The following is a 576716-nucleotide window of genomic DNA, read 5'->3' on the forward strand; positions in this document are numbered from 1 at the left end:
TTCATCCAGGTACAGTTCTTACCCTTGAAACAATCCTTTTTCATAATGCACTGTAGTCCTAATAACAGTGTCACCTGGCTGCCATTGAGAGATACTGCTTCATACGCAGATGGCGTAGAAGACAACAGTCGACTCTGGAATCTCTTGGCGGCACCTCATATTCTAGCCATTCCTCAGTGGATTTCTGTATGTTGAGGACACTTATTTTTGTGACTGAAGACTTGGGGACATATTTACAAGGAATGATGCATTGCAGCACTAAGGCAGCGATGAGTCAAAATACCTTGTGCTGCAGCAAGACAGTTTATGACGCCTGAATGCATCATATTTACAGTAAGGGGCACAATGGTGTAAGGTCCCAAGGATGCTGCAGAAATGTTGACGCATCTGTGGGAAGGATGCTGCAACGCATCAGCCCCAAGAGTGGTGCATTGCTGAAGTTGGCATTATGACAGACACAACATCAGCAATGCATCAAACAACAGTGGCAATGCGTCGGTTCTGACTGAGCAAGTAGCCTAATGTGTGGGGGCCAATGTAATAGAGTGTGAAATGGTGAAAAACTCACCTTGGATTCTATTCCATTGGTCCTGGATGTAAAGCATACAAATGTGAAGTATGGCTATGTGTCTCATTACAATGCGCACAGTAGACATATGTGTACACAGATACCTAAGTATGTGTGACATACTGAGTGACACTTGAATATGAGTAGATACAAGTATATGTTGTAATGTAAAGTGGCAGTTCACGTGTTACCTACCTTATGTGTGTACCTACCTGTTGTGGCTGGACTTGGGGATCCATTGCCATATGGAGATGTGGCAATTCTGGCCTGTCCCTTACATGGAGTACACAACGTAACATTGCCTTGCTTCAGTGGATGATGCTATCATAGGTGCCATGGTCCCAGTTTGTTCAAGGGGTCCTACAACATGTTTGTTACATGTATAAACCTACTACAAGTTGAGGGAATGTGATTTCATAACTTATTACAGTGTGTTAAGTGACTACAGATTTCTATTACACAGCCACTGCGTCATTTTCTACATCTGGGTTTTAGAGGCGTAGGAATTTTGACACATTCCAGGCTTAGCGCAAGAAAAAAGTGTCACACATCGCCGAACTTGTAAATATCATGGTCAGCTGTAAGTGAGATTTTCCAAAGGAACACCTACCCTGCATACATTATAAACTCTGTTGCGCAGCCAGTTCTAGTGCACATTTTTTCTGACTGAGGCCTACAAAAACTGATGCATTGGGCCAAATGCGTCACCTTCTGAATACGGAGCAAAGAAAGCACCAGCAGAGTGTGTCAATAATAACGATGCAACAGCTCCGTGTAAATATGCCCCAGGTATTGAGTGAAGAATCATATGGATATTAAGTGTTATTTGCCTCAGAAGGCAGTCATGTTTTGAACTTTGTTTACAAGTAGTTTGTTGATTGAGGAATGGTCACTAGGTCTGGGGCAAACTCTGGGGCATATTTACAAGAAAGTGGAACATCATACATGATGCGCCACTTTTCTTGCGCCCCTCCCTACCTGCACCTAACGACACCGTACGGCGCACCATGTCAGTCGTTGGCACAATAGCATTAACATTTCTGACGCTATTGTGACACTTTGGTGCACTAGCATCAAAAATGTTGACGCTGGTGCAGCAAAGCACAGGGAGACCCGTTAAACAAAATCGGTGCACCATTTTAATGCCTGCTTTGAGCAGGCGTTAATAATTACGGAAAAAATGGTGCACTGAAATCTTGTAAATCTCACCGCGCCATTTTTCAGGCCTCCCTGCACTGGAACGCCCCCTTGCATACATTATGCCTGGTGGAGGTATAATGTGGTGCAAGGGGTTACAAAGTTGTGCAATGCTAGCACTGCTCCACTTTGTAAATCTGGCGCAACAAAAATGCCTCCTTAGCACCACATTAGTGTAAAAACATGATGCAAATGTGGTGCAAGGAGGCGCGAGGGGCCTGTAAATATGACCCTCTGCATTTTTACAACCACAAAATAATCCTATCTCTATTCTTTGAAATGTGTTAGTTCTGAATATCTGCCTGTTGGTCTTAAAATGCATTAATTTCAAGATATGTTGTTTAATGGCAGGATAATACATTTCTTTCGTTAAAAAATATTCCAAAGTTACGCCCTGTGATCGCCTCTCTAGCCTGTAGTATGGTGTCACACTATTTATTTTTAATAAAATACTCGACTAAAGACGACAGTGAGGATCGAGGATTGATTGTGTGTATATGATTTTGCCCCAAAATGTGCCTGATTGGTTTTTTTTGAGTTTGCGTCTAAAATTCATGTCTTTTATACAATGTCTGGAGAGTGGTGGAGTTGGTGCCAAAGTTTGTAGTTAAAACTTACAGTGAAGCTCTCATTTGTTTCGCCGTACTATTAGCGCCTAGCTCTGGCACCTTTTACGTCGCTGAGTTAACCGTGGCTCTTGTATTCGTAGGGATCCCAGGTGACAATCTTCCTCTCGGATCAGCTCTACACCTTGGTGCAGGGATACCCCAGGCCCCTTCAAGAGGAGCTCGGGGTCCAGCAGGTAGATGCTGCCTTTACCTGTCCTCACTCGTCTGATCTCTACATCATCAAAGGTGAGTGGCAGGAGCTCATAGACAATCCCAAAATGAGAGGCTTTCACCACTCTACCCCCCCAGTGAAGAAACCAATCTAGCAGATGCCCTATGAAGACAATGACTTGACTTTGAACTTGAGGACACAGAATAATGTTTAGCTATCATTTTAGTGCTCCCCTCAGCAGGGAGGAAGGTGTACAAGGTTGAAGAAGTGTGCCTGGTGAAAGGCCTTTCCTTCTGGGTGGTGAAGTGAGGAGTGCGAAGGTCTGCCGTGAATTCCACAGTGCGCCATAGTGATGGAATGGAACATGCATGCGTAAGATGACCAAGCTTGACAAAGCCTTCTCCAGGACCTAACATCACACATTCATAAAGTAAGGTCTTCAAATGGAAGAACTCTGCAGAGTGAATCAGTGATTGTGTAGGTGCCCAAGTGACTGATTAAGTGAATGAGCAAGCTTTCACACTAACACAACACACTCTGGTAATCAATCAATCAACTGTTTGTAAGAACACTTCTCACCCCTGAGGGTCTCAAGGCACAGTTGGGTCGGTCCTTTGAGCTTTAGCTGAAGTGCCAGGTCTTAAGGCCCTTCCTAAATTGAGGTAGGGATGGTGACTGTGTCAGGTGTATAGGCAGGGTGTTTCAGCTCTTTGCCACGAGGTAGGTGAAGCTGAGGTCTTCTCAACGGGGAGTCAGTGGAGAGCTCTCAGGTATTCAGTGATATGTTTGGGGTGAGGGGCATTCAGGATGAGTCTGGCGGAGGTGTTCTGGATGTGTTATGGGTTTATTCAGCTTCTTCTGGGTGGTTTGGGCATAGAGGGTGTTGCCGTAGTCACGTCTGCTGGTGAGCAGGGTGTGGGTTACGGTCTTTCGGCAGTCATTTGGGATCCATCTGTAGATCTTCCGGAGGAGTCAGAGGGTGTGGAAACAGACTGAGGCGACGAAGATGACTTGTCGGGTCTTGGTGAGGGATAAGTCCAGGATGAAGTTGAGGTTGCGTGCGTGGTGTTTAGGGGTGGGGGAGGGGCTTAATGTGGTGGGCCACCAGGAGTCGTCCCAAGCTGATGTGGAGGATCCCAGGATGAGGATCTCGGTCTTGTCAGAGTTGAGCTTCCGACATGAGCCAGAGGCTATCGTGCTGTCCTCTAAAAATGACACCTGTGAGTCCTATGTACCTGATTTCATGATAGCCAGTGCAAGGGACATGTGTGTTTTATGTATTTAATATCATGCTATCCAGTGGAATTGACACCTACCTGTCCTATGCAACTAATGTGTCATCCAATGGAAGAGTCACTTAAGTGTCTTATTTATGTTAAACTAAGCTGTCCATTGGATGTGGCCTATTTTTCATCCTGTACTATCCAGTGGACATCCCCTATGTGTGTCCTGTCTGTCTCTTATCATAACATCCAGCTGGACTTTGTTCCCTATTTATCTGATATTGTATGCTGCTGATTCTCCTATTAGTCTGATAGCTTGCTGTCCAGTGGATGTGGCACTTGTATGTCCTATGTTTCATATTATGTTACCCAGTGGATATTCCTCACATATTTGGTACCATGCTACCCAGTGGATATTCCCCACATATTTGGTACCATGCTACCCAGTGGATATTCCCCACATATTTGGTACCATGCTACCCAGTGGATATTCCTCATATATTTGGTACCATGCTATCCATGGCACGTACGTGTGCCATGTTTCTTGTTTCATGCTCTCCAGTAGAAGAATGACCCCATGTATGTGACATCCTATCCAGTGTAAATGGGACCTGTGTATCTCACTGGTCAGTTGTCCTCTAGAAGTGTTACTTCAGTGTGCTGTGGATATCATACCATTCTGTCCAGTGGGAGAGTCCCTGGCTGTTGAGTGTCCGTGTTACAGATTTTCTGGGTCCTGGTGATATCTCACTGTCAGATCTCAAGAAATCTGTAAGAAAGTTTTAGTGCAGGCTACAGTATGGAAAGAAAACCAGCGCTGATTCCAAAATTGATGTAGGCGTAGTTTAACGAGCCAGTCTCTATCTATATGAAAACTGTAGGACATCCCCTATATGTCCTTTTTATCTGCTAAACGAGAGAACTAGTTAGACATTCCAAAACGAGTGTTTGCCAATGCATGTCATAGTTTTGCACTCACCTTCTCACCCACAGGCCCACAACCTGCCTTTACCTTGCAGCAGAGAGGTCCAGAAAGATGTTCCCCTGTGCACCACCTCTCAGGGGGTCTGCAGTCCTAAAAGAGGGAGGAGGAGGGGGTGTGACAGACACCCTCCAGGGAGCCCCAGAGAGGGGATAAGAGAGAAGTGTGAAAGTGGAACTGGGCTCACTCCTTCAATGAGATGTTCACCAGAATACCAAGGCCAAGATGTGAGAATGGGGAGACAGATATTTTCAACATGCCCAACCATTGAAGTTATCTCAGATTGTGGGAGTGAGGGATTTGAATGAGCGAATTCCTCTCCCGCCTCTGCTGGGTGCTATATCTGATGTTATTTTAAAGAGAGCGTCTTCGAGACAAGCATTGTTTCTACTGACTGTCATTAGCCAGGCTGGGACACAGTCATGTGCTGTCTGGATGCCAATATGTTTGAATGAAGTGAGGCAGTGAGTGAGCTAAGCCACTTACATGCTACAAACAGTGGACTACCCCTCTAGATTAGCAATGCAACATAAATGTACACCTGAGCATCGCTTTAGGTGGGCTAATGGCGCCTACTAGAAAGCGAGCTGTTGGACTGAGTGTAGATGGATGCTTTGGAACAGCGTACTTTTGCAATGACAGCCTGAAATCCATGCAACCTAATGTAATATATTTTTCTCTACCAGGTAATACCCTTACTTTGGTGGACCTGAAGCAGACCCCAAGATTGCCGGGTAAGGAGCACATCATAGTCCACCAACACGTGGACAGCGCGATGTGCAACAGCCAAGGGGTCTATGTGTTTGATGGGCCCTCGTTCTACCTGTACAAGGATGTAAATGAACTGCTTCTGGCCCAGGTGCATCCTCAGCCCAGGAGCATCATTGCAGAATTTATGGACTGCACTCAGTAAATTGGTTCCCTGTCCACCACTGTGCAAATTGAATTCATGGAGGGGTTTTCACCCCTTGCTGTGCAGCAGCCCTTGTTTCTTCTTGCTTTTGAGTGGGTGGGGGGAGGTACTGAACACATTAGGAGGTCTCCCGTCTTGGAAATCTCTGCACTTCGCTGTAAAGACAGGACTCTTCCACTAGCATATTGAAGTAGAATATGCATGCGACCCCCCCAGTATAATGTGCACTTTTATTTGTAAGTATTATACATGTCAATACAATACATCTGTTGTGAACGTGTTCATATAATAATAAACATTATGTGATTTTGAACATTAATGTGTGCATTCCACTTTTTACCCACAATTTACTTATATGACAAGTTGTGAATATTGTTCTGAGTGTCATGCTTTGTACAGTAATGTTCCAGGACACATATGTCATGTGTGCAGAATATACCATGAAAAGATAATCTCAGTGTTGCAGCAAAATAACAGGAAATAACAGGGAAATATGGTCCTTTATACTGACATCCTATCAATGTCGGTTTTCTTACAGAGACTGGCAGTGTTTAAAAGAGATGTTTTCAAAAAAAGTTATAAGGTGTTCGAATAGGCTGAAGGACAATTAATCCACTTCTACACAACAGTCGATGATCTTCCTGCAATCACCTTGTAGACAACAGTCAATGATCTGACTGTAATCACCCTGTACACAACAGTCAATGATCTTACTGCAATCACCTTGTATACAATAGTCAATGATCTTACTGTAATCACCTTGTACACAACAATCAATTATTCCACTGTAATCACCTTGTGCACAACAATCAATGATTCCACTGTAAGCACAATCAATGATTCCACTGTAATCATCTTGTACACAACAGAAAATTATTCCACTTTAATCATCTTGTACACAAGTCAAAGATCTTACTGTAATCACCTTGTACACAACAATTATCTTCCTACAATCACCTTGTAGACAACAGTCAATGATCTTCCTGCAATCACCTTGCAGGCAACAATCAATGATCCTACTGCAATCACCTTCTACACAAAGGTCAATGATCTTAGTGTAATCACCTTGTACACAGCAGTCAATGATCTTACTGCAATCACCTTGTAGACAACAATCAATGATCCGACTGCAATCACCTTCTACACAAAGGTCAATGATCTTAGTGTAATCACCTTGAACACTGCAGTCAATGATCCTACCATAATCACCTTGTACACAACAGACAATGATCCTACTGTAATCACCTTGTACACAACAGAAAATGATCCTACTGTAATCCCCTTGTACACAGTTGTCAATGATCCTACTGCAATCACCTTGTAGACAACAGTCAATGATCTTAGTGTAATCACCTTGTACACAACACACAATGATTCCACTGTAATAACCTTGTACACAGCAGTCAATGATCTTATTGCAATCACCTTCTACACAAAGGTCAATGATCTTACTGTAATCACTTTGTGCACAACAGTCAATGTTCGTATTGTAATCACCTTGTACACAACAGTCAACGATCTTCCTGCAATCATCTTGTACACAACAGTCAATGATCTTCCTTCAATCACCTTGTACACTTTTCAATTATCTTCCTGCAATCACCTTGTACACAGTCAATGATCTTACTGCAATCACCTTATACAAAACAATCAATGATCCTATTGCAATCACCTTGTACACATCAGTCAATGTACGTACTGTAGTCACCTTGTACACAACAATGATCTTCCTGCAATCACCTTGTACACAACAGTCAATGATCTTAGTGTAATCACCTTGTACACAGCAGCCAATTATCCTACTGTAATCATCTTGTACACAACAGTCAATGATCCTACTCAAATCACCTTGTACACAACAGACAATTATCCTAATGTGATCACCTTGTACACAACAGTCAATGATCTTGCTGTAATCACCTAGTACACAACAATGATCTTCCTGCAATCACCTTGAACACAACAGCCAATCATCCTACTAGTCAATGATCCTACTGTAATCACCTTGTACACAATAGCCAATGATCCTACTGCAATCACCTTGTACACAACAATGATCTTCCTTTAATCACCTTCTACACAACAGTTAATGTCCTTACTGTAATCACTATGTACACAATAGTCAATGATCCTACTGCAATCACCTTGTACACAACAATTAATGATCCTATTGTAATCACCTTGTACACAACAGTCAATGATCTTACTGTAATAAGCTTGTACACAACAATGATCTTCCTGTAATCACCTTGTACACAACAGTCAATGTTCTTACTGTAATCACCTTGTACACAACAATCAATGATTCCACTGTAATCAACTTCTACACAACAATCAATGATTCCACTGTAAGCACAATCAATGATTCCACTGTAATCACCTTGTACACAACAGACAATGATTCCACTTTAATCACCTTGTACACAAGTCAATGATCTCACTATAATCACCTTGTACACAACAATTATCTTCCTGCAATCACCTTGTAGAGAACAGTCAATTATCTTCCTGCAATCACCTTTGCAGACAACAATCAATGATCCTACTGCAATCACCTTCTACACAAAGGTCAATGATCTTAGTGTAATCACCTTGTACACAGCAGTCAATTATCCTACTATAATCACCTTGTAAACAACAGACAAGGATCCTACTATAATCACCTTGTAAAGAACAGTCAATGATCTTAGTGTAATCACCTTGTACACAACACACAATGATTCCACTGTAATAACCTTGTACACATCAGTCAATGATCTTACTGCAATCACCGTCTACACAAAGGTCAATGATCTTCTTGCAATCACCTTGTACACAACAGTCAATCATCTTCCTGCAATCACTTTGTACACAGTCAATGATCTAACTGCAATCACCTTATGCACAACAATCAATGATCCTACTGCAATCACCTTGTACACAAACGTCAATGTTCGTACTGTAATCACCTTGTGCAAAACAGGGATCTTCCTGCAATCGCCTTCTACACAACAGTCAATGATCTTAGTGTAATCACCTTGTACACAACAGCCAATTATCCTACTGTAATCATCTTGTACACAACAGTCAGTGATCCTACTGCAATCTCCTTGTACACAACAGCCAATTATCCTACTGTGATCACCTTGTACACAACAGCCAATGATCTTACTGTAATCACTTTGTACACAACAATGATCTTCCTGCAATCACCTTGAACACAACAGTCAATGATCCTACTGGTCAATGATCCTACTGTAATCACCTTGTACACAACAGTCAATGATTGTACTGTAATCACCTTGTACACAACACTCAATGTTCTTACTATAATCACTATGTACACAATAGTCAATGATCCTACTGCGATCACCTTGTACACAACAATTAATGATCCTATTGTAATCACCTTGTACACAACAGTCAATGATCTTCCTGTAATCACCTTGTACACAACAATGATCTACCTGTAATCACCTTGTACACAACAATCAATGATCCTACTGTAATCACCTTGTACACAACAGTCAATGTTCTTACTGTATTCACTATGTACACAGCAGTCAATGATCTTACTGCAATCACCTTGTAGACAACAATCAATGATCCTAATGCAATCACCTTGTGCACAACAGTCAATGATCTTACTGCAATCACCTTGTACACAGCAATCAATGATCTTACTGCAATCACCTTGTACACAACAATTAATGATTCTATTGTAATCACCTTGTGCACAACAATGATCTTCCTGTAATCACCTTGTACACAACAGTCAATGTTCTTACTGTAATCACCTTGTACACAACAATCAATGCTTCCAGTGTAATCACCTTGTACACAACAATCAATGATTCCACTGTAAGCACAATCAATGATTCCACTGTAATCCCCTTGTACACAACAGACAATGATCCCACTTTAATCGCCTTGTACACAAGACAATGATCTTACTATAATCACCTTGTACACAACAATTATCTTCCTGCAATCACCTTGGAGACAACAGTCAATGATCTTCCTGCAATCACCTTTGTAGACAACAATCAATGATCCTACTGCAATCACCTTCTACACAAAGATCAATGATCTTAGTGTAATCACCTTGTACACAGCAGTCAATGATCTTACTGCAATCACCTTCTACACAAAGATCAATGATCTTAGTGTAATCACCTTGTACACAGCAGTCAATGATCTTACTGCAATCACCTTGTAGACAACAATCAATGATTCAACTGCAATCACCTTCTACACAAAGGCCAATGATCTTAGTGTAATCACCGTGTACAGAGCAGTCAATTATAGTACTATAATCACCTTGTACACAACAGTCAAGGATCCTACTGTAATCACCTTGTACAACACAGTCAATGATCTTACTGCAATCACCTTGTAGACAAGAGTCAATGATCTTAGTGTAATCACCTTGTACACAACACACAATGATTTCACTGTAATCACCTTGTACACAGCAGTCAATGATCTTAGTGCAATCACCTTCTACACAAAGGTCAATGATCTTAATGTAATCACCTTGTACACAACAGTCAATGTTCTTACTGTAATCACCTTGTACACAACAATCAATGATTCCACTGTAATCAACTTGTACACAACAATCAATGATTCCACTGTAAGCACAATCAAGAATTCCACTGTAATCACCTTTTACACAACAGACAATGCTTCCACTTTCATCACCTTGTACACAAGTCAATGATCTTACTATAATCATCTTGTACACAACAATTATCTTCCTGCAATCACCTTGTAGAGAACAGTCAATGATCTTCATGCAATCACCTTTGCAGACAACAATCAATGATCCTACTGCAATCACCTTCTACACAAAGGTCAATGATCTTAGTGTAATCACCTTGTACACAGCAGTCAATGATCTTACTGCAATCACCTTGTAGACAACAATCAATGATTCAACTGCAATCACCTTCTACACAAAGGCCAATGATCTTAGTGTAATCACTGTGTACAGAGCAGTCAATTATAGTACTATAATCACCTTGTACACAACAGTCAAGGATCCTACTGTAATCACCTTGCACAACGCAGTCAATGATCTTACTGCAATCACCTTGTAGACAAGAGTCAATGATCTTAGTGTAATCACCTTGTACACAGCAGTCAATGATCTTACTGCAATCACCTTCTACACAAAGGTCAATGATCTTAATGTAATCACCTGGTACACAACAGTCAATGTTCTTACTGTAATCACCTTGTACACAACAATCAATGATTCCACTGTAATCAACTTGCACACAACAATCAATGATTCCACTGTAAGCACAATCAAGAATTCCACTGTAATCACCTTTTACACAACAGACAATGATTCCACTTTCGGCACATTGTACTCAAGTCAATGATCTTACTATAATCACCTTGCACACAACAATTATCTTCCTGCAATCACCTTGTAGACAACAGTCAATGATCTTCCTGCAATCACCTTTGCAGACAACAATCAATGATCCTACTGCAATCACCTTCTACACAAAGGTCAATGATCTTAGTGTAATCACCTTGTACACAGCAGTCAATGATCTTACTGCAATCACCTTGTAGAAGACAATCATTGATCCTACTGCAATCACCTTTATACACAAAGGTCAATGATCTTAGTGTAATCACCTTGTACACAACAGACAAGGATCCTACTGTAATCACCTTGTACAAAGCAGTCAATGATCTTACTGCAATCACCTTGTAGGCAAGAGTCAATGATCTTAGTGTAATCACCTTCTACACAACACACAATGATTTCACTGTAATCACCTTGTACACAGCAGTCAATGATCTTACTGCAATCACCTTCTACACAAAGGTCAATGATCTTACTGTAATCACTTTGTGCACAACAGTCAATGTTCGTATTGTAATCACCCTGTACACAACAGTCAACGATCTTCCTGCAATCATCTTGTACACAACAGTCAATGATCTTCCTTCAATCACCTTGTACACTTTTCAATTATCTTCCTGCAATCACCTTGTACACAGTCAATGATCTTACTGCAATCACCTTATACAAAACAATCAATGATCCTACTGCAATCACCTTGTACACATCAGTCAATGTACGTACTGTAGTCACCTTGTACACAACAATGATCTTCCTGCAATCACCTTGTACACAACAGTCAATGATCTTAGTGTAATCACCTTGTACACAGCAGCCAATTATCCTACTGTAATCATCTTGTACACAACAGTCAATGATCTTGCTGTAATCACCTAGTACACAACAATGATCTTCCTGCAATCACCTTGAACACAACAGCCAATCATCCTACTAGTCAATGATCCTACTGTAATCACCTTGTACACAATAGCCAATGATCCTACTGCAATCACCTTGTACACAACAATGATCTTCCTGTAATCACCTTCTACACAACAGTTAATGTCCTTACTGTAATCACTATGTACACAATAGTCAATGATCCTACTGCAATCACCTTGTACACAACAATGAATGATCCTATTGTAATCACCTTGTACACAACAGTCAATGATCTTACTGTAATAAGCTTGTACACAACAATGATCTTCCTGTGATCACCTTGTACACAACAGTCAATGTTCTTACTGTAATCACCTTGTACACAACAATCAATGATTCCACTGTAATCAACTTCTACACAACAATCAATGATTCCACTGTAAGCACAATCAATGATTCCACTGTAATCACCTTGTACACAACAGACAATGATTCCACTTTAATCACCTTGTACACAAGTCAATGATCTCACTATAATCACCTTGTACACAACAATTATCTTCCTGCAATCACCTTGTAGAGAACAGTCAATGATCTTCCTGCAATCACCTTTGCAGACAACAATCAATGATCCTTCTGCAATCACCTTCTACACAAAGGTCAATGATCTTAGTGTAATCACCTTGTACACAGCAGTCAATGATCTTACTGCAATCACCTTGTAGACAACAATCAATGATTCAACTGCAATCACCTTCTACACAAAGGCCAATGATCTTAGTGTAATCACCTTGTACACAGCAGTCAATTATCCTACTATAATCACCTTGTAAACAACAGACAAGGATCCTACTGTAATCACCTTGTACACAGTTGTCAATGATCCTACTGCAATCACCTTGTAAAGAACAGTCAATGATCTCAGTGTAATCACCTTGTACACAACACACAATGATTCCACTGTAATAACCTTGTACACATCAGTCAATGATCTTACTGCAATCACCTTCTACACAAAGGTCAATGATCTTCCTGCAATCACCTTTTACACAACAGTCAATCATCTTCCTGCAATCACTTTGTACACAGTCAATGATCTAACTGCAATCACCTTATGCACAACAATCAATGATCCTACTGCAATCACCTTGTACACAAACGTCAATGTTCGTACTGTAATCACCTTGTGCAAAACAGGGATCTTCCTGCAATCGCCTTCTACACAACAGTCAATGATCTTAGTGTAATCACCTTGTACACAACAGCCAATTATCCTACTGTAATCATCTTGTACACAACAGTCAGTGATCCTACTGCAATCTCCTTGTACACAACAGCCAATTATCCTACTGTGATCACCTTGTACACAACAGCCAATGATCTTACTGTAATCACTTTGTACACAACAATGATCTTCCTGCAATCACCTTGAACACAACAGTCAATGATCCTACTGGTCAATGATCCTACTGTAATCACCTTGTACACAACAGTCAATGATTGTACTGTAATCACCTTGTACACAACACTCAATGTTCTTACTATAATCACTATGTACACAATAGTCAATGATCCTACTGCGATCACCTTGTACACAACAATTAATGATCCTATTGTAATCACCTTGTACACAACAATCAATGATCCTACTGTAATCACCTTGTACACAACAGTCAATGTTCTTACTGTATTCACTATGTACACAGCAGTCAATGATCTTACTGCAATCACCTTGTAGACAACAATCAATGATCCTAATGCAATCACCTTGTGCACAACAGTCAATGATCTTACTGCAATCACCTTGTACACAGCAGTCAATGATCTTACTGCAATCACCTTGTACACAACAATTAATGATTCTATTGTAATCACCTTGTGCACAACAATGATCTTCCTGTAATCACCTTGTACACAACAGTCAATGTTCTTACTGTAATCACCTTGTACACAACAATCAATGCTTCCAGTGTAATCACCTTGTACACAACAATCAATGATTCCACTGTAAGCACAATCAATGATTCCACTGTAATCCCCTTGTACACAACAGACAATGATCCCACTTTAATCACCTTGTACACAAGACAATGATCTTACTATAATCACCTTGTACACAACAATTATCTTCCTGCAATCACCTTGGAGACAACAGTCAATGATCTTCCTGCAATCACCTTTGTAGACAACAATCAATGATCCTACTGCAATCACCTTCTACACAAAGATCAATGATCTTAGTGTAATCACCTTGTACACAGCAGTCAATGATCTTACTGCAATCACCTTGTAGACAACAATCAATGATTCAACTGCAATCACCTTATACACAAAGGCCAATGATCTTAGTGTAATCACCGTGTACAGAGCAGTCAATTATAGTACTATAATCACCTTGTACACAACAGTCAAGGATCCTACTGTAATCACCTTGTACAACGCAGTCAATGATCTTACTGCAATCACCTTGTAGACAAGAGTCAATGATCTTAGTGTAATCACCTTGTACACAACACACAATGATTTCACTGTAATCACCTTGTACACAGCAGTCAATGAACTTAGTGCAATCACCTTCTACACAAAGGTCAATGATCTTAATGTAATCACCTTGTACACAACAGTCAATGTTCTTACTGTAATCACCTTGTACACAACAATCAATGATTCCACTGTAATCAACTTGTACACAACAATCAATGATTCCACTGTAAGCACAATCAAGAATTCCACTGTAATCACCTTTTACACAACAGACAATGCTTCCACTTTCATCACCTTGTACACAAGTCAATGATCTTACTATAATCATCTTGTACACAACAATTATCTTCCTGCAATCACCTTGTAGAGAACAGTCAATGATCTTCATGCAATCACCTTTGCAGACAACAATCAATAATCCTACTGCAATCACCTTCTACACAAAGGTCAATGATCTTAGTGTAATCACCTTGTACACAGCAGTCAATGATCTTACTGCAATCACCTTGTAGACAACAATCAATGATTCAACTGCAATCACCTTCTACACAAAGGCCAATGATCTTAGTGTAATCACCGTGTACAGAGCAGTCAATTATAGTACTATAATCACCTTGTACACAACAGTCAAGGATCCTACTGTAATCACCTTGTACAATGCAGTCAATGATCTTACTGCAATCACCTTGTAGACAAGCGTCAATGATCTTAGTGTAATCACCTTGTACACATCAGTCAATGATCTTACTGCAATCACCTTCTACACAAAGGTCAATGATCTTAATGTAATCACCTTGTACACAACAGTCAATGTTCTTACTGTAATCACCTTGTACACAACAATCAATGATTCCACTGTAATCAACTTGCACACAACAATCAATGATTCCACTGTAAGCACAATCAAGAATTCCACTGTAATCACCTTTTACACAACAGACAATGATTCCACTTTCAGCACATTGTACACAAGTCAATGATCTTACTATAATCACCTTGTACACAACAATTATCTTCCTGCAATCACCTTGTAGACAACAGTCAATGATCTTCCTGCAATCACCTTTGCAGACAACAATCAATGATCCTACTGCAATCACCTTCTACACAAAGGTCAATGATCTTAGTGTAATCACCTTGTACACAGCAGTCAATGATCTTACTGCAATCACCTTGTAGAAGACAATCATTGATCCTACTGCAATCACCTTTATACACAAAGGTCAATGATCTTAGTGTAATCACCTTGTACACAACAGACAAGGATCCTACTGTAATCACCTTGTACAAAGCAGTCAATGATCTTACTGCAATCACCTTGTAGGCAAGAGTCAATGATCTTAGTGTAATCACCTTGTACACAACACACAATGATTTCACTGTAATCACCTTGTACACAGCAGTCAATGATCTTACTGCAATCACCTTCTACACAAAGGTCAATGATCTTACTGTAATCACTTTGTGCACAACTGTCAATGTTCGTATTGTAATCACCTTGTACACAACAGTCAACGATCTTCCTACAATCACCTTGTACACAACAGTCAACGATCTTCCTGCAATCACCTTGTACACAACAGTCAATGATCTTCCTGCAATCACTTTGTACACAACAGTCAATGTACGTACTGTAGTCACCTTGTGCAAAACAGGGATCTTCCTGCAATCGCCTTCTACACAACCGTCAATGATCTTAGTGTAATCACCTTGTACACAACAGCCAATTATCCTACTGTAATCATCTTGTACACAACAGTCAATGATCCTACTGCAATCTCCTTGTACACAACAGCCAATTACCTACTGTGATCACCTTGTACACAACAGTCAATGATCGTACTGTAATCACTTTGTACACAACAATGATCTTCCTGCAATCACCTTGAACACAACAGTCAATGATCCTACTGGTCAATGATCCTACTGTAATCACCTTGTACACAACAGCCAATGATCCTACTGCAATCACCTTGTACACAACGGTCAATGATTTTATTGTAATCCCCTTGTACACAACAATGATCTTCCTGTAATCACTATGTACACAATAGTCAATGATCCTACTGCAATCACCTTGTACACAACAATTAATGATCCTATTGTAATCACCTTGTACACACCAGTCAATGATCTTACTGTAATCACCTTGTACACAACAATGATCTTCCTGTAATCACCTTGTACACAACAGTCAATGTTCTTACTGTAATCACCTTGTACACAACAATCAATGTTCTTCCTGTAATCACTATGTACACAACAGTGAATGATCCTACTGCAATCCCCTTCTAGACAACAATCAATGATCCTAATGCAATCACCTTGTACACACCAGTCAATGATCTTACTGTAATCACCTTGTACACAACAATGATCTTCCTGTAATCACCTTGTACACAACAGTCAATGTTCTTACTGTAATCACCTTGTACACAACAATCAATGTTCTTCCTGTAATCACTATGTACACAACAGTGAATGATCCTACTGCAATCCCCTTCTAGACAACAATCAATGATCCTAATGCAATCACCTTGTGCACAACAGTCAATGATCTTACTGCAATCACCTTGTACACAGCAGTCAATGATCTTACTGCAATCACCTTGTAGACAACAATCAATGATCCTAGTGCAATCACCTTGTACACAACAGTCAATGATCTTACTGCAATCACATTGTAGACAACAGTCAATGATCTTACTGTAATCACCTTGTACACAACAATGATCTTCCTGTAATCATCTTGTACACAACAGTGAATGGTCCTACTATAATCACATTGTAGGCTGTAGGTGGCAAACACATAAGACAGAAAGCTCTGCAGTAAGGCTTGAAAGACGTGAGTTATCATCAACCTTTACAGGAAGCAGTGATTTTTTTGCGTGCAATGCAAAGAAAGAAGGTTCTGAAGAAGATCGATTCCAAGGGGGCTTGTTTGGTCTTCTTCATATAGGGTTTTAGATCAGGAGGTTAAGCGTTGTGCTTGAATTTAGTTTCTTTGCATTCCCCTAGGATGCTCATTTCCACTTTCTGACACAGGTCCTCCTCTAGCCCTATTAATTAGGAACTGTTCTAACCATATCAACTTGTACTTGAAAATCTATAATTCCCCTCAGCAGAAGCCCTCACAATGTGTTCTTCTATTTTGGAAGTGTTGATGGCACCTTCTTTTCTGGGTCTGTAGTCACCCCGTACCACGTAATATTCAATGCCTGATAGGGGAAGCACTGAGTGTCACATAGAGGAAGAGGATATTCTTCCTTTATTCTGTGCCCTGGGTGAATATTTCATAGAAAATTACTCACGTCCTACAGCTTTTCGACACATGAAGGTTTTTCTTAACACTGCCATGCTACACCCCAAGGCTGTTCCAGAACTGCTAAAATAGCGGAGCATCCGCTCGCTAGCCCCTGGAACGTAGTAGCCACATCCAGAGACTTTTTCACTTTGCTTCAGAACACACTGACATTGTCCTTGACCGCCGTCATCTCACTCTGAAAGTCACTCTCCCTATCGTGTCCCTGCCTTCACCTGGAGCTTATTGAGACGCACCCAGCCCTGAAGTGGTCTCACACGTGCTGGTGAGCCAACATGTCCATACAGTCCACAGAAGTGCTAGAACCTCATATGGTTAGTTCCAAACCTAGCCCATAGACTCACACGCTTCCTATCGCCACGGACCTACCCTCAGAGGGTGGCTGAGATTCAGGTGTGTATGACATGCAGTTCACAGATGTTTACAAAGAAGCATGAGGTGTGGGTTAAACCTTGAGTTGCTTTCTTCGTTGTCTCACTTGTTGATGCTGGTAGTCATTGTTTATTTGGAAACATTCATGAGACCTCATCGCACCTCTCAGGTGGTCTCTTCCCACAATGCACATTTCATGTTTACTCCTCCCTCGTGCTGGCCCATACCCCGCACATGCAACGCAGCGGAGCAGGAGGACACCCCTTCTCCTACCTCGTCGCCAACGCCTGGAAAGGCCTGGCCCTGCACCTCGGGACCTCTCCTACTCTACATGAGTTCCATAGGATGCTGAAAACCTGGCTCTTCGACTGAGACCCTGGACCCTGCCAGCACCTGGATACCCTCCCAGGGGACAAGTCCCACCTTCTGAGTCGACTGATTGATGTCTTAGCCGTGCATCCACAGTGCTGGCTATGGTGTTTTCCAAAGACTCACAGACATACTCAGGGCCAGGCACAAACCCATTTTGTTCTTGAATTAACCAACATGAACCATTTGAGGTTCAGACACATAAGGGATTTGTAGTGAACATGCACCGACCATCCATACACAACCGATGAACAGAAACTTCTGAACCGTATGGAAAAGGCACGCAGATTAAAACAGCGCTTTGTTGCTATCTCAATGGTTGAAGCCTCTGTACTGATAATGTATCAATAATGGTTATAACATAACAGTATTATAAACACATGTAAATAAAGATGGAAAGAGATTCATATGTTTGGTCTCAAAAAGCCGAAGTTGAAAATGGGAACAACCGACAGGCAGATGTTTTTCTCACTCTAGCTCCGGGGTCGAACTTTGTTTCCAACATGAAAGCAATCTTTGGCAAAGCCAATAGGTCTGGCTTTTTGTTATGGAGAGGGTTTGGTAATTGTTGGGCGACATTTTGATTGCTGCTCCAGTAATCCTAGTAATGAAATCCCATAATGAAGCAACATCTTGAGCTACAACAATAGGGGGCTGAGAGCAGGAGCTCCTTGCTGGACAGACTGCATAAGCAGATGTAAGTCAGAGAAAGTATTGTGAAAAGGAGTCAGAAGGTGGTGTTTTCATTGCAAGTGGTGAACATAAAAGGAACAGTATGTTCATTGCTTCTTTAGGAAAGCCTATGTGCGGACTCGTCCTCCCTTTGTGAACTAAAAAGGCATCAATCCAACATGTTATGACAGCAAAGTGAAAAAAAATCAACGATTGGGCGATGTGTGAACAGCACTGTGCCTGGAGAGACCAGGGAGCCTAAATAACAAGGAAACAGAACACAGATCAGCAATGAACATGGCCTCCATCCTTCCAGGGAAGTAATGCACCAAAGAGCACACCTTGGCCTTCAAGGCACATCTAGCATCTGCAGTCTAACAAAAGGACTACTTGATGGCGACATCAGAAAACCTAAAGGGGACATAAACGGCGCCCTGTAACTGACCGCAAAATCCCTTGATGGGCAGGCCATCCAGCCAATAGCAGAGTATGGAAAACACAAGAAGGCCAATGGCTGAAGGGGCTGATCCAAAGTCCACTCTCTGACTGTGCTACCTTTTTGGAGAATGATTAACATGAGGTCATACACAGCCGTCCAAAGCTGTCCAAAGCCAGATCTAATGAATGCCTCTCACACATGGCGATGGTTGTCATGGTCCCAGAATACTTAATACCAAAATCATAGTATTAATAGGCGAGTATAGCCACATCATACTTTTCAAACAATTATTGACAGGACCAATAGATTTAGTTTTTTTAATAGTGAATGCGCACAGGTCGGTGCACCAGACATAGATACACACGTATTCAACCATTCACATACAAGTCATACGTCAACTGCAGTAATGCAGACATAGTGAACACTCACGGAGACACCGATGCACACAGATCCGTAGACAGAGCCCCGCATGCGTGTCAGCATACTGTGACAGGCACAATTCATTCAAAGGAGGATGGATGGATGGATGGAGTGGATGATGGCTGGATGCATGTGTGGGTTGGTGTGTGGATGGATAAATGGATGGATGTGTGGATGGACGGGTGGAATGGAGTATGGCTGGATGGATGTGTGGTTGGTGTGCGGGTGGAGGGATGGATAGATGGATGGATGGATGTGTGGGTTGGTGTGTGGATGGATAGATGGACGGATGGATGGGTGGAAGTGTGTGTGTGGGTTGATGGATCGATGGGCGGGTGGGTGGATGGATGGATGATGAGGTGGATGAATGGGTGTGTGGGTGGATGAATGGATCAACGGATTTGTGAGTGTAAGAGAATGAGTGACTGCATGGATGCAAACAAGGACGCATTTTTGAATGGATGGATGAAAAACAAAAACATATTCTCCTCTTTCTTCATGTCTACCTCCTCCTGCTAGGAGAAGATCTGTCTGCGAACAAAATGCAAGAAATCTTTTTAATGTGACACGAGACTGATAATATCTGGAGTGAAAATGACTTCACTTTGGAATAAAACGCACGTGTTGCTACCTCCTGTAGGCCTGCTTTGGAATGTGCACAAACCATTGCAGCAGATTCCAGCCCTTCATGGCCCCCATGGAGAAGGAGATCGGATAAACTGATGGTCCAGTTACAGGGGCAAACCCCACAGTAATGCTGCAGCATCCATGCAAGCATCAATCACAAAGCCTACTCTGTGAATTCCATTACTCGTTACTAATGCAGGGGAGTCGAGAAGATGATAGCTGAGAACATGAGACCCAGTGGTAGAAAGGAGACACCAAGGGAAGGTCTCTTCTCGCGGAGGCTGGGTCAGATCCACCGCTCTCCTTCTGTCACGGTTTCGGGCGGGTCTGATCAGGACTCTGGCTGGGACACCCCTTGAGGTCACCGAATATCCTAAAGAGGTAGTGTACTGGGGAAGAAGAGCAGCTAAAGGCTTACACGAAAAGGACAGCAATGAACAAGCACAGGAAACAGGAAAGTAAAAGCAGAGCAACCCTTGTGTGAACAAACAGGAAACAGATTACTAGTGGACAAACACGCTGGGGTTGTACACAGAGCAAGGCGCAGAACCTCCCACAGTGACAGGGAATCTCAATGCCTCTGTGCAGTTTGCTCTTACAGATAGTCACCCTGCCAGCCTCATAGAAAGGAGGCAGCAGAAGTGATTCTGTCTCTGGATCCTAGAGCACAAACAAGGATAGTACTTACATACACAGGACACACTCTTGTGGGTCCAGCTGGAAACACAGGGGCAATTCTTTAGAAAACAGCAATAGCACACTGTCACTGTTAGGCACGAAAGACAACATATAACACTAGACAAGGATGGGGGCTGGAATTGCCTCCTGGAAACCAGGAGCCAACCCCAGTACAAAGGAGGACACTTATACACTGGTGAAGACTGATAGAACACTTACCAGACACAAAGAACCAAGAAGAAACAGAAACAGAAGGGGACAAACTAAGAGGCAGAGGCAAGAACTAGGAACAGGCTCAGGCTGAAGCAAAGGCGGGACTAGGACTTGAAAACAGGGTGCAAACTTCTGGCTGGGACAAATAGAGACAGGACTGGGAAACTGAGAGCAGGCTCTGGCTGGAACAAGCAAGGACAGGGTTGAAATACAGGGAGTAGGAAATGAGTAGTAAACAGGACTGGGAAACAGAGAGAAGGTTCAGGCTGAAACAAGGCAGGAGCAGGGCAGGGAAACAGGGAACAGGCTCTGGAAGAAACAAACAAGTACAAGGCTAAAATATAGGGAGCAGACTCTGGCTGGAACAATCAGGAGCAGGGCAGAGAAACAGGAAACAGGATCAAGCTGGAAGAGAACAGGAACAGGAACAAAACTGGAACACCATCTGACAAAGGGTCTGTAACACAAAGGAATCGCAGTCCAATGCACGACGGGGATCTTGAGGAAATGGCTGCTTATAAGCATTTCCAAGCTGGACTTCTCCCATAGAAAACAATAGGAAACAGAATCCGGGCTTTCCTGACTACCAGGCAGTGCATTATGGGATTTGCAGTCCCAGGAAGCAAATGTAGTACTCTACAAGTGTACCATGGAGAAAAGAGAAACAAACAGGAGTCAGCAAGGGACTCTAGATAAGTGTTGAAGGTGATTCCCAGGCTTCTGACAGTCCCCTTAGAGCGCCCCCTAGAAATGGGACGACAGAGTCGTAACACCTTCAGCTGTGATCTAAAGCAGTGGTTCCCAACCTTCTGTGGGCCCCCACTTTATCATTACTCGAAGCCGGGGACCACCCCCTTCCCTCGAGTGAGTCATTACAGGAAGCCGGGGACCATCACCCTCCCTCTAGTGAGTCATTACTGAAGCCCGGGACCACCACCCTCCCTCTAGTGAGTCGTTGCTGGAAGCCGGGGACCACCACCCTCCCTTTACTGAGTCATTACTGGAAGCCGGGGACCACCACCCTCCCTCTAGTGAGTCATTACTGGAAGCCGGGGACCACCACCCTCCCTCTACTGAATTATTGCTGGAAGCTGGGGACCACCCCCTTCCTCTACTGAGTCATTACTGGAAGCCGGGGAACACCACCCTCCCTCTACTGAGTCATTGCCAGAAGCCAGGGACCACCCCCCTCTCCTACTGAGTTATTGCTGGAAGCCAGGAACCACCACCCTCCCTCTACTGAGTCATTACTGGAAGCCGAGACCACCACACTCCCTCTAGTGAGTCATTACTGAAGCCCGGGACCACCACCCTCCCTCTACTGAGTCATTACTGGAAGCCGAGACCACCACCCTCCCTCTAGTGAGTCATTACTGGAGCCTGGGACCACCACCCTCCTTTTAGTGAGTCATTACTGAAGCCCGGGACCACCACCCTCCCTCTAGTGAGTCACTGCTGGAAGCCGGGGACCACCACCCTCCCTTTACTGAGTCATTACTTGAAGCCGGGGACCACCACTCTCTTTCTACTGAGTCATTACTGGAAGCCGGGGACCACCACCCTCCCTCTACTGAGTCATTACTGGAAGCCGGGGACCACCACCCTCCCTCTAGTGAGTCATCACTGAAAGCCGGGGACCACCACCCTCCCTCTACTGAGTTATTGCTGGAAGCTGGGGACCACCCCCTTCCTCTACTGGGTCATTAGTGGAAGCCAGGGACCACCACCCTCCCTCTACTGAGTCATTACTGGAAGCCGGGGACCACCACCCTCCCTCTAGTGAGTCATCACTGAAAGCCGGGGACCACCACCCTCCCTCTACTGAGTTATTGCTGGAAGCTGGGGACCACCCCCTTCCTCTACAGGGTCATTAGTGGAAGCCGGGGACCACCACCCTCCCTCTAGTGAGTCATTACTGGAAGCCGGGGACCACCCCCTTCCTCTACTGAGTCATTACTGGAAGCCGGGGACCACCACCCTCCCTCTAGTGAGTCATTACTGGAAGCCGGGGACCACCCCCTTCCTCTACTGAGTCATTACTGGAAGCCGGGGACCACCACCCTCCCTCTACTGAGTCATCACTGAAAGCCGGGGACCACCACCCTCCCTCTACTGAGTTATTGCTGGAAGCCGGGGACCACCACCCTCCCTCTAGTGAGTCATTAATGGAAGCCGGGGACCACCCCCTTCCTCTACTGAGTCATTACTGGAAGCCGGGGACCAAGGTCTAAACATTGTCAATGATTTGAACTGCAAAACAATACAAAAAAATACAGAAACAAGCATCCATCAACACATACACAAATGATAAGACATTTTATTTAACTTGCAAACAAATAAACAAATTTTAAAAATAATAGGAAGGTGAGATCTTTTGTAGGTTCAATTGAATCCACACATCATCCGTACTATATTCTGTGTGATGCACCTGCACGGCTCCCACCAACCAATCTGAGGACACTCATTTAATGTTTAGCTTCCAATTGCAAATTCATTGGCATTTACAGTACGTTTGAAAATGTTGAATTGCACATTAAACCACATTATTTATATACAATTTATTAATCTTTTAATATTAGCTATTTTTCTAAGCAGTCGCGGATCCCCTGAGGGGGCTTCATGACTCCCAGAGGTTCCCGGAACACAGGTTGGGAACCACTGATCTAAAGGATCCTTTTTTCGCCCAATTCAGTCATCTCTTAGTTGTCTTCTTGCTGCTTTTTCAGGGTCCGGGGGAGAGCGAGCTGAGGTATTAAGTAATGCTCTGTGTATAACTTCAGTCACTCACAGAGTTGCTCACTCATTCATTCAGTCTGTGAATTATTTCAGTAAAACAGGAATTGGATATTTAAAGCATCAAGAAACCAAGTATGCCTGCAGGGCTGAGATAATGATTCTAAACCAATAAGGACATTTAGAATGATTTTAAGAACATAAGGCCCAGATTTATGAAAACGTGACACATTAGCTCTGATGCGCCACTTTTTCTGCACCCCCCCCCCCCAGCAGCACCTAACGACACCATGGTTGAGCCATATTTAACATACGGCGCACCAGTGCAAGGAAGCCCATTGATTTAAATGGGTGCTTCATTTGAACCCCTGCTCTGAGCAGTCGTTAAAAATGACAAATGGCGCAGTGAAATCTGTTTAATTTGACGGTGCAATTTTTTTGGGGCTCCTAGCGCCGGAACGCCCCCCTTGCACAGGCATGATGTAGCAAGAAGGATTACAAAGTGGCGCAATGCATGCATTGCATCACATTGTTAACATGGCGCAGGGAAATGCCACCTTAACGCCACATTTGCATTCAAAAATTACACAAATGTGGTGCAAGGTGGTGCTAGGGGCTTCTTAAATCTGGCCTTAAGTTCTGTTGGATATAGCACTCCCTGCACAACACTCCTGAAGGTACAGTGATAGATATCGAGCAGTAGTGCTGTAACTTGCAATCACCGGGAGGTGAGACACCACAATACACTGGGTCCCTTAAACGGTCCAGTGATACCATTGAATATGAATCCCACCACCGACTGTAACAATAAGGATAAGCCAGGTTGGACACAATCTTGTATTTTTTCCAGGCTTGATCATCAGGCTGCTCCATGTAGTTCAACACACAATCAGGCGCACTCAGAAAGACAAACACAAACGTATATCCACATATATTATAATGCGAGCCCAATAGCTAACAGCTTTATGACTTCCATTTGTGGTGGTGTTGATCCACCGACCAGTAAACAACACAAGCCCAAGGAACCTACCACAAATATCCCATACCGATCATCATCCAGTGACTGCTAGTGGCATGTGTTCTCCAAGTATATTGACAAAGACTCAAAAACGTCCAACTATTATTGTCCTCCTTAGATCCCAAAATTGCCTTTACACTGTACCTTGATACTTGCAAAAGTGACCAGAACTCAAGAAATAGGCAACAAGTGTCTTTGTTAAGAAGATGGCTGCACTTAACTAGAAAAGGGATCTAATATATTGGCTGGTATGTGTTGTGTCCTTTCCTATATTAGCCCTATGGTAGATTAACCCACGAAGAGGGCTCTTTAAAACTGACTCTTTACAATTCAGTAAGAAAACGCATTCATACCAAATGTGAAGTATGGAGACTTTATTGATTTAGTCAAAGATACATATTCATTATGAAGACTTCAGTGCCATGTGAACATGGCCTAGCATTGACATACTGCAAGCTCACAACTTCTTATAATTTAAAGAAGTACTAAACAAATGTCCTGAGAGCTCGATGGGTGAAACGGGTGCATTGCGGCTAGTTTTCCAGAACAATGACTTCATCCAAAGATGCAAACAGTGCCTGTGGCCAGGCGATGCTTGTATTCATAAAGGACCGAAGATGCTTGGGGGAAGTTTCCTTTCATCACCAGCTTCCCGGGTACCACATGAATGGTGACACCTTCCCCGAGACCTTCGTCCAGCTTCTGCAGCATCCTCTGAGCCAGATATGTCTTGGCATAATTGGGGTCAGCTTCAATGTTGGCGTACACCTCTGGTGGTGGGTTGGGTAGCTTCCACTCTAGCTCACCAATCAGATGGTGGGTCTTGTTCTTATCCAGGGAGGAGGGGCTCTCGCTGTAGCAGACGACCACCTGCAGGCCGCAATCTTGTGTCACTGAGATGAAACTGCCCTTCACCAGAACCTCCTCTGAGCTTTCAACAGAGGAGTCGGACACCATTACCGCCCACCTCAGCCAGTCATAGTTTTTCTCCAGTGTCTTCAGGATCCCAGAAGCTATCTCATCATTTTTCATCTTCCCCTTTGCCTCCACAAACTTCTCAATGTCGCTCTTCGCCTGCTCCTTGAAGTAGTGGAAGCACTCTTTGGACACTACCTTCATCCGCTGATACAGGGCGGCCATCTTGTCAGACCAGCGGGCCATCATCAGAGCCCCATCCCGGCCAGTGAGCGAAGCATGCGTGAAGAGGCAGAGTAGGCCAATGCCGATGACAAAGTTAATCTTCTCGCAGAAGATCATCATCTCCCAACGGCGGGGCTTGTGGTCCAGAATGACCTGCTCAAGTAGGGTTGTCTGATTGGCTAAGACCGACACCCCTAGCAGTCGGTTGTATAAAGCATTTAGCTGTCTCTCGATTTTATAGTCGGCAACGTACTGCGTGAAGACCTCTGTTTCTTTCTTGGTGAACTGTTTGTCAGCCCGAACCACTGTGTCTAGCTGGTAGTATACCACGGTGATGTTATCCTCACAGTATACCACATCTGAGTCATGCATCAGACCTTTTACTGCGACCAGCTCCTTGTTGATGGCATCCAAGTTCTTCTTCACAAACTCTATTTCCTCCGGCTTTGCAACACCTTGGATGTAGGCTTCGATTCCCAGCACCACAGATTTCATGGACTGCATGTAGCCTGCTGGCTCCAGGACTTTACCAAAGAGTGCCATTTCTGCTTGTAGAAGGTTTCTTCTTGTCTCCACACTAAACCAAATTGGACAAAAAGGACATGGACTTTAGAGATCCAATCTCAGATTGCACTGGTGACTGACACTTGAGAAATTAGTAAAGTTTCAAGTTTATTTTTAAAATTGATTTAGATCTCTACCAAGATCAACACTGCAATACAAGAACAACATATGGCAAAATTCGAAAGTAGTTCACAAAATCGCCTTCTCATAGTTAGAAATACATTAAAACCGCAATTGATCAGAATATGAGGAAAATTAATTTGTTTAAAATATCTGCACAAATCTCATAAACATTTAAATATATAACAAATCTGTGCAGTTGGAGGGTTTGTCACGACATCCATCAAATCACGATGGGTTATACTGTCAAACTGTACTACTAAAGGGGACAGAAATTGCTTTCTGGTATCTGTTAGAGCTGGGCATAGATGAAATATGTGAAACAGATTTTGAGGGCATAGTTGCCATAGATTACAAATCCCAGGTTCCTTGACTTGGCCACTCCACTTGGCCATCAAGGTATTATGAGGAAGATTGCCAGTCCATAAGAGCAAAAGAACACCTTTCACACTATGAGGCATTTGGAAAAACAGATGTAGTTGTATGAGAAAGTGTCTAGAAAGCATTAATAAAACCCTCTATTTCGTGGGTGTCTTGATATTATGGAAATATTTAGCTGACTTAGATTGTGGCTCTGTAATAATGAACAAGTCATTCCAAAAACTGTAAAATTTTGTACAATGGCCAACATGTAGGTTCTTTCATTCTATCTGCCTTTAAATAAGTTATGTTTGTCTTAGATGTTAGATATATATTTTTTCGACCTTCTATTCATTTCTTACACTATGCTTCATGCTATGCATATTATTTTATGTTATGTTTAACGTTATAGCACAAACGTCTTGTATGTTACATTTGTAGTTGCCATGCTCAAAGGTATGTCTCATTGTATGTTATGTTTCCTGTTTCCTATATTTTATATTTTATTAAGAATACATATCCATGTTATTTGTGCTATGTTTTTATCTGTTCTCAGTTATGTTATGTCTGCATGTTATGTGTCATAATTTTGTGTACCATGTTATGACCGGTGCCATACTGTACACAAATGTCCCTATGTTTTATAAAGTTTTGTCTAGAGTTACTGTGTTTTGCTTGTGTGTTCAGTTAGACCATGGTTTGTTATGTTCCTAGTCTGTGTCATTATGTCAGACAGTGATGTTTTATTTTGTATATTTGATTTATTATCCTAGATTATGAGTTGTTAGTGATAATCTTACAACATAACAGGGTTTTGACAAAACAAAGCAGTCATGTTCTTTTTCCCCCATTATCATACACTGTGACTTCTTATATTCTGTACAGTTTTACTATCATAGATTACAATTTGCTGTGCTCTATACTATTTTGTGATTTTAGATTATGGCTTGGTATGCTCTCTATTCTGTTGCACTTTTGTTAGTTTTAGTGATCTATGTTTTGGTGGAAGCAGTAGGTTTATTTTCATTTTTTGTTATCTTTGATTATGTCATGTTTTATTGTACTCTGTTATGTGAATGCTCTACCGTGCCACATGTATGATGCATATTTGACAGGTTGTTTTTCTCCATCCGCTGTCAGCTGTTCCACATGTTAGGCAAGTGTTTTAGTATAAAGCATCTGTGATGCTGGCTGAGGACTTCATCAAATGCCCTATTCCTGCGCCAGGACCTTCCCTTTTGTATGTTTATAAATAACACCTAATATATGATTAGGACTCCCGGTTTTATGGTATTTATTTTTTAACATTTACATCTGTATTTATCCATATTTATTTCTTAGCCATCTTATTGGTGTTTATCCATACTTATTTTCTCTTTTGAGAATAAATGGAGTTGTAAAATGGTATATCTCCACATTTATTTAAATTTTAGCCATGCACTCATACAGGGAAGCATGTCTCATTTTACCAACTTAAGCAGCCACATATAACAAAACACTATACCTATACGTGCATATTAGCTTTATACTACAAATGTATGTTAACTAATGCCTGTAATTAAGGAAATCTGATCCTGTTTTGTAACTTCCTAGCTGTCTGTCTGCTCAGTTTTTGCCTGGAATTCATGAAAGACAGCATGGAAAGTCTTTCACAAAAAGCACAATTTTCAGTATTTTTCCACTTTTTAAAATAAATACAGACAAGAAATACATTGTTTTCGGTCTGTACTTATATGTACAAATCAGTTCCACATACCCTACACTTTGTCCTTAATCCCCTCACTTCTACCCAATCCCTCTCTACAGGATTCTGCTGTGTTGCTCATAGGTTGGGCCTTATAAGTACCCAACATGTATGCCTTAGCATGTTATACAGTTAGGGAGAGTCTTAGGGCCTGATTTAGAACTCAGCGGACGGGTTACTCTATGACAACAGTGATGGATATCTTGTCGGCCAAAATCTAAATCGCATAGGATATAATGAGATTTAGTTTTCAGTTGATGGGGTATCCGTCACGGTTATGATGGAGTGACCCGTCCACAGAGTTCTAAATCAGGCCCTTAGTTTAGAAGACCAAGAAAGGCAGGTTTTCTCTGCTAGGCCTACCCTAAGAATGAGCAGATAGAAAACATGAAATTCTGAGTGTGGCCAACTTGTTGGACAAGTAGGATATATCACAAGGAGTAATAAAACAGAGAAGAGGGCAAGGTCAGGAAGATATTTTAAAGCATTGCTCCGAAGAAGAAATAGGAGATGAGCATGAAACAGAACTCAACACAAAGAAATAAAAGAAGAGGCAATCGGCGGCATGTGGAAACAGAAGTCGAATAGCAGAATTTAAAATCGGGCAGAGGAGAACAAGAGAATAAGCAGGAACACCAACATAACTGATTGGGCAACAGTTTTTGTTGAAATTTAAATTTTAATGTATTAGAAAGTGGCAAATTGTTGGGCTTTTCAGAAATTATAGAGTTGAAGATGCCACAAGGTGTTAGCAGGAAAGATGTGCTCAGAAGAAGGCAGGCAAATGTCAAGTATGATGCCCAGGTTTCATGCCAAGGAAGAGACTTGTAAAGAGTTGTGAGGATAGAAAATTGAGAGTGGGTGATTACAGGCCTGGGGGGGAGCACGGAAAAGAAAATAATCTTAATTTTGGCAGGGAATGAGCAGAGGGAGTAAGAAGACACCCAAGACTGGATAGAGATCTGAGAATCATCAGCATAGAAGACATAGGAAAGTCCAAAGGATGAGACATGAGGAGCTAAAAGAGTATTGTAGGTAGGAAAGAGCAGGGGACCTAGGATGGACCTCAAGGGACACCATGGCAAGGATGGAAAGAACGAGGCGTCTACAGTGATCAGAACACAGGAGAGAATCGATCAGTATGAGAAGTTACAGACCCATTGAAGAGGTTTACCAGGGATTCCCAGAGAAGCAGGACAGAAGATTAAGGTAATAAAACCCTACAAACAAGTAACAACACTCTTCAGGGATCATAGGCCTCATACCTTTTCCATTCAGAGAGCAAATTGCACATTATCTAGTTTCCAAATGGGGGTGTTATTTGCTGTGAAATCTATGTACTAGTATATCACAGTGCAAATTTCCAATTCAAAGGGGGTTGCAAAATGACTGAATTTTAACTGCGCAGGTCATACTTTGTGACTCCCGGTGAGTGACTGAGAAAGCATGGATGGTGGCCTGCAAGGGTCAGAAACCCATAAACCCTACATTCGCTTTCACAAGCAGGACACAATTGTAAAGCAGCTCATGTTCGCTGAAGAGACAGCTACTGCTTCACGAAAAATGTTCTCTGCTTGGAAACATATGTGGGAGGATACGCATGGTCCCCCGCGCCATTGACTGCTAAGGCCATCCAGCATGAGACCCAAATGGAAAGCTGTCCACAGCATTTTCCAATTACAAAATCTACTTCCTCCATTTCCAAGCGAATGATGTGGGATGTGTTGACATATCAAACAGTGCAACTGGGTTTACACCTGCCATTCTCAGCTGTATCTGTTGTAGAGGCTTGAATGTCTGTCCTTACCTTACTTGGCGGAGAGTATATGTACATGCTGTTAATCTGTCTTTGTTTTTGCTGATGTTCCTTGCTGTCTCTTTTGACTATGATGATGGATCATGGCTTTCAACCGTGCACTTGGATTCACTCAATTCTTTGGTATGTGTTTCTCTGATGTATTGGTGTACCCTGTGGTGCCCAAGTGAGTAACTCTTTCCTCTTAACCTCTTCTGTTTTACTTACTAATCTGTTCTTGCTGGCAGGTGTGCCAATGCATGCAATTGCATTATCCTGTGCTTGCTCGGAAACAAATGCTTTAGGTACAGGCGGGCCAGGCATGCCCAGCTGCAAGATGCTGGACTCCCATCCCTTTTGCCAGAGTAAAAATGTCAGGCCATGGAAAGGCGATGCAGGTGCAAGGCTCCAACACACTCAGAACGATTCATGTACTTCCGTGGTAAGGCGTCTCAGCCATTAGGGTGAACCTATTGCAAAAGACCTACTGTCATCTCATCAAGAAATTTCATTGGGCTTTATGCCAATCCATTGCTTATCACTGGTTAGTTTTATTGTCACTCATATTTGCTTGTTTCTTATTTGATGGTTTGCTTGCCCATCTTGTGTTTGTCCCTCCCATGGGGCCTAGCCTCATTAGTTGTATCCTTCCAATGCACACGTTTAGGGAATTACGTTTTGCTTTTTGTAATTGCACTTATATAGCGCTTACCACCCCAACGAGGTGTTGAAGCCCTTTACTGCCAGGCAGCATGCTGTTAAAGAACCAAAGGTTAATGGTTACTTCAGTGTTACTGGTTACTCTTAGATATTGGGATTAGTCTTGTGCGCTCAAAGCAAACCCTTCCACGCAGTCATTTCAGGTTTCTGTGGTGGACTAAGTAAGATTCTTTCTTGGAATCATCATTAGTGGGGGGTGAGCACAAACACATGGTTGGTGGGATCAGTACCGGAGCTAGAGGAGATTATATTGTTATGTTGCATAGATATCACTTTCAGCATAAGGAAGAGAGATTGTGATCTTGTAAATGAGTTGTGGGGAATTTGCTGAACCAGAGAGGGGTCAGGCGTGCATGTGTCAGAGCAGGTTGTTCAGAGAGAGGAGGCATGCAGAGGAGGGAAGGAGGGGGGCATTTGGAAGAGAGAAGATAAAAAGGAGAGGCATCAAACAGATGTTTTATTTAAAGGGCCATTTTTTAATGCTGGATTTAAGGAATGTAGTGAATATTTTTGAGGCAGCATGCAGTTTTAGGATGCAAGAATGTGGAAAGAAATAACATTATTTAATTGTAAAGATTGTGCTGTATTGTCCTTTTTTAATAGGGACTAGAACCAGGTAAACCATCTTTCCTCAGCCAGGCTACTGCTCGACCACCGATCCAGCCAGGTCAGTTGTCAGCTCTAGGACTGAAAGTGAAAAGTATTGGCTGGAGGTGTATATCAAGAAAATACATGGGACATACTGTGCACATTTTAAAAGAGATTCTGATGTTCCTCCTCATAGTTGACTCATAGTATTAATTCTACAGCAGAGTGGGGTACACTTAAATGCCTCTGGTGTGAGGTGGCACCAGATGGAAGGTGAGGACAGATTCCCAGACAGTACAAGTGCATTACCTGCATTCCAGTGGCTGGAGGGCGCGGGTGCAAACACTAGTGTGACTCTGGGGATGGTGAAAGGGCTACTTTACAAATTCAACAAACACTTTTGTTAGCAAATGCCTGATGATTGGACTTCCTGGAGCACTGCCCTTTTTGTAGATGCTATGGGTGAGCAGAGGTGGGGCTGCAGGCTGAAGGGGACCCTTTAGGTGAGGCCAAGCATGTGTCTACCTCAATCACACTTCAGTGGAGAGCCCTCACACCTCCTTGTGCCTCGGTTGTAGGTGCTCCAGACTGGAGACAGCCCTGCTGTGAGAGGCATCACTACACAAAGGCTGGGTCTGGACTGCAGCCGGGAAGACATTTGAAATGAAAACATTATTGAAATGTACCTTTTCCTATCCGTTTTGATGGATATGGGCAATTGTAAAGGCAGGATAGCAGTGTAAAAACTTCCCTCCCAGAGATAAAAGGTTTCCAAGTGAGCCAACCAGGGGAGACGGGTTTAAAGTGCATCTGACTCATGGAAGCTGTGAAATTCAACATCTACAAAGTAGCAGCAAGGCACAGGCAGCTTTACATGTGAATGCGCACCCCTTTCCGCTCACATTTTATACTGCTATTAATAACCCTGAAATATGTAAATGAAAAAAGCAGCTGTGCAGGCAGAGTTCTCAAAGCGCTAACTCATTTTTCATTCACAACAAAAACAAGCTAGTGCTGTGGCCAGGGTCAGACCGGCTAGCCGGTGCTTGGGAGATGTCACGAGGGCCAGTGAGTGGAAGACAGGGACAGTCCGGGATGTTACTGGTTCTCTGAAAGTTCCAACTGGACCGGCCCCTCAGAAAAGCGAATTGTCTAATTAAAGGCCAGCCCATCGACTAGGGGTGTAGCAAGAATGCCATTGGTCCAAGCAAGGAAAATCACTATCCGTCCCTAGTTCAGTAAAAAAGAAACCCTGATTGGGGAGCATTGAGCCCATTATATCTGTTGGCACTGGTGTCACATTACACTGGAATTATCCACCCCACCCTCAACCACCATCTAGGTTAGAGTTAATCTGCAATGAGCACCAATCAAGTGTTCTAATTCACAGAGAAGAGCATGGGGGCCTAAGGAAGTACTTCATTGCTTAAACTTGGGACATATTAATAGATCAAATAAAGGACGCACCGAAAGACAGCACCCACCCACCAGGCACACTACCCAGTACTCTAAGTACTAAGAGCCTCAGTGAGAACATATCTCTGCGTGACACCAAAGAGAAGCACATGTGAGCCAACAACGATTGATTCATTTATACTATGGAGCGTGTGTTGGATAGAACAGACCTAGCGGAGGGGAGGGTGTGTGGGGGGGCGGGGGGGAATAGGTGCATTGGGGTGGATAGAGTTTTGCATCTCTCTTTTGTTTGGCTTAAGTAATAAGGATAAACCCAAGGTAATACATAGCTCCTTATAACTGATTACTCTATCTCATATACAAGTACCAATTATTTGTCTTAACTGCAAAGATTACATTCTATATGCACAGAATGATCATCCATGTACGCCAATAAAAATATTTTAAGAAATGTCTACAGGAACGTGCCTCTATTTTAACAGGCAAGCTTAGCTGTTGTATGTAGAAATTCAGAGTACAACAAAATAAACAAAATAAACAAAAAGGATAAACAAAAGGCACGAGCAGAGCCAAGAGGCTCAAAGGCAAGACCTATTGGCTTTGCCAATGCTTGTTTCTTTTAACTTCCATGGCCTGTGGAATATACCCGGTAGCTGATCCTGCTGAGGACTGATAAGGAATCTTCCAGAATACAGGAAGGCTGCACTTGTGACTCAAGTCATTCAGCCTGTAAGCTGGGTTTACACGTGAAAATGGCTTTATGAGTCAGACCCATAGTAAGTTCAGGTGTTTTCGCACCTACCAACAGTCCCATTTTAGGCAAGTTTACAGTTTGTGTTTTAAGCCAAACCGGTTTTGTTTGAACTCTCCCCGGCTTATAACACGTTCCTCGTCAGTGCGTAATAATGTGGAAATTAATTGCCCTCGATGTTTTTTTCCTAAATATTGGCATGTATGTGTTTCATTGAGTTCTGCTGTCTGCATTGAAGATTAATAGCTATGCAGAAACAGCGCAGAGAGATGTGCTTAAGAAGTGGAAGACTGCCACCCAGTGGACAAATTACATATACTCAGGAAAAAATTGGAAAGACGCGAAAGGGGAATCTGACAGAAGCCCTGATGCTCTGATCTGCCCCTTCCACAGGACGTCACTTGGCAAGAGAGGGCGAGGTGCGAGCATTTTTGCTCCCGATGAACAGTGGCAAATATTAATTGGTTGAGGTTTAGTATGTGCCGCCAAAAATATGCTTTTAAAATAAAATAAATCCAAAATGCATGCCGAGGAAATAAGAATGAGGGCCGTGGGGTACTAACCTCTATCCTGACTCAACCAAAAGTATGTGCCATGTCACTTTTACCTCTGCCCTCAAACCACACCCCCAGAAACTGCCCTGCATTATTAACCGCTTCACAGCTGTCACGTTTTCAGATTGCTTGTGTGTGACATTTCAATTGTTTCAGTGTACTTATGAGTGACATTCGACAACCAAATGCGTGACACTTAGAGTGACATTTTCCCATGAGTAAAACCAAGCTACGAAAGACAAAAATATCAGAAATTAGACCTCTTTGAGCAATGAGAAGTCCTAAAAGGACTTTGGCTCTCTTGCAGGACTCTCCTTTGCTACCAGAAGTGAGTCCACCCTGCAGTGTCAAGCTGAGGCAGAGATCCTCCTTGGCCCGTGTTCTTGGGGTGGAGGACACGCTGGCTCGCTGTCAGTGCTGCTGTCAGCTATAAGTGGCAGCAGTTCGACATCTCCCAGGGGCGCTTGTTTTCAATATGAAACAACTTGCCTCACAGTGTATTTCCCACACTGCATCTTATTCCAACAGGTGAAAGCAGAGCCTCACAATGGTCTCCGTCGTCCCTATCAGCATTCTGATATAATGCATTTATGCTTCATTTAGCCATTTTCTTTGAAAACTGACAAGCATACAGCTTATTTGTCATTTAGAGTGTCAAATGGTATTATGGCATAATGTTGGACTTTAGAATTAAAGGGGTTGTGCTGTCAAATGCTAAAAGAACAGATGATGGGCAAAATGCTGAACAATGTCAAACATTCGCCCAGTCACAGATCTGGGCCTAAAGCCATCGTTCTTTGGGGTTTTTTCGCTGCCACGCCACCCCAGTTTGGGCCCAACCACAGGCAAATCAGTCTTGACCCTGTTCCCCACATGAGAACAGTCCAGCCCGAACCTTCAGGCCAGGATCCCTGATCCAGAACCAGGCATCCTGGGACCAGTTTCGGCATTTCACCCGTCATCAGCCAGGCTAGCTTGAATCCGGTGGCATAGCGAGCACAGGACCCACGTCTTGGCATACCCTTCCCACTTAGGGTGACAAATGGAAAAAGAGCAGATGATGGGCAGAATGCTGAGCAATGCCAATCATTCACCCCTAATCACAGATCTGGGTCTAGATCCATCATTTTTTGGCTGGCTGGCAACAAATGCTATAAATGTATTCAGTTTCCAATGAGTGTCCCATGACGTCTCACACCGACTCTTGGGCTGCGCTTGTCTGATTGCTTCACACTTCTCTGGCACCGCACGGGGGCGGCTGGGCTTACAGGATTTTAAAAAATTAAAAATATCTTGAGAGCAGCATGTAACAACAAAACTTTTTTTTTTTTTTTTTATTAATTCCAGAGGCCCCCACCTGGGCATCGGTAATTCATTACTGGAGGGGGGGGGGGGGCAGAGAGCAGGATTTTGCATTAAAATGAAAACATCCTGACACCAATCATGCACTCTGACCTGGTCTAGGCTGGCAGCACACAGTGCACTGCCAATGAGGCTAGGGTCTCCCCATGTGGACCAGAGGTGCCTGCCCTACTCACTCTACCTGCGGCGGGCATCACAACAAACAAAAGGAAAGCTTCTCCCACCAGTTAGGGTCATTGATTGGCTGATCCTAACACTTTACGGTGAAACGTATGGTATGGGGTGGTGCCAGTTGCTGGAAAGACAACAAAGCAAGGCATGGCCCCCCAGATCATTCAAGGCAGGTGCACTGCTGGGTGATCACTCCGGATAATATGTTATGTCTGCGACAGCCAACCGCACCACGTGGTACCAGAGGCGGCCGAGCAGAGTGAGTTTCGGCTTGATGATTAAATCATGCAACCAGCCCCCTGGGTCGCAGTGATGTGCCAGTGTACTATTCTGAGTTGTGCAGTCCTATTGTGAATAAAGTGTGAGACTGAGTCACTGGTATGCAAACTCAGTGGTTAGGCAGCACCGTGCGCACTCTCTCAGCAGCACGCGCTCGCGCTGCTGATGCCTCCGCTCGTCAGTCTCGGCTTGTGCCTCCCAGTGCCAGTGGTGTCAGGAAGCATTATGAATACATGACTGATGCATTTTAGTGCGGTGATACGGACCGTTGCACTAATATGCGTTAGTCTAACCCCTGATGCATGGTGCCTGGCAGGGCTGCTGCTTTCTCACCCCCTCATCTTCCATATCATCTAGACACCAACTTTTTATCAAATTTTTATTCAAAATCCCATCTATTTCATGCACATTCTGCAACCTACTTAACTCTCCTCTCCCCACCGATCACCCAAGAAGCTCATATTGACTCCCTTTACAGACCTGTCCTGCAAAACTACTAGTCCATAGCTACAATTATTGTCATTTTTATTGTTACTTGGATGTGTATGATGTGAATGCCCTGTGCATCTCTACGCACAAGAACCAGAAATCCTCCTGGTCTACAAATGTAGACATTTTCTTTATATATATATATATATATATATATATTTATATATATATATATATATATATATATATGTGTGTGTGTGTGCGTGTGTATGTCCACTTTCAAAGGATCAAAGGATGGGGTTTTACCAATGTTTATAAAAACACATTTTAATAGAAAACAATGTTAAAAAAACGTTTCTTCGCATAACATTAGATTATTGAATACTATTAAATAATTCCAGTGTGTAGCATTTGTAAATGATGTAATGCTCCTTTGGAAGTTGATGTATGAGAGCTTCAAGTTTAAAACTGAGTGCAAATTGGTGACATTTGTATGCAAGTAAACAGTTAAAAAAAATATATATTTTACATTAAACTTTGTAATATTATATTACATATATTACCTAGCGGCGATTGCCACTAGGTAGTTATAGTTAGGACCTAGTTTCTATAGAAAAAGCTGTTTTTTGCTTGCCTCTGTCTTTGGCACCGGTTGAAGAATCTTCACAAAAGTTTCCAAACAAATTTGACAGTCTCATGAGCTGCTGTCTGGAAAGTTTCAGGTTGATCCGTCAAGCCGAGGCTGAGATAAAGGAGCGGTGAAATTTAGAGAGTTTTCAATGTTAATTCCCATAGAAACCTTTGAACAGCAATAGCACAAAAAACACTGGACAGAATTACACCAAGTTTGACATAACGGTAGCTCTTGGTCTTGAAAGAGCCCTTTTTGTTATTTGGTGTAAATCTGTTCAGTAGTTTTCGAGAAATGTAAGAAAATCTAAATTTGTATATCTAGGGATGCGAAGGTTTCGCAAGCCCCCCCGATCTAGTGCTCAGATCTGATTGGCTGCCAACACTTCAACAAGGAAGTGTTGGCAGCCATCTTGGGACTCTGTTCGGTCCCAGAAAAATAGAATAAAAAATACAAAAGGGGTCAGGGTTTGAACACCCTGATCCCTTAAATCTGGTGCTGGGGTCTGTGGAGAGTCTCTGTCTGTGTGTGAGAGTGCATGCATCAGTGTCTTAGTAGGTGCGTCAGTGTCTGTGCTGGTCTGTGAGTGGATGCATGAGGGTGTCAGTGTGTCTGTGAGTGGGTGTGGGAGAGTCTGAGTGGGTCTGTGAGTGGGTGCGTGAGTGTCTGAGTGAGTCTGTGAGTGGGTGCGTGAGTGTGACTGGGGCTGTGAGTGGGTGCACAAGGGTCTGAGTGCATCTGTCAGTGGGTGTGTGAGTGTCTGAGTGGGTCTCTGACTGGGTGTGTAAGAGTCTGAGTGGGTGTGTGAGTGGGAGAAAGACTGAGAGAGAGAGAGAGAGAGAGAGAGAGAGAGAGAAAGAGAGGGAGAGTGATGTAGGGTTTTTTAGGCTTTTATGGATGATATACTTAGAATGAGATATTTCTGGACAAATTGAAAAGGTAAATGTATTTGTCAACTAAAAAGAGTGAGATCACCTTTCAGTATGAGCCTTAAACATTTGAAGTTTCAAAAATTAAAGGAGGAAAATGATCAGGGACACGCCTGGAGTAGCACCCTCAACCTCCATTAGTCCAATGTTTTAATTTTTTTATATTTATTCATCTGGTGCCCTTTACTGGCTAGCTGGGATCCCTGGGGTAACCGCAAGGCTGCTCCTGTGGTCCCTGCCGATTTTTAAAATTCTTTTTTGGCCTTTACAGGCTATCTGGAACTGCGGGAGACCCTGAAGGCCTCCCCCACGGTCCCAGCTAGATCCCATCTCCTGCGTGAGCCAGCATTGCTCCAGCAAGCACGGAGCTGCGTTTAATAGCAGCTCCCTGCTCGACAGCAGGACCAGCTCACTGTATCCTCGTCTTCAGCTTACAAAATCTTTGCACTTTAGCTTTGGAACCTCCATTGCACAGAATAAGCTTTTTTCCTGACCTCTAAATTTATCCCATGTGCCAACCACAACAAGCTCACCTCTATGCTTTTTATTTTCATCATCGTTACTGTATTTAAGACGGTCAACCTCCCCGCCACGCTCCTTGCTTGCTCCTAACATGCTCCTCTCACAGCCAGGAAACTAAGGCTGGCCTTTACTTCTAAAGGCTCGTAGAGGTGGTTGGAAGAGCTGCACATTTTCAATATACACAAACACCGTTCAGTGGAGTAGGGCACATCACTACTTTAATATCGATTTTCTAATAATGTGCCAAGAAATGTCGTGGCTGGGAAATTGACTACCACAACACTGTGAAGACAAGTAGATATTAGCTAGTACAGATTTACTATACTTAACTGCACATATATCTATACTGGCAATGTACATATCTTCAAGGCACAGAGAAGTGGAGTTAACAGCAGTAAATATGTACTTAACTATATGCACTTTCTTTCATGATATTTTTTAGTTCATTTTTAAAATACAATATTATGGTAAGACAATATTTTGGACAAAAATCGTCACCCATCAAGAGGGCATGCTTCATCATAAGGTTCTATCCACGCTAAGCGGGTGGTACAGTCGCTAGGGGGGCCTCAAAAGGCACTCTTTAGTCAGGATTGTTTCACTGCCCACGTTAATTAGGAAGAATTCTTCTGGTTAGACTCATATATTACGGTGTACATCAGACTAAACATAAGTTTAGGCACTAATCGTATAAAGTAGGTTTCAACCAAAAGGGCCTGAAGAAGCGTCACTTGACCATGTGAAAGAATAGACACGAAACGTGTTGAACATAGGAGAGGGACAACAATACACCTCAGGTCCAACTCTTCCTCTCTGTTTTTAATCTTGCCATAGATCCACTGACCGCGTAATCAAAGGTCTAAAGACCAGTGGGGTGTTGTGGACAATGTTAACTCTCGAATCCATCTGACACTACACCCACTCTTTTCATTGGCACACAAGCACTTAGCACAGGCATTGAAAAGCTCCTGACTAAAGAGCCGAGGTGAGGAACCCACTAGGCATTGCCCGGCCCACCTAGCATCGGACAGAATCCTATGATGAAGCATGCCACCTTGGTGGGTGACGATTCCTTTCCTTGAAATAATTTGTCCTTGCTTTCCTGTGAGGCCGATCACTCCGTAGATCATACTATATAACTTTGGAGTATCAAGTAAATTAGTTCATTTCTGGTCTCTCTGGAACAGAAAACAGCTGCAATCACCCCTGGCAGAACAACAGAGGGCATCTCAAAGACTAGCAAACACTCGAGGTTTGCTTGGGTAAACACTTCACAGAAAAGGAGAGAGATAAGTTAGAGTACTACTCCCCACAAGGGCTCTTTCCTCTTTCTCTCCTCTGTCCCCTGCACATTTACTCTTTTCTTTTGCTCTCCCCTTTACAGTTGCTCTCCCATGGCCCTCTCTCTCCTTGTTTGCTCGCCCCTGCTCATTTGCTCTCCCATGTCCTCTGTACAGTCACCTTTCCTGCATTTCCTTGTTGTCTTGTACTAGCTGCTTGTTGAAAGGAGGACAAGGCCTGTTGGCAGAGCTGATGAAGACAACATGAAGCATAGAAGACTTCCACACATGGTGGCAACTCCACACCAATCAGCCACTAACGGGGCACATTCCAGATGATGTCACATGTGCTACCACCCTTGTGCCAGCAAGCCCATGCAACACAGCCCCCTTCTTGGTCACCGTGTCTACCTTTTTCAATCTGTCCTTTTCTCTATTCGAGTTTCCTCAGTCGTACAGCATTGTCCCCATCTCTTGATTTCCACATCCTTGCCTCCACCCCAAAACTCTCTCTGCATTTAATGCTACCCCAACTCTCTTCCTCTGGCATTGTCTCAATTTCACCTTTTTCTTGTATCTGCCTGTTCTCTGCCCAGTCTCTCTCTCTTTCTCTGCCCAGTCTCGCTCTCTTTCTCTGCCCAGTCTCGCTCTCTTTCTCTGCCCAGTCTCTCTCTCTTTCTCTGCCCTTGCCACTCTTTGTCCTCTGCAGTAACCCACTGCTTTCTTTCACTGCCTTTAAGTCAGCCTCATGTCGCTTTGTCAGTCCATCTCTTGTTCTCTGCCTTTAATGGTGTCCCAGCTCGTTCATCCTCTGCCCTTGAATCTGCCCCACCGCATGTTTGTCAGCCCCTTATTCTGCCCCATCTCTCTATATCATTATGTCTATCCCACCCCATCCTCCCTCTGCCCTTGTGTCTATCCCAGACCATCCTCCCTCTGCCCTTGTGTCTATCGCACGCCATCCTCCCTCTGCCCTTGTGTCTATCCCACCTCCAACCCTCCCCTTGTGTCTATCCCACCTCTTCTAACCCTCCCCTTGTGTCTATCCCAACCCTTGCTCCCTCTACCCTTGTGTCTATCCCACCCCATGCTCCCTCTGCCCTTGTGTCTATCCCACCCCATCCTCCCTCTGCCCTTGTGTCTATCCCAGACCATCCTCCCTCTGCCCTTGTATCTATCGCACCCCATCCTCCCTCTGCCCTTGTGTCTATCCCACCTCTAACCCTCCCCTTGTGTCTATCCCACCTATTCTAACCCTCCCATTGTGTCTATCCCACCTCTTCTAACCCTCCCCTTGTGTCTATCCCACCCCTTGCTCCCTCTGCTCTTGTGTCTATCCCATCCCATCCTCCCTCTGCCCTTGTATCTATCGCACCCCATCCTCCCTCTGCCCTTGTGTCTATCCCACCTCTAACCCTCCCCTTGTGTCTATCCCACCTATTCTAACCCTCCCATTGTGTCTATCCCACCTCTTCTAACCCTCCCCTTGTGTCTATCCCACCCCTTGCTCCCTCTGCTCTTGTGTCTATCCCATCCCATCCTCCCTCTGCCCTTGTGTCTATCCCACCCCATCCTCCCTCTGCCCCTGTGTCTATCGCACCCCATTCTCCCTCTGCCCTTGTGTCTATCCCACCCCCATCCTCCCTCTGCCCTTGTGTCTATCCCACCCCATTCATCCTCTGCCCTTGTGTCTATCCCACCCCATCCTCCCTCTGCCCTTGTGCCTATCCCACCCCCATCCTCCCTCTGCCCTTGTGTCTATCCCACCCCCATCCTCCCTCCGCCCTTGTGTCTATCCCACCCCATTCATCCTCTGCCCTTGTGTCTATCCCACCCCATCCTCCCTCTGCCCTTGTGTCTATCCCACCCCATCCTCCCTCTGCCCTTGTGTCCATCCCACCCCATTCATCCTCTGCCCTTGTTTTTATCCCACCCACTCCTCCCTCTGACCTTGTGTCTATCCCACCCCATGCTCCCTCTGCCCTTGTGTCTATTCCACCCCATCCTCCCTCTGCCCTTGTGTCTATCACTCCCCATCCTCCCTCTGCCCTTGTGTCTATCCCATCCCCATCCTCCCTCTGCCCTTGTGTCTATCCCACCCCCATCCTCCCTCATCCTCCCTCTGCCCTTGTGTCTATCCCACCCCATCCTCCCTCTGCCCTTTTGTCTATCCCACCTCATGCTCCCTCTGCCCTTGTGTCTATCCCACCTCTAACCCTCCCCTTGTGTCTATCACACCCCATCCTCCCTCTGCCCTTGTGTCTATCCCACCCCATCCTCCCTCTACCCCTGTGTCTATCACACCCTATGCTCCCTCTGCCCTTGTGTCTCTCACACCTCATGCTCGCTGTGCCCTTGTGTGTATCCCATCTCTTCTAACCCTCCCCTTGTGTCTATCCCACCCCATCCTCCCTCTGCCCTTGTGTCAATCCCACCCCATTCATCCTCTGCCCTTGTGTCTATCCCACCCCGTGCTCCCTCTGCCCTTGTGACTATCCCACCCCCATCCTCCCTCTGCCCTTGTGTCTATCCCACCCCATCCTCCCTCTGCCCTTGTGTCTATCACTCCCCATCCTCCCTCTGCCCTTGTGTCTATCCCATCCCCATCCTCCCTCTGCCCTTGTGTCTATCCCACCCCATCCTCCCTCTGCCCTTGTGTCTATCCCACCCCCATCCTCCCTCATCCTCCCTCTGCCCTTGTGTCTATCCCACCCCATCCTCCCTCTGCCCTTTTGTCTATCCCACCTCATGCTCCCTCTGCCCTTGTGTCTATCCCACCTCTAACCCTCCCCTTGTGTCTATCACACCCCATCCTCCCTCTGCCCTTGTGTCTATCCCACCTCATCCTCCCTCTACCCCTGTGTCTATCACACCCTATGCTCCCTCTGCCCTTGTGTCTCTCACACCTCATGCTCCCTGTGCCCTTGTGTCTATCCCATCTCTTCTAACCCTCCCCTTGTGTCTATCCCACCCCATCCTCCCTCTGCCCTTGTGTCTATCCCACCCCATCCTCCCTCTGCCCTTGTGTCAATCCCACCCCATTCATCCTCTGCCCTTGTGTCTATCCCACCCCGTGCTCCCTCTGCCCTTGTGACTATCCCACCCCCATCCTCCCTCTGCCCTTGTGTCTATCCCACCCCATCCTCCCTCTGCCCTTGTGTCTATCCCACCCCCATCCTCCCTCTGCCCTTGTGTCTATCCCACCCCATCTTCCCTTTGCCCGTGTGTCTATCCCACCTCATGCTCCCTCTGTCCTTGTGTCTATCCCACCTCTAACCCTCCCCTTGTGTCTATCGCACCCTATGCTCCCTCTGCCCTTGTGTCTATCCCACTCCATCCTCCCTCAGCCCTTGTGTTTATCGCACCCCATCCTCCCTCTGCCCTTGTGTCTATCGCATCCCATCCTCCCTCTGCCCTTGTGTCTATCACACCCTATGCTCCCTCTGCCCTTGTGTCTCTCACACCTCATGCTCCCTCTGCCCTTGTGTGTATCACACCCTATGCTCCCTCTGCCCTTGTGTCTATCCCACCTCACGCTCCCTCTGCCCTTGTGTCTATCCCACCTCTAACCCTCCCCTTGTGACTATCGCACCCTATGCTCCCTCTGCCCTTGTGTCTATCCCACCCCATCCTCCCTCAGCCCTTGTGTCTATCACACCCCATCCTCCCTCTGCCCTTGTGTCTATTCCACCCCATGCTCCCTCTGCCCTTGTTTCTATCCCACCTCCTTCTAACCCTCTCCTTGTGTCTATCCCACCTCTTTCTAACCCTCCTCTTGTGTCTATCCCACCTCTTTCTAACCCTCCTCTTGTGTCTATCCCACCTCTTTCTCACACTCTCCTTGTGTCTATCCCACCCCATCCTCCCTCTGACCTTGTGTCTATCCCACCCCATTCATCCTCTGCCCTTGCGTCTATCCCACCCCATCCTCCCTCTGCCCTTGTGTCTATCCCACCCCCATCCTCCCTCTGCCTTTGTTTCTATCCCACCCCATCCTCCCTCTGCCCTTGTGTCTATCCCACCTCTAACCCTCCCCTTGTGTCTATCGCACCCTATGCTCCCTCTGCCCTTGTGTCTATCCCACCCCATCCTCCCTCAGCCCTTGTGTCTATCACACCCTATGCTCCCTCTGCCTTTGTGTCTATCCCACCCCATCCTCCCTCTGCCCTTGTGTCTATCACACCCTATGCTCCCTCTGCCCTTGTGTCTCTCACACCCCATGCTCCCTCTGCCCTTGTTTTTATCCCACCTCCTTCTAACCCTCTCCTTGAGTCTATCCCAACTTTTTCTAACTCTACCCTTGTGTCTATCGCACCCCATGCTCCCTCTGCCCTTGTGTCTATCCCACCCCCATCCTCCCTCCGCCCTTGTGTTTATCCCACCCCATGCTCCCTCTGCCCTTATGTCTATCCAACCCCATCCTCCCTCTGCCCTTGTGTCTATCCCACCCCATTCATCCTCTGCCCTTGTGTCTATCGCACCCCATGCTCCCTCTGCCCTTGTGTCTATCCCACCCCATCCTCCCTCTGCCCTTGTGTCTATCCCACCCCATGCTCCCTCTGCCCTTGTGTCTATCCCACCCCATCCTCCCTCTGCCCTTGTGTCTATCCCATCCCCATCCTCCCTCTGCCCTTGTGTCTATCCCACCTCTTTTTAACCCCTCCCATTTGGAGACAATAGCAATAGCCCTTCCTATAGGATGGAGAGGAAACAACGATACAACTGGACGCAATGGACACTTATACCCCCTGTAACAACCCATGAACATTACCAACAATACACGGGGACACAAGTAACAGTAACAATACTCTGTAACATCAACTAAACTACGATATCACTAACCAATCAATGGTACATGATGTAGATGAAACCTCTGATGGAGTAACACGAGTGCAAACTTCCCTCACAGCACGGAAGCAACAGTGCAAGCTTCCCTCAACACAAAACAGGCACAGCATGGCAGCAGCAGCGCAAGCTTCCCTCAACACAAAACAGGCACAGCACGGAAGCAACAGTGCAAGTTTCCCTGACTCACAAAACAGGCACAGCACGGAAGCAGCAGTGCAAGCTTCCCTCAACACAAAACAGGTACAGCATGGCAGCAGTACAAGCTTCCCTCAACACAAAACAGGCACAGCACGGAAGCAACAGTGCAAGCTTCCCTCAACACAAAACAGTCACAGCATGGCAGCAGCAGTGCAAGCTTCCCTCAACACAAAACAGGCACAGCACGGCAGCAGCAGTGCAAGCTGCCCTCACTCACAAAACAGGCACAGCACGGCAGCAGCAGTGCAAGCTTCCCTCAACACAAAACAGGCACAGCATGGCAGCAGCAGTGCAAGCTTCCCTCAACACAAAACAGGCACAGCATGGCAGCAGCAGTGCAAGCTGCCCTCAACACAAAACAGGCACAGCACGGCAGCAGCAGTGCAAGCTTCCCTCAACACAAAACAGGCACAGCATGGCAGCAGCAGTGCAAGCTTCCCTCAACACAAAACAGGCACAGCACAGAAGCAACAGTGCAAGCTTCCCTCAACACAAAACAGGCACAGCATGGCAGCAGCAGTGCAAGCTTCCTGCGCTCACAAAACAGGCACAGCATGGCAGCAGCAGTGCAAGCTTCCCTCACTCACAAAACAGGCACAGCACGGAAGCAACAGTGCAAGCTTCCCTCAACACAAAACAGGCACAGCACAGAAGCAGCAGTGCAAGCTTCCCTCACTCACAAAACAGGCACAGCACGGCAGCAACAGTGCAAGCTTCCCTCCCTCACAAAACAGGCACAGCACGGCAGCAGCAGTGCAAGCTTCCCTCACTCACAAAACAGGCACAGCACGGAAGCAACAGTGCAAGCTTCCCTCAACACAAAACAGGCACAGCATGGCCGCAGCAGTGCAAGCTTCCCTCACTCACAAAACAGACACAGCACGGAAGAAGCAGTGCAAGCTTCCCTCCCTCACAAAACAGACAAAGCATGGCAGCAGCAGTGCAAGCTTCCCTCACTCACAAAACAGGCACAAAATGGCAGCAGCAGTGCAAGCTTACCTCCCTCGCGAAACAGACTAAGCATGGCAGCAGCAGTGCAAACTTCCTTCCCTCACTCACAATACAGGCACAGAAGTGCAAACTTCCTTACCTCACCAAGCAGACAAAGCATGGCAGCAGCAGTGCAAGGTTCCCTCCCTCGCAAAACAGACAAAACATGGCAAAAACAACAGAAGATGGACGGAATGCAGAGAAAATCAAACATTCACCCCCCAGTCACAGATCTGGGTTTAATCCATCAGTTTTTTTGCCCACCATGCCACCCCCTTCTGTCCCCAGCCATATGTAAATCAGTCTTGACTCTCCACCTGAACTGCCATACCAGGTCCTCCCTATCCAGAAACAAGCATCCTGGGACCGGTTTCAGGGTATCACCCTTCATCAGCCAGGCTAGCTTCGATCTGGTGGCATAGCAAGTACAGGACCCACGTCTGGGTATACCATTCCCACTTGGGGTGTCAAATGCAAAAACAATAAAAGATGGACAAAACATGGCAGCAGCAGTGCAAGCTTAATTCGCTAACAAAACAGGCACAGCATGGCAGCAGCAGTGCAAGCTTCCTGCGCTCACAAAACAGGCACAGCATGGCAGCAGCAGTGCAAGCTTACCTCCCTCGCGAAACAGACAAGGCAGAGCAGCAGCAGTGCAAGCTTCCCTCCCTCACAAAACAGGTACAGCAAGGCAGGGCAGCAGCAGTGCAAGCTTCCCTCCCTCACAAAACAGACAAGGCAGAGCAGCAGCAGTGCAAGCTTCCCTCCCTCACAAAACAGGTACAGCAAGGCAGGGCAGCAGCAGTGCAAGCTTCCCTCCCTCACAAAACAGACAAGGCAGAGCAGCAGCAGTGCAAGCTTCCCTCCCTCACAAAACAAAGCACAGCAGCAGCAGTGCAAGCTTCCTTACCTCACAAAAGAGACAACACATGGCAGCAGCGGTGCAAGCTTCCCTCCCTCCCAAAACAGACAAAGCACGACAGCAGCAGTTCAAGCCTTCCCTCCCTCACAAAACAGGTACAGCAAGGCAGCAGTGCAAGCTTCCCTCCCTCACAAAACACGCACAATGCAGGAGCAGCAGTGCTAGTTTCCCAGACTCTGAAAACAGGCACAACACAACATTGCAAGTTTCCCGTCCCTCACAAAATAGACAAAGCACAATGGCAGTGGTGTAAGCTTCCCTCCCTCACAAAGCAGGCACAACACAGCAGTGGAAGCGTCCCTCCCTCACAAAAGAGGCACAGCACTACAGCAGACACAGAGCAGGTACATGGCAGCCATCAGCCCAGTGACCCTTCAACCCTCGCACCTCACGTAGCACACAGGCTCACCTCGCCCACCTACAGCCTCAGCTGGAGAGCACACAACCTTAGCTGGAGAGCACACAGCCTCCACTGGAGAGCACACGCCCTCAGCTAGAGAGCACTCAGTCTCACCTCGCCCACCCACAGCCTCAGCTGGAGAGCACACAGCCTCACCTCACCTCACCCTCTCACAGCCTCAGCTGGAGAGCACACAGCCTCACCTCGCCCACCCACAGCCTCAGCTGGAGAGCACACAGCCTCAACTGGAGAGCACACAGCCTCACCTCGCCTACCCACAGCCTCAGCTGGAAAGTACACAGCCTCACCTCGTCCACTCACAGCCTCAGCTTCAGAGCACACAGCTTCACCTCACCTCGCCCACCCACAGCCTCAACTGGAGAGCACACGCCCTCAGCTAGAGAGCACACAGCCTCACCTCGCCCACCCGCAGCCTCAGCTGGAGAGCACACAGTCTCACCTCGCCCACCCAGAGCCTCAGCTGGAGAGCACACAGCCTCAGCTGGAGAGCACACAGCCTCAGCTGGAGAGCACACAGTCTCACCTCGCCCACCCACAGCCTCCACTGGAAAGCACACAGCCTCAGCTGGAGAGCACACAGGCTCACCTCGCCCACCCACAGCCTCAGCTGCAGAGCACACAGGCTCACCTCGCCCACCCACAGCCTCAGCAGGAGATCACACAGTCTCACCTCGCCCACCCACAGCCTCCACTGGAGAGCACACTGCCTCACCTCGCCCACCCACAGCCTCAGCTGGAGAGCACACAGCCTCACCTCGCCCACCCGCAGCCTCAGCTGGAGAGCACACAGGCTCACCTCGCCCACCCACAGCCTCAGCTGGAGAGCACACAGTCTCACCTTGCCCACCCACAGCCTCCACTGGAGAGCACACTGCCTCACCTCGCCCACTCACAGCCTCAGCTGGAGAGCACACAGCCTCAGCTGGAGAGCACACAGCCTCACCTCGCCCACCCGCAGCCTCAGCTGGAGAGCACTCACCTTCAGCTAGAGAGCACACAGTCTCCCTCGCCCACCCACAGCCTCAGCTGGAGAGCACACAGCCTCAGCTGGAGAGCACACAGCCTTACTTCGATCACCCACATCCTTAACTGGAGAGCACACAGCCTCACCTCGCCCACCCACAGCCTCAGCTGGAGAGCACACAGCCTCACCTCACATACCCACATCCTCCACTGGCGAGCACACAGCCTCACCTCGCCCACCCACAGCCTCAGCTGGAGAGCACACACCCTCAGCTGGAGAGCACACAGCCTCAACTCGCCCACCCACAGCCTCAGCTGGAGAGCACACACCTTCAGCTAGAGAGCACACAGTCTCCCTCGCCCACCCACAGCCTCCACTGGAGAGCACACTGCCTCAGCTGGAGATCACACAGCCTTACTTCGATCACCCACATCCTTAACTGGAGAGCACACAGCCTCACCTCGCCCACCCACAGCCTCAGCTGGAGAGCAGACAGCCTCACCTCACATACCCACATCCTCCACTGGCGAGCACACAGCCTCACCTCGCCCACCCACAGCCTCAGCTTGAGAGCACACACCCTCAGCTGGAGAGCACACAGCCTCAACTCGCCCACCCACAGCCTCAGCTTGAGAGCACACACCCTCAGCTGGAGAGCACACACCCTCACCTCGCCCACCCACAGCCTCCACTGGAGAGCACACACCCTCAGCTGGAGAGCACACTGCCTCATCCCGCACACCCACAGCCTCAGCTGGAGAGCACACACCCTCAGCTAGAGGGCACACAGCCTCACCTCGCCCACCCACAGCCTCAGCTGGAGACCACACAGCCTCAGCTGGAGAGCACACAACCTCACCTCGCCCACCCTCAGCCTTCAGTGGAGAGCACACAGCCTCATCCCGCCCACCCACAGCCTTAGCTGGAGAGCACACACCCTCAGCTAGAGAGCACGCAGCCTCACCTCGCCCACCCACAGCCTCAGCTGGAGAGCACACTGCCTCACCTCGCCCACCCACAGCCTCCAGTGGAGAGCACACAGCCTCACCCCGCCCACTCACAGCCTCAGCTGGAGAGCACACAGCCTCACCTCGCCCACCCATAGCCTCAGCTGGAGAGCACACTGCCTCACCTCGCCCACCCGCAGCCTCCAGTGGACAGCACACAACCTTAGCTGGAGAGCACACACCCTCAGCTGGAGAGCACACAGCCTCACCTCCGCTCCTTGGAAGAGATCTGGTCTCCAGACTCTGCTGTAGGGCATGGAAAGGGCACCGGGCCAGGCCGAGCTCCCACCTTATCACACCTGTGTGAACCCTGTATGGGCCACGTGATCTTCCTGCACACAAAGGAAGCAAACAATACAATGTCACCTGAATGACACCCCCCACTACCCACCTTCATGTACAGGTGTACGTGCAGCACACAAGGGCGGCAGGAGGCGCCCTGAAGGTGGCAGTGCCCCCTCCTTCATCCACACTGAGGGCACCGGGAGGTCCTGGGGACAGGGACCAGCTACATGACCACGTGTGGGCCAAGGAAGGGATGGCCGGGGGGAGGTGGGAGGAGTGGCCCACACATGGGTGGGCAAATAAGGAAGGTCAGATGTAAGGAGGGAGAGAAGCAACGGAGGGAGGATGGAAGAAAGAAACAGTAAAGGTAGAATCTGTAGCATCTTTTTAACTTCTGCTTATCTTCTAAGCGCTACAGTCGATTAGTGTGCTGTAATATACTGCTACCTCAGAAGTACTGACTTCATGACCTGATAGCTTATGCGTTTTCTCAGTCGATATAGCATTCCATTCATCCATCAGTCTCTGCACACATTCATCAATCAGTCTCTGTAGACATTCATCCATCAATCTTGCACAGATTCATCCATCAGTCTCTGTACACATTCATCCTTCGGCCCCTATACACATTCATCCTTCAATCTCTACACACATTCATCCATCAGTCTCTGTACACATTCATCCATCAATCTCTACACGCATGCATCCTTCAGTCTCTGTACACATTCATCCTTCAATCTCTACACACATTCATCCATCAATCTCTACACACATTCATCCATCAGTCTCTGTACACATTCATCCATCAATCTCGACACACATTCATCCATCAGTCTCTGTACACATTCATCCATCAATCTCGACACACATTCATCCATCAGTCTCTGTAGTCATTAATCCATCAATGTCTACACACATTCATCCTTAGGTCTCTGGACACATTCATCCATTAATCTATGCACACATTCATCCTTAGGTCACTGTACACATTCATCCATCAATCTCTACACACATACATCCATCAGTCTCTGTACACATTCATCCATCAATCACTATACACATTCATCTATCAGTCTCTGTACACATTCATCCATTAATCTCAACACACATTCATCCATCAGTCTCTGTACACATTAATCCATCAATCTCTACACACATTCATCCATCAGTCTATGTACATATTCATCCATCAATCTCTACACACATTCATCCATCAGTCTCTGTACACATTCATCCATCAATCTCGACACACATTCATCCATCAGTCTCTGTACACATTCATCCATCAATGTCTACACACATTAATCCTTAGGTCTCTGGACACATTCATCCCTTAATCTATACACACATTCATCCTTAGGTCACTGAACACATTCATCCATCAATCAATACACACATTCATCCATCAGTCTCTGTATACATTCATCCATCAATCGCGACACACATTCATCCATCAGTCTCTGTACACATTAATCCATCAATCTCGACACACCTTCCTATTTCAGTTCCTGTACACATTTATCCATCAGTCTCTACACACATTCATCCTTCCCTCTCTGTACACATTCCTCTCTCAATCTCTACACACATTCATCCTTCGGTCTCTGTACACATTCATCCATCAATCTCTACACACATTCATCCATCAAGCTCTACACACATTTATCCATCGTCTTTGCACACATTCATCCATCAATGTCTACACACTTTCATCCTTCAGTCTCTGCACATATTCATCCATCAATCTCACACGTTCATCCTTCAGTCTCTGTACACATTCATCCATCAATCTCTACATACATTCATCAATCAGTCTCTGTACACATTCATCCTTCAGTCTCTGTACACATTTGTTGATCAATCTCTACACACATTCATCCTTAGGTCTCTGGGCACATTCATCCATTAACCTATACACACATTCATCTTTAGGTCCCTCTAAACATTCATCCATCAATCTCTACACATATTCATCCATCAGTCTCTGTACACATTCATCCATCAGTCTCTACACACATGCATCCTTCAGTCTCTGTACACATTCGTCTATCAATCTCTACACACATTCATCCTTCGGTCTCTATACACATTCATCCATCAATCTCTACGCACATTCATCCATCAGTTTCAGTACACATTCATCCATCAATCTCTACACACATTCATACTTTGGTCCCTGTACACATTCATCCATCAATCTCTACATACATTCATCCTTCATTCTCTGTACAAATTCATCCATCAGTGTCTACACACATTCATCCATCAATCTCTATAGACATTCATCCTTCAGTCTCTCCACACATTCATCCATCAATGTCTACACACATTCATCCATCAATCTCTATACACATTCATCCATCAGCTCTGTATATATTCATCCATCAATCTCTACACACGTTCATCCTTCAGTCTCTATACACATTCATCCTTCAGTCCCTGTACACATTTGTTCATCAATCTCTACACACATTCATCCTTCGGTCTCTGTACACATTCCTCTCTCAATCTCTACACATATTCATCCTTCGGTCTCTGTACACATTCATCCATCAATCTCTACACACATTCATCCATCAAGCTCTACACACATTTATCCATCGTCTTTGCACACATTCATCCATCAATGTCTACACACTTTCATCCTTCAGTCTCCGCACACATTTATCCATCAGTCCCTACACACATTCATCCTTCCCTCTCTGTACACATTCCTCTCTCAATCTCTACACACATTCATCCTTCAGTCTCTGTACACATTCATCCATCAATCGCTACACACATTCATCCATCAAGCTCTACATACATTTATCCATCGTCTTTGCACACATTCATCCATCAATGTCTACACACTTTCATCCTTCAGTCTCTGCACATATTCATCCATCAATCTCTACACACGTTCATCCTTCAGTCTCTGTACACATTCTTCCATCAATCTCTACATACATTCATCAATCAGTCTCTGTACACATTCATCCTTCAGTCTCTGTACACATTTGTCGATCAATCTCTACACAAATTCATTCTTAGGTCTCTGGGCACATTCATCCATTAACCTATACACACATTCATCCTTAGGTCCCTCTAAACATTCATCCATCAATCTCTACACATATTCATCCATCTGTCTCTGTGCACATTCATCCATCAGTCTCTACACACATGCATCCTTCAGTCTCTGTACACATTCGTCTATCAATCTCTACACACATTCATCCTTCGGTCTCTATACACATTCATCCATCAATCTCTACGCACATTCATCCATCAGTTTCAGTACACATTCATCTATCAATCTCTACACACATTCATACTTTGGTCCCTGTACACATTCATCCATCAATCTCTACATACATTCATCCTTCAGTCTCTGTACAAATTAATCTATCAATGTCTACACACATTCATCCATCAATCTCTATAGACATTCATCCTTCAGTCTCTCCACACATTCATCCATCAATGTCTACACGCATTCATCCATCAATCTCTATACACATTCGTCCATCAGCTCTGTATATATGCACCCATCAATCTCTACACACGTTCATCCTTCAGTCTCTATACGCATTCATCCTTCAGTCCCTGTACACATTCGTCCATCAATCTCTACCCACATTCAGCCTTCGGTCTCTGTACACATTCATCCTTAGGTCTCTGTACACATTCATCCATCAATCTCTACACACATTCATCCTTTAGTCTTTGTACACATTCATCCATCAATCTCTGCACACATTGATCTTCCAGTCTCTGTGCACATTCATCCATCAATCTCTACACACATTCATTCTTGTGTCTCTGTACACATTCATCCATCAATCTCCACACACATTCATCCTATGGTCTCTAAACACATTCATCCATCAATCTATACACACATTCATAATTTTGTCTTTGTACACATTCATCTGTCAATCTCTACACACATTCATCCTTCGGTCTCTGTACACATTCATTCATCAATCTCTACTCACATTCATCTTTCGGTCCCTGTACATACTGATCCATCAATCGATACACACATTCACCCTTCAGTCTCTGTATACATTTATCCATCAATCTCTGCACATATTCATCTTGTGTTATTTGTACACATTCATCCATCAATCTCGAAACACATTCATCCATCTGTCTCTTTACACGTTCATCTATTAAGCTCTACACACATTGATCCTTCAGTCTCTGTACAGATTTATCTCTCAATCTCTACACACATTCATCCTTTGGGCCCTATACACATTCATCCTGCAATCTCTACAAACATTCATCCTTCGATCTCTGTACACATTCATCTATCAATCTCTACACACATTCATCCATCAATTTCAGTCCACATTCATCCATCAATTTCTACACACATTCATACTTTGGTCCCTGTACACATTCATCCATCAATTTCTACACACATTCATCCTTCAGTCTTTGTACACGTTTCCGTTGGTCCATGTAGGAGGCTGGACTGGCTTGTAGTGAGTACCAAGGGGTACTTGCACCTTGCACCAGGCCCAGTTATCCCTTATTAGTGTATAGGGTGTCTAGCAGCTTAGGCTGATATATAATGGTAGCTTAGCAGAGCAGCTTAGGCTGAACTAGGAGACGTGTGAAGCTACTACAGTACCACTTAGTGTCATATGCACAATATCATAAGAAAACACAATACACAGTTATACTAAAAATAAAGGTACTTTATTTTTATGACAATATGCCAAAGTATCTCAGAGTGTACCCTCAGTGAGAGGATAGGAAATATACACAAGATATACATACACAATAGCAAAAATATGCAGTATAGTCTTAGAAAACAGTGCAAACAATGTATAGTTACAATAGGATGCAATGGGGACACATAGGGATAGGGGCAACACAAACCATATACTCCAAAAGTGGAATGCGAACCACGAATGGACCCCAAACCTATGTGACCTTGTAGAGGGTCGCTGGGACTATTAGAAAATAGTGAGAGTTAGAAAAATAACCCTCCCCAAGACCCTGAAAAGTGAGTGCAAAGTGCACTAAAGTTCCCCTCAGGACAAAGAAGTCGTGTTAGGGGAATAATGCAGGAAAGACACAAACCAACAATGCAACAACGATGGATTTCCAATCTAGGGTACCTGTGGAACAAGGGGACCAAGTCCAAAAGTCACAAGCAAGTCGGAGATGGGCATATGCCCAGGAAATGCCAGCTGTGGGTGCAAAGAAGCTTCTACTGGACAGAAGAAGCTGAGGTTTCTGCAGGAACGAAAAAGGCTAGAGACTTCGCCTTTGGTGGACGGATCCCTCTCGCCGTGGAGAGTCGTGCAGAAGTGTTTTCCCGCTGAAAGAATGCCAACAAGCCTTGCTAGCTGCAAATCGTGTGGTTAGCGTTTTTGGATGCTGCTGTGGCCCAGGAGGGACCAGGAGGTCGCAAATTGGACCAGGAGGTAGAGGGGACGTCGAGCAAGACAAGGAGCCCTCTTAGCAGCAGGTAGCACCCGGAGAAGTGCCAGAAACAGGCACTACGAGGATGCGTGAAATGGTGATCACCCGAAGTTACACAAAGGAGTCCCACGTCGCCGGAGACCAACTTAGAAAGTCGTGCAATGCAGGTTAGAGTGCCGTGGACCCAGGCTTGGCTGTGCACAAAGGATTTCCGCTGGAAGTGCACAGGGGCCGGAGTAGCTGCAAAAGTTGTGGTTCCCAGCAATGCAGTCTAGCGAGGTGAGGCAAGGACTTACCTCCACCAAACTTGGACTGAAGAGTCACTGGACTGTGGAGTCACTTGGACAGAGTTGCTGGATTCGAGGACCTCGCTCGTCGTGCTGAGAGGAGACCCAAGGGACCGGTAATGCAGCTTTTTGGTGCCTGCGGTTGCAGGGGGAAGATTCCGACGACCCACAGGAGATTTCTTCGGAGCTTCTACTGCAGAGAGGAGGCAGACTACCCCCACAGCATGCACCACCAGGAAAACAGTCAAGAAGGCGGCAGGATCAGCGTTACAGAGTTGCAGTAGTCGTCTTAGCTACTATGTTGCAGTTTTGCAGGCTTCCAGCGCGGTCAGCAGTCGATTCCTTGGCAGAAGGTGAAGAGAGAGATGCAGAGGAACTCGGATGAGCTCTTGCATTCGTTATCTAAAGTTTCCCCAGAGACAGAGACCCTAAATAGCCAGAAAAGAGGGTTTGGCTACCTAGGAGAGAGGATAGGCTAGCAGCACCTGAAGGAGCCTATCAGAAGGAGTCTCTGACGTCACCTGGTGGCACTGGCCACTCAGAGCAGTCCAGTGTGCCAGCAGCACCTCTGTTTCCAAGATGGCAGAGGTCTGGAGCACACTGGAGGAGCTCTGGACACCTCCCAGGGGAGGTGCAGGTCAGGGGAGTGGTCACTCCCCTTTCCTTTGTCCAGTTTCGCGCCAGAGCAGGGCTAAGGGGTCCCCTGAACCGGTGTAGACTGGCTTATGCAGAATTGGGCACATCTGTGCCCAAGAAAGCATTTCCAGAGGCTGGGGGAGGCTACTCCTCCCCTGCCTTCACACCATTTTCCAAAGGGAGAGGGTGTAACACCCTCTCTCAGAGGAAGTTCTTTGTTCTGCCATCCTGGGCCAGGCCTGGCTGGACCCCAGGAGGGCAGATGCCTGTCTGAGGGGTTGGCAGCAGCAGCAGCTGCAGTGAAACCCCAGGAAAGGCAGTTTGGCAGTACCAGGGTCTGTGCTACAGACCACTGGGATCATGGGATTGTGCCAACTATGCCAGGATGGCATAGAGGGGGCAATTCCATGATCATAGACATGTTACATGGCCATATTCGGAGTTACCATTGTGAAGCTACATATAGGTAGTGACCTATATGTAGTGCACGCGTGTAATGGTGTCCCCGCACTCACAAAGTCCGGGGAATTGGCCCTGAACAATGTGGGGGCACCTTGGCTAGTGCCAGGGTGCCCTCACACTAAGTAACTTTGCACCTAACCTTTACTAGGTAAAGGTTAGACATATAGGTGACTTATAAGTTACTTAAGTGCAGTGTAAAATGGCTGTGAAATAACGTGGACGTTATTTCACTCAGGCTGCAGTGGCAGGCCTGTGTAAGAATTGTCAGAGCTCCCTATGGGTGGCAAAAGAAATGCTGCAGCCCATAGGGATCTCCTGGAACCCCAATACCCTGGGTACCTCAGTACCATATACTAGGGAATTATAAGGGTGTTCCAGTAAGCCAATGTAAATTGGTAAAATTGGTCACTAGCCTGTTAGTGACAATTTGAAAGAAATGAGAGAGCATAACCACTGAGGTTCTGATTAGCAGAGCCTCAGTGAGACAGTTAGTCACTACACAGGTAACACATTCAGGCACACTTATGAGCACTGGGGCCCTGGTGAACAGGGTCCCAGTGACACATACAACTAAAACAACATATATACAGTGAAAAATGGGGGTAACATGCCAGGCAAGATGGTACTTTCCTACAGTCCATGTACACATTCATGTATCAATCTCTCCACAGATTTATCCGTCTGCCCCTACACACACCAGCCATTAGGCTGCATCAGTCTATGCATATCAATGGGCTAGGTGTACATAGGTTTGGCTTGGAAATTACCAAATAGCAAATTCCTGTGATTTGCTATTTGGCAATCGTAAACACCCATGTACCAATGTGTGTTTAACACATTGTGCAAGTCGCATTGGGTCACAAATACATCTACTTCATTAATATTCATGAGGTAGGCCTAGCTTTGAGACCCATTGTGAATCACAAAAATCACAGTGAGGTTGGTCTCCTCGGGACAGCAGACCAACATGTCTGTGATTGCTTTTAAATAAAGCATTTTTTTTTAATGCAGCCCGTTTCCTTAAAAGAAAATGGGATGTGTTTCAAAAATAAAAATGAAATGTATTCTTTTCATTTTTTAGAGTAGGCAGTGGTCCATGGGTCGACAGCCTGCTTCAGAAAAAAAAAAAATCACCAGCATTCACAAAGGGGGGACCCCATCCCATTTGCGAATGGGTTACCTCCAACTCTGAGTTGGTGGTAGAATGTGAATGTTTTGCAACCGCATTTCAGTGCAAAACATTCACACATACCACTGCAAGTCATTATTAGGAAGGGACGCCCTAAGCACGCCCATTCCTAATACCAAATCGCAGACCCTATTTTGATTCATAAATAGGCTACCAAATCGTAAATAGGGCTTGGTACATTTTGAAATGCTTTTTTTCCAGTTGAAATTGCCCAGTTCTGCAAACTGGACCATTTGCGACCTAAAAAAAGCTCTGTACATCTGGCCTATTACTCTTTACTTTCTATCTACCATGCTTCTGATAGTCACTGCATACATTCATCTGCCAATCTTTAAACACATTCATCCTTAGGTCCCTGTACACATTCAACCATCAGGATGCAAGAGTCTACGTCCACCTCATCCGCCACTCTCTATACATGTTTGCATCAGTCTCTATTGGCTTGATGTACAAAAAACTATAATTGAGGTTTCCTAATTGCAATTCTTACCAAACCGCAATTAGGAAATCGCAATTCTTGATGTAAGAAAATTTACATCTTTTAGATAGCGATTTCTAGTGGATCGCAAACCAACCTACCTCATGAATATTAATGAGGTTGGTTGCAATTTGAGACCTGTTAAGAACTGCAGCCATCACATGGATGGTGGCCTGCTGGGGTCAGCAGATCATCATGCCTGTGATTGCTTTTTAATAAAGACATTTTTTTTTTTTTTTTTTTAATTAAGCCCATTTCCATAAATGAAAACAGGATGAGTTTAAAAAGAAGAAAAAAATGAAACTTTGCTCTTAAAAATAATTTTTGTATATTCTCAAAGGGGACAGGGGTCACTTGGGCACCACTTCTCATTTTGAAACGTTTACCACTCCCCCTTAGTAGGTGGTAAAAAATGAATGTTTTGCAACTGTAATTCGGACGCAAAACATTCATACATACCACTGCGATTCTGTATTTGGAAGTGACACCCCAATCATCAAATCAGTATGTATGTGCAATTCCAAATTGTGCACAATGTATTCTTTGTACATAAGAAAAGGCAATAATTCAGTAGGGAATGGCCCAATCGAGCCATTTTCGACAGCAAAAATGGTTGGTACATATGTCGCTAAATGCTTACTTCTGTTAGTCTCTGTATATATTCATCCACCACTCGCTAGGCACATTCACCTGCCGCTCTCTAGGCACATGCTTCTATCAGTCTCTACATGCGTAGGCTCTACACACATTTATCCACTGGTCTGTATACAGACCTGGGGCCGTATCATGAAGAGCTGCGTAGAATAGTTATTTTTTGTGTTTGAGGTGTCTAAAGTTCATACATACAATCCATTAATTCTTCAACGTAATGCAGGCACCTTAGACCCCACAAGATTAAACAGAAGCAGCAATATCTGCTCACTGTGGCCCATGTGGGATGGATGATGGTTCTTGCCTTCTAAGGGCAGGGCATCCAGCTCGCCTGCCTCAGCTTCCCCCATAGCTCTCAGCCTTCCGTCTCAGACTCAGGGATCCTAGTGCTTGCTATGCAGGAGACCCCCTGGCGGCAGTCTGGTAAAGTGGTGGTCTTCCCAATCCATCTATGATCCTCTCTGGCACAGGCAAAGGCCAGAGGGGAGCATCCCAATCTTCAGTCCTGCATGACTCCGGACCCACCAACCACCACCTGAGATTCCACAAACTGTCCAGACACATCTGGTCCATCTCCCTCGCGCTGGTCCACACCCCTCCCCAGCATCCAATGCATCACAGCAGGAGGAGGCTCCTTCTCCTACCTTGAGGCCAAAGCCTGGAACGGGCTCTCCCTGCACCTCAGGACCTCCCCAACTCTACAGGAGCACACTCGAGTGCTGAACACCAGGCTCTTTGACTGAGACCCTGGACCCTGTCCGAGCCTGGATACCCTCACGGGTGAGAAGTTGCGCTCTGCAAGTCGACTGATTGATTGATTGAGTGTAGTTCTAGCTGCCATGCATGGAGGATAGAACTCTGCATCTTCGGTGGCAACTTCCTGGGGTAGCCAATGAAATCAGAGGAATCATCCAGAACCCTGCACTCGGGTGGGCAGAAGGTTCCTCGGATGAACATTTTTCTTACTGGAAAGAGACGTAGTGATAAGCAGTCACTCTGGCTGGCATCCTACGAGAGCAGGGTCCGTGAACTTCTGGAGCCAGGGGCTGACCCCGTTCCAGGGCATCGAAGGCTGGTACCTCTGAGCTGCCTCCATGAAAGCATGTCTGGTGCTGACAATAAAGAAGGCAGAGTGGTGTCTGGGAATGTCTGGACCTCCCTGCGATTGTGGAGGGACGGCTGCCCTCCCGCAGTGCCCTCGGTCCAGAGGGCACTGCCCAGTAAAGCCACCTACAGAGAGTGCAGACCATCAGAGACTGTAAGAACTTTCCAACTTCCTTCTGCTCTCCAGGAAGGACCTGGAGGGAGTTACCAGCGATCTCACCCGCTGGGGAAGGAGCTCCATCCTGGAAAGTATTGTGGTAAGCCTCTGCAGTTTCCCCCAGTCATCCTTTTGAGGGGAGCCCCTAATTGTCATTGGATCCCACCTGCTGTGAGGAACCCCCCACAACCTCTCCTCACCCCCTTGTAGATACCAACCTACCCATCATTTTGATCGTAGCGCCAGGTGACCGGCTACCACCTACCCCCGGGCTGGGGTCCAGGCTGCTAGGTAGCCTTTTGTTTCTGAGCCTTCGGCACTGCTGGCCCCAAGCTCTAGGGGCGGTGCTGCCTGCCAGGGCAGGGGTCACTCTGGGGTAGGACTGAGTGTACTGGCCCCTCAGAGCCTGTAGATACAATTACTGCTTACCAGTATGACGCCATATGTGTTTGTAGTGCACGGTTTTGTTTTTCCACAGAGTGTGCATTGTTTATGTGATAATGTGCTTATAGTATGGCTCTCGGTGTTTTTTTCAGGTGCGCTGCCAGGTCCGTAACTACCAGTCCACACCAGACAGAGTCCAAATGTTTGAGGCCCCACATTTGGGACCACGTGTATGAAGTTATGAATTAGCGATTTACTAATTATGATTTCCTGTGAATCACAATTAGAAAGTCACTATTTCAAATGTAGGAAACCCTTTTTTAGTTTCATTTGGGATTTGTAGTGGGTTGCAAATCAGACTTCCTCAAGAATATTTATGAGGTGGGTCACAAGTTCCAACCCATTAAGAATCGCTAAGATCACAGGGATGGTGGCCTCCTGAGGTCAGCAGACGACCATGTCTGTGATTGCTTTTAAATAAAGCATTTTTTTTTTTTAACGCATCCTGATTTCCTTGCAGGAAAATGAGATATATTTAAAAGGAAAAACATGAAACATTGAAAGTTTTATTTATTAAGAGTAGGCTGTGTTCTGTGGGACAACTGCCTATTCTTAAAAAATATTTTCCTAATCATTCAGAAATGGGAAGCGCTTCCTTGAGGACGCCTTTACATTTTCTAATGGGTTACCACCAACTTTCTACTGGCGGTGAACTGTGAATGTTTTTCTACTGCATTTTGGTTGCAAAACATTCATACATTCCTTTCCGATCTGCTATTAAGAAGGGATGCTCTCAACACGCCCTTTCCTAATACTGAATCACAAAACCCAAAGTGCAATTCGGTAACCAGTTACCGAATTGTGACTTGGGCTTTGTACATCCCAAACTACATTCTTAATGTTGCAAACAGCTCGATTCTGCGAATCAGGCCACTTGTGAAAGGAAAATTGCTTTGTACATGTGGCCCTAATTTATATATTTTGTATTTTTGGAAAGTCCTACTCTACTGAGAAGTGTCAATGTGTGGTGTGTGACAACACCAAGGGGCAGATGTATCAAGAATGCATTTTGCGAGTCGGAAATCGCGATTTTTAAGAAATCGCTATTTCTGATTCGCAAAATGCAATGTATCATATTTGCAATTCGGTAATAGCGATTTCTTAAAGATTGCAAATACGATTACTGAATCGCAAATTGCGATGCAGCCCCCATTCGCATCTAGGGGCCTGTAGGCCCATATTTGCGAATATTTTGCATGTCCCAACTTGCGAATTCCTAACTGGAATTCGCAATTTTTGGAAATGCAAAGTCCAGGGTGCTGGGGGCCTTAGGCCCCCTCTGCTGCACCCCAAAATATTTTTTTACACATGTAAGGTGCACACATGCCAAAAGGGCATGTGTGCTTTACATGTAAATTTAAAAAATGCATTTTAAATGCATTTTTAAAATTTGCACATGGTTACCACCAAGTTCAACTTGGTGGTAAATAGCGATTCCTTAATGCCCAATTCACATTAAGGAATTGCTTCTTACATGTGCTTTAGAAATCGCAAATAAGGAATCCTTATTTGCGATTTCTTATTTAGAGAGTCACAATTTGTGACTCTCTAAACAGGGTCACAATTTTAAGGAATTGCTATTTTAGCGATTCCTTAAAATTGCATTCAGAATGCCTTTGATACATTCTGAAATGGCTTTTTGCATTCGCAAATGGGCATTCGCTTTGATACATCTGGCCCCAAATGAGCTACAAGCATAAGTTAAGAATAGGTTAAGAATAGGTAATTAAGAAGCAGCCACATGACTTCCGAAGCAGACAGGACACTCATTTCTTATTTAGAGTTGTGGGGGTGTCAAACCAGATTGAGTTCTCTGATTGACCCAGAGACAGGCAGCCGCGTGCAGCAGGTGCTCAGCAGTGAACATCAGCAGTAAAGTGGCACCAACCCAACTCAGGGTACAAACCCCACACCAGAAGGAAGCCAGCTGAAAACCTTTAACACATCCAGCCACACTGGCATCAACCAGACTGAACTGTGGCAGTGCACCCCTGCAAGCAGATGGCGGCACTTGTTGTGTACTACAAATGTGGAGATGATAGACACCTTTTGTGCAGGTTCCAGGGCATCTCTTGTGCCACCCAGAGGCTTGACACCACGCATCACCTACACATGAAACCTGTGTATGGTGTAACATGATGCAGTGGCCCAGAGTGGTGACTGCCAAGCATAGTTCTGATACATGCAACCAGTGAAGTGTAACTTGATGCATGGGCCCAGAGTGATGATTGCCAAACACACAGTTTGTCGCTGTAGGGGCCAGGGAGGCTGGGTGCAGTGTAGATTGGTCAGCTACCAGTCGTGCGTCCTAGGGTCCTTGGATCCAGAAGTAGGTCCCTTGGAGGGTTTGTAGGCGGCTGACCTGGCTTGTAGTGGGTACCAGAGGTACTTACACCTTGTGCCAGGTCCAGTTATCCCTTATTAGTAGAGAAGAGGTGTTTCTAGCAGCTTAGGCTGATAGAAGGTAGCTATGGCAAAGCAGCTTAGGCTGAACTAGGAGACATGCAAAGCTCCTACTATACCACTGGTGTCATATGCACAATATCATAAGAAAACACAATACACAGAGTTACTAAAAATAAATGTACTTTATTTTTATGACAATATGCCAAAAGTATCTCAGTGAGTACCTTCAGTAAGAAGGTAATATATATACACAAGGTATATGTACACAAACCAAACTTAGGTAAGTAATAGCAAGAAAAGTAATGCAAACAGTGTAGAATCACAATAGGTTGCAATAGGAGCACATAGGTATAGGGGCAACACAAACCGTATACTCCAAAAGTGGAATGTGAACCACGAAGGACCCCAGACCTATATGAGCTTGTAGAGGGTCACTGGGACTGTAAGAAAACAGTGAGGGTTAGAAAAATACCCCATCCCAAGACCCTGAAAAGTAGGAGTAAAGTGCACCTACTACCCCCAGGGAGCACAGAAGTCGTGATAGGGGGATTCTGCAGGAAGAACAAACACCAGCAATGCAACGACAGTAGATTTCCGGACCTGAGTACCTGTAAGACAAGGGGACCAAGTCCAATAGTCGCGACAGTGTCAAGAGTGGGCAGGAGCCCAGGAAATGCCAGCTGAAGATGCAAGGAAGCTGCCACCGGGTGGAAGAAGCTTGGAGTTCTGTAAGAAAGAAGAGGACTAGGGACTTCTCCTTTGGAAGACGGATGTCCCACGTCGCGATGAAGCTTGCAGAAAGACCGCAAACAAGCCTTGCTAGCTGCAAGGGTCGCTGTAGAGGTTTTTGGATGCTGTTGTGGCCCAGGAGAGACCAGGATGTCGCCTTTTGGGAGGAGGAGACAGAGGGGGCGCCCAGCAACTCAGGGAGCCCTCACAGAAGCAGGCAGCACCTGCAGAAGTACCCTAACAGGCACTTAGAAGAAAAGTGAACCAGAGTCCATGCGAAGTCACAAAAGGGAGTTTCACGATGCCGGAGGACAACTTGTGCACTGCAGGACGGAGTGCTGGGGACCAAGGCTTGGCTGTGCACGAAGGAAAACCTGGAAGAGTGCACAGGAGCCAGAGCAGCTGCAAATCACGCGGTACACAGCTTTGCAGTCTAGCGTGGGGAGGCAAGGAATTACCTCCACCAATCTTGGACTGAAGAGTCACTGGACTGTGGGAGTCACTTGGACAGAGTTGCTGTGTTCCAGGGACCACGCTCGTCAGGATGAGAGGGCACTCAGAGGACCAGTGTTGCAGTCTTTTGGTGCCTGTGTTAGCAGGGGGAAGGTTCCATCGACCCACTGGAGATTTCTTCAGAGCTTCTGGTGCAGGGGGAAGGCAGGCTACCCCCAGAGCATACACCACCTGGAAACAGTCAAGAAAGCCGGCAGGATTAGGCGCTACAATGTTGCTGGTAGTCGTCTTGCTACTTTGTTGCAGTTTTGCAGGTGTCCTGGAGCAGTCAGCGGTCGATCCTTTGGTAGAAGGTGAAGAGGGAGATGCAAAGGAACTCTGGTGAGCTCTTGCATTCATTTTCTAAAGAATTCCCCAAAGCAGAGACCCTAAATAGCCAGAAAAGGAGGTTTGGCTACCAAGGAAGGAGGATTGGCTACCAAGAGAGGTAAGAGCCTATCAGAAGGAGCCTCTGACGTCACCTGCTGGCACTGGCCACTCAGAGCAGTCCAGTGTGCCCCCAACACCTCTGTTTCCAAGATGGCAGAGGTCTGGGACACACTGGAGGAGCTCCGGGCACCTCCCTTGGAGGTACTGGTCAGGGGAGTGGTCACTCCCCTTTCCTTTGTCCAGTTTCGCGCCAGAGCAGGGCTGGGGGATCCCTGAACCGGTGTAGACTGGCTTATGCAGAGATGGGCACCATCTGTGCCCATCAAAGCATTTCCAGAGGCTGGGGAGGCTACTCCTCCCCAGCCCTTCACACCTATTTCCAAAGGGAGAGGGTGTAACACCCTCTCTCAGAGGAAATCCTTTGTTCTGCCTTCCTGGACCAGGGCTGCCTGGACCCCAGGAGGGCAGAAACCTGTCTGAGGGGTTGGCAGCAGCAGCTGCAGTGGAGACCCCGGAAAGGCAGTTTGGCAGTACCCGGGTTCTGTGCTAGAGACCCGGGGGATCATGGAATTTGTCCCCCCAATAGTAGAATGATATTGGAGTGATGATTCCATGATCTTAGACATGTTACATGGCCATGTTCGGAGTTACCATTGTGATGCTATACATAGGTAGCGACCTATGTATAGTGGACACGTGTAATGGTGTACCTGCACTCACAAAGTCCGGGGAATTTGCCCTGAACGATGTGGGGGCACTTTGGCTAGTGCCAGGGTGCCCACGCACTAAGTAACTTTGCACCCAACCTTCACCAGGTGAAGGTTAGACATATAGGTGACTTATAAGTTACTTAAGTGCAGTGGTAAATGGCTGTGAAATAACGTGGACGTCATTTCACGCAGGCTGCACTGGCAGGCCTGTGTAAGAATTGTCAGAGCTCCCTATGGGTGGCAAAAGAAATGCTGCAGCCCATAGGGATCTCCTGGAACCCCGATACCCTGGGTACCTTAGTACCATATACAAGGGAATTATATGGGTGTACCAGTATGCCAATGTGAATTGGTAAATTTAGTCACTAGCCTGTTAGTGACAAATGTGGAAAGCAGAGAGAGCATAACCACTGAGGTTCTGGTTAGCAGAGCCTCAGTGAGACAGTTAGGCATCACACAGGGAACACATATAGGCCACAAACTTATGAGCACTGGGGTCCTGGCTAGAAGGGTCCCAGTGACACATAACAAACATACTGACAAAATAGGGTTTTCACTATGAGCACTGGGCCCTGGCTAGCAGGATCCCAGTGACATATAGACTAAAACAACATATATACAGTGAAATATGGGGGTAACATGCCAGGCAAGATGGTACTTTCCAACAGGGTTGATTGCAGATCAGCAACAACACTCTGGGGGGCGGTTCTTGGGTGTCCTGAGGTTCCTTGACTGGGACTTGCTTCTGGGCTTTTGAGAGTCCAGACTGGAGTTTTCTTCTGGGTGTCTGATACTGGGGGTCCAATACCCCAGGTATTGGTACATCTTGGGCCCTGAAAGTCGCAGTGCCACCAAACTTGGCACACTGGTAGGCTTTGTCCTTTGGGGTTGTCGGCTCCATCGGGTGGATTTTGGTCAAGCTGCTGTGTCCGGTTCATTGGTCAGCGGCTAGTCTGTGAACTGGACTTCACTATTTTCTTGCCTGCAATGTTCAGTAAGTGATGCCTTCACTCAGAGGGAGGTTCCTGGCAATTTTCAGAAGGCGGAGGTCCTATGGGGTTTCTTAGAGTCCTTCAGTTGTCCAGTTGACCCTTCAGCAGTGACTGTCGAGTCATGGGTGCAACAGGCAGGGTTTGGCACCTTTTTCTTCTTGCAGTAGGAGTTCTGTTCTATTGCCTTGGGTCTTCATTGTCGTTGGTCTTCTTGTGTCCGTCGAATCTGATGTGTAGGTCCAGGGATGCCCACTAAATACTGTATTTAGGGAACATTAGGGAGAGTACCTGGTAGTGGCCAATGGGCCACCTACCTTACGGTGGCTACAGCCACTAAGTGACCACTTTCTGTGGGAAGAGATCACATCCCTGTAGGAAGTTGGCTCTGTATGTACTATTTCAAAGTAAGACATAGCATGCACAGAGTCCAAGGGTTCCCCTTAGAGGTAAGATAGTGGCAAAAAGAGATAATTCTAATGCTCTATTTTGAGGTAGTGTGGTCGAGCAGTAGGCTTATCAGAGGGTAGTGTTAAGCATTTGTTGTACACACACACGCAATAAATGAGGACCACACACTCAAAGACAATTCCAGGCCAAAAGGTTTTTGTATAGAAAAATATATTTTCTTAGTTTATTTTTAGAACTACAGGTTCAAGATTTACAATCAATACTTTAAATGAAAGGTACTTCACTCAGGTATCTTAAGAACTTTGAATCAGCAAAATAGTATGTCAATAGCAATAGCAATAGCAATAGCAATAGCAATAGCAATAGCAATTGCCAGTTTTGGCAACAATGGCAATAAGCTATTTTAAAACTAGACTGTACAAATTTCAACAGTTCCTGGGGGAGGTAAGTATTTGTTAGTTTTGCAGGTAAGTAAACCACCTACAGGGTTCAAAGTTGGGTCCAAGGTAGCCAACCGTTGGGGGTTCAGGGCAACCCCGAAGTTACCACACCAGCAGCTCAGGGCCGGTCAGGTGCAGAGGTCAAAGTGGTGCCCAAAATGCATAGGCTTCAATCGAGAAGGGGTGCCCCGGTTCCAGTCTGCCAGCAGGTAAGTACCCGCGACTTCGGAGGGCAGACCAGGGGGGTTTTGTAGGGCACCGGGGGGGACACAAGTCAGCACAAAAAGTACACCCTCAGCGGCACGGGGGCGGCCGGGTGCAGAGTGCAAACAGGCGTCTGGTTTGCAATAGGTTTCAATGGGAGACCCAGGTGTCTCTTCAGCGAAGCAGGCAGGCAAGGGGGGGGGCTCCTCGGGGTAGCCACCACCTGGACAAGGGAGAGGGCCACCTGGGGGTCGCTTCTGCACTGGAGGTCGGATCCTTCAGGTCCTGGGAGCTGCGCGTGCAGTGTCTTTACCAGGCGTCGGGTTCTTTAAAGCAGGCAGTCGCGGTCGGGGGAGCCTCTGGATTCCCTCTGCAGGCGTCGCTGTGGGGGCTCAGGGAGGTCAACTCTGGCTACTCACAGGGTTGCAGTCGGCGGGGAGTCCTCCCAGTAGTGTTGGTTCTCCGCAGGTCGAGCCGGGGACGTCGGGTGCAGAGTGGAAAGTCTCACGCTTCCGGCGGGAAACGTGTGGTCTTTGAAAGTTGCTTCTTTGTTGCACAGTTGCAGTCTTTGTGGAACAGGGCCGCTGTCCTCTGTAGTTCTTGATCCTTTTAGATGCAGGGTAGTCCTCTGAGGCTTCAGAGGTCGCTGGACCCTGGGGAACGCGTCGCTGTTGCAGTTTTTCTCGAAGTGGGGAGACAGGCCGGTAGGGCTGGGGCCAAAGCAGTTGGTGTCTCCGTCTTCTCTGCAGGGCTTTCAGGTCAGCAGTCCTTCTTCATCTTCAGGTTGCAGGAATCTCTCTTGCTAGGTTCTGGGGGCCCCTAAATACTCAATTTAGGGGTGTGTTTAGGTCCTTAGGGGTTGTCCTGACTGGCCAGTGACTCCTCCTTGTTTTTCTCATTATCTCCTCCGGCCTTGCCGCCAAAAGTGGGGCCGTGGCCGGAGGGGGCGGGCATCTCCACTAGCTGGAATGCCCTGTGGTGCTGTAACAAAGGGGGTGAGCCTTTGAGGCTCACCGCCAGGTGTTACAGTTCCTGCAGGGGGAGGTGAGAAGCACCTCCACTCAGTACAGGCTTTGTTACTAGCCACAGAGTGACAAAGGCACTCTCCCCATGTGGCCAGCAACATGTCTGGTGTGTGGCAGGCTGGTAAAACTAGTCAGCCCACACTGGAAGTCGGGTATGTTTCAGGGGACATCTCTAAGATGCCCTCTGGGGCATATTTCACAATAAAATGTACACTGGCATCAGTATGCATTTATCGTGCTGAGAAGTTTGATACCAAACTTCCCAGTTTTCAGTGCAGCCATTATGGTGCTGTAGAGTTCGTGTATGACAGACTCCCAGGCCATATACTCTTATGGCTACCCTGCACTTACAATGTCTAAGGTTTTGCTTAGACACTGTAGGGGCATAGTGCTCATGCACCTATGCCCTCACCTATGGTATAGTGCACCCTGCCTTAGGGCTGTAAGGCCTGCTAGAGGGGTGACTTATCTATACCATGGGCAGTGTGAGGTTGGCATGGCACCCTGAGGGGAGTGCCATGTCGACTTAGTAATTTTCTCCCCACCAGCACACACAATCTGGCAAGCACTGTGTCTGTGCTGAGTGAGGGATCCCCAGGGTGGCATAAGACATGCTGCAGCCCTTAGAGACCTTCCCTGGCATCAGGGCCCTTGGTACCAGGGGTACCAGTTACAAGAAGCTTACCTGGATGCCAGGGTGTGCCAATTCTGAAAACAAAGGTACAGTTTTAGGGAAAGAACACTGGTGCTGGGGCCTGGTTAGCAACCCTCAGCACACTTTCAAATCATAACTTGGCATCAGTAAAGGCAAAACGTCAGGGGATAACCATGCCAAGGAAGCATTTCCTTACAATCCCTAACCCTCATTGGCTATTTTCCTACCATCAAAGATGGAGGGAAATGAAATGGAGCGGTCACCTCACCTGCCACACCTAAGGGGTGGTGCAGGCTGGGGGTGGCCACTCCTCCTACTCTGGCTAAGTTTTCCCACTCAAAGTGGGGGAAAACCCACTGGGCGGCCATCTGCTACTAGCAGCAGAGGTGGAGGTCAGATTTCAAAGGCAGTAAAGCCTTTGAACCTGACCGCTAGTGCAGGCAGCCTGCCTGGGGGAGGAGGTGTAACACCTCCACCCAGGAAAGGCGTTGTGTTCTGGCTCCTGAGAGCAAAGGCCCTCACTCCAAGAGTCCAGACTTGTGTCTGGTGGTGGCAGGCTACTTAAGACCAGTCAGAAACCATGCCAGGGCTGTTAGGTTTTGCAGGGGGCACCTCTATGGGACCCTCTGGGTGAACCCAACATTAGCTTCAGTGTTGGTTTATTATTGTGTATTAATGATACCAAACAACCCAGGGTTTGGGTCATCATGTAGCTGGGGAGCTCATAATGACCAATGTTCAGCACATGCATTTGCTATGGCTCCCCTGCACATTTACTATGTATTAAGGTTTTGTAAAGACACAGTAGGGGCATATTTGCTCATGCACGCATATACCCTCACAAGCATTATGGTGCACCCTGCCTTAGGGCTGTAAGACCTGCCAGAGAGGTGACTTACCTATATTGCATGCAGTGTTAGTGGGCATGGCACTCTTGGTGAGTGCCATGTCGAGTTTTCAGCTTTTAAATACACCTTGTCCTGCACTTGCAATGGCAGTCTGCATGAGGCTGGTGTGGGGCCTCTCAGCGTGGCACAATTGGTGCTGCAGCTCTTGGGGCCCTCTTCAGCAACCACACCCTAAGTACCAGGGGTACCATTTTACTAGGGACTTACAACGGTGACTGAATTGCCAAACACAGTACAGTTTAGGGGAAACAGATTTGTCCCTGGGAACCTGTTTGAAACCACATCATTTTACAGGCAAAATGTGGGGGTGGGGGTACCATGTCAAAAGAGGCTCTTTTTTACACCAGCTACCTAGCCCACCCAGATGCAGCCACATGGTGAGCCAACCAGGCATTCACACCACAAAGAAAGACAGCCAAAGCCATTGAGGGATCAGGTAACTGGGAAGCTTCTCCCTACCAGGGTATCAGACCATTGCTATGGGCAGCAAGAGGGGCCACATCTCAAGGATGTCGGTTTGGCTGAGCAGCAGCAGGGGTACCTCTAAGAGTAGAACACAGTCATCAGCTGAGATAGATGTCAGATATATAGCAGGTGTAGTGCCTTCTAAAAGACTGGGAACAGAAGAAGTAGTGACTTGGTTGGCAAGTCAAGAATCACTCAGTGCGTGGGTCAAAATGTTTTGCCATGTGTGAATGCACTACACCTTACAGCTATTCCTTCTCATAGAATTCCACAATGGTCAGCCTTGCTATTCCTCACTATCTGAAACTCAGACCAACACCTTCCATGTCATCTACAGGCCTCCCAGGCAGAACAAAAACTTACTGATGAATTCTCAAATCTCCTCACCACCTCATCCATCTGACATGCCCATAAATGTTCAAAAAGAACACTCCCTCCAAAAACAATGAGACATCCTTATCAACCCCCTCAATATATTCAACTTTGGTGCAGCGTGTTGCACAACCAATACACACCACAGGCCACATCCTTAACCTTAGCTTCTCAACATCACCAAACGTACAAGGCAAACCACCTGTTCCTCTGGTCTGACCACTTTGCCATTCCTATCTCCCTGCTCACTGTAGGAGGCTGGCCTGGCTTATAGTGGGTACCTTGTGGTACTTACACCTTGTGTCAAGTCCAGTTATCCCTTATTAGTAGAATAGAGGTATTCTCGCAGCTTAGGCTGATAGAGGTAGCTATAGCAGAGCAGCTTAGGCTGAACTAGGAGACATGCAAAGCTCCTACTATACCACTTATATCATATAGCACTATATCATAGGAAAACACAATACTAAGAGTTACTAAAAATAAAGGTACTTTATTTTAGTGACTATATGCCAAAAGTATCTCAGAGGATTTACTCCCTTAGGAGGTAAGTAACATACCCAAAGTTTATACACACAAACCAAAATCAGGTAAGTAACAGTTAGAAAAGTAGTGCAAACAATGTAGAACACAATAGAATGCAATAGGGCGAAATAGGCCTTGGGGCAACACAAACCATATACTCCAAAAGTGGAATGCGAACCACGAATGGACCCCAGGCCTAGTGTAGTGTGTAGAGGGTCACTGGGACAACAACTGACTGCAAAGCACTGAAGACAGATTCCTGGACCTGAGGACCTGTAAAGGAAGGGGATCAAGTTCAAGAGTCCCGCAAGTGTCCAGGGGGGGCAGGAGCCCACTAAACCCCGGATGAAGGTGCAAAAGGGCTGCCTCCAGGTGGAAGAAGCCAAAGATTCTGCAACAACGGAAGGTGCCAGGAACTTCTCCTTTGGTCAGAAGATGTCCCACGGTGTGCTGGAGGATGCAGAGTTGTTTCCACGCAAAAAGACCGCAAACAAGCCTTGCTAGCTGCAAAAGTCACGGTTGTAGGTTTTGGGTGCTGCCAGGGCCCAGGAAGGACCTGGAGGTCGCCCCTTGGAGGAGGAGACAGAGGGGGCACACAGCAATACGGAGAGCCCATGCAGAAGCAGGCAGCAGCCGCAGAAGCACCTGAACAGGCACTTAGAAGATCTGAGGACGGCAGTCGACTCAGAGCAACAAAGGAGGGTCCCACGACGTCGGAGTCCAACTCAGCAAATTGGGCAATGCAGGATGGAGTGCTGGGGACCTGGGCTAGGCTGTGCACAAAGGAAGTCTTGCAAAAGTGCACAGAAGTCCGAGCAGCTGCAGTTCACGCAGTACACAGGATTACTGTCTGGCGTGGGGAGGCAAGGACTTACCCCCACCAAATTTGAACAGAAGGGCTACTGGACTGTCGAAGACACTTGGACCCAGCTCCTGTGTTCCAGGGACCACGCTCGTCAGGATGAGAGGGGACCCAGAGGACCGGTGATGCAGAGGTTTGGTGCCTGCGTTAACAGGGGGAAGATTCCGTCGACCCACGGGAGATTTCTTCTTGGCTTCCAGTGCAGGGTGAAGGCAGACAGCCCTCAGAGCATGCACCACCAGGAAACAGTCGAGAAAGCCGGCAGGATGAGGCACTACAATGTTGCTGGTAGTCTTCTTGCTACTTTGTTGTGGTTATGCAGGCGTCCTTGAGCAGTCAGCGGTCGATCCTTGGTAGAAGTCAAAGAGGGAAGTGCAGAGGAACTCTGGTGAGCTCTTGCATTCGTTATTTGGTGAGATGCCCACAGGAGAGACCCTAAATAGCTCACAGAGGAGGATTGGCTACAGAGAAAGGTAAGCACCTATCAGGAGGGGTCTCTGATGTCACCTGCTGGCACTGGCCACTCAGAGCTGTCCATTGTGTCCTCACACCTCTGCATCCAAGATGGCAGAGGTCTGGGACACACTGGAGGAGCTCTGGGCACCTTCCCTGGGGGGTGCTGGTCAGGGGAGGGGTCACTCCCCTTTCCTTTGTCTAGTTTCGCGCCAGAGCAGGGCTGGGGGGATCCCTGAACCGGTGTAGACTGGCTTATGCAAGGAGGGCACCATATGTGTCCTTCAAAGCATTTCCAGAGGCCAGGAGAGGCTACTCCTCCCAGGCCCTTCACACCTATTTCCAAAGGGAGAGGGTGTAACACCCTCTCTCAAAGGAAATCCTTTGTTCTGCCTTTCTGGGACCAGGCTGCCCAGGCCCCAGGGGGCAGAAACCTGTCTGAGGGGTTGGCAGCAGCTGTAGCTGCAGAGGAGACCGCGGAAAGTTAGTTTGGCAGTACCCGGGCTCTATGCTGGAGACCCGGGGATGCATGGAATTGTCCCCCCAATACCAGAATGGTATTGGAGTGACAATTCCATTATCCCAGACATGTTACATGGCCATGTTTGGAGTCACCATTGTGACACTACATATAGTTGTTGACCTATATGTAGTGCACGCGTGTAATGGTGTCCCCACACTCACAAAGTCTGGGGAATTTCCCCTTAACAATGTGGGGGCACCTTGGCTAGTGTCAGGGTGCCAACACACTAAGGGGGCTATTCTAACTTTGGAGGAGGTGTTAATCCGTCCCAAAAGTGACGGAAAAGTGACGGATTTACCACCAGCCGTATTACAAGTCCATTATATCCTATGGAACTCGTAATACGGCTGGTGGTATATCCGTCACTTTACCGTCACTTTTGGGACGGATTAACACTCCTCCAAAGTTAGAATAACCCCCTAAGTAACTTCACACCTAAACTTCACCAAGTGAGGGTTAGACATATAGATGACTTATAAGTTACTTAAGTGCAGTGTAAAATGGCTGTGAAATAATGTGGACGTTATTTCACTCAGGCTGCAGTGGTAGTCCTGTGTAAGAATTGTCTGAGCTCCTTATGGGTGGCAAAAGAAATGCTGCAGCCCATGGGGCTCTCCTGGCACCCCAATACCCTGGGTACCTAGGTACCATATACAAGGGAATTATAAGGGCGTTCCAGTGTGCCAATCTGAATTGGTAAAATTAGTCACTAGCCTGCAGTGACAATTTTAAAAGCAGAGAGAGCATAAACACTGAGGTTCTGGTTAGCAGAGCCTCAGTGATACAGTTAGGCACCACACAGGGAGCACATACAGGGCATACTTTATGAGCACTGTGGTCCTGGCTAGCAGGATCCCAGTGGCACATAGGCAAAAACAAACATACATACAGTAAAACTGGGGGTAGCATGCCAGGCAAGATGGTACTTTACTACACTCACCATACTACCAACAAACCAAGGTCAACACAAAAGAGAAGACAAAATCTTCAGATCCTTCAAAGACTTCTCCATTAACAACCTAAACATGCTTCTAAACCATGCTACTTTCTCTTGGTCAATTTTTGAAAAGCTATGTGAACATCCAGGCCCCAATTACAACATGTAAGTGCAAACAAAAGGCATCAGCAACCTGACATTCTAGAGACCTTGTTGATACACTATTTGTCCGCAGACAGGAAAGAAAACGGAAAAACAGAACTCCAGAGGACCTCCTTATACTGAAGTTTCATTGCCCAACATGCAGCTAGCTCATCACATCAGCCAACCAAAGTGTTATACCAACACTAGCCATTAAGCCACCAACAGAAGCATAACACTGTTCAAAACAATCAAGCAATCCATCAATATACTGCCTGTCCCAACTATTGCTCGCTCTACAGAAAAATGCAACACCATCAACTGCTTCTTTGGAAAAATGTACAAGAGTCAACAGCACATCAATGATAGCAAACATGCTTTCTCTCTTACAACTATGCTTTCTCATAGAATCCCACATTGGTCAGCCTTCGAAGCCCTGTCTTTCCCAGGTCTTAATGAACTACTCACCTCCCTCAAAGCGACTTCTTGTGAGAGTGATTGTAGGAATACTTTTTGGCATAGTTACCCCCACTTTTTGCCTGGTGTCAGTGTGTATTGACTGTTTTCACTGGGATCCTGCTATCCAGGACCCCAGTGACTGTGCTCTCTCCCTCTAAATTTGGTTGTTCCAGACTTAGTACACCCCACAATTGGCATACTGGTGCCCCAGTGTAAGTCCCTAGCACATGGTACCTAGGTACCCAGGGCATTAGGGCACCGGGGGTTCCCCATGGCAGCAGCATGTATTATGCCACCCATGGGATCCCATGTAAAATGTGTCTGCAGGCCTTCCATTGCAGTCTGTGTGAAAAGGTGCATGCACCCTTTCACTCCAGGTCACTGCAGCAGGTCACTGTAAGTCACCCCTATGGCAGGCCCTCCTAGCCCAGAGGGCAGGGTGCAGGTACCTGTGTGTGGGGGCACCCCTTAATAAGCAGAGGTGCCCCTATGAACTCCAGCTCCATTTTCCTGAACTTCGTAAGTGCAGGGAAGCCATTTTACCTGTATACCTGTGTACTGGAAACATACATAATGCTAACTCCGAACCTGGGTATGTTTGGTATCAAACATGTCGGAATCATACCCCAATACTGTTGCCAGTATTGGTTGTATGATTCCATGCACTCGGGGGCTCCTTAGAGGACCCCCAGCAGTGCCCCTACCAGTCTTCTGGGGTTTTCCCAGCAGCCCACGCTGTTGCCACCCCTCAGGCATGTTTCTGCCCTCCTGCTGCTTGCCCAGCTCAGGCAGAGGAAGGCAGAACAAAGGATTTCCTCTGGGAGAGGAAGGCAACACTCCCTCCCTCTCCTGGAAATAGGTGTTACATGGCTTGGGAGGGGTAGCCTCCCCAAGCCACTGGTATGCTTTGAAGGGCACATTTAGTGCCCTCCTTGCTTAAACCGGTTTGTACCAGTCCAGGGACCCCTGGTCCCTGCTCTGGCATGAAACTGGACAATGGAAAGGGGAGTCACCAATCCCCTTTCCATCACCACCCAATGGGTGGTGCCCAGAGTTCCTTCAGGTGATCCTTGATTCTGCCATCTTGAATCCAAGGTGGGCAGAGGCCTCTGGGAGCATCTGAGTGGCCAGGGCAGGCAGGTGACATCAAGTTCCCTCCTGATAAGTGGTCATCCTGCTAGGTGTACAATCCCCATTCCTGGGCTATCTAGGGTCTCCCTCTTTGGTGGGTCCTCAAATTCGACATGCAAGATTCCAGCAGGACTCCTCTGCATTGTTTACTTCACCTTCTGGCCACTGGAACTGCAACTGGACCCTCCAGGAACCGACAATATGCAACTACAGTGACGACTGCTCTGCAACATTGTTTCTCCGGCTCCTTCGAGCAACTGCAACATTTCCTTGGCTGTGCATCTTCTGAGGGCAATGAGTCTTCAGCCTGCACAAGAAGGAAGAAGGAATCGCCCTTGGAGTGAAGGAGTCATTCCCCTGCATCCGCAGGCAGCAACTGCAATAATGAATGGCTGCGTGGATCTCCTCTCCTCCAGAGCTGCGTGGATCCTGCATCATGGGTGGTGGTGTGGAGTGGACCACGCCCAGCTGTCCAACTTGGGTGGCGGTAAGCCCTTGCCTTTCCATGCAGGATAGTACTCCTGTGCACCATGTCTCTTGCAGTTACCAAAGCTTGTTTGCTTCTCCTCCAAGGGATCATCAGGCTCCGTGTAGCCCCAGCTTGCAGCACTCTTCTCTGTGACACACAGCCCTCTGCGTGTTGCACCAGCAATGTGGGACTCCTTTCTAGGTGTGCTGTGTGAGCCTCACCGTGACTCCTGTGCTTGCTCACTGTGGGTCGCCTGTGGGGGCTGCCTCCTCTTCCTGTGACTATCCTCATTTGCTGAGTGACATCCAGGATGGTCTTCGCATAGGACTCCTAAAACAGAACTTTTGTGTTTCTGGGGAACAGTCAAATAGATTCTGTTACTAGTGCAGTACCCAGTATATTTCACAGCAGAAGGCATGAAGTGGGCATCCCGTTAGTAGCACATCATACATATGGCCCCTTCTGATCTACAGGATCAGGGCATGCACAGAGCAATCCGCTCCTCTTGATCTGTCCTAATAGGTGGGGATGGGGTAGTCATTTTATGAAATCTGGGTAAACTTGGGCTGTGCACATGATTCTGGAAGGTCTCGGGCAAATTAGGGTTGTCACATTTTAATTGCCTCAAGTGATCATAGTTAATATAAGAGGAACCACCGTGAGTAACAGAATCCATGGCTTGGTTTTTTCTAGACCCCCCCAACAGACCATAGTCATTTTGCCTTCCCATTCCTCTGCTATCCTGGCCTTTGACAGTCTGCTACAAACACTGAATTTGTAAAGACATCATGATAGATTTAGTGGACTGTTTCTTTCTCTTCTGCACAGCAGCACAATGACCAGCCACGGAATCTAGCTCAGAAAGAACTGTGATCTGCCAGTGACTGGAGGTGGCGCTCAGCAGGTCCTTGACTTTGGATAACAGCCCCTATACAAATGCAGCACCAGTAGCTTCTTAGGCATTTTCAGTAGTATACGTAATACCAGAATACTGCTCAAATACATCTGGATACATCCTTTAAACAGTCAAGGTAATCAGCTGGAGTTTCACCCTTGTATTATTTGCAATTATTCATATTAGTCCAATCAGTTTCTACAGCACATACTTCAGAAACGATGTTCAAAAGGACAAATGTAGCAGAAATTAAAGTGGCTCCATCACCTGATGCTTGCCGAGGCCAATCTCTTTCTTCACTTGGCATAAAAATACCTAGCATTGATTAACATCAGTCCAGCTAGGTATGTAGCACTCGAATATTGTTTGCAATTCTTTGCATAACCTTAGGGTCGCTTCATGAATCGGGGAACTGCTGTTTGATATTTACTAGGTTGGGTGGAGACCAAGGAAGATAGACAATAACTACATCTCCTATTCCAGGACCTAGGTACTCTCGCAGGGGAAGAAAGGCATCAGAATGGACATGGGCAATTCCATCTGGGTCGTGATAGTCTTCCTAACTCATTGAGGGGGCACTGTTCCAACTAGGGCACGGGACTTCTCTCTGTCTTGTGCATCACCTAGTGAAGAACTACCTTGTACTTTCTATGATGATGGTTGAGCTCCAGGCCTGAACGATCAAATGCGTTGCCTCAGAATGGAAGGTGGGGAGGGAATACTGAGTGAGAAAGTGCTTGGTGCGTCAAGTGCGGTGTCGTCATGTCAGCATCTTCTCTCGTCCTGGAGTTGGTCAAGTCATAGCTGCTGCAATCACTGAATTCACTTGCACTGAATTTTCCTGGAGTCTGGCTGTGCCTGCTCCATTTTCAGGCACTTCTTGCAGTGCAACCTCAGCATTTTCTGCTGCATGGAAAAATTCAAAACAACCAATAAATCCTTATTTTCTTCCACTACGTCTTAGTACATCAGTTTCTTATGGGGTTCATTCGATCCCCGCTCTTTAAATTATTGACTTCTCTTCTAGGCTTCCTCGTACCAATTTAGGAACGATGACCATTTTTCTGGACTAGGATTATTTTAGGGCTCTTTCAATCTTTTCTTAAGATTATGCAAGGCCTCTGCATTCTCTACAAGAAACTAGTTTCTCACAATCTCCAGTGCACTTTACAAAAACATATATATATCTGCACATGCATCGACCATACTGGTGGTGCATCTCATGGGCAGGAATCCATTTTGCTGTGGCTTTTTCAACTTTAGATTTTTCTGCCCCTGTTTTCTTATTACAGCCTCGCTCACAGCCAAGTACACTCTCATGGGGTCTACAGGCCGTGTCCCACAGTTCATCCATTGGAGACATTGGGGTTAGACACTTAAAGGGGCGAGAGTAGTTTGAATACCTCTTTTACTGTCTGTTCTCATGGAGAGAGATATGGAAGTTCTTTTACATGTGTACACTGATCCTCTTGCATTCGGAAATCTCTGTTCACAGCCTTTTGGGGCTCACAGCTGTTCAGGTCCAACTAAATCAGAGCACCTCTTTCATTCATAGATTCATCCATTAGGGTGGGTGATATGTTTAAATGGCCTTTTTTGCCCTCACTCTGACATCCTTAAAGAGTCTTGTGGTCTATACTGTGGATTGCACGCAAAGTTCCAAGCGCTGTTTTCCCAGGAGTCCCCTGGCACTTACCCCGTCCAGTGTGCCCTGCTGTTATGTACACTGACAATTTAAATATGTTAATTCTTTGAATGTATACAGTTAGGAATAACTATAAGGCTTCACGTTTCATAAATTTAGAAGCACACTCTAGCTGTCTGAACAGCTCGTTGAGTAGGCCATCTGGCTGTCCTTCACCCAAGTCCACCTAGAGAATCCTCCATCTTACCTTTGGCACCTGTGGTTGTTGTTTGACATCTGGTTCAGGTATGCTCCCCACAACCGGCCAAGCACAGGCACTTTCCTCTAACAAATATCATCCAACTAGAGCAGTGAGCCAAGTAGTCCAACCGCACCTCCCCCTTGTCACAAATATTTTGTTGAGTCGTGCTCCCAACCAAGGCACCTGATGCTCCCAAGGTGCAACCAAAAAGGTCCAAAGTCTATGTAATACAATTGGAGGGGCACCAACAAACTTTAAAGAAAAGTAGAATCATCCAAACAAGTTGCTCCAACGCAGCCTTTATTTTCTTTAATACAGCGGAAAACAGCCAACGTATTTCGTTCACCACATGTGAAATGCCTCAGTGCAGTAGCATTTTTTTTTTTCATTGTAAAAAATCTTGCCCCCCAAAAAAACCTATAACCTATAGTGAGCTAGATAAACAGATGTCACCTCTCAATATGATGTAAAAAAAACAGTTCTGGTTACATACCATTGATGTTTCATGATAGTGAGGAACGTTGCAATCTCCAAATATATCAACTTTGCAAGTTTAACTGAATGTATTCCATTTCAATGTCCCTTTTTGTCATGTGTAGTAACTCTTAAAACTGTTACAAAACATCATATGAAATATAACTGCCCGTTTATCATCCCCAAAAACCATTCAGCTTGATATGCACGTAATTGAAAAGGAACAGACGTCTGTAAGCAATGGAAAGAAAATGGATTGAGGAAGTGATGACAATTTGCCAATAACTAGAATATACATTTCTGGCTGAGTATGCTAATTAATAGGTTTCTCCGCTCAAGAGGCATAATTTCAAAGTGAGACTAAAGCACCCTTTCACATTTGGAAAGTTGTGTTATGCAGATTTGCAGAGTTCACTTTCACCCAGGAGGGTATCCTGGCACTAAAAATCATCAGAAAAACATAGCTGCAGTGGTTACATTTACATTAACATGCAATTAACATTGGTGTGTGGTTTTGTGTGTGCTGAGAACTAAGCAACAAGGCCTTAACAAGGCCCTACATTTCCTAACACAACCTTCACTCTTAGTTTGGAGATGATGATCACCATTTTGGATTATTGGGTTACAAATTCCCTCTTGTTTCACTGCTCCCTTGCTAGGTAATCATTATACAATGCTACTGCAGCCAGGACCCTGCAGTGTGGATTGGAATTTCCTATTTCAAAGAACAATTGCTTCCTTTTGAGTTTTTGGTTGACCTTTGAGAATATAGAGAAGTACTGCGAAAATGAAGTTGTGCTGTGAAAATGAACTTGAACTACCTTGAACATTTAACTTTGAATATTTCGAAATGCTGTACGATTTCCAATTGCCGACAAAAATGCTGATGATATGACCTTCGTCCAAACCCTCAACTTTGTCAAAGAAAGCGGGACTATGCTTGAGGAAATCATGCGTAAATAGTACGTTTTCTTCATCCCTTTTGATCACAGTTATGGTTTGAGTTATGAAGGAATGGAGTGTGAAACCTGGCAATGTCTTTTAACATCATGCCATGCATGCATTCTACCCATTGGCTGGGCATGAATTAAAAAAAGGAAAAATTACAGCTTGTGGTCAGTGCCGATATATGCAACCTGACTGGCATCACTTGATGTGCCCGGGTTGGTGATTGCTAAACAGAGAAAGCCTCATTGACTCCCTGTACTAACCACACTATTCCAATCGGAGTAGAAAATACAGTCACCCAGAAGAGCACCTGGACAAGATACTGATGGAAGAAATGAGCAATCAAAAATGTGTAGTGATGTTGGTTATCAACCCAGGACATTGTCTAAGGTGTCCTATGCAACACTGAACAACTATGCCTGGTTACCTTCAGTTAAGAGCCTCAATGACCCATCACCTGTACGTCCCTTGTCCTCTTCCCAGTCATTACACTTTGAGGTGATTCTACCTCCAGACAGAAAAAACACGCAGGAGGATTCTTGGTGAGCCCAACCCACCCTTTTAGGTTTTATATAATGGTAGCATTATCTAGAATTCTCCAGTTTATTTTTTCTGCCTGTTCCAGATGCTGAGATGTTATGGGCTTGTTGGTCTCCGCTCTCTTTCACTGACGTAAGAATCTGGACTGCAGATTGTCATGGATATACCACACTGGGCAGCGGTGCTGGTCTTGGCCTCTGTTTCCCCCTCTCTGGCTTTTGAGATCTGAAGGAGAAGGGAGGCAGACATTGTTTGGCAGACTTAACAATATGCTTGACCATAGTTTGAATTGTGGTGCAGGGGTGCTTAAGTCAGTTTTTGAATAATGTATTTCTTATTGTTTTTGCATTGGTGTTCAGTAATGAGGAGGTAGTCCTAATGCTCCAATTACTAAACTGTAATCTTCATTACTCTTAGTACTACTCGTCACGACCGTTCCAAAATGCCTTTGATTAGGCTGAGATGCGTCAGGAGGACTCTGGGTAACGCTAGCATTGTATATCACCCAGGAGGGTGTGTGGCCGCTTATACCAAGAACGCACTTAGTTTAATCCAGTTGAGTCACACATGGGAAAGCAGGGAAAGCACAGGGAGGACCCAGGACACCACCTTGCATCTCTGGTGGTGGAGTGGCGTTACCCCCAGACCCTTCTGTCAGTCAGAACCCTTCCCACTCCTGCCACTGCTCTTCCCTCGGCCTGGGGCCCTCACTGGAGACCTCCAGGGACCCCACGCCACCTCCAGCTCCCTGCACGTCAGCCTCAAGTGACTGCGACCTTTCACCCCTCGCCCTAGTGTTACCCTTCTCTTCGCCCCGCCCTCTCCGCCTACCCGCCCCAATGAGAGCCGGGCGCTGCCGCCTGACTTCCGCCCGCGGCGGCTGGGTTTGCGCAGGCGCGGACCCCGGGCTGCCCTCGCCGTCACGTGACCCGCGTCAGGCAGCTTCCGGTGATGGGAGTCGGAGCCTCCCGTTATCCCAGCCGAGCACCCGCATGAAGCAGGTAACGGAGCCCGGGGAGCCCGAGGCCCGCGGGCGCAGCGAGCCCCGGGGGCGGGGGGGAGCTATCGGCCTCATCCTGGGGGAGGGGGCAGGTGTGGCGACCGCTTCACATTAAGGGGCTGGCGGTGCGAGGGGCTCTCGGGGGGTCTCGCTGGATGTCTCTGGGAGGGTTGTTGGTCATTTTTGCCGTGCATTAAGGCTGGGGGGGGCAGAGACCAGTTGCCACGCATGCTGGCCTTAAAGAAGGTTGTTTGCAGCTTTATGTAGCGCCCAAAGGTATTGCAGCGCTTTACGTGCGCACCGGCTGCATTACAGGAGGAAACATTCATTTTTGTAGGCTCTGGGGTATTAAGTGATTTGTCCAGAATCACAGGTTGTTGAGCCGACGCCGAGACTCGAACCTTGTTCCCCAGTTTCAAAGTCTGCAGCTCGGGCCGTAGTGTCACATCCTCTCCTCCTTCAGATTTAAGAGTTAAAAAAAACAGGAGGATGCATTTCTTCCATTGACTTCTATTGCAGCAGAGGCAATTTAAAAATAAAGCCACTGTTAGCATTGAAAAATCAGCATTCTCCCACCTGAATTGGGTCCATTGGCATATACGACATATTGGTGCTCATGGGGCAGAGGTGGTGTAAATTGTGCATGATTTTTAGGGCACAACATTGTATTGGGCCGGTTTGTATGTCTTGGATAGGGATTCAAAGTTGAAATGTGTTTTAGTGCTTAATTTGTAGGAGGTCTAGGGACTGATGCAAGGTGTTGGGCTCTTTGTGGGTATAGGGGGCTGTTGGGAAGGTACAGTATCTGATGCAAGTTAAGTCTTCTCGTGGGGGACATTTAGGCTTAACAGTGAGACATGGGATCTAGGGCATTTTGTGTGGCTAGTGGGAACCAGCAGGACTGGTGGCTGCCATGAGAAATGATGCTGCGAGTAGGGACAGATTGAGTGCTCAAGAAGGGTGAGAGCACTAGAAGCTGGTCAGAATATCACGGCAACTAGTAATGGGAATTGGTAACAATTGGGAGGTAATTTGAAATGGGATGTTTGGGACTGACTGAAGTATTCAAGCTGATTAGAAGTTTTAGCACCCACGGAAGGCATGGGAATTGATGCAAGTCGTTGAGGTACTGGGGCTGATGGACCGGCTTAGTGGATGGATTTTTGATGCTAATGAATTGATTTGGAGCTCCAGGGCAAATAGATGGTTATGGCTGTGGACTGGGTTTAGGGGATGTTTTATTTAGGGCCTGAGGAGAGAATATGGGACATTATTAAGTTGGTAATCATTGGGTTCAGGTGTAGGGTTCAGTAAGGAGTTTGGGTTGACGTAACTTTAGGGTCACGGTTGGATGTTGAGATGGTGCTCAGAAGTGATAGTAAGGTTCAGGGACTGGTTCGTATTGGGGCTTATTTGGTTGATCTGTGGTACTGCATGAGGCTTGAAGTGGAAAGTGGTTGTTGCTTGGTCGACTCTATTAACATTGATTTTTAGTGACAGTTCTTGGTGGGGTGAATGGTTGTGTGGTTCATGCACAAGCGAAAGCTGTGACATAATCTTTTTTTGTGTGTAGGCTTTTGAAATGCCAATTTATGAGGTTATTGATAGAGCTGAATGGCCAGGGTGAGATTTTGGATTAGTTGACATATCAAATGTGTTAAAATCATGTTGTGGAAGTGACAGTATGGTGATATTGATCGCTTCATGACTTTCTGGGTTCACAGTGGGTTCCATATCTCCCAAGTAGTATATCTTTGTGGCGCATTAGTCACCACTTGCTTTTTCAACAAACGTTAATAGTTGTTGGTGCTTGCAGTTTCCTTTTTTATTGCTAGAATTATTGTTTTAAAACGTCCACCATTCATAGTATTGTTTGCTGAAAAGCTGCAGGGGCTGGGATGATACACAGGACCTGGACCAGGAAACGGAGTGTGATGGTGTGCTCTGACAGAACGGAAGAATGGTCTGTGTTAAGTCTAGTGTTTGGGTCTGTAATATGCGCCACTTTTGAGAAAAGATGTATTTTCCAGTTTTTGAAGGCAGTGTGTTATACTGTTGTTTTGTTCCTTTGTTTTTTGTCTATCTTTGAATAACTTACATGTCATTTGTATTGTATTGAAGGGGTTCTGTTCTAGAACCTTGTGGGGAGATGGTCACTGGTTGCCTGGCTTCTGGACCTGAGGCAGGTACTGTGACGTTTTGTTAATAAACATCCCACTTATGTGGACTTTAGTGTGGTTCCTGCATTCATCTTTGGCACACGAGTTTAACAATGGTGATCAGATTTAGATTGCTTAAAGGAAGGCACCCGGTTTCCAAGTTGTGCATGTGGTGGTTTAAGAGAAGATAGGGTGATAAGATTGACGATGAGAGCAAGGAAGAAATGGCCGAAATGGTGAAAGACACGCAGAACAAGTTTAAATGTGCTTATGATGCCAAATGGAAAGTGAAGGTACCTACCCGACTTCCAAGTAGGAGACTGGGTCAGGATTCACACCCCTGGTAGGGCAGCAAAAGGGGTTACAAAGTTTGGCCAGCCTGTACATGTGGTCAGAGTAAATCATAACAGTGTTGTTACACAGGATAGGAAAGTTTGGAATGTATGGAGAGTAGCCAAAAGTGAGGTAATTTCCAGAACACAGTCATATGATGATAGACATAAAGCTACATCTATTGCTTTCCGGGTGAAAAATGAGTACGATCTAAACAAGTTCCAAAAAAGTTCCTTGATCATGTCTAGATTATTTTGCATCAAAACTGTATGATTTATTTGCTGTATACAGTTTCCTTTGTTTGGTAAATTGATTAATCTTAATTTCTATCTTTCTATTTAGGGGAAAGATGTGTTATATTGTTGTTTTGTTCCTGAAGTTTTATGTGTATTTTTGAATAGCTTACATGTCATTTGTATTGTGTTGTATTTAAGGGGTTCTGTTCTAGAATCTTGGGAGGAGATGGTCACTAGTTGCCTGGCTTCTGGACCTGAGGCAGGTGCCGGGCCGTTTCCTAATAAACATCCTACTTATGTGGACTCAAGTGTGGTTCCTGCATTCATCTTTGGCACACAAATTTAACACAGGCACTGCATAGCGGTGATCGTTTTTTATTAATCTGAGCGCTTATCTCAAGTAATGGCATTGAGTGTGTAGAATGGACTTGGAAGTACATTGTGCCTCGTTGGGTGTTTGGGGTCAGTGATGCATTGGGACCGAGCCTAACCTTGCAGATAATTTTTTATACTGTGGTTTAGTTTGGTCCATGTGTGCATTTCTGTCTTTTTTTAATCTTGATTTTATATTGAGCTTGATGTTCTGCTGCTTTACTGGTTTGCTATTGATCCATTTGCTGGTTTAGCTCTGTTATGACCTTGCAATTCAGATATCTATTGGGTGATCTGAAATGGGCGAATATTGTATTTTTGTGTATTGTAGTATTCTGCTGCTTTGATGCTGCTCTGTTTGTTGTTGCCTTCTGTCTAGTCTGAAAGTGAGGTCTTAATGGAAAAACGCACTTCTGGAGGTTTTGACGATCCCATTGGCTGACATGCCGCATTGTCCCCCCTGCGACTGCCTCGATTAGGAGTAGAGAATCTCTGGCTGTGTATTTAATGAACCCGATCCTGATAGATTGTCGAAGAAGCAGGGCCTCGTCAGCAGCAGAATTCAGCATTTTCGGAGCGCATTGCAACACCCAAGTTGTTTCTTCAGTAGCACAACAGACTCGATTTGTTGAAACTGGTGAAAATGCATACACTTACCATTTTTAAATGTCCAACTAAATGCTGTCTGTTGCCTAATAACAGTGCAGGTTTTTCCATGAGCAGTGGATGTACTCCATTGAAACGATTGTATTTTTCAGTTAGACGGGTAGAGGAAGTTGAGTGCACAAGGTGCTTGTCCATAGGTTTGTGACGAGGCACGAGATTCCCTCTCACTATGAAATAGTGGACCAGGCATGAAGACCCGCTCGATAGAGCAGCAAGTAGCTGGATGTACTTTCTGCACAGAAGAGACTGGTTTTAGGCATGGCTGCACATTTGTCATTGAATGATCACTAGATGCAGCAGAGTTTTTGGTGTTCTGCCACACAGTGGGCTAATTATGTGCCATGCTATGAAAGTAAATACAACTTATGTGGCACATCCAATATCCTCATTATCAAGTTATTTTAATGCTCCGTGAGCAGAACTTTGTACATCTGACATTTTTTATTTCCTTTGGCTGCTTGTTTGATCATAGCATATACACTCTAAGTTGTCTGGTGTATGTGTGTGTGTGTATATATATATATATATATATATTTCTGTGTGTATATTTGTGTGTAAATCTTTCTTTATTTTTTTTTTGTCTGAACACAAAACAAAAAAAGAGCATAGCAAGTCTCCACTCATCAGTCTTATTAATACATACATATGCAATCCCAGCATCTCCCGCACAATACAAATCTATTCCAGAGCAGGAGTAGCACGAGACGTACATTGCTTGTTTCTCCACTCAATAACAGTACACTTCGTTGCATGGAAACCCTTCCCCTCCGTAGGGTGTAGTTAGTATCCACTAACGTATTGGGTGTATCCGTTCTTGAACATTGCATGAGTCCTACCAAGTCTTAAACACACCCATGATTCAACTTCTGCAAAGTCACCCAGGAGGTGCGTCCAGATCTTCCATCACATTTTTATCCCTCCTGGCTAGTATAATATGTTTTGCGTCCGCTAGCGCCCAATCCAATACATCTCTGATTTACGATCCTGTGCCGGATCTCCTGGAGCCCATCCATCCCATCGCTTTGCGCCTCTGTGCCAGCTCCGCCGCCAGACACAGTAACTTACGCTGCATTTTTCTCATCTTTACCCAGGTGATTACGCTTATAGCCATTGTCGTAGACCCTTGTTCAGTGGTATTCCCGTTACTGCTCGTAGTTTTGCAAGTACCCCTTCCCGGAATTTAAGTATCAGGGGGCACAACCACTCCAAGTGGAGAAATGAGGCGCTCCTTGTATAAACCTATGACATGGGTCCGATCATCCTAGTTTTGTCTTGCTTAGTACAATCCTTGTTGGTATGTGCGGTGCAGGAAGTTAAACTTGAATCTTGCATTTGCTGAAACATCCTGCACCTGAGCACCAGCAATCTCCCAGTTTCTGTCGCTCAGCTGTTCCCCAGTATTGGTTGCTCATGCACTCTTGCCTTGGTCTGCATTCTGGGTCTATCGGATCTCATTACTCCACACGTGTTAGGTCGAGCTCAACTGCAAAACTGCCGGTAGAATCTTTGTGGCGGTCGAAGCAGCAGGGAACCCCAGATCTCCCTCGTCGTCCCAGCTAGCTTTGCATATTGCTAAAAATGACCGGGCCCACGCCAATGTATCCTGTGCCTCCTGGGAAGTGAGAAAGCCTCTCTGGGATACAAATCCCCCAAGGTGCAACAGCCTCCTTCCCATCACCTAGTCATCGCCATAGTACCATACATGTGTTTCAATAACGCAGTGATCATTGCTCCAACTCCATAGCGAAGGGCGGCCTTCTGAGAATTCATTCAGATCGCAGATAATGCTAGTCTGTCTAACAATATATGGAAAATCCCCAGGGATGTGACTACCTCTCATAAGCAGTTATAAACGTGTTACTCCTCCACACGAGCCATTCAACAATCTTTCTTCCAGTTATATTCCTCAGTAACCCATCTGCCAGCATGCTGAATATGAGCAGCACAGTAGTATATTACCAGGTCTGGAAGTCCAGGATGTTTCAAGTCCTCTCAAAACCTACTCCATATTGTAACTATGTTGCATCTCTGGCTTGTGTGCCACCATGATGCCAAATGTTGAAATCTGCCTGTCTCCCAGCGAAACCCCAGGTCGGATAATTCTGTTATAGGATAAACTGTGGGTTTATAAGTCAGTAGCAAGATATTTTTCTGCTACAATATACAAAATCAATTTAAAGTGAGTTTCACGTGAATATGTGTTATGTGATAATTGTACCCAGGTTCATGTGAACTTTCTGGGTTGCTCTTGTAATTGTTTTTTGTCTGTTAACCTCTAGAGTCATCTAATCAACCTCATTGCGTTTCTCAGTATTGCTGTCATGTGATCCAAGGAGTATACTTTTTAAGAAAATTGAAGTGCAATTGCTGAAAGTTCTTTGCTGTTGCCAAACCGCCTTCTGGTGGTATTCCCTTGTCAATAGTGTTAGAAGTGATGAGATTGTTCATTTAGTTTTCTTTATTGGAGTCCAGGCAGCCCGACCATGCTGGACTCTTGTATTTCCATCATGGAGTGGGAACCAATATTTGTGATGACCGAAAGCACTGCTGCTGGGAAAAAATATTTGTCCTTATTTCTGCAACATGTTATGTACAAAGAAATAACTGACTCCAACAAAGCCCCCTGTGGTTCCAGTGTTCCTATTTCTTTTCTGAATTAAAAATGTAATGGGTTGCTGAAGTGCTCACTGACAGTAGCATATATCTACCTGTAGGAGCATTTGCTTTATTGCAGAAAATGTGTTCTATAGGATGTATTTTTACTGCTGGCAGTATTAACATCCAGACATTGCTGATGCGACACAATTTTAGCACCACTAAGTTTTCCACCTGGCGAGCAGTGTTTTTAGCATAGTGTTAGTTTCCTCTAGTGGTCTTTCTTCAGTAATTAGGACATATTTGGAACAGGACTGGTATCCTTACTACATGCAAGACCTTATTTATAATATGTACAGTATTTGCTAAAAGCTTTTCTGCTGCTAGTGATATAACTACATTCAGAGCCTACTACTCTTGTTCACTACAAGGCCTTGCCGCATTTTTAGGTCAAGTCCCAAAACCAAAAGATTTGTTTTTCCTGTTTACATAATCTTTTTTTGTACTTGGACACCAGATTTATGCTGTACGTGCAGGGATTTTCACTTGGTTGTATTAAATGTGAGGTGCGCCTGGTAGCCCACAGTATCATTTTGTAAATGACGCATGATTGTTTTCAAGTTTCTCTGCATCATCCGAGGATCCTGTGCAAAACCTGACTGTGGGACCAATCACTGTGCAACCCAGCTTATCGCTTGCTTTGTCTCAGGAAGGACTTCTACCTATGCACAGTAACCTAATCTTCAGCCCTTTGTTTAATTTAGCAACTCTGGTGTGTCGAAGGGCTGGTAGGGTTGTTTAAAAGTATTATCTTTGGAAAGCAATCATACTATATCAAGGTTTATGTATTTCACATACATTGATCTGTTAATGCATTTTCCTACACAATTAGTAAGTGTCCAACTGTAGACGTGTTTCTAGAACAACTCGATGCTTGTAACAGCTGGGCTCCATCAGATCAGGAATGGGCCTTCACTTTTAAACAGCTGAATTACGCCACCAGGATAGATTATTTTGTTATTATCTCTTAACATGTGGCAATTTATGAAGGCTATGCCAATCCTAGAAATGCATGATGGAGACCATAATGCCCTTAAACTGGAGCTAGGAGGCCCTTTAGGCTCTGGAGGTAAGAATCTTAAACCATCACTCGTGGGTGATTTGTCTCTATCCAACAACAAAAAAGACCCTAAAGTGGGAGTATGTGGAAGCCAACCCTGACATAATGAGGCAGGCCTACACAAAAGCAGCTGAATCGTTAGGTAAAATGGAGCTTCTGCTAGACCACAAGGGTGCTGAGGAACTTATTGTTTCTGAACACGAGGACATGTTTAATGAGCTAATGGTCTTGCTCCAAAGGGAACCTGAGAAGGTATTGAAGACCTTGAAAACAATGCACCCTTGGTACGGCACAAAGTGCAAAGAAGCAAAACGTGCCCTCCTAAACACCATAACATTCCAAGATTATGGTGCTATACCAGGAGCCAGGAGCCACTGTAAGAAGGTGCGTGAACAAGCCAGAACGAGTTGGGAAACTGAAATTTGGGAATACCTGGCCTTGGCTCCAAAAAAAGGGAACTCAAAGGCATTTTTGGGGTATCGTTGCGCATGGTGGATGGTCCCAGGTATCAATAGTAGATTTTAATGTACAACCACAAAGCTGGGTCGAGCATTTTGGGAAACTGTATGCTGCCCCTGTAGGTGCTGAGGTGGGTGGAGGAGACTCCATTGAAAAGGAGAACAGGGCAGAGCAGTCAGAGCTTCTACAGATCCCTCAACAAGAGTCCTGTAAAGCAAAAAAAGTTGATTATCTCCAAAAAAGGCCCTGGTCCAGATTGCATTCCAGGCAACTTTTTTGCCTCTGAACCGGACATCTGGGTGCCCTTTATAAACACACTTTCTACGGCGATTTTAAAAGGAGGAACAATACCCTCAGCATGAAAGCAAGCTCAGGTAGTTCCAATCAATAAGAAAGGGAGGCTTGATGATCTTGCTCATTTTAGACCCATTAGTCTCCTAGACAGGGTCTAAAATATTTTTTTTCTGACAGTTTCTAGAGAAACTGGTGGACTGGACTTCCAAAAACTGTATTTTTTCAGAACTACAGGCACAGTTTAGGCCCAAGACGAGCACTTTAGATCAGTTATTGAGTTTCTCTGCAATTTATTGGAAAATGGTAGTGCTGGGGAAAGGCCATCTTTATGTAGTATTTGTTCATAGAGCAGCCTTTGACCTGATTCCCATGAAAAAGTTGTGGGAGGTTTTAGCCAACCTGGGAGTACTCAGCGGCATCTTAGATATTCTGATTAGACTCCACACTGATAATCTAGCGCATGTTGGATATGGGAAGAGCATGGAACAAACTGACTACTTTGCAATTAAAAGGGGAGTGAAGCAGGGCTGTGTTTTGGCCCCTTCCCTCTTCTCCTTATAAATCAATGACCTAGTCCAGGCACTTGACTTCCCAAATAATGCTCCTCTTAAGGTAGGTTGTTATAATGTGCTATTGGTTAGAATAGAATGTTGGTAGGTTGTTATAGGAACAGTGTCTTAGTAACGATAGATTCCGCCTGTGGACGGTTTCTTCAAGTTGGCCGAGGTGGAGGTCACATTTATGTAGTGTGCTTAATAAACAGGTAATGAAGACATCATCGCTGTCCAGACCCATCATTACAACATAAATTTGGCGACGAGTTGGAGCCAGCTGCTACAACCAAGGAGTGGTGTGACCTCTATCCTCAAGGAGTAAATGGACTAGCGTGCAGTGGAAAAGAGATGACTTCGTTGAATCTATGCCTTGTTACAATACAGCTGTATTGTTGATGGTGATTAAAGCTTAGGCTTGTCGGAAGGAATCAACGGAGGCTGTGGTCATCTGGAGACAAAAAGGGATGAGAAAGGATTTCGTTGGACCTTCGTCTTGCTACAATTTAGCGCATACAGTATAGCGCAGGTACTATGTGTAAAGGAAACACAGCCAACGGTAATTACAGGTCGCGGGCGCTGTGTGGAGTGCAACTGTATCTGTTATTCGTTCAGCGCAGAGCGCGAGAGTCCGGAAAAAGGAAAAGAAAGGACTCGGTTGAACTTTAACTTTTGCCTCGTTACAATACAGTGTTTTGTTTCAATTTAGCGCATACATTATAGCGCATGTACTGTGTATAAAGTAAACACAGTCAACGGTGATTATAGGTCGCGCGCGGTGTGGAGCGCGGCGCAGCGGTGTCTGTTATTCTTTCAGCGCAGAGCGCGAGACTGGCTGCGTGGGACAGCGCAATCTGCAGCGTGTAACTCACCTCAGTTCTTCACGGCGACCGCGGAGTGGTGTGCGGACTCATCCTGCAGATCGTGAGACTTGAGCTCATCTCAGTTTTCACAGCGGCCGCGGAGTGGTGTGTAGTCTCACCTGTTGTTCGTGTTTTATCTCATGAGGTCTTCACGGCAAGTGGTTCCGGTGTTACGGCATTAGAGGAAAGGTCCTCGTTCCAGCACATGTACTTTAGATGAAAGGACCTTATCGTCAACTTGACATGAACTTAAGCTGGTCACAAGCTGGAAAACTTTAGATTTTCAATTTGACTTGTGCATATTTTCATGTACTGATCGCATTGTTGTTGTTTACGGGGAAGATTACTTTGATATTTGTATTTTAGGTGTCAACATCAACATGGATTTGCATGCCATTGCGCCACCACCATTGTTTTTACCTCAGCCTGGTGAGCCTTCGCTTGAATGGGAAGAATGGATAGATGTTTTTGATAACTATTTAGAAGCAATAGATGGGCGCAACTTTTCTCTTGGGAAGAAAAAGGCTATTTTATTGAATGCTTTAGGTAAGGAAGGGCAACACATCTTTAAGTATCTACCGGCTTTATCCATTCAAGAAGACCAACCTGATGTAGATGTTTATTCTGATGCTCGTAAACGTTTAGAAATTAGATTTGCAAAGGGTCAAATATTGTGATTAGACGACACAAATTTTACATTCAGCCACAACGTTCTGGGGAGTCGATTGATGACTTTGTTACTAGATTAAGAGAATTATCGTTAAAATGTCAGTTTGTTCCAATGACTGAGGAGATGATACGTGATCAATTGATAGTACAGTGCAACAGTCGCAAAATACAAGAAAGATTGTGGGCTGCTAAGAATCCTACTCTAAAAGATGCCATTGAGATAGCTAAAGTAATAGAGGAGTCTGAATATTGCATGAGAGTAATGGATAACAGAGAGGAGAAAACCGGTGTGTCAGTCATCGGTCAACATACAGAAAGTCAAGATTTTAGCAGCAAAAGTGGTACAGGTGGTCAAAGGGTAAAAACAACAGGGAAAGCATGCAATAATTGTGGTAGCCATAACCACGTAACTGGAGCAAGAAATTGTTTTGCGAAGGGAAAGGATTGTAGGAAGTGTAATCAAAAAGGACATTTTGCCAGGATGTGTCGAAGTACTGCAAAGATGAGAGTAGCAGTGTTATCAGAGGGATCTGATGATAATTTGAATGAATGCCCAGACAGAGTATTATTAGTTGAGGATGAATATTATAGGAAGCAAAGACCCACAGATGAATTTCGCATTATGGGACAGGCAATTCACTTAATGGTTGACTCTGGGTCTCTTTATACCATCATACCTAAGAGTTTATTCAGGTCCAAGTGGCCAGACATTAAGTTATTGCCGAAAGACATCAACCCTGGTGGGTATCAGGGTGAAAAGATTGATATTATAGGTTATGTGGTAGCTGACATCGCCTTTAGTGAAAGGATCATCCAAGGGAAAGTATATGTTGCAGAAGCAGGTCCGCCGATTCTTGGGTGGGCTCATCAATACGATTTACACATCATTATAAATCCACATGTGGAGAATCCTGTCATGGTTGTTCAGGAGGTGACATTGGAAGACATAATTAGGGGTGCTGATAATGTGTTTCGTGAGGAAATGGGTGAACTCAAAGGGTACGTGCATAAGATTAAATTGAAACGTGGTGCAATTCCTATTCAACATAAAGTTAGAAGAGTACCTGTTCTGGTAAGAGAAGAGGTCAACAAATTAATTTGTGACATGTTAAAAAGGGGAATAATTGAGCCAGTGGATGCGGCAGAGTGGATTTCTCCAGTGGTTATCACACGTAAAGCTGATGGCAAATTGAGATTTTGTGTTGACTTGAGGAGCCTAAATCAATGTGTTGTTGCAGACAATTTTCCACTCCCAAATATCAACGAACTTTTGACTCTTCTGAAGGGTGGAAAATTATTCACGAAACTAGATCTGAAGCATGCATATCATCAGATCAAATTGCACAGTGACTCTAAATCTTTAACATCCTTCATAACTATGGAAGGTACGTTTCAATTTACACGTATGCCGTTTGGGTTATGTTCGGCGGCTAGTGTGTTTCAGAGAGTAATGACTGATGTATTCCGTGAATTGGAATTTTTTTTATTTTTCCAGGATGATATCTTAATTTATGGAGACACGGTGGAGAATCATAATTTCACCGTGAAGCAGGTCTTGGACAGAATTTCTAATGCAGGGCTAACTTTGAGGAAGGAGAAATGTGTGTTCTTAGTCAGGGAAATAGAATATCTCAGGCATACTCTTTCAGGGGAAAGTTTCAAGCTTAAAAAAAAACTACTTGATTCCATTAGATTGGCTCCATCACCGCAAGACAAAGATCAATTAAGATCTTTTTTAGGAATGTTAGAATATTACTCTAAATTTGTGAAGAACTTTGCCTCTAAGACTGAGAGTTTGAGAGGGTTGTTAAGGAAAGGGGCAAGATTTTCATGGACCAACATGCATCAAGAGTGTTTTGAGAGTATTAAAGAGGAGGTGTGCTGCGCTGGTATATTGACTCCATTTGACATTGGAAAAAAATCCACAATTACGGTAGATGCGAGTGCATGTGGTATAGGGGTAGTGCTAGCACAAATACATCCAACAGGTGAGAAGACTGTTGCGTTTGCTTCACGTTCCTTAACGGATTCAGAGCACAATTACTCCGTTATCGAGAGAGAAGCTTTGGCCGCAGCTTGGGGCATGGAGTATTTCAGAGTCTACGTATGGGGAACAAAAGTGACTCTACGTTTCGACCACAAACCTTTGTTGAAAACTTTGTCTTCTGGTGGTGCTGGCAAGTGTTCTGCAAGATTGGCTCTACTAGCTGCAAGGTTGCATGAATATATGTACGACCTAGAATATATACCAGGGTGGAGGAATGTGCAGGCAGACTGTTTATCACGCTTACCTTTAGGTTTGGAGGTAGTTGATGGTGAAGGTGTATTGAAATACGAAAGTGAAGGTGCAGTTGCGAGGGTTTGTGATGTAATTCATTGGACCTTGGGGGCGGTGAGTAAAGAAGAGTGGGAACGAGCTTTTACACATGATGAGGTGCTTATGGGAGTAGTTAAAATGATAGTGGAAGGGGGAAGGAGAGAGAGTACGTTACCCCCAGCTCTTAGACCTTATGGTAAAGTCTTGGACGAATTATCTATCTTGGACAAAGGAGTTTTAGTACGGGGAGAAAGGTTGATACCTCCGGTAGGTGTCAGGAAAAGGTTATTTGATATAGCCCATGAAGGACACTTAGGACAAACTATGTCAAAAAAACGCCTCAGGGCTGAGTTTTGGTGGCCAGGAATGGATCATGATGTGGTAAACTGGGTGGAAAGGTGTTCTGAATGCATGGAGAGTGAAAAAAGATTGAAGGTGGGCAAACAAACGGTGTGTGGGACCATTCGGGATCCAGGCATAGCTTGGCATACTGTTTGTGGTGATTTTATTGGTCCAATAGCAGGTGTGAGTTATAGTCAGAGGTTTGCGTTTGTAATGATTGATTTGAATACCAAATGGTTAGTAGTTAAGTTTATGGCGGAGGTGACGACAGTCTCTACTATAAGGGTGTTATCTGAGATTTTTAGCGAGGAAGGTTATCCTGATTGTCTCATCACTGATAATGGTACTCAACTTACTTCAGATCGTATGAAACCATTCTTAAATGAATGTGGTGTGAAACATGCACGCACTTCTCTCTATAATCCTCAGGGAAATGGCACTGTAGAAAGAGCTAATAGGTTAGTTAAGGGCGCCATTCAACTAGCTTTGGCAAATAGGCTAAGTGTAGGAAAAGTTGTGAGTGATTTGGTGTGGGCTTATCGGTCTACTGTGCACAACACGCTAGTATCTTCACCTTTTGAGTTGATGCAGGGCAGGAAGCCCAGTACCAAATTAACGCCGTTTTGGATTAAAACTCTGCTGGAAGGAAATGGTTTGGAGGAGGAATGTCAGAAGGGTGATAGAAAACACATTAAAAAAATAAGTCCTGGTGATTTAGTAAAAATAAAATCAGGACGGTGTGTTGGAGGATTGAACAAATTTCGGGGGCCGTTTCAAGTTAAGCATGTTGGCAGATGGCATGTTGTGTTAGAAAATGGTGAGAAGTTGAATTTTAGGAGGGTAGCTAGGTTTGTTGCGCAAGACTCAAAGTTTGGTACACAGAGAAGTGAATGTGAGGGGTCAATGTTGGGTGAGAATGAAGGAGTAACTTCAGAATGTCGGAGTTCTACTAAAGAGATTGGGTCAGATTCTTTAACATTTATTGTTGATGTTGGTAGGCCCAGTAGCAAAACAACACAGGATTTGAAGAAGGGTGCCACATCCTCCTCTAAGGATTTGGTAGAGAATAGAGTGTCTTCTTCTCAAACATCAGGCATTGAATCTTCTGGTATTTGTCCAGAGGTCGGACAAGGTTCCGGATCTTCCCGAAGGGTTGCAAGTTGTGTACAAAATCCTGTGGAGGAAAGTTTGCCTGTAAGGGAGCAGAGACAAAGACGTCCTCCTATATATTTGCAAGATTATGTAAGATAGTTATACTTAAAGTGATACATACCTTAAGTTGAATTTCAAGTAATGTCAGTTAGGTGATGTTTGTTAATGTACTTTTGCTTTAAATCAAAAGGGTGTTATTGTGTAAAGGGGGAGGATATGTTATAATGTGCTATTGGTTAGAATAAAATGTTGGTAGGTTGTTATAGGAGCAGTGTCTTAGTAACAATAGATTCCGCCTGTGGACGGTTACTTCAAGCTGGCCGAGGTGGAGGTCACATTTATGTAGTGTGCTTAATAAACACGTAATGAAAACATCATCGCTGTCCAGACCCATCATTACAACATAGGTCTAGTTAAAATACCCACTCTCCTGTTTGCCGGCGACGTGCTACTTATATCCAAAACTCCTGCAGGCCTCCAGGCCATTTTAAATCGCTTTTTGACCTTTTGTTCAGATCGTGGCCTGGAACTTAATATAGGAAATACCAAGTAACGGGCCATTAATCCATATAAGTTGAGTCGGGTGAGCATTGTTGTGTGTAATGTGCTCCTCAGTCAAGTACATGACTTTACCTACATGGGGGTAAACTTGTCACACAATTTCATCTAGAAGCATGAAGTGGGCAAAAACGCACTTAGGGTGACTCAAGAGATAGGAGTAATTCTTAAAATGACAAAAAAAAATGAAATCTAAAAATTGTCTTCCAGCTCTTGAGATTTGTAAGATCAAAGCCAACAACTCAGCACTTTATGGAGTGGAACTGTGGAGTCATGGGGATATAAAAAAGATGATATGTGCAGAAAACACATTTTTAAGGAGTTTAATTAATCTCTCCAGAAGTACGCCCATCCTGCCTTTAGCATTAGACATAGGGTTATTTCCCATTGCCCAGTATGTCAAAATGAGGCCTCTGTTTTATTGGCACAGGCATTGGTCCACTCCTGAGCTGGAACCGTACAGATGACGGATTAAAGAATTATGTCCGAGGGACCACCTTAGAATCCCATGGCTAGTTAGCATAAAGAACTTCCCTCACCATCTTAGCCTTTAACTTCTCTGGGCCAACCAGGATGAAGCCATTAATATCTCTAGACAACAGATAAAAGAGAAAGGTAGAGAGTTTCTTTGGGAAGGGAAGATAAAGAACTGCAGGTCTGGTAATCTGACTGACCAATTTGTAGACCACAAGAACCTTCCATTACATGAATTATCTTTCAAACCTATACAAGGCTCCCAAGCCAGGCAACTTTACTTGAAATTTAGGTACGGCACGCTTCCGATCTTTGGGTTTACCTCAAAGTGGAGCGATGGGAACAGCTCTAGTGATGTATAGGCCCTGCATGCACCAAATCATCTGAAACGATTGCCCATTTCTTATTTTTCTGTCCAGCCTATAGGGCCCCTCGTAAAAGATGGATAATTCCAGTCTGCCATCTTTTTGAGGCGAGAAGATGCAAAATTGCCCTTTGCATTTTGAAATCTGACAGAAGGGGGTTGATAGTGGTCAGCATGGCTAAATTCCTGCAAGCTGCATGGCTAAACCACAAAAGTTGCTTGATGGTTCCTTATCTGCAAGGATCAGGAGCTAATGCTTGAGCGGGTATGTGGTGCTTATGCAAATCTGGTACTAATGCTTAATGGTCCCTCCTATCTATGGCCCTGGTAGTGAGAGCTCTAGGTTATTAGCCTTAGCAAAACCAGTGGCACTTGCGTGAATAGAGAGTAAACTAACCACACAGAAGGGGCAGGTGTTTGTGGTGAAAGGGTATTTTAAGGGATAAATAATGTTATTAAAAATGTACCTTGATAGAAATTTTACCAAGTTTTAATCATTTTAAGCTTATTTTATCAGTTTAAGAACATTGTCAATTTTATGGAAATTTGTGGAATGTGATGTGACTTTAAAAAAAAAAAATGTTTTTATTGTTTTTATTGCGTAAGTTTTATACATTTTTATATCCGAAATAAACTTTGAACATCTCAATAGTAGTGACCAGCATGCCAAAAACATTTTCACCAACATTTTCTTTTATTATTCTTTTCTGAGATGCAGGTTAATGTATTTTGCCCTTTGTATCATTTTCCTGCTTTTGTAAAGTCCTAGTGATCAGCACTTCCTTGTTTGCCAGCACTGCTTGATTGACTGCTATTCGTTGATAATTCTGTGAATTCCACGTGAATTCCCCCTTGGTGAAGAGGAAGTCAATACTAGTGTCCATCTGAACAAGTCAATTCACCCCTCTCGACAGGAAATTACAGGGTAAATCTGTCAATTAGTGCAGTCTTTCATGCCTTACGACACCTGATGTATCATTTCACATTTTCCTCAGTCCCTCACTTAGCTGTAACACTCACTGCATAATTGCAGTTTTCAGCTAATTTCCTATATTCTGGGTGAAGTTTTGTACCCGATAATTGTTTTGACTGTAATGGTGTATAATTTTATCTATGTAAATCATATATTCTCCTGCATACCTAGTCGGATTTACTGTTAAGGTTCACATGTCTCAGTTACTCTCCTTTTAATGTTCTCTCTGAACAAAATCACAGTTAAGAGTGTGTGAAATTCTTACATGACTTACAGCTTCTATAAACCCATCCAAGAGCTTCCTGAGAACATGAAAAGGATTTGAGCATAAATGACGTATCAAATTATCTGCATAAACTTTGATGTTTTGATCTTTTCCCAAATAGTTAATCGATTGATAAAATGGAATCTTCTGCACAATTACTCCCAAGGGCTCCATGACTCTTGTAACTAGGAATATCTTAATATTTCTAGGAGTAACTGATCACGGTATAGGGTGGGTGTGCAGTGTTATTTGTGGCATAGAATAGCTTCTAACTTATCAATTACTTTATTTTTTAATGAGGTTCTTTAGAGCAAAACACAAAACTCTAGCAAGGTGGCAGGTTAGTGCCTTTAAAAGATCACAAATCTCTAAGTTAAAATGGTTGAGATACTTTATTCCTTATAATATATGGAGAGCCTTTCCTCCTCAGTATTCCTGGCTTGTCTACCTGCTTTCTTAATGCTTTTTCTTTTTGCTCGGTTTTCTTTCTTTCTTTAGGCATTCTGCTTGTTAAACAGTTCAAACCCACAATGTTTCCTTAGCACCCACCACCACCAGCTGGCATAGACATGAATGGGTGCTGAGGCAGCTCGGGGACAGACTGCTGCGTCCTTACTGCCTGTGAGTGTAGAGTATCAAGGGTGTGCTTATCGATACCACACTAGCTGAGCAGGTGACGTACTAATTGTTGTACCCCCATCTTCTGTGAAGCCCTCCAGAATTCCCTATTGCACTTCTCACTCTTGTATGTATTCATGAATAATTAGCAATTTAACAGATACACACAGGGCCCAAGGCATGTAAAAAGGCCCCATACCTTCACAATGCTAAAAATGTTTGGCTTCTTAGGTAGGGTAGCTTGATAATTCTGTGTACAGGGGCATGTATTTTATTTAATAAACTGTGTCTAACATCAACGTTGGGGTTGTTCACTTGGCAGGATGAGATATTAAGATGAGTATTTGTAAAGTGCATGTTTAACCCTGAGGGCATCTAGGCAATGAAAAGCAGGTGTTTGTAACCCAACTCCATGGTACTCATTTTATTGACCTTGGAAGGATAAAAGGCTTAGTGGACCCTTGGGATTTGAACCTGTGGCCATGAGGTCAAATACAGGTTTCTGGAGTGGATGCACTAGTCTGGTGAACGACCAGTACGAGATTTCAGAAATGCATATTGTTCAAGGTTGGTTTTGCAGTGTGCAAGTATCAACCAATGCATTTGAGTAGTCCAAGTTATATTTGCTCCTGAGATTCTGGTTAGAGGAAAGATAGAGGTTGCATCTTGTATGCCTTTGGTGCCTCGAACATGACTGCGGTTTAGAGGCCTGCTCTGATTTCTGTGCCATTAACCCAAAGGCCTTGAGGGAGCAATCCCTCAAGCTCCTGATGGCTCGACGTGCAATGCGACGACAATCTCGTTGAGATGAAGATCCCGGGAGCGTTCGTGGAATCTGAGATCTTCGTTGCACTTGAAGTTGTCGGGCCACTCGGGTAAGCCTCACCACAAGAAGAGCAAGAAGTTGAAGAGATCTTCGACTTCACCTCATTCGTCAGCCGACAAGATGAGTGAGAGTCAGCATTCAAGGCCTGGCTCTGCAGTTGAACCAGCGCCTGGGTCAGCTCTACCATTCTGATCACAAGAGAATCACATTCAAGATCCTCATCCACGCACACACATCCCTCCACAACACCGGTCCAACCTACCTCAATGAAAGAGTAAACTTCCACACGCAACCTCCGATCAGCCGACCTCGCCCTAGCCACAGTCCCCCGCATCTAGCACACCACCACAGGAGGCAGGTCTTTCTCCTACCTCGCCCCCAAAACCTGGAACTCCCTCCCCACCGACCTTCGCAAAACCAAAGACCTACTGGTCTTCAGAAAGAACCTCAAGACTTGGCTGGTTGGTTGTTCGACCAGAGACCCTCCCTGCCCCCCCCTCCAAGCGCCTTGAGAACCTCACGGGTGAGTAGTGCGCTCTACAAATTTCTTTGATTGATTGATTGATCCCCAACTCTGCCACAGAGGCGGAGGGGCGTCGTCCAATGCTTGCTCTTGTGCCGACTGGAGCCATGCCTTCCAGGCTGGAGCCTGAGCCCTCTATGGGCTAGGACTCGGGGAAGATTGGGAGTGGTCATTGGACCCTAAAGAATACCAGCTGTTTGACATCAATATGGACTGATGTGAGGATGTGGCAGAAGCCAGCAGACTTCACACCTTTCCAGATACTGGCATGCTTTCTTCATCTACTGTGGCGATGGTATAAGGAGCACCCTTTGCAGTGGTGGTGAGGAGGGCCACTGAGTTCCTGGACCTTAACCTGCCCTCTGTGGCAGTCAAGACCAACGTCTTGACAGAGGTGCGTCAGCAGGGAGTGACACCCTCCGAACCGCTTCTCCCATTTAATGATGCCCTTACCAATGTTCTGCTTGGACCTGGTCCAAGCCCAGCACAGGGGCTTCTGTGAACAGGACGATTGCCTGCTGATACACCCACCCAAGGGTATCCAACCTTCCTCACACAGCACCCTACCCCGGAGAGCTTGGTGGTCCAAGCCTCTGCCTCTCGCGTAAATCCTGGTGCATTCCCAACTGCACCACTGGGTTGGGAATCCAAGAGGCTGGACACAATAAGGAAGAAGATGCTTTCTTTCAGCAGCCTGGCACTGCTGTCCATGAACTCCATGTGCCTTTTGGGCCACTATTCTCACGCTCTGTGGGATACGGTTGTGCAGGTGCTGCCAACGGTTCCGGAGGAGGCCTGGGCTGTACTCTTCCCAGCTGTTGCCAATGGGAGACACGCAGCTAAGGTCACAATCAGATGTGGACGGGATATCACTGACTCGCAGAGCAGTTTTGTTGACAGTGGCCTTATGCTACCACGCCTGGTTGAAGTCTACTGGCTTATCTGAGGATGTCCATTTATCGCGTATGGACATGCCCTTTGATGGCTCCTGTTTCTTCGGAGACAAGGCGGATACAGCTCTGAGGTGCTTTAAGGACAGCAGGACTACAGCCAGGTCCTTGGGATTTTCAATGGCCCCACGTCACCACTAATCCTCCTTTTGCTCCTTTCATGGCCATGGCTTCTAGCTGTGTCCATAATCTTCCCAGCCGCCACGGCAGTCATGCTTCCCAGCCTCTCCGTGGCTGAGGACGCGATACCCACAGACCCCATAGGTTGGACAGTCAGAGGTTAGGCCAGTCCACAATTCCCCTGGCAGCCTCCAAGCCCTTATAGTCTACCCTCTTACCATTACGGGAACCCATTGGGGTGTTTGGGGAGTGGTGGGGGGGGGGCGCAGGATCCACCTGCCCCCACTTGTGGTCTGTAACATCAGACCAGTGGGTTTTGCGGATTGTGCGAAGGGGCTATTCCCTCCACTTTGTGATTAAACTTCCCCCATGCCACCTACTTACGACAGGCTAACAGAGGACCACCTATGCTTTCACTGCCAGGAAGTGACTGGTCTCTTGACCAAGTGAGCCATAGAGAGGATGCAGATGCCAGAAATGGGTCGTGGTTGCTATTCCCACTACTTCCTGGTGCCCAAAAAGGACATAGGGCGATGTCCTATCCTAGACCTGCGCCGCCTCAATTTCTTCCTCAAGAAGGAGAAATTCAAAATGCTAGCGCTCGCTCAGATCCTGTCTGCCCTGGACCCGGGAGACTGGATGGTAGCATTGGACATGCAGGACACATACTTTCACATCCCCAACCTTCCTGCCCACATGCGTTACCTGCAGTTCACAGTAGGTCACAAGCACTTTCACTTCACCGTGCTCCCCTTCGGCTTTACCAGCACCCCTCGAGTGTTCAACAAGGTGATGGCAGTGGTTACAGTTCATTTGCAGAGCTCAAGAATGCCAGTCTTCTCTATCTTGATGACTGGCTGTTGAAGGTGGTCTTCCTCCAGGCTGTCGTCTCCCACTTCCAGACTGTGGCGGATGTCTACACTCGCTGGGGTTTACGATCAACGTGCCAAAGTCACACCTAACTCCCTCTAAGACACTCCCTTTTTATCAGAGCTGTTTTGGACACTGTGCAGTTTCAACGTATCCACCAGAACAGCAAGTCCAGGATATTCAGGCTATGATATTGATGATTCAGCCTTTATGCTGGATTTAGGTGAGACTTACTCTGAGGCTGCTGGGAATCATGGTCTCTTAAATTCTGCTGGTGACACATGCCAGATGGCATATGCGGGCTCCGTAGTGGGACGTCTAGTTCCAGTGGGTGCAGCATCAGGTGAATCTTTCCAACATTGTCCAGATCTTAGGGGCAACTGTAAAGGACCTGCAGTGGTGGCTAACGAACTACGGTTTGGGTCAATGGTAGACCTCTCTCCCTTCCCTCAACCAGATCTGACAGTAGTGACAGATGAATCACTCCTGGGATGGAACGGCCACCTTGGAGAAGTGGAGATCTGAGGTCTCTGGTCTCCTGCGGAATCTGTACTCCAGGTCAACCTGTTGGGGCTTTATGCAATCCGGCTGGCATTAAAAGCCTTTCTATCTTCCATCAAGGGCTAGTCTGAACGTCAAGGCAGCTAAACTGAGCCAAAGACACCTAGTGGATCGCAAATGGCACCTCCATTCGGAGGTGGTGCAAGCTCTCTTTCAGTAGTTGGGAGAGCCTTGGTTAGATCTGTTAGCAACCGAAGAGAACACACAATGTCGGCACTTCTGTGCTCTGGAGTTTCCAAGGCGGCTCTCGCTCAGATGCTTCTCATGTACGGTGGAGTTCAGGCCTCCTACACGCCTTTCCACTAATTCCACTCCATCTGAGCTGTTGGGCATCGGTCCTCCGATCAGGCTGCACCCTTCGGGAGGATCTTCTGTCTCAGCAGCAGGCGAGGGTTCTCCACCACAACCTGTCAACTCCTCACCTTCTTGCATGGAGATTGAGCGGCGACAATTGCCAGATTCGACTTCCCTCCCGAAGTCTGAAACCTTGGTCTTGGCAGCCAGGTGTCCTTCAACCAAGACGGTTTACGCCTGTCGTTGGGGAAACATTTGGGGCATGGTGTACAAAAAGACACATTGATCCTCTTTCTGACGCTCTTTCTCAAGTTCTCCTCTTTATTCTTTCTCTTGCTCAATAGAGCTCTGCTCTGAGCACTTTAAAGGTCTATCTTTCTGCTATTTCAGCCTTTTTGAGGTTGCTTGACCAGCTATCCCTCTGGAAATAGATTCTTGAAAGGTTTGCATCATCTGTTCCCAACTTCTTTCATTAAACCTCTGTGGGACCTCTTCTTGTCCTCACTTTCCTTATGTTTTCTCCTTTTGAGTATTTACACAATTGATCTCTGACTCCCTACCATCAAGACGGCCTTTTTCGTGGCAGTAACATCGAGCTTCAGGCTTTATCCTTGAACATCTACTCAGACAAACTGATGCTTCGTACGAGAGCTTCCTTTCAACTGAAAGTGGTCACTTCATTTCACGTAGGCCAGCCCATCACTCTGCCTACTATTTATGCTCCGCCACATCCCTCCAAGGAGAAGGAGCAACTTCACTGTCTGGACCCAAAAAGAGTGTTGTTGTTATATCTTGACCTCACACAAGAGTTCCTGGTAGATGACCAACTCTTCATGGAGTATGTCTCAGCAAAGGAAGGACGGGTCGTGCAGAAGCAGACCATCTCCTGATGGATCACGCTCTATATAAAGATCTGCTACGCATTGACCAAGAAGTAGCCTCCTGAGGGCTTGCATGCTCATTCCGCCAGATCTAAAGCTACGATTACTTAGTTAGCATGTGGGTTTTCGGTCCAGGATATCTGCCAGGCAGCAGTGTGGGCTTCCATGCACATGTTCTCAAAACATTACTGCCTGGACAATTAGGTCCATTGAGATGGGTGCTTTGCCCATTCGGTCGTGCAGGACTTTCTTGTATGAAATTGTTTCGCAGACCCACCTCTGTGGGAGGTATTGCTTGAGTATCTATCAGATAGCCATCAAAAGGTAGAAATCTGCGACTGTAAGTCAGATGAGCAAGTTACTTACCTTTGGTAATGCCTTACCTGGTAGAGGCTCCATCTAGCAACAGATTCCTTACTGGTCCTCGCATCCTCCCCTCTCTGCGAACAGATTTCTAGGATCAGGGTTTTTACCCTTACAGGGTCCTAGATTTCCACGCCATTGGTCGGTGTTCTTCGTGGCTCCGCACTCCTGGCGCAGAAAGTTACAAAGAGAAACTGACGTTAGCGCACTAGGGTGGCGCCTATGTAGGCAACTCGCACATCACTTCCATCGCCGACAGCACCACACGTGCTGAACGACACCTACCAGCGTGCAGGAGTACTGCTTGAGAAAAATTTCGAGATCCAGTCTGACGCGTGTACATAATTAAAGAAATAAGGAATCTGCGGCTAGATAGTCTCTACCAAATAAGGCATTACCGAAGGTACTCAATTGCACTTCAGTGCCTATGGATGGTTTCACTGTTGTAGTGTACTGCAGTACTGCAGGCTGTATGACTGTCTGAAGTAATGGCATGGTGTAAGGTACCTTTGTGCGAACATTATGTGGTATTCAGGAATACAAGGCTCAACATTGTTACCTGTTTGAATTTTCAGTTTGTGAGCAGTCTCTGAAGATCATAGTAGAAAGTTTGAGATATTGCGGGAGGGGGGGTGTCAGGTTCGGATTTTGATTTGCCAAGTAGCCCGATACTGGAGATATGCTTTTAGAGACTACTTTTTCTGTTCTCTTGTCTATGTAGACTGTATTGGCATTCGCTAATTGGCTGTTTGATGATTTCTGTAGAGATCTACCAGCATCCCAGGATCCATTGATCATTTATTGACGACCCAGAAGCTCAGGCGTTAGTATATAGAAGTATGTTTAATCTAGTGAGCTGGTTAGTCATCACATTTTCACTAGATACCTTTTATCTTCAGAGTGCTCTTCTGCTCACATTAATTCAAACAAACAGCTAGCTAGGTGGGTTTGGTTGTGGAACGTGTGGGTTATTTTTGAGGGTGCTCCGGTTAGGTTAGTGTAGAAGAGATAGTATAAGTTTTTTGAGACCTCCAGAGTTGTAGTGAAGTGTGATGCTTTGACTGTCAATCTAAATATTGTTTTGGTATCTGCGAGGGTCCATAATATTGTCTGATTTGAATTTGGTCCTCAGCTTTCCTTGTGTTGGTTCTGAATGATTTTAGGTTCCTGGGCGGTTTCTTCTGCCTCCCTTTAATGTCTTTCAGGTGTTGTGGTGTTCTAATACAACTGTGTGTATGATCTGTGATTCATGGGTTCTGAAGGAGATCTGTGCCTTCATGTTGCCCATGATACTTTAAAATGTAGAGTTACTCAACCTGCTTAAGTTGTTCCCATTTAAGTTGTGGTTGTAGGTACTGGTGGAGAAGTATTGTGTGTGCAATAATAGGAGTGCAGGGTTTTGGCATCCTGGTCAGTGTGGTGAATGAACAGCAAGTGTTCTAGGTGTGTTAAAGGATATGGACTAACTTCTTGCATGCTGACTTAGTGGGAAGGCAAAGCAGTTGGTTAAAAGTAAAGATGATATCTAGGCTTAGTGGTGATATCAGTGCAGATGACTCTCTTGGGTGGTAGTGCTTGCAGTGTAGAGTGTTTGAGGGCTTACAGTGGGGGTAGTGAAGGTTGCTCTCTGTGACTGTAATGGTAGAAATACTCCATGTGGCTTGTGATTCTGGTGCAGATGTAATTGTTATAACCATCTGGAAGACATACAGAGGCAGCGTCGTTTGTGGCCCTGCTCTAACTGCAGTAATGGTGCTGGCATGTACTAGGGTTTGGTACGGTGACATCACTGATAATATCAGGACCTGATATTGGTGATGCCACAAACACTTTCTGTATGTCATAACTCATAATGGTCGTATTGCAGATGCATTCTTTCACTGATAGTGGTGGTTGTGTATGTACTCGACTTGCTCTGATGTCCGTATCAGACAGTATCTGCATAATTATTGCTTCCAGCTTCTCGACAGTGTATTCGTGATTACAGCTGTTGCCTCCCTTCCAGAATCCGCACAATTAGTACTACCATCCCTGTGCAACTATCTGCACAAGATGTACAACTGAGGGCCTCCATTTTTGTGAACATTATCCCTGCATTCTCGATACTGTAATCTGTTGCCACCAACTGTCATTTGAGAGCCTTTTATGACCTGGCCATAGAATAAAAATCTTTCCTTGGGGGTACACTTTGGGTGCACCCTCTAACCACCTTAGTGGGGCTCTACTGGTGAACTTCACCAAAAGCATCGATTATCTCTGTGGACTAAGAGGTTGTCCAGTCTACTTTGGCAAAAATAAAAGGGCTAGCCTGAATAAAGTTGTACTGGGGAGGGTGGTAAAGCTTTTCTTGCAATCTAACAATATTCCTCACATTACAGCCGTCCAATACCCAAGGACCATGTTAGCAACTTGGAAGTAACGTTTTATGCTGCCTCCTCCTTTATGCCAGAAGTAAATATTGCATCCAGCCAGCCTTTTTATTTCAGACTCATGTGCAATATCCTTGTATGAAATAATGGAGTGCTGCTTAGAGGCATAAAAGCACAATTCTGAGTGGGTTGCAAAGCATTTTTTATAATGTTTTTTGCTGTTATTTATCATTGCATCCAGTTCATTAGATCAAAGAGAGCAATCCTTCAAAAACTGTACATATAACATAGCAGTGCTTATTGTGGGTGGAAAGGGGTGATGAAATGTGATACCTGGCACTGTTCTTTACCCTCCTGCATAGACTTCCTGTGAGAAGACACATTCTTTTCTTCTCCCCTGATAATCTACCTCTGCTGTGACCTGGTAGCCACTTGCTTCTGGAGTGATACTGGTGAGCCCAAAGTGTAGAATCTGATCGGCCCAGACAATAGTTTTTACTACGGTGATGGCAAACAAAAAGCTTCCTAGCGTAAAAACCTTAACCTGCGCCATATGGCCATCAATCCCACCTTTCCGCTACCATACTGTTACTTTAGACAAGAGACGGCTGGTGGATTACACTTTTATTATTCATACAAAGCATATCGACAAAACATATTGTGTCAGATTATGGCTTGCAGATGGAGGCATCATTGCAAACAAAATTCACATTTGTGTTTACGGGTATCAGCATAATTTATATTCCCTGTTGCATTACAGTTATAAGTCAGTTTTCCTGTCTCTCGAACACCTCCGTTTCCTGGCTTGAACTTGATACCATTGGTCCTATTGCCCCTTGGCCAGCTTTTCAGACTGCAGTGGCCAAGTCTGCGTTACTGGACACCCCATTCATTTTCTTACCCAGCTGGCCTTGGCGTCTGACATCCCATAGCCTGCAGAGTAGCAGTTGTTCCCCATTTGCATTCACCTTCTCTTGTGTTGTCCTACCTCCTACACCTGGTCTTTGCAACTCTAGACCTGTTCTTGCCCCCTGTTTGGTGGTTGGGGGTAAGATCTTATTTCAGGGTACCACACAGAGGGAGAATAGAGAACCCCGCTTATCATGAATGCAGCAGGCTCACTTAGGAGCAACTTATATTTGGAACCCCCGCTTCCCCAGGATTGGCCCGTTCAAATGTTGTCATCCCTCAAGCTCAGTCCATGCGCTCCTCTACTTCGGGGCCTTCACATCCTTTGCACACCCATTTTTTCCCCCAGGGTGGACCTCCTCTTGCTGAGCCCTACCTGACTTTACACCTAATGCAAACCATCTTCCAGGATGAAGGCCAACTTTCCATCTGGACCTGACTCTACTTTTCTTCACTATTGTTGCCCTGGGCCCTCTGCCAGGTTGTGGCTACACCCTCCTGAGAATATAGGTGATACACTGTTCCAACCATGTAAAACAGAAGATAGTGATTCACTCTTCTGACTTTATTATTTTTTAACCTTGGCCCTGACCGTCCATCTGGTCTAATAAAAACTACTGTCTCAGTGGCGGTTTTGAGAGTCAATTTTAAACCACATTCTCTTCTGATCTCCGTTGACACTTCTTTCACCTTTGGGGTCACAGCACCACCATATAAAAAGATCTCCGGCAAAGAGCCCCCCCACCAGGGGTGGTGCCCGTCAGACATTGCAGAGCCGGTCTGACGAGGAGCAGTGCCGATGATGAAGCATGACACCCTATGGGTGTGTGAGGCCTCTTGCTCCTAGAATTTAGGACCCCGGTCACTATCTTCTGTTTTACATGGTTGGAACAGTGTATCACCTATATTTTGAAGTTTCCACTAGGAGGACATACACTGGACCATAATTCCTCCTGATCCCTTTTTTTTTTAGTATATGAGTACAGCAGCGTAGCTGTGGGATTATTACTATTTTTCAAAACACCCTTAATATGGATAATTTTCAAGGGTTGAGTTTTGACGATGACATAGTATCTGCTATTCTACAGACCCCTTCTATTTTGGGAAACGATGGCGCTGGACCCTCGGGTCCATCCAAAGAAGAGTGGGACAAATTGTCTGCACTCAAAAGAGACCTTATTAAAACGTCTTACACGGCACAATTATGACCGAATATCTGAGGGCAAACATAGCCCCCAATGGTCTTCTCGTTTCAAACATGCCCAGGATTTTCCTGCAAGATTTAGCCTTCAGAAAAGACTGGGCCCAGGTAGCATGGAAATGCACCAGAGATTGGCTGGTGCTCATTATCAACACTTCCAAGCGTTTGGCTGATTCCATCACGGTACAAATTACCCTCATGAAAGGCGCTCTTAAAACTACAATTTCACTGGCTGCTTTTAAGAGTCGATTAGCAGAAATTAACTCTGAACTTAATGACAACAGGGAATTCTTAACTCAACAGAAAATCACGAAGTTACAAAAAGACATTGCGAGGTTTAGCCGTGACAAAGTCTACCCTTACATCACAGAGGATTTTACTACTGAGACACATTCCTTTTCTTCTGATGAATCCTCTGCATCAACAAAGAAACCACGGAAATACAGCAATAGCTCCTCATCCAATGGTTGGAGTACGGATGATGACGGGACTCATCCATTTTACCACTACCCCCAGTACCCCCCTGTACAACCCTTAGCATGGCAACAACCATTTCCATTTTATCAACCTCGCCCCATGCTCCCATACATGCCTTTTTTAGGCCGCGGCCAGGGCAGGGGAAGAGGCAGAAGGAGAGGAAGAGGCAGAAGGGTGCACTGGGCCCAGGACGAACCACAAATGGTAACCCGCAGTCAAGGGAAGAATCCACCGAATCGGATCTAGTGGTAAACCTATCATCACGATCGCTTTCCCCTATTGAACTACAGGTCCTGAACAAAGGGTTAGGCTTTGTCCCTTCTCCAAGAGAAGACCCTTTCCGCCTCCACTGTGAAATGTCTCATCTCTTCAGGAAGATTAGACTGCAATTTTTCTTTGAGGATCGATCACGTTCTGACCAGCCCATAGACACGGGCCTTCGCAAACCATCCACTTTTATGCCCCCTACCTCCTCTATGCCCTGCGAGGTACTAGCATTTGAAAAAGCAGTATCTAGTGACTTAGCTTCTTTACAACCAAAACGGAGTTTCTCCAACATCTCCAATGTTGAAAGAGATGCCCTTAAAGCACTATCCACTGACACGAGTATTGTCATTAAATCTGCGGATAAAGGGGGAGCCACGGTCATAATCAATTCCTCCGATTACAGACAGGAATGCTTGCGTTTACTGGGGGATTCGACCTACTACACGCAGATTAACACCGACCCAATGAGGAGATTGCAAACCGAAATACGAGGCATGATTGAGGAAGCCTTAGGAAATACCTGGATCTCACGCAATGAGGCTGCGTTTCTGGATGCTACGAGCCCGCGTATCCCCTACTTCTACTGCCTCCCTAAAATTCACAAGGGCAAGATACCTCCCCCGGGGCGCCCCATAGTCTCCGGTATAGGGTCCGTCCTGGAACTCCTTTCCACCTTTTGTGACAAATTCTTACAACCGATTGTCCAGACATCTTCCACGTATCTGAAGGACACCAAAGACGTCCTCAACTTGATTACAATCATCAACTCAACTACTGAAGTTCATGCCCTTATCACTCTTGATGTTGAAGCCCTATACACGAACATCCCACAAGAGGCTACTCTAGAAGTTGTGGAAACTGCCCTTCACTCGGCTGATCAGACACTTACTTCTCCTGTACATCTCATCATGCACTGCGCATCTCTAGCCTTGAAAGAAAATTTCTTCCAGTTCGAGGATCTTCTTTTTCATCAGACTCGCGGCACATCAATGGGTAGCACCTTTGCCCCGAGTCTTGCGTGTCTGTACCTGTTTGACTTTGAATCAAGGTTCATACTCTCTGACACTAACCCCTTTCATGCCAACATTAAACTTTGGCGCAGGTATATCGACGACATTTTGATCGTGTGGCAAGGTGCCCTGTCGGAGGTACAAGCTTTCACTACCTGGATTAATACATTGAACCCCTTTTTGAAATTTACATCCTCTGTTTCTGAAACAGAGATACCTTTTCTGGACCTCATGATCTGCATAGAGGGTGGGAAACTATATACTCATACTTACCATAAAACTAGAGACCGCAATAGTCTCCATGTATGAGAGTCACCATCCCAAGGCACTGAGAGACAACCTTCCCTACGGCCAGTTCCTCCGACTACGACGGAACTGTAGTACTTACACGTATGTTCAATTCCCAAGCTAATGACCTGACCAACAAACTTTGTAATCGCCACTATCCAGACAAGGTGGTGGGGACAGCCTACAAACGGGCCAAATCCTGCAATAGAGACCATTTACTATCTACTACTTCACAAGACCTAGACACAAAACTCACGTGTGTATCGACTTTCACTCCTCTCTCCAACGCCATTAAGAAAGTTGTGAATAAGAGATGGTCCATTCTATGTAGTGGTGGGGCACAGATTCCAAAATCTTTGTTTGCCTTTAAACGCACCACTAATGTTAAAGATTTACTCGTCCATACCAGACCCCGCCCCACGCATTCACCCCCTTATTCACAAACGCTATGGGGTATTCCACCTGTGGCCGGGCACTTCCCGTGTGGTACCTGTAATGTATGCGCCCTTACCAAACGATTAAAATCCATCCAATTTGATTCCATAGGCCTCTGGCATCTAGTCAAACACGAATTGCAACACAAAGAATTGTGTTTACATGATTACTTGCCCCTGTAATTTACAATATATAGGTATGACCACAAGAGCAGTGAAACTTAGAATTAATGAACACCGCAGCAACATCAGATGTGGTCGTGCCACGACCAAACTGGCACTACACTTTCTTGAAAGGAGACATAGCCCTGACGATATGTGGTGGGTAGTACTCCAAATTGACTCACGTAACACACCTAACTCTCTTTTTGAGTTAGAACAACGATGGGTGTTTAAGTTACGCACTCATGTTAAAGGCATGAATGATGACATTCCTTGGAATTGTCTATCCAAATAATTCACCTCTGTACCTTTAGACTAGTGTAGTCACAATACCTGATTTTCACTAGTTTATCTTTTTGACTTTGGACCTTTATTATCCCATGTCCTAGTCTTTTGATCTTATATTTGCTCGGGGTGACCATTTGGCTAGTTTCCTATTTTAGATAAGATTTACTTTTTGTTTTTTTGACTAATGATCTACATCTTGGCCCTATGGCACCTCCTCCCTCCTTGAGTGTGACCATTTATCTTACTAGTCCGTGTCCATATATTTTTCTCTATGCCTCGGGACCCCATTTTGGAGTCCTTTCTCACTGTCTAGCATTGTCAGACCAACGCATGGGCGTTGCCTGACTGCCTGACCTTGCCCCATACCGGAAATACTAATCTTCGGTTTCCGGCATGTTGTGCTCATTAACGTCCCGATCCGGGATCCTTTACACTTCAGGAACCACGGACCGGGGTAGGTTGCCGCCTGGCCAGAGCAGCTTTGACAAGTAAGTGCTCCGCCACTTTCTTCTTTGGAATTCCGAGTCCCGTTTTCTTTCCCGGGACTCGGCTTGACACATGTACCTGTCTAATGTTGTTCTCCCATCCAGAGGCAACATATATAATATACCCTCCCGCCGGCGTTCTACTATTTTCTCCTTTTGCCTGGTGATCAATGATTACGTGATAGTGTATCTACCAAGGAGATACCCCCGTTTTAATTTTTATTCTTTACAGGGAACGGCGCTCAGTACTTGACCGATTGCAAACCCTTGCGGTTACGCAACTTTTTTGTACCGCCTTTTGTTCTCCCCACTGTTCAGCCATATCGCTAGTACAGAACCTGTTGCTGTTATGGTTTTTTCTTATTTTTTCTGCTACTTACATTGATCTCTAGGGACTCCTTGTCCCTTATTACTGTTTATCAGCAATTCTACTGTGACACAGAATTCATTGTCGTACTGGTCACATTTGCATTATCATGGTCTCTGTGACAGTTCCAAATAGAAACCTGCTATTATTACACTATAGACCTCTTTGTTACTATGCACATGAGGTACCTGACTCCTAATTTGGTACTTTACCTTTCATTTTATTTTTTATTGTTCCATATCTCCCTTTAAGACGTCATTTAGCGCTGGACCATTGGTCTTTGTGTTCCTAGGATGCTCGTCTACAAATTTAGGACGGTAAGCTTGTACTACAAGCTTATGCATGTGTGTTGTTCACGAGTTAACACTTTCACTGCACAGCACGGTCGCCTTCTTTTCCCACGATACACATAAGTCATGATTCGCCCTTACCTTGGTCTAACCTGTGTACTTCTTTTTGCAGGGCACGAGTTAGGAATTATTGGTTCCATATTTATGTAAGTGATTGTTACTCCCCCCAGGTACTTTCTGGCCTACAGTAACCTATATACCTTGTATGGAAATATATGTGGCCCTTATCATTCAGGAGATACACATAGTCACATAAGGTCCTGATGAAGCATCACTGGATCCGTTTGGACCACCAGGATGCGAAACATGTTGACCCATGAGAGGGTAGGCTGTGGAAAATCCCCAGACTCCTCCCTTTGATATATTTTTCACTATAGAGTGATTGATCTTAATTTCTTTATTCACTCTTCTGACTTTATTATTTTTTAACCTTGGCCCTGACCGTCCATCTGGTCTAATAAAAACTACTGTCTCAGTGGCGGTTTTGAGAGTCCATTTTAAACCACATTCTCTTCTGATCTCCGTTGACACTTCTTTCACCTTTGGGGTCACGGCACCACCATATAAAAAGATCTCCGGCAAAGAGCCCCCCCACCAGGGGTGGTGCCCGTCAGACATTGAAGAGCCGGTCTGACGAGGAGCAGTGCCGATGATGAAGCATGACACCCTATGGGTGTGTGAGGCCTCTTGCTCCTAGAATTTAGGACCCCGGTCACTATCTTCTGTTTTACATGGTTGGAACAGTGTATCACCTATATTTTGATGTTTCCACTAGGAGGACATACACTGGACCATAATTCCTCCTGATCCCTTTTTTTTTTAGTACACCCTCCTGAGGCCTGCTTCCTGGGCCGGGACTTACACATTTCTCCCTTGCCCTTCTGCGCATCATTGCACAACAGCAATCCACATCCATTGTTCTCACCAGTTTTACAAGTGCTTCCTCCCTAGGAAAAAACACAGACATGCACTCACTGAAGTATTAATTCCTGTTTATATGCAATCTTGGTGAAGATAAGTTTCTGCTAAAACGTTTTCTAAAATATTAATGTTCACTATTATAATCTAATTAGTGTTTTAAAATGTTTTTCAAAATGTCTTTCACAGGTACATCTGCCTTTGAAGTGACATTGAGACTTTGTTCCTTTTATATTTTGTTGCAGGATTAATCCTTGGTCGAAGTTTCTCTGATTTTCAGTTTTTGGGCCTCTTGGTTACTGTGTTTTTGTAATTGCTATTCCCCTTCACCGTTCCGCCCTAAATTTTCTTCATACCATCACCCAGAATCCCTCTGACTTTATTTGTTGCCCTCCTCCAAAGCACTCTTTACTGTTTGCAGCTTAAGTTTTCAAATTGGGGTCATTACATTAACTTTATCCTCTTCTGCCCCTTTCCTTCTCTCTCTGCAGCACCCTTATTTGTAGGTTTTGTCTTTTTTAGGTCGAGCCTAGGCAGCGCGCATGCGGTGTCTCTCAACAAGTTGTAATCTATGTCTGTGGGATTTCACCACGCCCATCTCATGCCCTTCACTTTTATTTGTTCCTTGGCTTGCCTTTCAAAATGTAATTGATTTCGTAGGTAAAGGTTTTTGTTACTGCCTTGGAGATTGACTCTGTTACATGGATTATTGCACAATCAGCCATATTCCTTAGCGTGGGCACAGTACTCTTTTCTTTTGCTTCTCCACTTCACGCTCTGTGTCCATTTGTTGTTTCTTACTCTTCCTTGTTTTAGGGCTTGCTGCAGTTTCTTTGTGGTGTCTGCGCCCAAAGGCTGCAAGTTGGAGGGGGGTTCTTTTTTATTTTTGTTTATTTATTTGAAGTTTCATATAGTGCGAACTCGATCGGAGGAGTGCTTTAAATGTGTACCACTTACGTACAAGTTCAGCAGTTGAAAAATATACAAATTGGCTCATTTTAAACAGGAAAAAAAACACAAATCCTCAACGTGGCTCTCCCGGCACAGCGGTAAAGCCGATGCTACAATATTCACTACACTCTGAAACTTGCCCCATAATGCTTTGCGGGGCATTTCTTTTACAGGGGTGTGGAATTTATTAAAATATCTACTTGTCCAGGGGACAGGTTGCTTCTCAAATCTACTTGTCCTGTAAAAAGATCTACTTGTCCCTTTGGTGCCATGTAGTGTGGCGACAAATTATGGCAGCAATTAATAGCCTCTCTGATTATGCCAGGGCTACTACCATAGTAGGGCTTGAATACTTGGAGTTTCAATCCCTACTGTAGCAATTTCCTTATTTTGCCACCTTTCTGCAGATCTGCATACTGGGGCTGGAGGAAGCAGTAAGCAATAGTTCCAGGGCTGGAATGCCTTTGAGTCTGCAAACCTACTAACCTGAATGTTTTAAAGATTTTTATCAGCTTCTCTCTAATATTTTCCCATAATAAGAAAGGTTGGACATTTACTCCTGACAATGGCAGAATTAGAACTTCTTCCAGGGTTGGGAAGAAAGTGGCTGGAGGGAAAATGAACTTGCAAATGCTCAATAGATTTTCACATGAGCAAATCTACACATCGTATTTACCCACGCTAAAATACAGTTCACAAATATTTTATAGGGGTACGACATATACCATGGGTGCACTTTTGTGACTTTCTTTAAGAATTTGGCCACAAGTAGGTAGGTTCAGATTTGTGACCTGCAAATTGCGAGTCGCAAATCCGAATGTAGGATGGTGTCCTTGACACCATCTGTGATTCGCAAGGGCTTCGCAAATGCCCACATCATGAATAATCATGAGGTGGGTCGCAATTTGCGACCCCCTCACGAATGGTGGCCTGCTGGAGACAGCAGACCACCATGTCTGTGACTGCTTTTCAATTAAGCAGTTTTTTTTGTAATGCAGCCCGTTTTCCTTAAAGGAAAACGATATGCATAACAAAAACGAAAAATGAAACGTTTTCGTTTCATTTTTTCAGGGCAGGCAGTGGTCCACGGGACCACTGCTTGCTCTGAAAAAATGTTTACAGTGACATTCACAATGGGAAAGGGGTCTCATGGGGATCCCTTCCCTTTTGCGAAAGTGTTAGCACCCATTTGAAATGGGTGCAAACTGCGATTGGTTTGCGCCCGCGTTCGCGGTCACAAAACAATCCTACATTGCACTGCGAGTTGCAATTAGGAAGGGAACACCCCTTACTAATTGCGAGTCGCAAACCCGTTTTGTGATTCGGTAACCAGGTTACTGAATCGCAAAACTGGGTTTGTGCATCGCAATGTGCTTTTTGCACGTCGCAAACAGCGAAAGTCGCTGTTTGCGACATGCAAAAAGCTACCTACATGTGGGTCTTGGTCCCTAATTAGGTCTGGTGTTAACAAAGACATTTTGTTTTTATTAAACTTCTATTTCTCTCTCTTTCGGCTGGCTTTACTGTGAGTGATCGCATTCTGCTCTTCCACAAGGAGCATATTGCCACACAAAGTAGTTTTGTTCAGTGTCAGGAACTACAGTGGCAATCAGTGACTTAACGAAACTGGAGGGTGCCCCTTTGCAAAGAACATGAAGGAGCCCCATCTCCAGACTCACTCAGGGCAGGTGCTGTGCTGACGGGGCCCCCTGCAGGGCGGCTGCGGGGCCTTTGTTATGCCACTGGTGGCAACGTGTGCTTTAAGATTTCAAAAACTTTTGGGGGGGGTTTTGCCAATGTTTGTTACAATGTTGAGGGCCTGGTAGCTCCCACAACAATAAAGTGTTACAAAAGCCATGTCAAAACAAGACACGCATTGATGAAACTAAAAGACTTATAAAAATATGTCAGATCAGTTGGCTTTGTCAGTGTTTGTTTATTTTCATGCTTCCCATAATCGTGTTGAAAATGGTTACACTGATTTTCCATTAGAAATTTTTTGGGAAATACTAGCATGCATCAACACATTTTACTAAATGACACTTCATTTGCATATAATCAGAGAGCATTCTGGGAGCATTATACTTAGCCTCTTAGCCTAAACTTTTCAAACATGTGTGTACACGTTTTTTTTTTTTGTACTGGAACCAACGTCAGTAGTGAAGTGTGACCTTAAAACATTTATTTACAGCACGCACCCTAATAATGAAGGCTTTCAAATAATGAACCATAAATACAAGTTCGAACAGCATTATCTTTTGGAAACACATTACCTCAACTGCAGAGAGTTTAACTCTCTGTAAACAGGCAGCCAAAGGGTTTGTGCTGCAGGGGGTTGGGCCTACTTGTCCCAAGGACAAAGTAAACATAAAAACTTGTTGCCCTTGACCCCAAACAAGATGTCCCGGGCGTCGGGCGATAGGAATTCCACATCCCTGTTTTACAAACCATTTTGGCCCATAATGCAGGCTGTGGTGTTCCTACAACAATGTGACCACCACCAAACCATTCAGCATGACATGTTCTTTCTGTCTAGGTCATCTCTGGGTCCCCATTCTAGGTTGGGCGGGGGGGTCAAAATAGTAACCGTAACCTCTCCCTCTATTCAGTGTCTTTTTAAGCTCTTTCATGGCTGCAACTTTTGTTTTACAGCTGGAAGTAGTTTGTGTTTTAAGGGCCTTCTTTGTAATATTGCAGTAGGACTACTAGGCCTGAAAACGTGTAAAGACACTACTCCCTATAGAGGCTAAATATATGGTTACACTGCATTACCTTTTGCCATTCTCTTTTCATGTGATTATGCCCTCTAGGGGCTGTTTATATGGTTACATGACCATATTTCTTCCAAATGCTGTTTTTATTGTGGTGTCCTCTAGGGGCTATTCTGAGCATTACAGTGAAGATACTACAATATTCTCAGTCCTTGGTAACTCGCCCCATAATGCTTTGTGGGGCATTTCTTTTACAAAACATTTTTACCCATAACTCACCCTGTGGTGGTCCTAGGACAATCGGACCACCATCAAAACGGTCAGCCCAACGTGCTCTTTCGGTCTGTCATCTCTGGGTCCCCACATTAGGTTGGAGGGGACCCCAAAATAATAATATAACTATAATAAATAGTGACAATATTTTCATTTTTTGCTGCAGATAGAGGAAGGTAAAGGGAAGTGCTTTAGTTAAATGCAGGGCCACTAGAATTATGTGGCAGAGAGGACCAAATTATGCAGCAGGGTTGACCATTTTATTTCGCAAGAAAAGTCCAGTTAGGCATTTACAACGCCAATAGCTCTAACTAAAGCAAATGCGAGACCTAATGCATTGCAAATGCTTGTTTTCATTGATTCTCTCATCCACCAATTTATTGCTTATCCTCATTCTTCTCCATTTTTCCCTTTTTAGGTCTCGTCTACTAGACAGTGCATTGTCTGTACTGTAAAAACACCCTCGTCTGATAATTTCTTACCCTAAACATGGCATCCCTTTTAGTGTTAATGAGGGCATCGCATAATTCCCCATTCTTTGTTGACGATTGGCGGTAAGCCATCTTGCATGTCATAGCCACCTTTGGAAACAAGGCATTCATAAGCTTTTGCACATCCAGTGGCCAATATGCCTCGGTGTTGTAGGCAATCCCTGCGTTCTTGTTCTGTGCCTCATGGACACGTGCCAGGAAGTCGAACACCAATTCTTCTTGTTTTTGTATTGTCACAGTTACTTGGGAGAAATCCCTCTGCATTCGTGCTAGGTCTTCTACAGTCTCGCCACTGGTTTCTATCCAGTCCAACATGGCTCTTTCATGACTTTTTACAAGTGACCACTTAACTACCATAGGCGATCCTGAGCAGTCGGGCCATATCGCCCAGCAGTGGGTGATATTTTATAGCTGTCTTACATAACCAAAAAACCTCTGACAATTAGCAATAGGTTTAGGGGCTTCCTTTGTCATTACCAAGGCCTTCTTTGGGTGTCCATTCTATAAGTACTTTAGGTTGGGTATTTAGGCTGAGCTGTGGCCCCTGTGCTGCTTGTCTTGAGCAGTCCTCTGTCAGGGGTCACAGAGTGTGTCCTGGGTTGTGGGTAGGTGGGATGTCAGTGGGGACATCCAAATCTCCAATACATTACCTATTGTATTTAAGAGTTCTTCGTCCTTTGAAGAGTTCTAACTTTTTTTTTTTTTGTCATCTACCATTCTGGGATAATCACCCTCTGCTTGGTCTCCGTTTGTACCTGGTGTGATGGTAGGTGTATAGAAAGGTGCTTCGGATACCAGAAAACCGCTAGCCCAGTCCCCCTATGTGCCCTTTACCACCTAGAAAATATTCTTGTTGGGTAGCCCTCTGCCTGGTCTTGTCACAAGCCTGTGCAGCAGCCGGTGCTCAATTTGTAAAACAATAGAGCCAGGGCCCTTGTCAGGAGGCCACGGCAGCTTCACCACCCACCGTCCCTGCCAGTGCCAGTACCAACACAACTACTACCCATCACGTTCCTACGAGCATGATGATTCAGACCATTCCAGGCCCCCAAAGCTATAACAATGGCTTGGACACAAGGTCATTTTTAATGTATATTGAATTAATAAACAACTGTTGTTGTGCTTTTTTCTAAATTAGACGAACAGTGCCCCCATGTGATAAGTGGCAGTTTTGACAATTTAAGTGCTGGTGCCGAGCATCGGAAACCACCAGCTCAAATTAAGCACTGGCAGCCGCTATAGAGTGCTCCTTCCTCAATCATTTTTTCAGCTACACTGCCTCTGTATAAGCGTACTGTCTCTCTTCACATCTTTTTACACAACCTTCTTGTTACCTTTTGACATTGGAGATACTCTCCCTGACTTTCTCTTGGAACCGTTTGTCCCCGTTATACTCACCTACTCAAACCATTTGCTGAACATCCATGGCCTTCCTATAAAATAAAGCGCAATTAGAAATAATTGCAAAGCAAAACAGTTAGTGACAAAAACAGTCAAGAGTGGAATAATTGAAAACCGATCAGCTAAAGAGGATCAAACCGTAGTTCCCAGTTTTCTGTTTGTTCCGGACCACTCACCCTACTCCAGTCGCTTTTCTTATATCCTTCCCCAGTTCTCTCCTTGCCCCATGTACAAGATCTTCTGTGTGTAATTATATTTTTCTACAAGCAACAGACACCATTGAACAACCTCCCAACATGCAGATACCTCTTAGGCGAACTCCTCAGTCACCCGGTTACCGATGGGGACCGGTTGGCTTTGAGATTCCCAGGAGGAGAACGAGAGGGCGGAGGCTCGATGCCTAGTTGCCTCTCTTGGACTGAAATCCTGCTGCTCTACCCAATGAGATGGTGAAACGACTGAGCTATTGGTCAAGAAGAACAAGGGCTTTATTACACCATCCCGGGAGACACCCAGCAGGATGCTAGCACTGAGTTTTTGACGACAGCTCAGTCATAAAGCCATATATAAGAATATGGTGCAATTAAAATGAGGCTGGTGCAGCATTTCATGGTTCAAGGGTTGCTGATATGGTTGGGTTGCAGGATGTGGCCAGGGGCGGAGAAGCAGGACAGGTGAGAGAGGCAGGGTGGTGAGTTCTCAGGAACTTAAAAGAGCAACAGATTATGTTCAGAGATGCCCAGTCCTTGTGAGTCAGTGTGGGGAGTCAACAACAACTGATAACAGAGAATGCAGATGCACACAGCTCGGCAGCAGGTGGAGCCTAGTGTCTGACCAGAGCATAATGGAAAGAGAAGAGAGGTGTGGCAGCTGAGCCAGTGCGAGTGCTGGAGTTGTGGATAGTGCGGTGGGTAAAGACAAATGCGAATATGCAGTTAATTCTTCCATAGTTGGGACTGAATTGGGTATGGCAGTATATTTTTCCCCTCTTTTATTAACAATATTGAACTCCTGACCTGGCATTCACTGCTGGGTGTAAGAATATTAGCTGAGTTCGCCTTTTTTCTTTTAAAATGACTTTTGACAGAAACTGACTTCGGTCAACCTTGTAGTTTTTAGTGTTTGGGTTTTTTCCTCCTAAAGAATCCTTAACTTACTAATGGACAATGTTTGAGGCAGGAAAAAGAGCTACACCCATCAGTCGAGAAAGAAGAAAAGTAAAATTGACGTATTGATCAATGGCCTTATAGTTGAGGGTTCCACATTTTGAAGGCACAAAGCGATTATCATTTGACTGAGAAATAGTGGTGGTGGTTAGAGAATGCAGTTGTGGTGATCAGAGAGGTATTCATGAAAGGTTAAGTGGACATGATTGCTTTTAGCAGGCTCACTTTAGAGGTGAAATATTTTGCCAAACCATTAAGATATAGTTATCTTTAGGCTCAATGCCACAACCGCCAGGAACTGCTTACCTCTGGAACAGTCCTGGGAGCTGAGCCAAGAACAGTGAGAGGCGCATTTATTGACTGTTTGTGAAGAGGGCTGGTTAGTTTAATACCAAGTGAGCTGAGTTATGAAGTCAACATTGGACTGGCTGATATGGCCTATTTCCGAATGCTGAGTGGTAAAATGTGCTCGCATTGGTTGCTACGAAGAACCGTACATTCCTATACAGAATTTTGTCTGTGAGGTTGCTGCTAGTGTCTTTTGGGATTGTTTTCTTGCAAGCCATTTTACATTTTCAAGTTCTTGATGAGAGCTGCATGATCAGTTTTCATGGTGGGCTTGACTTGAATTTTCTCTGACCTTTGAACTTTTTCCATCTACTGTTAACATATGACTTTTCTATCTCTTTGCAGGACTTTAAGTTCCACCCTGATCAGAGTTTAAGGAACTTTCCTGAGCAGGAGGTAGAATGCTGGCGGCATCCCCAGCCTGAAACAGGTGAGTTGTTTTAAATTGTGTGTTACCACAGATGCTCTTTGGCGTGGGCTGTATTATGTTTGTGTGACCTCCAAAATTGCATGCATCCCTGAAGGCTGTTTGTCCTTAATGACTTATCTGGCTTATACAGGGATCTCAGTACATTCACGTGCATGCTGAGTTTAAGACATTGCTACCTAATTCGTGAAGCCAGGCCCACCAAAGGGTTCCCTTTCACTAAAGAAGGAGGTGATAAAAATACATTGTAATGGTATGCTTCATCTGCACTGCCCAGCACAGCTCCAGCTCCACAATGGGGTCTTAGCCTATGCGGAGCCTGTTTGCTTCACAAGTGCATCAAACCTTTGGCAGATAGTTAGCTTGGAAAAAAACCATCTGGTCACAGTCTGCTGGTCTGATAGGATCATAACATTTCAGATTCCTTCTGCTGAAGGCTCTTGCATTGCAATGCAGTGGGACACTAAAGGAACTTCCAGAATTTCACCTCATCCATGCACTTTCTGTCGATGTTCCATTCTGGATTTCAAACATCCTTGACTGAGGAGACTCTTTACAATTTGGACCTCTCCCAAACCCTGAAGTTCAGTCTGGAGAGTTTAAATTGCTTTAGGATGTTCTTTTTCTCGGATTAATCATGTGGTGGACATCCCCAGCAAAAATGTAGCAAAAGCTCCTATCGCCAGTTAGGTAGACTTCTGCATTTGTACATTCTACTAAATTAGAGGAGTTGAGCCTCCTTGGAGACTTCATATTTATTCCACCACAACATCATTCGCTTTTCAGATACAATGAGAATGAGTATGTTAGCAACTTGGTGATGCCTCCTCCTTTTCGTAAGCAGTTCTCTCTGCATTCACCATTGTTCAAAAATCTAGTTTTCGATCAGAAAGTTGTGCAAACCTTTTTTATTTGAAGGCTGTCCTGTTATACTGTGTCTACCTTCCAGCATGGTTGGGCCTTCCAGTCTGGTTCACATTCAGGTTGAAAGAGTGAGAGCAGTGTGAAAAAGTAATGAGAAATGGCCTTCATTGTAATTACGGCCTTGTTAGTATTTACTTTCCTTCTACCACAAATACCATCATAGCCACCCCCTCAATAAGCGTGTGCATTATTAGAAAACATGTAGGTCGTGGGACCCAGAGGATGGTGACACAGGTAGGTGGTAGGACACTCACATATGGTAGAGATGCTTGTTTTGAGGGCTTTGAAAAAACTACAGTGACACAATTTCTTTAAGAAATCTTTCCAGCCCCGTCCACCCAGTATGCAGCTCTCCATCAGTCTGAATTAGAAAGAGAGTTCTGGAATCGCAGTGATGCTAGTATTTCCGCACTTTATCTTCTGCCCTTCTAACCTCCTACATCTTGACCATTCTGCCTGATGCATCGGACTCGTCTCTTGTTCTGTATAACATTACTTCGAAAACGCAATAAATAAATAAAAAATAAAAAAAACCTTCTACATGTTCAAAAGCTTTCTAAACACACAAGTCTGGTTTCAAACAAATTGGAACACATATTGGGAAGTAATTGCTTCAAGTCACTGCCATCCAGTGGTATGTCGTGCAATTGCATTTTTTATTTTTATTGTTTGAGAGACATTGTCGGACAGCAAATTACCCCTATTATAATTGTGAAATTGTATGCATCATTAATGAAAAAAGGTGAAATATTTTACTGCAAAGCAGTATATCTGTGTTTCTGATTGTGCAACGTTTCAGGTCTATAATAAGCTTCATGTGTTGTCTGTTTTCTCTTCATTAACTTCTCATCTCTTTACTGCTCCTGCATCTGCTTGGCATCCACCACCAGTATGCACCGCAATATACCCCCAATATGCACTGTATCTTGAACGCGTTCTACATACCTAGACTTGTCATCTCACTTCTACCCAGTAACAATTCTACTTAACTACCCCTCATGCAATGATGTAACGCCGTCTGCCTTTTTTGTTACTCCATGCACCCTCACTGTCTGCCTGTCATATTGTGCTCATCAGATTTACATTTACAGCAGATGCCCATCATCCTTATCTGCAAGTGCCTTGCCCAAATAATGCCTGTCTTTCCATGTTATCTGCCCATCTACCCATTATCTGCCCACTGCAGTTCAATTCTGTTGTGTTTTCTCTGGTCCTTGGAACAGTAACTCTTTTCTTCCCCAGTGGTATGGAGTTGGGTGTGACCTTGTAATCGCCCTAATTATAAGAATGTATATTGAGTCCAGTGACTCAGGAAAACACTCTCACAATAAATTTGTGTCTCCATCTTTCTCTTCACAGGATCCAGTGTAAGGCCATGTCAGGCTCCTTGAGTAAAGATCTTGTTAATGATAACAGCTGCCTGCAGTCGCCACTCACGTTAAACCTTCACTCATCCCACAACGATCTCTATAGTGAGATCAAACGGAATACGTCTCCAAAGAGCCGCAAGATCTATGCTTCCACCAATCTCCACAGCGCAATGGGCCTGGAGACCTCCCCAGAGGGGGTCGGAGCAGACCGTACAAACGCCAAGTGGATGAAAGAGGGGCAGAACCAGATGCGGAAAGCAGCGGAACACGTGAAGCAGGACCAGAACCGTAATGTTACATCCGAGCTTCCCGAGAAAGGCGGCATCAAAGAGCTGTCCAACTCGAACCCCTTCCGTGAGAAGAGAGAGATCCAGTCGTCTTCCAGCACCAAGGGGTTCCTCAACTACTACTCCGAGCTGGAGGTCTCCGCCAGGAACTCCTTGAATAGCAGCAGTGGGCTGGAGAAACTGGTGATAGACATCAATGAGGAGGCCAGAAAGGGGGAATATGAGGATGAAAAAAGAGAAGATGAGGATGACGAGCCAGAAGAGGATGAGGAGGAGGACTCCACACCTGTGCGGAGTGAGCAAACCGACCCCATCACTGCTGAGACAGCTGAGTCGGAGATGAGCTCTGAAGCCTTGGAGGCCAAGCTGCCCATGGATACCCAGCCCGAGGGAGGAAAGGAAACCGGGAAGAGTGCCAGCCTCCTGTTCGGGATGAGGAACACAGCTGCCAGTGACGAGGACTCCAGCTGGGCCACCTTGTCGCAGGGGAGCCCATCCTACAGCTCGCCCGATGACACAGGTAGGATGCACGCTCATTTTGTGTCTGATAGTGGCAAGATGTTTCTTGGTAATAGGACATATATTTGCACTCAGACCCACTTTTATCACTGCATCAACGTCAGTAGCTTTATTTATCTCCCAGTGGAAGGCCAACCTGCAGAATATCGGTTTTATGCATTCTTTATTAATGAACCCAAAGATACCTATACCAAATGGGGGCAGGTGAACGGTTACCTTAAAGATGAGTCATTTGAGTTGAGTTTCATTGTAGGTTATGGAATGAAAACTGGATGCCAGCTGCAAGACCCCACATAGGATGTCTGTGTGGGGTCTTGCAGCTGGCATCCTGCTTTTATTCCATAACCTACAGTAAAACTCAATTCCAGTGACTTTCATGTGTGTCTATGCTGTTTAGTGAAACTCAGGTGGTTATCAGTGCTTGAAGGAATAACTGCTTTCACTTCTCTGCCAGCATGTGATCGGCAGTGTTTGTCAGCAACACTAAGTTTGAGTTTTTTTTTCAAAATGTGCTGTTTTTGAGGTTCGTCCAGGTTTTTTTGACAGGTGCCCTCCGGTAGTTGTTGGGGCCAACATAGTTGCCTATAGGCTGCGTGCATACCTGGCATGGTTACCCACTCTCTGGGGAGAGTATGCTGTGCTTTTGTTTTGCTTCTAGCAAGCATAATGGCAGCTGGCGCTGTTGTGTGCTGTGTAAGTTGCGGGATACTAATCTGAAAAGTTATGGGCCGCATAGCATTTATTGACAGGCCAAATGGTAGGAGCTGCCTGTGTTGCAGGTGCCTGCGATTTACTCGTTTTTGTGGATTTGGCATTGCTGCGTGCCATTTAACACCTGTGAGCCGCCGCCCCCACTCCTCCAATTGAAGGGTGCCCTGGCAAGATTTTCTTGGACCCAGGGGTATCAAACCCATTGCACCCCGTTCATAGAAGAGGAAAGCCGATGGTTGTCTCTTTCTTCTCTGTGTCCTGGTAGGCTCATCTAGATACAGAATGGTAGGAGTTACACAACCCCGCCTCAAGGTCTCATCTGCAAAGGTTATTTATAGATAAATAAATAGACCCTTACCCTGACTGCTGAAAGCAGTAGAGAGAGAGAGAGACACAACTTTTTGTAATTTTTGATACGGTATTATGTAAAATCAGCACACAAATCTTGTGCATCAGAATAATGGGCATAGTTATAGCAATCTCAGCAGCTATAATATAAGACAAGATGAGCATTAGAAAATGTCAAAGCACTTTATACTGCGCATCCCTGCATTTCGTAATAATTGGTCTAAATTCTACCGAAGACCAATCTCCACATTAACCCCATCGCTGCCAGGCCTTTTCCCCTTAGGTGCCAGGCCTTTTTTTTGGCAATTTGGGGCAGTTCACGCTTAGGCCCTCATAACTTTTTGTACACATAAGCTATCCTCGCCAAATTTGCATCCTTTTTTTCCCCAACATCTTAGGAATTCTAGGGGTACCCAGAGTTTGTGGGTTCCTCTGGAGGAGACCTACACATTAGCCACAATACAGCAACAATTTCGTTTTAAAAAAAAAATGGGAAAAAAGGGCTGCAGAAGGAGGCTTGTGTTTTTTTCGCCTGAAAATGACTTCAACAAAGGGTTTGCAGTGCTAAAATCACCATCTTCCCAGCTTTCAGAAACAGGCACACTTAAATCAGAAAACCACACTTTTCAACACAATTTTGGCATTTTACTGGGACATACCCCATTTTTACTATTTTTTTGTGCTTTACAGCCTCCTTCCAGTTAGTGACAGAAATGGGTGTGAAAACAATGCTGGATCCCGGAAAGCTAAACCTCTTTGAAAAATAAACAAAATTCAGAATTCAGCAAGGGGTCATTTGTGTAGATCCTACAAGGTCTTCCAACAGAAAATAACAGCTGAAATAAAAAAAAAATTGAAATTGAGGTGAAAAAAGAGCAATTTTTCTCCACATTTTACTCTGTAACTTTTTCCTGCGATGTTAGATTTTTGAAAGCAATAAACCGTTACATCTGCTGGACTCTTCTGGTTACGGGGATGTATAGGGCTTGTAGGTTCATCAAGAACCCTAGGTACCCAGGGCCAATAAAGGAGCTGCACCTTGCAATGGGGTTTCATTCTATACTGGGTATACAGCAATTCATTTGCTGGAATATAAAGAGTGAAAAATAGGTATCAAGAAAACCTTTGTATTTCCAAAATGGGCACAAGATAAGATGTTGAGAAGCAGTGGTTATTTGCACATCTCTGAGTTCTGGGGTGCCCATACTAGCATGTGAATTACAGGGCATTTCTCAAATGGACGTCTTTTTTACACACTGTCTTACATTTGGAAGGAAGACATGTAGAGAAAGACAAGGGGCAATAACACTTGTTTTGCTATTCTGTGCTCCCCCAAGTCTCCCGATAAAAATGGTACCTGACTTGCGTGGGTAGGCCTAATGCTCACGACAGGAAACGCAACATGGACACATCATATTTTTACATTGAAATCTGATGTGTTTTTTGTAAAGTGCCTAGCTGTGGATTTTGGCCTCTAGCTCAGTCGGCACCTAGGGAAACCTACCAAACGTGCACATTTTTAAAAACTAGACACCTAGGGGAATCCAAGATGGGGTGACTTGTGGGGCTCTCACCAGGTTCTGTTACTTGGGCTCTTTTGCAAAAAAAACCCACTTTTTCATCACATTTCGGTGACAGAAAGTTCTAGAATCTGAGAGAAGCCACAAATTTCCTTCCACCCAGCGTTCCCCCAAGTCTCCCGATAAAAATGATACCTCACTTGTGTGGGTAGGCCTAACGCCCGCAACAGGAAATGCCCCAAAACGCAACGTGGACACATCACATTTTCCCAAAGAAAACAGACCTGTTTTTTGCAAAGAGCCTAGCTGTGGATTTTGGCCTCTAGCTCAGCTGGCACTTAGGGAAACTTACCAAACCCAGACCTTTCTGAAAACTAGACACCCAAGCGAGTCCAGGGAGGTGTGACTTGAGTGGATCCCCCAATGTTTTCTTACCCAGAATCCTCAGCAAACCTCAAATGTAGCTAAAAAAAATCATGTTTTTCCCACATTTCTTTCTAGGATCACCGGGACAAATTTCCTACCACCCAACGTTCCCCTCAGTCTCCCGGTAAAAATTATACCTCACTTCTGGAGGTGGGCCAAGTGCCTTTGACGGGGAAGAGCCAAAAACATGTTGAAATTGAGGGGGAACCAAAACGGGTCCAAAAGAGCAGTTTGGAAAAAAACATTTTTAGTCTGACAAGTGCTTCAGAATTTTTATCAGTATAGATGAGGCAATGCTGGGTGGTAGGAATTTTATGGATTCCTGCAGATTCCATAAGGTTCCATCACACAAATGAGGGAAAAATGTGTGATTTCCAGCAAAGTTGGAGGTTTGCGGGACATTGTGGGTAAGAAAATGGTGCGGGTGCATGTGAAGCACACTACCCTGGACTCACCCAGATGTTTAGTTTAAAGATGTGTTTAGATCTTGTGGATTTTTCTACATGGCAGCGTCCCAAAGTCCAAAAAGTGCAGCTCTCACCATTCCAAGTGGGACGATTTTGAGAGTTAGGTAAGCTCTCATGGCCTAAATGTAAAACCAAAACCCAAAATAATCAAATGTCCTCTTGCTTGCCGTGGGATAAGATCTTTTAGTGTGCGGGGGAGAGCTGAAAGACTGTTAACCCCATCAGTTGGGGGTGGGGGCATAACCTGGCCCATACTGGTTGGTAGCCCCAACCCCACTATTTTTTTTAACATTTTTTTTAAATCCCCTGGCATCTAGTAGACTTTCTGCCCCCTGAGGTGTGGATCGGGGGTAATTGCTCCATCTGCCCACTGGTGGGCAGAACAACTTTGGCCCCATTTATTTGGGGTGGGGGTATGGACATACTCCCACCCTCTTATTTAAAAAAAAAAAAAAAAAAAATCTTCCATGGTCTCTGGTGGGCTTTCTGCCCCCCTTGGGGGCAGATAGGCCTTTCAAAAATAGTCCGATTTGCCCCCAAGGGGGGCAGATATGGCCATCAGTAATGTGCCCCCATGGGGGAGCAACCCTTGCCCAAGGGGCTTCCCCTACCCTGCCCCCCCCCCCCCCCAAACAAAACACACACCAATCACAGGTGCCTAAGTGGTTTGCCTAAAATACATCCCGCCCCCTCCCCCCCCCCAGGGGAACAACCCTTGCCTAAGGGGTCGCTCCCCTTGCGTGAAATTGACACAAAAAAATAAAAACCCTTGTGTCTAGATTGGCCTAATACAAATAGGAAATATTTTGCCCCCCTGGGAGTGGCCCTTGCCAAAGGGGCCGCTCCCCTTATGAGTAAGTCTGAAAACAAAAAATTCCCTGGTGTCTAGTGGGCATTTCTGATGCGATCGGGCCGCAGAAATCCTTGCAGAGCCTTTCATGCCTCTGCCTGCCCCCTCCTCCCAAGCGGAAGAGAAATGCTGAGCATTTCTCTTCTGCATTGCGCTGGAAGCATGCTTTCAGCGCGATGGGAGGTGACCTCTGATGAGGTCAGCACGCGATCGCGTGTTGACGTCATCAGATGTCACTGAGGGGCCTGGGGGTGGAAGGGTAAGCGATTCCCCTTCCAGTCCTGCCATGGGAGGTGGGGGGCTGCTCCCTCTGAGCTCCGGTGCCGGGATGTAAAGGTTACGTCCTCTGCACAGGAGCACCTTATTGCGGGACGTAACCATTACGTCCCCGGCACAGAGGCAGTTAATCCTCGCGTTATTGGCTAGATGATAAGTATTTTCCCCTACTATCTTATGCTAATACATGTGGTATCTCCTGACACCTCTAGAAAACCTCCATGCCTGCAGCCCAATAGTGTCTCCCTGGCATTTCCTACCAGCAACCAGTACCCACCTAAATTCTTGGTTCTTTTTGTACCTTTCTCCCAAATATTTTATCTATGAAGAGAATGAGTTGTGCTGCCGTGTGTGTGTGTGTGTCACCCTGTAAACAATGTCTTAGAGAAACATTGATAGGTCAAGCATATTTATCAAAACATACTTCCTTCCACATTAGTTCTGTGATGGCTGGATGGCCTTTTAAGGTTGCTCAATACATTTAGTTCTCTTGACAGAATAATGGAAGCTTCCTTTTCACTGTATCTGTTGCTTTTATTAGTGCAAGTAATGTCAACCTGCTAGCAAACTAATATGGCAAACTCACACACTGTTAACCATTATCACCATTCTAACCATTTGTTTTCTCGACCCTAGGCCTTTCACATACACACATTAATTAGTTCATTCATGTTTACCACACCATAGGCCTGATCTGTATGTTACATGCATGTGTCATAAGAAAAGCCCTGCCACATAGGTCAGACCTTTGATGTGCTGTGTTGCATCTGGGATGGGTTTCAGTGACTTCCTTTCTGTATGATGAAACTAACTTGTTGCCTGCTTGTTTTGTTACTTGGGTGCTGTCTGATGGTGGTGGCTGGTGTATTTTGAGCACTTCCACAGTGTGGTTGTTGGATGTGTTTCATTAGTTTGATTGGTGGGTGTGATGTAAAGATTCAAAGGCCACTAGTTGGATCTTTGTCTGCATTTGAACAGCACTAATGCTGTGTACTGTGCGAAGGTGCCTGATAGGCGCTTATATTGACTATAATACATGAAAAATGAGAAGTCCAGTCTATGCCACTGTTGTGACAGGTGGTGCCTACTGTTGTGATATGCTGAACTATTCTGTTCTGTGGTAGCCTGTGGTCTACTGAAACCAGAAAGTGAAGCTGGTGTGATGTGCTGTTCTCCAGTGTGCTGGGCTGTATGGTGATTTTTAACATAGGTGTGCTGGACCAAATGCTTGTGCTACTCCCTTTTGTACTGAAACGTCATGTGCTTTATGTATTTTCATGCTCTAAGCTAATCTTGTTGCTGGGCTTGGTATGCTGGGCCTGATGGTGGCGCTGGGCGGTTGTACTTTGTTTTACTGGTGCTCCACTGTAACGTTCAGTGCAGGACCATTGTCTGTCACTTAAGCTAGTCAGTGGTCTTGCATTATGGTGTATTAAATATAAAAATTCCTAGCTAAAGAGCAGGAATTTTCTCTGTTCAAAAGTAACAAACTGAAGTATTCGAAAGCCTAACACATGAAACCAATCTCAAACCATGCAAAGAAAAACACACTATCATGCATCGACTAAAAGCACCATCTTAAGCACAGTTTTAAAATCACTTCTTTAAAACATTGTGCCACATCCTAGCATAAAAATCTAAAGGAGGGAGAATGCAAAAAGACTTAAAACTGTTGGTTCCTGGGTCCAGTAATATTCGTCGGTGTGTCCTAAGTAGAATCTAAACATAAGAAATGTTATGCCCTTTGTCAGGACCCGAGGAGACGATTATGCTGCTCCAGCTCTTTCTTTAAAGTTTCTACATCTACCACAAGCTTAAAATAAAACATTCTGAAGCGTGGGAAGCTCAATCAGCAGAGTGTATCCTGTCCTCCAACTTTCATTCAAGCAGGAACTACTTGGGGTCCGCTGGCACCTCTGAAAATGTGCAAACAAACACTGAAATGTATGTGCCGGCCTCTTGCATACCTCATCTAACTTCAGGGTCTAGGAGAACGATTTCCTTGCCCGAGTTGTTCTGAGCTTTCTTGTAATTACCTCATACTCACTAAAACACTTAAGATAACCTAAGGTTGTCTGGAACGACAGAATAAAAAAAGATTGAGTATCTTTTTACTCCAGGCAATCGTAAATGTCACATCGTCTGGGGTAAATGTTCTACCTGTCAAATTCAAGGCTTGCACATCTGACATTTGTACTGGAAACCAAGCACAGCATCATCTCCAGCTTGTCTGCAAATTGAAAGATTATCATTGTATCATCATAATGCGAGTTGATGCATTAAGTTCATATCCAACAGTTGCAAATATTCGGGCTTTGGGAGATTGGACAACCTTGCCTGCCTGAAATGTTTGTTATTTAGTGGGTTTTACCCCTCTTGAAGTTTCATCCCTTGATGGATGTCCTATCAAATCAAAACGTTGATTAGTCCTATAGGTTGTCTGACTGCTGCTCTGACCAAAAAATAAATAACAAATTAATATGTTGTAGTTCTGCCCAGTGGGATTGTGACCCATTTCCTTGCACTTGTCAGCTTACATCTCTTAACTCTGCCTGAAGGTCATGGCTTTAGATTGTGGAATGACAACTGTTCTGAAAGACCATCTTCTTTGAAAATCTTCCACACAACTAAGAAGTGAGACCCTTCCAAGATCAAAGAAAGAATATATAAATACCCTGATCTACTCTGGCATTCAGAAATTCCATCACAGACCTCATACGTTGGTGTCAAGGGACTGAGGAGAGTCAGAAGGGAAAGAACTAAAACTTGAGCACCTGGTTGCCACACACCTGTGGTGAAGGGATATGATGGACACTGTCAGGTAAACATCTGTCACCATCTAGTTGCCTTTCCTTTTTTGCCTGTGAAGATGAACCCTTTCCATCTTGAAGTGCCTGTACCCCAGCCAACCGTTGAATTCCTTTAGGATTATCACAGTACAAAACTTTGTCCTTTTCCTCTATCAGGAACACATTGTTTAGAAAGCCTGATAGACACAAACTGGTACCACTGCCCTGTTGCTCATCATCTTTAGCAGCTTTCTGTCTACTGAGCCCACTCTTCTCAAAAACAAAATATTGTAGATTGTGATTTCCCATCTGACCCGGAGTACTTTAAACTCTGTGGTACTTGGTAATTCTCTGCCAAACAAAGGCATCCTTCATTAGGAGGTGACACACTTGTGTAACTGATCCAGTCTTACCTCACCTCGAAACACTTGAAAAATGAATTATCCTTGCCTGCAAATCTGGATACTTTTCCTTTTGAGCAGCCTGGGTAACTTCCTATGTAGCCACTGCCTTGGCCTTCTCTGTTTCAGGATGAAGTAGTAGTACTCCATAGTACACACCTCCCAAATTAGCCGAACCTGACCCTTCCCTCCCAAAGCTCTGGATGAACATCTGGGTCTTACTTAAAAGGTGTGAAGGAACTTCCAGAGGTCCCTAATGAGAGCTGCTCAAATAGACACCCCAGCACCACTGGTCCAGAGTCTGTATTTGCTAGGTCCCCTGATTTTACGTTTGTTGTAATGTGGGGGGCTACCATCTTTCAGAGGAAATTGCTTAGTTCATGTTTTCCGTGAGGGGAATAGCCTTTTGTGTCCATACTTCAAATACCTCTTGGTCTATGAGGGCTACTGACTCTTGAGTGATCTGTTAGTAATAATCTTTTGTTAAAGGCCCTAAAGGTACACATTGGCTGGATTGTCGGGCCCTTGGGTCCCCTTTTGTGGTCTTTAAAGAATCTGCCCATGAAAATTGATATATTGTTGTCTGTTTCCTTGGTGTGGGCCTGCTTTCTTGGATGGCATTGGGCTTTCAGCCCTAGCGCTCAAATACCAGCAACCCCATCAAAGAGACTCTATTCCGTCGTTCTTGGGTGGCATAGATTTATCTGAATTAAACATCTCATTTCCCTCATTAAAATTCCCTTTCTTTTGATATTCTGGGTAACATTGGTGCTGGTCTGCCTGTGCCCTAGTTTGAATGCCATAAGTGGTTTCTTTCCAAATCTGTATGTAACTCCTCTGAAGACACCTCAGTCAATCAGTCAGACTTCTTTAAAACGCACTACTTGCCCGAAGAGTCTCAAGGCGCTGTGGGGAATGTCCTCAGGCTTCAGCCGAAGAGCCAGGTCTTGAGGTACTTCCTGTGTTGAGGTAGTGATGGCGACTGTATGAGGTGGAGAGGTATGGTGTTCCAACATTTTGCTGCAAGGTAGGTGAACGATCTCCCTCCGGCCAAGGATTTCTTTATGCGGTGTACGGTGGTGAGCGACTGCTGGGAGGAGCGGAGACTTCTGGCAGGGGAGTAAAAGGTGATGCAGTGGTAGAGTTATCTGGGTCCAAGGTTGTGAAGGGCCCTGTAGGTGTGTACGAGGAGCTTGAAGTTGATCCTCTTCTCGACAGAGACCCAGTGGAGATCTCTCAGGTGTCCTGTGATGTGTTCTCGACTGGGGATATTCAGGACTAGTCTTGTGGAGGCGTTCTGGATTTGTTATAGTATGTTCAGGTTCTTCTTGGTGGTTCCAGCATAAAGGTCTTTGCCGTAGTCCAGTCTGCTTGTGATCAGGGCGTGTGTCCCATTTTTGCAGCAGTCCCTTGGGATCCATCTGAAGATCTTCGGTAGGAGTCGAAGGGTGTGGAAACAGGTGAAGATGATGGAGTTGACCTGTCTTGTCACGTTGAGCGTTGAGTCGAGGACAACACAGAGGTTGTGTGCGTGGTCTGTAGGGGTTGAGGGCTGCCAAGTGTTGAGGGCCACCAGGAGTCATCCCAGGCCGAAAAGGAGGGTCCCAGCATGAGGATCTCAGTCTTGTCGAAGTTTAGCTTAGGGGAGCTCTCCTTCATCCAGGCGGCGACTGCTTCCATGATCAGCTGGGTGTCGTCAGCGTAGGAGACGATGTTCAGTCCGTAGTTTCTGGGGATTGGGGCGAGTGGGGCCATGCAGATGTTGAACAGCGTGGGACTCAACGAGGATCCTTGGGTTACTGCACAGCTGATCTCAATAGGTTCTGACAGGTGTGGCGCGAGTATGACTCTCTGAGCTCTGCCTGTCAGGAAGGAGTGTATCAACTGAAGGGCCTTGCCTGTATGCCTGCTGCATGGAGTCTGGCGCATAGGGTGCGGTTAGACACTGTATCGAAGGCGGCTGATAAGTCTAGTAGTATGAGGGCTGTTGTTTGGCCGCGGTCGAGGAGAGAGCGGATGTCATCTGAGGTGGCGAGCAGGGCAGTCTCAGTGCTGTGATTAGGTCTGAATCCTGATTGGGAGATGTCCTGGATGTTGGTGTCCTCGATGTGTTGGCGGACCTGGGTGTCGATTGCTTTTTCTGCAACCTTGGCTGGGAAAGGCATCAGCTAGTTGGGGCGGTAATTCTTGAGATTCATTGAGTCGGCTGTGGGTTTCTTCAAGAGCGGGCAGATCTCAGCGTGTTTCCAGTCCTCAGGGAAAGGAGCAGTTGATGGTCTTGCGGAGCCCGGGTGCGATCGAGGCTCTGGCCTTGTTGAAGATGTAGTGGGGGCAAGTATCGGTGGGGCTCCGGAGAGGATGCTGCTCATGATGGAGCGAGTCTTGTCCATTGTGGTGTGGGGTGGGGGGGAGAGTGCAGGGTGCAGAAACAGTGGGGGTTCAGTGGATCGAGTTTGGGGCGTTGTTGGTGAGTTTGGAGATTCATAGGGTCTGAAGCTGTCATGGCTATCTTTATTTTCCAATGGAAGAAGGTGGCTAGTCTGTCGCAGAGTTCCTGGGATGGAGAGATGTTGGTGGCTTCAGCTTGTGGTTTGGTGAATTCCTCCTCTGCTGTTGAGTGGTCAAGATTGCCATCGGCTGAAGGAGGGATAGTTTGGGCAGCCATGCTGCCAGTAGAACCGGTAATTACAGTCTCCTGGCCAGAGGGTTTGTGTTTTAGCGTTAGCTGTTCAAAGAGAAAGGCCTTTCTCAGTCTTTGAGAGATACTCTGCTTCGCTGGGGATCATGTTTCCTGTTAGCCTTTCAGTGCAGAGATGCGTGGTCTGTCCTAGGTCCCTGACAGTCTGTGGTGTCACACTTCTCTACTTCCCTCTCAGGAAGGGTAACTCGGTGTCCAGACTCAACAACTTCTAGAGCTCTTTGCCCAAAGCTGCAATTACCCTCTGCAGTCCAAATCCTCTGTGAAGTCATTCCCAGGTCATAGAATGATTTTGCCCCCAGAATGCAGAAACTTTGTGCCTGATAACTGAATCTCTGAAAACCGTCTGAAAAATGATTAACTTTCCACTCATACTTGTGGTGTTGACCCTGTGTATTTCACCAGAGCTCGTTAGACTGAAAGGTCAAGGGGAGACTCAGAACTCTATGCAGAAATGTTTATGCTGCACTGCTTATCACAGCAACAGAAAAACACAAGCCACTTACACTGTAACTACATTTACCTGTGAATTCTAAGCCACTACTGGATTCACGTCCTTGAAATGTGCTTTTGCCTTAAATGTATATTGACTCTAAATGAATGTCTACAAATTAACAAAACATTTAGGGCCATATGTACGAACACTTTTTCCCATAGACACAGAATGGGTAAAAACCTTTGCTACATCTGGCCCTTAGTGTGGTGATTTTATAACTTGACAGCACTGTTACTTAATAATTTATAGGAACCCTAATTCTGTGGACTCCTTTCTTTGTTGTGTACATACTAAATCCGGGCTAAGAACTAACCCATTTCTGAGTCACGTAAGCAGGTACACATATAGGTTGCTCATCTAATTCGCCTACAGAGGAGACATTTCATACTCCCAACGCCATCATTTTTAGGTCGAGCCTACCATCCAGGGCTAGTTATCTGGGTGTAAAAATCCTATTGCCAGCTTACCAACATCTTACAGTGTACTTAAAGCCTGTGTGATGCTTACCATTGGCTTTGTTAGTCTGATTTGCTGAAGTTTTCCCATGTCTCACTTTTAGGGAACTACTTTTTTTTTTCTTTTTGCTTAGGCAATCCATAAGAGCTTAAGTGTTTTCCAGTTGTCTCCCTTCTGTGCATCTCTTTCCCTCGTCTCGCTCTGTGTTGTTCTGTATTCCATATGCTTTTCTCCACCCCCTGCCCTCTCTTGTTTCTTTTTGTTTAAGACTCCATGAGTGCATACTTTTACCAGCTGTCATCCTTGGATGCTTTTCTTACTCCTCCTTCTTGGCATTTCTTTGTCTCGCTTTTGTGCTTCTGTGATGTTCTCTCTTTCATGTACTTCTCCACACCACCTGTCCTTCAGGTGCTCCTTTTTCCCTTCCTTCCTTAACTCGTTCCCCATTACCATCACCATCCCAACACACCTGCAGACCTTTTGGTCTGGCATTGGCACCTTGGATCGTAAATGAAAAAAAATAAAAAAATAATCCAAGCAAAAGACGTGCGTAATTTCGCTGGTGTGTGCATACGTTGTGATACATGCACATGTAAATGGATTGAACCAACCAACATTGTGCCATTTTTAAATCATTTTATTTATTTTTGACAGTTGTGCACAGCGTCCCGGTGATGCTTTGACCACCAAAAGTAATTTTCAAAGCCATTACGAAAGCCAAGACCTATTGGATTTGCTAATGCTTGTTAAACTCTGTGTGAACTCTTGACATCACCCTTGACCTGACCGTAAGTTCTGCAGATGTTCAGGGCTATGATTGCCACGTCCACAAACAGTAGAAGCGCTCTTGCTGTGGATAGTTTCCAGTCATAATGCAAGTGCTTTAATAAAATATAAATTTGGTTGCACTGCACCCAAAGTTTAGTTAATGAACTGCCCGTTCAAGGCAGGCTGCTGTAAAGCACCAACTTTCCCTGGTTTTGTTTATTTTTTTATTTTTTCCCAAAAGTAGCAAGGGTGATGCTGATGATGCTGATTATTTGATTTTCAGATTTATTCAGCCGCCAGCAATAAACTACCAATAATGGTGAGATTGCCCCTTAGTCTGTTACTATGATATACTACATGGGAGCCTGTATCAAAGACCATTTCTAATTTCCTTACTACAGGCGACTTGTGATGCTGCCTGTTGCCTATAACAAAGAAGCAGTATAGCTGCTCAGCTGTAATAAGTTATAGCAGCTGAGTTCACAAGAAAATACAAACACCTCAGCTCCTCTCCATTGGAGAGTTATGGCCCAAACCAGGTACCATTTGGTCCTGATGTGTGGAGGGAACCTGATGATGAAGCATGCCACCTGGGTGGCTGAGGGTTCTCGTCCTATAGAAAGCATTTCTCCATACACCATAGCTCTTTTTCCCCATTTTTGTTGACTTGACATACTTTTTGTGTGTACTGGACTGGTTTAGGAGTGGTATTTTCATGTCAGGGTTTCTTGACTCCTATTAGCCAGACCCCCTGTGTGAATTGTGATAAAATAAGACAGCATGTTCAGAAAGTGGGCTTAGTTTTTCAAAAGCTCTCCTCCTTCCTGCTGTACAAGTTGTGTATAGGTGGATAAAGCTCAGCTGGAATAAATTCTCTACATTTCGGAAAAGCAGAGGTGCATTCCGTTCTGATGATTTTGACCAACCGATTTCGATAATAAATATTTCTCCATCTTCCTGTAGGACTTGAGCTTGGGCCTCAAAGGTGGCACAGGGACTGTTGCTGGAAAAGTGATATCTTGAAGCTCCTTTCACGTGTGAGTTCCATCTCCTAATGTGGGCTTCACTCTTTCGTGTGAACCTTTTTTCAGGGATAAGAGCACAAACTGGAAAACTGGTGAATAGGTCATCCTATGTAATTTGTGTTATCCAAATTGTATGTGTCTAGAGCCTTGACTACCTAGAACATTGGAGGATCCCCAAAGTAAGGAAGTCAAGACAATCCAAGGAAGGCATTCCGGTTAGCTTTTATGACCAGCTACGGACAGTGGCCCATTTTGACGTGAAAGATCACAGGATAACCATGCCTACAAGATTTCCCTCCAGATGTACAGTGAGTCCTGCTTGTAAGGCTAGTGCAGAAGTGGTTATTTGGCTAATCAGTTGTGTAAATTCTGCTGTGATTAATCCTGCAGGATATAGAAACCAATGCATTCAAGGTTGCATCTTGGGCAACCACAAAGACCCACCTCAGAGGTGCTAGGTGAACCCTTTTTTCCAGTTGCAGGCCCAGCGCTTTGGGGCTTTAATGTAATGCCCAAGAGTTGTGTGGCCAAGACCTTGGGACAAAGCCAAATTAGTGTGTGCAGACAGCCAATTGCTTTACAGGCTGATATTCCCCAATGAAACACATTTCTGGTCTGTCTCGTTCACCTCGTGACATTTTTAGGATCTTGAAGAACAGACTAAGGGTCTGATTGAGATCTTGGCGGCTGAGTTACTCTGTCACAACTGTGACGGATATCCCATCCGGCAAAATACAAATTCCATAGGATATAATGGCCTGTATTCTACTGCTACAACTTAAATAAAATAAATATATTTTTTTGTTATCGAGTCACCAACGATAAAGCAAACCATTATACAGATTTCAGACCACCTCTGTTCTAATGCAGGCCTTTTAAATGAATGTAATGTTCCCAATCAGTGGCTGCTCCGGGACGTTGGAGTCTGAGATTTTCAATGAACCCTCTGCGTGCACGGCCCTCTGTAAACCTGTTCATCTGATAAGGTTCTCAGTGTTAAGCTTGACTCTTTTTTTAGGGTCGAGCCTGCGTCGCTTGCGCATGCGTTTCGCTAAGCAAGACACTCTAGTAATTAAAAAGGGCTCGGAGCCCTGTCTACGTCACGTCAGTGTCTGTCATTGGCTTGTGGGCTTGCCTGTTAGAATGTGCTTGATTTCATTAGTGGAAGGCACGCATACGTCATGCCTTTTCTGGTGGATAGCCCTCCTCGAGCGCATCGACCAAGTACAGAAAACATGCGAGGCTCGCTGTTTTCTGTCCGGCTCGTGGACTACTTTTTCTCTATTTTCCCAGCGCGATCTTGCTCGGCAGAAGTCGAGCGCTTTACATAATATCAGCCCTGTTACACAGTTAATTGCACTTTTTTGGGTTACGTACAAAAGTGCACTTTTGCCGATAGGTTTCATTACCAGTGAAAAGTCAGGTTAGGAGTTTACAACGCTATCAGCTCTTAACACAAGCAAACGCGAGACACGTTGCATTGCAAATGCTTGTTTGTTATTTCTAGGCGATCCTTTATATGTCAGCTCATCACCCTGCTTCATCTAAATGAGAAAAGCAGATTGAGACCTGGCCCTGCAGAGCAGTAATCTGAATCTGATTGATTAGTCGGTAACTGGTTGAGACTAGCAATACCTGAAGCATTCTGTTCATGCTGGCTGCAATCTAAATGGTAACCTGACATTTGACCAAGTCTGATCTTTTGTCTTTGTCTAATGAAACTGTTTCCTCAAGCTTCAGTGAGCTAAACAGACCATTTACCACAGGAACAGCAGCAGTGCAAGCTTCTGCCTTGCTGAAGGATATTCATTGTGTGATGCTCAGTAAAAGTTTCCAGGTAGTGGTATCTCGCTTCGGTACGTGCCCCTTGCCCTCCTCGCATCGTCTGTCCTCGAGTATAAAATTGTTGCTTACCCATTGAAAAACGAGCATTGGCAAAGCCAATAGGTTTTGCCTTTGTCTTTTTTTCTATGTAACTGGTTTACAAATATTTGAATAATGTTGGTTTTATTAAATTATAAACAAACATTATTGTAAAAAAAATCCAATATTTTTAAGACAGTTACATATAAAAAAAGGCAAAAGCGAAACGTATTGGCATGCAGGAAGAAGACTGCAGAACACAGAGGAAGACAGAAGGTGGCAGATCACAGAGGAAGACAAGACAGAAAATGGTAGACGGTGGGAAGACAAGACAGAAGATGGTAGACGAAGGGAAGGTGTGAGAAGACAGAAGCCGGGAGAAGGCGTGAGATGAGAGAAGGCGTGAGACGAGAGAAGGCGGAAGAAGGGAGAAGGTGTGAGAAGACCAGACAGAGGGAGACCAGACAGAGGTAGACCAGACAGAGGTAGACCAGACAGAGGTACACAGAAGAGGAGAGATGACAGAAGAAAAGAGAAGACCAATGTGAGAAGGGTGCAGACTGTATGTGGTAAAGAAGACAGCGAAGAAAGAAGACGGTATGCAGTAAGAAAAAAAGTTGGACTGCAATGAAGAAAGATGATGTCAGCAAAGTAAGAAGACGGCATGCAAGAAAAAAAAAGTACCTTCTGCGCCGCAGCCAGTGGGAAGAACACTGGCCAGTGTCCAATAGGAAGTGACTGGAAGAAATACTAGATCCACAGGAACTTGACGGCAAGATCGGCGAAGACGTTGAAAACAGGAACTGACGTGGAGACGACGTGCTGGCCAATCCGAAGCAGGTAAATCAGAGCGACTTTGGAGTAAGCCAGTGGTAAGTTTAGGTAAGTAAGGGGCTGGTTCCAAGCCCCTATTTAGTTATTATTATTTTTTTACCAACAAAAGATTTCGCAAGCAAGTGCGTGTGCAGGCGAAATCTAATGAATGCTAAAAATAGATTTGAATAAACATTTGAATAAAATTCCATTACTTTTTGTTGTTTGTCAGGTTGCTAATTATTTGTTTTTTTAAATAAATTATGGTGATCTCTACTACAAGTTATTTGATTAATGCTGGGCTGCTTAGGATTTTGGTGCCAGTTTTGAAGCATGAACCTGTTACAGATTCGCCTGCTGTGCATTATTCCAACATCTAGTGGTTTGGTCTAGAAATAGAATGGCAAAAGTGGTTTCTTTTGGGCGTTTACCACAGGCGCCACATGTGGTGTTCACCATGATCCCAGAATGGGTCTGTGTGTCTCATTCAGGTGCTTATTTCAGCCATTTGATTTGGAAGAGAAATCGATGCATCATATACCAAGCTGACATTTGACAATCTTCGGAATAGAGGATAAGGAAACCCACTGAAGGAGACTAAACTGATGAAAATAGACTTTTCTTAAGAACGTCAAATTTAGAAGGGTCAGAAAACATATTTTTAGGTCGAGCATAGCAGTGCGCAGGTGCTGCTCTTCTCCACAGGTTGTTATCTATTCTGGGGCTTTAACTTTGCCCATCTCATGCCCATCACTTTCTTTCGTTCCTGGGCCTGCCTTACAGAAATCCCTTGATGTTGTTGCTAAATGCTTTACGTTTGCCCCACCTTGAGGCTGTTTTGTTACCGCCTTGGAGACTGACCCTGTTGCATAGATTATTGCACGATTGGGAAGGTACTTTAGTGTGGCGCCTTGCCGCTTCGCTCATGGCGGTATGTTGTTTCTTCATCTTCCTTGATTCGGGGGCATCTAGCTGTTTCTTTGCAATGTCAGCGGGGGCCTTTTATTTATTTACTTCAGCAGTTTTCGGTATCGCGGACTCAACACAAAGGAATTGGAGTGCTTTATTTTTTGCATTTTTATATAGTGCAAACTCGATACAGAGGCATTACAGTGCTTTACAAGAGCACCGGTTACATTACACAAGAACACATTCATTTTTTGGAGCAAGGGGAGATTAGGTGATTTACCCAGAATCACAGGATGTTGAGCCCGCGCCAAGACTTGAACCGTGTTTCCCAGCTCCAAAGTCGGCAGCTCTGGCCCTTACGCCACATCCTCTCCTAGTATTCTTTGTCTGATACGTGTTGGGCCAGTCTGGGAATAACTTTTTTCTTTTCTTTTATATAGCACTTGGTAATACAGGGTCTGCCATTTCATAGTGCTACATAGAAGGTGCCATTCATAACAAAATCGCTATAATTAATTTACATCGACCTTGCAGAGATGAAGAGGTGAAAAAGTTATGTCAGGACTAGTCATTTATTTTAATTTTATTTTTTTTGCAGTTTATGTAGCATGCTCTTGACACAAAGGCTTTACAGCGCTTTACATGAGCACTGGTTGCATTACACAAGAACACATAATTTTTTGGTAACAAGGGGAGATAAGTGATTTCCTTAAAATCGCAGGATGTTGAGCCTGTGCCGAGACTCGAACCGTTCTCCCAGGCTCAGAGGTCGGCAGCTCTGGCCCTTACGCCACATCCTCTCCCCTAGGGTTTTGTCTGGTGCATGTTGGGTCAGTCTGGAAATAGCTCGCTATTATCATTATGTTTTTTTTTTTAATATAGTGCTAGGTAATGCTGGTTCTGCCATTTTGTTGCGCTGTAAAGCAGGTGCCATTCATAACAAAATCGCTATAACTCATTTGCATCAAACTTGCAGAAATGAAAAGGTGAAAAAGGTATGTCAGGAATGTAATCTGTGACATTCTGCTTCTGGCAAGACCTCTGCAGTGGGTGCATTAAGCAACTGACTTGAGTAGAGCTTAACACTAGGTAATAGCACTGGCTCTTGATAAGCTCCAGAGGGTCACCAACCAAGTACATAGGTTAGTTCGAGGCAAGAAGATGGTGAAAGGTGTTGTCTCCAAAATTGTGGAAAAGTAGTTGTGAATCCAGACCCAAGCACTTCACAGCCTCTAGCTTGACAGCAAAAAACATCCAGCCTTTGGGTGTAAATCGGGCCTCTTCAAATAGAGTTCATTTAGCGTGAACGTGATACAAAGATATTACAGCGCTTTACCTGAGCACAGGTTACATTACACAAGAAAACATTCATTTTTGGTAGCAAGGAGAGGTTAAGTGATTTGCCCAGAATCACAGGATGTTGAGCTGGCACCGAGACTCGAACTGTGTTCCCCAGAGTCAAAGTTGGAAGCTCTGGCCCTTCCACCACATGCTCTCCCCTGGGGTTCTTTGTCTGGTGCGTGTTGGGGCAGTCTGGAAATAACTAATTTTTTCTTATATAGCGCTTAGTGATACAGGTTCTGCTTATTTCATAGCGCTGCAAAGCAGGTGCCATTCTTAACAAAATCGTCATAACTCATTTGCAGTTAAGCTGCCTCTTCTGTTGTTCTCTTTGTATACAGTCAATGTTTTTCAAAGTTAGGCTGGTATTGCCAATGTAGAGGAATAGTTCCTTTAAAAGTTTGGCACAGAACTATATGACTGCTCCCTTTTCTTCTAACTCTTTTGACCTCCTCATTCTCGGGGTTAAATGCCACAAAGGTGCTTCTTTCAGGCTTGTTTGGTGCTGTACAAGTTTAGATTAACACACTAGAAAGGGTTGCATCTCTAGGGTATCACAGCCAGTCTGTAGGAATGAGGCAAAGACACTCCCAAGATGGCGCCTTGTTGTGTTCTCTCTCCACAGTGATGGCTGTCATGTATAAAAACATTATTTAGGTCATCTTGGACAAGTACAGCAATGGTGTATCATGCACAGTATCATTCCAAGATGGCCCCAAGTAGTGAGAAGCCATCTTTAAATGGTATTTTTTACTGCACAGATATGGCCAACACATTCCTTCTACACCAGTCTGCCATGTTGGAAATTTAAAGCAATTACACGCTATGGACAGTGTCTTGCAGTACTGTCACCTGCTGATATGTTTAAGTTCATTAATTTTTTTTTAGTAAGCATATGCCCACCACCTTTAGGTGGTGGCTTGTTTTCTTGTTCATATTAAAATTACTTAATTTGCATATGCATGTTGGATTTTGTGTGTTTTATTATGGCTGGGTGAGCGCAAGAATGAGTCAGTGGATGGATGAATGGATGCACAATTGTAAAGGTGAGTGACAGTGCATTTATGATGGCTTACTGAGTTCCTAAACTGTCAAATGTCTGGCGAAGCACTTTCAATTATATATAGGATAAAGTTAGCCTGCTGTACATTATACGCATATTTCAAGTCAGCGAAGAGTTCTGTGACAATACAGAGGACTGAGACTGAAAGCAGAATTCCTTTACAAAGTCAAGGAAGTCAGAGCTGACTCGCAATAGCCTTAAAGTGTATAGCAGGGAGTATTTTATTCCTTATAATACTTAGTCACACTATTACCCTTCCCACAAATGCCAAAATCCTTGGTATGGTGCTCTTTTATGTGAAAGAGCTGCGCTCTTTGTAAACGTGAAAATTTGAATCTCTTGTGCAAATTAAACTCCCAAAAAAGTTAAGATATTTTTTGCAAAAACGTATTGCAATCAGTTTAATATAAGTCTAATTAAAAAAAAGATTGTAGCTCATAATGTGTAGAAACATGCAGGGAGATTCTACCTTTCCTATAATTTCCTAAAACATAGAAAACATATCATGCCCCCATAATATCTCCTGTCTGTATATTAGTGTTCTTTTAGAAAAATAGAGGAGGAAAATCCATATTTTGTTTTTGTTTATGTCTAGACTAGACAGCACATAAGCTATTTAAATGGTATTGGGCTTAGCGACCGACCAATGCTTGCCATTGATTGGCTTCATTAAACTCCCATTTGCTTGCTTGCTTGCCATTTGCTTGCTTCTTTTTGACAGCTGCCGTGGGCTTTCTCCTGTACATGTGTTCATTGCTTGGAGTATCCTTCCGCTGTTCATTTTTAGGTGCTACTTTTTTTTTCTTTGGATTTAAGCACTTTACCAGAGTGTCTTTTTCAGTTGGCTCCCTTGTGTACTTAAAGTGAAGCTTTAATTATGTTCTCTGACTTGCCTTTCCCCTTGGCTGTGGGCTTAAGCAGCAGGTTTTGTGACGTTGTAGCTCAGCTCTAAAATGTTATTACGGTCAAGCGACTATCATTTCTTTATTACAGGAAGGAAGGAAATGCCTGGTATAGCCTTCAGATTACATGACTTTTCTTGGTCTCGAACAATTGTAATTGATAGATTGATTGTACAAGGAAAATCCCTTTATTCAATTCTGCTGTACTGGCTAGTGTTGTTCCTAACATTGCGTGTGTTCGTTTGCATACCATGTACCATACCAGTAATTCTACTCTTGTTCTCATGTAATTGTTCTGATGCGCCTTCCCCTCATGGGGAGCTGTACTAATCCAGACTAGAACTGAACCTGTTTTCTTAAGCTGCAACCAAACATTTACCTGAGTGATGATGGTGATGAGGCTACAATTGCCAATGACTGTTTAAGGTTACAAGTAAATAGGTTTCCAAACAGAGTGCTATAAGTTGATCGAAATCTCTTAAAAGGCTATCCATCAAACTTGCAGTTCATTGACGAGTTCCTGCCAATGCTAGAGATGTCTGCTGGGCTGGCACGCATCTTAGAAGTTGGCAGATTGGGACTCTGCGAAGGCGACAGAGTACTTTACTCTATTGCTCTAATGGATACACACCTGGCCGTCAAACTCTAAATCAAGCCATTATTCTTCACAACCCCATCATCACCTTATCCCAAACTATATTGGTCTGCCTGGTCCTTTATCAGTGCCTGCTGAGCCATCTAATCTCGCAAACTCCGAAGTGCCTATCCGTTGTCCTTTGACTTCTAAACCAATGATCCACACTTCAGTGCTTCTGAGACAGACTGTGCCATGTCCTGCGATCTTTCTAAGGAAATGAATATTGGACATTTAAAAGAAATCTAAAACGTGCAGCTAGGAAGGTCAACACCATCCTCCCAAGGAATCTGTTCTTAAAAAAGATGGAATTCAAGCTCCAGGCCCTGACCTTATTCTTGAAAGTCCTCTTGAGGTCGCCTCCTATGCTCATCGGACAGAATGGCCATTCACTGAAGGACTATAACCGAAACGTTGGTTACAAAAGGCCACACTTTCAGTGTAAGAACAACCGCACCAGTGATTGAGGCTTCAGTCCCCGATTCCTGCTCCATTATTGGTGTCACCTTTGGTTCTTCCAGGCACTTCCCAATTCTCCCTCATACTTGTGTCCTCTTCTGCAGCTCCTGTTCATAGATTCCTGCTACATCTTCCCCTTTCTTGGCTCCCCAGGTGTTAGCATTCTCTCTGCTTCCTCTGGTGTGCCCATCTTGGGTTGATTGATGATGTTTATAGCGCTGACACACAGGTTTCACTTTCTCTGCCTTTATGTAGCTATGTTATACGGTTCCCACTCAAAAGGTAGGACCGCGTATTAGGGAGACAGAACATCAGGATGAAAGGACGGAGTCAGTCTACACCTTCAGAAGCTGTCGACCTAATTCCTCGCGAGCTCGCAGTGCTTCCCTTCCAACCTCAACCTTCCCAAAGTAACAGATTATTACAGCAACCTCGAACATGACAGTCTGGCTCCCAAGGAAGCCATGGAAACAGATCTTACTCCTTTGTCGTTTGATTCATGCATGCCCGGGGTGATTACAAGAGAGATATCAATGAAAGTTTTCAAACATTTACTGAAACAGTTGTATTCCTGCTTAGAGAGAATGAGCTGCGATTATTAGGCAGATGAAACAAAGCATGGTAACCAATGTTGCTAACCTAGTGGGAAGAATAAAGAGTCCAACCATGGTAATCTTAGAGCTATATCTTTCTACCTATCACTAACTACACTACAGAGCATAGCCGGTGTGCCCTCTGCCCGATCTAGGTGGATAGCCGGAGACCCCCATACCTGGATAGCTGAGCCGGTCTAGAATGAAGTTGGCAATCCTTCTCTGCAATACCAGCATCAGCAGAGCTCCATGTTGAGCACAGGATTCGTTCCAGGACAGTGGCCGGAGTGCTCTCCTGACCCCTCCGGGCCAGTGCACCATTTATATAAGCAAAACCACACTGAGTTAGAGGCGCAGCTCTGATGCAGTGAAATATCTAGACGTTAGAAGCTGCCTCCGAACGGGTGAACCGAGCACTAGGATAGTTGTTCAGATTACATGTTGAGAAAGGCTAACTAAAAACAAGCTGCATGCACAACATATTTTTGGAATAATATTGTGCAAGCATAAAGTATCTAAGATATCATTTCTAAAAGTGATGTCATCCTAAAATGTAAAATCTAAAACTAAGCTAAAATGGACAACCAAAGTGGGCCCAGGAAGGCCTCACGACAGCTATACAATGCATACATGAATATTCTGAAAAATAGCAACTTCAGCTTTTTCATGTTTATTCAGAATCTGGGCTTTTTGTTGTCATCTGAGGGACCAAACTGGTATTTTCCACAGTCCGTGTTTTGTTAGGTCTGGTGTCAGCCATACCTTCTGACGTTTACTGAAACTGTTTATATATTATACTAATCTTTAGGCTCTTTCAGCCAGACCTCTTCATCCATTGGTCTATTATTCTGTCAAGACAAAACAAGCATTGACAAAGCCAAATGGCTGGTGGCAAACACCAGGCCTATTGGATTTGCCAGTGCTTGTCAGTAGAATGAATGGCTGAAAGAAAGTGTCTGAATTTTGTGGACACTGAACCATTGTAATTATAGGCCGTACCTTTGAAAGGGGGGTTGACTGTAGAACTCGCGTCCCTCCCATGAGCACCATCAGTGTGAACTGGTCCCCTCTGGGGTCCTCCTGAACCCTAGAACTGCTTTCAGTGAGACCAGCCTCAGTTTAGAAGAGCAAGGTTAACGCTGCCTGTGCCCGCTGTCTGCCGACGCAAATATAGGCCCGGGTGGAAGGTGGTATCAGAGCCAGGAGCTGACAGGCCCCCCGCACACAGTGAGCCAGATACACAGTGAGTGGTGCCAGGGCCTTGGGACTAGCTGGAGGACAGTACAGCCCTTCGAGAAAGGATGGATGAATGTGCACAATCATTGCTACATCCAGCCACCAAAATAAGCAAGCGTTGGCAAAGGCAATAGATCTGGCACTGTCAGGCGGGTGCAATATTTGAAATAGTTATTATTATTATTATTGTTATTTTTTTAGGAAAAGCTTGTTCCATGAAAAAGTCTTATGACTGTCCTAAAAAAATGAATTAAAAGGAGATGACCCCAAAGAAAGAAGTGGTGCTGTTTAGATCACTCTGATAAGAGCAGTGGGGTCGAAGTGTAGAGAGGACAAAGCAAGAGGACACAGAAGCTCCAAACCTTAAATGGGATTAATTCCTAAAGCTTTTTGTTGTTTCATTTGAGGAAAATTAGTTCTCTGGAAATTAGAGATGGATGGTCGGGTGGGTAGTGGGTGCTAGGAAGAGGGAGCAAGAGAATGAGACTGGGGTGAGAGAGGGTGTGGGGGGGTGACATAAACAGGAGCATGTGAGGCGACCTGTTCAGCGGGATCACGAGAGGTGTCCAGGATGAAGCGAGAGGGGGCCACAAGGGAGAAAGGTGTCCAGGAGGTAGGGAGGTTGGGGGTGGAGAGGTGAGATATAGAGGGACTGAGAGAGGAACCGCAGAGGGGCAAAGGGGCTTAAAGGGGGGGCTGGAGTGGAAAGAGATGACCAGGTGGGGACCCATGAGAGGATGTGGTGGAAGAATGAACAGACAGCCCTGTCTGTGTGGTTTTGTTTAACTAGTGGTCCTCTCATATTGATAGTAAATTTAGCACAGGGGCTATTTTTCATTGAGGACCCATTGACCAGAGAGAGGCAAGCTTACATGATTTCAGAACTGAATTAGTTAACTGCCCCTAAACAAAATGATTTAGTTAACATAGTTAATACTATAAGTAAAAGTTGTTTTTAATTTCCCTTGGGGCATCATTGTTTGTTTTCTCAGACAAGATCTTTTTGTTATATATATATATATATATATATCTTAGAAAGGCCTTCCTGCCAGCCCAATTCAGTCATTGGCTAAAGAGTGTGTGATATGGTATTCTGCTCTGTCACAAGGAACACACCCACAAATAGTCAGCTACCTTCAGTGCTGGGGTCTAATGTGCCGTTGAGTGCTCTTTGAGACCAAATAATATATTTTTTTTCTTTTGACCGATGTTTTTTTTTTTTCTTTTCATATCGGTGAGAACCTAGCAGCTTCCTCAACAACAAAGTTATATAAAAATAAACATGGCAAAACAAGTCCAGGAGTGATGAAACCACTGCCAGACCTGGTAACTTTGCTGGTGCTTGTTCTAGGTTGGAGTCAAGTCATTCTTTGCTCCTCGGTGGATGAAAATTTGTAGTCCCATTTCTGTGACTGAGAATGTCCCTGTTTTGGTCTCTGGTCACCCTGTGCCCTGGGGAACATGAGAGGGGACCGAGGGAGCGGGACAGAAGTCGTAGAGATGGAGAGGAGAAACCAAGATGGAGCAAGACGGGGGGGTGGTTGTGGAGTGTTGTGGGAGCAGCTATTGAAAGTGAGACAAGGGCCAAGTGGGAGTGAAACCGGGGAGTGGGGGCGCAAGTTGGAGCAAAACGGTGCACAAAATGGGAGGGTGTTTGGTAACAAAGTTGCAGGGTGAACCAAGTGGGACAATGCGTGGGAACCAAATGATGGGATGTCAAGAGAAAGCAAGGCAGAGGATCAAGAGTGGTAGGTAAGGGAAGAAGAGAGAGGGGATCCATGAATGAAAGACATGGGGGGCTAGACAGGGAAATAATAAAGGGCCGTGAGGATGGGGGAGAAGGAGCATGAGGACAGGAGAGGAGAACCTGAAGGAAGTGAGAGGGAATCATTAGGGATGGAGGGAGTGGGGCGGGCATGAGGGAGCAAGAAAAGGGAGACCAATAAGGAATAAGAACAGAAGCTAACATGAATGAGAGAGGGCGAGATCAAGATAGGACCGGAAAATGGAAGTTGAGTGGTAAGCATGTGGACCCAAAGACTTGATAAAAGTACAGTGTCTCCAACCAGTGAAAATGACCCTTCATGCTTTTCACTTCAGGGCTGCTGGACTTTGCCAGTGCTTGCCAGACTTACTGCCTTTGCAGTGATTGTTTACCCTGTTGATGGAGCTGCTTTAGTCCGCCCTCTTGCTGCTTCCACTTTGGCCTGTCATTGAAACCCACAAGCAATGTTTCGAGGTCCTCACAATATGAAGATAGTTTTAGCAGCCACTGTTTTTGACCCCTCTCGTCCAGTCTCTCAGTAAAATACTTTGTTCGACTTGGTCCAGCCCTAAAAGTTGCATCAAACAGATAAATACAGTTCAGTGCTCGATAAAAATGCATAAATGTAATGTTAAAATTTAGTATCTGTTACGGGTCTTGAGGGCCCTTAAAATAAATGTTAGCACTTCGTAAACAATGTCGGAGCTTCCCAGATGATGTAGATGGGTCAGGGCCTGCTTGTATGATCTCATTCCTGAAGCTTGCAACACTGATGGATGAAACTGCCTTCCCTGTGAGATAGAGAGTGCCGAATAAAATAAAGTGCTTTGTGCATTGGTGCCCCAGCTATCACAGGGGCAGGCAGGAAGTGTTGAAAACAAGTGCCTTGTGTTGGAAAAGCTACCAAGAAATGTATAGTTTGAAGACGAAACCTAGTCAACATGAATTGTTGTCTTTCACCTAGGATGACCTGTAGATCCAGTGAATGCAGTGAGAGGGGTGTACAGATGGAGACTTCCCGCACAGTGCCTCTATTAGGATAGCAAGCCTGGTTTACAGAGTCATAAATAAAGATCTTGAATTCTAGCAGGTGAAACGTTACTAAGACTGTCTTGGTTAGAAAAGTATTGTGGGTGACCCAGTTTGGTAAAGCTAAGTTGATGAACTGAAATCAGTGTATGTGCAGAACTTATCCAAAGATAAGCAGTCATTCATCACTGCTCTGGAAAAGTGGGCCAGTCCCTATATGATAGATGGTCTCTATAGGTGGAAAACAGTAGGTGCTCCATTTTAGGTCTCCTACAGATTGCTCTAATCATGTGTATATCTCATATCCGCAATTTTCACAAAAGTGCAATAAGAAACATATATGTCGTAGGCGAGGTGTTTGGCTCAGCACCCCCCCAACCCCCCACAGACCTTGGCTTCCAAGTTATTTTCATGCTTCGCTATTGGTTTAATGCGATGTTACATAAGGCCGTTTCATTTTGTGATCTTTTACATTGTTTGTCTGTTTGAGTTTCCATTTCAGTTGGTGATGGTACATCAAGAAGTCCCTTTGTTAGGCTACAGTCAGTGTGTGCTGTTGAAAGTGTTTATTTTGCATACACAATGACGTTCTAAGTTTTTTTTAAATTGCTGGTTTATTGGTTTTTGTTTAGTAAGTGTTTGCTGTTTAGATGCCTGTGCCCGTCGTACTGTCCTATATACAGTAATCAGCCTGGTGCACTCGCTTGTTTTGTTTTGCTGTCACAACATGCTGTTGGATTAATGACTCTTTGCTCCCAAAGTAAACTTGTGCATGCACTTCTTAAAGATGTAATGAAAACATTGGCCCCTTGTTAAAAGCATCTGTTGTGCAGTATTTTGCTGTTTTTACCCTCTAAGTTCACCACTTACCACATACACTTCATAATCTGACACACAACACTTTAACTCCACTAGTGCAGTCTGTTTTGTAGAGGAGCCACACTCCCCACTGCTCATATTGTTGTAGCCCAAGATGTTGCCTCGGTATCGGGGTTTATTTCCAGGACAGCCGGTCAACTCACGCAGCCACTCAACTATTACCACCCACTTATCCTATCAAACGCCCACCAGTGTTTTACCAATGCTTGTTGCGGGCTAGCCAACAAGAATTCTAGGTTATGACATCTGCCCCATCCTTTCAGTGTGCGCTTGTTGCATGTGCTTCTCTATGATTATTCTTTAAGGCTTAGCTATATTGCAGCATTTTCACTGTGACAGTATGACATTCAAATAAAAAATACATTTTTGTAAACGTTCAGGAATGTCTGGATTGGTGTTTATATAACTGAATCCATCTGGGGAACAAAAAAGCCCTTTACGCTATGTGGTGTTGGAATGCAGTACAAACCATGCACGCCAAGTGGAGATTTACATGTTTGGATAAGCTATATTGCGTTTTACGTACTTATATTTTCATATCGCATGTTTATATTTTTAGGCCCTGGCAGATTAATTGACTTGCCAAGAATCACTCAGTGTTCAGTCAAATGTGAGGACTGAGGTTACAACCCATGTCTCTAGGTTCCAATGTTGGTAGTCTTGCCAGCAGACACATCAATTCCTTATACATAGGAAATCGTCGTGGCATAACCAGCCAAATAGTGTGAACGTATTATACAAATAACAAAGTTTTGAACATTGCAATACTACAGTGTTTGATCACAAATGTCTAACAATGAATGGATAAGGCATGATGGCGTGATTAGGGATTTGGCCAGGGGCATTCATGTTTCTCTTATGCATAACCTCCACCTTTGATGGAAGCTTTTTGTGTCTGTGTGTGTGCTTGGGCTGGACATTCATCAGTGTGAAGTTGCTCTGTCTTTCGATATCACCTATGTCAAGACTTGTTTCACCCCAAATATCCGTCACTTTTGATAGGCGTTTCAAGTCCTGCAGGGAAGAGAACCACTGTATCTCTTCTATTTGCAAAAACTATTTGTGTATTTTTATATGTTCCTTAGTCAAGTTGCAGTTTACACCACAATAAGGTCACCTGAATATGGTTAAATAGGAATAAAGTCCAGGAGAAGGGGCTGGCTCTTTTCGGTTTTGAAGCAGGACTTTTGCCACGTCATTGTTAGGACTTCTTGCTTTGGGGCGATGCTCTTCGATTGCTAGCATGGGCAAGAATAGTATCCCTTGGGGATGCTACAGCATCGTGGCCACATGGCCAAGAGCAGTGAGGAGTTCTCTCACAAAGAGACTGCATCCTGAGCCTTTCCTGATCTTTACTCTAGTGTGTCCTTTGACCCACTGGGTGCCACATACCTTCTTGGAAATGTAGTGTCATCTTCTTTTGATGATGCTAGAGCTGAGGCCAGAGTGTGCACAATATGTTGAGAAGGCTTACACCGTGGCTGTCCTTGGAGAATTAGAAGAAGCAAATGTTAGCCTATTGTATGCAGTGTTTAATTATGCTGTGTTGTCCCTTTTGCTGTGTTAATGTTATCCTGATAAATGGTACTCATTTTACTCTGTCTTGGGATTTGAGCTTATGACTTCGATCAACCACTGATGGCTTCCAGCCATCTAGCTGGCTCTTTATAGATCTCTTTTGCGTTCCTGTAGTGAAAAGTCAAGAACCTAGAACCCAATGCCCAAATGATAGGCATGCTCAGTCAGCCTGTCCTGCTTTTGGGTTGCAGACCTCAGATGGTCTTCAGTTTGCTTTGTGGACCTGTACTGCCATTGCTAGCATGGTTTCTATTTCTTCTGCATGTAGCAGTCAGGATGCCCTGTGTTGGTTGAGATGATGGCCGGCTTCCCTGTCTCTGGAGTTTTACTTTGTGTCATCCCTATAGAATTGGTTGCCAAGCTTTGTGAGTGTAAAGGATTGTGGAGGTATCTCAGTGTAGACAAGATACGAAGTGAAGAGTGGATGTCTGTCGTGGTTACGTGAAGGACAGTGAAGGCATCTCAGTGTAGGCACAAACACAATTGTCTGCTGTAGTTACCTGAGGAAAGTGTAGCCAGTATGATTTAGAGAAGCACACATGGGAGAGTGACGAGTCTGCTGTGGTTACATGGGGGATTGTGGAGGTATCTTGTTGTAGATCTGCACACCTGGGAGACTTGGTCTCTGCTTTGATTACTTAAGAGACCATGGTGGCAGCTTGATGTAGACAAGCACATAGTGGTGAGTGGTTACGTAAGAGATTGTGGAGGTTGTCTGCTATAGTTGCATGAGGGATTGTGAATGCAGCCTGGTGGTGATATGTACGCAGTGGAGAGTGAGTGTCTGCTGTGATTACATCTGTAGGCAGGCACATAATGAAGAATGCCAATTTCAGTTACAAGAGAGATTTGGGAAGTATTTTAATGTGTGTGTGTAAGTGTGTATATGTATATGTGTGTGTGTATATATGTCTCCTCCTGTTCTTTGAGTAATTGTGGAGGTGGTGTAGACATGCAAATAGTATGAAGTGGCTGTCTACTGCGGCCGCATGTAGGATTGTGGATGGAGTTTAGTGTACATATGCACAGAATGGAGTGTGGGCATCTAAGGTAGTTCCAAGAGGAATTATCTAGCATGGTGTGCGAGTGGGTGTGTGCTACAATTAACTCAGGAACTGTGGTGCCACCATTGTCTAAGCAAGCACACACGCAAGAGTGCGTGTCTGCTGCTGTTACTTGAGGGATTGTGGAGGCAGCTAGTTGTAGACCTGCACATGACTGAGATTGGGTGACTGCTGTAGTTACATGAGGGATTGTGGAGGCAGCTCTGTACAGACAAGCACACAGTGGAGGGTGGGTGTCTGCTGTGGTGACACAAGGGATTGTCAGTGCAGCTCTGTACAGACAAGCACGCAGTGGAGGGTGGGTGTCTGCTGTGGTTACACAAGGGATTGTCAGTGCAGCTCTGTACAGACAAGCACGCAGTGGAGGGTGGGTGTCTGCTGTGGTTACATGAGGGAGTGTGGAGGCAGCCAGGTGTAGGCAGGCACACAATGGTTAATCACTAGTGTTGTTACATGAGGGATTGTGGGGGCAGCTGTTTGTACACCGGCACATGAAGGTGATTTGGGGTCTGCTGTGGTTACATGAGGGAGTGTGGAGGCAGCTAGATGTAGGCAGGCACATGATGGACATTGGGTGCCTGCTGTGGTAACATGAGGGAATGTGGAGTCATCTAGGTGTAGACAATCACACAATGGTTAATCACTGTCTGGTGTTGTTACATGAGGGATTGTGGGGGCAGCAGTTTGTGCACCGGCACATGATGGTGATTTGGTGTCTGCTGTGGTTACATGAGGGTTTGTGGAGGCAGCTAGGTGTAGACATGCACATGACGGAGATTGGGTGACTGCTGTAGTTACATGAGGGATTGTGGAGGCAGCTCTGTACAGACAAGCACACAGTGAAGGGTGGGTGTCTGCTGTGGTTACATGAGGGTGTGTGGCGGCAGCTGGGTGTAGACCAGCACACAGTGGAGAGTTAGTGTCTGGTGTGGTTACATGAGGGATTGTGGAGGCAGCTCAGTACAGACAGCACACAGTGAAGGGTGGGTGTCTGGTGTGGTTACATGAGGGATTGTGGAGGCAGCTCAGTACAGACAGCACACAGTGAAGGGTGGGTGTCTGGTGTGGTTACACGAGACATTGTGAAGGCAGCTAGGTGCAGCCAAGCACATAATGTTCAGACAGTGTCTGCTGTGGTTACATGAGGGATTGTGGAGGCAGCTAGGTGAAGACAGGCACACAATGAAGATTGTGTGCCTGTTTTGGTTACATGAGGGATTGTGCGTGCAGCCCCGTAAAGACAAGCACCCAGTGAAGGGTGAGTGTCTGCTGTGGTTACATGAGGGATTGTGGAGGCAGCTCAGTACAGACAGCACACAGTGAAGAGTGGGTGTCTGCTGTGGTTACATGAGGGTTTGTGGATGCAGCTCACTACAGACAAGCACACGGTGAAGGGTGGGTGTCTGCTGTGGTTACACGAGGGATTGTGGAGGCAGCTCAGTACAGACAGCACACAGTGAAGAGTGGGTGTCTGCTGTGGTTACATGAGGGTTTGTGGATGCAGCTCACTACAGACAAGCACACAGTGAAGGGTGGGTGTCTGCTGTGGTTACACGAGGGATTGTGGAGGCAGCTCAGTACAGACAGCACACAGTGAAGAGTGGGTGTCTGCTGTGGTTACATGAGGTTTTGTGGATGCAGCTCACTACAGACATGCACACAGTGAAGGGTGGGTGTCTGCTGTGGCTGACTTGATGACTTCAGATGACGATGAGCGGGACTAAAAATATCCAAAGAGCAGATGACGTCTGGAAAGCTGTAGCCAGCACTAGCAGCTAAATGTGGACCCGCTGCTCCTCAGGAGGTAGGCGTAGGCCCCCTGCAGGAGCCCCGCGCTGATAGACTGTGATCACTGCTCAGTGGAACAGCACCAGGTATCGACGGCCCTTGATCGATAGGCATACCCCAGGGGATAGTCGGCAGTGGGAGGGCTAGAGCCAGTTGGGATTGCAGGCAACGGTGTGGGGTCCCAGAGCCGGGGGGGACAGTAAGCAGCAGTATGGGGTCCCAGAGCCGGAGGGGACAGTAAGCAGCAGTATGGGGTCCCAGAGCCAGTGGGGGACAGTAAGCAGCAGTGTGGGGTCCCAGACCCGGGGGGGACAGTAAGCAGCAGTGTTGGGTCCCAGAGCCAGTGGGGACAGTAAGCAGTAGTGTGGGGTCCCAGAGCCACTGGGGACAGTAAGCAGCAGTGTGGGGTCCCAGAGGCAGGGGGGGGGACATTAAGCAGCTGTGTGGGGTCCCAGAGCCAGTGGGGACAGTAAGCAGCAGTGTGGGGTCCCAGAGCCAGGGGGACAGTAAGCAGCAGTGTGGGGTCCCAGATCCAGTGGGGGACAGTAAGCATCAGTGTGCGCTCCCAGAGCCAGTGGGGTACAGTAAGCAGCAGTATAGGGTCCCAGAGCCAGTGGGGACAGTAAGCAGCAGTGTGCGCTCCCAGAGCCAGTGGGGACAGTAAGCAGCAGTGTGCGCTCCCAGAGCCAGTGGGGACAGTAAGCAGCAGTATGGGGTCCCAGAGCCGGAGGGGACAGTAAGCAGCAGTATGGGGTCCCAGAGCCAGTGGGGGACAGTAAGCAGCAGTGTGGGGTCCCAGAGCCAGTGGGGGACAGTAAGCAGCAGTGTGGGGTCCCAGAGCCAGTGGGGACAGTAAGCAGTAGTGTGGGGTCCCAGAGCCACTGGGGACAGTAAGCAGCAGTGTGGGGTCCCAGAGGCAGGGGGGGACATTAAGCAGCTGTGTGGGGTCCCAGAGCCAGTGGGGACAGTAAGCAGCAGTGTGGGGTCCCAGAGCCAGGGGGACAGTAAGCAGCAGTGTGGGGTCCCAGATCCAGTGGGGGACAGTAAGCATCAGTGTGCGCTCCCAGAGCCAGTGGGGTACAGTAAGCAGCAGTATGGGGTCCCAGAGCCAGTGGGGACAGTAAGCAGCAGTGTGCGCTCCCAGAGCCAGTGGGGACAGTAAGCAGCAGTGTGCGCTCCCAGAGCCAGTGGGGACAGTAAGCAGCAGTGTGCGCTCCCAGAGCCAGTGGGGACAGTAAGCAGCAGTGTGCGCTCCCAGAGCCAGTGGGGACAGTAAGCAGCAGTGTGGGGTCCCAGAGCCAGTGGGGACAGTAAGCAGCAGTGTGGGGTCCCAGAGCCAGTGGGGGACAGTAAGCAGCAATGTGTGTGGGGGAGGAGGGGTGCTGAGACCTTTCAAGGATAGCAGGCAGCAGTTCGGGGCCCGAGCCGGTGAGGATAGCAGTCAGCAGTGCGGGGCCCCAGGACCGGTGGGGATAGCAGACAGGAGTGTCGGGGACCCTTGCCGGTCGGGTGCAGACTGCATTATGGGACCCAAAGTCGCTGGGTGCATAATACACGGATGTCTTGGGGCTCTGAGCCAGTGGTGACAGTAGGTGGCAGAGTGGGGCATAGAGCCGGTGGGCATCGCAGGCATCAGTGTAGGGATCCGGAGCCAGTAGGGTGGCAGACGCTCGATGGGGATAGTAGTCAGCAGTGTGGGGGCCTGGAGCTGGTGGAGATAGGCAGGAGTGTTGGGGTGCAGAGACGCTGGAGGTAGTAGGCAGGAGTGTGGGGGTCACAGAACCCGTAGAGATAGTATTCAGCGGTGTGGGGGGTGCAGATCCAGTGCAGATAGTATCTAGTGGTTTGGGGGCGCAGATCCAGTGCAGATAGTATCCAGTGGTTTGGGGGCGCAGATCCAGTGCAGATAGTATCCAGTGGTTTGGGGGCGCAGATCCAGTGCAGATAGTATCCAGTGGTTTGGGGGCGCAGATCCAGTGCAGTTAGTATTCAGTGGTTTGGGGGCGCAGATCCAGTGCAGATAGTATCCAGTGGTTTGGGGGCGCAGATCCAGTGCAGATAGTATCCAGTGGTTTGGGGGCGCAGATCCAGTGCAGATAGTATCCAGCGGTGTGGGGGTGCAGATCCAGTGCAGATAGTATCCAGCGGTTTGGGGGCGCAGATCCAGTGCAGATAGTATTCAGGGGTTTGGGGGCGCAGATCCAGTACAGATAGTATCCAGCGGTTTGGGGGCGCAGATCCAGTGCAGATAGTATCCAGTGGTTTGGGGGCGCAGATCCAGTGGAGATAGTATTCAGTGGTTTGGGTGCGCAGATCCAGTGCAGATAGTATCCAGTAGTTTGGGGGCGCAGATCCAGTGCAGATAGTATCCAGTGGTTTGGGGGCGCAGAGCCGGTGGAGGTAGTATCCAGCGGTTTGGGGGCGCAGATCCAGTGCAGTTAGTATTCAGTGGTTTGGGGGCGCAGATCCAGTGCAGATAGTATCCAGTGGTTTGGGGGCGCAGAGCCGGTGGAGGTAGTATCCAGGGGTTTGGGGGCGCAGATCCAGTGCAGATAGTATCCAGCGGTTTGGGGGCGCAGATCCAGTGCAGATAGTATCCAGTGGTTTGGGGGCGCGGATCCAGTGCAGATAGTATCCAGTGGTTTGGGGGCGCAGATCCAGTGCAGATAGTATCCAGTGGTTTGGGGGCGCAGATCCAGTGCCGATTGTATCCAGTGGTTTGGGGGCGCAGATCCAGTGCAGATAGTATCCAGTGGTTTGGGGGCGCAGATCCAGTGGAGGTAGTATCCAGTGGTTTGGGGGTGCAGATCCAGTGCAGATAGTATCCAGCGGTGTGGGGGTGCAGATCCAGTGCAGTTAGTATTCAGGGGTTTGGGGGTGCAGATCCAGTGCAGTTAGTATCCAGCGGTGTGGGGGCGCAGATCCAGTGCAGATAGTATCCAGTGGTTTGGGGGCGCAGAGCCGGTGGAGGTAGTATCCAGCGGTTTGGGGGCGCAGATCCAGTGCAGATAGTATCCAGTGGTTTGGGGGCGCAGAGCCGGTGGAGGTAGTATCCAGCGGTTTGGGGGCGCAGATCCATTGCAGATAGTATCCAGTGGTTTGGGGGCGCGGATCCAGTGCAGGTAGTATTCAGCGGTTTGGGGGCGCAGATCCAGTGCAGATAGTATCCAGCGGTTTGGGGGCGCAGATCCAGTGCAGATAGTATTCAGGGGTTTGGGGGCGCAGATCCAGTGCAGATAGTATCCAGCGGTTTGGGGGCGCAGATCCAGTGCAGATAGTATTCAGGGGTTTGGGGGCGCAGATCCAGTGCAGATAGTATCCAGCGGTTTGGGGGCGCAGATCCAGTGCAGATAGTATCCAGCGGTTTGGGGGCGCGGATCCAGTGCAGATAGTATCCAGCGGTTTGGGGGCGCAGATCCAGTGCAGATAGTATCCAGCGGTTTGGGGGCGCGGATCCAGTGCAGATAGTATCCAGTGGTTTGGGGGCGCGGATCCAGTGCAGATAGTATCCAGTGGTTTGGGGGCGCGGATCCAGTGCAGGTAGTATTCAGCGGTTTGGGGGCGCAGATCCAGTGCAGATAGTATCCAGTGGTTTGGGGGCGCGGATCCAGTGCAGATAGTATCCAGCGGCTTGGGGGCGCGGATCCAGTGCAGGTAGTATCCAGCGGTTTGGGGGCGCAGATCCAGTGCAGATAGTATCCAGCGGTTTGGGGGCGCAGATCCAGTGCAGATAGTATCCAGCGGTTTGGGGGCGCAGATCCAGTGCAGATAGTATCCAGCGGTTTGGGGGCGCAGATCCAGTGCAGATAGTATTCAGGGGTTTGGGGGCGCAGATCCAGTGCAGATAGTATCCAGCGGTTTGGGGGCGCGGATCCAGTGCAGGTAGTATTCAGCGGTTTGGGGGCGCGGATCCAGTGCAGGTAGTATTCAGCGGTTTGGGGGCGCAGATCCAGTGCAGATAGTATCCAGCGGTTTGGGGGCGCAGAGCCGGTGGAGGTAGTATCCAGCGGTTTGGGGGCGCAGATCCATTGCAGATAGTATCCAGCGGTTTGGGGGCGCGGATCCAGTGCAGATAGTATCCAGTGGTTTGGGGGCGCGGATCCAGTGCAGGTAGTATTCAGGGGTTTGGGGGCGCAGATCCAGTGCAGATAGTATTCAGGGGTTTGGGGGCGCAGATCCAGTGCAGATAGTATTCAGGGGTTTGGGGGCGCAGATCCAGTGCAGATAGTATCCAGCGGTTTGGGGGCGCAGATCCAGTGCAGATAGTATCCAGCGGTTTGGGGGCGCAGATCCAGTGCAGATAGTATCCAGCGGTTTGGGGGCGCAGATCCAGTGCAGATAGTATTCAGGGGTTTGGGGGCGCAGATCCAGTGCAGATAGTATCCAGCGGTTTGGGGGCGCAGATCCAGTGCAGATAGTATCCAGCGGTTTGGGGGCGCAGATCCAGTGCAGATAGTATCCAGCGGTTTGGGGGCGCAGATCCAGTGCAGATAGTATCCAGCGGTTTGGGGGCGCGGATCCAGTGCAGATAGTATCCAGCGGTTTGGGGGCGCGGATCCAGTGCAGTTAGTATCCAGCGGTGTGGGGGCGCAGATCCAGTGCAGATAGTATCCAGCGGTGTGGGGGCGCAGATCCAGTGCAGATAGTATCCAGCGGTTTGGGGGCGCGGATCCAGTGCAGTTAGTATCCAGCGGTGTGGGGGCGCAGATCCAGTGCAGATAGTATCCAGCGGTGTGGGGGCGCAGATCCAGTGCAGATAGTATCCAGCGGTTTGGGGGCACAGATCCAGTGCAGATAGTATCCAGCGGTTTGGGGGCGCAGATCCAGTGCAGTTAGTATCCAGCGGTGTGGGGGCGCAGATCCAGTGCAGATAGTATCCAGCGGTTTGGGGGCGCGGATCCAGTGCAGTTAGTATCCAGCGGTGTGGGGGCGCAGATCCAGTGCAGATAGTATCCAGCGGTGTGGGGGCGCAGATCCAGTGCAGTTAGTATCCAGCGGTGTGGGGGCGCAGATCCAGTGCAGATAGTATCCAGCGGTTTGGGGGCGCGGATCCAGTGCAGTTAGTATCCAGCGGTGTGGGGGTGCAGATCCAGTGCAGATAGTATCCAGCGGTTTGGGGGCGCGGATCCAGTGCAGATAGTATCCAGCGGTTTGGGGGCGCGGATCCAGTGCAGATAGTATCCAGCGGTTTGGGGGCGCAGATCCAGTGCAGATAGTATCCAGCGGTTTGGGGGCGCGGATCCAGTGCAGTTAGTATCCAGCGGTGTGGGGGCGCAGATCCAGTGCAGATAGTATCCAGCGGTTTGGGGGCGCGGATCCAGTGCAGATAGTATCCAGCGGTTTGGGGGCGCGGAGCAGTGCAGATAGTATCCAGCGGTTTGGGGGCGCAGATCCAGTGCAGATAGTATCCAGCGGTTTGGGGGCGCGGATCCAGTGCAGTTAGTATCCAGCGGTGTGGGGGCGCAGATCCAGTGCAGATAGTATCCAGCGGTTTGGGGGCGCGGATCCAGTGCAGATAGTATCCAGCGGTTTGGGGGCGCGGATCCAGTGCAGATAGTATCCAGCGGTTTGGGGGCGCGGATCCAGTGCAGATAGTATCCAGCGGTGTGGGGGCGCAGATCCAGTGCAGTTAGTTTCCAGCGGTTTGGGGGCGCGGATCCAGTGCAGATAGTATCCAGCGGTTTGGGGGCGCGGATCCAGTGCAGATAGTATCCAGCGGTTTGGGGGCGCAGATCCAGTGCAGATAGTATCCAGCGGTTTGGGGGCGCGGATCCAGTGCAGATAGTATCCAGCGGTTTGGGGGCGCAGATCCAGTGCAGATAGTATCCAGCGGTTTGGGGACGCGGATCCAGTGCAGATAGTATCCAGCGGTTTGGGGGCGCGGATCCAGTGCAGATAGTATGCAGTGGTTTGGGGGGCGCAGAGCCGGTGGAGGTAGTATCCAGGGGTTTGGGGGCGCAGAGCCGGTGGAGGTAGTATCCAGCGGTGTGGGGGCGCAGATCCAGTGCAGATAGTATCCAGCGGTTTGGGGGCACAGATCCAGTGCAGATAGTATCCAGCGGTGTGGGGGCGCAGATCCAGTGCAGATAGTATCCAGCGGTTTGGGGGCGCGGATCCAGTGCAGATAGTATCCAGTGGTTTGGGGGGGCGCAGAGCCGGTGGAGGTAGTATCCAGGGGTTTGGGGGCGCAGAGCCGGTGGAGGTAGTATCCAGCGGTTTGGGGGCGCAGATCCAGTGCAGATAGTATCCAGCGGTTTGGGGGCGCAGATCCAGTGCAGATAGTATCCAGCGGTTTGGGGGCGCGGATCCAGTGCAGATAGTATCCAGCGGTTTGGGGGCGCAGATCCAGTGCAGTTAGTATTCAGTGGTTTGGGGGCGCAGATCCAGTGCAGATAGTATCCAGTGGTTTGGGGGCGCAGATCCAGTGCAGATAGTATCCAGTGGTTTGGGGGCGCAGATCCAGTGCAGATAGTATCCAGCGGTGTGGGGGTGCAGATCCAGTGCAGATAGTATCCAGCGGTTTGGGGGCGCAGATCCAGTGCAGATAGTATTCAGGGGTTTGGGGGCGCAGATCCAGTACAGATAGTATCCAGCGGTTTGGGGGCGCAGATCCAGTGCAGATAGTATCCAGTGGTTTGGGGGCGCAGATCCAGTGCAGATAGTATTCAGTGGTTTGGGTGCGCAGATCCAGTGCAGATAGTATCCAGTAGTTTGGGGGCGCAGATCCAGTGCAGATAGTATCCAGTGGTTTGGGGGCGCAGAGCCGGTGGAGGTAGTATCCAGCGGTTTGGGGGCGCAGATCCAGTGCAGTTAGTATTCAGCGGTTTGGGGGCGCAGATCCAGTGCAGATAGTATCCAGTGGTTTGGGGGCGCAGAGCCGGTGGAGGTAGTATCCAGGGGTTTGGGGGCGCAGATCCAGTGCAGATAGTATCCAGCGGTTTGGGGGCGCGGATCCAGTGCAGATAGTATCCAGTGGTTTGGGGGCGCGGATCCAGTGCAGATAGTATCCAGTGGTTTGGGGGCGCAGATCCAGTGCCGATAGTATCCAGTGGTTTGGGGGCGCAGATCCAGTGCAGATAGTATCCAGTGGTTTGGGGGCGCAGATCCAGTGGAGGTAGTATCCAGTGGTTTGGGGGTGCAGATCCAGTGCAGATAGTATCCAGCGGTGTGGGGGTGCAGATCCAGTGCAGTTAGTATTCAGGGGTTTGGGGGTGCAGATCCAGTGCAGTTAGTATCCAGCGGTGTGGGGGCGCAGATCCAGTGCAGATAGTATCCAGTGGTTTGGGGGCGCAGAGCCGGTGGAGGTAGTATCCAGCGGTTTGGGGGCGCAGATCCAGTGCAGATAGTATCCAGTGGTTTGGGGGCGCAGAGCCGGTATAGGTAGTATCCAGCGGTTTGGGGGCGCAGATCCATTGCAGATAGTATCCAGTGGTTTGGGGGCGCGGATCCAGTGCAGATAGTATCCAGTGGTTTGGGGGCGCGGATCCAGTGCAGGTAGTATTCAGCGGTTTGGGGGCGCAGATCCAGTGCAGATAGTATCCAGCGGTTTGGGGGCGCAGATCCAGTGCAGATAGTATTCAGGGGTTTGGGGGCGCAGATCCAGTGCAGATAGTATCCAGCGGTTTGGGGGCGCAGATCCAGTGCAGATAGTATTCAGGGGTTTGGGGGCGCAGATCCAGTGCAGATAGTATCCAGCGGTTTGGGGGCGCAGATCCAGTGCAGATAGTATCCAGCGGTTTGGGGGCGCGGATCCAGTGCAGATAGTATCCAGCAGTTTGGGGGCGCAGATCCAGTGCAGATAGTATCCAGCGGTTTGGGGGCGCGGATCCAGTGCAGATAGTATCCAGCGGTTTGGGGGCGCGGAGCAGTGCAGATAGTATCCAGCGGTTTGGGGGCGCAGATCCAGTGCAGATAGTATCCAGTGGTTTGGGGGCACGGATCCAGTGCAGTTAGTATCCAGCGGTGTGGGGGCGCAGATCCAGTGCAGATAGTATCCAGCGGTTTGGGGGCGCGGATCCAGTGCAGATAGTATCCAGCGGTTTGGGGGCGCGGATCCAGTGCAGATAGTATCCAGCGGTTTGGGGGCGCGGATCCAGTGCAGATAGTATCCAGCGGTGTGGGGGCGCAGATCCAGTGCAGTTAGTATCCAGCGGTTTGGGGGCGCGGATCCAGTGCAGATAGTATCCAGCGGTTTGGGGGCGCGGATCCAGTGCAGATAGTATCCAGCGGTTTGGGGGCGCGGATCCAGTGCAGATAGTATCCAGCGGTTTGGGGGCGCAGATCCAGTGCAGATAGTATCCAGCGGTTTGGGGGCGCGGATCCAGTGCAGATAGTATCCAGTGGTTTGGGGGCGCGGATCCAGTGCAGATAGTATCCAGCGGCTTGGGGGCGCGGATCCAGTGCAGGTAGTATCCAGCGGTTTGGGGGCGCAGATCCAGTGCAGATAGTATCCAGCGGTTTGGGGGCGCAGATCCAGTGCAGATAGTATCCAGCGGTTTGGGGGCGCAGATCCAGTGCAGATAGTATCCAGCGGTTTGGGGGCGCAGATCCAGTGCAGATAGTATTCAGGGGTTTGGGGGCGCAGATCCAGTGCAGATAGTATCCAGCGGTTTGGGGGCGCGGATCCAGTGCAGGTAGTATTCAGCGGTTTGGGGGCGCGGATCCAGTGCAGGTAGTATTCAGCGGTTTGGGGGCGCAGATTCAGTGCAGATAGTATCCAGCGGTTTGGGGGCGCAGAGCCGGTGGAGGTAGTATCCAGCGGTTTGGGGGCGCAGATCCATTGCAGATAGTATCCAGCGGTTTGGGGGCGCGGATCCAGTGCAGATAGTATCCAGTGGTTTGGGGGCGCGGATCCAGTGCAGGTAGTATTCAGGGGTTTGGGGGCGCAGATCCAGTGCAGATAGTATTCAGGGGTTTGGGGGCGCAGATCCAGTGCAGATAGTATTCAGGGGTTTGGGGGCGCAGATCCAGTGCAGTTAGTATCCAGCGGTGTGGGGGCGCAGATCCAGTGCAGATAGTATCCAGCGGTTTGGGGGCGCGGATCCAGTGCAGTTAGTATCCAGCGGTGTGGGGGTGCAGATCCAGTGCAGATAGTATCCAGCGGTTTGGGGGCGCGGATCCAGTGCAGATAGTATCCAGCGGTTTGGGGGCGCAGATCCAGTGCAGATAGTATCCAGCGGTTTGGGGGCGCGGATCCAGTGCAGTTAGTATCCAGCGGTGTGGGGGCGCAGATCCAGTGCAGATAGTATCCAGCGGTTTGGGGGCGCGGATCCAGTGCAGATAGTATCCAGCGGTTTGGGGGCGCGGAGCAGTGCAGATAGTATCCAGCGGTTTGGGGGCGCAGATCCAGTGCAGATAGTATCCAGCGGTTTGGGGGCGCGGATCCAGTGCAGTTAGTATCCAGCGGTGTGGGGGCGCAGATCCAGTGCAGATAGTATCCAGCGGTTTGGGGGCGCAGATCCAGTGCAGATAGTATCCAGCGGTTTGGGGGCGCGGATCCAGTGCAGATAGTATCCAGCGGTTTGGGTGCGCGGATCCAGTGCAGATAGTATCCAGCGGTGTGGGGGCGCAGATCCAGTGCAGTTAGTATCCAGCGGTTTGGGGGCGCGGATCCAGTGCAGATAGTATCCAGCGGTTTGGGGGCGCGGATCCAGTGCAGATAGTATCCAGCGGTTTGGGGGCGCAGATCCAGTGCAGATAGTATCCAGCGGTTTGGGGGCGCGGATCCAGTGCAGATAGTATCCAGCGGTTTGGGGGCGCGGATCCAGTGCAGATAGTATCCAGTGGTTTGGGGGGCGCAGAGCCGGTGGAGGTAGTATCCAGGGGTTTGGGGGCGCAGAGCCGGTGGAGGTAGTATCCAGCGGTGTGGGGGCGCAGATCCAGTGCAGATAGTATCCAGCGGTGTGGGGGCGCAGATCCAGTGCAGATAGTATCCAGCGGTTTGGGGGCGCGGATCCAGTGCAGATAGTATCCAGCGGTTTGGGGGGCGCAGAGCCGGTGGAGGTAGTATCCAGGGGTTTGGGGGCGCAGAGCCGGTGGAGGTAGTATCCAGCGGTTTGGGGGCGCAGATCCAGTGCAGATAGTATCCAGCGGTTTGGGGGCGCAGATCCAGTGCAGATAGTATCCAGCGGTTTGGGGGCGCGGATCCAGTGCAGATAGTATCCAGCGGTTTGGGGGCGCGGATCCAGTGCAGATAGTATCCAGCGGTGTGGGGGTGCAGATCCAGTGCAGTTAGTATTCAGGGGTTTGGGGGTGCAGATCCAGTGCAGTTAGTATCCAGCGGTGTGGGGGCGCAGATCCAGTGCAGATAGTATCCAGCGGTTTGGGGGCGCGGATCCAGTGCAGATAGTATCCAGCGGTTTGGGGGCGCGGAGCAGTGCTCAGTGATGGTTTAAAGCTCGCTGCTTGTGGCCAGGGCGGCAGGAGGCATCTAAGTGTAAGAACATGCCACACAACTCACAAAGACGCAGTGACACGGGATACAAATGGTAAAAGTATTTCATAAAGGAGCAGCACATTTATGTACCCGTCTTGGTTTTCTGAATGAAGACTCGGACCTCCGCCGGCTTGGAAGCATCTGCCAGGGGGGCGCCTGGGGCCACACCCCGCGGAGCTTGCACCTCCTTGTCGAAGGAAGCAAAGCCCTGCACGGGAGGAGCTGATCAGAGCGACACTTCCGAGACATTACAGCCAATAGTTGAACGTTTGTACTTCTGCCGGTGTGTGTGTTTGTTGCTAAACTGTCACTAGTTGTATGTTCACAGCGTACTTGTGTGTGAGCAGCTTTTTATACTTTCAGGTGAACTGTCCGCTCCTGGCATAAGGGGTGTGGGCACCGGACACAGGCACCAACTGGTTACTGGTTAAATGACCAAACTACAGATTGTTCAACTATGTGGGATCTAAGCTCAGCCAGATCCCTGATCTGGAGAATCCATCAGCGTCATGCAAGGCAGAAGCTAAAACATGTTCATACCCATAGATCCAGCCAACCATGCGAATCAAAAGGAACGTGATAGATTCGTCCAGAATACAAAAACCCCTAACCAAAGCCACCGCGGGGTTTAAAAGGACATCTTGAGGCTTTTTTCATTTAAGTTATTAATCCAGAATGACCGTTCATCTGGATGTGCTCAACCTTGACGGGAGAAGTTGGTGCAAGGATGAGGATCTTGCAAGGAAATACTGTGTAATAGTAGATCGTCCCTGAGAAGCACAACTGCCCCTCCTCTCGCCCTCCCCTCCTGCCTGGTCCGCATCCTGGATGGGTCTAAGGTAGCGCGTGGAGTGAGTGGTACTGAGTATACGGGCTGGAGCCAGGCCTCCTGCTGTCCCTCCTTTCCTTCTGCGCTCCCTGCTGTCCCCCCTGCTCTCCTTGCTGTCCCTCCTTTCCTCCTGCTCTCCTTGCTGTCCCTCCTTTCCTTCTGCGCTCCCTACTGCCCCTCCTTTTCTCCTCTGTTCCATGCTGTCCCTCCTTTCCTCCTGCTCCCCCTGCTGTCCATCCTGCTCCCCCTGCTGTACCTCCTTTCCTCCTGCGCTCCCTGCTGTCCCTCCTGCTCTCCTTGCGGTCCCTCCTTTCCTCCTGCGCTCCTTGCTGTCCCTCCTCTTCTCCTCTGCTCCCTTCTGTCCCTCCTCTTCTCCTCTGCTTCCTGCTGTCCCTCCTGTGCTCCCTGCTGTCCCTCCTCTCCTCCTGTGCTCCCTGCTGTCCCTCCTCTCCTCCTGTGCTCCCTGCTGTCCTTCCTCTCCTCCTCTGCTCCCTGCTGTCCCTCCTCTCCTCCTGTACTACCTGCTGTCCCTCCTTTCCTCCTGTACTACCTGCTGTCCCTCCTTTCCTCCTTTGGTCAATTCTGTCCCTCCTTTCCTCCTTTGCTCCCTTCTGTCCCTCCTCTCCTCCTGTGCTCCCTGCTGTCCCTCCTCTCCTCCTGTGCTCCCCGCTGTCCCTCCTGTGCTCCCCGCTGTCCCTCCTGTGCTCCCTGCTGTCCCTCCTCTCCTCCTGTGCTCCCTGCTGTCCCTCCTCTCCTCCTCTGCTCCCTGCTGTCCCTCCTCTCCTCCTGCCCTCCATCCTCCCGCCTTCCCCCGCGCTCCTCCCAGCCTCCCTCGCCTGCTCTTGCTCCAGGACGCTCCTCTCCTCCTCGCCGCCCCCCGGCCCTCCCCCGGACTCCCCACCCTCGGCGGAGCAGCAGTAGCTGCGCCCGGAGGTGCAGGGAGGGCGGTGGAGCCCTGGCCGCTGCCCTGGTCCCGGCTGGGGTGCGGTGAGGCTGGGTGCCTCCCCGGGGGCAGGAGCGGGGCTGAGGTGCCTCCCCGGGGGCAGGAGCGGGGCTGAGGGGCCTCCCCGGGGCAGCAGAGTCCCCCCCAGGGCACCGGGATGGGCATCCCTGGCACCTGACGCCCTCCTGGCACCATGTACACCAAGGATTACTTCTTGGCCATCATCCTGCAGGACTGCGCCCCAGGTAGGTGGGGGGGGGGGGGGGGGGGGGGGCGGTCCATGTCCTGTATGAAGAGCCCGCAGACAGATGTTCACTGGTGCCCGGATACAAGTCAGAGGGGCTGGGTCCTGGCAGGGCACAGCCTGACGGTGCCACCGGTAGGCGAGGGGAGGCACGGTGCATGTTCTGTACAAAGCACCCACTGACAGATGTTCACTGGTGTCCGGATACAACTCAGAGGGGCTGCGTCCTGGCAGGTGACAGCCTGATGGTGCCACCAGGTAGGCGAGGGAAGGCACGGTGCATGTTCTGTACAAAGCACCCACTGACAGATGTTCACTAGTGTCCGGATACAAGTCAGAGGGGCTGGGTCCTGGCAGGGCACAGCCTGACGGTGCCACCGGTAGGCGAGGAGAGGCACGGTGCATGTCCTGTACAAAGCACCCGCAGACAGATGTTCACTAGTGTCCGGATACAAGTCAGAGGGGCTGGGTCCTGGCAGGTGACAGCCTGATGGTGCCACCAGGTAGGCGAGGGAAGGCACGGTGCATGTCCTGTATGAAGAGACCGCAGACAGATGTTCACTGGTGTCCGTGTACAAGTCAGAGGGGCTGGGTCCTGGCAGGTCACAGCCTGATTGTGCCCCCCTGGTAGGCGAGGAGGCACCGGGTGGCAGCGCCTCTTCCGGTCTGCGAACCGCATTGTGTGTTCTGTATAGAGGGGAAACGGTATTTACCGCGAAGTTGTTACATTTATACATTTATTTAAGTATACATGTATGCATGTAGGGATGTGTAGGGGTACAGGGTGGTAAGCGTGTTCTTAGGATTTAGGCAAGGGTATTAGCTGGAAAATGATTTTTTTTAGGGATCAGGAGTGTTTAAGGGTATTGGTTAGTAGGGGTTTTGGGTTGTAAGGATAATTAAAAAGACTGGGGAGACGGATCTCCCTCAAAATAAAAATAAATAAATAAAAAAACTAGGTAACTATAGTTAGCACTATGTTTCCACAGAAAAAGCGTTTTGACTTGCCTATATTTTTGGTACTGTTTGACAAATCTTCACTACATTTTCCCCCCAAAAAGTGCCCGGGGAAGGTTGTTGCACATGGGGAGTTTCAGGGTGATCTTTTAAGCGGGGGCCGAGGAAAGAAGAAAGGGGGTCAAAAAAGTTGCTTTTGCCATGTTAATTCCCATGGGCCCTTTGAACACGGCTACAGCCCGAACCGCTGGACGGAATTACACCAAGTTTGGCAGAAACGTAGCTGTTGGTACGCAGATTGTGCTTTTGAATGTCTGAGATCGCAAATAATTTGCAAATATTCGCGAATGCACGTGCGAATAGAAGTGCTGTAATTGGCTGGTCACAACTTGAACAGAAAGTTAAGGCTGTTTTTTAAGGTCTTGGGACATGGTCACTGGGGCTGAAAAACAAACTGAAAAGTAGCATAAGGAGTCAAGGTGGAGGCACCTTAACCCCAAGAGTGTGCCTTAGGGGTCAAATTATGGATTTCAAATGATTTTTCTTCACTGTTCGCGTTAAATCGAGATTAATCGCAAATAAGCAAAAGATAAATGTACAAAAATCACTCATTAATTCACTAATTTGTTCACTTATACATGCACTCAGACTCACGCACCCACTCAGACTCCCACACTCACTTTCAGACCCACTCATGCACCCACATTCACTTTCAGACCCACTCATGCACCCACTCATGCACCCACTCACGAACCCACTCATACCAACATGCACCCACTCACAGACTCACTCAGACTCTGACACACCCACTCGCTGACCCACTCAGACCCCTGGGAACCCATTCACAGACCCACATGCACCCACTCACAGACCCACTCAGACCCTCATGCTCCCACTCAGACCCTCACATACCCACTTTCACACCTAGAGATACCCTCTCACACCTTTTCTCACAGGAAGAGAGATTGTTCATCTGCGCATGGTGCGGGGTTGGGTGATTATCGGCTGTGCAAGCCCTGTGGCCAACCCATCTGCTCACAGCCAAAGGTTGTGTGCAGCAGGGGGTTGGGTAGTTATAGGGGTTGGCGTCCAGGACCTGTGCCCATCCACTGCCACGAATGGCCAAAGGCCGCGCACGGTGGAGGTTGGGTTTTCTTGTAGTAATGAAAATTATTTTACATAAAAAACCTTAGAAATTCACTGAAGAAAACAAAGGTTACAGGGACGTTATAGTTAGGTTCTGAATTGACTCGTACAAAACCATGGAAATTCAGCAATTACAGTAAGAGTTCTTTCAAGTAAGTGTAACTCGTGCCCTAGGGTAACTATGACTCGCGCCCTTGCGATGCACTGCTAATTTCCCCAGATATTACAGCAATCATGAGAACTTCTATAATGTCCTTAAAACTATAAATGCATCATTAGCAGTCAAATTTTTTGAAGAAAAAGCTGTGCATGGCGAGGGTGAAAGTTTATAGTGCTTTCTACTCCTGTGTGGGGCACTGAAGCACTTGCATACATAAGTTGCAGGCCAGGTAACAGTTCCACGGTCATGCCGGACCTAAAAATCCATGTAGAGTAATGACTGCCCTCCTCCCAACTGCGCTGCTGCTATAGAATAACAATATAAATTATCTAGTTGTCTAAGACACTTTAATAGCTTTTCAGTGTCATGTGTGTGCCTCTGGAAGTTCAAGCTCAGGCAGACGGATAAATGAACAAAATTATCACTTAGGTTGCGTGCAAGCACTTTTTTTGCAAAAGCACACAACTTCTGCCCAATCAGAACATGTACTTCTGGCTCCCAAAATGTGGGTGGAGCCACAGCCCCTTTGTATCGATGCTCACATAATTGTCTGGCGACCGGTGCACTGTCAAGCCCCACCATAAAAAGAAATGTGATTGGGATGAAAGAGTAAAGGAAATTATGAAACAAGCATTGGCAAAACCAATAGGTCTTGCCTGTGCAAGAGTTGGCAATGTATTTTGCCATGTTGTACATCAGGGAGGCTGCTGTTCAGCATGGCTAAATGTTAGTGGAGTGTCATAGAATGGATTGGAGGAGTGATGTGATGTAGAGTGGAGTAGGGGGAGTAGTGTCATAGAGTTAAGGACAGAGTTCAGTGGCAGTGTGTGTTGTGGCATAGAATATCGTGGGGTGGAATAGGGTGGAGTGGCTTGAGCTAGTGGGGTGGATTGAAGTAAAGTGGAGTGGATTGGTTTGGAGTAGGGTGGGGTGGATTGAAATTGGGTGAGGTGGATTGGAGTGGAATGATTAGACTGGATTCAGGTGGGTGGATTGGATTGAGGTGATAGCGGTATAGTGGATTGGATTGGGGTGGATTAGACTGGAGTGGGGCAGATTGGTTTTGGATTGGGGTGGGGCAGATTAGTTTTGGATTGGGGTGGGGCAGATTGGTTTTGGATTGGGGTGGGGCAGATTGGTTTTGGATTGGGGTGGGGCAGATTTGTTTAGATTGTATTTGGACAGACTGGAGTGAGGCAGATTGTTTTGGGTTGTAGTGGGCCAGATTGTTTTGGGTTGTAGTGGAGCAGACAAGTGTGGTGGACTGTTTTGGATTGGGGGTGTGGCGCGGACTGTTTTGGATTGGGGGTGTGGCGCGGACTGTTTTGGATTGGGGGTGTGGCGCGGACTGTTTTGGATTGGGGGTGTGGCGCGGACTGTTTTGGATGGCGCGGCGGATTGGACTGGAGTGGGGCGCGGCGGATTGGACTGGAGTGGGGCGCGGCGGATTGGACTGGAGTGGGGCGCGGCGGATTGGACTCGAGTGGGGCGCGGCGGATTGGACTGGAGTGGGGCGCGGCGGATTGGACTGGAGTGGGGCGCGGCGGATTGGACTGGAGTGGGGCGGGCGGATTGTTTTGGGGTGGGGCTTGGCGGGGCGGATTGTTTTGGACTGGGGTGGGGCGGGGCGGATTGTTTTGGACTGGGGTGGGGCGGGGCGGATTGTTTTGGACTGGGGTGGGGCGGGCGGATTGTTTTGGACTGGGGCGGGGCTTGGCGGGGCGGATTGTTTTGGACTGGGGTGGGGCGGGGCGGATTGTTTTGGACTGGGGCGGGGCGGATTGTTTTGGACTGGGGCGGGGCGGATTGTTTTGGACTGGGGCGGGGCAGATTGTTTTGGACTGGGGCGGGCAGATTGTTTTGGACTGGGGCGGGGCAGATTGTTTTGGACTGGGGCGGGGCAGATTGTTTTGGACTGGGGCGGGGCAGATTGGAGAGTGGTGGGTTGGGAGGATTGGAGTGTGGTGGGTTGGGCATATTGCTTTGGGTTGGCCTGGGGCGGATTGCTTTGGGTTGGCCTGGGGCGGGTTGCTTTGGGTTGGAGTCGGGCAGATTGTGGATTGAGGCAGATTGTTTTGGGTTGGGGTGGGCAGATTGTGGATTGTGGCAGATTGTTTTGGGTTGGGGTGGGGCAGATTGTGGATTGAGGCAGATTGTTTTGGGTTGGGGTGGGGCAGATTGTTTTGGGTTGGGGTGGGGCAGATTGTGTTGGTTTGGGGTGGGGCAGATTGTGTTGGTTTGGGGTGGGACAGATTGTGTTGGTTTGGGGTGGGACAGATTGTTTGGGATAGTGGGGTAGATTTGAGTGGGTTGGAGGGATTAGAGTGTGGTGAATTGGAGTTAATTGGGGTGAGGGTTTTGGATTGGAGTGGGCAGATTGGATTGAAGTTGGGTGGACTGCATTGTACTGCACAATTATGTGTTAAAGCATAATTTGGAAAATTACACACACAAAAAAAAAACAACGTTGCTTTGCAATCTTTAGAACAAGATAATAGTCATCTTTTGAGAACAGCGCCCGTGAGCAAAAACAAAAGTGCAAAGTGAGAAAAGAAGACTTGGCAAAATAAAGCAAAATGTTAACTGTAGAAAATAAAACTTTGCAATTTGGTTTTCCTGATGAGCACTTTTTTGCCAGTCACGTGCCTTCTGTTTGCAGGGCACTAGAAGTTAAAAATAACGAAATAGTAACTCAATCACGTTGGGAGCAGCGGACGGGCACAGCATCAATCCGTACTTGGTCCCTGCTCCACAGCAGGACCAGAAATTATGAAATGCCACCGTCACCAATCACAAGCCTGTAAAGAAGAGTGCCATGCAATCCAACAAATTAGGAAAGGGCTTGGAGCCCGCTCATTGCTTATAACAGCGTCTCCAAGTGATATGCATTCGCTACCGCATGCTATTGCAGGCTCAACCCTAAAAAATGTTTTCAGCATGAATCCTTTTCTGAATTCACATGCTGTTAGTGGTGGGGTCCGGAATTGTCAGTTTCTCCTTTTTTTTTTAAATAATTTTTTCCTTTTACCTCCCCTTTCCCCTGGGTGTCATCGACCACCATTTGGTGCTTTGTCCGTCCCCGCTGTGACGTCAGACGGCGTCCCGGACGTTTCTGTGCATAGTAGTCATCTTCAGATTCTTTTTTCTGCCGTTGGATCTTGAAGCAAAAGTAGGCGCTCCAACATTTTTAGAACATCGTTGAACAATCCAGAAAAAAGGTGAAGTTTTTGGAAAATCACCAAATCAGAGACGGAAGGAGACTGGCAGAGAGAGCTGAACCGTCGCTCAAGCACCCCGGCGGGGGACCCCGATGGAATTTACACCTGGCCGGAGGATAGAAACGAGGTGATAGTCCCTAGGTTCTGCATAGCTAGATGGGATGAACAAGCTTTTCTGTGGCAGCTGCTCGCATGTGGAACACTCTGCCAGAATCTGTTAGAACTCAAAACACTTACCTGACTTTCCGTAAGCAGCTAACAAACGTAGTTATTTCCGAATTCATAACTTTTTGGTTTAGATTTCCTCGTTTTTTTGTGCTCCTAGAATTTGTTCTCCCTCTAATGCCTTTTTATGTTGGCGCTTTTATGCCTTTTCGGTTTTATGCGCTTTATAATTACAATTTCAAATTCAAATACTGTTATGGTGCTTTTATGGGTGCTACGTGTGCCCCACCGCGCTAGCAGAACGTTGTTCACCAGTCTTGCTATGTCGTTGCCACCACATTGCTTGGTTCCTTTTCCTTATCTGTAGGAGTAGAGGGGCGGGCCGGATTCTTCTGGAAACCACAGGGCCAGTCAAGTTTAAAAGCTATTTTGCTTTTTTCGTGTGTGTGTGTGTGTGTGTGTGTGTGTGTGTGTGTGTGTGTGTGTGTGTGTGTGTGTGTGTGTGTGTGTGTGTGTGTGTGTGTGTGTGTGTGTGTGTGTGTGTGTGTGTGTGTGTGTGTGTGTGTGTGTGTGTGTGTGTGTGTGTGTGTGTGTGTGTGTGTGTGTGTGTGTGTGTGTGTGTGTGTGTGTGTGTATTCTCTGCTCTGGCCCCTCATTGTAAACAGGACACCTTCTGGTTTTAGGAGTTTCAACAAATGCAGAAGATGGGGGGCAAAGGCTGACTTTCACCACTAGTATTTTCTCTGAAAGTTGAGTGTAACTGCTGTAAATGCAGTGCTTGCCTCTTTGAAGTCAGAAGGCCCAACGCCCTTGAGAAAGGAGAGTCACTCTTCAGTCCAGCCTGCCCAGGCAGTGGCCTGCTGATCAGCTCCCTTCTCTTGAAGGGCTGTAACTCCTGTCAGAATTCTCAAGTGGCAAAGCCAGTAGGTTCGTCCTTGGCAAGCTGGTGCATTAGTTCATATTTTAGAATATGTGCCATAAAACTAAAAGTATTAAACTCTTCTTTTTAACAGTTTGTACAGAAACTGTAGATATTTGGTGGCTTTTTCTTATCAGTTGACTAATTACCTTGATGACACAATCTCTGGTTCAGGTAGTGAACATGAGATCATCTTTGATGTCCTCATAGAGTCCAATAAAAGATTCTATGGTGAGAAGAATGGCGTGTTCTGGTCACTAGCAGCCAACAGTCTAACCAGGGTCCTGTCGTAATCATTGATGCTGGTGGAGGAAGCAGCTCATTAGTTGACTAAGAGGAAAGTGCTATACAAAATTCAGTTAGGTTTTAATTCAGCTGATTCAAAACAAAGGCTGAATGTGTAGAAAATCCATTCATCTTCAACCTCACTCTCCCAAGTTTGTAGAAGCACACAAGTAATTGAAGGAAGTGTTTTTGTAATGCATTTGATTGGTATCAAAAGCACAAAGGGTTTTGGATTTTAACTCCATGTACCTTCTAATCACTAAAACAGAACGGACGATTTAGACCCACTGTAGAGTGCAGGACTTACTCTGTACTTGAAAAACAGTTCATTTTGGTCCGTTTGTCAAACATTGTAGCAGTGTTAACAGGGTGACCTACATGGACGTAAAAAGACACCTATGCAGATGTTCCAGTTGTGATAGCACACAGGCAATACTTGCACTTTGAGGTAGAATGCAGCAGTTCTCAGTTCATATCGCTGCATTTTTCCCTTAGAAGCACCTTTGGTACTCACAAATATGCTGCTAGCTACCCATGTGCAGCAGAAGCAAGAGTTGTCCTTGACTATCTCCTTCAGGATACCATCCGGAAGAGGACTTTGGAGGTTCTTCAGACAGTAATGACTCGCCTCGCAAAATTTCAAATTACGTCAACAAGGAAAATTGTTTGTTTGGGCAGTGGTTGACTTTTTTCCGATGGAGACGTTTCCCCCAGTGCAGGATGCCACAACATAAGGCGTGTTTTCTGTGCATGTGTTGAAGAAATTGGTTCAGGCAGTACCCCTTCAGTCGCACAGGATTGAGTTGTGCTGCAAAGCAGCCAAGCTTTAACATTGATCGTCTTTGAGGGACACCTGGGAGCATGCTGCTCATTTAGCAGCACAAAGAGTTCAGATGGCTGCTCTTCACGAGAGAGTGGGTCCTTCATCTTTTGGTGGTCTGCAAAGAAATCCACCTGCAGACGTATCCAATTTCTAGAACTCAAAGTAGTGTTCCTATTACTTTTTTCGTGAAAGGGGGTGCCTGGAGATTTCCTAGCCATCATCGTTGGTGGATGTCCGAGTGGTTTCAAGGTAAAATAACATGAATTGCACCTGTTGGACCAGATAGTTGATGTTTTGCAAGAGGTGCTATCAGGTACCTTTCTTTACTTACTTCGGGATTCTCAGACTATAGTCTAATATTGTTCATTGCTATGTGCCAAGAAGCGAGTAGTTATGGGTTTCCATCTTCCTGAGGACCTCTGGACATTCTGGTATGTTGTATTTGCAGAGGACGTTGCAGAGAATGTTGTAAAAGAGGTTCTTCTCACCCACTCTTTCCGCCACCACATCTAAGGCACAGATTAGACTCTAGGACAACTGTCCTATTTCCAGTTCTAGTGAGCTCAGGCAACACAGCCTATTTCTGCCAGAATCGCTGTGCAGTGTCTGTGAAGTGGATAAGCTTAAGTTTGAGGTATTCAGGGGTAACTCACCCTTCAGAAATGTCATGCTGAACTTGTAAACCGTTCATTTGGGACTATTTTGGTTAGAAACATGCTCATTTGATATCCTCTTGAGCAAAGGAGGTATGAGATTGAGCCCTGGTTGATCTATTCAAGCCTTCTCCTAAATACACTCTGTGGGGCCTGACACAAGCACCAGGAACACAGAAACACCTAGTCTGGGTTTAGGAGAGAGACAGTCAAACCAACGTAAGGCAAAGTATTTGATATGTTGGCATGATGACTGAGGTACTGTCATTGTCCAAAGCTCATAAACCCTCCTATAGTTCAGGCTAGTCTTTTTTAGCAATGCTTAACAAAATGTTGCTCCTCCTTTTCAGCGTGGGAGTGTGGATATGTCCATGATGCTTTAATGTGATAGGGCTGATTAAACTTGTTACTAGTAACATGTCTTCAATAAACCTGAAAGAACACCCTTGCCCTAGTTCTGATAGTTGGTCGAGGTAGAGTGTCCCGAGTTTATGTTCCGGGTCCTGTAGTTTCATGATGATCGACCCTTCAATCATCATACCTAGCCTAATAAAGCACCAGTAGGGCATGGTTTTCAGATATTCATTTGTGTAATTAAGTCCTTTGTCCCTCTGTCCTGCGACAGCCTAGCAGTTTTTCCAACACGTGCAGAGGACTCGCGGGACGTTTGCAGACCTTGGAGCAGAGATGCTCGTTGCACGGCTTGATGATGAGGTTGTGAAGAAGGCTTCTCTGCCTGAATATTCTACTGTTCATCTTTCAGCACACCCACTGTAGTATTTGTCGCAGAGGCCAGGCAACCCCTTAGCACACAACTAATAACACAGATGAGTAGGAAATGACAGGTGGAAACCCCCCTAAATAGCTGCAGGATTTCTGGTGGCTGATTATGATGGTTTTAGAATGAGGATCTACAGGACCTCCCCATGATATCTATGGAAACCTTTAATCTGTGGAAGGACAACTGCCTTTCGCCAGTGGGCAAAAGCATCTGCTAAATGCATTCCAAATGAGAGTTGACTTTACCAGAACTCCTAATAAAACTGCTCCAGTAAAGTAGAATAAGCATTCTTCATTGTAGCTCAGAGGAACAAAGAATTAGGAAACCCCTTCACACGATGGAATCTGAGACTAGTGGCAAGGTGTTCGTCTGTGATGCTTGCTGGGTTTTTTAAGGCTACATTTTCTCTCGTTTGATGGGAAAGAAAGTCTTGGAAAATCACCCTCTGTGACTGTTGTGTTTTTTTTTTTGTTTTTTTAAAAGTAAAGCTGTGAAAGATCTTGCCACAGCTTGCTGCTCGAGAGTCGTGTTCCAGCAGATAATTGCAGGTTGAACTGAGCTATGCTGGGCCATACATTAGATGAAAGAGTTCACACACTGTTATGCTAAAAGGTTATCTTGGCACTGGATTTCTCTATGGAGAGAAAAAAGGTATGCAGTAGCGTGGAAGGGAAAGAGGGAGAGCCTATTGCATAGAGAAATGAAATTTGAGCTGCTTAGAGAAAATAGTTAGGGGCAAAATAGGCGCGAAATCAGGGGCAGCAAGTTCCAGGCTTTAGCAGAGAATCTAGCAAAAGCATCTGCAGCCTAGTCTGGTGTATTTGGTTTGAAAAATGTGTAGGAGATTGACCAATCAGACCACAGCCTTCTAGTAAGCTGCTAATGAGCAAACATCCTCTGGGGATACATAGGTCCAGTTTGGTGATGTGCACAGTGACAAAAACAAACCAAAACTGGTTTTCAGTTGGTAACCAGTGAAGAGAGCGTTCATGAGGAGAGAGATGGCAATGACTTTGTAAGACCAGGAATAAGCTGGGAAGTCGGATTTCAAGAGATCTGAAGATGATGTAAATAGTAGCTAGGTAATCCCAGAAGAACCAAGTAATAAAGACATGCTAAAATGATCATTCTCTTGCAGAATTGATAGACAAGAAGGAGAGGTAAAATCATGTTGACACCATTTCGAATAAACAAGACTAAGGAGGCAAGTTTAGGATTATGATACAGAATAGATAAACTATCAAAAATCCCAAGAATATGGGCAGAAGAGACAGATGGAGATAGTCTCTGCTAGCTTGGCCTACCACCAGTAGGGTCCCAGGAAAAAGGCGGTGGCAAAAACAAGAATCTTGGTTGTATATAAATTGAAACAGTGAATTGAGGTTCATCCATTGTATGGTGGCTGATACCTATGCCTTAAACTGTGGCTGAAGAGACTGAGTGCCTGATTTAGATTTCTACAGACCGGTTACTCTGTCACAGAGGTGACAGATATCCCGCCTGCTGAAATATAAATCCCATAAGAAATACTGTTGTAACGGATTAACCTCTCCATAGAAATCTAAATCGGGTTTGAGTGTCTCCAGTTTCATTCACAACAAATAAAAGGACTAGAGAAGCGAATGGAGATTTAAAAAATGTAGGATTGAATGCAAAGCCCTGATACCCACCACACTGAATGGGTTTGAAATCTGAGTGAAACTAGAGGAGAGTAACTGCCTGAATGTGATCTGATAGAAAAGCTAAAAACACAGTGTGGCACACGCACCCCCCCCCCCCCCCCCCCCCCCCAAACAGGCTCTACAGGATGGGACACCAGGTTAGTTGGGAGACCTTGGTTGAGACAACTAACCCGTCTAACTGACGTGGTGGTGTTTCATTGCCAACTCACAATAATTTTAGAACAGTGATTAGTACGTTTTCTGTTCCCCGGGAGGGACAAAAACCTCACTTGGTGATCCTGTCACGTTTCGGGCGGGTCTGATACGGACTCTGGTTGGGACACCCCTTGAGGTCACAGAATATCCCAAAGAGGTAGTGTACTGGGGCAGAAGGGCAGCTAAAGGCATACACGGAAAGGACAGCTATGGACAGGCACAGGACACAGGAAAGTAAAAGCAGAGCAACCCTTGTGTGAACAAACAGGAAACGGATTACTAATGGAAAAACACGCTGGGGTTGTACACAGAGTAGGCCACAGTGACAGGGAATGTCAATGCCTCTGTGCAGTTTGCTCTTACAGATAATTACCCTGCCAGCCCCATAGAAAGGAGGCAGCAGAAATCTGTCTGTCTCTGGACCCCAGAGCACAAACGAGGATAGTACTTACATACACAAGACAAGCTCTTGTGGGTTCAGCTGGAAACCGTGGCGATTCCTGGAAAAAGAAGCAATAGCACACTGTCACGGTTAGGCACGAAAGACTATGTATAACACTAGACAAGGATGGGGGCTGGAATTGCCTCCTGGAAACCAGGAGCCAACCCCAGTACAAAGGAGGACACTTATACACTGGTGAAGACTGATAGAACACTTACCAGACACAAATACCAAGAGGAAACAGAAATAGAAGGGACAAACTAAGAGACAGAGGCAGGAACTGGAAACAGGCTCAGGCTGAAGCAAAGGCAGGACTAGGACTGTAAAACAGGGCACAAACTTCTGGCTGAAACAAACAGAGACAGGACTGGGAAACTGAGAGCAGGCTCTGGCTGGAACAGGCAAGGACAGGGCTGAATACAGGGAGTAGGAATAAGCAGAAAACAGGACTTGGAAACAGCAGGTTCAGGCTGAAACAAGGCAGGACAGAGAAAAGGGGAGCAGGCTCTGGAAGAAACAAATAGGTTCAAGGCTAAGAAGTAGGGAGCAGACTCTGGCTGGAACAATCAGGAGCAGGGCAGATAAACTGGAAACAGGTTCAGGCTGGAACAGAACAGGAACAAGACTGGAACACCATCTGATAAGGCAAAGGAATCAAACTCTAATGCACGACAAAGGATCTTGAGGAAATGGCTGCGTATAAGCAGTTCCAAGCTGCAGAAAACCCCAGGTGGAATCACATGACTGGGCTGCACAGAAGTGGTCTCAGGTGTGTGTAGTTTCAGACACTTGCAAGTCCTGGAGGAGAAGATCCTGTGAAAAGGAGCAACTGGATTTCTCCCATAGAAAACAATGGGAAACAGAATCCAGGCTTTCCTGACTACCAGGCTGTGCATTATGGGATTTGCAGTCACAGGAAGCAAATGTAATACTACAAAAGTATACCTTGGCAAAAAGAGAAACAAACAGGAGTCAGCAAGGGACTCTAGATAAGTGTTCAAGGTGATTCCCAGGCTACCGACAGTCCCATTACAGCGCCCCCTAGAGATGGGCCGGCCGAGTCGTAACAGATCCAGGCATTGGTGCGTGCCTCCAAGTGGATAGAGTACTGAGAATTGACAAAAGATTTAATAATCTTACTGGAGGGGAGGCCTAACACGCTGTCTAGCCTAGCGTGTTAGGATTCAATGTCTGCTTTTAAAAAAAAAATTTTTTTTTAAGTAGCAGGACTACTTAACTCTTTTCCAAACCTAAGACTCTAATCTCAGGAAAGAAAAAAGTTGCAAAGGGTAGTCCAATGAAGGACAATAAGATGAGCCCGATTTTTCTTTAATAGATTGCACTAGGGATCCCGAAGGAGGAGGCTTGGACACAGTCAAACCTGTTTCCATCATCAGTAGGGGTGAAGCATATTTAAAATTCTTTCTGCCAAAAGGGGCAGAGGAAATGATTGAGAGAAGTGTCAGTTTAAGCTAAGATCTTGCCGTCTGCTAGGGAGTCTGTATTATATGCCTGTTTTTGTTCTTTGAAAAAGTTTAGTAAGTCAGTCTGCATCCCTGCTCAAGTATAATGTTCTAGTTTCTGAAACGTCCAGAAATTAGAGGCTTTTAAAGATCACCAAAGACTTCTTTAATTTTGCTAGAAACTTGATCAATGCATTTTAGCATTCAGCTCTGGAGGCATAAATGCATGTTTTGTAGGCGCAAAACAACATTTGTTGTATTTTATAATTACTATGATAAATGGACTTGGGTGCAAGCGGTTTCTAGTGGCATTTTTTCCCCACCAAGAGTAGGATAAAACCAAGGGGCTGAAGGACACGCACTACGCTGGGTCATTTTCTTTGGAGTGATGGATGAATCCAGTCCAGCTGTTATCCCATCATTCTAGACTGAGATGCTGGTCTCAAGTTCTGAAGGCACATTCTGAAGACTGAGAAAGGAATTCAGCTACATGTTCTACTTTGACTATAGAGCATTTTTTAACGTAAATATTGGTTGGATGTGGTAAATGTCTGGTGTGATGAGGAGGAGGAAGGGAAAAAGAAATGGTTGAATAATCTGTCCATGAAAGGGTGGGCGGTGGACAATGCGAAACAAGGTTGAGAGAAGAATATATGAAATCAAAGCTGTGACCCCCCATGTGGTAGCGCCCCCGCCCCCCTGCCCCACCTACCCCCCATTTTATGTTCAGAAAAGTTGAAACTTTGGAAAGAATCAATGGAGTTTTCAGTATTAAGATAGGTGGAATGATTAGCACATAGGTTAAAATCATCAAACAAGGATATATTTGACTAAAAGTAATAGGTGGAAGAACACAAGAAAGGAGTGAAGGAAACCACCCTCATGAGGCGGAGAGCATTAGATCAGCATGGTATTTATAGTCAACCTGGGAATATCAGTAATAGTAGAACGTTGTAGCCTACAGTAATGGCTGATAGTAGTCTGGGTTAGACTGTCCTTTTAACCATCTCTTATAAAATCAGTATTGATATTGTGAATTAGTTCTGTCATTTTATATTCTGTTTGACCACGGACCTCGCATTAATTACAGTGCAGTTTTAACGTAAGGCTCAGTTCATTAGTTTGACTACAAATGGAAATTGTGGAGTTACGAAACGCTGATGAACTGAGAATACATCTCCCAGTAATGGTGCTAAGAGTTGAAGCCCATCAACATTAAACTTATTTGACATATCCAACTCTAACCAAATCGGGTACTTGAATGTCTGCGAGGGCTTCAAAACAGAGACTTACTTACAAATCCCTGTAAACGTTTCTATCAATATTGCAAATATGGAGGAGGTTGCTGTGTGATGCAGCACAGCGGAGGGCTTTATCTGATTCGCCTGGAGAGTGATCACATGTTACTAAAAGCAAAACCTAATAGGGATGGGCCTTGTCTAGAAGCTGGGTTATGACATGAGACCTAGAGGCAAGCATAACCAGTTCGGCAAGGTTATTGGGTCTATTGCTCTTCTACAAGAGATAAGGAAGGAGACAATTATGATGTGGAGGGACCTGGTATTCCATTGAGAGGGGCATTCACTTGAACTTTGTATCCCTATTTTACAGACGTCGTGTAGTGTTGGACTGAAGCTGGCTGCAAACCAAAGAGATCTGGAGTCCGTTTAGGGTGTAAAGCAGACCTGCACATACAGACAATTGTGAGTTTGATTTGATTCACACAGGAAAATGGAGGTTTGTGCAGCTAGTGCCTCATTTCAAGATGGTTTGTGATTTCGGCTATAGTGTAGCCTTTGTCTACCTACTGGCAATTGCTCTGGCTAGCATTCCAATCCTTCGTTCTTTTGCCTACCATGCCCCCTCAGATTAGACCCAGCCGTATACAAATCAGTCTTGACCCAACTCCAGTAGAACAGTCCACCATGAATTGCCAAGACGAGTCCTCTCTGAACTGGAACACACACAACCCAAGACCGGTTTTACCCTCATTGGGGCTTTCCAGTTGGGTGCAGTTTGGTTCCAGTGGCACAGTGAGCAAGGGACCAATGCCTCAGCATACCTTTGGCAACTTAGGGCGTTACATCACACTCAAAGCTTAATTGGGGAAATATTTGCAATTTGCCTTACACTGGCAGTTGCGCAGCCTAGCATCCCAACCCAGTGTTCTTTTGATCCAAGGGCCCTCTCAGATTGGACCTAGCCATTTGCACAATCACTCTTGCTCCTCCTCTAATAGGAACAGTCCAGCCCAACTCTGAACTGGAACACAAACAGACCCGTTTGTGTCACCAGTAGGTTAAGGCACTCAGTAAGCTATCTTATGTGTACATTGTCACTCATCTTTTAGCTGATGCAGTCATTTATCCATCCACTCACTCGGTCTTTCAGTCACATTCTGACACACCTTCAATAAAACACACGCACTTAGTGACATATGCAAAGTAACTTAAGACTACAATTAGAAAGAACAAAACATGTTGCCAACTAAACACCAGAGGCCTGTGCTTGCAGTAACAAAACTAAATATAGCAGTTGGCGTCTGTCTTGCAGAGGTATTGTACATAGTTTTTCATGTTTTTTAAAGTTCCAGCATGCCTGCCACATATGTAATAGTGACGCACCGTCGACAGCAGCATTCTATAATGGTTGCCTGGTTTATAGGGAGTTGTATGTGATGCACTGCTGATGAAATGAGCAGCAAGCACATGACCCAATGGCATTGCCTAGAGTGCTGAAGTATCCTCTTAAGACAAATGACAATAAAAAAGAGGAAAGAAAAAAATGAAAGGGGAAATATAAAAGGAGAAAACTGAAAACCAGCACTGACACTCAAACATATTGATATTCAGGTGGTTGTTCACATGACCAGAAACTCCAGTCACTGACAGGGCAAGAGAGCCAGTGGCCGAAATTGACTGAGACATTTCTAAAGGCAATGCACTGTCACAGAAGCAAAATGTAAATGACATTCAGGCAGACCAGTGGCAGAAGGAGCAAAGTCCGCCCAGGCATCTGTATGAATAAATAAGTGTATGTATGTATGTATGTATATATATATATTCATATTTGTATTTTTTTTTATTTCAAGATCCTGCCATAACCAGTTCAGTCCTGCTGTATAGATTACAAGCTTTTCCACAAGCCAATAGGTGCAATTCAAGGACTCCCATAACTTCAGCCCATTCAGATACTTTACTCAGGAAAACCAACATATGGGGGAAGCCTTAAGCCCCTCTCTCTGTAGTACTCTGAAAGCTTTGTTTTTGTTGATTACATAAGGTCCGGCATCTGCTGTGCTGTCAAGGCAGACCTCACTGATGGGTGTATAGTGTTTGACTAGTTTTTAGATGTGGTCTGGGCTCTTTCTCCAGTACACCCTATACATAATGCAGAGGACCTTGTAGGCTGGAGAGAGACTAGTCCATTTTTGTAGCTCCATAGGTTTTTAGAAAGTGTGGTGTAAATGAAGCAGGTGAGTCTAATTTCATAATGTTTTGGTGTTGGGCAGGTCACCTCAAATACAGTAAATGTAGCGGTCGTCCGCATAGTGGGTATGTTGGGAAAATATAGCATTTTTCTTCTTTATCTTCAGTCTTTTATTTGGCTGCAAAACAAACAGTTATAGATTTGGCATATTTTCCAAGAAATGGATTCCGAATGATTTTATTCTCTGCCTCTAAGGGAAGCTCCCATCTCTTTTACGACAGACCGAGCGATTCCCTTCTCGCTTTGCTGCCTCGGAGTCCACTGGGCTTCAGCATCTTGTCTGCCTATCGCAGTGAATCATGCATCAGCATGCATGAGCAGGAGGAGGGATGCTACTGCACTTCCCTTTCTGTTGAAGCCTGATGAAGCTGGACCGCTTTCCCTCTTTCTGTCACCTGCAGTCTTTATGGAGGCAGTGTGCCTTTTAGCGCCACAGCGGATATCCCTGTTCATGGCAGCTATAGGCATGATTTGATGCTCCCTAAGGTGGGCCATTCGCTCCTTCGGCGCCCCAGCTTCCCGTGTGTCAGCTTGCTTCAGCAGCAGCCTTTCTGCCTGCGTGTCCCAGGTCTGAGACTGCTACATGTGTGCTGACTCTTGGCAGAGCCGTTGTGCAGTAACAAGACTGGGTGAGTGGGTCTAGCATGTCACAGTTTATTTCATTAATTGTACGCCTTTCCATCAGGCTGGAGGCTAATACAGACTGGTTTTAGCAGTAACAACAAAATTTGTTTCTCTTTGTTTGCATGCTATATGCTATTCCTAGACTCTCCTCCTGCTGTCAAGAACTGTTAGATTTTTCTCACAATAGCCTTGATGATTGTGATCTGACATTTTACTGTCTTCCACGTTCTGTGAGGTAGTTAATGTATTTTAGCTGAGTTAGAAACATTTATTTTCTATATTTGACATATTTTGTTTGCTTTCATACTAGGTTAGCGTTGGAGAGCATTTTTTGTTGTTAGTCTGCTGTGCTACCTTTTTTTGGGGGCCGCATATACCAGGAACATCCCCTATACTCTGCCAAGATGCACCAGTTTCATCCCTCATATCTTAGGATACCTTTGATTCAGTCCAACCAGCTGCCCCTCCAGCAGTCTTCAATTTGGCCCACCTTGGTGCCCTTTGGGTATTTCTCCTCTACTCAGTCTTTCTTAGCTTCGAACGAGCCTCTGTAGCTGAACCCCAGAACAGCCTCAACTGATCCCTCATACTTAAACCCCCGGTCAAAACACCTGATCAGGAGTAGTTCCAGCTCACACAAAACCTCATATCCACCCAATCTTTCAAAACAGGGCACTAAAAGCTTACAAAACCAGGTATTGAAGGAATTTCCTGAAACATTGATTTGCTAACCAGCACCACCATGATCTTGTGACTAATCTTCTTTTCACACAATCTCCTGTAGAAAAATGACAGACCATAAATACATCCTGAACCAGCCAGAAAATATGACCATCTCATTCTAAAACAACATGAAGACAATGGTTGAATCCTCAGACGACGTACCGATTCATCTTGACATAGGCTTGAATAATCTCCTTTAAGCTCAGGGAAGGGAAATCATCTTGAGTCTTCCCTATGATCATACCCTTATCAACTCGCTTCCCTACATAGAACCCATGGCCCCTCCATTGCTCTCAGTCCCCACACTGACTTGCACTCCCCCTTGCCACAATTACAGCCAAATGAACTGCACACTCAACCCTCACACTTAACCCAGAGCCTTACTTGACCACTCACTCCATTTCTTTTACAGTATACACCTCCTCTGATTCCATCCTTCCACCACGCCGTACAATACTAAAAGTGGTACTCATTCCCCCGGAGCGCCACATAGGTATCCTCCACTACATCAACTCGCACCCCCCTACCCAGGCCCAATCTATAAACTTGATCCTACGCACAATTCACCTGTCATCCCCCACTTAATGGACACAGAATACTTTGAGGACAATCTTCACTGTCTCCGCTCTCTTGTCTCTCAAAACTCTCTTTGAAACACTTGTACTCTCTGCTAGTAATTTCTCCGTCTTCTGACTTGAAACACTTTCACTTCTCTAGTCCAGAACACCTGCTCCACTGGGGGCCCCCATCCAGCCTTCTCACACAAAATCCATCAACACAACAATAGAAATCCACGTCCCAATAGAGCCTGTCATGAGTTCTCCAACAATTATTTTTCTCTCCTACTACTCAGAGCCCCAAACCACCTCCTCTGCCATTCTGATCCCTATCCCTGCTAGAAACAGACTATTCCCATTGATTCAGCCGCAATTCTGATAATCAGAGAAATCTTATCTGAATCTTGATTCATTCAGCCACAATCTGGAAAGCAAAGTCCTCTAATCTCAGGTGACTACACCACAACTGCAGATTAGCACTCAAATACAACCTAGAAATTGAGGACCTGATTCGTTCTCAAAATCTGTACCGAATAACCCTTATATAAACCAGGATTATATAGTCTCATCACAATCTAAACTGTACCTTCTTATTCACCCTGGTTACAAAATTACAGGCATAGATCTAGAAGGATGACTTGGGGGCAGTTATCCACAAAACTTTGATTCAGTGTAAACCTTTAAAATCAACTTTTCATTTCTGTTGAAACAAAAACGGTGTAACCGAAATCCTCAGTAATTCACACCATCTACTATACAAAACAAAATTAATCTCCAAAACCTCCTGTTCCCCTTCAACCCATACATTTGAAGGATTTACATTTTTATTAGGGAAATTGATCCCACAGTCACTCATTATGAAAAAGTCTTACCCAGTAATGACCTAGAACAAGCTTGCTCATGCGAAACCCACACAAACGGAAATATACTTGTCTCGATAAGCTCGACAAAAGGTAGTGTCAAAACGGACTCTTCCATCATTCAAATGATCAGACCACTCCCTAGTACCACTTTCTCAATAAGCTTTAAAGTTTTGTGCACCAAAACATTGCCCTGTGGCTAACCCAGACACTCAAAAGGTGGATCAAAAATGTCAACGACTTAAATCTACCCTCTTTCAAAACAAACTTGCCATGAAACTGATGATGATCCCGGGTGACCAGCACCCTATCTCTTCACTGTCTTCCCTCCACTCTATCTACCTGTAGGTAGCAGACAAATTGGCCCCTCTTACACAAAACAGTTAATTGGTTTTCCAGAGACTACTTTTGTAGAAAGAAGAGCCCTCAGATTAACTGAACATTCATGGTGCAAAAATCTCTTTAAACATAATCTATAACCTCAGCACTGTTAACAAAAAGAATATAATAAAACACACACCTTGTAAGCAAATGTCAGTGTTATCAGAGCTGAAAGTGACACCTCTAAAAAACCATTCAAGAAAAATCTTAGACCTAGTCAAGATTTAACCACTCCACAAGTGGCCTCTACCATCCCCAATATCAAAGAATCCTGCAAAAAAAAATCTCCAAATTCTTTCAAACTAAAATAAAAATTATTACACTTCATCAGGACTTAAAACCCCGTCATTACTTATGAGAAGACCTAACTGCCAGATCTCCAGTGAGGCAGTTAACATTCAAGGAAGTAACACATTCTGATGTCATATCAATAATTGCCAGTATTAATCCTTCTTTAGTCATTCTGACCTATCCTGTTCAAAAAGATCAAAGGACTTACCACCCCCTACACTCCTTTACTGACAAGGTTCGTAAGGGACCCTGTCTCACAGACGTTTCCGACATTCTCAAAGTAGGTCAAATCATTCCTCTTCTATGGAAAAAATGACTTGGAACACCTGATAAGTTTCCATTCGGTATCTAATCTTCCAGTCATGGCTAAAGTTGTGGAATACTATGTGCAGAGACAACTGAAAATCTTCATCAAAGGAAATTATCTACTTATTCATCACTAGTCTGGATTTTGGCTGTTGCACATAATCCGCTATACTACACTTAATCAATGATGCGCTCGCCAACTTATTAGAGAGTAAATCCTGACGGCTTGTTGGCAGCTTTTGACTGCCAACCACATCTCTCTGCTAAAATATCCTCAAACAGATGGGTCTAAAGAATTTGGGTTTAGCATAGTTTAAATCATAACTTTCAAACAGCACTCTACACATAAAACTGTCTGACATCTCAGCCCTTTCTCTTCCTTTGAACAAGGAGTTCCCCTGGGCTCTTCTCACTCATGCCTCTAGCTCAGAAATCAAACTCCTGACCACGCTTGAATAAATCTAACTTCTTACCCCACCAATATGCCAACAACACTCAGCTATACCTAGAGGGCTTCTCTGCAGATAATATAATTGAACTTGGAAGAATGATGAAGGAGTTACAATTATGTATAACCCAATATTACCACAGAAGACGGAATTCCTTCTAGCCTCCCCGTAGAGTCATCAAATATTCTTGAGCGTTAGCCTACGATTGTTGAGACAGCAAACTCCATGGTCTTTACTCTAGACAAGAATCTAAATTGTCACACTGACATCAGTGCCATAGCAAGAAGTGCACAACACCAAATCAGATTCTTTTGAAAAGTCAAACCCTTCATTACAGCTGACGACTTCAAGTCTATAGTGCAGTCCATGGCTGAATAAACTTGAGTATGGAACTGGACATCTGACTGCCATTCCCAAAACACCGCTAACCCCTCTAAGAACAACACTGTACTCTGCAGCATGCTTGCTATCAACAAACGTGGTCCCATTTCCCCCATTCTAAAACCAGAAGTCAAATCAGACTAGCCTTTATTACCCACAAGGACCTACACACTGCTACTTCAAACCACCCAACCCATAAGCATATTGTTTCAGGAGAATCCAGAACTCTGAGTGTAGACTCCCTTCGACTCGAAACACCTCTCCTCAAAAAATCCCTCACATCGAACTAATCCTTCTCAGGAAAAGCCCCTAAGATCTGAAACTCTATCCCACCACCTACAAGGACCAACTCCTCTCAAGCTACGGTTAAGAAAGAACTTCAGTACTTTCTCTTTGCTCAATAATTCCTGCTGCTGTATGGACATGCATAATGGTCGCTGAATACTCCACAGAGAACACAACACCTTACAGGAGTTGACAGCTGGTCTGCTTCACCATGCTCCAGTTGAAGCTATCCCTTTGACCTACATCCTGCATACTTACGACATCATAATCCTCCAAGTGTGGAAAAATCTAAATCTCTCTCTCTATCCCTGTCCCCATACAACTTATATATAATGTGTTGTGTAAATGTGTCCTGTTGGTGTAAATACCTTATACATTTCCATCTGTTTTGTTGTGTAATGCTCTGATACATGAACTTCTCAGTTAGGCTCTGGGCACTCAGTCTATTATACCCTCTTTATATAATGGCACAATTTATATAATTTTAATTGTTGTGAAGCACTCTGATACACACGGGTCTGGTCATGCTATATAAAACCAAAAATAGAATATGTACACTGAAATTCATAATTTAGTATAGTACATTAGTTTCCATCGTCCACCAGGCGTACCCTAATGAGACTACTTCTACCATCAGTTTAGTTGTGCCAGGTAGTGTGTGCTGGGGATATGCATGTGTGAGGCGGAGTAGGACTAGAGGATAGCCTAGAAGAAATGATGGATGAGTTGTAAAGTCACCGATAAGTAGACGCAATGAGGAATGCAGTGAAAATGGGGAATATGAAGTGGAGTTAATTGGTAGCGCAGGAGATACAAGTGATCTATGTGTAAATACAAGTTATTGTAATGGCACAGTGGAGGACTGCAGTGAAATTACACAATTGAAATTGATTGCTTCTGTTGGAGACAGTGAAAATAATGACAAACCAATCAGTAATGCAGATTAGATGAGAATTGATGAAATGGGTAGAAGATGGAACTGACATTGAAGATACCTGAATTAATATGATAAGTGTGGGAAAGTGGAGTATTATGCAGTGATGCTATTTATTCTTCACTATGTAAAACTCTCACAATACCCCAAATATGGTCCCTCAGATTCGATAAATCCTTATCTCAGTCCGGGAAGTGTGGCAAAGTGTAGCCAGGCTTTACTAGAAGAACTTGTGTTAAGCATTTCAGGGTACTAATATAGGCAACAAGTAATTGACACATCTCGAAAAATCAGACATTCATTTATAAAAAAAATAGTGCAGATCTTTATATAATTTTAAACACCAAAGCAAATCAGTTAAGTATAATCGGAGTTACTGATTTTAAAACAGAAATAAAATTAATGTGTTTACAAGCTGTCCTCTCACCATTGCAGTCAGTGGGAAAAGTCACTAGTGATTCTCGGTCACTTGCAGGTTGAGCTCAGAGGAACCTACTCGTGGTTACCTTACTCGCAGGACCCAAAACCAAGCTAAGACAGTTGTTTCTATTTAGAACCCGCTATTCTGTCTCTTTAAACGATGGCAGAAGTCTTCCTTGCTTGTACAGGTCAGGCTGTCTCCCTAGAGGTGTGGCTAGTCTTCTGAGGGTGTACACCTTCTAACTAATTTTCTCACCTGCCCAGGTGCCAATGTGACTGGGGCAAAGGGGCAGCTTTGTCCTCCATTGGGAGACAGGCTGCTTGCATATCAGAGGCAGTGTGCCCTTTTGAAGCTCACCGCCTTGAAGGCTAGTGCTTCCTGGGAGGGAAGTGTGACCTCCTTCCCTTCCAGGCTGTTGTCCTACCTCCTGACAGTGCCCACACTTTTGCCCAGGGGATCAGAATCCTATCTTGGCGACAGCAGCTGCAAGCCGGCAGCCAGAGCAGAAGAAAACAGGGGTAACTCAGTGGGCAACCTCTAAGGCTGCCTTCTGGGTCCATGTCACATTGCCATCGACACAAGATTTGTGTCAGATGAGACGCCATGTTGTTTGATACCAAACATGACCCATCTTAGTGGTGCCATAATGGAGCTGGTGACTGCAAGTTTGCCCGGGTGCCAGCTCATGTTATCCTATGGACTGTCGGTCACTTATAGTAGCCCTTAATGGAAAAGGCCACTATAAGGGCCTATAACCTTGCACTTATATTTCCACATAATGCACCCTGCCACCTGGGCTCTCGAGCCCTACCTTAGGGGTGACTTAAATATATTAATGGGAGTGCTGCGGCTGTGCCACACATGGTATGGGCACAGTTGAATTTGAGACGTTTGCACCACTCCCGCAGGGGCAGGCCTGCTGTCAGTAATTTGCTTGGGTCACGCGGAGTGGCCCCTTTAACACCCACGCCCTGGGTAACACCATTACTATATATTAGGGACTTATAAGGCGGGTTAAAGTGCTTCCCAGTTGGAGATACCAATTCACAGTTACCAATTTAGGTAGAGAGCACTGACACTGGGGCCTGGGTAGCAGGCTCCCGGGCACTTTCAAAGTCATTGCCAACAGCATCTAGAGCAAAAAGTGGGGTAATGACCATCCAAAAAGGGCACTTACCTACAATAAGCTTGAGGCAATGTACTAAATTAAAGGTTGAATGGATAGTATACAATTGGAGGAAGATTCGAAGGGAGCAGAAGCAGGTGAAAGGGATCGTGTGAGCATGAGTTGGTGGTTGTATATGATGTGAGATTGGAAAGGGATGAGGATGATATTGGTAGAGTCAGCATGAGGTGAAGAATGCAGCTTGAATAGGATTGTAAGTGATGTGGTGATCGTAGAATGGGCATAAGATGAATAAAGCATGTATGAAGTGGGTTTGGACTGAATGGGGTGTGATGTTGGTAGGATGGATCTAAATTCAAGGGTGCACATGAAGTAAGATGAGATGACATTGGTAGAATGGGTATGTATAGTATATCGTGAGGCTGGATGTGAGTTGAATGATGCAGATTAAGTGAGATTGGAAGAGATGACATGATACTGGTAGAGTGGATATGAGGTGAAGAATGCACATGAATTGAGATATTAAAGGATGGCATGATGTCGCTGGAATGGACACTCGTTGAAGGATGTACAGTAAGTAAGATTGAAAGGGATGATATGACATTGGAAGGTGGACATCGGCTAAAGCATGCACATGAGTAGATTTGTGAGGGCCTTGATGGTATTTGTAGCATGGATGGAGATTTAAAGATGCACGTGAGTTCATTAGTAGGATGGCTTCAGGTGCGAGGATGCACATGAAGTTGGATTGAGAGGGATGCGATGATGTTGGTAGATTGGATGCAAGTTGAAGGATACACATGAAGTGGGATTGGAGGTGATATGTTGGTAGAATGAGCATGAGTTGAAGAATGAAGTGAGATTATATTGGTAGGCTGGAGATGTGGTGAAGCATGCACATTGTTGGGACTTGAGTGTCCCCTGTATGGTACGCAGGTGTATACCCCTGCCCGAGTGACCCACATCTGGCGGCCTGCTTTGTACTTGCCTTGCTATCATGCTAAACTTGCATGTGCACGAAGGCCTAGGCCTGTCCTGGTAATTTCAAGGTCTACAAATGGTTCTGTGGCATTGAGAGGTGTATCAAGCATACCCTCTTTGTAATAAACTGGGGCTATTGTCCAGGTCATGGATTATTGACCTGAAGCGGCGATGCCAGTATGCCACTGCTTGTGAATTAATAGTCCTTACTAGACCTTTTGTCTGTGCCAGAAAGGAATGAGGCCTACTGGCCTAACTTGTTGAAAAGTTCTGCTTCGATTTAGCTCCCAGGCACTTGCACTGACATCTAGTGTGGGTATCTAGTGCTTGTGTACACTGTGTATGTGTAGCACATGCATGACACTGAGGCTGTGTGTTGTGTGCATATGTTAACTGGGACCAGTGTAATCGATTTTGGATGACCACTGGCACAAGATGAAGGACAATATTGGCTTCCCTTATGCAGTGAAAGTGTACTTCTTGCATTCCTGATGCCAGAACGTGGAGACAGAGACTTTGAAGTGATGGAAGATGGCAATAGGGAATTACGTTTAGAAATTTGATTACTGCGGAGAGGGGATGAGGTAGCAGATAGGATTGGTGTGAAACAAAGGAATGAGATTGTGATTGCCAGGATGAGCATCAAGTGAGAATAGAAAGAATGAGGTGGAGTTTTTTAGGAATGGCGAGAGTGCCTATTGTAAGGAATGAAATGGGAATTTATAAAATGGACATGAGCTGGGATTAAAATGAATGAATTGTGTATTGCTAGGGCATGAGGTATGATTTAATTATTTATTGGATGGGCATGAGGTGTAAATAGGAATGAGGAATGGGTTGATGGGATAGGTGAAAATAGAAGTGAGACAATGGTGATTGAATGTGGATTTATGAAACAGACGTAAGGCGATTAGAAAAATGACATGGGGAGAGATTAAAAGGAATGCAACACCACTAGGATTCCTCAATTGGACATGGAGTGAGATTACAAAGGATGACACAGGGATTCATAGGATGGACATAGGGCGAGATTAAAAGGTATGACTTTGTGATTCAAAAGATGGACGTGGGGCAAAGTATTAAAAGGAAGCTAATTAGGATTCATGGGATTGACATGGGGTGAGATTAGAGGGTCGGACATGGAATTGAAGGGATGGATGTCGGATGTGTTTGGAAGTAATGGAACAGGGTTTGATTGCATGGTCACAGAGTGCCAGTAGAAGTTATAAAATCTTTGTGGGGATTGATGTGGATACGAGATGAGTTTGAAAGTAATGCTACTAGTAATTGATGCATTGAAGATGAGGTGATGTTAGAAAGAGTGAGATGTGGATTGATACGAAAGTCTTCAGGTGAGTTTAAAGGGATGAGTTAGGGATTGATAGAACGGACATGGGGAGAGGGAGTAGATAAAAAATGTGTGGGATTAATAAACTACAAATTAAGTGAGACACAACCCTGTAGGATTGTTGTGAGACTATGATGAATGGGGATTCATTTAATCAGTATGAACAGCCTTGAAGGGATGAGGGTATTGATAACATGGGTGTCAGATGAAATTACAAGGTACGAGTTGGGATGCAAATTGTGCATAGGTATGTTAAGGAGGGAACAACTAACGTGTTTTTACCAAACACCTTGTATTTGTTATGCATGAGACGTTGTGCATAGTCAAAGGCATTGAAATGTTGAGCTGAGTCTTGCACGTGACACTGGGAGCACACATAAAACCTGCTTGAACAGGGAAAAGTGAGCTTAATGTTTTTTTTATCCTTCACAGATTCCTTCTGGAATCGAAACTCCTTCGAGACGGATTCAGATTTACCAGCCGGATGGATGAGGGTGCAGGATACATCTGGAACCTACTACTGGCACATCCCAACTGGAACCACCCAGTGGGAGCCTCCCTCCACACAGTGCAATGGCGATGGGACTCTGAAGCCATGCACCACATCAGAAGGCAACACCCCATCCGAGGAGCAGCAGGTGAGTGCATGTGGCTACGAGGAGCTCTGAATCCCAGACCTGCTAGCATCTTAGCATCTTGTTTAATCTCAATGTTTGAAGGGACATCACTCTGTGTTCATCCACAACTTGTACACAACTCATACGAATCCGTGAATGTATATAGAATCCAATGAATCCCCTCCCCTGCCAGTATGAGCTTTTAAGTGTATTGCCACCACAGATAAAAAGGTGTTTTATTTGTAATTTTACTTGGTGTTCGGTTTTGATGCAGCTATTTCTGAAAACTGTTGTTGTCTGCAATATTAAGAGATGCAGCAAGTTTGCAAGGCATTCTTTGATAGTTATGTAAGTACCATAGTTATGTACTATGGTACATGATGCGGTTTTATCCCAAGCATATAGACTCCAGGTCTGACGTCACCTCTTCCTTCAGTAACAGGTGCATACTGGAGCCCATCGAGGATTTTGAAATGGGAATATGTATTTGCATTTATCGTCCATGCCCTTTTTCCATCGGCCCATATCCTCTGTAAACACCTCCTATGATCTGTTTCTGCTTCGATTTATGGGTAGTGGTATCCAACCAGTAGGTGTGTTGTTTTGCACAGTATCATTACAGCCATCATTGTTCCCAACTATACAAATGCCTCCGTCCTTTTGGCTTCTCTAAGAGCTGGTTTTGAAAGGTGTGTGTTCCTGGCAGTGCATCTGTGTGCACATCATTACACATAGCCTTCCGTACGATGAGAGCCTTCACCCGCCAGCTGCCAATCCTTACGGCTTGAAAACTCATGTTCTTACCACCTTCATAGCCATGTGTGAATACGCCTGTACTACCTCTGTAGATAGCTGAGTAATGATGTTTGTTTTACTATATGCCATATACAGGCTGACGTCTACTTCGTCATAAGTGCCCAGTTGTTGACCAGTCAGCTAATGCCAGAGAGCTGCCCAGAGGTGCAGGATTTTAGCATTTGGTGCAGGGGATAACAGTTGTGATGGTCAAGCATAATGGTCATCGTGGAAAAGGCAAATGCCCAGGAAGCAAAGAGTAATAGTCGTTTGGCAAAGGTAATGGTCCCGGTGGCAGAATGTGTGTCCTATTGGCATGGTATGATGGTGGCAGAGTCTTACAGTCCTGGCGGCAAAGGGTGACGCTTGTGGTGACAAAGGGCAGCATGGCAGATGGTGACAGTGATGGTGGTGTATTCTGATGGTCAAAGAGGCAGATACTCGTGATGGCAGAGGATGATGGTCATGGTCACAGGACTGACATACTGTGCAGAGATTTATGTAGCGTCTTACATGTAGTCTGCTGGCACAGTATACATAGGCAACAATAAAGGGTTTTCCTACACTACAGTGGAAGTTAGCTGCCATCCTAAGTCATTGGATTCCGAAAAACCTTTAAAATTCCCTGTGTCTGTATCATTCTCTATTTCTAAATTGGTTTCGTTGCAATTTCCCTTCAGAGTCAGTGAAGATTTCCACAGCCTTTACTCTTTATGTTGTGCACACCTCTCAAAACTTAATAGCTCTTTAAACCCTACTCCACATCTTTGCTTTCACAAAGATATAAGTAAATAAACAGACTAATTATAATCATAATTGTATTGCCTTATTTGAAAAAGGCCCATTCCCATTCTTGGGTACAAAGTATGGCCTCCCCTTCTAGAGGCCTGTGCCTTGCATGAGGAAACACAATCTCTAAATTGACAACTGACTCCACTTGCCAGTAATTTTCGATTTCCCTGACAAGGAGCATTGGCAAAGCCAAAAGATTGCACTTGCATGTTCAGTTACAAGCCACAACTATTGTCTTTGCTAAAACAGTTTGACTCACTGTATGTCATCAGGGACTCTGCAGCAGGCCCAGAGGAGCTGCCAGTCTCACTCATTTTGTATTTCAGCGGCAGGTGAGCTGCCAGGCACACTGAATCTCATCAGTGACCCGGCAGCAGTAGCAACGAGTCTGGGCCAACTGAGTGTGGTTACTTGGGACACGAGTCGTTTCTGCAATGGAAACTAAAGCTACAGGTCTTTGGTGTCCCTAGCAACAATATCCTGTCTCTCAAACAAGGTGCCTTGCATGGAAAGAAGTGTCCTGCAGCATGAAACCTAGTGTAGATTTGGTAAGGTTGGAGTTTGAAGTTAAAGGAAGATTTGATGGAGGAGCATGAGGAAAGAGGCGGGTCTTCCTCAAAAAGGACTCATAAAGATGTCATAACTGTTATACCCAATAACCAGACCCTTACTAGAATCTCAGTGGAATAATGCAAACATTGTGTGTGATTGGCAAACAGCCCATTAAAGCAGTGGAAAATAATGAAAAATACAGGACCGCCAATGGCTGATGGGGTTGACCTAAAGCACACACTTTCTCTAAACTGTTTGTAGTAACACTTTACAAATATAATTTTTTTTTTTTTTTACTTCTGTGATTCTTTCTTCCTGTTGTCCCTTGAAACCTGTGTACTCGCTCCTTTGCCTCATGGACTTCTTAACTTTTACATTGCAAGTATAAATCGGTTCTTTCCTCCGCATAGAACCACTCCTGAGAGGGCTAAGTTTTCCTTTCTTCAAAATAGTTAACTGACATCCATGTATACCATGTGTGTCCATCTAACTTATGTTTTCTTGTTTGTTTGTGTTGAAAGATATATGCGTAAAGCCTTTGTGGTGTAAGTACTGTGAAGATTGTAAAATGGTACTAGAAATGTACAGCCTTGACTGCTTTGTGTGTTGATTGAAAGTGTGCAGTGACTGCTATAATTATGAAGCTTGTTTAAGTCTGAACTTGAATGCTAGATGTTCCCAAAAGCTGATTTTTTTTTTTTTGTAGCTCATACAAATAAGTTTGCCTCATTCGGAGCTGAAACTCCCTGGAAGCGGCACTGGAATTTACATGAGGCTTCTGTGCTGGGTCCATTTTATGAACCTCTCGTACATCCCCATGCTCCCTTTCTGGGGCCCATTCCAGGTTTGCCCTGGGATTGGGTGCTTGATTTGGGAACTGCTAGTGGCCTAGACACCTCTCCAGCGTCTGGTCTGCTCTCATCCCTTGGCTTGGCGATGGAGGCCAGCACTGTATTTGCAGATGTTTTGAGGCGGGTGACTGATGTTTTGACTTTGCATCTTCCTATGGTGCAATTGTCTACTGATCTGTTATCTTTTACTTCTGAGCAATCATACACCAAACCCTTCTTGCCTTTTTGTGAGGCTCTCTATGACATACTCCAAGGTGTCTGTAATCGGCCAGTCTCTGGTCCTTCAGTGGATCGTTTCATCTCACCCTTTGTGTGTTCGCCACCACCCTACTCCTCGGGGGTTTGTTACTCAAACTGCTTTAGGCGTTCCTGCTCTGTAGAAGGTTCCACCTACTCCATCGCACAGGGATTCAAGGCTTCTGGATGCTGCTGGTAGGTGTAGTTTCACCTCTTCTAGTGCTGCGCTTCGTTCCACCAACACTTCGTGTGTGTGTTGGGCTGCTTTTCCCATGCTCTTTGGGACTCTGTGGAACGTTTACTACCATCGCTTTTTGACGATGGTCTGACATCTTTGATCAGAGATGTTCAACAGGCCGATCAACTTGCAGTTCGATCCGGTGTGGATTCTACAGACTCTATTGGACGGATCATGGTTGTTTCTGTTGCCATACGTCACAGGGCTTGATTGGCAGCTTCCAACTCTCATCTCCAGTGCAAGATGCTCTACTTGATATGTTCTTTGATGGCAAGTCACTTTTTGGGGCACACGCAGATTCTGCCTTGCATCGTTTCCATGATTCCCATAGTGGGAACTAGTGTCCTTCCTCTTCTAGCACACGTGATCGTCTGTTGCTACTTTGTGATCTGTCAAGTTCCTCTCAGGTGTGGGCATACTCATCCCTTATCTATGGCTGTTATGGCGTTTGTTACGTTAGTTGGGTCACCTCAGACTCCTATTCTTGGTGGTGCTTTTGTTATCCACATTGGATCTATTTGCACTTCTTTTGGTGTGCAGAGCGCTATTGCTATGATGCTGCTCCTATCAGCGGAGCAGTGGTTCCAGGGTATACCTTGTCTAGCCTCCTCTGTACAGGGGGTCGATTCCAAAGTCGTGACAGTATGGTTCCACCATATTTATTACTGTGTTTTTCTTTGAGAGTTTCAACTCTCCCTTTCGCTTATGTTCGGCGGGACCCCTAGCCATGCTTGGTAGTGTCTCTACTTCTGAGATGGCAGAGAGTGCCCTCTTCTCGTTTGACCAGCTTCCTGGTGGATCTTCCACCTCCACTTGGTCTTTTCATACCACGGTTCGTGGTTTCTTTCTGTTGTACATTCTACCAACATTGCCTCTCCTTTGATTTACCCTAGGTATTTTGCCTTTCATCTTTGTTGCTCAGAGATTGGGTTGGACATTCGCTCTTTGAGCTTTTGGTAGCATATGCTATTTTACGCATTTCTCTTGTTTTATTTACCATGCGGACATATATTGCTGTACTCCTCCGGGAGCCAATTCATGCCTACTTTTGGTAGGGTCTTTCACCTCTAGTGTCCCTTCCTATTCTTCTGTCTTCTAGGTTGGTTTATTTTCCCATTTTTCTGATGGGTTCTCCATTTGCTGCTTTTCCTCTGCTACGGGCTCATATTGTGCTTGTTGCATGAGGTTACACTCCCTGTATCTTAGGGTGTTCTTTGTTCTGTCATAACCACTGTTGATCACGTTTCTTCCAGGGCCATTACACCCTAGCTCAGTGATTGTGCCATCTACCTTTCGAGGCACTGGCTTCCCCGTCCCAGGGTTTCCGTGCTTAAGTAAAAATTTAAAAAAATATATATATGTTCGATGGCATGTGTAGCTGCAGATACACATGCTATGCATTATTCTGTCGTCTAGTGTTGGACTCTGGGTGTTACAAGTTGTTTTTCTTCGAAGAAGTCTTTTCGGAGTCACGGGATCGAGTGACTCCTCGTTTCGGTTATACTGCGCATGGGCATCGACTCGTTGTTAGATTGTTTTCTTTCCGCTGTCGGGTTTGGATGTGTTTCCTCTCCCTCCGAGATTTCGAATCGGAAACTTTAGAAAACTCCCTTTATCGTTGGTATTGTTTTGATCGCGTTTCCACCTAGCCTCAAACCGATAGTACAGTCAAACTAAATTTCACCTTTCTGGGCACGTGTGCCCGACTCGGGCCTATTCGGGCGTACCGCATCGAAGCCTGATGGATTGGACTCCATTTCAATTTTGTCCCCGATGCCACACGAAATTTCCATACACAGACCAACACCTTGTATGTAATCTATGTCTTTCTCCCGATCACAAAGAGGATTGCGAGGCCTGTCGATCGTTTCAATACAAGAAGACCCTGCGTGATCGGAGAGCCAGAAGACTGGAAATGGCGTAGAAGAGTACGGAACATCTCAACACCATGGAGAAAGAACAGGCGCAGACGGCAGTTTCCCTCAGAGACACCGACTCCGAAGAAGATTCAGAAGAAGATAGGCCTATCACTGCTGATCAGCACGTGAGTACATCTGCCCCTACGCCCACTTATAAAAAGTCCTCGAAGGCCTTGGGTACACCAGTGCCAGAGATCCATGGTTTGACCTGAAAAAAGACTCTCGTCGACCAACCTTCGGGTTCGGCGTCGAAAAAGGCCACTCCTCCGTCGGTATCGGAGTGGAGCAAGTCCATCAAAAGTTCAACTTCCGACTCGAGCAAGTGTCCTCCCTCCTTAGAGTCGAAGCTTCGACTCCCTGCTTCGGAGCCGAAACAACCGGCTGTATTTTCGGGCCTGAAAAAAACTGCCATCTTCGGAGCCGAAAAAGTTTTCTTATTCAGAAGAGCAAGTTCTTTCGAGCCATCTTAAACAGATCTCATAATCACTGGATGAAGTCTTATAGACCTTCTGATAATCTTTCTGAGGACACTGAGATCCAACCTATCCTCGAGATCATGGATGAAAGACAATCAATAATTCACATCCTTAAAGAGACTGGCAGAAGAATTGCTGCACCTCCTCTACAGACCAAGAGAAAGTTGGCCTTTCGAGAACATTTAGACTCTGCTCCACCACCAGCAAAGATTTATAAACAGAAGGAGAAGCCATTACCTATCCATACTTCTCCCCCTCATTCACCACAACTTTATTTTTCGCCGACACCCACTAGCCTGCCACCTTTGCCTTCACCAACTCATTCACAATTTTCTCACGATGATACGGTTGATCCTTGGGATCTCTACGATCCAGATCCTATTCCTGACAATGACCCAGACTTATACCCTTCTAAGCCTTCTCCACCAGAAGACACTACTGCATACACGCAGGTTATTTCCAGGGCAGCAGCGTACCATGGGGTGCTTATGCACACTGAACCCCCAGAAGAGGATTTTCTCTTTAACACATTATCCTCCACGCACTCAAAATATCAATGCCTTCCAATGCTACCTGGCATGATTAAACATGCAGATCAAATATTCAGTGAGCCAGTCAAAGCTAGGGTGATAACACCACGCATTGATAACAAATATAAACCTTCTCCTACAGACCCTGATTATATTACCCACCAAGTTCCTCCAGACTCAGTGGTAGTGAGTGCTGCTAGAAAGAGGGCTAATAGCCAGTCATCAGGGGATGCTTCTCCCCCTGACAAGGAGAATAGAAAATTTGATGCTGCTGGCAAGAGGGTAGCAACACAGGCTGCCAACCAATGGCGAATTGCAAACTTGCAAGCCTTGCTTACAAGGTATGATAGTACCCACTGGGATGAGATGCAGGAACTCCTACAACACCTGTCAAAGGAACACCAGAAAAGGCCACACCAGATTGTGGAAGAGGGTCGGTCAGGCCATAAGCAACAATCAAATACGATCTGCCCTTGATGCTGCAGATACAGCAGCTAGAAGCGTGAATACTGCCATCACTATACGCAGACACGCATGGCTACGTTCCTCTGGTTTCAAACCAGAAATACAGCAGGCAGTGCTGAATATGCCTTTTAATAAAAAGCACCTATTTGGCCCTGAAGTCGACACAGCCATAGAAAAAGCGAAAAAAAGACTTGGACACTGCCAAAGCAATGGAAGCCTTATACACAACACCCTATAAAGGCTCCTTTCGCAGACAACAATTCAGAGGAGGATTCAAGCCCCAATCCACAGAGGCTTCTACCTCTCACGCAAAACAAAGGTAACAGCAGTAGCAGTACCAGAGAGGGGGATTTAGAGGGTCTTACAGAGGCCAATACTTTAGAAACAGAGGCAAGTTCCAAACTTCAAAACAAGCCACTACCCCATCTAAACAGTGACTTACTCACCATTCTTCAACCACACACATCCCCTGTGGGGGGCAGACTCCAGCAATTCCACTCCCATTGGCAAAATATCACCACAGACCATTGGGTGTTGTCAATTATCCGCAATGTCTATTGCCTAGAATTGATCTCTACACCTCCAAACATTCCTCCACGTTACCACAAACTCCCCAGAACACCGTGTTCTATTACAGCACGAAGTACAATCGTTACTACTAAAACAGGCAATAGAATTGGTCCCACATTCTCAACAAGGAACAGGAGTATACTCACTATACTTCCTCATTCCCAAAAAGGATGTCACTCTCAGGCCCATCCTAGACCTCTGATCCCTAAATCTATATATCCTGCCAGACCACTTTCACATGGTAACTCTGCAGGACGTCATCCCACTACTACAAAAACAAGATTACATGACTGCATTAGACCTCAAAGATACGTATTTCTATTTACCCATCCATCCAGCTCACAGAAAATACCTAAGGTTTGTAATAGCAGGAGAACATTATCAATTCAAAGTTCTACCATTCGGCATAACAGCTCCAAGGCTATTCACAAAATGTCTAGCAGTAGTAGCAGCCTGCCTAAGAAGGCAAAACATGCATGTATTTCCATATCTAGACGATAGGCTAATAAAATCAAGCAATTTTGTTCAATGCCAACAACACACTCAATACGTAATAGAGACTCTACATACACTAGGGTTCACTCTCAACTACCAAAAATACCATCTTCAGCTGGCACAGGTGCAACCTTACCTAGGTGCTATTTTAAATACGCAAACAGCCTTAGCCTATTCAAATACACAAAGGATACAAGCTTTCTAAAATCTCATACCACAAATGCAGCCTAATCAGCCATACACTGTAAGATTTATCGTGAAACTATTAAGAATGATGGCATCCTGCATAGCAATAGTACTGCATGCAAGACTAAACATGAGGGCACTACAACAGTGCCTCGCACAGCAATGGTCTCAAGCACAGGGCCAATTGCAGGATCTAGTGTTGTTGGACTGCTAAACGCACAAGTCCCTTCAATGGTAGAATCTCAGCAATTTAATGAAGGGGCGGTCATTTCAAGACCCTGTGCCTCAGACCACAATAACAACAGATGCATCAATGATAGGTTGGGGAGCTCATCTCAACAACCTTACCATTCAAGGGGAATGGGATTCAAATCAGTGAAATTTTCACATAAACCATTTAGAATTATTAGCTGTGTTCCTTGCCCTAAAAGCGTTTCAACCCCTTCTCAAACACAAGATTGTTCTGATAAAAACAGACAATATGACGACCATGTATTACCTGAATAAATAAGGTGGGACACATTCACCTCAACTGTCCCTTCTAGCCCAAACAATATGGAAATGGGCAATTCACAATCACATTCATCTATTAGCAGAATACATTCCAGGAATACACAGTCAGCTAGCGGATCTCCTAAGCAGGACACACCAGCAGCCACACGAATGGGAGATTCACTTTCAGGTACTTCAACAGTACTTTCAAAAGTGGGGAACACCAGAAATAGACCTATTCGCAACAAGCGAAAACGCTAAATGCCAAAACTTTGCATCCAGACACCCACATCCTCTTTCCAAGGGCAATGCTCTATGGATCAACTGGTCAGGGCTATTTGCTTACGCTTACCCCCCTCTCCGACTACTTCCCTTTCTGGTCAACAAACTACATCAGACCTCTCTCACCATGATAGTCATAGTCCAAACATGGGCACGACAACATTGGTACACAAGACTCCTAGACCTGTCAGTAGTAGCTCACTCCAAACTTCCAAACAGACCAGATTTGTTAACACAAAACAAAGGACAAATCAGACATCCAAATCCCAGTGCTCTCAACTTAGCGATTTGGCTCCTGAAGTCATAGAATTTGGATACTTAAAACTTCCATTAGAATGCATGGAATTTCTCAAACAAGCATGTAAGCCTACAACTAGGCATTGCTATGCTAACAAATGGAAAAGATTTGTTTACTACTGTCAGTCTAAAAATACTGATCCACTTACAGCATCAATACAGGATATTGTACGCTATCTACTTCATTTGCAGAAGTCAAATCTAGCTTTTTCATCCATTAAAATCCATCTTACTGCAATATCTGCATACTTGCAAACTATTCAACATACCTCTCGCTTTAGAGTCCCAGTTATAAAAGCCTTTATAGAAGGACTAAAACGTATTATTCCCCTTCTATGCATGCCTCTAGGGTTCCTTCCTTAGTGTTTCTTATCTGCTTGGTCATTGATAATTAGCATTGATCTGTCGGATCCCTCCCGGACACTCTATCCTTCTGTCTCCGGGATGGTTCTTTTTTTTCTTACAGCTGGTGTTTTTGACACCTTACATGTTTGCTATCTTTCGTCCTTGGCATGAGCCATGGTTCTCTTTCAACACATTTTTCTGTCCTTCTGGATCTGGTCACAGTCCCTCACTCTTATTAGACTTTAGTCTCATCACGGGTCTTGGATCCCATGTTCTTCCTACCCTCATTTTCCTTGCCGGGTGCCATGATTATGTTACTTTGCGCTTATAAGGAGCTCTAGCTTTGTGGCTAGGTCCACTCTTAGTGCAGCAGGCTACCCCACTATAGGGGTTCGAATTTCGCCAACACAGTTGAATGCGAGCAGGCTCCTTCCAGTGTGATCTGTGCTTTCTGTTGCACAGTTATTTGGCTGCCTTGGTATGCGGTTGCTAATTCTGCCTCCAGTTCCCCTGTCAGTTTGTTTTCTGACATTTATTTTTGATCTGACTTTACACAGGAATGTCTGCTCCTTTTACCTTGTTGTTCCAGTTCTACTTCAGTGCTCTCTTTATTTCCCCTTCTATCATACCCGACCTAGTGTATATCAATACACTTTGAACTTGCGCAAGGCCTTGCTGATCTTTCCCGTTTTGTTGTCCCATTTGGGCTTAGAGCTGTTTATCCGCTCCTTCTGAGCCTACAATCCAGTCTATCTGTACTCTTTCAGTATCTTCATTCGCTACTCTAACTGGAGTACTCTCTCATTCTCAGTGTGAGATTGTTGTATGTCACGGTTATGCTAGTTTTTCTACTTTTACACATTTTAAATCATGTGTGTGTCTTTTCTGGTGCCCCTCACCAGAGTTCCATTTCATCATCCTGCTGTTTTTTTTCGTAGTTTTCACTCCCCTATGAGGATGGTTGCTGCCTAGACTCCGGTGGTGACTTTTCCTTACCACCATGACTCCACTTTTTCCCAGTGGATATGCAGTTCATTTTGTCGAATGAGTCGCTTATGTTTTTCTCTCGCCCACTCTGTCTCGAGCCTGGGTATTCCTCTGTGTTACGGGTTGTTCTGTGCGAGACTAGTGTGGTCCGTTCGCGCCCCCCTGCCGGGGGTTGGGATTGCTTGGGTATCTAATTTTAAGATCAGGAATCTGCGGCTAGTTGTCTCTATAAGATGGACAAGTTACTTACCTTTGGTAACGTCTTATCTGGTAGAGACACAGACTAGCTGCAGATTCCTTATCAACCCACCCATCCTCCCCGCTTGCGAACTGAGTACTTTTCAGTTTCGCTTAGGGTGGTTTTGGGTGTTTTGTAGTTCTGCTAGGTCTCAAGACACATCTTTTCATTTCTGGTTGGCATGTACACTATTGCGCTGTTTTACTATTCCATTGCCAGTTTCTGTGTGGCTCAGAGTTGTTCTGCGCATCGGAGTAGGGAATATATGGACTCTACTGACATTATGTCCGGGGACAACGTTGCTGCGTAGTCGCTCGACGCCTTCTTCCGACACGCAGAGGTACTGCAGAGGAAACATTTCCAGATCCAGTCTGACACCTGGGGACAATTCTAAGATAAGGAATCTGCAGCTAGTCTGTGTCTCTACCAGATAAGGTGTTACCAAAGGTAAGTAACTTGTCTGTTGGCTTGTATCTAAGGCTATGGTGTGTAGGGCAGCTGTTTTACAAGGCTTTTCATTTGGTGCCCGATTCACAAATGTCAAAGTTGAAAATCCAGGCACTGCCTCTTTGGACTTTGATTTTTATAGTTTTTAAAAAAAAAGTTTCATACAGATCCCCTGTGATGTCTTTGGAAGTCTTCTGTGCATATTCTTGTTTGTATGTGTTGGACAATCTGCTGAAGGACACCAAGATGAAATGTTTACTTTTTTTCCTTTGTTCACCTGGAAAATATTTTTACGTATGGCAAATTCCCTTATCTGACTCTACCTTTGAATGTTAGGATGTCCCCTCTCCTTTGCACCCTGGAAAGGCACTTTGTCCTACCTTATGCAGCCAACACTCTGACTTAAGAGATTGTGGGTGTTTGCTGCATGTTCCCCTTCCACCTTCCCATACTTCCAAGCTTAGTACTGCAGATGACCCACAGTAATAGTTGTTGGCCTACAGTACTAAGTTCCATCTGGTAATTAGCATTTCTGAGAATGATGGAAAGCAAGCATGTGGTCCACATTTGTGCACACCCTAGTTCATCTGAAATGTGAAAAAAAGGATTTTAATGATGCCCATAGGTGCTAACCTTTCTGATCCTCGAGGTTTGGAAAAGATTATAAAACCAGAGGTTTTGATTGTAACAGGGCCAATATAAGTAGTAGAGCAGTTTTTATTTTTTGGGGACAATACAAGAATTGATTGCCACACTGAGAGAACCACTTTGGGGCTTATGAGGAATGTGCTTTATTGGAATTGTCTGAACTACAACATTGAAGGCAGCAAGGAGCTAGCTCTCCTTCTAATGAACCAGACCCAACCATCTTAGGACTCAAATTGTGAAGGTTTTTAGGGCAGAAACACTATTTCTAATTGGGGATAAGCCAGTGGATGTAGGTAGATTTATAACTGGATTGAAGGTGTGCGCTTCATCAAAGTGTTTCTATAAAAAAAAAATTAAGTTTGTTCAAGGCTGGCAGCAAGGTGGGTCAATGATGAGTGGTGTCTTTGAAATATGGAATCATGCACTTACCTCCTAGTTGAATGGCTCCAGGCTCTTATATGAAAACTTCGTCCTCTGACTTCCACACTTTGGCAATGAGTTAAGGGCCTGTGTGAAAATGCTGCTAGAATCTGGTGGCTGTTGAAAGCCATTTCTGGCAGAGAAGGCCTCTTATGAAAGGATGACAGTCTTGTGATCCTGGAGCACTAGCTTGTGTTAGCTCAGATCCATCAGCAAGTATTGTCACCTCAAGCTGCTCCACTTGTGCCGTGCCGTGTCTTGTGGAAAAAAAAGGTCTTGTGAAATGTGCAGCACTAGTAAATGGGAATTTTCTTCCCCACTGTGAGTTAGTTGGTCCTGGAAGAATAGGGTTGGTGTTTGAGGCAGAGTAACGTGCTTGTGTGAGCGTGACCTCTGTCTTGGATTCCAGACGTGTGTCGCAGCAGAGGAGCTGACTGTGAAGACTTTAACATAATGAAGAAAGGTAATGAGTGGATGTTTGACTGGGGAAAGTCTGGAGATGTTGAAAGGACACCCAGGGCCTCCTGGATGTTTTAGAAAGAGGGGTAGTACCATCTCCACGGATGTTGGAGATAGAAAGGAGATGGATAGTCATCCCCCTAACTGTGCCCTTACTCAGTTCAACTCAATCTCCGTAGAAGAAACTGAAAAGGACATTATTACTCATAAATCTGGGTCATCGAACGATCTGTGTACACCCCTGGTCTTTGCCACAGCAGTTAATGTAATGTACCCCTTCTTAATAAGATATTCAATGCTTGCTTGCTTGCTTTATGCTAAGGTCCCTTATTCGTGGAGACAAGCCAAAGTCGCTCCCTTTCTTAAAAACTCTTTGGCAGACCTGGCCTTACTATCCTACTCAAGACCTATTTCACTTAAAATTGGTGCCAAGCCCTGGCCAAGAACTTGAGAAGTTGATTAATAGTCCTCTATCAATCTATCTAGAAGAGTATAGTCTGTTGCATCACAGTCAATTGGGATTCCTCCCCAACACAGCGCAGAGAAAACTTTTTAGAATCATCTCAATCCATCAAATGGATATTCGACCAAGGGAGAAACTCTGCCCTTATGTTACTAGTCCTATTAGTGGCATTTGAAACGCTTGCTTGTTACTTTCTTGCAGCTCCTTGACAAAACTGGGATTAGCGGTCCAGCCTTACGGTGGATACAGGCTTTTCTGGAAAACAGAGAGCAAATAGTTTGGATGGCACCCTATTCCTCGAAAACCAAATTACTTAACCATGGGGTGCCACTCTGCTCATCCATGAGCCCCACATTATTTAACACAAATGTAGCTCCCTTAGCCTCCCTGTTGAGCCTTTTAAGTTGAGCTTTCGAGACCGTTGTATATACTTCTTTGTGGGCTTAGTCTGCCCATTGCTTTTCATTTGTTCGTTTGTTTTCCTTTAAAAATCCTTGCTTGCTAGTGGTCTATCCTTCCTCTTTGTGCCTCCTTTTTCTCTTTTGTTTCCTCCCATGAAGCAGGAACCAAGTACTGTATCTTTATGTTTTGGTTGTTTATCTGTTTGTTTATGGGACTATTTTTTTTTATTTTTTTTCTGCTCAAGTTACAATGTGGGTGCGTGTTCAGCTTCTGTACATGTATTTTATTGCATCTTCTCCCCCCTCCTTCTCCTGTTGTTACTGCCATCCTTCCCACACCTCCGGCTCCATTAGGTCCACCCCTGGCCTCTCTCCCATCCTTCTTTCATGTTTTCCCAGTCCCCACAAACTGTTGTTCCATTGGTGCTGCTACCAGTGTGGTGGCGTTCTTTTAAATTGCTTATTCTCAGTGCTTGATGATGTATTTTGTCCCCCCATGTTTGGGCTTAACAAGTGAATTATGCATGTTTTCCCAGTATGTGTAGGAGGCTGGCCTGGCTTGTAGTGGATACCAAAGGTATCCCTGTGCCAGGTCCGGTTATCCCTTATTAGTAGAATAGAGGTGTTTGTAGCAGATTAGGCTGATAGAAGGTAGCTATGGCAAAGCAGCTTAGGCTGAACTAGTAGACATGCAAAGCTCCTACTATACCACTTATATCATATGCACAATATCATAAGAAAACACAATACACAGAGTTACTAAAAATAAAGGTACTTTATTTTTATGACAATATGCCACAAGTATCTCAGCGAGTACCCTCAGTAAGAAGGTAAGTAATTTACACAAGTTATATGTACACAAACCCAAAACATGTAAGTAAGAGTTAGAAAAGTAATGCAAACAGTGTAGAATTACAATAGGTTGCAATAGGTGAACATAGGTCTAGGGGCAACACCAACCATATACTCCAAAAGTGGAATGCGAATCACGAATGGACCCCAGACCTATGGGAGCTTGTAGAGGGTCGCTGGGACTGTAATAAAAACAGTTAGGGTGCCCAAGATACCCCACCCCAAGACCCTGAAAAGTAGGAGTAAAGTACACCTACTACCCCAAAAGGACACAATAGTCGTGATAGGGGGATTCTGCAAGAACAACAAACACCAGCAGTGCACTGAAAACGGATTCCTGGACCTGAGGACCTGCAGAGCAAGGGGACCAAGTCCAATAGTCGTGACAGAGTCCAGGGGGTGCAGGAGCCCAGGAAACCCCGGATGTAGGTGCAAGGAAGCTGCCTCCGGACGGAAGAAGCTTGGAGTTCTGCAACAACGAAGAGGACTAGGAACTTCTCCTTTGGTTGGAAGATGTCCCACGTCGCGATGAAGGTTGCAGAAGTGTTCCCACGCAGAAATACCTCAAACAAGCCTTGCTAACTGCAAGGGTCACAGTAGAGGTTTTTGGGTGCTGCTGGGTACCAGGAAGGACCAGGATGTCGCCCCTTGGAGGAGGAGACAGAGGGGGCGCTCAGCAACTCAGAGAGCCCCCACAGAAGCAGGCAGCACCCGCAGAAGTACCCGAACAGGCACTTAGAAGATTAGTGAACCGGAGTCCACGCAGAGTTACAAAGGAGGGTCCCACAACATTGGAGGCCAACTCAGAGGGTTGAGCACTGCAGGACGGAGTGCTGGGGACCCAGGCTAGGCTGTGCACGAAGGAAATCCTGGAAGAGTGCACAGGAGCCGGAGCAGCTGCAAATCACGCAGTACGCAGGTTTGCAGTCTAGCGTGGGGAGGCGATGACTTACCTCCACCAAACTTGGACTGAAGGATCACTGGACTGTGGGAGTCACTGGGATAGAGTTCCTGTGTTCCAGGGACCACGCTCGTCAGGATGAGAGGGGACCCGGAGGACCAGTGATGCAGTCTTTTGGTGCTTGCGTTAGCAGGGGGAAGAGTCCGTCGACCCACAGGAGATTTCTTCTGGTGCAGGGTGAAGGCAGGTGACCCCCCCAGAGCATGCACAACCAGGAAACAGTCGAGAAAGTCGGCAGGATGAGGCGCTACAATGTTGCTGGTAGTCGTCTTGCTACTTTGTTGCGGTTTTGCAGGCGTCCTAGAACAGTCAGCGGTCGATCCTTGGTAGAAGTCGAAGAGGGAGATGCAGAGGAACTCTGGTGAGCTCTTGCATTCGTTATCTGAAGAATTCCCCAGAGGAGAGATCCTAAATAGCCAGAAAAGGAGGTTTGGCTACCTAGAAAGGAGGATTGGCTACCAAGAAAGGTAAGAGACTATCAGAGGGGGTCTCTGACGTCACCTGCTGGCACTGGCCACTCAGAGCAGTCCAGTGTGCCCCCAACACCTCTGTTTCCAAGATGGCAGAGGTCTGGGACACACTGGAGGAGCTCTGGGCACCTCCCCTGAGAGGTACTGGTCAGGGGAGTGGTCACTCCCCTTTCCTTTGTCCAGTTTCGCACCAGAGCAGGGCTGGGGGATCCCTGAACCGGTGTAGACTGGCTTATGCAGAGATGGGCACCATCTGTGCCCATCAAATCATTTCCAGAGGCTGGGGAGGCTACTGCTCCCCAGCCCTTCACACCTGTTTCCAAAGGGGGAGGGTGTAACACCCTCTCTTAGAGGAAATCCTTTGTTCTGCCTTCCTGGGCCAGGGCTGCCTGGACCCCAGGAGGGCAGAATCCTGTCTAAGGGGTTGGCAGCAGCAGCAGCTGCAGTGGACACCCCGGAAAGGTAGTTTGGCAGTACCCGGGTTCTGTGCTAGAGACCCGGGGGATCATGGAATTGTCACCCCAATACCAGAATGGTATTGGGGTGACAATTCCATGATCTTACACATGTTACATGGCCATGTTCGGGGTTACCATTGTGACGCTATACATAGGTAGTGACCTATGTATAGTGCACGCGTGTAATGGTGTCCCCACACTCACAAAGTCTGGGGAATTTGCCCTGAACGATGTGGGGGCACCTTGGCTAGTGCCAGGGTGCCCACACAATAAGTAACTTGGCACCCAACCTTCACCAAGTGAGGGTTAGACATATAGGTGACTTATAAGTTACTTATGTGCAGTGAAAAATGGCTGTGAAATAACGTGGATGTTATTTCACTCAGGCTGCAGTGGCAGTCCTGTGTAAGAATTGCCTGAGCTCCCTTTGGGTGGCAAAAGAAATGCTGCAGCCCATAGGGATCTCCTGGAACCCCAATACCCTGGGTACCTTAGTACCATATACAAGGGAATTATATGGGTGTACCAGTGTGCCAATGAGAATTGGTAAATTTAGTCACTAGCCTGCAGTGACAAATTTAGAAAGCAGAGAGAGCATAAACACTGAGGTTCTGGTTAGCAGAGCCTCAGTGATACAGTTAGGCACCACACAAGGAACACATATAGGCCACAAACTTATGAGCACTGGGGTCCTGGCTAGCAGGGTCCCAGTGACACATAACAAACATACTGACAACATAGGGTTTTCACTATGAGCACTGGGCCCTGGCTAGCAGGATCCCAGTGAGACAGTAAAAAACACCCTGACATATACTCACAAACAGGCCAAAAGTGGGGGTAACAAGGCTAGAAAGAGGCTACCTTCCTACTGTATGTCTCTGAGATTTTGAGTGGGGGGGGGGGAGGTTTGATGATTACTGTTTCTTATAAAACTGTACCTTCTTCCTCCAGAAATCAGAACATCTGTCATTCTTATCCGTATCATCAGAAAGCTAGCGCCAAGCCAATAATTTGAGAGCAGGCTAGAGACTCATGTCACTTCCCTAAACCCTCTTAAACGGGCCTTCTTTCTGCAACAACTAACGTGGAGGGGACGTGGGATCCAAAGACACTGACATTATCCTGAATGTTATTTTGAAACCTAACACAAAGTCAGATTGACAGCTTCCTTTCAGACTGCTTAGGGGAGGGGACAAGTGATGTGATCCAAGGTTTAGCTAGGAAGAGGGGGCGTGGAAGTGTTGACAAATGTCTTTTTGACACATGATTTTGAAGACTTGGAGCTAACCGACTTGTTTCACAGATTAGGAAAATAGCTTCCCAAGCCGAGCGAGTGCTTGTCCATCAGATTGCAGCCATGAATGTTTGGCCAGATGTAAATTAAAGCTTTTCCTTTGTTTCGCAAAATCGCTTTCTGTGGAGAGGTGGTCTGGAGGGATGAGAGTCCTGCGCATAGTGTTCCAGAAGTAGCCTTTTCCATTTGTGCACTCTTCCTGTGATGGGCCTACATTTACCGTGGTAATTACTATGTTCGATGGCATCTGTCGCTGTAGATACGCATGTTTTGCATAGCTCGCCATCTGGTGTTGGGTCGGAGTGTTACAAGTTGTTTTTCTTCGAAGAAGTCTTTCGAGTCACGGGACCGAGTGACTCCTCCTTTTGTCTCCATTGCGCATGGGCGTCGACTCCATCTTCGATTGTTTTTTTTCCGCCATCGGGTTCGGACGTGTTCCTGTCGCTCCGAGTTTCGGAACGGAAAAACAGCTAAATTTCGGAAGATTTTCGTCTGTATTGTTGCGTTCGGGATCGGCGTAGTTAGAATCAACACCGCATCGAAGATCGAAGAGCTCCGGAGCCCTTCGGGGTAGTTTTCGATCCCCCGTCGGGGCCTGCTCGGCCCGACCCGTTCCGTTTCTGTCCCAAATGCCACAACAAATACCCCTATACAGACCAACACTTGGTCTGTAACCTGTGCCCGTCACCTGAGCACAGTGAAGACACTTGCGAGGCCTGTCGTGCGTTTCCGGTCCCGAAAAACACTCCGAGACCGTCGAGCCAGAAGACTTCAAATGGCGTCCACGCCGACAGCCCACCGAGAGTTCGAGATACAAGAAGAGGAAGAAACCTTTTCGATACACGAATCGGACTCCGAGGAATTCGACGATCCACGAACCGTGAGTAAGACGTCGAAAACCACTCATAAGAAGATTGTCAAGGCCCAGGGGACGCCACTGCCACCAGGCCATGGCTCCACCCATAAATTCCGTGACCGACCATCGGCACCGAAAAAGGCCCAAACAGTGCCGAGACCGTCCGACTCCGGTCGAGACACCGGCACGCAGCCTTCTCGGGACCGAGAAAGTGCTGGAGACATACATCGACACCGAGATAGCGGTGTAGACACGGCTCGACGCCGAGACAGCGGCACCGACGAAGATCGACGCCGAGATGTTTCGACTCCGAAAAAGAAAAAAGTCACCTCGGAGCCGAAAAAAGATGCAGACAGGGTTTCGGTGCCAAAACAACCTGCAACCGACCCAGTTTCAGGCTCTTATACAGAAGAGCAATCAATGACCTCCCAAATGCGAAAGCATAGGTTTGAGGAAGACCTGCAATCCACCGATGTAGACCATACGCAGAAACGTATTTTTATACAGCAGGGGACAGGAAAGATAAGCACCCTTCCCCCTATTAGGAGAAAGAGAAGACTGGAATTTCAAACTGACCAAACACCACAAACAAAAATGGTGAAAAAGGTTACTCCGCCACCCTCTCCTCCACCTATAATTCACGTCTCACCAGCACAAACTCCATCACATTCCCCGGCTCACACCACCATGAGCCAAGGTGACCAGGATCAGGACGCATGGGACTTATACGACGCCCCTGTGTCAGATAACAGTCCGGAGGCATACCCTACAAAGCCATCACCACCAGAAGACAGTACTGCATATTCTCAGGTGGTGGCTAGAGCAGCACAATTCCACAATGTAAGCCTCCACTCAGAACAAGTCGAGGATGACTTTCTATTCAACACCCTCTCCGCCACCCACAGCTCCTACCAAAGCCTGCCTATGCTCCCTGGTATGCTTCGGCACGCAAAAGACATCTTTAAGGAGCCGGTCAAAAGTAGGGCAATCACACCAAGGGTGGAAAAAAAGTATAAAGCGCCTCCTACAGACCCTATTTTCATCACTACACAGCTGCCACCAGATTCTGTCGTTGTAGGAGCAGCTAGGAAAAGGGCCAACTCCCACACATCTGGGGATGCACCACCCCCAGATAAGGAAAGCCGCAAGTTCGATGCAGCTGGAAAGAGAGTCGCAGCACAAGCTGCAAACCAGTGGCGCATCGCTAACTCTCAGGCACTACTTGCGCGCTATGACAGAGCCCATTGGGATGAGATGCAACATCTCATTGAACATCTACCCAAAGACCTACAAAAGAGGGCAAAGCAAGTGGTTGAGGAAGGACAGAACATTTCAAACAACCAGATACGCTCCTCCATGGATGCAGCAGACACAGCTGCAAGAACAATAAATACATCTGTGACCATCAGAAGGCATGCATGGCTACGAACGTCTGGGTTTAAACCAGAGATTCATCAGGCAGTTCTCAATATGCCATTCAACGAAAAAGAACTGTTCGGTCCAGAAGTGGACACGGCGATTGAGAAACTTAAAAAAGACACGGACACTGCTAAAGCCATGGGCGCACTCTACTCCCCGCAGAGCAGAGGAAATTACAGCACCTTCCGCAAAACACCCTTTAGAGGGGGGTTTCGGGGTCAGGCCACACAAGCCAGTACCTCACAGGCAACAACATCCAGTTACCAGGGACAGTACAGGGGAGGCTTTCGGGGCCAATATAGAGGAGGGCAATTCCCTAGGAATAGGGGAAAATTTCAAAGCCCCAAAACCCCTGCAACTAAGCAGTGACTCACATGTCACTCACCCCCTCCACACAACACCAGTGGGGGGAAGAATAGGTCATTATTACAAAGCATGGGAGGAAATCACTACAGACACTTGGGTTCTAGCAATTATCCAAAATGGTTATTGCATAGAATTTCTACAATTCCCTCCAAACATACCACCGAGAGCACAAAATTTATCGAAACATCATTCCGAGCTCCTGGAGATAGAAGTTCAAGCACTATTGCAAAAGAATGCAATCGAGTTAGTACCAAACACACAAATAAACACAGGAGTTTATTCACTGTACTTCTTAATACCAAAGAAGGACAAAACGCTAAGACCAATCCTAGACCTAAGAATACTAAACACATACATCAAATCAGACCACTTTCACATGGTCACACTACAAGAAGTGTTACCATTGCTGAAACTACACGACTACATGACAACATTAGACCTCAAAGACGCGTATTTCCATATACCAATACATCCATCGCACAGGAAATACCTAAGGTTTGTATTCAAAGGAATACACTACCAATTCAAGGTACTGCCTTTCGGTTTAACAACCGCACCAAGAGTCTTTACCAAATGTCTAGCAGTAGTCGCTGCACACATCAGAAGGCAGCAAATACATGTATTCCCGTATCTAGACGACTGGCTAATCAAGACCCATTCGTTAATAACGTGCTCACACCACACAAATCAAATCATACAAACCCTCTACAAACTAGGGTTCACAGTCAACTTCGCAAAATCCAACATTCTGCCATGCAAGGTACAACAATACCTAGGAGCCATAATAAACACAACAATAGGAGTAGCCACTCCAAGTCCACAAAGAATTCAAAATTTCAACAACATCATACAACGCATGTATCCAACACAAAGAATACAAGCAAAGATAATATTACATCTCCTAGGCATGATGTCTTCATGCATAGCCATTGTCCCAAACGCAAGACTGCACATGAGGCCCTTACAACAGTGCCTAGCATCACAGTGGTCACAAGCACAGGGTCACCTTATAGATCTGGTGTTAATAGACCGCCAAACTTACCTCTCGCTTCTATGGTGGAACAATATAAATTTAAACAAAGGACGGCCTTTCCAAGACCCAGTGCCACAATACGTAATAACAACAGATGCTTCCATGACAGGGTGGGGAGCACACCTCGATCAACACAGCATACAAGGACAATGGAACGTACATCAAACAAAACTGCATATAAATCACCTAGAACTGCTAGCAGTTTTTCAAGCACTAAAGGCTTTTCAACCAATAATAGTTCACAAATACATTCTCGTCAAAACAGACAACATGACAACAATGTATTATCTAAACAAACAAGGGGGAACGCACTCAACGCAATTGAGCCTGCTGGCACAAAAGATATGGCGTTGGGCAATTCACAACAAAATTCGCCTAATTGCACAATTTATCCCAGGGATTCAGAATCAACTCGCAGACAATCTCTCTCGAGATCACCAACAGGTCCACGAAAGGGAAATTCACCCCCAAATTCTGAACACTTACTTCACGCTCTGGGGAACACCTCAAATAGACTTGTTTGCGACAAAAGAGAACGCAAAATGCCAAAACTTCGCATCCAGATACCCACACAGGCAGTCCCACGGCAATGCCCTATGGATGAACTGGTCAGGGATATTTGCCTACGCTTTTCCTCCTCTCCCTCTCCTTCCTTATCTGGTAAACAAACTCAGTCAAAACAAACTCAAACTCATATTAATAGCACCAACTTGGGCAAGGCAACCCTGGTACACAACGCTGCTAGACCTATCAGTAGTACCCCACATCAAACTGCCCAACAGGCCGGATCTGTTAACACAACACAACCAAAAGATCAGACACCCAGATCCAGCATCGCTGAATCTAGCAATCTGGCTCCTGAAATCCTAGAATTCTGACACTTACAACTTACCCAAGAATGTATGGAAGTCATAAAACAAGCCAGAAGGCCATCCACCAGGCACTGCTATGCCAGTAAATGGAAGAGGTTTGTTTGCTACTGCCATATTAATCAAATCCAACCATTACACGCAACCCCAAAACATGTAGTGGGTTACTTGCTTCACTTACAAAAATCTAACCTAGCTTTCTCTTCCATTAAAATACACCTTGCAGCAATATCTGCATACCTGCAGCCTACCTATTCAACTTCCCTATATAGGATACCAGTCATTAAAGCATTCATGGAGGGCCTTAAAAGAATTATTCCACCAAGAACACCACCTGTTCCTTCATGGAACCTAAATGTTGTCTTAACTAGACTTATGGGTCCACCTTTTGAACCCATGCACTCTTGCGAAATACAGTTCCTAACATGGAAGGTTGCATTTCTCATCGCCATTACCTCTCTAAGAAGAGTAAGCGAGATTCAGGCGTTTACAATACAAGAACCTTTTATACAACTACACAAAAATAAGGTCGTCCTAAGGACTAATCCTAAATTTCTACCAAAAGTTATTTCACCGTTCCATCTAAATCAAACAGTGGAACTTCCAGTGTTCTTCCCACAGCCAGATTCCGTAGCTGAGAGGGCACTACATACTTTAGATGTCAAAAGAGCATTAATGTATTACATTGACAGAACAAAGAGCATCAGGAAAACTAAACAGCTATTTATTGCATTCCAAAAACCTCATGCAGGAAACCCAATATCAAAACAAGGTATAGCCAGATGGATAGTTAAATGCATCCAAATCTGCTACCTTAAAGCTAAACGACAACTGCCCATTACACCAAGGGCACACTCAACCAGAAAGAAAGGTGCTACCATGGCCTTTCTAGGAAACATCCCAATGCAAGAAATATGTAAGGCAGACACATGGTCTACGCCTCACACATTCACCAAGCACTACTGTGTAGACGTGTTATCCGCACAACAAGCCACAGTAGGTCAAGCCGTATTAAGAACATTGTTTCAGACTACTTCCACTCCTACAGGCTGAGCCACCGCTTTTGGGGAGATAACTGCTTACTAGTCTATGCAAAACATGCGTATCTACAGCGACAGATGCCATCGAACTGAAAATGTCACTTACCCAGTGTACATCTGTTCGTGGCATCAGTCGCTGTAGATTCGCATGTGCCCACCCGCCTCCACGGGAGCCTGTAGCAGTTCGGAAGGTACCTTCAACTATTTGTATATATATTATTTTAACCTTAAATAGGTACATATTTAGTCACTCCATTGCATGGCCACTATTACTACAATACAACTCCTACCTCACCCTCTGCGGGGAAAAACAATCGAAGATGGAGTCGACGCCCATGCGCAATGGAGACAAAAGGAGGAGTCACTCGGTCCCGTGACTCGAAAGACTTCTTCGAAGAAAAACAACTTGTAACACTCCGACCCAACACCAGATGGTGAGCTATGCAAAACATGCGAATCTACAGCGACTGATGCCACGAACAGATGTACACTGGGTAAGTGACATTTTCATTGTTCCACAAACTCTACTTAATAAAAAAAAAAAAAGGAGTGCACTTGAGATGCGATGTGAGCTGATCCAATTTAAAAGCTTATGAAACCACATAATTCACTTTATCACAATTACACAACACATACATTCAATCCACACCACAGAATTCCACATTATGCCACAAAATTCAACAGCACATCACATAATTAAACTTTACTTTATACCACTCCACAGCACAAAATACCTATCCACATAATTACAGTCCAAAAACACACAATTCCAGTACACTCAATGCCACATAATTACTATCCACATAATTTCACTGCACACCACACTACATAATTCCACTACACAAATGCACTCCACGCCACACATTTCGGCGCCACACAATTCCACAAATAACAATTCCAATCCAACCCACATAATTCCACTCCACAGCACATACAGCCACTCCATAACACGTTTAAAAGACATTGTAATTTACAACGCCAGTAGTTCTGTCGCAAAAGCGAGACCTATTCGCTTTGTCAATGTTTGTTTTAAGATTATTTCTTATTCGGACCATACTTAACTTCTCCAGTTGATTGCGAATGGTTTTGTTGCACTGCAGGAATCCTTCAAAGCCTGTCTGTCTAAGGTTTTGGACTGGTTGCCGCAAAGTAACTTGAAATAAAGATGAGACCGAAATCTTGATGTTTCAGTCTTTCAAATTCAGCTGGTCAGAGAACTATTGGCTGGTTGCATTACATTTTCCTCCTCAACCTGCCATGAAAGCTAAGAATCTGGTTGTAAAGGTTTATATTAAACTCTTTTTTGCCCCAGGTCTCCTCTGTGGTGGGTATCTGTTTTACTTTGCCTCAGTCTCTCAAAACAAAATTATCTTCCTTCTACCTCGTGAGACTATTAGACAGTGGACCATGCTTTAGTTACCTCCAGGCTGGATTATGCAAAGGTTATATATCTTGTCTCAGAAAAATTGATTGCGTCCTTACCGATTGTCCAGCTTCACCCTTGGGCTTCGATTTTGCATTATCTTGGGATCATCATTGGTTGCCTGTCAAGAAAAGTATTCTTTTTAAAACCCTTGTTTTAGCAGAAATAGCTTTCTGTTCTTTTGGTCCCAAGTACCCGTCAGACAGGATTGTTAATTTATCCAGTATTGGATCTTTCATAGATTCACATGCTTGAATCATTCTCTGTCGTCGACATGAGTCACACGGTACCATAACAAAACAGTACATGTCATTACCATAGGCCTTAATGGCCATGAACAGTCTCTTTAACATCATATCCATGTTCGTTTGTAAAAAGGAACTAAACTTGAACTATGACCAGTTGGGTGACAGCACCGTCCAGAACAGGGTTTCTCAAAGGTTTTAACGCCGCACCTCCAGGGGGAAAATAAAATCGGGCCCTCCTTCAGAATTTTTCACAATTCTATTAAGTTGGCAGTGTTTAAATAGGTCTAGACTTATTTAAACATTGCAGTTACGTTGTGTTACCTTTTAAAAATGCAATAAATGTATTTCTGCTTTAAAAAAGCAGTTTTATTTGCATAATGCCTCTTTTGGCCAGAGTGAAAGTAAAGCCTCTCCCTAGCCTCCATCACATCTTTTGGATTTGGAGGAATCTGATGAAGAAGGACCATTCGGTACTGTGCATAGTCCACCTGGGCTCCTGGTTAAATGCCAGGATGATGATGAAGTTTTTGAGAATATTGCTAGCATTATTACACTCCTCAACACAGGTTAGATTATTTGTATTGTTTCATAACACAATTCTGGATGTTCTGAATTTAGCATGTGAATCTATGAAGGATCCAATACTGAATAAGAAAATGAGTTACGCACCTGTAACTGCAGTTATCCAGTATTGGTATCTTTCATAGATGAATATGCGACCAACCCTCCTCCCTTAAGAGGCTCCCCTTACAGCTTGTATACAAATAGTTCACTTGTCCTCCAACATCAGAGGGAAACTGCCTCTCCGGGGAGTGTTGTAGATGGCGCTGTCACCTGATTGGTCATAGTTCACGTTTGGTTCCTTTTTACAAAAGGAAATGTTGTTAAAGAGGCTGCTCATAGCCTTTTATACCAGATGTGATGACACATACTGCTATGGTATGGTACCGCGGGACTCCCGTGTCGACGAGGAATGATTCAAGCATGTGAATCTATGAAAGATACCAATACTGGAGAACTGCAGTTACAGGTGGGCAACTGCTTTTCCTCGCCCCTTCTAGAATACTACATGAGTTGCAAGCTCTTCTGGTGGTGATACCAAGGTTCAGACGCTCAAGGCGAAGACATCTCTTTTTCCCTTCTGGCCACTCAAGCTTGCACTGAGCTCCCGGCTAGTCTTTCAGATAGTAATAACAAAGTGCACTTTTGTGAGCTTCTAAAAATGTGGCTGCTTCCCTTACCGTAACTGGCAGCGTTGGGGGAGTTTTGTTCCTAGTAGTGCCAGGATGCTCTGGGGGTAGCCGAGTACTTAACAAAACAAGGTTATTCATTCATTTGTTCATTCGTGTTGAGAGTGACCTGTGTCCTGAAGTCAGAAGGCGAAACATCACCTGCCTGGTATTTCGGCGTTTGCTATTTTAATACAGGGTATTCATTTGAATATCCCGCTGGTGTTTCTGTGTGTCCCCGTCCTCAGTATGCCTGAGGCGAGTCAGTGATGTAACGGGACAGTGGTGTGTGGTGCGTGTTGATGGTGGGAGATAGGAACAGTTGGAGGGAGAGTGGCAAGACCTCTGCGATGGTTCTGTAAACTAGGGACCTAATTACTAACTTCCCTCCTCCCTGAGTGGCTGCACCTCTGGGGTAAGTACCCTACTCTCGGACTGCAAGACTGGAGAAGTCACAGGATGCCACAAAATGACCTTCCCCTGCACCTCAGGGCCACCCATCGCTCCAGCGATTCAGGAAGGACTCAAGGCGCGGCTGTTCGCACAAACAGATCCAGCGCCTTGAAACCCTCACGGGTGATATGCGGCACTTTATAATTCCTTGATCGAGTGATTCATTCATATTTTAGGCTTCTTTCTCTTGCCCTGGGTGTCATGCTGCTTGTCTGAAAGTTCAGAATTATCAGCATATTTACAAAATGTAACTTGTGCACCCTGTGCTGGAAGGGGATGAACCTCCCGACTGGAGGGTGCTGTCTGACAGTGGGAGAAGGAGTGGGAGCTGGGCGTGGAGTGGTGGGCAGTAGACACCAAGGGGTCCCTTCTTGAAGCTCTCGCTTTACTCCTGTGTGCAGTCTGATCCCAGAGACCCTGCAAAGCCCTCTTGCTGGCACTGTCCGCTGTATGTCCCCCTTTAGCGGACGGTGTCATTGCTGTAATCAGGCCGTTCTGCACGTGACTCGCCGACACGTGAACACTTAGGGTGCGGTGATGATCATAACTGATGGAGTGGATTTTTCAGGCTAAAAGCCTCTATAGGGCCCTTGGGTTTAGGGCCTGGGAGGAGGCTTAAGGAAGTCACAGCGTCCAGGCCTCACAGCTGCCTATTGCATCCAATACATAGAACAGGGGCAGCGGTCAGTCTACCCTGCTGAGAGCCACCACGAGGCCCGGGGTGGGCGCAGGGACCTGGGGTCCACCCCGCCAGCGTCTTACAGACGTGCTTGTGGGTGAGGGCTGGCATCTGATACCACGGGGCAGGGGTGCAGAGCTCAGTACGGTCCCAATCTCACCCAGCAGCAGGTAGGGTGCCCTCCAAGACGGCCACACTCGTCTGCCTGTCACAGTATGCCCCCCTCGCTTGTACTTCTGCTTGTGGGCGAGACAGGGGTGTGTCACCTTGCGGAGCTCAGCAGGCTCCCCAGCTCACCCAGCAGCAGGGAGGGTGCCACATGCGTCTGCCTGGCACTGAATGCCCCCCTCCTCTTTCCTTGCACTTCTGCTTGTGGGGGAGACAGGGGTGGTCCGTGTGTCACCCTGCGGAGCTCAGCAGGCTCCCCAGCTCACCCAGCATCAGGGAGGGTGCCCTCCAAGACAGCCACACGCGTCTGCCTGGCACCGAGGGCACCCAGGGCGCACGGTGGAAACGTGACAGCGCTGCCGGTGGAAAAAACCCTTCCCTTGGGCGCCGACGCACGTGAGGCTGCAGGTTTCCTCCCACTCTGGAAATGCACTTCGTTTTTCCCTTTTACATTGATAGCTTTATGTACGTTAAAGTGTTGGAAACTTCTTGCTAGAGATTACTGAAAACCCACAAGTCTGGTGGGTGATTCTGGCATGTTTGCCCCCTCAGGGCAGATCGGTTCGACCTGCCACCCTGATGTGATGCCTACAGGAGACCCAACATACTGCCGGGGTTCGCACAATATCAGTTCGTCTCAGTTCAGTAACCTCTCTAATTTGAATTTTCGATCAGCGGTGGCTTTGTTGCGCTTATAACTTCTTCTCGGTGCCAGAGAGTTAGTGAATCAGGCCCAGAGCTGGCGGTGCTCATCGTGCCAGTGGCGGTGGTGACCTTTAACCTTCTTAGGTGAGTGGATTCAGCCCCTGTCTAAGGTGTGCATTCTGAATGTAACAAAGGCGCGGAAGTCCAGCCGGTGACACAGAGCATGGCTCAGTCCTGGGGATGTAACAAAGGCGCGGTAGTCCTGTATGTGAGGTGGCGCTGTCCTGGGGATGCTCTTGACAGACCTGCCCTGTGAACCATGACTGTCTCAGACACACGTGACAGCTGATGCGAAACGGGCCCCTTTGTTAGCACCATGTCACACATCCATGACATCCGTAGTTATTCGCTCTTTAGTGGTGTTCCCATTCACCGCGGCTCCGTGCGCACTGGGCTAAGCATTGAGGGGAATGGGCCCCTTTGGGCACCCCGAGGCTCTACAGGGGGAACGGGCCCCTTTGGGCACCCCGAGGCTCTGCAGGGGGAACGGGCCTCCTTGGGCACCCCGAGGCTCTACAGGGGTAACGGGCCTCTTTGGGTACCCCGAGGCTCTGCAGGTGGAACGGGCCCCTTTGGGTACCCCGAGGCTCTGCAGGTGGAACGGGCCCCTTTGGGTACCCCGAGGCTCTGCAGGTGGAACGCCCCCCTTTGGATACTCCGAGGCTCTGCAGGTGGAACGCCCCCCTTTGGATACTCCGAGGCTCTGCAGGTGGAACGCCCCCCTTTGGATACTCCGAGGCTCTGCAGGTGGAACGGCCCCCTTTGCGCACCCCGAGGCTCTGCAGGGGGAACGGGCCTTTTTGCCCAGTTCGAGGCTCTGCAGAGGGAACGGGCCCCTTTGAGCACCCCGAGGCTCTGCCGGAGGGAATGGGCCCCTTTGGGCACCCCGACGCTCTGCAGGTGGAAAGGGCCCCTTTTGGGTACTCCGAGGATCTGCAGGTGGGACGGGCCCCTTTGCGCACCCCGAGGCTCTGCAAGGGGAACCGGCCTTTTTGCGCACTTCAAGGCTCTGTAGGGGGAACTGCCCCCTTTGAGCACCCCGAGGCTCTGCCGGGGGTGAGGGGGATGGACGGGCCCCTTTGGGCACCCCGACGCTCTGCAGGTGGAAAGGGCCCCTTTGGGTACTCCGAGGCTCTGCAGGTGGAAAGGGCCCCGTTGCGCACCCCGAGGCTCTGCAGGTGGGACGGGCCCCTTTGCGCACCCCGAGGCTCTGCAGGGGGAAGGGGCCGTTTTGCGCACTTCGAGGCTCTGCAGGGGGAACTGCCCCCTTTGAGCACCCCGAGGCTCTGCGGGTGGAACGGGCCCCTTTGGGCACCCCGAGGCTCTGCAGGGGGAACGGGCCCCTTTGGGCACCCCGAGGCTCTGCAGGGGGAACGGGCCCCTTTGGGCACCCCGAAGGTCTGCAGGAGGAACGGGGCACTTCGGGCACCCCGAGGCTCTGCAAGGGGAACGGGCCTTTTTGCGCATTTAGAGGCTGTGCAGGGGGAACGGGGCCCTGTGGGCACCCCGAAGCTCTGCCGGGGGTTCGGGTGATTTAAAACCTGTTTTCCTGTTTTCTGAGGGCACAAGCTGTGCCCAGATTCGGGCACGTGGTGGACTTGCGGGGACGGGAACAAGGATGGAGCAGTCCAGCCAGCATCAGGAACCTTCTGCCGGGACGAGTGATCCCTGCTCGCCCCAGCCCCCCCTCTCTGCTGCATCATCCCTTCCTGGCGGAGATGTATCGACCGGTCCTAGGAGGTGCGGCCCGGCCATGCCTCATCCTGGCAGAGCAATGCGTCCGGACAACTCCTCGGGACCCGAGGGCCCCCCGGCCGTCACCTGCTCCTCTGCGCAGCTACCGAAGACGGTCCCTGGAGCCGGCGGGCGCCGCGAAGCCCGAAGCGCTGCAGCGTTATGCAGAAGTATTATAAGGTGAGCAGGGTTCGCCTTCGGAGGTCAGATTGAGGGTAGCCGGCCTCATACCCGGCCATGCCTACAACGCGCGGTCCGCGGATGCGCCTCGTGGACCGCTTGCAATTGTGCTGCTCTAGGCGCAGGGCTTTTCTGGCATCCCCTGGGGCAACGATTCTTAACCCTCTGACCTCTGTGGACCCCACTGAGTGATGACTGGGTCCGGAAACGTCCACCGAGGCCTTATTCGAGTCAATGCCCGCGATTTGAACTTCAAAACAATATACAAAAACTAGTATACAACAAACAAGTGGTCAAATATGTAAACATTTTGTTTAATTCGCAATCACATATAGAAAACACTTTTTCACATTTTCAATTTTGATTCTTTGTGTATAAATTTATTTTGAATGTGGTAATTGTAATATTATTTAATTCGGTAACGCAGCCTCGGACTCCCAGGAGGCCTCGGGCCACAGGGTAAGTAAGAACTGTTGCTCTAGGTTGCGCCTTCTTATTATTTTGTCAATGCTCAGAGGCGGGGAAGAGAAGGCTGAAGGCTCTTATTTATGGGCTGAGGTGCTTTGGCCTTGGGGAGGAAAGGGGGGGGGGGAGGGGAAATCCTTGTAGCTTGGTTGGGGGGGGGGGAATAATCTCTTAGTTGGTTGTTACGGAAGCAAAACTGTTTGAAGCCCAGCACCTCCGTATGACTACATTGTGTGATCCTGGACGAAAAGTTTATTCTGCATGCACCTCTTACCACCTCTGCCAACATTCGGAGAACCTAAAAACAAGTCCAGGACTTCAGCATTTACAGGCACGTGCTCTAGGGCACAGGGCAACTCCCAGAACAGGTGCACGGGACATGCTGCTTCCTAGCATCAGCACAGTGCGTTTAAAAGACTGCGCAGTGAGCGTGGAGGCTCAGTGCTGGATTCAGGCACTGAATGTGTAGAGAAGTGTCCTGGAGTGGATGGCAGTGCCCTCTTGTGCCACTTGATCTAGGTGCCATTTCCAGCTGCTGAGCTTACGAAGAAAGCTGCGCTGCCTGGAAAGGCAAGTTCATCATTTTGGCTGTTCTGACAACAAGTCTCAGACTTTACCCTCTCTGGTCGTCGCTGTGGCCTGGCTTGTCTTCCAGTAGTCAGGACACTTGCTCACATGAACCTCACAGCCGGGGACCCTGAAAGAAGCAAGCTCGGAACAGTGTCCGACACTTTCACAAAGGGGCCGTGCTGTTCACCCACTGAGGACAGGAATCTTCAGACTGTTCATGACTTCACCAGTCAGCAGCTAGGACCGCCCTCAGTGTTCTTGTTGGAAATGGCCTTTCTGCTGTCACCCCCAAACTTTTTGCCTTCCTCCTCCTCTTTTTCGGACCTTCTTTTTGCTGGATTTAGGACTCTGCACACTTTACCACTGCTAAAGTGCATATGCTCTCTCCCTTTAAACATGGCGACACTGGCTCATACCCTATTGGCACATTTGATTTACTTGCAAGTCCCTAGTAAAGTGCACAACGTGCCCAGGGCCTGTAAATTAAATGCTCCCAGTGGGTCTGCAGCACTGGTTGTGCCACCCTCATAAGTAGCCCCCTAACCATGTCTCAGGCCTGCCTCTGCAGTACCTCTGTGTGCAGTTTTGCTGCCACTTCGACTTGGCATTTAAAAGTACTTGCCAAGCCTTAAACTCCCCTTTTTCTACATATGTCACCCCTAAGGCGGGCCCTTGGCAACCCATAGGGCAGGGTGCTACGTAGGTAAAAGGCAGGACATGAACATGTGTGTTCTATATGTCCTGGTAGTGTAAAACTCCTAATTCGTTTTATATTGCTGTGAGGCCTGCTCCCTTCATAAGATAGCATTAGGGCTGCCCTCATATACTGTTTGAGTGGTATTTAGCATGGCCAGAATGATGATACACAATCTTACTTATTGGTGAGGTTGGATTTTATATTACTGTTTCAGAAATGTCACTTTTAGAAAGTGAGCATTTCTCTACACTCAAAATCCTTCTGTGCCTTACAGCCTATCTCCAATCCACGTTTGGCTGGGCTGGTTGGCAGCTTGCTTGTGCATTTCAGCCAGACAACCACAAACACAGGATGCTCAGTCACACCTGCACTCATCTGCATATTGAGTGGGTCTTCCTGGGCTGGGAGGGTGGCAGGCCTGACACTTACATTTCAAAGGCTAGTGGCCTGCCCTCACACAAAGGACTGCCAAACCCCCTCCTGGGACCCTGGCTGACAGGAGTTTACTGAAAGGGGACCTTGTGCACTTCAAAACCACTCTTTTAAAGTCTTTCCCACTTCAAAGGCATTTTTGGATATATAAACTGGGACCCTGACCCCACCAACTCAGGCACTTCTTGACCAAGACTCTTCTTGGGACAGACACACTGTACCAGAATCTGCAACCTGCCAAGAGAAGCTGCCTGGCTGCCCAAAGGACTCAACTGGACTGCTTTGCTGAAAAGGACTGCTGCCTTGCTGGTCTCTGGCTCTGCTGAGAAGTGCTCTCCAAGGGCTTGGATTGAGCTTGCCTCCTGTTTCCTGAAGTCTCAGGGCCAAAAAGACTTAATCTCTACAAAAAAAACTCCTTGTGCGGCGAAAATCTACGCACAGCCTGCCGGAATCGAAGCATAGCCTGTCCAGCGGTGAGAAAATCACTGCAGTGCCGAACCGGATTGACGCAGCCCACCTCCCTGAGTGGGGATCAACGCAGTGCCAGTGTTGCGACCGGAACTTCTACGCACAGCTCACCTGATCGATGCATCTTCCTTTAGATTGATGAAGACCCAGAAGCTTCTCTAGCAATACATTTTTGCAAGCTATGCCGAAAGAAAGCAAATGCAGACAAAGCCAAAGGATGTTGGTGACTGCTAGACCGCTTGCCTTTGCCAGTGTTTATTTGCCTTTGAGATACTTTTGAGACTGCAGCTGGCAACACCAGATGCTAAATTTTCAAGACTGAGATTTGTGTATTCAGTGCTTATTCTGTTGATGCCACAGGCCTTGTCTTCCACCTTTTAACCATTTACCCTAGATAAACCTGTTTTACAGATGGTATGAATGGTGCCACAACACCCCCAAACCCCACCTTTCCCTCCCCTGATAGAAGCTGAGAGGATGGGAGTGCAGTTTTCGTTATTAGTACTTTGAGGTGCTAGGTTCACAAGGGAACCTTCATTTCAAAAGGTCCGGCTTATTAAGGGTAGGCCCTGAGTCCCTCCATCATCCAGCTTTGCTTTTGGTCTTGTGATGCATCTTTTCTTGCCCACCTGGCTTCTTCGTGTTTGTCCTCTCACCTAGCATCTCTTTCAAGTGACCTGTACACTCTTTTTTGATGATTGCTCTCCTAAGGTGTTTGTCCTTTTGTTCTCAGTGTCACACATACCACATTTCTTTACATTAAGTGCTTGTTTTGAACAGGAGACATGCAAGAGCTGTAGGTAGAAGTGCAGGCCACATCTGTTAAACTTCTCACTGAAGGTAGGGCCTACACGTGTCAGAAACTAGGATGGGGTTTCAGTGAGGGCTGTTTTACTTCATTTCTGAATGAGTACCAAAGTGGATTATCAAGTAGTGTCTGCCATAATCTGGGAGCATGACTGGAAAAGGTCTGGCTTCCCCTGTCCCCCTTTTAGGTCTTGCCTCCTAGACAGCACATGCGCTCTCTGGTGAGAGATATATTGTGGGCTCACCAAGCACAGGCTTGAAACCCACCTGGTGCTTACTGTTAGTTGGCTTTCCTGACCCTCTTATTTGCCTGCTTCTTATTTATGTCATAGCTTGTCAATCTTGTGCTTGTTCCTCCCACGGAGCTTAGCCTCTTTGTCATCTCTTATGGTTGACTGGCTTCTGTGTTTTTACTGCTTGCTTTTCAAGCACCCTTTTTCTGTTGGATTAAGCACTCTATGAGAGTGCATGTGTTTTCAGCTTCCTCTCTTATGTACGACTCTCCCCCTGCACTCCATGTTGCTCCCTGTTGCCCTTGTGCTTCTCCCCCACCACATTCATGTTGGCACTCGCCCCCCATGTACTGCCCCACCTCCCCCTTTGCATACTTGCCCATGTGCTTCTCCCTCACCCTTTCCATGTTGCTCTGCCACCTGTTAACACTACTTCCCACTGCCCTCATTTTGTATGCGCATGTGTAGCGCTTGCACCTACAAAGTGACGTCACTGCCATGTCATAGCACCTTTTTAAAACTTCTCTTTAGCTATGCTTCTAGCCAAAGGGGATGCTGCACAGCTTGGCTGAAAAACATTGGTAAAACCAGCTGGTCCAAAGGCGGGACCTGTTGGCTTTGCCTTTGCTTGTAAATTCTGGTGTAAACCAAAGACCGCTGTGTACTCAGAGAGTGGGCTTTGTGTCTGTCCCATTCAGCCACTGATCAGCTTGGGTCAGTCTCTATAGTGTTGATTGCTATATTTTAAGGATCTGTAGGCGGGCCAAGTTCCTGCTTCGTGCGTGAGTGATATCCACCGACAGTTGGTTTGCTTTGCTCGATGAGGATTGCAGTTGTGCACTGTTGCATGCTGTAATGTGCGCCTTGAAATTGATTTTCACTTCCAGTCTTAGCCAACGAAGATCACTCAGGATGAGTGATTGCTCCTCTAAGTAGTTTGGCGGTGGCAATTCAGTAAGGTACATTTGCAGATTTATGAAAGAAGGAAGTCTGGTTTATCAAACTATTTATAGGCTCAATCTCCTTCCCTATTCGCTGTTTAGCTTTTAAGGACTTCACTATTTTCCTCCTGACATACATTTTATGTCTTTTCCTCTTGCCTAATCTACTTTCTCACCAGCATGCCCTCTTTCTCCCCTGGTAGTCGCAGAAATAAAGCACCTCTCGCCATGTTCAACTCACAAAGTGTTGCAGAAGAACTGTTAAGTGTGCCCTTTTAAAGCAGGGGTCACTTAATAAGTTGGGAAGTCACTCTCATGTCCCTGGTTGTGTTTCAAGTGTCCCCCCCCCCCATCACAAGCGTTCTTGGACACTCAGTTGCATGTGCCTTGGGCTCTATGGTACCTACTAGTCTTTGCTTGTAGAACCCGGAACTGTGCACGTTTTTTGTTCCATTATTCTTTTGGCACAGACCAAGAACATTCAAAGCATATACACATTTGTACCTCACCGTTGAAGGAACATTGAGGGCTGATGGTCCGACTGACTTCCTTCCGCTACAAGAAGTGACCTCTTGCTGGGGAGGCAGTGGAAGTGAGGATAGTGAACTGCTGTTCATGCTTACTCCACCCTTGCCTCAAAAACCAGGCAAAAAATCCCCTGGCAAACCTGGAACATCTGGTCATCCTAGCTCAGTTTATCCCTTCCCAAGCTCATCCCCCTTACTCAGGCACACCCACAGTCTGCTCCAGTGCAGGTGGCCCAGACCTAGTCTGTCCCGTCTCGAGGGCACCCTTAGGTCCCTCTCACTGTCCTCTCAGATGCAGTCTCTGTTCTTTAAGCACTGTTTCTGTACTGTCACGCTGAATGTGTAAGCACTGTTTCTGTACTGTCGCACTGAATGCGTAAGCACTGTTTCTGTACTGTCGCGCTGAATGCGTAAGCACTGTTTCTGTGCTGTCGCGCTGAATGCGTAAGCACTGTTTCTGTACTGTCGCGCTGAATGCTTAAGCACTGTTTCTGTGCTGTCGCGCTGAATGCGTAAGCACTGTTTCTGTACTGTCGCGCTGAATGCTTAAGCACTGTTTCTGTGCTGTCGCGCTGAATGCGTAAGCACTGTTTCTGTACTGTCGCGCTGAATGTTTAAGCACTGTTTCTGTGCTGTCGCGCTGAATGCATAAGCACTGTTTCTGTACTGTCGCGCTGAATGCGTAAGCACTGTTTCTGTACTGTCGCGCTGAATGCTTACGCACTGTTTCTGTCCTGTCGCGCTGAATGCTTACGCACTGTTTCTGTCCTGTTGGGCTGAATGCTTACGCACTGTTTCTGTCCTGTTGGGCTGAATGCTTACGCACTGTTTCTGTCCTGTTGCGCTGAATGCTTACGCACTGTTTCTGTCCTGTTGCGCTGAATGCTTACGCACTGTTTCTGTCCTGTTGCGCTGAATGCTTACGCACTGTTTCTGTACTGTCGCGCTGAATGCTTAAGCACTGTTTCTGTACTGTCGCGCTAAATGCTGCACATATCCCTAAAGATTGCCCTGTGTGTGGTTTGCTGCTGCTGCTGTTCAGCTTTGTGGACAGGCAGCAGGTATAGATGAGGTGCACTTTCACCTACATTTTTAAATACTCAACTTATCTGAAGATGATGGGATATGTGGCCTAACGGCCAGAGCTCCTGACTTTGATACGGGAAACTAGGTACGAGTCCCAGGATTGTCTCAACATCTTGTGATTTGGGGCATATAACAAAATCAGGCTGACCTTGTGTAATATAATTTGGTGTTCAAGATTGTAATATCCATAGGCCAAGTTGGTGCTATATAAAACTGTAAAAACAAATCAGTAAGATCCACAACCAGTCACAAATCAAACACCTGTGCCTCCTGCTTGGCTTCCAACATTCAGTAGCTAATGGGGAATTGACCCTTGAATGCTTCACTGATTGCAAGAACACTTGTCTCTGAAGATTGAGCACATTGGAATCAACTGGCAAATACATCCTTATTCAACATGGTGGGCACAGCCTTCATTCTCTGTTTGTTTAGCACAACTGCAGCCGCCTGATGAACATTTTTCGAAAATCTCTAGTGGGTATTTGTTGGAAATGTATCCTTTCTGCAGGGTGAACCTGGCTTATTTTGGCCTTTTTGTTGAACTCTATTTTTGCTTCTCTGTGCACTTCAACCCTGCTAACCAGAGGAAAAGTGCTTGGAATTCTCCTTTCAATATGTGAAAATTGGTATACTCCTGATTGGCATATTTACCATACTTATGAGTCCCTAATATACAGTAGTATATAGTGACCACAGGGCATCCAGGGTCTGTAGGTTAAATGCCATCAGTGGGCAGCAGCACACATTGTGCCACCCTCTGCAGTGACAATACAAACATGACTGCCTTTAGTAGCCTGGATGTGCACGTTTAAACTGCAAATTCAGCTTGCAAAATGACTCCTTTTGACAGACTTAAGCTCTTTCTTTTAAATCTTTATTGGTCACCCCTAATTAGGCCATACTGGCATTAAGGCAGGGTACATAGTATTTAAAAGTAGGACATTTGAAGGTTAATGATAAACATGTGTTTGCAGTGATTAGCACCTCAAAGATATTTTCACAGTATTAGGGTTGGCTGTTCCATGGGAAAGCACTGGGATACAATTTTAAGTTTAATAAATGTTACCTCCAACAGTTGAGGAAATATTTTAAGTACTTTTTTTTTTTTTTTTTTTGTGATCATTTACCATTAAACTGGATTTTGTTTAGGTGAAATTGTGCCTAACTGCTACAGGAAAGGTACTTAATAACGTTTTGACTGCCTAAAGCTTCTAAGGCCTTTCAGTGCCTTCCAGCTGTTACTTGGCAGCTGGCAACTCCCCTGTAATGAGATGTGAACTGCTTCCAGGAGCGAGCAATAGGCTGACCTGACGAGTAAAGATGACCCCTCTGAATCTGATAAAATATACTGAGGAGGTTGGGAGGGTCCTCTTTGACTTTAAAGTGTCAAGTCATGCTTGAATAGGACATTCTGAGTTCCAGGTCTATCGAGGTTTTTCATATGACACTTGGGGCACAACTCAAAGATGCCTCCCTGTTACAGGCAAATGTTAGTTAACACTTGGGCAGAAACCTTCTTTTGTCCTGCTGGCCAGTCAAGCCCCAATCACATTGACTGTTTCTTTGACTTAACCATGTCAGTCTGTTTGACTGATCTCCTGGGTTTGCGTATAACATTTGGGGTGCACTATAAAGGAGGGAAACTGAATGCCAAAACAGCTTCCAATCAGTCATTTTCTGTAAAGAACAGCTACTCACCCATGAGGGTCTCAAGGTGCTGGGGGGAGGAGGGTGCCTCATCCTAAGAGCCACATCTTGAGGTTCTTTATGAAGATGGTGAGCAATGAGCTTTTTCTGAGGTGTAGGGGGAGGTTGTTCCAGCTCTTTGCTGCGATGTAGGTGAAGGATCGTCCTCTGGTGGTGGTTTTATGAATGCAAAGGATGGTGGCCAGGGCCAGCTGGGCGGGGCGGAGGGATCTGGCGGCGGTGTGGAAGGAGACACAGTGGTTCAAGTAGGCTAGTCCTGCTGGCTTTTTACGTGTGGCTGAGTAGCTTGAATGTGATTTGTTTCTTGACATGGAGCCAGTGGAGGGTCCTCAGGTGTTGAGAGATATGTTCTTGATGTGGGAGGTCCAGTAAGAGACTGACGGCAGCGTTCTGGATGAGTTGTAGTTTTTTGATGTTTCTAGTCGAGGTACCGGCGTAGAGGACGTTGCCGTAGTCGAGCTTGCTTGTGAATAAGGTATGGGTGACTGTCCTGTGGCAGTTTGCTGGGATCCATCTAAGGATCTTCCGAAGTTTGTGGAGTATGTGCCAGCAGGAGGAGGCGATTGAGTTTACTTGGCTGGTCATGGATAGGGAGGAGTCGAGGATGATGCCTAAGTTGCAGGGGCGTGCTCAGTCGGTGCAGGGGGGCGCTGAGGGATGTGGGCCCCCAAGAGTCGTCCCAAGCTGAGATGGCGTTTCTGAAGATGATGAGCTCAGGCTTGTCGGAGTTGAGCTTAAGGCAGCTTTCTCTCATCCAGGTGGCGACAGCTTCCATTCTTGAGTGGAAGTTCCTTTTGGCCGTGTCCGGGTCTTCGGTGAGGAAAATGAGTTGTGTGTCATCGACATATGACACGATGTTCATACTGTGGCTTCTGACGATGACTGCAAGAGGGGCCATGTATACGTTGAACAGCGTGGGACTCGGTGAGAAACCCTGGGGGACTATGCAGTTGACTTTTGTGGGTCTGGAAGGGTAGGGCGGGAGTCTGATCCTTTGAGTCCTCCCGGAGAGGAAGGAGTGGATCCATTCCAGGGCTCTTCCACTGATTCCTATGTCGTGGAGTCTGGTGCGTAGAGTGCTGTGGGAGACCGTGTCGAAGGCTTCTGAGAGGTCGAGGAGTATGAGTGCTGCGGTATGGCCATGGTCTAGGAGTAATCGGATGTTGTGGGTGGCTGCCAGAAGGGCCGTCTCTGTGCTTTGGTTGCTGCGGACACCAGACTGGGAGCTGTCCAGGGAGTTGTTGGCCTCGATGAAATTCCATAGTTGTGCGTTGATTGCTTTCTCCACTACTTTGGCAGGGTAGGGTAGCAGCGAGATGGGCCGGAAATTCTTTAGTTCTGAAAGGTCAGCGGAAGGTTTCTTCAGGAGAAGGTTATTTCTGTGTGTTTGCAGTCCTCAGGGAAGGTGCCAGTGTTGATGGAGCAGTTCATTGTGTTTCGGAGCGCAGGGTGATTGATGTACTGGCCCTGATGTATATGTGGTGTGGGCAGCGATCCGTGGGGGCTCCGGAGTAGGTGCTGTTCATGATGCTGACTGTTTCAGGGGGGGGGGGTAGGTTGCAGGTTCCGGGTTCCGGTGCCAAGATTTTCCAGGAGGAAGCTGTCGTAGATGTCCTGGATCTTACGGTTCAAAAAGGTGGCAAGTTTGTCGCAGAGGTCCTGTGACAGGGATGGTGGTGGCTTCGGAGGGGGGATTTGTGAACTCGATGACTGAGAAGAGTTCCTTGGAGTTGTGTGTGGAGGAGTTGATGCGATCCCGGAGTGTGTCCTTCCTTGCATTCTTGATCTTTCGGTGGTGGGCGGCGGTTGCGGCTCTGAAGGAGGCGAGGTCTTCGCTGGTATGGCTATTCCTCCATTTTTTCTCTAAACCTCTGCGGGTACGCTTGTGTGTATCCAGTGTCTGGTCGCTGAAAGCTCACTTATACTATACCAGACTTCTGTCTCTGAGGTTTTGTGGGTACAGGGACTACATCAAACTGGATTTTGGTGTTTGCTGTGGGAGGACACTAGGTTTACTACAGTACACTCCCCACACACCAAGTTTAGTGTGGCTGAAAACTTTGGCCATAATGAAAGTGCCCGAATTCGGTAGGGTTACCCTGGGTATCTTTACCCCATTGGTTAGGGCAGCTCCACCAGTCATTCCCACCCACTAGCTTATCCAAGACATAAACGTGACTTTTTCAGGCACTCACTTCTGAACACTCGTGGACCTGAGTAAGATCAGAAGAGGGCCAACCTGCTTTCTGCAGCCTGAGAAAAGACCTTGAGGACTGGACCTTCTCTCTCTCGACAATGAAGAGGACTCTAAAGCATCATAAGACTGACTTGTTAAAGCTACAGGGACACAACAAGCTATGAGAGGACTTTTCCTGCAGGTGCCCAGCTGACCAATTGCAACAGGACCTGGACTGGACCCTACTGTCGAGTCTGCCTGCCTTTGTGTGAGTCTCTAGGTGCTTCCCCTGACGTCTTGGGGGCTTTATAATTGTATGCCTTTGGTGGATTGAGACTTAAAGTACTAAAGTGAGAAGATAAAATCTTTGACAAGGGTGAACCTTGTTTGTGTATCTAACCCCTACTCCATTGCGGTCAGTGTCACATTGGACCTAGGTCCTGTTCTACCATAACAATTGACTATCATTGGCACCTTGGGCTTCTTGGCACTATTTCTACTTAAAACAATATAAATTCATATCTCTGGCTCTCGTTACTGGAGTTTTGTCATTTTGGTGTCATTTTGTTTATTTAATTTTACTCCATTTTTCTAACTTGGTCTGGGATTATTGTTTTGCATTTTAACATTGTTACTACTTTAGTACTCATAAATACTTTATTCATTGCCTCCAAGGGAAGCCTGTGCGCTCTGTGGCATAGCTGAGAGGTTAATTTACTGACTTTGAGGGTTCACCCTAATAAAGATTGTGGTTATTAACTAAGCTGAGTACCTACTGCCTCAACTAATACCCCTATTTCTTACAGTATTTAACATGCTGAGATTTGGGCAAAATATTTGTCCTACATCCTGCTGTCATCTTCATATGATTTCTTTTTTTCATTAAAAAATACAGCTTCATACAAAACCCCCAAACCACTTCAGTTTGCCCTTAGTGGGGCATACCCATTCAGTAGGGGGGCAAAAGCTAGAACTTACTCCCAGGTGGGCAATCCATCACATCCGACAGATTGAGTTTACACATTGTTCATCATGGCTGTGCCCTACCTTTTCGTATTGTCCCACGAAACATTCCCCCCACATCAGAGAGAATTTCAGAAGAACACTTGTTTACTATTCTGCAGGAGGATTTGGAAAGAGACAAGGGTTGTTATACTCATTATTTCCGTGTGCCGAAAAATAACAGAGGTCTCTAGGCTATTTTGGATCTTTAACCTCTGAATGTCTTTCCACGGAAGGACAAAGTCAAAATGCTCATGGTAGCCCAGATCCTGTCTGCCTTGGACCCCGGCGACTGGATAGTGGCTTTGGACCTAAAGGACACCTATTAATAACCCTGTCCTGCAGTCTCTTTGGCTTTACCTGTGGACCAAGGTGGCCAGGAGTATTTTCTGTTTGGTGTGCTACCCTTCGGCTCACCAGCCCCTCCGACATTCTTGGAAGTGATGCCACTTGTCACAGCCTATCTACGGAGATCCGGTGTACCAGTCTTAACCTACCTCGACAACTAACTGTTAAAGAAGGGGGCTCACTTCAGACATTCGTGGACCACCTCCAAATGATGGCGATCCTCCTCATGTCGTTTAGGTTCATTGTCAATGAGCTGGTCATACCCGACTAACTCATAGAGTTGTACTCATTGGAGTGGTTTTCGACACAGTGCATTTCTGGGCCTTTCTTTGGTCATGAGTCAGTGCATTCAGTCTTTGATCCCCTTGTTTCAGACTCTCTCCTATATCACGGTGAGGACAGCTCAAGACTTCTTGGTGTCTCAGCCGTTTGCATACTCTGTCAGCTATTGCTGGTTCTGCAGTGGAATCTGAAGTTCCAATAGTCGCAGCATCAAGGAAATCTTATGATCTGCAGTGATGGCTGCTCAAATGAAATTTGTCCAGCGGCAGGCTCCTCTCACTTTCCCATCCAGGGTTGATATTGGTGATAGACCAGTCCCTACGAGGCTGTGGAGACAGTTTGGGAGAGGTGGAGATCAGAGGACTTGGGTCTCCAACAGCAGCTCAGCTCCTAGAAATCTGTTGGAGTTTAGGGCCATTTCTCTGGCTCGGAAAGCCTTCCTGATATCCATCAGGGGGAGACTGGTGCAGTGTCTCACGGACAACACCAGTGCCGGGTGGTATTTCAACGAAGGCCAGAGTGATTTCTGTGTCCGGAGGCTGTGCATCTCTTGATTTGGATGGAGCGTCAGAGAATTTCCTTGGTCATGAACCACCTAGCAGGTCCCTGAATGCTAGAGTTTGCAAGTTAAGTAGGCAGCATCTGGCAGTGACGTCTACATCCCTAACTGTGGCACAGTTTGTCTTCCGCCAAAGGGAAGAACCGTGGCTAGATCTTTTCGCCACTCAAAAAAAGAGCGGACAGCTAAGGTAATGTAAACTGCACTGCTGGACCTGGCCCTTTTTGCAGGGTTATCACCAAACCTTTTGCCTCCTTCCTCTCATTTCTTCTGACCTATTTTTGTTGGCTTTAGGACTCCAGGCACTTTACCACTGCTAACCAGTGCTAAGGTGCATATACTCTATCTCAAATGTATTGGTGATTGGTTTATCCATCTTTGGCATATTTGATTTACTAGTAAATTCCTAGTATAGTGCACCATGTGTGCCCATAGCCTGTAAATCAAATGCTGCTAGTGGGCCTGCAGCACTGATTGTCCCACCCACACGAGTAGCCCTGTAAACATGTGTTAGACCTGTCACTGCAGTGTCTGTGTGGGCAGCTTTAAACTGCCGTTTTGTCCTGGCAAGTGCAACCACTTGCCAGGCCCAAACATTCCCTTTTAGTACATGTAAGTCACCCCTAATGTAGGCACAAGGCAGCCTCATGGGCAGGGTGCTGTGTACTGGTGTGTTTTACATGTCCTGATAGCGAAATACTGCTAAATTAGTTTTTCACTATTGCTAGACCTGTCTCTCCCATAGGGTAACATGGGGGATTCCCTTGAAATAGCTTTTAAATGTAAATTCCCATTGGGAGCAAATAGAGACATGGAGGTTGGGGTCCTTGAACTCACAAAAATACATATTTTGGTGAAGTTGGGTTTTAAATTGTAAGTTTGTAAATGCCACTTTTAGATAGTGGGAATTTTCTTGCTTAAACATTCTGTGCCTCTGCCTGTCTGTGGAATACACGTCTGGGTCAGGATGATAGTTAGACTATTTGTGAATTTACTCTAGACAGTCACACAAAGGGAGCTGAGGTGTGCCCTGCATATTTGATGGGTGTTCCTGAGCTAGAGGGGTTGGAGGAGCTGACACCTGCGCCTGAATAGCACAGTTCCTGTCCTTACACAAAGCAGTCCCCATTCCCTTGGAGTGTGTCTGGGGCCAGGGCAGGAAAGGCAGGTTCTTGTGCACTACAAAGACTTTTCTTTGAAATTTGCCCACTTCAAAGGCATCAGAGCCATAGTCCCCGCTGAGTGCAGTGACTGCGACCGACGTCACAGGTCCGCTGCAGCACCTTTGGTCCCGTAGTGTGATCGGGACACTGCAAAGTCGACGCCTTGCATCTTGACCCACTGGATTTATCGACCCCGCCTTGTCGTAAGGAACAGACACCTCGCCACAGATGTCACATCACCCCCCTGCAACTGTAATAAACTAACGCCTCACCTCCCCTGCATAGCAGTAAGCAACGGAAAGCCTCACCTCCCTGGTAGCAGTAAGGAACCGACGCCGCTCTGGCTCGTTTTTGCAAGGTACTGTACCGGGGTCTGTGCGACTCTGTGACCGTCCCACACTCTTTCGAGTGGCGTCGGACTGTTGAGAACAACTTGTTCAAGATATCGTGTTAGCCCCAGTTGGAGCCATTGTGTCTTTGCTTGTGTATGTTGTTTTTTTTTTTCATTTTGGTCTTCTTTTACTCTGATTAATATTGACTATTTTTCTAACCTGGTGTGGAGTACGTTTGTAGTGTTTTTATTGTGTTACTGTGTGTGTACAAATACTTTCCACATTGCTTCTGAGATAAGCCTGGCTGCTTGAGGCAAGCTACCTAAGGGGGTGAGCAGGGGTTATCTTAGCTGTGTGACTCCCTGACTAGAGTGAAGGTCCCTACTTGGACCGAGTGCAAACCCCTGCAGCTACAGACCCCATTTCTAACATGCACCACCTAACTCGTTCACTTTGGTTCAGACATATATTGCCCACCTCCTTAGGTGAGCTGTCCAAACAGTTAATATAAAATCAAGGGAGCGGCAACAAATTCATCAACATGAAGTGAGTCAGTTCACTCAGTCCAAAAAATGCAATAGACAGAGCTTCATCAGGGCTCATAGATATGAAATGATATCCAGATCAAATGTTCTCCTAGTATATAAACTCTGCATTTATCCCATATCATTGGCACTCAGTTCATGTATAGTACAATTCCATGATATCTACTTCCACCGTGTTCGGCATCCTCAATTTCTCCAAATATGTTCTATGTGGCAAAAAGCTTTCTGTCTCCGAATGAAACACTTTGGCTGTTCTGCATTGTTTGAAACCAAGAAATTGTGAAGAATAATTAAGATAATTATTTTTTTACATTGAGTTCATGGTCTGTGGCATATTTTTTGGCTGAGTGAATTGACTTCATGTCAATGAATTTGTTGCCTCTCCCTTGATTTTTGTATTAATCTTTTCACCACCATCGAACATGCAGTGTTGAACGTTTTGTAAGTTGGTATTTCCACAAGAACCCTCTTTATGAGATGCATTCTGGCTGGAATAGAACAAGGTTGAGTCATGTATGTATGCCTTGCAACCTCTACCCCTCCTGCTGTGAGTTATGAAAAATATCAAGAACGACCGGTGTCTCTGGTTTGGGCCAGGAGAGTGTTGTATCCGGAGCTTCTTGGCATGAGCATCTGTCCTCCGTTCAGGCTACGACTTCGGGAAGATCTCCTGTCACAGCAAGGCATACTCCTCCACACAAATCTGTGCAGTCTACACATACATGCTTCGACTGAGTAGCAGCAACAGAAAGCATGTTGTGCCACCTAGAATAAGTTACATACCTTTGGGTATCTACTAAAAAGAGTGTTACCATTCTTATCACAGGGTCCTCACTGAACTCCCAGCCCCCCTTTCTGTGAAATGGCTCTTATTATTACCTAAAAGGTTAGGGATTAGTACAGTGGTACCACTTTTGTTCACATCTACCTCTGAAGTCACAAAAGAAAATTAGAAACTGACATGAGCACGCAGGGGTGGTGCTTATATGCAACTCCTCTCCGTCACTTCAGAGGCAGTATGGAACGAATGCAGAGCTGCACGGCACCATCGAGCAGCTTCTGTGCTCACTGCTGAAGAATTCCTTGAACCTAGTCTGGTTCCTGGCATGTATTCTGGCCTGGAATCTGCAGTAGGTAAGAGTATAGCATTACTGAAGGCAAGTCATTTTTCATCTTATGTATTGTCCAAATCCACCACTCACAGTGCAGTCCACCGACAACAACCTTTCTGTCTGCCATCCAAACTGTTTATATCCCATTATGTAGTCTAGTTCTGTTGCTCTGTACAGCATGTGTTAATGAAATGCATAATTGAATAATCAAGTACCCAAGTCAACCTCCTGAGGTCCTTTTGTTGGGGCATGTTATTTACAGGGACCTTTGTATAAGAATGGCTGGGACAGGCCTTGCTGTGTATACAGTTAGTGTTACTTTCATAGTCCGATTGATGGAGCAACTTTCGATAGCAAAATAAACCAGACCAGTCTACTGATTGTTGAATCAGAATGTTCCTCAAGATACGTCAGAAGAATGTTTGCACCAGTGGGCAGGTGTAGCATGGTTGATGGGATCTGCAGAGCGCCCTATTATATTTCCATTGAGTCCCCTTCAAACGTGCATCGATGACCAATAGACAGGTGAGTCATGTAGTAGATTGTGGGTCAGTCTTTGCTATGTGCCAATAACTGTGTACCAAGATGAGTTGTTTAGTAGAATGTGGGTGAGTGATTGCACTGCACTGACAACTGGAGACTCAGGTGAGGCATGCAGTTGAAGGTGGATCAGTCATTGCACTGCACCGATGACTGCAGACCGAAATGAGTCGAGCAGTAGAAGGTGAGGTCAGTCGTTGCACTTCATTTGGTTATCTGATAGTAACGTTGCACTCTGTTGGAGTTCTCCCATATCATACTGTCATTAAGCTTCTACGAAAAAGCATTTGCATCATGTTTTGGAATATTGTGTGGGAGGTAGGAAGGAAACGTCTAAAACAAAATACTAATTCCTATTTAATCGCGTTTTGTTTCCCTTCCTGCTTATTGCGTTTTCTTTCTCTTTCCCCTTCCTTGTGTGACCCATTTTTCTTACCCTCTTATCACCTCCTTATCGGTGTTTTAATTTTTCTTAATGTTTCTTGTCTCCTGCTCCCTTGCTTCTGCCCCCTTGCTCTACCCCTTGGCTCCTCCTTTCCTTGTACCTTAGCTGACCTGGACGGGATTCAGTCATGGGGAGAGGTTCGATGATGGCGAGCTTTGGAAAGTAAGCTTGGTTTTTCATTTTCTGTTGTATACCTTCACACTGTAATGGTTTGAGATCAATATGAGAGCTGACTCTCTGCTTTACCCAGTCTGACACCAGTAGGCCCCAAGATCCGTTTGTATTCTCAAACATGTTTACACTGCTCTGTGACTATCTATTGGCATGTTCAGTGCCCAGGTTTCCCATTATGGCCCTGAGTCTTCCCCACTTCCCGGAGGGGTTAAAGCCTGCCCACCTCACCGGGTCTTCTCCACTCCCAGGATGGGCAGAAGCACGCCCACCTCACCGGGTCTTCTCCACTCCCAGGATGGGCAGAAGCACGCCCACCTCACCGGGTCTTCTCCACTCCCAGGATGGGCAGAAGCACGCCCACCTCACTGGGTCTTCTCCACTCTCAGGATGGGCAGAAGCACGCCCACCTCACTGGGTCTTCTCCACTCCCAGGATGGGCAGAAGCGCGCCCACATCACCGGGTCTTCTCCACTCCCAGGATGGGCAGAAGCACGCCCACCTCACTGGGTCTTCCCCACTCCAAAATGGGCAGAAGCCTACTTACCTCACAGGGTCTTCTCCTCTCCTAGGATGGGTCGAAGCTTGTCCACCTGACTGAGTCTTTTCCTCTCACATGAGGGGCTGAAGCCCGCCCACCTCACTGGGTTTTCCCCATTCCCCGAATGGGTTAGTCTGCCCACCTCACTGAGTCTTCTCCACTCCCAGGAGGGGTTGAAGCTTGTCAACCTCACTGGGTGTTCTCCTTTCCTAGGAGAGGTCGATGCCCGCTCACCTCACCGGGTCTTCACGACTCCAAGGATGAGTCTTAGCCCACCCACCTCTCCAGGGGTGAAGCCCGCCCACCTCACCAGGTCTTCTCCAATCCCAGGATGGGTCTTAGCCCGCTCACCTTCCTGTGTGTTCTCCCCTCCCAGAATGGGTGTAAGCCCACCACGCCATGAGGCGTCCTCCATCATAGGATGGGTTGAAGCCCGCCCACCTAACTGGGTTTTCCCCACTCCCCGAAGGGGTTACAGTCTGCCCACCTCACCGGGTCTTCTCCACTACCAGGATGGGTCTTAGCCCACCCACCTCACAGGGTGTTCTCCACTCCCTGGAGAGGTCGAATCCCGCCCGTCCACCTCACCGGGTGTTCTCCACTCCCCGGAGGTGTCGAAGCCTGCCCTCCTCTCAGAGTCTTTGTTATTCATGTTTACCTGGAGCATACAGTTAATTTCCAGTGTTACTGTGCATCACAGTGACCAGTACCTTCCCAATGTTGTGTCCTTGAGAACAATAGTAGTAAATAGCCTCATGTTTGTTAATGTCCACAGCTCATTACGAGTTGGCTTATGTCTGTGCTCAGATTTTGACATTGTGTGCGCATGTGTGTTCGTTAGATGAACAGTCTGGATCTTCTCACACCTGGGGTGTGCACAGTCTGACATACAACAACATTCATCCCGTTTTCCTGTCTGGAGGTGTACGGGTGATCATCAGTCTGTCCAAGTAGATGGAATGTTCAATGTGCCATCAAGCTATGTGTTGACTCTTTAATTCATAAAAACACACACAACCTGCACCTGCCTACATACATGTGATCCTGCACAAACATACTCTTGTGATTATTATTGCCTAATACCTATTGTGTGCATGTTCCACTTTGTGAGCCTTCATAAATTGTCATAACCGCTTAGCACACAGTTTGCGAATGTGCCAACCTGGGTATAGGGGTGTTTGTACACATTTGGTACTGCATGAAATAAACTGTATCTACACTTGAGGGTCAAGGGCAGTCAGCTTGAGGTCTCCAGACCTGCAACATGTCTCCTGAGTTTCATGTATCTATGTCACCTGCAGGAACTACAGTCAGAAGAGGTGATCTCAGAGGCGAGCCAGAAGGACCTGGAAGAAGCTACATTACGCTATGCGGCACTGAGCATCAGGTGAGGATGGCGGACATCACCGCGTATACGCCAGTGAGGCCAGATTATTTATTTATACTCTTCATGTCTTTAAGGTTGTGTTTTTATAAACGAGCATCGATGCACCTGCGCAAAATAGCTGGTATGACCGGATGTCGATGTGTCAGAGGGATATCACAACTCAGTGACGCTTGGAAAGATGTGGAGCCCTTGCGTAGCCTGTCAAAAGAACCCTCTTGTTTAGTAGTTATCAGACCTGTAATGTCCATAGTACCACAGTCTACCCTATACGCACTGTTCTTTGATCTCATCTTAACATCTGTACGAGTATGGATGTTCAGTTAGTCTATGAGTGAATGAATGATTGTACAGAGGTGCTTTTATGGTGTGAGAGTGGAACCCAATTGATAAGACTCAGTAATTTATCAGCAAGTTAAATGTCTTGTAGTGATAGACTTGAATATGAAAGAGTATAAAAGATATTCTCATCGCAAGTGTAAAATTATGTATACAAGACGGTACAGCCAAAGCATTGATGGGGCAGAGAATGTACGCTCAGTCCTTTGCATGAGGACACTGGATTTGTTATGTCCTTCAGGTCAGCAGCAATGATTTTTAGGGCTCTCTTACCAGTCTAACATGAAGGTTGCAGCGGTCAGTGTTCAGTCTTTTCTTTCAGTTGAAGTCTTTTCTAGGCCACAAACCATCAACCTATGCGAGTGGTTGAATCCTAAAGAGACAAAATCTGTTCTGAACTCGTGGCAAACATGCTCCCACCCCTGAGGCTCCATGAAAGAAACACTGGTTAGGCTCTTTCATGACCCTAACAGGTAGTGTCCACTGATTAAAATGCCAGCCAGGCTGGCTTCAAGGCTCTGTTCAGTTTTTCACTGTATAAAGCTTTTCAGTTGCAAAAAAAAGGTTCAGATTAATATTGTTGGCTACATTAGCAGTTTGGAGTTTTAATAGTAGTTGTTTGAATGAAATATGCTTTTGGATAAATATTTATGGAAACATTTCTGCTATTATTATTGCTTGAGTTTTAAATCCCTCACGTAGGTTGAGCTATTGAATGTTCTCAAGCTGAGTGAGGATTCCCACTCTACAGAGCAAATATAACAAGGAAGTCATGTTTTCTATTAACTACACCAGTTTTACTTTCCTATTATTAACACATTTTAAATGTTGCTGTGGAGCACACCATTGCCAGGTGAGGGGAGACCACAGTTGGGACATTTTACCCCACCATTGAAATGTTTACTTGAGGATTCTTGTTTGAATATGACATTTCTAGTTGGCATAGGACCCCCTTGAAATGTTTGCTGGAGCGTCCTTGTTTGAATATAGAATTTCCATTTATTATAGGATCCTATTTCTGACTAATCTGTTGCTTGGCTTGAATGTAGACAGTGGTCAGTGTTAAAAACTGATCTGGCCGTGGATGGTTGTTGCACATGGACCAACCCCAGGTTCACTGAACCTTGTCTGCTTCTATCTCCGCTATGTAGTAGATACACCATGGAGCCCGGTTCTACCACTGACGGATACCCTCCTCTTCTCTTCATGGTTTCTGAGAGTCTGATGCTTTGGTTGCTTGACTCTGCCACAAGTGCAAAGACTGAGGGCTCCGAGGGTGTTCTAGTAATTACCAGAGAGAGGGAGCTGAAGGCATAGCTGAGCAGTCAGCTGCTGCGGTTCTGTCCCTCGGCAGAGGCACTCGTGCTTCCCAGTTTCTACCAGTAGCCACTTTTTTACACTGGGATCGACACTACTGTTGTTTTTTTTTACACTGGGATGGACACTACTGTTTTTTTACACTGGGATGGACACTACTGTTGTTTTTTTACACTGGGATGGACACTACTGTTGTTTTTTTACACTGGGATGGACACTACTGTTGTTTTTTATACCAGGATGGTCGTCCCACATGTAGAACGGTGTAGTGTGGGTTGAAGTCATGCAATGGTGAGTAATGTCTGCTACCAGTAAGATGTTGTAGAGTTTAGGTGTGCAGAGTGTCTAGCTGTTACAGGGTCTTAGGTGGCTTGGGGGTGAATTGTATGAGTGATCATCTTATACAAAATGCCATTGTTTGCATAAAGTTAACTTTCTAAAATATCTTTTTTTCAGTTCTGTACAGTCCAAAGATGAAGACAAACAGCCACTACTGGGCAATGATCCGGAACCAAATGCAAAGGTGGGCAGAACAGTGTCCGTGTGCTGTGAGGAAGTGGGTAATGTTTTTATTGTCCTTATGTTAGGGTGGTAGGTGCCAATGTGAAAGATGAGAGTTTGAACTACAGTGGTGCGAGAGTTGTGACAGCTGTAGAAAGGGAAGCCAATACCTATCAAAATCATACCGCTTTGTATGTTAGGAAATTCCCCCCACCTATCGCCATCTGGCATTTCCCAAAGATTCTGTTCATCGTAGCATTGTGTGATAGTGATATCTGGGCAAGCAAACATCCTGACAATGCTGTTCAATAAAAGGTGTCACTACTTAAAATTGTTGTGATAGACCCTAATTTAGTGTGCCTCTGGTACCTGAAGCATGATCACAACGCGAGGACCTGTGCGTATTGCTGCACCCTGCACCCTAAGTACTTGAAGCTCCTTGACATGTGACGATGCGATGGTCTCCGTCAACAGGATGGTCCAAAGATCGCTTGTGGAGCCACTCTAAGTGCTCATTATTACAGTCAGTCATTGGGGGAATCGGGTAGGTCCCACAAGGGGAAGAAGAGTAAGAAGTTGAAGAGTTCTTTAACTTCGTCTCATCCGTTGAAGTCTTCCAACGAGATGAGCCAACATTTGCTTTCTAGGCCTGGCTCTTTGGGAAAGCCCGCGCTTGGTCTGTCTCCGCACCTCCCAGAATTTCCAGAAGCCGGAGCAACACCCGCCCAACTACTTCAAATTTGAGGCATTGCACCTCATATTTGGGCACACTGTCTCTGCTGGAGCGCTTTAAGGCCCTGCGGGTTCGAGGGGCCCCTACTGGTCTTCCGTAAGCTGGATTGCCTTTGGCACCAGTGTGGCCCCATGGATCTGTAGCTGGATCTGGAGTGGTGCCAGTCGTACCACCTCGACCATTCCCCACTGCCTGCTCCAATGCTGGTGGCACCATCCACATCATCATCCCTAACTCCAACACAGAGCCAGAGAAGCATCATCTGAAGCCAGTCCCAGTGCCAGTTGGTGGCAGTTCCCCTAGATCAGAGCAGTTGTCTTATTCCTGGGGCCCTGGAATTGGGGATGAATGCGAGGGGCCACTGGACCCTTATGAATGCCAGCCATTATATGACATTGAGTACACCTGGTATGAGGATTTGGTGGATGCCAAAGGCCTGGACACCTCCCCAGACACTGGTGTGGTCTCTCCCCCTACCGTGGCTACGGAGTAGAGTGCCTCATTTGCAGTGGTTGTGAAAAGGGTGGCTGAGGTCCTGAACCTTCAGCTGTCCTCCGTGGCTCTCAAGATTAACAGTGGAGGTGCTTCAATCGGGAGTCACCCAATCTGAACCCCTTCTCCCATTTAATGAAGCCCTCACATACGTCCTATTTGGGGACTGGTCCAAGTCCTGCACAGCTGCTCCTGTACGTAGGACAATTGCCCACCCCCCTGCCCCAGGGGGCCCCAGTTTCCTCACCCAGCACAACACCCCCAGAGAACTTGGTGGTCCAAGCCTCCACTTCCAGAGTAAACCCTGGTGCATTCCCTACCACGCCACCCATTAGGGAATTCAAGAAACTGGATACCTTTTGGAAGAGGGTGTTTTTGTCTGGCACTGTGGTTGGTGAACGCAGCGTGCCTTTTGGGCTGATAGTCCCATACAATCTGGACCTCGTTTACGCCAGTGCTGCCTATGGTCACGGAGGAGGCCCGAGCCTTACTCTCTCGAGCCATTGCTGACGGGAGAGAAGAAGCCCACATCACCATTCGATGTGGGCTTGACACGACTACTCACTGGGCAGAGCGATTTATTGTCGTGGCCACACCTGGTTGAGAGCCACCAGCTTTTCGGGGAATGTCAAGGCCTCGCACATACATACCCTTCGATGGCTCCTGTCTCTTTGGAGATAAGCACTCCAGCGAGGAGTCCACCTTAAAGGACAGCAGGGCTATGACCAAGTCCTTGGGCATTTCCATGTCCCCCTACTACCTTCCAGGCCTCCTTTCATAGCCACAAGGGTCTTCCATCTGCGTCTCCACCCACCCATCAGGCTTCCAGGTCCTTGTGTGGCCAAGAACATGGTACCCACAAACCTCGTGGCTCAGGTAGCCAAAGGTTGAGCCAGTCACCACCCACCTGGCAGCTGCCGTCTCCAAGCCCTTTTAGTTTGCCCTCTGACAATTATTGGCATCCAGTGTGAGGCAGGATACGTTTTCACCTGCTCCACTGCAGGTCCATAACATCTGACCGCTGAGTTCTCTAGATTCTCCAAATGGGCTACTCCCTCCCCTTTGTGACTCCTCTTTAACCTATGCCATCTGCTTGTGACAGGATACCAGAGGGCCACATATCCTTACTCCTCTAGGACGTGGCAGCTCTCTTGTCCAAGGGAGCCAAAGAAAGAGTATCTGCATCAGAATTAGGACGTTGTTTTTATTCCTGCTACTTTCTGGTGCCCAAAAAGGGCAGAGGCCTTTCTCCTATCCTAGACCTACACCCTCTCAATTTCTTTCTGAAGAAAGAGAAATTCAGAATCCCCAGCTTGCTTAAGTCCTGTCTGCCCTGGACCTGGAAGACTGGATGGAATCATTGGACTTGCAGGATGCATTCTTCCACATCCCCATCCTTCCTGCCCATAGGCATTACCTGCGGTTCACAGTAGGCCACAAGCACTTTCAGTTTACTGTGCTCCTTTCTGGCTTTTCCACCACCCCTCAGTGTTCACCAAGATGATGGCAGTGGTTGCAGTTCCTCTGTTGAGATCGGTGGTGCCAGTCTTTCCCTATCTCGCCAACTGGCTATTAAAGGCGGGTTTGTCCCAGGCAGTCGTCTCCCATCTCTAAAGTATGGTGGACCTCCTGCACTCACTGGGGTTCTCTATCAAAGAGCTCAGGTCACATCTGACCCCCTTCTCAGTTGCTCCCGGAACTGTTCTAGGCAGGGCAGTTTCGGGCTTATCCTCCCAAGCAGCATGTCCAGGATATTCGGGTTATGATACCGATGTTTTAGCCTCTATCCTAGATTTCGGCGAGGCTGACTCTAAGGCTGCTAAGCCTCATCACCTCCGACATGCTGCTAGTGATGCATGCCCATTGGCATAGGAGGACTCAGCAGTGGGACCTGAAGTTCCAGTGGGCACATCATCAAGAGACTCTCCGACAAGGTCTAGATCTCGGAAGGTCCTGCAAAAAATCGGCAGACCCCTCTCCCTTCCTTAGCCAGATCTAGCTGTAGTGACAGACGCGTCACTCCTGCGCTGGGGGGACCATCTGTGAAAGGTGGAAATCAGAGGACTCTGGTCTTCTGCGAATCTGAGCTCCACATCAACCTTTTGAAGCTTTGACCAATCCCATTTCCATTGAGAGCCTTGCTACCTTCCATCAAGGGAAGGCTGATGCAGGTGCTCATGGACAGAACCACCGTAATGTGGTACTGCAACAAACAGAGAGAGGTGGGGTCGTGGACCCTTTGGCAAGAGGCCCTTCTTCTATGGACATGGCTGGAACGTCAGGGTATTTCCCTGATGGTTAAACACCTGCCAGGCTCTCTGAACGCCAGGGCGGACAAACTCAGCTGTTGATGCCTATTGGGTCACGCTTGGCGTCTCCACCCGGAATTGGAGCAAAGTCTCTTCCAAGAGTGTGGAGAGCCTTGGTAAGATCTGTTCACTGCTGCCAGGAACACACAATGCCAGCAGTTCTGCATGCTGGAGTTTCCAATGTAGCTCTTGCTCATTTAGTCTAGAGTGGAGCTTAGCCCTGCTGTATGCCTTTCCACAGATACCACTCCTGCCCAGAGTTCTCAAGAAGATCAAGAACGACTGGGCTCAACTTACTCTTGTGGCTCCACGGAGAGTCTGGTATCCTGAACTGTTGAGCATGTCCATCAGTCCTCCGATCAGGCTGCCTCTTCTGGAATATCTTCTGTGAGACCGCAGGGAAGGATCCTGCACCACACCCGGTCAACGCTCTGCCTTCATCCGTGGATATTGAGTGGTGATTGTTGACAGCCTTTGACCTTCTGCCTTAACTCTGTAATATCGCTTTTGCAGCCGGGCATCCCTCCACCAAGATGGTATATGCCTGCTGTTGGAGCAAGGTTGTGGCATGGTGTACAAAAGAACAGGTTGACCACCTGTAGGAAGTTGGCTCTATATGCACTATTTCAAAGTAAGGAATAGTATGCACAGAGTCCAAGGGTTCCCCTTAGAGGTAAGATAGTGGCAAAAAGAGATAATACTAATGCTTTATTTTGTGGTAGTGTGGTCGAGCAGTAGGCTTATCAAAGGAGTAGTGTTAAGCATTTGTTGGACATACACAAGCAATAAATGAGGAACACACACTCAAAGACAATTCCAGGCCAATAGGTTTTTGTATAGAAAAATATATTTTCTTAGTTTATTTTAAGAACCACAGGTTCAAATTTTACATGTAATACTTCAAATGAAAGGTATTGCAGTTAGGTACTTTAGGAACTTTGAATAATCAAAATAGCATACACAGTTTTCAAGTAAATCACATATAGCTATTTTAAAACTAGACACTTAGTGCAATTTTCAACAGTCCCTGGGGGGAGTAAGAGTTAGTTAGTTTTTGCAGGTAAGTAAACCACCTACGGGGTTCAAGTTTGGGTCCAAGAGCAACCCCAAAGTTACCACACCAGCAGCTCAGGGTCGGTCAGGTGCAGAGGTCAAAGTGGTGCCCAAAACGTATAGGCTTCAATGGAGAAGGGGGTGCCCCTGTTCCAGTCTGCCAGCAGGTGAGTACCCGCGTCTTCGGAGGGCAGACCAGGGGGACACAAGTCCACACAGAAAGTGCATCCTCAGCAGCACGGGGGCGGCCGGGTGCAGTGTGCAAACACGCGTTGGGTTTCCAATAGAATTCAATGAGAGACCAAGGGGTCTCTTTAGCGATGCAGGCAGGAAAGGGGAGGGCTCCTCGGGGTAGCCACCACCTGGGCAAGGGAGAGGGCCTCCTGGGGGTCACTTCTGCACTGGAGTTCCGATCTTTCAGGTCCTGGGGGCTGCGGGTGCAGAGTCTTTACCAGGCGCCGGGATCTGGGAAGCAGGCAGTCGCGGTCAGGGGGAGCCTCAGGATTCCCTCTGCAGGCGTCGCTGTGGGGGCTCTGGGGGGGGCAACTCTGGCTACTCACGGTCTCGCAGTCGCCGGGGAGTCCTCCCTGAAGTGTTGTTTCTCCACAAGTCGAGCCGGGGGCGTCGGGTGCAGAGTAGCAAGTCTCACGCTTCCGGCGGGAAACGCAAGTTGTTTTAAAGTTGCTCCTTTGAAACAAAGTTGCAGTCTTGGGTGAACAGAGCCGCTGTCCTCTGTAGTTTCTTGGTCCTTCTAGAGCAGGGCAGTCCTCTGAGGATTCAGAGGTCGCTGGTCCCTGGGGAAAGCGTCGCTGGAGCAGTGTCTTTACAAGGGGGGAGACAGGCCGGTAGAGCTGGGGCCAAAGCAGTTGGTGTCTCCGTCTTCTCTGCAGGGTTTTTCAGCTTAGCAGTCCTCTTCTTCTTAGATTGCAGGAATCTGAGTTCCTAGGTTCTGGGTAGCCCCTAAATACAGAATTTAGGGGTGTGTTTAGGTCTGGGAGGGCAGTAGCCAATGGCTACTAGCCCTGAGGGTGGCTACACCCTCTTTGTGCCTCCTCCCAAGGGGATTTCTAAAAGTCAGAGTCACCTCAGCTCAGGTTGCCTTAGGGTCTGTCCTGACTGGGCAGTGACTCCTCCTTGTTTTTCTCATTATCTCCTCCGGCCTTGCCGCCAAAAGTGGGGCCGTGGCCGGAGGGGGCGGGCAACTCCACTAGCTGGAATGCCCTGGGGTGCTGTAACAAAGGGGGTGAGCCTTTGAGGCTCACCGCCAGGTGTTACAGTTCCTGCAAGGGGGAGGTGATAAGCATCTCCACCCAGTAGAGGCTTTGTTACTAGCCACAGAGTGACAAAGGCACTCTCCCCATGTGGCCAGCAACATGTCTCGAGTGTGGCAGGCTGCTAAAACCAGTCAGCCTACACGGGTAGTTGGTTAAGGTTTCAGGGGGCCCCTCTAAGGTGCCCTCTGGGGTGTATGTTACAATAAAATGTACACTGGCATCAGTGTGCATTTATTGTGCTGAGAAGTTTGATACCAAACTTCCCAGTTTTCAGTGTAGCCATTATGGTGCTGTGGAGTTCGTGCCTGACGGACTCCCAGACCATATACTCTTATGGCTACCCTGCACTTACAATGTCTAAGGTTTTGCTTAGACACTGTAGGGGCACAGTGCTCATGCACTGGTGCCCTGACCTATGGTATAGTGCACCCTGCCTTAGGGCTGTAAGGCCTGCTAGAGGGGTGACTTATCTATACTGCATAGGCAGTGTGAGGTTGGCATGGCACCCTGAGGGGAGTGCCATGTAGACTTACTCGTTTTGTCCTCACCAGCACACACAAGCTGGCAAGCAGTGTGTCTGTGTTGAGTGAGGGGTCCCCAGGCTGGCATACGACATGCTGCAGCCCTTAGAGACCTTCCCTGGCATCAGGGCCCTTGGTACCAGGGGTACCAGTTACAAGGGACTTACCTGGATGCCAGGGTGTGCCAGTTGTGAAAACAAAAGTACAGGTTAGGGAAAGAACACTGGTGCTGGGGCCTGGTTAGCAGGCCTCAGCACACTTTCAGATCAAAACTTAGCATCAGCATCAGCAAAGGCAAAAAGTCAGGGGGTAACCATGCCAAGGAGGCATTTCCTTACACCACGGATCTGCTCCTTTTTCACAGGTTCATTTGTTTATTCTTACCCTGGTCATGCAGGGCTCTGCATTGGGCACTTTGAAGGGTTGTCTGACATAATGGCATTTCTGTTGTGACCAGATCAGCCTTCTCTTTTCATGTCTCCTATTCTAAAAAGGTTTCTGAAGGGCCTTAAACATATGTTTCCTCCAGCCCACTTCACTATGCCTCAGTGGGACCTCAACATTGTTCTTACCTATCTGATGTTTAATGCCTTCGAGCTGCTCCATAACTGGCCAATCAGACTATTTGCCATCAAGACAGCCTTTCTTGTGGCAATAACATCCGCAAGGAAGGTTCGTGAGTTTCAGGCGCTATCGGCACACCCTTCTTTGTGACTTTCTACCCCGCCAAACTAGTCTTTCGGACTCAAGCATCCTTCTTACCGAATGTGATGACCCCGTTTCATGAAGGCAAGTCTATCACCCTGCCTACCTTTTGTGCGCTGCCTCATCCCCCTAAAGAAGAGGAGCAACTCCACCAGGTGGACCCAAAAAGAGCGTTGTCGATCTCCTTGGGCCGCACAGAAGAGTCCTAGATGGACGATCAACTCTTCATGGCGTATGTCAGTGCACAAACGGAAGGCGGTGGTGAAACAGACCTTCTCTCAATGGATCATGCTCTGCATCAAAATCTGCTACGCATTAGCCAAAAAGCAACCCAGTGGGCTCATTCCACCAGAGCCAGGGCTTCAGCCACTGATGTAGCGCACAGAGTTCCTGTCCTGGACATCTGCGAGGCAGCAACATGGTCGTCTCTGCTCACGTTTACCAAGCACTGCTGTCTGTATGGTGAGGTCCGCAGGAATGAGCACTTTTCCTGTTCGGTCTTGCAGGACTTCCTAGTGTAGATTTGTTTCTCAGACCCACCTCTGGGGTGTTACTGCTTGGGTATCTATTCTAAGGTGAGGAATCTGTGGCTAAAAGTCTCTATCAGATGAACAAGGTACTTACCTTTGGTGACGCCTTGTCTGGTAGACACTCTCGCCTCCAATTCTTTACCAATCCTCCCGGCTCTGAAAACATATATTTTAGATTCAGGGTCGTTTACCTTTCAGGGCCCTAGCTTTACACACCACCAGTGGTCAGTGTTCTTCATGGCTCCGCTCTTCTGACGTGGAAAGTTGTGAAAAGAAACTGACATCAGCGCACTGGTGTGGTCCCTGTATAGGCACCGCACATGTTACTCCCGCCGCAGACTATGCCACGCTGAGCAGATCGATGTCACCTACCGGGGCTCGGGGGTACTGCTCACAAAATAATTCCCGGATCCCGTCTGATGCCTGGAGATAATTCTTAGATAAGGAATCTGCGTCTCGATAGGTTCTCTACCAGGCAAGGTGTTACTGAAGGTAAGTAACTTCTTCTTCAGGTTAGGATGATTTCACGTTTGATCTGCAGCATCTTAGGAACCAGAGAAGATATGTTATTTCCAATAGTTCTATCACTGTGGTACACTCCCCTGGCCAGTGGTATTGGAGCCCATGCCAGGGTTTGATGTCCATATGTCTTTGAGTTAGCTAGATGTTGAGGGAGGTGAGTACAAGCACTCCACAGGCATGGAGCGAGTGAGGTTGGTGCAGTCTGAGCATCTGGTTATCCAAAGCGCAGGCACAGGAAAGCAGACACTTTTGTTTTCTTATTATTACAGAATGCTGCATTGAGGTACTAACACAGGTTACAAGCCTCATCTGCTTTTGGAAATTCTTGCACATGCTAGAAAATTAGTTTATTGTCTTTAACACCTGACAAACCTAAACATCTATTTTAGCTTCACTCATAAATGGAAAGGAGAGGGTACCTTTTACGTAAAATCCATTTAAGAATCAATATTAGTTTCCTAACCAGTATGAAAAGGACTTGAAGCATAACTCATCGTTGTATTTTGTGAATCACATTGTGTGTGAGTTCCACCTGTAACTCCATTGAATGTGCTTCCATTTGTAGAGTAAAGTACACTGCAGCAGTGTGAAACTGCGGTCAGAACACAAATGGCCAGAATGTCCAACACCTTGTGGTACAACTGTGAGAGCTTCACTTGGAGGTCCACTACGACCGACAGACTGACGGAATCCACATGCTTGCTCACCTCCGCTCATATTCCTGCGCGGAGTACCGCGGAGTGGCTGTACTCCAGCTCATCCAGATTAGTCCAGCTATATGCCTGTAGTGAAAATCCCAGATTCATCCTCATTCTCTAATGACTGCCTCATGTGTCATGGTGTTGGGCACACTCTCACACATGTCCTAACTGCTTGCAGTGTCCTCAATATTTTTCACTCTGGCATGCCCTGATCACTTGAATTTCTACATTGTAGCATTGTTTGAGTGTACTCTCTAGGTGCCAGTCCTCAGTGCAGCATGCCACTGTTTATAAAATGCGTACATTTACCTCTCTTAATCTGTAACAATGGCTAACATCATGAGCTGTAATCTTTTTTCTTTGTTCTTAGTGCTTCTCAGTCTGCTCTCTTGGATGGGTGGAGATGACAGAGGAGGAGCTGGCTCCGGGGAGGAGCAGTGTGGCAGTGAACAATTGCATCCGCCAGCTGTCTTACCACAAGCAGAATCTTCAGGATCCCGTTGGTGGCTGGGGGGAGGTGAGACCTCCTGATCACATACCAAGCCCTGGAACTAAACCAGGAGTATGCCTGATGTATCCCAAACTCCCTTTACTGTGTTTCCTTGTAGGCGTCAATCTGCTCCAGTCTTGTGAGTAAGGAAGTCAACAACAAGAGTTTGAACCAGGAGTGGAGTAGGCAACGCCAAAATGCCTTCATTCCATCCCTTTAAACCATACAACTCCTTCTGTCCCTTCTCCCCTCATCGTAGTCAAGAGACTTTCCTCTCAGTTATTCAGTAAACGTTTATGTTAATTTAAATGTAGTGCCATTCACCGTGTGTCTGGAATACTCTTTAGTCACAGTATCTTGTTGGTGTCTAGAGCACTTGTGCCGAGCAGACACGTTCCACTTTATTCAGCTAGTCTCATCCACCTGCAGTGAAGAATTTTCTAATGAGCTGCATTCACAGTACTTTCTGTTAAGTGAACTCTCCATCATAGAATCTTTCATAGACTGACATACTTTTAAAGACAGTTTGGTGTTGGTGTGAGGACGCTCTTGCGCATTAAAGATTTAGGAATATCATTCACTTTTGTAACCCATAGATATCCCTTCAGCATCTCTGTTATTGAAGAGCATCATTGACAGTGAGGGGGGTGGAGCTTGATGAAAACGAGAGACTACCCTTGACAGGTTCAATGGGACAGGTGCATCAGTGAGCCTCTTAACCTTTCCCCTTCAGTGGCCCCTCTTCCTTGGTCACCCTCTTGCTGACGCTTTACATTGCCCCTTAATGTCTGTGGATACCCATCGGTTTCTACCCCAACTTGCCTTTAAAACTTCATGCGATTCCCTCTTACTGATAACGGCTCAGCGCTGTCCATGCATCTCTTGTTACACTCTCTTCCTGCAGCCACACCCGTCCGACCCATCGGCCAAATGTCTGTGTCCCAGAAGCAGATCGTGGAGAGAGGCACAGAACTACGTTTCAAGGGTACACAGTGGAAACATTAATGGACAAAATGTGCCCCCTTCCCTGGGTTTTAGTATTGCTCAGCCGAACACTGCTTTGAACACACTGATTTATCTGCATAGTAACACCACTTAGTGGAGCAGTTCTAAATTTGTAATTCTGAAGATGACCTTTTTTCCTCTGGCCATCAGTTTTCCAGAATTGTATTTTATACGCATTCACACTGTATTCTTAAGAATTGCAGAGTATGTGGACACACCTTAAAGAGACCATTACATTAAGGTCCCTACCTAAATGCTGTTACTTGGCTCAGAAGATTGCACAGTGGTTTGGGGGTTGTAGTTGTCATGCTTGCGGTGTTTACATTTCTATTGGCCACTTCCGCACCAGCTTCTGTGTTCAGACCGGGCTGTTGGAAGTAACAAAACCTGTCTTTCTCTGATTGGTCCAGGGGAAACCAATGAGAGACAGGCCCGGGAGGAGCCTGATAAAGCCCCCGCCCCTGGTACTTTATGTAGGCTGCGGCGGGGACGCTGCTACTTGGTTTGGAACATTGCACAGTCTGTGCACTCTCTCGCTGGGCCTGATGGCCCTACAAGCACTGCTCCACCCTTGCTCAGTTCCCTATCTCCTGTGTGAGCTACGCACTCATTGTAGCCAAGTTAAATCATGTTGACCCTCTTAAGCCAGACACATTTTATAAACTTCAGCACTTTTTTTCTACCACCCTGTTTTGAACCTACTGATTTCTCCTTGTCGCTTGCATCTATACCCGGATCCTGGAAATATGCCAAGGTTTAGCCCCCTTTTGAAGAATCTGCCTTTTGACGCTTCCAAACTGGATCATTTTCACTCCATTTCCCTCCTGCCTTTTTTGACCAAAGTGACAGAGAAACACGTCAATGCCATTTTAGCTAAGTTTCTAGAAGCAAACCAGATTTTAGGTATCTCGCAGAAAGGCTTTAGACTAGCGCACACTGAGTCCACCCTCCTTGCACATACAGAGCATCTACGCTATACTTTAGATGAAGTTTAGATGAAGGCAGGCCCCCTACTTTGATCTTGCTAGACGTAAGTGCCGTGTTTGATAACTGTGTCCCATAAAACTTTGCTTGCGTGCTTACGGGACATAGGAATAGGTGGATCTGCACTGTCCTAGTTCACTGCTTTTCTCTCAGACCGATCCTTTCAGGTTATTTATTCCCTGCCCATACACAACCCCCTTCCCACTACCATTGCACATCTGCCTCCAAGGACAGTTCCAAATCGCATACTGTGCGCCACAGTGTTTCTCAGGGCTGATCCCCTTGAGCCTGACTCTATTTAATTCCTATATTCAACCTCTGGCCCAGGTTGTGTAATCCTTGGGGCTTACGCTGGTGTCTTATGCAGATGACACCCAGCTTGTGCTTTCTTTTTCTGACAATCCCAGGTTAGACCTGCCCAAATTTCCTAAAGTTAAGCTTGCTGTTGCGTAGAGATGGAGTCCAATTGCTTACGATTGAACATGAATAAAATAGAAATTATCATATTAGGAAAAGACCCCCATTTCAGGTACGACTAATGGTGGCCCTCCTCTCTTTGGCCTCCCCGCGTGGTCAAAACCCTTGGCGTATGGATGGGCAGCTCCCTAACCTTTGAGGTGCAGGTGAAAGCAGTGGCAGGCGTGTGCTTTGGCATCCTGCGCAGCCTTAAACCTTTGCTTGGATTTTTTGATTTTGGCACTCATCAGATCATTTTTCAGGCAGCAATCTTATCCCGACTGGACTACTGTAACATCTAATGTCTAAGAGCTAACAAATCGGTAATCTGTAGACTTCAGCGGGTTCAAATGCTGCAGCCGGGCTGCTGTTTTCTCTGCCAAAGTTCTGCCCAGCTGCTGCCTTCTTCACAAAGTGCACTGGTTCCCTGTGGAGACGCGTGTGCAGTTTACGACCTTGTGCACAGCCCATAAACTTCTATTCTCCCAGGGGCTCCCATTTTGTCTAGTTTGATGTCTCTGTACCAACCTTCTCAGCCCCTGCGCTCAGCCAATCTTAAGTTGACCATTGTCCGGCGTGTCAGGAGAGTAAAAGCGGGTGGTCACTCATTTCTGAAATACACTTCCCCTTGCTTTCAGGAATGTCCAGAATCGTGTGTCTTTTCGGAACATTCTGAAGACCTGGCTCTTCTCTTCTTGGACTCTCTGACGGGCACTCTGTTCTTTGGCCTCTAGTGTAGCAGGTTTGTTTTTTGGGGTTAGCGCTGGGAAGCCCTGTTGCTGGGGCAGCTCTGCGATATATAAAACCTATAACATAACATTAATCTGTTCATGTTTTCTTGAGAGGTTTTCTCATCTCAGGCTTCCAACAGTAGCTGTGCATCTATATCTCCACATCTTCAGCCACTTTAGATTAAAATGTTTATCCTACTTGTTGGAGTCCAAATGATTCCATCAGGAGTCTCCTTGTTGGAGAGGTTACTTCAGTAGGAGAACATGTTTTTCCACCCTCTCGCTAGTGGCAGACATTTTATTTAAGTGCGTTGGGTGTAAGATCTACATCAAAACCTGTGATCTCCTGGTCAGCCACCATGCATAGAATAAAAATATGACAACTTGTGCTTTTCAAGGTTTATTCTGGATATGGCAAGATAAATGTGGCCAAGTAAATAATGTGTTTATATCCCTGCCAGAATACAGGCCATGCTGTGGTTTGCAGGATCCTATTATCTAGAACATAGAGGTTGAAGTGTTCACAAAGTCAAGTGTTGTAACAAAGTCTGACAAGCATCACATCCTGAAATGAAGCAGCAGTGATGCAACGATCCCTCACACAGAACATAGTCTTCATTGTGACACTGACACCTACGAACGATCATATCAAGGTCTTTCAAAAAACACTAAAGAAATTTAGTAACTAGCCAGATTAAAATCCAATAACTTACTGCATTATGCAGTGTAAAGGAGTAGATTGTGGTTAGTTGGTAGATTTGTAGGGCGTGGAAGACTTCCAGGTGGTGGTGGTGGTGGTGTATGTGAAGATAGGCCTTGGTGTCTTTGAGGGTAGTGTCGGCAGTGGTGAATTTGATGATACATCTGGATTGGTGCAAGTGTAGTGGTGTGTAGGTGCATGTCTGTAGGTATGTGGTGCTGTTGGTGGTCTGAGGTACTATATTTTAGATGTACATCGTATAGAATTTGTGTTTTTGCTGCAAGCTATCTGCTATAGATTGTGTTCTGAAATTAAACACATTAAATGTTCTAAAACTCTTCCTTCTGCAGCAGCACACAGGAACATTTGCCCACTGTAGCTGTTAATACATTTATGTGCGATCTGAAAATGGTGTGCCAACAAAACCATATTCTAGAGAACAAAATTTTATACCACAGTTAATTCAAATCAGGCTTTTTATTGCACCCCAGTGGAAACAACAACTGCGTTTGTCCAAACTGTTCTCAAGTAGTTTATAGTTGTGTCTGAAATGTCACAGTGCTGTTGAGTTTCACCCGTTGTGCAGTTCAGTTACAGCAGATAGGACCTCAGACTTCTCATTCAGGTCATCATCCGGTCTCCAAAACTGAGCAAAGGACTCCAGGTGTAGTCTTGGTAGTGGACCATAATGTTCTGTCAGTGGCTTATTCAGCAGAACAAAACACCTCCTGTGATACACCTAGCACTGGACGTTGCACAGCAGGTGTGGCCTTCAGAGCTGTACACAATACTCCATGTGTGGCCTCCAGAACGAGTCACAATACTCAAAATGTAAACACTTCTGATGGATAAAGCACCCTAGGTAAGACCTCCTGACAAGGAGACAGTTCTCCAGGTAAGATCTTGAAATTGAGAACACAGCTCAGTTGAAGCCTCAAACCTGGTATCAGTTGTTCTTGCGAGAACACCACAGTTGGACTCTGCATGCCTGATCGCTAGTTGCAGACTTAGGCGCGATGCTCCCAGAGTCACTCTTTTTACTTACCTGCTCACTCTTTCCTGTACTAACCTTCATCCGTGTGTTTCCTGGAACTGTACCACCACCTGTAGACTGATACCGTCTGGATGTGCATGAAGACCGTGGGATGTAAAGGGTGCTTGGGATCGTGAGGGGAGTCTAGAGGACAAGATGTGGCTTCTTCATTCATTTCACACTCCTCCATTGGGGTTCCAAACTTTCATTTCCATAGTGCTTTCTGTGGAAGTTGGGAGAAAATACTTTGAAATCGGAGAATCATGGCTTCGATAGTATATTAGTCATCATTTTTAAAGACTGCTGATAATTATAGAAACAAAACAATTGTCACTCTCTCTGCTGAAGCAAACTACCCAACAATGAGATGATGTAATCTTTGGAAACCGACCTAGCCTTCTCTTCATGCCTTTAATTAAATGAACGTGGGTTGGAAACAGTGAGATCCAGAGCAGTGTCCCGCGTGCAGATCTCGGCTGCTTTCCCAATCCAGTCTATGTGCATCTTCATCGCCTTCTCCTTCTCCGTGTTTTCAGATTGTGCCTTGGTTCCAGAGGCTGTAATACAGCTCTCAGCAGACTGCAGTTCAGTTATCGCCCTTCCTCACTCTGGCATCTCACCTGAACCCTAGCTTCCTTCTCCACAGGGAGTTGCTAGGGTTAATTTTGGTTGAAAACCTTTGAATCTGGTTCTGACCTGTGGTCATTGTCAATAATAGAAACTGGCTGGGGCTCACATACGGCCTGGTAGTCAGCCCACATATCTGACCCTATAAAGTTACGAGAGTACCACCAGCACAGGAGGGAGAGCCCAGGGGTATGGATTTGTAGTTTACCCAGGTATTTCCCTTCGTATCTGAGTATTTATTCATACATTTAATTTTGAATGTGTAATGGCTGAGCATATCATCACTCAAACTGCCCACCTTTAGGAGTCCTTTGCTTTAGGGTATTAATTTCCATAGATCTTTTGAGCCTCAAATCTCATTCACCTGCTTGGGGTTTTACCATTAAGTATTTCCCTGTGGAAGAACTCAAATCTTCACTGCTCTTGCCTTGTGAGGACCCCATTCCCCAGGAGCTTCCTTCATCATCCCTGCCTGATCCTCCTCTCGGATTATGGTCATGTCCCTGTGAAGCACCTTGTTATGTTGTGATTCATGGTCCGGTTGAAGCTTCTCGTCTGTTCCAGAATTCCTTTATTGAGGAGACCTTTTTACACTTTTTGAGGGCCTGCTACCTGTGAGGGGGGGCTCTACCTGCAGACACGAGGTGTACTCTCTTAGACATAACTGCCCTGCCTCTTTAAAAGGAATACAAGAAGGAGGAACAACATTTCAGAACACGCCTTTCCACAGTGAATTACCTCGTGAATTATGGGTTTCAAGGTGCTCAGAGCTCTGACCTGCATCTCCGTTTACGTTGATTCACCCAGGCGTTCACTGCTTGATTTTGGTCAAATCTCAAATGATGAGGAAATTAATTAAACACAGAAGATTTAGAGTACAAAATGCAGGGTTCACTGTTACTGGTCCCAGAGTGCACATTTAAAACTAACCATTGCTTCTGTTTAACTGACCTGGGGCACTGTTCAGATGAACCTTGCCACGGCTGCTCGGTGCTCTTGCAGTGTTCATCCAACTCAACTACTAATCAGCGTTGAGTGTAGTACTCACAGATACTAATGCTGTACAGAGCACGCTCTACGGTGTATCGTTATAGCCCTGTTCAGTCACCCAGGGTCCCTCTCACCTGTGGATGTCTAGAGTTGATGGTTTAGTCCTCTTTAACGTGCAATGGCCAGACAAGGAAGTAAAGTGTGACCAGGTGGTGTTGGCGTACCTGCCTGGCTACTGCGCTACTGGTTCGAAACACAGCCTTTCAGTTCCAAGAGTGATACTTACCTTTGGGGAATTTGTTCACCAGTAGCCGCAAGGTGGCACATTTCAGATGGACTTTCAGGTTGAGTCTGGCATGCCTTGGCTCCAACACACCCCCCCGCCCCCTCCCCCCCTTCTCAGGTTAGCACTATTTTCACAGTGTAGTCACATAGTGACAGTAAGTGGATGACAAAAGTTTGCCTTTACAACACACTCACAGATAACCTCTGTCCCCAACCCCCTTTCCCCCTCCTTTAAAGAGTCAGGGATAGATTCTGACCTGTTCAGGACATTAATAAACAGACCCTCAGAGTAGATGTGATTCTCGTGAAGAACATTCTGCACCGTGTGGCGACGCCGGAGTCTGGAAGTAGATTGGTGACCAGCACGACTGTGCTTGCTGTTCAGAGCTCTACATGCAGCCACCGTGGGAGGGCTGTAGTCTGGGGTGCTGTGTGAGCTCCTAACAATATCTGAAGCCAGTGGTTTCCAACCTGTAGGGGGTCCGCCAAGCCTCCTCAGGGTGTCTGTGACTGCTTAGAAAATTAAATAATATTAACAGATTATTGTACAGTTGAAATTTTTTAAACGTACCGTAAATGTCATGGAATTTGAAATTGGGGGCTAAAAATGTAATTAGTAATCTTAGAATGATTTGTGGGAGCAGTGCGGGTGCATCAAACAGAATACAGTATGAACGATGTGTGGCTTCAATAGAATTTAGAAAATCTCCAGCCGGCATATTTTTTTATTTTATTTTTTCCAAATTAATGTGTTAGCATCTGTGCATGTGTTTGAATGTTTCTGTATTTGTTGTGTATTGTTTTGACTTTGAAATCATCAACAATGTTTAGGCCGGCCTCCCCGACTTCCAATAGTGACTCAGTGCGGGGTCCCTGATTCCAATAATGATTCAGTGCGGGGTCCCCGGGTTCCAGGAATGATGAAGTGTGAGGTCCCAGAAGTCAGAAGGTTGAGAGCCACTGGCTTAAGCATTGGATGAGCCCTTTCTGCAGCAACATTTAGATGGCACTCAAGACCGACTCCTCTGCCTGGATTTAGCAGGCCCTTCATGCAAGTTACAGTAACAGCGCTGCCTCAAGTTGCCTGGTGGTGGTGTGGCAGCTGTCTGTATTTTTCTTGTCACACATTCGCATTAACTTAGGTGCTCTGTTTAGCTCTGTTTTGTCACATTCTTGTTGTATCTTGGGCATGTCTGATCCATATAATCACTCTTCATATGTAGCAAGATGTCCGGTTCCTGCTATATTAAACTTAAGTTAATGATCTACTTTGGTACAAAGTCTGGACACAGACCCCACCGCAGACACAGCATTGGTTCCTCCAGCCCATCCATCTATGGGAGCATTATCGCCAGTCCGTTACATAAATGTTCTAATATCCGAACACAAATACAGAGTTTCTTCCAAAATAGATATCAACAGTTGGGTGCCCTAGTACCTGTGCATTGTCAAAGTATATAAAAAGGTACAAAATGCTGTTCTGTATTGGCTTAAGAAGACCTAAACAGAGAACAACATACACACCAGTATCAAAAACATTCCACCTCTGCTGCATTGGGTCTTCCCTAGACAGGGAGTAATTCAAGCATTGTAATCTATAACTATTTCTACATAAACCATGATTAATACATACACAATCAGTTAACTGCAGGATATACAACATTATTCGTAATTATAGTTACAGAAACCTTAGTCCTCAGGGTAAACAAACACAATATTAAGTGCCTACCTTGGTCTGAATACTGCCAGCAAACCCTGGTTGACAACAGTTTAGCAAGCCAAAATAGGTTTCTAGAAATGGTGCTGTAATAAAGTAGAGGCCGTTCAAGCAGTGTTCCAAGAATGTCTGTTTTCAAGGAGACTCCAGGTCCTGAAACATTTGTTCAGGGTATTTGCCCTGGGCACTGTTTCAACAATTTATAGAGATGGTAAAAGGCAGCGAAACCTACCAATGTGACACACCAGTTGAAGGCTGTGAGTGACATCTGTATCGAGATCTTTGCCTCTCTCCGTTCCAAAGGTCCCACCAAAGTGAAGTTTTCAAGGCTAGATCAGCTTTGCATTTTCTGAAACAAAGTCAGTTGCTCACACTTTGCTGCAGTCTTGATGCACACTGGGATCTCAAACCTGAGAGGGTTAGGATGCAAATATGGCGAAGTAGCATATGGTGCCTGACCCCGAATAGGAAGGGAGAATGCGAATCATGACTCTATGTATGTATGTGGCACTTGTTTAATGGGAACCCAGCTGAGAAGGGCTGCAGTACTCCGTGAAGGGTCAGTGGCGAGCATGAGGTCCACAAGTGATGGGACAGTTAGCTGCTTCTTGGATTCTTAATGCACTGATGTAGGGTCTCAGCCCTTTGGTTTTCCAAGCATCAATATCAGACTTCTCCGCAGGCCGATTCACTGTGTTTTCCAGCTTTTGGGATGTTATTCTGAGATGATCATGCAAGCATTTGTTTGTTGAACACCTGCTTCACTTAAAGTGGCCCTTCTAAGGCTTCAGCCAACGTGGGATTATTACAACAGTGTGAGAGTAGCAGCTGTTTTCGTGAAATGGCAAGCTGCTAAGAGATGCATGTATCCAGGAGTGTTTTAGAGGCTTAAAGGTTTGATTTTGCAGTGTGTGTTTGTTGGTCGTGTTTTTCGGTGTATGATGTTGCCATTTCACCCTTTGAGTCCAGGGTCTGCTGGGAAGGTGGGGGAGGAATGCTTCTATTATACCAACATGAGAGGATCTAATATTTTCCTTCATGTTGTGCTCCGCTTTTGTCTGATCCAATATTCAATAACAATTACATTCTTAAAACGTATTGTAGGAAAATGCATTACAGTAGAAAGTTCAAGCTTTCACCCACTCTCCCCCCCATAAAATTTCGATATGACGGAACCATATTTGGGATAAAATACTGCTGTAGATTATAAGGCTTTTGCAAGTCTCTAAGGAGTTCTGAGACCATATTGAGGAATGGGGCTGAAAGCCCCTACCCCTTTCAGGGTCCTCCCCTCCTGGCCCCTTCAGGGCCCTCCCCTTGCGGCCCCTTCAGGGTCCTCCCCTTGCGGCCCCTTCAGGGTCCTCCCCTCCTGGCCCCTTCAGGGTCCTCCCCTCCTGGCCCCTTCAGGGTCCTCCCCTTGCGGCCCCTTCAGGGTCCGTGCTGCTCACCCCTCCAGAGTAGCTGCTTCTTGGCCTCTTCAGGCTCCCCACCTTCTGCCACTGCTAGGTAACCCCTGTTCCTTTTAAACACTCCCATTGTTGTACCACAAGGTTACAGGGTTTATTTAAAGAGCTGTGCTGAAATGGGTCTTAATGAAATGTCTGTGGTCCTGAATGTCTTCTTTTTCATCTCACAAGTACTAGTAGTTTCTCCGTGAAGTAGTCTGCCTAGTATTGGGAGATTTTAATTGTAAAAGAATTTTCAGTTAGTAACAGTAATTCTTTGTTTTTTTTTGTCTGGTGCCACACTGGCCTCAGATACTGTTGCCTTCTTTTTACACTCTTTTTTTCATTTGTTTTTCTTTCTTTGTGTCCTATTTTCTTTCATTCCATTGTCCTCTTTGTGCTTCTCTAACGGTCACTTTAGCTCTAACACCAAATATATATTGCCCGTCCCTAACCTTTCCAAAGACGAATTGTGCGTACTGTAACAGTGATATGTGGCCCCTTTCTTGGGGGGTTTGTATGCAGCTTCCTCGGTGTGAGTTTGTTTTTCTCTTTTTCTCTCTGCAGGGGCGGGACATGCTGCTAATTCTGGAGAATGACACCCTGAACCTGGTGGACCCCACTGAGCATGCACTGCTGCACGCCCAGCCTATTGTCAGCATTCGGGTCTGGGGTGTGGGGCGAGACAATGGAAGGTACGTGCCCTGGTTAGGAACCTCAGTCTATTTGTGCGTCCGGGGAATGAGGGAGTGGAATGGAGTGAGCAGTAGGCCAGCTACAATGCTTTAGGGCTAAAGCTCGACTTTTCTCAGGACTCAGTTGATTTTAGATTTGATTGCTGCAAAGAGTGAGTATGTTTAGGAAGAGCCTTGAGGTTTTTCTTTTTTATTATTGTTCACAAAACAAGCCCTGTGTGTGTGTAGAATAACATTTACAATCATCTTCGTTGGTTCTGGTGAGAAGCCAATGGGAAAGCCAATAGGCTTGATCCTTTTATTGGGGAAAACTGGTGTCCAGTGCTATTGGTCTGATCTGTTTATTATGGAAATATAAGACAATGGGGGTAGGGCTGGCTGATTTGGTTTAAAAACCATTTAGTTAATCCAAAAGGCCTTTAGGGGTGGAAAGTTAATGTACTGTATTAAAGGCTGTAGACTGGATTTTTTGTTTCATGGGATCTCACAGATTACTATAGCAGGCAAGGGTTTAGGTTTTGGTTACTCCACTCTGGCAAACTCTTGGATTTAAAGATTTGCACTTTGATAATCCTTATTAGGCTCCTTCAAGATGGATTGAATATTACTTTCCCACTGTTATTTGGTGTATATTTGTAATTTTATGCTAATCGTTGATGTGGGAGCAACCATGTGCGCAGTACAGGAGGCCTGGGTTGGTTATGCTGAGACGCCATGATAAAAGCTGTAGTCCTAGTTAGTTCATTGGAAAAAGTTATTTCAGATTCTGTAGGTACGGTCTGTTTATGAAAGTTACAACAAAGGCAGTTGGCCTAACATATTTATTGTGAAAAACCCATTAGGCATTAAAAAGTGTATTGTTATTACAGCATGATAGTGGAGACAGCTATTTTGTTACATGGATTGACACAGGCAGCCTCCATTGTCAAGTGTTTTGGTGTGGATTACAACTTCGCAGAAACTTTTGGGGAAGAAGATTCGAACTGGGACAATACTTATTAGACTCTACTGGGGTGGCAAGTTTACTTGTCTAACAAACTCTTCAGAATCAGCAGACAAAGATAGAGGAGCCCGGGTCAGCCTTCTTCTACCGTTGATCTGTTCGAGTGTCATTCCGCTCTGCTTCTATCCATGACAGCATCGATCAGCCTACTTCAGCCAGTGGGTGATAGCATTCTGTCTGATGTGCACGTCCTCTCGAAACTGAGTGTGCTTCAGTGCCAGGGCTGGTGAGCTAGTTCATTAGTTTTCAGGTTTGTACTTCTCTAGGTTTTTTAGAGCATATTGCACTTCCCCAGACTGTGCTTCTGGACGGCTCGCTTGCTGCTTATCCCGTCTCCAGTCCACTGGATCCTGTGCAGCCACTGCTTCTAAACTGGGCGGCCATATTTAAACGGCATTGTCAACGGTTTATCATTATTTTCCATGATGGCAAACTCTTTGTTTCTAAAGATGACTGCCAATATATCTTTTATTTCAAGCACACATTTAGATGGCAGCATATTTTTCTACTTTTAATTATTTTAATTTATCTTGCATATGCTAATTGAATGTGTGCCTTCTTATTTTGGAGTGGCAAGTAAGTGAAGGCAAGGCAGAGTCAGTGGGTGGATTAATGGATGCATGAGTATAAGGATGAGTGACACAGTGCATGCACGATGACCTATTGCATGTCTAAACTCACCAGTGACTGAAGAAGTAGTTTCCGTATAAGCCCGACACACTAACATTGCTATTCCATGTTTAGAGAAGCCTTTCTAAAGCTTAACCTACTCTGCTTGGTTTTACTTAGCTAGGAGCTGACCAGGCTCTATGGCTAGCTTTCTGCTCAAGGCACCTTACGAATGTTACATCAACGTCTGTAAGTTAAGTCTTGTGGTGGAGTCTATTGTTGATCCAGCTTTCCCTTTAAACTCAGTAGTTGTAGACATCTCAGGAGGACCTCTATTATATGAACTCTCATTGTGTATGTCTAGCCTTGGGTGACCAGAGTAATGTAAAATGAATGGTTAAAGTTTGTAGTTTTATTTTGGATTATATTGAGACATCTTGGGTGGCTTGGAGATAGGGAAAAGCTACCTGATTGACAGCCTCCTGCTACACTCATACAGATGCATGGTAAATACGTGAGCAGCTTAGGTAGACTGACCCATCCCGGGGTACACGAATACCCAATAAAAAGCATGCTAAGAATTTGAAGGCCCTCACGGCTCTGTTCAGGAATGTAATGGTATCTTTCGGCATTTGTGTTCTTTCTTTTATTCTCCTTCTCGACTGACTTTGCTGTCCTCTGAAACTTGGGCTACGCTTTGGGACGAAGGGAGAGGTACAGTATTATCAAAGCCTCCACCACTCATGACCCATCTCTCCTCCTTGTCGTGTGATCTTGTCCACCATCCCCCATGGTTGTGGACATCTATCCCGTGTGCGTTTTGTGACTTTGGCCCCCTCCAGACCCCTCTCCCATATAATGGGCACTGGTGTACTGTCCACAGGGTAAGAAATGAGAAAGCGAGTTGACATTGGTTGTCCAGTTTTCCTTGTGATCCATAAATAGCTAAGAGGCAAATGATCTGGGGACATACAAAGGCTCCACTAGCAGAGAATGTTCCTCGGTGGAGAAATATGAACCTAGTGGGGGAAAAGTGTGCCCTTTAAGTTAAAAAAAACAAAAAAATGCTTTGCCTCGTATTGTTAAACTGACAAATTTGATTTGTGTTGGTATATTCCTAGTATTTTATGTAGCATATTTTATCAAGAGATCTTCCTAAGTGCACTTAATTATTGCAGATAAGTGAAGTGAACATTTTTAGGGCTTGGGGTGTCTCAAAATAGCTTTTCTTGTACCATGGAACAGGTATCCACAGTGCACTGCAACATCCTGCCTACCACAACATTTCCTTTTGCCAAAGTCCTGCTGAGTGATTTTAATGTTTTATCTATATTTCCATTTGAAATAATGATGTGTTCCCAGAGGCCGGCCCCTTGAGTCTGGGGACATAACGCTGGCATTCTGAAACGCGGGAATAAGTACTTTGCATCAATGCGATACTTAGAAAAGCTTCTTCATTTCCGCTTATTGATTTTACTGGGATTAACAGTTTCAGAGAGGAACAGTTTTATATACTGCCTGTGGATTATTGCATTGTCTGTAGCCAAGTCTTTTGTTTTAGCAAAATAATGGATTATTGTAATAGTCAAGCAGGAAACTGGTCACAATCACAAACCCCCTGGAAACTTCACTTAGCACTCGTTGCACACCCTAATCTCTGGCCATAAGCAGTCATAATGTCCAGTTGCATACAGCATCTGTTCTGTAAGATGTCCACCTGTCTGTCTATGTTCTGTTTACACTGGAACACCTCTTCACCCCACCTGTGGTCCAAAGTAACAGATTCCTGTCCTCATCTCCCCCCATTGTTCATTGGATTCATCTAGAATCGGGATCCTCTTCCAATGTACTTGGGGCAATGGCAGAGCAGGGTTGCCTCTCGGCAGCAGGAGGTGAAAAGGATTTGCCGCCTTCATCCAGTTCATGTTTTTTAATGGTTGTGGAACCTGCAGTCTCCTATTGATCTGCCTCTGCTTTCCTTTATCCACTTAGGGACTTTGCATATGTTGCAAGGGACAAGATGACCCAGCTGCTGAAATGTCATGTCTTCCGGTGTGAAGCTCCTGCCAAGAACATTGCCACCAGTCTACACGAGATCTGCTCCAAGGTAGGAGCGAGCGCTACTTTCTGGTCTCTAGTCTTCACCAATGGAGAGAGCTGTTTGAGGGCCAGCATTGATTTGTCTCCTTCTCTGTATGTTCAACTCCTACATTGTATTGAAGCTTGCATCATGCTGTACCACATAAGCAGGAATTGTTGGCACAAAGTCAGACTGCTTTATGAGGTCTGGATAAATGGGACAGTGAGCTGCATAAGAATGCTTTCTGCTACAAAAGTGTTGTTGTTTTGCTTTTTTTTCTTGATTTCAAGACTGACCCACACGTGTTTCACAACATCAAGGTGTCATCATCAGGGTCTCTACAAATACTTTATAAAACAGACACAAAAATTCATATACATACAATAAATATAAAAAACAGACCATGAACACAACCAGATTACGGAAGAAAGAGAATCAAAAGTAACAACGAAAAAATGACTACCAGTAAAATCACAAATAAATGTCTGAAAACTAAAAAATTATTCTCATCTGTTAGGTTAATGAAAAAAGTGCAAAATGAACCCTTTGGTCTATCAAAGATCAAAGCTAACCCAAGTGTCAAAAAGCAGGTGTTGGCCAGACTTGAAATCAAGACAAAAACAAAACAAAGTCAATTCTTTGTAGCAGAAAACATTCTTATGTAATTGTTAATCTCACGTATCCTCACAACCCAGTCCATCTTTGTTTAATTGAAGCAGAGGTTAAGTGGAAAGCCCTGTGTGGTTTTGTGGTATTAGTTGTCTGACTTTGAGCCTCTGGTGTCCCACCTCTTGCTATCACGTTATTGTTGGCATAAAGCCTGGTATCTCAAATGCTGCACTTTTCATGGGTGCTGTAGGCAGCTAGTGGGTCCATCACCTGCACTCACTGGAGAAGTATGTTCTGCAACGAACAAATATTTTAATAATCTGCAAAGAGGACCAGTTTAGCCTCCTCCTCAGCCTCCCTTCTACTCATTCCCCAGCCTAGTCAGTGTCTTTCATTTTGCTATATGGATGCTGTACACCCTTCCTCCACCTCTGAGTCTTCGAGCAGGATGGTTAAGGTGGTCAGGTGTTCGTCCTTGGTGGTGTGATTGGCTGGCCAGTGAGGTCTGATGGGTTGGGCTATGGATTGAAGTTGCTACAGATCTTGGAGATTTTGTCAGGGCAGAAGTTGATGGGGCTGTTGCAGAGTTATTGTAAGGAGATGATTGTGTTCGTTAAAGCTGCTGGGTTGGCGAATTCTTTGATGAAGGAGAATATTTATTTGCTGCTGTTGGAGCTGGTTTCTGTTCTCAGTGCCAGGGCCCTTTTCTTTATTCCTCTCAACGGATGGTGGTAGCATCTGAGCGAAGCCTTATAGGTGGTTCTGGCAATTGTCTCTCGACGTCCTCATTGCGCCAACTGGCTTGCTTGTGGGTTCTTCTTTATTTGGTGTTCTTAATAGGTTCAAAGGTGTTTGTGCAGTCTGCGATCCAATAGTTAAATGTTCTTAATTCGCTGTCTATTGGTGGTGTCTAGTTTGTTGGTATGAAGGGTGTTTAGCCAGTCAGTTTCCGTCACTTTCTTCCAGCTGCATCTGGGTGCGCTGCCTCTTTCCGGTGGGGTGCAGTGCTGAGATGTGGAAATGGACGATGGGGTGATCTGTCCGTGGGGTGGTGTGCTGAATTTCACCTTGTCGCTAAATGAGAAGATAGCGTCCAGGGTGTGTCTAGTGTTGTGCCTGGCGAGTCCGATGCTCTGCAGGCTTTCCTGCTGGCCTCTGGAGTTTGGGGTCCGTGAGGCTGTTGAGGTGAAAGTTGAGGTCTTCCAGGAAAATGAAGACTTTGGAGCTGATGGAAAGAGGGGTAATGAGGTCAATGATGAAATTGCTGAAATGGGTTCGGAGGGGAGGGGAGGGGTGCTGGGTGGTATGTGAGGGTTCCATTGATTGTGGATCTTTTGTCTGTTTGCAGCTTGAAGTGCATGTGTTCCATGAAGATGGTGTCTGGATTGGTGAATGTGGTGCACTTGATGGCGTTCTTGTGGATGATTGCAAGTCCTCTGCCAGACTTGTGGAGTCAGCCCTGGGGTGCAATCTTGTACCCCATTGGGATGGCTCTGGCAATATGGGTTGCCGATGCAGTGTTAAGCCAGGTTTCAGTGGGGAAGAGGTGGTCCAGTGTGTAGGTGTTGATGAGGTCTCGTTCTGGATGACTCCACAACTTCTTTAAATGAACAACAAACTCACTTTAAGAGAAAGTCTTGTGATGGTAGCACACAGGACACCAGCATAACCTGATGGATGTTTCCCCAAAAATGAGAGCAAAACCTGACTGGGTCACTTGTGGTAAATTGCTTGTGATACAGTCCACAGGGCATGAGCCCATAGTTCTGAAGGTTAAAAACCTTCAAAATAAAATAATTCAGTACAGCTGGAAAAACATGCAGTGGGAGTATATGCTGTAAGAAAAGATGGATTTCTGAGATGAGTCTGTGGCGAGAGTGCATCTTTTCACGAGGTTGGAGTGTTTCCTCACTTTGGGAACGGATTAAAGACTCTGTGGCCTAGGGTCAGTTCTTTTCTAGTTGTCAGTAGATACTGAGGAGAGTGGTGAGAAAAAGATTGAGGAAAGTCTAGGGAGACGGGAGGATCAGCATTGTCCATTTCTTAGCCTTCCAGATTTTAAAACATTTAAGGAATACTTTCTGTCCAGGCCTCCCCACCACCAAGGAATGCTAAAGGGTTGTGAAGAAAGAGGTGATAGACAGAAGCGCAACAAATTTTACACCTTTCTAATGCAAGTGTGCTGCAATCTCCGTGGCTTAGCCATAAGAGCACGTCAGTCTCTGTATTTTTGAGGAACAGACCAGACTGGATTTTGTGACTCATGGCTTCTGTAGTAACAACTCATCCAGGGACTCCTCCTGGTGGTCCAAGGTACTCGGACCCACACCCACCCCAGCTGACCACGCCAGAAACCTAAGAGCTATCCTGATCAGTAAAATCACAGTGGCATTACAGGTCAGCATCATCACCTCCTCCTGCGTCCACATCCTGCATATGGTGTGGCTCCCACTGAACACTAGACGCACCATCACACGGGCCTTCATCACAAGCAGGCAGGGCAGTGGCAAAGCACTCTACACAGGAATCTCAACTCACCTACTGTGCAGACTCCAGACCACCCAGAATGCCGCCTCCAAATTCGTCCTTGGCCTCCCTTCCTGCACTCACATCACACTGCACCTCAGGGAGCTACACTGGCTTACCATCCAGACCACTGCCAAATCAACTTCCTCACCCACACATTCAAAGCATTGCTCAACATAGTACCCATATACTGCGCTCTACAAATCCACTTGGTGGATTTTATTTTTAATAATTAGAACCAAGAAGTGTTTTTTAACACTCAAGAGACCAAGATTGGTGCTGATCACTTTCAAATCCTATAAGTTATGAAAGACATTATTCACTTGGGTTTTGCCCATTAGATGAAAATAACCCCCCAAAATGGGAAGGCAGTATCATTTAGGATATTGGGAGGCAACGCCTGGATTCACACACTTTTGTATGTTTCCCAACAGCACCTTCTGATGAATGATCCAGCTTACCTTTAGGGTTTTGCAGAAAGTGTTGACAATCATGCTGCTGATCTTGTGGCAGTGAGGACTCGTGCTGCCGTGTGTTTGACTTCAGTAAGAATTCTAGTGTAACTTTCTTCCCAGTTGGAGACAGTCCTTAGAAGAACTCCTTAATGGGCTGCACAGCCTCCGCAGTTCAACCTCTTTACATAAGTACTTTCATCATACATCTGTTCATAAATGATTGTTGATGTTTTCCTTCAGTATACTGGCATGATTTGTTTATTGTTGTTTTTTAATATATGAAAACACAATTCAGTTGTTCAAAATTGCTAACAGTCTTCGCAGTGATGTAAATTTACTCCTATTTTGTAATCACTTGTAATGCTCCCCTGCTTATGCTTTCTCCTTACCCTCTGTTTTTGGGGCCCCAAATTTGGCCCTTCACTGGGGGAGTGTTTTATTTATTGCATCAGTTTAAACTTATCTTTGTGTTCGTTCTTGTGTGGACTATCCGATTTTGCTTCAGTGCTAATAGAATTTCTGCAGAAGGAAATCTATAAGGTAAGTATTTTTTCCATCGGTTGCGCGTGGGAAGGGTCCCACTTGATGTCGGTGCTTCTACACAGAGAGTAAGATATGAAATGTCTCATTCACGAGGCTGTACCAATTGTCCTCTAAGGTGTACACAGGTTCTTTTTTGTTTTGTTTTACACAGCCTTAGTTGTAGGTGTTTGTTAGAAAGGACTAACTGGGAACTGGGCATGTTTTGCAATGAAGACTGAGATATTTATATAGGAATAGTATATATATGAATTTATATACAAATAGTTTGAAGACCTCATCACCAGGCCCATCATCTAGAATCTACTTTTCAGGCTGCAGCTTGTGTGCTGTGTAAATCCCATTGCTTTGTGCAGTTTCAGGTCACTGCAAGATCTAAACAAACTACATTTGGGACATATGACCGCACACTTTCAGCTAGTTTTGCACTGTCGTCATTCCAAGCACGGGTTATTCACACACAGCGGGCTGGTAGAACACTACCTTAAAGCAAATGTACATATTGTGAAAGGAATAGATCCCTATTAAATAGGGTCACTTCCTTCTGGCTGTTGAAACGATTAGGTATGACAGATATTTTGCATTCTAATTACCATTTTTGGCTTTATGAATGCCAAAAACCATCAATGGTTTCGTATTGGGGCTCCCCTCCATACTTTTTCCTTTGCCTTAGAAGATCAAAGCATGCAGATGTAGGAGTGTCCAGTGCCCACTTCTTCATGTATAGTGTTGATGAAACCTTGACTTTGCAGTGGAGATTCTTGTATTTGTGTGACTATGTCACAAGAGATCCACTTGTCGCCATTACGTCAACGTGTGGGGAATATCGAGCTCTTTCCCAGTTCTCTTGCCTTATAAGGATGTTTAAAAATTGCTTAAATGTTTATAAACGATTGGTTTACTAAAGGTCTGAAATCCTTCCACTGGCTTCCAGTAGCTCAGAGTCAGTCACAACACTGCCTTGTTTTGAGAGTTATGGGGCGAAAGATCTGCAGTGCTTCCAAAGGGTGGCCCACTGCTACACATGTCCTCAACTGCACAGTTCTTGCAGTACCAGAATGAGTCGCCATTCCAAGTTCTAGGGCACCAGACGTGGGCGTATATCCATGAACATAGAAGGCGGTGTACACAGCAGCATACTTTGGAGCTCGTTGGACCTCCATCTGCGAGTGGTACACAGCTTGGCCACTCACTAGAGGATTCTGAAAAACACATTGCTTTGCATCCCTCCCCATCCCACAATCTGACCCCATCCTCCATGAGATAAATCCCACCCCATCCAGAGGGGTCAGACTGGACTGGCACCCAAATCAAGGCCTCAAGATCATCCCATTTGTTACAGAAGACGTGGTCCTGCTCATTCCGCAGTGACATTACAGGTGCGCAGTAACAAAGATCTAAGAGCTGTCCAAGGAAGGTGAAATGCTGCTCCGTTTGGGGGGGGGGGAAGTAAAATAGATCATTCAATCCAGCTGCAACACATCTTTGTCTGTGGCAAGAACAGGATTGGTTTTGTCTGTGTTGTTTTACTCTTGGTTTTCAGATAAAACGTTTACAGGAGAGGTCTGGTCTACTTCACCCAAAGCTTTGTTTCCTTTCGGCTGGGTTTCTTGCACCTACATTCCTATCTACAAAGTCACCAGAACACTATCTCCCAATGAAGGTAGTAGTCTACACCTGGTGTTTTCACTGATCCCAAACCTCCTCAGCTCCCATATCATGTGCCTACCCTTGATGGACCTCACCCTAATCTGCTTGCATTTTGAGAATGAGTTAAGTACTGCTCAGTCATCTTCTCTGATCTGAAATCATCCAAAATTCAAACCAGCACTGGCAATGCCAATAGGTCAGGCTTATTAACGCACTGTCAGTCCAGACCTAAAACCCATGTTCGTTAATGATAGCCCTGCTGCCAAAGTAAAACGCCATACATTTTCTAACTATATAAGACACTTTTATTAGTAGTTCGATGTCATGTGGCTGCCCCTGAAAGTTCAACCTCAGGCAGCTGGATAAACAAACGAAATGATCACTGCTATGTGGAGGGAAAACACTTTGTTGCGTGGAAGCACACAGCTTCTGCCCAATCGAAACTTGAACTCTTGACAGCATGTGGGCAGAATCAAAGCCCCTCTCTAGTGATGCTCACATAATTATCTGGTGCTGTCAAGCCAGACCATAAATACATCTTTCCCAAGCACTCAAGAGGCTGAACCCACATTAGGCTTGGCTGAGATTTTCCTCATACGCTAAAAATGAAGCAGCCATTGCCAGGTAGCGAGCGGTGTCTTTCAAACCAAAGTTTCAAATCGGTGCAGGCCCTTGGCAGCTTACGATGCTCTGTAAACTACACAAGATGAGACTAAACTGATGAATGTTGGAGACTTCGAAAGAATTCTAAAGTTGCTAATGACTAGCTTGCGAATCCTACACTGAATGAATGAAGGAGTTTGCTCCTGTACCAAACATTTTAGCTAGTTTTGGAGCATGTGAGGTGAAGAATCTAACAGTGAACAGCCTCATCCCCATGTGTGGGTGCTGAGGATACCCGGGAGAGGGGAGGTGCACAGGAAGCTCCCACTTTTGACATGGTGAGCCAATAGTCACCCTTACGAGAGGGTTACAGGTAAAAAGAGCTGTACCTCTGGACTAGAGGAGCACACCCACCACAGTCAGTCACCACATAGTGCCGAATGAGGGTGATGTAGGTTCACTTTGGTTGATGCCCGTTCAGCAGAACAAAGATAAGCTTTGCAGTTAACTGCTTAGGTAAATATGTAGTACTTCAGGTGGAGTCACAAATCTACGGGAGTCCTGAAAGGAATTGAGAGACCAGAGCTGCACAGCTTTTCCAAGCCATACTAAGGACCTTCGTCTCACCATCATTTGCACCCCATTTCTCCAAGGTCACCTATTGTGAGCAAGCCCACAGCAATTAATAGTTGTCATATTTTTCCCACAAAGCCTGAACAGCAGCTGGGTAGCTCAGCAGCATGCTTACCTTATGTGCTTTTTATCTCCTAACAGATAATGACCGAAAGACGGAACACAAGGTCCCTGGTTAATGGACTTTTCCTGGATCACTCCAAACTAGTGGACATCCCTTTCCAAGGTACTTCGCCTATTCTAGATGCTTTAGCACAAACTTAAACCCCTCCCCAAAGGATACAACACAAAACGCTTCTTTAAACCAACATTAAACATGTGTGCTGAAGAGGTTCATGCGCATGCACTGTCTCAGCATATAATGGATGCTTGCAAGCTGGTCCATGCTGCCTCACAACATCTAGTGAACTAGATTGTGGGTCAGCACATCCAATTGTCACCTTAGGCCCTTGACAACATTTACCCATTGCACGCCTGTAGGTTGCTCCTCTGATTTCTGGGTAGGTTACTCTTCCATCATTCCTGAACTCCCTGGGTTGCTGCATGTATTCAGTGCCTGTTGTTGCACCTTGATGACCCCTGAGCTTTTTTTTTTGTCTGTATGTAACCACAACATTTCTTTGGGCCGTTGCTCTGTTGCTCCTGATGTTCTCTAAAGAGGATTTACTTTGGCTTTTTTTGTTGTGCATGCTTCTTGGGTACCCCTTGTCTCTTCTGGATGGACTCCCCAGCTCATTTACCATGGCTGACTCTATAGAGTGCATGCCTGCAGGCCCTTTCTCTGTGGCGTCTGTGGAATATATAGAGCATCTCTCATGCATCATGTGTGAGCTGGATTGTAAATGTCCACGCACATTCGCAACAATGAATCCGTGAACACTGCACCTCGGTTTCACTCCACTTCCCTCTGTTTCATGCCTGAGAGCTGTGACAGCAGCCCGGATTAGAGCACAATTCTGGTCAGTCACACAGCACCTAAGCCATGCTGCAACTCATCGTCCTTCTAGTCATGCACTCCCCAACCTTTAGAATACTAACCCTAAACTGAAACCCAATAAAAAATATTTTAGGACTAGAGCCCTGCAATCCTGCAGACACTGCCTCATCTAATAAATAAAGCACTACACACCTGCAGAGTATCTGCACCACATCTGGTGAATTGAACCATGCACACTCGCAGACACCGCCTCGCGTCTGGTAAATAAAGCAGTACACACCTGCAGACACTGCCTCAGTGAGTAGAATCCTTCTCACCTGGAGACACTGCCTCACGTCTAATAAATAGAACCGTACACACTTCCAGACACTGCCTCACGTGTAATAAATAGAACCGTACACATTTCAAGACACTGCCTCACATGTAATAGAACCGTACACACTTCCAGACACTGCCTCACGTGTGATAAATAAAACTGTACACTTCCAGACACTGCCTCACGTCTAATAAATAGAACCGTACACACTTCCAGACACTGCCTCACGTCTAATAAATAGAACCGTACACACTTCCAGACACTGCCTCACGTGTAATAAATAGAACCGTACACATTTCAAGACACTGCCTCACATGTAATAGAACCGTACACACTTCCAGACACTGCCTCACGTGTGATAAATAAAACTGTACACTTCCAGACACTGCCTCACGTCTAATAAATAGAACCGTACACACTTCCAGACACTGCCTCACGTCTAATAAATAGAACCGTACACACTTCCAGACACTGCCTCACGTGTAATAAATAGAACCGTACACATTTCAAGACACTGCCTCACATGTAATAGAACCGTACACACTTCCAGACACTGCCTCACGTGTGATAAATAAAACTGTACACTTCCAGACACTGCCTCACGTCTAATAAATAGAACCGTACACACTTCCAGACACTGCCTCACGTCTAATAAATAGAACCGTACACACTTCCAGACACTGCCTCACGTGTAATAAATAGAACCGTACACATTTCAAGACACTGCCTCACATGTAATAGAACCGTACACACTTCCAGACACTGCCTCACGTGTGATAAATAAAACTGTACACTTCCAGACACTGCCTCACGTGTAATAAATAGAACCGTACACATTTCAAGACACCGCCTCACATGTAATAGAACCGTACACACTTCCAGACACTGCCTCACGTGTGATAAATAGAACTGGACACACTTCCAGACACTGCCTCGCGTCCGATAAATAGAACCCGTAGAGACTTCCAGACACTGCCTCACATGTAATAAATAGAACCGTATGCACTTCCAGACACTGCCTCACATGTAATAAATAGAACAGTACACACTTCCAGACACGGCCTCACATGTAATAGAACCGTACACACTTCCAGACACCGCCTCACGTGTAATAACTAGAATTGTACACACTTCCAGACACAGCCTCACATGTAATAAATAGAACTGTACACACTTCCAGACACTGCCTCACGTGTAATAAATAGAACCGTACACACTTCCAGACACTGCCTCACATGTAATAAATAGAACTGGAGACACTTCAGACACTGTATCACGTCTAATAAATAGAACCGTACACACTTCCAGACACTGCCTCACATGTAATAAATAGAACTGTACCCACTTCCAGACACGGCCTCACATGTAATAGAACCGTACACACTTCAGACACAGCCTCACATGTAATAAATAGAACTGGACACACTTCAGACACTGTATCACGTCTAATAAATAGAACCGTACACACTTCCAGACACTGCCTCACATCTAATGAATAGAACCATACACACCTGCAGACACTGCATCACTTCTAATGAATAGAGCCATACATGCCCGCCAACACTGCATCACATCTAACAGTGGATCTGTACCCATCTCATGTCTAATTAATAGAACTGTACACACCTGCAAACACTGCTCCACCCTCAGAGTAGAACCCTGCACAGCTGCAGACACTGCCTCATGTCTAATGAATAGAGGCCAGCACACCTGCAGACACTGCCTTACATCTCATGAGTAGAACCCTGTACACCTGCAGACACTGCCTCACTTCTAATGAATGGAGCCGTACACACCTGCAGACACTGCCTCATGTCTGATGAATAGAGCCGTATGCATTTGCAGACACTGCCTCACTTCTATTTAATAGAACCGTACACACCAGCAGACACTGCGTCACATCTAAGTCGTGCACATCTGAAGATACTGCCTTACATCTAATGAATAGAGCCCAACACATCTGCAGGCACTGCCTCAGATATAATGAATAGAGCCCTACACACCTGCAGACACTCACATCTAACGATGGATCTGAACACACCTGCAAACACTGCCTCTCTTCTAATGAATAGAACCATACACACCTGCAGACACTGCATCTTCTAATGAATAGAAGCATACACACCTGCAGACACTGTCATATCTAATGAATAGAACATACACACCTGCAAACACTGTCAATTCTAATGAATAGAACCATACACACCTGCAGACACTGCGTCATATTTAATAGAGCTGTACACATCTGCAGACATTCTCATGTCTAATATATAGAACCGTACACACCTGCAGACACTGCGTCATATCTAATGAATAAAACTGTACGCATCTGCAGACATTGCGACACATCTAATAGAGCAGTACACATCTGCAGACATTGCCTCACGTCTAAGGAATAGAACTGTACACACCTGCAGACACTGCATCACATAGAGCTGCTCACATCTGCAGACACTGCATCTCGTCTAATGAAGAGAGCTCAGCACACTTGCAGACACTGCCTCACATCTAATGATGGGTCCGAGCACAACCTGCAGACACTGCCTCACATCTAACGATGGATCTGAACACACCTGCAAACACTGCCTCTCTTCTAATGAATAGAACCGTACACCACCTGCAGACACTACGTCATATCTTATGAATAGAAGCATACACACCTGCAGACACTGCATCAGTTCTAATAGAACCGTACATATCTGCAGACACTGCCTCACGTCTAATAAATAGATCCATACACACCTGCAAACACGGGCTCACGTTTGAGTAGAACCCTGCATACACTGCCTTACATATCCTTCATACCTGGAGTTACTGCCTCAGTTCTAATTTATAGAACCCTGCAGACCTGCTTTCACTGCCTCACGTCTAATGAGTAGAGCCATACACACCTGCAGTCACTGCCTCACTTCTAATGAGTAGAACCCCTCATGCCTGCGCACTGCCTGACCTGAGTGGAGCCCAGCCCACCTTCACGCCCTCAGATGCTACCTTAGAACATTTTAAGAATATAGACCTGCGCGCCTGCAGATGCTGCCTTATAACATCTAACAAATAGAGCCCTGCACGCCCACAGATGCTGCCTTAGAACATTAAATGAATAGAGCCCTGCACGCCCACAGATGCTGCCTTAGAACATCTAACAAATAGAACCCTGCATAGCCGCAGATGCTGCCTTAAAACATTAAATGAATAGAGCCCTGCACACCGGCAGATGCAGCCTTCTAACATTGAATGAATAGAACCCTGCACACCCGCAGATGTTGTCTTATAACATCTAATGAATAGAGCCCTGCACGTCCGCAGATGTTGCCTTATAACATATGATGAATAGAGCCCTGCACGCCCGCAGATGTTGCCTTGTAACATTGAATGAATAGAACCCTGCATGCCCGCAGATGTTGCTTTATAACATTGAATGAATAGAGCCCTGCACGCCTGCAGATGCTGCCTTATAGCATCTAATGGATAGAGAGCTGCCTTATAACATCTAATAAATAGAGCCCTGCACGCCCACAGATGCTGCCTTGTAACATTGAATGAATAGAGCCTTGCACGCCCGCAGATGTTGCCTTGTAACATTGAATGAATAGAACCCTGCATGCCCGCAGATGTTGCTTTATAACATTGAATGAATAGAGCCCTGCACGCCTGCAGATGCTGCCTTATAGCATCTAATGGATAGAGAGCTGCCTTATAACATCTAATAAATAGAGCCCTGCACGCCCGCAGATGCTGCCTTGTAACATTGAATGAATAGAGCCTTGCACGCCCGCAGATGTTGCCTTGTAACATTGAATGAATAGAGCCCTACACGCCCGCAGATGTTGCCTTGTAACATTGAATGAATAGAACCCTGCATGCCCGCAGATGTTGCTTTATAACATTGAATGAATAGAGCCCTGCACGCCTGCAGATGCTGCCTTATAGCATCTAATGGATAGAGAGCTGCCTTATAACATCTAATAAATAGAGCCCTGCACGCCCGCAGATGCTGCCTTGTAACATTGAATGAATAGAGCCTTGCACGCCCGCAGATGTTGCCTTGTAACATTGAATGAATAGAACCCTGCATGCCCGCAGATGTTGCTTTATAACATTGAATGAATAGAGCCCTGCACACCGGCAGATGCTGCCTTATAACATCTAATGAATAGAGCCCTGCACGTCCGCAGATGTTGCCTTATAACATATGATGAATAGAGCCCTGCACGCCTGCAGATGTTGTCTTATAACGTTGAGTGAATAGAGCCCTGCACACCGGCAGATGCTGCCTTATAACATCTAATGAATAGAGCCCTTCACGTCCGCAGATGTTGCCTTGTAACATTGAATGAATAGAACCTTGCATGCCCTCAGATGTTGCCTTGTAATATTGAATGAATAGAACCCTGCATGCCCGCAGATGTTGCTTTATAACATTGAATGAATAGAGCCCTGCACACCGGCAGATGCTGCCTTATAACATCTAATAAATAGAGCCCTGCACGTCCGCAGATGTTGCCTTATAACATATGATGAATAGAGCCCTGCACACCGGCAGATGCTGCCTTATAACATCTAATGAATAGAGCCCTGCACGTCCGCAGATGTTGCCTTATAACATCTAATGAATAGAGCCCTGCACGCCTGCAGATGTTGCCTTATAACATATGATGAATAGAGCCCTGCATGCCTGCAGATGTTGTCTTATAACGTTGAGTGAAAAGAGCCCTGCACACCGGCAGATGCTGCCTTTAACATCTAATGAATAGAGCCCTTCACGTCCGCAGATGTTGCCTTCTAACATTGAATGAATAGAGCCCTGCATGCCTGCAGATGCTGCCTTGTAACATTGAATGAATAAGAGTGCTGCACGTCTGCAGATGCTGCCTTGTAACATTGAATGAATAAGAGCCCTGCACGCCTGCAGATGCTGCCTTATAACATCTAATGAATAGAGCCCTGCACGCCTGCAGATGCTGCCTTATAACATCTAATGAATAGAGCCCTGCACGCCCGCAGATGCTGCCTTGTAACATTGAATGAATAGAGCCCTGCACGCCCGCAGATGCTGCTTTATAACATATGATGAATAGAGCCCTGCACGCCTGCAGATGCTGCCTTATAACATCTAATGAATAGAGCCCTGCACGTCCGCAGATGTTGCCTTATAACATATGATGAATAGAGCCCTGCACGCCTGCAGATGTTGTCTTATAACGTTGAATGAATAGAGCCCTGCACACCGGCAGATGCTGCCTTATAACATCTAATGAATAGAGCCCTTCACGTCCGCAGATGTTGCCTTCTAACATTGAATGAATAGAGCCCTGCATGCCTGCAGATGCTGCCTTGTAACATTGAATGAATAAGAGCGCTGCACGTCCGCAGATGCTGCCTTGTAACATTGAATGAATAAGAGCCCTGCACGCCTGCAGATGCTGCCTTATAACATTGAATGAATAGAGCCCTGCACGCCCGCAGATGCTGCCTTGTAACATTGAATGAATAGAGCCCTGCACGCCCGCAGATGCTGCTTTATAACAAATGATGAATAGAGCCCTGCACGCCCGCAGATAATGCCTTATAACATCTAATGAATAGAGCCCTGCACGCCCGCAGATGCTGCCTTATAACATCTAATGAATAGAGCCCTGCACGCCTGCAGATGCTGCCTTGTTACATTGAATGTATAGAGCCCTGCATGCCCGCAGATGCTGCCTTGTTACATTGAATGTATAGAGCCCTGCACGCCCGCAGATGTTGCCTTATAACATTGAATGAATAGAGCCCTGCACGCCCGCAGATGCTGCCTTATAACATTGAATGAATAGAGCCCTGCACGTCCGCAGATGTTGCCTTATTACATTGAATGAATAGAGCCCTGCACGCCTGCAGATGCTGCCTTATAACATCTAATGAATAGAGCCCTGCACGCCTGCAGATGCTGCCTTGTTACATCGAATGAATAGAGCCCTGCACGCCCGCAGATGTTGCCTTATAACATTGAATTAATAGAGCCCTGCACGCCCGCAGATGCTGCCTTATAACATTGAATGAATAGAGCCCTGCACGCCCGCAGATGCTGCCTTATAACATTGAATGAATAGAGCCCTGCACGCCCCTCAGATGCTGCCTTATAACATCTAATGAATAGAGCCCTGCACGCCCGCAGATGCTGCCTTATAACATTGAATGAATAGAGCCCTGCACGCCCGCTGATGCTGCCTTATAACATTGAATGAATAGAGCCCTGCACGCCCGTAGATGCTGCCTTATAACATTGAATGAATAGAGCCCTGCACGCCTGCAGATGCTGCCTTATAACATCTAATGAATAGAGCCCTGCACACCCGTAGATGCTGCCTTATAACATTGAATGAATAGAGCGCTGCACGCCTGCAGATGCTGCCTTATAACATCTAATGAATAGAGCCCTGCACGCCCGCAGATGCTGCCTTATAACATTGAATGAATAGAGCCCTGCACGCCCGCAGATGCTGCCTTATAACATTGAATGAATAGAGCCCTGCATGCCCGCAGATGCTGCCTTATATCATCTAATGAATAGAACCCTGCATGCCTGCAGGTGTTGCCTTATAACATCTAATGAATAGAGCCCTGCACGCCCGTAGATGCTGCCTTGTAACCTTGAATGAATAGAGCCTTGCACACCGGCAGATGCTGCCTTATAACATTGAATGAATAGAGCCCTGCATGTCCGCAGATGTTGCCTTATAACATTGAATGAATAGAGCCCTGCACGCCCGCAGATGTTGCCTTATAACATTGAATGAATAGAGCCCTGCACGCCTGCAGATGTTGCCTTATAGCATTGAATTAATAGAGCCCTGCACGCCTGCAGATGTTGCCTTATAACATCTAATGAATAGAACCCTGCACGCCTGCAGATGCTGCCTTATAGCATTGAATGAATAGAGCCCTGCACGCCTGCAGATGTTGCCTTAGAGCATTGAATGAATAGAGCCCTGCACGCCTGCAGATGTTGCCTTATAACATCTAATGAATAGAGCCCTGCATGCCCGCAGATGCTGCCTTATAACATTGAATGAATAGAGCCCTGCACGCCTGCAGATGTTGCCTTATAACATCTAATGAATAGAGCCCTGCATGCCCGCAGATGCTGCCTTATAACATTGAATGAATAGAGCCCTGCACGCCCGCAGATGCTGCCTTATAACATTGAATGAATAGAGCCCTGCACGCCTGCAGATGCTGCCTTATATCATCTAATGAATAGGACCCTGCATGCCCGCAGATGTTGCCTTATAACATCTAATGAATAGAGCCCTGCACGCCCGTAGATGCTGCCTTGTAACCTTGAATGAATAGAGCCCTGCACACCGGCAGATGCTGCCTTATAGCATTGAATGAATAGAGCCCTGCACGCCCGCAGATGTTGCTTTATAACATTGAATGAATAGAGCCCTGCACGCCCGCAGATGCTGCCTTGTAACATCTAATGAATAGAACCCTGCACGTCGGCAGATGCTGCCTTATAACATCTAATGAATAGAACCCTGCACGTCGGCAGATGCTGCCTTGTAACATCTAATGAATAGAGCCCTGCACGCCCGCAGATGCTGCCTTATAACATTGAATGAATAGAGCCCTGCACGCCCGCAGATGCTACCTTATAACATTGAATGAATAGAGCCCTGCACGCCTGCAGATGCTGCCTTATATCATCTAATGAATAGGACCCTGCATGCCCGCAGATGTTGCCTTATAACATCTAATGAATAGAGCCCTGCACGCCCGTAGATGCTGCCTTGTAACCTTGAATGAATAGAGCCCTGCACACCGGCAGATGCTGCCTTATAACATTGAATGAATAGAGCCCTGCATGCCCGCAGATGTTGCCTTATAACATTGAATGAATAGAGCCCTGCACGCCCGCAGATGCTACCTTATAACATTGAATGAATAGAGCCCTGCACGCCTGCAGATGCTGCCTTATATCATCTAATGAATAGGACCCTGCATGCCCGCAGATGTTGCCTTATAACATCTAATGAATAGAGCCCTGCACGCCCGTAGATGCTGCCTTGTAACCTTGAATGAATAGAGCCCTGCACACCGGCAGATGCTGCCTTATAACATTGAATGAATAGAGCCCTGCATGCCCGCAGATGTTGCCTTATAACATTGAATGAATAGAGCCCTGCACGCCTGCAGATGTTGCCTTATAGCATTGAATGAATAGAGCCCTGCACGCCCGCAGATGTTGCTTTATAACATTGAATGAATAGAGCCCTGCACGCCCGCAGATGCTGCCTTGTAATATCTAATGAATAGAACCCTGCACGTCGGCAGATGCTGCCTTATAACATCTAATGAATAGAACCCTGCACGTCGGCAGATGCTGCCTTGTAACATCTAATGAATAGAACCCTGCACGTCGGCAGATGCTGCCTTATAACATCTAATGAATAGAGCCCTGCACGCCCGCAGATGTTGCCTTATAGCATTGAATGAATAGAGCCCTGCACGCCTGCAGATACTGCCTTGTAACATCTAATGAATAGAACCCTGCACGCCTGCAGATGTTGCCTTATAGCATTGAATGAATAGAGCCCTGCACGCCCGCAGATGTTGCCTTATAACATTGAATGAATAGAGCCCTGCACGCCTGCAGATGTTGCCTTATAGCATTGAATGAATAGAGCCCTGCACGCCTGCAGATGCTGCCTTGTAACATCTAATGAATAGAACCCTGCACGCCTGCAGATGTTGCCTTATAGCATTGAATGAATAGAGCCCTGCACGCCCGCAGATGTTGCCTTATAGCATTGAATGAATAGAACCCTGCACGCCTGCAGATGTTGCCTTATAGCATTGAATGAATAGAGCCCTGCACGCCCGCAGATGTTGCCTTATAGCATTGAATGAATAGAACCCTGCACGCCTGCAGATACTGCCTTGTAACATCTAATGAATAGAACCCTGCACGTCGGCAGATGCTGCCTTATAACATCTAACCACTAGATCCCCACACACCAAAGATGAAAGTCTAACACCTGCAGGGATTGTCCGTATCGGCACCAGTATAATAATGTAACATGTGCATAACAAGCAGCCATGTTCTTCTTGTCCAGCTGTCACTGTTTTACTTCAGGTTCATGGAAGGACAGAAAGATGCAAGCTTGTGCTGTTAAGACTGATCATTAGTAAAATTATATAATTTATAGGTCAGGTTGTCCCTTACTACCTGCACACATCTACATTTGCATGTCTGTGTTAAAGGTCTGGTGACTTAACTGGTCAGTCTCAAAATGTGGAATTTCATTACCGTGCAAGCTTTGCACGGATTGAATATTTTGAGAGACGATGTTGCTGCTTGGAGCCTTCTCTACGTGTTTCATGCGTAAATCTTGCCTGGTTCTTTTATTTTTATCCATCCCGCGCCTGATGACATTGTTTCCCCACTGAAGGACTGCCAGGGCAGCAAAATGTCACTAGACATCTTAAGAAATAGGCCTGCCCGTCTCCAGGGGAACTGGGACTGTAGACCCTCCATCCATCACCCCTTAAGATGGACTTGGCAAAGCGCTGCTTACATGTCTCTTCTTTTTTTCCAGTCGAGTTCCCTGCTCCGAAGAACGAGTTGGTCCAGCGCTTCCAGGTCTTTTATATGGGAAACATTGCTGTCAGCAAGCCTGTAGGTACGTACAAAATAATGTAACATTTTCATCTGAAACTTGGAACAGTATTCATTTTGGCAGCTTCACCTGCTCTCTGCACAAAAACACTCCCTCGAGCTGCGGGGATGTGCACTATATTCTCTGTTTCTAAAACCTAGGACCTGCCAGAGTGCTGCAGCTCACATTGCCTTCCAAGATGAAAGTGAAGGTTGCCTTTCACTGTAGTGCAGTGGTCTTCTTTCTGGCTCATGGCCTCTTAGCAGCCCCACCCCAGCAGGAATGAAAAGGTATCTCAGTAGACCTTAGTACTACCCTTAAAAGTTCTGATCAGGCACCTGCTGAATCGCACAGGTGCATTCGTATAGATGGTTAATCTAACCTTTGCGAGTTGTGCCCCCAGCACGTATTATTCTGATAACCCAATATTCGAATGCAGCAGCATTTGTTCATGACATTGACTGAGCTCCCCCATCGGTCCTCAAAATTAATCGTATAGTAAGTCTCGAAACACGAGTTGTGAAGTAGCGAAGAAACATCCCAGACTTGGGGCCTTCTGCAGCACTCCCTCACTGAATACAGGGTGTGACGCTTCAGAACGCATACACAGGTTTCTTGGGCCTGCTGCTTAAATGTTGGCAGAGACTTCTGTTGACGTTCACCAAGGTTTGCACAAAACCTTTCAAAAGCCTCTGGGTTGGTACTACCTGAAACAGACTCCCCTTTCCATAGCTGTCTACAGGGGTTTGACATGCCCAAATCTGAAGTGCTCCTGGAGATTGGAAAAGGTGCCATCAAACCTGGGATTTCTTTAAGGGTTAATGTTAAGGACAATTTCACCACATTTCGCCCTGATTACAAGCCAACACTCCATTGCATGACTTTTTTATTCTTGGACCTCCATGGTTGGCAGAGCTTGCCAGTGTGAATCTCAGGAGAGGTGCCACTTGAACATTTTTTACATCTTTACTATTAATTTGTAAATAGATTGTATATGGGCATGTGTGCAACTTTATTGCCCACCTAAAATATAACAAAATACATCATTTGCACACAAAAAAGGAGGACCCACACATGATGAAAGGCGCATCAAGAGTCATTTTGTGCAAGTCAGTCCATTGCAGTAAGTCATATTTTTGGTTTTGATTAAGTGGATGGTGTCTGTAAGATGCTTAAATTCCTTAATAATGCAACGGCCAATTAACAACAGTCGGGGGGAACCAAAGTTGGTCAAAAATATGGACACAATAACATACACCCCCCACCCCCCCACCCCACTTCTATTTAATTACTCACTTTTATCTCTTTATAAAAAGAATGAATAAAAAACTAGATTTTGCCTGCAAAATCAAAAAAGTTCAGAATTTACTATTATTTTATACAGTGAGAATTTCCTGAGCTTTGAGTAATAATTTAGGAATTTCAGTATGGTTCAACTCACTGAGCAACGTTTGTACAAAAGTTACAACCAGCTCCTGCCCCACAATTCTTTGTTGCATCCCGGTAAGATATCTTCAGGGGTCCCCCAGAGAACCCTCCTATAGGGTTCCGATTCCTTCCACAGTAGTGAAATTAGTGGTTCCCATGTATTAACCTTTCTGCAGGGGGAATCTGGATGAGCTGCCATCCTCCATCTGTTTCTTTGCCAATCAAAAGAATAGCCGTGGTTGTGTCTCTACTTGTCAGGCACTTTCTTTCCTAGATAGGCCAAATATGCATTTGCCCATACCTGGGATCAGTCTTCTTGCAGTCTCGTGATGCTGCCCCCACAGCACCTATTCTGGGTTTTTACTGCTGTTAGTGGGTATTCATTGCTGGTTCCCACTGAGACTCAGAATTTGTGAAAGTGCTCTCGGCCCACAATACAAAACAGCTGCCTTTCACACATGCAATTAAAAAAGAAGCTCAAGGTAAATTGAATATTTTATACTCCCTTCTCTTTAAAATCTTACTACTTCCCACCATCATGTGTGATTTCTGAATCTTAGATCAAGAGGAAAGGGCAGAGGTCGCCTGCAACCTCCATACTTGCAAGTTATTACAGTCCCCTTATTACATTTTCTGTACAAACAATATTTTGCTCTTCCATCCTGCATCAATGGCATCCTATGGAACTGTAGAGCATTAATTAGAAAAAGAATGGAGCACACAGGGCATCAATTAATATATCAAACAAATTGCAACATTTTTGACCCAATAAATATATAAAAATGACAAATAATATGTACCTATCAAGGTGATATCAATATAGTGCCTGATCAATTTGACAGATTGTCAATGAGACTCATGATTGAATGATTGAATGTATCATAAATATAAGATTTAATGTGAACGTAGAAAAATATGGAAAATATTAGGAATAGAAAGGAGAACAGTGTCACAATTGACAATCAAAATATTCAATGGTACATGACCTATTTGTAAATCAAATGTAATCACCAACAAAAAATTGTCACATCAACCAATAAGTACTGAATCCCCTCTTTGGAGAAAAAATATACAGATCTCATATAGTAGTGAGATGAGCAAAAGATGTCCATTCCAAAGAAATAACTGAAAGATGATGTCTTCATCCAGTTTGAGGACGGAGGCTGAGATTCATCCGTATTCAGCCCCAATTGCAAAGAAATAATAGAGTTCATCCGTATTCAGCCAATAATAGAGTTCATCTGTATTCAGCCGACACGTGTTTCGTCCACTATGGGACTTTATCAAGGCTTAAGATTTCAGCTGGGGGTCGCGTAACTAGTTACTAGTGCGGTAGTCGTTTGGTTTTGTTCTGTTGTCAACTTACTTAATGAACTGTAGAGCATGGCAGCACGACTGTCAGGGAAATAAATTCACTGTGCTCAGAATTATCCTAATTTGCACAGGGAAGGCTAATGCCCTGTTTTGTTTGTAAGAGCTACCTGATAGCCGGCTTCTCACCATAGCCCAGACAGTTAGGTGTGAAAATCATCACACCTTGTTTCATTCATGTTTCTTTCCACCATTTACAGGCATGGATATCATTAACACTGCATTGGAAACTGAGCTGTCGACCAGCAGCAGACTGGATTGGACTCCAGTAAATGTTAATGTGGCATCTGCAACTCTCACCATCTTGCATGAGCAGGTAATGCATGTAGTGAAATTCTGTCTATTTATGATCAAACCTTATCTGCAAATTCTTTCACTAGTGAATGAATCTGAACATCGACCTGCAGTGGTTAGTACGCCTCAGTGCTGTGCATCTTACCATGGGAAGTTGGTCCTCCAAATGATGGATGAATCCCATGTAAATCCGTAGTATATGTCTTTCCTGGTGATTGCTACTTAGTTTCTTTATTGAGCAGTGTCATTTAGTGGATCAAATCCTGCAATAGGAAGTTCTTGAGATTGTCAGGGTTGACAATGTCAGAGAATCACACCCTATGGCTCTGTGGTTGACTAAGTGGTGAGTGTAGGAAGCTGGGCTCCGGTTTCAGTCCCCCACCCCCTTTGCCTGGGTTTTTGATGCAACTTTGAGTGAAGTGCACTGGGTTCCTGCTAACCAGGCCCCCAGTGCCAGTGCCCCTTCCCTAAAACAAGACACCTGGTCACTTCATCCCCAAGGGATCAGGCCCTTTGGCACCTCTAAGACCCCAGTACATGGTACCACTGGTAACTAGCGCATCAGTACTGAAGAGGGCCTCTAAGAGCTGCAGCATGTCTTGTGCCACTCTAAGGGACTCAGCACCAAACAAATGCAGACTGTCATTGTTGGCTGCGTGACAAGGTACTCCCAAATGTGAAAACACGATCTGGCACACATTTGTGTGCCATGTCCCCTAAACACTGCATGTAATATTTGTAAATCACCCCTACAGCAGGTCTTACATCCCTAAGGCAGGGGGCATTATAGTACATACGAGGACCTATCTACCCTAGCAGTTATGCCCCTGCTAGGTCTTTGTTGCTTCTTAGACATAGTAATTGAACAGGGAAGCCATTGTAAATACATGTGCTGGACACTGGTCAATACGAGTTACCCAGCTACATGATGGCTTCACTGAAAGTAGGGATGTTTGGTATCAAACATCTCTTATTACTAAACCCTTACTGATTTCAGTGATGGATTTATTAATACATCCCCCCAGAGGGGACCTCAGAGGTGCACCCTGAAAAATGTACCAACTACTGGTGAGCTCACTGACCGGCTCTGGCCAGTCTGCCACCAACAGATGATAATCTGACCTCCCAGGGTGGGAGCCTCTGCCCTCTATAGGACAGAAACAAAGACCTGTCCCGACTGGGTAGTTGCTCACCCCTCCCCACTGGATGATCTGCATCCCAAGATAGGGAGCTTCAAAGAAGCTCACTTCCTTTAGTATGCAGATCTGGCCTTCCGCAGAGGAAGATGCAAACCCCCCTGCCCCAGGGCCCATTTGGCAACTGGACAGGTGGGAAAATTAGCTATGCAAGAGGCGTCGCATTTCTAAACTGGACATATCCCTAGGGTGGCCAGCCTGAAGTTGGCACAACTTAGGAAGAGCTACCATCTTGCGTGTGGTGGAACGTAGGAACTCTGTACAGGGTGATGCCCACTCCCCATAGGAAGTAGTCATCTAAGGGGTGTAGTGACCCCAAGGGTAAGTAGCCCATTGGCTACTACGCTTCACTCCCCTTATTGCCTCCAAATTTGAGTATTTAGGGGATCCAGTGATACCAGATTCTCAGATATTCACTGGACACAAAAGGAGTGGACAAAAAGTCTCCTGTACCCGAGAACGAAGGAGCAAGACTGACTTGGTGCCAACCCTGCTGGCCTGCCTGCAGCACCTGACCCTCGAGGAGCAACTGACCTGTCCTGCAGCTGAAGCCTCCACGAAACTGGAAGAGCTGCCATTTGCAAATCGCCAGGGAGAACTCCCTTGGAGTAGAGGAGCTGCTCCCCTGCATCCACAGGAACCTCAGAAAGACCTGAGGACCCGGACCGTCAGAAACCCGACGCCGGACATCACCAGTGCACCCGAGCCTCCTAGCCCATGTTGAAGTAGGCCTATGGTGTCAGTGTGGTCCCCAGGTTCTCCAGAAACAAAGCCCACCTTGAGTGCACCCACTGTGAACTTCACGATGGGGTCTGAAGCCTGTTGCTGCAGACCTCTGTCCAGCCATGAGTGACCAGGAGACAAAGACCCAATGCTTCAGGGCACCTCTGTACCCTTCTGCCCCGGATCGAGGAGAAGAGAACCGAGGGTGCCTCCACGCCCTGTGAGACCTGAGCCCACTTGTTGGCTTGGTCGGACTGGAACTCCAGTCCACACTTGCAGACTGTTTCTGCGGGCCCCCTGCAACCGCAAGGAACTCCAGCACCGTACCCAATGTCAGAAAAAAACACTGCACCTGCACCCTACAGCCTGAGGAGGAGTGGACCGGCGGTGGCCCCACGTGCCTGAGGACCTCAAGGGTTGAGCCACGCTGTGAGTTCCCCTGGACTTACCTTTCAGTCCAGCTCTGCAGCAACTTTGTAACCAGACTGATTCCCATTAAGTGAATGGGACACCCAACACCATAACACTCCTCTCCACCTGGATGCCCCAGAGCCTCCTGAGGTGACCTGTTGATGTGGCCTTGGACTTTGCCCCATACTCACCTTAAGTCTCAGAGAACAGTCCTGTAAGTCGCTGTGAAGTGTCCAAATGCAGTATATGAATTTCCCCCATACGATAACATTACTGCACACAAAAATAGCACTGTCAACTTTTTAAAATTCAAAAAATCTGTACCTCAAAAGTACTCATCTGATTCTAGTGATCTTGGTATCAGAGTTGAAATAAAAGTATGTCATTTTTATAAATTGGTGTCAGGTTTCTTTGAGTGTATGTCTCACTTACTGCATGAGTGTGTGCCGTACAAGCTTACCACTACCCTTTGACATGCCTAACTGCTCAACCACACTACCCAAAAAGAAAGCATTTGGGATGTCATTTGTGCCTCTGTGATACCTCTGGGGATTGCTTGGACTCTTTGCACAGTGTACCTAATTTTAGTCCAATACCTAAAGAGCCATCTTCCTACAGGGAGGAGTTACTGGCCTAAAGTAATTAGCTGTTTCCCCTGCCATGCTATTGGAGTGTCTGCTGGGCAATGATCTTAAAGCCTCTTCTTGGGCACAGGTGATAACCTGACCCTTGATATCCCCTTAGCTGGACACCTGGTGCAGACCAAGACCTGGGAGAGGCTACTCTGCACTGGCCCAAGATGTCTGAAAAGGTCAAGTTGTTTTGTCGCTTCGCTGTCACCTGCTAGGCCAGTGGCAAAGTTGGGGGCATGCCAAAAGGCCCCCACTGATCCCACTTCCGTGGTGGGGACCCCATTTGAGAAGGTGGGAAGTGACCTTGTCGGCCCCCCTGGTGACGCCCTCCCATCCACCTGAGCTTCAGGTAATAGGCTTATCTTGGTGGTAGTTGTCCATGCCGCCGCATATCCAGAAGCTATTCCCGTTAGGACAGTCATTGCCTCTGCAGTGGCTAGACTCCTTCTGGGTATTTTCACCACAATTGGGTTCCCTAAGGAGGTAATCTCAGATAGAGGCACACATGTTATATTTGCGTCCCTGGAGGTTATGTAGGATGAGTGTGGTGTGGCTTAAAATGCCACCACCTCCTACCATCCCCAAGGCAAGGGTCTAGTTGAGAGGTTCAACTAGACCATGAAAGACATGATTCTGGGGTTACCTGAGAAACTCAGGAGGAGATGGGATGTCCTTCTCCCATGCCTGCTATTTGCCTACCAGGAGTTCCCCCAAAAAGGAGTTAGCTTCAGTCCTTTTGAGCTGCTTTTTGGACACCCTGTAAGAGGTCCATTAAGCTTGGTTAGAGAAGGTCAGGCGAGGCCCATGAAGAAACCAAAGCAGGATGTAGGAGACTATGTACTTGGCCTTCGCTCTAGGAAGGCTAAGTATATGAAAAAAGCAAATAAGAACCTGATGGCCAACCAGGAGCTTGTGAAGCACTGGTATGACCAAAAGTCCTCCATGGTCGAGTAGCACCCAGGACAGTTGGTGTGGGTCTTTAAGCCAGTGGCTTCCAGAGCAGTGCAGGACAAGTAGACTGAGCCATACCTCATCATAGAGAAGGGGTCATCCACATAGTGAACTTGGGTTCCCCAGGACCCTTCCCAGGGCTATCCATGTGAACAGCCTCAAGTTGCACCATAACAGGACAGACATCACCATGATGATGGTGACTGATTGAGGCAAGGCTGAGAAAAGTGAAACCCCTTCCAGACCTCTTATCCTCCAATGCCCAAGATATGAGTGTGGAAGGAGTAGTTCTCTCCTCCACCTTGACAACAGCAACAAAAGGACTGCTATCAGTTACTGGAGCAGTCTGCTAGACTGTTTTCTCTGAGCTCATGTCTAACAACATGGTGTACCCCTAATTTGGACACCAGTGACAGCTTACCTGTCAAAAGTAAAATATGTCAGTTGTCTGGTCAGGTCAAAGACATCGTGAAAGCTGAAGTCGCGGGGGTGATGGAACTCTCAGTAGTCCCTGGGCCCCTCCATGCCACTGCCCTGACCCCAAAACGTGTATGTTACATTGCCTGTACCCAATCATCATAGGTTAACTTAACTGTAAGTCACTAGCATATGGTACTCAGGGCCTGCAAGTTAGAGAATTCCCCCAACCCCAGGGATTGCAGCACTGATTGTGCCAATCTGGGGGTGCAAGAGTAAAACGAGTCTCCCAGTCACCCATTGCAGACTAGTAGGACATTTTCAAACTACTAGTCTGACTTTGCCATTTAAAATCCATGGCAAAGTCCAAGGTCCCCCGGAAACATGTGTAAGTCACCTCTGTGGCAGGCCTACCTAACCCTAAAGCATATGTCATAGGCAGAACATGAGTTGTGCATGTTCTGACAGTACACACACTAAACTGTTGTTTTTACTGTAGAAAGACTTGGTCACATCGTTGGCAAGTGCAGGATTACACGCTGACTCAAGTGTGCTAACTCCTGAGCCGTGTGGCAAAAGATGATGCTTCAAGGTAACAATAACCTATTACATTAAGCCCGACTTGGTTCTCAAGAAGAAATTAATGTGACAAGTTACAGTGTGAGGCTTTTACTAAGTTACCACTTTGTTGCCTTCAATCTCCTGTGCCCTTAACGATTGCACATGGAGCTTGAGCCTGAGATAGATTTCTGCCCTCCTGGGGAGATGTGCTAACGACTCCCAGGAAAAGGGACAACAGGTGTTACCTGCCTCCTTCAGGAAGCCACACGGGTGTTGGCCCAAAAGACAAGCTTCAAAGCTGAAGCCGCCTTTGAAGGGCATCCTACCTTGAGGGCATTTTCTGTGCGTTAATAGGGCACCCAGGACTCTGATCTGAACTGGACTGGAAGAAGTACCGAAGACAGACTTCCCTGCTGCACCAAGTTCCTGTCAAAGAGAGGCTGCACTGACGTGGACTGAGCCTGCTATGTCCTGCTCCAGGAGAAGTCTTCTCCAGAGCCCAGCCAAAGCAAAGAGACTCCAAGGGGCAACTGATTCTCCTCCTGTTGGCAGCAATAGGACATAACAGCAGAAGAAGCCTGTTAAGGGTGAGTGGTAGCCCAGATTCCCTGATTGCCACTCCCCATGGTTGTGCAGCACCAGTGCAACTGGACTTCGGACAGGACCTCGTAAGACAGCACAACCTGTGTCCAGGACCCCTCTTCATCTTTGTGGGCCGAGGATTCCCTGCAGAAGTTCCTCTGTCGACCTTGTCACATCCTTGAGCACCTTCAAGCATCATGTATCCTCAGCATCAGGACCACTCCCATAGGAATCCATTAGACGAGGATAAAGCGCCTGGAAATGCTTAGGCTGTTTCTTCTGTGGCTGTAACTGTTACAGAGGGCCCCCCTGTCTGACACACTGCCAAAATTGGTTGCTGCAAGTTATCTCTAACTGACCGAATTACTACTTTCCCAACTTTTTAACCAAATGGTTTCTCTGTGTCAAATTTGTTGAATTTGCCAGTGCTTATTTGCAGTTCAGTGGTGTGGTTCGATTTACTATACGTTGTAAAATCTAAATCTTAGGAACCTTCCAGTGGATCTTTTTCATTGTGGTTTCTAAAAATACGTAAAGATGTAGTCCTATTTATAAACTGGAGTTGGATTTCTTCGGTGTCCTGTCTATTGCTTCTTCAATTGTTTTAGTGCTGTTTATATTCTTTACACTTGTTCCTTTATGTAAACCTTGCTGCTGAGAGCCATAGCTACCCAGGGTTAAGTTGAAGTTTTGACAAACGAAAGCTAAGGGTCCGGAAGGAGTTGGTGAGTGTATTACACTATGATGTCACACAACCACACCATATAATACACCTCATTTCCTCACACTTTTGCTAAAGGTAAGGATGTTTCTAGGCAAGGCCTGCCCTTGTAGCTGCCCATGATTGCTTCATTATGAAGGCTAATGATATCCTTGTGCAGAAACTTCACACTTCATTGTGCCCATCTGTTGGAAACTCCTGCTTGGAATCATTAACTGATGCGAGAATCCTCACCTTGCACAAAGGCTCTGACTGCACTGCATCCAGAAAATGGCATTTGAAAGGTAGCCATGTGAAACTTGTTCCAGGACCTTGGACACTGGATCCACTGCTGGTCTCCAAAATTAGTCTAAATGTGGGACTAAATCGTCTCCCTTTGTGCCAGTTCCAAGTTCACCTTGACCAACAAAGGGAGTGCTCCACAGAGTGCTCAAAGAGCTGCTGTGAGACCAAGTTTTGGAGCGAGACTCCCACTGGTGAGGAGACGTCCCTGGAAGACTGCACAGCTTCCTGGAGATGGTATAAGTCTGCCTAGAGCTTTGACGCTGCCTTCTTGATCATGGTGGGAAAGATAATAAAGCCCAGCCATGTTGTTGGTGTGTGAAGCACCAGGAAGAAACCAACTTGTGTTCAGTATGGTGCTCCATGCTGACCAAGCTGGGAGCAATAACCCTGAAGACTTATGTGATTCATTTTGAGAACTACGTGAAGTGGCATCAACTTTGAGTAACCACGTGCCATTTGGCATCACTGTCACAACCTTAAGGGACCGCCTTTCACCTCTGAGATGTGTATCTAGGCCCTGAAACGGCAACTGTCAAGAAAAAGATGACCTCTGACTCCCAGCCAGCCTTGCCAACAGCTACAATTTCGGCACTGAAAATTTTCCATCTGAAAAAAAAACTTCAGAACTGAAAAAAACTTCAAAAGACTCAAACTGACTCTGGACAGTCTGTAACATCTTCTACACCACAGGTGGAACCAATTTTGGGAGTTACGGACGCTAGACAGCGCCGACTTCAGATTCTGCAAGGAACATGGTGGATTATAGTATCACCTCCGCCACTTCTAAAGAGGAAATTAACTTTTGAAGAAAGTTTTGATTCCTCTGCACCTCTGAAGAAGACTATTAAAGAAAATACTTCTTCTCATACTCTAAACATCTCCACCTTTACCTACCTCTCCACAACATACTCCACCAGCATCTCCTACTCATTTAGGATTCACAGCAACTAGTTCACCACCTGGGGGGGGTCACAAGATATAGGGGAAACATTAGACGAGCAAGACCCATGGGATGAGTGTGATCCAGATCACATTACACCCAATTATCCAGATCTTTACCCAGCCAGACCCTCACCTCCTGAGGATTCCTCATCATATCAACAAGTGATAGCAAGGGCAGCAGCATACCACAGTGTAATATGTACACTGACCCCATAGAGGAAGAGAGTTTCTTCCAATGGTACCAGGAATGATTAGACATGCAGATGAAATATTTAAATAATTTAAATATTTAGGGCAAGGATTATCACTCCTAGAGTTGATAAAAAGTATAAAGCTGCACCCCCTAATCCTCTATATATAAAGACACAAATTCCTCCGGACTCTATTGTGGCATCTGCTGCAAGGAAAAGAGCTAATAGCCAATGAACAGGAGAGACACCTCCTCCTGACAAGGTGTAGGAGGCTGGACTGGCTTGTAGTGAGTACCTAGGGGTACTTGCACCTTGCACCAGGCCCAGTTATCCCTTATTAGTGTATAGGGTGTCTAGCAGCATAGGCTGATAGATAATGGTAGCTTAGCAGAGCAGCTTAGGCTGAACTAGGAGACGAGTGAAGCTCCTACAGTACCACTTAGTGTCATATGCACAATATCATAAGAAAACACAATACACAGTTATACTAAAAATAAAGGTACTTTATTTTTATGACAATATGCCAAAGTATCTCAGAGTGTACCCTCAGTGAGAGGATAGGAAATATACACAGGATATATATACACAATACCAAAAATATGCAGTATAGTCTTAGAAAACAGTGCAAACAATGTATAGTTACAATAGGATGCAATGGAGACACATAGGGATAGGGGCAACACAAACCATATACTCCAAAAGTGGAATGCGAACCACGAATGGACCCCAAACCTATGTGACCTTGTAGAGGGTCGCTGGGACTATTAGAAAATAGTAAGGGTTAGAAAAATAGCCCACCCCAAGACCCTGAAAAGTGAGTGCAAAGTGCACTAAAGTTCCCCAAAGGACAAAGAAGTTGTGATAGGGGAATAATGCAGGAAAGACACAAACCAACAATGCAACAACGATGGATTTCCAATCTAGGGTACCTGTGGAACAAGGGGACCAAGTCCAAAAGTCACAAGCAAGTCGGAGATGGGCAGATGCCCAGGAAATGCCAGCTGTGGGTGCAAAGAAGCTTCTACTGGACAGAAGAAGCTGAGGTTTCCGCAGGAACGCAAAGGGCTAGAGACTTCCCCTTTGGAGGACGGGTACCTCTCGCCTTGGAGAGTCGTGCAGAAGTGTTTTCCCGCCGAAAGAACGCCAACAAGCCTTGCTAGCTGCAAATCGTGCGGTAAGCGTTTTTGGATGCTGCTGTGGCCCAGGAAGGACCAGGATGTCGCAAATTGCGTCAGGAGAGAGAGGGGACGTCGAGCAAGACAAGGAGCCCTCTCAGCAGCAGGTAGCACCCGGAGAAGTGCCAGAAACAGGCACTACAAGGATGCGTGAAACGGTGCTCACCCGAAGTCGCACAAAGGAGTCCCACGTCGCCGGAGAACAACTTAGGAGGTCGTGCAATGCAGGTTAGAGTGCCGTGGACCCAGGCTGGACTGTGCACAAAGGATTTCCGCCGGAAGTGCACGGAGGCCGGAGTAGCTGCAAAAGTCGCGGTTCCCAGCAATGCAGTCTGGCGTGGGGAGGCAAGGACTTACCTCCACCAAACTTGGACTGAAGAGTCACTGGACTGTGGGAGTCACTTGGACAGAGTTGCTGGATTCGAGGGACCTCGCTCGTCGTGCTGAGAGGAGACCCAAGGGACCGGTAATGCAGCTTTTTGGTGCCTGCGGTTGCAGGGGGACGATTCCGTCGACCCACAGGAGATTTCTTCGGAGCTTCTAGTGCAGAGAGGAGGCAGACTACCCCCACAGCATGCACCACCAGGAAAACAGTCGAGAAGGTGGCAGGATCAGCGTTACAGAGTTGCAGTAGTCGTCTTTGCTACTATGTTGCAGTTTTGCAGGCTTCCAGCTCGGTCAGCAGTCGATTCCTTGGCAGAAGGTGAAGAGAGAGATGCAGAGGAACTCGGATGAGCTCTTGCATTCGTTATCTAAAGTTTCCCCAGAGACAGAGACCCTAAATAGCCAGAAAAGAGGGTTTGGCTACCTAGGAGAGAGGATAGGCTAGCAACACCTGAAGGAGCCTATGAGAAGGAGTCTCTGACGTCACCTGGTGGCACTGGCCACTCAGAGCAGTCCAGTGTGCCAGCAGCACCTCTGTTTCCAAGATGGCAGAGGTCTGGAGCACACTGGAGGAGCTCTGGACACCTCCCAGGGGAGGTGCAGGTCAGGGGAGTGGTCACTCCCCTTTCCTTTGTCCAGTTTCGCGCCAGAGCAGGGCTAAGGGATCCCCTGAACCGGTGTAGACTGGCTTATGCAGAATTGGGCACATCAAGAAAGCATTTCCAGAGGCTGGGGGAGGCTACTCCTCCCCTGCCTTCACACCATTTTCCAAAGGGAGAGGGTGTAACACCCTCTCTCAGAGGAAGTCCTTTGTTCTGCCATCCTGGGCCAGGCCTGGCTGGACCCCAGGAGGGCAGATGCCTGTCTGAGGGGTTGGCAGCAGCAGCAGCTGCCGTGAAACCCCGGGAAAGGCAGTTTGGCAGTACCAGGGTCTGTGCTACAGGCCACTGGGATCATGGGATTGTGCCAACTATGCCAGGATGGTATAGAGGGGGCAATTCCATGATCATAGACATGTTACATGGCCATATTCGGAGTTACCATTGTGAAGCTACATATAGGTAGTGACCTATATGTAGTGCACGCGTGTAATGGTGTCCCCGCACTCACAAAGTCCGGGGAATTGGCCCTGAACAATGTGGGGGCACCTTGGCTAGTGCCAGGGTGCCCTCACACTAAGTAACTTAGCACCCAACCTTTACCAGGTAAAGGTTAGACATATAGGTGACTTATAAGTTACTTAAGTGCAGTGTAAAATGGCTGTGAAATAACGTGGACGTTATTTCACTCAGGCTGCAGTGGCAGGCCTGTGTAAGAATTGTCAGAGCTCCCTATGGGTGGCAAAAGAAATGCTGCAGCCCATAGGGATCTCCTGGAACCCCAATACCCTGGGTACCTCAGTACCATATACTAGGGAATTACAAGGGTGTTCCAGTAAGCCAATGTAAATTGGTAAAATTGGTCACTAGCCTGTTAGTGACAATTTGTAAAGAGAGAGCATAACCACTGAGGTTCTGGTTAGCAGAGCCTCAGTGAGACAGTTAGGCATCACACAGGGAACACATACCTTTAGGTCACAAACTTATGAGCACTGGGGTCCTGACTAGCAGGGTCCCAGTGACACATAACAAACATACTGAAAACATAGGGTTTTCACTATGAGCACTGGGCCCTGGCAAGCAGGATACCAGTGAGACAGTGAAAACACCCTGACATACACTCACTAACAGGCCCAAAGTGGGGGTAACAAGGCTAGAAAGAGGCTACTTTCTCACACAAGGGGTAAAAAATTAGATGCTGCAGGGAAGCGAGTAGCAGCTCAGGCAGCTGATCATTGGTGAATTGCCAATGCTCAAGCTCTACTCTCTAGATATGTCAGAGCTCACTGGGATGCTATGGGGGAACTTTTACAATACCTACCGGAGGAACATCGTCAAAGAGGGGTATAGATTGTAAATGAGGGACAGACAATATCTAACAACTCCATTAGATGTGCGCTTGATGCTGCTGATATCGCAGCACATGGTAATAATAGTGTGTAGGAAGCTGGCTCCGTATACATTATATCAAAGTGAGATACAGTGTGCAGAGAGTCCAGGGGTTCTCCAGAGGCTTAAGTAGATAATACTAATGCTCTCTTTTGTGGTAGTGTGGTCAAGCAGTTAGGCTTATCAGAGGGTAGTACAAAGCATTTGTTGTACACACACAGAAAATGGAAGAAGCACACAATCAATGACTTAACTCCAGACCAGTGGTTTTTGTATATCAAAAATATACTTTCTTAGTTTATTTATAGAACCACAAGATTCAAGTTTAAGGTAAGTACTTCAATAGATTCGTATTTCACACATGTATCAATAGTATTTTGAAATCGATAAATTATACAGTTTTTAAAATATTGGCAATAATCTTTTGAAAATTGACTCTGTGCAATTTTCATAAACAGTTCCTGGGGGGAAGAAATGTTAGATTGTTTTACAGGTAAGTACAACACTTACAGTTTTAGTCTCTGAGTTTTAGGAAGTCCACCGTTTGGTGTTCAAGTTAACCTCAAACACCTACCACCAGCAACACGGGCCGACTGGGTGCAGAGTTCAAAGATGAGCAATTGTAACATGGGTAATCCGAATCAGGCCTGTCTGCGTTTAAGTACCCGCGGCTTGGAGGGCAGACCGGGGGGGGTTAGAAGGAGCACTGGAGGGGCCACAAGTAGGCACCAAATTCACACCCTCAGCGGCACAGGGGCGGCTGGGTACAGGGTGCAAATGGGTCGGTGGGTTCACAATGCTGGTCTAATAGGAGACCCCAGAGGGGTCACTCAAAGGCTGCACGCGAAGTCCGGGGGGGTGTCTTGGGCACATCACCGGTCAGACAGGGAGGAGGGCCGCCTGCTGAACAAAAATGCACTGGTGTCGGTTTCTCCAAGGCCTGGGGGCTGCGGGTGCAGTGAGTCTTTAGGCGTTGAATATCTTCGTCCGGAGCTTCACGATCAGGGGGTCCTCGGGATTCCCTCTGCAGCCATCGTGGTGGAGGGGTGGAGAGGTCAACCCAGGGTGGGCACTTGCTCGCAATCGCCTGGGAACCCTCTCTTGCTGGGTGTACCACCTGGACACGGGCTGTGGGCATCGGGTGCACAGGGGTTAGGACTCAGACATCCGGAGTGAGGTGGGAGTCCTTGGTTGTAGGTCTTTCTTCGACAGAGCCGCTGTCCTCAGGAGTTCTTGGTTCTTTTGGGTGCAGGGCAGTGCTCTGGAGTAGGGCAGAGGTCGCTGGTCCCGCTGGACATGTCAATGGTCTTTTGCAGGTTCTTTGAAGCAGGAGAAGGGCCAGTAGCCAAAGCAGTTGTCGTCTTCCTTCTTCCTCTGCTTGGGGTTTCAGCTAAGCAATCCTTCTTGTCAGATTGCCAGGAATCTGGTGAGCGGAGTTGAGGGAGGCCCTTAAATCCTAGATTTAGGGGTGTTTTAGGGCTCTGAGGGCAGTAGCCAATGGCTACTCTACCTGATGGTGGCTACACCCTCCTTGTGCCCACTCCCTTTGGGGGGGTGGGGGGGGGGCACAAACCTAATCCTATTGGTCCCTGTCCTACAAACCAAGATAGAGGATTCTGCAGGGAGGGGTTCACCTCCGCTCTGGACACCTTAGGGGTGGTCCTGGCTGGGGTGGTCACTCCTCCCTGTTTTCCCTAATTTTCAAGCCAGACTTGCTGCCAAAAGGGGGGCTTTGTCCTTGGGGGGAGGGGGTGGTAGGCATCTCCACTAACTGGAGTGCCCTGGGGCACTGTAATCTGAGGTTTCAGACTTTGAGGCTCACTGCCAGGTGTAACAGTTCCTGTAGGGGGGGAGGTGTGAAGCACCTCTGTAGGAAGTTGGCTCTGTATGTGCTATTTCAAAGTAAGGAATAGCATGCACAGAGTCCAAGGGTTCCCCTTAGAGGTAAAATAGTGGTAAAAATAGATAATACTAATGCTCTATTTTGTGGTAGTGTGGTCGAGCAGTAGGCTTATCCAAGGAGTAGTGTTAAGCATTTGTTGTACATACACATAGACAATAAATGAGGTACACACACTCAGAGACAAATCCAGCCAATAGGTTTTGTATAGAAAAATATATTTTCTTAGTTTATTTTAAGAACCACAGGTTCAAATTTAACATGTAATATCTTGTTTGAAAGGTATTGCAGGTAAGTACATTAGGAACTTTGAATCATTTCAATTGCATGTATACTTTTCAAGTTACTCACAAATAGCTATTTCAAAAGTGGACACTTAGTGCAATTTTCACAGTTCCTGGGGGAGGTAAGTTTTTGTTAGTTTTACCAGGTAAGTAAGACACTTACAGGGTTCAGTTCTTGGTCCAAGGTAGCCCACCGTTGGGGGTTCAGAGCAACCCCAAAGTTACCACACCAGCAGCTCAGGGCCGGTCAGGTGCAGAGTTCAAAGTGGTGCCCAAAACGCATAGGCTATAATGGAGAGAAGGGGGTGCCCCGGTTCCGGTCTGCTTGCAGGTAAGTACCCGCGTCTTCGGAGGGCAGACCAGGGGGGTTTTGTAGGGCACCGGGGGGGACACAAGCCCACACAGAAATTTCACCCTCAGCGGCGCGGGGGCGGCCGGGTGCAGTGTTAGAACAAGCGTCGGGTTCGCAATGTTAGTCAATGAGAGATCAAGGGATCTCTTTAGCGCTGCAGGCAGGCAAGGGGGGGCTTCCTCGGGGAAACCTCCACTTGGACAAGGGAGAGGGACTCCTGGGGGTCACTTCTGCAGTGAAAGTCCGGTCCTTCAGGTCCTGGGGGCTGCGGGTGCAGGGTCTTTTCCAGGCGTCGGGACTTAGGTTTCAGAGAGTCGCGGTCAGGGGAAGCCTCGGGATTCCCTCTACAGGCGGCGCTGTGGGGGCTCAGGGGGGACAGGTTTTGGTACTCACAGTCGTAGAGTAGTCCGGGGGTCCTCCCTGAGGTGTTGGTTCTCCACCAGCCGAGTCGGGGTCGCCGGGTGCAGTGTTGCAAGTCTCACGCTTCTTGCGGGGAGTTGCAGGGTTCTTTAACGCTGCTTCTTGAAACAAAGTCGCAGTCTTTTTGGAGCAGGTCCGCTGTCCTCGGGAGTTTCTTGTCGTCGTCGAAGCAGGGCAGTCCTCAGAGGATTCAGAGGTCGCTGGTCCCTTTGGAAGGCGTCGCTGGAGCAGAGTTCTTTGGAAGGCAGGAGACAGGCCGGTGAGTTTCTGGAGCCAAGGCAGTTGTTGTCTTCTGGTCTTCCTCTGCAGGGGTTTTCAGCTGGGCAGTCCTTCTTCTTGTAGTTGCAGGAATCTAATTTTCTAGGGTTCAGGGTAGCCCTTAAATACTAAATTTAAGGGCGTGTTTAGGTCTGGGGGGTTAGTAGCCAATGGCTACTAGCCCTGAGGGTGGGTACACCCTCTTTGTGCCTCCTCCCAAGGGGAGGGGGTCACAATCCTAACCCTATTGGGGGAATCCTCCATCTGCAAGATGGAGGATTTCTAAAAGTTAGAGTCACCTCAGCTCAGGACACCTTAGGGGCTGTCCTGACTGGCCAGTGACTCCTCCTTGTTATTCTCATTATTTTCTCCGGTCTTGCCGCCAAAAGTGGGGGCCGGGCCGGAGGGGGCGGGCAACTCCACTAGCTGGAGTGTCCTGCGGTGCTGTGACAAAGGGGTGAGCCTTTGAGGCTCACCGCCAGGTGTTACAGCTCCTGCCTGGGGGAGGTGTTAGCATCTCCACCCAGTGCAGGCTTTGTTACTGGCCTCAGAGTGACAAAGGCACTCTCCCCATGGGGCCAGCAACATGTCTCTAGTGTGGCAGGCTGCTGGAACTAGTCAGCCTACACAGACAGTCGGTTAAGTTTCAGGGGGCACCTCTAAGGTGCCCTCTGGGGTGTATTTTGCAATAAAATGTACACTGGCATCAGTGTGCATTTATTGTGCTGAGAAGTTTGATACCAAACTTCCCAGTTTTCAGTGTAGCCATTATGGTGCTGTGGAGTTCGTGTTTGACAGACTCCCAGACCATATACTCTTATGGCTACCCTGCACTTACAATGTCTAAGGTTTTGTTTAGACACTGTAGGGGTACCATGCTCATGCACTGGTACCCTCACCTATGGTATAGTGCACCCTGCCTTAGGGCTGTAAGGCCTGCTAGAGGGGTGTCTTACCTATACTGCATAGGCAGTGAGAGGCTGGCATGGCACCCTGAGGGGAGTGCCATGTCGACTTACTCGTTTTGTCCTCACTGGCACACACAAGCTGGCAAGCAGTGTGTCTGTGCTGAGTGAGAGGTCTCCAGGGTGGCATAAGACATGCTGCAGCCCTTAGAGACCTTCCTTGGCATCAGGGCCCTTGGTACTAGAAGTACCAGTTACAAGGGACTTATCTGGATGCCAGGGTCTGCCAATTGTGGATACAAAAGTACAGGTTAGGGAAAGAACACTGGTGCTGGGGCCTGGTTAGCAGGCCTCAGCACACTTTCAATTGTAAACATAGCATCAGCAAAGGCAAAAAGTCAGGGGGCAACCATGCCAAGGAGGCATTTCCTTACACAACCCCCCCCCCCCCAAACGAAAGAGTCCATCATAATTACTTACACCACTGCCTTGAATCCAACCATCTAGTGTTTTTACTGAGTAGTCTACAAAGTCAACCCAGGTCTGGCTCGAGGATTTTTGAGCCCCCCTGAATCTAATCCTATACTCCTCAGTGGAGAATCCAAAGCCCTCAATCAGGGTACCCTTCATGAGGTCATAAGATTCTGCATCTTTTCCAGAGAGTGTGAGGAGTCTATCCCTACACTTTCCTGTGAACATTTCCCAAAGGAGAGCACCCCAGTGAGATCTGTTCACTTTTCTGGTTACACAAGCCCTCTCAAAAGCTGTGAACCATTTGGTGATGTCATCACCATCTTCATATTTAGTTACAATCCCTTTAGGGATTTTCAACATGTCAGGAGAATCTCTGACCCTATTTATGTTGCTGCCACCATTGATGGGTCCTAGGCCCATCTCTTGTCTTTCCCTCTCTATGGCTAGGATCTGTCTTTCCAAAGCCAATCTTTTGGCCATCCTGGCTAACTGGATGTCCTCTTCACTGGAGTTATCCTCAGTGATTTCAGAGGTGCTGGTCCCTCCTGTGAGGGAGCCAGCATCTCTGACTAGTGTTTTTGGAGTCAGGGCTTGAGAGGCCCTGTCCTCCCTAGATAGGACTGGTAGGGGGGAATCTTCCTCCAATTCACTATCCTCTTCCTCTGAGTTGCCACCCTCAGAGGGGTTGGCCTTTTCAAACTCTGCCAAAAGCTCCTGGAGCTGTATTTTGGTAGGTTTGGGGCCCATTGTTATTTTCTTTAGTTTACAGAGTGACCTTAGCTCTCTCATCTGTAGATGGAGGTAAGGTGTGGTGTCGAGTTCCACCACAGTCACATCTGTGCTAGACATTTTGCTTCTAAAAGTTGGAATACTTTTTAAGAATCTACAACTAGTTCTAGGTTCTAATTCAAACTTTTACAAACTTTTAAACTCTAAAAGAAATGCTAAACAGGATCTAACACAAGGCCCTAGCAGGTCTTTTAAGAATTTAGAAAACTTTTCAAATTGCAAAAATCAATTTCTAATGACAATTTTGGAATTTGTCGTGTGATCAGGTATTGGCTGAGTAGTCCAGCAAATGCAAAGTCTTGTATCCCACCGCTGCCACCAATGTAGGAAGTTGGCTCTGTATGTGCTATTTCAAAGTAAGGAATAGCATGCACAGAGTCCAAGGGTTCCCCTTAGAGGTAAAATAGTGGTAAAAATAGATAATACTAATGCTCTATTTTGTGGTAGTGTGGTCGAGCAGTAGGCTTATCCAAGGAGTAGTGTTAAGCATTTGTTGTACATACACATAGACAATAAATGAGGTACACACACTCAGAGACAAATCCAGCCAATAGGTTTTGTATAGAAAAATATATTTTCTTAGTTTATTTTAAGAACCACAGGTTCAAATTTAACATGCAATATCTTGTTTGAAAGGTATTGCAGGTAAGTACATTAGGAACTTTGAATCATTTCAATTGCATGTATACTTTTCAAGTTACTCACAAATAGCTATTTCAAAAGTGGACACTTAGTGCAATTTTCACAGTTCCTGGGGGAGGTAAGTTTTTGTTAGTTTTACCAGGTAAGTAAGACACTTACAGGGTTCAGTTCTTGGTCCAAGGTAGCCCACCGTTGGGGGTTCAGAGCAACCCCAAAGTTACCACACCAGCAGCTCAGGGCCGGTCAGGTGCAGAGTTCAAAGTGGTGCCCAAAACGCATAGGCTATAATGGAGAGAAGGGGGTGCCCCGGTTCCGGTCTGCTTGCAGGTAAGTACCCGCGTCTTCGGAGGGCAGACCAGGGGGGTTTTGTAGGGCACCGGGGGGGACACAAGCCCACACAGAAATTTCACCCTCAGCGGCGCGGGGGCGGCCGGGTGCAGTGTTAGAACAAGCGTCGGGTTCGCAATGTTAGTCAATGAGAGATCAAGGGATCTCTTAGGCGCTGCAGGCAGGCAAGGGGGGGCTTCCTCGGGGAAACCTCCACTTGGACAAGGGAGAGGGACTCCTGGGGGTCACTTCTGCAGTGAAAGTCCAGTCCTTCAGGTCCTGGGGGCTGCGGGTGCAGGGTCTTTTCCAGGCGTCGGGACTTAGGTTTCAGAGAGTCGCGGTCAGGGGAAGCCTCGGGATTCCCTCTGCAGGCGGCGCTGTGGGGGCTCAGGGGGGACAGGTTTTGGTACTCACAGTCGTAGAGTAGTCCGGGGGTCCTCCCTGAGGTGTTGGTTCTCCACCAGCCGAGTCGGGGTCGCCGGGTGCAGTGTTGCAAGTCTCACGCTTCTTGCGGGGAGTTGCAGGGTTCTTTAACGCTGCTTCTTGAAACAAAGTCGCAGTCTTTTTGGAGCAGGTCCGCTGTCCTCGGGAGTTTCTTGTCGTCGTCGAAGCAGGGCAGTCCTCAGAGGATTCAGAGGTCGCTGGTCCCTTTGGAAGGCGTCGCTGGAGCAGAGTTCTTTGGAAGGCAGGAGACAGGCCGGTGAGTTTCTGGAGCCAAGGCAGTTGTTGTCTTCTGGTCTTCCTCTGCAGGGGTTTTCAGCTGGGCAGTCCTTCTTCTTGTAGTTGCAGGAATCTAATTTTCTAGGGTTCAGGGTAGCCCTTAAATACTAAATTTAAGGGCGTGTTTAGGTCTGGTCTGGGGGGTTAGTAGCCAATGGCTACTAGCCCTGAGGGTGGGTACACCCTCTTTGTGCCTCCTCCCAAGGTGAGGGGGTCACAATCCTAACCCTATTGGGGGAATCCTCCATCTGCAAGATGGAGGATTTCTAAAAGTTAGAGTCACCTCAGCTCAGGACACCTTAGGGGCTGTCCTGACTGGCCAGTGACTCCTCCTTGTTATTCTCATTATTTTCTCCGGTCTTGCCGCCAAAAGTGGGGGCCGGGCCGGAGGGGGCGGGCAACTCCACTAGCTGGAGTGTCCTGCGGTGCTGTGACAAAGGGGTGAGCCTTTGAGGCTCACCGCCAGGTGTTACAGCTCTTGCCTGGGGAGGTGTTAGCATCTCCACCCAGTGCAGGCTTTGTTACTGGCCTCAGAGTGACAAAGGCACTCTCCCCATGGGGCCAGCAACATGTCTCTAGTGTGGCAGGCTGCTGGAACTAGTCAGCCTACACAGACAGTCGGTTAAGTTTCAGGGGGCACCTCTAAGGTGCCCTCTGGGGTGTATTTTGCAATAAAATGTACACTGGCATCAGTGTGCATTTATTGTGCTGAGAAGTTTGATACCAAACTTCCCAGTTTTCAGTGTAGCCATTATGGTGCTGTGGAGTTCGTGTTTGACAGACTCCCAGACCATATACTCTTATGGCTACCCTGCACTTACAATGTCTAAGGTTTTGTTTAGACACTGTAGGGGTACCATGCTCATGCACTGGTACCCTCACCTATGGTATAGTGCACCCTGCCTTAGGGCTGTAAGGCCTGCTAAAGGGGTGTCTTACCTATACTGCATAGGCAGTGAGAGGCTGGCATGGCACCCTGAGGGGAGTGCCATGTCGACTTACTCGTTTTGTCCTCACTGGCACACACAAGCTGGCAAGCAGTGTGTCTGTGCTGAGTGAGAGGTCTCCAGGGTGGCATAAGACATGCTGCAGCCCTTAGAGACCTTCCTTGGCATCAGGGCCCTTGGTACTAGAAGTACCAGTTACAAGGGACTTATCTGGATGCCAGGGTCTGCCAATTGTGGATACAAAAGTACAGGTTAGGGAAAGAACACTGGTGCTGGGGCCTGGTTAGCAGGCCTCAGCACACTTTCAATTGTAAACATAGCATCAGCAAAGGCAAAAAGTCAGGGGGCAACCATGCCAAGGAGGCATTTCCTTACAACCTCCACCCAGGACAGGCTTTGTTTCTGACCACAGAGTCCACAAAGGCACACTCACCCTATGTGGTCAGAAACTTGTCTGAAAGTGGCACTCTGGCACAGACCGGTCAGTCCTACACTAGCAGTTTGGCTAACATAGAGAGGGCATGTCTATGATGCCTTCTGTGTGCATTTTTCAATGAATCCCACACTGGCATCAGTGTGGGTTTATTGTGCTGAGAAGTTTGATACCAAATGTCCCAGTATTCAGTGAAGCCATTATGGAGCTGTGGAGTTCATAATGACAAACTCCCAGACCAAATACTCAATATGGCTACACTGCACTTACAATGTCTAAGAATGGACTTGGACACTGTAGGGGCATATTGCTCATCCAGCTATGCCCTCACCTGTTGTATAGTGCACCCTGCCTTAGGGCTGTAAGGCCTGCTAGAGGGGTGACTTCCCGATGCCACAGGCAGTGATTTGTGGGCATGGCACCCTGAGAGGGTGCCATGTCAACTTTTGTCTTTTTCTCCTCACCAGCACACACAAGCTGCAAGGCAGTGTGTATGTGCTTGATGTAGGGTCCTCTAGGGTGGCATAATACATGCTGCAGCCATTAGAGACCTTCCCTGGCCACAGGGCCCTTGGTACCAGGGTTGGACCAATTGTAGAAACAAAGGTACAGTTTTAGGGAAAGAACACTGGGGCTGGGGCCTGGTTAGCAGGGACCCAGCCAACGTTCAATCAAAGTTGGCATCAACACTAGGCAAATAGTGTTGGGGGGGGAGGAGGGCTAACCATGCCAACAGTGGCACTTTTCTACACAGTGTCATCATAAGACTTCATGCATGGCTTAGATGTTCAGGCTTCAGACAAGAGGTACAACAGGCAGTTCTAAATATGCCCTTCGATAAGGAGCATTTATTTGGTCCACAAGTGGATACCACACTTGAAAAATTAAACAAGGACAATCAAACTGCCAGAGCCATGAGAGCTTTGCAAGCCAGCACACGTAGAAGTAATTTTCGTCGTGCAGGGTTTAGTAGAGGATTCAGCTCATCTTTCCAAGAACCAACCACAAGTCCAACTAAACCCACCTTGCAATACACCAGAGGTTATTTCAGAGGGTCATATAGAGAAAACAATAACAAAGGAAGAGGAAAACCACCTTCCACTAGAGGTTCCTCGTCAGTCTCTAAACGATGACTCAAAAAATGTAACATTAAACCACATCACTCCTGTACGGGGAAGGTTACAACTCTTTTACCTCCAATGGACTCACATCACCACAGATCAATGGGTACTTCAGATTATCCAAAATGGTTATTGTCTGGAGCTCATTTCCACTCCACCAAATATACCCCCTCCGTACTCACAGACTCTCACAAGAGCATCTAACCCTTCTCAAAGAAGAAGTACATTCCCTTCTTCTAAAAGGGGCTATGGAACCATTACAATACCAAGGGACAGGAGTTTACCTCCTGTATTTTCTCATTCCCAAAAAGATGGGTCTCTCAGACCAATATTAGATCTCAAACCTTCAAATCACTACATTCTGTCAGAACATTTTCACGTGGTCACTCTTCAGGATGTTCTTCCTCTTTTACAAATAGGAGACTTCATGACAGCCCTTGATCTAAAGAATGCTTACTTTCACATTCCTATTTATCCTGCACACAGAAAATATCTAAGATACGAGTCACAAAATGCCTTGCAGTAGAGGCAGGACATCTCAGAAGAAAACAAATGCATGTTTTACTTTATCTGGACGATTGGCTCACAAAGGCCAATTCATTCCATCAGTGTCAAAAAGATACTCAAATTACAATACGCCTCCTTCATTCTCTAGGATTCAGTATAAACTACCTCAAGTCCCACCTTCAACCTCTGCAAACGCAACCATACCCCAGAGCTATCCTAAAAACACAATTAGGAATAGCATTTCACAAATAAAACAGGATCCAAGCTTTTCAAACATTAATTGCAACATTAAAACAGAACCAGAGATATACAGTAAGGGATGTGATGAAACTGGTTGGTGTGAATGCATCTTGTATTGCCATAGTGCCTCATGCCAGACTTCATCTGCGTCATCTTCAACAGTGTCTCTCTCGTCAGTAGTCTTAGGCACAGGGTCAAATGGAAGATCTGGTGTTGTTGGCCCACCAGACTTATCTCTCTACGTTGGTGAAATACCACAAACCTCTTAAAAGGGTGGCCCAAATTAGACCCTGTGCCTCAGATTACTCTCACAACAGATGCCTTAAACAACTGGTGGGAAGCTCATGTCCTTAACCTAACAGTTCAGGAAATATGGGACGACACTCACCAGTCTCTTCATATCAATTACCTCGCAATATTCTTGGCAATGAAAGCATTTCTACCACAATTGCAACACAAACCAGTGTTAATATGTACAGACAATATGTCTGCCATGTGCTATCTTCAAAAACTGGGGGGGAGGGTGGCGCGGGGGCGCACAATCTCAACAACTGTCCCAGCCAGCACAGTCACTGTGGAAATGGGCGATTCGTCACCATATTCACATAGTGGCAGAATAACTCCTGGGCCCAGACATCCAGTTAGCAGACCTGCTAAGCAGGATGCATCCACAAACAAACGAGTGGGAACTCCACCCACAAGTCCTTCAACAGTACTTCACAAAGTGGGGAACACCTCAAATAGATCTGTTCACAACAAATCAAAAAAGGACAAAACTCTGCCTCCAGGTACCCACACCCTCAGTCCAAAGACAATGCTCTGTGGATGAGTTGGTCAGGGATATTTGCTTACGCTTTTCCCCCTCTCCCACTCTTACCTTTCCTAGTACGGAAGATATAACAATTTTCCCTCAACATGATCTTAGTAGCCCCTCATGGGCACGTCAACCATGGTACACAACACTTCTGGAACTCTGAACTGTTCCTCATAAAAGAAGTCCGAACAGACCAGGCCTACAAACACAGAAACAGGGACAAATAAGACGTCCAAATCACTCAACCTTGCGATATGGCTCCTGACGTCATAGAACTTGGTTATTTACATTTACCACAAGAATGTATGGATGTTCTAAAACTAGCACGCACACCTACCTCCAGACCGTGCTGTGCAGCAAAGTGGAAACGTTTTGTTTGTTACCCTCAAACAAAAAACATTGACCCTCTTCAACCAACAGTACAGGACATTGTACAATATTTATTACATTTACAAAAGGCAAATTTAGCCTACACATCTATTTGTTTACATTTAGCACTATAGCTGCATATCTGCAAAATAGACAACATATTTCACTGTTTACAATTCCAGTTATCAAAGCATTTATGGAAGGACAAAAAAGAATAATTCCACCAACGATTCCTCCAGCTCCATCTTGGAACTTAAACATTGTACTCACAAGACTCATGGCTCTACCATTTGAGCCGCTACGCTCATGCTCATTACAGTAACTTTCATGGAAAGTAGCATTCTTTATTGCTATCACATCTCTCAGGCATGTTAGTGAACTCCAGGCACTATCTTTAGAAGAACCCTTCTTTCAGGTTCATATAGAAAAGATTGTATTAAGAACAAATCCAAAATTTCTTCCAAAAGTCATTTCACTATTTCATATTAATCAAACAATAGAACTGACAGTTTTCTTCCCAAAACCAGAATCAGTAGCAGAAAGAGCTCTACATACTCTAGATGTCAAAAGAGCTCTTATGTGCTACATAGACAGAACAAAACATTTTAGGAAAACAAAACGTTTTGTGGCTTTCCCATTACCACATAAATGAGACCCAGTATCTAAAACAACTATAGCAAGATGGATAGTCAAATGCATTCAAACTTGCTCTATTAAAGCTAAGACAATTACCTGTACCACCTAGAGCACATTCCACTGGGAAAAAGGTGCATCTGTGGCTTTTCTAGGCAGCATACCAATTGCAGATATTTGTAAAGCAGCAACATGGTCTACACCACACACCCTTACTTAACATTATTGTGTAGACGTCTTTGCCAGACTACAGGCAACTGTTGGACAAGCTGTACTTAAAACACTTTGTGTGCAACCCCTACACACTAGCCACCACTTTATGGAGGGACTGCTTTACAGTCTATGCACAGCATGTGTATCTACAGCTACACATGCCATTGAACGGAAAATGCTACTTACCAGTAGACATCTGTTCATGGCATATAGTGCTGTAGATTTGCATGCGCCCTCCCTCCCCGGAAGTGTGTACAGATTGCAATTTAATATATATATATGTTCGATGGCATCTGTCGCTGTAGATACGCATGTTCTGCAATAGCTCGCCATCTGGTGTTGGGCCGGAGTGTTACAAGTTGTTTTTCTTCGAAGAAGTCTTTCGAGTCACGGGACCGAGTGACTCCTCCTTTTGTCTCCATTGCGCATGGGCGTCGACTCCATCTTCGATTGTTTTTTTTCCGCCATCGGGTTCGGACGTGTTCCTGTCGCTCCGAGTTTCGGAACGGAAAATTAGCTAATTTCGGAAGATTTTCATCGGTATTGTTGCGTTCGGGATCGGCGTACTTAGATTCCACACCGCATCGAAGATCGAAGAGCTCCGGTGCCCTTCGGGGTAGTTTTTCGATCCTCCGTCGGGGCCTGGTCGGCCCGACCGCGTGCTGAAGAACGCCGATGGAACGGACCCCGTTTCGTTTCTGCCCCAAATGCCACAATAAATACCCCTACACAGACCAACACTTGGTCTGCAACCTGTGCCTGTCACCTGAGCACAGCGAAGACACCTGCGAGGCCTGTCGTGCGTTCCGGTCCCGAAAAACACTCCGAGACCGTCGAGCCAGAAGACTTCAAATGGCGTCCGCACCGACAGCCCAACGGGAGTTCGAGGAACAGGAAGAAGAAGGTACCTTCTCGATCCAAGACTCAGACTCCGAAGGATTCGACGATACACAAACCGTGAGTAAGACGTCGAAAAACACACAGAGAAACATTTACAAGGCCCAGGGGACGCCACTGCCACCAGGCCATGGCTCGACCCATAAATTCGGTGACCGACCGTCGGCACCGAAAAAGGCCAAAACAGTGCCGAGATCGTCCGACTCCGGTCGAGACACCGGCACGCAGCCTTCTCGGGACCGAGAAAGTGCTGGAGACAAGCCTCGACACCGAGATACCGGTGTGGACACGGCTCGACGCCGAGACAGCGGCACCGAAACAGATCGACGCCGAGAGGTTTCGGCCCCGAAAAGGAAAAAAGTCACCTCTGAGCCGAAAAAACACGCAGACAAAGTTTCAACGCCGAAACAAACTGCAAGCGACCCAGCTTCAGGCTCTTATACAGAAGAGCACTCGCTAACCTCCCAAATGCAAAAGCATAGGTTTGAGGAAGAGCTACAAGCAACTGATGTGGACCATACGCAAAAGCGTATCTTCATTCAGCAGGGGACAGGAAAAATAAGCACCCTTCCCCCCATTAGGAGAAAGAGAAGGTTGGAGTTCCAGACGGAACAAGCACCACAACCAAAAGTGGTTAAAAGAATTACACCACCACCCTCTCCTCCGCCCGTGATTAACGTTTCACCAGCACAAACTCCATCTCACTCCCCAGCTCACACCACCATGAGCCAGGGTGACCAAGATCAGGACGCATGGGACCTATACGATGCCCCAGTGTCAGATAACAGCCCGGAGGCCTACCCTACAAAGCCATCTCCACCAGAAGACAGCACCGCGTACTCTCAGGTGGTGGCTAGAGCAGCACAATTTCATAACGTAAGCCTCCACTCAGAACAGGTCGAGGATGATTTCTTGTTCAACACACTCTCCTCCACCCACAGCTCCTACCAAAGCCTGCCTATGCTCCCTGGTATGCTCCGGCACGCAAAAGACATATTTAAGGAGCCGGTCAAAAGTAGGGCAATCACACCACGGGTGGAAAAGAAGTATAAGCCGCCTCCTACGGACCCGGTTTTCATCACTACACAGCTGCCACCAGACTCTGTTGTTGTAGGAGCAGCTAGGAAAAGGGCCAACTCTCACACATCTGGAGATGCACCACCCCCAGATAAAGAAAGCCGCAAGTTCGATGCAGCTGGTAAAAGAGTCGCAGCACAAGCTGCAAACCAGTGGCGCATCGCGAACTCCCAGGCACTACTTGCGCGCTATGACAGAGCCCACTGGGACGAGATGCAACATCTCATTGAACATCTGCCCAAGGACTTCCAAAATAGGGCGAAACAAGTGGTTGAGGAGGGACAGACCATCTCCAACAACCAGATACGTTCCTCCATGGACGCTGCAGATACAGCTGCACGGACAATTAATACATCTGTAACTATCAGACGGCATGCATGGCTCCGAACGTCTGGATTTAAACCAGAGATTCAACAAGCAGTTCTCAATATGCCTTTTAATGAAAAAGAACTGTTCGGTCCAGAAGTGGACACAGCGATTGAGAAACTCAAAAAAGATACGGACACTGCCAAAGCCATGGGCGCACTCTACTCCCCGCAGAGCAGAGGGAATTACAGCACATTCCGTAAAACGCCCTTTCGAGGGGGGTTTCGGGGTCAAAGCACACAAGCCAGCACCTCACAAGCAACACCGTCCACTTACCAGGGACAGTATAGAGGAGGTTTTCGGGGACAATATAGAGGAGGGCAATTCCCTAGAAATAGAGGGAGATTTCAAAGCCCCAAAACCCCTACTACTAAACAATGACTCACATGTCACTCACCCCCTCCACACAACACCAGTGGGGGGAAGAATAGGTCATTATTACAAAGCATGGGAGGAAATCACTACAGACACTTGGGTTCTAGCAATTATCCAACATGGTTATTGCATAGAATTTCTACAATTCCCTCCAAACATACCACCAAAAGCACAAAATTTAACAACACACCATTCCAATCTCCTGGAGATAGAAGTGCAGGCACTATTGCAAAAGAATGCAATCGAATTAGTGCCAAACACACAAATAAACACAGGAGTTTACTCACTGTACTTTCTGATACCAAAGAAGGACAAAACGCTGAGACCAATCCTAGACCTCAGAGTAGTGAACACTTTCATCAAATCAGACCACTTCCACATGGTCACACTACAAGAAGTATTGCCATTGCTAAAACTACACGACTACATGGCAACTTTAGACCTCAAGGATGCTTATTTCCATATACCAATACACCCATCTCACAGGAAATACCTAAGGTTTGTATTCAAAGGAATACATTACCAATTCAAGGTACTGCCTTTCGGATTAACAACCGCACCAAGAGTCTTTACCAAATGTCTAGCGGTAGTCGCTGCACACATAAGAAGGCAGCAAATACATGTGTTCCCATATTTGGACGACTGGCTAATCAAGGCCCATTCGTTCATACAGTGCTCAAATCACACAAATCAGATCATACAAACCCTCTTCAAACTCGGGTTCACCGTCAATTTCACAAAATCCAAAATTCTGCCACGCAAGGTACAACAATACCTGGGAGCCATAATAGACACATCAAAGGGAGTAGCCACTCCAAGTCCACAAAGAATTCAAAATTTCAACACCATCATACAACACATGTATCCAACACAAAAGATACAGGCAAAGATGGTATTACAACTCCTAGGCATGATGTCATCATGCATAGCCATTGTCCCAAACGCAAGACTGCACATGAGGCCCTTACAACAATGCCTAGCATCACAGTGGTCTCAAGCACAGGGTCACCTTCTAGATCTGGTGTTAATAGACCGCCAAACTTACCTCTCGCTTCTGTGGTGGAACAACATAAATTTAAACAAGGGGCGGCCTTTCCAAGACCCAGTGCCACAATACGTAATAACAACAGATGCTTCCATGACAGGGTGGGGAGCACACCTCGATCAACACAGCATACAAGGACAATGGAACGTACATCAAACAAAACTGCATATCAATCACCTAGAACTGCTAGCAGTTTTTCAAGCACTAAAAGCTTTCCAACCAATAATAGTTCACAAATACATTCTCGTCAAAACAGACAACATGACAACAATGTATTATCTAAACAAGCAGGGAGGGACGCACTCCACGCAGTTAAGCCTGCTAGCACAAAAAATTTGGCATTGGGCAATTCACAACCAAATTCGCCTAATTGCACAGTTTATACCAGGGATACAAAATCAACTCGCAGACAATCTCTCTCGAGATCACCAACAGGTCCACGAATGGGAAATTCACCCCCAAATTCTGAACACTTATTTCAAACTCTGGGGAACACCTCAGATAGACTTGTTTGCGACAAGGGAGAACGCAAAATGCCAAAACTTCGCATCCAGGTACCCACACAAACAATCCCAAGGCAATGCCCTATGGATGAACTGGTCAGGGATATTTGCTTACGCTTTTCCTCCTCTCCCTCTCCTTCCTTACCTGGTAAACAAACTCAGTCAAAGCAAACTCAAACTCATATTGATAGCACCAACTTGGGCAAGGCAACCCTGGTACACAACGCTGCTAGACCTATCAGTGGTACCCTGCATCAAATTGCCCAACAGGCCAGATCTGTTGACACAGCACAACCAAAAGATCAGACACCCAGATCCAGCATCGCTGAATCTAGCAATCTGGCTCCTGAAATCCTAGAATTCGGGCACTTACAACTTACCCAAGAATGTATGGAACTCATAAAACAAGCAAGAAGGCCATCCACCAGGCACTGCTATGCAAGTAAATGGAAGAGGTTTGTTTGCTACTGCCATATTAATCAAATACAACCATTACACACAACTCCAGAACATGTAGTGGGTTACTTGCTTCACTTACAAAAATCTAACCTAGCTTTCTCTTCCATTAAGATTCACCTTGCAGCAATATCTGCATACCTGCAGACTACCTATTCAACTTCCCTATATAAAATACCAGTCATTAAAGCATTCATGGAGGGCCTTAGGAGAATTATACCACCAAGAACACCACCTGTTCCTTCATGGAACCTAAATGTTGTCCTAACTAGACTTATGGGTCCACCTTTTGAACCCATGCACTCCTGCGACATACAGTTCCTAACCTGGAAGGTGGCATTTCTCATCGCCATTACTTCCCTGAGAAGAGTAAGCGAGATTCAGGCGTTTACTATACAGGAACCTTTTATACAACTACACAAAAATAAAGTCGTCCTAAGGACCAATCCTAAATTTTTGCCAAAGGTTATTTCACCGTTCCATCTAAATCAAACAGTGGAACTTCCAGTGTTCTTTCCACAGCCAGATACCGTAGCTGAAAGGGCACTACATACATTAGATGTCAAAAGAGCATTAATGTATTACATTGACAGAACAAAAAACATCAGAAAGACTAAACAACTCTTTATTGCATTTCAAAAACCTCACGCAGGAAACCCAATTTCAAAACAAGGTATAGCCAGATGGATAGTTAAATGCATCCAAATCTGCTACCTTAAAGCTAAACGACAGCTGCCCATTACACCAAGGGCACACTCAACCAGAAAGAAAGGTGCTACCATGGCCTTTCTAGGAAACATCCCAATGCAAGAAATATGTAAGGCAGCCACATGGTCTACGCCTCACACATTCACCAAGCACTACTGTGTAGACGTGTTATCCGCACAACAAGCCACAGTAGGTCAAGCCGTATTAAGGACATTATTTCAGACTACTTCCACTCCTACAGGCTGATCCACCGCTTTTGGGGAAATAACTGCTTACTAGTCTATGCAGAACATGCGTATCTACAGCGACAGATGCCATCGAACTGAAAATGTCACTTACCCAGTGTACATCTGTTCGTGGCATCAGTCGCAGTAGATTCGCATGTGCCCACCCGCCTCCCCGGGAGCCTGTAGCAGTTTGGAAGTTACCTTCAATTATTTCTATATGTATCATCTCAACCTTAAATAGGTGCATACTTAGTCACTCCATTGCATGGGCACTATTACTACAATTCAACTCCTACCTCACCCTCTGCGGGGAAAAACAATCGAAGATGGAGTCGACGCCCATGCGCAATGGAGACAAAAGGAGGAGTCACTCGGTCCCGTGACTCGAAAGACTTCTTCGAAGAAAAACAACTTGTAACACTCCGGCCCAACACCAGATGGCGAGCTATTGCAGAACATGCGAATCTACTGCGACTGATGCCACGAACAGATGTACACTGGGTAAGTGACATTTTCATTATATGTTTGATGGCATGTGTAGCTGCAGATACACATGCTGTGCATTATCCTGCCATCTAGTGTTGGGCTCGGAGTGTTACAAGTTGTTTTTCTTCGAAGAAGTCTTTTCGAGTCACGGGACAGAGGGACTCCTCCCTTTCGGCTCCATTGCGCATGGGCGTCGACTCCATCTTAGATTGTTTTCTTTCCGCCATCGGGTTCGGACGTGTTCCTCTTCGTTCCGTATTTCGAATCGGGAAAGTTAGCTAAATATCGAAAATTCGACGGTATTGTTCGCGCTCGGTACCGGTTTAGTGTTAGCGTATCGACACAGATAGTAGAAACGCTCCGGCAGGGCTTCCGCTCTTCAGCGGGGCCTGGTCGGCCCGACCGCATCCATCGATGAAAACTAATGGACCGTACCCCCTTCCGCTTTTGTCCGAAGTGCCACTCGAAGTATCCTTATACAGACCAACAATTGTTCTGTAATCTGTGTCTATCACCAGAACACAGGGAGGATACTTGTGAGGCCTGTCAGGCGTTTTGATCTAAAAAGACCCTATGGGATCGAAGAGCCAAAAGACTACAAATGGCGTCGACACAGAGAGAACAACTCGACGTCGAAGAGGAGGAAAGAATTTCCATCCAGGGGACGGACTCAGACGATTCCGAAAGTGAGCGACCCACGACGATGCAGAAAACAGTGAGTAAAACTGCCCCGTCCAAGACTCGCACAAAGATCGTTAAGGCCAAGGGGATGCCACCGACATAAGGCCATGGCTTAACCCATCGAAAAGAAGGTGACCAAACATCGGCACCGAAAAAGGCCAAAGAATTGCCGAAGACATCCGACTCCGGTTCGAGATTCAGGCCCGAACGATCTCAGCACTGAGAGTTCGACTCACCCAAGGTGAGAAAAGTAACAGTCGGAACCGTAAAATACTTTATCGGAAGCATTGGTACCGTCAAAAGCGGCTTCGGAGCCGAAAAGAAGCTCTTACACAGAAGAGCAAGGACTTTCCAGTCAAATGCATAAACGCAGATTTGAGCAGGAAATAAGTATGGGGGAACCAGACCATACCCAAAGGAGGTTGCATATCCAGAAAGAGACTGGGAAAATACAAACTCTTCCTCCAATTAAAACCAAAAGAAAGCTGGCATTTCATGAGTCAGAAATGCAGCAGAAGGCAAAGGTGGCAAGAGATAAAACCCCACCACCAAGGTTTTCGCCACAACCTTCTCGACTACACTCACCACAGCTGTCCCCATTAACAACACCTCCAATGCAGTCACCTACTCATACAGGGATGACACAGGATGATCCGGATGCATGGGACTTATATGATGCTCCAGTATCAGACAACAGCCCAGATTGTTACCCAACAAGGCCGTCACCTCCAGAGGACAGTACTGCATATACGCAGGTACTATCAAGGGCAGCTACATTCCACAATGTAGCAATGCATTCAGAGCCAATAGAGGATGATTTCCTATTCAACACCTTGGTATCCACCCACACTTCATACCAGAGTCTTCCAATGCTCCTGGGCATGCTCAAGCACTCAAAACAGGTCTTCCAAGACCCAGTTAAAGGAAGGGCTATCACGCCTAGGGTGGAGAAAAAATACAAACCTCCCCCAACGGACCCTGTATTTATAACACAGCAACTTACACCAGACTCGGTGGTTGTAGGAGCAGCAAGAAAGAGGGCAAACTCTCAATCGTCAGGAGACGCACCACCGCCTGACAAAGAGAGTAGGAAGTTTGATGCAGCGGGCAAACGTGTGGCAGCACAGGCAGCCAGTCAATGGCGGATCGCAAACTCACAAGCCCTGCTGGCTCGCTACGACAGGGCACACTGGGACGAGATGCAACACATTATACAGCACTTGCCCAAAGAACACCAAAAACTTGCCCAACAGGTTGTGGAAGAAGGACAAGCAATATCCAACAACCAAATAAGGTCCGCATTAGACTCGGCAGACACAGCAGCACGAACAGTCAACACTGCGGTAACCATTCGCAGGCATGCATGGTTACGAAGCTCGGGCTTCAAACCAGAAATCCAACAAGCTGTGTTAAACTGCCTTTTAACCAGGAACAATTGTTTGGGCCGGAAGTGGACACTGCAATTGAAAAATTAAAGAAGGACACGGGCACGGCCAAAGCCATGGCCGCGCTCTACTCCCCACAGAGCAGAGGCACATTTAGAAAGCCACAATTTAGAGGGGGGTTTCGAATGCAAACACCAGAGCCTTCCACCTCGCAAACCAGACCTACCTATCAGGGACAATACCAGAGAGGAGGGTTTTGTGGCTCATACAGAGGTGGACAATTCCCAAGAGGAAGGGGAAAATTCCAAACACCTAAGACAAGACAAGTCAAACCAAACAGTGACTTCAATTTCACAAAACCCCAACACTTAACACCAGTGGGGGGAGACTTACCACATACTACCAAAACTGGACACACATAACTACGGACGCATGGGTCCTAGCCATTATCCAACATGGTTATTGCATAGAATTCATAAATTTCCCGCCAGATGTGCCCTCAAGGGCACACAATATGTCCAAACAACACTTAGACCTATTACAACTATAGGTCCAAGCATTATTACAAAAACAAGCATTAGAGTTAGTACCCAAACATCAGAAAGGAACAGGTGTCTACTCACTATATTTCCTAATTCCAAAAAAGGACAAAACGTTAAGACCTATATTAGACCTCAGAACACTGAATCTCTTCATCAAGTCAGATCACTTTCACATGGTAACACTTCAAGACGTGGTTCCCTTACTAAAAAAAAGAGGACTACGTTAGATCTCAAGGATGCCTACTTTCACATACCCATACATCCTTCCCACAGAAAATACTTAAGGTTTGTAATACACGGCGTACACTATCAATTCAAAGTGTTACCGTTCGGGATAACAACAGCCCCAAGGGTATTCACAAAATGCCTTGCAGTAGTGGCCGCACACATAAGGAGACAGCAGATGCTCGTATTCCCATACTTAGACGACTGGCTAATAAAAACCAGCACTCAACAACAATGTCTTCTTCACACGCAATACGTTATAGAAACTCTATACAAACTAGGATTTTCTATAAATTACCAGAAATCACATCTGCAGCCATCCCAAATACAACAATACTTGGGAGCAACACTCAACACACAAAAAGCGATTGCCACTCCAAGTCCACAAAGAGTACAAGCGTTCCAAAATATAACATCAAACACACAGCCAAACCAACACTACCAAGTAAGGTTTGTAATGAAAATTCTAGGCATGATGTCTTCATGCATAGCCATTGTCCCAAACGTGAGATTACACATGCAGCCTTTACAACAGAGCCTAGCAAAACAATGGACACAGGCACAGGGTCAACTCCAAGATCTAGTGATGATAGACTGCCAGACACACTTCTCGCTTCAATGGTGGAACCCTATAAATTTAAACAAAGGGCGGCCATTCCAGGACCCAGTGCCTCAAGATGTGATCACAACAGATGCTTCCATGATGGGGTGGGGAGTACACCTCAACAAGCACAGCATACAGGGTCAATGGGACAATCAACAAAAACAACTCCACATAAATCATTTAGAACAGTTGGCAGTGTTTCTAGCATTAAAAGCATTTCAGCCACTAATAGCCCACAAACACATTCTTGTCAAAACCGACAACATGGCAACAATGTATTATATCAACAAACAAGGAGGGACACACTCATCACAACTGTGTCTCTTAGCCCAAAAGATTTGGCATTGGGCAATTCACAATCACATTCGCCTAATAGCACAATACATCCCAGGGATTCAGAACCAGTTGGCCGACAATCTCAGTCGAGATCACCAGCAAACACACGAATGGGAAATTCATCCCCAGATCCTACAGGATTACTTCCTACGCTGGGGAACACCAAAAATAGACCTATTCGCAACAAAAGAAAACGCAAAATGCCAAAACTTCGCGTCCAGGTACCCACACCCTCAATCCAAGGGCAATGCGTTATGGATCAGTTGGTCAGGGATATTTGCTTACGCTTTTCCCCCTCTCCCACTCATTCCTTATCTGGTAAACAATCTAAGTCAAAACAAACTCAAACTAATTCTCATAGCACCAACCTGGGCTCGCCAACCGTGGTACACAACACTGCTGGACCTATCTGTAGTACCTCACATCAGATTACCAAACAGGCCAGATCTGTTAACTCAACACAAACAACAGATCAGACACCCGAATCCAGCATCGCTCAATCTAGCAATTTGGCTCCTGAAGTCTTAGAATTTGGGCACTTAGACCTTACACAAGAATGTATGGAGGTCATTAAACAAGCTAGAAAACCTACTACAAGACATTGTTACGCAAACAAATGGAAAAGATTTGTTCATTACTGCCACAATAATCAAATTCAACCACTACATGCTTCCGCAAAGGACATTGTAAGCTACTTATTACACTTACAAAAGTCTAAGCTAGCATTCTCTTCAATTAAAATACATCTCACAGCAATATCTGCCTATCTGCAGATTACACATTCAACATCGCTTTTTAGAATCCCAGTCATAAAAGCATTTATGGAGAGATTAAAAAGAATCATACCCCCGAGAACACTACCAGTACCTTCGTGCAACCTTAATATTGTATTAACACGACTCATGGGACCACCATTTGAACCCATGCACTCTTGTGAAATGCAATACTTAACTTGGAAAGTAGCCTTTCTAATAGCTATCACATCACTTAGAAGAGTAAGTGAGATACAAGCATTTACTATACAAGAACCCTTTATACAAATACATAAACATAAAGTGGTTCTCCGTACAAATCCCAAATTCCTACTAAAGGTTATATCACCATTCCACCTAAACCAAACAGTGGAACTCCCAGTCTTATTTCCACAGCCAGACTCAGTAGCCGAAAGAGCCTTACATACTTTAGACATAAAAAGAGCACTAATGTATTACATTGACAGAACAAAACAATTTCGTAAAACAAAACAATTGTTCGTAGCCTTCCAAAAACCTAATGCAGGTAATCCTATAACCAAACAAGGCATTGCCAGATGGATAGTTAAATGTATTCAAACTTGCTATATGAAAGCAATAAGAGATTTACCTATTGCACCAAGAGCACATTCCACTAGGAAAAAAGGTGCCACAATGGCTTTTCTGGGAAATATACCAATGACAGAAATTTGTAAGGCAGCCACCTGGTCTACGCCTCATACATTCACGAAGCATTACTGTGTAGATGTGCTAACAACACAACAAGCCACAGTAGGACAAGCTGTATTAAGAACATTATTTCAGACAACTTCAACTCCTACAGGCTAAGCCACCGCTTTTGGGGAGATTACTGCTTATTAGTCTATGAACAGCATGTGTATCTGCAGCTACACATGCCATTGAACGGAAAATGTCACTTACCCAGTGTACATCTGTTTGTGGCATGAGACGCTGCAGATTCACATGCGCCCTCCCACCTCCCCGGGAGCCTGTAGCCGTTAGAAATTGGATAAAAACTGTAAATCTGTAAATAAATATTATCTTAATACACATTATGTACATACATACCTACTCCATTGCATGGGCACGTTTAGTATATTCCCAACTCCTACCTCACCCTCTGCGGGAAAAACAATCTAAGATGGAGTCGACGCCCATGCGCAATGGAGCCGAAAGGGAGGAATCCCTAGGTCTTGTGACTCGAAAAGACCTCTTCGAAGAAAAACAACTTGTAACACTCCGAGCCCAACACTAGATGGCAGGATAATGCACAGCATGTGAATCTACAGCGTCTCATGCCACGAACAGATGTACACTGGGTAAGTGACATTTTCCATATATGTGTAAATAATGGACATATTGTATATCCTACTAAACTCATTTCACTACTTCACTCACCCGCCTGCGGACAAACAATCTAACAAAGGACTCGATGCCCATGCGCAGTACCACCGAGAGGAGGAGTCACTCGATCTTGCGACTCAAACTTTCTTCAAACAAAAACAAGTTGTACTACTCCAAACCCAACACTAGATGGCGAACTTATGCATAACATGTGAACCTACAGCACCATATGCCACAAACCTATGTCTACTGGTAAGTAACATTTTCATAATATAGTGCTTACTGCCCCTGATGAGGTGTCAAATCGCTTTTCGGTGAGTAGCATGCTACTTTGGAACCCAAAAGGAATTAGTGGTGGATTATTATAGGGAAATATGAGTACATTATTAGTATTATTATGAGTTAATTTGAGCAGAGGATAAGTGAGTTTGTTACTTGGATTGACTGGAGTAATGGAGGGATAGAGGCGGGAATAATCCAGAAGTGTTAATTGGGTGTTTAAAGTAATAGGATGAGGCTTGGGATGAGTAAAGCAGAGATGGAGGAGGGAAGAGTCTGTGAAAAGGGTTAGGGACGTCATAGTAGCAGGAGGGGTTTTGGATGAGTCAAAGGTGAGATAAATGAGGGAGAATTTAGTAGGGTTGTTTGGGATATCATGGTAGTAAACTGAGGTTTGGGGTGAGCTAGATGTGGTAGAGGAGGGAAGAGCTTAGGCAGGGTTATTTTGGAGATAAAAGTAATAGAATGGGTTTGGGATGAGTCAGAGTGGGGATGGAGAATAGATTGATAGAGACATAGAGTGATGGGGAGACACAGCAGATCTTACAAGAGTAAATGTATATATATATATTTTATTTATATATTTTTTTAATATATATTTTTAACTTTATCATTTGAAATGTTATTATTTATTGGCATTTAATTGTTTAGTACAGTAGGACTAGAATAATAGATATATTACCACATATTAAGGGAATATATGTGCAAGGAATATAATGGGTATAATATTATGAGAAGAAAAGTAGTATTGTAGAAACAGACTTTCAAGATTTGTAATATTTGAAGTTAATAAGTGTACTTGTATAACATTTATTTATCTTTCCTCAATTTGTGAATAGTGAAATGCTTATGATAAAACATTTGATCAGTGTGATATAAAAACGAAAGCAGGGAGTCATAAGTATCTAATATAACTTGTCTGAGTTATATGCAGTGACCTATGAACATGTCAAGCATAGAATAATATACACCTATATATGTATACACACACACACATATGTATACACACACATAAATTTAACCGTGAGTATATATAAATTTGTTAAACAGACTTAGAGTATGTGTATAATTTATTAGTATGCCATAGTAACGATACAGATTTCCTAAAGAGCTATACATATCTAGAATATATACACAATCAGATTATAAATATTTATCAACACAGGCATATGCAGGCCTTTGCTGTTTGGATATGATAGTTATGAAGGAAAGAGCCAATTCTTGATAGTCTTCTTATATTTGGGGGTAATGAATTCCATAGTTTGGCTGCTTGAACAGAGAAGGATGTACCACCTATAGTCTTTTTCTTGTATGGCGGTGTTCTAAGGAGGGGAGCCAAGCTTGAGGGGAGGTTTATTTGTTGTATGTATTTGATTATTTTGTTTCTGATAAAGAGCGGTCCTGTTCTATGTATAGATTTGTGGGTGATTCAAAGCAGCTTGAAGGTGGAGCTTCTGGCAATGAGTAACCAGTGTAGTGCTCTCAAGGCAGGGGGATGTGGGCTTGTGTTTTTACATGTAATAGTAGCCTGGCAGTGGAGTTATGAATACATTGCAGTTTTTTTCATAAGAGATTGAGATGATCCATTGTAGAGGCTATTGCATAATCCAGTTTCGATAGTACAAGAGAGATAGTAGCCTGCACCTTAAGTGGAAATCTGAGATGGGGGAAGATGAGTCTCAGTCTTCAAGGTGAGAAAGCTTGATTGTGCTAATTTGTCCACTTGGGCATTCATTCTTAACTTGGAGTCCATGGTAATTCCAAGGTTTTTAACTTCCTTGGATAGTTGAGGAGGTGGTCTGAGATCGTCAGGCCAGGCGCACAGTGGGTCATCATTTTCCCAGTCGCCACATGTGAGTATTTCCTTTTTGGAAGCATTTAGTTTGAGATGGCTCCAAGTCATCCACTGATCAACGGCTCTGAGGCAACTGAAGATTTGTGACTTTTCAGTGTCTTTGGGGAATTCCAATTTAAGTAGTATTTGTGTGTCATCTGCATAGTTGTACCATCTGAGTTGAAAATCATTGATCAATTCTGGTTATGACATTATGTAGATGTTGAAAAGCAAAGGTGAGATGATTGATCCTTGGAGGACTCTTGCTTTTATGAGGTATGGTTTGAATGAGGAGGGGGAATAGATAATATTAGTTCTCTTTTGAGGGCAGTATGTAATCCAGTAGATAGCAGTCCATTCTATGTCTGCTTTGTGGAGTCTTTGATTTAGGGTGTCATGGTCAACATCATCAAAGGCAGCCGAGAGGTCCAAGATAAGTAGTGCAGCAACTCCATTACGGTCAGCTGCTCTTTTAAGATCATCTGAGATTGCTATGAGCGCCGATTCAGTGCCTCTTCCTGGGCGAAATACAGTTTGGTAGTCTGAGAATATGGTATTGTTTTCAATTAATTATGACATCTGGGCAAACGCTGCTTTTTCTCAGTTTGCCCAGGAAAGGTTCATTTGTGATTGGCCTGTAGTTGTTGGGGTCCTGCAGGTCTAGTTTTTTTTATTTTTTTTATTACAGACGTAGGTATGCTTTTTTCAGGTCTTCAGGAAAAGTTCCTGTAGTTAAAGAGATATTGATGGTTCTTTTTACTGGTGTGGCAGCAGAAGTAGATAAAAGAACGTTCTTGAAGACGTGTGGTGGACAAGGGTCAGAAGGTCAACCGGAAGGCCTGCTTGCTTTGACCAAATCCATAAATTCACCTTGTGATATTTGCTTGAAGGAGTGCAGAGGCTGGGTTGGTTTATTCTTGGAGGGGATTTTAGGAAAGGGGTTGGTGCTGATGGTTTTCTTCTGTTTTAAATAGGAGTCCAATGTGTCTGCCTTGGCTGTGTAATGAGTTGCCAGTTTGAGAATTCTTGAGTAGTGGGATGGCTTCCTTCTATGCATTTAGGTTTTTGAAATTCATTGAGAATTGTATAAAATTCTTTGGTTGCAGATTTAGCATTTGGAATTCTGTCTTAGTACTTTTTTTTGTTGTTTTTTTTTGTTTGATATGTATATTCTGTTATCTTCTCCTTCCTTTATTAACCACCTTCATGCCACTCTTTCCTCTTCTCTGTACTTCAACTTTCACCTATTCTCTTTACTTGTTTTCCAGTTTGTTCTCCTCTGCTGTAGTTTCCATATCAATGGTCTGTCAACCTTGCACTTTTGTTTTTTACTCTTTCATTCCTTCCTTTCCCTCCTTAATATTTGTTTACATTTCCTTTCTACACTCTCACTTTAGTTTTTACTTTTACACCCCTTTATCCTACTTACTACTTGTGTCTGCTTTTTATTCTATAAAACACTTGTGATTCTATTTTTTAATGTACCCTTTCTCTCTTTGTTTCCGTCCTTCTCTTTTTACCAATCCCTAGACGGAAGACATTCTTTCAGAGTGTCGTGTGCGCTTCTTGTCCTTTATGGGCGTTGGTCGGGATGTGCATACCTTCGCTTTCATCATGGCCAATGGACCGGGAAACTTCTGCTGCCACATGTTCTGGTGTGAGCCAAATGCTGCCAACCTCTCCGAAGCCGTGCAGGCCGCCTGTATGGTGAGTGGCCGTTCTTCCCCTAGTGGGTATCTCCTTGGACTCCATCTCAAACAGTTGTCACTACTCAAAGAACAAGTTGGTATATGCTGAAAAATAAAGTGGCAATGCTTAGTGAAAGTGTGAATTTTCTTGATGCTTCTAAGTTGGTGATTTGTTCTGTTCTCCCTGTTCCTCCTCCCCCCCACAGCTGCGGTACCAGAAATGCTTGGATGGACGTTCCCAGGGATCCATATCTTGCCTCCCGACACCGCCGGCAGATTCTGTTGCTAGGAGAGTGGGATCCACTGTCAGAAAGGGAGTCCAGTCTCTCCTCGGAACCTTCAAACCAAAACGCCTTGGAGCACAAACACCGTGAACTATCCCCTGCTCCCGATGTGGCAGAGAGAACTGCTGATAAGAGAAATACATTGTGACTTCTTTTACACCAATGACTTTTCTCCGCTGTCTCAGACCTAGGTGGAGACAGCCCTCATAGTTTCTTCTCTTCCACCTGAACCCTTGTCTTCCTTCACACCCCCCACCCATGTCTCCCATTGGCAACCCCCCTTTATTTAACCAGCAGCAAAAATCTCCAGGACCCATTTCTTCACAGACTACGCGCTGCTTGAGATTCTGTCTTTATAGTGTATCTTTGCGTGTGATGGAAGCATCGGTACTGTTAGGCGTCTTCTGTTTGAACTCTATGAACAGGCATGTTAGAGCAGAGAATAAGGTGTAATGGTGGGTAGTAGACCCAGTAACACAGAGATCCTGCTACCGTCCAGCTGCTGCCCCGAAGGCTTGCCCAGCACCTTCCCATCTAGTTAGATTCCACCTACATATGAGGCTTGATCCTGAGAGTACTTGCTGTTTAGCCTTGTTCGAGACAGTTTTTCGCTTTTCCATATTGGGTACATAATCCCACTTTGGAGTTTAGAATAATGCTCAAAGTGTTGAAGTGTTTCAGAAGCCTCTCCCCTGCATTCCTGCACCATGAATGGGTGATGGATGGAAAATAAATTATTAAAGTAATATAAATCACAAGGTCTAATTAGGGAAGTGAGATTTGGAGGACTAGGGTGAAAATCTATCCTATTAGAAAATACACTTCTTATTTTTGCATTTGTATAGAAAATTGATAACTCAACAAAGTCACTCACACCAACTATTCATGGATCACATCTGCAGGAGTGATTACTTAATTCCATTTTCTCTGGTGGCCAACTGTTAAAACTGAATATCCCTGGAAAATGTGTTGCGGGCCCTATAGGATTCCCAGATTTCACAAATATTCAAAGGCCTTGGAGTGAACTAGAAGCCCTCTAAATGGGGACCTCTCTGCACTGCATGTGTCTCTATATAATGGCCTCTTACCTTATTGGTGATGTCTCAAAAGCTGCACTCATAAATTATTTCCTTGTTTTTGCCTCCTTCACATAGTCCACAGTAGGTCAGTTGAGTCCTGCCTTACATTTTGTTGGCCTCTCTGTAGCCCGTGCTATTTGATTTTTTTTTTTTCTTCTGATGAACAGCCTTTTTCTAGCTCTGTGCACTGTGCTGCGAGCCCCCTTGCAGCCATCCTGTTTCCCTTCTTTTTTATAAACCTCCTTGATTAGTGTGTGCGAATTAGACTCAAACAAGCAGGACTTTCTCCAGGTTTGTACTCTTGTTGGAGTCTGTGTTGGTGGACTTTAGCCTGGGCTGTCCTGTGCCATGCCCAAGAGATAGGAAATTCTCTCCTGATGTAGGTCATTAGTCCATCCCCTTTACAGGAATGAAGTAAGCAAAAGTGACCTAGGCATTTATTTTTTGCTGCTGATGGGCATTTGGGTGCTGCTGGTACAGTTTAAATCCAAAGAAATGGGGATACAGGAGGTGGGCAGAACAGGAGAGAAGGGGGATATGACAGTGGCTCCTTAGCTGATTTTTTTGTGTGTACTTGAGTACATGCAGTACCGCTTTCCTTCGAGAGGTCTGATTCGGCCTAAGCGTATAGCACCACACTTGCAGCTGTCCCTCTTGGGGGTCGTAGGACACCCCAGCATTCAATCTGCAAAAACACTGCCATTTTTCAATTGGAGAAGGGTTTGACAGTGTAAGTGAAAAGACCTCACTCGTTCCTTTATGTAGTCCACAGCCCCGTTAGCTTCTCCGCCTATAGATCACATCACGGAAATACGGAAGACCACGTAGCATGTGCAAATGAGATCATGTAAAGTACATATTTATTTACAGCAGAGAGGACGTGCCCTTGGACAAGCCGGTTCCTTCCCAAGTTGCCCTGCACTATTTCAATAGACTCTGTTATTTTGAACACTAATGAAGCAGTGCAATAACTGCAGTGCGGACCCTAATTCTGTATTTGGGTTAGGCTCCCCCACAGTAACACTACATAACTTATACACTAACAGGCCACTTCCAGGCACTGTCACGATCTCCTGCTCTAATGAGCTTGCATGACACTCGCAGAGCAGTGCAAGGGAGACTGATGACAGCGGAAAATGTTAGTCATATCATATCTGAACACAAGACATCAGTTACCAAGTTGGTACCCGAGCATAATGAGCAAATGAATGAAAGACTTTGTGTTCTACTTTTGTAAACTGCTTAGAAGCCTAAACGACACCAAGGAGAAGACACTAGTGTGGAGTCAGTCAGTATGTTATCCTTGTTCACCCAGTTAACTCCTTTGGAAGAGACTGCATCTTGAAGTTGATGTACAGACCTTTTCTGCTCCGCCCACACTGTTTCTTGAGCACTTGCCCTCTGAACACTACAGGGGATAGCGCACTACACAGCAACTATGGTGAGCTTGATGTGATGCCTAAAGCAAGAGCGGGGTCTTCATTGGGTTGGATCGCCCCCGCCTCCAGGAGGGTCTGCAGCCGTAGCCTCCTCAGGACAGGGCTTTGTTACTTGGATATAATTCAGTTTCTCCTGTCTCAGTGACAAAGCTGCAAGAATTAGACCTATATTTTGTTGTTTTGGCTGTAAATTATAAGTTTTTAACACTGTCATATTATGTACATTGCACTACTGTGACTATTTTTAATGTTCATTTTTGTTTTATATAAAGTTGTATGTGTCGTATGTATGGTGATCAAGCGTGGAGCTTGAAAACGAGGATTTCTTGCACAGCTCTGATTGTCCCCCTAACAGTCCAGCCATGTCCCACGGGTTTCTTGCTCAGTTGTTATTTAACGTGTGTCCTTGTCCCCAAGCTAGCACTAACTGAGCCAGCTGTTCAAACACAACTCCTGCTTCTCCTGCAATCTCATTTTACACACAGATGGGTGCTTGTGTGAAACTTGGATGAGACAGGCAGAGTCATGGAGATTTTTTTGTACTTTAGTCGACTAAATTCATATGCAGATTATAATTTTGGCAGTGGCCTCTTTCTTGTACCAAAGATTACTACAATTACAAATTCATATTTTGCCCCCTGCTCTTGGTCATGAAAACCAGTTGTTTGATCCCAAGGCAACACCATTGGCCATACCATGGTGGTGGCAAGTTCTCCAAAGTAGCAATATTGCAGAGACTCTATCCTCTCGCCTCCCAAGTCACGAGCCTCACAGTATATCTCGACTGCATTAGGTCCTCTGCTGTAGCAGCGGCAGTGGGTCATATCTGACCACGCATGCTGCTGGATGTGCCTCCTCTCTTTTTATTTTAAGTTATTTTGACTTCTACTTCATTGAGGAGGTGCTAGGCTTTCTAGGTATTTGAAGAGGAAGCAACAGTCTTTGAAGCGGGCTTGCAATGGAATCTAGCTCCTCCCCAAACCCCCCAAAAAACATCCCTTTGCTTTTCCTGTTCCATTTCCCCATTTGCTTTTACCTGCCTCTTCTAGTGTAGGATGCTTTTGTAATCATGAAAACTAACTGTTAGACTCTTATGCAGTGCTTAAAGTGAGCTGGCACTCTCAGGTAGTGAGTACCTACACTCCTTTATTTTAGAAGGGAGAGTACGTGCGCCTCTCAGCAGAGGTGCAATACTTTTCATTGGAGAGTACCAACAGTTCTCAGAAGCAGGTAGGCTCTCTGGCCTGCACTTCTATTTTTCCACTACAAGCCCCGTTCTTGTGTACTAACTTCTAAAATGCTAGTTCCCCTACTCACCTCCCTCGGTGCTCTATGGTGCGTTAAGCATTTGTGAGATTTCCTCACTCCTATCCCCTATTTGCCATTACAGTAAGTTAGCTTTTCTCCATTGCACCCATCAGTGGTTAAAATAATCCTGTACGCTGGAGAGAACTCAAATTCAGATAACTCCTAGGATGTGTCCTTGTCAGATCCGTGCGAGGTAAATAACTCATGGACCGAAACATGTTGGTGAACGGCAAACGTGGAAAGAGATGACATGATCACCCCAGGTGACAACCATATAATGATGACAGGGAGACCATACTCCTTGTTTGCACTTTCGTCCGAACGCCTCTGCTTACTTAAATAGAAAACTAAAATTGAGGGCCGCCTCTCTGGTAATACCTTCAGATTTGTTTGGTTAACGAGGACTTGGATGGCTTTCCTGGCAACTAATCCAACATGATAGCTCTGTAGCTGCTGGTTATACTAATTCATGAGCAACTATATTTGTTGTGTATAGAACACCAGTGCCCATTACGGACGATATCGTATTGGAATCTGTTAACAGTTAGCTGGACAGTCCAGCAAGAAACATTCTGTGCATGGATACCTCCATGCATCAGTCTCTGGCAGGAACCCTTCCAACAGGGTGGGTGCCTTGAGCGCTTTGTAGATGAGAAGCTGTGACTCTTTAAGTTTTGAAAAAGGAAGAAGAAACCCTTACAGTGGTGTACGAGAGCAGAATCTGCATCTAGAATGCATTGTGTTTCAGCATTTTATTTTTTTTAAGTAATGCATTCCATCAAGTTCTGACCTTGGACTTTGTTGAGAAGATGCAATTGTTTGGTTGTCAGATAAACAGAAATGATCCTTCTGAGGCGTTGATATTTCACACTGTATGCTCATCAGGCTTCATGGGGGTCCTGAGTCTTGTACAGACCTCTATATATTTCAAGTTTTTAGTAGTTGATCACTCATTGGGGATTTGCAGAGCAGGACTGTCGTATGATGCCACCTCAACAGATGGTGCCTTTGCAAATGGGGTTTGTTTCTTAAAACTAATCTTTGCTGCTTTTACAGCTGTCTCAAAGGATCCCCTTTCCCCTGCTAATTTCACGAGGAACTATACTCTACTGGAAGTTTAACAGAATTTCCTTTAATTTTAAAGATTTTAAAAGATTATTGTGCCTGTCTTTTCTCTGGAAATATTTTCAGATCAGACGTTTGTAGGAATTGTCTTTCCACTCAGTGTGGACTTGCCACTTATACCCAGTCTTTCACTTTCTTTGCGTGTCGTGATCTTGGTGATTCTTTCTCGGAGTCTGTGCTACGTGTCTGTAAACCTGCTGGTTGTAGGGATGACCGGTGGGTCACGAACCAGCATTGGCTGCCTCCGTGTTGAACGTGTGATAGTCATTGAATGGGGCCCTGCTGTTGGAGACCCTCTTGGGTTTCTCTGTCCGCAGGTTTGTGGAAGTGCATGTGTTTTAATCGTTAACTATGCAGGCAGGTACTGTCAGTTATGTTTTTATTTACTAGCTTTAAAGTAGGCGTGAACTGGAAATGGCCAAACTGGAAGAAAAGAACAACAAGTCTTTTGTTTAATCTTAAAGGAACTGCACATCTCTGCTATAATAGAGAATTGTATGTGTTGTACTTAATTCAGAACAAAATAATGTAATAAAGGACCTAAAATTACTGCTTATGGTGTTTTGTGCTCTGTGTGTTTGTACATGGGATAACATGCACCATGTGTGTATGCCAGTCTAGTTTCTCTTTGTCTAGTTTGCGTCTTTGTATCGTACTGCCCTTGGTATAGCAGCAGGGTGATACAGGCATTTCGAATAAGCTCATGGTGTTTATGTAGAAAGATCAATTCATCAGGCTCCAGTGGGACATACACTGGTTGCCCCCCAATGCTTTTATCATTTTCAGATTTTATGATTTCCAGAATGTCTGTAGCATATTCACATTGAATCACACACTCTTTAATGCCATCTATTGCATGAGGGATTTAATAACTCCAGAAAATAAATTCAATGTGCCTTTCAGGCACCGTTCCGAAAGGCCCAGAGTTCCATGTGGTATCCAGGACAGCAGCACACTAAGAACAAAGAGAGGCCTCTTTATTTTTCTCAGTGGAAGAATCTCCCACGCTTCACCTTTTAAAATGCCTGTAAATCTGCTTGTCTTCTTTGACTGTGGACAGCAGTTTAAATCCAGGGGCACTATGGTAAGCGGTCCAGCGAGGGGTCGGTCTAGGCGCACAGCGAGCGCCTCCTTTGATGTAAGTGTGACTATTAGGGGACACTCCCCCTTCTGGAATCTAAGGCCAGTAGCCTTAGATATTAGGGCCTCCGCGAGGTAGTTCCGTGCCACAGGTAGGCCCTCTCAGTTGTTATAATTATTTCTCCTCCCCCCTCCAGCCCCCCCCGCATATGAGGGGAGGATAATCTATCTGCACTTTGCATGATGTTTAGGAATCCTAGGCCCTGAAGAATTCCCCCAGACCTTCCATGGCTCATAGTAGAGGGCAGAAACATGTCGGCCAATTTTTAGATAGGCGACCAAGTGAGTCCTCATTCTCACCGAGGTGTCCCGCCCTTGTTTTTAAATACACCAGCAGACACCACTATTAAAAGTGTAGTTCACACACAGGTAACTGCCTAGGTGTTTTTATATTCCTTTAGCTTAGCTGGATCCCATTATCTACAGATAAAATATATTTACGCACTCCCTCCCGTTCTTTTAACGGTGAGGTTGAGTCTGCCCAGGTGGCACTGTCCTACCTGGGTGAGGCTAGGTGGTCAAATGATGAAGCATGACACTATATAGTGTGTGAGACTACCTAGTCCGCAAAGGAAATACCCCCTTCCCTCACTCACCCTACACAGCACCCACACCACGCGTTGTTTACACCCAGCGAGGTCTAGGAGCCCACGGATAATCTCTCGTGAATGCAGCTCCACATTATTGGTGAACCCCATACCTTTTTGGGTTGACAAGCACTCTGGTACTGCACATTCATCGCACCATGGTGCCCTCTCCCTCCACAACGACTGAAGAGTCTTCATGGTTCCCAAGGAGACCCTGGATGTGTTCCTAGTACCACATGCCTAAGACATACAGTCAGCTCAGCACTTCTTCGGCCACGTTTCTGCTGCAGAAGAAGGTTCTCGCTGCCTCTTCTCACAAAAAAGAAGATGAGGCAGAGTAATGGAAATAGTTTTAAGAAGCAAGGCTTTGCTTCCTCCAGCTTCAGACCTCATGGTACTGTTGCTCTCCCAAGAAAAGAAAATCTGTAAAACTTGTGAACATCTTTTTCCTCAAGCCATACCAAATATCCCAGGTACTCCTCTGGTAGTTTTTCAAGTATATCTATTTCATATCACAGTGGATGGTATTGTTTTCCTCTATCTGAATATTCTGGGGTAAAAGCATTCCTTCCGGTAGGCTTCATTTATGCACATAGAACAGTTCCCCTTTACCTGCTGCATTACAGCATGTGCCTTCTACTCCAGTTACTGACACTAAAAGTTCCACTACCTAAGTCCCTTCTTTACTAGTTTTAACATAGTCCCATTTTAGTGTCATTAGACGGAAACTACTGCATTGGTCTTGCCACAGTAGTAAGGGCTGAGACAGGAAATGACCAACCAAATCAGATATGCAAGCCTCTGCAGCAGCATGTCTCTAGTATCATACTATACTGGGATGGATTTTGCACAATGTTTCTTGTTTTCACATCGAATGTTGCCCCTTTCTGGCTGAAAAGTGGGTAGTCTAGTTGAGTAGCTGCCTATGTTTGCTTGTTCAAAAAGCTGGTCACCCTCTTGTTGTGGAGGTGCTCTGTGTTTGCTAAAGCAGCTGTATCCAGAGCTTTCTAAATGTGTTCATGTCTGCTTCACTGGTTACAACTAGGGTGGGTTTATTTGATAGAGACTTCTAGCTGCAGATTCCTTACCTTTGAGTTGCCCAGGCATCAGTCTGGATCCGGAACACCTTCGTGAGGCGTACCCCTGCACACCATCACACAAGATTGCTGTTCTGACTGTGCTGTTTGTCCTGTTAGCACTCTTCTCGGTTCCCATCCGCTATTTGCGTTTTTCCGAATTTAGGTAACTAGGCAGCCTCTGACCCTCCAGCTTATCACAGTTGTGCAGTTTATAAAATCAACTAATGCGCTCAAAAGGTGCAACCGTTTTACACATCAACCCATGCTGGAGATCATCTTCACCCATGCTGTGATGCAGCTCCTACGTCATGTCGGCTGCAACGTGGAACAGTTATGAGAGAGAGATGTGTGTTCAAGTCTGCATTGTAGAAGGCAGACTAGAAACAGGGCATTAGCTCTTTGGGGAGTGGTGAGTGGTAACCGAGAGAAGACTTTGCTTTCTTGATGTGAGAATCGAAAGGGGGTGGAGGGCATTTTTTCCGGTGTGTGAATTAAGGAAGTGGGGCTTTATTTGAGGGGGCAAGACTGGTACCACTTTCTTCTAAGGTGATTTTAGTTTGGGAGAAATGGGTTTTTGTTTTGGGGTGTGAAAAGCCTGACAAGGCTTTGTGTTTGGGAAGGCAGAGCAAAGTGAGGCTTTGTTTTGTGCAGTAGGTTGAGGAGTATAAGCTCATTTGTGGATGCTATGAAACTAGCTATGCAAGGATGTACCCACTGTGTTGGGGGGGAAGATCTGCTGTGGGCAACTAGGATAGAATATAGTAACAAGAAACCAAGGAGAGGCAAGAATTGTCCAGCAAATGCCTAAGAACCAGACGGTGCGGTCTTGGCCCATTAATGCGTTTCCGGAACAAAGTACTGACACCAGCATCATTAGCAACTTAGCAAGGACCAGGCAAGAAGGCGGCTTCTGTAAACACCTAATGTTTCATGGTCTCTTCCCCAGTGTTGCCTTCAAAACCTCTTCCAATTGGCTTTGTGTTTCCAACATTTAATAGTTCTTTACAGGTTTGGGGAGGATACTCTGCTACTGTGAATACTACAGACTTTGGCACTTGGCCTCTGAAACAAATGACTCACTCATGTATACATCGTTAAAAAGCCTTTAAATATTCAGCTTACAACTGAAACATGCAGTAACAGCAATGGCAGTAAAGGAAATTAAACTGTTACGTACCCTGTAAGCAGCCGTTTGTTACTTGTAGTGCTGTAGATTCATATGCTTTGCACACTTCTGCCACCTATTGTTGGTCTTGAACATTATAAGTTGTTTTTCTTCAAAGAAGCTATGAATCACAGAATGTGGAGTGATTCCTCCCTTAGGCAACAATTGCATGGGCACCGACTGCACTATTTGACTCCCCCACCCTGCTTTTCAGTACAGTGAGAATTATCAGCCTGATGGGGAGCTTCTAGTGGGGGCTGATGGACATTTGTAGCATTATCGAGTCCACAGCTGTCTAGCCGACCTTGTTGCCACCAATATGAGTGTCACCACGTCACCTACTTCATCTTCACCGCAAGTGAGATGAGTGGGAGAGGGTGAAACAGCATGAGCAAATACCCTTGGCCAATAGTTCATCCATAGTGCATTGTCAATGGATTGTGGGCATTTGGAGAAGACGTTTGAGCATTGTGCATTTTCTTGAGTAGGAAAGAGGTCAGTTATTGGGCTCCCCCATTTGTGAAAGTACCTTTGTAGGACTTGGGGGTGGATTTCCCATTTGTGTACTTGTTGATGTTTCTGCCAAGAGCTGTATCTTGTGGTGAATCGATCAGTGCCATATCTGCTGAAGAGGGGTCTATGGTATGTTGCCAAGATGCTCTAGCCTATGAGCGATGCATCGGCGATAATAATCATGTGCAAGAAATGTCAGCCTTGCAACAGATTGTTGCTGTTTCACCAATAACAAGAGCATGGAGTGCTGGCCTTCTTCCAATTGACCCTCTGCTTGTGACCAAGAGCATGGAGTGCTGGCCTTCTTCCAATTGACCCTCTGCTTGTCACCATTGGCTGGTGAGTCACTGTTGCAAGGTGTGCACGCACAGTACAATTGCTATGCTTGGAGGTGATCACTCCCCAGGAATTTCATTACAGTTCTCCAGTATTGGATCTTTCATAGATTCACATGCTTGAATCATCCCCGTCGTCGAGGTGGGAGCCTCACGGTAACTTTAAATACACAAAGCAGTAAGTCTGTAAGTTTAAAACCAGTAGGCCTTATAGGATATTTTATAGCCTATCCACCTTGTTTTGTGAAAAGACCCAAACTTCAGTTTCAACCAATCAGGATTCAGCCCCTCCCAAACACTCCCAATAGAGGCTGAATTCCCTCAGATTTTCTACCGCACGTCGTGTGAAGGGGGTCTCCCTGAGCTCTGCTCAGTTTACCTTTTTTCTGACTGAAAATTCTTTCTCTCAGGAACTCAGCTTTCCAACTTTATCATGTCTGAAAAGACAAAAAAAGGTCTGTTCAGAGACTGTGGCAGTTGTGGGAAGAAGAGACTACATGTTGATGACCCCCCCCCCCCCACACAAGAAATGCATCTACTGCCTCCATCCAGACCACAAGGTGAGAGACTGCAAGATCTGTCGCACCTTTAGTCAAAAGACCGTGAGGTTAGGCTTCTCTTGTGGCTGCAGAAGCAGAAAGCCATGGAACATCCTTCTGCAGACGAAAGTGAAGCGTCATCTCGTGCTTCTCACTCCCAAAAAAGAACAGGTGAGAGAGGAAGATTGCCTGATGAGCCACCAAGGAAGATGGCCAAAAAGATGAAACAGGTCTCTACTGAGACAAAAAAGGGTGTTCCCTATTCATAGACACACACAAGTTTGCCAAAAAAGGTTCTTTCAGAGCCTACTACGCCTTTGCATAAGAAGAGTACCGCAAAAAAGGCATCCCTGTCTCGGTCACCCCAGAAAGATCCGGAGAAATTCTCTTCAGGAAAAAGACACCCGTCGACGACAGTGACATCTACGACAGTGTCGTCGACGTTTACAACGGCGGTCTCACCGATGATTATGAAGTCGTCACCGTTATCGCGGAGGCTTCATGGGTCCACCAATCGACCAAAGCACTTCCGTCTATGAAGCACCTCTCAATGAGGTTTAAGAAGAGCACACCGCCGACGACAGCACCGTCGGCGACTCAGATGGCGACAGGGGAACCGTCGACGAAAGAACGATCGACGAAGAAGCCGTCAATTAAGGAACCGTCAAACGAGGGAACCGTCGACGAGCATATCGTCGACAGCAGTAGCAATGTATAGACCATCGACCATCCTGGGTACTCCACCGCACCAATCTTCAACTATGGTGCCTTATTCTCAAGACGATTCAACGAGATTCTTACCACTTTCACTCATCACCATGGGGGACAAAGCTTCCGATATTCTGCCAATGCATACCTCCCCAAGCAAAGTATTGCCATATCCCCCACAACATCTCTTGGATGATGATGATGATGATGACGCATACTCCCAAGACGAGGGAATGTTTGGGGCAGCGAGTAGCCCGTCTCAGCTGCATGTAAAATGCCAGGATTTTGATGATGAAGAGCAGTACCAGCCCAGCTATGCTTCAACATCATACCCCCCGGCAGAACAACAATTACCCCTCTCCATGCCAAGCACATTAGTGGCAGACCTTCAATCTATGCTCAATGACTACTACAGAAGGTTTCCACCATCAACACCTACCACACCACCCAGGCCTGAAACCTACCAGACGCCTCGTCAAACTCAGACGACCATTCTCCCGGAGACACCACAGGCTAGCATACCATTGACTAGACAAACGCAAGAAGCTCATCCTTCGTCAGGCGACGAAAGGGAAGAGGGTGAGTTAAGAGATTCTGTGACCAGTGAATGGGATGATTACCTCGTCCCCCACACCATCTCCACCTCCAGCAGGTCCAGTGGATTCGCCTCCAGAGCACATAGGAGGTTTTCATAATTTGATAGAGAGAGCGGCAAAGCGCTTTGGCCTTTCTATTATCTCTCATGAAACAGAGTGCTTCCTTTATGACTTCAAGGAACCATCAAAGAGATCGGCAAGAGCAATACCGATAGTAGCTTTCTTATGGCAGGAAGGGTTGAAGGCGATGAAGAATCCGGTGACCGTGCCTTCACAAATGCCAAGGCTAGAAAAGAAATATAAGGCCCCGGATGATTCTCCGGCCTGTTTAGTGTCACAGCCGAAACCTGATTCAGTAATATCACAGGCAGCGCAACGACGTTCTAGAAACGCCTATAGCATCTCCCCCAGACAAAGAAGGGAGGAGATTAGATAATATCAGGAAAAAATTCTCCTCTGTAGCGGTGGTCACAGTCAAGGCAGCTAACTCCCTCGCCATCCTAGGGAGATATGATCGCCAGATGTGGGCAGACATGTCTGCTTTCTTGGATCTCTTGCCGGAGGATGTCAAGGTGGAAGCAAAAAAGGTGTTGCAGGAAGGAGAACGGATTGCTGCAGAAATTATAGACAGCGCAATAGACATTTCTTTAACTGGTTTCAGACAATTGGCTGGTGCAGCAGTCTTGCATAGGCAAGGATGGTTAAAGGCTACATCATTTCGACCGGAGGTCCAGAGTCGCGTTCTCGACATGCCTTTTGATGGTGAGAGTCTGTTTGGGAAGCATGTCGACGAGTTGTTACAAGTCATCAAAACAGATACGGATACAGCAAAATCAGTAGGTACCTTACAATATAAAAAGCAACCTTTTCGTGGAGCAAGGGGAAGAGGTGGTTACTCCTTTCGAGGGGGCTACCATCAGTACAGACCCCAGTATCAGTCTTCCTCCACAGGATCCCGACAACAGTACCACCAGCAACAGTAGCATTACAGGTTGCCACCGGCCGCGGCCTATAAACATCCAGCGAGAGGAAGAGTGGCTGCCCGAGGAAGGGATACGGGCAGGAAACAATGACCCACCAACCATTCCATCGTTCTTCCCCTCACCAATCTCGAGGGTTGGAGGTCGCATCACTTCCTATTTCCTTCAATGGGCGGCGATAACATCAGACAAATGGGTGCTCGATATAGTGGCCAGAGGCCATACTCTGGAATTCACACAAACGCCACCAACTGTTCCTCCATCGGGCCCTCCGCCCCCGAGGGTGAACCAACTCCTCAAGGAAGTGCAAGTGATGCTGGGCAAAGGAGCGATAGAACCAGTCCCTTTTTCTCAAAGGAACAGGGGATTCTATTCCCACTTCTTTCTCGTAAAGAAACCCTCCGGGGACTGGCGCCCCATCCTGGACTTAAGAGCACTAAACAAGTTTCTAAAGAAACAATCGTTCAGGATGGTAACACTACAAGATGTCCTGCGCCTTTTAAATACTGGAGATCTGATGGCATCCCTAGACCTCCAGGATGCTTACTTTCATATTTCATTACACCGCAACCACCGCAAATTCCTCAGATTCAGAGTAGGTGGTATGCACCTCCAATTTCGAGTTCTTCCATTTGGTCTCAAATTGGCCCCCAGAATTTTCACGAAAATGTTGGCTCCGGTAGCAGCACATCTCCGCCAGTCGGGTATGCAGGTTTTTCCTTACCTAGACGACTGGCTCATAAAGGCACCTTCAAAGCCTCAGGTGGTACGTCATATTTTGGTTTGCTTTGAATTGCTAAACAGCCTGGGGTTTGTCGTCAATTATCAAAAGTCTCAGCTTCACCCCACACAAGTATTAAATTTCTTAGGAGCAATACTAGACACGGTCCACAGCAAGGCGTATCCGTCTCACGAGAGGAAACAAAAACTAACCTCCTTAGCACGCAGACGCTCTACAAAAAAGTTTGTTTCAGTCCGCACCTACAAATCATTGCTAGGGATGATCTCATCATGCATTCCGCTAGTCCCAGATTGCAGGCTCCATATGCGACCCCTGCAAGAGCAATTGGATGTACAGTGGACTCAGGTGCGTGGTTCGTTCGAAGACAGAATTTGCATAACACCTCTAATGCAGACCACCATGAAGTGGTGGGCGACGCTGACCAATTTGTTCAACGGACTCTCATTCCTTCATCAAGTACCCAGTTACATAGTAACAACGGATGCTTCTCTCGAGGGATGGGGTGCACACTGCCAAGATCTGCAAATCAGCGGATCCTGGAATGCAAAAGAGGTTCAGCTCCACATCAATTACCTAGAACTCAAAGCGATAGACCTAGCTCTAAAAGCTTTCTTGCCAAAACTACAAAATTCAAGAGTCTTAATCAGAACTGACAATACGACCAGCATATTTTATCTAAACAAGCAAGGGGGGCACAAGATCCCTACAACTCTCACAACTAGCTCAGGATATCTGGACATGGGCCATCAAGCACAACATTTCGCTCAAAGCGGAGCATGTGCCAGGACAAACCAACGTTCTGGCAGACACCCTGAGCAGGACAGTGATACCATATCACGAGTGGGAGCTAGACCAGAAACTTCTCAATCGACTTTTCCTTTTATGGGGCAAACCAAATCTCGATCTATTTGCCACACTCGAGAACAAGAAATGCCAGTATTATGCAAGTTGGCTTCCCCAGAAAGGATCGTGGGGAAATGCGTTTTCGATGAGATGGTCCGGGGTCTATGCCTACGCTTTTCCTCCGATCCCGCTCATAGCGAGAGTCATCAACAAAATGAAGACGGAGGGGTGTCGCCTCCTATTCTTAGCTCCCAGGTGGCCCAGACAGGTCTGGTACACAGAGCTCCTAATGCTCTCCGAACAGCCACATGTGCAACTCAGAGTCCGACCCTCTTGACAATGCACCAGGGACAAGTCAGGCATCCAGATCCGTCATCTCTTCACTTGTTGGCTTGGCTCCTGAATTCAATGAGTATGTAAATCTGAACATTTCCTCGGAGTGTAGAGACATCTTAGCCAAAGCTAGAGCGGACACTACCAACAAAACCTACAAACTTAAATGGAAATGTTTTTGTATATGGTGTGCAACAGAAGGTATACATCCTATTTCCGCTCCTCCAGAGCAGATACTTCCATATCTCTTGCTGTTGGCAAAGTCAGGACTTTCATACTCCTCCATTCGAGGGCATCTGGCAGCAATCTCGAGATACTGTAGATCACAAAACATGGTCTCATTATGTTCCACCAGAATTCTGAAACAATTCATGAAGGGCCTTTTTCGTGTTTTCTCACCAGTTCGGAAACCTCCGCCGTTATTGGTCCCTGAATGTTGTATTAATGCAGCTCATGAAAGCTCCCTTTGAGCCGATCCACAGAGCCGATCTAAAATTCATCTCATGGAAAACAGCTTTACTACTAGCTCTTACTTCAGCCAAAAGAGTCAGCGACATTCAGGCCTTCACTACTAAAGAGTCTTTCCTCCAATTTACAAATTCCGGTGTAATCCTAAGAACAAATCCTAAGTATATCCCAAAAGTTCCTTCAACTTTTCATTTGAATGAACCAGTCATCTTAAAAACCTTTTTTCCAAATCTGCAAACGGTAGCCGAGAAGACATTACATTCCCTGGACATAAAAAGGTGTCTAAAATTTTACTTCCAGAAAACACAAGTCATCCGTCAGTCTGACCAATTATTTGTTGCATTTGGTGGAATAAGAAAGGGACATGCAGTGTCCAAACAGACTATAGCCAGATGGATTGGCCTCGCAATCCAATTCTGTCATTCTAAGGCTGGTAAACCGCTCCACAACAAGGTGAAAGCCCATTCTACAAGATCAGTAGCCACTTCAGCTGCACTCTTTGCTGGGGTGCCACTGCATAGCATCTGCAGAGCGGCCACATGGTCCAGCCAGCATACGTTTACAAGACACTATTGTCTCGAAGTAACATTGATACAGCGGTGGGGCAGGCAGTACTGAGGCATCTATTTCGTTAAGGTGAGCCTCTTACAACATCCCACCACCACACTCAAGGTATGTTCGATATTGTTTCTCAGTTTCTTTAATATCTAATTTTATATTACAGTGTGGATTGCTCTAATACTTTGCTTCATACTAGTCGTAATACCAACGCTTTTTCATATTGTGTTAACATGTTGTAGACCTCAAAACAACAATGTCACATATTGTATCATAATATTCTGACATACAGTTTTTTCTATTATTGTTATATTTATTAACGTGATTGATATCACTTGGAGAATTACGATAAAATAACTGACAGATTCATTCTCTAAATTCTCCAACATTACTGCTCGTTACTCTGATTCAAGCATGTGAATCTATGAAAGATCCAATACTGGAGAAGAAAATTAGTTACCTACCTGTAACTGCAGTTCTCCAGTATTGGTATCTTTCATAGATTCACATGCAACCCAACCTCCACCCCTCAGAGGCTCCCCTATTATACAGATATTGAACTTCACACTTGTACTAGAAAATCTGAGGGAATTCAGCCTCTGTTGGGAGTGTTTGGGAGGGGCTGAATCCTGATTGGTTGACACTGAGGTTTGGGTCTTTTTTTTACAAAACAAGGTGGATAGGCTAAAAAATAACCTATAAGGCCTACTGGTTTTAAACTTACAGACTTCCTGCTTTGTGTATTTAAAGTTACCGTGAGGCTCCCACCTCGACGACGGGGATGATTCAAGCATGTGAATCTATGAAAGATACCAATACTGGAGAACTGCAGTTACAGGTAAGTAACTAATTTTCTTCTTACTGATAACCGGAGAGTAGACTGAAAAAGAGGCCCCAGCTGTTGGAATGCCATTGCCTTCTGCTGGTTGAGGTACACCTTCCCTGTGACAGTATTTAGGACTAATCCTAAAAATAAAAAATAAATTAAAAAAAAGGTTGGATCTGTCTAGGTTGTAGGTGAAATTTGCATTTACCGTAAAACCTAAACTGTATAAAAGGCTGAGCGCTGTGTGGATATGTGTGCAAGACATTGCTTCCTGCTTTCGGTCAGTCACTTACCGAGATAAGGAAAGACATGCATGTCCACTTCTCGTAGGTGAGCTGCTACAATAGCCAGACACTTTGGGCTGTTGTAACCCCGTAGGGCAGTACTGTGAACTGGTAGTGTTGTCCACTTAATGCGAACCGGAGGTACCTGTGATGGGCAGGGTGGATGGGTTTGTGGAATTAGGTGTGCTTGAGGTCTAACCCTATGATAAAGTCTCCTTGTCAAAGCAACAGGATGATCCAAGGTTGTCATGTGAAAGTGGACCAACAGCATGAATTGGTTGAGCGGGCGGAGGTCCAGGATAGGCCACAGTATTTGGTCCTATTCCAGGGATGAGGAAGTACATTGAGTGCATGCACTTTCCCTGTTGGTGAAGGGAGACTGGCTGTTTAGCATTGTTTTGAAGAATAGTGAGGTGATTCTGACTGAATACAATTTGACGTGGTGGTATGTTGGGTAGGGTGATATGAAATTCCAAGCAGTAGTCCTATTGGACTACAGGGAGCCCCCATTTATCGCAAGGGATTTCCACCCAGTGAGAGCGAACATCCCTTATTCTCCCCCTAAGAGGTGGTATGTGATTCGAAGGGAGAGTGGGTGAGTCAGTTCTTGGGGGCAGATGCTCACTTTTTGGAGCCAACTCTACACATGCCATTGTCACCTCTGCTGCTATCCGTTGAATATCCCCTGCTAGCCTATGGTCATGAAAGGCTTCCTGTTGCGGTTGGTATGTTTGTGGCTGCGTGCCTGGTGTGGTTTTTGCTGCCTCTCTTGGGTGTTACATGCAAATGTGTCCCTATGGACTTCATTGTGTCATTATCTTTGGGAACATCCCCTTTGGCATGGGCTGATGCTTTCTTTATGGCAGTGTGAACCTCCAGAGACTCCAGGAGAACCTGGCCTCCTGATGTAACACAGGTCCTTGGAGGAATGTTTATACTTCTTTATGCAGGTTGTAACCATCTTAGCCCTGACTGTTTTTTTTTATTATTTATTGTCAGAGGTCCATGCCTGCATATCCTTAAGCAAAGAATTGAACTCCACGCTGAGTGTTTGAGGGAGTCTCCACCAAACAGTCGGCCTAGTATTCAGTGAGTGCATGGCTACTCTGCATAACAGCATGGTATATTGTATTGTCATGTGCTAGAGAATGTTTCACCAGGTATGACTCTAGGTCGAGATCTTCAGGGGCGTCGACCTTGAATCTTTTTGTGGGTCATCACCACCCCACACCCATGGCCTTCCCCATTCAGGCTGTATGGATCTGAGAAGGAGTGCATTAGCACTTCTGGGCACTCTGGTGGTGGAGGAGGTACGTGTGGCTGTGGTGATGGGGAGTGGTGGTTGTAAAGGTGAAGCAGGCTTGGAGGTGGTTGTAAAGGTGAAGCTGGAGGAGCTGTTGCTTGATGATTGCATTTTTAGGTAACTAGGTACGGAGAGGCTTCACACTTGAGTTCCCCCTTGAAAGTCAGCCACCTCTCCTGTGGGTTCAGAGGCAGCGTAGAATCCGGCCTTGGCTGAGAAGACTTTGCCGAAATTCTGCCTGCCTCGGAATGAATGAACTTTTTTTCTGGCGTCAAGTTCCTCTGCTAATCTCTCGAGAATGGGAGTCTGAGGTTTCGGAGGCTGGTGCTGAGGAGAGTTTCAGCTTTGATTTTGGCACAGACCGTGGATGCTTTCTTCGTCTCCGAGCGCGACGGCTTAGTGCCTTTTATCCGAGAAGGGATCGAGGTGGACAGTATCTCAGCTCTGAAGCTTTATCTCTGCTCCAAGCGGAGCCCGAGGTTAGCATTGGACCAGAGACCACATTTTTAGCCCGTTTGGGGGTGGGTGCATGACTCTGGAACAGTGCTCTGCCTGGGTGTAAGGCAGTTTCTCTGTTGTCTTTACCCCGTGGCTGGGGGTGGTACACAAAGACTTTGGGCTGAGTTAGTAATGTGCTGGAGGGGTCAGCCAGCTCTCTCAAGGAGGTCCTGTTCCCCCAAAATATTTGCAGTATCATATAGCGACACACATGTCTTTGTGTGCCCAAGGCCTTTCCATCGGTATTGCAGCATCTGCTCGCACCTGAAGGCAGGTCTGAAGTTGCCTGTTGACTCGGCATGCGCAGGAGCGAGACAGAGGTTACAGATCTCATGATCGGCCCAAGGGTATCTTGAGTTGACATGTGGGCAGCGTTGGTAGGGAGTCTGTTCCGTCTGCCAACATCCTCTTAGTCTATGTTCTTGGTATCGGGAAAGAGATCGGGCCGGGTCTCTCTATACGGTAATCCAGTAGAGATTGTGTGGATTTCAGATGTATCTAACAAACACAATTGTTGTCTTTTGCTGGAACCAACAAGTTAACGCAGAGCCTGAAGTCAGCAAAAGCAAACGCGTCTGAGCTGTAGCTTAACACATCTGAACCCGATGGTGGAAAAAACTAAAGGGGAAGTTGGTGCCCATGCTGTTTGTGTATTGAGGGAGGAGCCACTCCACATCCCATGACTCGTATCTTTAAAGAAAAACAACTTTTAATGCCCGAGAGCCACCCCTAGATGGTGTATTCACAGCAGGTGTTCCTGCAGCCACACATGCTGCGGCCAGAATAGCATCAGCAAGCAAGAAATAATTGAGATCTGTGTATGGTTCGCCCTATGAAAACTTAGACAAAGATGTTGAAAATACCTAGTTCTTAATTTGAACATGGTAACTTTATAACACAAGGGCAAATAGTTTGTCATCTGGATGCATTTACTCTTATTTAGGAAACTTTGGCTATAAGAAGGCGTTAGCTCTTTAGCAGACAACTGTGACCACTCGAGCATGGTCACTTAATGATCACAGCTGGAGCAAATTGTCTGTAGATATGAGGAGCAGACCCCAATCATCTAGCTCTGATGTAGCGAGGTCTGCTATGCAGGAGGTGATAGCATCAGTTCTCTGTTGTGGCGGAGAGTGGCCTGGCGCCTCGGTGGAGTTAAACATTGGAGGCCTCATGTTTTGCTGTAGAAAAGAGCAATTACTACAAATGTATGGTGGTGGCAGTGCCTTTTGAGATGAAGCAAGTGTCAGTGTTACAGCTGTTCTCCAAGCATCAATCATTACTTCAAGTCACATTCGTTCATCAAATAAAGTCCTGCATCTACCTCAGTAGAGCAACCGCTGCACCTGCTCATCGAGTGGATGGAGATTTGTGCATCATCGCTGCAGAAGGATGCTTTTCTTCAGTGAGGCACCCCTTTGCTTTTTCAACACACCAAGGAAGTTCGGATCAGGTGGAGGCAGATAAATTTGAGAGACTGATAAGACTTGAGATCGCCCCAAAGACCGCTGCAGATTTAGACTCTGAGACCCTTTACTTAGCAGTGGACGAATGTCCTCCCAATCCCCTCCTCTCGCTGCTCTAGCGCTGTGTGACCTACAGGTCAGTGAGGAGGGCAGTAAGTCTTGAGAACTGGCCAGTGAGGGAACATGAGTTCGAAAGTCCATCCCTGGCATTCCTTCAGTGCTGGAGCATAGAGCCTGGATCCCAACAGGGCACAAATTGTTCAACGCCTTCTTGGGGACTAAATTGTTCTTTTTGCTGTGTGCTGTGATAAACTTGTTTGTCTTGGACACAGGTCCTCCCTCTGAAGCTGGATTTCGTCTTCTAATATCTGTATTATTCATCTTATTGTCTACTGTTGACAGAAGTCTATCTGCATTGCACCCTCCAGAGTCTTTCCGTATTTGCCTGAATAGGGGTATCATTTCAGACACCTGGCTTCTGGTGCGTTTGTCTTCCAGGACCCTAATGTAATCTTCAGCACTCTTTTGATGGTTTTCCAAGACAATGACAGATCTTTGTAGATCACCATGTCTAGATTTTTCCTTCTCACCTACTCCGTACTGTTCCCTGTTGAGGAGCCGGGAAGTCCTTGGGCTGCTTCCAGGTTCTCGGACTCTGTTTCTAGTGTCAAGCATTGGGTGCCAAAGCCAAGCCTTGTTATCTGAATAAGATACATCAAGGCCCTCTTCCTTCTCTGTGTGGGCAGCTGGTTTTTCGTTCATAATGTCTTTAACCCCCAATATTTTTTGCATGCCTTCCTGCTTGTCCGGCCTCTTCCTAGACAGCTTTTGCTTTGGCTGTTTTTTCTTTGAATTTTGTTGTGAGATGGTCTTTGGACTTCCTGACAGCCCTTGCTTTGGGGACACGGGCAGGCGTAGACCTCGTTTGGTAACTTTCAGATTCTCCTCTTCTTTGTCTGAAAGACACAGCATGGCCTTGTCCAGCAAACCCTTCTTAACTGCCCTGGCCAAGATCCCCTTTACTGTGATTCCCTGTAACAGACCAACATGAATTAGAAGATTGTAACCCTCACAAAGAACAACATATCCACATGTAACTTTGGCAATCCTTTGTATGACAATATCTTAGACAACCTGGTGCTTTCTTTGAAATACAATTAATTTTGCGAGTAATGTTAGGCTGCCACCCAGTGCAAAAAACTGCATTGAACTTGCAATAGTTTTCTAAAATTCAGAATAATAGATTCCTTTAGAATGGTCCAAGAAGCGGCCTGGCAAAAACCCACAACCTGTTCCCATTTGTACTAATAATATCAGTGAAAATAAAAGAATTAGAGCAATGAACACAGTAATTGTGCTTTGATTTCTCCCACCCACCTTTTTTTTTTCTTCTGATTAAGATGCTCAGTTTTGTGCTTTGTGCATCACTGGTCACAGCACACATTTATTTTTCCCAGTGAACCACTGCACCAGCTCATTTTGTGTTTAGAATAAATAAATAGCATCTCTCTCTTAGGGGCGTGAGGTAATTCAAAAAGAAAGTTGAAGAACTCTTTGGGGGACATGGGCCCAGGGGGGTATGAGGGAGTGGGGGCTGGGAGGGACAATAGGCTGCTGTGGGGTCCAGAAAAGAATAAAGAAACTGTTATGGATTCAATATAGGTTGGTGACGAGCTACAGACGTCAGTACCAAAGTCAAGCACTTGCACCGTCTGATGCAGCATTCCTGGTTCTCCTACCTTCTGGCACATGGATACAGGCCAACACCTGTCAGCACAGCCACAAATCCCTGTGTCCTTTGATAAGTAGAGGAAGGGCTGTAGTAATTTTTAAAGAGATGCAGATGGATAAATCCTGTTCAAGACAATGGTGATGCTTCTTGTCAGGGCGCAAGGTGTTGTACTCACCTGCCGTGTGATCTGTCCCAAGAAGAACCCACTGCCATCTCTGGACGGCTCCACTCTAAGAACTGGATCTTCGGTCATGGGTAGGGGCTCGGAGGATGAGATCCTGGATACCAGTGGGAGAGTCAACCTGCGAACAGTAACCACTTTAGAGATGGATAGCGTGGTCAAGAAAGCATGTTCTTAGAGAGGTTAAAAGGGTGAGATCTTGTGCTCCGATCATTCGTACATATATTGCATTTTTTCCACTCTTCATGCCCCAGTTAATCTGAAATGCTGTTCCTCTAGCCATTAATGATAAAGATGCTTTCTTACTGGCCAGCACCTTCACGAGGACATGCTCTTGGTTTTATGTTTCAGTGAAACAGATAACAGTGAAAGTGGGTTCCTTGTACACATCTGGCCAGTTCAAAGCTATGTATTAAATATAATATTACACATGAGAAATAAACTCACAGGAGTGAGGATTGTTAGCAAGTGGGTCAACACCACAAACTTGTAAATTTGTTGGCATTTACAAACTTTCACAAAGCACATTCTCACCCTAGGTACAGTAAGAGATTTACTCCAGTTAGGGGTTGGGTAGGCCTGTATCAAAGGTGGCAGTGGGGAAGGAATTCTGTGGCTTTGTCAGATTATGTGATCCATAAGCTGACATCCAGATGGCTCTCCTGCTCTAACAGGTCATCTCTAAGTAGATATCTGCTACGTCCAAAATTGTTAAGAGCTGCAGGCAGTTCTTACCTCTCCCACTTTGCTTTATTCCAGATTCTGGTCTGCTTTCTTTCTCATCTTGCTCTTCTAGGGTAAAGTTCAGATGTTTCATGTCTGTTCTGCACTGACCAGCTCCTGCAGTGTTATGCCTTCCCTAGAAATCCCCAGATAGGCTGTTCCACATCTTCACTCACCTGTCTGAAGGCTCCTGCCCTTCCCTCTCCTTTCTCAGTTAGTTTTTCTGCACATCTCCACCCTCAGCACTACCTACCGGTAAACCAGCTCTGGCGAGTTCCTCTCCGGCTGCAGTTTCAAAGCGTGGCTCAGCACCGCTTCATTCTCTTCCTCATGTACAGAGCTGGTGCTGTACAAGATGGAGTGGACGTAGGGAACTAGGGAGAAAGGAGACTGGTAAGTGTACACTGTGGTTGTAAACATTGTTTCAAGAGATCAGTGGTGGCGCAACAACACTGTGGTGGCACCGGTATTTCACGGTAGGTCAGCATCACCCTACCTGTCGTCATGTACCAGATTTTACTTAGCTCCTTTGAGTTGATACCTTCTCTTTCATCACTGTGTACTGACACCAGGCCTCTGTCTTAAGTTTGCAGGTGAAATGTTCTGAGTTGATGAAAATGTTTATTGAGTTTGTTAACCTCCATAAAAGGCTTTGAAACATCAATATCTGCTGGGTGTGTAATCCACATAGAGGCTTGTTGAAATTTCTACTTTCAAATTTTTTCTTGTTGGATTAGCCATCTTTAAAATCTAGACAAACATATGAGCATATATATTATGTATTGTTTTATGAATGTCCTGCACGGTAGCTCCTATAGGATCCGTGCTCATAGGGGACACCCTAGTTTCAAATGTGCTGGGTGCCATGTTCTTTACTGTAGAGTATGTCAAGTTGTGTAAGTGACGTGATAGCAGAGGTAAGTCCTGGTAAGTATAGCCTTGTTCCTACACAGTCTCCAGGAAACAGAACTCATTGCGGCCAATGATGGCATTCGAATCATCCTAGACTGAGGAGAAACAGCGGCCTTCATCATGCTCGACTTCTCTGCGGCCTTTTACACGGTCTTCCATAACACCCTCACCAGAAGACTCCTCAAGATTATCATACAAGGATCTGTTCCTTGCTGCCAACATTCACATCAAAGGCCTAGAAATTTCATATGCAGAGCCCTACAGCGATTGTCTCTCAGCCCCACATTTTTCAACATATGCATGACACCACTTACCAACATCATCCAATCACAAGACATCACTGTCATCACCTACACCAGGGTTCTACAATGTCTGTCCTGGAGAGCTGGGTCCATGACAGATTTTTAGCATATCCACGTTTAGAAAAATGTAGATTTCTGAAACATCTTCTTTCTAAATGTGGATATGCTAAAATAAATTCTGGCATGGACCCGGCTCTCCAGGGCCGACTTTGCAGAACCCTGACCTACGCTGATGATACACAACTCATCTCCATGATAGACAAAACAACAAACTCCAGAACCAACTTTACCAACAGCATAACTGTGGTACCAGATTGGATACAAACCAGCTGCCTACTTCTCAACTCTGACAAGACAGAATTACTGGTCTTCAGCACCAAGATCTCCCCATGAGACTCCATCTTGTGGCATTTGGAGCTAGGATCAATACTCACCCCCACAGACCATGCAAGAAATCTAGGGATCCTCCTAGCTGGCACGCTCAACATGACGGCTCAAGTTAACGCAGTGTGCACCTTCTGTGTCTTTATCCTATGCATGCTACAATAAATCTTCAAATGGTTGCATCAGAACAGCAGACGGACCCTCACGCAAGCACTTATCACCAGCAGGCTAGACGACGGAAACACTTTATGCTGGAATATTCAAACAACTCCTACACAAACTAAAGACCAGCCAAAACACCACTGCAAGACTTATACTCGACCTCCCAAGCCGCACCCACATCACACCACACTTCAGGAAGATCACTGGCTCCCCATTCACAAGCAGAGTCAATTCAGATTTCTTGTGCACACCTACAAAGCCCTACACAAAACAGGACCAGAAGACCTGAAGAGTTGCATACACATTCAATAACTCACCAGACTCCTATGCTCTGCCTCACTCTCACACATTTCCCGCATTCACAAAAAAAAAAAAACTAGAGGTCACTCAGTCTCCTCCTTTGCATCCAAGACATGGACCAACCTCTTTCAACACATCACAGCTGCCTCCTCACTTCTTGAGTTCTGCAAGAAGCTAAAGAATTGGCTCTTCGTATAAGCACCTTGGGTACCTGCCCAAGCACCTGGACACCCTCACGGGTGATTAGTGCACTATACAGACCAGAATAACAAAACCCCAGGTTTAAACTGAATTCCTGTGCACTGTTACTGCCTTGTGATCAGCCCGGGCTTTATGTCCCACCACTTCTCTGATGCATGAAGAGATGGAAACCTCACAGTATCAAGGTACGGTTGGCTGGAAACCAGAAAAGATCTTGCAGTGGAAGAAACAAATGAAAGGTGTAGAGAAGGAAAAAGGTGTACAGGTGATAAAAGCATAGAAGAAGGGATATCAACACAGTGTAATTGAGAAAAAGTGAATGTGATCTTGAGCAATGGACTGTAAGGAAACACCAGGGATAGAGGGTTTGGGATAGAAAAGCTGTGTGGACATTATCTCATGAACAGGTTGGCAGCCAGATGCTTTACTGCTGGTGATGCTAGTGCAGCACTTACACTTCATGGCATGCAGCAGCAGTTCTAGATGCAGGTCAGCAAATGTTTTCACCATTTGTGGTGGCACGGGTCCGTGGGCCAGATGTTGCATCAATGTTATGTCTGTGGAGACAGGAACAGAGCAGCCTTCAAAGAGATTTCAGACAAATTTGGATTACTTTGAGAAACACAACAAAATTATGATTTTTCTTGCATCCAAGAACAGTAAGAGGCTCCTGAGTGGTAACAGCAACAATAAATGTTGTTTATCACTGGCGTCCTGAGGCTGCAATACTGGTGATTCCAGCTAGATGGCCAAGGACTGCATATTAGCCCTTCACTCTCACAGTGTAGCAGTTATTGCTCCCCCTGTTTGCCTCCACTGTGGAAACACAGAGGGGACATTTCTACATACTGTGTGGGACTGTCATGTCTTGGAACTGTTTTGGTGACGAGTGACATCCTGCCTGAGCAGGATTCTGGTCTGGAATGTCCCAATGGACCCCAAACCCACCCTCCTACATATTAACTCTGCATTGGCTGGTAACTGTTGTAGGAAGCTGGCTCTGTATGTACTACACCAAATGGAGGTATAGTGTGCACAGGGTCCAGGGGTCCCCCAGAGGCTTAACAGAAGCTAAAGTAGATAATACTAATGCGCTCTTTTGTGGTAGTGTGGTCGAGCAGTTATGCTTATCAGAGGGTAGTGCAAAGCATTTGTTGGACACTCACAGTTAAGAAATGAGGCACACACTCAATGACTAGATCCAGGCCAATGGTTTTTATTTAGCAAAAAAATATATATTGTTACTAGAACCAAAAGAACTTTGGTGTTTTTTGTAAATAAAGCAGTTTTAAAGTAGCAATTTTCTATTTCAAAAGTTGGCCCTCCAATTTTCCATAGGAGTCCTAGGGGGGGGGAGGGGGGGTGGGGGAAGGGTAAGAACAGACAACACTTAAGTACACTACTTACGATTCCAGTCTTCGGGATTTAGGATGTGCACAGGTCAAAGTTTAGGCTGACTCCAAAAGTGCACCACCAGCAACACGGGGCTGGCTTAGTTCAGAGGTCAAAGTTGGCGTCAGGTTTGTAATGGAATCCTTTGAGGACTGGGGGTGCACAGTAGAAAGCAGATTGCAGGTAAGTACAAGCGGTTCAAGGACACAGGCCTGGGCGGTTTAGGTCAGCACCGGGGGGGGGGGGGGGGTGAGGGACATGCACAGGATCACTTCAAACACACACCCTCAGCGGCACAGGCTGGGTCCAGGGGGTCGGTTCGGGGAACCCAAAGACAGAGGAGGCGCTTGCTGGACGTTGCTGGACCATCGGTCGAAATCCCCAAGGCCAGGAGGCTGCGGGGTTTGGGATCTCCTTGGTAGTCTGGTATCTTCATCAGATCCAGTGGAGGGAGGAGGGTCCTCTGGATTCAGGCTGCAGGCATCGTCGTGTTGGCCAGGATGGGTCAACCTAGGGTGGACTCGAGGTCTGAATCGCCTAGGGACCTTCTCTGGAGTGGGGGGGCCACCTGTACTGGGGCTGTGGGCATTGGGGGCAGGGCTTGCGTATCTGGAGCGGTTCTAGAGTACTTTTTGGAGGTTTCTTCTGGACAGGGCTGCTATCCTCAGGAGTTGTTGCTTCTCTGCTGGGCAGGCAGTCCTCCTGGGGTTTGTAGAGGTCACTGGTCCTGCAGGATGCGTCGCCTTCTTGGAGCAGAGATCTTGGAAGCTGCAGACTGGTTGGTAGGGCTGGGGCCAAGTCAGTTGTTGTCTGGAGTCTTCACTGCTGTGATCGGCTTAGCAGTCCTCCTTCTTTAATCTGAGGGCGCCAGGAATCTGGTGAGAAAGGTTCAGGGGTGCCCCTAAATACTAGATTTGGGGGTCATTACAGGGGTCAGAGGGCAGTAGTCAATGGCTACTGTTTGAGGATGGCCACACCCTTCTCGCGCCCACTCCTTTTGGGGAGAGAGGCACATTCCTAACCCTCTTGGTCTCTAGCCTCCAAAACAAGATGGAAAATTCTGCAAGGAGGGGGTCACTTCAGCTCTGGACACCTTAGGGGCAGTCCCAGCTGAAGTGGTCCCGAATCCTTGTTTTTCCTAATTTTCCCACAGGACTTGCTGCCAGAAGTGGGGCTTGCTCCGGGGGGGGCAGGCATCTCCACTAGCTGGAGTGCCCTGGGGCACTGTAAGGAGGCCTGAGCCTTTGAGGCTCACTGCCAAGTGTTAGTGTCTGCAGGGGGAGGTGTGAAGCACCTCCACCAAGAGCAGGCTTTGTTTCTGACCCCCATGGGGTCAGAAACCTGTCTGTTATTGGCGGGCTGGCACAGACTGGTCATCCTTACACGAAAGGGTTGGATAAAATACAGCAGGCATCTCTAAGATGCCCTCTGTGTGCATTGTACAAGAAATCCGACACTGGCATCAGTGAGGGTTTATTGTGCTGAGAAGTTTGATACCAAACTTCACAGCCTTCAGTGAAGCCATCATGGAGCTGTGGTCTTCGTAATGACAAACTCCCAGCCAATGTACTTTATATGGCCACGCTGCACTTACAATGTCTAAGAAAGGACTTAGACACGGTAGAGGCCTATTGCTCATGCAGCTATGCCCTCACATGTGGTATAGTGCACCCTGTGTAAGGCCTGCTAAATGGATGACTTTACCTGTGCCACAGGCAGTGGTTTGTAAGCATGGCACCCTGGATGGAGTGCCATGTCAACTTTGCTTTTTTCTCCCCACCAGCACACACAATCTGCAATGGCAGTGTGCATGTGCTTGGTGAGGGGTCCCTCCAGGTGGCACAATACATGCTGCAGCCCTTAGAGACCCTCCGTGGTCACAGAGCCTTTGGTACCACTGGTACCTTTTACAAGGGACTTAGCTGTGTGCAAATGGTGGAAACAATGGTACAGTTTAGGGAAAGAACCCTGTGCTGGGGCCGGTTAGCAGGATCCCAGCACACACTCAGTCAAGTTAGCATCAATACCAGGCCAAAAGTGGCACTTTCCTACAACTGTTACAAACTAATGCTGCTCTTCCTCGGACTGACCTGTGCCAAACGAGACATAGCTAAGTAATGGAAAACCACAACTCTTTCTTTGGCCTAATAGAAAAATGGGGATGGACCACTGCCTGGGTTTAAAAGTAGCAGTGTATAGGACAAGGGGCTGCCCACAGAAACATGCTAAGGTGTGGCAGGTGTGTGCGGACTACCAGGGTACAGTGCTGGACCTACACGTCCCATGTGGCAAACTGATGAACTGAATTAGATGATGAAATTCAAACTTTATGGGCAGATACACATATTGGATGGGTTAATATGATTGTTGCTGATTTCATTTATGATGTATATAGAGATTGCTGGAGACGGGCGGGCACTGAGTATATGCATACAGGCAGTGTTTCTGAGTCAAAACAAATAAAATCTGTGAAAAAAATAAAGTCAACGAAACCTACAAGTGTCTACCATGTTCATGTCACTATCCAGCAGTATTGCTCTATCTCATGCTTAGTGGTTTGCTGGCCATGAGACCAGAGGCGACTGTCCCTCCTTCAACTGAGTCATCTGACTACTCACAATAAGCAGAGGAGGAGCTCACTGTCCTCATCCCCTTCTGAGAGTGCAAGTGATGCCAATGGCTATTCCTTTCTGAGGTTTCTGAGGTAGGGTTGAAGCGGGTTCGCATGTACTAAACTGGGGTTCCCTAGTGGTACCTTTGCCAACTAAACAATTGGCATTGAAAGTCTACCTCATAACTTAATAAGGGCACACCATTTGACCTCAAAAGCCAGAAGAAAATCGGATTTTAAAGTCCAAACACTTTAACCCTCTTGGTAACAGTAAGAGAAGCCTTCTGGTCATACCACTCCTTCAGGAGCTACTGGACGAGAGAAATGTAATCATCTACCATGTGCACAAGCTGGGGCACCTTCTTACTGAGGCCCAGCAAGCAGTTCACCAGATCATGTGTGGCTGCCCCAGCCTTCTTCCACAAAAGTGAAAGGGCCTCACAGAGGGTGCCTTTAGGCGCTCAAATTGCTGGAGGCTCACGTCTTTCTTTGGCACCTCCCCATAGGCAAAGCAAAAGCATAAGCGTAGTAGGAGAATGGCCAACTTTCCCCTGAAAGGATATTCCAGAGTCCTTTTCTGCTCTTCAGTGTCTATAAAAGATAGTATGTCGCCCTGACCTCATCCCACATTGTTTTCATGTACATGGTCAGGAGGTTTGTCCCTCAGTCAGAGACCACAGTCCTGGGGAGTCCAAATCTGCAAAAGATTCCAAGGAGGTATCTAGTTTCCACATGTGCAGCAGTGGTCCTTACGGAAAAAGCCTTAGTGATCCACCACAGCAAACATGTGCTTGTTCCCTGATGTTATTGAGGTTTTAAGAGCACCATGGGTTAATGCCATTAAAAGGATTCTCCTAGTACGTGGAAGGGCACCAGTAGAACCCTAGTGTGGCCTTCTGACCTGCCCCTGCAAACCAAGCCTACATTGGTCTATCCTGGGCCAGTGGATAGAAAGGGGGTCCCCTATCTTTTTTCTGCCTTATGCCTGAGTGCTCAACTTAAGATACCTCGTGGATGAGCTGCATCTGGAAATTCCTGTGCCGTGGCGATACCACCAGTGTCTTGCTAGTGCCCGGCTCTTGGTCTTAGGGCCCAATGAAAAGGAGACCTTCAAACCTAGCTTGATGTTACCAGTCACTCCTTTAGAGCCTGGTCCTCTGTGCTCATCCCTCTAGAGTAGGATACTCAGTATGAAGCTTGGAGAACTCATCCTTGGATGCACAAAGCAACATGCTCTGGAAAAACATGATGTCCTTCAAGGTTTTCAGCCTCCACTCCCTCTAGAAGAGGAGTCGCTGGGGCCTAAACCTATGTTGTCATAGAGCATGTACTGACTTTCTGCATAACGTTGTCCGGTTCAGACATCTCATCTTAATGAGGTAGTTCTGCTTAATTAGGAGGCTGTTGACAGTGAACACAGATAATGTGAACCCCGGGACCACAAGGTAATGCCTAGAAAAAAAGAAATGCAAATCTTTTCCTTTATTTCTACTTCCATAGTGGCCATCTTTTCATCCATTGACTTGTAGCATTGTTTCCCTTCAGGAAGGGACTAGTTTGTCGAGGTTGGCAAATGTCCACTTCATCTTTTGAGCAGCAATGTCTCTCATAGAAGAGACTGTCATTCTCCTGATGCTTGCATCTTGGACCAAGGACATGGTGTTCGGGTGCACATGCGTCAGCCGGATCTCCATAGAGACCACTGCTTGGTCCCTCTCGGGTGCGCTCCACACTGAACAGAATGTTCCCCATGCTAGAGGCACTGGCACTTGTAGTGCCCTTTCTCATCTCCCATGCAGTGCCCCCTGGTGGTTGGTTTGGAGATGACAATCGTAGCTAGGATTTCCTTATTTGTCCATGTCCATAGAATATATTCACCCTGGACTTTTGTTGTGCTGGGAACCACTGGAATTATCCTTTTCGGGCTTCTGACTGTGAGTTTGTGCCCCCCTTAGGATTGAGGTAATGAGGGTCCTGCCCTCTAGGCAACTCTATTGACCACCCATTTGTCAGATGTCACATAGACACTTATGCCTTTGTTAGTCAGCTATTTACACCCGGAGCCCTGGTGGACGACCCTCTCTAGTTACCCCACGAGCAAAAAGTGCTGTAGGTCTTTTTATTTTAACCTCCAGCCATGTCACTCATCCATTCCGGTTTCCTCCAGTCCTCATTCTTGCTATTCATGAGGCTGCCTGTGAGCTGGGGGTGTAATAGTTCCAGGTTCTTCAGCCCCAATGCTTCGGCCTCTCCTGAACAAGGAAAGTCTGAATTGGGCAGTAGCGGAGAGACCCTGTGTGGGGTAGACTGATGCCCCTTTCAGCAGTGAACTCTGTCGTAGAGACAGCCTCAGGGCCGCAGGTCTGGGAGTCAGGTAGTAGCTATGAGCTAACCCTTCTTCTTGCCAGAACAGGCATCATTCAGCCTAGTTGCTGGCAGGTCTCGCAGCTCGGTTTCTGCCCACTTCTATCTGCCATTGGAGAGTAGTATATCGGTCAATGACTTGAAGTATTACTGCTGTGAGGTACCACTAGAGTGGAGTTTAGTAATAACTGCTTGACCACCACCCTAGGGGGAAATCAGTGGTTACTCTGCATTACTGGTAAAAATGAATGATGCTTACTCCTGGTGTCTTGGGGCACAAAGCTTCATCATTTGATTGGAGTGCACTAGTTTTGAGAAATCAACTTTGGATATAGTGTTTGTCCTTTTATTTACGATGCTCCTTCAGTTTGTACTTGAAATAACTGGCTTGTGTGCAGTTAGCCCCACTGCTAATGTGAGAACTTCAAAGGCACCACTGAATGTCAGTGTTTGCCTTTTTTAATGGTCTGACTTGACAGCACATCAGAGCACCACTAGAGAGGGACTTTTGCCCCACCCACATGTTGGGAGCCAGGAGCAGGTTTTGATTGGCCAGATGTTGAGTGCTTCCACAGAACAAGCTTTTTCAATGCAACGGGTCTCGCATTTGCCTGAGTTAGAGCTATTAGTGTTGTAAAGAAAAAAAAAATACAGCTCAATCGCCCTGCATGGAAAAGAAACCGATAAAATAGTCCGGACACCATGCTGAAAACATCGAGCCTCGTAGGTCTTTAGTACTTTACCGGTGCTGTGTAGGTGGGCTAAACACCGGAAGAGGCATGACGTATGCATGCCTTTCACAAATGAAAGCAAGCGGAGTTTAAAAGGCAAGCCCACGAACCAATGTAAGTGACTGACGTGACATGGGCGTGGTTAGAAGCCTATACAGAGATTACAGAATGGGACGGAGCACTTTGCGCTCGCCCATGGAAAAGAGCTTGTTGTTGCCGTCTGCAGCAGATGTGATTTTTTGTATCCCGCTTGCTGACGTGGAACTTTCAGGAGAGCACACAAATGACATTGTAATGCTGTAAAAGTCTCTTACATAACTAAATAATTTGTTGTGTTTGTCTTTCTCTGGCAGCAGCACAGATGGGAGGAGGGCAGTCATTAACCTACATGGATGTTTAGGTCAGGCTTGACAGTGGAACTGTCACCTAACTTTATAACGTACATAAATATTATTCTACAGTTCTTTTTGCTTCCGCGCAAATACATATTAATTCACACTGCTATTTACTTGTAATCCTTCACATTACCATACAACATTCTTTGAAAGACAGCTCTATTGGTGTTGCCAGTTTAAATAGAGAAAATGCCCTTATGTACCACCACTATGGTTTCGTGTACTTATAATATTTAACATTTGACAAACGGATATGGGAATATTGTATGATGCTAGGTGAAATTATTTTATGAAAGGTGGACTTGACTGTAAAATGTTCTAAAAGGCTGCTGCCTTAAATTGAAACCAGCAAAATATTTTTGCTGCGAGGTTTTGCTCAGCAGTTTTTAACTCCAAAACGTATTTCACGTTCATGATCAACAATATGTCTCAACATAAAGTTGTATGTGATCAGAAAGAAGCTTAATAGGCCATCACTCCAGGAATGTGCGGTGAGTTTGCATCAACACAGTAGGACAGTGTAATGAATGCCTGTTGTACCGCTGTACGTCAGATCTCGCGGACAGCCAATCACAAGGCATGAAGGGTGTGGATGCTCAACAAACGAGAGCACAGGGCTCCCCCGCACTCATCCTTGCATCTTCTCGCAAGAGGACCCACCTTCGCCTTCAGTGAGCAGAAAATCCGTGGGATCAAGCAAGCCGGAAGCCGAGCCCACCATGGACAACACGATCACTCGTACTCTCTGGAGCCGGGGGTCTGCCGGCTGCAAATCCAGGAACTTCGCAGGGATGAAGGTCACTCCTAGGAGTAGAAAAACAAAATGGTTGACTTTAAGGTGTGTGTCCCACATAGCTACTCCAAGGTGTCAAATCACAGATTAAGGGAGAAAATGAGCAGGTTCTACATGACCTCACTTGGTCACACCGTCATCGTTGTTTAACATTTATAACCAATTAGACAATACATCTAGTTTGGCAAACCACGGGAAGCAGAGGACCCCCCCTTTACAATTGAAAAGGAAATTGTTTTCAGGGACTGCCGAAGCTGCCACCTGAACGATGATAGATGTGCGGATGAGCCAAAGAATTACGAGTGCAAAAAGTGGGATTTGGAAAACTAGTGCATTGGTGGGTACCTGGTGAAAACTACATGAGTTCTCTTCCTTACCTGACCTCCACTTCCGGTCATTTTCCGAACTGGAAAGTGTAGGAATCAAGGAAAGAGCCCCATTATACTCGGAGCTTTTATTACCACACAGGAGGGTGTGGGTGTGTGTGTGTGGGGTGGTGGGGGGCGGGGGGGTATATATATATATATATACACACACACATACATACATACACGTGGGGGGTTGTAGGGTCTCAGTTCCAGACTCCGAGTGGATGCTTGAACACAGCACAGCTTGAGAGTTGGAGCAGCGGAGTATTAACACACAAGAAGGCAAAGAGTAGTTGAGAGCACCACCAGGGCACATCAAGAGGAAGAACAGATGCTTGCGACTACATTACTTTGAGGACAGAGACTTATGGGTGCGCGTAAAATCTAAAGGGAACAAGATAGAGGTGCTTGACTACATTTCTGGTTCCCCAGCCTCACCTACAAACCTATCCCTTCCAGTTGATATATTCCGCAGATGGAATTACTGATGTATTTAAACTGCTTTCAAATGCACCCGGTCTCATACTCGTTGGACAAACTTATATCTAATGGTCCCCAGTCTAGAGACCTGTGAAACTTGTTAGATTCACAAGTCCTACACTTTGAGCTCACCCTTCATCTGAGGACTTCTCTGGACAAACTTATATCTTATGTCCCCCAGTCTAGAGACCTGTGAAGCTTGTTAGGTGAAGGGTGAGCTCAAAGTGCAGGACTTGTGAATCTGAGGACTTCTCAACAGAGGTGCGTCAGTAGTCGCGGTGAGGGAATTTGTAGCCAAGGTGATTGGTGTACTGTATACGTGTGACACTGCGCGACATACATCATGACCCTTCCTGAGGGGGGCCCACCACGTCCCACTGAGCGCTTTTATTGAGCAGCGAAAGGAGGTTCTTGAAATGTGTCCAGCACCATCCAAGCCCTCACAGCTCAGTTCTGGGTAATGAAGACAGAACAGAGTTTGTCAGGTCCCACATCCCTCAGACCTCGCTTCTGCCCGGGGTGGGTGGAGGGGGGAGTTCTCTGTGTAGCCCCTGCAGAAGGTGGAGGTGAAGTGACTCACTGCTCACTCCCATCTCCTTGGCAAGGTCCCTCAGATGCTCCATGCTGGAGTCGTCCACTGCAGCCGCGCAGGCCAGGACTTTGCCACCGTCGTCCTCTCGCAGGATGGCCACGTGCACAGGAGTGAGTCCAGAGCTGGCGGTGGCGAAGAGCACATCCTCCGCAGGGGTGAGTATGGTCCGGGCACAATGCGCCAAGATACACCGGGACCTGTCCTGCACACAACAGAAAGGGTACATGGAGACTGCAGTTAAATAAAAGCATGGATGCAATCCTGGAAAGGAGAGATGCTGAATACCTAAAGGAGAGGAAGCCTGCTCATTGGACAGAAGTCACCCTTATGGTAAAGGTGGGTGTTCTTTCCTAGATCAATGGTATTTACTTTGTTGTCAATGTCTCAGTATTGAATTCTGTTTCCCTTTGGGCTCTGATCAGGCCACGAGGCCACTGTGCCATCTCACGAGCTATCCAGTGTTTCAGAGCATGTTGCCCTCCAACTCTTCCCCAGGCTGGCATCACCAGACATCACTCCTGGTGAGGCCTTACTTGGTTTGTATATAAAGGGCTCTCTCCCAAGTCTTAACACTTTTACTTAGTAGGGATGTCACTTACGTTGTTGCCCCGAAACTGTTTTTATCCATTACATTCCTCATATAAGGAACTGAAAAGGAATGAGATTCTTTGAGTGTACAGCAACGGGGCGAGGGTAAAAACGGTGTAATCCGGGCATAGACCCCAAGGTAGAGAAGAGGACCGAAGAGGGAATAAAGTGGAGAGGAGAAACGGGGGGAAATGGAAAGAGGCATAGTTTGGAGTCACAAGCGAAACAAAAAAACGAAAGCATGAATGGAAACATATTCAGAAGGCGAGGAAGGAAACGGGAAAATAAATGAGGGATCGTGTGAAAGGAAAAGAGATAAACGGAGGAAAAGGGAAAACACAGAAAAGGGAAAAATAAATAAGACTTATTCAAAAGGTAAAGAGGGGAAGGAAAATAAATAAAACGGTGAAAATTGGCATGGACAAATAAAGGAGGGAAGTTATAATGCTAAAAGGACAAGGGCCTAAATTGGAAAGAGGAAAAACAAATAGAAGGGCACAGGAGAAACAGAAGATAGAGGTGAAACCAAAAGGAAAGGCACAATTAAAGAAGCAAGAAGCAACATGGGTTACGCCAATTTTTAAAAAAGAGGAAACCACAGAGAAATTGCTAAAAATAAGAACTTCAAATATTAAAGAGAAAGGGAAATATGGAAGAGGGGTGAGAGCATCGAGGAAAGGGTGAGAAGAAAGGAGAACAAGGGAAAGAAAATGAGGAGGAAAAAAAAGGTACAAAACTTAACATGGAAACAAAAAGAAATGGGGTGCAAGAAATAAAGGCGAAATTGTAAGGAAAGGGATGTCTGAAAGGGGACGGAAGAGGGCAGCAGAAATTGAAAGAAGAAATGAAAATGCAAGTGAAAAGCAAATATAAAGGAGGGAACAATGCGAAAAGGGGGAGTTGAAAAGGAGCAAAGTGGGAAACAAGGCAATGGGAAAAATAGGAATGGAAAGATAAGCAATTAATGGGGGGGGGGGAGAGATGAACAAAAAAGAGAGATACCCGTGAAATAGATGATGAACAAAAGTGTTGCTCCAAAGGCACTGGCATCACAATCAAAAGAGAAACACATTGACCTACAGTTGAATTATTAACAGAAAATGAGCATCAGGCGAGAAATACATTAAAAAGTGGCCATATTGTCAGACTCAAGACAATCCCCAACGATAAGTGGCTCTTTAACACAGCAATACATCCCTAGGGAAGAAAAAGTAAGGTTCCCCCCCCCCCCCCCCCCCCGTGCTGTGCTTGGGGTATCACAGCCTACAATGAGGTATACAGAGGTCCGTATCCCACCTTCACATGTACTCCACTGTCCACCTGTTGGGTACACTCGCCACCGTGAAGCCCACCCTTTGGAGTACTTGGGGTTTTGCAGCCCACGCTTGGCCACCGATCTGTGGCGGCTGATGCGTTGTAAAGCGGCGGGGCGAGCACGACGCCCCATTACCGCATCCAGCAGGCCTGGGTTGAAACAGTAAGGTTTCACAGCCCCCATGTGCAGTGGTTAGGGTATCAGCCTACAGTGGGATGAAACAGGGGGGGCAGCTCGTGCTGCACTCACACAGCTCACCCTGCACTCTCGCAGGTCACCCTGCACTCTCACAGCTCACCCTGCACTCACACAGGTCAAGCTGCACTCACACAGGTCACCCTGCACTCACACAGCTCACCCTGCACTCACACAGCTCACCCTGCAATCTCACAGGTCACCCTGCACTCACACAGCTCCCCTTGCACTCACACAGCTCACCCTGCACTCACACAGGTCACCCTGCACTCACACAGGTCAAGCTGCACTCACACAGCTCACCCTGCACGCTCACCCTGCACTCTCACAGCTCACCCTGCACTCACATAAGTCACCCTGCACTCACACAGGTCACCCCGCACTCTCACAGCTCACCCTGCACTCACACAGCTCCCCCTGCAATCTCACAGCTCACCGTACAATCTCACAGGTCACCCTGCACTCTCACAGCTCCCCTTGCACTCTCACAGCTCCCCCTGCAATCACACAGCTCACCCTGCAATCACACAGCTCACCCTGCAATCACACAGCTCACCCTGCACTCTCACAGCTCACCCTGCACTCACACAGGTCAAGCTGCACTCACACAGCTCACCCTGCACTCACACAGGTCACCCTGCACTCACACAGCTCACCCTGCACTCACACAGCTCACCCTGCACTCACACAGCTCACCCTGCACTCACACAGCTCACCCTGCAATCTCACAGGTCACCCTGCACTCACACAGCTCCCCTTGCACTCACACAGGTCACCCTGCACTCACACAGGTCACCCTGCACTCACACAGGTCAAGCTGCACTCACAGCTCACCCTGCACGCTCACCCTGCACTCTCACAGCTCACCCTGCACTCACATAACTCACCCTGCACTCACACAGGTCACCCCGCACTCTCACAGCTCACCCTGCACTCACACAGCTCCCCCTGCAATCTCACAGCTCACCGTACAATCTCACAGGTCACCCTGCACTCTCACAGCTCCCCTTGCACTCTCACAGCTCCCCCTGCAATCACACAGCTCCCCCTGCAATCACACAGCTCCCCCTGCAATCACACAGCTCACCCTGCAATCACACAGCTCACCCTGCAATCACACAGCTCACCCTGCACTCTCACAGCTCACCCTGCACTCACACAGGTCAAGCTGCACTCACACAGCTCACCCTGCACGCTCACCCTGCACTCTCACAGCTCACCCTGCACTCACATAAGTCACCCTGCACTCACACAGGTCACCCCGCACTCACACAGCTCACCCCGCACTCACACAGCTCCCCCTGCAGTCACACAGGTCACCCTGCAATCTCACAGCTCCCCCTGCACTCACACAGCTCCCCCTGCACTCACACAGCTCACTCTGCACTCACACAGGTCACGCTGCACTAACACAGGTCACCCTGCAGTCACACAGCTCACCCTGCAGTCACACAGGTCACGCTGCACTCACACAGCTCACCCTGCACTCACACAGTCCACGCTGCACTCACACAGGTCACCCTGCATGCTCACCCTGCACTCTCACAGCTCACCCTGCACTCACACGTCACCCCGCGCTCTCACAGCTCACCCCGCGCTCTCACAGCTCCCCCTGCACTCACACAGCTCCCCCTGCAGTCACACAGGTCACCCTGCAATCACACAGCTCACTCTGCACTCACACATGTCACGCTGCACTCACACAGGTCACGCTGCACTCACACAGGTCACCCTGCAGTCACACAGGTCACCCTGCACTCACACAGCTCACCCTGCACTCACACAGGTCACGCTGCACTCACACAGGTCACCCTGCAGTCACACAGGTCACCCTGCAGTCACACAGGTCACCCTGCAGTCACACAGCTCCCCCTGCACTCACACAGCTCCCCCTGCACTCACACAGCTCCCCCTGCACTCACACAGCTCCCCCTGCACTCACACAGCTCCTCCTGCACTCACACAGCTCACCCTGCAGTCACACAGCTCACCCTGCACTCACACAGCTCATCCTGCACTCACACAGCTCATCCTGCACTCACACAGCTCATCCTGCACTCAGCTATGCCTCGTAACTGTGTGAGGCTGGCTGTAAGAGCCGCCGCCTGACGCATGCGCAGTACAGCTCATGGGGCCCTCTTCTGCTGCCAGCCTGGTATTGCAGCTTTACATGCAGACGGCCCTTGAGATAGTTTGTTTTCATGTAAAAGCGATAAAACCCTAGGTGAGCAATTAGTGGCAGAGCAAGGGGCTGGGTCGGCGCCTTGGCGCCCCTTTGGAGGAACCGCCACTGCCACATATATACTTGGGGTTCGTCCTTGAGTATACTTGGGATTCCCCAACCCATTGGCATCCTACATTAAAAAAAAAATAATCGGGAGGAAGTATCCCCCACATACCACTGACACCCCCCCCCCACCATCGGCGTCTATTGAAGGAGAGGCAATTTCAGACGGGAGGCAGCTACCATACCCCTTTTTTGGCTTCAGAATTGGGGTGTCTCCAGCCTGAATCGGGTTTGGTGGCATGTATGTGGTAAGTATCCATACAGCTCCACATTCCACTCTTGTGTACCAGGGTTCAGGGCCAACTTTAGCACTGGTGGCGCCCGGTGCGACAATCTGTTTCGATCCCCCAATGATCTCCGGTAGGAAGCTGGCTCTGTATATACTATCTCAAAATGAGATATAGTGTCCAGGGGTTCCCCAGAGGCTTAGCAGAGGCTAAAGTAGATAATACTAATGCTCTATTTGTGGTAGTGTGGTCGAGCAGTTGGGTTTATCAGAGGGTAGTGTTAAGCATTTGTAGTACACACACAAGCAATAAATGACAACACACACTCAATGACTTAACTCCAGACCAATAGGTCTTATATAGAAAAATATACTTTTGTTAATTTATTTTTACAACCACAAGGTTCAGATTGCTGATTTTCCTTATGTGCAGGGCAGTCCTCTGAGTCAGCAGAGGTCGCTGGGCCCGCAGGATGCGTAGCTGGTGCAGGCTGTCTGAAGTAGGAGACAGGCCGCTAGGGCTGGGGCCAAAGCAGTTGTCGCCTTCCTTCTTCTCTGCAGGGTTTTTCAGCTAAGCAGTCCTTCTTTTTTGTAGGTTGTCAGGAATCTAAAATCCTTGGTTCAGAGTTACTCCTAAATACTGAATTTAGGGGTGTGTAAGGGTAACAGGACAGTAGCCAATGGCTACTGTCCCTGAGGGTGGCTACACCCTCCTTGTGCTTCCTCCCTCTGGGGAGGGGGGCACATCCCTATCCCTTTTGGGCTAAATCCTCCAAAACAAGATGGAGGATTTTCCAAGGAGGGGGTCACTTCAGCTCTGGTCACCTTAGGGGTGGACCTGGCTGAGGGGGTGACTCCTCCTTGTTTTTCTCATTATCTCCCCAGACTTGCGCCAAAAGTGGGGGCTATGTCTGGGGGCAGGCATCTCCACTAGCTGGAGTGCCCTGGGGCGCTGTAACACCAGGCTAGACCCTTTGAGGCTCACCACCAGGTGTTACAGTTCCTGCAGGGGTAGGTGTGAAGCACCTCCACCCAGGACAGGCTTTGTTTCTGACCAAGGGGACACAAAGGCACTCACCCCACGTGGTCAGAAACTCGTCTGGAAGTGGCAGGCTGGCACAGACCGGTCAGTCATGCACTAATAGTAGAGCTGGCATGCAGGGGGAATCTCTAAGATGCCCTCTGTGTGCATTTCGCAATGAATCACACACTGGCATCAGTGTGAGTTTATTGTCATGAGAAGTTTGATACCAAACTTCTCAGTATTCAGTGTAGCCACTAAGGAAACGTGGAGTTCCTTTTTGACAAACTCCCAGACCACATACTCGGTATGGCTACCCTGCACTTACAATGTATAAGAATTGACTTAGACAATGTAGGAGCATAGTGCTCAGGTATAGTGCACCCTGCCTTAAGCCTACAAGGCTGTAAGGCCTGCTAGAGGGGTGACTTACCTATGCCACAGACAGTGGGTTGTGGGCATGGCACCCTGAGGGGAGTGCCATGTCGACTTAGTCTTTTTCTCCCCACCAGCACGCTCAAGCATGTGCTGAGTGAGGGGTGGCATAATGCATGCTGCAGCCCTTAGAGACCTTCCCTGGCCACAGGGCCATTGGTACCAGGGGTACCTTTTACAAGGGACTTAACTGTGTGCCAGGGCTGTGCCAATTGTGGAGACAAAGGTACAGTTTTAAGGAAAGAACACTGGTGCTGGGGCCTGGTTAGCAGGGTAACAACACACTTCCAATCAAAGCTGGCACTCCAAGGCTGCTTCCTGGGGAGTAACCTCCTGCTAATGAAAGCAACAGGCTGGTTAAGGCCATAATCATTAGTTTGGGATAGGACTGCTCCTATCCCTTGTTCAGAGGCATCTGTCTGCACAACAAATTGCTTAGAATAATCTGGAGCTTTTAGAACTGGCGCTGAGCACATACCTTCTTTTAGGGTGTCAAAGGCCTTTTGACAGTCTATGGTCCAGTTAACTTTCTTGGGCATTTTCTTGGAGGTAAGTTCTGTGAGGGGAGTCACTATGGATACATATCCCTTCACAAACCTCCTGTAGTATTCAGTCAAGCCAAGGAATGCCCTGACTTGAGTCTGGGTTTTTGGAGCTTCCCAGTCCAGATTTGTCTGTATCTTGGGTTTTAAGGGTTGCGCTTGGCCTCCACCTACAAGGTGGCCCAAGTATACAACTGTTCCCTGCCCTATCTGGAATTTGGATGCTTTGATAGAGAGGCCTGCTGCTTGCAGGGCCTGCAAAACCTTCTTCAGGTGGATCAGGTGATCCTGCCAGTTGGAGCTAAAGACAGCAATATCATCTAGATATGCTGCACTAAAGGACTCGAAGCCAACAAGGACTTGATTCACCAACCTTTGGAAGGTGGCAGGGGCATTCTTTAAGCCAAAGGGCATAACAGTAAACTGATAATGTCAATCAGGTGTTGAGAATGATGTTTTCTCCTTTGCTCCAGGTGCCATCCTAATTTGCCAGTACCCTGCAGTTAAGTCAAAGGTACTCAGAAATTTGGCTGCACCTAACTTGTCAATCAGCTCATCTGCTCTGGGAATGGGGTGAGCATCTGTCTTGGTAAAAGAACTGAGTCATCTGTAGTCCACACAAAACCTCACCTCTCTCTTTCCGCCTTTGGTGTGAGGTTTGGGGACCAAGACCAGTGGGCTAGCCCAGGGACTGTCAGAGTGCTCTATTACCCCTAACTCCAGCGTCTTGTGGACTTCCTCTTTGATGCTTTCTTTACTTGGTCAGACTGTCTGAATATTTTGTTTTTGACAGGTATACTGTCTCCTGTGTCCACATCATGCGTACACAGATGTGTCTGACCATGGGTCAAAGAAAAGAGCTCAGCATACTGTTGTAGGACTTGCCTAAGGTCAGCTTGCTGTTGGGCAGAGAGGGTGTCTGAATAGACAACAACTTCTACTGATCCATCCCACAGCAGACCGCCAGCTCGATCCCAAGATCCAGCTACAAGCTCTGTAACGGCAGCAACTTTAATATACCCTGCTGGAGCTGGAATTACCGTGGCTGCTGGCACCAGACTTGCCCTCCTCGTTAAAGGATTTAGAGTGTACTCATTCCAATTACAGGGCCTTAAAAGAGTCCTGTATTGTTAGTTTTCGTCACTACCTCCCTGAGTCGGGAGCGGGTAATTTGTGCGCCTTCTGCCTTCCTTGGATGTGGTAGCCGTTTCTCAGGCTCCCTCTCTGGAGTTGAACTCTGATTCCCCGTTACCCGTGGTCACTATGGTAGGCACAGAAAGTACCATCGAAAGTTGATAGGGCAGACATCCAAATGTATTGTCGCGGGGACGTGCAATCGGCCCGAGGTTATCTAGTCACCAAAGCGGCCGGGCGAGCCTTGATTGGTCTTGGTCTGATAAATGCACGCATCCCAGGAGGTCAGCACTCGTCAGCATGTATTAGCTTTAGAATTACCACAGTTATCCAAGCAACAGATGGAACCATAACTGATTTAATGAGCCATTTGCAGTTTCACTGTACCTGCCATGTGTAATTACACATGCATGGCTTAATTTTTGAGACAAGCATATGCTACTGGCAGGATCAACCAGGTAGCCACACCTGCTGAATGGGGGGTGGGGGGGGGGGGGGGAGCCTCATGCCTGTCTTGGACTAACTTTCACACCCCGCAGGGGGAAGCCTGCTGCAGAGAAGCCCCTGCCTGGGGCTTGCTAGGGAGGACAGGGTGGTCACACAGGCACCGGCAGGCACCAGCCATCTCCACAGGAGAGAGACAGCCAGGCCAAGGTGCAGCCTGAGCGAGAGACAGGGTGCCTGCCGGCCTGGGCCAGCAGAGACACCCAACAGAATGGTCATTCCGAGCTGCTGTTGAAATGTGTTGGGTGGAGGAGGATGATAGCACACATGTGCCTGGACTGCCAGGCCGCTTGAAGGACCTGGCACCACCCAACCCCTTCCACTCTGGTCAGACCACTGGAGGGGCACAAGCTGCCAGGCTGCTTGGCCTTCACTCTGTCAGGTAAGGGAAGGGCCTCTGTGAACAGCAGACCCTCGAGTCGGATGGACCCTGTTGGGGTGAAAGCTCTTTGCTTGAAACAACAGGCGAGGCTGGCCAAGCAGTCCATCCCCAAACAGACCAAATGTGCCCAATCGATCAGAGTACAATGCTGGTTGAACCCTCTTCCCCAGTGGGTAGGGAGGGGGAGCCACATTGCATGGGGATGTAGGTTTGTACTCTGGGAAGCCAGGTTTAGAGGAGAGACTCATCAGACAGGGCTGCAAGGTGGCTGCACACCTGGGCTTCAGGGCAGGCCAGCTTGGGCCCGGTCAGTACCTGGTTGAGAACCACTGGACCACAAGGGGGCCTGGCATACGTTGTCCCTAATAATCTGGAGGAAGGCTACCCCCCCTTTCTTGTACTCTGTGCGCACCGAGGGATGGAGGGGACCACCAGCGAGAGCGCACCCGACCTCGAGGAGCCCTGGTTGGGCTTGAGGAAGCGAATGAGCCCTCATCTGGACTTCCGGGGCAGCCTGGCTATCTAGACATGCCATAGAAATGCATGGAGTGCGACCAAATGACCTGTGTTGTCGGAACGACCAGATGGCCAGGCCATGAGGCCGTATGGCTCCCTAGGCGCCCTGGCCTCGGGGGCTGGAAGACAAAGACCAGGATGGGGGCTCCCACCCCGTGGCAGCCCAGCCATCTGGACGTGCCAGAGGAATGCATAAAGCGTGACAAGATGGCCGAGCTCAGAGAACGTCCATTTGGTCGCACTGTGCCTTAAAATAAGGAGCCTGTGCTCTCCCCTATAGGGGACGGAGACTCTGTGGCTCCGAGGTGGGCCTTGACGGACTTCCACCCGGGGCCCGAGGCCTCTTTACATGCTGGTGAAGCCCTCCCGAGGCTTGCGGGACTCCGTCCCGAGCACTTTCTCTCCCGGAGGGCTGGAGGACGAAGCCCAGGACGGGGGCTCCCACCCTGGGGCCCCTGATCCTGAATTGGCAGGGGAAGCCTCCCCCAAACCCAGTGGACTCCCAGCCCCTTCATGGTGCAGCATGCTGGAGGAAGGGAGTGCCCACTCCAGGGCCTGGCGAGACCAGGTCAGGGCTCATGAACTCGACCATGCAGGTGAGGCCTCCCTGGGCCCTCTGGGACCCCGTCCCGGGCACCTTACCACAGTTGGGCTGGAGGACAAAGCCCAGGACCTGGCAGGGGAAGCCTCCCTAAGGCAGCCTGGCGATCTGGACGCGCCATAGGAATGCACAGAGCACAACCAGACGTCCTGGAGTCTCAGAGCGACCAGATGGCTGGGCTCAGAGGACAGTCATCTGGTTGCATCGTGCCTTAACATAAGGAGACTGCACTCGCCCCTGCAGGGGACTCTGCAGCCTGCGTTCTCTAAGCCCCAGCTGGGCCTCAGGCATGGGGACCCAAACCAACCTCTGACCCGGGGCCCGGAGGCCTCTTTACACACCAGAAAACCCCTACCAGGGCCTATGGGACCCCGTCCCAGGCTATTTTCCACCTAGTGGGGCAGAGGACAAAGACCAGGCAAGGGGTTCCCACCCTGGGTCCTGCCACAGCCCTGGCCTGGGGCCCAGGGCCCGGCCAAAGCCCCTGAACCCAAACCAGCAGGGGTAGCCTCCCTTGGCCCAGTGTATGCCAAGGCCCTCCAGGGTATGACAGGCTGGAGAAAGGAAGCACCCATCGCAGACCCTGCAGGGGACTCTGCAGCCTGGGTTCTCTAAGCCCCAGCTGCGCCTCAGACAGGGGGGCCCAAAACAACCTCCGACCCAGAGCCCTGAGGCCTCTTTACACACCAGGAAACCCCTCCCAGGGCCTGCAGGACCCCTTCCCAGGGTACTTGCCACCCAGCAGGGCAGAGGATAAAGCCCAGGCAAGGGGTTCCCACCCTGGGTGCTGCCACAGCCCTGGCCTGGGGCCCAGGGCCCAGCTAGAGCCCCTGAACCCAAACCAGCAGGAGAAGCCTCCCTTGGCCCAGTGTACGCCAAGGCCCTCCAGGCTACGGCAGGCTGGAGGAAGGGAGCAGCCACCCCAGGCTCTGGGACATCAGTTTGCTCTGTGGGAAGCCAGGTTTGGAGGACAGACCCATCGGACAGGGCTGCAAGCGGGCCCCACACCCGGGACCCCAGGGTGGGTCGGCCCAGGCCCTTGCAGTGCCCAGTTCCGGAACCACTGGACCACAAGGGGGTCCGGAGTGGCCTGTGCATAGTAATCCGGAGGAACGCTACCCCCCCCTTTCTGATACTCCGTGCACACCGAGGGACGGAGGGGACCGTCAGCGAGAACGCACCCAACCTCATGGAGCCCTGGCTGGGTTTGAGGAAGCAAATGAGCCCCCATCGGGACATCCGGGGCAGTCTGGCCATGTAGACGCGCCATAGGAATGTATGGGGCACAACCAGATGATCCCAGTTGTTGGAGCGACCATATGGCCGGGACGCAATGACATAAAAGCTCCCCAGGAGCCCTGGCTTTGGGGGGGGCCAGAGGACAAAGACCAGGACTGGGGATCCCGCCCTGGGGCCTGACAGAGCCCTGGCCCGGGGCCGCTGAACTCAATTTTATCCTATTGATTCCTTTCTCTTCTACCTTCTCGAACCCACTTTTTGGGGGTCGCGGCATCATCGTGAAAAAGATCTCCGGCAAAGAGCCCCCTTTTGGGGTGTGCCCGTCAGACATTGCAGTGCCAGGCTGGACGAGGAGCAACGCTGATGATGAAGCATGACACCCATTTGGGTGTGTGAGGTTTTTGCTCCTAAATACTAGGACTCTTTACTCCCGTTCTCCTGTCCTTCCTCTTTTACTTGGAACAGTGCACCTCTATGTTTATTTCATGGAGGAAGCGAGTGCCCATCCCAGGGCCCAGTTGGGGCTCTCTGAACACTGCCACAAAGGGGAGGCCTCCCTGGACCCCCGTCCCTGGTGCCTTGCCGCATGGAGGGCCGGAGGACAAAGCCCAGGCAAGGGGGTGTCCCACCCTGGGGCCTGCCACAGCCCTGGCCAGTGCCCCTGAACCCAAACCAGCAGTGGAAGCCTTGCTAGGTCCAGTGTACGCCAAGGCCCTCCAGGGTACAGCAGGCTGGATGAAGGGAGCACCCACCCCAGGCTCAGGGACATCCGTTTGCTCTGGGGGAAGCCAGGTTTGGAGGAGAGACCCATCAGACAGGGCTGCAAGGTGGCCCCACACCTGGGCCCCCACGGCGGGACTGCCCAGGCCCTTGCAGTGCCCAGTCTTGGAACTACTGTACCCCAAGGGGGTCCAGAGTAGCCTTACTACTATTAATCCGAAGGAAGGCTACCCCCCTTTTTGGTTTCTTCCACGCACACCGAGGGACGGAGGGGACCGTCGGCGAGAACGCACCCAACTTCGTGGAGCCCTGGCTGGGTTTGAGGAAGCAAATGAGCTGCCATCGGGACATCCAGAGCAGTCTGGTCATCTAGACATGCCATAGGAATGCATGGGGCACAACCAGATGACCCGAGTTGTCGAAGCGACCAGATGGCCAGGACGCAAGGGTGTAAAGGCTCCCCAGGAGCCCTGGCTTCGGGTGCCAGAGAACTAAGATCAGCACAAGGGCTCCCGCCCCATGGCCTGCCAGAGCTCTGGCCCAGGCCCGGCTGGGGCCCCTGAACCCGAACGGCCAGGGGAAGCCTCTTTGGGCCCGGTGGACTCCCAGGCCTGGGCCCCTCAGGGTACGGCAGGCTGGAGAAAGGGAGTGCCTGTCCCAGGGCCTGGTGGGGCCCGGCTGGGGCCCCTGAACCCAAACTGGCAGGAGAAGCCTCCCCGGGCCTGGTGGACTCCCAGGTCTGGGCCCCTCAGGTTACGGCAGGCTGGAGACAGGGAGCACCTGCCCCAGGGCCCGGTGGGGGCCTGGCCTGTGCCCCTGAACCCAAACTGGCAGGAGAAGCCTCCCCGGGCCCAGTGGACTCCAAGGTCTGGGCCCCTCAGGTTACGGCGGGATGGAGGAAGGGAGGGCCCGTCCCAGGGCCCAGCAGGGGCCAGGGGCCCAGTCAGAGCTCTCTGAACACAGCCATACATGGGAGTTCTCCTTAGACCCTGTCCCGGGTGCCTTGCCACCTGGTGGGCCGTAGGGCAAAGCCCAGGACAGGGGCTCCCAACACATGGCCTGCCGGGGCCCCTGAACCCAAACTGACAGGGGAATCCTTGCTTGGCCCGGTGGACTCCCAGGCTTCGGGCCCCTCATGGTATGGCAGGCTAGAGGAAAGGAGTGGCTGCCCCAGGGCCCGGTGGGGGCCCGGCCGGGTCTTCTGAACCCGAACTGGCAGGTGAAGTCTCCCTGGGCCAGTTGGACTCCCAGGCCTGGGCCCCTCACGGTACAGCAGGCTGGAGGAAGGGAGCGCCCGTCCTAGGGCCCGGGGTCCAGCGGGGGCTCTCTGAACACAGCCATGCAGGGGAGGCCCCCTGGACCCCATCCCAGGTGCCTTGCCACACAGCGGGCTGGAGGACGAAGCCTAGAATGGGAAAATGAGAAACCGTGACCTGCCAGAGACCTGGCCCTGGGCCCGGCCAGGGCCCCTGAACTCGAACCAGAAGGGGAAGCATCCCTGGGCCCGGTAGACTCCCAGGCCTTGGCCGCTCAGGGTACGGCAGGCTGGAGGAAGGAAGCGCCTGCCCCAGGGCCTGGGGATCCCGTTTGGGCTCTCTGAACACAGCAAACCTCAAATTTAGCTAAAAAAAATCATGCTTTTCTCACTTTCCTGGCTGGGATCACCTCACCAGCACAAATTTCCTAACACCCAGCATTCCCCTCATTCTCCCGATTAAAATGATACCTCACATGTGTGGGTGGCCAAGTGCCTGCAACAGGGAAAGACCAAGAAACATGTAGAGATTGCGCTTATCGACTCCCTGTGATATCCGCTCAATTTTTCAAATGTTTTAGGCTGACACTGCTTTGGGCATCCACACAAGAGAGATAGTTTTCCGGGATCCACCATTGTTTTCAGACCCATATCTATTGCTAACTGGAAGAAGGTTGAAAGCACAAAAAATAGGAAAAATTTGATATGTCCCCGTAAAATGCCAAAACTGTGATGAAAAATGTGTTTTTCTGATTCAGGTCTGCCTGTTCCTGAAAGCTGGGAAGATTGTGATTTTAGCACCGGAAACCCTTTGTTGATACCATTTGCAGGGAAATAACCAGATGCTTTCTTCTGCAGACCTTTTTTCTCATTTTTTCCCCCAAACTCCAAATTTTAGCTGTATTTTGGCTAATTTCTCTCTCCCCATCAGGGGAATCCACAAACTCCAGGTACCTTTAGAATCTCCAGGAAGTTGGAAAAAACAGAGATAAATTTGGCGTGGGTAGCTTACGTGGACAAAATGTTATGGGGGCTTAAGTGCAAACTATCCCAAATAGCCAAAAAAAGGCTTGGCACAGGCAGGAGAAAAGGGCTGGCAGCAAAGGGGTTAATGAGACAAATGTTTCTTTAAAAATGTTTGCATACATCAATCATTTCACCATTCTATTATTTTATACTTTCATCCAGATATCCATTCTTTAACCATTCCACCCATCCAATAATCTTTCTATTCATACATCTATTTATTCATTCACAAACCTATCCATCCTTTCACAGCTTACCCATCCACCATGCCGCTAGTCATCCTTCAGACTAGCCTCTTATCAACCTATCCTTTCCACCCATCCTTGCACCCTCCTTCCTTTGTTCTTTTCATTCCTCCCACCCTTCCTTTCACTTTCTTTTCTTTCTTCCTGTGCTTCCTTCCTTTTTTGTCTTCTCTGCCATTTTGTAACTCCCTTGTTTCATTTTGACCTCTCTTCCACTGGCTCTCTATGCCAGTCTCTCTCCTGTCCCATGTCCATCACCCAACATAACAGTCCTGGAGCCAACCCCAGCCCCACCCAGCCCTGCCCTGAATCTGTTCAGGAGCTAGTGTCTGCACACCTTCAGGGAGAGACATTAATGATAAAACACAAACATTGCAGTGTGGCTCACCTAGAATGGCACCTGACACAATGGCATCGCTCACTTTGGCTGCTAAAGCAGTTGGGGCAAAATGGGGGGGGGATTCATGACATCACTCTCTGTTAGCACTCCAACTTGAGAGTTGGTAACTTTTCAATGGCTTGTAACTGCACCTGAGGTCACAAACCATTGAGGCATCTGTTTGTGCCACGCCTTCTCCTGCTTGTGATTTGAAAGGGGCACAGCCCCCTCTTTACCAGTTTGGTAGACATGTATTTTGTATATGGTGGCAAGGTAGAGTTCTTGCGTCGTGGAGTGGGTTCTCCAGCAACCTCATGTCTGCTCCTGTTGGCCAGCGTCTACTCACCTGCACCACCAGGGATTTGCTGGAGACCAGGTCTGAGTCACACAGCAGGTCCCGAAGACCTGCTGGGAAGGCGATGACATCATCACAGTCTTTGTCCAATAGGAACGCGTGACCCCTCAACTCTGAACTTTTCTTAACTTGTGACAGCCCAAGTTTTTCAAGCGAGAGGAGGGCATCTTTCACCCTGTGAAAAGAAGCAGAGGCACAAATAATGGGAGTGAGACAACTATTCATTAATGTAAAAGGCCCACAGATGCAGTGACAAGATACCGCATTAAATAAAAATGTGGTCTTTCATCATTTGGATAAACCCTCTTGTGAATTTTGGGGTTATACTGAACCCCCCCCATACCCCCCACGCCTCAATGCCGTGAAACACCCTACATTTCTGGCAGCAGATTTCAGAAGATCTGGTGAACAGTACACACAACAGAACTCCTTCCACCGTGACTATATTGGATGTTAAAAACTATGGCTAGTGGACCATATTTATGAGATTGTGGCATTGCGCGGGGCAGCCAGACACCTTTTTGCACAGCTTCAAAGGGAAAGGGCAGGACTGCACCATATTTAAAAAAATATGCCTCATTCCTACCTTTGTCTCTGCCTGGTGCCATTTTGTTGGCCTAGCAGGCCAACACAGGCACCCTTGCACCATAGTGCACCATAGTGCAAGGGTGCCTGCGATGTAAGGAGGGTTGTTTTGTGCAGGAAGGGGCACCTTCCTGCACTGAAACAATCCACTGAGGCATATTCCTCTTTGTATGTTTGCTGCAGAATGTAGCACACATAGAAAGAGGAAAAAACAAGGAGAAATATATTTGTCCTTGTTACGCCTCACCTGGGGAGGCGTAGGATTTTGACGCATTCCCAGCTCTGGTAAATCAGGGAATGCTTCTAAATCCATGGATGTTTCGTGGGAACACCCGCACAACACCCATTAAATGCCTTTCTGGGGCAGAGGAATACAACACAGTGATTTGTGCTGCATGGCTTTACTCTAGATTTACGAAGCCATCCAGGGCCAAACAAATGACTACACAAGCGACAGTACACCTTTATGTGCGGAAGAAGACGTTGTGAACAGGAATCCTGCTTTTTTCACAGAAAGGAGGTCAGTAGCTGAAGAGGGCTTACTCATTGCCCCCATGCTGTTTGCTGTGATGGACAAAAGCAAAGGCAGGGTGCCAATTTAACAGAAGAAGGGATGAAGACCACTGTGTAAAAGGCCCTCTACGATTACATTTTTAATTTAAAACTGCAGCATGACACAGCTAAAATGGTCTCGAAAGGCCAGACCTGAAAAATGAAAGTAATCTCATTTGGAACAAATCCTCCTCAGTGCTTAGGGCAGATGGAGTCTAAATAAATCCAAACTGGAGGCAGTGCATCCATTTAATTGAATTTGGTTTGTGTCCTCCTAACTAGAAGTGGTTTGTGGGCGGCACATGTAGAAATGTAAAAGACCTTTGGACATATCATATCCTGCGTTGGCTTCTCTGCTGCATGGAAAGGCTCAATTACCTTGAATGATAAAAGTCTACCATGGGAAGGTCTTTCCTGTAGCCCTGTATGGGGATGAGGATTGGGGAGGTGGTGCCCTAAAATGGTTTCAGTCGTGAAGGAACATTTTCCTGATAGGTACTGAATTGACCCTCCTGTTGCAGCTACATCCTGCAACTTTGGGTTCTGGAGTTTGAAAAGCAGAGTTTGCCACAGTTAAGTCTTCTAAACCAGAAGTCCCTGCTGCATCTAGAGCTTTTGGAAAAGCATGGTTGTCAATCAAGTACCTTGGCTTTCCGTAGAGTGCGGTTGTGTATGGAACTAGCGTGACAGAATTCATTTATAAGAGGGTTACCGTGGCCTATTTTTGCCTGGGGGAATCTCTCCAAACGTGGCATCTTGACTGACCTAACAAAGATAAAATTTGACGTGGAACCCGGCAGGGACTTTTGGGGGAGATTTCAAGGAGACATCTAAATTGTCCACATAGCAAGGCATCTTACTGGCCAACCTGCTCTGTTTGTAATTAAGTGCATATTAATAATAAGTTCATGGTTTGCCCGTTGATGTGCAGCTGACTTCCATTTCATAATATTGACTTGCGCCTTCCTCAAAAAGCTCTGGAGTTCAAACATCTCTTAGGGACCTTAGACATGATCTCCCTGCCTGCTGCAGATCTTGGCCTCTGGTATACTGTGAGAGCCTCTGTCTTGAATGGTTTTTTGATGCTCACTCATGAGCTTCTTGGAATCAATCAGCAATGAAATCGTGTGCACAGAATTAATTCATTTTGACCACCTGACTGTGTCTGTGTCAAGGTTGCTTCTGGGGTTGCCTTTAACATTCAGTGATTTATACTTTGACAGAATCAGGAGCTGGATTTTATTATGGATCGACTACGCTATTTTTTTTTTTTTTTAATGAGAGCATGTTTGTTTTGGCCTTGTAAAATGATTTACTCACACACACAAATTCTTAGGAGTATACCAGATGGGATAGTCGGTTGACCAGAGTATGGGTGTTATATGGGGGGGACCCTGTCGGTCACTGAAAACACACTATTCGTAACATTGTTGGTGAGCTCTTTCCATCCTGGGAAGAGCTGGAGATGTCCTCATGTCATGGGCATGTCTAAATCCATTTGTATGGTGGGAAGAAGAAGGTCACGCCCCCTCACCCCCCACCAAACACTGGTGGAGGTTAAATGGAAAGGGTTTCTCAGTGATGAAAATGTTGTCCTCCAGCAGGAAAAAAATATAAATGCTTCCAAAGGCACTTGCAGTTGCACTGCGGATTTTGTTGGAGCAAAAACATACCTTTTCATGAACTTGCACATTCATAATTTACTTTCGTGAATTAATTCCACAGTATCCTTTAAAGCAAAAATTAATATTGGATATTTTCCAATGTCCAGAACTTCTAAAGTTGTAAGAAATTAGAAGCTGTCAAAAACATTAAACATCTTCGTACTACCTTACTCTGAAATCGATCCCTAATAAAAAAAATGTGCTGTCTTTTTCAGGGAAAATGTTTTTCGCTTCTTTTTCATGATCACCCAGAGGTGAAGGAAAACAGATGCCACTAACTTGAGAAGTATCGTGGTCCATTGGTGGACATCATTATGATGTCACATTAAAGTCATGCCTGAGATCACTGCCCACAGAAAAAGTGGGTGAAATAAGTCAAATTGTATCAGACTTCTAGATGACAGCAGATGAACAACATGTTAATCTCTAACAGTTCAAGGGTGCATGAGTTACCTGAAGATAACAACATGATGGCCACGCGAGTGTGTGAGCGAAGGCCCAGTCTTGTATTTGATGTTGTTTTGGAGCTCTGTGAAGATTGTAACTGGGCCTCAATAGAGCTGCAAGTTCACAACTGGGAGAAGGCAAAAAAGGCCACACTTGAACAAGTAAATAGCCTGTCCTCTAGTGTATGTGATTCTTTGTCTTCTGGGATATTCCATTCACCGGCAAAGTCAGCACAAGACGTCAGCTGTTGGCGTCAGTCTTTGGAGTCCACAAATGTGCCCATCCCTCTCCTTATTTGTTGATGCAGCACACTGCTTATGGTTTAAGCAGTGACTAGGAGGCAGGAAAACCCACTCCAGCTATCTCCTGCATCACTCTTTGTCCTTCTTGGGAGCAGCACACCAATGTTGATTAAGCAGAAATTGGGGAGGCATCACACAACTCCTCTACTTCACGATTTCCACACTGGTTTGCACTTGTAGGCTTCCACTTGGTCACTGTGGCTGTGTTCCTCTGGCAGTGTCCTCCTCTGAGAGTATTTTCCACTTGCCTCTCTCAGACCAGAGGGCCCTTGATACAGAGGCCCACAGCACCTACTGAAGATGCTTACAAACTTTGCAAGTATTTCTTCCTGACCTAGTGAACACTGACTGCCAGTGACCCTAGCCCTGGATCTCAGTAATTCCTCTGGTTCTCTGTAAAGTACCACCTCTTTGGTGAGCAAGAAATCTGGAATCAAGTGAGGAAGCCTCAATGCCACTTTTATAGTCACGCTACATGCTACAGGCGGGGTCCTGGAACTAGTCAGAAGTAGTTTCAAAATTAGTGCATCATCCTTCTGCTGAGGAGTTACAGTCTAAGCACAATCACGCATGGAGAACATTTGCACCTGGCTTCAATGTTATGTTATGGTGATCTGTGAAGCACATTTAACGGAAAGGAGTCTAGGCGGGCTTCTTGAAGAGCCAGGTTTTGAGGATTCTTTTTCCAGACCAGGATGTTGAGCAATTGGTGATGGGAGAGTGGGAGCTTGTTCCACTTTTTTGCATCCAAGCATGATAAAGCTGCTGTAGTGCGCACAACGTGAGGGGCGCTAGTTAGGAAGAGGCTGGTTGAACATAGGACACGGGTCAGATGATGAAAAGTGAACTTTAGTTTAAGGTATGAAGATCCTTTCTTGAGTAAAGCTTTATGGGAGAAGCAGAGAGCTCTAAATAGGACTTGTTTCTTCATTGGGCACCAGAGAATGCTTCTTAAGTTGATCAGTGATGGGATACCAGGCTGGAACATTAAGAACAAGTCTTGCAGCCGTGTTGTGAACAACTTGAAGCAGGTGGATCAGGTGTTTGGAGACACCCATGTGAAAGGCATTTCCAGAGTGTAATCGCAAGGCGATACGTGCCTGAACTACAGTTTTCCAATTGGCAATGCAAAGCCACAACTACACTTTTCAAAGTATTTGGTGCAAGGGTGCCTGTGTTGGCGCAAACCAGCCCATTGTGCGCCAGCACAGGGGAAAGACAGGAATGCACCATATCGCCTTAAATACGGCACATTCCTGTCCTTTTGTTGCGTTGCACTGCGTCACATTCTCATTATTAGGCCCAGAATTTACACATAGCACACATGGCACCACAATCCTAATAATGGCATTTATACCAGTGACCTATTCACTATATTCATGTGTGCCGATAACACTCCCTCCCTCGTCCCAGCAAAAAACTGAAGTGTTCAATGGTCTTTCGCATGCCTGTTATTTGGAAATGGACCTGCTGGCCTCACAGTCACCCACTTGCATTCTTCATGGGGTCACAATACCCTTGCAAACACCATTCACTTAGGAACCTCACTGCAGGATCTGAGCACATCATGGGGGTGGAAATGTACCTGAGTGAGGCAGGAATGCAGTTCACTCTTCAAGAACAGAAAAAATGTCTGCCCTGTACTGCAGATCTGGAAAACAACATGCGGCCACCACCGGCACGTGATTACGTCCCGCGACATTATCCTTCTTGTAGGAAGGCAAGCCGCATGTTTGGTGTGCTCCTTTAGACCCTTCATATTCCCTAGGCCTCTGAGTGCATGCATGACACAGATATGGTTTACTCAGGGCAGTCGCACATGGCTGGACACACATACATGGGACATTCCTGTCCCAACACAGGGTCTTCCCAAAGAGCCTTTGTCTGGGTAAGAAATGATACAGGTGGCGAAGGTTATTAACACATTCTGGTGCCCCTTTGCTTGAGGTCACCAGGATGGTATGTGTATTTTTGCACACAGTGATGGGTTTCTTAATTAGACCATGTGTTCTAAGCATGTGTACAGGTGTTTGATGTGTCACAACGGATGGAGAAACATCACAGAGCACCAGCAATAGCACTGCAATCTATGCATTTGGCATGCAATATTTATTATACAAGTAGTAAGTGCTCAAAGCAAAGCTTCTAGCACATTGTCCTAGATGCAACCCCCAAGAGCATGCCAGATGCTGTGTCACATATGACTCTGCCAGGTCTGTCATCCATAATTCACATGATGCCCCTGCAGTGCACACTGGTTGGGCGCCTCACCTTATTTTCATCTTATTTACCCAGGCGTAGAATGGCACCGATCCTGCCATGGTTTGGCATTTCTGAATGAACTCTGGTAGGAGACATGAAATGGACGAGACCTCTCTCCTGATCCGTACTCGTGCAAAGGCCGCAGCGAGCTTAGTCCGATGGCTGTGAGCGAGAAAGAGAGGGTACGTTAATGCACATGAAGTCATTCTCCTTCTCCACCAGCGTAGCCACTGCTGGGCTTTCTCTCCTTCTCTACACACATGAATCTCTTACATGAAAGGTGATGTTTCTGCTGAGACTCCAGTTTTGAGTTTGGCTGAAAAGGTCACCTGCCTTTGCCAATTTAGCAATCTGTGGGTCACCTGGATTGAGTGCCATTGCAACCTTCATATTAACAGGCTATGGTGCCTACAAAGTAATATAGTGACATGCAAAGAGTATGGGTAACAGTGGATATCTTTCCACCCCCGAAGGTATTTAGGTGTACTGCAACATTCTATAATTAAATTTAAGTTCTTTTTAAAGACGCTGGACCCTCATCCATCAATGCTTCATCATAGGGTCCATTCCATTCCTTGCCTTGGATAAGATATTTATTTTCTAAGTTGGGCTCCTAAGTAGGAGCTCTCTGTAGACATCTTGGTGGATCCTTAGGGGCTTAGTTATGAGAGCCTTGCATCACATTTGCACCATGCAAAGTGGTACGTGCGTGGCACAATGTTTTGAGTCAGATTTTTTAAGCCAATTTGCGTGGCTTTGAGTGGCTTCAGAAATCTGGAGTAATGCGAGGCAGCACAATCCAGTGTCTCATCTTACTCTGCGTAAGGGAAGCGTTCCATGGGCGTTGCGGCTGGTATTCCCATGCAACTCCTATGGGTTTTGACACATTCTCAAATTTACAAGAATTTGTGAACCTGTCAAAACCTTACGCCTCCCCAGGGCAGTTGTAATGAGGAGCAATATCTTGTTTTTCCTCTATGTGTGCTGCATCTTGCAGCACACATAGAAAGAGGAAAACGCCTCGATGGATGGTTTCTGTGCAGGAAGGTGTCCCTTCCTGCACAGAAACAATCCTGCCAACAACACAGGCACCCTTTCACAATGGTGCAAGGTTGCATGCATTGACTCTAGGTTGCCAGTGCAGGAGGAAAGGACAGGATTGCACCATATTGGATAAATATGGTGCATTGCTGCCCATTCACTTTGACGTAGGGTAGCGCAGCAAGGTGACTTGGCCCTACGCCACATCCCCATAAACAAAGGCCTTAGTCTGTAAGTGGACACGTCTTACTGGTGATGGATTCTGTGTTAGTACGAGACCCAACCCATATAGAGTGTGTTTCAGGGAACTTCAGGGACCTCTGCATCTAGTCTTAAGGTTACCTAGTGGTAAAGCGGTCTCTTTTATTGCAGTCTCCATATGGTAAGGTTAAAAACTAATTTAACGCTGCAGTATTATCCCCTGTATTTGTATTCTTCTTGACACATTTCTGAGTCCAAGAGGCCATCCAAGGTCTGTAGCCTTCTTCAGCCTCCTGCCTATATTTGAAGGTGTTTCTTACAGGGGTATCCGAGAAGGTGTCTATTGGATTGAGAAGGAAAACTAAACCAGTATTTAACTATCTGGTTCCTTGTTCTGCTCCCTAGTGCAAGAGTAACGTGGCCCCAAATAGGAAAATATCATTTCAGTGGGTAATTCCTATAACTCAACCAGGCGACTTACCTAAGAATTCACCAAGACCCTCCCTAGTACAGCCTGAAAGCTCCGGTACCGCTGGGGGTTGAGCTGCTGCTCCTGCATACATGCCAAGAGACCCGACGCTGGAAGGAAACCCCGGGGTATATTTATGAAAGGCTTGTATTGCTGGACCATCACTTTTTGTGATGCTCCCGCGACGCAAACCTCTCAACCATATCAATGAGGCCACACGAAGCCACTTTGCGTAGCTTTCAATGGCCGTATAGCTATGGAGTACGGTAAGGCAGCACAAGTTGCTGGGTTTCCTTACTTTGCACCAGGGAGGCATTTCATGGCGTTGCAGTGGTTTTTCCCACACAACAACCATGGATTTTGATGCTGCCCCCAATTTACAAGATCACATAAACCCGTAGGAGGGGCAGCAGGCTGACTTGATTTACTCAACAACTAAGGATTCATTTTTGACCGCAAGATGTCTAGACAGCTTACCAGTCATGGACCGGTGACAGAGCTCAATATACCAAGGAAACAGCAGAAGTGTCTATAGCTGCAAAGCTGTCCCTCGTGCCACCAAATGTCCAGAAATAGGGCCAGATTTATCAAACTTTCTTACAGCGCACTACAGCAAACCACCTTTCTGTGCTGCGCTGCATGAAAGGGTAAGGGCAGGAAGGCGCCAAATCTAACAATACGTAGCGCATTGCTTTCCTTTCCTTGCAGTGGTGCCCTTTTGGTGCCTAGCGACAACGCAGGAACCCTTTGCGTCATGGTGCAAGGGTATCTGTGTTGCAGGCAGGATTATTATTGTGCAGGAAGGGACACCTTTCCGTACAAAACCAATTCTCAGATGCATTTTCCTCTTTCTACATGTGATGCAGAATGGAGCACACATAGAAAGAGAGAAAAACAAGGATAAATACACCTTCCCTTGGGATGGGAAGCCTTCTGATGCATTCTCAGGTTTACCAATCTGGGAATGCCCCAAAATTCTTGGGTGGATGCGTGGGAACATCCATGTTCCACCCATGGAAGGCCTCCCTGGAGCACAGTGATGCAAGACAGTGATTTGCGGTGCCTTGCGTTACCCCAGATTTATCAAGCCACTCAAGGTGGCCTTCCATGGCTTGATAAATCGAAGGTTACTGTTGCGTCACCCTTGCGCCACCTTGCGTGGGTGAGGGCGTCGCCACACTATGATAAATATGCCCCATAATCTCTGCCCTTCCACTGAGTGGCACAGGTAATACACAGCTCAGCTGTTGCGGTCACTGCTGTAGGGGAGGCGAAGGGCGGGCTTACAGACCGCATGGAGCAGAGGAGTATGGGGCACCCCCACAGCGGAGCTCCTGACTCCACAGCTATTCATTTTAGAAACATTGAAAGGGCCTCCTGCCCAGTCACTATGAGGTGTGCTCCCTTGCGGCTGCAGTCCGAACCTGATTAATTATATCTCTTAATTTCAGCAACAGTCGTTGCTAATTTCAGTAGGATGATTAAGTGAACTATAACTATAAGGGTAGGACTAGGCCTGGGTGAAATTGAAATCATGCCAGCATAATTTGCATAATTGTGGGGTTTTCTATTTATGTTAGTTATGCAAAGTTCTTGAAATTACCTCTTAATGCTATTTTGCATAATTATGTGCCATCTGCAGTAAAAATCTACCCCGAATGCACAGGCACAGTAGATACTGTTGCAGTGCTTTTGTTTAAATGCGTCCTTGTGCCAGAAACTGAGGCATGGACACATGTTTCAATAAAATATAACATGAAATGACAGATTAGCATTTTATGTAATCACACGAAATTTCTTATACTTTTGCCATATCATATACTTAAGGAAAAGTAAATTACATGAAATTCCCAAATCCCCAGATGCCCTAGGCCAGGCATCTCCATTGAGTAGCTTGTGAGCTACCGGTAGCTCCACAACTGCCTCTAAGTGGCTCTCCACTGTGCAGCCCAGCCTACTAATTCAGAAGCCTTTCCTAGGTTGAATAACTATATGTATAACAAAATTAAAAATTGCATGTTTGAGAAGATAATGTGTGTATTTTCAAAATTGATAAGCTGATGTTTGGTGAAAAACTGTTGAATTTCCAAAATGAACTGAAAGCTGTTATTTGTGAGATAAATCATGTGGAGGGAGGTATTACTCACATTATTACCTTGGTGTCAGAGGAATTGCATCTAAGGCTGTTATGCATTACCTATCTAGAAGCATTCCAAACTGATAATGCTTTTTTTGCTTTAGTGCCTGCAACCCTGTCACATGCACTGATGTGATCATTGCTGACAGGCTTGATTGCTATTTCATCAGTGACATTAATAGCTCAGGATGATTTTCATTGAACATAAGTAGCTCTTATAACAGAAAAGGTTGGAAACCCCTTCCCTCGGCATTTCCAAATTATTACACAGACTTCATGGGAGTCCTCCTAGTGTTGGAAAAGGCAAGGGTCTCCAACACTCTTGCTGCAGCTCAGAGCCTGGTGCCTTGCCTGGAAAACATAAATACAAGAAGGATCTCTTCACTGCCAGCTTTCAGGTCAGGTTTAGGTGTTACCAGGTTACTATGGTGTGTGTGGTAATTACTGCTACTACTCAACTACCATTACTGCACATACTGAAATTAATATTATCAAGCTCCTGCAGTTTTCCCCAGACACACTTCAGCAGCTCAAACCTGACAGTATTTACCAGGGAAAAATGCCAGGTAGTTATCAGGACATGCAGATTTTGGTGATCAAACTCTGTCATTCTGGATTATCGGGGGGCAAACTCATAATTGGGTGCTGGTTATCTCGCCCAATATATTTAGGCCCAACGGCAGATCTCATTGGGTGCGATGTCCAAATACGAGCCACTCGTAGTGAGGGACCTAGTGAGGCAGCCTGAGGGATGTGTGGAGGGAATCTGGTGCACCTCTGCTAGATAGTCTGAGACATGCTCCTTGAGGAGAGGAGGGGGCTGCCATGTGGTGAACCAGTTACGTGTTTGGAGGCTTTCTGTTGCATATTTAATAACAATTTAATTTGTGGAAACTCAAGCCCTCATTACGAGTGTGGCGGTCTCAAGACGACACACTCACAATGGCAGATGTGCCACGGTCCGACCGCCGACACTGCCAGGTTGCCGCCTGTCGACAGCCTGGCGGTCTCGGCGGTCGCAATCTGCCAGGGCAGTGCTGCAAGCAGCGCTGCCCTGGGGATTATGAGTCCCCTTTCCACCAGCCTTTGCATGGCGGTCTCACCGCCATCCAAAGGCTGGTGGAAAGGGGGTGTCGGGGTCCCATTGGGCCCCTGCACTGCCCATGCCCGTGGTGCCCCCATGGACAGCCCCATCGCACATTCCACTTCCGGAATTATGGGCAGTGAAATGTGCGACTTGTGCTGTCACACCCGCACCACAACATTGCCGCCGCCACCTCGATTACGAGCCGGCGTCAATGTTGAGGTGAGTTTTCCGCTGGGCCAGTGGGTGGAAATGCTGTTTTCGCCTGCTGGACCAGCGGAAAACTCCTAATAGGGCGGGCAAAAGACCTCCATTACTGGCGGTCTTTTGCCTGCAGCGGCTTTGGCAGTCCTGTGAAAGGACTGCTGAAGTCGGAATGAGGCCCTCAGTTACGCACTTCAGGCAAAGACTTAACATTGGGGGAGGGGCTAATTATCTGAGGTGGTATGTTTAGCATCATTTAGCTACATTCCCATGCATATTTGGGAGCCTGTCTACATTTCTGGGTGATGTTCTCATACATATTTTCAAAGGTAGTTTGATGGATATTTGTGTGATGTTCGGATGCATATCCTGGGCTCACCCTTGTGAGGGTCACTGGAATTATGCAGCAGGGGAGGACCAAATTATGCTGCAGGGTTGACTAAACTATGTAGCAACATAAGGCACATTTTGTGATAGTATTCATTATTGTTAGTTTTTTCATCTTAATACTGTCTAAGCAAAGTGTTAACCCCCTCAGTTCCAGTGTAGTGCACAAACTCAGCAATAAGCAAGAGAAGGGTGACTAGTCAACCTTTGCGAAAGGCCTACCGCTGTGCGACAAAATACGTTGTTGAGTTTTCAGTAACTTTTGATCCATTTGACCTAGAAACAATATTTTTGTTGAAATCTGCAGATTATGCAGGAAAGGAGGCAAATGTTGCAAACCATAAATATGCAGAAAATGTCGCATCTGCAAAATTGGATGAATCCAGTGTCCCTGACCTTAGTGCATTTTAAGGAAACATTGCTGCACAATTGGGATATCGGGATGCCTTTTGTGAGTTCATTTTGCTACACTGGGATGGATGGCCTGCAGCGTGAACGGTTGTATATGGGCCTAATGTTATGGATACAAAAAGGAAATGTCTTTATGTTTATATCATTGTTTTTAACGTGGATGTAATATTAGATGCAAATCGCATTCAATTGTGTGTTTGTGAATAAATACAGACTGTAAATATTTTTTATATATACTTAGAGTATTTGTCGGTTTGTTCGGACATATATGGTTTCGAATTGTTTGTGCATTTTCATCATTTCCCAACAAGTAGAACAATCTCCAATTGTCTATAAAAAGGTTTGTTAGCACGAAAGGGAATTCTGTTTTAGTTTTGTTGTATATTAAACCTGTCCCTTGAATAGGGTGTCTCTCTTCCTCTTCGGTTGCATACTTATACGTGTTACTAATGGACCTGCATGTTTAAGATATGCATGCATATTGAGACATGCACATAGATGCATTCCTAGCAGAGACATACATACTTGGACATGTTACAATGTACCGGCCTCTCAAGATATACATAAACTGGTTCTAACATACATGCATTCTTAGCTGTGACATACATACTTAACATGATAAAAAATACATGCATATTTATATCCACATAGAGATATTACGATATATGTGCATTCTTAGCTGTGACATACATACTTGGACATGTTACAATGTACATGCCTCTCAAGACATACATAAACTTGTTCTAATATACATGCATTCTTAGTTGGGACACACATACCTAAACATGTTAAGATATACATGCATATCCATATGTACATAGACATATTAGGATATATATGCATTCTTAGATGTGACATACATACTTATTCATGCTGTTTTATACATCCATTTTTAGATGCGAGACATATATTAATGTTAAAATATAAAGGCGTATTAACACATCCATACTAAGACATTTTCCTACAGAAATGTTACATGAATAAACATGTAATCATACATAGACATCCGTAGCTGGGACATACACCCTTGGACACGTTGAAGCACATGGGACCTGACCTCATCACATGGATTGGTGACACAGACCCCCTGCTCTGTGCGGACACGTATGTAATGATTCTTCCAACAAGCTCCCCGGTGCATCATGTCTGCCAGAAGCCCTGTACCATGATGACAGACCAGGGTATGGACTTACTTGTAGATGGCATTCGCCACTTCCGTCACCTCCTTGCCCGCTTCCTCCTCGGACCCCAAGAAGGGGAGTAAAGTGAACTTGCATTTGTGGAACTCGTAGAGTAAAACCAGCACCAAGGGCGTCAGGTCTTCAGGCTGCAGGGGAGGAGAGAGAGAGTGACAACAGACTTCATCTTCACTGCTGATGGAATCCTCAAGAGATTCACAAGCGCGAGAACGGAGGATTCACCCAACGGAGCTAGAGCGCTAGACTGGCCTGGGGAAAAGACAAGAGGTATCCTGTGTACTCCTACAATAAACTATGGAATACTGAGATAAAAAAAAAATCAACAATTATTCACAGACAGAAGGTACAAGGAGTGGCGTCACCCATTTGTGTCTGGCAAAAGAAAACCTTCAAGTTACCCTTGGATTTCCTTGCAGCAGGGGTATCCCCAAATAAGTTGCCAGGAACGTACCCACTTTAATAAAACACCACAAGACCTTGAGCTTTGCCTTTCCCAGCTGGCTGTGAGCACCAGCGGCATTTCTCTTTCCACCAGACGTATCACTGTGGGTTTCTTGCTATGTGATGTGTGCCTCCGCCTGAAAATAGTGCATTGTCGACCCTTCAGGATTTCAAGGTGAAGCAGCTACTAAGAGTCCAGACAGACAGAGGAAGGGAAAAGTCTGGAAAGCTCTTAATACCTAGAGGTCTGGAGAGCCATCTGCTAGTAAGTTTGCAACTTTAAACTTGTCTATGTTGTAAATAAAAAACTTGGTTACCCCACATGCAGAAACAGAATCTGATCACTCGCTTAGATTTACAAGCCTTTGCAGGTTTCTTTTCTCAAGTGCTGAGCTTGAGACGCGCAGGAAACAGGTTACGCACCAAGACCCTTATTTATGGGGTTTTGGTGTAGGGCAGCGCTGCAAGTCATTTTACAGTGCTGCCCTGTGCCAATGTGAAATGCCAGAAATGCACTGTATCAGACCTGCCAACTTCCCAAAGACCTCAGAGTGTGAGGAGGGGGCGGGGATTGGAGGGGGAATGGCCTTGTGCCAAAAAGCACCTAAGAGACATTTGTGCCCCCACCCAGGCCCCAAACCCCCTCCTCAAAATAAAAACACAAAAAGCTGGCTGAGGATGCTGCCGGTGTCCTGGGGTGTTTTCACATCCATTAATGGGCATCAGCAGTTAAATGTCTCTGAAAATGAGCTGAAAACCACTGTTTACAGTGGATTTCAGCTTGTTTTCCCTGCCACCATCTGATATTGGCCCCTCACGGGAGACTGTGTGAGGGCAGCAAATATCGTGTGTCACAAGGTGGCACTGTGTGAGTTGCCAGGTGTGCTGTATTTATGCAATATGGTGCATTCCTGTCGTTTCCCCCTTCACTGGCGCCGTTGTGGCAGTCTAGTGCCAATGTAGGCACCCGTGCACCATGGTGCAAGGGTGCCTGCTTTGCATCCAGGATTGTTTTTGTATAGGAAGGGGTATCTTCCTGCACAAACACAACCCCAAGAAGAATTTTCCTCTTTCTATGCGTGCTACAGAATGCACTACACATGGAAAGAGGAAAAAACGAGGAGAAAATAAAAATATTTCTTCTCGTTACACCTCTGCCACTTTCCCCAGGTTTACCTGATTAAGTAAATCTGGGGCTGCATCAAAACCCTTGGGGGTTGTGTGGGAAAACCCACTGCGACGCTCATGGAATACCCTCCTGCCACAGTGTAAGGCAATGCAGTGACCTGCACCGATTTGCCTTCCTCCATATCTATGAAGCATGAAAAGCTATGCAAAAAACTCACCCCATAATGCTTTGCAGGGCATTACTTTTCCAAAACATTTTTGCTCCTAACTCAGCCTGTGGTGGTCGTAGGACAATGGGACCAACTTCAAAACACTTTGTCTACATCATCTCTGTGTCCCCATACTAGGTTAGTGTGGGACCCCAAAATAATAACCTCTGCCACCATTCAGTGTCTTTTAAGCGTTATCAACGCTAGAACCTTTGTTTTACAGCTGGGAAAAGTTTTGTTTAAAAGGCCTTGTTTGTATTATCATTGCACTACACCTAGTAGCCCCAAAACCGTCATCTAGGGGCTAAGTATATGGTTACACTGCATTACTTTCTCCTGTTTTTTTTCATGAGTTATGCCCTCTAGATGCTGACAATATGGTTACATGATCATGTTTCTTACAAATGATATTTTTGGTATGATGCCCTCTAGGGGCTGTTTTGAGCATTACAGTCTAATATCAAAACTTTATTTCTGATAAAGGTTTATATGATAATTGTATATGTTTTAATAATCTCTCCTTATTATAATTATGACCATGATTCAGGCCAACTTAATATCCTTATTACACTATGACTGGTTGAACACTCTTGACATGTTTAGTATGCTAAATGACAACATTTAAATGTTTTGCTGCAGACAGAGGAAGAAGGTAAATGGAAATGATTTAGCTATATGTAGGACTACTGGAATTATATTGCAGGAAAAGACGAAATTATGAGGCAGGATTGACCAATTTATGTGGCAAGAAAAGTCCAGTTATTTACAATGCCTATAGCTCTAACTCAAGCAAGTGTGAGACCTATTGCATTGCAAATGTTTGTTACTAAATTAGACTTGACAGCCAAAAAACAGAGACCGAGAACCATAGGAGGGCCACAGTCTTCCCATTTGTGCACCACTTGCTGTTACCACGCTCTCCCCTTATGGTATTAACACAATAAGTCTTTGAAACTTATCAATCTCACATTATTAATTAAAGGCATTCTATGTTCCTTTGGAGTTACACCAACCCCTGTTTACTAAGCCACTTATCACTGCACAATCAGAATTTTATACAAAAAGCATTATGTACTCAAACCACAAAGGTTGCCAGCTCTACACACAAACGCAGCCCTCTTGTTACTGCCCATTTACTCCTTCTGATCTCCCCCTGATAAGTCACGTGCATCTGATACAAGTAGTAACTCACAGGCTGGCTGCGCCTCAACATTGTAGCTGCATTGAATGAATCCAGGCAAAGCGAAGAGCTGGCCAGAGCTGTAGAGAGCGGAACAGTCAATGTTGGAAGCAAGGATTGACAAAGCAACGCGCTGGAGATGGCGGAACTGTCCATAAAGGAACCCAGGCTTGACCAAGCAACGCGCTGGAGATGGCGGAACAGTCAATGTTGGAAGCAAGGCTTGACCAAGCAACGCGCTGGAGATGGCGGAACAGTCAATGTTGGAAGCAAGGATTGACAAAGCAACGCGCTTGAGATGGCGGAACTGTCCATAAAGGAAGCCAGGCTTGACCAAGCAACGCGCTGGAGATGGCAGAACTGTCAATAAAAGAAGCAAGGCTTGACCAAGCAACGCGCTGAAGATGGCAGAACTGTCAATAAAAGAAGCAAGGCTTGACCAAGCAACGCGCTGGAGATGGCAGAACTGTCAATAAAAGAAGCAAGGCTTGACCAAGCAACGCGCTGGAGATGGCAGAACTGTCAATAAAAGAAGCAAGGCTTGACCAAGCAACGCGCTGGAGATGGCGGAACAGTCAATGTTGGAAGCAAGGATTGACAAAGCAACGCGCTGGAGATGGCGGAACTGTCCATAAAGGAAGCCAGGCTTGACCAAGCAACGCGCTGGAGATGGCAGAACTGTCAATAAAAGAAGCAAGGCTTGACCAAGCAACGCGCTGAAGATGGCAGAACTGTCAATAAAAGAAGCAAGGCTTGACCAAGCAACGCGCTGGAGATGGCAGAACTGTCAATAAAAGAAGCAAGGCTTGACCAAGCAACGCGCTGGAGATGGCGGAACAGTCAATGTTGGAAGCAAGGATTGACAAAGCAACGCGCTGGAGATGGCGGAACTGTCCATAAAGGAAGCAAGGCTTGACCAAGCAACGCGCTGAAGATGGCAGAACTGTCAATAAAAGAAGCAAGGCTTGACCAAGCAACGCGCTGGAGATGGCGGAACTGTCCATAAAGGAGGCAAGGCTTGACCAAGCAACGCGCTGGAGATGGCCGAACTGTCCATAAAGGAAGCAAGGCTTGACCAAGCAACGCGCTGGAGATGGCGGAACTGTCCATAAAGGAAGCAAGGCTTGACCAAGCAACGCGCACAATGGCTTGTGTAGTAGTGATGGAGGTCTGGCTGCGCAGAGATTTAACTCTCCTTGTACCTGTGATGGATGCAACAATAATCATGATACACTGTTCCAAAAGAAAGTGACAGGAGAAAGAACACAAGGGAGTCCTAATTCTAGGAGCAAGAGTCCTCACACACCCAACTGGGTGTCATGCTTCAACCTCGGATATGCTCCTCGTCAGACCGGCGCTGCAATGTCTGCCGGGCACCCCCCATTGGGGGGGCTCTTTGCCAGGGATCTTTTCTTGATGACACCAAGACCCCAAGAGTGAGTTTGGAAGAACAAGGGAAAAAAGGAGAGACACACTAGAAGCTCAAATTGGCTCAAGACCCAAACCTAAGGGTAACAATTTTATTAATCCATGGAGGGTGAAGGCCAAGATTAAAAACAATTAGGAGAGTGAAATACAGATAATGATCAATCACTCTCTACCACAATTATTGGGAAAAGTGAGGTAAGGGACTACCAGACCATCCCTGGAAAAGGGTCAACGTGATTTGCATCTCTATGGTCCAACTGGATCCCGTGACACTTCTTCAGGACCAAATGGATATATACTTCTCCTCTTTCAAATTGAATAGACTCCTTTAACCTGAAACTGTCAGTTACAATGTCTCCAGTCACTTACACTTGTCCGGTGTAACTCGAACGTGCTATTCCTAAATGTCGCCCATCCCTGTTGAGGAACGTGCTTCATGTGACAGCGTAGGCCTAAGGCCGGGTGCAAAAATGTTGTGATGCTCCTGGACCTGGACGGGTAACCTACCCCTGGCCGCACTCCCGAATCAATTCTGTGATGGATGGCCAACAATAGGTGGCTTAATGTGAACCAAGGCAAAAAACTAGTCTGCGGGTTGAACTACTGAATAGCAACACCAATAACGTAATGGCACAAGGACAGAATACCAGGAGACAAAGTATTGAAAGGCAAGAGCGGATAGGGAAGTACAGATTTACCATTCTTAACTGCACATCTACGTACCTTGAAGATGTATGTACCAGGAGGATTGACTACATTTTGCAGCGTAATGCGAGGTATTATTACTTTATCATTTTGTCATTTTTTACACATTAAAATTATCTGGAAAAATGTTTTACTAATACGCAGCTGAAAGGTGATGGGCCTTCCACTGTGCAGCAACGTGTGACCACATTTTCTGTAACTTTCGATCTGTTTAAGATGGCTTTTTGTTAAAGCCTGTCAATTATGCAACAGATGGATGGATTATGTGGCAAATGTGACAAATCAATAAATTACACATAAAATGCTGCAGAATCATCTAATTCCAGTGGCCCTCACTGCAACGCATTTCTGTCTCGTGATGTGACACAATGAGAGAACTTGTTGGGAGAGCATAAATGCAGAGTCACCGGTGCCCCAAGTGGGGTGCACGTTATTCAAGTTCCTTCTATCTCTTTATATTGGCGGGCACTGCCTTCTGCGGGCACCTCGCGAGATCGAGAGTAGGCAGGACAGCGGCAGAAGATGCTGCTACCGTGGCATCGGTGCCAGTGCGCTTCTCCGTATAGAAGGCACTGCGCTGCTGCTTCACAGTCTCTACCTGCATTGCATTAGTCAAACCTGACAAGTCTTTTTACTTGTGAAGAGTCAAAGCTTTGCTATTGCCAGTGTTTTTTTTCCTGCCTTAACCAGGGTCACTGCAATTATACAACTCCGCAGTATTCTGCATAATTATGGATTTATCACATTTGTCACATAAACCATCATCTGCTGCATAATTTGCAGATTTTATCAAAAAATAGTTTTTAGCTCAAAAGGCGTAAAAGTTCCTAAAACTGCAGTCACGTGCGTTGCTGCACAGCGGAAGGCCCATCGCAAAGGGTAAATAATCACCTTTCAGTTTCCTATTCCTGCATTTTGGTGTTAAACTGGTACTAACGAGGTGTAACCTTTGCCAAGACAGTGCTAAAGTATAAAAATTTGAAAATAAAGTAGTAATAGCATCACAAAATGTGCGCATTACACAGTGTAATTTTCCTTTAATTGCCACATAATTTAGTCAGTCCTGCAGCAGAATTTGATTTTCCCCAGCCACATAATTCCAGAGGCCCCAGTGATAAATTAGGAATAGCAGAAAGAAAATAAAACCAACCACTACTGAGATATATATCCTGCTTGTATGTTCATTTTTACTTATTTTTCTTGAAAGGCAAAGTCTTTTACACTGGTTTTATCTCTTAATTACTGTGTCACGGGAGCATGTGGTCTCCATATAGTGTGGAGTGGGGGACTCATTTTCTCTTTCTATTTACACTTGCACAGTGTAATAGCAGTCATTCCCTGTGACTTCACTCCTGCCTCCATGCACTCATGGTAGCCCAAGGCATTGGCATTTTACATGAAAGCTGCACATTTAAGCCTTGACAGTGAGGCTGTTGTCCTGTGTTATTTTTACATTAAGTAAAAGAAGAAAATATTATTTTCTACTTATAAATGGGCCTTGGGTGGACCAAAGGACTATTATGGGAGGGCCTGGCCCACCTGGGCTACTCTCTAGAACCGTGCCTGATCCTCACACTCGCCATCCATCCTCACACTCACCCATCCTCACACTCGCCCATCCATCCTTGCACTCGCCCATCCATCCTCACACTCGCCCACCCATCCTCACACTCGCCCACCCATCCTCACACTCGCCCACCCATCCTCACACTCGCCCATCCATCCTCTCACTCGCCCACCCATCCTCTCACTCGCCATCCATCCTCTCACTCGCCCATCCATCCTCTCATGCGTCCATCCATCCTCACACTCGCCCATCCTCACACTCGCCCATCCCCACACTTGCCAATCCATCCTCACACTCGCCCATCCATCCTCACACTCGCCCATCCATCCTCACTCACCCATCCTCACACTCACCCATCCATCCTCACGCTCACCCATCCATCCTCACACTCACTCATCCTCACACTCACCCATCCTCACATTTGCCAATCCATCCACACACTCACCCATCCTCGCACTCACCCATCCTCACACTCACCCATCCTCACACTCACACTTGCCAATCCATCCACTTGCCAATCCATCCACACACTCACCCATCCTCACACTCACCCATCCATCCTCGTACTCGCCCATCCATCCTCACACTCGCCCATCCATCCTCACACTCGCCCATCCATCCTCACACTCACCCATCCATCCTCACACTTGCCAATCCTCACACTTGCCAATCCATCCACACACTCACCTATCCTCGCACTCACCCATCCTCGCACTCACCCATCTTCTGGCTCTCATTCATGCAGCCATCAGTCCTCTTCATGGACATTCATGACACATCCTCACACTTTCACTCTGTCATCAGTTCACTCATCCATCTTCATACTAATTCATCCATGCACAACAAATGCATGAATTTACAGAAAACCCAGACTTTTCTCTCGGTTTATCTTCTAAATGATTAAGGGCCTGAGATAGAGTCTGGAGGACGGTTTACTCCATCACAAATGTGACGGATATCCCGTCCACCATGTTATGATGCCCATCGGATATAATGAGCTCGTAATACGGCAGACGGGATATCCATCACGGTTGTGACGGAGTAACGCCCTCCGCCAAAGTCTAGATCAGGCCCTGAGTTCTAATTTTAGTTCTGAGGGATGAGAGAATGAAACACACGTTTTCATGTTCAAAAAAGAACTCACACTAGAGATTTGGGGATCTTGGTTTCAGGAGGCAAAAACAGACTCTGAAATAGGTTTCCTTCTTTTGCCAGTGGTTACAATATTCTAATAAAAATGTAGTTTTGTTGCAAATACTGACACAAATATGCAGTTAGCATGAACTTAATCTGCAAAGGATCATTTAGCAACAGATATTTTTTTCAAAATTTAGAAAGGCCATTTCATTTCTTAAAGTACAAGCTTAATCTTTTTTGAAGGTCTAATATTATGAACGAGCTTGAGAAAGGGTGGATTTGCTAATGAAAGAGTTACAGCGGTTCTTTTTTTTTTTTTTTAAGAGAACCGGAATTCACAATACAAAATGGAAACGAGTGATTTTGGAGTTTATAAAAGTTGAGATTGTTAATTCAAATGTTATTCTGGTCTTTAACACATTTTACAAAGTTATCATGGTTTAAATTTCAATGCAAGAAAGAAAAAATAACACCAAAGTGTGCAATATAATACCTTCTGTATTTGTCTAATCTGCCCGAATTCTGAAGTTTCCAGTCTTGTTACATTCACAGTTATTTAGCCAAGTAGGTGGGGGCGTCAGCGAAGGATGTCCTTGAAGGGTGCAGTATTTCGGTTCTAGTGAAGTTGGCTACTACCAGGAGTATACCTGAGTCAATCTGGTAGCACATGGTATGCTTCTATACACGTGTATATAGATACACTGTATACTATCCCGGGAGTATAAAGATCCCTGTGAGCCTCCCCACTCTTCACCACTGCACAGTTTTAGCGCCCTCCCCCCCCCCCCAGATGTTTAAAGGCGGCCATACATCAGCTTAGTAGCTCTCCTCAGTGATGTAACAAAACGTGAGGGGGCCCTCCGCGCTCACATAAGTCCTCCAGCATGGGTAAGACTTGAGGGACCCCTGCACTGTGGGGGTGCAGGGTCCAGTGTTACACCCCTGGCTCTCCCCTGTACTGATTCCACTGGCTGAGCCTCTTTCCTGAGACCTGGAGCACTTACAAAGGATAAGACCTCATCACCGTGTCCTTGCACAGCAAGGAGTGCAAGCGTGCTATGTTCTTGTTTAACTTTGCTTTCTCTTTTGCCACCACACCAAGAGTGGTCCCAGGATGCTGTAGGAAATATTGTGTTACATTCAGTTGTACGTTTCAATGTGAGAAATCCTAGACCTCCACCTTTTGTTGAAGTTTTTTAATGTTTTTAAAGTGTGAGGCCCTGATGCAAAGTTAAGTCAGTCTGCCACCAACGCGTCTCCTCCTTGAGTGAGTTCAGGTGAGTCAGTGTGAAGGTATCCATGGAAGGAGTCATGTGCATGCATGTCGCTGCCACTCCCAGCTGGAACCCCAACCTACCGCCGGATACTTACCGTCCCTTCCGGTCATCAACTGGTCATATGCCAAAAAGGCCAACTTACCAGTTTGGAGGAGGCGAGGAATCCGCTGTCAATCAATACGTCTTCCAGGATGTCCTGATCTGCAGAAAGAACATGGCGCAGGTTAGACACAAAGGCATTTTGTGCTGGATCTTCAACCAGTTGTGTGCAGAACTTGTGACAAACAATGTTGGTATTGAATTAAAGTTTCTCAACCATCAAAGGCCACAACATCTCGGTGTTCTCATCATGCACATTTTCTAATGATCTGGGGACGGGTCTAGATTGACTTTGCGGCTACAAGGGCTTACTTCACTCCACAGAGGCCTCCTAAAAAAGACCCCCTTTTCCATCCCACCTTTACCTATTTCTCCATCCGCTTGCAAGCAGATCCTTGCAGAGTGAGGACAGGCCACCCACATCCACACAATGCAGAACGCAAACACAGCTTTGTAGCGCCTCGTGACTTTGATGATTGATCCTTCATCAGGTCCCAAAGACCCAGAGCATAGTGTGTGTGGACTTGGAATGACTCTCGGAGCTAAACATATACCGCGTTTGCTGAGTAAACACCTTTTTTTCTGAAAAAGGATCCAGAAATAGATACATTTCCAATAACTGTATTTATTGGCCAAGAGCTGTTTTTTAGCTGCATAGATATGCTTGTGTACGATGCCTTTGCTGGTTTTAGCCAGTGGGGCTTGCACCCCTATGTTAAGTTTGGTCATTGTTGGCCTGTGCCTTACTCTCCCATTGAATAACAACCTGGGGTTCCCTGAACTTTGGCGAACTTTGCTACTGTGAATCAGACCCTTCAACGTTTGGGTGCAATGTTCAATGCCTTTATAATGTGCCCTTTGTCCTGGTGTTGTAGAGGTGCAAGGTCACATGAAGCATTTCTAGTGCATCACTGTTGGTGATTGGGCGGCTGCTGTGTTATCCAGAAGGATGGGGTTTCTCTCTGAATGCCTTGAACTGAAGGTCTAGTTCTGAGCACCTGAAAAGAAGCTTCTACAACTGCTCATGAAAACTTTAAAGCACAAATGATATCCAGCTTATGTGGTGCTCCACTGACTGCTGGTGTGTGGAACGTATGGTGATTTCACCATCACAAATTGTCATTTGTGCAGCACTTCTAGAAGAAATTAATTGTTTGTGGTAATTATGAGTAGTGGCTGCAAAATGGGGGTTCACTTGTTTAACTAGATTCATAGTCTTGCTTTTTCTTATAATTCTGCGATCTCTACAGACAAGCGCTATTCAAACAAGGCCTAATGATGTGTGGACTGCGGCTAAAAAAATGCTCATCTAAATGTATGACCATGATGCTATGTTTTGGCTACTGGTGACCCAATCAAAATACAGCATTTTGGTATTTCTACAACAGTATAATTTATGATGGTGAATAAACTACGCTGAAGTTGATGCAAACAAATCCAGCAAATTAAGGCCTGCCACAGTCTGCAAGCAGGGTTGACAAAGCCAATAGGTCTGATATTGGCTGCTGGCATTTTGGCTTTATCAATGATTGTTTTTTTGTGGTTATTACAAAAAACATTGGTTAAAAGTCAATATAATTTGGGGTCTAAACTACACATTGCCATAGTGGTCCATGGCACAGAAGATGAAGGGAACTACTTTGTGTGCGGATGTGCTCCTCGTGAAAGCGCAGAATGCCCTCACTCGTGAACTTAGCCAATAGCTGAAGTGGGTTGACCCATTGTCCCATGTGTATGCTGTAGCGGGAGGAAGTAAAATGTGAATGATACAACAGCAAATGAATGGATGAAGAGGCCTGGCTGTTATCTCCTATAAATAAGTACATTAAACATATAGTTTTGAGAAAGATTAAAGGTCTTGAGTTACGCTGTACCTAAAAAGAAACGTGTTTGTCTAGAAGGATGATTTACTTGAAATGTTGTAAACATTAAAATGCAACAACAAGGTGATGGACGGAATGCTTGGGTCACTCTCAGCCACTGGCAATCGCCCGGCCCGAGTGTTTGCCAGTGGCTGAGATGAGTTCATGCATTCCATCCATCACCTTGTTGCTTTTGCATTTGCTGCCCTAAGTGTGCCGTGTATGCCCAGACATGGGTTCCGGCCTCACTGTGCCACTGGAATCAAGCTATACCTGGCTGAAGAGCCCTAACCAGGGTGAAACCGGTCCTGGGCTGCTTGTGTTTCGGTTCAGGGAGGACCTGGCTTGGGAGTTTGGACTGGACTGTTCCCATGAGGAGGAGGGTCAAGACTAATTTGCATATGGCTGGGTCCGAGCTGAGGTGGCACGGTGGGCAAAAGAATGATGGGCTGGGCTGCGTCCTGAGAGATTACCAGTGGCTGAGATGAATTCAAGCATTCCATCCGTCACCCTGTTGTTTTTGTAAATATTAGAAAGTCGGTACACTAGGTCATAGGTTACAAAATGATTATGTAAATCAGTGATGGAGATGAATCTGACAAAACATGAAATATAATTTAACAGTATAAATTTGTGACATTATGGGTATTAACGCAGTTGGGCACAGGAAGGTGAAGTTTTTTTTCAGAATTACACAACGTTTGGTCAAGAGTTGGCCAAGTGTTGCAGCTGAAATTTGAACCTAAGCCTCCAGGGCCAGCAGCACAGCCATGAACAGTCCTCCTTGCCAAGACCATTGCTTCTCTGCAGCAGGAAATACCTTTACGTGGCCATCATGAGCACGACTGGACCTCGCTACAACCACAGCGCAATCCTGATTGAAAATAATAACACCCGGTGCATCGCGGGGGAGGGGTGTGGATCTCATCAAGTGTGCACTGTGTGCATCCTTTCACATCTTAAACGTCAGGAGGAGGGAAGTCACACTAACTGCACATTCTGTCCAACTTTCCAAGGTGTCCAAACTCTAAAAGTTGCACTGGGCTGACCTAGAGAAAATAGTTTAGGTGAAGGCCCTAAACGGGAGCAATTTAAACCAGAGTTGTAATTTTAAATTGGGATTACACCCTACAAACTAGTTGTAATTGGAGCCATTGTGCACAAACATGACCGTGCCAAAGGAGAAAAGTGCCACCGTAGAATTACTGCCTTCTGGGCACATCGATACTTTGCCAAATGTTTTTTCCAAGATGGAGAGATGAAATGTAGAGTTATATAGCGTGGTTGATCACCCGTGAGGGTCTCAAGGCGCTGTCCATGGGCACAGGGAGATTAAATGATTTGCCAAGAGACACAGGACGTTGCACGGACCCGGAGGCTCGAACTCAGACTGGCAGCTTCCAATGCGGTCGCTCTGGCGCTGTGCTACATCCTCGGCACAAAAGCTAGCAGGATGGGCACCAGGGCACTGTTTCTCCTTGGGTTTTCTCTATCATTGGGCACAGCCTCTTTACCGTCCTTGTGATTGGATGACTCATCATTCCACTGCTTACATTTAAGGAACTAACTTTTTCTTTTTCGCTCCGCATTTCATGGGGGTGCATGAGCTTTCTTCAACCCCCCCTGCTCACACCAAGTTGCTTCATCCTGATCCCCCCAGCGCGTCCCCAGTACGTCTTTCCCATTCCAATCCATACATATGTTTTGTGAACTTTTCATATATTTTTGTTTACATTACTGTGCAGAGATGGGCATCTGCCATCTTGGAAGGTGTACTGAAATATGAAACAAATTGGCCATGGCATCATGAAATAGTCTCACGCGTGTTACTGGGGTCACTCTAGCGCCCTGAAGCATACGTGCAGACGTGTCATGATACGTGTTTGTGCCCCATAAACATCGTATCGCTTTTTTGTCATAACTGTTATCAGGCCAGGACGTGGCCTCATGCTCAGAGCGGCCAACTTCGGAGCTGGGGGACCAGGTTCGAGTCTCGGCGCCGGCTCGACATCCTGTGATTCTGGGCAAATCACTTAATGTCCCTCTGCCTAAAAATAATAATACATGGGCTCCTGTTAGTGTCACTGGCGCTCATTTAGGCCCATATTTATACTTTTTGACGCTAAACTGCGCTAACGCAGTTTAGCGTCAAAAAATTTAGCGCCGTCTAACGCCATTCTGAAGCGCCATGCGGGCGCCGTATTTATGGAATGGCGTTAGCCGGCGCAAGCAGACCGGCGCTGCCTGGTTTGCGTGGAAAAAAACCACGTACACCAGACAGCGCCGGCGTAGGGGGAAAATGGCGTATGGGCATCTTAAAATGGGGCAAGTCAGGTTACGTCGAAAAAATCGTCGTAACCCGACTTGCGCCATTTTTTTTCGACGCCCATCCCAAATCAACATGACTCCTATCATTGTAAAGATAGGAGTCATGCCCCCTTGCCCAATGGCCATGCCCAGGGGACTTCTGTCCCCTGGGCATGGTCATTGGGCATAGTGGCATGTAGGGGGCCACAAATCAGGCCCCCCTATGCCACAAAAAATAAAAAATAAAATACTTACCTGAACTTACCTTAATGTCCATGGGATGGGTCCCTCCGTCCTTGGGTGTCCTCCTGGGGTGGGCAAGGGTGGCAGGGGGGGTCCCTGGGGGCAGGGGAGGGCACTCTGGGCTCATTTTGAGCCCACTTGTCCCTTAACGCCATCCTGACCCAGGCGTTAAAAAGCGGCGCAAATGCGCCGTTTTTGGCCACGCCCACTCCCGGGCGTCTCTTTTGCCCGGGAGTATAAATACCACGTAAAGGCCTGGGAGTCATTTTTTAAGACGGGAACGCCTCCCTTGCATATCATTAACGCAAGGAAGGGGTTCACGCTAAAAAATGACGCACACTCCGGGCACTTTGGCGCCCGAAGCGTCTAACGCCAGAGTATAAATATGGCGTTAGTTGGCGTTAGTTCTGCGTCGAATTTGCGTCGAAAAAAACGACGCAAATTCGGCGCAACCAGAGTATAAATATGGCCCTTAAAGCGCTCCAATACCTTTGAGTTGAGTTCGGGGTATTTAGAAACTCCAAAAAAACGTCTATTGCGCATCAGCACCTTGTGGCCTATAAGGTGGTACCTGTTGGCTTTGCCAACGCGTTCTCAGGAGTGAAGCTTGCATATAAAGACGAATGAGCGCTATAAATCAGTGACTGTTTCTCCTCAGTTTGTCTCTCACTGACTACTCTGGGGCCCGCATCGGCGCCCCCCGCACCCCCCCCCCCCCCCCCCCCACGGCAGTTGGCACCTCCCGGTGAAGCGCTCACACTTTGTAAACGTGAGAACCCCGGGGTGCTGCGTCCTGTGAGATTCGTATTCAGTGTGTGTCCCCCCTCCCGGCAGGCCTGTACTCTGCGCCCCCCACACACACACACAATACTCTGCAGCCCCCGCCTGGAAGAGTGACAGCCTGGGTATCGCTGGTTGCGGCAGATGCCACCCGCCTTTATTCCCAGCTGGCACTGAAAGAGTGACCCTTGATTCTGCAGCGGTTAATCACCCCCTGCACCACCAGCAGTGGCTGTCTGAGGGGCCCTCAGTGCCGGCCGCGCTGTCTGGAGGGAGCAATAAATCCCCAAGCGTGGGGGGGGGGGGGGCAACCCGAGAGTTACAGCCACGCACACCCGCCCACATACAGGGCCAATCACACACACACCCATCACCAAACAGACATCTCCCCGCACACTGAGATCCTCCTCTTCACGCACAGACGCAACCCCTGTTCCTCACACACTGAGGTCTTTCTCTTCACGCACAACCCTTGTTCCTCACACACTTAGGGTCTGCTCATCACACACACACAACCCGTCTCTCACACACCGAAGTCCTGCTCTTTGCATACAGACACAGCCTCTGTTCCTCACACACTGAGGTCCTTCTTTTCACACACAGACAACCCCTGTTCCTCACACACTGAGGTCCTGCCCTTCACAGACACAATCCCAGCTCACAGAATTCTTTCTAACACTGAACTCCAAGGACGCGAGTTCCCCAGATAAAGTGGGGACGTCACTCTTCCCCCGAGTGGGGACTGCATTGATGCGACTTCGTGAGCAGGCCCTGTTGACACCCCGGAGAAGAGAGCACCCCCTCCTGCTCCCACCAGGCACTACTTTAAGCAGGACCGTACCCCTACCTTCGCCCCCTGTCCCACTTTCTACCTATTCACAGGGAGCAGAAGGAACCCCCCCCCCCAAAAAAAAAAATACAGAAACTACAGATTAAATGGGCGGCACCGAGTTCCTGCTCTGGACTTTGAAAGGGAAGATTACCGGCGCTCTCCAGCAGAGGGGCCATCATTTGTATGGCAAAAAATACCTGCACTTCTCAGTAACAAGAACATACTATGGGACGGCGAGTACCAGCACACATACTGTGGGGTAATGAGTACCAGTACTTCTCAATAAGAAACATGTACTCGTCTCTGGAGAGTGAGTACCAGCACTTCTAGGTAACAAACACAGACTTTGGGACGGTGAGTACCAGCGCTTCTCAGCAACAGACGCTCTGGGACAGTACATACTCTGGGACAGTGAGTACCAACACTTCTCAGCAACAGATAGACACTCTTTGACACTACATACTCTGGGGCAGTGAGTACCAGCACTTCTCAGCAACAGACACTCTGGGACAGTACTTACTGTGAGATAGTGAGTACCAGCACTTCTCAGTAACAGACACTCTGGGAAAGTACATACTGTGGGACAGTGAGTACCAGCACTTCTCAGCAACAGATAGACACTCTTTGACACTACATACTCTGGGACAGTGAGTACCAGCACTCCTCAACAACAGACAGACACTCTTTGACACTACTTACTCTGGGACAGCGAGTACCAGCACTTCTCAGCAACACTCTGGGACAGTACTTACTGTGAGATAGTGAGTACCAGCGCTTCTCAGCAACAGACACTCTGGGACAGTACTTACTGTGAGATAGTGAGTACCAGCGCTTCTCAGCAACAGACACTCTGGGTCAGTACATACTCTGGGACAGTGAGTAGAAGCGCTTCTCAGCAACAGACAGAAACTCTGGGACATTGAGTACCAGTCCTTCTCAGTAACATACACATACTCTGGGCTAGTGGTTAACAGCAGGTATAGGTTCCACTTTAAGCACTGATACTAAGTACTCATAATTTAACTCCCTGGAGACACTTCCAACAACCTCTGACCTTAATATCCGTTACCCCCTTGCCCCACGCCTCTAGGTGTCAATACCTCTCCCCCCATCGCCGCCACCACCAGGCTCCATCCGTGCACCAGTCACAACTTTCCATACTCCATGGTACTCACAGCCACCTTGCATTCAGAGCGCCGACATTCATTATCTACTGTGCTCCGGCCATTCAGGGACCCCCAATTAACCGCCCCCCCATCCCCGACTCACAGTGCTCACAACCCTTAAATTACACCCCTTGTACTCATACCCTGTACTCACAGCACAAGGCGCAGCCCCCCCGTACTCACATCCCTGCACTCACACCCCTGTACTCACAGCGCAGGGCGCACACCTCTTTACTCACACCCCTGTACCCACAGCGCACACTCCTGTACTCACAGCGCACACCCCTGTACTCACACTCCTGTACCCACAGCGCACACTCCTGCACGCACATCCCTGTACACACCCCTGTACCGACAGCGCAGGGTGCACACCCCTGTACTCACACGCCTGTACTCACAGCGCAGGGCACACCCCTGTACCCACAGCGCACACCCCTGTACTCATACCCTGTACTCACAGCACAAGGCGCACCCCCTCCCCGTACTCACACCCCTGCACTCACTCCCCTGTACTCACAGCGCAGGGCGCACACCTCTGTACTCACACCCCTGTACTCACAGCGCACACCCCTGTACCCACAGCGTACACCCCTGCACTCACACCCCTGTACTCACAGCGCACACCCCTGTACCCACAGCGCACACCCCTGTACACACCCCTGTACCGACAGCGCCGGGTGCACACCCCTGTACTCATAGCGTTCACCCCTGCACTCACACCCCTGTACCCACAGCGCACACTCCTGTACTCACACCCCTGTACTCACAGCGCACACCCCTGTACTCACACTCCTGTACCCACAGCGCACCCCCCTGCACCCACACCCCTGTACCCACAGCGCACACCCCTGTACCCACAGCGCACACCCCTGTACACACCCCTGTACCGACAGCGCAGGGTGCACACCCCTGTACTCACACCCCTGTACTCACAGCGCAGGGTGCACACCCCTGTACTCACAGCGCAGGGCACACCCCTGTACTCACACCCCTGTAACCACAGCGCACACTCCTGTACTCACACCCCTGTACGCACAGCGCACACCCCAGTACTCACAGCGTACACCCCTGCACTCACACCCCTGTACTCACAGCGCACACCCCTGTACCCACAGCGCACATCCCTGTACACACCCCGGTACTCACAGCGCACACCCCTGTACTCACACTCCTGTACCCACAGCGCACACCCCTGTTCTCACAGCGTACACCCCTGCACTCACACCCCTGTAGTCACAGCGCACACTCCTGTACTCACACCCCTGTACTCACAGCGCACACCCCTGTACTCACACTCCTGTACCCACAGCGCACCCCCCTGCACCCACACCCCTGTACCCACAGCGCACACCCCTGTACCCACAGCGCACACCCCTGTACACACCCCTGTACCGACAGCGCAGGGTGCACACCCCTGTACTCACACCCCTGTACTCACAGCGCAGGGTGCACACCCCTGTACTCACAGCGCAGGGCACACCCCTGTACTCACACCCCTGTAACCACAGCGCACACTCCTGTACTCACACCCCTGTACGCACAGCGCACACCCCAGTACTCACAGCGTACACCCCTGCACTCACACCCCTGTACTCACAGCGCACACCCCTGTACCCACAGCGCACATCCCTGTACACACCCCGGTACTCACAGCGCACACCCCTGTACTCACACTCCTGTACCCACAGCGCACACCCCTGTTCTCACAGCGTACACCCCTGCACTCACACCCCTGTAGTCACAGCGCACACTCCTGTACTCACACCCCTGTACTCACAGCGCACACCCCTGTACCCACAGCGCACACCCCTGTACACACCCCTGTACCGACAGCGCAGGGTGCACACCCCTGTACTCACACCCCTGTACTCACAGCGCAGGGTGCACACCCCTGTACTCACAGCGCAGGGCACACCCCTGTACTCACACCCCTGTAACCACAGCGCACACTCCTGTACTCACACCCCTGTACGCACAGCGCACACCCCAGTACTCACAGCGTACACCCCTGCACTCACACCCCTGTACTCACAGCGCACACCCCTGTACCCACAGCGCACATCCCTGTACACACCCCGGTACTCACAGCGCACACCCCTGTACTCACACTCCTGTAGCCACAGCGCACACCCCTGTTCTCACAGCGTACACCCCTGCACTCACACCCCTGTACTCACAGCGCACACTCCTGTACTCACACCCCTGTACTCACAGCGCACACCCCTGTACCCACAGCGCACACCCCTGTACCGACAGCGCCGGGTGCACACCCCTGTACTCACACCCCTGTACTCACAGCGCACACCCCTGTACTCACACTCCTCTACTCACAGCGCACACCCCTGTACTCATAGCGTTCACCCCTGCACTCACACCCCTGTACCCACAGCGCACACTCCTGTACTCACACCCCTGTACTCACAGCGCACACTCCTGTACTCACACCCCTGTACTCACAGCGCACACTCCTGTACTCACACTCCTGTACCCACAGCGCACACTCCTGTACTCACACCCCTGTACTCATAGCGTTCACCCCTGCACTCACACCCCTGTACCCACAGCGCACACTCCTGTACTCACACCCCTGTACTCACAGCGCACACTCCTGTACTCACACCCCTGTACTCACAGCGCACACTCCTGTACTCACACTCCTGTACCCACAGCGCACCCCCCTGCACCCACACCTCCGGTACTCACAGCGCAGGGCGCACACCGCAGTCCGGAGCTCCCCCCGGCTCTCCCGGGCGCTGCTGGGGCCGGGCAGGGGCTGCTCTGCCCCGTACGGGATCTTGCTGCCCTCCCTCCGCCGCAGGGCCTGGAAGATGCGGGCCGCCCCCCGATAGAGCCCACTCCCGTGGGCATCCCCGGGGGCACCGCTCGGTCCCCCGCTCATGGCTCCTGTGGGCTCCGGGACCGGCGGCTCTGAGGGCGAGGCTGGCACTGGTGATGCTGAGAAGGGGAGGGCAGAGCCTGGGGAGAGAGGGCGGCCCCATCCACCCTGTGTGTGTCCAAGAGGCCGCCGCCCCCATTACTGGCCTGTGCCCCCTCCCCTTGTGTGTCCAGCCCCACCTACAGTAAGGACTGGTGCCCCCGCTTTATGTGGGTTCAAGCACCGCTCCCACAGTACTGACCTGTGTCCCGAGACCCCTCCCGCAGTACTGGCCTGGGACCAAAGACCCCTCCCGCAGTACTAACCTGTCCCCAAAAACCCCTCCCGCCATTCTGGCCTGTGTCCCAAGACACCCCCCTCCCCCACCACAGTACTGGCCTGTGCCCAAAGACCCCTCCCGCAGTACCGACCTGTGCCAAAGACCCCTCCCACAGTACTGGCCTGTGTCCCAAGACCCCCCACACAGTACTGGCCTGTGCCCAAAGACCCCTCCCACAATACTCGCAGTACTGGCCTGTGCCCAAAGACCCCTCCCACAGTACTGGCCTATGCCTCCTCCCGTACTAATGGCCTGTGCCCAAAGACCTTTGTGGGTTGAAGCATCGCCCTCGCATTACTGGCCTGTGCCCATGTCTCTCCAAAGACCCCCTCCCACCCCATATGTGTACAAGCACCCCTACTACAGTACTGACCTGTTCCTTCAATAGTGTCCAAATTCCTCCTGCAGAACTGGACTGTGTGTCCTGGCTCCACCCGCACAGTTCTGACCTATGCTACATGTCTCTTCAAAGACCTCCCGCACATTACTGGTTCATTTTGCCCATACCGTCTGTCTCTACCTCCTCCCACTCACAGTACTGGCCTGTGCCTCGTGTCGGCTCCATGCCATCCACGAATTACTGATCTGTGTTACTCTACTCAATGTGTGTCCACCTCGTACCACAGTAGTAGCTTGTGCCACATACCAGCACAACAGCACCTTCCATGTTACTGGTCTGTGCCCCCCACCATGTGTGATAAGCCCACCCTCACAGCGATGGACTGTGCATCCACCATGTGTGTGCCTTCCTCTTGCATCCAATTGGCTTATGCCCCTTTCTGTCTAAAGATTCCTTCAATTGGATTTACCAATGTCCCTTTCTGTCCAAAGACTCCACTCAAAGTACTGGCCTGTGCACCCAGACATATGTGCCAAGGCCACGCCCCCATGGTACCCACCGCAGCACTAGCCTACGCTGCCACCCAGATGTGTCTACACGCTACTCCCACAGTATGAGCATATGACCGCCCCTCATCATGTCCACAGCAGTCCTCTAAGACCCCACGGTACACGTTTGTCTAAGGCACTTTGTTCAGCTCAGGTTTGCAACCGCTCCCCCCCCCCCCACAACCCACAATACAGACCTATGACTCTCACCCCTCCCAGAGTATTAGCATCTGCCAACCCCCTATACGTGTTCAAGCACCACTCCCAGAGTACTCTACACCTCACTGTACACCTTTTTGGGTCGCAGCCTATCAGTCTGGTTTGCTAAAGACATTTTGGAGATATTCAGAAAGTTGACCTAAGAACGTAGTCTGCCTGTCGCTGCTTTGGCTTTGTGGTTTGAAGCTCACATTTTCTTGCTTTCCATTTGCTAGCTTTATTTGTTTTAGGCTGCCCAGCTTTAGTTTGTAGCTTCCTGTTGTAAATGGGGTCTTTGGTTGGCAGTCAGTTTACCCCCTGTCCAAGCAAGGACCCTTACTCTAGTCAGGTTAAGTCACACACAATCCAAACTATCCTGTGCCCACCCTCTGGTAGCTTGGCACTGAGCAGTCAGGCTTAAATTAGAAGGCAATGTGTAAAGTATTTGTGCAATAAGTCATACAATAACACAATATAGCACCACAAAAATACACCGCACAGTGTTTAGAAAAATATATAATATTTATCTGGATAAATGCAGGTCAAAACGATCAAAGATGCAATAAGTAAATGTTGAGATATCACTGGAAAGTGATATAAAGTGTCTTAAGTCTTTTAGAAGCAAACAGTCTCTTTAAAGCACAAAGTACCTGGTTTGTCTGAAAAATCTCCGCAAAGAACCGCAGAGGATGAGATGCGTGGAAACAAAGGGGTGTGCGTCGATTTCTCGGGCCGCACACGGCGATGCATCGTTTAGTTTTCACGCAGGGATGGCTGTGTGTCGATTTCCCGTGCTCGGTCGTGCATCCTCTTCGGGTTGCAGGGTTTTCAGATGCCCTTGAGACGGTGCACGGATTTCCTACGCTGGCAGGACGAAGTCACAGGAGCTGCGTCGATCTGGTGGGAGTTGCATAAAATTTTCTACTGCGTGGCAGGAGCTGCGTCGATTCCTCTCTGAAAGTCGGGCTGCGTTATTCCGGGTTGGTTGTGCGTCGATCCAGTGGGCCATGCGTCGAATTTCCAGTCACTATGCTGGCGCTGCGTAAATCTTCTCATTGCGAAGTCAGGCTGCGTCGTTCTGGTTCGGTGTGCAGTGAAATTTTCACTGCGGTGCAGGCTGTGTGTTGTTTCTGGCAGGCTGTGCGTCGAATTTCACCGCACAAGGAGTCCTTCTTGAAGAGATGAAGTCTTTTTGGTCCTGATACTTCAGGGAACAGAAGGCAAGCTCTATCCAAGCCCTTGGAGAACAGTTTTTTACCTCAGCCAGAGAGCAGCAAGGCAGCAGGGCGACAGCAAGGCAGCAGTCTTTCACAGAAAGCAGTAAGGTGAGTCCTCTGGGCAGCTGGGCAGTTCTTCTTGGCAGGATGCAGGTTCTGGTTACAAGTTTCTTCTCCAGGAAGTGTCTGAGTTGGTAGGGGCAGAGGCCCTGTTTATATACCCAAATGTGCCTTTGAAGTGGGAGAGACTTCAAAGAGTGGCTTAGAAGTGCACCTGGTCCCCTTTCAGTTCAATCCTGTCTCCCAGGGTCCCAGTAGGGTGTGTGGCAGTCCTTTGTGTGAGGGCAGACCCTCCACCCTCCAGCCCAGGAAGACCCATTCAAAATGCAGATGTATGCAAGTGAGGCTGAGTGTCCTGCGTTTGGGGTGTGTCTGAGTGAATGCACAAGGAGCTGTCAACTAAACCCAGCCAGACGTGGATTGTAAGGGCAGAGAAATGCTCACTTTCTAAAAGTGGCATTTCTAAAATAGTAATATTCAATCCAACTTCACCAGTCAGCTGGACTTTATATCACCATTCTGGCCATACTAAATATGACCTTCCTACTCCTTTCAGATCAGCAGCTACCACTCAAACAATGTATGAGGGCAGCCCCAATGTCAGCCTATGAAGGGAGTAGGTCCCACAGCAGTGTAAAAACGAATTTAGGAGTTTTACACTACCAGGACATGTAAACTGCATAGGTACATGTCCTGCCTTTTGCCTACACAGCACCCTGCCCTATGGGTTACCTGGGGCATACCCTAGGGGTGTCTTATATGTATAAAAAGGGGAGTTTTAGGCTTGGCAAGTACTTTTAAATGCCAAGTCGAATTGGCAGTGAAACTGCACACACAGGCCTTGCAATGGCAGGCCTGTGACAAGGCTAAGGGGCTACTGAAGTGGGTGGGACAATCCGTGCTGCAGGCCCACTAGTCACAGTTAATCTACCGGCCCTGGGCTCATATAGTGCACTGTACTAGGGACTTAAGTAAATTAAATAGTCAAATTGGGTATGATCCAATGTTACCATGTTTAAAGGGAGAGAGCATATGAACTTTAGCACTGGTCAGCAGTGGTAAAGAGCGCAGAGTTTAAAAACCAGCAAAAACAGTATCTAAAAAGTGGAGGGAGGCAGGCAAAAAGTTAGGGGTGACCACCCTAAGGCTGTCAGGTCTAACATGTATCCCTCTCAGCTGAAAGTTGGGAGAGCTACCCAACCTCCTGGGAGCTCTCATTGCTAAGACCGAAGTATCTGGAGAGACCATCAACGTTGGCGTGGTCAATCCCCAGGCGATGCTCCACCGTAAAGTCCATCCCCAGTAGGGAAATGGACCACCTCAAGAGTTTAGAATTCTCACCCCTCATCTGCATGAGCCAATTGAGGGGCCTGTGCTTTGTCTGAACCCCGAAGTGAGTCCCAAACAGGTATGGTCTCAACTTCTTCAGTGCCCAGACCACAGCAAATGCTTCTCTCTCAATAGCACCCCATCTCTGTTCCAATGGTAATAGTCTTCTGCTAATAAAGACTACTGGTTGGTCTGAGCCCTCCTCGTTTAGCTGTGCCAGAACAGCCCCTATGCCATGCTCTGAAGCATCTGTCTGCACAATAAATTCCTGGGAGTAGTCAGCGGCCCTGAGCACAGGGGCCTTGCACATGGCTTCCTTCAGAGAATCAAAGGCTTTCTGACAAGTCTCTGCCCAATTCACCAACCTAGGTTGCGTTTTGCAAGTGAGTTCTGTCAATGGTGACACAATGGTACCATAGCCCTTGACAAATCTGCAGTAGTATCCAGTGAGGCCTAAAAAGGCTCTCACTTCAGTCTGTGTTCTAGGTGGTTGCCAGGCCTTGATAGTTTCAGTCTTGGCCTGGAGTGGCTGCACCTCGCCACCACCTACTAGGTGCCCCAAGTACACCACGGAACCCTGCCCAATCTGGCATTTACTAGCCTTGATGGTCGGGCCTGCCTGTTGCAGAGCCTGAAGCACCTCCTTGAGGTGGAGCAGGTGTTCCTCCCAGCTGGAACTATAGACAGCTATGTCATCTAGGTAGGCTTTGCAGTAGGCATCCTTGCCAGCTATGACCCCCATTAACCAACCGTTGAAAGGTAGCGGGCATTTTTCAACCCAAAGGGCATCACCCGAAACTGGTAATGACCATCAGGTGTGAAAAATGCAGATCTCTCTTTAGAACCCTCAGTCAGGGTAATCTGCCAGTACCCTGATGTAAGTTCAAACGTACTCAGGATCTTGGCAGCGCCTAGCCTGTCAACAAGCTCATCAGCTCGGGATGGGGTGAGCGTCAGTCCGTGTGACTGAGTTGAGACCCTGGTAGTCCACACAGAGTCGGAGTTCTGGCTTCGCACCGGGGGCAGCAGCCTTAGGGACCAGCACCACAGGGCTGGCCCAGGGACTACTGAATTGCTCAATAACCCCTAAGGTCAACATCTTGGAGACCTCCTCTTTGATGTTGGCCTTCACCTTCTCCGACAACCTGTAAATTTTGTTCTTCACAGGGGGATTGCCTCCCGTGTCAATGTCATGGACACATAGATGGGTAAGTCCAGGATTAAGGGAAAACAGGGAAGAGAACTGCTCTAACAGCTCATAGCAGTCTCTTCAGGGAGTCAGAAAGATTTACACCCTCCACTGACCCATCACCTTCTTTGGCAGAGAGGAGGTCAGGGAGAGGTACACTCTCCTCTTCCACACCATCATCTGTGACCAGGAGCATACTGACCTCAGACCCCTCAAAGTGAGGTTTGAGTCTGTTGTGATGGAGAACCCTTAGGGGGTGCCTAGGGGTCTTGAGGTGCACTAGGTAAGTGGCCTCCCCGTTCTGCTCCTTAATTTCAAATGGGACAGACCAGTGGTCCTAGAGAGCCCTAGGCTCTACTGGCTCAATCACCCAAACCTTGTCTCCAGATGAGAACCCAACCAGAATGGTCTTTTGGTCCTACCACTCCTTCATCACCTCTTGACTGGCCTTGAGGTTACTCTTGGCCTGCTTCCAGAAGCGTTGGGTTTGGTTGTGGAGGGCCAGCATGTAGCTGACCACATTCTGGGGAGGTGTCTTAGGAGCTTTCTTCCAGCCCTCTTTCACTATGCTTAGTGGTCCCCTGACAGGGTGACCATAGAGAAGTTCAAAGGGGCTGAACCCCACCCTGTATGCAAGCAGCAGGCATGGTAAGAGGACGTCCCACTTACGCCTCATGGCTTCAGTCAGGCCATTAATCATGCCTTTAAAGGTCTTGTTGAATCTCTCAACAAGCCCATTGGATGGAGGACGATAGGTCACCCCACACTAATCCCACATGGACTTCTTGTATGCAGACATGAAGTTTGTGCCCCTGTCAGACACAACTTCCTTAGGGAATCCCACATGGGTAAATATTCCCAGCAGGGCTCTGGTCACCACCGGTGCAGTCACTGTTCTCAGAGGGATCGCCCCTGGGTAGCGGGTGGCATGGTCCACCAAAACCAGGATAAACCTGTTGTCCAAGGCAGTTTTGGGGTCCAAGGGACCAACAATGTCAATGTTAACCCTTTCAAAGGGGGTGCCAATGACGGGGAGTGGGCTCAGGGGAGCTTTAAGCTTTTTCCCTTTCCCTGTCTTCCCACTAGCCTGGCAGGTGGGGCAAGCTCTGCAGAAATTATCTGAGGCTACCCTCATTCTGGGCCAATGAAAGTGGGTGACAAGCCTGTTAAAGTTTTGTCCTGGTCCAGATGTCCTGCTGGGGGAATGTCGTGAGCCTGACCCAGTAGGAAGGCCCGGTAACACCGGGGGACCACTAGCACACGTGCTGCCCCAGGGCCCGGAACCTTAGGCTCACTGTAAAGGAGATCATTCTCCCAGTAAATATGGTGAGTGCCAGAGGCATCACCTGCTGCTTGGGCTGTGGCCTGTTGCTTCAGACCCTCATGGGTGGGGCATTCCTTTTGCGCTTTGCAGAATTCTGCCCTGGTTGGCTCACCCTCTACTTGTCAGCCAGCAAGGTCAGGCAGGTTGCCCAGGTCAGCTATGTCCTCACCAGTTGGCTCAGGTGCCTCCTCCTCCTCCTCAGGGGCCCTGTCCACCAATGTGGGAACATCTGAAGTGGGTTTCCCGCGCCTCTTGCCTTTCCTCTTTGCAGCTGTCTGGGCCATTGTTCCAGGCTCCAGACACCCTTGACTCCCTTCCCGGGCAGCCATGGACATTGTGGTCATGCAGACCCACTCAGGCAAACCTAACATCTCCAGGTGGGATCTGAGCTCTTCCTCCTTCCAGGCAGTATGTTCAAGATCATTGCCTAACAGACAATCTACAGGCATGGCAGGACTCACAGCTACTTTCAGAGTACCAGAGACCCCCCCCACACCGTCAAAGGGAACCAGAGCCACAGGTAGGTGACTCTCACGATTGTCAGCGACTGTGACCTGGTGGAATGTATTAGGGACACCAGTTGACTCTTGACAGTAGTCATACTGGCTCCTGTGTCACACAAAGCCTCCACCCTTTGCCCATCAATGGTGACCCACTGCCTATACTTTGAAGTATTATGTGCTACACTAGCCAACCCAGGTGTCTGTCCAGTGGCGGACTGTGCTCTCTTGGGACACTGGGAGTCGCCCTTAGAGTGTCCATGCTGGTAGCACTCTAAGCATTTGGGGATGAACTTCCCTAATGTTTTATCAAAGTACCCTGGCTTCTTCCCAAATCTAGAAGAGGAATGGTTACCACACCCCCCCCCCCCCTGGATTTCTTTTGGGGGCCTTTTGAGAACTACTTGTTCTTACGTTTCTCTCCCCCCTTTTTCTTCTGTTGGGAACCCTGACCACCTTTGTGGGTGTCCTCCCCAGATGCCTTCTTGGACACTCAGATGCTAACCCAGAGGTCCGTCTCAGCAAGCTTCCTGGGATCAGTCAGCTTACTATCTACCAAGTGCTGGCGCAACTCTGTAAAAGAAATACTGAGCATATGCTCTCTCAGAATCAAGTCATATAACCCTTTGTAATCATCTACTTTGCTGCCCGCACACATCCATTCAGTGCCTTATTGGAGAAATCATAACAATCTACCCAAGTTTGTGTGGAAAGTTTGGTGCTGTCCCTAAACCTCTGACAGTACCTCTCAGGGGTCAGCCCAAATTTGGCCAGTCAAGCGGCTTTCATGGGTGCATAGACATATCTATCTTGTGCAGCTAGTGTAAGAAGTGTGTCCCTCCCCACTGCTAGTACATAAAACCACAAGGCTGCCCCCCAGTGCTCCTCAGAGGTCCCATGGGCCCTTAGTGCAACTTCATAGGCAGCCAGCCACTTGTCAATGTCATCTCCCACCACAAAACTTGGCACCACATTCTTGGGTATACGAACCTTTTTCTCCCCAACAGGTCCTGTATGTATGCTGCAACCATCACTGCTGGACGCAGACTGTGCCGCCTTGATCTCCAGCTCCTTGAGACTCAGTTCATGAGCGAACAAAAGTTTTTTCTCAGCCAAGGCTCTCTCAACTGCTTTTGCTTCTCTCTCTGCCCTCCTTTCCTCTTGTTGAGCCTCAATTTTCAGCCTTGCAATTGAAATTCCCTCTCTTCTCTCCTTTCCTCTGCGGTCAGGCCCTGATCAGAGTCACTGCTCCCTGGTTTGGCAGGGGGCACAATTGCAGCAGTAATCTCATCCACTGATGGCAAAAACTCCTCTGAGGGGCCATTCTCTGGACCCTCTTCCTCAACATCCTCCTCTGTTTGGGCTTCTGCCCAAGCCCTCAGAGGCATTTGGAATTCCTCCTTCCTGGAGGCTTTCTGAGTAGGTACACCCATATCCCTGCAGAATGCCCTCAGCTGTTTAACAGTGTAGGACTCCAGCATAGCCATATCAAAATCGTCATCTCCTGCTTGAGACCCAGTCAGAGACATGTTAAATAAGGATTTTAGTCACAAAATTGACAGGAAAAACGAAGTTGCAGAAGAAGATTTAAAAAAATCAAGTTGACCTTCAACTGTGGGAAGGTAGTGAAATACTTAGCTATTGTATGTCACTGCACAATACAAGTCCTATCCTCACCGCTGATCACCAATGTTAGAAATGGGGTCTTTGGTTGGCAGTCAGGTTACCCCCTGTCCAAGGAAGGACCCTCACTCTAGTCAGGGTAAGTCACACGCAATCCAAATTATCCTGTGCCCACCCTCTGGTGGTAGCTTGGCACTGAGCACACAGGCCTTGCAATGGCAGGCCTGAGACAAGGTTAAGGAGCTACTGAAGTGGGTGGCACAATCTGTGCTGCAGGCCCACTAGTAGCAGTTAATCTAAAGGCCCTGGGCACACATAGTGCACTGTACTAGGGACTTATAAGTAAATTAATTAGTCCAATTGGGTATGATCCAATCTTACCATCTTTAAAGGGAGAGAGCATATGCACTGTTTAGCAGTGGTAAAGTGCACGGAGTCTTAAAACCAGCAAAAACAGCATCTAAAAAGTGGAGGGAGGCAGGCAAAAAGTTAGGGGTGACCACCCTAAGGCTGTCAGGTCTAACACTTCCCTTGCCCTATCCTTATTTACAGTGTCCTTCCAAGTGCTCCCTTTCTGTAAACAGAACAACACATTTGCTGTGCATTCAAAGACCAAAAACAAATGTCAGACATTGTCTTCGGAGGGCACATGTTTACATTTCTCTCTCTGACTTCAAAGGGAGAGAATTTATGGGACCATTTTGATGGACACTGGGGGTAGGAAGGAGTTTTTCTAGCACACAACAACATTTAAATGAACTGAGTAAGTATTTCAGAATTAGGAACACAAATGAAGCACATTTTTCATTTCTGAAGTGTGTTGGAAACAAATACTTTATCATGATCAAAACAAATCATTACTCTAGGCGATGAAGTTTCCGCACATTTTCGTCTGTGCACTGTATAGTTTTATTAGTTCAATCAGTTTTATTAGTTCTTATTGTTCAACTCCTTCAAATAGCTCACTGTCTTCCACCATCACACCAGATGGGGTCTGAGGGCTGACACCACTTTTTACAGATCTCCCTTCTTTCCAAGAGGATCAAATCAAAGATCAGCTCACGTTGCAATATTGAAGAGGTCACGACTCCAGCGTTTTGCTGTGCCAAGCCAATCATGATCATAGTGGGTCTTAACTCCATACTCGTTCCCACTGTGTCAGAGATCGTCTTACCCACACAGAAACCTTCCAGAATAGGGCAGCTGGCCGACATGTGGTCATCATCCACCTCTCAAGCACCACACCTTCTGCACCTGAGATCCCCTTTGCGTCAATTTCTGGGGGGCTAAAGAAGCCATGTAGTACCAGGTGGGAGAAGGATGAAACTTCGGTGCTGAGCAACTTTAGTATTTGAAAGTTGAATGACTGCTGTTTGCACCACCCCATACAGCAGGAGCGCTTGTGCACAAATACATACCTGCTCCTGGGATTATGCGTCATATTGTCTTTAGTTAGTTCTTTAATATTTATGTTTTAAAAAGATAATTTTAATAAGGGTCACTATTGTTGTAAGGTAATTTAGTGAGTTAAAAATCACTTTTTAAATGTTTAATTCTTGTTTTAGTTTAACCTTGCCGCGTCTGCATGATCTACACGCTGGCTTGGCTTGTAGTTTGCCTCGGAGGGCCAAGTTGAGCCCTGGCAGCGATATTATTGTTCTGCTTTATCCGCTTGTAGTCCATGTCAACAAAGCACCAGCTAATGGCCATCTCCAGACTACAGCTGTAGAAAAGCAAGGACATGATAGGACCAATTCTAAGGGGCCAACATCCCTGTATGATTGCAGTAGTTGCCAGTACTCTTCATTACTCCAATTCTGCAATCCTTGCCCTGTTCATTAGTTACTGAAGTTCATAGACATCGTCCTCTGCCAAGCCACCCCTCCCAAACGTCTTCCTGCACTTTTAACTCACAAAATGTTTCTGAAATCCATCCACTTTCCCATGTAAAGGGACATCATTGCACTGAGCTTCTCAATGTTGTTTACCCTCTTCTACCATGAAGAAGGCTTGTGGTGGCGGGGTGGGATCTAAGTACTGGGACGAGGAATATGGAATCAGAGTAATGAAGGTGACCTGTAAATAATCTAAACATTCCCTCCTCACCCTGCATTCCTCATCCACTCCTTACTTATTGCAGGAATTCTAAAGCTTTAATCTCTTCTTAAAACCTTCACTTAGAGACAAAAGATACATCAATTTAGCCAAAAATATGTGCCAATTAATAAAAAATTAAGGAATGTCACACTTTAATTGATTTCAAAACTTTTGTACAAAACTACAATTTAGATCCCTGAGCTAAATTCAACTTCTAATGAAATACAAATGTTTGCCCAAGTAGCTGCAGCAGAACTGCCCGAAATAGAGGCTAGTTCCCACCTCCTGTGATGCCGCGTCTCATAGGGTGGGCCTGTATGGTACCCGGAAGAGACCCATCAGGCTTTTCTCATCCCACTACAACCAGTTCCTTTAGCCATCTACCCAGTGTGTACAAGGGGGAGTGACATCATATTTTTGCTGTTTCAGAATGAACTAAGAGTTAAACATCCTGAGCAATGGGGTTTATGTCCAAATAAGTTATCAGTGCACTGACAGCATCCAACTTTCTTAACTGAACATTCTGTTCTGATGCATGTTCTAGACATAAAATAGGGAGAATTAATTCCCGACTCTTTTGAAATTCAAAGATTATTTTTAAAACATAATTTGGACCTTATCTCAAAGCTAGTCTGTCATCAATGATCATTAAATAGTGAAGATTAAACACTAAATAATGCAACTCCCCCAGAAATCTGGCTGTTGTCACAGATACAAAAACTGCAGTTTTTATGGATAGAAAATGTTCTGAAGCTTCATCAGCAGTTACCACTGCAATGCTGAAAAACACCTGTAAAAGCCAGAAACAAGAAATAAGTTTCTAACTTTAGGTCTTAACACTGCAAACCCCTTGGACCGTGTTGATTCACAACCTTCTAATACTATGAGGAAATTCCAAGGAGACGTAAAAACTTTGATAGCAGCCCATTGTAACTTCAAGGTTGCAGTTGACAAAATCTTTATCAAAACCCTCCTGCAAAAATGGGAGAATAATTTATGAGGCAAAATAAAAAGAAGCCAAATGATTCTGTTCACACCGTTTATTAAATTAACTCCAAATGATTATAGGTTGTCCTTGTGAATTCCTTCCTGGAAGCTTGAATTGAAGTAGATACTGACAGGAACAACCCTAAGCTTATAAGCCCTTCCCTTGCAGCCTCAGACTGCCAATCGTATACGTTGAAGCGACATCAAAGGCAGCGACTGAGCCAATAGAAAACAAGGGTGCGGAGGAAGAAACCAACATGACCCCAAAAGAGGGAATCGTCTCCGTGGGCGATCAGGGCAAACCAGTAAGACTTCCACCCACTCCCTCTGGATTTTAAATATTAGTTGGTGGACTTGAGGATGTGGGGGCGACATACATCAGACACATTCGCCACTGACTCGATAGTGCTTGAATTCGTCATCAGAGGCCTCACTAGTCAAGTCAATCTTTATTCGGTTAAAAAAAATCCATAAGAGAGTAAATGGCATGAAAGCTCCATTACGTTACAGTGCATCAAAACAATTAATTATAAAAAACAGGTAAGTAATAAAATAGAAAGGCCTAGATTTACAACAATGTGGCGCAGCGCAGTGCTGTGTCAAAAATAGCAGTGCTTTGCGGCGCCACTTTTGAAACACAGCGATGCGCAGTATTTACAGGAATACAGCGCACCCCTGTGTTTCTCCATGCGCTTGCGCTGAATTAAGCTCCCTGCGCCAACGCAGGTTTCCTTGCATCATAGCGCAAGGGTGTCTGTGTTGAGGGAATGATTGTTTATGTGCAGGCAGGTGTCCCTTCTGCACATAAACAATCTACAATGGTGGTTTGATATGTTTTTACTTATTCCAAACTATTGAGTCTTTGGTTTTAAAAAACGGACTTGAATTAAATAGATGTCATCTTTTTTGCAGCAAAAATCTAACAGCTTTTTTGATGTGAGTAGTTTAGCACTAGAGATTCTATTTTTATTCTTCACGTTTACAAAGCTACTCTCATATGAAAGAGTCCACACCAAGGCTTTAAGTATCCTTACAATGTGCAGCAGGGGCACTGTATCCTCTATATAATGACGTCACGCGTGTAATAAGAACGCAGGCCACACACAAGTGGGTGACCACTGAGTTGCCTCTTGGGTCACTAAGGGCGCTGCTGGAAGGGCAGGCGGTAGGGTGACCACCCATCCGTAAATTTCACGGACAGTCCGTAATTTCACCCATTTGTCCGTTGTCCGTGAAGACTTCTTTCACGGACGCCATTTGTCCGTAATTTCAATGGTTTTGGGTGACAGCCAATGATGTGGCTTGTCTCACCCTCCTATAATTATGCAGGACTTTGTATAAAGTCCCTAAAAAGCACCTAGGATTGGCTTGATATCCATCAGCCAATCCTAGTGCTCGCTGCTCCACTGGAGGACTTCTCTCATTGGCTGTGATGCTTCAGGGCATCAGGGCCAATGAGAATAGTTTTAGGCAGCCCAGCCTTGCTTTATCAGGACGTGCAGAGCACGTTACCAGTAGTTACCTACTTTGTTTTTCCTGTTTGCCCCTTCGGAAGAGTGACGTCGTGACTTTCCTAGTCCCAGAAGAGCCGGTGGGAACACGAAGCCAACTGCCAGTCTCCATTACACCCTGCGATCGCGTTTTTAAAAGGTAAGTTGCAAAAACGTGCTGGATTTTTCTTCCGTTCCAGCAGCCTGGAAATTAGACAAACCCTGATAGGAAGCTAGTTTTCACTAGCTAGCTGGAGGGCTTGGATGGCAAATATTTTCAACTGTGTTACCTTTATTATTAGTTTTACTACTCAGCTGAGGAGGGAAGTGAGCTTGGCTCTGGAAAAAGTCTGTAAATCATCACAAACGCCTCTGTGGAGCTTGTTGTTTCTATGATTTAGGTAAACATTTGTAAAAATCTACTGTATAAAGATGGGTTGGTAGTTACACAGACAACGCTTTTTTCGTGAATCGGGTTAAAAAGATCTGGCAGATGTAATAGAAAAAAAAGCCAGGGATGTGCGCATAAACTGTGGCTGATGGTTATATCTCAGAATGGCGCAAGCAAATATCTACAAGAGTCTTCATATGCAGAATTTCAGTATTAACTACCAAAATATCAGAAATCTAATGATATGTGGTAGATGTACAGTATATATACCGATATGCAGGGCGCAGTATGCTATTAATTACATCGCTAAATGTGGGAAGGAACATTTGAAGCATCACGTGGGTCATGATGCTCCTATCTCACTCAAAAATTGTAACGTGTAGCCCATTACACCCTGCACATGTGCATATATGGTTAATGCCGCAATATTACTAACGTGGATTTGTTTAAATTGAAAGCATTTATTCAAAACCAGGATGCCAAGTTTTAACTGTGTGAATTGAGGTATAATCATGTTGAAGAGTCCTCTTGGCCAGTGGTTCCCAACCTGTGGGCCGGGGACCCCTGGGGGTCCGCAAAGCCTCCTCAGGGGGTCCGCGACTGCTTAGAAAATGTAATAATATTAGGGCTCCAGAATTGATCAAATGGGGGTCCACAGAAGTCAAAAGGTTGGGAACCACTGCTCTTGGCTATTGGGATGTTGTTGTCCTGTGTAAAATCATAGTAACAGACAATTTCTGAGGCAGTAAACCGTGTTTTTCTTATCAACATATCTCTACTGTGTTAATAAGATGGATTTTGAACTTTGTACTTTAGGAGTAAATGTGTGTGTGTGTGTGTTTATTAGTGGAGTAGATCTAAATATCAACAATTAGAAGATCATGTATGATTTCATCATCATGTTTATATATTACACAGGCCACCTTGGTATAATTAGGTCTGACTTTCTATCGAAGGCCTGTTTTATTGGATTATAGTTTTTGGGTCACCACTTGAAAAATATGCACGAAACCTTATTTAGACATGCATATCCATTTGAGTTCTGTATGACGAGCTTTATGCAGATCAATCAAGTAGGGGGCAAAAAGAAGTTGTTCAAAAAAATTACATTTCTCATTTTAACTGCTTTTTGAAGATAGATTTTGATAGCTCTACAGAAATGAATGGCAGAATGGAATTACACTAAACTTGGTATAAAGTAGAACATCACTGAAGTAAATGCCTTTTCTTGCTGTGGCGTATATCTGAAAAAATGAGACTTAGAACAGTGGTTTCTGTAGGCCTCACAATGAGATGAGCTATCAATCAAGACTAAGGGCCTGATTTAGATATTGGGGGAGGGGTTACTCCGTCACAACGGTGATGGATATGCCAAAATAATCTATATTATTGGACAAAATGAGCTTTTTCCCTCATCATTCATTTTGGAACCATGAACCAAAAGAAAGGGCCACAAACTTAGTGTACTGATTGACTGCACAATACAATTTTCTCTTGCAGATGCCAAACCTAAATGTGAGGTATGGCCCCTTGGTCCTGGAAAGAGGTTCCAAAAGCCATAAAAAGGTGTATGGTGGTTGCACCCTCACAGTCAGACCCAAGTGGGGATGTGTACCTGTGTACTGTGAACATTTCTTATATCCTACACATGTTTTTTCTGTCTTGAATTGTGTTCTAACTGAATGCCAAGACTGCAGCATTATTAGCACTTGTGAAACTCCCATATAGCTGAATGCAGTGGTGTCATGGGTGCCTACTGGATGTTGAAGTTTTGCAATGAAAACCCTTTCATATTATTTAACGGTTACCTCAGTGGCTCGCAGTTAAGAGTGTGATTGTTTGTTTAGTTCGTGCTTGTTGTTGGGAATTGGGTTTCTGGTTGTCCGAGTATGCACCCTGCCACCAGCAGACTGAAAAACCATGAAGTGCATGTTTGTCCACACCACTCCAAGTTGCACGTCACTATGCTTCCTAACATACACACCTCAGTGATCATCACAGAGGAAAGTAAGTGCCTGATAGACTTAATTTATTCATTGAAGAATTGAAGACAGTATGCATCTACATAAAGTCTGCTGCGTATTTTACAGAGTACTTAAAAAAACACAAAAAATGTCTGGTTATGAGTCGGGCGAAGGTGCCGCAGAGGCAACATTCACATCGGATTTTGAAGGACTTTCAGATGCGACATCTACCTCGCAGGCATACTCCGTGCCTGAGCCACCCAAGAAAAAGGCAAGAAAACGCTTTGTGAAGTACCGACCAGAATGGGAACTTAGACACCCCAACATCCGGAAGTCTTCAGACGATGTGTACAAGGTCAAGTGCAACATCTGTAATAAAGACTTTTCCATTGCCTCTGGAGGAGAGCGGGATATTAAAACACATGAGGCAGGATCACAGCATAAGAAAAATGCCTCAGGCAGGGCGAAGATGGCAACAATTTCGGCAAACCTGCAACCAAGCTTTCAGCCGGAAGTAGCTAAAGTAAGTCATTGTATGCATCATCATAACATATCCTAACTCGCATGTAATTCATATACACTCTTCTTACTTTGTCACACTCTTTGTACGGACCGCCCTGCTGTTGATTATGCCAGCATTTGTGTTTACCAAGTCAGGTTGCCTTCAACATGTTTTTCTCACTCTGTCCATATCAAGAGCACATTATAACTGTTTTTGGCTTGGTAGCTGACACTTGAATTTAAGTTTGCAGCTCTAAGAACCAAAGCGTTTTCTTCATCAGTGGAGACTTAATCTACGTGCCGCTTATACCCCTTTTTCATTTTTTTGGGTTTATTTTAGGTCACAGCTGCAGAGGTGACCCAGGTGTATCATGCTGTCAAACATCATATCTCCTATCGCTCCCTGGATTGTGGCTTTAAGCTGTCCAAAGTAATTTATCCAGACTCTTCTATTGCGGCAAAAGCATCCTGTGGCCGCACAAAGGCATCAAGTATCACAAAAACAGTGCTTGCACCTTTATCGTTGCAGCAAGCATATGAAGACTTGCAGGATGGATATTTCTCTGTTTGCAGCGATGCCTCCAACAAAGGAAACATTAAACTATATCCACTTTTGTTGCAGCACTTCAATTTCACATCCGGTGTGACCTACACTCTGCTGGACTTCTATGATGATGATGATGCTGAGACTGCTACTGCGATTGCACAGCAGATCACAAACAAATGAAAAGAGCATGGGTTGAAATTGGAGCATGCCGCTGCATACTGTGGAGACAACGCAAGTGTCAACTATGGCCGACATCACTCTGTGTTTCAGCTTTTGAAGAGAGCAAATGAAGACATTCTGCCTGCAAACTGTCCAGCCCACATCTTACACAACTGTGCTAAACAAGCCATTAATGGCCTCTCCATGGATGTTGAATCCTTTGTTCTAAAGGTCTACAATCACTTCTCTTCTTCAGCAAAGCGAACAGCGGAGTTGAGAGAATTTTTTTCTTTTGTGGACCTGGAGTGGCAGCCTTTGTTTCGGCATGTCCCAACAAGGTGGCTCACTTTGTTCCCAGCCATCGATCGACTGTTGAAGTGCTGGGCAGCCCTAAAGTCCTATTTCCTTTCTCTAGGTCAAGAAAAAACACCTACAGCAATATGGGATTTTCTAGGGCTAGAAAGTGGGGAGGCCGCCATGTCACGCGGTGAAGCTTACCTTTTCTTTGTTCATGACATTTTGATCATATTCAATGTGTCTATTCTGCAGCTTGAGAAGGATGAGTTGAGCGCACCAGAGGTACCAGGCATCTTCAGGATATTGCGGAACAACTTAAAAGACAGACTGGAAAATCGGTTCTTTGGTTTCCAAGTGCACAATTATGTAATGTCCCATGATTCAGAGTTGAGCGCAACCATGCAGAGAGATTTTTTGACATTTTTGGAGCGCTCCTTAAAGTATTTAGAAAAATGGTTTGATTTTTCAGAGAGCCATTACTTGTCAGCAATAGAGCCATGCTGTTTAAGAGAAGTGCTCCCCTTTCAGCAGCTCTGCAAAGCTGCTGATGCAATTAACTTGAGCCGTCATCTGGACGTGCAGTACTTATTCAATGAATACAGTTTAATTGCTCCTGCTTTGCGGGCTGTGGTAGGCTCTAACTTGCCATGTGCACAGAAGTGGTTGAGTGCTTTCTCAAAGTTGCCATGTGATGTCCCCAATATAAAAAAACTGATGTCATTTATACTTAGCTTGCCGGGCAGCAACGCACCAACCGAGAGGATTTTTTCACAATTGAAGTTCACCTGGACTGACACACGTAATAGGTGTGACGTTGAGCTTGTTAAGGCAGAATTGCAGGTCCAGGTGAACATGAAACATTCATGTGCAGATTTTTATCAGTTTTCTCTGAGGAACAAAGAACTTCAGACTTCTGCTAGTTCCGATAAAAAGTACAGTTTCAAAAACAAGCACTAAAACGTATAGTGCTACGGTCCGTGACAAATGTCTGGTACATTGGTGGGCAATTTTGTTTGGTGTGTTTTACTGCTTTTTAACCTTTAATAAACATATCTTGACTTGTACTTATGTTGGTTATCTATGTACTTACTTGTATACTATTGCGTGACCTCCTCTGAAGGTCAGTAAAACTTACCTTTTGTTCCGAATTTTTGTCCTGAATTTTGACCCTTTGTCCTGAATTTTTGTCCTGAATTTTGACCCTTTGTCCTGAATTTTTATACTCACTGTCCTGAAATTACACCCATGCCAGGTGGTCACCCTAGCAGGCGGAGGTTCGAAGTTAATATTTAAAGACCATCATTTTTAATAAATGCCTTTCAGTGCAGTGATGTCGCGATATACTCGCAAGTTGAAGAAATACGTTCTTTTGAACTTTGACGAGATTCACATTGTTACTAGATGCTTGTTACACTATTCACACCTCAAACCGTTTCCTCTGGTTGGCGGATGCGCGTCTGGAATCAGTGCAGACCCCTGGCTCGCCCCCCCCCCCCCCCCACCTCCCTGGGGGTCACTTGTTGACTCTCCCACCTCTGTTGATTACCAAGCAGCGCTCCGACACCCCAAATACTCTCATCTCCCCGAAGGTACAGGATCTCGAATCTTCTCCCAGCCTCCTTTAAAGAGCTGCGTGGACTCACTCCACTTCTAGGCGCTCTAGGAGCGCAGTCACATGTTTACTAATTAATTGTAGCCTCTTCCCCTAGTTATTGCATAACGCAGCGTCAATAAATACACGTGAAGGGGCCACTCCGGGCCCACAGCGGACTCTCATACGTCACAAGTGTTTTCCATAAATCGAGGCAGCGAGCACCCCTTGTGGGGCTCACCCGGCCTTTATCTTTCCGGGACGCACACAGCACGCATATTTATTTAGGGTGTGTACCTGGGAGACGGTGGGGCACCCGCAGCAGCTGCACACATGACCGGTCAGCAGCGGTGTGCGACATCTCAGGGGTGTGTACACAACAACACGGTGCATTCTGGGACTTGTGTGCAAACATCGGTACCAAGGGTCCAAAAAATCCATCGTGCAAAGTGCTGATGACTGAAAGTGTCACCCAGGGCGTGAGCCGCACGTCAGAGAGTGGACTCACACTGAGGCCAAGAGGAGACAGCAGAAGATGGCTATTTTTTTTTTTATTTAGAATTTTCAGTAGCGCTCACCTGGTCCAAGAGGATGTTTAAGCGCTATGCATAGAATAAATGGACGTGGTATTTTTACATATTCACAAAGTTCAAAAGTTAGGCCCCACAGGGTCGTAGCTACCATTGGTGCAGTAGGCGCGGTGGCACCAGTGCCCAGAGTCATGAGGGACCCACTGTACCCTGACAGTTTCTGTATATTATTACCTAGCAGCAGCCAACGGGCCATTTTTTAGGACAAGCATAGCATCGTGCAAGCGCTGCTGTTCTCGACATGTTGTCATCTATTCTGTGGGCTTTAACTACGCCCATCTCACACCCATCACTTTGATTCGTTCCTGGGCCTGCCTTACAAAAATCCCTTGATGTCGTTAGTAAATGCTTTTGTTTGTCCCGCCTTGAGGCTGTTTTTTTACCGCCTCGGAGACTGACCCCTTTACATGGATTATTGCACGATCGGCGAGATACCTTAGTGTGGCGCACTATTTTTTATTTTGTCTCGCAGTTTTGCGCTCATGGCAGTATGTTGTTGTCTGCGGGGTCTTTTTTTTTTTTTGCAGTTCTATGTAGAGAGAACTCAACACAAAGGTATTGGAGCACTTTACATGAGCACCGGTTACATTACACAAAAACACATTCATTTTTTAGAGCAAGGGGAGATTCAGTGAATTGCCCAGAATCACAGGATGTTGAGCCGGCGTTGAGACTTGAACCGTACTCCCCAGCTCCGAGGTTGGCAGCTCTGGCCCTTACGCCACATCCTCTCCCCTAGGGTTCTTTGTCTGGTGCCTGTTGGGGCAGTCTGGGAATAACTTGCTTTTTTATATAGCGCTTGGTAATACAGGTTCTGCCATTTCATAGCGCTGCAAATCAGGTGCCATTATTAACAAAATTGCTATAATTCATTTGCAATTAAACTGCCTCTTCTTTTATTCTCTTTGTATACAGTCATTGTTTTTAAAGGTTAGGCTGGTATTGCCAACGTAGAGGAATAATTTCTTTAAAAGTTTAACACAGAAATATATGGCTGCCCGTTTTTCTTTTCACCTACCTATATTCACCCCCTCATTCTCCGGGTTAAATGCCACAACGGTGCCTCTTTGTGGCTTGTTTGGTGTTATAAAGGTTTAGGTAAACACACTAGAAAGGGTTGCATCACTTGGGTGTCAGAGTCAGTCTGTTGGAGTGAGGCAAAAACACTCCCACTGTGGCGGCCTTGTTGTGTCCTCTCTCTCCTGCGACAGGCCTGGGAGGGTTGCTGTGGCACCTGGCATACATCCACTACACTCCAAACCAAAACACATAGGTAAAAGACATTGTCATTCACAACGCCAATAGCCGTAACTCTCACAAATGCAAGTCTTATTGCATTGCAAATGCTTGACTATTGCTTGCACCCAGGGCCGGACTGGGAACCCCAAGCAGCCCTGGCAAATTTTGTCAGACCGGCCCCCATAGGGTGCATAGTGTCTGAGGCTGACAATTACAATGGGGCTTGGGGGGTTCTCGCACTCCCACCAGAAGAACATTTGGGGAAAAATGGCAGATATGGTGCATTCTAGAACACATTTTTCATTACGTATTCAATTCCATTAGTTTTCAAAGCATAGTAAATGATGACCTTACAATGCACCAGGATATGGCAATCTTTAATGGGGTTCTTAAATGATTCCCTCACAATCACCCTCTCACAGCGCCTCTCATCTCTCCATAGCCCTTGTCTCACATGTATTTCATTTGTTTTATAGCGCCGGTCTTACAAGCGTACAGTGTTGGAGCACTTGACACCACACATTTAGCCAATAAGTTTTACATGTGTGAACCAGTGTATGCAAAATCTTACATAAGACAAAGGGGACTACAAGGTGTAGGATTCATGTCATCCACACTGGAGGCATTTCTTGAGAGAGCTTGGTCTGGGGAAGCGTAAACTCAGGATTCAGAACACAACACAGTGGTTAGTGTTGACTTTACTAATAATTGATTTCTACCCAGATAAACCCTTTTTAGTAAAGTTAGGATAAAGACTGGGAAAAACATAACTTTTTTAACCTGCAGTTTGCGTGCAGCTCTTTGGTGGCAGTTCATAGCTCACTGTGTTAGATTAAGATTGTAATTTATGAACTGCACAGTAACAAAGGGATCTCTGCGACAAAAGCAGTAACCCACTGAGCTTTCGACATGAAATACTTGTTTTAAATAGACAAGGGTGGAAGAGCTCATTTCTTCCCTCACTGTGGGCAAGATGAGAGGATGTAATGCAGAGCCCTCCCCCTCAACCCCACACTTCAGCAGTATTGAAAAGAGGGGTCAAACTGCACCCCTAACCTTGGCAAGGTAAGAGGGGTGTAGATGCCCCTTGCACTGAGACTGTATTGGGGTGAGGAACAATTTGCCCTGTCACCTTTGAGCAAGATAAGGGTGGTTTAATGTTCAGTCTGCTCCCCCCCCCCCCACCAAAGCCATCAACAATGTCAGAGCAGGTGAGGCAAGCAGGAAGCTTCCCTGAAAATGCCCTCCTGTCCTGGGCAAGACAGGACAACATGGGTGCTGCCTGCCCCTTGAGTCAGACTGGGGAGGAACCTATTTAAATCCCACTCCACACTTCTCATTAACCCCCCCCCCCCCCCCCCCTAATACCTGGTCAGACCAGAGCATCCGGAGCAAGAGCCTTGTGTTTTTTAATCTCTCCCCAGGCCAGCAAGATTATTATTATTATAGATTTATAAAGCGCACGGATACCCAATAAGGGCTTCCCAGCACTAAGGGCCAGATGTAGGAACCGTTTTGCATGTCGCAAACTGCGAAAAACGCAGTTTACGCCATGCAAAACGGCCATCGCAATGCTGATTCACATTTTGCGAGTCAGTACCGACTCGCAAAATGTGAATCCGACTCGCAAATAGGAAGGGGTGTTCCCTTCCTGTTGGCGACTCGCACCGCGATGCAGAATTGCTTTGTGACCGCGAAAGCGGTCGCAAAGCAATTCGCAGTTACCACCCACTTCAAGTGGGTGTTAACTCATTCGCAAACAGGAAGGGGTCCCCATGGGACCCCTTCCCCTTTGTGAATGTCGCTAAAAATAATTTTTCAGAGCAGGCAGTGGTCCAATGGACCACTGCCTACTCTGAAAAAATGAAACCTAATGGTTTCATTATTTTTTTGTATTGCAACTCGTTTTCCTTTAAGGAAATCGGGCTGCAATAAAAAAAAAAAAAAAAAAAAAAATGCTTTATTACAAAAGCAGTCACAAACATGGAGGTCTGCTGTCTCCAGCAGGCCACCATCCCTGTGAGTGCAGGGACTCGCTATGGGGTCGCAAAATGCGACCCACCTCATTAATATTCATGAGGTGGGTCTTTGCGACCCCATAGCGAGTCGCAGAAGTTGTCTGAGACACCTTTCTGCATACAATTTTGCGAGTTGCAAATTGCGAGTCGGTCAGACTCGCAATTTGCAAGTCGCAAAATTTTCTTTTGCTACATCTGGCCCTAAGCTCCTTAAGGTACCACAAGTCAAACTAGAGCTTCACACTGACTCAAAACAACCAGGTTTCTAAAAGTCGTGAAAGACAGAGAGAGCAACATGGTCCTATAGAGGATGTTAATTAATTCCACAGCTTAGGACACCTAGGTAGGAGAAGGCCAGACCACCTTGATGGGATCTCCTCACTCTGGGAACTGCAGAAAGATTGAATTACTGGAATGCAGAGAACAATTTGGCTTGTAGAGTCACACCAAAGGTCTGAGACTAGTGTTTGACAACCATTTATGCACGTAACATAGTGCTTTAAATTGAACTCGCTGCTCAGTTGTTAGCCAGTGAAGATCGAGAAGAAGTCTGGTCGTATACATAAATTTAGGGGGATACAGTAAACGTTTTGTGGCACTGTTGGACCTGGCTTTTTGACAGGGACATCCCCAAACTTTTTGCCTCCTTCCTCCTATTTTTTCTGACCTGTTGTTGGCTTTTGACCTCTGAGCACTTTACCACTGCTAACCAGTGCTAAAGTGCATATGCTCTCTGTGTAAATTGTACTATTGATTGGTTTATCAATGATTGACTATTTAATTTACTTGTAAGTCCCTAGTAGAGTGCACTACATGTGCCTAGGGCATGTAGATTAAATGCTACTAGTGGGCCTGCAGCACTGGTTGTGCCATCCACCTCAGTAGCCCCTTAACCTTGTCTCAGGCCTGCCATTGCAAGGCCTGTGTGTGCAGTTTCACTGCCACTTCGACTTGGCATTTAAAAGTACGTGCCAAGCCTAGAACTCCCCTTTTTCTACATATAAGTCATCTCTAATGTGTGCCCTAGGTAACCCCTAGAGCAGGGTGCTGTGTAGGTAAAAGGCAGGACATGTACCTGTGTAGTTATATGTCCTGGTAGTGTAAAACTCCTAAATTCGTTTTCACACTACTGTGAGGCCTGCTCCCTTCATAGGCTAACATTGGGGCTGCCCTCATACACTGTTGAAGTGGCAGCTGCTAATCTGAAAGGAGCAGGAAGGTCATATTTAGTATGGCCAGAATGGTAATATAAAATCCTGCTGACTGGTGAAGTCGGATTTAATATTACTATTCTAGAAATGCCACTTTTAGAAAGTGAGCATTTCTTTGCACTAAAATCTTGTTGTGCCCTTCAATCCATGTCTGGCTAGGTTTAGTTGACAGCTCCTTGTGCATTCACTCAGACACACCCCAAACACAGGGTACTCAGCCTCACTTGCATACATCTGCATTTTGAATGGGTCTTCCTGGGCTGGGAGGGTGGAGGGCCTGCCCTCACACAAAGGACTGCCACACCCCCTACTGGGACTCTGGCAGACAGGATTGAACTGAAAGGGGGCTTGGTGCATTTCTTAGACATTCTTTGAAGTCACCCCCACTTCAAAGGCACAACTTAGTATAAAACAGGGCCTCTGCCCTACCTCATCAGACACTTGCTGGAGAAGAAACCTGAACCAGAAACTACATCCTGCCAAGAAGAACTGCCTGGCTGCTCAAAGGACTCACCTGTCTGCTTTCTACAAAGGACTGCTGCCTTGCTGTTGCCCTGCTGCCTTGCTGAACTCTTGTCTGGCTGTGAAAGTGCTCTCCAAGGGCTTGGATAGAGCTTGCCTCCTGTTCCTTGAAGTCTCAGGACCAAAAAGACTTCTTCCTTTCACTTGGACGCTCCGTGCGCCGAAAATTTCGACGCACAGCTTGTTTCGCGGCGAGAAAAATGCCGCACACCGACGCTGATCGACGCGATGCCCTCGGGACGATCGAAACTTCGACGCACAACCTCACAAGGACAACGCCGCCCAACTTTCCAGGAGAAATCGACGCAACGCCTACCGTGAGCGCAAAACTTTGACGCACGGCCTCGCAAGGACAACGCCGCCCGACTTTCAAGGAGAAAACGACGTGACGCCTGCCGTGAGACCAAAATTTCGACGCACGGCCTCGCAAGGACAACGCCGCCCGACTTCCAAGGAGAAATCGACGCGACGCCTACCGTGAGATCGAAACTTCGACGCGCAGTCCCGCAGAACGACGCGCAGCCGGAAAACAAGCAGGAGAATCCACGCACAGACCCGGGACATCTGGTAATCCCCGCGATCCACAAAAAGAGACTGTCTGCGCGCCGGAAAACGACGCCCGACTTCCCCGCGTGGAAAAGAACGACGCAAGTCTGTGTGTGCTGAGGAGAAATCGACACACACACCCTTTTTCCACGCATCTCTTCTGTGGCCCTCTGAGGAGATTTTCAACCAGAAACCAGGTACTTTGTGCTTGAAAGACACTTTATTGCTTTTTAAAGACTTAAGACACTTAATATCACTTTTCAGTGATATCTTCACAAATTCTTATTGCAACTTTGATCGTTTTGACCTGCAATTACCCAGATAAATATTCTATATTTTTCTAAACACTGTGTGGTGTATTTTTGTGGTGTTATACTATGGTGTTGTATGATTTATTGCACAAATGCTTTACACATTGCCTTCTAAGTTAAGCCTGACTGCTCGTGCCAAGCTACCGGAGGGTGAGCACGGGCTGATTTTGGATTGTGTGTGACTTACCCTGACTAGAGTGAGGGTTCTTGCTTGGACAGAGGGCAATCTGACTGCCAACCAAAAACCCCATTTCTAACATTGGTGATCTGCGGTGAGGATAGGACTTGTGTTTGTGCAGTGACATACAGTAGCTAAGTATTTCACTACCTACCCACAGTTGAAGGTCAACTTGATTTTTCATCTTTTTTGGCTTTTGGTTCTCTGATGTCCTCCTGAATATACTATTGATATTTTGGACTTTGGATTTTGGTTCTTGCTGGTAAAATCTTATCAGAATGGGATTGTGTACCTACTCATTCTTTGTTCGTACTGACCACCTCACTAAGGCTGACCTAAGGAAGCTTTGCAGAAAATGGGGCCTTCCTGTAGCAAGGAGATCTACGAAGGCGGAGATGCTACATCACTACATAGTCTGGGGGGAGGAAAGATGGGCAGAGAGAGAGGCAGCAAGGAGCCAAATGACTAAGTACCCCTCAGATGAGGAGGAGGACTACTCACATGAGGAGGAAGACTGCTCACATGAGGAGGAGGACTACTCAGATTTGGACAGTGACCCAGAAATAGATGAATGGCTCCGAAGTCAAAGGCGACAGGAGCAACAATTAGAGGAGTATCTTGCAGAGGTTGAGGCAAAATGACTCTTAGCCCTGGAAGAAGAAAAGATTGCAGCTCAAGAGCTGAGCTGTAAAGAGCTGAAACTGGAGGCCGAAAGGGCTGAGTCCAGTTCAGATGGTGGCAGCAAAAATCTTGCATCCAGTACTGCTGAAGAAGGGCACAAGCCCAGAGATGTGGTGCCCAACTTGAAGAAGGGAGTTGACACACCCTAGGTGGTTCAAGAGTATGAGGTAGTTCCCGTTATGCACAGGGTCCCTGAGAAGGATTGGGGAACTGGCACAGGGAGTCATATTCCTACTGGGGGGAGGGACACTTTACTGACTCTAGCAGAGAGTGACAGAGAAAAGGGTTCCCCCCTGGTGGACGTCCTGGATATAGAGTGTAGAGACATCCCAGAAGAGTATGGGTTGAGTGTCAGGGACAGGCAGATACTGTCTCACCACTCTCAGGAGGGTGATGTAGAGTGCTTTTCCAAGGCTGAGTTACTGGGTGGTTGGGTGAAGGGTACTGTGGTTAATACATGTGAAGGGCAGAGTGATGTAATTGCTGGAGAGCATATGTCTGGTCCTTATTTTCCAGAGCTACGCCAACACCAGGTGGAGTGTGAGTTCTCTGACCCCAGGGAACTTACAATGGAGGCAGACTTCTGGGTGAGTACCAGAGAGTCTGAAGAGGCATTTGGGGTGCTCCTGAAGGGAGTGGTCTAGGTGGTTCCCGACCAAGTGAGGTGGGAAAGGATTGTAGTGTCCCAGGTAGGTCTCAGAGCCTAACCTGTACCGTAGGGCCACCTTTTGAGGGAAGCCCCGCAGTGTCAGAAGAACTTGGGGGGATGACTGTAGACAGCATCCCAACAGTTCTGGTGTCTGGCAGTACCACTCCTAGTGAGGGGGTGCAGAAGTCCAGACATAGGGTTGAGAGGGTGTGGCAGACCCCAGTGGAGGATCTTGAGAGTCAGGGGTCAGCTCTGAGAGCAGAGGCCTCCAGGAATGACCCAGGTGAGACCGTTTCTGGTTTGGGGGAAACCCAGACTCTGCCGGATGGGCAGAGGTCGGGAGACCTGCGCCAACCAGACTCTTGTGTGGCCCTTGGGGGATGGTGTGTCCCTTGTGGGGGGTGAGAGTGCCCTCCAGGAAGTCCTGGCATGCCAGGCAAAGATTCAACCTCAGGGTGGTGACTCTGGGTTGGATAACCGGGTTCAGAGGTTAAACTCTGACCTGGTGGGGGGTAGATGTGCCCCCCAGGAAGTCCTGGAATGCCAGGCAATGGCTCAACCTCAGGGTGGTGACTCTGGGTTGGCTAACCAGGTTAAGAGGTCAAACTCTGACCTGGTGGGGGGTAGGTGTGCCCCCCAGGAAGTCCTGGTATGCCAGGCAATGGTTCAACCTCAGAGTGGTGACTCTGGGTTGGATACCCCGGTTCAGAGGTTAAACTCTGACCGGGTGGGAGGTAGGTGTGCCTCCCAAAAAGTCCTGCTGTGCCAGGCAATTGTCCAACCTCAGGGTGTTGACTCTGGGTTGGATGGCCAGGTTCAGAGGTTAAACTCTGACCTGATGGGGGGTAGGTGTGCCCCCCTGAAAGTCCTGGCGTGCCAGGCAGTTGTCCAACCTCAGGGTGTTGACTCTGGGTTGGATGACCAGGTTCAGAGGTTAAACTCTGACCTGGTGGGGGGTAGGTGTGCCCCCCAGAAAGTCCTGGGGTGCCAGGCAATTGCCCAATCGCAGGGTGGTGACTCTGGGTTGGATATCCAGGTTCAGAGGTTAAACTCTGACCTGGTGGGGGGTAGGTGTGCCCCCCAGAAAGTCCTGGTGTACCAGGCAGTTGTCCAACATCAGGGTGGTGACCCTAGGTTGGAGAACCAGGTTCAGAGGTTAAACTCTGACCTGGTGGAGGGTCAGTGTGCCCTCCAGGAAGTCCTGGCATGCCAGGCAATTGTTCAACTTCAGGGTGGTGACTGAGTTGAATGGACAGGTGCAGAGGTTAAACTCTGACCTGGTGGGGGGTAGGTGTGCCTCCCAGAAAGTCCTGGTTTGCCAGGCAGTGATCCAGTCTGAGGGTACAGACCCTGGGCTGGAAGACCAGGTTCAGGGTGTCCCCCCGGACCTGGAGGGAGGGGCTACTGATAACAGTGCCCCTACCATGTTGTCTTCTGAGGAGGCCACTCCTAGTTGGAGGGGGCTGGACCCCAGAAGGGAGGGCAGGGGGAGGGAAGCCTCACCCCGGGCCCTAATCCAACTTGAAGGTACAGACCCCAGGTTGGAGGGCCAGTTGCAGGTTAACAGCCCTGCACTGGTGGAGGAATGGTACAGGGCGACTTCTATAAGCACCCTGACCATGGTGGACTCTGGGGGTACCGCTCCAGGAGGGAGGGTACAGAGCCCCAGAGGGGAGGACCAGGTTCAGGCTGTCATCCCTGACCTGGTGGAAGGGAGAGTGGTTAAAGGGTGCCCAGCACCTGGGGCTACCGCCCCCCACTCTCCACGGCCACAGTGGTGGGAGAGCTTTGAGAGGCCTGGGGCCTGGCTCTCATCCCTGGCAACTGTCAGTAACCCCTGTGGCTTGCTGTCCGGGTGGACAGAGTTATCCCTGGGGAGGGGACAAGTGTCACACCCCGGGGGTAGAGTGGGCAACACCACTGTGTTGGTCATGGTGGTACTATCCTGCTCCTGGGATACATCTGTGAGCAAAGTAAGGTTAGGTGCTGCACAGATGGGATCCGCAGGTAAGGAGAAAGGTTCCCCATGGGTTGGCTTAGTGGGCCCTGAGAGTATGGACAGAGGGATCCAATTGGAGTCAGGAAGGCGAAGAACTGGAGCATGACCCTGCTGTTGTGGGCCTGGGTCCTTGTTCTGTCGCCTCAAACAGGGAAGTACATCAGGATAGTGATTGTTCTCCCCTGGCTTTAGGCTGGTAGGGGGTCATGTTGGACCTGGCTTTTTGACAGGGACATCCCCAAACTTTTTGCCTCCTTCCTCCTATTTTTTTCTGACCTGTTGTGGTTGGCTTTTGACCTCTGAGCACTTTACCACTGCTAACCAGTGCTAAAGTGCATATGCTCTCTGTGTAAATTGTACTATTGATTGGTTTATCAATGATTGACTATTTAATTTACTTGTAAGTCCCTAGTAGAGTGCACTACATGTGCCTAGGGCATGTAGATTAAATGCTACTAGTGGGCCTGCAGCACTGGTTGTGCCACCCACCTCAGTAGCCCCTTAACCTTGTCTCAGGCCTGCCATTGCAAGGCCTGTGTGTGCAGTTTCACTGCCACTTCGACTTGGCATTTAAAAGTACGTGCCAAGCCTAGAACTCCCCTTTTTCTACATATAAGTCATCCCTAATGTGTGCCCTAGGTAACCCCTAGAGCAGGGTGCTGTGTAGGTAAAAGGCAGGACATGTACCTGTGTAGTTATATGTCCTGGTAGTGTAAAACTCCTAAATTCATTTTCACACTACTGTGAGGCCTGCTCCCTTCATAGGCTAACATTGGGGCTGCCCTCATACATTGTTGAAGTGGCAGCTGCTGATCTGAAAGGAGCAGGAAGGTCATATTTAGTATGGCCAGAATGGTAATATAAAATCCTGCTGACTGGTGAAGTCTGATTTAATATTACTATTCTAGAAATGCCACTTTTAGAAAGTGAGCATTTCTTTGCACTAAAATCTTGTTGTGCCCTTCAATCCACGTCTGGCTAGGTTTAGTTGACAGCTCCTTGTGCATTCACTCAGACACACCCCAAACACAGGGTACTCAGCCTCACTTGCATACATCTGCATTTTGAATGGGTCTTCCTGGGCTGGGAGGGTGGAGGGCCTGCCCTCACACAAAGGACTGCCACACCCCCTACTGGGACTCTGGCAGACAGGATTGAACTGAAAGGGGGCTTGGTGCATTTCTTAGACACTCTTTGAAGTCACCCCCACTTCAAAGGCACAACTTAGTATAAAACAGGGCCTCTGCCCTACCTCATCAGACACTTGCTGGAGAAGAAACCTGAACCAGAAACTACATCCTGCCAAGAACTGCCTGGCTGCTCAAAGGACTCACCGGTCTGCTTTCTACAAAGGACTGCTGCCTTGCTGTTGCCCTGCTGCCTTGCTGAACTCTTGTCTGGCTGTGAAAGTGCTCTCCAAGGGCTTGGATAGAGCTTGCCTCCTGTTCCTTGAAGTCTCAGGACCAAAAAGACTTCTTCCTTTCACTTGGACGCTCCGTGCGCTGATCGACGCGACGCCCTCGGGACGATCGAAACTTTGACGCACAACCTCGCAAGGACGCCGCCCGACTTTCCAGGAGAAATCGACGCGACGCCTACCGTGAGCGTGAAACTTTGACGCACGGCCTCGCAAGGACAACGCCGCCCGACTTTCAAGGAGAAATCGACGCGACGCCTGCCGTGAGACCAAAATTTCGACGCACGGCCTCGCAAGGACAACGCCGCCCGACTTCCAAGGAGAAATCGACGCGACGCCTACCGTGAGATCGAAACTTCGACGCGCAGTCCCGCAGAACAACGCGCAGCCGGAAAACAAGCAGGAGAATCCACGCACAGACCCGGGATATCTGGTAATCCCCACGATCCACAAAAAGAGACTGTCTGCGCGCCGGAAAACGACGCCAGACTTCCCCGCGTGGAAAAGAACGACGCAAGTCTGTGTGTGCTGAGGAGAAATCGACGCACACACCCTTTTTCCACGCATCTCTTCTCCTGTGGCCCTCTGAGGAGATTTCCAACCAGAAACCAGGTACTTTGTGCTTGAAAGACACTTTATTGCTTTTTAAAGACTTAAGACACTTAATATCACTTTTCAGTGATATCTTTACAAATTCTTATTGCAACTTTGATCGTTTTGACCTGCAATTACCCAGATAAATATTCTATATTTTTCTAAACAATGTGTGGTGTATTTTTGTGGTGTTATACTATGGTGTTGTATGATTTATTGCACAAATGCTTTACACATTGCCTTCTAAGTTAAGCCTGACTGCTCGTGCCAAGCTACAGGAGGGTGAGCACGGGCTGATTTTGGATTGTGTGTGACTTACCCTGACTAGAGTGAGGGTTCTTGCTTGGACAGAGGGCAATCTGACTGCCAACCAAAAACCCCATTTCTAACAGGCACTATCTGAAGCCGCTTGAGCAAGGGACACCAAGATAAAGGATATTGCCACCATAGCCTTGCCTGGAAACAATCAAGGCCCGAATCAATGTTGTTTGAGCTGGGACAGGAAGGCATCCAAGGATTTTCCTTAACCATCTTAAACTTCAAGAAAGAGGAGGATGCAACCTTGGTGATTCAATAGTTTATTGAGAGATTGCGGTCAAGCCAAAAACAGAGATTCTTGATAACGGGTACCGGAGTTGGAGATGCACCAGAATTAGGGTGACCTGGCGTGTTGGATTTGCCTGGATAATCCCGGATTTTCACCAGCTGGCCTGGTAGGTTTCTGTAATTTTGGGACAGGTCCCGGTTTTCAGTGAGGGTCGACTTCCAACAGTGAAGGCACATTTTTATGTTTTAGAAAGCAGTACTAGCTAGTAGGTGCTAGCAGAGAGTTATTTAAATAACAGGTATGCTGCTGGGTATTAAAACTGACTCTTTATTTGTTCCCCCAGAGCCTGGTCTGTGTTTCTATGCTGATGAGCACTGTCATTCTGACCTCCTGTGCCATGTTGAATCAATCCTCCTCCTTTTTCTTTTGTGAAATGTCCCGGTTTTTGGCGTCTGAAATCTAGTCACCCTCACCATGATCCTCAGGCCACAGATGGGGTCCCCAAAAGTGAGGATGGTGGCCCACCAACAGAATCTCAGTCTTATCCCTGTTCATTTTGTGGGAGTTAGAGTTCATCCGTGCTGACACTTCCATAAGGCAGGTATTCAGAGCGTTGGCTCTTCGGGCCTCTTGAGGTGACAAGACGACAACAATCTGGGTCTCATCAGCATTTGACACTAGTGTAAGACTCTAGCTCTCCCAGTGGTGGCTGCTGCTGCAAATGTCAAGGGGGGAGAGGAGTGGTGGGTCAGGGGAAACAAATAATAATTAAAACAACCATTTGCAATGCACGAGGGTCTCGCATTTGTCGGAGTTACAGCTGTTCACAGTTCTAAACTCCCAACCAGATTTTTCTTGCATTAAAAGAAAAAAACAGCAAAAGTGCAATTAACTGTGTAACAAGGTTGATGGTATGCGAAGCGCTCGACTTCTGACCAGAGAGATTGCGCTGTGAAAATAGAGAAAAAGTAGTCCACAAACCCAGGGAGCCTCGCAAGTTTTCTGTACTTGGTCGCTGCGCTCGAGGAGGGCTAATCACTGGAAAAGGCATGACGTATGCATGCCTTCCACTAATCAAAAGAAGCAGATTCTAACAGGCAAGCCAACTTGCCAATGAAAGACACTGACGTGACGTCGACGGGGCTCCGAGCCCTTTTCTAATACCTAAAGCATCTTGCTAGCGATACGCATGTGCGAGCACATGCGACGCAGGCTCGACCCTAAAAACACACTGTTCTGTTGTTCCTGCCATTGCCGCCTTGCTGCTCTGCTCCTGATGGTGTTCCATTCACTGGGACACCAGGACAGGCCCCCCAGCAATCCTGGCGCTGCTCTCATGCTATACCTAGCATGAAAGCAGCGTCAGGATTGGTCTGAGTGGCTTGGGCTGCCGCTCAGACACTGCCCTGGGGTCTGTGCAGTTTCTCCAGCCCGGCTGTTCAACACAGCTGTGTTGGAGAAACCTAAGTGTACGTGTGTTACATGTTTGGCCGGCATGAGACAAACGGTCAAGGAGGCATGCGCACTTAGAGAACTTCACTCCCCATCCCCGCAACCCCCTCCCATGGCCCAGCCCGCCCCTCCCTGCACTTCTGGCTGAGTCAGCAGATGAAAAATAAAACAATAGTAAACTTTCATTTTATCTTTAATCTGCTGTCTCTTAGCACATTGTGGAGGAACCGCCCCATCCGCAAGAGAGAGTCATCAGTAGAAAAACACACCATCAATTATGAATAATGCAGCATTGGGCCTCCGGGCTCCTGTTGATTTCCTTCTTTTTTCTTCTCTTCTGTATTGTTCCCCCCCCCCCAGTGTTTGTGAACATTGAGAGGGAGGCACTTGTGTGTCCAGTTTGTATGTCCACTGGGCTGCTGTTGTCCACACATGCCCATATTCTGCGATACTCCGTGCAGCGCCGTTAGTACCGGTACGAAGGATTACCAGAACATCCGGGGATTTATCATGGTCTTTGGACGTTTCCTCAATTAACTCTATACTATATCGTTAGAGCGTGTTGGAGCTCTACAGTTCAGATTTTTAAGCCAACGATACAATCTTTCACCTGCTTTACTTTAAGTTATAAGTCAATTTGTAGAACACATTGGAGCCTTGATAAAGTCATTCTTGACGAAACACGTGTCGGCTGCTGATGTACATGAATACAAGAACTGTATTGGCCTGATGACACCTCTCTCAGCGATTGTGCTGGGTTCATTTAAGGGTGTACATCTTTCAGACTTCACACGGAAGAATAAATAGATACTTTTTGTAGGAAGTTGGCTCTGTATGTGCTATTTCAAAGTAAGGAATAGCATGCACAGAGTCCAAGGGTTCCCCTTAGAGGTAAAATAGTGGTAAAAAGAGATAATACTAATGCTCTATTTTGTGGTAGTGTGGTCGAGCAGTAGGCTTATCCAAGGAGTAGTGTTAAGCATTTGTTGTACATACACATAGACAATAAATGAGGTACACACACTCAGAGACAAATCCAGCCAATAGGTTTTGTTATAGAAAAATATCTTTTCTTAGTTTATTTTAAGAACCACAGGTTCAAATTTAACATGTAATATCTTGTTTGAAAGGTATTGCAGGTAAGTACATTAGGAAGTTTGAATCATTTCAATTGCATGTATACTTTTCAAGTTATTGACAAATAGCTATTTCAAAAGTGGACACAGTGCAATTTTCACAGTTCCTGGGGGAGGTAAGTTTTTGTTAGTTTTACCAGGTAAGTAAGACACTTACAGGGTTCAGTTCTTGGTCCAAGGTAGCCCACCGTTGGGGGTTCAGAGCAACCCCAAAGTCACCACACCAGCAGCTCAGGGCCGGTCAGGTGCAGAGTTCAAAGTGGTGCCCAAAACGCATAGGCTAGAATGGAGAGAAGGGGGTGCCCCGGTTCCGGTCTGCTTGCAGGTAAGTACCCGCGTCTTCGGAGGGCAGACCAGGGGGGTTTTGTAGGGCACCGGGGGGGACACAAGCCCACACAGAAATTTCACCCTCAGCAGCACAGGGGCGGCCGGGTGCAGTGTAGAAACAAGCGTCGGGTTTGCAATGTTAGTCTAGGAGAGATCAACGGATCTCTTCAGCGCTGCAGGCAGGCAAGGGGGGGCTTCCTCGGGGAAACCTCCACTTGGGCAAGGGAGAGGGACTCCTGGGGGTCACTTCTCCAGTGAAAGTCCGGTCCTTCAGGTCCTGGGGGCTGCGGGTGCAGGGTCTTTTCCAGGCGTCGGGACTTAGGTTTCAGAGAGTCGCGGTCAGGGGAAGCCTCGGGATTCCCTCTGCAGGCGGCGCTGTGGGGGTCAGGGGGGACAGGTTTTGGTACTCACAGTCGGAGAGTAGTCCGGGGGTCCTCCCTGAGGTGTTGGTTCTCCACCAGCCGAGTCGGGGTCGCCGGGTGCAGTGTTGCAAGTCTCACGCTTCTTGCGGGGAGTTGCAGGGGTCTTTAAAGCTGCTCCTTGAAACAAAGTTGCAGTCTTTTTGGAGCAGGTCCGCTGTCCTCGGGAGTTTCTGGTCGTCGTCGAAGCAGGGCAGTCCTCAGAGGATTCAGAGGTCGCTGGTCCCTTTGGAAGGCGTCGCTGGAGCAGAGTTCTTTGGAAGGCAGGAGACAGGCCGGTGAGTTTCTGGAGCCAAGGCAGTTGTTGTCTTCTGGTCTTCCTCTGCAGGGGTTTTCAGCTGGGCAGTCCTTCTTCTTGTTGTCGCAGGAATCTAATTTTCTAGGGTTCAGGGTAGCCCTTAAATACTAAATTTAAGGGCGTGTTTAGGTCTGGGGGGTTAGTAGCCAATGGCTACTAGCCCTGAGGGTGGGTACACCCTCTTTGTGCTTCCTCCCAAGGGGAGGGGGTCACAATCCTAACCCTATTGGGGGGAATCCTCCATCTGCAAGATGGAGGATTTCTCAAAGTTAGAGTCAGCTCAGGACACCTTAGGGGCTGTCCTGACTGGCCAGTGACTCCTCCTTGTTGCTTTCTTTGTTCCCTCCAGCCTTGCCGCCAAAAGTGGGGGCCGTGGCCGGAGGGGGCGGGCAACTCCACTAAGCTGGAGTGCCCTGCTGGGCTGTGACAAAGGGGTGAGCCTTTGAGGCTCACCGCCAGGTGTCACAGCTCCTGCCTGGGGGAGGTGTTAGCATCTCCACCCAGTGCAGGCTTTGTTACTGGCCTCAGAGTGACAAAGGCACTCTCCCCATGGGGCCAGCAACATGTCTCTAGTGTGGCAGGCTGCTGGAACTAGTCAGCCTACACAGACAGTCGGTTAAGTTTCAGGGGGCACCTCTAAGGTGCCCTCTGGGGTGTATCTTGCAATAAAATGTACACTGGCATCAGTGTGCATTTATTGTGCTGAGAAGTTTGATACCAAACTTCCCAGTTTTCAGTGTAGCCATTATGGTGCTGTGGAGTTCGTGTTTGACAGACTCCCAGACCATATACTCTTATGGCTACCCTGCACTTACAATGTCTAAGGTTTTGTTTAGACACTGTAGGGGTACCATGCTCATGCACTGGTACCCTCACCTATGGTATAGTGCACCCTGCCTTAGGGCTGTAAGGCCTGCTAGAGGGGTGTCTTACCTATACTGCATAGGCAGTGAGGGGCTGGCATGGCACCCTGAGGGGAGTGCCATGTCGACTTACTCGTTTTGTCCTCACTAGCACACACAAGCTGGCAAGCAGTGTGTCTGTGCTGAGTGAGAGGTCTCCAGGGTGGCATAAGACATGCTGCAGCCCTTAGAGACCTTCCTTGGCATCATGGCCCTTGGTACTAGAAGTACCAGTTACAAGGGACTTATCTGGATGCCAGGGTCTGCCAATTGTGGATACAAAAGTTCAGGTTAGGGAAAGAACACTGGTGCTGGGGCCTGGTTAGCAGGCCTCAGCACACTTTCAATTGTAAACATAGCATCAGCAAAGGCAAAAAGTCAGGGGGCAACCATGCCAAGGAGGCATTTCCTTACACAACCCCCCCCCCAAACGAAAGAGGATGAGACTAACCTTTCCCAAGAGAGTCTTCATTTTCTAAGTGGAAGAACCTGGAAAGGCCATCTGCATTGGCATGGGCAGTCCCAGGTCTGTGTTCCACTATAAAGTCCATTCCCTGTAGGGAGATGGACCACCTCAACAGTTTAGGATTTTCACCTTTCATTTGCATCAGCCATTTGAGAGGTCTGTGGTCAGTTTGAACTAGGAAGTGAGTCCCAAAGAGGTATGGTCTCAGCTTCTTCAGGGACCAAACCACAGCAAAGGCCTCCCTCTCAATGGCACTCCAACGCTGCTCCCTGGGGAGTAACCTCCTGCTAATGAAAGCAACAGGCTGGTCAAGGCCATCATCATTTGTTTGGGACAAAACTGCCCCTATCCCATGTTCAGAGGCATCTGTCTCCACAATGAACTGCTTAGAATAATCTGGAGCTTTTAGAACTGGTGCTGAGCACATTGCTTGTTTCAGGGTGTCAAAGGCCTGTTGGCATTCCACAGTCCAGTTCACTTTCTTGGGCATTTTCTTGGAGGTGAGTTCAGTGAGGGCTGTCACAATGGATCCATATCCCTTCACAAACCTCCTGTAATACCCAGTCAAGCCAAGGAATGCCCTGACTTGAGTCTGGGTTTTTGGAGCTACCCAGTCCAGAATAGTCTGGATCTTGGGTTGGAGTGGCTGAACTTGGCCTCCACCTACAAGGTGTCCCAAGTAAACCACAGTTCCCTGCCCTATCTGGCATTTGGATGCCTTGATAGAGAGGCCTGCAGATTGCAGAGCCTTCAAAACCTTCTTCAGGTGGACCAGGTGATCCTGCCAGGTGGAGCTAAAGACAGCAATATCATCAAGATAAGCTGTGCTGAAGGACTCCAAGCCAGCAAGGACTTGATTCACCAACCTTTGGAAGGTGGCAGGGGCATTCTTTAAACCAAAGGGCATAACAGTAAACTGATAATGCCCATCAGGTGTGGAGAATGCTGTTTTCTCTTTTGCTCCAGGTGCCATTTTTATTTGCCAGTACCCTGCTGTCAAGTCAAAGGTACTTAGGAATTTGGCAGCACCTAATTTATCTATGAGCTCATCAGCTCTAGGAATTGGATGAGCATCTGTCTTGGTGACAGAATTGAGCCCTCTGTAGTCCACACAAAACCTCATCTCTTTCTTTCCATCTTTGGTGTGAGGTTTGGGGACTAGGACCACTGGGCTAGCCCAGGGGCTGTCAGAGCGCTCAATTACTCCCAATTCCAGCATCTTGTGGACTTCCACCTTGATGCTTTCCTTAACATGGTCAGACTGTCTAAAGATTTTGTTCTTGACAGGCATGCTGTCTCCTGTGTCCACATCATGGGTACACAGGTGTGTCTGACCAGGGGTTAAGGAGAAGAGTTCAGGAAACTGTTGTAGGACTCTCCTACAATCAGCTTGCTGTTGGCCAGAGAGGGTGTCTGAGTAGATCACTCCATCTACTGAGCCATCTTTTGGGTCTGATGACAGAAGATCAGGGAGAGGTTCACTCTCTGCCTCCTGATCCTCATCTGTTACCATCAACAGATTTACATCAGCCCTGTCATGGAAGAGCTTAAGGCGGTTCACATGGATCACCCTCTTGGGGCTCCTGCTTGTGCCCAGGTCCACCAGGTAGGTGACCTAACTCTTCCTTTCTAGCACTGGGTAAGGGCCACTCCATTTGTCCTGGAGTGCCCTGGGAGCCACAGGCTCCAGAACCCAGACTTTCTGCCCTGGTTGGAACTCAACCAGTGCAGCCTTTTGGTCATACCAAAACTTCTGGAGCTGTTGGCTGGCCTCAAGGTTTTTGGTTGCCTTTTCCATGTACTCTGCCATTCTAGAGCGAAGGCCAAGTACATAGTCCACTATGTCTTGTTTAGGCTCATGAAGAGGTCTCTCCCAGCCTTCTTTAACAAGAGCAAGTGGTCCCCTTACAGGGTGGCCAAACAGAAGTTCAAAGGGTGAGAATCCTACTCCCTTCTGTGGCACCTCTCTGTAAGCAAAAAGCAGACATGGCAAGAGGACATCCCATCTCCTTTTGAGTTTTTCTGGGAGCCCCATGATCATGCCTTTTAATGTCTTGTTGAATCTCTCAACTAAGCCATTAGTTTGTGGATGGTATGGTGTAGTGAATTTGTAAGTCACTCCACACTCATTCCACATGTGTTTTAGGTATGCTGACATGAAGTTGGTACCTCTGTCAGACACCACCTCCTTAGGGAAACCCACTCTGGTAAAGATACCAATGAGGGCCTTGGCTACTGCAGGGGCAGTAGTCGACCTAAGGGGAATAGCTTCAGGATACCTAGTAGCATGATCCACTACTACTAGGATGTACATATTTCCTGAGGCTGTGGGAGGTTCCAGTGGACCAACTATGTCCACACCCACTCTTTCAAAGGGGACCCCCACCACTGGAAGTGGAATGAGGGGGGCCTTTGGGTGCCCACCTGTCTTACCACTGGATTGACAGGTGGGGCAGGAGAGGCAAAACTCCTTAACCTTCTGGGACATATTGGGCCAGTAGAAGTGGTTGACTAACCTCTCCCACGTCTTGGTTTGTCCCAAATGCCCAGCAAGGGGAATATCATGGGCCAAGGTCAGAATAAACTCTCTGAACGACTGAGGCACTACCACTCTCCTAGTGGCACCAGGTTTGGGGTCTCTGGCCTCAGTGTACAGGAGTCCATCTTCCCAATGGACCCTATGTGTTCCATTTTTCTTGCCCTTGGACTCTTCAGCAGCTTGCTGCCTAAGGCCTTCAAGAGAGGGACAGGTTTCTTGTCCCTTACACAGCTCCTCCCTTGAGGGTCCCCCTGGGCCTAAGAGCTCAACCTGATAAGGTTCAAGCTCCAAAGGCTCAGTTCCCTCAGAGGGCAGAACTTCTTCCTGAGAAGAGAGGTTCTCTTTTTCTGACTGTGTTGCAGTTGGTTTCCCAACTGACTTTCCTTTTCTCTTGGTAGGCTGGGCCATTTTTCCAGACTCCAGCTCTACTTTTTCACCCTGCGCCTTGCATTGTGCTCTTGTTTTTACACACACCAGTTCAGGGATACCCAGCATGGCTGCATGGGTTTTTAGTTCTACCTCAGCCCATGCTGAGGACTCCAGGTCATTTCCAAGCAGACAGTCTACTGGGATGTTTGAGGAGACCACCACCTGTTTCAGGCCATTGACCCCTCCCCATTCTAAAGTTACCATTGCCATGGGATGTGCTTTAGTTTTATTGTCAGCATTGGTGACTGTATAAGTTTTTCCAGTCAGGTATTGGCCAGGGGAAACCAGTTTCTCTGTCACCATGGTGACACTGGCACCTGTATCCCTCAGGCCCTCTACACTTGTCCCATTAATAAAGAGCTGCTGCCTGTATTTTTGCATGTTAGGAGGCCAGGCAGCTAGTGTGGCTAAATCCACCCCACCCTCAGAGACTAGAGTAGCTTCAGTGTGGACCCTGATTTGCTCTGGGCACACTGTTGATCCCACTTGGAGACTAGCCATTCCAGTGTTACCTGGATTGGAGTTTGGAGTGGAACTTTTCTTGGGACAGGCCTTGTCTCCAGTTTGGTGTCCAGACTGACTACAGTTTCGACACCAGGCCTTTTTGGGATCAAAGTTTTTACCCTTGTACCCAGGATTGTTTTGTGAAGAGGCTCTGGGCCCACCCTCCTGTGCAGGTTTTTGGGGGCCTTTAGAAGACTCTTGACTATTTTTATTTTTGGCTGTCTCACCACCTTTCCCCTGGGGAGGTTTTGTGACCCCTTTCTTTTGGTCACCCCCTGTGGAAGTTTTGGACACCCTAGTCTTGACCCAATGGTCCGCCTTCTTTCCCAATTCTTGGGGAGAAATTGGTCCTAGGTCTACCAGATGCTGATGCAGTTTATCATTGAAACAATTACTTAACAGGTGTTCTTTCACAAATAAATTGTACAGCCCATCATAATTACTTACACCACTGCCTTGAATCCAACCATCTAGTGTTTTTACTGAGTAGTCTACAAAGTCAACCCAGGTCTGGCTCGAGGATTTTTGAGCCCCCCTGAATCTAATCCTATACTCCTCAGTGGAGAATCCAAAGCCCTCAATCAGGGTACCCTTCATGAGGTCATAAGATTCTGCATCTTGTCCAGAGAGTGTGAGGAGTCTATCCCTACACTTTCCTGTGAACATTTCCCAAAGGAGAGCACCCCAGTGAGATCTGTTCCCTTTTCTGGTTACACAAGCCCTCTCAAAAGCTGTGAACCATTTGGTGATGTCATCACCATCTTCAAATTTAGTTACAATCCCTTTAGGGATTTTCAACATGTCAGGAGAATCTCTGACCCTATTTATGTTGCTGCCACCATTGATGGGTCCTAGGCCCATCTCTTGTCTTTCCCTCTCTATGGCTAGGATCTGTCTTTCCAAAGCCAATCTTTTGGCCATCCTGGCTAACTGGATGTCCTCTTCACTGGAGTTATCCTCAGTGATTTCAGAGGTGTTGGTCTCTCCTGTGAGGGAACCAGCATCTCTGACTATTATTTTTGGAGTCAGGGTTTGAGAGACCCTGTTCTCCCTAGATAGGACTGGTAGGGGGGAATTTTCCTCCAAGTCACTATCCTCTTCCTCTGAGTTGCCACCCTCAGAGGGGTTGGCCTTTTCAAACTCTGCCAAAAGCTCCTGGAGCTGTATTTTGGTAGGTTTGGGGCCCATTGTTATTTTCTTTATTTTACAGAGTGACCTTAGCTCCCTCATCTTAAGATGGAGGTAAGGTGTTGTGTCGAGTTCCACCACAGTCACATCTGTGATAGACATTTTGCTTCTAAAAGTTGGAATACTTTTTAAGAATCTACAACTGGTTCTAGAATCTAATTCAAACTTTTACAAACTTTTAAACTCTAAAAGAAATGCTAAACAGGATCTAACACAAGGCCCTAGCAGGTCTTTTAAGAATTTAGAAAACTTTTCAAATTGCAAAAATCAATTTCTAATGACAATTTTGGAATTTGTCGTGTGATCAGGTATTGGCTGAGTAGTCCAGCAAATGCAAAGTCTTGTACCCCACCGCTGATCCACCAATGTAGGAAGTTGGCTCTGTATGTGCTATTTCAAAGTAAGGAATAGCATGCACAGAGTCCAAGGGTTCCCCTTAGAGGTAAAATAGTGGTAAAAAGAGATAATACTAATGCTCTATTTTGTGGTAGTGTGGTCGAGCAGTAGGCTTATCCAAGGAGTAGTGTTAAGCATTTGTTGTACATACACATAGACAATAAATGAGGTACACACACTCAGAGACAAATCCAGCCAATAGGTTTTGTTATAGAAAAATATATTTTCTTAGTTTATTTTAAGAACCACAGGTTCAAATTTAACATGTAATATCTTGTTTGAAAGGTATTGCAGGTAAGTACATTAGGAAGTTTGAATCATTTCAATTGCATGTATACTTTTCAAGTTATTGACAAATAGCTATTTCAAAAGTGGACACAGTGCAATTTTCACAGTTCCTGGGGGAGGTAAGTTTTTGTTAGTTTTACCAGGTAAGTAAGACACTTACAGGGTTCAGTTCTTGGTCCAAGGTAGCCCACCGTTGGGGGTTCAGAGCAACCCCAAAGTCACCACACCAGCAGCTCAGGGCCGGTCAGGTGCAGAGTTCAAAGTGGTGCCCAAAACGCATAGGCTAGAATGGAGAGAAGGGGGTGCCCCGGTTCCGGTCTGCTTGCAGGTAAGTACCCGCGTCTTCGGAGGGCAGACCAGGGGGGTTTTGTAGGGCACCGGGGGGGACACAAGCCCACACAGAAATTTCACCCTCAGCAGCGCAGGGGCGGCCGGGTGCAGTGTAGAAACAAGCGTCGGGTTTGCAATGTTAGTCTAGGAGAGATCAACGGATCTCTTCAGCGCTGCAGGCAGGCAAGGGGGGGCTTCCTCGGGGAAACCTCCACTTGGGCAAGGGAGAGGGACTCCTGGGGGTCACTTCTCCAGTGAAAGTCCGGTCCTTCAGGTCCTGGGGGCTGCGGGTGCAGGGTCTTTTCCAGGCGTCGGGACTTAGGTTTCAGAGAGTCGCGGTCAGGGGAAGCCTTGGGATTCCCTCTGCAGGCGGCGCTGTGGGGGTCAGGGGGGACAGGTTTTGGTACTCACAGTCGGAGAGTAGTCCGGGGGTCCTCCCTGAGGTGTTGGTTCTCCACCAGCCGAGTCGGGGTCGCCGGGTGCAGTGTTGCAAGTCTCACGCTTCTTGCGGGGAGTTGCAGGGGTCTTTAAAGCTGCTCCTTGAAACAAAGTTGCAGTCTTTTTGGAGCAGGTCCGCTGTCCTCGGGAGTTTCTGGTCGTTGTCGAAGCAGGGCAGTCCTCAGAGGATTCAGAGGTCGCTGGTCCCTTTGGAAGGCGTCGCTGGAGCAGAGTTCTTTGGAAGGCAGGAGACAGGCCGGTGAGTTTCTGGAGCCAAGGCAGTTGTTGTCTTCTGGTCTTCCTCTGCAGGGGTTTTCAGCTGGGCAGTCCTTCTTCTTGTTGTCGCAGGAATCTAATTTTCTAGGGTTCAGGGTAGCCCTTAAATACTAAATTTAAGGGCGTGTTTAGGTCTGGGGGGTTAGTAGCCAATGGCTACTAGCCCTGAGGGTGGGTACACCCTCTTTGTGCTTCCTCCCAAGGGGAGGGGGTCACAATCCTAACCCTATTGGGGGAATCCTCCATCTGCAAGATGGAGGATTTCTAAAAGTTAGAGTCACCTCAGCTCAGGACACCTTAGGGGCTGTCCTGACTGGCCAGTGACTCCTCCTTGTTGCTTTCTTTGTTCCCTCCAGCCTTGCCGCCAAAAGTGGGGGCCGTGGCCGGAGGGGGCGGGCAACTCCACTAAGCTGGAGTGCCCTGCTGGGCTGTGACAAAGGGGTGAGCCTTTGAGGCTCACCGCCAGGTGTCACAGCTCCTGCCTGGGGGAGGTGTTAGCATCTCTACCCAGTGCAGGCTTTGTTACTGGCCTCAGAGTGACAAAGGCACTCTCCCCATGGGGCCAGCAACATGTCTCTAGTGTGGCAGGCTGCTGGAACTAGTCAGCCTACACAGACAGTCGGTTAAGTTTCAGGGGGCACCTCTAAGGTGCCCTCTGGGGTGTATCTTGCAATAAAATGTACACTGGCATCAGTGTGCATTTATTGTGCTGAGAAGTTTGATACCAAACTTCCCAGTTTTCAGTGTAGCCATTATGGTGCTGTGGAGTTCGTGTTTGACAGAATCCCAGACCATATACTCTTATGGCTACCCTGCACTTACAATGTCTAAGGTTTTGTTTAGACACTGTAGGGGTACCATGCTCATGCACTGGTACCCTCACCTATGGTATAGTGCACCCTGCCTTAGGGCTGTAAGGCCTGCTAGAGGGGTGTCTTACCTATACTGCATAGGCAGTGAGGGGCTGGCATGGCACCCTGAGGGGAGTGCCATGTCGACTTACTCGTTTTGTCCTCACTAGCACACACAAGCTGGCAAGCAGTGTGTCTGTGCTGAGTGAGAGGTCTCCAGGATGGCATAAGACATGCTGCAGCCCTTAGAGACCTTCCTTGGCATCAGGGCCCTTGGTACTAGAAGTACCAGTTACAAGGGACTTATCTGGATGCCAGGGTCTGCCAATTGTGGATACAAAAGTACAGGTTAGGGAAAGAACACTGGTGCTGGGGCCTGGTTAGCAGGCCTCAGCACACTTTCAATTGTAAACATAGCATCAGCAAAGGCAAAAAGTCAGGGGGCAACCATGCCAAGGAGGCATTTCCTTACACTTCTACAAATCTGCGATGTGCCGTGGTTTTTCTTCTTTCTTATGCCCATTTGGGCGTTGAGAGGTTTTAGAGCTGCACCCACAGTTCGACTTGTGCTCTGGGCTCTCACAATGTCTTATTTCCAAAAGAGCTGAACGGACTTTCACCAAACCAAAAAAGGCACCGAGTCACCCAAAAAGCTACGAACAATAAAAATGTGGCGAGCATCCCTTTAGCGGATTTGGAGATACCATACTGAAAAGAGTCTTCTATGGAAAAAAAAACCATTTTAAAATCAAGTGAATGGGTTTGGAATCCCTTTACCCTTATAAGTTTTGAACTATTTGAAGAATCGGGTCTAAATTTGTCACGCTCTTAAATATCTTCCTATCCATGTTCTCCTTTGTTGACTTAGATTGACCAGGTGAGGCTAAATTATTAAGGGTTTAAACATCAGATTCCCCTTTGAAGGGGGTCCAACCTTAACTGCAGGTCGCCAGCGCGCCTCTCTCGTATGTATGTGCCTTCCGCGCGTCCCCCATGCAACCTCTGCCCTCAGAACACACCCTACTAGCTGGATGAGGGGTGCAGGGCAGTGACGGGCACCTGCCCACGTGGGATCTCTCGCCACACCTGCACCCCTCAGTGAAGCGCTCGCCCTCCCTTGCCACATCCCCCCAGTTACTCGCCACCCGTGGAGTAACAGTAGACTTAGCCTATATTTGGCTATTTTGGCACCCGCCCCGTCCTCTCAGGTGATCCGGCGCTCAAGCGCCTCGTGTGCCAGCGCCGCGAGGTCAGGTTCTGTGCGCTGGATGAATTATTGACGGCAGCATCTCAAGGAGTGGTCAGGGAGCGGACACTGCATGACGCAAGGAGCCCCTGGAAAGCATCTCGTGGCGCTTGCAGGAGGGCGCGCGCGCTTACCTCACCGACACCCCATTAAGTATTGAAAGGCAGCGCGCGCAGGTGACCCACATCTCTAGGGACGGGGTGCAACGGGAGAACCAGGCCAGGCTCTGCAAGCCTGGGCGTCACCCCGGGTGCGAGCTCTCGGGGTATCTTAAATGAGAATTAAATTAATTTGAAACGTTATCCAGGGTAGCCCTGCAAAGGTATCCATTAAAGATACAAAATAACTTTAACAGTAAATCTTCTGCAATGTGCACGACACACTTCGCCCCCCAGCAGTGTACAAGGGGGATCTCCCCGAATCATTCACTGGCGTTGACTCCCTAAAAGGCCAGGGTCGCAGCCTTGAGGTCACTCACCCTTCCCTTCAGATGACCAGCCAGAGAGGAAACTGAAGAGGACCCTCACAGCCCTGATTACTTCCTGCTGCCCTCCTACTGACCCTGGGGTCAGGGGTGGCCAGGGCAGTGCGGCTACCACATGACTACTTTGCCAACGAGATTTAACAATCTGGTGCATTCTGGAAGTTGTAGTCCTGGTTTAGTCCAGTTGAACAAATTAAACTAAACAAATCTAGGGTGACTATGTTGCTAAAGACACAATTTCCATTTCCGAATTTTTAACATAACAGTCATTAATGTCTAGTGTGAGTTTATTGGAAACAAACCAGACTACAACACCCAGAATGCCACTGGTGTAACAATAGCCCATCAGCCCCTGCAATGAGGGGCGATCTCCAGGCCCCCCTCAGCACAATACATTGTGCCCGGGCCCCTGTCTGAGAGCCCCTGACTAGCATTTGAAATATAAATCTTGGGGGTGCAGTGGCACGGATTCATGTAGCCCCCCTAGGAAGCCATGACTGTTAGGAGTAAAGACCTGGTCTGTCCTTAGTGACGTGTGCACCTTAGTGCCAGGGATGTCCGAGGGCAAGCGATGGGTACCAGCTGCTACCACTGGCTGGAATTAGGGCACAAACAGGAACTGTTAATATCCAGAATGTTCTGCACCCCACGCGCTGTTTGCTTTCAAAGATGTCCTGAGAACTGTTCACAAAGGCATTTTGGAGGACGGAAATCGTTTACACACCCTCACAGGCTTTCACGCACATTGTGTGAAAGGTAACACTCAGCAAATGTTCATAGACAGTTAGCACAAACAGCACGGACTGTGCCCTCTGTTCACTTTTAACAAAGGGACATATATCTCAGGCCTCTTTACTAAGGCATGTAAGAGTACCTAAACGCCCGAGCCCTCACACTGCTTCCTGTACGCATCAGTTCTTTTCTCTATCAGCCGCTTTCACAAAACTGTCTCCCTCTGTGCGCACTGTATTGTAAAATGTCTTTCCGTTTGTCAGCGATCAGCTTTACTTTAATACACATGCAAGTGCGACGTGTGAAAGCTGTAAATGAAGGTAAAAGACAACCAAATATTTTTATTTTTTACAAAATATATACTTTTACAAGATTTAGCTTCTGTGTTTGGAAATTGTGTTTTTATTATTTAATGGTGTATGTCTAAGAATTATACGAACATACTATTCATTATAATGTGAGTTTTTTGCACTTTACGTTAAAAACTAATAATAAAATTGATTATAAACTTTGTTAGACCTGTCAGCCTTGGGGTGCTCTTCCCCCAAACCTTTTGCCTTCACCCTCCCATTTTGCTGACTTTGTTTTTGTTGGCCTTAGTACTCTGTGTACTTCACCACTGCTAACCAGTGCTAAAGTGCTTGTGCTCTGCCTTCCTAAACCGTGGCAACATTGGTTTACATCTGATTAGCATATTTAATTTAGTGTAAGTCCCTAGTAAAGTGGTAAACCATATACCAAGGGTCTGTAAATTAGATGCTACTAGTGGGCCTGCAGCACCTATTGTGACACCCATGTAGGGGTCTCTCTTAGCATGTCCCAGACCTTCCATTGCAGCCTGAATGCAGTTTTAAACTGCCAAATTGACTTGGCACATAACCCTTTTGGCAAGCCTTAAATTCCCATTTTATTTCATGTGTTACCCCTAAATTAGGCCCTATGTAGCCTATAGATAATTACAGCTCAAAGGTTGGACATGTACTTTGAAGTTTTACATGTCCTGGTATTGAAAAATTCCTAAATTGTTTTTTCACTACTGTGAGGCCTACTAGGATAGCATTGGGTTGGCTTATTACATTTAATAGATGTTAACTTTTGATTAGGAATGGGTAAACATTTCTTATTGGCATCTGAGAAATTTTAATTAAAAATCCTCTTTAATGGTAAAGTTGGATTTTAAGTTACAATTTTTAAAATGCCACTTTTAGATAGTTGGAATTTTCATGCCCTGTTTGGTGCCTGCTACAATGTCCATTATATTTGAAATTGTGGATTGACTGTTGAAAAACCTCAGCAGGCCCACAGTACCTAAGGTTATAGGTGCTTATTTGAGTCCTCATGCTTTTAACCACAGTTTGGTTTTAGTTTTTATGTAAATAGCACTGCAACACTTATACTAACACATAATTCACTCACACTGCGCCATTATACAGGAGTTCCTTGACTACTTTACTTTAAATTGTTGAATTCCTAATAAATGTGATATATTACTCACAAACCTCATCGGTACATAAAGTTCTTTATGGTACAACCACTGTCATGGAGGTTCATTCATATCCTTCCCCCCAGAGGGATCAACACATTCTTCTGTTACATTATTCACTTACCTAGGTCCCAGGGTACTGGGTTGCCCCATTTTTTCAAAACTATTTGGTGCCTCCAGCCTTTTTCTGGGCCACATGACTAGATGAAGCTGACAGTTGGACTTTGTTTATTCATCCCAAACAGCCACATGGTAGAGGGATTAGGTTTGCCAGGTTGAGCTGTTAACTGTTAGGATGGGAAGGGGGCGAAGCTGGGCACAGCTTACTTGCAACTGAATAGGCTGTGCTCTGCCTTCACACAAAGGACTTGCCACCCGTGCATTGTTCATGAAGCCAGCCTGGAGCCAGGGCAGGGAAAGCAGGAAACTTCCATTACTACAGAGGGAATTGTCTAGAAACATTTGCTACTTCAAAGGGGACATCAGATACAAAAATAGGACCCTCAGACCCACTCTTCAGTTCACTTTTTGGGCCTGAAGAAGGACCCTCAGAGGACTGCCTCCTGCTGTGGTCTGCTGTGTATTTCAGAAGACTGCTTCACCTGGAAGGACTGCTTTACTGCCTGAAGCCTGCATTGACCCCTCAGAGGCTTGTCCTGCTGCTTGATCCCTGTTCTGCTTCTTGAACCTAGGACTGTCAGAGTGCCTCTAAGGACTAGTTGGCTGGCCTCCTGATCAGAGCTTCAGGGACAGAAAAGGCTCCAACCATCTTGAACCTTTACATGGACACAGCCTTTTCGAATCCTAACACCCCAAGGTGTACCCCTCCAGTCCTGGACCTTTGGTGGTGTTACTAAAGGTACCCAGATAGCCAAAATCCAAAACTTTGGACTTTAAAAGTTTTTAGCTAAAAACTGCTTTGAGAACTGGGAGGAGACCACAACTAACCTGCTTGTTGATTTACCCAAGGTGCATCACCAGTCGGCTTGACTTCTCAGCAGCTAAAGCTACATTCTATTCAACAGCAGCAAATCCTGCTCAGTGATCTTTCCTCAAAGGAGTATCCAGCCTTGTGGAATTCTAATCAGTTACAGCATCCAGCCTCTATACGCTGGAGATTTTTACCTTAAAAAAAAGAGGCTAAGAGCCTGATTAAGAGTACAGCGGTCCTAAGTCCGCCATGCTCGCGTTGGCGGTCTAACTGCTGCATCTTTGATGGTCCAACCGCCAGATTATGATGCTGGCGGTCGGACCGCCACAAGACTGCTGCCACCACCAGGATCGTGGATCCTTATGTGTTGATGGCACTGAAAGCTGTGGTCAAGCATGGCTGTGCCAATGTCAGGATCGCTGTGCTGATCATGACTTGCCTTTCCACTGGCCTTTTATTGGCGGGGGTGCCGTGATGAGAAAGCCAGTGAAAAGGCAGAGATGGGGCCACAGGGAGGCCCCTGCACTGCCCATGCCATAGGCAGTGCAGAGGCCCCACTGTCAGCACAGTCGGAATGTGCACTGTCTGCCATGGCACTGTCTGCCAGACAGTGCGCATTCTGACTGTGCTGGCAGCACAGCCAGTGCAACTGGCACTGGCCTCGGCTCAAAGCCAATTCTGCCACACTGACTGTCCTGCCAGCCTTGCCCGCATTTAATAATATGGCAGTCTGGAGGCTGCCGGCTGGACGGCGTCCTCCAGACCACCGTATTGGTGATCCGATGGTCAGACCGCCAGGGTCGTAATCAGGCCCTAAGTCAGGACGAAGAAATCTTCACCGGTGAGTCATCCAGCAGATCGCCAATGACAACACTCCGTCCCCCGCCAGTGCCTGAAATTACCACCCAATTAGTCTTAGTGGTAACACCGTCCTCTCCACTAAATATAGGGAAGAACTACAAATCTGGCATTGTATTCATTTACATGACATATAACTTCAACTGCCACTTCCTGTTTCTTTAGATTCATGATCACTTCTGGGACACGGTGCTGCACAATACAAAAAAAATACACAACTGTACATGATAACCTAAGAAGTATTGCTACACTTTTAAGTTAATTGGCGAGCATTCTCAATTTCAGTCCACCAACAATTTAATTTTGCTTGCTGACCATAAATCAATACATTAATTGAACATCAGCTCTCCAGAATCCGAGAGGCACCCTCATGACCATCAATGACTGCCCTCATCAACCATCAATGTTGACCCTCCCATATCTGAGGGGCCCTCATCAACCATCAATGAATACCCTCCAGGTTCCTGCAGAGACTCTCATGACCATCAATGAGTACCCTCATCGGTCATCAATGATGACCCTTGCAGATCGAGGAGATCCTCATTGATCATCAAGGAGAACTTTTCACGATCTGAGATCAGCCATCATTGAATTCCCTTAGCGATCATCAATGATGACCCTTCCAGATCAGAGGAACCCTCATCAACCATCAATGACTACCTTCATCAAACACCGATAAAGAGCCTCCATGGTCCTAGAGAGAACCACATCAACCATCATCTCAGATCCTACTGAGATCGTCAAGGAGGACCTTCCCAAATCAGACCAATTGTCATCAACCTTCAGTGAGGATGCTACATACCTTAGACAGACCAATAAAGAGGATCTCCTATATCATAGAGAAACCTTTATAAACCATCAGCGATTAACCTCCCAGATCCTAGAGACCTTCCAGGTCCTAAAGAGATCCTCATTGACCACCAGTGAAGACCCTTCCAGATACCTAGAAAATCATGATCAACCATTAGTAAGGACCTCAAAAACCCTATAGAGATTCCCATCAGCTGTAAATGAGAACCTTCTGACTCTAGAAAGACTCTCATCCAACGTCAATGACTACCCTCATCAACCGTCATTAAGGACTCTCTCAGACCATAGAGCAGGATTCTCCAACCTTTTCTGTAGTAAGAACTACTTATGTTCATTGAAATTCCTCCCGAGCCACTAATATTATTAGAAATTTAATATGTAATAGAAACCACATGGTAAAAATGGGATCTCTAGTTGGCATACACCCTTGTCTAAGTAGGGATTACAATCCTAGTCAGGGTAAGTCACACACAATCAAATTATCCTGTGCTCACCCTCTGGTAGCTTGGCACTGAGCAGTCAGGCGTAACTTAGAAGACAATGTGTAAAGTATTTGTGCAATAAATCATACAGTAACACCGTGAAAACACCAAAAAAATACACCACATAGTTTTAGAAAAATATGAGAAATTAAGGTCAAAATGATCAAGATTTGATCATCACAAGTCGAAACATCACTTTTGTAATGATAAGAAGAGTCTTTCGTCTTTAAAAGCAACAATTGTCTCTTGCAAGCACAAAGTACCTGGGTTGAGTCAAAATTACACGCATGAAGACCGCAAAGGGGGAGATGCATGGAAAAAGGTAGGTGTGTGTTGGTTTTCCGGACACACACAGATGATGCATCAATTCTTTTCCATGTGGTAAGGGCTTTGCGGCCAATTCCAGCACACAGACTTGAATCCTCTTTGCGATGCGGGGTCTTTTGACGCCCAGGGACGATGTGAGTAAATCCTGAGCATGAAGGACGAAGTCACATCTGTTGTGTCGATCCGGTGGGTGAGGTGGTGGAAATTCTGCCGCACGGCTGGCGCTGCGTCACTTCCTCTCACAGGAAGTTGGGCTGTGTCTTTCTGGCTTGACGATGCAGCAGTCTGGTGGACTGTGCGTCGAAGTTCTGGTCGCAACGTTGGGGCTGTGTCGATCTCCACTCAGGGAGCTGGGCAGCGTCATTCTGGTTCGGCGATGCAGTGATTTTCTCACTGCTGAACAGACTATGTGTCGATTCCAGCAGGCTGTGCATCAATTTTCACAGCAGAAGGATTTTGTTTGCAGAGCTGAAGTTGTTTTGACTCTGAGACTTCAGGAAACAGGAGGAAAGCTCAATCCAAGCCTTTGGAGAGCACTTCTCAGCAGAGCCACAGGCCAGCATGGCAGCAGGGCAAGAGCAAGGCAGCTGGCCTTTACAGCAAAGCAGTCTAGGTGAGTCCTTTGGGCAGTCAGGCAGCTTCTCTTGGCAGATTGTAGGTTCTGGTGCAGAGTATCTGTCCAAAAAAGTGTCAGGGACCCAGTTTATATACACACAAAATTGCCTTTGAAGTGGGGGAGACCTCAAAGAGTGGTTTTGAAGTGCACAAGGTCCCCTTTCAGTACAACCTTGTCTGCCAGGGTCCCAGTAGGGGGTTTGACAGTCCATTGTGGGAGGCAGGCCACTATCCTTTGAAATGCAAGTGTCAGGCCCTCCACCCTTCCAGCCCAGGAAGACCCAATCAGTATGCAGATGTGTGCAGGTGTGACTGAGCATCCTGAGCTTGGGGTTGTCTGGGTGAAATGCACAAGGGAGCTATCAATCAGCTCAGGGCAGACGCGGATTGGAGACAGGCTGTAAGGCACAGAAGGATTTTAAGTACAGAGAAATGCTCACTTTCTAAAAGTGGCATTTCTAAAATGGTAATGTAAAATTCAACTTCACCAGTCAGCAGGATTTTGTATTACCGTTCTGGCCATAATAACGATGACCTGTCTACTCCTTTCTGACCAGAATCTACCACTCAAACAACATATGAGGGTAGCCCTAATGTTAGCCTATGAAAGGAGCAGGCCTCACAGCAGTGGAAAACGAATTTAGAAGTTTTCCACTACCAGGACATAAAAAACACATAGGTATATGTCCTGCCTTTTATCTACACAGCATCCTGCCCTATGGGTTACCTAGGGCCTACATTAGGGGTGACCTATATGTAGAAAAAGCGGAGTTTAAGGCTTTCAAGTACTTTTTAATGCCAAGTCTAAGTGGCAGTGAAACTGCACACACAGAACTTGCATTGGCAGGCCTGAGACATGGTTAAGGAGCTACTTAAGTGGGTGGCACAATCAGTGCTGCAGGCCCACCAGTAGCATTTACTTTACAGGACTGGGCACATGCAGTGCACTCTAATAGGGACCTACTAGTAAGTGAAATATATCAAATGGCTAGGAGCCAATGTCACCATGTTTTAAGGGAGAGAGCATATGCACTTTAGCACTGATTAGCAGTGGTAAAGTGCGCAGAGTCTTAAAGCCAGTAAAAATGAGGTCAGAAAAAGAGGGGGAGGAAGGCAACACGTTTAGTGGTGACCCTGCAGAAAGGGCCATTCCCAACACCACATGACAAGATTATATTAGTGTCCACCATAAGCAAGATTACCAGCATTGATCACCTCAGTGCATCAGGCAGTGTTGCAACAATAGTGGAAAAATGCATTCTTGCTGTGGAATACCTTTACATGTCACACATAGCAGCTATAGCTTCCCTTGCACCAAGTTAAAGAAATTAGTGATATGTCTCCCCAAAACTATTTGATATTTATCATTCAAATATCACCTTTAAAAATATTTTGGAAATTCAACCATTTTCCCCAAACATCAGTTTCTTCAATACACACTTTTCAATCTTAGAATGCATGTATTAACTCGGCCAAGCAAAAGACAATTTAGTTAACTGGGCTGCACAGAGGAGAACTACAGATGGCTGGAGAACTATATTTAGCCAATGAGCTACTTGTTGGAGAAGCCAGCCCCAGTGAGACCCTCATCAACGATCAAAGAGGACCCTCAACATCCTAAAGAGAAATTCAACTCGGCCAGAGTGACCTTCTGGTCATGGCATTGCTTCATCACCTCCTGGTTAGCTTTTACGTTCCCTGAAGCCTTCCTCCAGAACTTCTGCATTTGTTTGAGGGGGGCTAGCATATAGCTAACCACATCCTGAGGGGATTTCTTGGGAGATTTCTCCCACCCCTCCTTCACCAGACGAGAGGCCCCCCTATGGGGTGACTGTTGGACCCGCCACTCTCTGCAGGGTCACCTGCAAATAATTTCACTAAAATGATTCTTAAATGCTGGTTGATATTCTCAGTGAGAGTCAAAGAAATGTTGCCCTGTTAAGTTTTCCAAGTCCATGTGTGATGAGCTATTCCTGTCCATTTGTATTTGAATTTAGGGACTTCTCATCAAGTTGTACAAAGGAATAAACAAAACTCTGTGTCTCAGAAAAAAACACCTTTCCTGAGCAGTACATCACACATGGACCTGGGAAGCTTTGTGTCTATGGAAATGACATTTCTCAACAATGTAAGCAGGAAGAACATTAGAATCCTTCCTGCAACACAGGAACGGTCTGTCCCCTAGTGGTCGCTGCATGCAAAGGCTGGTAGATGGTTCAAAAAGTAGGATGGCCTCGTTGCTCCATGTCAGCAGTGACATTTTCTCCAATCCTTCAATTTCATGCCAGAACCTAATGCATTCTGTGTGTTGTAGTATTGGTTTGCTTCCATTGAACTAACATACCCGATAGCAATGCTTTGTTCAGGACTGGAGACAAAGCTTGGGAGGACATGAATCGAGGTGGCCACCCTATGTGCAAAGGAGCCTGTGCCTGCACCCTGGAGTCACCTGCACAGAGAAGCTTGTATGAAAGGGGGGGCAGTAGCAACACACGCACCAGAGAACGAACCTGCACCCTGGAGTGAGATACACAGAGGAGCTTGTATAAAGAAGGGGGGTCATAATAACACATACACCTGAGGATGAACCTGCACTCTGGAGTCATCTGCAATCTGCACACAGAGGCCAGCGGCAGAGAACAGACATCAGAGAGAGGGTACAGCAGCCTACCAACGTTTTTCTGATCTCAATCTCAACAATAAGTTACCTACTTACTACCAGCCAGGATTTACCCAGTTGTTAGTCTGAGTAAATACAGAAGCCTAATCTTTGAGCTTCATATCAGGCACATAGGGGCAAATGTATCAAAGAGTGGTGTTGCCCTTGCAAGGGGGCACAACAGTGACACACCTACTAAGTCTGACTTATCAAGCCGTGCAAGGCCATCTTGTGTGGCCCTGAGTGGCTTGATAAATCTGGAGCAAAACAACACAGCGCAAATCACTGAGTTGCGTTACTCTGCCCTAGGGAGGCGTGTGTTTCCACACACCCACCAATGGATTGGTTTACCATTACTGGTAGACCTGGAAATGTGTCAAAATGCTTCGCCTTCCAAAGGGAGGCCTAATGAGGAGAAAGATCTTTATTCTCCTAGTTTTTTTTCCAGAGAAGCTGAGAGAAGTGTGGATGCACTCTGTGCTTAGGCATGCTGGCGTTGTGAAGAAGGTATACTACCTTCATACATACCTTAAGTAGGCCATCCAACTCAAACTGTGCCACTGTTTGACACACGGTTTCTTTATTCATCACATGCGATGCAAGAGCCACTATCACACTGTAACCTGGAAACCCTTGTACAGATTAGGATTTTAAATGCCAAGTCCAAGTGGCAGTGAAACTGCACACACAGGCATTGCAATGGCAGGCCTGAGACATGTTTGAAGGGATACTTCAGTGGATGACACAATCAGTGCCGCAGGCCCATTAGTAGAGTTAATTTACAAGTCCTGGGTGTATGGTTAACCACTTTACAAGGGACTTTCAAGTAAATTTAAAATGCCAGTTGTAGATACACTAATGTTACCATGTTTAGGGGAGAACCACATGCACTTTAGCACTGGTCAGCAGTGGTAACGTTCACAGAGTCCTAAGGCCAACAAAAAGAATCAGCAAAATGTGAGGCAAGCAGGCAAAAAGTTTGGGGGAAGAACACCTTAAGGCTGACAGATCTAACACTAGCACAGAGAAATGTTTTAAAGAGAAGGGTCAGAGTAGCACCATAAAGTAAGTAAAGGAAAGTACCTGCAGGAGCCTGGGGCCAGTGAAGAACACTGGCCACAGGAAGGCGTACTTGGTCCAAGTTCCATGGATGAAGACTCACCTTGAAGCCCAGAAGGAAGCAGGAGCCCAGGACGAGACACTGACCAATAGGAAGACTGGAATGGAAAGTGACGTGGAAGTCCCTTTTAAGATTTTTTATTTACAAGAACATTTTGCAAGCACTGTGCAGGCAAAGCCTAAAAATGGCTACAAGCACATCTCCCTTTTTGCTACAAAATTTGAGCAATAGCTGTTCTCACAATTCGTACCCTACCCTGTCTGATCAGGACAAATGCAGTTCTGGTAGTGTGTAGTTTTGCTGCACACTGACAGCCCCACCTGATTACGTACACACCTCATAAATACCTGGCTCTAGCATAATAAAAATCACCTCCAAAAATTATACCTAGACAAAGTAGCACTTCAGTTTGTGTACCCGATGCAGGAAGGCACTCGCCATAAACTGGCTGTTCATTGGGATTACCGTACTCTGGTCATTGGCCAGGTGAGGGGACTTTGCCAGTAGACCCTGCAGGATTGGGCAGGCGGGTCAACGTGCACTAAGGATCGAGCACCCAGCTTCAGTGTCTTCCTGCTGTTGAACTGTGGATTTGCACAGCTTCCTCTTTTGAGGTAGAATACACAGAACCTGATCTTCTTTGGTGGCAGTTTTGGTTCTGTGGGGTTGAGATTGAATCTAGCCTCTCTCAAAGTACAGTTAAATAATATGGCCTCCATAGCACAAATCCTCTTCCTCCTCATCTTTGTCATCATAATTAGACGAATCAGAAGAAAGTGAGGGAGCTCTACAGTAGGTGGACCGATGGCACTTATCCGATCAGATGGGTGGATCAACAGATGCGCCTATTTAGAAGCTGTAGTGATGGAGCGGGTGGTACGGGTGCCTCAGATGGCTCTAGAAAGTTGGACTAGGCTGGATCGTTGAAGGTCTGCTCATGATGCCGCATCTCGAGAACGGTCCTGAAAGGTCTTCGGGTGGATCCTGTTGTGGAGAACAGAACTGAGTGGATCCATAAGGCATGTTACCCTCAAGCTGCCTGGAGCCACCTGAAGTGCAAACATCATCGAAGGACCAGTCATCAACGAACTCAGCAAATGTGTATGGACCTCAATATTTAAATATTAATACAAATTCACTGTGCGGTAGTGAGCGCTGGCCTGAAACGCCCTTCCCCACAATTATCATTAAAATGCAAAATGAAATATGGAATGGCTGTTAATCTACTGACCCAAACTCTTTGATGAGTTAATTCAATTTAATATAACAGAGATTACACAAAATGAACCATAAATAAAATTCCGCTGCTCTTTTCTCCAAGTTTCCAGCTCATCTCATGGTCATAACAATGGTTTCATCTTTAGAAAAGTCCAAACACATCTCCAGATTTGACTCTTCCAATATTTACAAAAAACATTTCACTAATATTCAGTCTCCCATCTCTGATGTGTCTATCAGCAATAGAGAGCTGAGCTCATTTATTTTGGTGTCTGAGCATCTAAAGTTTAACTATGTAACTCAGAATTACTTTGTGTTAACGCTCAAGCTTTAGAACATTGTTGGGCACAAGAGAGACATTCTCCTCTAGGTTTCCAGTTACTTCTATCTAATATTCATGCATTAACTCAGATACATTTTTAATTACATGTATGAACTTTAGACGCTTCATGCCCAAAACCAGGCACTTGGCTCTGCGCCGAGCCAGACTCTCTAAGGCTGTATCATGATGGGCTGCGCTGGCTCGGGCAGAACCAAAGACTTGTTAATGCACCTGGAGTGTGAAAATTGAATTCATTTAACCCAATATTTCTCTGAGATAGTGCATTATTTAAGAAAGACCAGATCAGAAAGAGGCAGACCTTGCTCACTGTTTCCGAGATGTAGGATCAGAAATCAATCCCTACCTCAGATAAACAAATTTTCTTTACACTCTGCAGCTACATAAAAACAGGCACTCAGCTCTGTGCAAGGAAAGGGCAGCCCATCATGATCTAACCCCAGATCACTAGCTCCTTGTGATACCATTGGCCCTTTTTGATAAAAAGGTTCACCAAAGCTGAAGTAATACTACTGTCCCTTGTTGGATTCAGACCATTAATCACCTGGTGATTCTGTGGCCAGTTGTTTCTTGAGGACCACACGTCAGCCGCTTTGAAGTGATTACCCCTCCTTGGATGTAAGGCATATATCAGCTAGTGGGATGCCATTGCCCACTGGTGGATGTAGAGCCCTCAACAGCTGCAGTGATACTGTTGGCACTTGATGAACGCACTTTAGGCCTTGGCGGAATATCAATTATGCCTGAATAATCAGAGTAACTTTAGTAATTCTGCATTAGTCTTTGAAGCAGAATTATTAATACTTACACGATTACCCCTGCTTGTGTAGTTATGAATAATTTGGTTGAAAAAATCCTAATGCGAGAGCACATTCAGCGAGCATGAGAGTCCACTCCCCATTCGTGTTCTAATGCATTTAGATCTATTTCTTAGCACAAAATGCATTCTCGCTCCCATTTTGGATGCAAGGGTGCTTTTGTGCTAACGAAATAGCGCTAAATGCCAGGTTTAGGTTGGGGGCGGGGAGAATCCTACCCCAAGAACACATTTAGCAAGCAGGAGCAGGGGCTCATGGTTGCTATTCGTGTTCTGTTGCATTTAGCGCTATTTCTTAGTGCAAAATGCATTTTTGTGCCGATTTTGGACAATGAGATGAAATTTTGCACTAGGAAATATCGCTAAATTCAGAATTACTCTTCGTGCATAATCACCCTACACTGATTTACGTGAGTTATGCCCACATCTAATGCAGATCACACATAGGCTGGAGTAATGGTATGGCCTACGCTTGACATGGGATATAATACTTTGGTAATTTGTTGGTCATACATTGTAGTCAGGCTGGTGTAGACCATACGTTGGCTGGTGTAATAACACAGCTATTTGTTACATGTACTCCACAGATCAGCTGATGTAAAACCATGGTCCATTGTTGGCTGCAGACATACATCAGCGGTTATGACATCATGAGTACTTGTTCAATGTACACCGCAAATCTGCTGGGGTGTGAAACCATGGTTCCTTGTTTTGATGCCATTGCCAATTTTTTGCACACAATACTTTGGCTGGTGTGATATGATGGTAGTGTACTAGTGTCACACTTTATTTAGATGAAGACCACCGATTGTCGTGTGTTACCTCATGGAACCTTCCTTAGTGTAGACTATAAGAGGGAAGAGACAATGCCCCAGTTGATGTATGTAAAAAAAAAGTACACTGCCAAGTGTAATATCATGTTTCATTGTTAGTTGTAAACCACACATCAACTAAAATGATACTGTGGTACCATGTTAGATGTCGACTATACATCAGCTGGTCCGGGATCATGGATCTTTGTTGGATGTAGACCATACATCAGCTGGTCTGGGATCATGGACCCTTGTTAGATGTAGACCATTCATCAGTTGGTCCGGGATCATGGACCTTTGTTGGATGTAGACCATACATCAGCTGGTCCGGGGATCGTGGACCTTTGTTGGAAGTAGACCATACATCACCTGGTCTGGGATCATGGACCTTTGTTGAAAGACCATACATCAGCTGGTCCGGGATCATGGATCTTTGTTGGATGTAGACCATACATCAGCTGGTCTGGGATAATGGATCCTTGTTAGATGTAGACCATACATCAGTTGGTCAGGGATCATTGACCTTTGTTGGATGTAGACCATATATCAGCTGGTCCGGGATCATGGACCTTTGTTGGAAGTAGACCGCACATCAGCTGGTTTGAGATCATGGACCCTTGTTGGATTTAGATCACACATCACCTTCTTTGAAGTTATGGACCATTGTTAGATGTAGACCATACATCAGCTGGTCTGGGATCATGGACCCTTGTTAGATGTAGACCATACATCATCTGGTCTGGGATTATGGACCCTTGTTAGATGTAGACCATACATCACCTGGTCCGGGCTCATGGACCTTTGTTGGAAGTAGACCGCACATCACCTTCTTTGAGGTTAGGGACCCTTGTTGGATGTAGACCATACACCAGCTGCTTTGAGATCATGTTTCCTTGTTGGATGTAGAAGACACATTTGCTGAGCTGAGATCATGGTCACTTGTTAGATGCAGAACACACACCTGATGGTTTGAGATCAAGGTCCCTTGCTGGATGTAAAACCCAAATCAGCTGGTTTGAGATCGCGGTCCCTTGTTGGATGTAGACCATACATCAGCTGGTTTGAAATCATGGTCCTTTGTTGGATGCAGACCATACATCAGGTGTTGTGATGCCTTGGCCCTTTTTCTGTGACTCTACGCTGACATGATGAGATACCACGTCCAATTATGTATGTAGACCAAATATCAAGTGGTTAAATATTATGTTCCCTTGATTGATACACCACATATGTAGCTGCTGTGATATCATGCCCTTATACACAGATGGCTTCATACAATGGCCCTGTGTGGATGTGGACAATCTATGTTGCTGTGCCTTTGGCCTATTCACAAAGGTAAATTTGCATGTGTATATTTAGTCACATGTACATTTACCACCACTCCTATCGATTAATCAGGATTTATAAAGCACGGCTAATCACCCATAGGGCACGAAGGTGCTTGCATGTCCCAGAGACGTATTCGAAGAGCCAGATCTCGAAGGTCATTCGGAATTCCGGAAGTGAGGTGATGGTCCAGAGGTACGTGGGAAGGCTATTCCAGGTTTTTGCTGCAGTGTGAGAGAAGAAGCATCCTCTACTTCTGCTTCAGTAGATGCAGGGAGTACGGAGAAGTGACAGAGAGGCAGAGTGTTGTCTTCTCGATGGTTGGTGATGTTCAGGTGGTAGTTAATTTACGCAGATCCTTGGTTGTGCAGAGCCTTGTATGCATTGGTCAGCAGCTTGAATTGGCACCTCTTCTGTATGGGGAGCCAGTGGAGTTGCCTGAGGTGGGGTATGATGTGGGTTCATCAGGGAAGTCCGAGGATGAGTCTGGCTGCAGCGTTCTGTAAGGACTGAAGTCTCTGTAGAAGGTTTGTGGTGAGTCCTACATAGAGGGTGTTGACGTAGTCCAGATGGCTAGTAATGAGGTGCCAGTCTGCACTTTTTTGCTGTTAACCATTTCTAGGTGTAGAATTTTATCTTGGTGTAAACTTATACATTTCCAACTCCTCAAATCAGGGGGTGGAACCTCCTACAGCAGGTTTTATGAGTATAAAGTAACTGTGGTAACTCTGTGCACCTAGGTAGGGATCTCAACCACTATGGTGCTAATCCGCCTCTGAAATATGTAGGGAAAACTGTTAAAGTTTATAATTGTTTGTGAAAAATATTTTAATGTAAACAGAAATGTAAATTATTTTTAAATATTTATTTTTAATGAAGAACTGTTACAGTACTTTGACACAAATTAAGCATATTAAACAATTGATGTAAATTAGTTAATTTACAAATATTTTTTTATTTCTTTTTTTTAAATACACATTTTTATTTCAAAATAAATGTAGTAAATGTTGTTAAATTATGTGTATATATTAATTTTATTATGTTTTACCAAATGTTTAAAAGTTTCAACAGTTCTTACTAGCCGCACTACCGTTGGTCACACTGCAGTTATCAATTTACATCAAATTCAAACTCTAGTGCACAAATACATCTCGACTGGTCAAAGTCCTCTCGCCGAATACTGAGAACTGGTCCAACTTGTCAAAAGATGTTAAAAAAGTCTTTATTGTTTCTGATTTTAAAAAACATCCAAAACGGGAGCAATATTCTCCCTTCATCAAGGTTTCACTAGAGAAGCAAACACAGCGGTGGAGCGCGGCCCATTTGTGACTGTGAGCTCACAAAACCATCACATGTTTAACTTGATTAATCCATTTAGTTTCACTGATTTATAAATCTAACAACCAGTCCCACGGGCACTAAAAATGATTTTAACATTTTTCAGCCAATCCTAGCTCATAGTTTTACATTTTAAAACGTAATTGTCAATTTATTACGCTACAGCGGCACCTGAGAAGTTCAAAATAGAGAACCGCTAAACTCACTGATAGCTCAATGGCGCCATTTTTGGGGTATTTTGTAAAATGTTCTAATGACTAAATATATTTAGATAACATTGGTCACATGTCTATAAAAACCTTCCAGTATCACAGAATTTAGATCATCATCAATATCGTTCCCAAACAGTGACTATTATTTTTCATTTAAAACTTACTATGAACCCAGTTGTTTGTTCAGTCCTTGTGGGTTGTTTAAAATCAAAATTACCTTTTAAACTAACAAAACAATTATCTAACATTTTTGACTTAAAAATAAAAAACGTTTTTAAATGATTACACGTTTTAACTGACTTACTATTAGTTCCTAAGGTGCATCTTTTAATTCCATGCTCCACTGTGTTGTAGTAGCAGTACTGGCAAATGGGGAACAGCCTCTACAGAGCTGCTGCAAACACACAACCCTGTCAGCACAAATGTACACTATCCCACACTGCACTTCACTGTCTCTCTATATATATCTTGTTAAACCTACTCTATAGTGTCAATCTACTGCAACAGATAAGCACATTTTAGAATGAATATTTTTAATTTCTTTACAATGCACCTTTTATTTAAAAGTTAATTTATACTAATGCACATCTTTGCATAAAACATTTTAGATACTGGCACACTGTATTTAATAAAAGACTCATCTCTCAAAACATTGACAGAAATGTGTAGGCAAATGATGACTGCTCAATGGATGATGCTCAAATGCTCTAACTCTTCGTAAAGAGTACTTAAATCAACAAATACATCATGTACTATAACAAAATACATAAAGAATAACGAGTAATAAGATCCTATACTGCCATATCAGGGATCAGGCGACATCTATGAACCATTGCGCATTCGGCGTTGTGGTTTGTAAATGTCACAAGAACCCTGTAATGGAAGTATAGACCCATATTACATGTTACCCGTTGAGTATTTTTTAAATTACCTGTTAAGGATGCGCTATATATCACCCAAACAATAATACAAGTATATATAGGCTACTCACACAAAATGGATGAATACTTCTTTATTTCAGCACACATCCTAAGACGGGCTGAAAAGCTCCATAAGGCCCGCATCCAGTGGCGTAGCGTGGGTTGTCAGCACCCGGGGCAAGGCAAGTAATTTGCGCCCCCTAACCCGTGGATTTTAGCACTCGAGTCCCCCCCCCCCCAGATGTTGCACCCGGTGCGGCCGCCCCCCCCCCGGACCCGCCACGCTACGCCACTGCCCGCATAGCAAACCTCTGGTGCCTTACGGTGCTTTACACCAGCTTTTAAGGACATTTGTAGGACATCATCATTTGCTCGTAATACCAAGTGGCGGCATTCAGGTTATATCAGTAGCAGGAAATGCAAGGACGCCTTGATGGATAAAAGTACAAGCTTTAACTTAAATACTCAACCACAGAACATCAGATCAAAGTTCACAACACGTATACCCCATCTCTCCTTGCTAAGACCAGATGAAGAGCTGAGGTTGTATGTACTTTCTAATGTGCTTAGAATCCCTCCACCTCCTTTGTGGTAGAAGGCACCGTTTTACGAAAATTTACCTTCTCAGAGGCCTGGTCCAGGTTGATCAATCTGTTTCTGTGGGAGCCTGGTTGACACTGTTGAAGGTGCTGCAAGTTGCGTCGAGTTTATGGAAATTTCAGTTTCTGGAATTAAAATATTCCAACGTATTTTGAGATAATGAACATCTGATAGCCAATACATATCTTTGTGGGTCATGAAACAGATTGCAAACTCTAATTGTATTCAATAGACAATGGATGGTACTCATGATGCACGTCCAGTTGAAAACACGTCATTTTGAATGATAAAATCAGGGGTCACTCTCATCTGACTGATAGTTTTATAAATCTTCACCAGAATCTCATGTTATCAGTGGATGGTTGAGCTACTATGTCCACCAACAGCTTAATTGAGCAAAGGTGTTTTGCTCTTGCTTTAATTGGCCATGGATGCTTTGGTATGCTCCAGCAAAGATCTAACTGTAGTCCAGACCCTATAATTGCTTGCACTGCAAAGGACGTATTGTTTTCAGACAGAAAGGTTGTCAACCTAGCAAGAAGATCAATTTAATAACTTCACGTCTTTGTTGGAGATTTGGTCTGCTCTTCCTTAGAAAGGCAGCTATCAAACACAATCACTGAAGTATAGGCCTACTTGGAGAGTTGCACTGCTCTCTCAGATCATATAAGAAACAATTTGTTTTTAACAGCCCTTGGTCCCAGTCTAAGTCCGCTAATATTTGTGATTTGCTGGCATTAAGGACAATCCATAGTTGTATATTATTCAGAAGATTAGCCAGATAGGAAGAACGAGCCCTAGGATACTGACTAGGTTAGAGCACCAGCTGCAGATCAGCTGCATGGATGCAGAGCCCCGCCCCTGGGCCTACAGTGAGCCAATCCAGGGTTTCCATAAATGCTGAAGAGCACGGAGGCTCTGTGAGCGCCCAGCGATGCTCCTCAGCGTGAAGCTACAGACGGTGCACTCGCCCCATTCCGTCCCACCAGGAAGCTTGTGACTGACAGAAAACCCTCAAACCACTTGAGTGAGAGGGTGGCAACACAGGCAATGGCCCGTTATCAGTTCAGGCGCATCCCAAAGTCACCCCTCATCCACCATTTCTAGAAATCTCTCTCTGACATATATCAAAGCTGTTTCTGTACTTCTGAATGGCCTATACCAAAAGCCTGGATCTCCAAGCAGACCGTGGCACTCCAGGCGGGGCATTACTGTGTTGTTGTCACCTTCACATGGGTGTTAATACGAAAGGCAGTCCCAGTAACCAGTAAGTAAAAAGGATCTTGGATTCGGTGCAGACTTGAGCAACAGGGAGACAGGAATGTTTTAAGCAACCTGGAACTCTGCCCAACAATATAGAGCAATTTACATTTTTAGTAATACCTGGAGCCATTATTGGGGCCATCTCCTGTACGAGGGATGGAAGCAGGTGTCATCTGGGCACTGGAGGACATTCATCCTCTTAATATGACCTCCCCCTCAGCTGGTATAGAACAGTCAGATAAAAAGTTTCAGAAGAGAGAGTGGGACAGATAAAAGAAGGCACTTTCTAGCACCTCCTTTTCTACTTTATTCCTCGATGAATCAAAGCGCTCTCAGATTCTCTTCACTTTATCCATAAAATCGCATTCATTAACTGAGCAAAGAGAGTCTCTTGTTCACCACCTGAGAACTCACCGACGGGTCTCTGGCCTGTCAGCTCTCTTAGAACCTCAACTATTTGGGTGTTTCCTGGATCTATGTGGCCTCTATAGTATGTATACTATGTATATGTATGTATACACCACCTCATTGTCTATGTTCAAACCAGTTTTGCACACGTTTTAGGTAACAGAATTTAGATGGGCTTTGCCTGGCATGCCATTTTGTCTCATGGACTTGCCCATGGACCGCGTGTGCTATATGATCAGCCACCCCGTTTATTTACATCTTCAGCAACGGTGTGGGATAAAACAGGGTGTTGCTGAATATATATTTAAGTGATGCTTCGTAATATACTTCTGTGGGACCTATCGCAACACCGTTGATTTTGTGCACACTGGAAACACCTAATGGTCACTAGTGTCTGACTCCAGCACATATACAAACAATACTGTGTGGAACAATCAGCAGTTAAGTAAGGAGATGGTGCCACCACTGAACAGATCCCAGGCTGGCAGGGACCAGCACAAAACATCCTTCAATGTGGAAATAACTGAGAGAAAAAGGTAGGGTTATGACATGGAAATAAGGTGTGAGATGGGCGTGCAAGATGGGTTTGACCTTAGTCTGGGGCCTGATGAATGAAAGGATTTTCAACACTTTCTGTTCTGTGTCTATGGGAAGACGCGTTGACATGCAGGAGCCTAAATACTGTAAAGATCTATGTTTCAATGTCACAAACTATAGGCAGGTCGATGTATTAGCAATCCTTCATGTAAGGCACTTGTCTTCGGTCAAGCGTACATCAAACTCATGAGTAACTCTTGTGTTCAGCTCATGAATACCAAAAGCATGTGTGAAGTCACCTCTTGAATACTGATGCATTTTGTGTGCCACTACTAAGCACCAACAACTAGTGTGTCGTGCTCATGAGCTCCAATGACTTTCAGGTCCAGCTCATACCTATTAGCAACGCATGTGTCCAGCTCATGAGTAACAACAAGAGGCGTATCCAGCTCATGGGCACCAACAATGTCCTGGTCTTGCATAACCATGCTTCTGTGTGGCATTAAACCGACATCAGTAAATACAAGGGAACTTAAATCACAAAGGATACTACTTACTTTCTCAAGGAAGCACACAACCGCGTCACATACTCAAAGGATACGTCCAAGGTCCTTGTGTAGCTTCTTTTGCACAAGTGCTGTTCTATTAAATGCGTGGCAGCGAGTAGCAGCCGTAGAGCCTACATTCTTGAGTGAGCTGAAGTCCTACTATGCGCTCCTGAGATGCAGCCTTGTGAAGAACCCCAAAAGTGATCTGGTCGATGCATTGCAGAATCCACTTTCTAGTTAGCCATAGGCTTTAATTTTGGAACCCTGTGTTTGCTGGTCATACATGTGTGCCATTGTGTGTACCATGGAGATACCAATGAAAGGAGTTAAACCTTGGAGCCTGGTGCAGTGGAAAGGATTTTGAAGCCTTGGTTCCATGTCCAATACTGGCTTAAGGTGACATTACTTTCTACTGGTTGTAACACAACAAACCGGACTATACACCAACATCAGGTCACCTTTCGTGAAGGCCACCCTTCCTGGAATACCACTTGGTTGGGTCAGTGGGATCGCCACTCCGAAGTGGTTCTCCAAACCCATCCGTCATGAGGCACAGTACACCAGATCTCCACAACTCCCTCAACTAACTGATTGTAGATGAGACAGCTACCTGAACATTTCATTCTGTGAGTGAGACTCATTCCAGGATTATGAAGAAGTTCTGTGGGTAAAATCTCACTCGGACAAACATCATTACGCTGTTATATCAAACAAGCAATTCAAACTGTGGCCACCAAAACATTTTTTTTTTTGTAATCCTGAAGAAGGCTTAAACTAATCAATTGATCTACATTAACAGAAGACACTTGCAACAAGACCATTAGCAAAACAATAAAATAAATCAATACATGGTTCACTCAATGTTTCCATAATTACATTATCATTACATTAGAACCTGTATAATTATTAATTACTCTTTAGGATACAAGGCATAAAGAGAGGTCATGTTTTAGAATGATCGATTAAATAAATGCTGAAGGTCTCTTCCTTCTTGTAGTTCACGTTTTAAGAAAGTGGTTTTGGTATCAAGACTCAGCAGAGTGGGCTTTAGGACTCTATTAGTTGGTAAAGGAGTTAAGAAGCCGCCAGGCTGTAGAATTGTTTGGCAAGTAAACAGATCATGGAGCGGGCATTAGCCGCCTTAGTTATGACAGCAGATGACAATAGTATGAAAGCGTGGCTTTAAGGCAAGGTTTAGTGACTCAAGGGTAGAGATGGAAGAGGGTGAGACCTCTAAGGGGTGACCGTCTTTCTCACAGATTATTTCATGTTACCACTCCCTTGTTTGAGGTTGCCCATGGTGATGTCCCATCAAAGGCCATACAGTCACTGTGTGCACAAGCTCAACTTATTGACATTTCAGCTGTACCAGTCAGGGAAGCAGCATCCGCAGGATGAATACAGAAAGTATTGCATGCTGGGTGTGCGTGATGCTGCAAAGAGCTAATGAGGTGCGACATCCTCTTCAGAGACTACAATCACTCTTCACCTAGAGAAGGAACCATATAGGTGCATGCAGTAGAGGGAGATCAAGGATCTCAGGCGTGAACAAGTGAGCAGATGAGAAGTGATGGGGAAAAGCAGAAGAAGGAATGTTTGAGAATAACTGCAAATTCCCTTGGGAATGTACCACAGTAGTCAACAATGGATTCTTTGATTAGACCCACATTGTGTGCAGCTCTGACCACGATGAAGCTGACCATGGCATGAAATGACCAGTGGTCACATACCACATTAGTAACAGGGAGCTCAATCTCTGGTTGTGGCAGAGCTCAGCAGTATCTCTTCGGCTTCCAGGTGCTCAGGCTGAGTTGAAAGCCCATTTGCTTCTCCAGCTTCCTGCAGAGTTCTTCGTCGTGTGACCGCCCAGTTCTCAGTCTGCAGAGGGTAGATGTTTTGCAGGCCTGCTGACACACCTCCTGTACGTGCCCCTTGTGGTGGAGGTACCAGAACTTCTGGAAAAGGGCTTCATCCCGGAGGAAGCTTTGCAGGAGATTGTCCCAGTCAGCGGGGAAGGTGGTATTCAAACCGAAGGCTGCTCGCGCACTGTACAGTGTCGTCCACTGTGGGGCAGTCGCACCGTCTGCATTCGCTTCCGTTAGGTTCAGGATGTGGGTCTCGTGGTCGAGGACCATGTGGGAACTTGTGGAATAGTTTCCGTCAATCTCATAGATGCGGTAACCTGTCAGAAGGGACAAGAGAGAATGTGTTACTCCAGTAATAAGCAGTACAACGGGCAATTTAACACATATTAAAAACGTAAATGGGGACAATATAAACTACACTCAAGTCTTAAGCCATTTGAAACCCTGCTCTTTTACATAGGTTCTCGTTCCTGCGTAATCACATGACTTTGGCCAGGTTAGGTGAAGGACAACTTGCCAATGGTCTTGCAGGCTTTCCAGGCTAACAAATCAGTCTTCAGTTTTTATCTGAATTTTATGAGGATGAGTGAGAGCCTGATGAGGGAGGAAGAGCACTGCAGAGCAGTGGTCACAGTACTGAGAAAAAGTGCTGTCTCATGACCTAAAATGATGTTCTCATTCTCCACATTTTGCTGGCCCGCCACTTCCGAGCCTAATACACAACCAGCATAATCTTCCGTAAAGGGTAGACAGAGCGGCAGATTCTCACACTGGGTGTCATGCCACAGAAAAGGACTCTGAGTGAAAAACAGTCTACTTCATGCATCGCTTCTGCGGCACGATACCCATGAACAGGCTGCAAGGCCTTCTTCAGGCACCTTATCATGGCTGGCAGCAGTGAGCCGCCCTCGCTTGGTGGATCTGTCTTCCTCTTGCATTGAACCGGTTACACTCATGTAGACTTTACAAACATCTGTGGATCAGAGTAATAACCTTCACTGGACGAATTAAGGGCCATATGTACGAACACTTTTTCCCATAGACACAGAATGGGTAAAAACCTTTGCTACACCTGGCCCTGAAAGCCTGAGAACTGAAGCTCCAATAGACTTTTACACATAGAACCTGACTCTCATCTGTGGCCGGAAGTTTGAGAAAAAGGCAATGATTTAGGTGGCGGCTTGTTCTTGGCTGTTGATATGAGTCTTTGGAAGTACTTTCTTGGGGTTGTTGGGATAAAGTTGAGGGTGATAGTATTGTTTGAAGGAGATGGCCTATGTGGACCCAGCTGCAGATACTTTAGATCGGGGGTGAAGAAGCTGATCTGCAAGGACCAGAGAAATAGCATCTTTAGTGTAAGCTGAATATGTAAATGATTTCCATGACTATGTATTTATCTAAAGGTATCTCATATGGTTACCCTGTAGGCCTGGTGTGAACCCATCCCTTGTCCACGAGGGATGGGGTCCACTGGTGTTAGACACACACAAAAAGAATTTCACATTTTTATTGAGTCTGGAAACCCGTGTTTTGGACCTGTCATATTTTGTTGCATTAATGGTTCCTTCTGATGGGTCAGCACAAACTCCGTCGCCCACATGACTTAGGAGCCCAGGAAGAGGGTGCCACTGAGCCATCCAGGAACACTTTTTACAAGTGGCTATTCTTTTTATTCACTGCCTGCCGAGGTTACCGCCATATCACCAACAAAACACATATCTCAATATACTGCACCGCAGAGCTCATACTAGCCTTCCACTTCCAATGTTCCCAGGTGCTTTGTTCATGTATGTAGTCATAAGCTAATGAGACTACGCTCTCACTATGGCGTCTGTGTGCAACCTCCAAGTCACAGGTTTGAATCTCAACAAGGCCCCATCAGGCATTGGTCTTTAAATGAGTACCTTCAGGAGAACCCACAGAGCATGGACTGGGAAACTGTTCAAGCTCAGCTACGTCATTACATGTAACACGTCTACATTTCTGATGGCAAAGAGTTGGCCTGGCTTGGAGGCAGTGAGCACAAAGGATGTGGTGCACTGCAGATGAAATGAGCAGTAAATGAGCCTAGTAGGTGTTTCTAGGGAGTTGCCTGGCACTCCAAAAAACATAAATAAATACATTAAAAAGAGAAAGAAAGAAAAAGGGGACCTAGAAAAGAAGAAAACGCTAAACTAAACTGAATAATGCACAAGTCCTGGGAATGATACACACTCTCACTCAAGGCGTGGAAACATGTGATCGGGCACAGTGTTATCACTCACAGGGCTACAGGGCCAGTGGCTGAAGTGGGCGGAGCCAGTGCCCCATGATCTATGCTCTTATGGGTGGAAACTGAGTGTGAATGACAGTCAAACACACCAGTGGCTGAAGAGGGCTGACCCAACCCTTCTCTACTCATGCATTTGCATATGCAGTTTTTCATAAACCTTTTAGACTGCAAGATCCCAACATTGTTTTTAAAAAAACTTTATTTTGATTGTATGTAAGTTAACAGTGCAGAATCAGAAATAATGACTAAATACATGTAGTACATGTGTAATAGTGTTGATGCATCGTGGGCATTGAAGAGTTACTTGGCGGATCAACCAGGAGTCAAGAAATATAGAGTACGGTATACTTCTGGCCACAATAAACAATGTAAATGTATTGGTTTGAGATTCCAGAAGTCTGCTAGAGACACAAGGACACAGTGGAGCATATAACACATGAAGCATAGAGACCAACCTACACAAGTGCAAGCTCACAGCTCAACACAATCCCAGCCCGCCCATGATTAACAGGGGACCGTGGTATGACCACCAAGTCAGAAACACTCATACGGCACCCGCCAGACCCTCTGCATCCTCAGCATCATGATTCCTGCGCAGGAGGTACTCCTGGTATGGTCCTCGTACGTCTCTCGGGCGATTGCGATGTGGCATACGGTTGTGGTACGCATCCCACTGTGTTTTGCAATATGCCACATCAGTGTGCCATTCTCTTACTGTAGGCAGGGGTCCCTTCATCGTTCTCATTGCAACCCTACATTTAGCCAACAAAAGATCCATCGCTAGAAGCCATTGGTACCCACGTGCACACCCCGATCATAACCCCGAAGCGGCGAGCAAGTCAATACTTCTCCCGTGACACGAACCACTGACACTCACCAATGCTGCACACTTGGGCAGTACCATACGATGTTCGCATTGCCAGAGTCTTCCACGCCACAGCGTGGGCAGCGAGAGTCATCTCTCAACCCACATCCAAACAATTGAGCCGGGGTATATTATGCCCTGTTAAGATATTTAAAATGTACCAGCCGATGGTGGCCATTCAGAGAAATAGTAGGGCTCACAGCAGAGCAATAGGCCCACTGCTTCCCAGGGATACTGATGCCTTTAGACATCTAACATACTGTGAATATGAATATAAGACTGACACTGCCCATTGGAGAGTTGAAGATTGCAACAAATATACAAGAGCACGCGCCTCAGAGGGCTCAGCCCGATCACCATCTAGCAAGGCCCTCAGTGCATGACGTGCCCTCAAGTACTGAAATTGTGCAAGCATAGTGAGCTCAGCCGCCTGTGTCTTGACCTGCTCCCAATCCTGAAGCACATCATCCTTGAAAAAGTCGCCCACGTGCTGTAGGCCAACCTCATGCAATGCCTCTATCACTGCACGCTCCTGCCTCAGTGTAAACCAACCACAGCACTCCGAAAGGAGCATCTGGGAATAGAGCAGGGTCACCTACTGCACATCTGCCAACTTGTTCAAGAGGTACCTCATAGTGCCACCAGGTCTATTATGTGGAAACAACGCACCGGCTTGTCAAGTAAGAAAAGAGGGAGCGATATAGGAGCTGCCCCACCACGCTCCAACCAGAGATGTGGTAAATCATGCAGCCAGATTTGAGCAAACATGGTTTGCGCTGCTCTGTAATATGGTTCAAGATCAGGTGCGTTAAGGCCGCCAGATGAATAAGTTAGATCGAGTGTATCCCATTGTACTCGTGGCTGCTTACCGGCCCGCGCCTATCGCAGCATCAAGGACCACAAATGAACGAAACATCGCACCCGGCAACAGTACCCGAATGTTCATGAAAAGAAACAAAATACGAGGGAGTACAACCATCTTCGTGATGGATATACGGCCGATAAGAGAGAGGGGAATGTGAATACAGAGATCCATTGCATCTGCAAGGCGCTGTACAGCTTTTCCATAATATTAAGATCTCGACATCTATAAAGTACTTTAATACACACCCCACTAAATGCTATGCATACAATGATAAATATGTATAAAATTACAATATAAAACCACTCCTAAGAGACCTAACAAGGGTTCTCAAGTGCAAATCATCTGCTCCCAGGCATTATAAAAGTGGGGTAACAAAAACCAACACACAGTTCTACTAGAATAATCTGACAGATTCAAAGTAAAAATGTTTTAATATAGTGTACTAACAAACCACTCTTAAAGCCCTATTTCCTTTAACATATGCCTCCTACAATAAATGTCAGACCTACGCCGTTGCTGTAATTTTTCTTACTAAACAGATAAGACTAATAACCTATATTGTATCATTGGCTTGGCGTTATAACCAGCCCAAGTCATCTGTATTAAGTATAAACATCTCCACAAGGCAGTCATCAGGTATACAGGGATACAATTACAAACATGTAATAATATATTTGACAAAAACATATACAGCTGCTCTTAAGAGGGCCTAACAAGGAATATCACGGTGCAAATCATCTACTTCAGGGGTATGTCAGGTAGAGTAACCTACACCAAAACCCTTGCCCGCAGCGGTAACAGTGTACGCTTAAAGGCCCATCAGCTTCTTAAAAGAAATGTTAGACGGTTGTTGTAGTTTTTCATAATAAACAGATCAAATCTATGAATCTGACTTAACAATTCCCAATTAAAAAATCAGGCCTAGTACCTTTAGTATTGGCTTGTCACAATGAAAAGCACAATTTGTCATACTATATGGATACTAAACTTTCCCGCAAAGCAACCAGAAGGTCACCTTTCATGATAAACACATTCGGACCAACAGTATCAAACATAACTATTCCCAATGAACCAATCAGGCCAACAGATTTTGTCCTTGGTTTGTCAAAATAACCAAGTCAGGTGAGGCATTCTGAGCACAGACTTTCCTAAAGGCAACAGTAATAAAATTACAAATATGTACAAAATTATAGCTGGGAAAAGAATATGCAAGTCCTTCTAAGAGGGGCCAAGAAAGGTTATCACAGTGGAAATCATCTACATACAGTCCTTGCAAGAAGGGTAAAAACACAAATATCCCTGCCGACTGCAGTGATCTGAGCGAGACCGTAGACTCTACAGGCTTCAGCAAGTGGAGTCACAATCCATCTTTAAAGGCCTCTAGAGTGTAACTTGCTATGCACTATAAATAGGTCAGCTCCACTGCTTCAACGTTTCATAGTAAGTCAGACCCCTGGCATCTGACAAAACTTTTCTCAATGGGACACTCAGGGCTGCAGTCTTTACCATTGGCTTCTCATCATGACCAACTCAGACCTCCTGTAGTCGGCATAAGCTTTCCAGAAGGCAACCTTCAGGCTCAGAGTTGTAAAATTACAAATATATACAAATTTACAGTTAACAACATAGTATAAATCCCTCCTAGGTAAGCTTGTTAGGGGTTCTCCCTGTGCAAGCCTTCTGCCCCCAAGGGTTTGATTGTATCCAACATCGAAAATCTTATCTACCACAGTAAGTTCGATACACCCTAGTACGAAAATACCTGAAGGCACATTTTATGTAGTAACAATCCATCCCTACAGGCCTATTGACTTTAACACATGCTTTTCACGATCAGGCTGGCCGACTGCATGCGTCGTAACTTTTCCTAATAGGGGAATCAGGCCTACAGCATCTGACAAATGACATCATTGGATTGTCACCATAACCTATTCAGGTGCACTGTACTGAGCATAGGTTTTCCAACAAAGTGTAATACGAGCAGAAGCACCAGGGCTTTAAGTGGGGCAGGTCTCTCCGGGTCTAAGACCTGGAAGTAATTTAAAACAGACATTGAATATGGTCTCTATTGGGCCCTATATTCATTTCCTTAAATTTACTCGTAATTACTGAATAATTGATGGAAAATATGTTACGGTAATTCATGTCAGCGATTTACTTCCCGATTATAATTCACGTTTTACTTAACTCTGCGCACCATTAGAGTGTTAGCTATTTCTGGGTTGTTGCGATTTTGTATTTTTTGTGTGTAGTGTATTACTCTTGTATAGTGCATACTTTGATCAAAGCCTATGGAAATCTCAGAAATGTAGTTTACATTTTCAGCCACGCCTATAACTTCAAAGGCCAGACCCACCTTTTAGAGTAGCTCCCAACTTTTTCCATCCCACTAAAGCCCTGGAAAGCACAAACATTCTGCCCAGTCAAATGCCACAAATAAGGAAATAAATACTTAGAAGGAGCCTATGCCCCTCTTGAGTAGTGCATGTTAAAGCTTTTTTTATATTGCTCACTTAAGGTAGACAACAGATGCATGGCTGCCACGTTTTGAGATTGCTATGTGTGACATTTTCATAATTTCAGTGTAATTTTGGGTGACATTACAATGACTATGAGTGACACTTTCTTGCAAGCAATATCAAGCGATGAAGACAGCGGAAACATATGAATAGCTGGCTGCCTAAATGCAGCCTCGTTCAGTGCGCCTTGTGGTGGTGTCTCAGGGGGCGCTATGATGCGTGACTAATGTATTTCAATGCGGTGATGTGGACACCAGCACGAAAATGCGTTAGTCTAACCCCTGAAGCGCGGCTCTTGGCAGGGCTGCAGATGATGTTCCAGAAAGGCTTAGAAAAAAAGCCTGTTCTCATTACACTTCCGTTTTTGGCTGGAAATTGATGAACACAAAAGAAATTATGTGAACTGCAGTAAGGGGGTGGAGTCCGTCAAGGCAATAAAATAGACTCGTCAACTGAATAACTCCTACTTACCTGTCTGCCAGACGCTGGTATTGCAGCGCAAGCCTGGGGGTGACGTGACATGACAGAGGCATTTATGACCAGCATTTTACTACTGGGGGGTGAGTGGGGGGAAATAATGCCTTATCAAGTGTTTTGTAGCCGTTTTCTTAGTTATGGCCCAGAATAAAAATAATACAAACTATAGTAATACATTACTACCTTGTCACATGTTTTATCACACCGTTCTTTCTTACCCGTGGCCCAGAAAAATAACAATAATAATAATATTACCTTGTCACGTGTTTTATTACACAGTTTTATGACCCGTAGCCCAGAATAATAAAATAATAATAATGTTACCTTGTAACGTGTTTTAACACACAGAGTTTTCTTACCCATGGCCCAGAATAATAAAATAATGAGAATGTTACCTTGTAACGTGTTTCATTACACACAGTTTTCTTACCCATGGCCCAGATTAATAACAATAACTTACCTTGTCAAGTGTTTCTTTGCCCATGGCCCGGAATGATGGCGCCATGCACTCTAATCTGTTACCTATCTTGTTCCCTCCTGATTTTCTGTATTATTGAGCCGATAATGAAAATGTCACTTACCCAGTGTACATCTGTTTGTGGCATCAGTCGCTGGAGATTCACATGTTCTGCATAGCTCGCCATCTGGTGTTGGGTCGGAGTGTTCCAAGTTGTTTTTCTTCGAAGAAGTCTTTCGAGTCACGGGACCGAGTGACTCCTCCTTCTGTCTCCATTGCGCATGGGCGTCGACTCCATCTTCGATTGTTTTCCCCGCAGAGGGTGAGGTAGGAGTTGTGTTGTAGTAATAGTGCCCATGCAATGGAGTGACTAAGTATGTACCTATTTAAGGTTAAAATAATATATATACAAATGTACAAAGTTGAAGCTAACTTCTGAACTGCTACAGGCTCCCGGGGAGGCGGGTGGGCACATGTGAATCTCCAGCGACTGATGCCACGAACAGATGTACACTGGGTAAGTGACATTTTCAGTTCGATGGCATCTGTAGCTGCAGATACACATGTTCTGCATAGACTAGTAAGCAGTTATTTCCCAAAAGCGGTGGCTCAGCCTGTAGGAATGGAAGTGGTTTGAAATAATGTTCTTAACACGGCTTGACCTACTGTGGCTTGCTGTGCGGATAGCACGTCTACACAGTAGTGCTTGGTGAACGTGTGTGGCGTAGACCATGTGGCTGCCTTACATATTTCTTGCATTGGGATGTTTCCTAGAAAGGCCATGGTAGCACCTTTTTTTCTGGTTGAGTGTGCCCTTGGTGTAATGGGCAGTTGTCGTTTTGCTTTAAGGTAGCAGATTTGGATGCATTTAACTATCCATCTGGCTATACCTTGTTTTGATATTGGGTTTCCTGCATGAGGTTTTTGGAATGCAATAAATAGTTGTTTAGTCTTTCTGATGTTTTTCGTTCTGTCAATGTAGTACATTAATGCTCTTTTGACATCTAATGTATGTAGTGCCCTCTCAGCTACGGAATCTGGCTGTGGGAAGAACACTGGTAGTTCCACTGTTTGATTTAGGTGGAACGGTGAAATAACCTTTGGTAAAAATTTAGGATTAGTCCTTAGGACGACTTTATTTTTGTGTAGTTGTATAAAAGGTTCTTGTATTGTAAACGCCTGAATTTCGCTTACTCTTCTTAGAGATGTAATGGCGATGAGAAATGCAACCTTCCAGGTTAGGAACTGTATTTCGCAAGAGTGCATGGGTTCAAAAGGTGGACCCATGAGTCTTGTTAAGACAACATTTAAGTTCCATGAAGGAACAGGTGGTGTTCTTGGTGGTATAATTCTTTTAAGGCCTTCCATGAATGCTTTAATGACTGGTATCCTATATAGGGAAGTTGAATAGGTAGTCTGCAGGTATGCAGATATTGCTGCAAGGTGTATTTTAATGGAAGAGAAGGCTAGGTTAGATTTTTGTAAGTGAAGCAAGTAACCCACTACATCCTTTGGAGTTGCGTGTAAAGGTTGGATCTGATTATGATGGCAGTAGCAAACAAACCTCTTCCATTTACTTGCATAGCAGTGCCTAGTGGACGGCCTTCTGGCTTGCTTTATGACTTCCATACATTCTTGGGTAAGTTGTAAGTGTCCGAATTCTAGGATTTCAGGAGCCAGATTGCTAGATTCAGCGATGCTGGATCTGGATGTCTGATCTGTTGGTTGTGTTGTGTTAACAGATCCGGCCTGTTGGGCAATTTGATGTGGGGTACTACTGATAGGTCTAGCAGTGTTGTGTACCAGGGTTGCCTTGCCCAAGTTGGTGCTATTAATATGAGTTTGAGTTTGTTTTGACTCAATTTGTTTACCAGATAAGGAAGTAGAGGGAGAGGAGGAAAAGCGTAGGCAAATATCCCTGACCAGTTCATCCATAGGGCATTGCCTTGGGACTGCCTGTGTGGGTATCTGGATGCAAAGTTTTGGCATTTTGCGTTCTCTTTTGTTGCAAACAAGTCTATTTGAGGTGTTCCCCAGAGTCTGAAGTAAGTGTTTAGAATTTGGGGGTGAATTTCCCATTCGTGGACCTGTTGGTGATCTCGAGAGAGATTGTCTGCAAGTTGATTCTGGATCCCTGGAATAAACTGTGCTATTAGGCGAATGTGGTTGTGAATTGCCCATCGCCATATCTTTTGTGCCAGCAGGCTCAACTGCGTTGAGTGTGTCCCCCCTTGTTTGTTTAGATAATACATTGTTGTCATGTTGTCTGTTTTGACAAGAATGTATTTGTGAGTTATAATTGGTTGGAAAGCCCTTAATGCTTGAAAAACTGCTAGCATTTCTAGGTGATTTATATGCAGTTTTGTTTGATGTATGTTCCATTGTCCTTGTATGCTGTGTTGATCGAGGTGTGCTCCCCACCCTGTCATGGAAGCATCTGTTGTTATTATGTATTGTGGCACTGGGTCTTGGAAAGGCCGCCCTTTGTTTAAATTTATACTGTTCCACCATAGAAGCGAGAGGTAAGTTTGGCGGTCTATCAACACCAGATCTAGAAGGTGACCCTGTGCTTGTGACCATTGTGATGATAGGCACTGTTGTAAGGGCCTCATGTGCAGTTTTGCGTTCGGGACAATGGCTATGCATGAGGACATCATGCCTAGGAGTTGTAATATCATCTTTGCTTGTATTGTTTGTGTTGGATACATGCGTTGTATGATCTTGTTGAAATTTTGAATTCTTTGTGGACTTGGAGTGGCTACTCCTTTTGTTGTGTCTATTATGGCTCCCAGGTATTGTTGTACTTTGCACGGCAAAATGTTGGATTTTGCAAAGTTGACGGTGAAACCTAGTTTGTAGAGGGTTTGTATGATTTGATTTGTGTGGTGTAAGCACTTTGTTAGTGAATTGGTTTTGATTAGCCAGTCGTCTAGATACGGGAATACATGTATTTGCTGCCTTCTGATGTGTGCAGCCACTACTGCTAGACATTTTGTAAAGACTCTTGGTGCGGTTGTTAAACCAAAAGGCAATACTTTGAATTGGTAATGCATTCCTTTGAATACGAACCGTAGGTATTTTCTGTGCGATTGATGTATTGGTATAGGGAAATACGCGTCTTTGAGGTCTAAGGTTGTCATGTAGTCCTGTAGTTTTAGCAATGGTAACACTTCTTGTAGCGTGACCATGTGAAAGTGGTCTGATTTGATGTAGGTGTTTAGTATTCTGAGGTCTAGGATTGGTCTCAGTGTTTTGTCCTTTTTTGGTATTAAGAAGTACAGTGAATAGACTCCTGTGTTTGTTTGTGTGTTTGGTACTAATTCGATTGCATTCTTTTGCAATAGTGCTTGAACGTCTATTTCCAGAAGTTCGGAATGTTGTTTTGATAAATTCTGTGCTTTTGGTGGTATGTTTGGAGGGAATTGTAGGAATTCTATGCAATAACCATGTCGGATAATTGCTAAGACCCAAGTGTCTGTAGTTATTTCCTCCCACTGGTGTTGTGTGGAGGGGGTGAGTGACATCTGAGTCACTGCTTGGTTGTAGGGGTTTTGGGGCTTTGACATTTTCCTCTATTCCTAGGGAATTGCCCTCCTCTGTATTGGCCCCGAAAGCCTCCCCTGTACTGTCCCTGGTAGCTGGACGGTGTTGCCTGCGAGGTGCTGGCTTGTGTGGCCTGACCCCGAAACCCCCCTCTAAAGGGTGTCTTGCGGAAGGTGCTGTAGGTTCCTCTGCTCTGCGGGGAGTAGAGTGCGCCCATGGCTTTAGCAGTGTCAGTGTCTTTTTTTAGTTTTTCGATTGCCGTGTCCACTTCTGGTCCGAACAGTTGTTTTTCGTTGAATGGCATATTGAGCACTGCCTGCTGTATCTCTGGTTTGAACCCAGACGTTCTTAGCCATGCATGCCTTCTAATGGTCACAGATGTATTAATTGTTCTTGCAGCTGTGTCTGCTGCGTCCATAGAGGATCGTATCTGGTTATTTGATATGTTCTGTCCTTCCTCAACCACCTGCTTTGCCCTCTTTTGTAGTTCCTTGGGAAGATGCTCGATGAGGTGTTGCATCTCATCCCAATGGGCTCTGTCATAGCGCGCAAGTAGTGCTTGAGAGTTAGCGATGCGCCACTGGTTTGCAGCTTGTACTGCGACTCTTTTCCCAGCTGCATCGAACTTGCGGCTCTCTTTATCTGGGGGTGGTGCATCCCCAGATGTGTGGGAGTTGGCTCTTTTCCGAGCTGCTCCTACTACGACGGAATCTGGTGGCAGCTGTGTGGTGATGAAAACAGGGTCTGTAGGAGGTGCCTTATATTTCTTTTCCACCCTTGGCGTTATTGCCCTACTTTTGACCGGCTCCTTGAAGATTTCCTTTGCGTGCCGAAGCATACCTGGCAGCATAGGCAGGCTTTGGTAGGAGCTGTGGGTGGAGGAGAGGGTGTTGAATAAAAAGTCATCCTCGACTTGTTCTGAGTGGAGGTTTACGTTGTGGAATTGTGCTGCTCTAGCCACCACTTGAGAATATGCTGTGCTGTCTTCTGGTGGTGAGGGCTTTGTTGGATATGCCTCCGGACTGTTGTCCGACACTGGGGCGTCATATAAGTCCCAAGCGTCTTGATCCTGGTCACCTTGGCTCATGGTGGTGTGAGCCGGGGAATGTGACGGAGTTTGTGCTGGTGAGACGTTAATTACAGGTGGAGGAGAGGGTGGCGGAGTCACCTTTTTCACCATTTTTGTTTGTGGCGCCTGGTCTGTTTGAAACTCCAGTCTCCTTTTTCTCCTAATAGGGGGAAGGGTGCTTATTTTTCCTGTTCCCTGCTGTATGAAAATACGTTTTTGCGTATGGTCCACTTCGGTGGATTGCAGCTCTTCCTCAAACCTATGCTTTCGCATCTGAGAGGACAGTGATTGCTCCTCTGTATAAGAGCCTGGACCTGGGTCGGTTACGGGTTGTTTCGGCACCGAAACCCTGTCTGTATCTTTTTTCGGCTCCGAGGTGGCTTTTTTCTTTTTTGGAGTCGAAACCTCTCGGCGTCGATCTTCGTCGGTGCCGCTGTCTCGGCGTCGAGCCGTTTCTACACCGCTATCTCGGTGTCGTTGCTTTTCTCCAGCACTTTCTCGATCCCGAGAAGGCTGCGTGCCGGTGTCTCAACCGGAGTCGGACGATCTCGGCACTGTTTGGGCCTTTTTTGGTGCCGATGGTCGGTCACCGAATTTATGGGTGGAGCCATGGCCTGGTGGCAGTGGCGTCCCCTGGGCCTTGTCACTTTTCTTATGTGTTGTTTTCGACGTCTTACTCACGGTTCTTTGATCGTCGAATTCCTCGGAGTCCGATTCGTGGATCGAAAAGGTTTCTTCTTCCTCTCGTTCCTCGAACTCTCGGTGCGCTGTCGGCGTGGACGCCATCTGAAGTCTCCTGGCTTGACGGTCACGGAGTGTCTTTCGGGACCGGAACGCGCGACAGGCCTCGCAAGTCTCCTCACTGTGCTCAGGTGACAGGCACAGGTTACAGACCAAATGTTGGTCTGTATACGGGTATTTGTTGTGGCATTTGGGACAAAAACGGAACGGGGTCCGTTCCATCGGCGTTGTTCTACACGCGGTCGGGCCGACCAGGCCCCGACGGGGGATCGAAAACTACCCCGAAGGGCACCGGTGCGCGTCGATCTTCGATGCGGTGATGAATCTAACTACGCCGATCCCGAACGCAACAATACCGACGAAAATCTTCCGATATTTACTAACTTTCCGTTCCGAAACTCGGAGCGACAGGAACACGTCCGAACCCGATGGCGGAAAGAAAACAATCGAAGATTGAGTCGACGCCCCTGCGCAATGGAGACAGAAGGAGGAGTCACTCGGTCCCGTGACTCGAAAGACTTCTTCGAAGAAAAACAACTTGTAACACTCCGACCCAACACCAGATGGCGAGCTATGCAGAACATGTGTATCTACAGCGACAGATGCCATCGAACAAGAGTATTTACCTACTTGGGATTCTATTTGCACGCACTGGGTCACGCGCTTATTTGCATATGTCATGATTCTCGCGGAAGCCTCCGGCCACACAACGTGCAGAGCCCGCCCCTTCCGCTTGTCCTCTCGAACTGGAGGCGCTGGGCACCCCTTCCCCTCACTCCAGTCGGTACTATCCGGAGAGCCCCCTTTGTCAGAACGCCACAGCCTCATTGTTTGCATTCTACCGCCACCTTGAGGCAGGAACAACGTTTGAAAAACGTCAACATTACATCTCTAACTGGACGTCAAGCTGATGCAGATATGCATCCAACGCACACGACACCACTGTGTGACACACGATATTGTCTCCCACCACACGGTCACCTGGCGAGGAGCCACTATCACACGGTGGGAGAGAAAACGATCTGGAAACCACTGTAAACAGTGGTTTTCAACTCGTATTCGGAGGTCCTAAACTACTGATGCTCGTTAATAGGGGTGGAAACAACCCCGGGCATTAGCAACAGCCTTAGCAAGCTTTTTTTTCCACTCCCAGAGGAAGGCGTTTGGGGACGGGGTGGTGGCACAAAAGCCTTTTGTGGGGTAAGCATTACCTTTGGACTGGGGACACCGAATGGATTCCAAAAATGCACAAGAACTAGCTGTGAACTCAATGTTAGAAGGAAGGGCTTTGGAAGCAGATTTCATAAATAAAAAAATCAGTACTTTGGTAACCATAAAAGAGCTGCAAATGTAAAGTTTGTACTGTGTCTAGTATGTTCTCAAAGTGGCATGAGTGGACCAAGAGGCCATGGCCGCATAACTCAAGGGGAGGGAGGGGGGGGTAAGAATGGAGACGAGGTACAAATATTTTAAAAAATAATAATAATAACATATACCTTCCCTCTGTCCCTGCTGCCTCCTGACGCCTCGAGCTCTTCTTCCGGTGTCCCAGCATTCACATCCCTACTAAACTGAGCAGTCCCGAGCACAAATGATCCTTGACTCTTATTTTGCTATCAGCTAATTAAGTTCATAGTTTAGGACTCAGCTTCTACTGTCAATGATATTTTGCATATATTTGCATTTTGAATACTTTGAATTGACTGACTAACCATATAGCTTTTGTCTTCTGTAATGATTCTTAAAATTTAAATAAAATGTCATGGTTTGTGCTTTGAACCTTGTCTTGTGTCGATTCATCTATGTGTATTTTCTGGGTGACATTTTCTATATTGTACTTAGGGCTCTTGTCCTTAGGTACTCACACATAGCCCCAAACACTAATCGGTCCTTTTCATGTAAAAAGCATCAACGGGACCAATCAGGATGTTACACTATAATAGCTCAGGCACTTCCTAGGCAATAAGATTGTCTTTCAGTGTCCTTCTGATCCAAGCTTTTTTATATCAATAATGTTGAAAAATCAATAATGAAATATTTAAACAAAAATATATTGAAGACTAGCATTGCTATGTTACTATTAGTCAGCAGACGACAAGAATCAGTACCTCCAATAATGGCATTTTGTTCAGGCAGTGAAACGCTGGGCACTCACCTGGGTTCAGATTGATGTACGTGGTAACACTTGGTGCTATAAAGGCCACTGACACAGGGCGGGACAGTGTCTCTTCATCATAGAACAATTCAAACTCATCCACGTGTGTGTGCCCAAAGAACTGGGCAGCGATGGTGCTTTCGTACCTGTGGAGCAAGATGAGGGACATTATGACAAGTGATCTGGTGAGTCAAGGTGCTATTTCACCATCACCTCAAGCGACCACTCCTTGCCTGCCCGTTCACCTCCAAAGTGTTTCCACTTACTGCAAACAAGCTCTTATCATCCAACGTAACTGCTCAATTTTTTGGCATCTCACAAGTTACTCCAGCTGTATATACTTCACAAGGTCCCCTAGGCATGCCTAGACATTTTCATTTTGCTTCCTTACCTGCAGCGGTGACTGGTTCTCTCTGCTCTGACGGACCGGATACTCACATGTATAGGTGTCTGCTCCATTCTTGCTCACCTGTCTGGGAGTCTATTCCAGACTTCCCTAATCTTAATCTGCCTGTGTGTCTGGTCCATGGTCCTCTCTTGCTCCCCTGCCTCAGGCTTGCTCCGTTCTTCTCTCTCTCTCGGACTTCTCTCTCTGACCTGCCTGAATGCCAGCTCAATGCTCACCTGCATGGGAGCCTTCTCTGTTATCCTTTTTTGTGCACTGGTGAGGTGCCTGCTACATTAATTTCTCTTTCTCACCTGCCAAAGGCATCCTCCTTCCTTGTTTGCCTGCCTAGGCATGCATGCTCCATTCGGCTCTCCTACTTACGTCCCTGGGTGCTGGCTCCATTCTCCTCTCTTGCTCACCAAACCTAGGCCTCATCCATTCTCCTCTCTTGCTCACCACCCCCAGGACTCCTATATTCTCCTCTCATGCTCATCTGCCTGGGTTCCTGCTCCATTCTCCTCTCTTGCTCACCACTCCCTGGCCTCCTCCGTTCTCCTCTCTTGTCGTCTGCCTTAAAGTCTGGTCTTTCCTGCTCCATTCTCCTGGTCTCATGCTCTCCTGCCTAGTTGTCTTGGCCATCAGCATCAACCACAGTTCCACTTTTCTTTGCAGTGATGATCATTCCGTTCCCGCCTTCTTTCATCTATTGCACATCCATCCATGATACTTCTTCTTACCTTACTTTTGCAATCTGCTTCTCCTTACAGACAGATTCCCTGCTCCCAACAATGCTATGCTGCTCACTCACTTTGCCTGCCTGACATTGGAATACATCTTTCACCACCTTACAAGCTGTTGACCGTTTTCTTCCTTCTGTTACCTTAAGTGCCTAGACTCATTACAAGTCTGGAGCTATTAGCACCACCAGACTTGCGGTGGCGGTCTGACTGCCGCCAAAGTGGTGGTCTGACCACTTTGGCAGAGTTCAGACTGCCACATTATGATCGTGGCAGTTCGGCCATGGCTGGATCACCAGTTTCCTTCCACTGGAGGAACTGGAGGTCAGCGCCACCCTGGGGATTACAAACCCCCTCTCCTCCAGCTTTTACATGGTGGTAGAACCACCATGTACAAGCTGGCCGAGACGGGGAGCAGGGGGCCCAATGGGGGCCCCTGCACTGCACATGCACTTGGCATGGGCAGTGCAGGGGCCCCCATGGACATGCCCGTTGCACTTTTCGCTGTCTGCTTAGCAGACAGTTAAAAGCGTGATGGGTGCTGTTGCACGCTACGCACCGCAACATTGCCGCCGGCTCGATTACAAGCTGGCATCAATGTTGTGGACTGTTTCCCACTGGGCTGTCCACTGACCCAGCAGGCAGGAAAATCATGATAGGGGCTGCAGAAGGTCACCACACTGTCAGTGACCTGGCTGCAGGAGTTTGACAGGCGGCGTTTTCCACCCACCAAACTCATAATGAGGGCCAATGTCTTCACTTTTTGATGCTTCCTTTCCACTCACCCTTAAATACTTTCTCTGTGCCTAACAGTCTCATATAAGCAATTTAACGGCCTCACGCAGTTGGTCTCCGACCCCACGCACAGAGATGGACATACATTAGGCCCAGTCTTTACATCCAGCAACAGAATCAGATACAGCAAGACCATAGAACTTACCTGGTCCAATCACTCCATCATGCACTTCACCATCACCAGATCCCTCCTCACCATCACCAGATCCCTCCTCACCATCCCCAACCACCTCAGCGCCCCTCTCTGTAGCTGGACCAAGGTCACCCAAAACCAATGGACTAACGCCCTCATCCTCTCCCAGCCCGACATCTTTGCTAATCTCAACCAAGCTACAGAGAATATCAAGGCCTGGATTACCAGTGCTGCTAACCAAGTAGCTCCCACCAAACCAGCCAGAATGAACAGACCCACCAAACAAGCCAGCTGGTGCACCCCAGAACTCAGAACAGCTAAACACACATGCAAACAACTGGAAAGAAAGTGGTGCTCCAGCAAAATAGACAGCAATCGAACCACCTTCAAGTCTGCCCTCAATAACTACCACCACCTCCTAAAAGCTGCGAAGGCTCTGACACACCACAGAGAGGTCAGAGCCAACCAGACCAAGGACGTTTTTGACATTGTCAGAGAATTTACCTGCCCTTAAGCCACAGAAAACACAATCCTGTCATCACAACTCTGTGATGCTATCGCAGACCACTTCCACAGCAAGATAGCTACCATTTACAGAAATTTCGCACCCCAAGCCACCGACCTCCTCAGCATTCCAATCTCTGCAGAAACAGCTGGGAACAGCTTAACAATGCAAACACCAATAATCTCCATCCACTCAGGAGCACCCACCAACCTCTGCCTCCACGTATTCCTCAACCTCAGAAGTGACGAGATTAGCCACCAGCTCACCACCATCCTCAACACATTCATCACCTCAGTCACTTTTCCTGACACCTTGAAACACACAGAAGTCTGACTCCTCCTCAAGAAATCTTCCACAGACCCCAACAACCTACAGAACTATCGCCCCATCTCACTGCTCCCATTTCCTTCCAAAGTCCTAGAGAAATACATCAACCACCCACTCACTGAAGACCTGAAAGGTACATCCTGCTTGACCCCACCCAATCAGGATTTAGAGCCAACCACAGCACCGAAACAGCCCTGATCGGCAAGACAGATGACATCCACACCCTACTTGACAGAGGAGAATCTGCATCCTGATCCTTCTCGTCCTCCCGGCTCTATTCACCACCATCTACCACAGCACACTCATCAACCGACTGCATCAATGTGTAATCAAAGACAATGCCCTTAGATGGATGACTTCCTTCTTCTCGGGGTGCACTTAGAAAGTCCTACTTCCTCCATTCACCTCTCAGTAAAAGCACACCACCTGCGGTGTCCTGCAAGGCCCACCCATCACTCCCACCCTCTTCAACATCTACATGATGCCACTAGCAGACATCATCAGAGCCCACAACATCAACATCATCCCCTACGTCGACGACATTCAGACGTCCTCTCACTCTTAGGAGACCCTACCACCACGAAAACAACTTTCACAACTGCATGATGAGTGTCGCAACCTGGATGACGAGCAATTGCCTGAAGCTCAACACAGACAAAACTGAAGTACTGATCTTCGGAAGCCACACCTCCATCTGGACCGACTCCTGGTGGCCTTTGGAACTCTGACCCACCTCACCCCGACAGAGCACACCCACAAACTCGGCATCATCCTAGATAGCCAACTATCAATGTAAACACAGGTCAACATCATCTCCTCAGCCTGCTTCCACATGCTCTGTAGGATTTTCAAATGGCTTCCCTCCGACACCCAAAAAAACAGTGATGCAGGCACTCATCACCAGCAGTGTGGACTACTTCAATGCACTCTATGCGGGTACCACCGGCGCACTCAGGAAAAGACTCCAGACAATCCAAAACACTGCAGTCAGATTGATCCTCAACCTACCCAAAAAAACACATCTCCCATCACATGAGAAACCTTCACTGGGTCCCCATCCAGAAAGATGCCATTTCAAGCTTCTGACCCACGCATAAAAAACCTTCTACGACCAGGCACCAGCTTACATGAACCACTGACTAAATTTCCACCAGCCACCCAGAAACCTCTTCTCTGCCCACCTTTTCCTTGCACAGACACCTTGCATCCGCCGTTGCTGAACTAGAGGACGATCCTTCCCCCACCTCCCCGCAAAATCCTGGAACGCCCTTACCTTCCACCCTTGTACATCACCCTCACTGGCAGACTTCAAGAAGGGACTCAATACCTTTCTTTTCAACACAGACCGTCAGTTCAGTGCCTGGGTACCATCACGGGTAATAAGTTCTGCTTTTAAGAACTAATTGATTGATTGTCTCTTCTCCCTTATCCAGAGGTGAAGCTTTCCAGCCACCATCATTACTAGATCCTCACCTGCTACTGATCTCAGGTAATAGCCCCTTATTCCCGCATCCAACATCTGACTGAGACCCTCAGTCTTCCACAGTAATATCAAACTTTCACAATAGCTCTGCAGTAGGACAACCAAGTTCAACCCTTTATAGCCATCAACCATGGACTTGTGTCTCCTCCTCAATACCACCATACGACCAAGCCTTTCACCTGGCAAACTATTCCTCTACCCTAGCCCTCCATATAGCCTTTCCTCCACCCCTCTGGTGGTCCACATCATGGCCTTCACCTACTCTGAAAGATAGAATGTCAAATAGTCAATCACAGTCTTCTGCCTAGCCTCCACTCTGCTGTCCACCACGCCCACCACCTAGGACCAGCGTTTATCCTCCACCTCGCTCTGGCACAGACCTCAACCAAGCCCTCCAGCTAGGCCATCGCGCAGGCCCTGCATTCAACCCTCTACCTATCCCTAAACCTAGTCCTCCACCAAGCCCACAGCCTAGTCGGCCATCCACCTACTCTACACATAGCCCACTACCTAGCCCTCTGATATTACTGCCCTCGCCAGCAAAGCACAATTTAGAATTCCTTTCTCCAACTCTTTGTAGTGACACACACACCAACATACAACCCCTCCCTTCCACCTTTCACCGTCTACAGCTACTGTACTACCTGGGGCCTCACCTGTTTACAATGCGGTAGTAATTCCAACTCCAACTTTTGAGGCAGATGCCGGGAGGGATGTGGCCGATGATGTGGACCTGGAGAGAGAGGAGACATCACAGCATTACCTCTAATGAACATGTGCAGTCTACGTTCCACAACAAGGATCAAGTGAACCATTAACTTCTTCAGAAAGCCAAAGCAACTAAGATTTAAAACATTTGGTCTGAAGACACTCAGCGAAGCACTGCAAGAACAGCAATGATGAAATCAGATCCTCTAGACTTGATGTTCCAATAACATCCCCTAAACTGCACAATCTACAATCTTAGTTGCTATTGATGTAATCTGCTCCCTCCCTCCTTACTCCTAGGCTTGCACATGTAATCGCCAATTCCATCAATGCCTCTTTCCATGGTGGGTCCAGAACAGATGTCCGTAAGAAACCTGCTATTACCCTGATTCTGATCAAATTGGACCTGGAACCAGGTGGCCTGAAAGGCAAGGAAAGCTAAATGCTTGCCTAAATCCTGTGAATCCATCCAGATGCTGCACACAGTCAGACCTTTGCATGAAGCACAGCAGCCACCCATGAAACCCTTCACAATATCAAAGATTTTAATCTCCCTGCTGGCATTGCAGAATTTGGTATGGTAACTACACCAATGTGTAGACCATTTAGCAGCCCTGGGTTTATCAGGCCAAGCCCTCCAATTGGTTCAGGTCATTTCTCAGTGGATACCGTGAGGTACCCATCACTAAATGCATAAGACAGTAGTGCTTTGAAAACGTATTCAAGGATGACCATGCAGTTGCCCGGCAAATATCTGTAACCATGATGGTTCTGAAAGAGCTATGGACGCAGTCAGAGCTGTGGTGGAAGGAGCATACACATCCTCTGGGGAATCTTTCTTGGCCAGAGTATAGTGGCGCTTGATACAGAGTATAACCCAACACTAAATAGTGCATTTGATCACCAACTTGCCCTTTTTAGCTCCAGAAAATAGGTAAAGAGCTGCTCATGAACCCTGTCATGTTGCTAGTAGTCAATGTAGTATGACACTGCACGCGTAGGGTCCACTCTATGCAGCTATTCCTCTTTAGCCGGGTGAGTATGAGGAAGGGATTATTGAAGGGTAGCAGACTCACCCATTTCCAATTCCGACACCGCCATGGGTAGTAAGGATGGAAAGGTACGAGGGACCAACTTATCTGGAAGAAAATTGTGATGGGTGGACAAACTGAAAGGACCAGTAAAATCCCACGCCTTCCTCCTAAAGAGGCATAACCTGCATGGCTTCCTTATCTAGCAGGGCAATGAGGTGTGAGCAGGCTCTGGAAGAAATGGGGATCTGGAGGTGTGAATAAGAAAGGAAAGGCTTAGCCTCTGCACACCAGATGACCCCGCAATCTGTGGCTATTTGATCCAGTCGGTGGCAAGATGAGAGCCCATCACTCTCACAGGAAGGGTTTTGGAAGCAACAAAACCTGCTATGGATGGTGGGAGTGAGGTCGCTGCTAGCAACATCCCCCTGACCTGCCCTTTGCCCAGAAATAGTTGCTGTGGCATCTGAATGGGGCGAGACGACTGTCTTTGACTGTAGCACAAAACTTCCAACACTATTTGTGGAATTGCTGTTCGGGTGAGGCCAGACGATAGGGCACAAGCCATTGCACTGTGGCTCTTGAAGTATTGTAAAGAGAAGTCCAAGTTCTCTCTGAGCAGTTACTCACTGTCAAAGGGCCATAAGCGTAGCCTAGGTATCTCCTAAAAAACAATGAAAAACATCCAAGCACACAAAAGACCGAGAAACAGTATCCTCAGAGTTAAAGCCACACTCTTATGAGGTATCCAGGGCATCACTCACCAGGTCAGAGAATGGCTTTTTCCTATGGTCTGAAAGCTTTAAACCTGTGAGTTTCACCATTTCCCACTTTTTATAAAACAAGAATCTATCAGTCTAAAAGACAGGTGGCATTAACCATATATAGACCCAAACTGCCAAAAGCACAAATCTTTGCAACCGATATTCATCACGTTTTTTGGATTTGTTGTCTGAGGGAGTTGTCAGGAGAGGCATTGATATTCTGTTTTTGATAAAGATGTTTGAACAACTGCACTCTCCACTGACAGATGGGAGGACAAAATGTGTTTCACCCAGAAAAGGGCTATGGCATCTGGAAATCTACCTATGGAATGTCAGACTCAAATAGGGTTTCTCCCACACAGCCATGAAGGGGTCTAAGAGGGCCTCATTAGATGAAAGCAAGGGCTCAGCTGCTGCCATGGAAGGTTGATAGATTTCCAGCAGGATGTTAGATTTTACTTCTGCAGAAGGTAAAGTCTGTTCCAAGGCTTCTGCTGCCATGTGAACGACTGTCATAAAAGATTAATCTTCTTCCAAAGAAGGTTAACAAATGTTACCTTCTGATGAAGTGTGTAGGCAAGTGGCACTTTTTAAGTCCAAGTAAAGGCCAACATCAATATGGAAGGAGGTGATTAGCCTCTGAATGGTTATCCTCCATTCTGCCACAGTTTTTGTCCTTCATAGCCAAGGCGACTGAACCTGAATGGAAGATCTGCTGCAAGTTCAGACACAGGAGATTGTCATAATAGTTTTTATTATTAAAATTAGCCCTGACCTTCTCACTCACCACATGGATTACACTTTCTTCAACCTGTTCTTTGACCAGTGTCAGAGTCGGCTTCCTGGGCTGCGCCAATTCAGCCTCAAAATCAGCACCGAAAGCAGGGTCGGACCACACATGGAAGAGTGCTCTAATAGGTTTCAACTTTTCCCTTTGGCATCTAGGCTGAAGCCCATTGTGTGTGGCATTAGACTTGGAGCCACCAGAGTCACCCCGCTTGCAGGAACAGAACCCTCTCTTGGGGACTAAACCAGACGGTGACAGGGACTCAACCAGACGGTGACAGGGACTCAACCAGACGGTGACAGGGACTCAACCAGACGGTGACAGTGCAAACCTGAACAGATCCAGAGGGCTGGCTAGAAGCTTTTGACCAGTGTGAGGTTGGTCAAAGAACCGGGGAACTCCAGTCTCATTGTACAAGAGGACCTGGGGTCACCTGACATTGAGGAAGAGTCCAGGGTCAGTGAACGGCATTGAGACTCTAAAAGTTCCAGCAAATGGGACTGCTTTCCTGAGGAAGAGGACTTCTACTTTCTACGTACTCTGTATTTTATCTCAGTTCTTAGAGGAACATTCCCTGCAAGGTGCCTTGCCTTCGGCAAAGTGGGTCTGCTTAGGAAACGGAGAGTCTGTTTGGGAGTCTTAATGCGGGTCCTATATAGCTTTACAGAATTCTGTGGCATCTGCCCCGTGGGAGTCCCATGATGTCAGCTGAGAAGCTAGCTGGCCTGCTGATTGCCACCACTGGGCTGTGTGTCCTAATAAACTTCATTGCACCATTGCAGCCGCTTCTGTAATAAGTCACAACACATGTCTTAAACCCTGAGGGCCTTCATGAGAACTTTTGACTTAGTCGCTGTCAAAAGCTGTGAAATTTGTCAGTGAGACATCAATAGAATATTCTGGACCATGACAATGAGGCACAGAAAGAGAGAAACTGACATTAGCGTGGAGGTTGGTGCCTAATGTACTGGTGATATCACGTCTAGAAGCAGAGTCATGGACTGAATCGCATGGTGCCGCCTGACAGCGGCTGGGGAGTGACTGCTGGGGAAAAAGCTTTTTCGGGCCAGGTCAATTTAAATTGGGGTTCTCCAACTTTTCATCCACAGTATTTATGCAATTACAGATATTCATCTACTTCTTTGCACATCTTCCACATCATTGTTGTTGGACCCAAAGAAGACAAAATGCTTATGTGTTTGTAGAATAACTTTGTTAAATGAATGCCTTTGGCTGACGAAGTCATGTGCGGAGTGGCATGATCTTTAACTGTGGCTGATGAAGTCATCTGTGAAGTGACATGAGCTTTAACTGTGGCTGATGAAGTCATCTGTGAAGTGACATGAGCTTTAACTTTGGCTGACAAAGTCATGTGTGAAGTGACATGAGCTTTAACTTTGGCTGATGAAGTCATGTGTGAAGTGACATGAGCTTTAACTTTGGCTGATGAAGTCATGCGTGAAGTGACATGAGCTTTAACTTTGGCTGATGAAGTCATGCGTGAAGTGACATGAGCTTTAACTTTGGCTGATGAAGTCATGCGTGAAGTGACATGAGCTTTAACTTTGGCTGATGAAGTCATGTTTGATGTGTCATGAGCTTTAACTTTGGCTGACAAAGTCATGTGTGAAGTGACATGAGCTTTAACTGTGGCTGATTAAGTCATGTGTGAAGTGGCATGATGAAGTCATGTGCGAAGTGACATAAGATCTGACTGTGGCTGGTGAAGTCATGTTTGAAGTGGCATGAGCTTTAACTGCTGAGGTTAAAAAGCTGAGTGCTGCGGGTTGGTAGCATTCAAGGCTCGACAAGGGCTGACCTTCTTGTTGAAAGAGAGGGCTTGTTTATCGTGGGTTTTGCTGTCTTTATTCTAGTGTTATGGTAATGGCATTTACATAGCACAAGGCTGCCATTGGAATATGCTCCACAGTGTAGACAAGGGTTCCAGAAATAGATCTGAAAAGGGCCCTTCTTTAAATGTACCCAGCTCGGAGTACAAATAAGGCTTCCTCACTTCAGTTTAGTGGCTCAGTGATAAGCGGATTATTGCAATTACAGAAACATACATTGTTCGTGTTGCTTATTCTCCACTGGTAGCACAAAACTATAAATCAGGTGGCAAAAGACAGCTTTATTCCAGCACAAATGGAAATAAGGGCATGGGGATTTAAGACCCAGTTTACCATGTTACGCAATGTTCGACTCTGATATCGATGTGAGGAACCCATACTCAATTCATTGAGAAAAGCTACTTTTGATTTTAATGTACAATCCGTAAAAGTCTAAGGGATGACTTTGAAAATCTCACTATCTCCAATATTTTATAATTTGTATCCTTCTAGAGTGGACTCCACTAATCACTTCTTCTATGTTCTTTTCATGCATACCAAAGAGAACTAAACTTAACAGAATTCTGTGCTCGCCGGCAGCCGTTTAGCTATGAATGCGCAATGAAGTTCAAAGAGCTGGAACAAACCCCCACCTGCACCTCAGACAAAGCCCATCGCTCACCATCTTCAGGAAGAACCTCAAGACGTGGCTCTTTGGATGAGGCCTCCGCCCCTCCTCCCCTCCCATCCTCCCCAGTGCTTTGAGACCCTCACAGGTGAGTAGCGGTGCTTTACAAAAACTGATTGATTGATTGAAAGCAGCTGAAACGCAGGTGGTTCTTTGTGCTGACTAGCCAGAACTCTGGGCTAATGGCCTGTGGAGTGCAGCAGTGGGCATGGTGCCCCATGCCAGTGTCATGGGGTTTAGTTGGTACGTTCCATGCCTTAAGTACAAGGAAAGGAAAAATGAGCTACACTAAATGTTCAACATAATCCAAATAATATACAAAACAGAAAAAAACAATACAGTAATTTTAAAGATAATATTTATAAAGTGTGTATGTACATAAAAACAAACAAAAAGATATATCTTAACTTTATAGATATACAAATATTATACAGGGAAGTGAACATAACTGAACTTGAATCATATCTACAAATTGAAAGACAATTCAATACAAAAGATACAAATAATCTACAAATATAAAAACATATAACAACATTTACTCACAAAGACAAAGTGCCACACAAGACAAGACAATATAATTGTGATATCCCAACAGTTAACAGACATGGAACTTTAAGTCTCACAAATACATTTAAATACAATTAATATAAATAATTATTTTTTCGGCTACAGTAGTAATACATCCCAAACTGATATAGTTCTATTATTTTAATGACAGTTGTCACTTAATCTTGTCCAGTAGTGACCTAGGAGCGTTCATGGGTCATCCACACACACAAAAGTAGGAACCAAGCCTACGCGTGTTTCGGTGGTAATCCTCTCATTTAGGAGGCCGCCTTCATCAGGGCAGTTCCTTTAAAACTTCAATACAATATATCATAGGTGCTACCAATTTGGTGATCCTTCCCAATGATGCATAACCTGAGACCAAGGCAAAGATGTAAGTTAATTCTAACAAGAGGATGCAGACACTTTCTAATTCAAATGCTGGTTTGCAGATGCTCCTATATAGACAATGACCTTCTGATTCACCACCAATGGTAACTTTTGCGGTAATAAATATATCAGGGCATCTTTCCCATAGCTTTTATTCATTGTAGCCCTTCCATCTCTTACAGATGACAGAGGTCATGTATCCAGTAGAAAGTGGCGACCGTACCCATGCCTTAAGCCTCAGACAAAAACAACTGTAGAATCTTGCTTCAGCAATCAGGACTCCTTCCAGAGAACCCCCCCCTACACGCACCTTCTACTGCAGGCCGGATATGGTCAATGCAACTGCTCAATCAAGCGAGGCTGTGACACGAGTCTTCATCACTGACTTTTCTTCAATGAGAGGACCACAATGAGTCCAGAAGCCGGTAGTCCACCTCTTGATGGGGGTTTTCAGAAGACAACTCCTTCCTGGTGCTGCAGTATCATCACTGGGTCGTTGAAGCTGCAGTATCCATCGCGTATACAGCCTTCTGCGCTCATGTCACTGCTTCTCACAGCCATGGGCGGGTGCGTTGTCTGCCACACCACACTCTCACAACAGCTAAGAGCACGGTTCGGTGGTTTTATTACAGATCCAACAAGAGCTCATTCTCAGTGTTGGCTCCTAGCTAAATGTTTACTAACTACTCATTAGGCAGGCATGTTGTGGTGTAGAGCTCCCAGTCAGAATCGTTGGCCCCATTGAGAAGCCACAGAAAGCCTACTCTGCTTCATATAATCACGCAAATCTAAGTAAGATGGTCCGGAGACGAACGCTCATCTATGGCCAACGACCAAAATGTGTTGTTTGAAAGATTTAGCAGTTGTTTTACTCTTTCATATAAGACCATTTTCAAGTATGTACTACATCTGAATTTATATGAAAAGGGCACAAAACACATTTTTTTCCTACCTTCTCCTTCTCGTCTTCCGAAGCCTGCAGGACCCGAATCAACCATTGGAGCTGGCCAGCAGGATCCGTCGAGTTGATGCTGAGCCAGAAATTCTCCTCCGAGCAGAAGTTCATGTTGAGGGACACAAGGCGGAGACCCGGTCGTAGCCTCACTGTGTAGAACCCAGCCTCTCTGCAAGGTGAAAAGCTATATTACACACACAGTAAATCACTTGGTTCAGGGGAAGTTTAGGAAAGCACACTGGAGCTCGGGGTAGCATAGAATCTTGGAAGCTAATAATTAATATATTTACAACCAGGTAGTCACGTGGTAGGTCCAAATGGATCCTTTATTATAAACACCCCCCATCACAGTCACTCACAGACTTAAGAGGGAAAGTCTTTTAGATTGTCAGGTATAAAGCAATGACTGAATGGTGGATATTTAGCAATGACACCTTCATTTGTTTCCTTTGAATACAAGCACTGGCAAAGCAAACAAGTCTGGCCTTGGGAAGCATGTATATGCAATTTGCTAGAAAAACAAACATTAAAAAATATGCAAACAAAGAAATGGCCCAGCAGCCAAAGCACACTAGCTCTGGTACTGAAGTGTACGCTTTTCCATGTGGCTATGTCCATGTGAACAGACTAAATGCTGCCATTTACAGTGTAGGAGAGCCAGTGGCTGAAGTGGGCTGACCCATTGCTCCATGCGGTGTCCTGTGGTAGGCAGAAGCAAAATGTGAATGACACTTAAGCAGACCAATGGATGAAGTGAGATGATGTATGTATTGTTAGTATCATTATTTTTTGTAAATGAGGCTGACGAGACCCTATGGCCAGATCTAAAAATTAAGTTCTGCTCTAAAGCCAATGTTTACAGGTGTAGTCCATAAATGGGAACAGGGGCGGCTGGTGTTCAAGGGCAAAGGGGCTGCGCCCCAAGCCTTTTCTGGCCTCCCTAGTGAAGCATATTGTTAACTACATGATGAAAGTAAAACATTTTCTGCACAACATTTTCTGAGTGAAAGTTGTGCACTTTCAAAAGCCCCACTGCGCCTGTGTGAGTATGTGGCTGAAAGCTGCACAGTAGGGCTGACAGGGCTTCAGTGGGGCTGACAGGGCTTGCCCACGCAAAGCCCTTACGTTTTCTCAGAAGGCAGCGACATCCCTGGCTTATCTCCTCCTCCACCAGGAGCGCTGATAGTAAACAGCCTGGAGCGTTTTTTGTTCAGCCCTGGTTTCTGAAAACTTCATGCCACTCCGATATTATTATCCACCCTTTCCTATATACTCAAATGGTGGGGTGTGATCAGAAGGCCTTACTGACCACACCCCACTCTATGACGAAATGGTTAAGGTTCGGTTGAGAAGCAAGTTACAGTACCAGAGGTCACATTTTATTAAAAGAAAGTGGCATTGCGCAAAAGAAATCCCATTTTCCTGCATTACAAGGAGTCTGTGGCAGAGAAATTGAATAAATACAATAAATAACTTCCAGGGCTCTCTGGGAGACAGGAGTGTGACCTGAAGACCTCAAGTCATGAATATGCCAAAGATAACCCTGCACACAAGTAACTTGGAGCTCTATCTTTTTTACAGACAATAAGAAAAAAATCTGTTCTCTCAGCTCTCCTCTCCCTTCACTGCCTCTGTAGGTAATTTGTCTCTCAAAGGCAGTAATGGTTCCAGTAATTTATCATGGCAAGTTATTGTTTTATTTCTTCTGCAGACTAATGACGTGATATGTCATATTAAACATGTAATGTGCAGCTCAAATAAAAATGTAGCTTTTATCACTGAAACTGCTGGATACTGGATGGGTGAGGCTCTGTGTGTTCGTTTGAATAAGTGTTTGCAGGGCTGGACTGAGTGGCTGAGAAAATGTGGGTGTCTGTTGTGTGAATGGCAGTGGATGACAATGTGGATGAGTGAATAGGTAGGCGACCAAAGGCAGTGGGTGAGTAGATGAATAGAAATAAGTGGGTAATAAGACTCACTCACAAGGTGCAATTCCTTCTTGTATTTGTGCCCACCACTGCTTTCAGTCACCAGCCACCACTGAATGGGAAATATTTTTAGGGGAGCCCCTCCTGACCCGTACTGCTGCTGGTAGGTATCCCACTCGGTGCAGACCTCAAGATCTAAAGTGCTGCTGAAAGATATTGTACTCTGCACATACATCACTAGGAGCCAGATGTACCAGGAATAGATTCGCAAACAAATGGTCACAAACTGTGCATCAACGTTTTTTCAAATTGATTCTGATTTTGCAAACCAACCTATGCACCATTAGGTCAATTTGGAAACTCGCCATTCAGAGTGTGTTGCAATTCAACCTACTTTATCAATATTCATGATGTAAGTCACAAATTACTTCACCTCGACTGGATGCTATCATAGGGAGAATGGTCTGCTGACCACCATGTCTGAGACTGCATTTAAATAAACTACTTCCTCATTTTATGCACCCAGTTTTCCTTAAAGGAAACGGGTCTGCATTTAAGAAAAAATAGTTTTATTTAAAAGTTTAAGAGTTGGAACAGGTTCCCTGGGCTCATGCCAACTCTTACCCCCTTACGAGTAGGTTACTACTTTGAAGGGTTGGTAGCCTATCAATGGTTTGCAACTGAAATTGGGATTGAAAACCCTTGATACATACAATTGATACATAGCATCGTGAAACACAATTTGAAAGGAATCCCCGAAACACACCCCTTACGAATTGCATCTCGAAATCCATTTTGTGATTTAAGCCCTTATCAAATCACAGAACGAGTTCAGTACATTAAAAAAGTGATTCAGTCGTCGCAAATCCTATGATTTCGTGAGTCGCAGGCTTTGCAACAGCTAAATGGCTTCAAACATCTGTCTCTGCGTCCTTCCGTCAGGGTCTAGGTTTTCTTATCTGCTCCGTTGACACACCGAGTGGTCCTGTCCTCCAGATATCCCTTCCCCAAGGGGGGTGAGTGCTGCGTGTGATTTGCCTCTGCAACTAGCTTTCAGTTCCCACCATTATTTTAGCAAACGCTATCCTGGGCAACAAAATGACGAGAGTTTAGTTTCAAATGAAAACCTATGTCCCTTTATAGGCCTGCTTGCCAAGCCCTGGCGGTCATGAAATCAACATATAACTTTGCATTTTTGGCTTAAATTCCCAAGCCTTGGGGGCTATGTCCCTAAACAATAAAAACTATGTGTTAATAGATTTGTGACCATTACATTTTAGTACCCGATGCAGTATACACAGTTCTGAAGTTGAAACATGTAGAGGGTAAGGGCTGAAGCTCATTTAAAAATTGAATGCGGAGACGAATTGAGTGCATGTTTCAGACCAGACAACGATATAATGAGATTTTGTCTCTTGCTGATGTGTACATTGGATTCACTGACTGCAGGAAAGTTGGCAATCCCTGTGCTTGCTTTACCAGAATGGCTTCACTCATTAGCTTACTGTTGGAATTTGCCCTTTTTGCAGGGTTATCCCCAAACTTTTTGCCTTCTTCCTCCTAATTTTTTCAGGTCTGTTTTTGCTGGTTTATTGTCTCTGAGCACTTGCTCCCTAGGTAAATTGTACTGTTAAATGGTTTATCCATAATTGGCATATTTGATTTACTGTTAAGTCCCTGGTAACGTGCACCAGAGGTGACCAGGGCCTGTAAATCAAATGCTACTAGTGGGCCTGCAGCACTGATTGTGCCACCCACATAAATAGCCCTGTAAACATGGCACACACCTACTATTGCAGTGTCTGTGTGTGCAGTTTTAAACTGTCAATTCAACATGCCAGTGTACCCACTGGCCAGGCCTAAACCTTCCCTTTTGGTACATGAAAGGTACCCCTAAGGTAGGCCCTAGGTAGCCCCATGGGCAGGGGCAGTAAATTTAAAAGGTAGGACATGTACTGGTGTGTTTTACATGTCATAACTGTGACATACTGCCAAATTTGGGTTTCACTGTTGCAAGGCCTATCTCTCTCATAGGTTAACATGGGGACTGCCTTTAAATAACTTTAAAGCACAGATTCCCTTTGAAGGCAGATAGAAATATGGAGTTTGGGGTCTCTGAACTCACAATTTAAAAATACATCTTTAAGTGAAGTTGGTTTTTAGATTGGGAGTTTGAAAATACCACTTTTTGAAAATAGGCATTTTCTTGCTTAAATTATTTTGTGACTCTGCCTGTTTGTGGATTCCCCGTCTGGGTCAGTTTGACAGCTGGGCTGTTCACACCTCTCTTCTAGACAGTGCACAAAGGGAGCTGGGTGTAGCCTGCATATCCTGATGAGCCATCTGAGGTAGAGTGGAGGGAGGAGTGATCACTTACACCTGAAATGACTGTGCCTGCCCTCACACAATGCAGTCTCCAACCCCCTGGTGTGTGTCTGGGGCTTGGCCTGGACAAGGAAGGATCTTGCAAACACTTGAGACTTAGCTTTGAAGTTTGCCAACTTCAAAGGCAGAAAGGGGTATGAGGAGAAGACCCAAAACCCCAGACTTTTAGAATCTTTCTGGAATCAAGAGGAACCTCTGCCCAGGAGAAGAGCTAAAGAGCTGGAGGAGCAGTACTGTCCCTTTGCTGTGTTGATTTGCTGGACTGGCCTGCAGTTGCTGCTTCTGTCTGAAAAGAATGCAAAGGGTGAACTTTGCTGTGTGTCCTGCTTGAGAAAGTTCTCCAAGGGCTTGGAGTAGAGCTTGCCTCCGGTTGGAAGTCTCAGAGATGTCAAAGACTTCAGTTTCCTCTTCCATCAGCACTGGGAACTGTGTGTTTTGTGCTGTTCAAGGAGAAAAACCACTGCAACGCCATCAACGATGCCGCTGGCCTGCACTGTGGCCTGCCGGCGCACGGAGCCGCACTTCCCCACTTCACACAGCAACCCTGGTCTCACCGACGCCATCATCAGATGATTTCACTGTGACGCGGCTCGCACCGCGACCTATGGGCCCCGCACTCTAGCATCGCCTGCTCACACCGCAGCCTAGGCATCCCCGCCGCCGCCACTCCTGCTGACACCGGCACCGCTCCCTGCACCGTGGCCTGCGGACACCGCTCGTGAGGTACCAAATCACCGTCCCATCCCGCACCGCAGCCCTGGCCAACCGACGCCAGCACCATCGACTCCAGTGTTGTCACCAGGCAATCCCTGCCTGCACCGTGGCCTGTGGACACCACTGGTGAGGACAAAGAACCGTCCTGTCCTCCACCGCCGGCTGGGCCTACCGACGACAATGCTTCAGAAACGACAACGCTGCTGCCTGCACCATGACCTAGTGATACCGCACATCGCATTGCCCCGCTTCACACCACAACCCTGGTCTCATCGAAGCTGCTGGACGCCGTCACCGAGACGCTGCCTTCACCGTGACCTGTGGGCATCGCACGTCGCATCGTCCTGCTTTGTACTGCAGCCCTGATGCAATCCACACCAGCGCTCCTGACTTCATCAGCCCATAGTTTAATCTGCAGCGCGTGTGACTTCAAGGGCCTGATTCCAGAACCGACACCGCGGCGCCAGCAACGCCGCTCTCCGGAGTTCACTGCGAGGATCACGACACCCTGCAATTCTAAAGGTACTGTTTGCGGGTCTCCCTGACACTGTAGCTGGCCCGCGACGCTGCGACGCCGCAGCCGGCCTAAACTGTTGGTTTTGTTGATCACGGCGCCGTGATAGCCCCAGGTGGAGCTATTGACTTCAAAGAATTTTATTTTTTAGCAAATCTTGCAAAATTCATCTTTAGCACTGAAGGTTGGATTTTTATCATTTTGGTCTTGTTTTACACAGATAAATATTGGCTATTTTTATAAAACTGGTGTGGTGCCCTTTTGCAGTGTTTTCACTTATTACTATGTGTTATGTGCAAATGTTTTACACATTGCTTCTGAGATAAGCCTGACTGCTCGTGCCAAGCTACCAAGGGGGTGAGCAGGGGTTATCTGAGCGGGTATCTCCCTTATCCTGACTAGAGTGAGGGTCCCTACTTGGACAGGGTGCAAACCGGCTGCCAACTAGAGACCCCATTTCTAACACTTACTGTTTGGGCATTTCTGCAATAGCCTCACGTGCATGACTCTAAACGTGATACCACCCACTGCTCGACTCGCATAGACCACAAACAAGCATACCCTTCCGTTTTTCAGAAATTACTTCTCCTTTTGTGGTATTTCATAGAACTGATGAAACCTTCGCACTGTGCGTTATAAATAATATATTTCTTGCCCCAGGGTCATTACAATGCAGACAATCAGAGACCCAGCAAATGGATTTCAGATGCTATAACTGAGACAAGCATCCCAACGAGGAACAAGGGCTACTGTCAATAGTTCAGCTTGCATTTTGATTCACAAAAAAATTAAAAAATACATTTTGAAAAGCCTGCCTCACTCGGAGTAAGAAAAACAAAACAAAACAAATGGTTGCTTTCTGTATACAATGTATTTACGAGATAACGATTTTCATGTGTGATTATTCAGTGTGTGTTTGGTATTCAAAATTGTCCTTCACCGGGTGCAGGGCAGGGCCAGGTGAACATTTTGATGCATTGCTGGATTTCTCTTGGATGTCGTGTATATGTGACCCTTGGGGAAGTTGGGGGGCAGGCTTTCTTATCCTCCTGTCTCCTATGAAATTGTTGATGACGCTGCAAAGTGTGTTTTGTTCTCTTTTCCATTAAAATGCTAAATAAAGTTGTAAAAAAAAAAATAGTCCTTCGTGCATTGTAAAGCAAACATTCCATAGGAGGTGGAATGATGGACCAAACAGCCAAAAGCATGATGTGAGGGAGTCAATACTCCTCTGGGAGCCAAAGTCCACTCTGTGAATATTTTAAAAATGTGCTAAACATAGGTATAGCGGACAGCTGTCGAGCCACCCCTAAAACACAGTGAAAGATGACATAAGGCCCAAATGAGGATGTAATAAGAGATCCAAATAAAATGTTGAAACTGGAATATTTTACCCGCTACGTTTGAAAGATGGTAAGAAAATGATCATAAAAAGTAATTGTAATTCCCCCTGGGAGCATTGTAAGTGGGTAAATATTAAAAACAGAAGTGTAAAGTTAAAACAGTAGCATTTATTATCCTAACCTTTGCTTTCTTTGTAGTTGAAAATGAAAGTGACATGCATGAAGAGTTTTTTTTTTTTTTTTTTTTACTATGACCCCCAACCCGCCCCAGTTCTCCTTGCTTTTCCTACCATTTGTTGTGTGCCTTCTCTTCACTTTTCCATTGTTTTCACTGCTTACTCCCTGCTCTTTCTCTCTTTGCCACTCCTGCATACCTCCCTAGTTTTTACTGCTTTGTCCTTGCTTTGTCTGCTGTTTTCTGTGTGCCTTCTCCCTGCACTTTCCCTCGATTTCAGTGCCTTCTCCTTGCTTTTTCCCCTATTGTTTGTGTGCCTTCTCCTTGGTTTTTCCTCGTTTTCACTGCTTCCTCGTTGCTTCCCCTCATTTTTTGTGCAGCCTCCCCATGCATCTCTGGACCATCACCTCACTCCCGTAAATACGAAGAGCCCTCAAGACCTGGCTGTTTGAATGAGTCTCCGGGACTTGCAAGCGCCTGGATATCCAGTTAGGTAATTAGCCACGCTTTAAAAATATTGGTTGGTTGATTGATTAAGTTTGGCAAAACTCCAAAATGAAGAACATCAGTGTGACTATCCAGGCTGCTGAAACTCCATTTTGGGGAACTTGCACAAAATTGAAGAAATTCAACAAGAAAAAGGGACAGGAGAGACGAGAATGTGGCACAAAAAAAGTAAACAGAAAAAAGGGAGAAATTAATGAAAAGGGGATGGCAAAGAGATGTTGTGTTACAGGTAGCAGGGGTGGGCAAGCCAGCAAAGAGCCCAAGCAGAGCCAAGGACTTGGCTCGAACAGTTATAACATGAGCCGAGCCATCACAATGGTTAGTACTCATTTAGCAAACATGTAGAAATATGATTAACATTTTTCAAATAAAAAAAAAAAAACTATGTCCTAGAGATATAGAAGCTTTCATCTTAGTATATTTGACTATATCACTGCATTTTTTTTGCAATTTTATATAGCGCGAACTCGACCCAAAGGTATTGGAGTGTTTTACATGAGCACCAGTTATGTTACACAAGGTCACATTAAGTTTTTTTTTTTTTTTGTTAGCAGGTGAGATTAAGTGATTTGCCCAGAATCAGAGGATGTTGAGCTGAAGCCGAGACTCGAACCTGGTCCTCCAGCTACAAGATCGACAGCTCTGGCTGTTACACCACATCCTCCCACAACTGAGTTGAGCGGCTTTTCTTAGAAGTGATAGTTTCTAAATAAAGTGTTAAAAAAGTTCACACCCCTACCAGCTAGATGATGCCGTTAGGGGACTGAGAGGCAAGCCAGTTGTAATGTGCCCCCCATATATGGCCAAGGGTGTAATTAAGACCGGACAACATTATAGTTTATTAACCTATGTTCATTGGGGCGGTTGTACAACCCACATTCTGAACGGATGTACTCCATTGAGGTTTCTACTTTGCTGAAGAAGGAGAAGGAGGCAGAGAGAAATAAGGAACTTGCAAAGGGCTCACACAGTTCGGTGAAGTAGGGAAGCCGGTTTATCCTAAATGTCCTGGTTTTATGTAAAACTGGTGTCTCTCTCCCATTTCACATTAGAGGTCAATGCTTTGTCTTTCATTTTTGAGGAGCTAAAGCAGTGGACTCTGCAGCTTACATACAGTGCTACCTGTTCATTTAAATTGACATGAGAAGTTTTTTCTAAATAAAAAAAGTGCAAGTTGATGAAATGTAGAGAACTCTATTTTGAGGGTAAGGCAATATTGTGGGCTTCCCTGGACCAAACCTAAGAGACTGTGTTCAGGAGACCCTCAACACCCTCAGTGAAGGTAATCACAGGTATCCACAAAACAAAGGCCTGGGAGACCCACAGAGCCCCAGGTGTGCCCACAACCAAACACAAGGGCAGAGATAGCTCTGCCACAGACGAACCTTGACGCAGAGCTCGCGTGAGGGCGACTGTCCCAGCGGGCTGACCGTCGAGACCCTGAGAAGTGCGGTCAAGGTACTCGGAGCTGAACTGTTTGAAAATCTCTGATAGAATGTCCCTCTCCGAGCAATTTTACGCAACTCCCATCTGCAAAAAAACCCAAAACCAAAACAGCTCCGTCTTGAGAAGTACCTCCGGAGAGGTAGCAGGATGGCCTGAGTGCTGGGAAGATGCCACATGCCGGCTCGGCTTGGACTCGAGGGTTCAAGAAGACCACGAGCTGGGGCAGAGCCAGGCATCCGGCCTTGCGCCAGACCTCATGCTACAGCGGCTCGCCCTAATCGCTACTAATTCATGTTCTGGGACAGAGGCAAGCGATTGAGGTACTAGAGTGTGAGTAAACGTAAAACGATTACTGGACTGACAGGGGTAGAGGTACTAAGGTATAGATCGGGAAGAAGTACAGGAGTAAATGTAGGAGTAGCGATACTAGGGTAGAAATAGCATTAAAAAGATATAGGCAGGGATTGAGGTATCATGGTTTAGGTACTGGTAGAGGTACTAAAGTATAGGTAGCATTAAAAGGGTATAGGCAGGGATTGAGGTATCATGGTTTAGGTACTGGTAGAGGTACTAAAGTATAGGTAGCATTAAAAGGGTATAGGCAGGGATTGAGGTATCATGGTTTAGGTACTGGTAGAGGTACTAGGGTATAGGTAGCATTAAAAGGGTATAGGCAGGGATTGAGGTATCATGGTTTAGGTACTGGTAGAGGTACTAGGGTATAGGCTGTGGCAGAGGCAGCTCTGTCAGGGTAGTGGTAAATATACTAAGACTTAGGCAGGGATAAAGACACTAAGTTGTTGAGGTATTAAGGTCTAGGTACTGGTAGAGGTACAGGTGGCAGTGTAGTGGTAAGAATACTATGCTCTGTGTAGGGATAAGGATACTACTAGGTATGAGGGAGTAAGGTGCAGGGAGGGTGCAGAGGTGCTACGATACAGACAGGGATGAGGTACACGAGTAAGCGCAGGAGCGGCGGTACTAGGGCACAGACAGCATTAAAGAGTATAGGTGGAGACTGGGGGGGTATGGGACTGGCAGAGGTACAAGGACACATGCAGCATTAGAAGAGTATAGGCAGTGGTCTAGGTATCAGGGTACAGGTACTGGGAAATGTACAGAGGTATAGGGGAGGTGCAAGAGTAGCAACAAATATTTATAAATTGGTGCAGGTAGGGACAACTATTGTAAAAGTTAGGGGGAGAGGTTTTGGTGAACAGGGCTGGTGTGGCAATGCTTGTGTACTGGTGTTTGTAGAGGCAGAGGGGTATGTAGAGGTACGCGTGCATAGGGAGGTGTGGAATTAACACTTTAATGCAGGGTACTGCAGTAGGAGCAGAAGAAGGGTGCAGGCAGTAAGTGCTACGGCACAGGGTAGAGGTATAATAATGAAAGTAGGGTTAATGGGACAGTGGTATACGCAGGGTCGAGGTAAAACAGTATCGGGTTAGTGGTGCCGGGGTATAAGGTATGCTCAGGATTAGAGGTGGACGTGCATAGGTAGAGGTGGAGAAAATGTGGCCACTGTTGGGCAGAGGTACAGGTAGAAGCAGTGGCAACTCCTCCGCCAGCAGCAACCTTTTCTTGTTAAAGGTGCGGCGCACAGCACTCCCCCTCACTGCGCATGTATGTTTGGCCGGCCAGCCAAACACACATGCGCAGAGGGCTATCTCCAGCCCAACTCTGTTGCTGGGCTGGACAGGGCCTCCACAGGCCTCCAGTCTGCCTGGGAGCGCCCTGTCTGGGAGCTCCCAGCCAATCCTGACGCTGCTCTAAGCAGCGTCAGGATTGACCGCAAGGCAGGCTGGGAGCCGGTACCTGCAGCGACGGGAGAGGTGCAGAGCAGCGTGCGGAGTGGAGGTACATTTTTTAAAATTTATTTTATTTTTAGATTTTTAAAGTTCCCTCCACTCCTCCCCCGTGTGCCAGCCGCCACCCCCTCTCCCCCTGCTGAACCCCACAAGCTGCGACGGGGTAGAAGTGAAGTAAAACACAGTAGAGGAAAAGAAGGAGGGCAGTCAGAGACATAAATGAGAAAGAAGGAATCTGTGAGATCCTGAAAAACAGAACTGCAGGGCATTATATTCTTCTGTGGGAAGTGTGGGCCTGGACACAGGGAGTGAACCAGCAGGTATGAAACTCATCTCAGGGAAGGGACAGCAGTCACCCACCTCTGGAGCAGGTTCCTACCGTCAGCAGCTCAACCCTGAGAGCGTGATCAGCTTTACTTGTAGCTTAAGGGGGCAGAACTTGATGTTAGTAGGGCAGTGTGTGGAAGGATATAAGGATCTGAGTAGACAATGCCTTATGGATGTCTAGCATGAGAGAGGGTATGCTGATGACTACATTTGGTAGTGTCACTCGCTCTTTAGGATCAGGGCTACTGGAATTACGCAATTGTGCGGCTGCGGCGACTTTCACATAATAATAGATTTGACGCATTCGCCTCATAATCCATCATCTGACACATAAACTGCAGATTTTAACAAAAAATGTGTTTCTAGCTCAGATGGTTCAAAAGTTAAGAAAAATTCTGCACACATGTTGCTGTACATTAAAGGGCCCTTTACCGAGCAGGACTGGTCGACTTTTATTTTGCTTATTGCAATATGTGGGTACTTAAATAGTATTAATGAGGTGCGACCAATGCCCAGATAGTGTTACCAAGTTTAAAAATGATGAAATGAGGAAGTAATAATATTTTAAAATGTGGCGCCTTATGCCGCATAACTTGCCTTTTCTTTCCACAAAATGTACTCAACTCTGCTGTACAATCTAGCCCTCTCCTGCCGCATTATTCCAGTGGCCCTGCTCAAGATTCGTGTTGTTTTGTGAAAGGTACAACAGTACTCTTCATCACATGTTGTTAGGAAGTGACAGGGTAAGGTGTGTGCTCACGTTTAAACTAACAACAATATGGAGGCCCAGTGCTCAATTCAGGGGCACACATTGCAGGTGGCGGGGGGCACCCGGGCCAGGTTCTAGTAGAAGAGCAAACCCACATGCTGTCGCAATCACGGAAAACCATCAGCGGAAAATTCGATCAAGTAGTGCTGTCCAGGAATTTAACAATAGGTCTGTGATTTTAAGAAGTAACAGATTGACTCCTACCAAACACCCCTGAAGATGCGCGTAGTCATCCCTTCAGCTTCTATGGTACGGGGTGACACCACCTGACCAAGATGGCGGGGTGGGCTCTGAGCTGCAACATGGCCGTGCTCTCCCTCAGTGGTAGAATCTTCTTCAGTATTGATGCAACCAGTTGCACACAACTGTCAGGATGTGCACACGGAACATCAGGCTTCCCCTGGTTTGTCAACTTTAGGGGTGACCGCACCAGTCAAACGTGGCGCTGGTGTCATTTGCAGGGCCTGGCCAACATCACATATGGACCCAGGGCCGGCTTTAGCGCTGGTGGTGCCCTGTTCGACAATCTTTTTTGGTGCCCCCCCACCCGATGACCACCTCCTCGGATTCCCTCACTATCACCTGACAATCCGGCCCCATTGTCTGCGCCTTCCTGTAGTCTGTGGGTACCAGTCCTATAGTCTATGTCCCACGGACCACTCAGAAAGCATTCACCCATGCATTAATTTGCTTTGAAGAACCCAGCGCCGGCTTTAGTGCTGGTGGTGCCCAGTGCAACAATCTTTTTTGGCGACCCCCCATGTCCACTTTTTCATATTCCCTCACTGCCACTCAGCAAAAGTGCCCCTCATCTCTCCATAGCCCCCTCTCACATACATGTCATTTGTTTTAAAGCACTGGTAAAGACTGGCTTTACTAATCCACTCAGCTATTGACATAAAATACAGATCTGTTCTTTGCAGCAGGCATGTTAACCCTCTGCGCTAGCTACTTCATGGCGAATCAAAGTTGCTGCTAGACAAAACTCCATCGCTCTCTCTCTAGCAGGAACATTAATCACAAGAGTTACCTAGATATTTTTACTGTTCCTGAAGGCTGGAAGCACAAGGAACTCTGCAGCAGGTGCTTCTAAATCACACGTTTTGTGAATTATTGCTAAACACAGCGCCCCCCTGAGGTCAGCATCCCCCTATCCAGCCCTGTATGCACTTTACCTTTATTTAACAGACCGGTAGGCGGTCAGACGTCAACAGCACAGAATGCAGGTTCGACCCACCGAACACATTAGGAGGCGCTCATCAGCTGAGCCACTTGGGGGCACAGGTCAGGTACAGAGGGCAACCTGCTGAGGGGTAAATGGGTGCTGGGCAGGGCCAGATATGTGGCTCCAGGGTCTGAACAAGAGGAAGGGCGGGGAGTGGCGGTGTGGCTGCCAGGCTGAGCGACAGCTGCTTTCGGATGTGCAAGCCCCTCCCCCACAGGACTCACCGAGGTAGCCTCCATATTGGTGGTGGATGAGAAGACGGTGACCTGTAGTAATGGCCTCTTTAACCAGTTGGCTTCCTTTGCCCTTTTTAATACATGATTGGTTGAGGTCCCAAGATGAAAACTAGTCAGTGGCAGGACCCCCCTGGCCTCAGTTGCTGTGTTACTTGTGAGTGTCTGCTATATACTGTGAGTACACTCACTGCCCCTGCTGCTGTGGATGGGGAGTCAATGCTCCTGCGGTACAAAGCATCAGATTGCGGACGGGCGCGTTGGGATAACGTCCTCTTGGTTCCTCTGTCCTGGTCCTGTTGTGAAACGCCAACAGAGCTTGCAATGGACTGAGAGACAACAGAGGCCGTACCATGGAGCACGCGTGGGTCTCATGTGTGTCTGTGTGCAGGAGCGCCCACAATGCCATTCCAGTGGCTGACTCGCCTGCTCTAATTGGAAAACTCAATTAATTAACATATTTGCTGCAGAAAGAGCAACAAAGAAAGATGGAGTGGTGGTGGTGGTCAAAAATGTGAAAGGGATGCTTGATACCAATCACTGAAGTGACACGGAAAGAGTCTTCTTCTTGACAACCTGCCTCTGCTAATGTGGCTTACACAGGGTCCTTGAGATATCCACCCAATCACACATCAATATTACCACCCACCTCAACCCACTGCAGGATGGCTCTCATACCAAACTTAATGCATAAACATCTTTGTAGGACTTCCCACCACTCCATTCTAATGAAGACATTCCCTGTTACTACCTGAGTGTCTGCAAAGCCTCGTCGGGAAGCCAGTCCCGCCACGCCTCGGCCATAGCCTCGTACAGCCACGCCGTGGACCTGTTGCCGTGGATGAATGGTGGCGGGAAGCTGTTGACCGGCGCACTCTCATGGTTGCCCACGGCGGGGTAGACTGGCACGTGCCCCAGGTACTTTTTGATCAGACCAGTGACCGTGTCCAGGGCCAGGATCTGGTCGCTGCGTGTCTGCTCCCACACGTTATGGGCAGGGATGTCGCCGGTCCAGTAGATGCTGTCGTAGAGAGTCGGGGAGGATGCTAGGTGCTGGAGCAGGTTCTCGATAGTATGCAGTGGAAGATCACAATTGCTGTACTCCCCCCAGTAGCCAGATTTGTGGTGACTCTTGCCCGTCATGTTCCGGCAGCACAGGGGATCCTTACAGACAGGATCACTGCCGGGGATGTAGTGACGATCCCAATGGAGGTCGGTGAGGTAAAGTACTTTGCTGGTGGGGGCTCCCGGCTGTGGAGGCCTGGGGGGTGTCACAGGTGGCTTTGGAGTATCCGGCAAGGTGACATTCCAGTCTGAATAGATGTCCCAATGGCCACAGTCCTTGCCCACGAGCAGCCCGCAGATCTCGACGGGCCTGAGGTAGGACTGGACGAAGGCGGTGATCACGTCCTGCTTGAAGAGCTGCACGGCTTGCACGCACACATGCTGCGTCTCCATCTTGAGCTTGATACACACCTCGCTAAGCATCTCTGCCACACGGTCCATGTTTGCATCCATCTGCAATACAACAAAGATGAAAATGGAAATTTTAGTGTTTAGCGTCTTCCAATTTTAGAATGAGAAATAATGTAGCTTTTGTTTTCTTTGAATCTCATAAGAAACATTCACAAATTTGTTGAAATCGCTGCGCAGGAAATTTCAAGGAAGGTTCTCATGGTCAAGGGACACAAATCCTGGTAACATGGAATTCACTCTGCAATAAAAACATGATGTAGGAAAGTGGGCTTCTTTGCAGATGCCCCCAGCCACTTTTTCCCCCCCTTTAGAACTACAAGATGCCGATTTTCGACTGACAGTGCACTGAGGCCTGATAGTGAGACCTCAGTGTCCTTGCTCTTTCCTTGAAACAAAGAAGTCTGATTGTTTTGAAATTGGCAAACGACTTTATCGCCCCTGTAAATCCCTAGTAGATGCTACCCCTGCTACCTAGGGCATGGGTACTAAAGAGGGTCCCTAAGGGCTGCAGCATATTGCATGTCACTCTAAGAGACTCAGATATTAAATTGCACTCAGCCTGACATCACAGACAACGTGTCAGGGTGCAGGCTCGAGTGAAAACATGACATGGCACACTCATTGTGTGCCATGCCAAAGTCACGGCATGTGTTACAAGTAAGTCACCCCCTACAGCAGGCCTTAAGAGCCCTAAAGACATTGTGCATTACAAAACATGCAAGGGCATATCTGCATGAGCAGATGTGCCCCTGTGATGTCCAGTTCTATTCTTAGATATTGCAAGTGACCGGGCAGTCACCTTAGAACATGTACTGGACACTGGTCATCACAAGTGACCCAGCTACTTGATGGCTGTATGGAAAATAGTGGTGTTTGGCATCAGCTCGTCTTAATAAATGAATAATGATGCCCATATGACAAGCTCCCAGAGGGCACCTTAGAGGTGCCCCTTGAAACCTACTAGTCCACTAGAGTGCTGGCTGACTGGTATCTACCAGCCTGCCACCACAGGCGAGTTTCTGACTCCCTGGAGGAGAGAGTCCCTGCTCTCCGAGGTCAGAAACAATGCCTGCTCCAGAGTGAGGTGTAATCATCTACACAAGCAGGTTGGATAGCAGATCTGCATACTAAGGTCCGGGTCTTCAAAGAGACTGCCACCTTTGGTATGCAACCCTCAGCTTCCCCTAGACCAGGGAGAGGCGACTCCCTGCCCTGAGGCCCATCTGACACCAGGACAGGAGGAAAATTGGATAGTCAGGAGGCGTGTTGCACTTGCAGGCTGGACACACCCCTACAGATTATGATAAATTTGGTGTCTAAAGTCATATGATAATAAGTGTTAAATCTAGAAATTGATGTTGAATTTCTTTATTGAGTGTGTGTTTCGCTTACTGGCTCTGTGTGTGCAATAAATGCTTAACATTATCCTCTGATAAGCCTAACTGCTTGCCCACATTACCACAAAAAGAAACTTTTAGTATTATTTTAACCTCTGTCACCCAATAAGGTCGCCCTTGATTATCTGCATAGTGTACCCCTACATTGGTCCACTACATAGATAGCCAGCTTCCTACAGTGGTGGCACAGCGTGGGGTACAAGGCTTTACATTTAATGTACCACTCTGTCAATAAGCGTTTCCACTAAAGAATCCACAATTGATTGGTTTCTAAAAATATTTTTCGATTTTCAATTTTTTGATTCTTTCTAAATTTCTAATCTGAATTGTTTGGGTGTTGTGGTAAATCGCCCAATCCTATGGTGTTCGAAATTATTAAAAAATTTTTTGCATGAGCAGCTATGCCCCTGTGAATTCTAATTATATTCCTAAATATTGCATGTGACCAGGCAGGCATCTTAAAACACGCACTGGACACTGGTCATCACTAGTGGCTTAGTTACATGATGGGTGCACGGAAAATAGTGGTGTTTGTTATCAAACACCTTGTCTTAATAAATCCATACTGATGCCCGTATTGTATTTATTATGACAAGCAACCAGAGGGCACCTTCGAGGTGCTCCTTGATACCTACTGGTCCTCTAGTGTGCTGGGTGACTGGTATCGTTCAGCCTGCCACAACAGGTGAGTTTCTGACCCCCTTGAAGTGAGAGCCCCTGCTCTGCGAGGTCATAAACAGTGCCTACTCCGAAGGGAGGATTTATCACCTACTCCAGCAGGATGGCTAACAGATCTGCATACCAAGGTCTCGGACTTCAAAGACCCTTCTCCCTTTGGTATGAGACCCCCAGCTTCCCCCAGGCTGTGGAGAGCTGACCGCCTGCCCCGAGGCGCGCCTGGCACCAGGACAAGCGGGAAATTAGATAGTCAGGAGGGATCTTGCACTTACAGGCTGTACATACCCCCAGAGGGGAGTAGCCAGTGATGTAACAAAACTCAGGGGACCCATGCAAAGTACATTGACGGGCTCCTCTCCGGACTTTTCAGGAAGTCTGAGGCCCAGGTACCGTGCTGAGAGGGCCCTCTAGAGCTCGGGCCCCCTGCTCGACAGGGGCTGTGGGGGCCTTTGTTATGCCACTGGGAGCAGCCTGAATGTGAATACAAAGTTAGGAATACCAGCATCTTTTGAATGGTGGAATTAGGAATTCTGGTTCAGGGTGATGCCCACTCCCCACAGGAAGTGGTCATCTAGGGGGTGTAGTGATCCCAAGGATAAGTAGCCCATTGGCTTCCACCATTCACTCCTGTTAAAACCCCTAAATTGAGTATCTAGGGGACACCCTGACACCAGGAAAGCAGATCAAGTCAAGACTTTGACTACTCCAACAGTGAGTATCTCCTGCACCGCGACCTGACACATCATAGCACCCCTGCACCAGAGCCCACAGCCCAAGGAGAAGTAGACCAACAATATCCCTACGTGCTCAAGCATCTCAAGACCCCCTGTGGGTTCATCCAGACTGCCCCCCATTCCTAGCTTCTTTGTGACCGGACAGATCCCCATAAACTGAAAAGGGGCACCAGATGCTGAAAAACACCTCTTCACCAGGATGCCCCTGTGCAGCCTGGGTTCACCTGTTGGTGCTGCCTTGGACCTTGCCCCATTCTCACCTTAAGTCCTGAAGGAGAGTTCCATAATTCGCTTTGAAGTACCTGAACGCAGTATATATTTTTCCCCCATAGGATAACATTACCCCTCCAGAAATTGCACTGTGTGAATTTTTGAAACCTATTAAAAATGCTATCTCGAAATGTACTCACCCGATTCTGATGATCTTGGTGTCTAAATTAATAAGAAAATAAGTGTTGTTTTTTAGAAATTGGTGTCAGATTTCTTTATTGAGTGTGTGTATCGCTTACTGGCTCTCTGAGTGCAATAAATGCTTAACATTATCCTCTGATTAGCCTAACTTCTCGCCCACACTACCACAAAAAGACAGCTTTTAGGGTTATTATTTTAGCTCCGGTCAGCCAATAAGGGTCGGCCTGGACTATCTGCAGAGTGTTCCCCTACATTGGTGCACTACATAGGCGCTTCCTGCAAATGAGTATCACCAACCGGCACTGCTATCACATGCTCTCCTGCCCTCTTTCTTCCAAAAACACAACAAAGACGTGGTGCAGGAGGGCACAGGCTGGAATTCCCTCATGGTCTGGACTATGGGATCTTCAAAGGGACCAGAAAGCTGTCCTGCCCACCTTACAAAGCATCAGATACCATACAAACAATGACCCCCCCCACCCCCCTGGTATGATGAGACAAAATGTGCTTGGATGTCTACGCTTTAGAGAAAACAAGCCATAGCTTAATTGCGATCACCCACGTCACAGAATATGTGTCTATAAAAAGGGTAAATATTGCACCAACTGTAAGACCATTTCCGGTCGCCCTGAAATTATCATTAAACCACAAGAGAAGAGAATGGTTACCCTTCCTTGGTCAGGAGGTGGCCACTCTTCCAGTTGTGCTGTATTTGGTGTTTGGTATTTTAATGAATTGGTGGAAGTAAACAGCCAATGAGATGCAGGTCTTGGGTTTTAGGTCCTCACAGCACCTCTTCAGCAGTGCTGCAGAAGAGAGGTAATGCCTCCATCGACCAGTGACCAGGACCACTGACCAGTGACCAAGACTTTTGCATAATTTGGTGAAGGAGACGTTGGGTGGCAAAGCATGCCAGTGTCTGTCCCATTACTCCAACTACTGATTAGCACACAGGAAGCCCTAGTTCCAGAACCTCCTCAACCTTTTCTCTACTCTTTAAAATATTCTGCTCTGGTCTGCTCATAAAGGAGTCTCCTAGCTAATTACTCATTACATCTCTAAAAATCCCTCCCTTTCCCTCTGCTTCCTAACCATTCCTTCTCCTCGCTCGTCCCACCAGTGCTACTTCCTTCAGAAAAAGTCACTTGCACCCTCTTGTGATTGTTCGCTCTCCTTTATCTAAATCATGTTCTTTCCCTTAGTTGCCTCCTACCTGCTAGGAAGGCCAAAGTACAATGCATTAAAACAATCAAGGGGTCGAGTACTGACTGCCCAAAAACCAACGCTCTGATTACAGCTCACCAAAAGGGCATTATGTTTCTGAGCACTGAATTGATGTACAGCCCTCGAAAGAGACCCCAGGGTACCATCATCTGAAGTGCAAAGCTGGTGAGAGCTAGTCAATCAGATCCCCTCTGGACCTTGTGTGTGAATTCAACCCTGGCTCTCAGATCAGGGCTGCTCCCAACAAGAATCAAGTGCCATCCCTGGACCTGGTCTTGCAGGGGAGTCCAGCCCGGATCCGAGAGGTTAGTAATTGGCCCATACTTTGAGGATAACCACTGACTATGTAAATGATTCCACTTTCCATCCTTTGTAGGATTTGGTTACTTGTGGAGTATACAGAGCTAGGGAGATTACAATTTGGAAACAAGCATTTGCAATGCAATGGGTCTCGCATTCGCTTGAATTAGAGCTATTAGCATTGTTATTTCCTAACTGGACATTTCTTGCCACATAAATTGAAAATGAAAAGTAAAATAGTTGACATAAGCAGCTGATTCAAAGCTCCACGGCCGCCATGAGCATAAGTGTGAATGAGAGACACAAAAGGAAAAAGATGTTCGCTCGCAGTCAAACGTATCGGCAATCGTGCAATTATCCATGTAACAGGGACAGTCTGCAAGGCGGTAACAAAACCTCCCCACGGAGGGACAAACGTAGAGCATTTACCAACGATAAGAAAGGATTTTTGAAAGGCAAGCCCAGGAACGAGTGATATTTGGGCGTGCGGTGGGCGTGGTTAAAAGCCCACAGATAGATTACAACACGCCAGAGAGGTTGCACGCTTGACCTAAAAACAGCCTGAAATGGAAGGAGAATAAGGAAACAGCAGGACTTGGCTCAGAAATTAGTTAGGAATACATCTCCGGATTAAGGGGTTCATTCTGCCTGGATAAATCCCATGATAATGGGAAAACTTAAAGGAACTTAGGGAGTTCTTAGGAAATTTGTACTGATTGCTATAAAAATGCTTTTGGAATAAATCTGATTGATTATTTATATGCGATAGTATCTTGTTTGGATATCCAGAAAATCTAGCGTGCACCGGCCCCAGGTCAGGTGTGGGACAGGTTTTCCAGGGGTTACGCTTGATCCGTGAGTAGCTCGTCCAGTCCAGGACTTTGCTTTGCTTGCTGGGATTTGCAGACCTATTTTAGATGTTTTGCAACACAAAGAGGAAACTGCAAAGGATCAGCAACTGAGAGATCGGCCTGGGAAACTTCCGAAGGATGTTGATTCCGAGTCTGATTGTAGTCTTCTCTGGGGCCCAGAGCACGTGCCTCAAAAATGCAAAAAATATCCATTAAATGTGCTATACTGATTTTCCCCATGTCAAAAGTTTGCACCAGAGCTGCCGCTCGCCTAAAGTTTCTATTTGTCAGTGATATGGGTGCAGACAAGTGCAGTGAAGCAAGAACGATGGGTTTTGAGTTAATTTCTTATTGCTGCAAGGCTGGCACTACATGGAAGTCAGTGAAGGCTGTTGGCTTTAGGTGCAACCACAGGTGGCCACACGTATGTACCAGCTAACTAGAAACAGCTTTAAAAATCATTCTGGCAGAGGATAGGGAGTACATCAATGGCAAAATGTAATTTTGCCTGAGATTTCGATGCTCCTTCTCCCGCAGGTGGCCAGTAGACAGTGCTGCATGAGAACTCAAGGGATGGGAGTGGAGGTGAGCAGGAAGGCAGAGCAGGGATACGGGTAGAGTCGGCTTTAGGTCTGAGTGTGACCGGTGTAACAGCCTTTTTTACTCCTCCCCCTCCCCCTATGGATTTCGTCATTACCATTCTCCAACAATGCCCCCCATCTCTCCATAGTCCTTCTCTGATATCTATAACCCTGCCAGACCCGTCAGCTCTGTCCAGCGGGTGCTAGCTACTGTCCCACCCATCCGGAAATCCACCCCCGGAGGAAGATCTTTTGCATAACTCGCAGCCAAGAGCCGGAACAACCTGCCCACGCACCTTAAAGCCCATCCCTCACCATCTTCAGGGTGAACCTCAAAACATGGATCTTCGAATGAGGCCCAGACCCACCACCGACGCCTTGAGGCCTTCAAGGGTGAGTAGTTGTGCTTTACAAAATCTGATTGATTGATTTTACTTTTTTTTTTTTTTTTTTTAAGAGTTACTGATAGCTCGCTCACTCTTGGTTCTGTGATCTGCATGGTACACGCTCTTTGCAGCGGGCACATTATCCCTCTGTACTACTTTCTGATTAGGTCAAAACTGCCACTAGACAGAATTCTCACCAGCAGAAACATTATTCACCAGGGTTATCTTTGCATTTTCATTGTTGCCTGAAACTGCTGGGAGCACACGGACGTGGCAGGAAGGTCTTGTTAATAGACCCCAGAATAAGCAGTTGCCTGGGCAAAGTGGTAGGTGGGGGTAGAGAACAAAACAAAAGCAATAAAAAAAAAAAAAAGAAATAAAAATAAAAAAAAAACAACCATAAAAAAAAAAAAAAAAAAACCCTAGCTTGGCCCCGCCGCACCGCTGCTCTTCTGCACTCCGCTGCACTGCAGACAGGCACAGGCTCCCAGCCTGTCCTACGGCCAATCCTGATGCTGCTGGCAGCATGAAAGCAGCGTCAGGATTGGCTTGAACGCCCTGGCTTTGCGCTCCCAGGCAGACTGGGAGCCTGTGCCTGCTCTCTCCAACCCGGCAACACAGTGCTGGGTTGGAGAGAGCTCAGCGCGCATGTGTGTTTGCCGGCCCAAGATGGCTGGCCAAAGACACATGCGCACTAAGGGGAGTGCACACCACTCCTACTCGTCCCTGTCATTCCCAATGGCCCGCCCCTTTAAAAATAAAACGATAACAAACCGTTTATTATTGCTTTATTTTTAAAGTTTTGCAGCTGCTGCTCTTGGGGGGGAGGGGATAAGGTTTGCACTTCCTGCACAGCCACCGCTGTCCCCCGACCCCCCCTTTCATCAGTCACCATTTCTCTTCTGTGTTCCCTGTGCTCTGCCTCCCCCGCGCCCCTCATGGGAGTCCCCAAGAACCTTATCCATTAGCCCTGTGTGTGCCCCAGGCAGAGGAGCTTCAGAAACTACCGAGTTAAGCTTTAGGGGGACCCCGGTCACTGACCCGTCGGGGCCGGGAGGAGGGAGGAAACAGAACAAGTGCGGCCGAGACAGAGGGGGGGGGGGGGGGGGGGGGGGGGGAGGCGGGTCGGGAAGTGACGGATGAGAGAGAAAGACGGTGGACAGGAAGAGGAAAGCAAGCAAAGGGGAGGAAGGGGGGATGAAAGGAGGGAAACAGCAAACAAGGAAGGAAAGAGGGTGGTGAGTGGAGAGAAGGGAGACAGGGTGGCGAGAAGGAGGAAAAGATGGACGAACAAGTCAGGACTGATAAGTGAGAGGATGAATGGATGGAAGAATGAAGGACAGAGATGTGGAAGAGTGAAGGACGAACACATGGATACATGTCTATATTGACTGGTGGATGGATGAATGGATGGATTGTTGCATGGGTGGGTGGATTGGATTGGATTGGTGGACAGAATTGTGAAGGTGTGGACAGATGAACAGATACTAGATAAAAAGGCTGGATGGATGAATGGATGGATAGATGATATATGGATGGATAGAGGGATGGATGGATACATGGATAGATAGATAGATGAAGAGAACTCTCCCGAGGACGGTCGGGTCTGCTCGCTGCGCATGCTCGGTGTGATAAGAGCTTTGGTGCAACTTTGGGGTAATTTAATTTCCTGTGCGCTCCCAACTGCGCCTTTCATCCTTCCAGGGACTCGGGAGCTCTGGCCTGCCTCGCGCACAGCTCGTGGGGCTCCGCGGACTCTAACTGGAGCACAAGCTCCTCATTCACCTCATATCACCCCCAGTTGGGGTGAGTGATCGGCAGCGCGCCCAGCCCCACCCACTGTGGGGTGCCCGTCGGGGGCAGCAGGACAGGTCTCCCCTCGCAGTAAACGTCTCATCCTTATGTAGATCTCAAGCGTGGCCTGCTTAGCGCCTCCTACCGGTCACACGGCGCTTACCAGGCAGCCCCCCAATAAAGCCCCTCCAGTGGGGGGGTTCACTAGCCCCAGGGGCTGCCGGATACTGGGCTGCTGAGGAACCGCAGCGGAGGATTAAAAGTGGCCAGGCCACGAACCGCGCCAGGGGCGTCTTTGGGTGCCCCCTGGCAGTGGGGAGAGAGGGGGTTCCACCCTCAAGCACCCTGTGGGCAGCACCCCGGAGACCCCACCCCCTCCAGAGATTACCACATCCTGCCGGGTGTGGAGGAGAAGGGACACGCAACCCGGGGCCACCAGGATGCACCAGAGCTTCTGTCACGATAAACTATCGCAACAGGTGCTCGGACCGTAGCACTGGGCCTCGATTACTTTATCTTGGAGAAGTTACCTTGTCCTAGCGCCTCGCAATTGTAGCCCGGAGCCCTCCTGCGCTTCGCAGTTTATTTATTTATTTCACCCTTCAACCCCCTCCGCTGTCACAAGGTGTTTAAATATTTTACTCTGAAGCCCTTTTAGGTTGTCAGAATGTATTTTAATATCTTTCCCTGGAGCACTCTTATGTTGTCACAATGTATTTATCCTGCAGCTCTCCTAAGTTGTTGCAACGTATTTAAATGTGTCATTTCTGGAGCCCTCCTAGATTGTCACAATGTATTTTACCATGGAGCCCTCCTAAGTTGTCACAATGTGTTTAAATATTTTACTTTGAAACCCTCCTAAGTTGTCACAATGCATTTAAATGTCTCAGCCTGGAGCCCTCTTACGTTGTCACAGTGTATTTAAAATAATTTACCCTGGAGCCCTATTAAACTGTCAGAGTGTATTTAATTATTTTGCCCAGGAGAGCTCATAAGCTGCCTCAAGGCACCACATTATTTTAGCCCAGAGAGTTCTTAATTTATGTTTTGTTGAATTTCTCTCACCTGGCACACTATTGCCCTGTGGGGCCTACTGGCACTTACAGGGGCACCTGATGGCCTCACTATGCAAAACAATGTAACTAGGTAGGCGTTCAGTTCTTTAATGAGAGTCACTGGCAAGGTACTCGAGGCCTGGGCGGTCGGCACTTTGAAAGCTAAACCTGTTTTTCAGCCCCATGACCTGTTGTTGAAGGACCTTTTGAAGACAATACCTACATTTACAGTGGGCCTTGAGTCAGCCCTTTGCATATCACAGGTTGCCTTAATCTTGCAAGTCTTGTTTACTTGCTTCTTATTCGAGGGCTTTCCTTCCTCTTACGGTGTTTGTCCCTCCCTTGGAGCATAGCTTATTTACCATGCTTTTGATTGATAACTTGTACTGAGGGAACATCCTCTCTCTTTTGCTTTTAGTACTCCGTGGCAGTACGCGACTGCATTGGGGCAGTGTAGTAGTGAGAAGCCGGTGCATCTTCATTGTGCAGCGGGCAATGTGGCATGCTTTGAAAAGTGAACAGAACCCCCCCTGTAGGTGGGTGCAGTGTGTGACCCCCTTAACCAACCCCTTCTAGGAGCGTCCTCCATGTGGCTCACAGTCAGTGTGCTTACTGACGGCCTCTTTGCCTCTGTGCCAGTGTCTATAATGTGATGCAGACAAAATGTGTTTCCTCATTAACATGGAGCCACGCCACATTCAAATGAGTGGACGCCCCAGTGAGATCATTAAACAAACACACAACATAAACCAGCAGCCACCACGTGGAACAAATAAACGCTTCCAAGATGCATCTGGATTTTGTTGGAATTCTCTGCATCTCCCCAACACTTTAAAGCCCAAAACACGCCAGCGGGGTCCAGTAGAAACAGGCCTTCTGGAATTTCTACCAGGGCCTATCTACCCTCATCAATTCGCTCACCCACAGATAGTAGGTTCAAGATAATAATGGCTCAGACAGCTTCCCACCACCACCACCACCCATGGCAATGCCTACTTTCGTGAGATTACAAACTGCACCACATCCTCTGTGGTCCAACGTCTAACTTGTGAGGCAGCCCTACCTCTATCAGCAGCAGCCAGCAAGGCACATGATTACCACAAGTCCACTTTATATTAACCTGGCCCCTGCTGCCTCCCCGCCCGAGGGCCCCCGACCCTCTCTGGTCTGTGTGTGCTTCAGACAAACAGGGACTTGGCAAATGTTTGCATAGCCTAGTTTAAAGGTGCCAGGCTGAGGGCAAAGGTGTAACATGTTATTAGGGTACAAGACAGGCGGCCCTGCTCAGGGCCACTTTCATTCAAACTAAGGGACCGTGCACTGATGGCAGGCCAGAACCTGGTGTCATTTACACTGAGGTCCAGGCACAAATAAGAGGCGAGCCCAGACACGTTCTTGTAAACTCAGGGCCCAAACACTGGCATCAGGTGCTGACCGCCAGAACCTAAGGCTGAGGGCCCAGTCACTGGCCGGAGGCTAGGGTCTACTGTTGTGTAAACCGAGGGCCCAGACAATGTCTTTCATTGAAACTCAGCCCAGAAACTTTCATTTGATTTCAAGGCCCAGACACCCACAGTTGTCCAGACCTGCTACCACTAAAAGTGTGGGGCCAGCCACTGATAGCATGCCACAGTCCACTGTCATTTAAAGAGAGGCCCCCAAACCATGGCTACAGGCTAATGACCTCTGTCATTTAAAGTCTCCACTTCAGACACTGTCTAAGGCCAGAGCTTGCTGACATTTAAAATGAGGTCCCACGAATAGTCTTTCATTAAAATTTATGGCAGAAGGCTGGATACCCACTGTCATTAAAACTGAGGAGGGAGCGTGGTGTGCCTATGGATGGGCGGTTACACCGGGGTCGTGCCAGTTCCTAAGGTCACTCAACATATTCTGCACCCGAGCCCCTGCCCCACCACCACCGCCTTGCATCACACGACCAGTCTAGGAGCATGTGGGCCATGTTTTCTGTTGGCATGTATTTTTGGGGTTCACAATAAACTCCAAGCTTGTCTCAGTCTCCCTCTGTGGTTATTGCACAGTAGAATCCAATGTGGCTGTCAGGCCCAGAGGTGCCTAGATCCACAGGGTGGAGATCCAGGCCATCAACAGAAGGCCGCTGCAGTGGTGGAGAGGACATGTGAGCAGCACACCAATGGACTCCGAGGACCTGCTTCCAATATGGAAGCCAACAACAACTTTACATAGATAAATATAAAGCAAGCACGAATGAACTCTGTTGCAATGGAGAAAGGTTTCTCTGCAAGCTCTTGAAAGTGTGCACCTCCCAAGTGAACCACGGCAAGCAGCAGTGCTGTCATGCCCTTGTCAGCGCACACAATGATCATACGTGTGCGCTGAGGGCTTCTTGTGGAAGAAGGAATGACATCCAGAGTTGGACTATGAGCTAGGACGGGTTCACCATATGCACTTTATTGCACGAGGGGGCTAGTACTCCCTCACTGGGCTGCAGAGGACAGACAATGGTAGTAATGCTCAAGTCGGGAAGCACCTGCTAGGGACAAGGCCTACTGCAATATTCCACCCTTCTCGAAGTTTTCCAGTCCCCTGCAATCAGGCACGTTACCCACCCGTGTGCGATATGGATGAAGCCAGCGGTACCACCTATAGAGGTGCCAGAAATGTGTGGCGTGTGTGGCACACGTGGCTGTGGCCACACTCACTTCCATTTTGAATGTAGCCAGATCCAGTGGTGTCTAAGGTGGCGGGCGAGGAGCAGAGCTCAGACAGAGAGTGGGGACTGTAGGGGACTTTTCAGACACTCCAGACATACCCGTAGAGGGTCAGACTGGAGAATGCATGGGAGGGGAGACGTCTGGGGTTCCCCCTGCTCTTTCCTGTCCTTTGTTCGCTACAAAGGTGACCCATCTGTGATGAACAGGTAGGCGAGTGGGACAACCTGAATGACTTTACTGCCCTTGTTTAAAGTCTCTCCACAGAAGAGCCTCCCCCCTCACACTTTAGACACAAAGCTCTGAGTGACCCAGTCTGCCTGGACATCACCAAAGTGGAGAGCTGCCCAGAGCTGGTCACAGGGCCCAAGTGTAGGAGGCTGGCCTGGCTTATAGTGGGTACCAAGGGTACTTACATCTTGTGCCAGGTCCAGTTATCCCTTATTAGTGTAGAAGAGGTGTTTCTAGCAGCTTAGACTGATAGAAGGTAGCTATGGAAAAGCAGCTAAGGCTGAACTAGGAGACATGTAAAGCTCCTACTATACCACTGGTGTCATATGCACAATATCATAAGAAAACACAATACACAGAAGTACTAAAAATAAAGGTACTTTATTTTTATGACAATATGCCAAAAGTATCTCAGTGAGTACCCTCAGTATGAGGATAAGTTATATACACAAGATATATGTACACAAACCAAAATTATGCAGGTAATAGCAAGAAAAGTAATGCAAGCAGTGTAAAGTTACAATAGATTGCAATAGGAGCACATAGGTATAGAGGCAACACAAACCATATACTCCAAAAGTGGAATGCGAACCACAAATGGACCCCAAACCTATGTGAGCTTGTAGAGGGTCGCTGGGGCTGTAAGAAAACAGTGAGGGTTAGAAAAATAGCCCACCCAAAGACCCTGAAAGGTAGGTGTAAAGTGCACCTACTACCCCCAGAGAGCACAGAAGTTGTGATAGGGGGATTCTGCAGGAAGAACAAACACCAGCAATGCAACAACAGTGGATTTCCAGACCTGAGTACCTGTAAGACAAGGGGACCAAGTCCAATAGTCGCTACAGTGTCGAGAGTGGGCAGCAGCACAGGAAATGCCAGCTGAGGGTGCAAGGAAGCTGCCACCGGATGGAAGAAGCTTGGAGTTCTGCAAGAAAGAAGAGGACTAGAAACATTCCCTTTGGAGGATGGATGTCCCACATCGTGTAGAAGCTTGCAGAGGTGTTCCAATGCAGAAAGACCGCAAACAAGCCTTGCTAGTTGCAAGGGTCGCGGTTAGGGTTTTTGGATGCTGCTGCGGCCCAGGATGGACCAGGATGTCGCCACTTGGATGAGGGGGCGCTCAGCAACGTAGGGAGCCCTCACAGAAGCTGCCAGCACCCGCAGAATTACCTGAACAGGCACTTAGAAGAAAAGTGAACCGGAGTCCACCCGAAGTCACAAAAGGGAGTCCCACAACGCCGGAGGACAACTCAGAAGGTTGTGCACTGCAGGAAGGAGTGTCGGGGACCCAGGCTTGGCTGTGCACGAAGGAAATCCTGGAAGAGTGCACAGGAGCCAGAGCAGCTGCAAATCACGCGGTACCCAGCAATGCAGTCTAGCGTGGGGAGGCAAGGACTTACCTCCACCAAACTTGGACTGAAGAGTCACTGGACTGTGGGAGTCACTTGGACAGAGTTGCTGAGTTCCAGGGAACACGCTCATCGTGCTGAGAGGGGACCCAGAGGACCAGTGATGCAGTCTTTTGGTGTCTGCGGTTGCAGGGGGAAGATTCCGTTGACCCACAGGAGATTTCTTCAGAGCTCCTGGTGCAGAGAGGAGGCAGGCTACCCCCTGAGCATGCACCACCTGGAAACTGTCGAGAAAGCCGGCAGAATGAAGCGATACAAGGTTGCTAGTAGTCGTCTTGCTACTTTGTTGCGGTTTTGCAGGCGTCCTGAGCAGTCAGCGGTCGATCCTTTGGCAGAAGGTGAAGAGGGAGATGCAGAGGAACTCTGATGAGCTCTTGCATTCGTTATCTGGTGAGATCCCCAAAGCAGATACCCTAAATAGCCAGAAAAGGAGGTTTGGCTACCTAGAAAGGAGGATTGACTACTAAGAGAGGTAAGAGCCTATCAGAAGGAGTCTCTGACGTCACCTGCTGGCAGTGGCCACTCAGAGCAGTCCAGTGTGCCAGCAACACCTCTGAATCCAAGATGGCAGAGGTCTGGGGCACACTGGAGGAGCTCTGGGCACCTCCCCCTGGGAGGTGCAGGTCAGGGGAGTGGTCACTCCCCTTTCCTTTGTCCAGTTTCGCGCCAGAGCAGGGCTGGGGGATCCCTGAACCGTTGTAGACTGGCTTATGCCGAGATGGGCAGCATCTGTGCCCATCAAAGCATTTCCAGAGGCTGGGGGAGGCTACTCCTCCCCAGCCTTTCTCACCTTTTCCAAAGGGAGAGGGTGTAACACCCTCTCTCTGAGGAAGTCCTTTGTTCTGCCTTCCTGGGCCAGGGCTGCCTGGGCCCCAGGGGGGCAGAAACCAGTCTGAGGGGTTGGCAGCAGCAGCAGCTGCAGTGCAACCCCGGAAAGGCAGTTTGGCGGTACCCGGGTTCTGTGCTAGAGACCAGGGGGATCATGGAATTGTCTCCCCAATACCAGAATGGTATTGGGGTGACAATTCCATGATCTTAGACATGTTACATAGCCAAGTTCGGAGTTACCATTGTGACGCTACACATAGGTGGTGCCCTATGTGTAGGGCACGCGTGTAATGGTGTCCCCGCACTCACAAAGTCCGGGGATATTGCCCTGAACAATGTGGGGTCACCTTGGCTAGTGCCAGGGTGCCCACACACTAAGTAATTTGGCACCCAACCTTCACCAGGTGAAGTTTAGACATATATGTGACTTATACGTTACTTATGTGCAGTAAAAATGGCTGTGCAATAATGTGGGCATTATTTCACTCAGGCTGCAATGGCAGGCCTGTGTAAGAATTGACAGAGCTCCCTATGGGTGGCAAAAGAAATGCTGCAGCCCATAGGGATCTCCTGGAACCCCAATACCCTGGGTACCTCTGTACCATATACTAGGGAATTATATGGGTGTACCAGTATGCCAACGTGAATTGGTAAATTTAGTCACTAGCCTGTTAGTTACAAATTTGTGAGTAAAGAGAGAGCATAACCACTGAGGTTCTGATTAGAAGAGCCTCAGTGAGACAGTTAGGCATCACACAGGGAACACATACAGGGCACATACGTATGAGCACTGGGGCCCTGCCTGGCAAGGTCCCAGTGACACATGGACTAAAACAACATACATACAGTGAAATATGGGGGTAACATGCCAGGCAAGATGGTACTTTCCTACACAACCCCCCACCCCCCAAACGAAGGACAATAAAACTAGCCATGACCTGATGAGTCTTCATTGTCTAAAGTGGAAATATCTGGAGAGTCCATCTGCATTGGAGTGGATACTCCCAGGTCTATGTTCCACTGTATAGTCCTTTCCCTGTAGAGATATGGACCACCTCAACAATTTAGGGTTTTCACCTCTCATTTGTTTTAGCCAAAGTAGAGGTTTGTGGTCTGTCTGAACAATAAAGTGAGTGCCAAACAGGTATGGCCTCAACTTTATCAGTGCCCAGACCACAGCAAAGGCCTCCCTCTCTATGGCAGACCAACGCTTTTCTCTAGGGGTCAACCTTCTGCTGATAAAAGCAACTGGTTGATCCTGGCCCTCAGAATTCAGTTGTGATAAGACTGCACCTACCCCTAATTCAGATGCATCAGTTTGAACAATGAATTTCTTGGAGTAACATGGGCTTTTTAGGACAGGTGCAGGGCACATGGCCTGTTTGAGCTCCTCAAAAGCTTTCTGACAGCTAGCTGTCCACAATACCTTTTTAGGCATCTTTTTACTAGTGAGATCATTAAGAGGGGCTGCTATGGAGCCATAGTTTTTAATGAATCTCCTCTAATACCCAGTGAGGCCTAAGAAGGCTCTCTCCTGGGTCTGTGTTGTACGGGGGACCCAATCCATGATTGTTTGGATTTTCCCCTGTAGTGGTGCAATCTGTTCTCCACCTACCAGGTGTCCCAGATAAACCACCTTTCCCTGCCCTATCTGGCACTTTGAGGCCTTGATAGTGAGGCCTGCCTTTTGCAGGGCCTCTAAAACTTTCCAAAGGTGGACCAGGTGCTCATCCCAGGTGGAGCTAAAGACAGCTATATCATCTAGATATGCCGCACTAAAAGCCTCCAACCCTTGCAGGACTGTGTTCACCAACCTCTGAAAAGTGGCAGGTGCATTTTTCAAACCAAAGGGCATCACTGTGAATTAGTAGTGCCCTCCTATAGTTGAAAAGGCAGTTTTAGGTTTAGCATCCTCAGCCAATTTGATCTGCCAATACCTTGCAGTCAAATCAAAGGTGCTTAGATACTTGGCAGATGCCAGTGTATCTTTGAGCTCATCTGCCCTGGGTATAGGGTGAGCATCAGTTTTTGTTACCTGATTGAGACCCCTGTAGTCTACACAAAACCTCATCTCCCTTTTCCCATCTTTTGAGTGAGGATTTGGTACAAGCACCACAGGACTCGCCCATGGGCTTACAGAAGGTTCAACCACTCCCAAATCAAGCATTTTCTGAACTTCTTATTTTATGCAGTCTCTGACATGGTCAAGCTGCCTTTAGATTTTACTTTTGACAGGCATGCTGTCTCCAGTATCAATTGTGTGTTCACACCAAGATGTGGTGCCAGGCACAGTTGAAAAGAGTTCAGAAAACTGTCCAAGGAGATTTATGCAGTTGTCTTTCTGTTCTGCAGTCAGACAATCTGCCAAAACTACTCCCTCCACTAAAGCATATTCTTCAGTGGATGAGAAGAGATCAGGGAGAGGGTCACTCTCTTCTTCCTGTCCCTCATCTGTTGCCATGAGAAGGGTGAGATCAGCCCTGTCATAGTAAGGTTTTAGGCGGTTGACATGAATCACCCTAAGGGGACTCCTGGCAGTGCCCAGGTCTACCAAATAGGTAACCTCACCCTTTTTCTCAACAATGACATGGGGTCCACTCCATTTGTCCTGGATTGGTCTTGGGGCCACAGGCTCCAATACCCACACCTTCTGTCCTGGTTGGTACTGGATCAGAACAGCCTTCTGGTCATGCCATTGCTTATGGAGCTCTTGGCTGGCCTGAAGGTTTTTACTGGCCTTTTTCATGTACTCAGCCATTCTGGATCTTAGGCCAAGTACATAGTCCACTATGTCCTGTTTGGGAGCTTTTAAAGGTTGTTCCCAACCCTCCTTCACAAGTGTTAGTGGACCTCTTACAGGGTGTCCAAAGAGGAGTTCAAAGGGGCTGATGCCCACTCCTTTCTGGGGTACCTCCCTGTAAGCAAAAAGGAGGCAAGGTAACAGGACATCCCATCTCCTCCTGAGTTTTTCAGGGAGTCCCATTATCATTCCTTTGAGAGTTTTATTAAACCTCTCTACCAGTCCATTAGTCTGTGGATGATAAGGAGTGGTGAATTTGTATGTTACACCACATTCCTTCCACATAGCCTTCAAGTATGCAGACATAAAGTTGCTACCCCTGTCTGATACAACCTCTTTTGGGAAACCCACCCTGGAAAAGATTCCCAGGAGGGCTTTTGCCACTGCAGGTGCTGTAGTGGTCCTTAGAGGAATTGCTTCAGGATATCTTGTGTCATGGTCCACAACCACCAAGATAAACCTATTGCCTGAAGCAGTAGGAGGGTCAAGGGGGCCAACTATGTCAACCCCTACCCTTTCAAAGGGGACCCCAACCACAGGTAGTGGAATAAGGGGATCCTTTGGTGTGCCAAAAAGTCTTGCCACTGGCTTGGCAGGTCACACAATACTTACAAAAATCTTTTGTGTCCTCTGACATCCTAAGCCAGTGAAACAGGGGGACAAGCCTTTCCCATGTTTTAATCTGGCCCAAATGCCCAGCCAAAGGAATGTCATGTGCCAGAGTTAGGAGGAACTCTCTGTACTGCATGGGAATGACCAATCTCCTGGCTGCTCCAGGTTTTGGGTCCCTTGCCTCGGTGTACAAGAGGTTGTCCTCCCAGTAAACTCTATGTGAGTCACTGACATCAACCATTTTGCTGTTTGACAGCTTGCTGTCTGAGACCCTCTAATGTGGGACAGGTGTGCTGTGCCACACTCAGCTCTTCCCTGGCAGGCCCCCCTCCACCCAAAAGCTCAGCAGTGTCTGCTGCCAGCTCATCTGGTGAGGGTTCTGCACAGGGAGGAAATTCTTCTTCCTCAGAAGGAGAATCATCTGTAGAGGGAGGGATAGTGGGTAGGGATTTACCCCTTCTACCCCTAGCTTTAGGGAGCACTTGGTCCATTGTCCCAGGATCCAAGTTACTCTGTCCTTTTTGCTTTTTGGCCTGAGCCCTGGTTAAAGCAAAAATATGCCCAGGAATGCCCAGCATTGCTGCATGAGCCTCCAACTCCACTTCTGCCCAAGATGATGACTCTAAATCATTCCCTAGTAGACAGTCTACAGGTAAATCTGAGGCAACCACAACTTTCTTTGGACCAGTAACCGCGCCCCCCCCCCCCGCCCAGTTGAGATTCACAACAGCCATGGGGTGGCTAAGAGTGTTGTTATGAGCGTCTGTCACTTGGTACTGGTGACCAAGTAGGTGTTGTTCAGGGTGTACCAGTTTCTCTATTACCATGGTAACACTGGCACCTGTGTCCCTGTAGGCCTGAACCTCAACACCATTTATTAGGGGAAGTTGCTTGTACTTATCCATATTAAGGGGACAAGCAACCAAGGTGGCCAAATCAATGGCACCTTCAGAGACTAACACAGCCTCTGTGGTCTCCCTAACAAGACCAACCCCAACTAAAGTACCAAAAGTAAGCCCAGCTACTCCCTTGGATTGGCTATTAGTAGGTGTGCTCCCACTACCACTGCTATTACTAGGGACACTAGGAGTTACAGCAGGGGTTGTAGTAGTGGGAGGTTTGGTGTTTTTCTTTGGACAACTGGCATCAGTTGTCCAATGGCCTTTTACTTTACATAAATAACACCAAGGCTTTTTAACTTGATTTGAAGAGGATTTGGACCCACCACCCCCACCAGAGGATTTTTGTGGGCCTGATGAAGACTCAGTATGTTTACTTTTGTCCCCACCCTTGTCAGAAGACTTACCATCCTTCTTCTTGCCATCCTTGTCACCCCCTGTATGAACTTTTCTGTTCACTCTTGTTCTGATCCATTTGTCTGCCTTCTTTCCCAATTCTTGGGGAGAGGTCAGATCTGAGTCCACTAGATATTGGTGTAACAAGTCAGACATACAGTTATTCAGAATATGCTCTCTCAGAATAAGATTATACAGGCTTTCATAGTCAGAAACTTTACTGCCATGTAACCACCCTTCCAAGGCCTTCACTGAACAGCCAACAAAATCTGTCCAGTCTTGAGAGGACTCTTTTCTGGTGTCTCTGAACTTAATCCCGTATTGTTCAGTGGTTAAGCCAAATACATCCAAGAGTGCATCCTTCAAAACTGCAAAATTGTTAGCATCACTTTCTCTCACAGTAAGGAGCCTATCCCTACCCTTTCCATTAAAAGATAGCCACAATATAGCAGCCCACTGCCTTTGATGGACCCCCTGTACCATACAGGCCCTCTCAAGTGCAGCAAACCACTTGTTGATGTCATCCCCCTCCTTGTAAGGGGGAACTATCTTGTGCAGATTCCTGGAATCATGCTCTCTAACAGGATTACTATCAGGAATACTGCTGTTGCTGCCACCATGGGGTCCTGACCCCAATCTCTGCCTCTCCTTCTCCAGATCTAGGGATTCCCTGTCTAGAGCCAGCTGTTGCTGTTTAAGCTTCAGTCTGATATCTTCCACTCTCAACTTTTTGAGTTCCCTTTCTAACATGTTGTCTTCAGGGTGGGTGGGTTGGGAATGCTTGGACACACAAGATAAATTGGAAACAACAGAGGGAGATCTGTCCCTAACTGACTGGACCCTAACACCCCTACTATGATGGGGGCTTCTATTACTACCAGCATTGCTATGTGGTCTGCTAAGTGGCAGATTTGGAACAGAACCCTCCCCACCTCCCTCAAGGTTATCCCCCGAGTCAGAATGGGAGCCATCTATTAACTTCTCATTTGAAGTGCCTGCTTGGGACTCTATGTGTAGGGCACGCATGTAATGGTGTCCCCGCACTCACAAAGTCTGGGGAAATTGCCCTGAACAATGTGGGGGCACCTTGGATAGTGCCAGGGTGCCCACACACTAAGTAACTTGGCACCCAATCTTCACCAGGTGAAGGTTAGACATATAGGTGACTTATAAGTTACTTATGTGCAGTGAAAAATGGCTGTGAAATAACATGGGCATTATTTCACTCAGGCTGCAATGGCAGGCCTGTGTAAGAATTGTCAGAGCTCCCTTTGGGTGGCAAAAGAAATGCTGCAGCCCATAGGGATCTCCTGGAACCCCAATACCCTGGGTACCTCAGTACCATATACTAGGGAATTATATGGGTGTACCAGTATGCAAATGTGAATTGGTAAATTTAGTCACTAGCCTGTTAGTGACAAATTTGTGAGTAAAGAGAGAGCATAACCACTGAGGTTCTGGTTAGCAGAGCCTCAGTGAGACAGTTAGGCATCACACAGGGAACACATACTTGTGAGCACTGTGACCCTGGCTGGCAGGGTCCCAGTGACACATGGACTAAAACAACATACATACAGTGAAATATGGGGGTAACATGCCAGGCAAGATGGTACTTTCCTACACCAAGTACTGCAAAATACAAAGTCTGCTTGCAACTTGGCAGTAAGGATGGAACAGTAACCACCAGTCAGTGCTCCAGGGGTCCCTCACCAGTAGAGACCGGGAGAATCCCTGGGGTGTGTGGGATGGGGGCCTGACTGCCAGTTCCCCCTGCCTGGTTAGGGACCAGAAACCTGGGGAAGCGTGACAAGTCTGTGAGAAGCAGCCTGGACCCTCCTGAGGGACAGAGCTGACTCCTGCTCAGAGAGGTGCCTTGCACGAGGAAGTCACTCTAGTGAAGGAAAGGGGCTGAGAACGTGAAGCCACCTACGAAACACCGGGAGAGACCTGCACTGCCGTACCATGGGTGCAGCTCAGAGTCCCACATGCGTCTCCAGCAGAGGCACCCACACTGTCACCTAAACCAGGAGGTGTCAGGAAAGAAGCTCGACAGAACGAGCTCCGAAGTCAACCCTAGTGCCTTGAGGCCCTTCACTCTCAGCAGAAACTGATTGCCAACGTCAAATCACTTAAAAAGACTTGAAAGCATCATGAAGAGATTGCGCCTTCAGAGGAGCATCCTTGTGACCTGGGGTGGTCACCTAGCTTGCATGGGTGGTAGGCAGGGCCAAATTTAGTGCTGGTGGTGCCCGGGGCGACTGTGTTTTTGCACCCCCCTGCCCCCATGAGCTCTTTCTCCACTAATTCTCTCACCACCACTCTCCAACCGAGTCTCTCATTTCTACATCCCCTCTCTCTGACGTACATTTCTTTTTTTATAGCAATTCTCATAGCTCACTCTCAGTTCTGTGATCTAGATAGTACATGTTCTTTGCAGCGGAAACATTATCTCTCCGCCCTACTTTCTGATGAGTCAAAACTGCCACTAGGCAAAATATATTCCTCACCAGTCAGAACATTAATCACCAAAGTTATCTTGGCATTTTTATTATTGCCTGAAAACTGCTGGATACACGAGGAAGTTCACATGCTTTTAAACCCATAAGTTATTTTTAAACCTAGTATCCCCCACCAACGTCAGCACCTGGTGCAGCTGCACCTGCCGCACCGCCCTACAGCCGGCCCTGGTGGTGGGTTGTGACTAGGCCAAGACTGAGGCAGTCAAGGCTGTGAGCACCGCCCCCTTGACTCTGCTGTTTCTGGTCCGGAAGCCGTGTCCGCATCCTTGACACAAGAGCGTGAACACCTTGGCTGGGCCCGGGCTAGGACACCAACATCTCGGCTTAGGGGGGTCATGTTGGAAACACCCCATCAGGGCAGTGCGCCCTCTCCCTGCAGACACCGCAGCCCGGTGCGCTATGCCAACCAAAGCAAACAGACTCGGGCCGGGCAGAAGGGTACTGTGATATTGACCCCTGCCAAGAGAGGGGGAGCAGAGAGAAACTATTGGGGTTCACCTTCAGCCAGGACTGTGAAACGCATTTGATTTGCAGGCTCTGCCTGTAACACTCTCGGGGTTCCTCACCGAGGGCACCGGGTCAAAGTCCAGTTCCTCACAGCTTTTGAGCGCACTCTTCCCGGTGGCACCCATAAGCTCGGGCCTTTGGAAATGATGACAGGATGTGAGTATGGATTGTGTGAGTACTAAAGTACTTCTCTAAAGTGAAACAGGGCGGCTCCTACGCGATGGCGGAGGAGCGTCGCCCCGGCTGAGCCACCGGCTGAAAAAGAAAACTATATTTTAATAGCATTTTATTTTCCAGCTGCCGGCTCAGCGAGCAGGTGCAGGGAGGGGTGGGGCTGGTCCACGGGGAGTGGGGGCATGCAGTCAGTGCACTAAGTGTGCATGTCAGTTAGGCCGGCCAAACTGACATGCACACTTTTTATGTTTCTCCAGCTGTGTTGCACAGTCGGGTTTGAGAAACTGCACAGACCCCAGAGCACTGCCAGAACGGCAGCCCAAGCTTCTCAGACCTATCGTGATGTTGCTCTCATGCTAGGCATAGCATGAGGGCAGCACCAGGATTGCACGGGAAGCCTGTGCTGATGTCCCAGGAACTGCGGGGACACCAACACCACAAAAGAAGGCGGATCAAGGCTGCAGCTCCGAAGCGGGTACTTTTTTGTTTTTGTTAATTATTTTATTTCCCCCGTACCCCCCTCCCCCAGATTTGCGGCAGCCGCTGCTGGTGAAACCGCTGGCTGCTTAGGTGTTTTGCTTGTTGAGTGCTGAGCCTCTAAGCGCACACCACCCACCTGAGTAATAATCAGACTGTTCGTCCTTGCTACCCGAAGAGTGAGGTGCTGAAGGGCTGTGCCTGATGATCAGTTTTAGGTCGAACAAGAGGGTGAAGCCCGGGACACTTCAGTGGCAAAGCGCTCTGAACACATGGGCTTGTGAACCTGCTTGCACCAGGACCCCCGAAAACGTCTGCACAAAGTGTTCACAACTAAGAGCTGCCTGGCCAAGAGCATCATGGTAATTCCTAGAGCTTTGCCCTGAGCCGAGCCCTCCGAGCGGCACTCTCTCCCATTCAAAGTTACTACTTCTCGACCCTTCCTAAACATAGTTGTGGAATTTATAACTTTCCCCAAATATTCCAGGACTGGGGCTAGAATATCCCTGAGGATCCAGAGACATCGAGAAAGCACTAAAAGTGGGGCAAGCGCTTTCTCCCGGCGCGGAATTAGGTGACGCTGCAGAACCCCAAAGCGCCTGCAGAGCGCCTAGAAGGGCCCCTGGAGAGGCAGCCATTCTGCAACGACGCCCCAGCTCTGTCAGTGCAGAGGAGCCTGTGTCAGCATCACCAGGGTCCCGGACTGTGCTCCCGTGATGGGTGATGTGGACATCGGCAGCCATGTTGTACAGGCAGAGCAGCGCCTTGATTCCGTTCTATGCACTCGGAGACCAGTACCTCACCTTTGAAAAGCATGCAACACTCATGTCACTGCGCACTCCTAACCATGGGGGGCCTTCTCGAGGGGGAGGGGGGGGGCAGCAAGTATTCCATCCACTCATTCATTCCCTGCAAGACTTGGACGAGGAACGAGCCTCGCGGGGTGTCCGTGGTCCCTGGGAAGACCGTGTGTTGGATTCGATTTTTTTTTATTTCACTTTTTGCATAGCGCCATCACGGTCTGGTCCGGCCTCACAGCGCTTTGGACATGAAGGTGTCTGTACAAAATATTGAGAGGTAGATCGTAATCACATAATTCGGCTCAAGGGGGGGGGGCGCAGAATGGAAGCACATTCCATCCTATACACTCCTATGCACATTGTTCGGGGGGGTTGTAGCTCCTTGGGGAGAAGCGCTATACAGTTCTTAGAGACGAGTGCTTTGCAGACACTACATGCTACACCCAGGGGGGTAGTGGGAGTGAGCACGTTAAACACAGTGACTTAAAGCAAAATGAGGCCTCTCCCCTGAGGAAAGCAGCGATGCACAGCTGACAAGTGTCCCAGGTCCGAGCGTGATGCGCTGCTCCAGGCCAGATTGTTTCACTTTGAATTCTGGGATTTATAGACCTGCTTTATAATGGATTAACCAAGACTACAAGGCCCAGAGTTCAATAAAAACAGCACATCACGCACGGACCTGGGACACTTGTCAGGGCTGGCGGGGCCCGTGAGGCTTCCAGAGGCAGTCACAGAACCTGGGCCGACTGAGAGACCATTAACCCCCCACCCCACTGCCCTCAGGGGTGCAAGAGCCTGCGTCCCACCCCCGGTTACACAATAGCAGTGGCCTCCAGGCAGGTACAGGTTGGAGAGAGGGTGTTTCCACAACAACACTCCCCCACCTCCCAAACATGGCCTCCTTCCACAGGACCCCCACACAAGGAGACGCCCCAGGTTACCCTTGGTGGGACCCCCGCTCTGGGCAAACCCAGCAACTCAAGGAACAGGTGTCACTGGTGTACCAACAAGAGGTGCAGGGGGGGTCACACACTGCACCCCACCGCGGCCTTGGAGAACCCCCCCAAACATCACTGAAGGCTGATGCAGAGGTGACTGCGCGTCCTGAGCCTCTCGGCGGGCCCCGGGCCCTCTCCTGGGGCCTCCAGAGGCGCGGGGACTCCGGCTCCCCGCACAAGGTCACCGGGTGCAGCTGCACGCATACTGCGGGAGCTCGGAGCCCAAAACCTACAGGGCCGAGTTGACCTCTCATCCTCCCGAGATCACTATGATAAAAGCTATTACATTTGGTTACAGTTTTTGTTATTTACAAGACAAAGAATCAAAAACATACATATGTAAATAAATCAAGTTAACCGCAGTCCAGTCCCTCAGATCCATCCCCCCCCCCCCCAAAGGTGCAGCACCTGGCCTCCTACGTCACCGGGCAGTGGCGAAGGTACACCCAGCAAAACACAAACACTGAGCGGTAGCGCACTGAAACCCTTCACTAGGAGTAAACTCCGGTGAGGGCGCTTCCACTCGTGATCCTTAGCTACAAGTGGTTCCAGCCATGTTTGACACCGTCAGACAGTCGGGGCTTTTTGGGGGGCCCTCTGGGACATGCGGTTTTAGCTTTTTCCATTAAAGTTGTCGTAGATGGACTCTCGCTGCTGGTTTAGGGGCCACAAACGTGACAGTAACCACTGTTTTGGGTGAGGATGAACGTGGTCACCCAAAACAGTGGCCTCGAGACAAGTCGGCGCGAGGGTGTTTTACACAACACCCCCCAATCCTCCCAAACGTGGCTTCCTTCCAACAGGAAACCTACACAAACAGACGTCAGGTTCCTAGGGAGACACCCCAGATTACCAGAGACGCAGATACAGCCTGCCACACATGAAACTCAAAACTTGAAGCACGCACCACCCTGGTGTGGGGGTCTCAGGGCCCATCGGACCCCCACAACCAGCAGGTCACCCTCTGCTAACAACGGGCACAGGAACAGCCTCCTTTAGGGTGAAAATCACCAACTTTCAAAACCCTTCTACCAGTGGTGGCCTGATTTTTAAAACCTAACACTGGGACAGTTCATAGAAAAAAGGAGGTCTACAATTTTACTTCAACGGAGCGCACAGAATGACGGCGGCACTAAGAACACAAACAAGATACTGGCTTTAAAAATGCATTTAATTGAATTGCTTCCTTATAAGAGCTGCTAAGTACCCCTGCTTAAAAACGCCCCCCCACTGTTTTCAGTCGAACTTCTCTAAAAACCCAGACATGAGCTAAACTTCCCAAAGTCTGCCGGGACAGCCTGGGGAAAACCAGGACTGTCCCGGCAAATCCGGGACGCCCTACTCCTCCCCACCCCGAGTTCATGGCACTATTAACCCCGGACTACGAGTACCAGAATGCAAAGGGATAACCGGGGCTAGCCAAACTACTCACACATAAATCCTTGAAACAGGAGCCAGGTACGTGAATGTAAACAGGGCACTAAACCGGGTAAGGTTACCTGGACTTGTTTGCTTGCACGAGGCCCCGCTGCAGGCGCGTTAATCCTCCGAGCTATCCCGCCTGCTGCTTGGGAAACAGATGCTCGGGAGCAAATAACGCTTTGAACTTCTGGCAAACAATGGAAGGCGCTTTCCTGGAAACCCACCTGGGCTCTGTTTGTTTCCTATCACACGTTACCCCGAGGGCGGCCTGGAGGGGGTGTAGGGACAGCTACACTCTCTTGACTCTGGAGACTATCACCCGCGGGGGCCTCAAGGCGCTGCAAACAGCCCGAGTGATAAACTGACACAATCTCTCAAGGCCCCTCCCAGGGATCCCCCGTTCCTTGGGTTGTAGCGTCTCACACCCCATCCACCGGTGTGAGTACCAGGCCGAAGGGCAGAGTCCTCCGAGGCGACCCCACCTCCGAGCGGCCGAGTCAACAGCCCCGACTGTCTCTCAAGATGCAGTCTGCAGAATGGAAAAACTCACTAATTTTCATGAAACTTCCCAATTTTGCACGAGTGTGCCTGCAGAAGACGGGTTCATGTAGAAAACATCTCGACAAAGCACGTTTTCTGCTCGAACTAGTCTCCTGGTATCTTGCAGGACTTATGTGCGCTCAGGTAAAACGTCACTGACATGTTACTCTGAAAGGGTAATTTTGCATAATTTTCACTAACTTTTCATTACAATTTGCAATATCGTACCCCGTAAAATCTGGCATTTAGTAGCCCATTTTAAGAATGTTATTTGCAAACTACCAGTCCCAGAATCCAATATGCCGATGTTAAGAATTAAAATTTTTCTAGCTATCGCGTCAAGAATTTTAGATTCTATTAAGGATACGGAGGCGAGGATTATGCTTTCTCTTAACTTTACTGACAAACACAGCAGCCAATAAAAAACAATACTTTTTCAAACTACAAATCCCATGAGCCTTAGCTCACCAATCATGGCACGATACTGTCCATATATATATCATGAGCTCTATAGTCCTTCCTCTTTCTTTGCGAAAACAGTTCAAACATGCGTAAACTTGCAGAACTTGAAACAAAATTCTTTCCAGATCGCTGTAACAACTCCAGGCGTTGGGAGATAACCACATTAACGATGCTTCATCGAAATCCTTCATGATGTCGTGTTGGATGATCCTGAATGAGAACAAACACAAACCACTAATATCGAATATATCAGGGAGGGTAATTATTTTACGTTTTTAAATTAAAAACCATTTTCTTAATCAATTATCATATTAATGACATAAAAATGACAATGAAGCCTTTATCACATTAATGATATAAACGTACCAACCGGGTGGGATAATCTCCGCCTCCGCGTCCTTAATAGAATCTAAAATTCTTGACGCGATAGCTAGAAATTTTTTAATTCTATGTCAGGACCGGAGGCTTCGGATTATGCTAGTTCAAAGTCTATTTACTACTTCCGACACTACATCCACAATAGGTTTGTGACAGAAAACCTTGAAAGTGGAATCGTTTGACCAATCAGCTGCAGCCATGATGTCCTCAAGTCTGGCTCCTGTCGCAAAGGCTTTGGAAGCCATAGCTCCTCTAACCGAATGAGCCCCAAAAACACTTATGTCAATGCCGGATTCGGCTAATAACCACTTGACCCAACGGGCTAAGGTTGCTGCAGAGACAGGATTAAACGGTTTTTGTAAGGAAATCAACAATTGACCTGAAACATTTTGCCTGAATTCTCGAGTGACATCCTCATAACTCTTCAGACATTGAACAACACATAGTTTCTTGTTATGCGGAAACGATGGATATGAAATACATTTGGATGAAGTTTTTGTACGCCTAAAAACAGAAAAAGATACTCCAATAGGAGTGAATACTCTACCTGATAAATCCAGAGCTTTAACGTCTGAGACCCTTCTGCAGGAGAGTAAGCATAGCAGCATAGTCAACTTTGCGGATAACTGTTTGCGAGATAGACCGTCATTATCCGGCCAGTTTTTGAGAAAACGTAAAATAATGTTAACATCCCACAAAGAGGAATACTTTGGTTGTGGAGGTTTTACCATACGGATGCCTCTAAGCAATTTGCAAATCAAGGGATGTTCTCCTACCGGTTTCCCTTGAATATGGGGATGACCCGCCGAAAGAGCTGAACGACAATTGTTAATTGTCCTATAAGCTAAACCCTGAGAGGCCAATTCTGACAAAAAATTGGCTATGACATTAATTTCTGACCCCAAGGGATCCACATTCCTTGTGTCGCACCAACGTAACCACTTCTTCCAGGCCTGTTCGTATCTCTTCTGAGTGGAGGGGGCCCAAGATTGGGATAAGAAAAACAACGCTGAGTCCGAAACTCCAGGCACTTGCCATCGTCTCCTGAAAGTCTCCAGGCCATCAGAGTTAACAGACCTTGAAGGACCAGAGGATGGAAATTGTTCGATGGATCCGATAGGAGATCCACTGACCACGGTATCTTCACCGGAAATTCGCATGACTGGTTCATTGCGGAAGGGAACCATGGTTGAGCACTCCACCATGGGGTCACCAGAATGATTTCCGAGCGTTGGCGACACACTTGAGCCAAGACGCGAGGAATCATTACAAAAGGAGGAAAGGCATAGAGAAGTTCCCTCGGCCACAACTGCATGAATGCGTCCGTCCCCTTCGCTTGAGGATCCGGCCTCCAACTGAAGAAGCATGGGACCTGACTGTTCAACCGGGAGGCGAATAAATCTATCTGACATGTCCCCCAACGAAGTTGGAGAGCTTGGAAAATGTTCAGTTTGAGCCTCCAGTTGCTGCCATCCCGAAGGAAACGAGAGTTCCAGTCTGCTGTCGTATTGGTAATGCCCGGAATGTATTCCGCTATTACCGAGATTTTTTGATTGAGGCAAAAGTGCCAGAATTCTTTCGCTATCTCCGCTAGGAGACGAGACCTGGTCCCTCCTAGGCGATTGATGTATCTGACCGCGGAGACATTGTCCATCCGCAGAAGAATACAGCAATGAGCCTTGCGGGGAGCCAAGGATTTGATGGCGAACGATCCTGCCAGGAGCTCCAGGCAGTTGATGTGATAAGATAATTCCACCGGGGACCAACGGCCTCCAGTCTCCACTGGCCCGCAACGTGCCCCCCAGCCCCAACGGCTGGCATCCGATTCGATCACTACATCCGGATTGGAGGGAAAAATCGCTCTGCCATTCCACGCATCCATGTGGTCTAGCCACCATGTTATCTCTGTCTTGGCTTCCTCCGAGAGGGGAATTAGTTCTGAATATTGAAGACCTTTTTGGAGATGAAGAATCTTCAATCTCTGAAGGGCTCTGTAGTGTAGAGGCCCCGGGAAAATTGCCTGAATCGATGAGGCTAAAAGGCCGACAAGCCGGGCTAGAGTCCTCAACGATATAGTCGGAGAGGCAAGCGCTCTCCTCAACTCCTTCTTGATCAGATTCCGTTTGGTGATCGGGAGAATTAGTAATGATGCTAGAGAATCTATCTGAAACCCTAGAAAATCCATACTTTGTGAAGGAATCAGGTTGGATTTCTCTGAATTTAGGATAAACCCTAGATCCTGGAGCAAATTTATGGTCCAATTGAGGTGAGTCAGCACCAGGCTTTTGTCTTGAGCCATGATGAGAATATCGTCCAGGTAAATAATTAGGCGCACTCCTCGTTCTCTTAGAAATTGCACCACTGGACGAAGGAGTTTGGTGAAACACCAGGGCGCTGAGGAGAGGCCGAAAGGGAGCACCTTGAATTTGAACCACTGGGAATCCCATTGGAATTGTAGGAATCGTCTGTGAGGTGCAAATATCGGTACTGAGAGGTAGGCGTCTTTGAGGTCTAGCCGTACCATCCAGTCCTTGTCCCTTAAAAGATCTCTTAGAAGGTGGATGCCCTCCATCTTGAAATGGCGATACACCATCCAGGAATTGAAATGTTTTAGGTTTAAAACCAGTCTGGATCCGCCGCCCTTCTTTTGAACCAAGAAGATAGTGCTGGCGAAACCCCGAGGGTGAGGTGAGGTTTCCACCACTGCCCCTTTTTGAATGAGAGAGATAATCTCCTCTTTTATGAATTTGTGATCTGCGCGGGAAAAAAGGAGAGGCATAGGAGGACTCTTTTGCTTTGGGGGGGCATAAAATTCTAGCTGAAAGCCCTGAAGTGACTGAAGAACCCAAGGGTCCTGAGTAATGGATTCCCAAGCCGTGAGAAACAGTTGAATCCTGCCCCCCAAAGTTACCTCTGAGGGAAGAATAATTCTCACCTGAATTTGTGCTGTCTTGAATGGAGTTACCCCCACGGTATCCTCTTGAGTTTCTTCCTCGCCCCCTGTAGCGATTGGGGTAGAAGTTGCCCTGGTTTGGGTAGGTTCCTCTGTTGCCTTGGGAGGCATATCTCGGGGCCTGGTATCTTCGGCCTGGCGCTCGACCCCTGAAGCGTCCGGCCCGCATAAAAAGAGCATTATTGAATACCTTTTTGATGTTCGATTGGGCTTTATCAAGGGCTGTAAATGTAGCTACGTATTTATTCAAGTTGGAAATAAATTTATCTCCGAAGAGCATACCGTTAGCCGCAGGACTGGCTTCGTTAATGGATAACTCAGCGAGCTTAGGATCGAAACGAATGAGGAAAGATCGTCTGCGCTCCGTTGACATGGCGCAGTTTGCGTTTCCCAGGAGGCAGATTGCTCTCTGGGTACATTGAAGTATCGCTTCCGTATCCAAGGGGGTTTCGGATTCCTTGGATTCTACAGCTAAATCCAATATTTTTGTTAACGGACCAGAAATGTCTAATAATTTGTCCTGACAACCTTTCCAGGCACGGTCTAGACCCTTTTTTGGGTCCTTGGCGAATTTCCGGAGAAAGGTCGCCATGTTAGGGTCCAGCTCTGGAGTGTCCGCTACTTTACCCAGGAGGGAGGGGCGGGGGCACTCTGATCTAAGAGTATTGCGTACCTCTTTCTCAAAGCTTCTGCGCAGCCTGTCTTGGACGTAGTTCGCCACTTCCTGTTGAGGGACCCACTCAGTAGAGCGAGGGTGAATGATATCCTCTGGAGAGAATAAGAGGTTTTTGCCTTGCGGGGTGTCATCTTTGGGTGTATTATGTTTCGCCTTGCGCTGCTTTTTGCGTGGTTGAGTATCAGTCTGAGATTCGTCCGAATCCGATTTTGAGGAAGAGGGATCGTGGTAACTGGATTGGGAAGATGTCTGCACAGGAATGGAAGGTGAAATTTGAGGTGGGGGAGATCCTCCATACGCATGGTCACGCAACACGGAGGTTGCCCTTTGTGACAAAATTTCTGCAGAAGAGGTGCCATCTGAACGCTGTAGTCTAAGACACAACACGTCACCGGAATCTCCGGTTTGCAAGCGAGGTTGTTGGCTACTTTCACCTAGAAATTCTCTTCTAGCGAAATTAGACAGAGGTTGAGTAAAAGGCTTGAGGGCCTGGATTAACGCCCAATTCACGGAGTCTTGCACATGGTAACCCAGTGCTTCCACCAGTCTTTCCTCCAATAGATGTTCTGAGGTTTCCTCCTGCAGTTCGCCATACTGCTCTTCCTCATTGGCGTAGTACGCCATCGCAAAAAATGTGGGTAAGTCCTTGATAGGAGGAGTTGACAGGGGGGGGCAAAACCCTGAGCAGGTGTTTACATTATCTGATAAAGAGTTTTTAAAGTTTTTAAAGTGGAGGGAACCACCTGCCAATTTTAAATCTTATTAAGTAAAAACTATTAAAATATCTTTATGCCCCCTGAGCAAAGCTCTATGAGTATTATTTCAGCCCCTACGGGCGCTCTTAGGCTGCTTGCACCGGAGAAATTGCCACTCGCGTACTCGCGCTGCAAAGAAGCCAGTAGGAAGCCTCCGATCGGCTCAATGCGCGCGCGCACGCATGGGCAATGAAAGAGGACTACGTCCTCTGAGCGAGCGAGCGCTCGTTCGTACGGCCTGCTCCCGCTCCACACCAGTGGTATTGTAACGCTGGGGGCATTTAAGGAATCGGAGCCGAAGCTCCGGAAAGCGAAGCAAAAAACAAATCAAACACTTCTGACGCGCTAGCAATATTATTAATAAACTTTACAATTCGACATGACATTCAAGCGGAGCGAAGCTCCGAGCGCGCTGTTTACTATAATATATTAAAATCACAACAAATATAAGAGCGTTTCGCGCGTGACTTAACTGGCTGCTGGAGCAGCAAAGAAAGAGGAAGGACTATAGAGCTCATGATATATATATGGACAGTATTGGGCCATGATTGGTGAGCTAAGGCTCATGGGATTTGTAGTTTGAAAAAGTATTGTTTTTTATTGGCTGCTGTGTTTGTCAGTAAAGTTAAGAGAAAGCATAATCCGAAGCCTCCGGTCCTGACATAGAATCCAGAGTAGCACGACCTCTCTCAAGATCCGGGCTCTGACTATCTATAGTTTATGGCAGCGGTTCCCAATCCTTTGACTTCCGGGGACCCCGGCTTTGTCATTACTGGAACCAGGGGACCCGGACTGAGTCATTACTGGAATCTGGGGACCCCCTTACTGAGTCATTTCTGGAAGCAGGGGACCCCGGCCTAAACATTGTTGATGACTTGAACCCCAAAACAATACACAAATAACATACAGAAACAGCATTCACCAAAAACATACACAAATAACACGTTTTGTTTAATTTGCATAAAGTATTACTAAAAAAAAATATTTTTTTATTTTAATAGCAATAGCTTTTCTAAATTTAATTGAAGCCACACATCGTCCACACTATATTCTGTTTGATGCGCCCGCACGGCTCCCACAAATCAATCTGAGGATACCAATTTAACTTGCAGCCTCCAATTTCAAATTTCTTGACAATTGCAGTACCTTTTGTACATTTAAAAATTTTCAATTGTAAATTTAGCCAATTTGTTTATGTACGCTTTATTAATCTGTTAACATTATTTCATTTTCTAAGCCGTTTCTGACCCCCTGAGGAGGCGACTTGGACCCCAGGTTGGGCACCACTGGCTTAAGGGAGCCAAGACCTTCCCGGTGCACTCTGGGATCTATAGTCCTGTTTTACCAACTTAAGTCAGGAATAAAACAACCACAAAGCAAAGCAGAGCCTAGAAGGGAAACCCTAGAGCTGGTGGGGGGGGGGGGGGCAGTTTGGGGGGGGGGGGAGTGGGGAGCTCGGCCCTTAGATGCACACAGATTGGGGCACATTTAGTGATGGTGTGTGCTGCACCACACTCCTCTTCAGCCCTTCCAGCTGTCAGACACACACAGGCTGATGCTGAAAAACTCTTATCTTATCAGCAAGGTGGGCCCTGACCTTTGACCAGTCGCAGATTACATTCTAAGGGCCAGATGTAGCAATGGGTTTTTACCCATTTTGTGTTTATGGGAAAATGTGTTCGTACATATGGCCCTAAGTCTCGTAGTTCTGCAGTTACCACTCTGCTGTCTAGGAGCTAGGCCTGGCTGAGGTCTCACACGTGGCATGAGGGCACTCAGGGAACACAAAGAGCGCTGCTGTCCACATTATTAACCCCCCCCCACAACAGAATCACATGGTATTCACTCCCCAGGACAAGCCATAAGCAATGTTTGTACCAGACCCGGGAGGGGCATGGCGCCTCCCCTCAGACCTGATCCTGGATTAACCCCTGCTCGGGATTCAGTGATGCCACGTCTCATCACGTGGTCACAGAAAAGAGAATATCTTATCTTCTGACAACTAACAAACAAGTTTTAAATATCAAGCGTAGATACCACAAGACATGTTTCTAAGCGCTACTATTGATCCCAAACAAGACCACATCCCCACCCCCCCAATATGTGTGATACAGCCCTGTTAAGATCCCCACGTCCATGTGTAATGTGCTGCTCCAGTCCAGGTTCCCACTATGAATTCTGGGAGTTGCAGTCTTGTCTATGCCATTATAAAACAGGACTACAAGTCTCAGAATTCAAAGAAGAATAATCTGGTCTGAAACAGGGCATCACGCCTGGACCTGGGACACTTGGCAACTGTGATACTTTCACAGTCCTGGCCTTTTACCCAACAACTTGAACTCTGGGACTTGTAGGTTTTCTTTTAACACTGTATATATGGATTCTAAAATCACGCAACCTGCCCTTGGCCTAAACATCTAAGACTGAGCAAAGGGGTAGCATGGGGGAGGGGGTTTGCATCCATGGAAACCTGCGACACAGCAGCATATATACGCCTCACCTTTTCGTGCATACACGTATGCCACCGATGCCCCATATGGGCCAAGTTAATGGTGATAGAGCTTTGCATGCTGGGAGTTTCAGATTCTTATGCATAAGAGGACATGCGAAACTACAAGTCCCAGAATCCCGAGTAGTTTTGGCTAAAAGCAAGGATTGGCTGCCGCTATGACGTGTAGCTTTGGGTTCCTTGGAAGCCATGTGTCGCAAGGACCCCTCCAGGTCCCACCACTGTACCCCCCCACACAACGGATGGCACTTACCAACAGGCTCAGGTCGATGGCGGCGAAGACGGCCTTACACACCGGGCAGGTCAGGTTCCTCCACCCGTACTGTGCCCCCAGCTTGGGCAGGAAGTATTCTGGTGCCATAACCCCCTGGTTCTCCGGCAGAGGATAGGCCGAGGCATGGGGGCAGAGGTACAGAAGGCAGGACATGCCGACGCCCACCCAGAAGCCGGGCACAAGTGTCATTGTTTACCAGCTCTGCCCCAACTTTTCTGCTTGTCACTGCCTAACTACAATGGCCTGTGTGCCAGGCCCTGCCTCCTTCGGATGTCTATTGGGGTCTCTGCCCTCTACTACCTCAGGTCTACCTCCCTCTGTGTGGCATGCCAAGCAGTAATACCCAACGAGTCGTTTCAGGCTCTACCCAACCAGCCCTGGCAAATGCCAACACCTGACTCAGCTCATTCCGTCGGTCCCGCTGGCAGCAGCCACAGAAATGGCTGAGAGACAACCTCTGTGTATCGTGCTGTACGGCAGCAGTCTCTGCCCTGCTGCCCAGGCCTGTCTGTCACTTCTGCGGAAGTCTCTCTGCTGTGAGCCTTGCTCAGATGCCCCTGTGTACCTGTGTGGCAGTGTCTCTGCTGCACCCAGGGATCCCTCTCTGTACCTCTGTGCCAGTCAGTCTCTTCTGTGCCCAGATGTCCCTCTCTGTACCAGCCAGTCTCTTCTGTGCCCAGATGTCCCTCTCTGTACCAGTCAGATTCTCCTGTGCCCAGATGTCCCTGTCTGTACCTCTGTGCCAGTCAGTCTCTGTTGTGCTCAGATGCCACTCTCTGGGCCAGTCAGTCTCTGCTGTTCCTAGGGCCCCTTTCTGTACCTCTGTGCCAGTCTCTCTGCCCCTCTCTCTCTCTCTCTCTGTGCCCAGATGCCCCTCTCTTTACCTCTGTGCTTGTCTCTCTACTGTGCTCAGGTGCCCCCCTCTGTGGCAGTCTCTCTGCTGTGCCCAGGTGCCCCTCTCAGTGCCAGTCTCTCTGCTGTGCCTAGGTGCCCCTCTGTGTGGCAGTGTCTCTGCTGCACCCAGGGATCCCTCTCTGTACCTCTGTGACAGTCAGTCTCTTCTGTGCCCAGATGTCCCTCTCTGTACCAGCCAGTCTCTTCTGTGCCCAGATGTCCCTCTCTGTACCAGTCAGATTCTCCTGTGCCCAGATGTCCCTCTCTGAACCAGTCAGATTCTCCTGTGCCCAGATGTCCCTGTCTGTACCTCTGTGCCAGTCAGTCTCTGTTGTGCTCAGATGCCACTCTCTGGGCCAGTCAGTCTCTGCTGTTCCTAGGGCCCCTTTCTGTACCTCTGTGCCAGTCTCTCTCCTGTGCCCAGGAGCCCCCCCCTCTCTCTCTCTCTCTCTCTGTGCCCAGATGCCCCTCTCTTTACCTCTGTGCTTGTCTCTCTACTGTGCTCAGGTGCCCCCCTCTGTGGCAGTCTCTCTGCTGTGCCCAGGTGCCCTTCTGTGTATCCTCAGTGCCAGTCTCTCTGCTGTGCCCAGGTGCCCCTGTCTGTACCTCAGTGCCAGTCTCTCTGCTGTGCCCAGGTGTCCCTCTGCCTCTCCGCTCGCTTAACAGTAAACACTTCCCTCTGTAGCTCTTTCACTGCAGCTTCCGCGTCCAGCACATGACCCGGAGAGGGAGGGGGGAGGGAGGGGCCCTGTGGTCAGGCGGGGGCGGGGCTGAGAAGTGACGGAGGAGGGACGGATGGAGGGAGGGGGCGACGGAGGGGCGTGGGATGGGCAGGCCGAGGGAGGCGAGGATGGGGAGAAGAGGTAGATGGATGGAGGGGGCGTGGGATGGGCAGGCCGAGGGAGGCGAGGATGGACAGAAGAGGTAGATGGATGGAGGGAGGGGGCGTGGGATGGGCAGGCCGAGGGAGGCGAGGATGGGGAGAAGAGGTAGATGGAGGGAGGGGGCGTGGGATGGGCAGGCCGAGGGAGGCGAGGATGGAGAGAAGGGGTAGATGGATGGAGGGAGAGGGCTTGGGATGGGCAGGCCGAGGGAGGCGAGGATGGAAAGACAGGGTGGAGGGAGGGAGCGGCGGAGGGGCGTGGGATGGGCAGGCCGAGGGAGGCGAGGATGGAGAGAAGAGGTAGATGGAGGGAGGGGGCGTGGGATGGGCAGGCCGAGGGAGGCGAGGATGGGGAGGAGGGGTAGATGGATGGAGGGAGGGAGCGTGGGATGGGCAGGCCGAGGGAGGCGAGGATGGGGAGAAGGGGTAGATGGAGGGAGGGGGCGTGGGATGGGCAGGCCGAGGGAGGCGAGGATGGGGAGGAGGGGTAGATGGATGGAGGGAGGGGGCGTGGGATGGGCAGGCCGAGGGAGGCGAGGATGGGGAGGAGGGGTAGATGGATGGAGGGAGGGGGCGTGGGATGGGCAGGCCGAGGGAGGCGAGGATGGGGAGGAGGGGTAGATGGATGGATGGAGGGGGCGTGGGATGGGCAGGCCGAGGGAGGCGAGGATGGAGAGACAGGGTGGAGGGAGGGAGCGGCGGAGGGGCGTGGGATGGGCAGGCCGAGGGAGGCGAGGATGGAGAGACAGGGTGGAGGGAGGGAGCGGCGGAGGGGCGTGGGATGGGCAGGCCGAGGGAGGTGAGGATGGAGAGAAGAGGTAGATGGATGGATGGAGGGGGCGTGGGATGGGCAGGCCGAGGGAGGCGAGGATGGGGAGGAGGGGTAGATGGATGGATGGAGGGGGCGTGGGATGGGCAGGCCGAGGGAGGCGAGGATGGAGAGACAGGGTGGAGGGAGGGAGCGGCGGAGGGGCGTGGGATGGGCAGGCCGAGGGAGGCGAGGATGGAGAGACAGGGTGGAGGGAGGGAGCGGCGGAGGGGCGTGGGATGGGCAGGCCGAGGGAGGCGAGGATGGAGAGACAGGGTGGAGGGAGGGAGCGGCGGAGGGGCGTGGGATGGGCAGGCCGAGGGAGGCGAGGATGGACAGAAGAGGTAGATGGATGGAGGGAGGGGGCGTGGGATGGGCAGGCCGAGGGAGGCGAGGATGGGGAGAAGAGGTAGATGGAGGGAGGGGGCGTGGGATGGGCAGGCCGAGGGAGGCGAGGATGGAGAGAAGAGGTAGATGGATGGAGGGAGGGGGCGTGGGATGGGCAGGCCGAGGGAGGCGAGGATGGAGAGAAGGGGTAGATGGATGGAGGGAGGGGGCGTGGGATGGGCAGGCCGAGGGAGGCGAGGATGGAGAGACAGGGTGGAGGGAGGGAGGGAGCGGCGGAGGAGAGGGGCGTGTGTTGGGCAGGTGGGAGGAGGCAAGGATGGGGAAAAAAGGTGGATGGTGGATGGTGGAGGGAGGGAGGGGGTGGGCAGGCCCTTGAAGGTGAGGCCCGGGCTCTGTGATAGGAAGCAGGGGGGACCCTCAGCCTCACACATACCCAGTGCTTCTGTGCACTCATCCGTCTGACGCATGTGTACCCCAGGATGGCCCCGAGGAGAACAGGGACCTGACAGTCCACTCTGTGCTGAAGGCCTCTGCCACGCCTCCACCCCACACTTCCCATCCTTCCCAACCGGGGGTGCCCTCGATGTTGTAGGGTTGGCCCCCGTTCCACCCGGGTGGGCCACGCTCCCTCCTTGGGCCCCTTGTTCGGGGACGTCGGGGCGGCCAGAGCCCTCAGTTGCATTTGCTTCTTCAGCTGTTGGGGTGCGCCGGGCCCCGGTATGTCCTCTTCATCTTCCTCCCCTCCTCGGGGTGCAGTTGCTCCAAACCATAATATATTTCGAGTGGTCACCTCCTGCCCTCGCTGGGCAGTGATCATGATTCCGTTTACTTCCGTCTCTGCCCACGTCCCGCTCTCAAACGGGGTGCAGGACTCGACCCCCCACCTCCAGGTGCCCTTCCATGCCTCTCCTTGCCTGACCGGCGCTTCCGTGGGTGCCCCCACTTGTGTGCCCTCCGCCTCCGCCGGCCGGACGGTGCTCAAAGCGCAAGTCCCAGAATGAAAGTGTGCGAGAACATGGCCAGAACTGCCTGACAATGTTATTTTTAAAATGTATTTGTTGTTTTTCTGTAGCGCTGACATTGTCTCAGCAGATGCTAAGGCGCTTTGTATAGAGTGCAGGTTGGGATGCATTAACTGTTTACGTAAATTGCATGAATAGTAACAAATATAGTTGGACTTTCTATATCCCTTGTAAGGCCTTATGCATTTAGGATCCAGATGTGGTACCACAGACTGATGGAGACCTCTGCTCGTCAGATGTCAGGGGGCGGCCCCCACTCTTGTTCTGCTGAGGCCTCCTCCCAGTCGTGGACCATGGACCATCCAGCCAGGGACCTCCTCCCAGAAGCGGAGTGGACAGGTGCATGCCCCCGTGAGATGGCTCCAAAGTTTGCGCCGTGGTGAGACTGCTGAGGGGACTTTATGATTCATTCCACACTATGTACTGAACTGAAGGGTAACCTGAACCCAGATACATTCACAAGCAAAGCTGTAGATCCCTTGGAGGTGCTTAGAATGATCAAAGCCGGGGAACACCCCAGAGGGAGCTAGAGGTGGGGCAGAAGACAAGGCGCTGTGGCCCAGGCACCAGGGTGCTGTTTGTACCTGTTGGGGGGTATTATATTGTAGGTGTGTAGATTAAAGTACTTTCCCTTTACTACAGTAAAGCACTGGGTGGACCATCAGTTATTGAGCTGCTGGGTGAACATTGAATTCTGAGTTTGCACCCCCAGGCTGCCTCCCTGAGGACCTGTGGCATCGTCATTGCTAACACCAGAGTCAGGTGCTCGGCTGCTGTACTTGGCCCAGGATTGACAAGCCGCGGTAGGACTCCTGCAAGAAAGTCAGTTATTTATTGCGCTGGATGGAAGTCCACCTCAAGCACTACCACCATGCAAAGGTTTCAGCAGTTTAAACTGAGCTCAACCCCTGGTAACTATGGTACAGGGCAGACAGGCTTAATTTAAAGAAAATGTTTAAAGGATTTTAAAATACTTAAAGGGTTAAACAGTCAAAAACACAACACAATAAATGTCCAATTTAGAAAAATAGAATACAATTTAATAAACAAAATGACACAAAAACAAGAAAAAACAGACAAAGAAAACAAGAGATATGAAGTTTAGAAGATTTAACTTAAAATAGCAGAAAAATGCACTAAGTGCCACTGATAGTTTATGGTCACAGTAGGCTCAGATCTAGGCATGACTTCAGGCCAACTGAAATGGAGCTGGGTCGGATACACCAGCCAGGTTCGTCTCTATCAGAAATTTTACCTTGGGATTTAATCTCTGAATGGTAGTCGAAATCCTCAAATGGGACGATGTTCCAGGCTGTATCTGAGAAAGTCCTCTCAAAGTCAGATACAATTGGAGAAGGCCCGGCTAGAGGTGTTCGTTTTGGCAGGAAAAGCTAAGAAGAAAAAAATCAAACTTCATGCCTAGGGAAGTCCTAGTGTTGGCATATACTTCTGACCAGTGCTTAATTTGTAAATAAAAACGTGCCAGTGCCCAAAGACCTCCTCTTAAACACGAGACTGCTGCAACTAAATGTGGGAGCACGGAATACTGAGGCATCATAATCCTGAAGCCATCTCGGGCCTCCTCAATCCATTCACAGCCAGTCCCTGCCCCTTCAGCTCGTTCATGCAGCTTTCTGCTTTCTTCCTTTGTAACGCTCTTTCGTTTTTCTCTTCCTCCGTCTTTCCCATATGTGTCTTTTGCTCACAGCAAATGTTTGAGGCAGAAGAATAAGCGCCGGCCCTCAAAAATAGGGGCTGGTGCTCAGCACTGGAAAGAATAAGCACTGCTTCTGACTCCATGGCCCGTTCAAGATTTCTACATTTAGACTTAGGCCCTTATTACAAGTCTGGTGGTATTCAGACTGCCAGACTCGCAGTGGCGGTCGGACCACCACACTCCTGGCGGTCTGACCGCCAAATTACGACCCTGGTGGTCAGACCACCAGGGGACCTCAGCCACTGCCACACAAAAGGTTCCAGATGGTGTGTTGGCGGTGGGAGTCATAGTCCACTATGGTGGCGCTGATTTCGTCACTGCCATGCTGATCACAAGTCCACTTTCCTCCAGCCTTTTCATGGCAAGGTCTTGCCATGAGAAGGCCTGGTGGACAGCTAGTGCTGTGGGCCACAGGACAGTATGACAGCAGCCTCCTCCCCAAAGCTGTGGTGGTGGGATTATTCTGACCACCAAAGTTGTAATGAGGCCCTTAGTCTGCTTTCCAGATATTAGAATATCCAGCGGGACAAGATTGCTCTCTATCTGATGATGAGTCCCACAAGGCTGGATACCTTCTCGCCGAGGGCCTGTTGAAATGGATTTACTGCTGCAGAAAGGCTGTAAAAGGGAGAAATCTATTTCTTCATCCACGTGAAGTCACTCCTCGGGTGAACTGGCTCGAGTAGTTGGTCCCAGTCCTCCTGATTTCTGGAAGTGCAAAAAGTTTCAAAGTCCCAACTTTTACAGAGTTATTAGGAGAAGTCCAGTTAGACACTGCCAAGGGTACCAGGACATCAGGTACAGCAGCTGAGGGTCAAGACTCACTCCAGCAAAGGCCATAAACAGGGTCCAGTCCAGGTCCAGTTGGTACTGATCAGCTGGACACTTTGGGGAAAAGGTCGCTTGCAGTTTGTTGTTGTGTCCCAGTTGCCACTCATGGCGTGTGCATCCTTGTCCTGGGTACACGTGGGAGGAGGTACAGCCCTGTGGGTCTCCACACAGGTATGAATCAGCCGGTGCAGTCCTTCTAGTATTCTTCCACAGGCTCAGGAACTGTTCCGAGGAGGGTGGCTTGGGGTGCTACATTTATGATTGGCGCTAGCAAGTGGGTGGGGGTGACTCCTAGCTCCTCCCTAATTGTTTTGCTTTACTGCTGACTGAGCCAAAATACACACACTGAAAATAATCCAGGTTTTATTTCTCAGTACATGATGGTGTTGGTTGCCACATGTGGTTGTATCAGGGGTGTTTCAGAATTTTGTAATGGTTTGTTATTCCGAATCCGGAGTGCTTCATTTAAATGCTCTCTCCAGTTTTCAGAGTCCCATCAGGTAATGTTTTAGTCCAGGATTCCAGGGGCACCCTCGTTCTTCCTGCTTTTGCCACCTGCTCCAATCTACATATTGTCCCTGGACAGTTACATGCAACTCAGTGTCTCCTTCCTGCACTGTCCACAGCTCTAAAGCCTGTTGAATTATTTATTTTGCCAAATCAAACGCACACTGCCGCTCTTCACCCCATTCAAACTCATGTTTTTTTCTTGTCACTTTGTACCAAAGGGTTAAGATTGACTCAATTGAGGGACATACTGTCTCCAAAAATCAAACAATCCCATGATTCGCTGTGTCTCTTGCTTAGTGCAGGGAATGGTAAACTGCAAAATCTTTTGTTTCGCCTCTCCACTTCCTTGATTCCACTGAACCCCCAGAAACTTCACATTTTTTGGGGGGTCCTCTTTCTCTTGTCTGAATTAATCATCCACATTTTACTCTGCAAAAGCTGCGTGAATATATCTTTAACATCCATAACTTATTGCTGGGTGTAATCTTTTAAACAATGCATTTCAACACCCACCCAATTCTGTGGGTTACTTCGTTTACTTTTTGTTTTATTTCTGTGCACACTGGCTGAGCACAAACTACGTTCTGCTCCTCTGACTCACCCTGGCCCCCACTTTTTTTAAGCTTTTCCCCACTAGTGTTTGAAAAAGCAGCTGTACCTGCGACGGCTTGGTAGATATCAGCCTTATCTTGTAATAACTTACTCTGACACGACAGCATAGTTACAGTATTTATTGTGTCTAACTGCTTGCACCTCTCATTCATTTTCCTGTAAGCAGAGGAGTATCCAACCCCTCCTGTCAAGAACAAACGGGACATCATTCAGTTAAAAAAGCACCTTTTTAAACTTACAAGAACATTTAATAATTCTGTTTTACCCATGCACCCGTCCCACAATTCAGAAAGACCTGATAAACAAGAAAACACATTTGCCAAGACAGCTTAAGGCATTTTAATTTCACATGCATTTTCAGCGGCCTTTGCTTTCATGCCAAACATATTTTCACTTTTAAATCGTACACTTTCAACTTCCAACCACTCTTTAGACTGAAGACTACGCCTAAGTGTGTTTTGCTTTGCTGCTGACTGCACCAAAATACACACACTGAAAAGAGTCAATGAGAATCTCTGGAATGCGCTTCTTAGTCTAAAGAAGACATTTATTAAATCACTTTGCAAGGTTCGTAAAGGAAGGTCAGTAGAACTGAAAGTGCACCTTTAAAATGTGCTCAACAATAAAGTGAGAAAAAGCACATTGTATAACGTGGGCATGGAAAAATACTTGCAGCTTTTAACGTGGGGGTGGCTAACGCTAAAATAAAGTCAATAGGCAAAATGAAGCTGGTGGCCACCAAATGTGACGGTGTGTTGCTAGGCTAAGTGCAACATGGAGGCAGTGGTCAAAACACAAGTATCATTACACTAATGTGGTGCAGCTTTCTAGGGACCCTACTCACTTTTGCAGGAGTTCCTGTTTGGCCTACTGTAAATAACCCCACTGTGCACCGTACCCCAAAAACTAAAAAAAGGCAACACTTCATTTAAGACAGAAATGCCCCTCGCATCGTGATGGACGTGTACCTCCTGTTCTGAGTGTCTCAGGCTCAACAGTGTCTGGATCCCTGATGCATCAAGCACTGCCCTCATAGTGGTGAAAGGATGCTGCTCTTGCCAGGAGATAAGCAGCACAAGTGTAGTGGTGGCATCACACTGTGTACTGATCAGTAGAAGTGAATAGACCTTTTTACTTGTGTCACTGGAGTGAGGCCTATAGGCTTATTCATGTAAAGTTCTGATGTGGTCTCCTTAACTTATCCTTGGCTTACATCAAGTTAGTTTGTAGTGCTGTGCAGTGCGTGTGTACTGTAGGATTGTGCTGAGTGTATGTGTGCCTGTGAATGATGCTTGTGAGAAATTAGGTCAAGCAATGGCCGCAATCCTTGTTAGGGTGACCCACAAAAAGTCACTAAATTAGCCTGTGCTTAACGATTTTGTAACTTGGCAGTCAGACTTAACCTAGGGGAAATGTGTAAAGAAAGTATGCAGAATTCAGACAGTAATGATGTGAAAACACAACACAAGAAAACTCCCACATCAATTTAGAAAAATGAAGTAAAAGTCCAATCAGAAGAACCAGAGATATGCAATTTTAAAGGTATAAGCAAAGATAGTGGCAACAAACAGAAAGTGCTAACGTTGGGTATCTGGTCGCGCTAGACTGCAAGTTCAGGCCAATGGTAATGGAGTGTGGGCTGGATACAGCGACCAGGTTAGTCCAACTGAAAAAGTTACCTTCTCAAATTCTGGAGCGCAGCGTTCAAAACTTCAGGATTTTACAGCAGGGGCTCAACTGATGCCAGCCAAGGGTCAGGACCTGGGGAGGCACGTCTTTTAGATCAGGAAAACACTTTAGCAGAGACCAGCAGGGCTCAGTGCCTTCAATGTTTTCCAAATGTGAAGATACGTGCACAGATAATGACTCTAATATGCAGATTGATGATATATATACAGTTGAACACAATTAAAATAATATCACATTTCTGAAGAAATTCACAATAGCTAGTTACACTTGAGAGTAATTTAACTATAACTTCCCTCTTTGAATAACTTTAATACTTTTGATTGTTCACAAATCCAACTTAAAAATGTCTCAAAGTGTAGGCCCACACATCTCCACACTTTCAAAAAGTAGGTAGAGCCAAAGTTATGAATGTAAGATGTAACCGAAAAATGTTAAGTCCAGCTCCTCCCCTGGCCAATCACTGTACTTCATCACCCTCCCACAAAAAATAATGGAGGAGGGACTTAAATGTAAATCAAATTGGAAATATTTTTATAATTGCAATGGTTAAGAATATAAATCAATATTTTTTAATGTAATAAAATATCAAAATACTGCATATTTCAACTTAATTGTACAATATTTTAATAAATATTATGAATTTAAAATTTAGCTTAATAATATAATGTATCAAAATATAATATTTTGATTTATTCTATCCATCTCTTTCAATAATTAACACATAATATTCATTTTTTTACTTTGTGTGATATACTAAATTAATTCAATTTCGTATGCAAAATTAAGTTAATAGTGGCATAGTATTTTTTTCTTTAGTTCTGAATCTAAAATAAGTATATAAAATTAATTGTTTTATTATTTAACACAAATATATTTTTACATACTTTTTCCAAGTTTAAGAAACTTTTTTCCACTTTACCTTAAACTTTACCACAAATAAATCTCCCACTTACTTGATATGTTCCTGGTCACACCATTGGCTCCACTTATGCGTCTCTTCTTCATGTACCCATATTTGAATTTTTGATGGGAGCAGCCAAATTATGGAGCACCCACTCAGTAAACTTTTGCAGGATGCAGGACATGTTGCATTTTAAGAAATTCTTGAAAACCTGGCTTAATAGGCAGTAGTTCATTGTTCATTTGTCGCATTCAGTTTTTTCCCATAACGCTAGGACACCTCCATAGGTAAAGTCAATAGCAAAATATAACACATCTCTCATGGTAATGCACATCTCCAGCTCTATGATTTCAAGAGACTTCAATATGCAGCATGAGGAAAAAACCATACGTATGTGAAAGTATGTAGGAGGCTGGCCTGGCTTGTAGTGGGTACCAAAGGTACTTACACCTTGTGCCAGGTCCAGTTATACCTTATTAGTAGAATAGAGGTGTTTCTAGCAGCTTAGGCTGATAGAAGTTAGCTATGGCAAAGCAGCTTAGGCTGAACTAGGAGACATGCAAAGCTCCTACTGTACCACTTATATCATATGCACAATATCATAAGAAAACACAATACACAGAGGGCCTGATTACAACTTTGGAGGAGGGTGTTAATTCTTCCCAAATGTGACGGATATACCACCTGCCATATTACGAGTCCATTATATCCTACGGAACTCGTAATACAGTGGGCAGGATATCCGTCACATTTGGGACAGATTAACACCCTCCTCCAAAGTGTAATCAGGCCCAGAGTTACTACAAATAAAGGTACTTTATTTTGATGACAATATGCCACAAGTATCTCAGTGAGTACCCTCAGTAAGAAGGTAAGTAATATAAGTTATATGAAGGTGCAAGGAAGCTGCCACCGGTTGGAAGAAGCTTGGAATTCTGCAAGAACGAAGACGACTAGGAACTTCTCCTTTGGAAGGAAGATGTCCCACGTCGCAATGAAGGTTGCAGATGTGTTCACACGCAGAAATACCACAAACAAGCCTTGCTAGCTGCAAGGGTTGTGGTAGAGGTTTTTGGGTGCTGTTGAGGACCAGGGTGTCGTCCCTTGGAGGAGGAGACAGAGTGGGTGCTCAGCAACTCAGAGAGCCCTTACAGAAGCAGGCAGCACCCGCAGAAGTACCTGAACAGGCACTTGGAAGATTTGTGAACCGGAGTCCACGCAGAGTTACAAAAGAGGGTCCCACGATGTCGGAGGCCAACTCAGCGGGTTGAGCATGGCAGGACGGAATGCTGGGGACTCAGGCTAGGCTGTACACAAAGGAAATCCTGGAAGAGTGCACAGAAGCCGGAGCAGCTGCAAATCACGCAGTACACAGGTTTGCAGTCTAGCGTGGGGAGGCAAGGACTTATCTCCACCAAACTTGGACTGAAGGGCCACTGGACTGTGGGAGTCACTTGTCTAGAGTTCCTGTGTTCCAGGGACCACACTCGTCAGGATGAGAGGGGACCCAGAGGACAGGTGATGCAGTCTTTTGGTGCCTGTGTTAGAAGGGGGAAGATTCCGTCGACCCACGGGAGATTTCTTCTGAGCTTCTGGTGCAGGGTGAAGGAAGGCGACCCCTAGAGCATGCACCACCAGGAAACAGTCGAGAAAGCCGGCAGGATGAGGCACTACAATGTTGCTGGTAGTCGTCTTGCTACTTTGTTGCGGTTTTGCATGCGTCCTGTAGCAGTCAGCGGTCGATCCTTGGTAGAAGTCGAAGAGGGAGATGCAGAGGAACTCTGGTGAGCTCTTGCATTCGTTATCTGAAGAATTCCTCAAAGCAGAGACCCTAAATTGCCAGAAAAGGAGGTTTGGCTACCAAGAAAGGAGGATTGGATTCCAAGAAAGGTAAGAGCCTATCAGAGGGGGTCTCTGACGTCACCTGATAGCACTGGCCACTCAGAGCAGTCCAGTGTGCCACAAACACCTCTGTTTCCAAGATGGCAGAGGTCTGGGACACACTGGAGGAGCTCTGGGCACCTCCCCTGGGAGGTACTGGTCAGGGGAGTGGTCACTCCCCTTTCCTTTGTCCAGTTTTGCGCCAGAGCAGGGCTGGGGGATCCCTGAACCAGTGTAGACTGGCTTATGCAGAGATGGGCACCATCTGTGCCCATCAAAGCATTTCCAGAGGCTGGGGGATGCTACTCCTCCCCAGCCCTTCACACCTATTTCCAAAGGGAGAGGGTGTAACACCCTCTCTCAGAGGAAATCCTTTGTTCTGCCTTCCTGGGCCAGGAATGCCTGGACCCCAGGAGGGCAGAAACCTGTCTGAGGGGTTGGCAGCAGCTGCAGTGGAAACCCCGGAAAGGCAGTTTGGCAGTACCCGTGTTCTGTGCTAGAGACCCAGAGGATCATGGAATTGTCCCCCAATACCAGAATAGTATTGGGGTGACAATTCCATGATCGCAGACATGTTACATGGCCATGTTCGGAGTTACCATTGTGACGCTATATATAGGTAGTGACCCATGTATAGTGCACGCGTGTAATGGTGTCCCCGCACTCACAAAGTCCGGGGAATTTGCCCTGAACGATGTGGGGGCACCTTGGCTAGTGCCAGGGTGCCCACACAACACTAAGTAACTTGGCACCCAACCTTCACCAGGTGAAGGTTAGACATATAGGTGACTTATAAGTTACTTATGTGCAGTGTAAAATGGCTGTGAAATAACGTGGACGTTATTTCACTCAGGCTGCAGTGGCAGGCCTGTGTAAGAATTGTCTGAGCTCCCTATGGGTGGCAAAAGAAATGCTGCAGCCCATAGGGATCTCCTGGAACCCCAATACCCTGGGTACCTAAGTACCACATACATGGGAATTATATGGGTGTACCAGTGTGCCAATGAGAATTGGTAAATTTAGTCACTAGACTGCAGTGACAAATTCGGAAAGCAGAGAGAGCATAAACACTGAGGTTCTGGTTAGCAGAGCCTCAGTGATACAGTTAGGCACCACACAGGGAACACATCCAGGGCACATACTATGAGCAATGGGGTCCTACCTGGCAGGGTCCCGGTGACACAAGGGCTAAAACAACATACATACAGTGAAATATGGGGGTAACATGCCAGGCAAGATGGTACTTTCCTACAAAGTACTCTAAAATACCTTAGGTCTCTCTAAGCAGATTCAATACACTGTTCGTGAGGCTTTCCACTCAGAGGACCTACTCTATGCTACAGAGAAACCAAGTTCAAAAGAAGCATGCTTTCATTTAACCTGAACAGGTTGTTTTGCCATTCCTTTCATGATTCATGTGGCCCCCAAAGTAGCTAAAATACCATTAATCACAATGATTGTCAACACCAATAGGTCTTACAAAAATGCAAAATTCAGAAGGTCTTACTTATCACTATAATACAAGCCTGATTTATTGATCTGGCAATGATTGTTCATACTGCATGCTCAGTTTGACTAATTGCAATTTGTGTACTCTTGTAAAAAAAACAAATATTTAATTGAAAAGACCCTCTGCTAAATGTGATATGTACATGCTATCACATTTTGCATACACTTCAATCATTCCTGATTGCATTTGTAGGAGGCTGGCCTGGTTTGTAGTGGGTACTTTGGGTACTTACACGTTATACCATGTCCAGTTATCCCTTATTAGTGAAGTAGTAGTGTTCTAGCAGCTTAGGCTGATAGAGGTAGCTATAGCAGAGCAGCTTAGGCTGAACTAGGAGACACGCAAACCTCATGCAATACCACTTACAGTTACACAGTACTTATACACAAGTAAAGACAATACTCAGTGTTACCAAAAATAAAGGTATTTATTTGGGTGACACAGTACCAAAAATATCTTAGAGACAATACTCCTTCTGGAGGTAAGTATTCTACACAATATATACACTAGACACCAAAATTAGACAACTAAATAGTCATAAAACAATGCAAACAATAGGAAATGCTATAGAATGCAATGGGAGAAAATAGGTCTAGGGGCAACACAAACCATATACTAAGAAAGTGGAATGCGAATCATGAATTCCCCCCTAGACAAGTGTAGAGTGTGCAGAATCGCTGGGAGAGTAAGAATATAGTAAAGGTAAGTAAATTACCCCACCCCAGAGCCCAGAAAAGCAGGAGTAAAGTACTGCAAGGTTCCTTAGGACACACTACACCTCGTGATTGGGATTTTGCAGGAACCAACCAAGTCTGCAAATAACAACTTCTGGATTCCTGGACCTGAAGACCTGCAAAGGAAGGGGACCAAGTCCAGAAGTCAAAAGAAGTTCCAGGAAGGAACCCTACTAACCCAGAAGAGGGTGCAAAAAAAAAGTCCCTGGTTAATCGAACACTGCAGGAATGCAACCGAGGAAGATGCTAGTGGGTTCCTGCATGATGCAAAGGATGTCCCACGACGTGAAGTTCGTTGCAGATGTGATTTCGTGTTGGAAGTCGCCATCAAGCCTTGGTTACAACAAAAGTGCGTTTTGCATCAAAATGCCGCTGGATGGACCCACGAGGGACCTGGGGGCCTCTCCTCTGTGTGAGGAGGAAGAGGGGACTCTCAGCACTTCAGAGAGCCCTCAGGATGTTTTCCACCACCCCTGGGAGTCCCAGGACATGGGGGCAAAGGAGGTGCAAAATGCGGTTGATTCAGCACAACAAAGGAAGGTCCCACCCCGCAGGAGAACAACTCAGTGAGTTGAGCGTCGCAGGATGGAGTGCTGGGGACCTGGGCCAGGCTGTGCACAAAGGAATTTTGCAAATAGTGCACAGAGGCCTCAGGAGGTGAAAAAGACGCAGTACACAGGGGTACCATCGCTTTCTGGGAAGGCAAGGTCTTACCTCCTCCAAATTGCGTCAGCAGGACCTCAGGACAGTCTATGTCGAGGATGTCCACCCTCTGTGTCCTTAGGAGCATGCTCATTGCTGTGAGAGGAGTCCAAGGGTACCGGTCGTCGTCTTGGAAGGTGCCTGCTGGAGCAGGAGAGTGCCTCCGTCCCCCCAAGGGAGATTATTTCAGTCCTTCTGGTGCAGGATGAAGACAGGGAGTGCCCAGAGCGTGCACACTGTGTAAACTGTTGCAGTTGCTGACTTGGAGCTGAGGTTGCAGAAGAAAAGTATCCCTTGTGGATACTTTCTTGCAGTTACAGCGGTTCCTGGAGGAGGCAGCAGTTGATCCGAGGTCAGAGGATGATGAAGTAGTTGAAGAATCTGAAGAGAACCCACAGGAGGGACCCTGAATAGCCCTGAGAGGAGGATTGGCTACCTTATCAGGTATGGACCTATCAGGAGAGGTCTCTGATGTCACCTGCTAGCACTGGCCACTCAGAGCCCTCCAAAGTGCCCCACACCTTGCAAAGCAAGATGGCTGAAGTCTGGGACACACTGGAGGAGCTCTGGGCGCCCCTAGGGTGGTGATGGACAGGGGAGTGGTCGCTTCCTTTTCCTTTGTCCAGTTTCGCACCAGAGCAGGGGACAATGGGTCCCTGAACCGGTGTAGATTGGCTTATGCAAGGAGGGCACCATCTGTGCCCTTCAACGCATTTCCAGAGGCTGGGGGAGGCCACCCCTCCCCAGCCTGTAACACTAATTTCCAAAGGGAGAGGGTGTAACACCCTGCTCTCAGAGCAAGTGCTTTGTTCTGCCTTCCTGGGACTGGGCTGCCCAGACCCCAGGAGGGCCAGAACCCTGTCTGTGGGGTGGCAGCAGCAAAACCCCAGAGAGCTGGTTTGTTTCAGATTTGGCATGGGGGGGGCAATTCCATGATCTTAGACATGTTACATGGCCATATTCGGAGTTACCATTGTGAAGCTACATATAGGTATTGACCTTTGTGTAGTGCACGTGAATAATGGTGTCCCTGCACTCACAAATGCCAGTGAAAAGGCCCTGAACTATGTGGGGGCACCTTTGCTAGTGGAAGGGTGCCCTCAGACTTAATAACTTTGCACCTAACCTCCAGCAGTTGAAGGTTAGACATATAGGTGACTTATAAGTTACTTAAGTGCAGTGAAAAATGGCTGTGAAATAACGTTTGCGTTATTTCACTCAGGTTGCAATGGCAGCCTGTGTAAAGGTTTCTCTGAGCTCCCTATGGGTGGCAAAAGAAATGCTGCAGCCCATAGGGATCTCCTGGAACCCTAATACCCTGGGTACCTAGGTACCATATACTAGGGAATTATAAGGGTGTTCCAGTGTGCCAATTGAAATTGGAAAAATAGGTCATCTGGCCTTTAGTGAAAAATTTAAAGGCAGAGAGAGCATAAGCACTGAGGTTCTGATTAGCAGAGCCTCAGTGACACAGTTAGTCACTACACAGGTATGCACATTCAGGCCACAAACTATGAGCACTGGGGTCCTGACTAGCAGGATCCCAGTGAGACAGGCAAAAACAAACTGACATACAAGTAAAAATGGGGGTAACATGCCAGGCAAGATGGTACTTTCCTAAAGTCACTAAAATAAAGTACCTTTATTTTGAGTAACTATGGGTATTGTCTTTCTTATGATATAGTACCTATATGATACAAGTGGTATTGCATAAGCTTTGCATGCCTCCTAGTTCAGCCTTGGCTGCTCTGCTATAGCTACCTCTATCAGCCTAAGCTGCTAGAACACCACTACACTCTACTAATAAGGGATAACTGGACCTGGCATAAGGTGTAAGTACCGTTGGTACCCACTACGAGCCAGGCCAGCCTCCTACAGGCTCCAACACCCAAACATTTTGCCCTGGCTGGAACTCCACCATGCCAGCCTTTTGGTCATACCAAAACATTTGAAGCTCTTGGCTGGCCTGAAGATTTTTGATGGCTTTCTCTATGTATTCAGCCATTCTAGAACGTAGGCCAAGTACATAGTCCACAGTGTCCTCTTTGGGCTCTTTGAGAGGTCTCTCCCAGCCTTCCCTTACAAGACTTAGGCCCTCATTATGACATTGGCAGTAAATGCCGCTTACTGCCGCAGTGACGGCCGCCAACATACCGGCTAATATCCATTCACCATTTTATGACACACACACACCAAACCGACAGAATACTGCCACATTCACAAATCCGCTAGCCCAAAGGTCAGTGGTAAAGTGTCGGTACGAACACCCATACCCTTATGCCAACAAAACAACGCCCACCACATTATGACCCACAAATCACCACGGCGGACATTCAATGGCGCTAAACCATTGGTGGTACACACCGGCACGCTCAGAATGGCCACCCAAATACAAAACAACACAATATTGGCCTAAACGAAAATCACACGACTGACACTGATACACACACCACCACCCACAGCACTATAAAACACACACCTACATTACACACAACACTTTATGAACACCAATAATCGCCACAAGACTAACACGAAGACCACTGAGACAACTGCACACACACACCAAAAACATCCATCCATCCGTCACGCACTCCACATCCCACACCCCACCACATCACTCAACACCCTCTGCACAACACACACCACACAATACCCATGTCCCCACTGAGGCACCCCTGTTTCATTGATGAGGAGTTGCGGGTCATGGTGGAGGAAATAGGGTAGAGCCACAGCTGTTTGGAGCACAGGTACAGTAAATATCCATTGCCAGGAAGATGGAGCTATGGCGGAGGATTGTGGACAGGGTTAATGCTGTGGGACAGCATCCAAGAACAAGGGACGACTTCAGGGGGAGGTGGAACGACCCACGGGGGAAGGTATGTTCCATAGCAGCAAGGCACCAGCTTGCCATCCATTGGACTGGCGGTGCAGCCCCACCGCCTCCCCTACAGCTCATAGCATGCGAGGAGCAAGTCTTGTCAAGCCTGCATTCTGAGGGACTCACTGGAGTAGCCGGAGGACTGGACACCGGTGAGTCAATATTTGCTACTTATCATCCCCCATACCTGCATGCCATCACACTCCCTCACCCTCACTCCCATCACTCCACTCCATCCCACACACCACCTACACATCTGACTAACCCCAATGCCAAGCCCTGCATGCTATATCAATGCACGGACAGCCCTCCCACCCCTGCATGTACACCCATCACCAAAGCATGCACAGCATGGAGAACTAACATTCCCACAATACATCACCATACTCAAACAAAGGTGGCAGGGCAACAACAACAATAGAAGGGAAGCTAGGGATGCAGAATATGTCACAGACATGAAGCATAATTCATCACTTACACCCCCACAGGTGCCCCAGCCAATCTGGGCGGTGGGGAGGTGCCAGACCTATCCATTCCCCCAACGGAAGATGCCCCCAGTGATGACAGTAACTCTGGACTTCAGGATCTGGATGAACTACCTGGCCCATCAGGGACCACTGGTCAGTCGGCCACCCTAACCCACTCACAGTCCAAAACAGGTCCTCCCCATCAGTATCCAACACCACAGCACCCACCCAACGTCTCCACACCTCTGTCCCGAGGACACGTCAATCAGCAGTGTGCCCACCTATTCAGGGACCCCAGTCCACACTTCACCCCCAAGACAATCAGGGACCTGTGGTCAGTGGCAGTGGGCACACCGTTCAGGGGACACAGGCACAGGGGAACAGGTACATTGGGAGGACTGCTGTGTGCTAGGGGGAGGACAGGCCTGGGAACTGACTCTCCAGGAGGCACTCACTAATGTCCTGGGTGCTTACCAGCAATCCCAGGAAAAAATGGGCCAGATCCTTACCAAGCTGCAGGAGAACAAGCGGCTACAGGAGGTACACCATCAGGAGACCAGGGAGGATTTGCAGGTCCTCAACACCACCATGGTATCCATAGCAGGGTGCTGGCATATATGGCCAACATCAGGAGCGAATGGACAGCACACCAGTGGACCCCTACCACTAGCCAGTCTACTGACCAGCCCACCATGTCTGCTGCAGCTAGTGGGCAGGAGGCCCTGCCACAGGACCGACAGGCCACCAGCACCCCTCCCCTTGCAGAAGGGGAACCACCCCACAAACGTTCCCTGCAACCCAGACAGAAGCCAGAGACACTTGCCAAGACCACCGCCAAGAAAAGACCCTCCTGAATGTTCCCCTTGTGTCCCACCCTGTCATCTTGTCCACTTTGAACTGCCTTTGCACTCCTTCCTATGGCCCCTTAGATACTGGACTTGTGCTACAAACAGACTGGGACAATACCCTGGACTTTCCTCTACCACCACCCCATTCCATTGCCCTTTTCTGTCAATTATTTGCAGTACAATAAACACCCCTGAACACAACTTGAGTGATAGTGTTTTATGAGATGAAAATGTGCATTTATGGAAACAGTCACATCTTGTGCAAATGATCTGAACACTGTGATAGCATACAATTAATGACCTGTTGCTGTCTGTAGTCATCACATTAATACACAGTTGTTATATCACCAACGTCTGCAAAATGAAAAGCCATAGGTGACAGTAAGTTGCGATGCAAAGGAAGTGAATGCCATCCATCTATAGCCACACAGAAATCATCAATATTCAAAGGAATGGTCCGTTCCACTGTCTCACCTGTATGTCATTGGAAGTATTGACCTATAACTGATGTTCTGTTGTCCACATCCTAATCCTCTGCCTCCTCATCCTCACTGTCCTCGGGGTCCACTGCTGCCACAGGGGCATTTCCAGTCTCCTCCTCCTGCAGATAAGACACATGTTGTCTGAGGGCCAGGTTGTGCAACATATAGCATGCCACTACTATCTGGCAGACCTTCTTTGGTGAGTAGCACAGGGATCCACCTGTTAGATGGAGACATCTGAACCCGCCTTCAGGAGGCCGAAGGTCCTTTAAATAATTCTCCTGGTTCGCCCATGTGCATCATTATAACGATTCTCAGCCCCTGTACTGGCATTCCTCACAGGGGTCAGGAGCCACAATAGGTTTGGGTAGCCAGAGTCACCTGCAAGTATTGATGGATAAAC

The 576716-nt window shown here is 46.8% G+C and overlaps 4 protein-coding genes across 7 annotated transcripts in view; 2 read left to right on the forward strand and 2 right to left on the reverse strand.

Moving 5' to 3' along the window:
- The window catches only part of HPX (hemopexin), a 20117-nt gene extending 14141 nt beyond the window's left edge, over positions 1-5976 (forward strand). The window contains exons 8-10 of the mRNA XM_069203664.1: positions 1-9; positions 2475-2619; positions 5437-5976. The exon at positions 1-9 is cut by the window's left edge and continues 122 nt beyond it. Coding sequence (XP_069059765.1) covers positions 1-9; positions 2475-2619; positions 5437-5663 — 381 coding nt within the window. The 3' untranslated portion in view covers positions 5664-5976. The remainder of the gene's footprint in view (positions 10-2474; positions 2620-5436) is intronic.
- Positions 5977-82379: 76403 nt separating this feature from the next.
- APBB1 (amyloid beta precursor protein binding family B member 1) lies at positions 82380-336424 on the forward strand. Of its 2 annotated transcripts, XM_069203665.1 has the most exons (15): positions 82380-82495; positions 122474-122558; positions 124839-125656; positions 195731-195936; positions 242480-242536; positions 244388-244473; positions 246583-246649; positions 255838-255984; positions 266498-266625; positions 270230-270344; positions 277475-277559; positions 288171-288254; positions 291230-291345; positions 330483-330659; positions 330847-336424. In XM_069203665.1, the coding sequence occupies exons 3-15, from the start codon at positions 124855-124857 to the stop codon at positions 331012-331014; spliced, it is 2238 nt and encodes a 745-aa protein (XP_069059766.1). In that variant the 5' UTR covers positions 82380-82495; positions 122474-122558; positions 124839-124854; the 3' UTR covers positions 331015-336424. The 2 variants fall into 2 exon arrangements, with proteins under 2 accessions (XP_069059766.1, XP_069059767.1); XM_069203666.1 differs by lacking the exons at positions 82380-82495; positions 122474-122558; positions 124839-125656 and adding an exon at positions 169138-169254.
- A 3232-nt stretch (positions 336425-339656) lies between these two features.
- On the reverse strand, positions 339657-412678 carry LOC138249690 (putative methyltransferase NSUN7). Of its 2 annotated transcripts, XM_069203668.1 has the most exons (11): positions 412436-412678; positions 402586-402644; positions 393366-393499; positions 386248-386400; positions 380418-380601; positions 365450-365663; positions 363889-364032; positions 356191-356292; positions 353728-353848; positions 352746-352872; positions 339657-351870 (listed from the first exon to the last, which is right to left on the reverse strand). In XM_069203668.1, the coding sequence occupies exons 1-11, from the start codon at positions 412629-412631 to the stop codon at positions 350749-350751; spliced, it is 2556 nt and encodes an 851-aa protein (XP_069059769.1). In that variant the 5' UTR covers positions 412632-412678; the 3' UTR covers positions 339657-350748. The 2 variants fall into 2 exon arrangements, with proteins under 2 accessions (XP_069059769.1, XP_069059770.1); XM_069203669.1 differs by lacking the exon at positions 386248-386400.
- A 60632-nt stretch (positions 412679-473310) lies between these two features.
- Positions 473311-558220, reverse strand: SMPD1 (sphingomyelin phosphodiesterase 1). Of its 2 annotated transcripts, none has more exons than XM_069203670.1 (6): positions 556576-558220; positions 521149-521915; positions 507018-507189; positions 499979-500055; positions 494955-495100; positions 473311-480308 (listed from the first exon to the last, which is right to left on the reverse strand). In XM_069203670.1, the coding sequence occupies exons 1-6, from the start codon at positions 556783-556785 to the stop codon at positions 479899-479901; spliced, it is 1782 nt and encodes a 593-aa protein (XP_069059771.1). In that variant the 5' UTR covers positions 556786-558220; the 3' UTR covers positions 473311-479898. The 2 variants fall into 2 exon arrangements, with proteins under 2 accessions (XP_069059771.1, XP_069059772.1); XM_069203671.1 differs by lacking the exon at positions 556576-558220 and adding an exon at positions 548274-548400.
- Positions 558221-576716: the final 18496 nt, after the last annotated feature.

Source organism: Pleurodeles waltl, chromosome 8 (assembly GCF_031143425.1).
Source record: "Pleurodeles waltl isolate 20211129_DDA chromosome 8, aPleWal1.hap1.20221129, whole genome shotgun sequence".
Lineage (NCBI taxonomy): Eukaryota > Metazoa > Chordata > Amphibia > Caudata > Salamandridae > Pleurodeles > Pleurodeles waltl.

Bases quoted from the DNA above. Each gene is read 5' to 3' on its own strand.
- APBB1 (XM_069203665.1), top strand. From the start codon at position 124,855: ATGTCAGGCTCCTTGAGTAAAGATCTTGTTAATGATAACAGCTGCCTG. The intron at 244,474-246,582 runs GTGAGGATGGCG...TCTTTTTTTCAG, and splicing joins TATGCGGCACTGAGCATCAG to TTCTGTACAGTCCAAAGATG. The intron at 270,345-277,474 runs GTAGGAGCGAGC...ATCTCCTAACAG, and splicing joins TACACGAGATCTGCTCCAAG to ATAATGACCGAAAGACGGAA.
- LOC138249690 (XM_069203668.1), bottom strand. From the start codon at position 412,631: ATGAGCGGGGGACCGAGCGGTGCCCCCGGGGATGCCCACGGGAGTGGG. The intron at 393,500-402,585 runs GTAAGTTGGCCT...CCTCCCCTGCAG, and splicing joins TCCTCGCCTCCTCCAAACTG to CCTGAAGACCTGACGCCCTT. The intron at 352,873-353,727 runs GTAGGTAGTGCT...TACTGTTCGCAG, and splicing joins TCGCCAGAGCTGGTTTACCG to GTTGACTCTCCCACTGGTAT.
- SMPD1 (XM_069203670.1), bottom strand. From the start codon at position 556,785: ATGACACTTGTGCCCGGCTTCTGGGTGGGCGTCGGCATGTCCTGCCTT. The intron at 521,916-556,575 runs GTAAGTGCCATC...GTTGTATTGCAG, and splicing joins CCATCGACCTGAGCCTGTTG to ATGGATGCAAACATGGACCG. The intron at 507,190-521,148 runs GTAGTAACAGGG...TTCACCTTGCAG, and splicing joins GAGGCTTTGCAGACACTCAG to AGAGGCTGGGTTCTACACAG.